General features: G+C 41.5%; 2 protein-coding genes and 1 long non-coding RNA gene across 4 annotated transcripts; 2 read left to right on the top strand and 1 right to left on the bottom strand.

Annotated features, from left to right (window-relative positions):
- On the top strand, positions 52,204-95,153 carry KLHL25 (kelch like family member 25). Its single transcript, XM_005666300.3, is given in 5 exon segments — positions 52,204-52,390; positions 79,457-80,449; positions 80,452-81,027; positions 81,030-81,261; positions 93,396-95,153. Coding segments are annotated over 3 exon segments (1,764 nt in total). The 5' UTR covers positions 52,204-52,390; positions 79,457-79,470; the 3' UTR covers positions 81,239-81,261; positions 93,396-95,153.
- AKAP13 (A-kinase anchoring protein 13) lies at positions 121,308-454,778 on the bottom strand. Of its 2 annotated transcripts, XM_021099912.1 has the most exons (38): positions 454,509-454,778; positions 359,294-359,337; positions 325,163-325,310; positions 312,095-312,391; positions 302,834-303,017; positions 277,442-277,640; positions 273,178-276,257; positions 269,170-269,311; positions 217,448-217,523; positions 212,342-212,478; positions 201,269-201,639; positions 198,769-198,822; positions 195,108-195,173; positions 193,117-193,303; positions 189,551-189,659; positions 180,254-180,296; positions 178,373-178,505; positions 171,196-171,370; positions 157,137-157,204; positions 154,598-154,664; positions 150,176-150,311; positions 148,983-149,095; positions 148,241-148,393; positions 147,406-147,656; positions 145,060-145,185; positions 144,826-144,943; positions 143,649-143,897; positions 140,497-140,573; positions 139,718-139,899; positions 139,515-139,597; positions 136,602-136,796; positions 133,206-133,367; positions 132,688-132,758; positions 132,202-132,246; positions 129,357-129,407; positions 128,230-128,649; positions 126,661-127,000; positions 121,308-125,850 (listed from the first exon to the last, which is right to left on the bottom strand). In XM_021099912.1, the coding sequence occupies exons 2-38, from the start codon at positions 359,324-359,326 to the stop codon at positions 125,801-125,803; spliced, it is 8,391 nt and encodes a 2,796-aa protein (XP_020955571.1). In that variant the 5' UTR covers positions 359,327-359,337; positions 454,509-454,778; the 3' UTR covers positions 121,308-125,800. The 2 variants fall into 2 exon arrangements, with proteins under 2 accessions (XP_020955571.1, XP_020955570.1); XM_021099911.1 differs by lacking the exons at positions 195,108-195,173; positions 198,769-198,822; positions 269,170-269,311; ... (5 more) ...; positions 359,294-359,337; positions 454,509-454,778 and adding an exon at positions 237,639-242,454.
- LOC106504496 lies at positions 508,851-519,084 on the top strand. The gene is made up of 4 exons (XR_002345980.1): positions 508,851-510,272; positions 510,694-510,887; positions 516,787-516,831; positions 517,294-519,084. It is a non-coding gene; the product is annotated as an uncharacterized LOC106504496 (long non-coding RNA).

Genomic DNA, 575,064 nt, shown 5'->3' with positions numbered 1-575,064 from the left:
TAGGCTTGAGGGGGTCATTGTGATAACAGGAGAGTCTCCTATCTATCACTGGAGCTAGGCTTCAAGCCTGGATTAACATGGCAATAGTGGTAGAGTCTACACAAACCAAAAGGGTCTAGGTGGAAGGGGAGGAACTGAGGAAACCTTGATCATTCTTTGGCCCCATGATGTTGGTTATTTACATTTGGAAATAGTGCATAGATCACATTATAGCTACTGCAAATGACTTTGAATAAGACTCAGAAAGGTCATGGAAGAGACAAGTGCCCCCACCCCCCACCAATGCCATGGCTGATAAAGAATCAAACACAGGCGCTTGTGGAGTCAGTTTACAGGGAAAGTATCTTTAAGAGAAGAGATCTGACATTCTGAGGTTACCCTGGACCCACTACAGGGAAATTCCAAAGCCTTTTGCAAAAAAAGTATTAGACACTCAGACTCTCCTTTGGTTTCCTGCCTTTTTAAACTCTTTGGTACTAGACAGCCTGATCCCCATGTGGGAAATTATCTTTGAACTTTTACTTTTCCCTGCTATCATTTTCCCACATTATCACAGTAACTGAGGGTTCTGCATCTGGTGGAGGTAGCGAGAACGTAGATGGAGAAAGGGAAACGTGGAGGAAAAAAGATGGAATATGATGTGTAAGTGTTAGAATAAAATTATTCTTTACAGTAACTCCAAGGAGCTGGTCCTATGAATTTCCAGTAACCTTAAGAATTAGCTTCCATGGCATCCATCATGTTGAACAGTTTTATTATTAAAACAGCCAAAGCACTTTTTCACAGTCATGCTGATGATGATATTAAAGCACAGAAAGATGAGGACATGGGTAGGGATGGGGCAAAAAAGTTCCACTATGGAAGAAACAGAAGCAATTATGGAGTTACCTTCATGGCTCAGTGGTTAATGAAACTGACAAGGGACCATGAGGATGCAGGTTTGATCCCTGGTCTCACTCAGTGTGTTAAGGATCCAGCGTTGCCATGAGCTGTGGTGTAGGTCACAGATGCGGCCTGGATCCTGCATTGCTGTGGCTCTGGCGTAGGCCAGCGGCTACAACTCCGATTAGACCCCTAGCCTGGAACCTTCATCTGCTGCGGATGTGGCCCTAAAATAGAAAAGAAAAAAAGAGAGAGAGAGAGAAAGAGAAAAAGAAATAGAAGCAATTACCAACTAACATTTGCAGGCTTTCCATGGCTGGAAGTTACAAGATATCAGGTCTATATAGAGAGAGATACAAATGTCACCTTTTATAACCCAAAGTGCTCCTTCAGTAAAACATGTATTATTGAAAATTGTGTGTCAACATTATTGATTCCATTATGAATACTTAGTATTCTTCTCAGGTGCTGAAAAAATACTGAAAAGTCTGAAGATGGAAATTAGAGAATCAGACCAGTTTACTCTCCCTTTGTTCCCAAATCAGTGAAACTGGCAAATGTTCTCAGGGACTGAGATTGGCAGACTGGACAATATGAGGGATTTATTTCAAATCCAGTTTCTATGTACATCACTTATGCAAATGCTGCCTGAATCACCTTGTGACTAGTAAAAGTCCCTTCCTGTCATACGTCTCTCCCACTTGGCTTTGAGGTCATGACCCAATGAGTTGTCAGAATATCAGCCCAGCAACCTGCCCTGTTGAGTTTTTGCTTTTTTTTTTTTTTCCTAGTCTCTTGACTTTTATTGAAACTTATTTTATGACCCAGGATACTGTCTGGGTTGGCCAATATTCTAGGTACATTTGAAAAGAATGTGTATTCTGCTCTTGTTGAATATAGTGTTTTTACAGATCAGTTAGGTCAAGGCCATTAAGAGTGTTCTAATCTTCTAGTTGTTCCATTAATTGCTAAAAAATCGGTGTTACAAATCTTGAGCTGTCACCGTGGACTTGCCTAGTTCTCCCTTCAGTTTTCCCAGTTTGTGTTTCATACTTTTGGAAGCTCTGTCATTAAGCACATACATGTGAGTGTGTTTTCCTGATGAATTGGTCCTTTAATCATTATGAAACAATCCTTCTTATGTTTTGTAATACTCCTAGCTTTGGCATCTATTTTGCCTAATATTATTATAGCTACTTCAACTTTCTTATATTTACTGTTTACACAATCTTTTCCCATGTGCCTATGTGTATCTTTTATAGACAGCATAAGGAGGAATTCAGGTTTCCCCTGCTATCTGAAAGTAGGCATTTCTATAAAACCTTTCAAAAGCTGAAATGGCATAAAGCAAAGAAGTAATTCATTCTTTGCTTTACAAAGTAATTGAAGCAAAGAAGATCAGAACACATCTTGCTAATAGATGCACAAAATAAACTAAGATAAAGTACAGATGCTTATAGACACAGTTCAAAGCTGTGGTGGCTTGATGCTGAGTATAGCTACAGAAGGAGCTTGGTAGTGCTACTCTCACTGCTCAGGGTGCACAATGCCTCTATAACTTCTTGCTGCAGAATAAATGCTGAGCACTATTTTCACTTTTTTTCTTTTTTTTTTTTTTTTTTTTTTTTTTGTGGTTAAAGCAAAAGTCCTCTTCAGATTTCTTTCAGTTAATAAAAACATGTGCCGATAGAGGGTTTTTGTAAAACCAAAGTGGCATAAGGTGAACTTTCAAAAAGTAGGAATACCTGTTTTGCTTTACCATCATTCTGACAATCTCTGCCTTTTGACTGATCTGCTTTGTCCACTTATACTTAATATAAATATTGATATACTGGGTTTGGGGCTACCATTTTACTATTTTTTTTTTCTATTTTTCCTCTCTCTTTTTTGATCCTCTATTTCTCCTTTCCTATTGTCTTTTGGGTTAATCAATTATTTTTTAGTCTTCCATTTTAATTCTCCTGTTGTCTTTTGAGCCACACATCTTTAGTGACTTCCCATAAAATGTAAGAAACTTTCAATATTATGGTTTAATTAACCACTCTTTGTTCTTTGTACCACTATTTTCATGTTTTACACACACACACACACACACACATTTTTAAACTCCACTGACTTGGGGATTTTTGTTAAAGAAATTAACATTTCCTGACTAATAGAGCAGTCAAGTTATTCAGGGGCTTGGATTTGTGGCAAGATCATTTCATGGATGATAAGAACAATAGTTATAAAATGAAAATAACTTTCATTTTTCATTTTTCTAGTGACCCATTTAAGAATTCACCTGATCCTATTAGCTGGAATTCCAGCATCCCCTCTTGAGGTTTACTCTCCTCGAGGCTTACTCCCCTCCTCCCTATCCTCAGCTTAAATTGCCCAAGACTTTAAGGGTTTGCCTGACCCAAAGGGATCAGTTCTACTTTCCAATACCAGATAGAGTGAGAAGGAGAAAGAGGTGATTGTGGAGGAGGAAGATGAAGAGGATAAAGAGGAGAGGAAAGGAGAAGAGAGGAAAAGAGACCTTCATTAGGGAAACATGTTTTAACATACGTTACCACCCTTCTGCTGATTTGAATAAGTGCCATGACAGTCCTAGGGTCATACTAGGACTCTCTTACTGGGTACAAAGGAGGAGCTAATGATGTAAGCCTGATGTCTATGCAAAGAAAGAGGAAGAGGTGGTCTTTTCCCCTCCCCACTTTTCCTTGGATTATAAAAATGTAGCCCACCTAATCCTTGGGGAAGTGCTTCTTTGCCTGCCTGCTTGTATCTCTCACAAGCATCCTATCTTAATAAATCTATTTATTGCCTATCATTTTGTCTCTCATTGAATTTCTTCTGTGCTAAGACACAAAGAACATGAACTTCATTAAGTCCAGACACCAGGTGAGTGATTCTAATTAAAAAACTGTGGGTTCATGGAGTTCCCGTCATGGCTCAGTGGTTAACAAATCCGACTAGGAACCAGGAGGTTGTGGGTTCGATCCCTGGCCTGGCTTAGTGGGTTAAGGATCCGGCTTCGCCTTGAGCTGTGGTGTAGGTCGCAGACTTGGCTCAGATTGCACATTGCTGTGGCTGTGGCATAGGCTGGCAGCTACAGCTCTGCTTAGACCCCTAGCCTGGGAATCTCCATATGCTGCAGGTTTGGCCCTAGAAAAGACAAACAAACAAACAAAAAAACCCTGAGTTCAAGTCCCAGTCTGTCCTGCATGTGGGTTTGAGTTCCAATCTGGTTTAGGCTGGTTTCAAGTCCTAAGTGTTTTCAGTTTCAGTTCAGACAGTGAACTAATTCAGCCAGCCCCATATCCCCTTGTTAAAACCCACAGTGAAACAACTCAACAATAAAAAGACCAATAGCCCAATTAAAAACTGGGCAAAGCATCTGAATAGACCTTTCTCCAAGGAAGATATGCAAATGGATTTGATGCACATTAAAAGACACTCAATATCTCTAGCCATCAGGGAAATGCAAATTAAATAGGGCTGAGATGTTTCAGGGGAGAATCTGCAACCTACTTTGAAATGCATCAGAAAAATAAGATGTTTTGATGGGTGCAGATGGGTGATGGATAGGTATGCAATGAAACAGGTAGAATAATATGTTAATGAATGAATCTGGGTGATAGATATATGCTTGCTCACTGTAAAATTCTTTGAACTTTTAAGTATCTTTGAAACTCTTCATAATAAAATTTTGAGGAACAGGGAAGGGGTTCCACTTGTATTTTAAGGAATTTGAAAATGCTTCTCCCTTCCCTCTCCGGCTCCACACATCCTCCTTTCTTGTTTGGTGGCATTAGAAAGTCATCTTGCGGTTCTGCTCAGTGATTTGGTTCAAAGCAGGACAGTACTAGGCTGACCTGGGTCTTCTCACAAAGTTTTGCAGTTAAGCCCTCTGGAGAGGACAGAGCCTTGGCCACTTGAGAACATGCGGGGCTCTCGCCGCCAGAGGGCGCGCTCGTGCCATCCTGAGCTCAAAGGACCGCGTGGATAGCGCCTCAGGGAGCCAGGAGCAGGGCTGGTTCTTCTCCAGGGTAGAACGGTCCCATGGACCCGCTGCCCTGTAATTACCTGCAGAAAACAGCCCTTCGAACAGGGCCCTGAGAGTCAGTGCCTCCCGTCTGGCCCCACAGATTCTGGCGAAGTAACATGCGCTGAGCAAGCATCAGACAGTGCTAAATGCTTTCCCATCACGTATTTCATGTATTAGGTATAAATCAGTCTGAAAATAGAAGTTGAAGTGCAAAAGACATACATTTAATTCCTGGCAGAGACTGCTCAATTAGGGACTCCCAGGTTCTCCCAGGGCAGAGTAGCTTTTCAGGGCGCTAATGGTTCCTCCCCATCCCGCACCCCTCCAGCAAAGGGACTCAAAATACCTGTGTTCCCTGGGCTGAGATAGCGCCTGGTGGTGGCTTCTGATGACCTCACTCAGTGTCTTCAAAGAGCTTACCCACCCAGCCCAGGTCTGCCTACCATCTTCTTCCTGTGTGGCTAGGGCAGTATGTGCCTTGCATCTTTCCTCAGCTCACACCATCCACGGTGACCTCTGATGGATGTGTCTACTAAAAAGAAAAAAAAAGCAAAAAACAAACAAAAAAAGCACAACCTAAAAGTTGAGGGTTATGTTTGGGGGGAGTGTTGTTTGTGTGTATGTTTTTTGTCTTTTTAGGGCCACACTCGTGGCACATGGAGGTTCCCAGCCTAGGGGTCCAATCTGAGCTGTAGCTGCCGGCCTACACCACAGCCACGACAACGCTGGATCCCATCCACATCTGGGACCTACACTACAGCTCACCACAAGGCCAGATCCTCAACCCACTGAGCAAGGCCAGGGATCGAGCCTACATCCTCTTGGATGAGAGATTCGTTTCTGCTGAGCCGTGAAGGAAACTCTGAGGGTTATGTTTTATTCTATTGGACAAAACTGAGAACTTAAGCCCTAAACCTGGGAGGCAACATCTCAAGTAATCCTGAGAAAACTGCCTGGAGGAGGTGACGGAAGCTAGGATATATATAATTTTGCAACAAAGGGCAGGTAGCAGTAACAAAATCAAATCAAAGAAAACCAGATTTCTCAAGGAATTTAGCATTTTTCTGTTTGGGAAGATGCAAAGCTGGGCTCATTGATATCATTCTTTGATACGCACCTCCACCCTCCAGGGCCAGTATCCTGTGCTTTCACATCCTGAGGGCGCACCATCAGAGTGGCTGCAGTGTGATGGCTGCTACATGGCAGGTCTTCTTTGTTTCCTTCCGGAGTTCCCTCAGGTGTCACTGGTGTCAAAGGTGGCTGCAATCACTGATGACTATGACATCCTTTGTTTACTGATGTGGCAGATAATGTTTTATTTCTCAGAAGCATTTTCTGAGACTGTCTGCCTGGTACCACAGCCACTGAAAATTCAGGCATAAATTATCAATCACTTGGTATTGTTAAATCATAATCACTTAAAGTCACTCCATATGAACCAGTGGTTTACTCAATTTGTGTGTGTGTGTAGCCACAGCCTAACAGTCTCAAATATTATCCTCAGAAGCCCCCACCCATGCCCCCATCTCTTCACCCAACAGGCCAACCCAGAGCCTCTGAGCTTGCAGACCAGAGGGGAGCCCCAGCCATAAAGGCTCCTCAGGGCTTCTCAAATCTCAGCCGCCTTAACCTCCTCTAGAAGAGAAGCTGGGTTATGCCAGAAAAGTCACCTTTTCACTTTAAGTCTGCCAGACTGGGAGGATGAGAAGAAATCTGAATCCTATGGGAATTTGGTTAGAAAGGATAATATGTATCAGATTTTGATTAGTGATTCTTTGGTATTTAAATATTTTTATTTACAAGTAATACATGTTGGGCCTAAGAAAAAGATAAGCATGAAGACAATGAAATTCTTCCATGAAGATTCTCTGAGATAAACACTGCTACATTTTGGTGTATACTGAACTGAACTTTTTATTTCTTTTTATTTCTGTGCTATTTTTCTTTGAAAGATATGATACATTGCTTGTAACCTGTTCTTATTATTAAACAATGATCACAAGTCCCTTTCAATGGTTAAAGGATAATTTTTAAAGGTGAAATTCTGACTCTCCTACATAGAGAAATTGAACACATGTTAAAGATTAAGCCATTATTAGGAGTTCCCATTGTGTCTCAGTGGTTAACGAATCTGCCTAGGAGCCATGAGGTTGCAGGTTCGATCCCTGGCCTTGCTCAGTGGGTTTACGGATCCAGCGTTGCTATGAGCTGTGGTGCAGGTAGCAGACATGGCTCGGATCCCGAGTGGCTGTGGCGTAGACTGGCAGCTACAGCTCCGATTAGACCCCTAACCTGGGAACCTCCATATGCCGTGGTTGCGGCCCTAAGAAAAAACCAAAAAAAAAAAGATTAAGCCATTATCAGTGAGGGAACTGTTAAGAGGGTTCAGAAGAGGAGTCAAGAAAGCAGACATTATAGATGAGGAATACTGAAATGGATTTGCAAATGGAAACAGTGGTTTCTTCTACTGGGGAGGAGGGTAGTCCAATGCACCTCCATTGGACAGAATGTATCTGCAGTGCCATCGGTTGTAGAGGTACAAAGTGGCGCAAAGGCCATGAAAGGTGAGAACCCCGTAGAATCAGCATCAGTTACCCCGGCTGGCTGTGCTCAACTGAGGCACACATTTCCCCTATGCTGTATAAACAACTATACTTCAGTGCTCTCTTTCGAATGGTCGCATATTTTTATTGTATTTATATCTACAACTTGTTTAGCAAACTGTTATTGGACTTCTAATTCTTCATTAGTATAAAGAATGCAGGGATAGTTCCTTTACTATGAACATCTTTGGACATTATCTAATTAATTCCTTCAGATAAATTCTTAGAAATGAAAGTCCTGAGGGGAAGGATACGCACATTTCCAAGGTGTCTGATACATGTTGAAAAATGGCCTTTATAAGCTTCTTTCTAACCCACTTTGAATCCTCCCTCAAGTCCAGACTCTCAAGTCTGATTTGACTCAGACATTGTATGCTCTGTTGACCTAAAACAAATAGACTGTTGGTGTCCCCTTCGTGGCTCAGTGGTTAACGAACACAACCAGAATCCATAAGGATGTGAGATCAATCCCGGGCCTTGCTTAGTGGGTTAAGGATCCAGTGTTGCTGCAAGCTGTGGTGTAGGTCACAGATGTGGCTGGGATCTGGCATTGCTGTGGCTGTGGTGTAGGCGGTCAGTTACAGCTCCCTTTTGACCCCTAGCCTGGGAACATCCACAATCTGCAGGTGCAGCCCTAAAAAACAGCAAAACAAAAAACCGAAACAAATAAACAAAAAACCAACCCAAAACAGCAACAACAGAAACAAATAGACTGCCAGCAAAGAGCCACTGCAGCTGTGACGATGCCAGATCCCTGCAGCAATGCCGGATCCTTACTTAACCTACCATGCTGGGCTAGTGATCGAACCTGCATCCTCCCAGCGTGGAGAGACGCCACAGCAGGAACTCCTAAGGGACTTTTATTCTCTGCCTCAGCAGGTTCTTGAGTCTTTGAATCTCGGGTACACTTCCTATTGCAACAGCTTGAACAAAATCAATTTTCTTACTGGTTTGGTGTTTGTTTGTTTATGGGGTGCTTTGACACGGTGCTTTTAACTTGGAGTGAAATTGTCTCTCTTTGCCCCCCCCCCCCCAGCTATCAGCTTTGGTTAGTTCCTAGTAACTCCCAGCAAAGCACAGTTGCATTTGCTTCAAGCTAGGATCCCACCCCAAGACCAGCATTCATTTCCTGCCTGTTTTCTTTCTATAAGGGACGGCTCCTTCTCCCACAAGTTTCCGCCCACCCTTTGAGGGAACACGGAACTCTATCTACACCACCTGCTCAAACAGACTACCCTCTGCAGGGGGAAGGAGTGCCCCTGGAGAATGAGGGGTGGTTGCCTTTGGGAAAGAAAGCAACTGTGGTCTCGAAGAAGCTAGAGGAGCCCCTGGGCATGGCCACATTCACTGACCACAGACGCTGCCTGGATGCCCCAGGGGGCTCTAACCCTGGGGACTTGCTGGATGAGCAGGGATGACTGGGGAGGCAGGACATGGGAAGAACATGCCCGTGAGGCAGAGGGAACATTTCACTCACATATTCATTCAACAAACTTGGGCCTGCAATAGGGAAGACACTTTGTGTTCCATTACAAGTTAATCACTAAAGGGATGTTACCTATAAGCTTAAATTATACATAATGGCCCATCTCTGGGACCCCAGCATCCCAGGTAATGCAGGTTAAGTTAAAATACCTCTTTGTTTGGCTCTCAGGAAACATCCTGACCAGGCCCACCTGTGATTGGCTGCGGGCAGGATTATCACATCACTCTTTCCCCACCAGAGTCCGGTTTGAACCAGGACTCCCCAGCCCCTATCCTTTTTAGTGTAAAAGAAGCCTGAATTCGAACTCGGTGAAGATGGTTCTTTGGGACATTAGTCTGCCATTTTCTCAGCTGGCTTTCTGGATAAAGTCACTATTCCTTGTCCCAACAATTCATCTCTCCGTTTACTACCTGTTGTGTGACAAATGGGACAAGCATGGACTCGGTAACAGGCTCTGGGCTTAGCAAACAAAGGGCAAGCTGACTTTTAGCATCATCCCTCTCCTCACCATCTCAGCTCCCCCGCCCCCACCCGGGACCAGATTCAGGCTGCTTCTCTGTGGATGGCTTCATGGAGGAGGTGGCATTTGAGTCTCCTGGAAGAAGGGACAGGTAGGACTTTTGATGGGTGGAGGTGGGGGGTAGTGGGGGGTAAGGAGAGCAGAGGGTAGGGAATTCCAGGCAGAGGGGTTGGTGGAGCAGGATCTGGAAGTGGGCATCAAGGAGCTCCCACTGGGAAAGTGGAGGTACTCCTGAACCTGACCCCTGGGAGGACATAGCAAGGTGACATTTTGGGTGAGTGCTCCCAGGTCGCACCACCAGACCAGTCAAGCAGGGCAGCCTAATGACTCAGAGAGCATAGGCTTAAGTGTTGTTATGGCCTGACTTGTCCTCCACATTCACATGGTGAAGCCCTAATCCTCACTATCTTAGGATGTGATTGTATTTGGAGATGGGCCTTTTAAATGAGGTCACAAGGGTAGGGCCCTCACCCAGTCTGATGAATGTCCTGATGAGAGAGAGAGAAGGACACCTGGGATGCACAGGCACAGAGAAAAGATTTGAAAAGGGCCTCAGGAGAAACCAACCATGCTGGATCTTGGACTTGCAGCCTCACAAACTGTGGGAAATAAATGTCTGTTGTTTAAGCTGCCCAATCCAGGGTATTTTGGTAGAGCAGCCTGAGTAGGAGTCGACCCCAGGCTCTGAACTTCAGCACTGGTGCAAAAAACAGAGGAAGAAACACCTCCCACCCAGGGCAGTCATGAAGCTTGAGTGAATCGTGTGAAAAGAGCATCTAGTAAGAGTGCAGATGTGGACAAAGGGTATAATCTCTAAAATGAGGTGCATGTATTTGGGTATGGAGGGAGCAGATGCGCTGGAGGGGAAGAAGAAAAAGTAAGAACTTTTATATTTATTCTCCATCTTTTCTTTACCTTTCTATTTTCACATATGGTTTTCATGGACATCATACATAAACGTTTCTAATTTATGAAAAAACATCCTTGTGTATTTCTATTTTGTGCATGGCTTTAATGCACATTATATTAATACAAGTGCACATACAAGAGCAGTGCTATGTCTATACATGATATATGAAAAACAGATTTGCATCAAGTAGGGGTATATGCTTTTTAGATGTACTGATAGAAATGTGCAATTAAAAAAATTCCGGAGGAATTCCTGCTGTGGTATGGTGGGTTAAGAATCTGACTGCAGCAGCTCTGGTCACTGCAGAGGAGGGTTTGATCTCCAGCCTGGCACAGTGTGTTAAGGATCCAGCATTGCTGCAGCTGTTGCTCAAATTCAATCCCTAGCCCAGAAGCTTCCACATGCTGCAGATTCAGCCATAAGAAAAAAATTTCTGGAGACCTTTGTAGACCATAGAAATGTGTCCACTAAGTTCTTTGCATCCACTAACCTGCCAGGGGGAGGAGGTAGTGATTATGGCCAGATGCCATCAGGAGGTTGGAGGTTTATGGGAGAACGGCAGAGCACCTGTGCCCACCTAGCCTCTGGCAGAAGTTGAGACCTTTGAGGTGGGAGCTCCAAGTCTCTTCATCAGAGTCATTGGGAGATTCTGCCAATGAATGAGGGCCTTCTGAGCTCTGGACCAGCCCCACTGGCACAGACACTGGTACAAAGATCACTCTTCAGTCATCCCACTTTCATAGTTAACAATAATGTGGTTACAACCATAGCATGGTTAATAATTCACTACTGGAAAGCTGGGAATTGTGGACAAAACAAGAACAGGCAAGAAATGGGGGGATGCAGTGGGGGTGCCCCTAACAGACTGGGTGTGCGTGAGGCTCCCTTTGAGAACTCCTCAAAATGACTGGAGGAACTTGGATGAGGCAGGGGACCGGGGGCAGCTAGGGTTCTTGTTTCAGAGAGGTAAGTGGCCTGGGACCTTTGTCATTTGGGCATCATTGTAAACGTGTCCTTGATTTGCAGTCATGTTTAGATGGACAGATGGGGCCCTGGCATACGTGTTCTGCATTTCACCGAATATCTGCTGTCTGGGGCTGAGAAGATCAGTGGCTAGAATCTAGATGGTGAGACAGGCCAGGGGATCCCCAGAACAGACCATGAGGATGGGGGAAATGAATGGTTTTTATCCATGAAGGTAGAGGCTGAGAAACAGAATATAAACCTGTAGGTCTGAGAGTGGCCAGTGTTTGCATCCTGAAAAAAATGCCCAGACTTTGGTCTCATCCAAACTCGGTTGAAATTCCTATAGCTGTATAACCTTGGACAAGTCACTTGATGTCTCTGAGCCTAGGTTGTATCATCTGTAAGACAGGAATACACTCTTCCTCAGGACAAACAAGGGAAGAGGTCTGTGTATCCCACCTGCCTTGACCTCCAACATCCCCATAACCTTTCTCTGGGGAATGACATTCTGAGTACACAGTCTTCAAGGCTCCAGGAAGACCCCTAAGTAGAATCACTGATCAGATGAGCAGTAGCCCCAGAGCTATGACTTCTCCCGAAAACTGTGGCAAGTGGGATGGAGCTGGGGTGGTGGGGCAGCTGCTACACCGGCCCTTCTAGCATAGTCACATCGTGCTGCTGGCCAGCAGCTCCCCTGGGAGATTGGAAGCAGCTACACAAGGCCTCTCTAGGCCTGTAGCAATTCCAGCCCCCACCCCCTCAGATGCCCTAGGACCTCCCTTCTCTGAGAATCTGCTGGGCATATCCTCCTGAGAGCCTGCTGGAGGCTCTGGGTGGTTCTCCCAGATTCTGCTCCCATTCAGGCCCTCCTGTCTCTTCCTGTTCCATCTCTCACTCCCTCTGGCTTCCTTGCCACACCCAGGACCTACTTTTCCTGAAAGGCTTGGGTTCTTCTCCTCAGCCAGGCAACACGCCCTGGGCGGTGGGAAGCTCTGCACAACAGAGAAGTCAAGGATCTCTTTCCCAGTTTCCAGAGTATCTGTACAGCCACTTCGAGGGTCCTCAAGAGCCTTTCCTGGTGGGGGTCCTTCTTACTAGGGTGAAGAGTCCCAGAACCCAGGTGTTCTTTTTTTTTTTTCTTAAATTTTATTGGAATTTAGTTGACTTACAAAAGTTGCATTAATTTCAGGTGTATATACGTATATCCATTTCTTTTCAGATTAGTTTCCCATGTAGGTTTTCACACAGTATTAAATATCCTGTGCTATACAGTAGGTCTTTGTTACCGTCTGTTTTATTGTTTTTGAGCTTTTTACCTTTCTATTTTTATTAAAGTATAGTTGATTTACAATGTTGTACCAGTTTCTGCTGTATAGAAAAGTGACCCAGGTATGTGTATATATATGTATATATATATTCTTTTTCTCATATAATCTTCCATCATGTTCTATTCCAAGAGACTGGATATAGTTCCCTGTACTGTATAGTAGTACCTTGTTGTTTATCCGTTCTAAATGTAATAGTTTGCATCTACTAATCCCAAACTCCCAGTCCATCCCACTCTCTTCCCCCTCCCCTTGGCAACCACAAGTCTGTTCTCTATGTCCGTGAGTCTGTTTCTGTTTTGTAGATAGGTTCATTGTGCAATATTTTAGATTCCATATATAAATGATATCATATGGTATTTCATCTTTTTCTTTCTAACTTACTCCACTTATTATGCAAATCTCTATCTGCATCCATGTTGCTGCAAATGGCATTGTTTTGTTCTTTTTTTATGACCGAGTAATATTCCAGTGTATATGTGTACCACTTCTTAATCCATTCATTTGTCAATGGACGTTTAGGTTGTTTCCATGTCCTGGCTATTGTAACTAGTGCTGCTATGAACATAGGGGTGTATGTATCTTTTTGAATGAAAGTTTTGTCCTGATATATGCCTAGGAGTGGGATTGGTTGATGTCAGAGAACATTTTGCCTATGTTCTCTTATGGTTTTATGGTGTCATGTCTTATGTTTAAGTCTTTAAGCCATTTTGACTTTATTTTTTTTCAAGGTGTGAGGGTGTTTCATTGATTTACATGCAGCTGTCCAGTTTTCCCAGGACTGCTTGCTAAAGAGAGTTTTTTCTCAATTCTTTTCCTGTGGTTGATTTCTAGTTTCATGCCATTGTGTCAGAGAAGTTGCCTGAAATAATTTCTATACTCTTAAATTTGTTGAAGTTAGTTTTGTGCCCCAGTACAGTCAATCCTAGAGAATATTCCATGGGCACTCAAAAAAACTGTATATTCTGAGTTTTGTTTTTTGTGGGTTGTTTTTTTTTTTAATAGAATGTCCTGAAAATATCAAGTCTAAATATTCTGTTTTGGATCGCTATTGCTTTATTGATCTTAGGATCTCTGTTGTTTTGTTGATTTTTTCTGCGTAGAGGATCTGTCCATTGATATGGGTGGAGTGTTAAAGCCTTCTCCTCCTACTATTGTATTCCCATCAATTTTTCCTTTTATGTCTGTTAGTGTTTATGTATTTGAGTGTCCCTATATTATGGGTATATATATTGATGAGTGTAATATCCTCTTCTGGAATTGATCCTTTTATCATTAAATAGTATCCTCCTTGGAATTCCCATCATGGCACAGTGAAGGCAAATCTGACTAGGAACCATGAGGTTGCAGGTTTGATCCCCGGCCTTGCTCAGTGGGATGGGGATCTGGTGTTGCTGTGAGCTGTGGTATAGGTTGCTGACACAGTTCAGATCTGGCATTGCTGTGGCTCTGGTGTAGGCTGGCGGCAACATCTCTGATTAGACCCCTAGCCTGGGAACCTCCATATGCCATGGGTATGGCCCTAAAAATACAAAAGACAAAAAAAGGTATCCTTCTTTATCTTTCTTTGTTTTGTCTGATATGAGTATTGTGACTCCAGCTTTCCTGTCATTTCCATTTGCATGAAATATCTTTTTTCCATGCCCTCAATTTCAATTTATGTTTCTTTTGCCCTAAGGTGGGTCTCCTGTAGGCAGCATATTATAGGTTCTTGGTTTTTTTTATCCAGTTTCCCACTCTGTGTCTTTTGATTACAGCATTAAGTCCATTGACATTTAAGGTAATATTGATAAATATGCATTTATTGCCACTTTAAACCTTGTTTTTCAATTGATTCTATGTTTCTCCTTTTTTCCTTTCTTGTTCTTTTTTTGTTTGGATGATTTCCTTTTATATTATGCTTGTGTCCTATTCTTTTTGGTTTTTGTAAAAGTACTGTTTGTTTTTGATTTGTGGTGCTCTGTTTTTCAATTATGTTAACTCCTTCCTATATCTGCTTGCTTTAGACAGATAGTCATATAGGTTCAAACATACTCTAAAATAAGAGTCTAGATTTTCTTACTCTCCTTCCCTACATTTTATGATTTTTGATGTCCTTTTTTTACATCTTCATGTTTATACTTTTGCTGTTCCTGTGTTTATCAATTTCACGAATAAAATGTTGTTTTCTTTTTTAATCTGTATACTGGCTTATTTAGGTAATTACTTTCCAATTACAATTTCCTCCATCATATATTTTCTTACTTCTTCCATATTTAGAGGAGACCTTTCAATATCTCTTTTAGAATGGGTTTAGTATTGCTATGTTCTTTTAGGTTTTGTTTGAGAAATATTTTATTTTTCCTTCTATTTTATTTATTTATTATTATTATTATTTGTTGTTTTTTAAGAGTGGCACCTGTGGCATATGGAACTTCCCAGGGTAGGGGTCAAATTGGAGCTGTAGCCACTGGCCTACACCAAAGCCACAAAAACATGAGATCCAAGCTGCATCTGCAATGTACACCACAGCTCACAGAAGGCTGGATCCTTAACCCACTGAGTGAGGCCAGGGATTGAAACTGTGTCCTCATGGATACTAGTCAGAATCATTTCTGCTGAGTCACAGCAGTCTTCTTTTTAAAATTATATTCCTTTCCTTCTGTTTTAAATTATAATCTTTCTGGGTAGAGTATTCTAGGCTGAAATATTTTCCCTTTTAGAACTTTGAATGTATCTTGACACTCTCTTCTGGCCTGTAACATTTCTGTAAAGAAATCAGCTGATAGCCTTATGGGGTTCCCTTATCATTAATTCTTTGTTTTTCTCTTGCTGCCTTTTGACTCCTCTCCTTATCTTTAACTTTTGCCATTTTTATTATAATATGTCTTGGTATAGGTCTGCTTGGGTTAAATTTGTTTTGGGCTTTCTATATCTGGATATCTGTTTTTTTCTTTAGATTTAGAAAGTTTGAAGCCATAATTTCTTCAAATATATTTTCAATCCCTTTTTCTTTTTCTTCTCCTTCTGGAATCCCTATTATGCTTAGGTTGGCATACTTCATATTATCCCATAGGTTTCTTATATTGCTTTCATGTTTTTTCATTTGGTTTTCTCTCTGCTGTTCTGATTGGGTGATTTCCATTATTCTATCTTTGAAATCACTTATTCGTTCCTCTGCATTATTCATTTTGCTGTTCAGTGCCTTTAACTTGGCTTTAATCTATGCAAATGAATTTTTAAATTTTTCTTGGCTCCTCCTTATAGTTTCTAGTTCCCTGTTAAGTAATCTGCATTTACTCTTGATATCCATTCTCAATTCCTTCAGTATCTTCATTATCTTCTTTTAAAACTCAGTGTCTGTTGGACTGCAGAGGTCTGTTTCATTGCTTGCGCCTTCTGGGGAATCCTCCTGTTCTTTTAACTGGGAACGGTTCCTGTGCTTCTTCCTTTTGCTTATATTTTTCTTATTCTGTGGATTTGGGGCAAACAATTATCTTCCATAGCCTTGGAGGGCTATCTATATGCAGGAGTGTCCCTGGGTAGCTTGCGAGGGCTTTCTATTTTTTTTTTTTCTTTTGGCTTGAGGGTTACTTCTGGCTTGGATGCTTGCTGTCTTTTTCCTCAGTGTGCACAGGCCATTGTCCCCTTGATGGGGGTGTGCCAGTGTACAGCCTGGGCGTGCTTCCAGGGGGCGATTTCTGCACCCACCTCAGGAGTCCAAAATGGCTGTGGCAGTTTGCACCCACCCCTGAAGCTTTCATAAGAGGTACCCCACCACCTGAGAGCCTGCAGGTATGCAGAGGAAGAAGTTCCTAAGGCAGTCCTGCCCCTCCTTCTCTCACCCTTCCCAACAGTGGTGCCTTGCTTCTCCAATGGGCCCAGGCCTCCTCTTGCACTTGCTCAGCTGTGGTGCACCATTCTCTAGCCTCCTCAGGCTGTTTCCACATGGTCCAATCTAGTCCTCTTTCTCAAACTGACCTCTAAAGTCAGAGTCTCAGAGCCCAGGCTCCAACCAAGTATCTCAGGCGGTGGTGCTCTGGGTGGCGGTGGTGATGGTCTGTGCAGCTCTCTCTGCTTTGCCCTCCTTAGACTGGCTATTGTACTTTTCTCTGAGGCTTTGAGGCTCCCCGCAATCCCAGCTGATCTTTCTCTCTCTCTTTTTTCATTTTGTTCTACCAGGTATGTAGTCAGTTTCTTACCCTTTTTGGAAGTCTGAGGTCTTCTGCCAGCTTTCGGTAGATGTTCTGTGTGAATCATTCTAAATGTCGATCTTTTTTTTTTTTTGATTGGGAGAAGGTGAGCACCATGTCCTATTCCTCTGCCATCTTGATCCCACTTCCTCTTCTATTTTACATATAGTAGTATGTATATGTTGATTCCAACTTCCTAATCTATCCTTCCCCCCATCAGTTTCCCCTTTGGTAAACATAAATTTGGTTTCAAAATCTTTGAATCTGTTTTGTAAGTTTTATTGTATCATTTCTATCAGGTTCCACATATTAATGATCTCATATGATATTTGTCTTTCTGACTGACTTCATTTAGTATGATAATTTATAGGTCCATCCATGTTGCTACAAATAGTATTATTTCATGTTTTTATGGCTGAGTTATATGTATATATAACATAGCTTCTTTACTCATACCTCTTACAATGGTCATTTAGGTTGCTTCCATGTCTTAGCTATTGTAAATACTGCTGTAATGAACATTGGTGGGCATATATCTTTTCAAATTATGGTTTTCTCTGGATATATGCCCAAGAATGGGATTAGTGAATCATATGGTATTTCTGTATTTAGTTTCTTAAGGGAAATCCATACTGTTCTCCATGGTGTTTGCAGCAGCTTATATTCCCACCAACAGTGTAGGAGCTTTCTTTTTCTCCACGCCATTTCCAGCATTATTGTTTGCAGACTTTTTGATGATGGCCATTCTGAATGGTGTAAGGTGTTACCTCATAATAGTTTCGATTTGCATTTCTCTAATAATCAGTGATGTTGAGCATCTTTTCGAGTGTTTTTTGGCCAAATGTCTTCTTTGGAGAAATGTGTATTTAGAACTTATGCCCATTTTTTAATTGGCTTGTTTGTTTGTTGTTGTTGTTGTTTGGTATTGAGCTGCATGACTTATTGGTATATTTTGGAGATTAAACCCTCCCAGAACCCAGGCATTTTTATCCAGAAAAGGAAAAAGAGGCGACATCCAATTTGGCATGGATTCATTGACTAACTACTTGGTGCCAGAGATCTTCTAGGCACAGAAGATATACTGTGTCTTAGTGTGCTAGGACCATCATAACAAAATACCACAAGCTGGGTGACTTAAACAACAGATATTCATTTCTCACTGTTCTGGAGGCTTCAAGTCGAAGATCAAGGTGTTGGCAGGGCTGTTTTCCTCTGAGGCCTCTCTTCTTGGCTTGAAGACAGCCTCCTTCTTGTTGCCTCTTCACAAAGTCACCCCCACAAAATCATCCCTGGTTGCTCTTCCTCTTCTTATAAGGACACCAGTCCTATTTGATTTATGTCCATTCTAATAGCCTTATTTAACTTAATCACCCCTTTAAAGACCTCATCTTCAAATATGGTCACATTCTGTGATGCTGGGGGTTAGAGCTTCAACATATGAATTTGGGTTGGGGGAATATAATTCAGCCCATAACATGCATAAATAAGAAAAATTCCCTACCATCTCTGGGAGCTCAGAGAGGTTATACAACTCCTATAATCTAAGGCAGTTTTCAGATATTGTGTAGGCAAACTAGCTTGCTATGTAGAAAAGATAAAAGCTCTGATGTCTCTATTTGCAGAAGCAAGGGCAGTAACCACACCTCACTCCAGGACCTCCAGGGATTTCTCAAACCCTGAGCAGGGCTAACTGTGAGACCTTGAAAAGTAATAAGACCTAGTGTTAATTAAGTGCTTATTGTGGGCCAGGCACTCTTCTAAAAATATGAGCACATTAATTCTGGCATCATCCTGTTTTACAGTTGGGAAGGAGAGCGCAGAGAAGGATGTCACTTCCCTCCCACATGGGCTGACTCCGGAGCCCAAGACTTTTGCTGAGCTGTCCCATTGGCTCTTTGGAAGGCAAATATACCTGATTCCAGGGTCATCAAATCTGATGATGACAGTGATGGTGGTGATGATACAGAAACGCTTTATCTCTCAGCTTCCTGCAGGGGATGGCTGCTTCCTCTAAACCGTTTTCTATTTCATGTTGTCAGTCCTATTATAATAATATAAGTGCTTATAAGTGCTCTTTATTGTAAGACATTCATTGTAAGACATTGTAATGCCTTAGAAGGAAATGGGGTTGTCATTATGAAGAAATACAACTTTCCTAAGCAGGCCCCCTTTATTCAGGACAGGGAGAGGTAGACAGACAAAATACAAGAACGTTTGCTCAAGACATGGTCTAGGTGCTCAGTAAGTGTTAGAAGACTCTGTGAGACCATTCGCACTGTCAGTCCTGGCTGTGCTTCTGTCCCACCATATTGTATGACACATCAAGCCAACTACATAAATTTTCTGAGCATCGGTTTCCTTGTCTGTAAAGCAATGGATCCCATAGGTGTAGGGGGGGGTGTTTGCCTGCATTAAATGCCTTGCCCAGAACCTGGAACATGGTGGAACCCAGTATGCATTTGTCCTCTTCTACACCCCAAGTACTTGGATGGGACATCACAGAGGGCACTGTCTTCTCTAGGGTCCCTCCATCTGGGCCACTCCAGTGTGGTTCTGTGCTGCCTCCATCTGGTGGGTAGAGAGCTGAGGGCTTTGAAGTGTGGTCAGATTACCCTGCCTGTGGGCGCCTCGCTGAGGACAGAATACATTCCTCTGAAGGCATAATTAAGCATCATTTGCATTTCTTATAAAGAGCAGATGCTCATTTCCATCAACAAATGTTCCCATATGGTCTTGGCCTTGTTGCAATTTCCCTCAAGGGCTGGAGTTGAGTTTTGCAATTAAAGGTGTCCCTTGGCCACACCAGAAAAGGAACTGAGTTTCCACTTGGCCTGGAGACTCTTTGTTCCATCTCAGACATGAGGGAAGCCAGCCTGCCTGGACCCAAAGTTCCGACCATCTTTCCACTCAGGGGGAGAGATGAGGTCAGCACAGGCTCACTTCCATACACCGTTCCCCCCTTGGGGAGCCCCTGGGATTCCATACACCCTCCTCCCCCCTCCCAGAATTGGCTATAAAATGGAGAATTGGATGCACAGATTGTGAGCCCTCTTCAATAAAACATACAAAAGGGACCCTCCCTCCATGAGCTTCCCAGGTCTCCCTTCATCCAGCATCCTCGGGCCCAGCTGCTCAGAATCCTGAGGGGGCTTCTAGAAGCCTCCACCTACCTGGTGATGGGACTTCACTTCGTTGCTGGCCCAGCCCTCGCTCCTCCGATTCATTGTTCCTTTTCCCAGTCTGTCCTGGCCTCACTCCTTGAATGTGGCACATGCTTTAATCTTCCTGACCATGCTTGGCTTCCTCCTGACACAACACCCCCTCCCCCTCCCAAGACAGCATCCACATCTGTAGGTAACTGCATTTGAGACATGGTCCCATCCCAGCAGTCACTAGGGCTTTCCTGCTTCCCAAGAACAGTTCCCAGCCTGCCATCCCAGCCAACTAGTTTGGCTTCTCTGTTGAGAACACAGCCTTGTCCTGCCATTTTTCCCAGAAGTGACCACCAGAGGGTGCCAATTACCTCTCTCCTCCTCGTGCAATGCCCCCTGCTAACTTGTGCTCCCAGGCACATGGCCCCCTCTGCTCCCTTAGTGGTTAGTGGTCCAGGTCTTCCCTTGACCTTCCTTTTCCATCACAGATTCTCTTGTGTCCCATTCCCCCAGGGTTTGCACGGGCTCTGAATCTTTTCACTGGCAGTGTGAACTGGGTATACTTCTCAACCAGTCTGAACCTCAGGCTCCTTGAATGTAAACTGGTGTGTGGGAAGTGGGGTGCAGGTAACAGCTGTATCGTTAGTTGTTACTGGTGAGTCCATGAGATAAATAGAAAAGTCTCATTCCCCTTTTCTGAGTGGCAGGAAATCTCTAAGATGGGATGTGAGGCAGGAAGGGGGCTGTCTCTCCTTCAGGTCTCTTCATAAGGACAAGGAGAAGTGTCCCAGGAGTCCCCAGACCTCCCCTCACGCCTTGATGGCCCCAAATAGGCCCCTATTAACATCCATCAACAACAAAGGTTCTGGGAACCCATGACTGACTTAGACCCATCAGGATGTTCTCCTTGGCTGGGGCTGAGATGAACACCCCTTGAAGCCCAGAGTGAAGGCGGGAGATGCTTGTTCTGAATCGAAAGAGGAGGGGAAGGTGGGTGAGAAATGCATGTTGAGTGGGCAACCAGCAGCATCAGCTACACCTGGCAAGCTTATGTTCCCCATATGGCTGTAGGGTTCTTTCCACCAGACCTTTAGATCACGCCTAAACATCCATCCATGTCGTAGGCAAAGTTTGGCAAGAGGTGCCAGAATGCAGCAACCCACCAATGTTCTGGTCTGTGCCTCTGACGTCAGTAGCACAAAGGGTACAAACAGCTCAGTCAGCTTTCCCAATGGGTGCATAACTTGGGAAGTGGCTTTTTGAAAGGTGGTTTTAGGAAAACTGGGGGGAAAAAAGCAGGCACACTTCCCTGCTGTGAGTCCATGGGCCAGACTCCTGGACGATGCCCCTAAAGCACTCAATAGCTGGTTTTCTTGGCCAGAGCCTCTCAGGTGCCCTCCAGGTCGGCCCCAAAGTAGAAAATCCCATTTACTACCTTTTTAACAGGAAAAGGGCCTGAGAGCATGCTTCCAATCAGGCCAGTTGGTTTAACTCCATAAAATCTCGTTAAGCAACTGTTAAATGCTGAGATCCACAAAATCTGCCTGTTCTTTGTGGTCAGTCTCTATCCACTGCATGCTCTGCATGAGCCACCAAGATGGTAGCCCAGGCCTTTTTAGGTCCACTTGTGGAAAGCCGTTGAGCTCTGGCAGCAGGAAGTGAGTCTCCTTTGGACCCAGTCCTTATATGGGGAGCCTCAGCCATTTTCCTGTGATCTGCAGGCCTGGGGCAGGGGCCTCTGGATTGGGGTGGAAGAAATAACTTGGGGGAGGGGCAGGCCAGGGGTGGGAAACTTGTCCTGGCTGAGGATTCCTGGGACAGTTCTCCTTGTCCTTATAAGAGACCTAAAGGAGAGACGGCCCCTTGCTGCTTCATAAACTTATATCTAAATATGATGCCTGGACCTGCTTTAGCCACCTTGTGACCAGGCAGCGTAGGGATGGTTCAGACACATGGAGAAGTGCAAAGCTAAGAGATTCGCAGAGAAGCAGAACCAGAGGCAGGTGTCCGCCTGGGCTTGTCCTGCCTATGACCTTCCTATTAAGCTAGCTGAGTTGAGGTTGGCCATGCAGGTACCTATTTGATATATAGGATGTATGATTGGTCAAGTTGACTAATACCATGCCCACCCCTACTGGGGCCCATAGGAAGAAATCTTATTACTTTATTCATAGGGGCAGCTAATAGAATTGTAACAATGGGGTTCTGTATTATTTTATATACATTAAAAATATTTTTGGTTGCATGGAACAGTCAGCCAACTTGAAGAAGGTTTAAATGCTAATGAGAATTTATTGTCAGAATATGGGCCTGTCTGACAATGCCCAAAGCTTGGAGTGTGGTTTTGGCCTTGAGAACACACTGGAACCAAGGTTTCAGATGCCCTCAGGACACCCCTTCTGTACTGGGTTGAGTAGTGTCCGCAAAGGCACATGTTTCAGAATTGACCTAATTTGAGGAGTTCCTGTTGTGGCTCAGCGGGTTAAGGACCCGACCTTGTCTCTGTTAAGGATGCAGGTTTGATCCCTGGCCTCACTCAGTGGGTTAGGATGTGGCATTGCCACAAGTTGTGGTGTAGTTCATAGATATGGCTCAGATGCAGTGTTGCCATGGCTGTGGCATAAACCGGCAGCTGCAGCCCTAATTTGACCACTTGCCTGGGAACTTCCATATGCTGCAGGTATGGACTTCCCATGTGGCTCACAACATATGCTGTAAGTAAAAAGAAAAAGAAAAAATTGACCTTATTTGGAAACAGGATCTTTGAGATGTGATTAGTTAAAATTAAAGATGATGTCGCACTGGGAGTTCCCTTCGTGGCTCAGTGGCTGACAAACCCAACTAGGATCCATGAGGATGCAGGTTCGATCCCTGGCCTCGCTCAGTGAGTTAAGGATCCAGCCTTGCTGTGGCTGTGGTGTAGGCTTGCAGCTGTAGCTCCCATTTGACCCCTAGCCTGGGAATTTCCATATGCTGCAAGTGAGGCCAAAAAAAGATGAGGTCCCACTGGATTAGAGTGAGGCTGAATCCAGTGACTGCTGTCCTTATAAGAGGACACACAGAAAGATACAGAGAGAAGACATTGTGAAGACACACAGTGCAGAACGCCACAGGAGGACAGACTGAAATATTGGAGTGATCTGTCTACAAGCCTAGAAACACCAAGGACTGACAACAGACGCTAGAAGAGAAATAAGGAAGGACCCTCTTCTAGAGACTTCCGATAAAGTATGGCCCCACCAATGTCTAGATTTTGGACTTCTAACCTCCAACTGTGAGAAAATTAATGTCAGTTGTTTTAAGCCATACAGTTTGTAGTAATTTGTTACAGCTGCCCTTGGAAACAAATATACCCTCTACTCTTTTGCTTACATCAGCTTCTCTTTTCTGTCTGGCTATGGACCAACCTCTCCATCCTTAATCCACCTAGCTGCCAAGAGCTTGCAGATTGGACCCGTGTCAATCAAGCTGCAAAAAAGAGGAGCAGTCCTCTCTGCCTCCTGGATAGAATTCTCTGGGAAAGAACTCGAATTGGCCCAGCTGCACTTGGGAGATAAATCTGGACCAAACAACTGTGGCCACAGGGAAAGTGACATTGCACCAGAACAACAGTTCTCAAAGCAGCCAGGTGGATGGGGAAGGGGAATAAAGGGGAATTTCTAGAGTAACAGGTGCCCACTGCAGCTACTCTTTAAGTCATTAGTCCATGAATACTGGCTTCTCTGGACCATGTTCATCTGTCCTTTAGTATGTTCATGCATATCTATCAATAAACATTGGGGTAAAAAAGAAGAAAGGATACTGAATCTTAAAAAGCCAGAAATCTAGGCTGACAAAGAAAGACTTTGCAACCTGCAATGTCAGAGAGGATGCATCTCGGTGTTCCTGGAAGGGCCACCACACAACGTATAGAGTAACTGATCTGATGGTCCTTACCTCATGTTGTCTGCCTGGAATGGTGAATTGGTGGCATTCAGCCCGAGTGAAAAGGGATCTCAAGAAGCGGCCACATAAAACTGTGCTTGCTTAAGTCTTTGTCTCTGCAGGTATTTCTCTTCTCAGTTGAGCTGGGGAAACTGAGCCAGATTATCAGCGAGGTTAGCAGCCAGTCATCTTTGTCCAATTTCATTGCTCTTGGCAAAGACAAAATCACCTGATAAAAACTGAGTAGATAATAGAGAAACACCCCCAAAGATGCCCACATTTGACTCAGAAATACTCAGCTACCTCTGAATAGGAATGGCCAAAACTAATCTTGAGAGCCTGACAATATTTCCACAAGGAGAATTCCAGGAACATACTGAGAGGTGAGAAATGGGTAGCTTCACATTATGAGTTGTGAACCCTTGAATGGTTGCCATGGTAGCAGAAGTGAAAACAGGAAGCTCCATGTTATTTTTCCTTTTATCCCCCACTTCTGCATCTGATATATCTCAATGATACAGGGCATCCTGATTTGGTTCTGGATGGTCTTTCTCTGTTGACCTCATCATTGAAACACAGTGCTACCCACCCTGGAATCCTAGAAGAAGAAAGGGTGTAGTTAAAGCATTGAGGAAATTTGGAAACACGGGATTCCTAAAAGTATACAGAGGTCAGTGATTAGGCATCTCTTCATAAGCTTGGTCAAGGTCAAATGTTGCCAATACCTACCTTCTTCCAGCAAAGACAAAAAGGTACCCACCGGTCCCAGGTCCCTGACATAGGTGCAGCCGCCTCATCCTGTATCCATAGATTTCCTCAAATCACACTAAAATCTGAAAGCTCAAAGAATCCCAGCTCCTCCACTGATTATCTATGGAAAATTTAGGCAGCCTGTTTCTTCGTCTGTAAAATGGGAATAATCATTGTGTCTGCTCTGTGGTGTTTTTGTAAGGTTAAAAATATATATTAAGCATTTAGCACAGCACTAGGCAGATGGCAAATGCCAAATATATGAAAGAAACAGAAAAGATGATGATCAGGGCAGGGATGATAGATAACTGAGTATTTTAGTGATCTTGTTGGGGTAGATCAAGGATTTATAATTTGAGCTTCATGGCCCCTTAGAGGGACCTACTTTAATTTTATGCAAAATTGAATTTTTTTTCTATTTATGGCCACACCTGTGGCATATGGAAGTTCCCAGGCTAGGGGTCAAATCAGAGCTGCAGCTGCCAACCTTCATCACAGCCACAGCAACACCAGATCTGAGCCATGTCTGCAACCTACACCATAGCTCACGGCACCACTGGATCCTTTAACCTACTAAGTGAGGCCAGGGATCAAACCTGCATCCTCATGGATACACTAGTCAGGTTCTCAACCCACTGAGCCACAGTGGGAACTCCCAAAATTGAATGTTTATGGGTGTTTCCCTGGGGAGAAGGCACAGAGATTTCACCATTCTCAAATTCTCTGCTATGGAAAAGATTAAGAACCACTATAGTTTCTATTTCTTAAAATAAGTCCTTTTTTTTTTTTTTTTTTTTCTTTTGTCTTTTTTGTTGCTGTTGTTGTTGCTATTTCTTGGGCCGCTCCCGCGGCATATGGAGGTTCCCAGGCTAGGGGTTGAATCAGAGCTGTACCCACCGGCCTACACCAGAGCCACAGCAACGCGGGATCCGAGCCGCATCTGCAACCTACACCACAGCTCACAGCAACGCCGGATCGTTAACCCACTGAGCAAGGGCAGGGATCGAACCCGCAACCTCATGGTTCCTAGTCGGATTCGTTAACCACTGCGCCAAGACGGGAACTCCCAGGATGGCTACTATTAAAAAAAAAAAGTGTTAAAGATGAAGGGATGTTGGAATCCTTGTGGTAGGAATATAAAATTGTGCAGCTGCTGTGGAAAACAATATAACTGTTCCTCAAAACTTAAAAATACAGAGATTTTGTCATGGCACAGCAGAAACAAATCCAACTAGTATCCATGAGGATATAGCTCCAATTTTTTTTTTTTTTAGGCCACACCCATGGCATATGGAGGTTCCCAGGCTAGGGATCTACTTGGAGCTACATCTGCCAGCCTACACCAGAGCCACAGCAACGCCAGAACTGAGCTGCATCTGTGACTTACACCACAGCTCATGGCAACACCGGATCCTTAACCCATTGAGTGAAGCCAGGGATCAAACCTGCAACTTCATGGTTCCTAGTCGGATTCGTTTCCACTGTGCCATGACGGGAACTCCTGGAGCTCCAGTTTGACCCTTAGCCTGGGAACTTCCCTATGCTACAGGTGTGGCCCTAAAAAACAAAACAAAACAAAACAACTTAAAAATAGAATTGCCATATGATCGCACAATTCCACTTAGGAGTATACGGAAAAGAATTGAAAGCAGGGTCTTGGAGAGATATTTGTGTACCTATGTTCCTAGCACTATTCACAATGGCCAAGATGTGAAGTGACCAACTTGCTCATCAGCATGAATGGATAAACAACATGTAGTGTAGGTGGTCGATGGAGTACTATTCTATTAGCCTGGTCAGGCTGCCATAACAATACCATAGAATGGGTGGCCTAAACAACACCAAAATTTATTTTCTCATAATTTTTGGAGGCTAAAAGTCAAGATCAAGTTTCTGGGCAATTTGACTTCTGATGAGGACTCTCCTCCTAGCTTGCAGATGACCACCTTCTCTTCATGCTCTCACACAGTCTTTCCTGGGGTAGGGGGTGGAGAGAGAGAGACAGAGACAGAGAGCTCTGGTATCTCTTCTTAAAATTCTAATTCTATCAGATCAGGGCCTCACCCTTATGACCTCATTTAAACTTAATTACTTCCTTACTCCAAATACAGGGTTAAAGCTCAACATAAGAATCTGAGAGCAGGGGAAACACAAACATTCAGTAAATGATAATTATCAGCCTTAAACTGGAAGGAAATTCTGACACTGTTACAAGATGGATGAATCTTAAGGACGTTAAATTGAGTGAATTAAGCTAGTCATGTAAAGACATATAATTCCACTTACAAGAGGAAACCAGAGCCGTGAAAGTCACAGAGACAGAATGTAAACTGGCGGTTTCCAGGGCCTAGGAGGAAAGGAGAAACGGGGGTTTATTGTTTAATGGGTACAGAGTTTTAGTTTTGCAAGATAAAGAGTTTTGAGGACAGATTGCCCAATGACATCACTTAACACTACAGTACTGTACTTTTAAAGTGGTTAAAATGGAAGATTTCATGTTATGTGTATTTAACTACAATTAAAAATACTAAATAAATAAGTCTCCACTGAGAGCATCACTCAATCGCTGACCCAGGTAGACTACTGAGGAATGGTTAAGAGCCTATATTTTGAAATGATATAGACCTGGGTTCACCTCTAAGTTTCCCATAGACCTGAGCAGGAAATGGGGCAAGGTAGATGCTCAATCTGCAAAAATGGTTCTTATAGACTCACAGATTAGAGAACAGACTTGTGATTGCCAAGGGGAAGGGGTGGAGGAGGAAGGACAAAGCGGGAGTTTGGGATTAGCAGATGGAAACTATTATATATAGAATGGATAAACAACAAGGTCCTACTGTATCACGCAAGGAACTATGCTCAGTATCCCGTGATAAACCCTAGTGGAAAAGAATATGAAAGACATATATATGTATAACTGAGTCATTTTGCTGTACAGAAGAAATTATCACATTGAAAATCAAGTATATGCCATTAAAATAATTTTTTTTTTTTGGTCTTTTTGCCATTTCTTGGGCTGCTCTTGCGGCATATGGAGGTTCCCAGGCTAGAGGTCTAATTGGAGCTGTAGCCAACGGCCTACGCCAGAGCCACAGCAAACGCAGGATCTGAGCTGTGTCTGCAACCTACACCACAGCTCATGGCAACGCCAGATCCTTAACCCACTGAGCAAGGCCAGGGATGGAACCCGAAACCTCATGGTTCCTAGTCAGATTCGTTAACCACTGTGCCATGATGGGAACTCCTAAAATAAATTTTTAAAAAATGTTTCTTAAACCAAAATACACATTTCCTCTCTCAAGTAACTAAATAATATTGAGTACAATTCTTTGCACCTCCATCCCCAAATTTACAGTGGCCAGGATGTTTTAACAGCCCCTGGATAGACTCACCAGCCTAATTGGAGTTGGTGGCCTGTCCTGGCCCATGAATATTTGGGAGTGTGAACTTTCTCTGCTCTGCACGTGTGTTCCAGGCAGAACTGCACAAGGAGGCAGCATCTCTGGCTTCAGACATGAAGAGCAACATAACCCCACTGCCGTGACACTTGTCAAGTTTATTCTTCAAAAAGGTACTTCGTCTTATCTAACACTGACCCCTAACGAAGACCCCGCTTGGTTGCTTGGTATATCTAGCCCAGCTCTGTGGTACAGTCAGTGGTGTCCTCACCAGTTCACATCAGGGAAGAGCTGGAATTCACCCTTCAGGATTCTCAACATGGAAGGACCTCAGCCATCCTTAAACCTTCCCCCTTGCTTTTAAAAACGAGGACACGGAGGAGTTCGTGTTGTGGCTCGGCAGTAACGAACCCAACTGGTATCCATGAGGTTACCAGGTCCCTGACCTCGCTCAGTGGGTTAAGGATCTGGTGTTGCCATGAGCTTGGTGTAGACTGCAGGCACAGCTTGGATCTGGCATTGCTGTGGTGTAGGTTGCAAACGCAGCTTAGATTCTGTGTTGCTATGGCTGTGGTGTAGACTGGCAGCTATAGCTCTGATTGGATCCCTGGCCTGGGAACTTCCATATGCCTCAGGTGAGACCCTAATAAGACAAAAAAAAAAAAAAAAATGAGGGCACTGATGCCCAGAGACAGTTAAGGGGCTTGTTTCATAGAAATAAAAGGTAGAAATGGGGATCAAACCCAGACCTTAGGGAACCAAGTACAGACCAATTTCCACTAGACAGGCTACTTCACAAAAATATACACGCCTCATGAGTTTCTAAGTCATCTCTGCTTAGGAACTTAGCCAGTTTTCTCTGTACTTCTCCAGTTTTAATATATGCACTGTCAAAGTGAGCATGTATAAAAATGTATGTTGTTAACTATGATAATTAAATCCTGGACTCCTCTGTACATTCCACTATAATAGCATATATCACAACATTTTATAATTATCACTTTGTGGCTTGTCTCCCATTCCTCCTCCACCAGACTGTAAATTCCCTGACAGCAGAGATTGTCTTGTTTCCAGTACCTAACACAGCAGCTGATATAAGTACAATCCTGGATAGGTGGTAATTAGACTATTGATTGTGCAAGTGGGATGTGTATCGTCCATAAGGACAAATGTTCGTTTCATATCTTAGTCTTAGAAGAAGCAAGTGGTCAGAGAAAACTGACAGGCTACACAAGGGCCCTAGTAAATTGTCAGAACCATAACATAGCTCTGCAGATGTTTTGTGGGTTTTTTGGTTGGTTTGTTTGTTTGGGGGGGGGGTATTTTACTGCTTTATAATAAAATTCAGGCCTCATATGTATGTCAGGAAACAGGATGGCTGATTCAAACATTTTAGCAGGTCCCAAATTTTAAGCATACGATCTGCTCAATTTTCAGAATTAACTCAGTTGTTCATTAATCGTTCATGAATGGAGAACCCAGGTGGCCAAGCCAAAGATACATCCATCTGGAAACCAAATTTCACAATAAATCAAATCCTTCACTTGTGTTTCTCAAAAACCATAAAGTGGAGCTTAATACATAGCCCAGGGAAGCCCTTATGAGAAACTCCTTTCTTTCCCTAACCATAGCCCTCACGTCTGGCAAAAGTTTCAGCATCACCTTCTATACATTTTTGGAGCACTTCTGGAACAAAATGGTAGAATAACATCACAAATGTATCTCCTTTCCAATCTCAGGCCAATAAGATGGTACTAAGTTAATTTAAAAGGTACAAACGCTCAATAGAAAAGAGATTAAGGGGTGGGACACAAAGAGACGAGCGATTTCAGCAAAGTTCTGCCACTTGGTGAGCCCACCGAGACACAACAGTGACTCGAAGTCCAGAGAGTAACCTCGATGGCATTACGCTCTGAGAGGATCTCAGCCTGTTTAGAAGACACTTAGAGAGGTCTGGGATTCAGAAATGCTTGGCGCAGGAGTTCCCTTGATGACACAGTGGATTAAGCATCTAGCATTGGTCACTGCTGCAGTTCAGGTCATAGCCATGGCTCGGGTTTGATTCCTGGCCTGGGAACGTCTGCCTGCTGCAGATGTGGCCAAAAAAAAAAAAAAAAAAAAGAAAGAAATGTTTGGTGCAAGTGGAATGTGAGACTGAAACAGAAAATTACAGAAGATGTACTTACAGACTCACCGCTGCTATCCCCTGATGACCCTGCCTTACACACACATGTGGAAACGCAGACACCTGGAAGCAATACCTATTCCCTTAGGCAAACAATCAGACAACTTCTCCTTAAAGAAATGGAAAGTTCTAGGGGAGCGGGGCAGGGGGAAGCTCTGTGTTCTGGAATCTAGGGGCCCAGGATAATGGACAACAGCCCTCTTCATCATCCTTCTCGAGAAGCCTCACCTAGGAAATAGAAAGGAGTATATTCCTTACCAAGGGGAAGTTAGCCACACCCAGCAAAACAACATACAAAGGGTTCTCTAACCAGCAAGTCCCCTTCTATCCAAACAAAATGAAAAAGACAGATGCACAAGGCTATTCCCTGCAACTGTATTTGTAAACGCAAAAGCCTGGACCCGAATATCATCAACAGGAATGAGGTGAATAAACACAGTATAGCAAAACAATGGGGAGCTCTCCAAACAGAAAGAGAAATGAATGAGGAAGCTGCTGAGAAACTGCTCTGAGTTCATCTCCATGATGCATGGTTAGTAGGGGGAAAAGGAAAGTACAGAGCAATGTTTAGAGCCGATTACGTTTTGTGTAAGAAGGGAGGAAATGTGAATTCAAAAAACACTTTAATAATGGAAGGATAAAACAATACCAATTGTAAAAGTCATTTACCTAAACAAAAGGAAGAGATCGGCAGACTCAATTAAAAAGAAAAGACCTACCTGTATTCTTTACAAGAAATCCACTTTAAACATAGGGACAGAGACAAGTTGAAAGTGAAACAATGGATAAAGATCTACAATCACTAAGCATAAGACAGCTGGTGCGATTCTTAAAATAATTGGCAAGGTAAACTTCAAAAGAATACCGCCAGAGATCAAGGAGGGTATTTCATTACAACAAAAGGGTCAATTCATCAAGAAAATATAACAGTCTTAACTAGACGTGCACCTCGTAACACAGCTCCCAGATACATGAAAGAAAATTGGACAGACCTGATTTTCAGAACAATTCCCTGAAACTTTAGCGGGGCAGGGGTGGATGGGGCTCTCCTTAGTCACTTTAGGCGTATTCCTGGAGTTGACAGCTGGCTGCCCTGAGTTATCAGGTGTTTTAAGGCCTCTCATGCTATTAACAACGCCAGTGTGCTCCACAGTCCTCATGCTTATCATTGCTCCCAGCTTCCAACTCCCACAGCCCTCACTCGCCATAAATTAACCACAGGTTAAAGACTTAAATAATTGTTATGCCACTGCACGCCAGGTGTTAATCACACCCTCTTATCGCTAATAATGGGGTCCTTAAGGCTTCAGTGGGTGAGTAATTCGGCTCCAAACATCTGTCTGCTTTCTAAGGTCACACCTGTTATCAACTATCTCTGTCTGAGCCTCCCAGACAGCCACGCCTGTGTGATCCCAAGGAGCTGGAGTGTGAGGGAGGGCAGGAAGAGGGGTGGGTTGGAGGGAGGGGGGAGGGAAATGAGGCAGGAGGGAGGAAGAGCCAACACAAGGATGCATTGGCAGCTGGCTGTTGCCTGTTAAGGTGCATTGTCATGTGGGACCTTACGCTTCTCAGCACGGACTGTCTAGGCAGGGATAAAGTGAGGAGAATTGACCAACTGGCCTCATCTCCGTGGGTCAAAAGCAGGCCCTGGAGTTGTGGGGACACCCATCAGGGATTGGCAATTTCTCCCACCTTGGAATCAGCTCTCTGGGCATAAGGACAGAATCACACAGCATGGGTGTGAAGGAAGGTGCTGTCTGGGCACGTGTGATGGTGGCCAGGGTCCATGAAAAGGCACGTCTAGCAACGACAGCTAGAAAGTGACCTCTGAGGCAGATGGTTCATAGAAGGGGCTGAACCAGTATCTACAAACCTACACTGAACAGTACATTTAGTGCAGCCACTATGGAAAACTATATGGAGGTTTCTCCAAAAATTAAAAATAGAACTACCATGTGATCTAGTAATTCCACTCCTGGGTAGATATCCATAAAAAAGTGTAAACACTAATTTGAAAAGATACATGCATCCCAGTGTTCATAACAGTGTTATTTACAATAGCAGAGACACGAACCAACACAGACGTGTCCATCAATAGATGACCGGATAAAGAAGATGTGATATATTGGAGTTCCCGTCATGGCTCAGCGGAAACGAATCTGACTAGGAACCATGAGGTTGTGGGTTCGATCCCTGGCCTAGCTTAGTGGGTTAAAGATCCAGCATTGCTGTAAGCTGTGGTATAGGTTGCAGATGCAGCTAGGATCTGGCGTTGCTGTGGCTGAGGCATAGGCTGGCAGCTATAGCTCTGATTAGACCCCTAGCCTGGGAATCTCCTTATGCCGTGGGTACAGCCCTGAAAAGACAAAAAAAAAAAAAAAAGATGTGATATATATACACACACAATGGAGTATTACTAAGCTATAAAAAAGGATATGAAATTCTGCCATTTGAAGCAATGTGGATGGACCTAGAAAATATTATACTTAGTAAAATGTCACAGATAAAAGACAAATACTGTATAATATCTCATACATGGAATCTAAAAAAATTATACAAATGAAGGGGTATGTAAAACAGAAACAGACTCATAGATACAGAAAACAAAATAGTGGTTACCAAATAGGAGAGGAAAGGAAGGAGGACAGATTAAGGATGTGGAAGTAACAGGTATAAACTACTATGTACAAAATAGATAACAAGGATATATTGTACAGCACAGGGAATCATAGCATTACCTTATAATAACTTAAAATGGAGTATAATCTACCACTATGCTGTACACCTGAAACTAATATAATATTGTAAATCTACTATACTGCAATTTCATTTTTGCTGTTTTAGGGCCGCACCCTCGACATATGGAAGTTTCCAGGCTGGGGTGGAAGCTGAGCTGTAGCTGCCGGCCTACGCCTCAGCCACAGCAACGCAGGATCTGAACCGTGTCTGTGACCCACACCACAGCTCACAGCAATGCTGGGTCCTTAACCCACTGAGTGAGGCCAGGGATGGAACCTGCATCCTCATGGATGCTAGTCAGATTTGTTTCCGCTGAGCCACGACGGGAACTCCTGTACTTGAATTTTTTAAATAAACAAAATAAGATAAAATGGAGAGTTGCCATCATCAAAGGAAAAAAAAATCACCCTACACTAAACAGTACACTTAAATGTGAAATATCAAATGCTTTTCCCCTGAAGCCAGAAAGAAGACAAGGATGCCATGAGCACCATTTCCATCTACAATGTACCGGGGGATCTGAGGCAGTTTAATAAAACATGAGGAGGAAATAAGAACTATAAGGATTGGACAAGAGAAAAAAAGCTGTTATTATTCACAGAGAATACGGTTGCATACTTAGAAAATTCCGAAGAATCTATAGATGAACTATGAGCATTAATAAGCGAATTTATTAGGGACCATGGAGAAAAAAAAGTCCATTTAAAAATCAATTTTATTTCCACATTGGGAAACAAACCAACAGAAAAGGAAATTAATTTTTAAACAAATGCCATTTCCACCATCACCAAAAACCACCAAACATTGCATGGCTCTGGAGGCCATGGGTAAGTAGCTCAAGGCTGATTACATAAAAGCAAAACAAAAATAAAACAAAAACCAAAACAAAGCAAAAATACTCATTGCCCAATAGACTCTGGAGCTGTAAATTTCCATGTCTGTTTCATTTCCGCCATGCTGTCAATTTCCCTCCCGCCTAGACCAGGTCTGGTGTAAAGTAGCATCTGTCCCTGGGAGGTGTGATTGAAGTGGTGTTAAGACCCACAGACTGAAAGATAAATATGAATGGTAGAGTAAACACCACCAGAGAGTCCAGAGGCCCCCTGGGGAAAAGCCAAAGGAGGGGCTTGACTCTTCCAGGGCACCTGGTGGCTAGAGTCTGAGACAAGAGGTCAGAACCTCACAAACTGCCTTGCCTGGTGGAGCCTCTGGCCCTCCTTTCCTTCCACTTAGACTTGGGGGTGGGAAGATCTGTTCTATAGCTTTGTCAGTCAAACAGACTTTGTTATGATCCATGCTGTGTATAATAGTTTGCATCTGCTAATCCCTAAGAGCTCTTCTCCCTGCAGAAGAGGAAACCAATCTTTTGAGGAATCTGGGAGCAGTTCCCCTAGGCTTGGCTGGAAGCTATTTGAGTACCGTCATCCACCTTCCCACCCAAAGCCCCAGACCTGCCTGTCACCCTCCACTCATAATGCCCACAGCCCCTTTTTGTCTGTTTGCACAAGATAAAGTTTCCAAGTTTGGTGTTGCAACCATTGGTCCCACATTCTTTGTCACATTCAGGGAGGACCTTCTTTGGAACTTCAGGAGCCTATGTAGGCTTGTTAGAGCTCTGGGGCATTTTGTCCATGAGGCACTTTTTTTTTTTAATTATTTTATGGAGGTATAATTGATTTACAATGTTGTGTTAATTTCTGCTGTACAATCAAGTGACTCAGTTATACATATACACATATACATATAGTTATACATATGCATGTAACATATATACATAAATATATACATATATGTGTATATAAACACACATTCTTCATATTTTTTTCCATTATGGTTTATCCCAGGATATTGAATATACTTCCCTGTGCTATACAGTGGGACTTTGTCGTGATCCAGTTCTGTGTATAACAGTGTGCATCTACTAACCCCAAACTCCCACTCTATCCCTGCCCCATCTCCTACCCTTGGCAACTCCAAGTCTGTCCCCTGTGCCTGGGCGTCTGCTTCTGTTTCATAGATAAGCTCATTTATCCAAGGAAACTTTGGTTTCCTTGACTAAGGTTGACAAGGTTTAAAGGACGTACTGAAACGTTAGAAACCAGGGACAATGCATGAGCTCTAAAATAGAAAAGGGCACCTCAAAAATCAATCTGAATATGTGTTTAAATGTCTGTAAAATATAACCTAGGCAGCTAGTCAATTTCAACTCCCCTGGCCCTTCCTTGGCTCTATATGAGTTACATTCAGTAAGTCTAATCGATTTCTTTTTATGTGTTTAGGGGGAGATGCAGTCTCTAAAATCAGGTGCTTGTGACCTTCTCAAGTCTTAAGTGATCCTCCAGAATTTCCAGGGTGGGCTGGCCGGGAGCTTCACAAGTTGAAGATAATGAGACCATAGAAAGTAAACTGCTTTGAAAGAACAAGAAATATCTGCATAAGCACCAGTAGAATTTTTTCTTAGGTTCTTTGAGGATCTCTTCTGTCATTCTTTTACCCTCTTCTCTTCCAACATCAGAGGATGAGTCATGATTCCCTAGAGCCACTTTCATCCCCACCTCCTACTCCTGTTTCCTCCGCTAACCCAATCCCACTCTAAATCTGCCACAGGAGCCCAGACAAAATCCAAGTAAGGGAAACTTTTCTCTGTCATTCCTTGTGCTCTGTAGAAACTTGATTTTTCTAAGGTTTTCAACTGTCATTTTGCTACCCCTGCTAAGGGAATCAGTGATTGATTTAGCAAGATTTGGGAACCAAGATTAATAGGGGCAAGTTGGGCTTACGTGGATCTGTCTCCTCAGTGCCCCATCCCCCTGTTATCTCTCTGGCTGAAACCCTTCCTTTGACCGTTTAAAATGTTCCTGGCATGCTTAGCTCTCAATTTCCTCCATGTCTGAAGAAAAGAGGTGTTTCTTTCTCTCTTCCTTCCTATCATTTGAATTTGAAAGCTCTTTTCTGCAGAAGCAAGATACTCTCTCATTATTGTTAATTCATGGGCAGAAGATGGTAATGATAATGATGATGCTAATAATTATTGTCCCAACTTTCTCCAGTCTTCTGACGGTGCAGCCATGTGTAGTAGACTTGTTTTTAAGGGACAAGATCACACCTTGTATCTGCAGTTTCTCCAGCAGCCACTTGGACTTTAGAATCCATATTGTCAAATTGTAGCACTTATTAGAAAAGGTATTATAAACTCAAATTTTGCTCACGATAAAAAAAATTCCCTGGGGTATTAGAAGACCTTGAGTCTAAAGCAATGGGTGTTTTTGTTTTTTGTCTTTTTAGGGAGCACCCACTGCATACGGAAGTTCCCAGGCTAGGGGTCTAGTGGAGCTACAGCTGCCGGCCGACGCCACAGCCATAGCAAGGCCAGATCCAAGCCGAGTCTGCAACCCACAGCACAGCTCACGGCAATGCCGGATCCCTAACCCACCGAGGGAGGTGAGGGATCGAACCTGAAACCTCATGGTTCCTAGTCAGGTTCATTAACCGCTGAGCCACGACGGGAACTCTGCAATGGGTGTTCTTTAAGGAGGAAGCATTTCCTCATACTGCACATCACCTTCTGTGGAGTGATGGAAGTATGGACAGCAACAGGAATTTTCTTCCCTACCCACCAAACTTACTCTTCCTCCTCTGCTCCATTTCTGAGTCTGAAATTGCTCCTTGATTCACCCTCTGAAACTTGGAGCCTCTTTCCGTTTCTCTTTTGCCTTCGTGGCTCAAGCCAGTATCAGGTACCTCTTTTTCCTTCGTGGCTCAAGCCAGTATCAGGTACCTCTTCAGTGAACCACCTCTCCCTAGCAAGCACTGCTGTTAATCCTTCCCCTTGGGTGGTCCCCTCCACCTGGAGCCCAACCACACTGGTCCTTAACACTCTTAAAGATGAAGCTTCCTAAGCTGAAGTTCATGTTATTAACATCCAGGGATAGTTCCTTACCTGATAGTCTGTCAGGTTAAGGAAATTTTCTCTATTACTAACAATTTTTTAAAAATCAGGAGTAAGGATTTACTGCATGGCACAGGGAACTGTATTCAATATCTTGTAATATCCTATAATGGAAAAAAAATTGAAAAGCATATATATATGTGTGTGTGTGTATATATATATATCTGAATCACTTTGCTGTATACCTGAAACTAACACAATACTGTAAATCAACTATACCTCAATTACATAAACAAATAAATAGATTTTTTTTAAATCAGGAATGAGTATTATAGGGTTTTTTGTTTTTGTTTTTGTTTTTTTGGCTTTTGTCTTTTTAGGGCCACACCCAAGACACGTGGAGGTTCCCAGGCTAGGGGTCGAGTTGGAGCTGTAGCTGCCAGCCTACGCCATAGCCACAGCCACGCCAGATCCAAGCCAGGTCTGCCACCTGCACCACAGCTCACAGCAACACCGGATCCTTAACCCACTGACCAAGCAAACCTGCGTCCTCATGGATGCTAGTCAGATTTGTTTCCACTGAGCCACAATGGGAACTCATTAATTGCTTTAAATTGAATTCAGTTTGCTAGTGTTTCATTTGAAATTTTCCCAACTATGATTCTCAGTAATTAGGGCACTGCAATAGTAGTGATTTTCAAACAGTGGGCTTAGTTTCTAGGGAGGCCCCACGTGTATTGGGGGGTAAAGAAGCGGGGTGGGGGAAGGGGACAGCAGGTAGCTGATTAAAAGCTCTCCACTCTGCCTCAGCCAGCTTTGTGTTTTAAATCTTTTTAAACGCTGAGGTTCCATGTGTGATTTTCGTGTTAACATTATTTCAGTGAAATGAATTGGGCGGTCTTCCATCTCTTCATATTTGCTGAAACACTTTAAATAGCATAGAATCTGTCCTGTTCTTTAAAAATCATTTGAACTCAGATCCTTTTAATGAGGGGAGAAGTGAAAGAGTAACTTTTTGAAAACTTTTTAAATTGAGTTTTTTTAAATTGAGCTTACTGTAGATTCACAGACAATTATAAGAAACACTACAGAGAGGCTCCCTGTACCCTTTGGCCAATTTTCCCCAGTGGTAACATTTTCAAAATTAGAGTATAGTGCCAGAACCAGGATATTGTCATTGATGTAATCCATCAGTCTTGTTCAGATTTCCTGAGTTTTACTTTTATTGTGTGTGTATGTGTGGTGTGTGCATGAGTGCAGATGTGTGAGTTCTAGACAATGTTATCACCCATGGGGGGTTCATGTATCCACCAGCACAATCAGGCAACTCAACAGTACCGATACCACGAAGATCCCTAATGTGGCCCTTTTATAGTCATACCCACACCCCTCTGATACCTCTTCACTCTCTCCATTTCTAATCCCTGGAAACCACTAACCTGTCCCTCATTTCTATTTGTATGTGTGTGTGTGTGTTTCATTTAAAAAATACTACATGAATGAAACTACACAGTATGTAACCTTTAGGGATTGGCTTTTCTCTCTCAGCATAATTCCCTGGCTATTCAGCCAAGTCATTGCATGTATCAGCAGCTTGTTCCTTTTTCACTGCTGAGTAGTATTCCATGGTATTGGATGTTCCACAGTTTGTTTAACCAGGCATCTGCTGAAGAACATCTGAGCATTTCCAGCTTTTGATGATTACAAATAAAGCTGCTCTGAACATTTACATACAGGTTTTTTGTAAGAATATAAGTTCTCATTTCTTTGGGATAAATGCACAATGGTTGGGCTGTATGGTAAGTATGTATTTAATTTTATAAGAAACTACCAAACAGCTTCCCAGGCTGATAGTACCAGTTTGTATTACAGCAAGTGTAAGAGTGACCCAAATACCCTGCCAGTATTTGGCGTTGTCACCGTTTTTTTGTTTTAGTCACTATGATAGGTAGGTAAATTTTTTTTTTTCCTTTGAGACATAATTGACATATAATATTAGTTTGAGGTGTTCATTGTATTCTTAATTTGCATTTCCCTGGTGACTGATGATGTTAAATATCTTCTCATAAGCTCATTTGTCATCTTATATCCTTTTCAATGAAATTCATGTCTTTTACTCATTTTCTAATTGGATCGTTTGTTGTTTTTACTGTTGGGTTTTGAGAGTTCTTTGTATATTCTAGTCTTTCGTTGGATATGGGTTGGCAAATATTTTCTCCCGGGATGTAACTCATCCTCTTCACATTTCAGAACAAAATTTCTAATTTAAATGAAGTCCAGTTTATCAATGTTTTCCTTTTATGGATCATGCTTTTTTGTGTCAAGTCTAAGAACTCTGTGCCTAGTTCTAAATCCTAAAGATTTTTGTCTTTTTTTCCTAAAACTCTATAGCTTTGTAATTCACATTTAAAGTCTATGATCCATTTTGGATTAATTTTTGTATAAGGTATACAGTTTAGGTCAATCAAGTGTTTTTTTTTTTTTTTTTTTTGGTGTCCAATTGTTTTAGCACCATCTATTGAAAAGTCTACCCTTTTTCCATTGAATTGCCTCTGCACCTTTGTAAAAAAAATACAGTTGAGCTTATTTGTATGAGTCCATTTCTGGTTCCCTATGGACTTATGCCTATCCCTCTGACATTCACATAGCGTCTTGAATACTGTAGCTGCATAATAAGTCTTGAAATCAGATAGATTGATTTTTCCCACTTTATTCTTCCTTTTAAAAATTATTTTGGCTATGTATTTCTTTGCCTTTCTATATAAATTTTCGAAAGGCTTTTCTATATCTGCAAAAAACTTTGCTGAGATATTGATAACTGTATTAAATCCCTCTCAATCCATTTGGGAGAATAAGCTGCTTTTTTCTTTTCTTTTTTTTCTTTTTTTTTTTTTTTTTTTTTGTCTTTTGTCTTTTTAGGTCCACACCCCCAACATATGGAGGTTCCCAGGCTAGGGGTGGAATTGTAGCTGTAGCTGCTGGCCTACACCACAGCCACAGCAATGCAGGATCCAAGCTCCATCTGCGACCTATGCTACAGCTCACCTCAACGCTGGATCCTTAGCCCACTGAGTGAGGCCAGGGACCAAACCCGCATCCTCATGGATACTAGTAGGATTCGTTAACCACTGAGCCATGATGGAACTCCAGAATGAGCATCTTTACTATGTTGAGTCTTCCAATCCATAACAGTTTTATCTCTCCGTGTATATAGTTTTTCTTTGATGTTTTTCATCAGCATTTTGTAATTTTCAGGGCACAGATCCTGAACATCTTTAGTTAAGTATATGGTCTAAGTATTTTATTTTCATTAGAGCCATTAGAATAACAACAGTATTGTGTTCCATTCCATTTTACATGTTCATTGTTATTATACAGAAAATGGAATTTATTTTTATGAATGATCTTGTATCCCTGGAGAATATCCTTATTGGTTCTCAGAGGTTTGGAGGTGATATCCTATGTAGACAATCATGACATCCACAGATAAAGATAGTTTTATTTCTTCCTTCCTAATCTGTTGCCTTTTATTTATTTTTTCTTATGAAGTGGCTAGAACTTCCAATAACATGCTGAGTAAGAGTGGGGAGAGTGGACATCCTTGCCTGGTCCATAATCTTAGAAAGAAAAGGTCGGTCTTTCACTATTAAGTTTAAAGTTAGCTATGGGATTTTCATAGATGACTTTCTGTCAAGTTGTAGTAATTCCCCTCTATTCTGAACTTGTTGGAAGTTTTGAATACAAACGGGTATTGGATTTTGTCAAAAGTTTTTTATGTGTCAATTGATATGATCCTATGATTTTTGGCTTTTTAGCTTGTTGATATGGTGGATTTCATTGATTGACTTTTGAATGTTGAACCAGCCTTGAATACCTGAATTAACCCCATTTTGTTCTGATATATAATTCTTGTATATTTTTCTAAGTTCTCCTTGTTAATATTTTGTTGAAGAGTTTTGTGTCTAAGTGCATGAGAGATACTGATCTATTGTTTTCTTTTTTGGTACTGTTTTTGGTATCAGGGTAATACCAACTTCATAAAACAAATTGAAAGTGTTTCCTTCTCGACTATTTTCTGAAGAAATTATGTAGACTTGGTATTTTCTTTAAATGTTTGGTAGAATTCCCCAGTGAATCTATCTGAGCCTGGAGATTCCTTTTTCAGGAGTCTTTAAATTAATAATTCCATTTCTCTAGGGGCTACAAAATTAGTCAGATTGTCCATTTCATCTTGGTCAAGTTCTGGTAATTTGTGGGTTTTGAAGGAATTGTCCATTTCTTCTACATTGTCAGATTCATCACTGTAAAGTTTTTCATTGTATACCCTTATTGTCTTCATAGTAAAAGATCTACAGTGCCTTTTATTAAAAAAAAAATAAAGGGAGAGAGAGAGAGAAAGAATTTGCTATTCTATTGTATGCTGTGAAAGCTGTAGATTGTGGAATGCAGTTTAAAGATGACATATGCCGACAAGCACCTTGTATTATATGGCACGACCCTAATTCAAATTTGTTTTTACTTTGGATTATTTGGTATTAAAAATTACCATTCAGGAGTTCCCATCATGGCTCAGTGGTTAACGAATCTGACTAGGAACCATGAGGTTGTGGGTTCAATCCCTGGCCTTGCTCAGTGGGTTAAGGATCCGGCATTGCTGTGAGCTGTGGTGTAAATCGCAGCTGTGGTGTAGGTCACAGATGCAGCTCAGATCCTGAGTTGCTGTGGCCCTGGTGTAGGCCGGCAGCTACAGCTCCAATTCGACCCCTAGCCTGGAACCTCCATATGCCGCAAGTGCGGCCCTAGAAAAGACAAAAAAAAAAAAAAAAAAAAATTAACATTCATGCTCACGGGTGCACTAAGGTGTGTACCCTATAAGCATGATATCAATGATTTTTTGAAAGTTATTATGCAGCCTCAAAGAAGCATTATAATTTCTTTCTTTTGTTCTTTTTAAAAAAAAAATTTACGGCCACACCTGCAGCATATGGAAGTTCATGGGCAAGGGGTCGAATTGGAGCTGCATCTGCAATGCACAGCACAAGCTTGTGCTAACACTGGATACTTAACTCACTGAGCGAGGCCAGGGATCAAACCCACATCCCCGTGGATACTATGTCGGTTTCTTAACCCACTGAGCCACAATGGGACCTCCATAATTTCTGTGATTGTTATTTACATCCTTCATTAGTTCTGTAACAATCCACATTGATTTTTGGAAACATCAATGAAAAAAATTTGTTACTCTAGTGAATGTTAAAAGATTGACAAAATCTGTAGTGATATTCCCTGTTCATTTTTGTTATGGCTAATTTATATCTTCTCTCATTTTGCTTTGTCAGTCTTACTCCAGGCTTATCAATTTTATGGACTTTTTTTCTGATCAATCAAGAACCAGCTTGTTTCATTGATTTCTTCTATTGTTTTCCTATTTTCCATTTTGTCAACTTCTGCTCTTGTCTTTATTCCTTCCTTCCTTCTTCTCATTGTGGGTTTATAGTGCTCTTCTTTTTCCAGTCTCTTCAGGTAGGAACTTAGGTTATTAACTCATTTCTAATATAAGCATTCAGTGCTATCAGTGTCCCTCTCAGCACTGCTTCCCTACCATCCTAACATATTTTGATGCATGGTATTTTTGTTTTCATTCAGTTCTAATTCAGTTTAATAGTCAGAGGCATACATTATTCATTGTCCATGATCCACTCTTCTACAAACGATGCCACAAAGAACTTCAGTTTACAGGCAGTTCTCAGCCATGTCCTGTGTGAAAAAGAAAAAACAAAATATGCAGAAGAGCTGTCAACCTTGAGTGTGCATCTGGAAACAATTCAAAGTCTGCACATCAATCTTGGAGGAAAGGCAGTAAGAAATTATGTGGGAAGAAGGGGTGGAGCGGACACTGTCAGCCCAGCCACGTGTGAGTTTCCTAAAGATCTGCTCTTCTGTGAGGGAGAAGATATGAGGCCTTTACCAACTGGTGCACAAAAAATCAATGTTCTTTTCATTATGTTGAAAAGCATCTTTAAAGGACCTGGGTTTCTCTGCTGACAACAGTTTTACAGGGGACTGGACTTCCGTGGCTTTTAATATTGTGTTATCTTGAAAGATGTCTTGTTGAGATTGATTGTGTGTTGTGTGTGTGTGTGTGTGTATTTTACTTTCTTTGAGACTTCTTTTTTGACCTATGGATTTTTGGAAACTGTACTAATTCCTACATGTTTAGAAATTTTCTAGCTGTCTTTCTGTTATCTATTTCTAGTTTGATTCCATTATGGTCTGAGAATACTGTATGATTTCATCTTTTAAACATTTGTTGAGGTTTATTTTATGGTCCAAGAGATAATCTATCCTGGTGAATGTTTCATGGGCCCTTGAAAAGGAAAGTCTACTTTGCTGTTGGGTAGATATTTTATAAATGTGAGTTAGAGCTTAATGATTGATTATACTGTTCAGATCACCCACATCCGTGATTGTAAAGGTTGATTAGAACTCGAGCAGTTCTATAAGCTGCTGAGAGGGGAGTGTTCAAGTCCCCACCTATAATTGTGGATTTGTCTATTTCTCCTTTCACTTCTATTAGCTTTTACTTCATCTATTTTGAGGATCTGTTGTTGTTGTTTGGTGCTTATGCATTTAGAGTCATTATATCTTCCCAGTGTATTGACCCTTTTACAATTTTTTTTTTTTTTTGGTCTTTTCAGGACCACACCCATGGCACATGGAGGTTCCCAGGCTAGGGGTCCAATCAGAGCTGTAGCCACCGGCCTATACCACAGCCACAGCAACATGGGATCCGAGCCACGTCTGTGACCTATATCACAGCCCATGGCAACGCCGGAGATTTAACCCACTGAGCGAGACCAGGGATTGAACCTGCAACCTCACGGTTCCTAGTTGGATTCGTTTCTGCTGTGCCAGGACAGGAACTCCTACAATAATTTTTAAAACCCCTTTTATTGTTAGTGAGCCCTTCATGTTTCCTATGCCTCTCTGAGGTCATTTTAACAATGTATATTTTCCCAGAAACCTTCAATATCATTGAGGATCTCAAAATATTTTGTTATTCTGAAGCATATTTTGTGGGTATATGATACATGGTGGTTTTATATTTATACAATATAAACTATGTGCACGCTATGCATAAGCTATATACTTTATAACTTTGTAAGATTTTATAATGTACATAAATGTGATTGTTTCCTATGTATCCATTTGCAAATTGCTTTTCTCACTCAACATCTGCATTCTCTAGATGTATTCATGTTGACACATAAAGATACCTCATTGCTTTTAACTGCTGTGCAGTAACCCTTTGTATGAATACATATTAACAAATTCACTCTCATGCCTGGTTTTTCCTGTCTTGAGTTTTCATTACCTTACAGGCCTGGGTAGGCTCTGTAGCAGGACAGTGGGCAGGACAGCGAAGGAGTTAGTCACACTCTTCCCCTCCTTCTAGTCTTTTCTCCTCTCCCCATAGCACCCAGATCCTTTCTCCCTGTCTTCCCACTAAATGCCACACTCCCTCTGGGGGCTCTTCTTTCCTGGAACCTGTCTCTGTGGTTTTCCATGCCAGGTCTTTATCTTTATGCCTTGGGATGCTCCCTTTACCCCTGTTGCATCTTCCTCACCCAGCCAGGCCCAGGGCAGATTCTGCCTCCAAAACTCCCCTTTCCCTCCCCAGTTCTGTTACAGACTTTGATTTGAATTCTAGAACATTCTCAGTTTTATTTCACATTATATGTATCGTCTGCTCCTGATTTGTGTTACTGGGAATTAATTGTGCTATTTTTATTTTTTATTTATTTTTTAAGTTTAATTTTATTGGAGTACAGTTGATGGATAATGTGGTATTAGTTGCGCTTTTTTTTTTTTTTTTTAATGGCTGCACCTGTGGCATGCGGAGGTTCCCAGCCTAGAGAGCCAATCAGAGCTGCAGCTGCCAGCCTATGTCACAGCCACAGCAATGCCAGATCCGAGCTGCATCTGTGATCTACCCCACAACTCACGGCAACACCATATCTTTAACCCACTGAGCAAGGCCAGGGATCAAACCCGTATCTTCATGGATACTGTCAGGTTCATTGCCACTGAGCCACAATGGGAACTCCTAGTTGTGCTATTTTTAAGGACAAGGACAATGATTTATTCACCTCTGTGCCCCATCTCCCTCCAGATCTACTCGGCTTCCAGCATTGTGCTAGAACCTGCGGGGCATTCAATAAACATTTTTTAAAATCAGCACATCAATGAAAAAAGCTTATAGCCTTTAAACAACTTCTAGATACCACTCCCATTTGGCTATGCATGGGCTCATTGAAGCGTGGAAGAAAATCCCACAGGACACACTGTCTATTTTCCTGGCGATGCCCTTCTGGAGCCAGGCCCAGGAATCCTTTGGTCTTGTCCTGGCTATACCCCCCGACCCCCACCCACTGATTTCATGGATGCTTAGGGAGAGGCCTGAGGGATGGACACCTGGCCCCAACATCCAGGAGAGATCAGGACTTTAATTGGGATAGATTTTCAGGGGTGGCAAATGAAAGGTATAAGGCTCCTGCCCCTCCAGCGGGGCAGTCACCAGAAACCACCTGCAGAGTTATGGTATTATTACCAAGTAACAATTACAATTAATTGAACACTTAGGATAAGCAACTCAGGGACACTCCTTGGTACCTGACAAACGCCTAGTCTTTTTTTTTTTTTTTTTAAATTAGGGCCACACCTGTGGCATATGGAAGTTCCCAGGCTATGGGTCCAATCAGAGCTACGGCTGCTGGCCTATACTACAGCCACAGCAATGCAGGATCCAAGCCATGTCTGTGACCTACATACACCACAGCTCACAGCAACACTGGATCCTTAACCCACTGAGCAAAGCCAGGGATGGAACCTGCATCCTCGTGGATACTAGTTGGGTTTTTTTCCCACGGAGCCACAGTGGGAACTCCCAAATGCCTTAGTCTTAATCACAGCTGCTAATATTTAAGGGTTTATTAGTCTGGGCTAAGTGTTCCTCACAGATTTTTTTTTCTTAATTTAAACTTTTCAGGAACCCTATGAAGTAGGTACTAGTAGTATCTGAATTGTGCTATTTTTATTTTTTATTTATTTTTAAGTTTAATTTTATTGGAGTATAGTTGATTGACAATGTTGTATTAGTTGTACTATTTTTTTTACCCCCACTTTACTGATGGAGAAACTGAGGCTCAGATGAGTCAAAATCATCTGCTCATGGTTACACAGCAAGTTTGTTCATACTGGGTCACACAAACCCAGCTTGTTCTGCTGTCTCCAAATGTCATTTTTCTCTTCCCTCACTTCCTTTCTTCCTTCCTTCTTTTATTTTATGTATTTTTTGGCTGTGTCCATGGCATGCAGAAGTTCTGGGGCCAGGGATCAAACCCATGCCACACCAGCAATCTGAGTCATAGCAGTGATAACACCAGATCCCTAACCCACTGAGCCACTGAGCCACTCCCTTTTTTTTAAACATTTTTTTATTATACAAAGAAAATCTGTACCTATTTTCTAAAATTCTAGACCATATACAGAGAGCACCAATCTTCTTTATTCTTCCTCTTCTCCCATCCTTTGCTGTGTATAGAAGTACATGACTTTATTTCATTTTGAAGCTTCTGATTGGTTTAAAAAAATTTTTTTTGGACAAACGATAGATTTGTGCAGCTCAGAAGTCAAAGTCTCTAACTATCCGGCCCTGTCTCCATCCTGGCCCTGCATCAGCTCACCTCCTCTCCTCACTCGTGGGGGACCACCGGGCCCACTTTCTCAATGTCCTCTCACAGCATCTTCATTTACATACACAGTGTCAAGGGCATGGACAAGTCCACTTTCTGGTTTCTCCCACGTTGGGTGCCAAAGGTAGCACACTCTACACCCTGTTTTGCATCTTCAAGAGTTGTTATGAACCCTTGCTCTGCACTGTGTTTTGACTCTGGTTTATGGGAAAGAAGGGAGTGGGGCAGGTCCCGCCAACATTTCTCAAAGAAGGCATTTGTTCTGTGATGTTTTCTTATCTTCTTTCCTGCAGCTCATTCCCACCCCCTTGGTCCAGCTCCTCCACTGCTGGGCCCTGGACCTCTGAACCTCCCCACTGGTGTCTCTGCAGGTGCCTGCTTCCCCATAGACCAACACCGTCTCCCCTTTGGCCCTTCCCACACCACCAGGATGCAGTGATCAAGGTGAGTGTCCTGTTATATCAAGCAAAGGTCTCATGGTGGCATTTCTGGCAGTGCCGGCAGGTATCTTTGGGGAAGGGGCTTCATGGGCACTGCTGAATGGAGACTGCCAAGTGGCTGCAGAATCTTGAGGGAGAAAGAGCAGCAAGTTCAAGAGTTATTCTGCAGATTACAAACCTAACTGGTATCCAGGAGGGTGCAGGTTTGATCCCTCGCCTCCCTCAGTGGGTTAAGGATCCAGCATTGCCATGAGCCATAGTGTATGTTGCAGACAAGGCTCAGATTTGGCATTGCTGTGGCTGTGCCATGGGCCGGCAGCTGCAGCTGTGATTCCGCCCCTAGCCTGGGAATGTCCATATGCCACAGGGGAAGCTCTGAAAAGCCAAAAAAATTAAAAAAAAAAAAAAGCAGCAAATTCAGAGGGTATCTTCCTTATGCCATCCACACCCTGCCACCAGATGAGGGCAGGACACTGTCCCACCTCTTGCAGCCTCTGTCCCTACCAACTCCAGCCCTTCCCTGCTCCTTTGTACTCCCAGAGCTGAAGTGGTGACTCACCAGTGACCTTGATCCCAGCTCCTCCCCTAGGAGGGCAATCATTCACTCCCGGCCCCTCCCTCTGGAACCAAAGCTGACCAAGCCATCTCCTGTCACAGCCTTGCCCTGGGTGGGCCCCACCTGACCCAGGGTTCCATTTGGGGGGAGCTTGACCCAAAATGGGAAACTTGATTGAATTTCTCCAGCACTGAGATCAGAAACTACTGACTTCACGGTAGCTAATGCTGCCTCTGAAGCCACATTCAATAATTCATTCTGAATTCATTGAATACAGATGGATGGAGAGCCTGCTATGGGCCAGGCACTGTTCTAGGTCTGGAAACGGAGCAGTGAATGCAAACCCTAGTTCTCCTGGAATTTATATCCTGGGAGAGCAGGCAGCCAATTAAATCTCCCCAGGCAAAATAAAGTGTGTGTGTGTGTGTGTGTGTGTCTGCATGCGTGTGTATGCATGTACATGCATACACACATTTGTACTGTCAACCACGAACACCTGTACATGAACAATTGGGTTTTTTACTTGGGAGAGAGCCCACACACCACGGGGCAGCCAAGGGCATCTCGGCACAAGGATCTTACAGTGGGGTGCGACTTCTCTCTGGATTGGGTGCTGCCAGAAAGCAGTAGTGAATCTAAGATAGGGTATCTCAGTAAATCTCATCTGAAAGGGGGAAGATCAGATGGAGACCAAAGCTGTAATTAATAAAGAAACAGCAGTCACTTCCATTGACCAGGAGCTACGGATTTTGGTTTTTTGTGGCTTGGACAATGCTGGTGCTTTGCTGTGTTCAGACATGATTTTGGAGTGATCGTGTTTTTGTCTTGACCCATCATGGTCATCCAGAGAGCTTGTCTGATGGTAATGTAGCCAAATTGTCTGTGTTGAACAGCAAAGCCTAGCTCTGCATTCAGGGTCAGCTCCCAGAAGTCAGGGCTGCTTCCCTGTCAATCTCTCTCACTGTGTACATGATAACTACAGAACTTCATGTGGAAGTAAGTACTTTGAAGACATGGAGGGCTAGGGGTTGCCAGGGTGGGGAATGTGGTTATTTGAAGCAGGTGGCCAGCAAGACCTTAGGGAAGGTAACATCTGTGCAGAAACTTGAGGGAGCAGGGAGGAAACCACAAGGATATTGGGGAAAGAGCTTCCTGGGTAGAATCAGCGAAGGCCCCACAGTGGGAGTGGGCTTGACTTGCTTGAGCCCTGGCAAAGGGGTTAGTGAGCCTGAAGCAGAGTTTGGGGCAGGGAGGTGGAAATAAGTGTGAGGGGTGGGCCAGGCCAGATCGGGTCAGGCCTGTTGGCCAACGTGAGGACCCTGAGTGAGAGGGGAGCCATTGGAGGATTTCGAGGGGACAATGGACACAGTCAAATTACGTCATAAGAAGCCCCCCTCTGGTGGCTGTGTTGAGAACAGACTCCAGGAAGCAGTGGTGGGAGATGCTTCAGGAGGCTGTTGTAATGGTCCAGGGGGGAGGTGATGGTGACTTGGATCAGTTTGGTGGAGGCAGGAAAAGAGGTAAGAAGTGCTCAGATTGGACAAGGATGGGAGGTGGGGAGAGACAGAATGGTGCCAAGATTTTTTATTTGAGCAGAAGATTGGGTCGTCCCTTCCTGAGATGGGGAAGCCCACTGGAAGAGCAAGATCTTGTGCAAGGTAATATATCAGGAGCTCAGTTGGGGCTAAGGGGAGACATCCAAGCCAAGATGTCAAGTAACCAGATGCACCTTCAGGCCTGGAGTTCACGGAGCAGTTGGATAGGAGGACTGATTCAGAAGCTGCCCCTCTTTCTGTGAACATAAGGTCCGGGCCTAGATGAAATCACCTAGAGTTATGAACGTAGGTAGGAAGAGGTTTTGCTTTTCTGCACTCTCAGCTACTCCAATATTTGGGACATTTGGGACCTGAGGAGGGATCAGCAGAGGAGACTGGAAAGGAACCTCCAGCGAGGTAGAAGAACCAAGAGTTCAATCATCCAGCAACAAAGAGGTATGGGATTCTGTACATCATCTCAGAATTTCTAAGACTTTAGATCCTGAACTACCAGGATACTGGACAGATGGCAATGCCAGGAGGGGGGAAAAAGGTGTGGACCAAGACTATTGGTTGACAACCAAGAACCCGCTCCCTTGTTCTTGGTAAGAGAACCCTGACTCTGTTTGGAGAGGCAACACATGCATATAAATGTCTACATAAAGTGTACATGTAAGCATCACATGGGACTTCTGCAACCTACTTAAATGGAGCTATCATGGTTAGGAGGCACATACCTGCTCTTCTACTTGGATTCCTTCCTGTTGTCTGGAAGGTAGGTGTGAGAGTTGGAGCTGCAGCAGCCGTCTTGAATCATGAAGCATCGGCAAATGGAAACCAAGCATTAAGGATGGCAGAAGAGCCCATGCTCTTCATAACTGCGGAGTTGCCAAATAGTCATTGATTACTTAACTTTAGATTTATTTTGCATGAGCTAGAAACAAACTTCTAGATTTTTAAAATTCACAGTTATTTTAGGTTTTCTCTCATAATGCAGCAAAGTCCAATTCTGAGTTGTATTATTCATAGTACTTCAAAACTGTGTGGACAACTTATCTGAGGAACCAAGTTGTCTACACAGTTTGTCATGGTCCCTGCCCTTCCAGAACTCCCTGTGCAGTGGGGTGGGGTGGACTAACAGGTATGTGGGTCCCTACAACATTGGCTGGTAGGGGCCATGACAGTGATTATGCTCCAGGGTCTACAGCAAAAACTGAGACAGATGGCAAAGCGAGCTCCATCCCCTCTGTTCCTTCCAAATCATATCTAAATTCAATGACTCAACACGTGTTCTTGGTCTGATTTTATTCTATTGCCTACATTTAATTTTAATATATTCCAGTACCTAATTTAAGCTTGGAGTTGAGGAGGGGGGAAAATGATAATGTGGACCAGATTGTAGATGGTTAGCACTTATAATTTCACAGAGAACCTGAATGGAATAATAAGCAATGGTTATGAACTTGCTAAGAATCAATTTAGTATGTGGAACTTCATCTAAACCTACAATTATATAAATACTCTAGCTCTAGAAAATTGGCAGGAGGCTAAAACTACAAATGTGATCTGTGTCATTTCTTTAATGGACCAATTATTTTGATGCCACCTTTTCCCCTTGGAAAGCACCTCAATGGCACACTTGGCTAGCTTCTTACCTCTGGCCAAGATTGGTCTTGACCATTAGAATCCTCATATTAGAAAAAAAAAAAAAAAAAAAAGAGTCCTTGTATTTTACCCAAATGAAGATACAAATCTATACTGACCACTTACTAGATGCTGGGCCCAGTATATAAGCTCTCTCATCTAATCTTTACATAACCCTGAAAAATAGGTTCTAGAACCTTCCTTCCACCAGTAACAATCCAACACCCAGAGAGCCTGAGCACTCTGCCTTCAGTTCTAAACAGGTCTTGACAGGCAGAACTGGGATTTGAACTCTTTTCTCCACACCATACTGTTTCCCCCCAAATACCTGCCATCTTCCCTATCATTTTACAGCCTTTTAATCCCGGGATCTCTTCTGAACACTCTAAACAGCTTTCTGCCCAGGGGCTCTCCCGCCCAGTTTCCCTCAGCCAAAATCCTAGCCCTCATTCAATCTTTTGTGCAATCTCCCCTCCTCATAAACCTTCCTTGCACCTTCCGTCAGTGTGACCTCTGCTTCCTGGGAATTCTCTCCGCCCCCTTCTTGGCTCTTATAACACTTATCATAACACTCTACTTGACCAGGGCTTTTGTATCCTTAAGTGATCTACTTGAATTACCCATTTTCAATGGGAGAGAGGAAAGAAAGGACATTTATTGTGCACTTACTTTGTCATAGGAGTTTCTCTCCTTTAATTCTGGGAATATTCCTATGAGGATTTTTTACCTGTCATGTTAAAGGTGAAGAAGTTGAATACACAGCAACCTGGAGAAGTCAAGAATGAGAATATAGATCATTTTCCCCACTCTGAACCTAGGTCATTGCGCAGGCGCCCAGAAAATGTTTGTGGAATGAATGGATGAATGAATATTTGAAGGTCGGCTTACAAAAGGAACTCAGCGCGAAATGAGACTATTAGGAGAGCTGAAGTACCCTGAAAAATATATATTTCAAGTTCAGATGGGGTTCAGTGGCTGAAGAAAATCCCAAACAGTGCAACAACCCCAGAGTAAAAAGAAAAGGTTTCCTTAACACTTCCACAACTAAAAGTGTGTCGCAGACCGGGTACAGAAGAGGCATTTGCAATTCACAAAGTTCCATCCTTCGGAAAGCTCGAGAGAACACCGTTGGGTTTTGTTCGCAAACTTCGGCCGCGGGGGCGGGCAGACGCCTGTCTCTTTAAGAATCTGGTCGAAGTCCTTTTCCTCTCCCCGCCCCGCCTTTTCGCGGAGCCGGCGCAGCCCAGTGCCCACCCCTTTCTCCTCTTTCGGACTGAACTACGGGTTCGACAGGCCATCCATCACAGAGGCGCCGCCTCTGATTGGCTTCAGGCCGGGAGGCGGGGCGGGAAGGCCGGAGAAACTAGTTTGTCGGCGGCGCCGGAGCTGTACCGCAGCAGCGGCTACCTCCAAGGCTTCGGCGAGCCGGGGGAGGGGAGCGGCGGCGGCGGCGGCGCCGAGGGTTGCGGAGCCTCGCGCGGGCTGCTAGTGGCCTCTGAGCGCGGTGGACGGCGACCACCGGAGTAGTGAGTACCAGGGCTGTGCTGGGGACGCCGTCTTTGGGCCGGTCTAGCAGCGCGCCCGGCCGCTGGCATTGGCACTTGTCACTCCCCGACCCCCACCTCCCCCCACCCCGGTCCCAGGGGCGCGGGGTCCTGAGCGCCCTGCTTTGGGAGCCCCTGGCAAAGTGAGCCTCGCGGGACTGCGTGCCCCGGAACAGAGCAGCTGGGCTCAGGTCCCAGGAACCGCCTCAGGCACCTCGGGATACAGTGGGGGCTGGAGTTGGGGACAATGGTGGAGAGAGGGGGACTGTAGTCCGCCACCCCCTCCCCTACCCCGCTCCTCCCGCCTCCCTCGTGCCTGGGGACTCGGCGAGGGTATTTGCTGAAAGCTCCGAGCGAGGGAATGAATTGTTTTGCAAATGGATGTTGCGCGCGGGAGCTGCAACTCTTTCCCCTGGGAGTGCTTGATTCATTGAGTCCGCAGACTCTCTTTTGAAAAAATTACTATCGATCCTGGAAAGAGCAGGCTGCCTGTCTTTGAGTATTTGAGCGGGCCGGACAAAGTCCCCGCGCACTTGTCGCCGAGGGCCAGATGGCTGCCTGTCTCCTGCTGAGTGAGGGCCGAGGGGTTTAACTAGGGAAAGGTCGTCCACGAGAGCCCGAACCCCGAGGCCTCCACCTCTCTGCCCCGGCCGTTTCTGTCCCACCTGACAGGGCCCCTCCTCTCTGTTTAGAGAACTGGGGAGCAGCAGAGGAATGGTCACATGCTCTAAATCCTGCCCACCTGCCTCCCCACTCCCCACCCCGGGGTGGCTGCCACCCTAGAGCGCCAGAGCAAGCCTTCTCCGCCCCGGTTGCCCTGCTCACCCCATCTTTCCCAGGCTCCGCGACCCCACAGCACATAGGCACGCCCCCTCCTTTCCCCCCTTGTGGTTGCTTGAGGAGCTTTCCTGCTGGGAGACGTGCCCACAGGGGCACCGTACACTCTTTTTGTGCTGCTATTTCAAAGCCCCCAAAGTTCATTTCCACTATCTTTGAGCAGAGAAATCTTTATTCGAGATCTTAACAAAGGGATTGGGGTGGGGGCAGACCCAGGCGCCCCGCGGGTTTAATGCAGCAGGTTTAATGCGGGCGCTCTTGGTCCTGCTGGGTTGCATTAGGTAGGGGGAAGACTCCCTGAGCTTTGGCCCTTCCTGGTGACTCAGGGCAGGGAAGGCCAGGTGTCTGGGCCTTTTGGTTTCACTGTGGCTGCCTGAGGGAGGGAGGGAAGTTGCCATGGTACTGGAAGAGGATGAAGAAGCCCCACGGTCTTATCATGGGCCAGACTCTGATGACTGTGACTTGGGGTCGGGCTCTTGGGAACCCTGGGCTTAATCTCTCCCCATTCGCAGGTGGTACTGCTGCTCATTGAGCCAAGCTCTGCTGTTGGGATGGCCAGGGGATGTTGGAGGACGCTTGCATTTGAGGACTGGGGAGGAGTAGGACCCAAGGTTCACCCCAGCAGGGGCAGGTTTGGTGTCCTCCTAACACGGGGTCCTTGAGGCCCCAAACCATGCCTTTGGAGGATGACAGAGTCAGTCTTCTTCCAGGCCTGGCAGCTGTCTCAATCTTGAGTCATTCCCTTTGTCAGGAAGTGATTCCATGAAGGCTGTTAAAAAGGAAGGTAGAAATGGCAGAGACCTCCGTCCTGGGGCTCAGGCAGCAGCCAGATTTATGTTTGTGGTGCAGAGAGGGGAGCTGCGGGCAATTTGCACACTCCACGCCAGAGGCAGCTCCTACAGCCTGATGCCCCTTAATAGCATCTTAAACCTGCAGGGGCTTGATGTGGCAGAGGTGGGCAGGAAGGGAAGAAGACCATTACCCAAGCCTCAGCCTTCCTGGTCTGCTGGGAAAGTAGGCTTGGTTCTTGGCATTTATCACTGTGATGCATAAGGAGGGTCAGCGGGAGTGTCGTTTAGTGAATAGTTTTTCATTCATTCGTTGATTCATGGTTCGAAGGGTCTTAATTGGGACCCTGCCTTCAGGGAGCTCCAGGACCAGTGTGTTAGGGGCCCTGACACATCGAGGTGTGTGCACAGTACCCCAGTGACAAAGGCAGCAAGGGTAGCTGAGGGGGCCACAGGAGGGGCACGGATGGCGAAAGCTTCCTGGAGAGAGGATGCCTTGATTAAGTAAAGATGAGAAAGGTGTGTCCTGGGCCGCTCCCTCCCCGCATCCCCTCCTACTTCTCCCAGAGACCAATTCATTGGTGACCTCAGACAGGTGTAGGCTGGGGTCGGGGAGAAGTCAGGTGGGAGGCAATGCAAAGCCTCAGACCACCTGAAACTGCAGTGGTCTGACCTGTGGAGTCAGCTATTCCAGGAGTTCCCCGGGAAGATGAGTGGCTTCTGGATGCAGCCTCTCTGCTCCGGGGATCCCGGGAGAATCGCGGCCACCAGCACTAAAAGACCAGCCCATCACCTGAGCCCTTAGTCCCTCTGGATCAGCCCTCAGTGTGGGTGTGGCCTGGCCAAGGAGGGGGCCCGTAGAGCTGGCATGAGAAAACAGAGAGGCCAGACACAAATGAATTGGCTGATTGAGATGCTGGTTTTCATCTAATGTGGTAAATTTCATAATTGAATTGCCTTAGGCAGCCAGGGCTGTTGAAGCGTTTTCCCAGCCAGAAAACACTTAGTTAGGACAGCTGGGGGTGGGGGGTGGGGAGAGCGTTGCATCCACAGCTTTTACTCACAGCATCCCATCAGGCCTTCCCTCTTAGGAACCTGGGTCTGTCCCCAGGTGATGGCAGTCAGCCCAGCCTCCCCAGCAGGTCCTGCTCCCTTTCCTGGACCACCTGGCCCCTGAGCAGCACTGTTCCCACCCTGATGTAAAGGTAGCTAAAGCTGATACCTGTTCCTTCAGGCACTCACTTTGCCAGACTGACTCCAGGTCCCTGGCTGTTAGGCACAGGGAAGGGGGATTATGAGGATGGAGACAGAGAGGGCTCAGGGATGGGAAAGCGCCTGTTAATTCTCTTCAGCACCGAGTCGGGGCAAGAGCCTGGGCTTGAGAACCATGCTTGGGTACAGATGCTGCCTGTGTGTCTGTGGTCAGCCTTCTCCAGGGCCCCAGCCACCCGCACCGCCCCTGTGTTCTCCGTCTAGTGCCAGCAGACTTTGTTCCTTCTTACTGCTAAACCTTTCCTTCCCAGCTCTGTCAGTGCCTTTTTGGATGGAAAATGGTAGACGTGTGTGGCTCATTAACCTGTTCTTAAAAGTGTTAGCTCTGTGTTCTCAGAAATCTAGTTAGTTGGGAAGTCTGGCAGTATGTTTCTGCAGATACATAAAAATCTCCCCAGCCATTCTTTGCCCCCCACAATGGTCTCCTGCATCCCTGAGTTGGACAAGGTTTGGAGGAAGCTCTCTGGGCTCCACCTGGTCTCAATGTGACTGAGGTCCATGGCCAATTCCACCTCTTCATCAACTATCCCGTGATTGGAACCCTCACATCTGCGATGAGTTGGCAGAAAGAGCACTTCGGTGGGGGTCTGGGAGTTGCGCTCTGCCTCTGCTGGTCTGTGTGACTTCCCCTAGGTCCCCTTAGCTGTATGGCCTCAATTTGCTCTTCTGTACAATGCTTCTATTAAATGTCTTGGTGAAAATATCAAAAGTTCTTGCAACTTCTGCTATTAGGTAGTTTTATAAGGCCTGAGTTACTTGCATAGCTCTCATGAGCAGGAAGAGCAACAGGCCCAGTAGAGTGCAGAGGGGCTGAATTAGAAGGCAGGAGTCTGGCATTCTGGTTCCTGCTCTGCGTTTGATGTGTGCTGTTGGCCTTTGGGCAGGTTGCTTTCCCTCTCTGAGCCCTCATTTTCCTTCTTATAGAATGAAAGAGGTCTGAGTAGGCATGTGTCTCCTTTCCTTTCCTTTCTTGGTGAGTGGAAACTGAGTCAGACTATCTCCAGAGAGAGAGGGCTCTCCTCCCTAGGTTCCTTGCTTCTGCCCACTGCCTTGGAGTCTAGGGTTCAGGTGTGAAGGGCCTGCAGGCACTGGGTGCTCGTAGATAAGAGGCTGGTGAAGCCAGAGGACTGGGTCAAAGATAAAACTGTGCCAAAGATGGGCCCAAGGGAAGGTGGCATGTGGGTGACTCGATTCCCAAGGTTGCTCTGGCTGGTCCCAGGCAGGGAGCTGGGCAGCAGGTGTGGGAGACCTAGCCTCTGGGATGTCTCATGGGCACAGAGCCCAGGGCCATCTCCAAGAGGAGGGATTGACAAAGAGTTCCCAGGAGCAGGAGGGATGATGAGCCCACGGGGACGGAGGGCCACGCCAGACTCCTGCACACTGCCGCTTTGCCAAGGAGGCGCCTGCCAGACCAGTCTGATGGCTCCTTCTGTGAGGAGGCGGGAGGCGGGGGCAGAGCAGGGCCGTGGGAGAACTATGTCAGCTGTCGCCAGAGGGAGGACCACATTGGCCAAGAGTGTCATTCCCCACCCACCCCTGCCAGGAAGACACCTTTGACTGTCAGCCGCCCATCAGACTAGGATGCAGGGAAAGAATGGAAACCAAAAACCTTGCTTATTTTTCACCTGTTCCCATTGGTCCCCAAAGGCGAGGCTGACCACAGATTAATCTAGGGTGAATGGAATTAATTTCCTAATTAAGGTAAGAGAAGCTTTGCTCGATCAAACTCCAGGATGAGCTGCCTTCCAGGTTTGCAGGTGGCCAAGCCAGATTTCTCCAGGCAGGAATGAGGGCCAAGAGACAGAGGAGCTCTTTTTCTAGAAAGCCATTGCATCCAGCCTTCAGAGTTCAAGTTCTGCTGCATCCTAGCTGGGCTTGCAAGACCCTGGGCACCAAGTCTCTTGACCTGTGAGTGACTCTCTTGTTCGCGGTTTGGGAAATCCCGGAGAGCAAGATGTATGGCTCCATTCAGGCAGCAACCATTTATTTAGCACCTTCTGAATGGCTCAGAACCTGGGAAGAGAAAGTCAGGTTCAAAGAGGGTCCCTGCTTGGAAGCTTGGCCTCTGGCCGGTGAGCCCAGCAGTCGGGTGGTTATGGCTCAGTGCTGGCCTGGGGTGGTGTGGCCAGAACCATTGGCCATGTGAAGAAATGGACTGTCATTGGTGTCTCCATTCCTCATGTGTCCAATGAGTCTTTTTTGCAGTTTGTTTTCAGCCAGGTTCTGTGATGTGGTAGAGAATAGGCAAGATCCCCGCCGTCCTAGAGCCCCATTCACCTGGGGAAGGCAGACAAGATAAACAGAGTTATGGTTGGGCTGCAGGAGGAGGACGGTGAGGTGTGAGGGAAAGGATCAAGCATCCGCTGAGACAAGGGGGCCTCAAAGTAGGCCTCTGAGGGCTGGTGATGTTTCCAAGACTGCAGGAGGCAGCTGTGGGAAGATGTGAGAAAGGGTGCTCCAAACAAGGGAATATCCCAGGCTGGTGACGGGGTGGAGATGAGACCCAGAGATAGGCTGTAGCCCTTGTATTCTGGAATATTCTGATTTGTGGGGAGGCTAAAGAAAGCGGGTTCCTTTTAAGTTGTCTTATCTTTAATTTCACTCACGCATCGGTAGATTCCTCTTATAACCAGTGTAAGAAAAAACAGAGCATGGTATGAACATGGCCCCATCCTTGGTATCTGTCAGCAGTTGGGTGCATACTCTTCTTGTCCCTTTTCATATGCAGATTTTGTTCTCCTATAATCCAGATCATACTCAGTACTCCATAACTATCGTTTAGTATGTGGTGGTGCTCTTTCCCTTTTCACAGCTGTATACTATTCCACAGTGTGGCCAAACCACCACTTTTCTGTTCACAGTCTCCTCGAGGAGATGTTTGGAGATGAATTGTGTCTGAGTTCTGCCCCCCTGTAATCCACAAAATCATGTGCATCCTTGATAGACACCTTTCTGGTCTTGAAATTTTCATTGTCAAAAACCAAATGCCTTTTGCAAAGACTGTTAAGCCAGGTTACTCTCCCACTGATGATGTCTGAGAGCCTGTTTCCCCACATCCTCACCCATATTTGATATTATCCATGTCTTTCCTTTTAGCTAATGTGATAGGGGAAAATGATCTCATTCCCTTTTTTTTTTTTTTTTAAAGTGATCAGTTTATCGAGGCTTCCTCTTTTTATTATAATCCACCATTGCTTTTCCAGAAGATCTGGGTCTATCGAGTGCTGGCACTGCCTCTTGCTGATCTCCTGACTGTAGCTGGGGGCTCAGCAAAGCCTTCGCCCTGCGTACTCATCTGTGAAATGAGGCCCTTTTAATCCCTGCCCTCCCCCCTGCCAGGCTGCTGCGTGTTGTGCATGGGAAAACATTCCTGAAAGTTCATTTTATGCTGAAAAGCTCTGCAGACATCATGGGTTTTGCTAGTGAAAGGCAACTATCTGGAGCCCAGAACACTTGAATGGATGTGAGTGTTTCTGAGCAGCCAGTGTGTCCAGGGGAGGGGCTGGGGTGGCATTAGGTGGGGCGTCTGCCCCGTATGCCTGAGATGCAGAGGGCCTCACCCAGCCGAGTCAGAGAAATGAGCCAAGAAGTCCTCTAGCTGGTCCACAGCAAGGCTCAGAAAGGGGCGTTGGTCACCACAGACTGATGGCCTGTTATCTGTAGGTAGAGGCCAATGGTTGGGGCTCCTAGAACTTCATGAATTTCCATGTCTGCTACTTTGGGGGTCCTCGTCTGTTTTCCTATAACAGGAGGCTTTAAAACAAGCAAAAGATTGAGAAAAAGGCCCACACGCTTGATGTGGAGATAGAAGGAGGGGAGCCTATGGAGACCGACAAAGGAAAGACAGCATCCAGACCCATGTGGTCCTCAGGCCCCATGCTGGGGGAGCCAGGGGCTGGTGGCCCAGTGGCCTAAGCCCCTGGAGGAATTCATTACTGCTGGGATTCAGGTGCCTGGGGACATTTTAGCCAGGCTCTCCTGTCCTTCCCCAGGTGGGCTCTAACACAGCAACAGGGCCCCACCATGGGGAGCAGTGTCTGGGCTTGGCTTGGATTCCCCGGCTGCCACCTGGGACCTAAGCCGGGGTGGAGGCTTCTGTATCCCCAGCAGCCCTACCTAGTTGGAGATGGGGGAAGGAAGTTGGGGGGAGGCACTAGGCCACAGATAGGAAGGTGGACAGACATGGGAGGGTGATAGCTGCCAAACGAGGGACAGTGGCCCACCCCACCCCCCACCAGATAGTTTTGGTCGGGAGGCCTCTTGGCTGCAGGCATGTTTTGCATTTACTAGGTATCCCCTGATTCTGAGCGTTGGGTTTTTTCCTGAAGGGAGCAACTCACTTGGGAACTGGCTTGAAGGCAGTCCATGGGGGCGGGGCAGAGTAGGTCCCACCCCACAGCCACCCCCAGCCCAGCTTGCAGAGGCTTCTCAGAGTCAGAGTGAGATGGAGTGAGTCTCCAGCTTTCCTTTCAGGCACCAGGATCAACTGGTCTGTCCGTGTTGCAGGAAGTTGCAGCTGCTATTTTTACCAACTAGGATTCTTTACTGGAAGATACAATTACCAGCAGAATGTCAGGGTTTGGCCGGCCTGTGAGTCCTGGGAGGCTGCCGCAGGCCGAGTCAGGGACTGCAGCACGGTCAGTGGGCATGTAAAGTGAGATTCGTTTGCACGCAGACACATACCTACCTCGGGTACCGGGTGGCTTCCTCTGAACCACTTGCAGTGTCTGGAGTTTTCCTCTAGGCAAAAAAGAGACCTTTGCTGGGATTTGTCCAGATTAGTGCACCTGAACACCTTATAATTGGCTGGTTCTGCAATTATGAAGGACACCTGGGGAGCTATAAACCATTCCTGACTGCCCAGGAAGTTGAAATTTTGTTAAGCGAAATTATTGAGAATCTGCAATATGATAGTCACGCTGCTAAGTGCTAGAGAGGTTAAGACAGTCCCAGCCCTCACGTGTCACCCATGCCTATTAAGGATGCAGAAAGTGCCAATCCCCAAACCCTTCGGACAAGCACTTGGTGTGTTTTCAATTTGTATGCATTATTGCTGGAAGCCAAGCAGGGCTTATGTTAGCTTCTGTTGCTGCGTAGCAGATCACCCAAACTTGGTGGCTTAAACAATGTCTATATATTAGCTCACAGTTCTGTAGGTGAGAAGCCTGGCTCGAGTGGGTTCTTTGCCTTGGGTATCTCAAGTCCAAGGTCAAGGTACCAGCTGAACTGAGGTCTTATCCTGAGGCTCTTAGGGATAATCTGCTTCCAGGCTCATTCAGGTTGTTGCAGAATCAAATTCCTGGAGGTGGTAGGACTGAGGTCCCCCTCTCCTCCCTGGCAGTCAACTGGGTGCTGATCTTGGCTCCTACTGGCTGCTGCTTTCCTTGCCACACCCCTCTCCATCTCCTGGTCAGCAGCAGGACATCAGATCCTTTCCTGCTTCAAATATCTGACATCCCCTTCTACAGTCAGCTGGAGCGAACGCTGCTGTAAAGGGCTTATGTGATTAGTTCAGGTCCACCGAGAGAATTTCCCTCTTTTAGGGTAAGTAAACATCATTCATTATATCTGCAGATCTCTTTACCATGTAGGTAACATGGTCACAGAGTAAGACCAAGGATGGCAATCATGGAACCATCTTTGAATTTTCTTACCAAAGGCTCATGCCAGCAGGGGCTGTCACAACATTGGTAACCTCGGCTCTCCTGAACAGAGTGGATTCCCTGTGTCCTGCTGTGTTGAGCTCTTTACATGGACCATCTCATTTAATAACATGTTGACATAGGGACACCTGTTCCCCTATCCCGATTTTCCGGCGAGAAAACTGAGGGTCAGAGATTGTTAGTATCTGAGCCAATCGTATAGGTGGAAACAGCAGTGCCGGGGCCTTAGTGCCTAACCATCTCATCAGGCTGCTTGAGGCCAGCGTCTCCAGTTTGATTCCTGTGATTTGGGACAGGAATGGGGGTTGCTCTTTCCCACCCAGCATTTAAGATACCTAAACATGGAGTTCCCATCATGGCTCAGTGGAAGCGAATCTGACTAGTATCCATGAAGACACAGGTTCGATCCCTGGTCTTGCTCAGTGGGTTCAGGATCCAGCATAGCCATGAGCTGTGGTGTAGGTTGCAGGCACAGCTCAGATCCTGAGTTGCTGTGGCTGTGGTATAGACCAGCAGCTGCAGCTTCTATTCTACCCCTAGCCTGGGAACCTCCATATGCTGCGGTTGTGGCCCTAAAAAGACAGAAGAAAAGAAAATACCTAAACATGAAACACACCAATCATATTGCAAGTTAATACAACAGACACTGGGCATCTCTCACGAGGACCTTTTTGACTCTTATTCTAGTGAATATTGTGGCTAATCTGTAGTATTATTGAACAGCTAATGTATTCTAAGCAGCAAAAATAACACAGAATACTGTCCTCGGGGAGTTGGAAATAAAAATAAAGGCAGAGTATGAAGTGACCTGAAGGAATAAATAAGGCTGAATTAGAGAAGCAATATCACTGCAGCAAAGAGCCAGTGAGTATTAGAATGTTAATTGCAGGAGATGAGACAAAAATGTTCTGATACTCTCTGTCATGTTCCTGGTACATAGCACAGGGGCCAGCCCATAGAAGGTGCTCAAAAATTACTTGCCATGTTGATTTTTTATCTACCGTGTACAAGGCTCCCTACCTATCAGACAGATGTCAAGTCCAGAGGAGGGGGTGACTTTAAAACAAGAAGGCTTGGAGTTCCTGTCGTGGCGCAGTGGTTAACGAATCCGACTAGAAACCATGAGGTTGCGGGTTCGGTCCCTGCCCTTGCTCAGTGGGTTAACGATCCAGCGTTGCCGTGAGCTGTGGTGTAGGTTGCAGACGCGGCTCGGATCCAGCGTTGCTGTGGCTCTGGCGTAGGCCAGCGGCTACAGCTCCGATTAGACCCCTAGCCTGGGAACCTCCATGTGCCGCGGGAGCGGCCCAAGAAAAGGCAAAAAGACAAAAAAAAAAAAACAAAAAAAAAAAAAACAAGAAGGCTTAGGGGGAGAGGGAGCAGGGCTTCAGCAGGGAGAATGGGGGGAGGAGAGGTAGAAAGGCCAGCAAGCATCTCAGGAGGTGGTGGGGGAGAGGGCTGGGGAGCAGACTGAATAAGGCTGGATGTCAAAGCCTTACTGAAGGCTTTTGCGCATGAGAGCCTGGTGAACAAAAGAGAAGCTTTGGCCTCAGATTGGGGGAGCGGGAGAGACTGGGGCCAGGGCCCATCATAGCCCAGCTTGCCGTGCTGAAGACCTCACCTTGTGGGACCAGCCACACAAGGGGCCCAGAAAGGAGCTAATGGAACTTCATGGCCGAACAATTTGCTAAAAATGTGTATATGAAGGAGTTGCCATTTCTGGGCACCCATGTATTTGGCTATAAATACACATTACACGTGTAATTTCAAGAGACCAAGAATTATCAACTGCAAAGTCCAAGGGCAGCAGCCCACGCACGGCCCCTGTAGTTTGCCAGCTCAGGCCCTGCCCTCGGCAAACCACTGAGGTCTGTTATTTGGGGGGAAATGAGGGGTCAGGTGGTGAGAGGAAAGCGTCTGGTGATGGAGGGAGGAGCAGAGCAGGGGGGTGGGGGGTGGGGGGAGGTTCTCGGAAGGGAGGCCACTGGCTCCTGTCCATGCGAGGGGGGGGCAGGTGATCCCACACTCACTGCCTATCGCTTTCCATGGAAGTTTTTTCTGAGTTCTTTTTAAAAACCATGGCTACTGTAGAGGAAGTTGTGCTAACCCAGGGTTCTCAGAGTGTGTTCCAGGAGGGTCCCTGGGATTCTTTTGGGGTCCACAAGGTCAAAACTTTTCACAGTAACACCCAGCTATTATTTGCCTTCTTCACTCATTCTCTCGTAGGGCATAACTCCGTGAACCAATGTTTTCCAAGTGACCATTGCACAAAGTTCCCAAATCAGAGCCAAAGTGCAAGACAGACCGGGAGACAGGCAGATCACAGAGTGCACAAGGTCACTGCATGGGCTCTGGTCGCACAGTGCAGCTAATCTTTAAGAATCTACTGCTTGTCAAGTCCTGGTGTTTTATCAAAGAGGAAGACCCACAGTGACCTTAGAAGACTCTTAATATCACCTTCCTTTTCTAACTCCCTATCAGTGTGTGGCTGGCTTTTCTTCTGTTCTTCAATAAAAAAAGTTTTTACAATGTTGAAGAGTATGGGATTAACCGATAAAAAACCTACAGTATATAAAATAGATAAGCCATAAGGATTTATTGTACAGCACTGGGAACTGTATTAAATATCTTATAATAACCTATAATGGGAGATAATCTAAAAAATATGTATGTATGTAATTAAATTACTTTGCTGTATACCTGAAACTAACACAATATTATAAATCAACTGTAATAAGAAAAAAAAGTTTTGGAGTTCCCGTCGTGGCACAGTGGTTAACGAATCCTACAAGGAACCACGAGGTTGTGGGTTCGATCCCTGCCTGTGCTCAGTGGGTTAACGATCCAGCGTTGCCGTGAGCTGAGGTGTAGGTTGCAGACGCGGCTCATATCTCGCGTTGCTGTGGCTCTGGTGTAGGCTGGCAGCTATAGCTCCGATTCGACCTCTAGCCTGGGAACCTCCATATGCCGCGGGAGCGGCCCAAGAAATGGCAAAAAGACAAAAAAATAAAAAATAAAAAGTTTTACAGCAAAATGAATGCAAAAGCCGACATGAGAATCTAGCCACTATTCTCAATACAGATTTTTTTTTGGAAATGAGATTCATGGAAAAACAACTGTTATTTATGCTAACCTGTAATGAGCTTATTATTGTTTTAAAGTTAACTAGTATACATTTTAATTTTTTCTCAGTTTTAATTTTGTATGTGATAAATATCAATAGGTCAAACCACACATAACAGAAGCCCCTTAGAGTCCTCAACCATGTTTATTTATTTTTAATTTTAATAAAATTTTTTATGGCCACACCTGCAGCATATGGAAGTTCTGGGGCTAGGGGTTGAATTGGAGCTGCAGCTGAGGCCTATGCCACAGCCACAGCAACACCAGATCCAAGCCACATTTGCAGTCTACACTACAGCTTGTGGCAATGCTGGATCATTAACCCACTAAGCAAGGCCAGGAATCAAACCCACATCCTTGGGGATACCAGTCGGGCTGCAATGGAAACTCCCTCAACCGTGTTTAAATTGTCAAAAGATCCTGGGACCAAGCCGTTTGGAAACGGCAGTGCTACACAAAGCTCCTGCAAGCTGGGACCTGGGCTTGGGCCCCGAGCCCAGCTCTGTACTTTGCTAACCCTCTTTAGTCCCTCAGCAATCCTGCAGGGTTGGTGTGATTATTTTCACGCCCATTTTACAAGTGTGGAAACTGAGACCCTGAGCGTTTGAATACCAGGCACAGGCCTTGCAGCATGGAGGTGGCAGTGCCAGCAAAGGGCCCCAGTATTCCAGGCAGGGAGGAAAGGCAGATGCCTGAGAGAGCTTGTGACGCAGGCCTGGTCTGTGTCCTCAAGTCAACCACCATCCTTTGAATGCTCTGTTCAGGGTGGCACTTGGTCAGGCAGGTGGGGAGACACATCTCCACATACTTCTGCTTTCCTGGGGCCCAGGAAGGAAGATTTGGGTTTGCTAAGTGACAGCGAAGTATTTGAGAAATCACGTGTTTTTCTTTTGTCTTTTTAGGGCTGCACCCACAGCATGTGGAAGTTCCTAGGCTAGAGGTTGAATCAGAGCTGCAGCCGCTAGCATATGCCACAGCCACGCCAGATCCGAGCCACGTCTGTGCCTGCGCCACTGCTCATGGCAACGCCGGATCCTTAACCCACTGAGTGAGGCCAGGGATCGAACCTGTGTCCTCATGGATACTAATCAGATTCATTTCCGCTGAGCCCCGATGGGAACTCTTCAAGTGTTTTTCATTTAAAATAGCATCTCCCATTCAGGCCCACATGGCCTTTGCAGCCTGGAAGGTGGTTCTTCATTGTGAACAGCCCCAATTTTGACATTTGAGCAGGGACTTTGGAGCCAAACAGCTTTGAATACTGAGGACATACACGCATTTCTTATCTTCTCTGAGCCTCAATTTGCCCATCTGTACAGGAGGAACATCGGCGCCTCTAAGGGGTGCCCTAAAGATGAGGTGAAAGAAGGAGTGGTGCCTGGCACATAGGCTTACATCCAGCAAGGTCTAAAAAAGTGACCCTGCCTGTGGTGCAGAGTCTGGCAGGGTCGGTGGGGTGTGCGGCGAAGACAGCCTCCCTGCCCTCCTCCCCAGCAGTAGCTACTATCGACTAGTTTCTTAGCCAGCCTGCCAGAGACAGCCTGTGCATCTCCAGGAGGTGTGCGTATTGCGTGTCTGTGTAACTAGTTGGTTGGTTTTTAGCAGATGTAGGAGACGGCAAACTATTCACAGCACCTCTCATTGTAGCAGAGAAAGCCAGTTGCTTATTTTATATATGTGTATGTATATCTATCTCTCTCTATATATAGTTCTATAGTGTTCCACTCCATGAATGAACGAGCGTGTATTTAACTGGGCCTCTTACCCATGAACGCTGAGGCTGTTTCCAGCCTTTTCCACTCTCAGCCAAAAGGAAGCATGCAGCTGTGACAATGGAGGGCAGGACTCCTAGACGTGGAGAGGCTAGGGCAGAGGGCATGTGCCTTTGTCACTCTGAAAGATCTTGCCCAGTTGCTCTCCAGCTACACTCCCCTCCCCTCTCCATGGGCTTTAGCCACGGAGGGACATTCCCATTCCGTTTTGATACCCACACTGACAGGCTGCAGTAGAACGAAGCTTCTAGAGCACAGGGAGTAAGTGGCCAACAGTGCTTGACTGTTTTTTTTTCCCCCCATCTCTTCTGCAGTTCATTTTCCTCCCAGCCTGTCACTCCAGGTGGCTCATTGAAAGTGATATCTAGGCCAGAGCGCTTTTAATGGCTCGATGTGTAGGCCTTTGCGAATCTTTCAGGGTAACAGACAGGAAGAGAGACAGCCTCCCTCCAGGCCCCCCCCGCCCCCCAGCAGTCCTGCTGAAGAAGGAGGAACCAGGACTGGGAGGCAACGATGTTTGCTTTGCGGGGAGTAGGGGTGGGGAGCTCTCCCCTGCCCCACTTTCTCTCTCCGTCTCGCTCTGAATAAGTAAAAGGAAACGAGTGATTTCAACAGATGGGCAAACCTGAGCGCCAAGTTCTTTGTCCCCTCTGTGATTAGAGCAGTGGTGTCCATTTCACTGGCCCTGCTCCCGTCTGGAGCAACAGCTGGGCTTGCAGACGCCCAGCTTCAGGGGCCAGAGACAGTCCGGGCAGCCCCACCAAACGGCTGCAGGACACAGCAGTAGAGGCCTGGCAGCAGCTTCTCCCTGCCCTTCCCCACCGTGTTTGGAGGTGTCTGAGCCACTCCTCCTTTAGCTGGAAGAAGCCTCTTTGTTGCAGGGGTGGTTTAATTAAGCATGGTAAACAGCTTTTAGGACAGTATGACATCAAACATCTGTAATTCTTCTCCAAAGATTTTATCTCAAGAGAATACAGTAATTCATAATTCACCACAAGCAAAAGGTGTTATTTGTTCATTGGGTACAAATTCCGACACCGTCGATGAATGAATTAGTGAGTCATGGTGGCTGTATACTTCATAGACATTAAAGATCACAGCTGACAACCCCAGAGAGCCTGGGCCCATTCATCCCAGGGTCTGCAGGCCGGAGGTCCCTAGTCTATCTGTGTTCAGTGGTGAATGAGGGGTAGATGTATGCAAACTAGGTGAAATCGGGAAAAAGAATGTAAAATGGTATTCTGTGATTGCAGCACTGTAAAATGTTTGGAGATAAAAGCTGAAAATAAGAAGCCAAAGTGAAAATAGTTATTTTGTTTGCAGTGTTTCTCAGCCGTATCACTTTCCCCTGGCTAAACCTTAGATCTTTTTTCCTAACTTCACTCAATCCTGCCTCCACCAATACATTTTAATACCAGATATACTGTAAGTCTGTCGATATTCTATATGTAAATCCGTGCTTTGTACAGAAATAAGATTTTTTTTTTTTTCTGCCCTCCAAGAACCAGTTTTTGCCTCCTTAGGGCAGTGTCCCTCGCCCACCACCTCCCTTACCCCCTTGCCCCCGAAAATATCCGTGTTAGGGGCTGTTTCTGGGGATTTTCATCTTTTGTTTCATTTTTGTAGTATCTTGTCAGGATGACTGAGCCCCCTGGTTGTGCCTGTTGGCCTGTCTCACGTGGGTCATGGAGCTCACACTCACAAGAGCAGGACCTGGCGGAAAAGAGGGTGCTGACTGTCTGTGGCTGTGCCTGCTGGGCTGGAAGCATGGCCCAGGCAGTCCCCCCTGTGGCAGGGAGTAATTGCCCACGCTCCCTGCCCAGTGGCCCAGCCTGTCAGAAGCACTCAGAGGAGGGCCTCCTATGTAGGAAGTACTCAGTCTCTATGACTTAGTAGTAGTAGTACTCAGGACCATCAATCTCTGAGCTGCTGTTTTCTTATCTGCAAAGTACAGAACTAGTAGCCATAGGATAGGATTACCCTTCAGGCACTGTCCTGGGTGTGTGAAGTCACGTGACTGGTTTTGGCCAATGTGACGGGAGTGACCTTCCAGGTCAAGCACTGAATTGCCAGAGCGTTCTCTCTCTTCCCGCTGGCATGATGATCTGGTGACATGGTGGCTGCTCTGTCTTGTGGGTCCCTGGGAGTGACAGTGATGAGAAGAGCTCTCTCCTCCCCTCCCCACCCTAAGCACCAACTAAAGCACAGTGCATGGAGCATGAGCAAGAAATAAGGGTTTGTCTCCAAAGTCACCGAGATTTGGGGCTGTTTGTTGCTGCAGCATAACCTTGCCCATCTGGACTAAACAGTCATAATCTGGTCGGGCTTAGTTGTGAGGATGAAATCATAACTAAGGTGCCCAGCACAGTATAGGTACATGCAGTCACATGCCCAATGTGGCTTCCTTCCCAACCAGAATTCCCTACTGATTCTTTGCAACAGGTGTTGCTTCATCTTTCAGCAGAGTTTCACAGGCCTTGACCCCTCACCTCCTGTCCTCTGCCCCGGGAAGGCAAGGGTAGTGCAGCATCCGACCCTCCCTCCAGTAGTGGCCTGCCCACACCGGTGGAGTTGGCATCCATCCCCCGTAGCATCTATCAACTCGTAATAATAACTCTGGCTCCTTGACAACCAGAGGCTGCTGTCAGCTTGAGACTTGGCTATCAATCATGGAAGCTCAAGTGGCTGTGCTTCCTTAAATGTGCTTAACACTTGTGTGCATTAAGTAAAAATGCCAGAGCTGGTGGAGGAGGCACTGCAGCATTTGCCTGCGCTCTGGGTCTGCTGGGTCTACCTTCCATTTCTGGCTTTGGGTGCAGGTGTCTGGGCCATGTGTAGGGTGGTCCCCAGATTCACTGCCCACCCGAGACTGTGTGTGTGTGTGTGTGGCCCTTGTGAGAGGGTACAGTGGCAGTGTTGATCACGACCTTGGAACAGCAGGTGGGAACCAGTGTGAGAGAGTGTGAAAGGGGTGGGGTTCTGCCCTGCTCTGGTGAACTCAGGGGCTGGCTGGCTCACCATCCACCCTTTGTGGGGAGCTGTTTGACACAGGACATTCTGGTGCTACCAGAAGAGAAACCCCATTTATTACCAAGCAGTGTGTGAAGCAGACACCCTCCCCTGCTTCCCTGAGCTTCCCTCTGTTCTAGAACTTACCCCATGGCCAGCCCTGCAGGAGGGATGGGGCTCCAGCTGAGGCAGGGGTCGAGTAGGGCAGAGCAGCCAGCAGACAAATGGCATGAGCGCAGAAGGCGTGCGTTACACAATTCCCGTAACTTTACTGCAGGTCTGAAGTCCTTCACAATCGAAAGTAGAAAAAAATAAGATCAAAAATAAATAAATACATAGCCAAAAAAAAAAAAAAACCAAAACAGTTTTAACCTGTTGCATTTTCAGTAATCAGGTACGTGCAATTTTTAAATAAATACAAATAGTTGTTTTCTGTTCTCTTTTTAAAAGAAAAGACCATTGGAAGGCAGAAGCATCTAGGGAAAGAACCCATTGTCTGATAATTCACTTTTATCTAGAATGATCTGTGGCTCTGATTCAGTTACAGTGGTCATACTGATTTTACTTTCCACTAACAATTGGACTTATCTGCTTCATAAGGTGCTTAGTTTGTTTTCCATTTGAAAATTGGGCGGTTGGCTGCCCCTGCACTCCATGGTCTTCCCCGAGGTGTGTGTGTCCACCAGACACGGGCAGGGGTGGGGTTTGAGCTGCAGCATCCTGGGCTGCCCCCCAGAACGGCATTGCAGCCCACGGCCCTGCACAGATGTGATATCTGATAGTGTTGGAGTCTTTTGTTATTATGGTCCCAGGAGAACCCAGATCCAGCACGCTCGATGGAAACCTTCAGCATTTTTCCTGATTACAAAAATATTACTCATTTTTTTAAAAAAATCAACTTAAAAATGACTAGAGTAGAGACGGTGAAAATCCCCTTATTCAATTTGGAGGGTGGGGGTGGAGCCAGGATCAGGAATGCCTGCTCTGTTCTCTATTCAGTGACAGCGGTAATGACAACAGCAACAATAATAAAATAGCTGACAGTGAGCAGGAGAGATCCAGGCTGTCCTAAATGCTCATCGTTGACTGTCGCATGTAATTCTCACAGCAAACCTATAACGTAGCGGCCATTTTCTTCATTTTATGGTTGAGAAAAGTAGGCCCAGAGAGGTGAGTCACTTTTCCCCAGGTCGCACAGTAAGGGCTGTGCTGTTTTCAGGAGCCCTATTCCTACACACTGGCATTGCAGAGCTTCGACTTTCTTCAGGGCTGCTTTTGGCACAGCTGTGCCAGTACAGCTGGGGCGGAACACCTGCTGCCCCTCCCCTCTCCAGGCTGGGGTCCACCTGCTGCCATTGAATGTCCAAGGCAAAGTCTTCGCCCACACATCTGGCACCAGGGCTCAGATGCCACCGGCCCTGTGTGATGGTGCCCCTACCTGTCCCTGGCCTTTCTCTTCCCTAAATGGCCAGTGGTTTCCTCCCAGCCTTTTGCACCTGCTGTTTCTCCATCTGAACCCTCCTTTCCCCACCGTCACATCCTGGCTCCACTTGTCACTTCAGTTTCAGCTCACATGTGCCCTCTTCACAGGGGCCTTCTTCTCATTCTGTGGCCTGGTGCCACTTTTTCCTCCCAGAACTCCCAGGAAGTAAGTTTCCTTCCTGGTTTGTTTCCTCCTCGCTGGTCTGTCTCCCCCCGACCCCTTCCACACTGCCAATCCCAGAGTGCAGCCCTGTGGGGGGACAAGAACCCTTTCTCTCTGTGCCTGGCCTGACGCATGGGAATTGTTCGGGAAGCTTCTGGTGGATGAGTGAGTTAGAAACACATTACCCGCAAATCCCCCTCTGCCTGGGCGCTGGGCTTTTCCCACTCCCTCTGGCCTCTAGCAAAGAATGATGGGGTTGACACCCCCATTTTGAAAACGGCTACCTCTTGGCTGAGGAGGGGGTTAGTGCTGCAGGAAAAAGCCGGGCCTCCCCCAGAGTGATACCCCCCTCCGCCCCACCAAATCCAGCTTCAATCACTTCTGGTGCCTTTTTCTCAGAGAATGGAGGCCTTTAGCTCCTAGTCAGTGGAATCTGAGGGCGAGCATGTCTGGTTTTCTTCTGAAGGTCTTACCTCTTGGCTACTTTGTTTCCTTGTGTGTTTAGTTAACTTTCCAAGGAGGATGAGAGGAATGAGCTGAGCACATTGTTGTTTGGTTGCATTTTGAGCGCTTCGCTGCAGGTAAGGATGGCAGTCTGGGGAGCCAAGAATCATTGGAGATGGATCAATACCTCTTAGCAGAATGATAAATTGCTGATTTGGTGCATGGCAGTGTCGTGCAGTTAATTTATGTGCCTTAAATCCATCAAAGCCTGGGATGACGCTTAGGTAATCAAAATAGTCCTGAGATACATACAGCATGAGAGCATCTGATTTACTGGGGCCGTGAAGGCAGGGGGCCATGGAGACAGGCTTCCAAGAGCCTGGACAGACCTGACTGCACACATACATTTTTTTCCCTTTCTTTATTATTATTATTATTTTAATAGTTATTTCCCCCAATACAATTTTTTTTTCTACTGTACAACATGGTGACCCAGTTGCACATACATGTACACATTCTATTTTCACACATTATCATGCTCCATCATAAGTGACTAGACATAGTTCCTGGTGCTACACAGCAGGATCTAATTGCTAATCCATTCCAAAAGCAATAGTTTGAATCTATTAACCCCAAGCTCCCACTCCATCCCACTCCCTCCCCCTCCCCCTTGGCAACCACAAGTCTATTCTGCAAGTCCATGATTTTCTTTTCTGTGGAAAGGTTCATTTGTGCCTTTTATTAGATTCCAGATATAAGCGATATCATATGGTATTTGTCCTTCTCTTTCTGACTTATTTCACTGAGTATGAGAGTCTCCAGTTCCATTCATGTTGCTGCAAATGGCATTATTTTGTTCTTTTTTATGGCTGAGCAGTATTCCATTGTGTATGTGTACCACATCTTCCTAATCCAGTCATCTGTCGATGGACATTTGGGTTGTTTCCACATCTTGGCTATTGTGAATAGAGCTGCAATGAACATGCAGGTGCATGTCTCTTTTTTAAGGAAAGTTTTGTCTGGATATATGCCCAAGAGTGGGATTGCTGGGTCATATGGTAGTTCTATGTATAGATTTCTATGGTATCTCCATACTGTTCTCCATAGTGGTTGTACCAGCTTACATTCCCACCAAAGTGTAGGAGGGTTCCCTTTTCTCCACACCCCCTCCAGCATTTGTTATTTGTGGACTTATTAATGATGGCCATTCTGACTGGTGTGAGGTGGTATCTCGTAGTTTTGATTTGCATTTCTCTAATAATCAGTGGTGTTGAGCATTTTTTCATGTGCTTGTTGGCCATCTGTATATCTTCCTTGGAGAAATGTCTGTTCAGGTCTTTTGCCCATTTTTTAATTTGGTTGTTGGCTTTTTTGCTGTTGAGTTGAATAAGTTGCTTGTATATTCTAGAGATTAAGCCCTTGTCAGTTGCATCATTTGAAACTAGTTTCTCTCATTCTGTAAGTTGTCTTTTTGTTTTCTTTTTGGTTTCCTTTGTTGTGCAAAAGCTTTTCAGTTTGATTAGGTCCCACTGGTTTATTTTTGCTTTTATTTCTGTTGCTTTGGGAGACTGACCTGAGAAAATATTCATAAGGTTGATGTCAGAGAATGTTTTGCCTATGTTCTCCTCCAGGTGTCTTGTCTTATATTTAAGGCTTTAAGCCATTTTGAGTTTATTTTTGTGCATGGTGTGAGGGTTTGTTCTAGTTTCTTTGATTTACATGCAGCTGTCCAGAAAACTATCGGCCCAATATCTTTGATGAATATAGATGCAAAAATGCTCAACAAAAATTTAGCCATCTGAATCCAACAACATATAAAAAAGATCATATACCACCACCAGATGGGATTCATTCCAGGTACACAAGGATGGTTCAACATGTGCAAATCAATCAATGTCATACACCACATAAACAAAAGTCAAAAACCACATGATCATTTCAATAGATGCAGAAAAAGCATTTGACAAGTCCAACATCCATTCATGATCAAAACTCTTACCAAAGTGGGTATAGAGGGAACATACCTTAACATAATCAAAGCCATTTATGAAAAACCCACAGCAAATATAATACCCAATGGAGAAAAGCTGAAAGCCTTTCCACTAAAATCTGGAACATGATAAGGATATCCACTCTCACCACTGTTATTCAACATCATACTGGAAGTCCTAGCCACAGCAATCAGACAGACAGAAAAAATAAAAGGCATTCAAATAGGAAGAGAAGAGGCAAAACTGTCACTGTATGCAGATGACATGATACTATATACAGAAAACCCTAAGGACTCAACCCAAAAACTACTTGATCAAATTCAGCAAAGTAGCAGGATATAATATTAACATTCAGAAGTCAGTCACATTTCCGTATACTAACAATGAAATATTAGAAAAGGAATACAAAAATATAATGCCTTTTAAAATCGTACTCCAAAAATCAAATACCTAGGAATACACCTGACCAAGGAGGTAAAGGACTTAAATGCCGAGAACTGTAAAACATTAATCAAGGAAATTAAAGAAGATGTAAAGAAATGGAAAGATGTTCCATGCTCCTGGGCTGGAAAAATTAATATTGTAAAAATGGCTTTACTATGCAAAGCAATCTACAAATTCAATGCAATCCCTATCAAATTACCCATGACATTTTTCACAGAACTAGAACAATCCAAAAATGTATATGGAACCACGAAAGACCCAGAATTGCCAAAGCAATTCTGAAGAACAAAAGCCAAGGAGGAGGAGGCATAACTCTCCCAGACTTCAGGCAATATTACAAAATCACAGTCATCAAGACAGTGTGGTACTGGTACCAAAACAGACATAGAGACCAATGGAACAGAATAGAGAACCCAGAAATAAACTCAAACACCTATGGTCAATTAATCTTTGACAAAGGAGGCAAGAACATAAAATGGGAAAAAGACAGTCTTTTCAGCAAGCATTGCTGGGAAACCTGGACAGCTGCACACATACATTTTAATGCTCACCTCTCCGGCTGCCGGGAGCCTTCTATTTCTTTGGATCCCTCAGCTTCTGCATAGGGCTGGGTGCATAACTGGTACTGGACACAGAAGTCATTTCATTAATGTTCTTGCTGGCTGGGGTGGCCTCCCCTGGAGTGGAAAGGGTGGCGGCACCCACACAGCTAAGGCCCCTTACCCAGACCAGCAACCCCGATCCCCAATTCAGGAGCTGATGTCCCAGCTAGTCCTTGTACTAGGTAGGACTCCTGGTGGAAAGTGACAGGAAGGAAATCTAGATAGAGGCCGACGGGCTCAGGTCAGCAGGCACCAAGGCCCTGCTCTCCTCCTCGGTGCACCTCCTGCCCCAGCCTTTGTTCAGTCTGGGACCTCCTTCACCCTCCCCCGCAACCGAGTCTCCGGGCCCATCCTGGGTGTGGGGCCCGTCACGGTGGCTGGGAGGATGTTGGGGCCCAGTAATGCACCGCTTTGGCCAGCCAGTCAAATGCCCTGCCTTGGATCCCATGTCTAAACAGCCTGAAGTGGAAGAAGGTGTTTCCTGAGAACAGTTGGGTGTCAGAGCAGGCGGGGAGTGGGGGGTGTCCATCACGCATGTCCATTGTCACAGCCTCCCCAGCAGCGTCCACAGCTGTCCCGGCCCATACCTTCTCTGGGCCTGGAGGGAGTTGGGTGAGCGCCGCAGCAGATGTCAGTGAGGTGAGCTCTGTGCACCACACACGTCTTGGCTTTGTCCATCAGTCCAGTTGAGCGGCCACTCTGTGTCAGGTCCCATCAGTTAGCACCATACATGATCCCACCCTTTGGGGGCCGGGGAGACAGAGGCAAGGAAGTGCATAGTGCTAAGTCGTGCAGGTGCTGTGAAGGCAGGAGTTGGGGAGCTGTGGGGAGGGGGTGACCTCAGCAAGGTGGACACTTTCAGGAGGCAGCAGAATGAGCCATTCAGGAAAAATGAGATGGACAGGGGAGCATTCCAGGCAGAAGGCCAGCACCTGGAAAGGTCCTGAGACCCAGCGACATGTCCAGTGTGGCCTGAGGACCAGCTCATTGGGAAGTGGCAGGATACAAGGACAGAGGGCTAGCTAGTGAGGCGTGGGAGGCCACAGTGGGGAGCCAGAGTCTGCTGCGGGTGCTGGGATGGCCCTGTAGAGTTTTGGGCTAGGCAGGTGATGCTTTTTATTTTTTATTTATTTAAAAGATTTTTGTTTCCTTTTTAGGGCCACACTCGCAAGCATATGGAAGTTCCCAGGCTAGGGGTTGAATCAGAGTTACAGCTGCCGACCTACACCACAGCCACAGCAGTATGGGGTCCAAGCTGCGTCTGGGATCTACACCACAGTTCATGGCAATACTGGATCCTTTAAATCCCACTGAGTAAGGCCAGGGATCGAACCCGCATCCTCATGGATACTGGCTGGGTTTGTGACTGCTGAGCCACAACAGGAACTTCAGGGTGATGCTTCTTAAAAGACAGCTCTGGTCTCTGAGTGGATACAGACCTCAGAGGGCACGAACTGAAGCAGAGGCTGATGAGGGGGTTTCGGCCTGTTCAGGGTGGGGACAGAGGTGATGGTCAGACCCAGGACTCCCGTAGGAGGTGAGGATGTGTGGTGGGCTGGATGTTGGGTGAGGGGACTTGGCTCCAGCACCACAGAGGGTGTCGGTGCCATTCCTGGGCTGGGGGAGGAGCAGGTTTGCGGGGGATCAGCACAAACTTGCCTGGACCCATTACAGTTGAGTAACAAGTCGGCTTCCAGGTATTTTGTGGTGGAGGTGAGGAGCCCGAGATGGGGCACCAGCACCCAGGGCCCCGAGCTGTCCGCCCACACTGGCCAGCCTGGGGCAGAAGGGCAGCCCTGCTGACCCGCAGGCCTGGGTGGAGACTGGCGGGCGATTCCCTCCCAGCGTCTGGGGTCAGCATCTTCATCTGTAAACCGAGGCAGGTGAGACTCTGCACCTTCTAGTCCTGGGGCTTCGGGGCTGACACTGGGAGATGGGCCCAGGATTGGGTGCCTCCCGAGAGGAGGTGGGACAGACAGGAGACCAGGCAGGGACCAATGCTCTCAGCTCTGCCTGGAGGAGCCTGGGCTGGCAGCCATCTGGGGTGGGAACCGCTTGGGTGTGTCCACCCCTCTTGGGTTCTCCCCCTGTACAGGAGTTGGCGTCAGCGGGCAGGCATCCTGCTCCCGGCAGAATGGCGGTCAGCTGCGGGGCCCCAGGCTGACCTGGAGAAGTTGCCCCTTGACTCATTCTCAGGGCAGAAGTGGCTGCTCTGTTGGGGTTTGCCTTGCTGTGGGGTACTTGCTCAGTCTTTGGGTCCTGCTTTGTTCCGTCCTCAACTCCCTCATAAGGGGGTCACCACCTGGGTCCTTTCCAGGGTGGTCTTATTATTTTTTTATTTTGTTTTTTGGCCTCCCCACGGCACATGGAGTGTGGAGATCCCCTGGCCAGGGATCAGTTCTGAGCCACAGTTGCAACCTTCACTGCAAATGCGGCAATACCTGATCCTTTAACCCACTGTGCTGGGCTGGGGGTTGAACCTGCGTCCCAGCACTGCAGAGTAGCTGCCAGTTCCATGGCACCACAGCGGGAACTCCCAGGGCAACCTTGTTAACAGCACCCAGAGTGGAGGTGGACTCAGCACAACCCCACAGCTCCAGTGCCGGCTGCCTCAGAAGTGGATCTGGGCCTGGGAGGGAGGAAGTGGGCCCCATGGGGCCAGATGACCCCAGAGGGCCTTCTCCTGACAGGCTTAGAGTATGTGTCCACTTGTGACTGTGCAGGGAAAGGGGCTGTCCACTCTCTGGCTGGCCCTGGGCCAGGTCCTGTGCACAGCCACTGGCCCAGCCTCCCCCCTCCTCCCAGGAGCAGGTAATGACATCCTGTTACATGGCTGTAGTTCATAAGGCAAAGAGTTGGCATTGCACCCCAGGGCTGCCTGTAAAATGAGCCCGGGATGAGTTTGGCATCACACACAGGTGTCTAAGCCCCAGCATTCAAGACCACATTTCAGCTGGAGCTCAGAGCAGCCTGGCTCCCTGGCTGGGTGGGTGGGGGTTGCTGCCAGGCAAGAGGCAGGGAGATGCCCAGGGACCCAGAGCCGGTGGTGCCTATGGAAAAGCAGGTGCTTGAGGTAGAGCCTCAGTACCAGGGTGCTGAACTGGGGTCTTTGGAGCTAGTTCCCCAGCTGGCACACAGATCAAACACCGCATCTCGTGGACAGCCCAGGCATGTGGGGGCAGGACGGATGGAGTCACCCAGTGGATGGCCCATGGAGGGTGTCCAACGAAAGGGATCAGAAGCCACAATGAGGGTTCAGCAGTCACACAGTCTGGGATTCGGGTTGGGTAATTCAGATCTTGGGGACAGTGCAGACACACCGCCAGTTAGCCTTAGAGGCTAGAACAGCACAGCCTATCATCTCTGTGATGCCTGGTCCCAGGGCCAGGCTCCAGAGTCAAGCTCTATAAATAATTGCCAAGGAATGAGGGACTCTCAGAGGCTGGAGCAGGGCAAGAACTTTGTTTGGTAGATGAGAAAACCAAGTTGCAACGGAGGGGAGAGGTGCCCCAGGGAGGGTGATGGCGTTGGGACCACCGTGTACCGCCTGGACGTAGGGTCCGGCACTCTGCCACTCATGCGGGCTACACACAGACACACGTTCACACTCCTCAGGCCTACCTCTTTGCCCCACAGCTCAGTGGCCCTCAGTGGCAGGTTTGCACAGCAATGTCCCTAGCAGGTCACCAAGCATGGTCTGCTGGGGCTCGGGGGCCACAGCAGCAAGGCCAGGCCTGGCCCCTGTGCCTTCCTGGCCAGGGCCTGGGAGCAAGGGCCTTGCCCGGGCAGCTCTGATCGTGTCAGCAGTGGTTTCCCTTGTTCTTTGCCAGGAGAGGAGTGAGCAAGAGAGAGAGGTGCACTTAGACCCTAATTTACAATCCAGTCCAGTGGAGCATGAGATTGCAGCCTTCCTTCACCTGCTTATTACTTCAGCACAAGATTGACTTGGAGTTGGGAGGGAGGGGAGTTATATACTTTTGAAAATAAAAATGAAAAAGGTTTGTTTTTTTTTTAAACCTTATTACCAGCAGAAGGAGGAAGCTAGGCTTTTGGGGTCAGGACACTGCATACAGCTTGCTTTTTGGCCACTTGCGCTGGAGACCTAGGAATTTGCCTGCCTGTTGGCTGAGCCTTGTTTCCACAGCACCAGAGTGGGGACTTGGGTCGTGCCATTGGGTGGACTTTAATTAAAGTATTTTGGAATCCCTGCAGGTGACAAGCCCTGTGTCTGTCTGCTCTGGGGACCAGCACTCTAAGCCCCAAGTCTAGGAGGGACTAGGGGGGACCTGGCAGAGGAGGGCAGATGAGGGGGCGTGTGGATGCTCGCTGTGGTCCAGGAGCCTGGAGTCACCCGGAGGGACTAGGGGGGCCTGACGGCTGCAGGTTTTTCAGCTGCTTTGGTTGCGGCAGATCTGGATTGCTTTAGTGTTCTGTCACTAAGGCTGTTGTCTTGGCTTCTGGTCGGGACCTCGAAATTGAGCAGGTGTCCTAAGGGTGAGCTGTGACTGGTCAGCTGGCCACATCTCCACACCCTCTCTCATCCCAGCTGGGCCAAGAGGCCTCTAGAAAGCCCTGGGTTTGCAGAACATGTCTGCACAGAGGGCTTGGGCTCAGCTCTTGAGGAACTTTCCAAGGGCAAGGGGGTTGAGGGGTGTGGCCAGTGGTGTTGGAGCCCAGCTCAGGCCTGGGCTGAGCAGGGAGCAGAGCAGGGAGTAAGGTGCTGCTTTGGGTCCACGGCTGCTTGGAACCTTTTTTTTTTTTTTTTTTTAAGGGCCATATGGAAGTTCCTAGGCTAGGGGTCTACAGGAGCTGTAGAAGCTACCAGCCTAGGCCATAGCCATAGCGATAGCATGTGGAATCTGAGCTGAGTCTGCGACTTACACCACAGCTTGCGGCAGTGCCGGATCCTTAACCCACTGGGCGAAACCAGGTCTTGAACCTGTGTCCTCAGAATACTGGTCAGGTTTCTTTCTGTTTAGCCACAATGAGAACTCCAGGAACACTTTCCAGAGTCTCCCTACAGGAGCCTGCGTCTCCTTAGGCCAGTGTGGGGTAGAGGTTGGGCTGGGACTGGACAGCCCAGCGGGAGCCTGGCTGCAGGATGGGGCCACAGAACACCAAGCAGTGGAAGGTGCCCAGGGCTGCACCCCTTTGTATCGCCCTGCCGCCTTGAGACACCATTTGCTTGTTCTTGAAACCACGAGAGGCAGCCACAGCGCTGAGGTCACCCAAGGAGTTGCATATCTAGAGCTGGTCCCAAAGCAGTTGGGCTGCACCTCAGCCTCTGCACCTGAGTCCTTGGCCATCTGATTGAGCAGCGGGTCCTGGTCAGGGTTTGGCAGAGCTGAACAGAGTAGGGGTGGAAGGGGCGGGGCCCCTGGAGACGGGGTGAGTGGGGAGCTGTGGGGGGCACCGGGCCTGGCCCTTCTCACCTGTGGCCTTCCCCCCCCCCACTCCCCAGCAGGTCAGCTCAGTATGTCGGTCAGCGTCCACGAGACTCGCAAGTCGCGGAGCAGCACGGGCTCCATGAACATCACGCTGTTCCACAAGGCGTCGCACCCCGACTGCGTGCTGGCCCACCTCAACACGCTGCGCAAGCACTGCATGTTCACCGACGTCACGCTCTGGGCGGGCGACCGCGCCTTCCCCTGCCACCGCGCTGTGCTGGCCGCCTCCAGCCGCTACTTTGAGGCCATGTTCAGCCACGGCCTGCGGGAGAGCCGTGACGACACGGTCAACTTCCAGGACAACCTGCACCCCGAGGTGCTGGAGCTGCTGCTGGACTTCGCCTACTCGTCTCGCATCGTCATCAATGAGGAGAACGCAGAGTCGCTGCTGGAGGCGGGCGACATGCTGCAGTTCCACGATGTGCGCGACGCGGCCGCCGAGTTCCTGGAGAAGAACCTGTTCCCGTCCAACTGTCTGGGCATGATGCTGCTGTCCGACGCCCACCAGTGCCGCCGGCTCTATGAGTTCTCCTGGCGCATGTGCCTGGTGCACTTCGAGACGGTGCGCCAGAGCGAGGACTTCAACAGCCTGTCCAAGGACACCCTGCTGGACCTCATCTCCAGCGACGAGCTGGAGGCGGAGGATGAGCGTGTGGTCTTCGAGGCCATCCTCCAGTGGGTCAAGCATGACCCGGAGCAGCGCAAGGCACACCTGCCTGAGCTCCTGCGTGGTGTGCGGCTGGCCCTGCTGCCGTCCGACTGCCTGACGGAGGCCGTGTCCGGCGAGGCCCTGCTCATGGCTGATGAGCGCACCCGGCTCATCGTGGACGAGGCGCTGCGCTGTAAGACGCGGATCCTGCAGAACGACGGCGTGGTCACCAGCCCCTGCGCCCGGCCGCGCAAGGCCGGCCACACGCTGCTCATCCTGGGCGGCCAGACCTTCATGTGTGACAAGATCTACCAGGTGGACCACAAGGCCAAGGAGATCATCCCCAAGGCAGACCTGCCCAGCCCCGCAAGGAGTTCAGTGCCTCAGCCATCGGCTGCAAGGTCTACGTGACAGGGGGCCGGGGCTCCGAGAACGGGGTCTCCAAGGACGTGTGGGTGTACAACACCGTCCACGAGGAGTGGTCCAAGGCGGCGCCTATGCTGATCGCCCGCTTCGGCCACGGCTCAGCCGAACTGGAGAACTGCCTCTACGTGGTCGGGGGTCACACGTCCCTGGCTGGCGTCTTCCCAGCCTCCCCATCTGTCTCCCTGAAGCAGGTGGAGAAGTACGACCCCGGGGCCAACAAGTGGACGATGGTGGCCCCACTGAGAGATGGCGTCAGCAACGCCGCTGTCGTGAGCGCCAAGCTGAAGCTCTTTGTGTTCGGGGGGACCAGCATCCACCGGGACATGGTGTCCAAAGTCCAGTGCTATGACCCCTCGGAGAACCGGTGGACAATCAAGGCTGAGTGTCCCCAGCCCTGGCGGTACACCGCCGCCGCCGTGCTGGGCAGCCAGATCTTCATCATGGGAGGTGACACGGAATTCACGGCTGCCTCAGCCTACCGCTTCGACTGCGAGACCAACCAGTGGACTCGATTGGGGACATGACAGCCAAACGCATGTCCTGCCATGCCCTGGCCTCGGGCAACAAGCTCTACGTGGTGGGGGGCTACTTTGGGACCCAGCGGTGTAAGACCCTGGACTGCTATGACCCCACCTCGGACACGTGGAACTGCATCACCACCGTGCCCTACTCGCTCATCCCCACGGCCTTTGTCAGCACCTGGAAGCACCTGCCTGCGTGAGAGCAACTGCAGGGCCCAGCCAGGTGAGCCCCTTTCCTCCCAGGCCTGTTCCCACTTGGGGTAAAGGTTGTGTCTTCCAGGGAAGGCTGGGTGGGACAGCAGGTGACTGGGGGGTTCTGGGGGCCTTTTTTCACTCTGGAGCCAAAGTCTGGCTCTGTCCCTTACTTGCAGTTGATCTTGAGCAAAGCATATACTCCTTCTGCCAAAACGGACATGTCCCAGACATGACTGCAGGTTACAGTCATCGGGGATCTTTGCTAATCCTCCGTGGAGTTTAGGCCAACCCTTGAACTCTGGAGAGACAGCCTCTAGGCAAGGGCATCCTCTCTCTGACACCAACTGCGAGGGAGGGGTTGTGCAGAACCTTCTCAGATCCAGCCCTCACTCAGGACTCAGGAGTGGACTGAAGGTGTATGTTTATAGTTGTGGTTTATTATGGGGAAAGGATACAGATTATGATAAGCACAGGACAGAGATGCAGGGGGCAGAGTCCTGGATGGGGGTCCAGATGCAAGGCATCCCTTGTCTGGCCCCCTTGAAGTCAAGACAGCATTATTCTCCCAGCATCAGTGAATGACAATACACACAGAATACTGCCCACCAGGGAAGCTCACACAAGCTCTGGTGTCCAGAGTTTTTAATCAGGGCCCCATCATCGCACAGGCATGATTGATGGATTGTCTGCATGGTTACTGTCAAGTCAGCTGGTCCAGTGTGTCCCAAAGCCCTCACCCTAAGTCACACAGATGTGGCCTCCCTGACCCTAAACAAAGACACTCCTATCAGGTGTCATGCAGATCACCTCCCAAAAGCAAGGGCAAAGGTCAGACCTTTGGGCAAGGCTAAAATATTTTTTTTCAACTTAATTTTTATTTTATATTTGAGTATAGTTGATTTACAATGTTGTGTTAGTTTCAGGTGTATAGCACAGTGATTCAGTTATACATTCTGTTTTTGTGCTGGTACTGCACTGTTTTCATCACAGTAGCTTTGTAGTATAGTCTGAACCAGGGAGCCTGATTCCTCCAGGTTCATTTTTCTTTCTTAGGTTTGCTTTGGCTGTTCGGGGTCTTTTGTGTTTCCATACAAATTTAAACATTTTTTTGGTTCTAGTTCTGCAAAAAATGCCATTGATAATTTGATAAGGATTGCATTGAGTCTGTAGATTGCCTTGGGTAATATAGTCATTTTGACATTCTTGATTCTTCTAGGCCAACAACACAACATATCTTTCCATCTGTTTGTGTCATCTTTGATTTCTTTCATCCATCTTACAGTTTTCAGAGTTCAGGTCATTTGCCTCCTTAGGTTTATTCCTAGTTATTTTATTCTTTTTGATGTGATGGTAAATGTGATTTTTTCCTTAATTTGTTTTTCTGATCTTTCACTGTTAGTATATATAAATGCAACAGATTTTTGCATATTAGTTTTGTATCCCACAACTTTACTAAATTAATTGATGAGGTCTAGCAGTTTTTTGGTGGAGTCTTTAGAATTTTCCATGTGTAGTATCATGTCATCTGCAAACAGTGACAATTTTATATCTTTTTTTTCCGATTTGGATTCCTTTTATTTCTTTTTCTTCTGATTGCTGTGGCTAGACTTCCAAAACTATGTGGAATAAAGGCAATGAGAGTGGACATCCTTGTCTCATCCCTGATTTTAGAGGAAATGCCTTCAGCTTTTCACCATTGAGAATGGTGTTACCTGTGGGTTTGTCATATATGGTCTTTATTATGTTGAGGTAGGTTTATTCTGTGCCCATTTTCTGGAATGTTTTTGTCATAAATGAGTATTGAATTTTGTCAAAAGCTTTTTCTGCATCTATGAAGATGATCCTATGGGTTTTAATTCTTCAGTTTGTTAATATGGTGTGTCACCCCATTGATTTGTAGTTATTGAAGAATCCTTGCATCCCTGGGATGAATCCCACTTGCTCATGATGTATGACTGTTAGGATTTCGTTTGCTAGTATTTTGTTGAGGATTTTTGTGTCTATGTTCTTCAGTGATATTAGCCTGTAATTGTGTGTGTGTGGTGTGTGGTATCTTTGGTTTTGGTATCATAAAATTTGGCTGGTTTTGGTATCATGGTGGCCTCATAGAATGAGCTTGGGAGTGTTCCTTCCTCTGCAGTTTTTTGGAATTGTTTCAGAAGGATAGGTGTTAACTCTTCTCTATATGTTTGATAGAATTTAATTTTAATGTTGTCCTAGAGGTCTCTGAGATTGTCTTCATCACTTTTATTCTTTTTTCTTTATTCTGTTCCATGCCAGTGATTTCCACCACTCTGTCTTCCAGCTCACTTACTTGTTCTGTCTCAATTATTCTATTGGTTTTTTCTAGTGTATTTTTCATTTCAGCTATTGTATTGCTCATCTCTGTTTTGTTCTTTAAGTGTTCTAGGTCTTTGTTAAACATTTCTTGTATCTTCTTGGTCTGTGCCTGCATTCTTTTTCCAGGATATTGGATCATCTTTACTGTCATTACTCCGAATTTTTTTTCAGGTAGATTGCCTGTCTCCACTTCACTTGGTGGTTCTTCTGGGATTTTATCTTGTTTCTTTGTCTGGAACATATTTCTCTGCTGTCTCATTTTGTCTTTCTGTATTTGTGGTCGCCTTTCCACAGGCTGCAGGATTGTAGTTCCTCTTGCTTCTGGTGTCTGCACCCGGGTGGGTGAGATTGGTCCAGGGGCTTGTGCAGGCTTCCTGGTGGAAGGGACTGGTGCCTGCCCACTATTGGGTAGAGCTGGGTCCTGTCCCTCTGGTGGGCAGGCCTGTGTCAAGTGGTGTGTTTAGAGGTGGCTGTGAGCTCACTATGACCTTAGGCAGCCTGTATACTGATGGGTGGGGTTGCTCCTGCCCTGATGGTTATTTTGTCTGAGGTTACCAGCACTGGAGCTTGCAGGCTGTTGGATGGCACCAGGTCTTGGTGCCAAAATGCGACCTCCAGGACGGCTCATGATCAATATTCCCTAGGACCTCTGCCACCAGTGTCCCCACAGTGAGCCACAGCTGACCCTTGCTTCTCCAGAAGCAAGGTAGATCTACAGGTAGGTCTGGCCCGGATGTTTATGGAGTCACTGTTTTGCCCTGGGTCCCAGTGTACATGAAACCTTGTGTGCACCCTCCCAAGAATGGAGTCTCTTTTCCACCAGTCCTATGGCGCTACTGCACTCAAGCCCTACTGCCTTCAAAGCCAAATACTCTGGGGGCTCCTCTTCCCAGTGACAGACCCTCAGACTGTGGAGCCTGATGTGGGGCTCAGGACTCTGGCTCCTGTGGGAGAACCTCTGCAATATAATTATTTTCCAGGTTGTGAGTCATCTACCTGGCGGGTATGGGATTTGATTATATCATGAAAGCACCACTCCCCAATCTTGTTGTGGCTTCTTCTTTGTCTTTGGATGTAAAACATCTTTTTTGTTATTTTCCAATTTTTTTGTTGATGATCATTTAGCAGTTAGTTGTGATTTTGGTGTTTTTGTGAGAGGAGGTGAGTCCAAGTCCTTCTCCACCATTTTGTTCAGAATCAAGGGGCTGCTTTTAGCTTGGATGTTTGCTGCCTGTCTCCTCAGTGTGTGCTGTCTGTTATCCCCTTGCTATGGGCTGTGCAGGTGTAGCAGCCTTTGTGCACTCCCGGGATGGCAGGGGCAGTGCTTGGCACCTGCTTGCAGGTCTCCTAGTGGTGGCTGCAGCCCATGCACACCTGGGACAGCAGGGATAGCGCTTGGCACCTGCCTGTGGTCTTTTAGGGAGAGTGGCAACCCACATACTCTCAGGACAGTGGGGGCAGCTTGGTACCTGCTTGTGAGTCCCGCAGCAGCAGCAGCCCATGCCTGCCTCTAGAGCCCATGATGGTGGTGGCACCGAGCTCTCCTCAGTGGTGTCCTGTTGCCTGAGCGCCCTGACAGGGAAAGCAGCTCTTATGGCAGCCCCGGCCCTCTCCTTGCACACCCCCAACGATGGTGCCTTGCTTCTCTGGAGGACCCAGGTTTCTAGTACCCCCCAGCTGCCTCATTCCAGCCTCTCCCTCAGTCCAGTCTCCAAGCAGCCAAACCTGGTCCTCCCTCTCCAGGGTTTGACTTCTGAAGCCCGAGCTTCAGCTCCCAGCCCCCACCCATATCAGTGGACAGGTGTCCAGGCGGGCTCGGGCAGGCAGGCCTGGCGGCACCTGTGGCCCATGACAGCGTGTCTCCCCAGGCTCCGGAGCGCTGGCTCCATGCAGGCTGATCTCCCCACTGGCGTGGGGACTTCCCAGGATGTGGGGTACCTTTGTTCCTTCACAGTCCTCTCCCAGGGGTGCAGGCTCCATCCCCATTCCTTCCTTTCTCGCTCTCTTTTCTTCCTTTTCCTTTTGTCTGACCCGGTTACGTGGAGGGTTTCTTGCCATTTCAGAAGTCTGAGGTTTTCTGCCGGTGTTCCATAGATGTTCCGTGTGAATCGTTCCACGTGTAGAAGTGTGTGTGTGGTTTTTTTTTTTAAGGAGTTTCCCAGGTTAGAGGTCTAATTGGAGCTGCAGCTGCCTACACCACAGCCACAGCAAGGCAGGATCTGAGCCGCATTTGCGACCTACACCACAGCTCACAGCAACGTCGGATCCTTAACCCACTGAGCAAGGCCAGGGATTGAACCCACAACCTCATGGTTCCCAGTCAGATTTGTTTCCACTGCGCCATGATGGGAACTCCGTAGATGTGTTTTTAATGTATTTGTGGGAGGAGGTGGGCTGCACATCCTGCTCCTCCGCCACCTTGATCACTCCCCAAGGTTAAATTCTTCCCTACGCAAATGCGAAGCCCAGGTGCTGCCCCAGACCACGTGCGTCGGGGCCTCTGGGGGCCAGGCCTTAGTAGCCTTTGTGGCTCCAGGTGAGTCCATTGCGTAGCCAGGTGAGAGCCCTGCACTGGGGACCTGTGAGAAGGAACAAGAGGGGAGTAGGTAGAGCACTCGGAGGGGGGGCACGTGCTGGCTCTGTGGTCCGGTGCCACTCTAGACATCCAGACATCTGGTGTACCAGGGCTCTTGGGTCCTGCCTCTCCTGGAGGCAGCTGCGTGGTCGCCAGTGTGCAAGGGAGCCTCTTGTCCCCCGTTTCCCATCTCCTATCCACCTGCAAGATGGAGAACAGGCCTTTCTCAAAGCAGGTGTCATGAGAAGTGAGGGCAGGCCCCCTGCAGGATTTGCTGCAGTGCTGCCCCAGTTACCCTGAGTTATCTCACTCCCTGTTCCTAGCACCATCATTATATGAAAAGAGGAGGTGACAACAATGCAGGGAGCAAAGGGACATATCTCGGTGCTCTTTGTGGTGCTGAGGCTGGGGGGGGGGGGGGGGGGGGGGGGGGGGGGGGGGGGGGGGGGGGGGGGGGGGGGGGGGGGGGGGGGGGGGGGGGGGGGGGGGGGAGTGACCGGGTGCCGTGGGTGGCCTTAGCCCTCCTCAGCAACTTGGCCCTTGGGGTGGTGATGTCTGGGGACCCCAGATTCATGGGAGGCAGGAGATGTGGGTCCAAGCGGCTCAGAGAAGCAGGGTAGGGTGGGAGAGCCAGGGTCATGCAGGAAAACCCTGGCCCCAGCTGGTCCTGGCCTCCAAGGTGCTTCTCTGCCCAGTCCCTCCCTGCCCACACCCACCCCAGGCTCCTGCAGCCTTGAGGAGCCAGCCCTCAGCCCTGTGCAGTTCAGGTCACAGGAGCCCCGTCAGGAGCCAGCCTGAGCTGAAAAATTAATTTCCTCAATGACCCAGTGGCTGCTGACAAGAATGCTGAAAGCTCTACACGGCAAAAGCAATCATACTTAGCTGGGATTGCTTCTGAATGGAATCTGATGTTTCAGCTATTAAATCAAATCCAGCCGGGCCTTCGAGGCCCTTAAAGGGATATGCACACCGGCAGGCCAGGCAGGCCCTGGCGAGGGCATCAGCTCTGTGCATTTAGGGTGTTGCTGTCACAAAGGCCAGCCTGGATGGGAATGGGGCTCTGTTCTCTTTTAAGGTGTCTCTGCCTTGTTTTGTTATTATCTGCTCTTATCCTCTTTGGGAGAAAAGTCTGGCCGGCCAAATATCTTGGGCTTCAAATGGAACATTGGAGTTTCCTCGTTGAGTCCCTGGGAACTTAGGAAGCTGGACTGGTCACCTCTGGGGCCTGATGGTGCCTCCCATCTCAGGCTGCCCAGCCCAGGCGGCTTTGACCTTGTCTGGTGTTTGCCCATCCCCGGGACCTTGAAGGGCAGTTCTTCTCCAAGTGGGCCAGGTAGGGGGACAGGTCAGCGGGACCCATTGAGCCCCTTTTCCAAGACTGCCCTTCCTTCTGGGGACATGGAAGGGAAGCAGACATTGACTTTTGGTTCTGACTCTTGCAGGCTTGACCTGAACTTCAGCTTTCCCATCTGGAAAACAGGAATAAAAATTACATTCCTCATAGTGGCTGAGTGGAAGAGATCAAGTGAGAGGCTGGGTTCAGAGTCAGCTTTTGTATGAGGTCGGTGGGGTGAAGGGGGGTGAGAATGGGTTCAGGATGCTTCAGGCGGCAGGGGCCCTGGACCAGCCCTTCCTGGAAGGGTTCAGCCTCCGCGGTCGAGATCACGCTTTTCTTGAGCCTGGCTGAGGGCCGCACGGGCTTGTTCCTTCGGTCCTCCCTGGTCCACGGCGTGGGTGCTGTGGTCTCAGGGGTGAGGTTGTGACAGAGCACTGGGACAGGAGGCTGACGCTTGGGTGTGCCCAGCCTTCCCTTGGCTCCCGGGAAATGGGGCCGTCTGGCAGGAAGGCCACCCCTCCCTGCTGCTGCTGAGGCAGCTGCCAGTGCTGCCAGACCCGCTGGAGGAGTAGCTCCCACCTGGAAGGCCACACACCAGGTTCTAAGGGCAGTCAGGAGCGAGGGGCAGCAGGTGGCCTTGCTGTGGGTGCTGCCCACCAGACATGGGCCCGGTGTGGGTGCTGCCCTGGTGGTGGGTGTGGAGGGGGTGGGAGGGGTCCTGGGACAGCAGTGGTGGGTGAGGGGCTGGGCCCCAGCCCTCTCAGTGAGGATGAGCAGAGATGTGGCGTGCCTGCTGTGCCCGCCACCCGCACTCCCCCGCTGCCCCCAGCCTGGCTGCCAGCTAGGAATCCCTTGGGTCCAGAGCTGAGGCCAGAGAATGGGATCTGTACCCAGCCCGTCTTCTAAGTGCCCCTCCTGATCCCTACAGGTGTGGGATCAGCCAGGGGTCCTGCCTGCAGTGCCTCTCGGGTTCCAAACCACTCTGTCCATCCCTTCAGGGACCACCAGCCAGAGGTGCCCTGTGCTCTGCGGCTCCTCCCCGTCACCCTGGGCGACTTCCCTGGTTGTCCCCAAGGGTCTTGTTTCCTCGTCTTGGACACCAGCTGAGAATTCTGGGTGATGCCTGCGTCCATGCCGAGTGCCCCCGTCCTGAGTCCATTCAGTCCTCTCGGAAGCGTTTGTCGTAGGCGCTGTTGTCACAGAGCTGGCACCTGAGAGTTAGGGTGGGTGGTTGGCAGCAGACTAACAGCTCATAAGAGTTGGAGTGGGATCTAGCCCCAGACGTGCCCAAAACCTGCAGGTGTCTCGAGAGGCCTGGGTACCTGGCAGCCCCACGTCTGCACCCTGGCAGCAGAGATAGGCCCGGCATGGGTGCTGCCCGGTGGTGGGTGTGGAGCGCTGTGTTGGAAGCTGAATGCCGGCAGGATCTCCAGAGCCAGCCCTTAGCTCCCACGTCACAGATCCTTGTCTCTAGGTGACGGTGGCTGGGAGGCCCCTCGAGCTGGGGTGGCACCCACCTCCCTGGTTACCCGCCAAGTGTAGACTGGTGTGAACATTTTTTCCTCTTCTCCCCCACTGAGCTCCCCCAGCCCCGCCTGGGCTGCCGTCTCTAGAACACTGGGGCCAGGGCCAGGCTGCCAGGAGCCCTTCTTCTCCTCCTGGGCATTGTCAGGTCCAGCCGATTGAGGTGCTGGGGCACAGGCTCCATCCCAGCTCTGGGATAGGCTCAGCCTGTTAGTCCCCTGTGGGGCCCGCGGGGGCTCGGTTGCTGCCGCAAGTGGTGAGGGGGGATGATTCAGCACATTCTGTCCTGCCTTAAAAGAAATCACTGCCAAGAGGAAACCCCAGAGCCCAGGATTCAGGGCTGGGCCTGGTGTGGCAAGGAGGGGCCCAGGGTGGGAGGTCAGGCCTTTTTGAAACACCCCATGTCTGCCCATCTGTCCGCACACTTGGTCTCCCATTCTGCCTGCCTTCACCAGGGGCATGATCAGGTGCCCACCACCATTGGTGGTACAGTCCGCAAAGCAGGCCCCCTTCCAACAACCCATGGGCCAGCGAGGGCAGTCATGGGGTTGACCTGGGCCTGCTGCGCACAGATGATGCCAGACGACCGCTGACCCCACGTCTGCTCTGCAAGGTAGGGGAGAGTCCTGTCAACTGAAAAAAGCTAAAGGTTGAGAATCATGTTTTATTTGGTGGACAAAACTGAGGACTTAAAGGAGTTCCCACTGTGGCTTATCGGGTTATGAACCTGACCAGTATCCTTGAAGATGAGGGTTCTATCCCTGGCCCCGCTCAGCGGGTTAAGGATCTGGCGTTGCCGTGAGCTGTGGTATAGGTCACAGAGACAGCTTGGTTCTTGCATTGCGGGGCTGTGGCATAGGCCAGAGGCTACAGCTCCGATTCAACCCTTAGCTTGGGAACTTCCATGTGCCGCAGATGTAGCCCTAAAAACCAGGGGGGAAAAAAAAAAGAAAAACCCTGAGAACTTAAGCCCAGGAGAGCATCTGAGAGAACTCAGAGACCACCTGCTCTGAAGAGGCAAGGGGGGAGCCAGGAGCATAGGGGTTTTTGCAGCAGACGCAGTAGTCAGAGCATAAAAGATTACTGTTAATTAAAGACATCGAGGCATCTCAAGTGAAGGAAAGTAGCATTTTCTGTGTATGGGAAGATGCAAGAGTGTGGCTCACTGCCATCATTCCTTTGACATGCACCTCAATCTCTGGGGCCAACATCCTGTGCTTCTCACCCAGAGTCTCCTCGGGGTGCATTTTCCAGGGGTGGCCGATGGCTTGATGGCAGGCATCCTGTTTCTGAGCTCCCTCAGAGCTCACTGTCGGCTCTAATGTGATGGCCTCGTGGCGGCAACATCCTTTCTTTGCTGATATGGCAGGCACGTGGACAGGCAGGGGTGGGCACAGGAGGACAGAAAACCCTTGGCAAGAATCCCTACTCCAAGAACTCCAGAGAACTTGGTGGTTTTGTTTGGGTTTTTAAAAATTGAAGTATAGTTGATTTACAACGTTGGGTTGATTTCTTGCTGTATAGCCAAGTGACTCAGTTATTATATACGAACACACATTCTTTTTTATAGTCTTTCCCATTATGGTTTATCCCAGGATATGGAATGTAGTTCCCTGTACCAGACAGTAGGACCTTGTTGTTTATCCCTTCTATATATAATAGTTTGCATCTACTAACCTCAAATTCCCAGTCCATCCCTTCCCCACTTCCCTCCCCCTTGGCAACTACAAGTCCATTCTCTGTGTGTCTGCTTCTGTTTTGTAGATAGGTTAATTTGTGCCACATTTTGGATTCCACATATAAGTAATATTATACAGTGTTTGCCTTTCCTTTTCTGACTTAATGTGATAATCTCGAGTTGCATCCATGTTGCTGCAAATGGCATTATTTCGTTCTTTTTTGTGGCTGAGTAGTATTCCATAGTATATATATACCACATCTTCTTTATCCATTCATCTGTCAGTGGACATTTACATTGCCTCCATGTCTTGGCTATTGAGAAGAGTGCTGCTGTGAACATAAGAGTGCATGTGTCTTTTTGAATTATAGTTTTGTCCAGATACATGCCCAGCAGTGGGATTGCTGGGACATGAAGTAATTCTATTTTTAGTTTTCTGTGGATCTGCCCTATGTTTTCCGTAATGGCTGCACCAACTTACATTCCCACCTACAGTGCAGGAGGGTTCCCTTTCTCCACACCCTCTCCAGCATTTATTTGTAGACTTATTAAGGATGACCATTCAGACTGGTGTGAGGTGGTACCTCATGCAGTTTTGCTTTGCATTTCTCTAATAGTGATGTTGAACATCTATCTTTTCATGTGCCTACTGGCCATCTGTCTTTCTTTTTTGGAGGAATATACTTAGGTGTTCTGTCCATTTTTCGATTGGGTTGTCTGGTGTTTTTGTTGTTGAGCTGTATGAGCTGTTTGTGTATTTTTAGAGAAGCCCTTTGTAGATGACATCAGTTGCAAATATTTTCTCCCATTCTGTGGGTTGTCTTTTTGTTTTGTTGATGAGTTCCTTTGCTGTGCAAAAGCTTGAAAGTTTGGTTAGGTCCCATTGGTTGATTTTTGTTTTTATTTCTATTGCTTTGGGAGACTGACTGACCTAAGAAAACATTGGTATGATTTATGTCAAAGAATGTTTGGCCTGTGATCTCTTCTAGGAGTTTTTTGTGTCTTGTCTTATGTTTAAGTCTTTAAGCCATTGTGAGTTTATTTTTGTGCATGGTGTAAGGGGGTGGAGAACCTGTTGTGTATTTTTTTTTTTTTTACTTTCATTAGAATTTATTTTTAGTGAAATATAGTTCATTCAGTATACAGAAATGTGACTGATTTCTGAATGTTAACATTATGTCCTGCTACTTTGCTGAATTTGTTGATAAGTTCAAGTAGTTTTGGGGTTGAGTCTTTGTGGTTTTCTATGTATAGTATCATGTCATCTGCATACATCGACAATTTTATTGTGTATTTTTTTATTTTATTGAAGTATAGTTGATTTAGAAGCTTGTGTTAATTTTTGATTTACAGCAAAGGGACTCGGTTATACATACATTCTTTTTCATGTTCTTTTCCATTATGATTTATACAGGATATTGAATATAGTCCCCTGTGCTATATAGTAGGACCTTTTTATCCATCCTTTTGTTTCCATCTGTTAATCCCAAATGCAGCAATCCACCCCTCTTCCCCCTTGGCAGCCACAGGTCTCAGATAAGCTGTTTTTAAAATAGAAGCCCACAGGGGTTCAGCTGTCCATCGCCTTCCATCTCTATCCTGAGCATCCCCCCGCTACCCCTCCCGGTCCTTCTTGGGCCTGCTGTATTCTTTCTTCTCCAGGTGATCAGCCCTGGAGCTGCTGCTCCAGCCAAGGGCATATCCCTGCTCAGAGTCGGGCCAGGGTTACACTGCACAGTCATTGTGGGTTAGACTTTAGAAATGACCACACTGGCCAGGTGGTTTTCTTAGTGGTCTCCAGGGCATTCTATACCAAGCCTTTCACCTGCATTAGGTGACTCCACCATGCTCTGGGAGGCAGGTATCTATGCTCATTTTCCACAGGAAAACACAGATGCCACACTGATGGAGAACCAAGCACTGGAGGGAGAGCTTCCTGACCACAGGGACTGTCCTGCCTAGCTCACCCCTGCCTCTGTCCTGTGGGGCCTGGTTGAGAGGCTGTGCACAAAATATTTGTTAAGTGCAGGAATGAACATGCAGGCTGCTGCCCACAACTGTGCTGTTCTTCCTGATGGCATGGCTCCTGGCTATGACCTTGTCTGCCCTCCTGCACTATTTCCCCCTCACTGGCCTACATTCAGATTCTCAAAAGGGCCAGATTCCCACCCCCAGGGCCTTTGCACATGCCATTCCTTCTGCCTAGACGGCTGTTTGCCCCTCTTGCAATCTGTCTGTCCTTCAGGGCTCAGGTTAAATATTACTTCCTTCCCACACATTCCACCAAACTAAAAATCCTGGTTCTAAGCTCTAATTTTTTGTTGTTCACATATAGCTCTTCTCTCTGTACAATGGCTGTATACAGTTGTTCATACAAGCCTGCAGTTTCTCCCGCTGGAGGACACTCTTTGGGATAGTAGCTGTGTCTGGCTGTTTCCCTGGGCCTGGCATGGTGCCTGCTGGGTTGAGGGTGCTGAGGGCACATGGCCAGAGGGACTGAATGGACTAATGAGTAGTCTCCATGGTCTAGGTGAAGAAAGCATGGTTCGAGGCGGTGACAGCATTGCTCAGGTCTGCATTGCTGGTAATTCTCACACCCAGGCTTGAGTGCCGGCTCTTACACGTGGCCTCTTAATCATCACCTGCTTCCAGGTTTGCACAGAACAGCGTGGGCCTGATTCACATTTTCTCTCTCTCGTTCCTCTACAGACTCTGCGTGTTTCTTCCCTCCCCATGGCTCCAGCCCTCCTGTCCCATGGTGGCCCTGACCCTGTCTGCCACAGCGGGAAGCTCAGTCTGGCCCTGGGCCAGCACTTTAAGTGGCCAGAAGCCGGTCCTTCCAGCCCTGAGCTTCAGAGAAGAGAAGTGTCTCCAGTGCCCTGTGTGTCCAGCTGAGGCCTTTCCTGCTTTGCAGTGGTTTGTGGGGGAGAGGACCTTCCAGCGGGGAAGGGATGGATACCAGGACCCCCTCGGCCTCCAGGAGAAGGACAGATTTGCCAAGCCTTGAGGTCACCTGTTTCAGCAAGTCCTGGACGAAGGTGGGGGTGGCAGCACTGATGGCATGGCCTTTGGCTCAGGGCTTCTCTGTCAGTATTGTAATGTCTCCCCATGGAGGATGGCTCAGGCTTCTGTGAAATGGGTGCACCAGGGCTGAGAGCAGAAAAGGTGCTGCGGAGAAGGTCTACACATGAAGGGAGGGAACCCTTCCGTGACCTCAGTGATGGCCACAGGCTTCATTAGCAAACTGACACCCAGGCCCCAGAGTCGGGCCTTTCCTCCAGTGACCTCACCACCTCCTGGTCACACCATCACACCCCAGGATGCTGTGCCCAGATATAGACACCAATGCACATGGTGGTCCCCAGTGACACATTCTATCAAATGAGGGGTGTCCTTGGGGCTGTCCCATCACCTCCCCTCAGAGCCCAGCCAAGAGGCAGCAATGACCCCATCTCCTCACAGGACCGCATTGGCCCGAGGATGGGACCCTCCCCTCCAAGACCAGGGGCAGATTTGAGCTGGGGTGTGTAGATGGGTCTCCAGGGCGCCCACCATAGATCCCACCAGGTCCAGCCTCATCTCACCTTGGAGGATGACAGCAAGGCCCATGATGACAGTTCCCCAACCAGTGCCCCTGTCCTGTGGCCTCTAGGTCTTCAGCTGGTAACTGGATCTAACCCTTTTGCCCCCTGAGCTCAAAAATAAGTTTGGTCCCAAGAGAATGGCTTTTTCCACCTACCAAGTCACTGGGTCCCTCCTTGGTACATCCCCAGCAGCTGGGGTTGTGGAGAGGTTGGTGCCTGCCAGCAGCCTTCCTCATACCTAATGTTAAGAGTTTCCAGGCTGGTCCTTCATTGGCCTCAGTGCTTTGTTGGACAGGACAAGGCTTTCGGTGCCTGGGCTAAAACCTGTGACTTCCCAGGCTGGCTGCCATATGCAGTGATGCAGAATTGGGCTCCAACATGGACTTAACTGTTGATGGGGCCAGTTGCTTTCCATAATTGGGCTCTGATCCTTATAGCGCCTCCATGCTGGTGCTCTTCCTGTGGGCATCTCCTGGGGCATAGAGCCTTTGGGCTGGCATCACCCATAGGCCATCAGCATCTACTTGGGAAAAAGCAGAAGGTGCATCTCCAGGTTATTGGGACCTCACCTTTATCAGAGGCCAGCCTCTGGCTTTCAGTGCATCGTTTCAACCACCCAGAGGCCAGGTGGGTGTCCCAGGAAATGGCTCTGCCTGAGAAGTCAGGGAGGCCCTGGGGCTGGTGTCAGAAGCTACAGGGCTGAGGTAGGGAAGCAGCATCTCTCGGTCCAGAGCTCACCCTGCCTGAGGGCTTCTGTGGCCTGTTGGATTGTTGGGCTGAGATAAGCACCCATCTCACAGCATAAAGGACCTTGCAGTGGTGCTTTCCCTAGAAGTTGTGTTGCTTTTGTCTGTTTCTAACTTAATAAAAGAGTTGAGAAAAATCTTGCTTTCCTTGGATGCTGATGTCAGTCTTGGGGGACATAAGGCACAGGCAGACTCAGATAACTCCCCTCTCCAAGCCAGCTCTCTGGGGGTGCAGGAGCCAGTGGAGAGGGCGTCCAGTCCTCAGATTATTTCATCATCAGAAGCCTTTACATCGAGTCTCATGTAGAATCCTGATTACCTTCCTGAAAACCCCCTGTGTGAAGAACTCTTAAGTCGAAGGTATAGTTCTGTTGATTTCCACATGCTCCTTTTTATGCTGTGAGCCACCAGTTGATACTCTTGTGTGATGATTACAAGTTCCATTAAGGCAGACATCCTTACTCCAGTAGTGGTATCAGTTATCACAACACAGCCTCTGCATTGCTCATGTTCAGCTGCTCTCCTTTCAAACATTTTCATAGCTATTATGAACCATAATATGAACATGGACCTAGATAGGCTGTGACAGCCACAGAGCAAAGAGGAGGCCCTGCCCAAAATCCCACTGCAGGCTCTGGACACCACAACACCAAACACATCCCCTATCAAAGGGACAATGACCAGCACACGCTTAGGAAAGATGAGGCTGGCATCCATAACCTAAACAGCCTTCATAACAAAAATATTGTACTCACATAGTCTATACAGGGATGCTCCCACATAGAAACACCCCTTCAAGACCACAGTAGATAATTATTTCTCCTAAGTTCATTGAGACAGAGAAAATTTAGTAAATGAAAAAGCAGAGGATCTAGCCCCAATTAAAAGAACAAGAGAGAAACTATGAAAGAAAAATTAATGAAACAGACCTCATCAGTCTACTAGACCTTGAGTTCAATAAGGAGGAGGTAATAAAAAATGCTAAACCAGTTAAGAATTGATAGAAATGCAGATCATTGTAACAGAACTAGAAACTATAGAGGAGCCAAGATAAAAACCAGTCTGGGAGCAGTGAAGACCAGACTAGATAACTCAGAAGAATGAATAAGTGATCTGGAAGAGAGAATAATGGAAATCCACCCAAACAAAACAGCAGACTGGGAGTTCCTGTTGTGGCTCAGCAGTGACGAATCTGAATAGTGTCCATAAGGACACAAGCTTGATCCCTGGCCTCACTCAGTGGGCTAAGGATCTGGTGTTGCCACGAGCTGTGGTGTGGGTTGCAGATGTGGCTCAGATCCTGCATGGCTGTGGCTGTGGTGTAGACTGGCAGGTACAGCTCCAATTAGACCCCTAACCAGGGAACTTCCATATGCCAAGGGTGCAGCCCTAAAAAGACAAACAAAAAACAACCAGCATACTAAAAGACAATTTTTTAAAAAGCAACATAGATCTATAGGATAATATAAAGCATACAAACCTAGGCATAATAGTGATTCCAGAAGAAGGGGGGGGAATCAAAAATATATTCAAAGAAATTATGGCTAAAAACTTCCCACACCTAGAGAAGGAAACATAGCCAGGTACAGGAATCACAGAAGGTCCCAAATAAGACATAATTAAATGTCCCCACATCAAGACATAAAATGGCAAAAGTCAAAGATTCTAAAGGCATACAAGAGAAAAAGAGCTACAAGTGAACCCTCATAAGGCTATCAGCTTATTTCTCTGAAAAAAAATTGCAGGCCATAAGTAAGTGGTATGATATGTTTAAAATTCTAAAAAGGAAAAAAAAAACCTGCAAGCTAGGGTATTCTACCCAACAAGACCATCACTCAGGAGAGAGAAATAATTTCTCGGTCAGGCAAACACTAAAAGAACACAGCAATATTCAACATAATCTAAAAGAAGCAAGAATCTCTAGAAAAGGGAAAATCACAATAGGAAAGGCAAATACATAAAAGGATTAAAGAGCACTTAAATAAACCAGTAGATACATTTAAATACAATTAAAAAATTTTAAGAAGTGATTATAACCACAATTAACAACAAAAGAATAAACATGAAGATTTAAAATAGGACATGAAAATCACAAGATGTGAGGGAGGGGAGTAAAAAAAAAAAAAGAAAAGATCTTTTAGAATATTTGCATTTATGTGGCTGTAAGTCTAAAGCAAGTAGATATAGTTTGGAGTTACTTGAAAACTGGGGTAAGCACAAATCAAAAATTAGAATAGATTCACAAAAACTGAAAAGAAAGGAACTCAAGCATAACTGCCTAATACAAAAGAAAATCAAACCACAAAGGGAAAAAATAAAAAGTGGAACAAAAAGAATTAAAAAATCAACTGGAAAATGAAGTTTAAAATGGTAATAAGTACATACTTATCAATAAGTACTTTAAATGTCAATGGCCTAAATGTTGCAATCAAGACATTAAGTGGCAGATTGGATTAAAAAAAAACTAAAATATGCTTCCTGCAAGAGATTCACTTTAGGGTGAAAGACAGATTGAAAGTGAAGGAATAGAAAAAGATATTTCAAGCAAATGGAAACAAGAAAGTGAGAGTAGCAATACTCGTATCAGACAAAACAGACTTTAAACAAAGTCCATAGAAAAAGACAAAGAAGGATATTATATAATAATAAAAGGATCGATACAAGAAAAGGCTATTACACTCTTCAATATATATATGCATGCAATCTAGGAGCATATATATATACACACAGACACAGACACACACATATATATGTGATAAATATATATAGTACAGGAGTCCCCATTTTGGCGCAACAGAAACAAATCTGACTAGGAACCATGAGGTTGCAGGTTCAATCCCTGGCCTTGCTCAGTGGGTTAAGGATCCAGCATTATCATGAGCTGTGGTGTAGGTCACAGATGCAGCTCGGATCTGGTGTTGCTGTGGCATAGGCCAGTGGCCACAGCTCCAATTGGACCCCTAGCCTGGGAACCTCCATGTGCCATGGGTGTGGCCCTAAAAAACAAAAGACATGTATATATTAGTACAAAAACTAATGGACATAAAGGGAGAAATTAACAGGTATACAAATAGTAGACTTTAACATTCCCCTCGCATCAATGGAGAGATCTTCCAGTCAGAAAATCAGTAACGGTGATCATAAATGACACAGAGACTAGTTGGACTTTAATGTCAATAGGACACTATATCCAAAAACCCCCAGAATACATTTGTTTTTTTTTTTTTAAGTATGCATGGAACAGTCTCTGAGATAGACCACATACTAGGTCACAAAACAAGCCTCAACAAATTTAAGAGAATAGAAATTATTTCAAGCATCTTTTCTGACACTGGTATGAAACTAGGAATCAATCATAGAAAAAGCAAGGGAAAAATGAACACTTCAAGACTAAACATCATGCTACTAAAAACCCAAGGTAGCAACAATCAAATCAAAGAGAAAATCAGAAAATACCTTGAGATAAATGACAATGAAAATACCTTACCAAATCGATACACAGCAAAAGTAGTTCTAAGAGGGAAGTTCATAGCAAGACAGGTCTTCCGGAAGAAAAAAAAAAAAAATCTCATATAAACCACCTAACTTACTACCTAAAAGAAATAGAAAAAACAAAAAAAACAAAACAAAACAAAAAAAACAGAATAAAACCCAAAGTCAGCAGAAGGAAGGAACTAAAAATCAGAGAGGGAATAAAATAGAGATTTTAAAAAAAAAATGTCAATGAAACAAAGAACTGGTTTTTTGAAAAGAGCAAATCAAACATCTAGCCAGGCTCATGGAAAAGAAGCGAGAGGACCAAAATAAATAAAATAGGAAATGAAGGAGGAGAAATAACTACTGATACTGCAGAAATGCAAAAAATCATAAAGAGAATACCATGAACAGTCATATGCCAACAGATTGGACAACCTAGAAGACATGGACCAGTTTCTAGAAACATATGGCCTGCCATAATTGAGTCAAGAACCACCAGATAATTTGAACAGACCAATCATAAGAAGTGAAATAGAATCTGTAATTAAAAAAAAAAAAAAAAAGCTCCCTGCAAACAAAAGTCCAGACTGCAAACAAATGCTTCAGTGGGCAATTCTACCTAACATACAAAGAACTTAAACCAAACTTCAAATTCTTCCAAAAGAGGAGGGAAGAGTTCTAAGGTCATTCTGTGAAGTCACCATCACCATGATACCAAAACCAAAGACACTAAAGAAAAAAGAAAAAACAAACAAAAAAACCAGGTCAATACTTTGATGAGTATTGATGCAAGGATCCTCAACAAAGTATTAGCCAAACCCTGACAAGTAGCAGTCTAGTGAGTGGGATGCATCAGGATTGCTGGGCAATGAGGACTCACTTCAGGATCGCTGGACACACAGCCTGGTCCCAATCCTTCTGGTGCATATTCCTTAGGGACTGGGGCCAGGGAACTTGGAAACTTCTTTCAGATGCCTCTGGGCCAGGTACTACTACTGCCACTGCTGGGGATGGGGGCGGATTTGTTCCTCCCCAGTGTGCCTCCTGATTCATGCTGGGCTGGTTCTTGGCATCAGAATTCACTGAAGTTTCACTGCAGGCATCCTGTCAGAGTCACCCTCAGCCAGTTATAAGCACATAGAGAAATTTTTGCCAACTGAAAGACATCCTTCCTGCATCAACTTCTGTCAATCAGACACCCTTTGTGCATGGAGAAAATTGACCTTTTTTCCCCCTTTGCAAGGAGAAATAAACAATAAATGAGACTAATAATAATATAGCATATTAAAAATTAAAAATATTAGCAAACTGAATTCAGCAACACATAAGAAGGATCATACATCACGATCAAGGTGAATTCATTCCAGGTCACAAGGATAATTCAGCAAACACAAGTCCATGTGAGATACCACATTAACAAAAGACAAAAACCACATGATCTTTTCAACAGATGCAAAAAAAGCATTTAATGAAATTCAACATTCATTCATATAAAAATTCTCATCAAAGTGGGTATAGAGGGAACAAATCTCATCATAAAATCTACTTATGACAAACCCACAGTCAATATAACACTCAAACGGTAAACAGCTAAAGCCTTTCCCCTAACTAAGTTTAAGAACAACACAGGATGCCCACCCTCACCACTTCTACTCAACATGATGTTGGAAATCCTAGCCCACCAATCAGACAAGAAAAAGAAAGTATCCAAATTGGAACAGAAGGGGTAGAACTGTCACTATTTGCAGATGATGTGATTCTCTATATAGAGAACCCCAAAGCGCCACACAAAAACCATTTGAACAAATGAATGCAGCAAGGTACTGGGATAAAAGATTAATATACAAAAATCTGTCGCATTTCTTTACACTAACAATGAAACATCAGAAAGAGAAATTTAAAAAAAAATCCCATTTGAACCTTCCTGCACTTTGGTGGGAATGTAAGCTGGTACAACCACTATGGAGAACAGTATGGAGATACCGCAGAAATCTATACATAGAACTACCATATGACCCAGCAATCCCACTCTTGGGCATATATCCAGACAAAACTTTCCTTAAAAAAGACACATGCACCTGCATGTTCATTGCAGCTCTATTCACAATAGCCAAGACGTGGAAACAACCCAAATGTCCATCAACAGATGATTGGATTAGGAAGATGTGGTATATATACACAATGGAATACTGCTCAGCCATTAAAAAAGAACAAAATAATGCCATTTGCAGCAACATGACTGGAACTAGAGACTCTCATACTCAGTGAAATAAATCAGAAAGAGAAAGACAAATAGTATATGATATCACTTATAACTGGAATCTAATATACAGCACAAATTAACATTTCCACAGAAATGAAAACCACGGACTTGGAGAATAGACTTGTGACTGCTGGGGCAGGGGGAGAGAGAGGGATAGGGAGATTGGGGTTAATGGATGCAAACTATTGCTTTTGGAATGGATTTACAATGAGATCCTACTGTGTAGCATTGAGAACTATATCTAGGTACTTACACTGCAGTACAACAATGGGAGGAAAATGCATATATACATGTATGTGTAACTTGGTTCCAATGCTGTACAGTGGAAAAAAAATAAAAATTAGGAATTCCTGTTGTGGTTCAGTGGTTAATGAATCCAACTAGGACCAAGAGGTTGTGAGTTCAATCCCTGGCCTCGTTCAGTGGGTTAAGGATCTGGCATTGCTGTGAGCTGTGGCGGTGTAGGTTGCAGATGTGGCTTGGATCCCATGTTGCTGTGGCTCTGGTGTAGGCCAGTGGCTACAGCTCCGATTTGACCCCAAGCCTGGGAACCTCCATATGCCACAGGAATGGCCCAATAAATGGCAAAAAGACAATAAATAAATTAATTAAATAAATAAAATTTTAAAAACTAAAAAAATAAAAATAAAAAATCCCATTTAAAATCCACATAAAAAATACCTAGGAATAAACTTAACCAAGGAAGTGAAAGACCTGCATGCCGAAAACTATAATACATTGATAAAGGAAATTGAAGATGATTCAAGAAATGGAAAGATATTCCACATTTTTTGCATTGGAAGAATTAATATAGTTAAAAATGACCATACTACCCAAATCAATCTATGGGTTTAGTGCAATCCCTAAATTATCCATGATATTTTTCACAGAACTAGAACAAATAGTCCTAAAATGTACACAGAATCTCAAAAGACCCAGAATTGCCAAAGCAATACTGAGGAAAAATAACCAAGCTAGAGGTATCACCTTTCCAGATCTCATACCATACAACAAAGCTACAGTAATCAAAATGGTATGGTATTGCCAGAAAAAAGAGACCTATGGATCAATGGAACAGAATAATAGGCCAGAAATAAACGCACACATCTATGGTCAATTCATCTACAGTAAGGGAGGCAAGAATATATAATGGAGAAAAGACATTTTCAGTAAGTGGTGTTGGGGAAGCTGGACAGCCTCATATAAATCAATGAAATTAGAATGCTCCATACACAAAAATAAACTCAAATGGTTTGAAGACAAATATAGGACATTACATCATGAAACTGCTAGAAGAGAACATAGGCAAAAAATGGGCAGAAGACTGAGACATTTCTCCAAAGAAGACATATAGATGGTTAACAGGCACAAGAAAAATGCTCAACATTATTAATTATTAGAGAAATATAAATCAAAATCATAATAATGTATTGCCTCACACTGGTCAGAATGGCCATCATTAAAAAGTCTACAAATAAAACCCACGCACCTACAGTCAACTAATCTATGACAAAGGAGGCAAGAATATACAATGGAGAAAAGACAGCCATTCAATAAGTGGTGCTAGGAAAACTGGACAGCCACATGGAAAAGAATGAAATTAGAACACTTCATAACACCATACACAAAAACAAACTCAAAATGGATTAAAGACCTAGATATAAGACCAGATGCTATAAAACTCTTTAGAGGAAAACATAGGCCAAACACTCTCCCACGTAAATGACATCAACATCTCCTCAGATCCACTTCCTAGAGTAATGACAAAAACAAAAAAAATGGGACTTAATTAAACTTAAAAGTTTCTGCACAGCAAAGGAAACCCTAAACAGAATGAAAAGACAACCCACAGAATGGGAGAAAATATTTGCAAATGAATCAACTGACAAGGGATTAATCTCCAAAATTTATAAACACCTCCTACAGCTCAATACAAAAAAAACAAAAAACAACTCCATCAAAAAATGGGCAGATCTAAACAGACAATTCTCCAAAGAAGACACACAGATGGCCAAAAAACACATGAAATGATGTTTGACACCACTAATTATTAGAGAAATGTGAGTCAAAACCAATATGAGGTACCACCTTATATCGGCCAGAATGGCCATCATCAAAAAGTCTACAAACAATAAATGCTGGAGAGGGTGTGGAGAAAAAGGAACCATATTACATTTTATTGGTGGGAGTGTAAATTGGTGCAACCATTGTGGAAAACAGCATGGAGCTTCCTCAGAAAACTAAAAATAGAATTACCGCTTGGTCCAGTAGTCCCACTCCTGGGCATCTATCCAGAGAAAACCATGACTCAAAAAAACACGTGTACTCCAGTGTTCATTGCAGCACTATATACAATAGCCAAGACATGGAAACAACCTAAATGCCCATCGACAGATGAGTGGATAAAGAAGATGTGGTACATATACACAATGGAATATTACTCAGCCATTATAAGGAAAGAAATAGGAGTTCCCATCTTGGCACAGCAGAAACGAATCCAACTAGGAACCATGAGGTTGCAGGTTCGATCCCTGGCCTCGCTCAGTGGGTTAAGGATCTGGCGTTGCCATGCTGTGGTGTAGTTCACAGACTAGGCTCGGATCTGGCATCGCTGTGGCTGTGGCATAGGCTGGCAGTTGTAGCTCCAATTGGACCCCTATGGGAACCTCCATATGCTGCAGGTGTGGCCCTAAAAAACTACACACACAAAGGAAAGAAATAACGGCATTTGCAGCAACATGGATGGACCTAGAAATTATGCAAAGTGAAGTCAGTCAGACAATGAGACACCAAAATCAAATGCTATAACTTACATGTGGAATCTAAAAAAAAGGACACAATGAACTTCTTTGCAGAACAGATACTGACTTACAGACTTTGAAAAACTTAGGGTTTCCAAATGAGACAGGTTGAGGGGGTGGGAGAATGCACTGAAGGTTTGGGATGGAAATGCTGTAAAATTTGGTTGTGATGATTGTTGTACAACTATAAAACTAATAAAATTAATTACGTAATTTAAAAAGTCTACAAATAATAAATGCTGGAGAGGGTATGGAGAAAACTCACTGTTGGTAAGAATGTAAGTTAGTACAGCCACTATGGTGGAGAACAGTATGGAGATGCCGTAAAAAAAAACTGAGATAGAGCTACCACATGATCCAGCAATCCCAATCCTGGGCATATATCCAGAAAAAATCATAATTCAAAAAGATACATGCATCCCAATGTTCACTGCAGCACTATTTACAATAGCTAAGACACAGAAGCAACCTAAGTGTCATCTGACAGATGAATGGATAAAGAAGATGTGGTATATATACACGATGAAATAGTACTCAGCCATACAAAAGAATGAAATAGAAGTTCCCACTGTGGTGTTCTGGATTAATGACCTGGCCTGTCTCTGTGGAGGCACAAGTTCAGTGCCTGGCCTGGTGCAGTGGGTAAAGGATCTGACGTTGCCACAGCCGTGGCATAGGTTGCAGCTCCGGCTTGGATTCAATCCCTGGCCCAGGAACTTCCATACGCTATGGGTGTGGCTGAAAAAGGGGAAAAAAAGGAATGAAATAATGTCACTTGCAGCAACATGAACGGACCTAGAAATTGGTCATAGTAAGTGGAGTAAGTCAGACAAAGACAAATAGCCTATGATATGTGGAATTTAAAAAAAAATGACACAAATGAACTTCTTTGCAAAACAGTAATAGACTCACAGACATAGAAAATAAATTTACGGTTACCAGGGGAAAAGTGGGGAAGGACCAGTTGGGAGTTTGGGATTAAAATATACACACTAGGAGTTCCCGTCAAGGCTCAGCAGTTAACGAATCTGGCTAGCATTCATGAGGACGCAGGTTCAATACCTGGCCTTGCTCAGTGGGTTAAGGATCCAGTGTTGCCGTGAGCTGTGGTTAGGTGACAGACACAGCTCAGATCCTGCGTTCTGTGGCTGTGGCGTAGGGCAACAGCTACAGGTCCAATTTGACCCCTAGCCTGGGAACCTCCATAAGTCATGCGTGCGGCCCTAAAAAGCAAGAAAAAAAAAAGTACACACTACTATATATAAAACAGATAATCCACAAGGACGTATTGAATAGCATAGGGAACTATACTCAATATCTTGTAATAGTCTATAATGGAAAGAATCTATGAAAGTACATATATATATATGAATCACTTTGCTGTACATCTAAAACTAACACATTGTAAATCAACTATATTTCAGTAAAATGTTTAAAAAATAAAAAACCTTCCCAATCAGTCCATAGAGGATTCAGAACACAGAAAATGTTAGGAAGCCCTGACCCAGAGTGAGCTGAGGGGCACAGGGCCCTGCACAGGGATGAAGGGTCCCATCTGGACAGGAGCTGGTGGCCCCGGCTCCCTGGAGGGAGGCCAGCAGCTGCAGCAGTGCTGTGCCCTCAGCTGGGACCCAGCATGGCAACCCTCCTGGCCCCACTAGCATCCAGGACCAGACTGGCAGAACCTGCCCAGCCTCGAGGTTCATTCCAGAACCAGGACCCACTGCCAGTCAGGGTGGGCCCGCCTTGCTGGCAGTGGGTCACTCTCCTCCCCGCCAGCTCAACTGGAACTGCTTCTAGGGCCCCAGCTAGACTTCAGTTTACGTGCCCAAGCGCCAGCCACTCCATCCAGGCATCCCCGGGCTATGCTCCCATGGTGAGCCTTCTCCTCCTGACCCTTGGTGCTCCCAGTCCATGGCCACAAAGAGATGCTCCTGGGTTCATGTTCAGTCTTATCCTCCCTGAGGACAGGAGGCCAGCCCTGGACCCTGGGTCCAAGAAGTGCTGGCTGTGCCTATTGGGAGCCCTGGATACCACTCACACATTTGTAATGGGTCCAGGAGGTCAGGATCCCATTTCCCAGATCCAGACAATGGGGACCCTCAGGCCACCCAGAGCCACAAGCCCCTTCCCCAGGGCAGAACCAGGGGGTGGAATCGTGCTGCATCCCCGTTACCCATCATCCTCCTATATCTACTCACCTGGCCGCCAGGTGCTCATCCCTGCAGGGCTTCCTGGCCAGCTTTGGAAGACATGGTCTTAAGAGGAGGAGGAGGAACAAGTTGACATGGGATTTCCTTCATCCCACTCCATCCCCACCCCCCGACACACGTCCATTGGATGCCAAGCTCTGGGATAACCCTCACCAGCATCAGCATTCATACCGTTTGGTTTTTCTGTGTCTCCATGTCCTGTTGCTCCATACAGACAAGACCTCACGGCTCTCATGCCACTAAGGCCCCTGTGTTGCAATTGCCATATGTGCAAATAAAAGATGTCTCAAGTGGCCATTTCACTGAGTTCCTAGGAGAATTTAGACAAAATCCTGAAACAGTACCTGCTGCTCAGGAAATGCTCGGCAAAGGTGAATCGTTGTGATTTTTACTGTGTGCTTCTTGTTGGCCAAGCACGGTGACCTTTTCCTGTCTGAGACCCCCACCCCAGCTCAGCATTCCCCTCCTCCCCCCCCACACACACATACCCATGGGGTTGATTCCTGACCATGGTTTCTAAGCTAGTGGTTATCAGTTGAATCACCGTGAACATTTTTTTGCACATGTCAGCCTTCTCTCAATGCTTTGGGCCATGTTATACCCCAGAGTAATTTTTGAGGTCAGAGTACAGTGTGGTTTTAATGGAAAAGGCACAGGCTTTGAGGCTAAAGGACAGGGTCTGCATCAGAAGAGCCTCCAGCTTTAAAGCCAAGCCGATCCGGGCTGGAATCTGGCATCGTTCCCCACAGCAGCCTGGCCTTGGGCAAGACATTGTGTCTGAGGCTCATTTTCCTCATCTGTTAAACAAAGAAGAACCCTCCCACCTACCTGGAAGGATTGTTGACAGGCTTTAAGTAAGGATGCATGCATACTTCTTTCCTTCCTTAAAAAAATGAGTGGGGCAGGGAGTTCCCACTATAGCTCAGCAGGTTAAGGAGGCGGCATTGCCTCTGTGGAGGCTCCAGTTTGATTGCTGGCCTGGCACAGTGGGTTAAGGATCTGGTGTTGCTGAAGCTGTGGTGTAGGTCACAGCTCTGTCTTGGAATCGATCTCTGGTTCAGGAATTTCCAAATGCCACCAGAGCGGTAGAAAAAGAAAAAAAGGTATTATGTGGTATTTGTCTTTCTCTTTCTGATTTACTTCACTTATGAGTCTCTAGTTCTATCCATGTTGCTGCAAATGGCATTCTTTTGTTCTTTTTTATGACTGAGTAGTATTCCATTGTGTATATGTACCACATCTTCTTAATCCATTCATATGTCAATATATATATGTAGAAATAACTGGGTCACTTTACTGTACAGCAGAAATTGACAGAATATTATAAATCAACTACAATAAAAATTTTAAAATAAAAAAAATTTTGAAAAAGAAAAAAAAATTACTTCAGTTGGGAGCGATCTGGGAGTTAAGAGGATGGGATGAGTAGCATCCAGCCCTGCATCCAGAATCCTCTTGGCCTCAGGCTCCCTGGGGGACTTGGGATGCTCTCAGGACTCAAACTTCATGCCCACCAGCCATCAGAGAACTTGCTTGTCACCTGGAGCCCCAGGTATCTCTGCTCTGTCTACTTTGGGGCATTTTTCAGGTGGGCTACAAAGGCTAGGCATTACCTTCAGAAGAAAGCTGAGCACAGCAAAACAACAGCGGCCAGTACCTGGGTGGGAGCAGAGAGCCTTGGCAGCATGTATGGGGCTGGACAGATTTTGCTTTGGAAAGAACTTGGGATTTGGTTTAGAGAACACAGGAAGTTTGTGCCCTATTTTCAGGGGGCTGAGGATTCCCAGGATTCAGGAAAGTCATACAGAGACCAGGACAGTTGGTCACTCTTCCCACGGCCCCTGTGCTGGCCCCTGGCCTCCTGAGCTGAGGAGCCGTGCTCTGGGCCTGGGGCTGACCTGGGCGCTGCAGCTGGAGTTCAGGGCCCTGGGTTCATAGCAGAGAAGGGAATAGTGGCTTTTTCAGACCCTCGTGCCGGTCCAGCTCCACACCAGCAGTAGACCTTCCAGATCCTGCATCCATAAAGAGGGCCAGTTACTGCTGCACGGGGCTCATTACACACACTGACCCCAGGAGCTGTCCTCACAGGCAGGCGCTTGGTAACTGGTTTGTTGAGCTGAACTGGCTAAGATGGGACCATTTTCCTGGCCAAGGGAGAGGAGGAGTCTTGCTCTGGGAACTCAGAAGAAAATTCCAGACACCCACTTCCAGACACTGTATAATCAGCTAATTCATCTGGTGTACAACAGGGCACCAATGCCAGGTGGGGTGCTGGCTCCACCACAGTGCCCATCCCTCTGGGATCCAGCTGCCTAGACCTCCCTGTGGGTGTCAGGCCCACGAGCTCTGCCCCCAAGCCAGGCCCTCCGTGGCTCTAAAGCACTTTGCAAGTGGACTTGACACCCAGGGCCGTCCCTCCTGGCAGCTCAGCTGTGGTGGGGAACGGGGTGGGGGGGGACCGGAGTGTGTGTGTGTGTGTGTGTGTGTGTGTAGGTGGGGAAGAGAGGGAGGTGAAGGGGAGGAGAGGGAGAAGGGGGAAGAGGAGGGGGCACCCAGGGAGGTGCAGAAGGTGGGGGGGGTTGGGCAGGGGGAGGCAGGAGCAAGGGAGGTAGGAGATGCGGGGAGAGTTGGGGAATCAGCGTGGGGTGGAGAACCCAGGGAGGTGGGGAGTTAGGGAACTTGTAGAGGTGGGGAAGGCAGGGAGGTAGGTGGGGAACCTGGGGAGGTGGGAGCAGGGGGTGCCAGCCCCTCCCCCTAACTCCAGACTTACTGGGACCCCGGCACTGGGGGAAGGCATGCTCTGAGACCCAGGGGCTTGTTCCCACACATGAGCTCATTTCAGCTTTGTAGGAACTTGAAAACCACTCTACCTGTGTCCACTTCACAGAGGCGATGCCAGGGCTCTGGCTCACATTGCCATGCTCCTGCCAGGGTCACGTCGCAGACTAGGGGACAGTCTTGTCCATTCTCTGGCTCCCCACGTCTCAGGGAGAGATGTGAGCTTTTCACCTGAGAGGAGAAAGGCCACCCCACAGCCTGGGCTGCTGAGTCAGCTGTGAAGCCAGGCGCTGACGCTGGGCGCTCGGGGGTCCCGCTCACACTCAGCTCACCATGCCCCGCAGCGCTGCCCTGCGGCTGCGCACTGGCGCTCTTGTGGGCCCCTCTGACCTTGCTGCCCCTGTTCCCTCCCAGGGGAGTCTCAGCTGTGCTCCGGGGTCCTAGTCTGGCCTCGTAGACAGCGTGCGTTGTCCCCACTAGCGGAGCCCTCAGGGAGCACAGCACAGGGAGGTGGGGACACACTGCGAGGCAGGGGATCTGGGGTCCAGATGGCCACCCCCTTGCATGCAGTGACCTTCCTCCAGAAAGAAGGTCCCTTTACTCCTCAGGTGAAGAGAAGAGTTTACAGACTTCCTTCAACAAGGTCCACATCCTTTGCCCCATGTAAGCTTCCAACTGAGTAATTTTTTGGTCTGGGTTAGGAAAAAAATTACTAGAAAGGAGAAAGCATTCCAGATTTTTGGAGTAGGGGCAGGCAAAGAAAACTCCATTAGAGAGAGGTGTTTCCCTTTTAGCCCTGGTTGCCAGGAAGCCCAGTGCCAAATGGGAGGCCCTGCACAGAGGCCATGATCTCCCTCTACTTGGCACACGTGCTTCCCCCTGCTGCCACGGACCAGATTTTCATTTCATGAGTTAATGGTTGCTGCAAGCACAGGACCTCAGCTCCCACTTGGAAAATGCAGTCTTAAGAAACTTGCTCTGGCTCCTGATTCTGAGACTTCTCTCCATGGAAGGCTGACTGCCCCCAGGAAGAGTGACTCCCATGTTGCTGGCAGCACCATCCCCTCCAGGTCTAGGCCTCCATCTGATGCTGAGAGAGGAGTGTTCTGGTCCATTACCCTGCACAGCACACTCCCAGCATCAAGGGGTCCAGCTGCCGCTCAGGGGTCTTCCCCCAGGAGACCTCAGGGCTCCCAGGGCATGAGCAGGTATGTCTAGGCCTGTCTGAGCAGGCGTCAGTGTGAGCAGCTCTGGAGGCATCTCTTTATTTGTCCAGGTAAAAGCCAGGGCTCCCAGCCCCGGTGGTGATGGAGAAACAGCTGGAAGCTCTGTCAGGAGAAGTGGCCTGCTGCCCAGCTGCCCGGCCCCCAGAGACGCCGCCTGTGCCTGCTCCTGCTTTCACAACTCCTGCCTCCATCGGCCTTCTTTCATTTCAGAAAGTTGACCTGAGGTAAGCGAAGTGAGCCAGACAGAGAAAGACAATTTGTGGAATATATGAAATCTTTAAAAAAAAAAAAAAGCTACAAATGAACTTATTCTTATTTACGAATAGTTACAAATAGACCCAGAGACATGGAAAACGCATTTATGGTTATCAAAGTGGGAGTTGGAGAAATTAGAAGTTTGGGATTAACATATACACACCACTATATGTAAAAATATATATATATATATATACATGTATATATATATATATATATTTTATAGGGACCTATTGCATAGCACTGGGAACCACAGTCAATATTTTGTAATAACTTATAAGGGCAAAAAAAAAATCTGAAAAAGTGAGACGTATAGGTATATATAATTGAATCACTTTGCTGTAGACCTAAAAACTAACACAGCACTGTAAATCAACCATATTTCAATTAAAAAGAAAAGGAAAGACACACCCTTCCCCGGCATGAAACTTGCTGTGCCGCATTGCCCAGCATGCAGAATCTACTGGTCCAGCAAAGGGACATGAAGAGTGGGCAGCACAGAGGTTGAGGTTGGCAGCAAACTCACAGTTATGAAAGAAGGCAGGTGCCTTTGGAATTCAACTGACAAATGCGTGACTGCATTCCTCTCTCTGTGTGTCTATTTGTCCATCCATCCATCCATCTGACCTAGTTACCGCCCCACCTACCTCTCTAGACAATTCTTGGCTTGAATCATAATTCAAAAATGAGAGCAAAGTCACTGGGATACAGATTAACAATTTTGATTTAAATGTAAAAAACAAAATCAAACCTTTTCTGGTGGAAACAAATTCCAAATTGGCCACTTTGCCAGTAGGGACTGGCTTTGCCAAACAGGTTATGTGGTGGACATTTTCTGTGAACTGAACTTCAATCTTCAGACCCAAATACATTTAAAGCACATAAATTATTGTGTCCCAAATTCTGTACTTTGTAACTATTAAACCTGTGATACCATTTTAGAGATCAGCTTAAAATCGCAAATGTTCCTGCCGTGGCACAATGGATCAGGGGTGTCTCTGAAGCACAAGAACACCGGTTTGATCCCTGGTCTGACAGAGTGGGTTAAGGATCTGGATTTGGCCACATCTGTGATGTAGATTGCAATTGTGGTTGAGATCCGATCCCTGACAAGGTGGCCAAAAAAAAGAGAAAAACAAAAAACAAAAGATGCATGATTGTTTTGCAATTATTTTGGGGAGGACATGTGACCTGAACAGTCTGCAGACCACTGCCTGGGCCTATCCTGCAGTGTCCTAGGACTCCGGAGAATTTCTCCCTAGCTTCTGGGCCCACGTGTGGCTGATGCCTGGATGTGGAGGAAGAGGCGGTAGCATCGAGCCTGTTCCCAAAGCTGGCCTGAGACCCTCTGAGCACCTCGTACCAACCCAGGGCAGCAAGAGGAGGCAGGAATGTGGGGAGTGGGGGCTGCCAGGCTGCTGCCCACAGGCTCCCAGAGGAGGCCAGGCCATCCTGGGTAGAGGACGTAGCCTTGGAAGTCTGTCCCAGCTGGGGCAGAAAGGGCCCCTATAGGCTGAAAGGCTCAGCAATTTCACTCTGGATATCCCTGTTTGAACGAAATTTACTGCATTATTGAACATAAAAGGCTATGCGGCCATTAAATAGTTAATAAGTATTTAATGACCTGGAAAGGTACTCAGGGTATATATCACCAAGTGGGAAAAAAGCAGAGTTAGTTATCCCATTTTGTAAAATAAATCATGTGTGTTCATGGAAAAGAGATTGGAAGGTTACATCATAATGTGAAATGTGCTTATTTTTATTTATTATTTAAAAAATGATTTTTATTTTGTCCATAAATGTGCTTATTTTTAGATGTTTACTATAGGTGATTTTAAAAACTTTTTTTTTTTTTTTTTTTTTTTTTTGCTGCACCTGTGGCATGTGGAAGTTCCCAGGCTAGGGACTGAACCCTCAACACAGCGGCAACTCAAGTCACTGCAGTGACAAATGCCAGATCCTTCACCTGCTGCACCACAAGTGAACTCCTATAGGTGATTTTTAGCAACAGCTTTATGGGGTATAATAGATATACAGTAGACTACACATATTTAAATGATATAATTTTATAAACTTTGATATATATACATGGTGAAATTACCACAGTCCCTGGAGTGATAAAGCTATCAGCCACAAAACTTTCCTCCTGCCACCTTGTTAATTTATCTATACACACGGTATGTACACGTAACAGCTTTACTGAGACAGAATTCACATACTGGGAGTTCCTGTTGTGGCTCAGTGGTCACGAACCCGATTAGTCTCCATGAGGATGCAGGTTTGATCCCTGGCCTCGCTCGGTGGGCTAAGGATGCGGTGTTGCTGTGAGCTGCAGTGTAGGTCACAGAAGTGGCTTGGATCTAGTGTTGCTGTGGCTGTGGTGTAGGCCGGCAGCTGCAGTTCCAATTGGACCCTTAGCCTGGGAACCTCCATATGCTACACGTGTGGCCCTAAAAAAGCAAAAATAAATAAAGAATTCACATACAGTATGGTTCACCCACATAAAGGGTATGATTCAATGGCTCTTCATCTGGTCACAGTTATGCAACCATCATCGCAGTCTATTTTGTAACTTTTTCATTCCCCACAAAATAAACTTCATCCTCATGAACAGTCACTCCCTTTTCCCGCCAACTGCCCACAGTCCTAGGCAATCATTGATCTACTCTTTCTCTGTGCATTTGCCTTTTCTGGACATTTTGTGTAAATGGAATAAAACAAATGTGGTCCTCTGTGACGGGCTTCTCTGACTTTGCATGATGGGTTCATCCTTGTAGCGTGTATCAGTTCACTGTGGTCAATTGACCATTTGAGAAACTGTCAGAACTTGTTCCAAAGCAGCTGCATCATTTCATATTCCTAGGAGCAGTCTAGGAGAGTTCTAATTTCTCTACATCCTCTGCAGCAATTACTTCCATATTTTATTTGTCATTATATTCTTCCTGATGAGTGTGAATTGATATCTCACTTTGTGTGTGGTTGAGATTTGCATTTCTCTGATGGCTGATAATGTTGAGTATCTTTTCCTATGTTTATTGGCCATTTCTATATCCTTTTTGGAGAAATGTCTACTCAGATGCTTTGCCCATTTTAAAATTTGATTATTTGTCTTTTTATTATCAAGTGTTTATACCTTCTAGATAAAATTCCCATATCAGATTAATGATTTGCAAATATTTTCACTCACTTTTTGTGTTGTCTTTTCACCTTCTTGATGGTATCTTTTGAAGCACAATAATTTTTAAATTTGATGAAGCCCAGTTTATGTATTTTTTCTTTTGTCACTTAGGCTTTTGGTTTCATATCTAAGAAGGCTTTGCCCAACCCAATGTCACAAAGATTTGCTCCTATATTTTTTTCTTAGCTCTTACAGTAGGTCTGTGATTCATTTTGACTTAGTTATTATGCGTGGTGTGAGGAGGGGGTGTCTAAATTCATTCTCTTGTATGTGGGTATCCAGTTGTCTCAGCATGATTTATTGAAAAGACTTTTCTTTTCACATTGAATAGTCCTGGCACCTTTGTCGAAAATCAATTGACCATAAATGCGAATAATTTTTGCACTCTCAAGTCTATCCATGATCTCCATGTCTATCTGGAAGCCAGTAACACCCTGACCTGATTACTGTAGATTTGTAGTGAGTTTTGAAATTGGGAATTGCGAGTCTTCCAACTTTGCTCTTCTTTTTCAAGACATTTCAAGCCATTCTGGATCTCTCAAATTCCCATATGAAGTTTAGAATCAGCTTGTCAGTTTCTGCAGGGAAGCCATCTGGCCTTTAGATAAGGACTGTGCGAATCGGTAGATTAATTTGAATCTTCTGATCCATGAAAACAGACGTGTTTCCACTTTGGTCTTTCATTTCTTTCAAAAATATGTTGTAGTCCTCAGAGGATCAGTTTTTCACTTCTTTTGTTAAATTTATTCCTGGTTTTAAATTTTTTGAGGAAGATGTTCCAAATGATTTTTCTTATTTTCAGATTTTTCATTGCTAATATATAGAAATACAATTAATATTTTTATATTGAGCTTCTACCTTGCAACTTTGCTGAATTTCTTTCTTTTTTTTTTTTTTTTTCTTTTTAGTCCCAAACCCATGGCATAAGGAAGTCCTTGGGCTAGGGGTCAAATTGGAGCTGTAGCTGCTGGCCTGCCCCACAGCCACAGCAATGCCAGATCCAAGCTGCATCTGTGACCTACACTGCAGCTTGCCAGCTCCTTAAAGCAATGAGTGAGGCCAGGGATTGAATACTCACATCCTCGTGGGTACCAGTCAGGTTCTTAACCCACTGAGCCACAACAGAAATTCCTGCTGAATTCTTTTATTAGTCCTAATTGGTTTTTAGTGGATTCCTTAGGATTTTTCCATGTAAAAGATTGTGTCATCTGCAGATAGAGTTTTATTTCTTCCTTTCCAGTTGGAATGCTTGTTTTCCCCTTTTTTGCTCAGTTTTCCTGCACCTTCAGCACAATGTTGAATAGAGAAGTGTTCATTTCCCTTTTGAAATCCATCCCTCCTGCCTCTCCCCAATTCCCTGCTTTACATTTCTAGGCAACCACTGCTCTATTTTTTAATAGTTAGCTTGCACATTGCAGAATTTTATATAAATGATATCATATAGTGTGCTCTTTGTGTGTGTGCATTCTTTTCCTCAGCATACTAATTTTGAGATTCACTGGTTTTGTTGTGTATATCAGTTTCTCCTTTTTGTCCATTTACCGGTCCATAGATAGTTGGGTTGTTTCCAGGTGGGGCTACTACAAATAAAGCTGCTATGAATATTCATGTGAAAGCTCTGTGTGGATATATGCTTCAGTTTCTCTTGGGAGTTGAGTGGCTGGATCATGCAGTAGGTGTATATTTAAGTTTTTAAGAAGCTCCTAAGCTGTTTTCCAAGGTGCTCGAACCATTTCCCATTCCCACCAGCACAGTTTGAGAGTTCCAGTTCCTTTGCATCCTTGCAATGTCAGTATGACCAGTCATTTTAATTTTAGTCACTGTAAGAGGTGTATAGTGGTATCTTGTTATGGTTTTATTTAGCATTTCTCTAGTATGCAGTGCTGTTGAGCATCTTTTCATGTGCCTGCCTTCTGTATATCTTCTTATACGAAATATCTGTTCAAATCTTTTGCCCATTGTTTGCATTGCTTGCTTTCTTATTGAGTGTTGAGGGTTCCTTATATATTCTGGATAGAAGTATTTTATCAGATATATAATTTGCATGTATTTTCTCCTAGTCTGCACTTCGCATTTTCATTCTCTTAACAGTGTCTTTTGAAGAACATAAGTGTTTACTTTTAATAAACTCCAGTTTATCATTTTGCTTTGTGGATTGCGCTCTTAATGTTGTATTTAAGAGTTCTTTGCATAACCCAAAGTCAAAAAAGTTTTATGTGTTCTTTTGTACCTTTATAGTTTTAACTTTCACATTTTGGTCTATGATCCATTTTGAGTTAACTTTTGTATATGATGTAAGGCATGGATTAAAATTCATTTCTCCTCTCAGTTTAAGTTTTTTCAACTTCTCAGTCTTCAAGTAATATTATACAAATTCATGTACAGTACAACAATCTTAGGATAGTTTACTCCCATCTCTCTCCAATTGGCCTTTGTGTTATTGCTGTCATAATCTTATTCTTGTATATATTAAAAACCCTACACTACATTGTTACTATTTTTGTTTAAACTGTCATCCATCTTTTAAAGAGTTTTAAATAATCAGAAAAAAATCTTATGTATTTTCTATTTCCAGTGCCTTTTATTCCTTTAAATAGATCCTATTTCCATTTAGAATCATTTCCTTCAGTTTAGGAGTTCCCGTCTTGGTGCAGTGGTTAACGAATCTGACTAGGAACCATGAGGTTGCAGGTTTGATCCCTGGCCTTGCTCAGTGGGTTAAGGATCCGGCATTGCCGTGACCTGTGGTGTAGGTTGCAGACTCGGCTCAGATCCCGAGTTGCTGTGGCTCTGGTGTAGGCCGGTGGCTACAGCTCCGATTAGACCCTTAGCCTGGGAATCTCCATATGCTGCGGGAGCAGCCCTAGAAAAGGCAAAAAGAAAAACAAACAAACAAACAAAAAAAAAACAATCATTTCCTTCAGTTTAAAATATCTTCTAGTGAGGGTCTTGAGGATTAATTCTTTTAGTTTTTGTATATCTGAAAAAGTATTTGTTTTGACAATGTTTTCACTGAGCATAGAATTCTAAGTTGATAGATTTCCCTCCAATTATTATTTTTTTTGGCCACCCCACAGCATATGGAGTTCCTTGGCCAGGAATCAGATCTGAGCCACAGTTGCAACCTAAGTCATAGCTGTGGCATTGCCAGATCCTTAATCCACTGTGCCCAGGCCCGGGGATCAAACCTGAATCTCAGGGCTCCGGAGATGCCACTGTTCCAATTGGGCCACAGCAGGAACTCTTTTTTTTTTTTTTTTTTTTTTTGGTTGTGCCAGAATGTTCATGGAGAATTAATTATCTGTGGAACAAGAGCAGGATTCCATGGAGGGGAACCTGGGTTTGCAGAGTGGCAAGGACTTCTCTGCACCCTATTCTTCTGGACAGGAGCATTAGGGTGCACCTAGAGTCTCTTGATCTGTGGGAATTCATGAAATTCCCCAGGGAGTTAGTTAAAGCTGCAACTTCTCTAGCTTCATCCCAGGAGAATAAAGACCCTGACTCAATAAATCTGGGGTTGAACCTGCAGAGATGCATTTTCTTTTCTTTTCTTTTTTTTTTTTTTTTGTCTTTTTAGGGCCACCCCTGCAGCATATGGAGGTTCCCAGGCTGAGGGCTGAATTGGAGCTGTAGCTGCTGGCCTACACCACAGCTACAGCAACACCAACACCAGATCCAAGCCGTGTGTGTGACTTACACCACAACTCACGGCAATGGTGGATCCTTAACCCACTCCACAAGGCCAGGGATCAAACCTGCGTCCTCATGGATGCTAGTTAGATTCATTCCCACTGAGCCACGACAGGAACTCAGAAATGTATTTTCTTTCCCTTTTTTCCTTTCCTTCTCTTTTCTTTTCTTTTTTTTTTTTTTTTTTTTTTTTTGCTTTTCTGCCTTTTAGGGCTGAAGATGCAGCACATGAAAGTTCCCAGGCTAGGGGTCAAGATGTATTTTCAATAAACAGTTCAGATAACTCAAATACAGAGATCCTGAAGTTCCCTCGTAGCCTAGTGGTTAAGGATATGACGCCTTCATTGCTGTGGCAGAGGTTCCCTGTCTGGGAACCATGCTGTGGGTGAGGCAAACAAAACAAAACAAAACAGCAGATGCAGGGATCCAAAGACTGTCCTTAGAGGAACACTGGTCTAAGGGTGAATCTTGGGCCTGCATGTCAGACTTGGCTCTGGCTGGGCCGTTCACCTAACTCCATGAGCCTGGGTGGGATCATCCAGAGAAGGGGTACTTGGACCCGTTTTAGGAGGTTGGGTTCAGCAGCATTGCAGGTATTAGACCTGTGGATTTCCAGCCAGTGACTGCCCCTCGCTTTGGGCCTCCATGGGAAAGTCATCCCAAGACAAACTTTTTTTTTTTGTCTTTTTGTCTTTTCTAGGGCCGCGCCCGTGGCATATGGAGGTTCCCAGGCTAGGGGTCAAATTGGAATCGCAGCTGCCACAGCAATGCGTGATCTAAGCTGCTTCTGTGACCTGCAATCTACACCACAGCTCATGGCAACGCTGGATCCTTAACCCACTGAGCAAGGCCAGGGATCGAACCCACAACCTCATGGTTCCTAGTCGGATTCGTTAACCACTATGCCACGACAGGAACTCCAAGACAAACTTTCTTTGACTCGATGAATCTGAAACGATGTGGGAGCACTGAAGTCTCAGTAAATGCTGCACCTGCAGGCTCACCTGTATGCACATTCACGAGATCCAGGCCTCCATCTTGTCTCTATCTACCAAGGAAAAAGAAGGGACAACTAATCCTTTTTCCCTGCAGTAACAGTAGGGTAGGTGCCATCATCCACGTTTTACAGATGAGGAAACTAGCTCAGAGAGGTTAAGCACATTGGTGTAGGACACACAGGAGTGAGGCCCCAAGGTATGAACTTCTGAGTGGATCTGTTTCCAGATCGTGTTGCTTCAGCTCTCCCAGCCTGCCTTCCTGGGAGCCACTCTTATCCCCAGGTGAAGAGGGCGAGAGAGCGCCTCCGAGCTCCCTGTTCCCAGAACAGAGTGGCCTGGCTTGCTTTTGGCTACAAGACCTGGTGGTGGTGGGCCTCAGCTGCTTTGTAGGGGAGGGGGCTGGCAGCCATCCCAGCCCTTGCAGCAAGACTCCGGATGGTTCAGCCAGAGGCCCCCCATGGAGACAACCTTCCCAGAAACAACGGGAGCTGAAGGCCACCTGCCAGCCTTGCCCTGCTGGCAGAGCAATGCCCCTGCCTCTTCCAGGCCCTGTGACCATCCTACCTGGCCTTTACTCCCAGCACTGCGGTCTTGGAATGAGGGTGTGTGCAGCGGGTGGGCTTCAGCCCATTTCCAGGCGAGGAAGATCAGGCTCAGTCTTGCGTGCTGGCCTCGAAACCAAGGGAAGTGATGCTGGTGGCAAAGCCAAGGTGGGTCCAGCCACCATATGGTTCCGTGCAGGCTAGTGGGTTGCAGGTGCTAAAGGCAGACAGGAAGAAGGGCTGGGCTTGCCTGGGCCGTCAGCGAAGGCTTCCTCTAGGAAGTGCCAGCTCACCTGAGCCACGTGAGGGAAGAGGGGACAGGCATTCCCAACCAGAGGCCCAGAGACCAGGAATTCCCAGCCACACCCTGTGCTGAGTGCTGCTACCAGACAATGGAGAAGGTCGTTTCTGCTTCCAGGCACTTGCCTCCTGCTAACGAGACAGAGGTTGGGGTGAGATTCGGGGGGCTGCTGCTCTGCAGGCTCCTGCTGTTGATGTAGGAACAGGTTCGGGAATTAAGACTCGTGTGCTGGGGATCAGTATTCAGCATCTCATTGACTCGTCAGGGCAGATCTGCAAGCTAGATATCCCGGTTCCACATGAGAGCAAACGGGGACAAACGAGTTTAATACCTTGTCCAAGATCACTTGGCCATTAGGTGGCTGGACTGGACATTGAGCCTAGACTCTGATCTGAAGGCTGTGTATGTTCGTTCACCCCCCTGGGGCCTCCCCAGCCTTTGTCCATTGCCCCCTCCATGGAGCGGGAGTCCAGCCCAGCCCTCTCCCCAGCTCCTCACCCTGCCTGGCTCCTGTGGGTGGAGGGAGCATTGTTTCAGGTGACCGGGACCCGCTTTTCTGGATGCAAAGACAGGACAGGGCTGGGAGGCATGGGGTTGTCCAGGCAACCGCCCAGCTGCAACCCCCCCCCCCCCCCCCGCCTCCCTGAGCTGCTGGGAGTGGGACAGGAAGTTCAGGGCCCCTTGAAGGGACACGGGACGGGACGTGGTGATGAGGGAGGGAGAGAAAGCAGGCTCAGTTCCCAGCTGATCTGTTAAGGAGACAGTTTGTCACTCCCTCCCACCCCCTGCCAGCAGTTCCCCACTAGAGGCCGTCCCGGTCCCTCTCCCCCTCCAGCCCCCATCCAGAGGCTCCAGATAATTTCCCAGGAAGAATAAGTCTCACCAAGGCGCCTGGAGGGAGGAGCCGCCAAACTTCAGTGGGACAGTTTATAGCTGTGGAGCAGGTGATTACCATATGAAAGAAAGAGGCCAGAGGGGGCCTAGGGACAGCCTGGCTGTAACTTGGACACCAAATGACTTGGAGGGAGGCTGGGGGGACCTTGTGGCCCACTTTTCCCAAGTCTGGGGTGCACCAAGCTCTGCCCCCTTCCCACTTGGGACTCCTTGCTCCACCTTCTGACCTTCTGGTGGTGACCTGAGGTCCCTGAGGAAATGGGGGCAAAGTTAAGGAAAACAGAATCTCCCAAGAAGCCTAGAGGGCCTCCGAGGTGCTTCTTGCCATTCAGGTGGCCCAGTAGCAGGTTTCTGATCTCATTTCTGACGCTCTGCAGCATCACCAAGATCTGCCTCTGTTCCCGCTTTCAAGGGAAGTACAAAACCTGTGCCCTGTGTTCCCTCCCTCCCCTGCAAGCTTTTTCTGGACTCCTTGGCATTGCAAGCTTCTCCCTGCATTTGTCACTCAGGTTTCTGCCTGGTGCATCAGTGAGCACACTCTCTACCCAGGCTGGTTTGCACACGGCTGCCCCAACCCGGGCGTCCCCTTGGGTAGGGGCGTCCTCAGATGGGAATGGGCCCCTTTTATCAGTGGCACCTTCTCCCTCAGGAGCAGGCGGAGACTCCTGCCCTGCTAGATGGCTGTCCAGTGCTCTCCTGGAGCCCTGCGTGCTTTGTGCCGTTGCTGTTCTTTTGGAACAAACAACAGCACCTCCTCCGTCTTTCTTGCCTCCCAGACAGAGCCTGTCCCTGGCTCAGACCCAAGGAGGGCCCGAGTGGAGGAGGGAGGCCATGGGAACCACTCTCCTGGCCCTGCTGGGGGTGTTGGGAGGCTGTAGCAGCTGTGATGGCCAAGGGTGGGCAGCAGAGAGAAGGGACCAGTGTTCACTGGCTTGTGGGAGGCAGCTATTGCCAGGGCTACAGGCTCTTTAGAAATCTGGCCACTTACAAGTTCATGAGCGAGGGAAGACACTTGGCAATCCTGGCAGGACTGTCTTCTTTTGATTGTTGCTGGGGGAGGGAAAGGGCGCCGGGAGGCCAGAGCTGGGAACCTGGGTGGCTCTGCGTCACACCATGTGGCATGCTCCCCACAGCTGACTGGACTGAGGGGCCTTTCACAGGGACAGGAGGCCGGGCTCAGCCAGCAATTTGGGAACAGGCACAGGTACCCACAGGCAGGGTCAGCAATAGCTCTGTGCATTCCAGCAATTTCTCAGTGCACTAGACCTAGGAAATCCCTCTGGAGCTATGTGCAAATGGGATTTTTCTTCCTGAATTAGTTTTTGGCTATTGCCCTTGTTTGGGGGTAGGGTGGGGTGAAAAAAGTTGGCAAAGAAAGGCAAACTGACATTCATCTTTTTTTGGTAGCAGAAGCCGTTTCTTACCTTGTTGATTTTATCTGGAAATGGTTCTGACCCTTGGTGCCCCAGGGTTAGGATCCGGCCCCAGGGCTAGGGCTCCCAGGTGCTGCTTTGGGCTGTCTTCCTGAGTCCTGTTCCTGGAGGGACGAACAGATGCAAATTTTCCCTGGGGAGAAGTCTCCCTTAGAGCTGCAGAGGCGGTGTCCCTTTAACAGGAATGCAGTCTCCTGGGACTCCTCAGGTAACCACAGGGACAGGAATACATTGTAGTCACATTGAGACTTAAAGGACATTTATTTTTTGAAAGGGTGGAGGGAGACTTTACAAGAGTCTGAAGCCAATAACTAGAAAAGATGATAAATAAAATACAAAGCCGGTATGTTGTGGCAAAATTTCAGAAAACACACTGAAAAAAAATCTTTACAGTTTAAAACTGCTTTACTTTATACATAATTACAAATTAATATACAGCATTTGGGTTTTAACCCCTTTTTAATCTAATAGGATTCAGCACAGAAATGTTCCTATAGCATCTGGAAACAACAATGAGAGCAGAGGTATGAGGTGTAGGTAATCGCCCTCCTGCATAAACCCTGGCGTCTCCTGATCTCCTGCGCGCTGACGGGGTGACACGCAGGAATCCACAGACTACACTGTGACTGCGGGCCAGCCAACCAACAGGTCCCTGTCAGTGCCCTCAAGCCGCCCAACCTGGCAGGTGGTCACGAAAGGCAGAATCATTCAAGCGGGGTGACGACTGGGGTGAGCAGAGGCCGGGTTCCGCCTGCGTGTCTGGAGCAGGCCGTCACGGTCTGTGGCAGGAAAGACTTTAACCAGTTGGGTCTGCCGTCTTTAAACCTTAGCGAGATGGAGAACTAACTCAAGGTCTGTCAAGCTTTTCACAAACTAAATTAGACTGGTACGTGGAGAGAAGCCTTTTTTTCCCCTTCCTTTTTTCCCCCGTTACGGCAGCATTAGAAGATTTTCATTGTAAAACCTGGCCAGCAGGCAGCAGATTGCAAAGCGCTGGTTAACTAGGAATGTTACGCTACGCTGAAGGAAAATGAAGAACCACAACAAACAAATGCTCTGCCCTCTTCTTTGTCTCTGAGGATCAATCACAGCAACTGCGCCAGGTGGGGCTGGGACCCCAGGACCACAGCCTGTGTGTCCCGTGGTCCTGCTGCAGGAAGGCAAGTCACACATCCCTCAGCCAACCACTGCCACCACAGCCTCAGAAACCACAGGCTAAAGCTCTTTCTGGGCTTCCGCATTCCAAGGGTGTCCAGGCATGGGGGGGTTGATGCCCCCTGGCAGAGTCCGGGGTCCCCTCCAAGCCACAGGACTGTCTCTCTCAACAGGCTTTCCTGTCCACAGGGCACAAGTGGCATCCCCATCAACACTGTATGGACAACTGCAGCTCCAAGGCCAATACCAAGCCCTTGGGGAGAAAGAACTGGCCATGGAGAAGGCAGCTTTGGGACCAACAGATGACAAATACAGTATCTCTGTGACTGGCACCCTTGGGTGAAGTCTAAGGTTACGGTGCTACCTTTTATTTAAGGCTGGGCCTATTAAACCCCTACCCACTAATACCCGCCCCCCTCCCCCCATGAAGATACAGCAAATTCCAAGAGTCTCGAAAACTTTTGCTCACTACTGCTAGTACTAGGGGCATGGGAAGAGAACAAATAGGGAGACTATCAGCAGAGGAACAACTCTTAGTGGTATTACCCTGAGACACAAGAGGAAAAAAAGACTCGTACCTTTACAAAAAAACATCTTGATGATTTCTTCCCCAAAGACAGCTCTTAAGGGGGTAGGAGATAGTATGCTGGCAAAGGCTGGATTGTGGCAGTTGGCATGTCTTTAACCCTCTCCATTTTCAAAGCACACAGCTAACATGGTTGATGGTCTGGAAGGGGAAGCCAACCGTTGAGGGCATTTAAAGTGCACGCGTCTCCCGACTGGGATGACAACCACTGAGATGAAGCTTTAGAGAAGATGTGGCCTCTTCCAGAAACTTAGATTCCGGAAATCTGGGGGCTCTGGATGGTGGCTCCATCTGTCCCCCCAAACCTAAACACAAGGTCAGGTGCCTGATTCCTCACGCGTGGTAGAGAGCACAGCATCCTGGCCAGGGGACACTGGGGAGGACTGGGTCGGAGTTGCCCTGGGAGGCAGCCCTTCTCACAGGAAAGAAACTTCAGTAACCAGGGTGGGCCTCGAGGCCATAAGCAGAAGCAGGAGCAGCAACAACCCCAGGCAGCTCCCCAGCGTGGCCACAACGCCCCCAAGTCCCATGTCAAGGCAAAGGGTCTGGGTAAGTGGTTCTCTCTGTGCTGCAGACTGTGCTGGGGAGACTGACCCTAAACCTGTCCAAACAGAACCTGGCCCAATGACTGTGCATGGGGGTGGATTTCCATTTAAAAAAACTACCATCAAACAACCAAGGCAACTAAAACCTTATAACCGGCTGGGGGTAAAAGACACTGTAAAGTTGAAAGCCAGCTGTGCAGGGATGTACATAAACTCAGTGTCCAGGGCGCTTTTTGTGAAGCTCTCGTGTGAGAACAAATCCCACCATCCCTGAGCCAGGGAGGCCCAGCCCACGTGCACAGAGGGAGGATGCAGGTCCGTGCCTCCCAGCAGAGTGTCACTCTGTGGGACAGGGACCCACAGAGGGGACTCTGTGACAAAGACAGATGGCTGAGCTCCGGCTGGATCTGAGGAAAAGTGGGACAGGTCGGCCTTATGGAGCTGGACTGGTGGCAGGAAACAATCTAACTTTTTGCTCTTTAGGGTCTTTGGGGAAGGGGGTTTGTCAGTGGTCTATTTCTGCGGTTCAAGAGAAAATCAGTTGGTTCTGTTCTAAAAGTATATTTCTGAAAAGTAAGAAATCTCCACGACAAAACTAGGCACATCTAGCCCCTGGGTAGCGAGTTTCTTAATTCTCAAGGAGAGAAGAAGACATCCCTTGATCAAAGGACGAGGTGGGGGTGGAAGGAGGCAAGGAAACCCTTCCCTCAATCCTTCATTTTCCTTTGGGCCTGCAAGGCACTTTAACTGACAAGGAGGGTAGGGATGCAGCGTGGGCTGCTGTTCACTTCCTGCGTGGGTAAGATGGTTGAAACCGTTGGGCTGGTGTGTTTGCCTTTCACACACACACACACACACACAAACACACACAAATAAATAAAACGAGTCTAAGCTAAAAATTTTAAACCAGACCTCTTTCAAATAAACTGAAAGATAAATATCTCCATCTGCAAGGCCAGCTTGCAATTCATCAACAAGCACCAAGTTACAGATTTTTTTGTTTGTTTTTAAAAGTATGTTTAAAGACCCATACTCCTGAGGGGCAAACGCAGGAATCGAAGGCCACATTTAAAGCAGAGAATTTTTCCAGGGTTTCCCCTCAAGGTGGGTAACCACATGGCAGGGGCAGCGGCCTCTGGAGGGGACACGCCCTGCACCTCCCAGCTGGTGATAAGCCTCAGGGAATACAGACCAAGACACAGTGGGACAGGAGAGAGAGAAGGAAAAGAACAAAGAGGCAGCATCTTAAAAGGGTGAAGTACAATAACCAACAGACCTCCAGATTTAAAAATTTTCTGAGGAATGAAATCTTGCCAGGCCTCCTGACAGCAGAACTTTCCCAAGCCACACATCTCTGGGCCAGCTCTTCCCTGGGTCTGCACTGGTGGAATCCACTAAGTATGGGACTAACACCTAGCTGAACTTGCTTCTTGGCCAGCTCTCCAGTAGCGGGGGCCCCACCTGGGCGGGTAAGTCGCGCCAACAGGCCACCCTCTCCCATGGGGAGCCCCAGGCAGGAGTGGCTTCCCTGGAGAGCCACCGTGAGGTCTCAGGAATACTGCCACTTCTGAGTGGCTGGTGACAACCAAAAAGTGTCACACTGCAGGGTGATGGTGAGGTGGGCTGTCTCCTTCATCTATGCCCAGAACATGTGGGCAAATATCCTTGAACCTATATGATTTCTTCTGGATTTGATGAGATTAGCCTTTTTTTTTTTTTTTTTTTTTTTTTTTGAGTGACTGAAACACCAAAATTAAGGTGGTGCAGGTCATCTGCTTTTTAAACACATCAAGCCTTCTCTCACTGGGGTTCACAAATGTTTGTTGTCCCTTCTAAAGTGAAATGAGACATACACACAAAAAAAAGGATGAGGAGTGCACAGGGTGGGTTTACAGGGAGACAGCCTGGAGGACCAGGGGGTGAGTCTCCGAGCCTCGTTCCCTGACTGGTGCTGGGCAGCGCCCCTTGCGCACAGCTGAGCCTGCCAGGCGTCTGGGACAGACCTGTGCAGTTCCGCGTACCCCTGTATATGCAGACGGGTTCTTGTACACATTTAGGTAAAGTTCAAACTCTCTGCTGTTGGATTTTTGGTTCTGTTCCCCAAAATAAAAGGCAATCAGAGTTCAGACCTCATTTGGAAACACTTTCAGCCTCTGGGAATTCCTGTCCAAAACCACTGCCTGGACTTCTGGGGCCACTACTCTCGGTGTAACATCCTCAGTAGGGCCGGCCCCAACCCACAAGTTGTTGGGTTGCCAGTCCCGGGCCTCCTTCCCCACCCTGATCCCCAAGACAATGTGCTGCTCTGGCCCAGGACCTGGGGCAGCGTGGCAGGGCCGGATGCTGGAGCTGGGGCATCAGTGTCGGAGAGTGTGCACAAAGGACAGCAGGAGGCGGGGCTGCAGCCGCTGGCTGGGATGGGAGGCAGCTGCCTCAGCAGAGGAGCAGGTCAGCAGAAGATCTCTTCCCCCTCTGCGGATACTTCCGAGGCAGGGCCATCTGGAAAAAAGGAAGCCAAGACAGGAAGAAATTCAGAAAAAGCTGCTCTTTTCATTGGTAAATTCCCTCCTTTCCTCCCCATGCAAACATGCGTCTTCTGGAATGCAGACGGAGAATGGGCTGATGGGCAATCCACTCCCGCACCCGGGGCTCCCCAGCTATGCAGGAGACGAGGTCCTCAGCGACGTCCTCCTGGTCTATGGCTCCCTTTAACTTTGCAGAGACACTATGCTTGCTGTTTATAAACAGGCCCAGAAATAGGAATTCCCTTTAACCTCCCACACAGAAGAGGGAGAGCAATCCTAACAAGAAGTACTCAGACCCTTGTATAGTGTAATTTGATCGTGAGCCCTGTGGCAGCAGGCATGTCGGTTACTCCACTGAGCTTCAGTTTCCCAGGGTGTCTGGGAGTTAGCAACACCCATCTCACAGTCACTTGGAGGATGCTCATCAGGTACCATTATTATAATTACTGGGCTAGGCCTTAAAAGGCAGGGAAGGCTGTGGCTGCTGCCTTCAAGAGAGTTTTAGCTCCTCACCTGGACAGCAAGTACCTGAGAAATGAATCCACCTTTGTACTTTGCACATGTGCTACACAGAGTGGGTTCGTAAATGCTCTGTGAATTAGTGTTCTTAGTGTAAGTTCCAACAGTCCTTTGTGGGCAGAGCAAGTGAGTTTGGTGAGACATATGTGGTTCAGCTTTTATATGCCTGAATGGCAGGCACCATTTTTATCCCTTCTATGCTGCTAAAGCCACCCATTCTTCAGGGACTACGTGGCCAGAGGAAGACCTCCTGTGTGGAACTCACCACCGGGCTGCGAGCGGCTTCCTTTGCTCTTCTTCTTTTTTTCCTTCTTCTCCTTTGGCTTGGCTAACCCAAACAGGCGGGTGGAGGTGGATGTGGAGGTGCAGACTGGCGTCTGGCTCTGACCCTCTGGTATTCTGCTTGTCTGGCTTGTGGAACCCAGTATGTGAAAAGTCCCCTTTTCTTTGTGTGTCCGAGAGAGGCTGTTCCTTTTGGGGGACACTGAGAGTTCTGAGTCCAATGACCCTGATTTGGCTATTGAAGGTGCAGATGGCAAGGGGGCCTCCTCAGGACTGGGTGAGAAGGATGGGATTCTCATCATCTTGGTGTGTTGATGGAAAACCTGCACATGGTCAAGAGAAGAGGTGTGACTTGGAGGCTGGCAGCATCTGAGGCGCACACTCAGTGAACACTGCCCAAGATCAGTGTGTCAGCCCACGAAAACTTGTTGCAAAAATATCCTGAACTTCTCAGTTCCATTTATTCCCTCCCCAAAGTAGCATCTATGAAAATGCTAAAAATATTTTTGATACCATTAATAGTTTTTATTATCAGCATCATAAAGGTTAAACCAAAGATAAGGCGAGGTCATCAGTCTAATCCGTGCTCTCTCTGAGCCTTGCGACTTTAGGAAGCCCCGCTACTAACTACTGGGATGGAGCTGGAATCCATCCTTGTGTCATAAAGAGCACAGCAGTGTCACTGTCAGCACTCCCATATGTGAAAACCTCCCCAAGAGGCTAAACCATGCCCTCCTAAAGATGTCAGTTTCTTTTTCTTTCCTCGTCCAAGGTCAGTCTATCAAATGGCAACATACGCATCAAGAGACAGGTGGATCTGTACACTCAAGCTTCCCACCTGCCACAAGTGTCCCTGTTCCAGAATAACAATGGAACATCCCTGAAATAAACTCAGGATGTTTAATCGGTGTGCTTCCCATTTACGTATCATCTCTCCGTAACAGAGGCTGCCTCCCATGGTTTCTGGGAGGGGCTCCTCCCTGTAGCTGAGGCCCCTGGCCTAGGACGAGTTCTTTCAATAACTCGGCTGTCAACATCATGACTGCTCTCTGTGAGCACAGGCACTGTGCTCTGGGGGAAGGGCTGTGTCCTCGGGGTGTCCAGCTACAAGTTTCTTTAGGTGGGGCCATTCTGATTTCTTACGTGGCACAGAGCAGAGGCGATGCTCCTGAAAACCTGGCCGGCTCACTGCCATCCTCAGAGACGCTGAGGCTACTCTAGCCTAAGCCAGTGATGGCTGAGGGAAGCACCAGTCAGCCCTGATGCCCATTAACTCCAGTGGCCAAACCCCAAAGTTCATTCCCCTCAACCTCTGAGAGATGCAAAAAGGAGAAAAAGACTCACTTCCTCACCTGCCCCTTGGGGTATGTAAACAGATGCTGGAAAGTCAGCCTTTATATATCTACTCACTTTTTTCTGGTGCTCAGCACACAAAGGGTTTTTGGGTTTGCAGGTCGTGACCCTGTCTGGACGATAACCAGTAACCGGTCGCCCAAGGTGACCTGGGCCCTGACAGGGACCAGCTCCCCCATGGTGACAGGCCCCCAGGTACCTGGCAGGCGTCGCGGTCGCGCTTCAGCTGCTCCTGCTCGCGCTCGAGCTGCCTCTGGGCGGCGCGCAGGCGCTCCAGGTCGCTCTGGTAGGTGCCCTTCCTCTGCTGCAGCTCCTCCCGCTCGCGCTCCAGGTCTTGGCGGCCTCGCCGCAGCTCGTCCTCGCGCTGCGCCAGCCGCACCTCACGCTCCTGCAGCGCCCTGTCGCGGGCCTCCCACTCGCGCTCCCGCCGCCGCTTCTCCTCCAGGTGCTGCGCCTGCTGCCTCTGCAGGTTGGCCAGGTCCTGGCGCTGCTTCTCCAGGCTGCGCTGCTTCTCCTGCTCGATGAGGGAGCTGGGCCGGGATGCCGTCCGTGTGAGCGTCCGCTCAGTCAGCAGCAGCTTCTGGTCCTCGATGTAGCTGTCTTGTTGCAGCACCACACCCTGCAGCAGGGGACAAAAAGGGGGGGATAATGCGCCTCTGCCTGGAGGACGTCAGGCTGCCCGCACCCTGGTCAGTGGGCACGACAGACTATATCCCTGCCCTGGTTTCTAAACTGCCCTGGGAAGAGTGCTCCGGGATAACCCCAGGCGGCTGTCAAACAGGAATGTCAATGGTGCCCGGACTCAGATTTTGGTTCAGCTTGGTCACTTGCTGCTTGTAGTGGACAGCCTTCTCTGGGTGGGGAGTGTGTGTTTTGAGGTGGGAGGAAGTATGAACAGGATTGGTTAGATCTTCAAGAAAGGAAGTGAGCAGAATTTGAGGCTACTTCCAGAAAGGTCTAAATAGTAGCTGTTTGAGGAGGGCTATTCTACCCATTTACCACATGGAGACTTGGAGTATGCAAATTTACAATCCCGCACCGCCCTCCTAGACTGAAACCATCCCCTCTGTGCACACTGGCACAGCAGAGCTCCGCTGTCAATGGGAGCCTGCATCCCACCTGCTCACGTCTAGTCACAGAAAATTGACCATACTCTACCACTGTATTTTGTAACCTTTCTCATTATGACAGCCAGTCTTCTCTAGTCTGAAGATTCCATTTACCCATAAAAAACCTATAAACCTCAAAAGATCTAGGCCAACAGTACTCTCTTCATTGTTTTTCTTGAAATAAGGAAGTGAAGGGATAAAGGAGAAGGGCACATACCTGCAAAGTGCTGAGGAGCTCGTGGAGATGGATGACGCTCTGGACGACCTGCTGTAAAAGAAAATCAATGGACCATCACACCATCTGACAAGAACCCCCTTTACTATACAGCAGCACGGGGCTTGCATTTCAATGAAGTATTTTCAAAGTGAAAGCACTACAGAGAAGATGCCTGTACACAGAGCCAAGAAAAACAAAACAAAGTAACTGTGTGTGTAGGAGGGATGTTAGCACACATTAAAAGGTATTATAAAGTTCCAATTATTGTATGACTAGCGCAGAAATCTCACACACACATACCAGTGTAACACAACAGAAAGCCCAGAGGCAAACTGCAGAAATTAGTATATAAGTAGCATTTCTCGTCAAAGGGGAAGGAAAAGAATATTCAGTGAGTTGTTCTGAGAAAATAGGCTAAATCTCTGGAAGAAATTCAGTTGGTATCTAGATTCACAGAAAAAAACCATTCAAATAGACTAAAATGTTAGGTGTAGAAAAGAACCATAAAAGAGCTATATGAAAATATGAGAATGTTTTCTGATCTTGAAACACAGGCTTTTCAGAAACAGAAACAATGGAAGAAATCACTCACACACACACACACAATTTCAACTTTTACTATGTAAAAATATAAAATTAAAAGGCAGAGGACAAACCGAACAGAAAGGTAAACAGATCAGTAAGAAAAAAAGAATCCCCTAGTAGAAAAACAGGCAAGGAACATAAACAAAAGATACCAAGTTACAAAAAGAGCTACAAATGGCCAAGTATATATGTTAAAAATGATTCAACCTTATCTGAAATCAGAAAAATGCCAGATAAAGAAATAACCAGTTGAACTTATCAAGCCAACAAAATGTCAATTAAAAAATGATTCCCAGTATTGGTGCAAGATGAGAATGGGTAGTACTCTTGACCTGACAGGAAGAACACTATGTAACCTTTCTAGAGAGTGGATGGCACACTGAGGAAATAATCAGGGCCATGCCAAAAATGTGTGAGGGAGTTCCCCCTGGGGCACAATGAGATCAGCAGTGTCTCTGAAGTGCTGGGACCAGGTCGATCCCTGGCCTGGGCCAGTGGGAGGAGCTGAAGTTGCCGCAACTGCAGCAGACTTGATCTGATCCCTGGCCCAGGGAACTCTGTATACTGTGGAGTGGCAAAACCAAAAAAAAAAAAAAAAAAAAAAGGTTAAAAAATTAAAAATTTGTTAAAAAAAAAAGTGTGAGCATGCTCTTGGCTGCATCATTTAAAAACCAAAAGGCAGAGAAAGAACCTCTGGAAAGATAAAATGAATTTTGGCACATAATAATATGCAGCTGTTAAATAGCATACTTTGTACAAATATGCCCCAGGGAAATGATTCTCACATGTTAAGAGAAAAAAAGCAGTACTCTCCAGGGAGTACTGATACAAACTATAAAACTATTTTTAAATGATTCACACTCACAAACTTAGACACATAAATATATGTCCTGTAGAAGATAAGGTTAGAAATATGAACACCAAACACTTAATAGTGGCTATATCTCAGTTATAGAATGTTCGTTTTTTTCCTTTATATTATTGGGCATTTTTCATATTTTCTACCATGAACATGTATTCTTTTTCTAATACTTAAAACACACAAACTTAATTATCAGGCTTAGCCTTTCTGAGAATACTTTTTATTCCTCATTTAAGTTTATTCTTAATGAACAGAGAGAGAAATCACAGCAGATCAGCTGACTCTGGCTGAGCATCTGTGGTGTGTAATCCATACAGAAATGCCTGAAAACCACTGGTCTTGTACTATTTCTTACCTGACTCTTCTCACTAAATAAATATGGGAGGGAAAAGTTGGCAAGTGGAAAAATTAACCAAGAGCTACTACTTTTTAAGCGGCACCAGAGCCTGTGTGGAGCAGCTTTACTTCATTCAAGATGAAAACACTGAAAGGAGTTCCTTCAGGATACCACACTGTGCCCCAATGGGAACTCCACACATTTTTCAGCATGGCCCTGATATTTCCTCAGGATAGTTAGTGTGGACTAACATGTCAACAAACAGAAAACAACATCCTTTTGTGTTTTGGGGGAAAAAAGGCAAAGATTCCCTTAATTTGAAATTTCAAAACAAAGCTTCTTGGGGATTTAAGACATCATGTTAAAAGCATATTAAAAGCAGAGAGAAACACAGAGAACATCCTGAGAGGTACACCCCAGAGCACCACTGTCCTGCGTCCAATTCTAGCCTCCTGACTCAGTTACATGCTCAGAGTCAACTAAGTCTGGAGGCGGCAGTGCCTGCAGGAGGCTTCCTAAAAGGGACCCAAGGAGAGAGGGAGACCATGCAAGTCATGGGTTATCCCAGAGTCAGTGGAACTCAGCTGGAGGGGGGTGAAACACTGGCATGGCAACCTCCTCTCTGGCCAGGGGATGCCAAGGCTACCTTTTGAGTAAAAAGCAATGCTCAAAGAAGAAAACCCAACTTCAGCTGTAGGATAAGAAATTACTATGCAGAATTACCAAAAAGGTAATTTGCCAGGTTCTAGACCATGGCCTTCGGTGCCAGGCTTGCATTACAGCAAGGGTGGCTACAAATTCTACTCAGTGTGCATGGATGGGAGTGTCATAGCCCATGTTTAGAGAAAGCAAGGGGTTTCTCAAGGACAGAGAAGCAGAGGCCGTTTTAGTGGGCAGTACTCTGGCAAAATGACAAGTTGATGGCCTGGGGAAGGGAAACTGACAACTGCCCGGGTCACAGCCAAGAGCCAGCTTGCTCAACAGTCAAGTAGAAATGAGCATTCCTAACCTAACAATTATGACAAAAACATATTCTGTTAAATAGCTCATAACGTTCTTACCTCACTGTTTCTTTTAAGCATAAATACCACGTTAGCATTTCCACCCTATAAAACAAAAAAAGTACATTAAAAAAACCCCGAAGATTCTGAGGCAAAAATAACAGTCAGTGTGTCTGTTATGCTGTGACTTCCCATTTTTGTTCTTCTCTAGTAGCCTCTCACTGCAGGCCGAACTGTCATGGAGGCTTTGCCAAGGGTTCAGGTGGATGTGGGACATTTAAACAGCCTCTTAACAACACTGGTCCAGCCAGGGCAGTGGCAGAGCTGTGTGTGTCAACACTGTCCAAAGCCAGAGAGACTCAATGGCCAAGGGCGTGGGGCTCTTAATTGTACGGTTTGCTTAGATATGTGCTTTCCTCTTAAAGTGGGAAATGAAAACAGCAAATCAGACTGGACTAACAAAATCAGAATGGACTAATTTCAAAGATTATGAATTCAGAGGAAAGGCCAGGGAGGACTTAGAGAGTATATCTTAGAAAGAAATACCTTTTTCAAACCACTGTCCGATTCTGTTCTCCTAAGATCTTGGCCATCATCTCCCTCTTCCTTTTCACCACCTAGACAAACAAACAAGGTTTTTTGTTTTTTTTTTAATTTTTGTTTTTTAAGTTGTGAAACCAATTAGTCAAGAAAATACAATATACATAGCTCAAGGACAGAATATTTCTGATGTCTATTAATGCCAAAAAGGGGCAGGCCCTTGGTGGCAGCTGAGTGATTGTTAATGATTTCACTGATGCAGAACTAGAAGCAGAAAGAAACAAGTGTTACTTGGCTATAGCTTAGCAGAGATCCCAGGAAAATTTTTTATTACTCAAAATAAACATAACACTGGGAGAGGTGCCTGAGTGTTTTAGCAGCTAGATACTTACTAGGCTCTGACTAAAACATTTACTGACTGAGGGGGGGCAGAAGACAGAGGAAATGGTGCTACAGAGTACAGATCATGTTTAGCTTGATAGCCAAGGGCTGCCTGTAAGGGCAACGAATTCAAAACCACTGACCTTTTGAAGCATTCATCTGATGGCTGTCAAACCCTCCAAAGGTCTCTGCTCTCCGGGGCAGGGAAACAGGGCCCACCATGCCTTCTTGCTCAGTAGGGCTGCTCACAGTCTGCCCAAGGGTGCCTCCCAGGCTTCCACTCACCAAACTCTGAAGGATCTCCACTGGAAGAAAGGAAACACGCAAAACTGACATCTCCTTTTTCAATGAGAAATAGAAAATCTCGCGGTAATACATTATATGTACGGGGAATATGATCAGAACATTCCAAAGTGACTACGGGATTTCCTTTATTCAGACAAAGCTGTCAGCTCAGGATATGTGTTTTAGTTGGATCTACTGGAAATGCAGAGATCAGTCAAGTGAAAAAAAAAAAAAAGAATATATATATATATATGAGACCTAGGAAACTGGAAAGGGTACAGGGAAGGCAGAGTAATTTATTGGAAAGCTCCTGGCTCCTAGAATCAGATCCAAAGTAGCTAAACGGAATTCCCTAGGAAGTTAGGTGAGCCAATTTGAGACCAACAGCTAAAACTGCCAAAGTTGTCACCCCTCCCATAGATAGAACAGTCTAAGCATCTGAATTCTCAAAGTCTTTTCTAGAGCAGCAATGTCCCACAGAAAGGAGAGAGTGCTGAAACTAGAATAAAAACTGAGCAGGAGAGAAACAACAGAGATGAAGGAAAAAAAAGGTCCAGATGGAATAAGGGAGGAAACAGAGGTAGGGAATCTCCTAAGATGAGTCATTGCATTTTCTAGAAACATTGAAAACAATAGAAGAGTCTAGTGAAGTGAAAAAACCTCATGTGAGCCTAATAACTGGAGAAATTTATTTCACACAAAAATCGGCAACAGAGAAACAGCAAAGTCAAATCCTACACAAAGTTAAGAAAAGAGGGAGCAAGAGAAAGATCAAGAGGCACAACTTCCCTACACATGATCAAAGCACATCAGAAGGACATGTCTGTAAAATAAGTGCGCTAATAACATGAGAAAATGACATAGACATGAAAGAACCTAAGTCAGAATCAGAAAACACAGAAAGGAGGCAGCAAAACTCAGTGGAAACCAAAGGAAAAAATATATTCCTTTAGAAATGAAAACTAAACTAGAATATGAGAGCAAATAAACCCAAAAGAAAATGACCTAAGAAAATAGGTGAAAGAAAGACTATTTAAACATTAAAAAGATGAAGATATAAAAAGTATTATGGGAAAGCAGCAAGTACTGAAGACAGGCAAAGATGACCCAACACATGAATAGTGGGAGTTCATGAAGAAAATCAAAGCCAGGGAAGAAGAAAAATTCTAAAAAATTGTAATTTAAGAAGACTTTTCTGAAATCTGAAAAATCTGAAATGACATATCAAAATAGAACACTGTGAACCTGAGAACATCAACCCAGAATATCCAAAACCAAGGCATATTCTAGACAAACTACTTGGATTTAGGGGAAAAAAATCCTTTGGGCATCTAGGCAAAGAGCATGTGACTTCTATGAAGAAAATCAAATTATGATCAGACTCTGCTGGCAATGCCTTCTTTATGCCAGAAAAAAAATGAATGATGTATCTGAGAATAAAGATATCCAAAGGAAGAAAACGTCACAACCAAGGTTTATATTCAGAATAGACTTTCAAGTATAAAGGGTACAAAATTATTGCCAATACGCAAGGACTCGGTATATTATCCTCACGAGCCTTTCCTGAGACACCTACTAAAGAATATGCCTCAGACACCCAAAATGACTGGAGGGAGAACTCACATAAAAGGTGGTGGTGGTTCTTGAAGAGTGAGGATTATAGGTCAGAGCTAAAAGTTAACAGTGTAGACACAGTATAACGGTAAAGAAAAAAAAAGGGCGGAGAAGGATGGGGATAGCATATAAAAGTCATACACAGTGATAACAGTATTAGCATTGTTCTTCTGATGTGTGTGTTAAGATAGGACAAAGCCAGTATGTAAATACAGGATATTCTATTTCTATGATGTATGCTTGAGGACGAGGATTCACAATGTGGAAGAAAGGAGATACGGACGTAATATGGAAGTTACGTAAAAATGCTATAGTCCACAATTTGAACTAAACATATATCAGTTTGAATACACTACCCCACCCACCCCCGCCACATACACTTCCTCCCAAGTGGTCCACTGAAAAGGCTCAACATAGTAACAACGAAAACCCCAGCAGCAATAACCATCTGTAGTACCTAGACTGTGGTCTCAAAACATCACTTTCCACTAAAAGAGACCAGAACTTCTTAGAGAAATGGCTAATTCCAGATATGGCCAGAAAACAAGAGAGGCCTGGAACATCTTAATATACCAAATAGCAAAGATGCTCTCAAAGACTACTGCGGTGGCATCCAAAAAAGGACTCAGGAGCCACACAAAGAGGTGCTCATTGCAAAGAGCTTTGGAACTTTTAATAAGGACAAGAAATGCAATGACTTGAAGTCAATCACATGTGTTTAAATTCATGAAACTATAATAATATTTTAAAAGTTCTGGTCACTTTCACAGAATGACCATAAATCAACTATGTTGAAAATTGGTAAACCTAAGCATCTATCCCTTTGTCTTGCTCATTACACACACACACACACACACACACACAAAGAAAAAGAAAAAGAAAGAAAATGAGACACTTTGTGTCTCCAGATGAAAGAGCACAACACTGTGAGAGCACAGTTTGCCAAAAGTATTGGGTCTGAGCAATTGAGCCTCGCAACCCAGCTGTGAATCTGAAAGAAACAGAAGACAGAAAAACAGAATTACTGCATAAATAAAAATCCAAAAAGAGAAACTTATAGGTTAAAAAGCCCAAGGATAAAGGGATTGGGGGGTAGGTAGGACTGTAAATGAAGAATCTTAAAAGGCTTATCAAAAACATAGGAGTGTGACTAAACCATGGTGTCTGTGAATAGGCACTTGGCCAGAAAACCACAAAGAAACCTGAAGTGATTATTGTAAAAAGTCTTAATACCTTCTCCTTTTTGGAGGCAGGGAGAGAGCTCTGAGGGAGACAGGACATGTGGAAGGGCTTTAGCGGTCTGCCACATTCCTTTTTTTTTTTTTGGTGGTGCCCATGGCATGTGGAAGTTCCCAGGCCAGGGTCAGAACTCAGGCCACAGCAGCAACCTGAGCCATTGCAGTGACAGTGCTGGATCCTTAACCTGCTGCACCACAAGAGAACTCCAGGCCACATTCTATTTCTTGACCTGGGTAGTAGGTACAAGGATGCTCACCTGATAATCATTTACTAAAGAAAAATGTATTTTGGATTGTTTTCTATATTTGTGTTTCATCTTGCAAGAGAAAGAACTGGTAGATATTAGTATGTAAACCAACGTGGGAAGAGAAAAAGAGTGGGTGATGCTGAATGTAAATTACCCTCATTTATTGCACTTTTCATTAATGGTCCTCCTTTGAGAGCCTCTTCTGTGTTGGAGCGAAAGAGGATTCTAGAGCTGTGTGTTGGGGAGCAATCCTCTGGCAAAGGAGTGCTGCACTCAGTCATGTCCCGGAAAATCATCTCCTTCTCTTCCAGTAAAAGCAGGATCTGTTGGTCCTTTTGTTGAAGTTGCTCTGCAAGTGGAGGGACAAGTGGTCTGGTGAGCTGCGATGACTAAGACATGAGTGCCACCTTGTGGTAATGCATGGGACAACAAAGAACAGACACACACCCCCTCCACACCCCTTCATCATGAAGGCAGTTACCAAGTTTTTCAGCTGTAATTTCTACCTGAAAAATTATTCTGGGTCTATCTAGGAAAACACCAGAATTTCTGATATAACAAGTCTGCATTTTGTTCCACTTTCCTGCCTCCTTTTATTTTTTTTTTGTCTTTTTGCTATTTCTTGGGCTGCTCCCGCGGCATATGGAGGTTCCCAGGCTAGGGGTCGAATCGGAGCTGTAGCCACCGGCCTACGCCAGAGCCACAGCAACGCAGGATCCGAGCCGCGTCTGCAACCTACATACACCACAGCTCATGGCAACAGCGGATCGTTAACCCACTGAGCAAGGGCAGGGGCAGAACCCGCAACCTCATGGTTCCTAGTCGGATTCGTTAACCACTGCGCCGTGACAGGAACTCCCTTGCCTCCTTTTTTACATCTTAACCCACACTCTTTTCTGGCTTTTGCCCATCACTATGCATATGCTCTTCCTAAGATTATCCTTCAATACTGAATCCAATGAAGTCTTTCCTCTTTTGCAGCATGGGATGACTCCTCCCTCCTTTTAAAACTGTTTCCCGCCCCGCTTGGAGGACACTGCTGAGTCTTTTCCTACCACTCCTTCTCTGGCACTTCACAGACCTGCCATCTGTCCCCGAATGAGTATCTGGGTTTCCCCCGTAGCCCATCCTAGGCTGCCTTCTATACCTTACACACTTTCTTTTGGGGGATCTTATCCACTCCCATGACTTCAATTACTTCCTATGTGCTGATAACTCACAAGAAGCAAAGCAAATCCTACTCACTTTTTGAGCACCAGACCACAGTGTCCCACCATCTCTGCCTAGACACCTCGTTCTCTACAGGTCAGAAACCTCTGTCCTCCATTCTTGCCACCCTACCTCCTCCTTGAAACCTGTGACCTCTTCTCAGTCAACTGCTTCACCCCCATTAACCAAGCTGGAAACTTGGGACAGATTTCCTCTCCCCTGTCCCCCACCCCCAGCAGTTCCTTACATCCACCCCACACCAACCCTTTCTCACCAAACGTATCCCAAGAGTCTCCTGACTGGGTTTTCCACTCCCAGTGGGCTCCTCCAACCCCATCCCCCAAGCAATTCTCTTAATTGGATTCAATACCAATTTAAAAAATTTTAAGTTTAAATTTTGCTAAAAAATGCTATCATTCTCTATTTGCCTTTCAAGATGCGGTGGATTCCTAGCTTAATCTCTCATCACTCAGCCCCATCTCTCTGGACATGGCAAACCTGTCACTCCCTGGTAGACATGTCAAGTTCCTTTCCACTTTTCACCTAACTCTTCATCTGGTGAGCTTATTTTTTTCAGATGTAGCTCCTGTGTCAGCTTCTCTGCGAGACTTAGGACAGGCAGGCTCCCAACACTTTCTATGTGCCTATGGTCTATTAAACCACTTGGTGGCCTGTCTTTTATGTATGTTTCCTCTGCCAGAGTGTGGGCTTCCGAGTGGTAGGGACTTAGTTCTAGGAATCCTTGCATCCCTAGCACCTAGCACTACGCCTGGCCAGGTGCTTCACACACGTGAAAAGAGGGAAGTTTTGATCTCTGTCATCCTAATCACAGGCCAAGAAATTTGACATGATGGCTCCAGTTTGAATCTGTCCATCTTTATTCTTCCTCCTTTCTGAGGCAGAATGTTACCACCTCACCCTGCTTGAAGGACTAACTGAACTGCCTGGGTACTTACATTTATTTGACTCTGGGCCTCATTTCTACCCAAAGCATAGTAGTGTTGACTTCAGAACATTCATTTAGCGACAGCAAAGAGGGATGAGCACCAGGCTCAGAGGCCGGGCTCTGCTGGGCTGCTTGGCCCTTGTGGGCCTCAGCTTTCTCTCTGCACAGTGGGGGGTTAGCATACAGGTCTTCCAGGATGCTTACAAGACTATAAGAAACAGTAGGGCCTCAACAGACAGTGGTCAAACATAACCCACAGGCACACTTCTCCCCAAACCACTTCTAACACATTTGGGATGCATGGCACAGTGATGGGTGACTGATACACATTATTAGCTGGAAAATTCTTTCCCCCAAGGACTTTCTCCCCTTCCTGTTTTAATCTTAGATGTGACCATGCATTCTGGAAAATTCTTCTGTGACAAAGTACAAAGACTGTCACCAGGGTCCAGGGACGCTGATATTGAGACAAGAGAATCAACATCCCCTCCATTGAGCATCAGATACATTCTTTTTTTTTTCTTTTTAGGGCCACACCCACAGCATATTGAAGTTCCCAGACTAGGGATGAAATCGGAGCTACAGCTGCCGGCCTATGTCACAGCAACGCAGGATCTGAGCCGCCTCTGAGACCTACACCACAGCTCACAGCAATGCTGGATCCTTAACCCACTGAGCGAGGTCAGGGATCAAATCCGCAACCTCATGACTCCTAGTTGGATTTGTTTCTGCTGCGCCATGACGGCAACTCCCAGATCCATTCTTATGGCTGCTTTTCACCAGGACCTGTATCAGTTCAGATTTGGGTGCTCCCCTTCCTGCTGGGATGGCTCTGGGACCGAGACACAACCGGGGCTCTGTGTGGCTGACCTGCCCCACAGGCAGGGCCTCAGACCACTCCACCGGCTTTACCTTTTAACTCCCGGGCTTTGGTGTCCAACATTTTCTTTTCTTCCTCATTCTCACTAGGAATTCCTTCATCTTCATCTCTGTTCCTAATACAACCACAACAAAACAGAAGACTCTTAAGATGTCAATGGTCCTGACGGCTGCCCAGTCCATTATGAAATCACAGGGGCATCAGGAAGCAAGGATGGGCTTGGGGTCTGACTCACAGGGTGTTGATTGTGTCCTGGATGATCTGAATCCAGCTGTTCCGCTCCTCTTTGGAGCTGGCATGGACTTCCACCATCTCTGGATCTTTCATCCCCATACTGATCAGAAATAAACCTTTCTCCTCATGTGCCACTTCTCTTACAATCAGTTTCTTCAAAGAGATCACTGTTGATTTCTGGTCCTGGAAAAAGGGGAGAGGGCGGACATAAGACATGAATACAATAGTCTAACTCTTATGACAGCTTCCAACTAAGGTAAGACTAGCTGCCCTTTAAAAGCATATGGCTTAACAAACAATGGCAGATTTGGGAGAAAAAGAAATAACTCATTACTTCACTTACTTTATCAAACAGAAAAAAGATTTCCAAAAAGGAAACGAAAATTTAAGGCTATAAAGGTTCGAATCATGTTTTCTACATGATGAGCCCTTTCAGGTTCATCACAGAATCTGGTTGGAAATGTTTTAAATTGGCACAATTTGAAAAACAATTTATGAGCAATACTCTAGTGACAGATTTCTTTTTAGATCAAATACCAAAGGCCCTCAAAAGGATTATGAGGAAAAAGAAAAATAATTGGGAGACTCGGGGGTGGGGGGAGGTGGACAGAAAACTGCAAGAGCATGTAAGAAATAACTTGGAGGACTCTGTCCTGGGCCAGTTAAGTCTGAGGGGTGGGAGAGCAGTAATACTGCATTACACTCACGACTCACCCTCCCCGTATTAACTGCAAACTGAGCACTGTTAACTACAAACAGTAGAAGAACAATTCCACTTACCAGTGACGCAAAGATGTATTTCTGGTCTTTTTCTTGAAGGAAAACTAAAATGTCAGTAAGCAGGACCGCTTGAACCTCTGCAGAGTGGAGAGGAGAGACCAGTGAGCAGAACCAGCAAGAGCCTTCAGGCTTTATTAGAGACTAACTCAGCAGCACACCCACGGGCACATGGGGTGGAGATCACTCCTCCCGGATCTGGTCTTGAGACTTTCAGAAGCATTTTAAGATGGGATTTATCACCAAAGCTTTGTTGTAGGAAGGCTTAAAAGCACTCTGTGCTGGAACGATATATCCCATGAGCAAGGTTTTTAGAACAAAATACTTTTAAAAGTTGGGAAGCAGGACTCCAACAGATGTTAATGGCAACATATGCTACAAAATGCTCAGGTCACTAACTCTTCACTTCTGATCATAGTACTGGGAAAGGCGTGGGACAGCAGACAGGGAGGCTGCCAGAAGGTGAGGTAGAAGAATATCTCGGTTCAATGAAAGGCAGACTTCCTCCATACCCCTGGGAGGACGGGATGGCTGGACAATGGCCACTGGCAGCAAAAGTCCTTGTGAGAACCTCTCTGAGCCCCAGTTCCAACACACCACAGACAACCTCAACCTCTCTGCATCTCAGTTAAAACAGAACAAAAGCCAGATGAACATCTCTAGTTGGGCCCAGGAATCAAAAGAATGTCACAAACTCTTGCTCTAATTCTTTAGGAGTATGAAGTGACACTTTCCACTACCTCCTTGAGGGCAAACTGTGCTGTTCCTGGGGGTGGGCCATCTACTGAGATCTAACAGGCCGGCCCCTCTGTACCACCCTCATTCTGGAGAGGGGAGCCTATTTTGACTCCCTGGAGAGAAAGAACGGGCTGACTTATATGCAGTTCCCTTCTGGGTGGTCAGGCCCCTCCTGGCCTTTTCTACCACTTTTGCCAAAACTGGGGTCCCCTCTCTGTGTAATTCGTTGCGAAGCTATGAAGAAAACAGAAGCAAGAATGTCTGATTCCTAGGGAGGTCTAGTTTTTCAGCCTGGACTAGAGTAATTTTCCATGTACTACCATTAGTTTTGACAATTTTTTTAAAGTTTACTTTTAAATAGTTCAGGTGTCTGCCAAAAAAAAAAAAAAAGGTTCTAAAACACAAGTTTCAACTTTATTAGATCTTGAAGTTTATATGATCAGTGTCAGTAGATCAGAGAAAAACAATCCCATCCCTTTCAAAGGTTACCCAACATAGTACTGGCTGTTCTTGGCACAAGTTCACTTGGGGTGAAAATGACTAAACACCAATTCCTATCTCCACTGGAGACATTTCAGGCCAGAAAACGTATCGTTCTACCATTGCTTTGACCACAACTTTATTCCAACAGCTGGGATCTATTACTTTTTATTTTGGGAATGAATCAATAAAATGCTGTATAAAGGAAAGAACACAGTGCTGGCTCCAGGCAGCAGCAGCTCTAGGAAACCCATCCTTACAGGAGAGAAGAGAGAGGAGGTGCTTCTCAACTGCCAGGCTGCCTCAAAGCTGGTCCTGAAGTGGCAGTGAAGGCAGGGTCCTCAGCTGTGGGTCTCAGGACAGCTGAGTACCAGGGCTGGGAGGAAGGGGCCTCAGGGATCATTCGGTTCCAGTGCACCACGCAGCAGTGACATACATGGCTGGTTGGTGGCAGGAAGGGGTATTTCTTCTCTCTGAAATGGCCCTGCCTGGATAAGCCCTTCCTAGCACCCCTGTAACAGTGACTGCCCTCTTCACTCTCGCTGTAGCTACACCGCCCCCGGCAGCTCAATTATATGCACTCTAATCCACCCTTTTCCTGCTTAAAAGCCTCGATTCTGAATCCACTCTTCGCCCACTCCTATCACCAGGATCACTGTCAGCCCAGCAGTCAGTCCAGAGTACACACCCGCTCCAACCCGGCCCCCAGCTGATGCTGCAGCCTTATTTCCTGTCCCTCCCGGTCTCACTCTGCTGCTTGTCCCAGACCCTGACCACCCGCCCTTCTCCACATGCCAGACCCTTCATCTCTGCACTTCCACTTACTCCTCCCACCTGTCTGGCTCCCTCTTCATCCTTTGAGACTGAACTCATGTTCACCTCCCACCCTCACTGGGGCTGAGCGAGGCTCTCACAAGGACCTCTCAACCCTCTCCCAGTCCCCAGTCCACACCTCTCTTCCAGTCCCATCATACTGCGGAGCAAGAACCTCTTTACACGTCTTCATTCTGATCCCAATCTCAGAATGCAGGGTGTCCTGCTTCATTCACCTCTGAGACCAGCTGATCGCCTGGGACTTCTTTATAGTTGGCCTAAGCATGGTGAAACGCTAGCTAAGGACTCTTGGGAGTTCTGACAGTAGTGACCTACAGCATCACTTAGACTTCGGAGATGAGAAAAGCACCCGTTTCACTCACCTGAGCTGTATGCCAGTGGGCTGACAGCACCGGGCTGCTTTGTGTACTCAGCTCACTAAGGCCAGGGAGAGGGCTGGGTATACCCAAGGCTACTGGTGAGGTTAGAGTTACCAGACAGCACCAGAAAATATAGGTTTGATAAAAACAATTATTAAAGCAAACCCAGATGTACAGATGAGTTAATAAACCTAATTTCCTTAACGTGAAGGAGCTGATCACTTAAAAAGTAAAAACCAAAATCAAATGGACAAAAGAGTATCTTTTGTGCTCTCTTTTGCTTAGAGAAAGATTAAGGATATGAGTAACAAGGTTTAATAATAAATCTAGTTGCTGTTGAGTTAAACTTACGTTTCTCTAAGGTCTCAGGAACTGAAAATTCCTCTGACATCTCTTTGGAATGAGTGATGTATTTTTAATCTCAGAGTCTATGAACTGTGCAACTGACGGTGTTTCCCTCCTGGCAACTGTTTTGCCACACCCAAGCCCAACGGCGTCACCCACCTCTCCTAGGCCTGCATCGCTTCCTCATTATCTTACTGTATTTTGTACAGTGTTGTGAGCCTTCTCAAACCTGTCCTTTTTGATACAAGATTAGGAACAATTAAATGACTTGCTTCTGTGTGATGTGTGGACATGGGTCCCTAGGAACAATCTGGTGGTGAATTACTAAACAAACACACTTGGATTCGGCCTGCTCCCCTCTGGCACGTGCTTTTAGCCCCAGACAAAAGTGAGCCTCACCTTTCAACCTTCCTGCCGCACTCTTCAGAAACACGCCCCCATCCCGCACAAGCTTCTTCCGCTTCAGATCCTCCTTGGCAAACATCTGACCACTCTTCATCCTCATGATCGACTTGCTATCTGTCTTCGTATAAATCTCATTGAGACGGACTTTCTTTTCATAACTTGCCACTTTGCTGTTCACAGCTCCAATCACATCCTTCACCAGGCCCAGGGACTGAGCCAGATCTTCCTGCTCTGCTTCACTGTCTGAGAAGGAAAGAATAATTCTGTTTTGAATGGGTCCTTCCAGACAAGGGTAGGAGGAGGGGAAAGCCTGCATTCTTGCTCCACAAGAAGCAAGTCTTCCCTTTGTGGGCCCCCTGGCAGAGCAAGGCCAACACAGCAAAGGTCACGTGCCTACCCCCTGCTCCATTATACTTTAATTCTAAACAGACAATTCAATGATATATAGATAACATGCAACTGTATGCTATATTCTCAAGTGGAAGGAACCCAACACTTTTAGGGAGGGAGAGAAGGAGCAAGCAGTTTTTCATTTATGCTGTTATTTAGCTAATCCTTGATGTAACTGCCTAGGAGCAGGATCAGACACGAAAGAAACCGCAGTGATTCCATCACCTGCAGGTGGGAAGCATCTCCTAGTCTAGTGCTAAGTGATGAGCTGTTCAGGTCACTGAGTTCTTGATGGAATCACTAAGTGGTTCCTTCCCTTCTTGCTATCATTTACCACAAGTCTGGTGACATAACATTTCGCATTTTCATTCAAGAAAATGGTTTTTAAGGTACAACAATCTCTTTTAGACCTCTTAGACATGAAAGAGTTTGTCTATGGGGTCCTTAGAGCTGTTGGACACACAGGAAAACAGTCCATTGGCAAGTAAGACTGAGTCAAAAGAGCCACCCATGGAGTTCCTGTTGTGGCTCAGTGGAAACAAAGCCAACTGGTATCCATGAGGATGGGGTTTGATTTCTGGCCTCGCTCAGTGTAGGTTAAAGATCCAGCATTGCTGTGAGCTATAGTGTAGGTCGCAGATGTGGCTTAGATCTAGAGTTGCTGTGGGTATGGCGTAGGCCAGCAGCTTCAGCTTCAACTGAACCCCTAGCCTGGTAACTGCCATACGCTGCAGGTGCAGCCCTTAAAACAACAACAACAACACAACACAACAACCCTCACCTTTGGTACACTGCAATATTCTTTGGAACAAAACCGGGTATTTGGTGATCCGCTGGGTCACAAGCAATATGCACTCTGGGATGCCGAGCCGCCGTACGACGGAACTGCTCATCTTCTTCTGCAAGGGAGTAAACCAACTGTCAGGAAGGAAGCATGTGGGGAAGGAGGCTCTAAAGCTCACAGAGACACAATGCCCTGGACAACGACAGGGATTCTCATGATTCAAATCAATACCTTAACGAAGGCCTGAAAACGCTTATCCTTGGTATAAAGATCTTTGAAGTAGTTTACAGACTGGTTGTGCTGCCCACAAAACTTGCCGTATGTCTTCTTTAAGCGTTCTGCATTCTCTCCTGAAAACTGCAGAGGAGAGAGAACAGAGGTTATGCCGCAACTCAGCATTATAATTCCTACTACCATCCTGTACAAGGTTTCCAGTCTATTTGTAAATCTCTAGAGAGCTTCCTCATAATTCCCCCAAAAGATTAAAATGGTGCAGACACTCTGAAACAGTCTGGCAGTTCTTCAAAAAGCTCAATTTGGAGTTACTATACGACCCAGCAATTCCACTCCTAGACATAAACATGTATATCCACACAAAACCATGTATACAAATTACATTTCAATAAGGCCATCAATATATTTAAAAACTAATAAACACAGAAATATCTAAATACTGTGTACATAAGAAATGAAAGGATGTTCTAACTTCCATTTGTTATAAATATAGTAAGAAAACAAGAGACTCACTAGAAGTCTTTCATGACACATCAGTTTTAAAAATTTCACCATGGTAAGTTAGGAAGACATCAGAAATAGCTGTCAGTATACTTAGAGATCTATTTATCCAACTTACCTCAGGCTAGCCGCTGAATAATTCTGCATGGCCCTTAAACCATTCCCAAATGTGTGCAATCTCAGCAGTTCATCTGAAACTACGTTTGCTTTAGGATAAATGCTGAGCTTCTGTATGTGGTCCATCTGACACACAGTAAATAAGCCTCGATTTCCACCGTGCCAATAATCTCTGGAGGCAACGGTGACTGATCCTTACCCCAAGTCTGAAACAATGTTCAAGGCAGCCTTTCCTTTTCCCCTTTACCAACAGAGAGGCTGAGGCAGAGGGGTTTTAAGTGATCTGCTCCCATCACAAAGCAAGTGCCCTAACAGGGTGATTCCAGTGCTGTCACTCACAGCCAACAAATGGACAGCATGGGGCTAAGACATGAATCCCACCAACAAAGATCTGACTAGAGGATGTGCACAAACACAAGGAGCTACAAGGTCAGAGGGGGCACCCTGCAGGTCTGAAGGCAGGGTGGGGGCGGAGGCAGAGGGAGAGATGTGGAAAAGGACAGGAGGGGAAGAGTCTGGGAGGAAAGGTCCTCACTGGCAGAGTTGACTGCTCCCTCTATGAGGCCCTGACCATTAGTGTGAAAGCTTGCACCACACTGCATCTGCATTTATTTTGTAGCATGGCTATTTTTACTCCTAGAACAAGAGTTCTACGTGGCAGAGGCCTAAACTATATTGACCTTTGTGGTTCCACATGGTATTGAGTAAACGCCCAGCAAATATGTGAAAAATGAATGAGTGAGTGTACCAATGAATTAATGAAGTGAGGAGGTTATGAGGAAAGGACACATTTCCAATTCACAGGCAAATGTCAGCAAATAAGTCATTCCTGCTTCTGCAGTGAGGCAGAGATTTGCTGGTGAAAAAAGAGCTAGTCAGATGGATGTTATGACCCTCTGTCTGCTAAGGTTACACTAGCAATGTTATTTTTTCAAAAAGAATGTTTTAACATGAAACATTAGAAACTGCCTATGACATATACATCTTGAAAGTATCACAATTTTTAGCAAATTGCTTTTGATGTGGGATGGAAACCATATCACACCTTGATGAAAATGCTGGCAAAAGACATTTTATGAATTATTTTATAGACAATTTCTTAGTCAATTTTTATGGCGCAGGTAATTTTTATTTTTTATTCTATTTTTCTTTTTAGGGCTGCACCTGCAGCATACGGAAATTCCCGGGCTAGGGGTCAAATTGGACCTGCAGCTGCCGAGACACATCTGTGACCTACGCCACAGCTTGAAGCAACACCAAGTCTGTAACTGACCGAGCGAAGGCAGGGATCAAACCTGCATCCTCATGGATACCAGTCGGGTACTTAACCTGTTGAACCATAATGGGAACTCCTCAGGTGGCTTTTAGATAAATGAGTTCCATTTGATTTGATGCAATAGGGAAAAGTTGGGACTATTTTGATTTCTTAAACTATATAGTATCTCTGATGTTGGTACAGCCTCTGAGGAAGAAAAATGGACTTATACTGGGTATCTACCCTGCATGCTGGGTGCTGTATATATACATTATCTTTTAACTTTTAAAATAGCATTAAAAGAGACAATCTACTGTCCTAAATAAAGAAAAGGGAACTGAGGATTAGCGAGACTGAAAAACTTGCCTCAGCTTACAGAGATCCTAAGCAGCAGAGCTGGGATGTGAATGCGCAGTTATGGGGCCCCCCAGTGCGTGAGAGAAGTACCCGAGATCCCACCTACTGCTCACCTGGTGCACAAGCACATCCCCAATCCTCTTGATGAGAAAGTTCTTTTCACTTTTATCCACCAGAGAGTCCTTTTTCCGCTCCAGGAGTCTCTGGAAGAACTGGCTGTGGATACTGATCAGCTCATCCAAACAGGGGAACAGCTTCTCCACCATCTGCTGCTCGAAGAGCAGGTCGGCCATCATGCCCCGGCTGTACACGTCGCTCATGATCTTGAGTGTGCGGAGGTGGTGGAACTCTGTCTGCAGCAGCTCTGGAGGAGGGACAAAGCTTACAGTCCAGAACGCTTTCTTCCTTGAGGATGCTCCTTCAGAGTGTGTCTGTTGCTACTGGGAACCCCATTTTGTCCTAAGGCTACTTAGAACCCAATTTAAACTTTAAAACTGGATCAACAGCTGTCTCCTCCCTGAAGTGTTTTCATTTGACTTCTCTATTTTTCATGGGACTTCACACTACTTTCTGACAGGCATTTTGGACTCTATCACTCTTAAATGCCAGTTTCCAAAGTGGTCTTCCTTGGATTCAAGACCTTTCATAATTTACTGTGTTCTTATTTCTCAGAAATGACTTGTTTAGTCTAGTTTCTACTGTAGCTGAGGAAGTAAACTGTACTGTCACAAGAGATCTTTTTCTAGGACTGTTGCATAAATGAGAACTCATGTTAAATAAGATGTTCAATAAAATTAAAGAAAAAATATCAAGTCTTTATACCTCAAAGTTTTAAAAGAAAATCTTAGGCTACATACTGGAAAATCAACTTTCCACAGCCCAATAAATCGCCTGATAAACAATGCAAATAATGCAAATCACATACTAGCAGAACAAATGAAGTCTCACCATAAATCACTTCTTGCCGTTTGACCACATCTTTCTTTTGCTGTTTCAGAAACTTGCTGTCCACAATTTGACTCCAGGACTCTGCTTCCAGCTGTTTGGCCTCAATCTCAAAGTCTCCCATTAGTTGTCCTTCGTTCATGTCTGTCCCTACTCCTCAAAATACCAAAAGATCAACATCAGAATTTTGGATCTGTGATCTCTCAAAAACCTATACTGAACTTTCCTCAGGGTGATAATTTCATGAGATGCAAACACTCTGCACTAACACAAGGATGAACCAATATTCTATTAGAAAAGAATGCCATTTTCTGTTTGGGCGTGACATACTTTATATTCAAGACTTTGGTTAAGGACCATAAATGGCACATAAATCAAACACAATTAAGACATGATTCCTATCGTGAAGTAGGAACTGCAAGGGTCCTGATGACTTTACTTGTTTGAACAGGCTTACAACTGTGCTGAGAGCTAGAACTCAAAGGGTACCAGAGTCTAGGTGAAGAAAAAGCAATTGTACCAGAGTCTGACCACATTAAAATCAACGACACACATTCTTCAGTGGAGAGCTATCTAACAGCTGGTTTACCAACTCTTTATAAGGCACTTCTTTACAGACAATTTAGAGAATCTTTACATGAGTAAGGAAGAGGCAGGAGTCATTCATTATTCTATTAGCACTTGCATTCTAGGTAATGGTACCGTGTCTCAGAGGCATGTGATACAGGCCATAACTTCCTCTTACCCTCATCAGTAAGGGACTCTGTTGACTCATTGACCTTGCTGATTTTATTTAGTGAGTCTGTTGAATGAGACAGGAATTTCCAGGTGTTTGATATGTTCTCATCATTGCCAACTCTGGGGACAAAAAAAAAAAGAAACACTGTCAAATACATTCTGATGAGCCATGGTTTGTGGCCTTAAATGAGGATCTTAAGACCTTACATTAGGCACCCAGTAAACGTTTGTGGTATGACACAAAACTAAGCCAGAAACATTTAGAACTAAATTTTATTTAAGGCCAACTTTTAAAAGTCATAATAAACAAATTTTGATAACATAACTTTGAAAAAAGGCCTTTGGATAATTACAAAACAAAGACAAAAACAATATAAAAATACCTGAAATTTTTTTTTGTTTGTTTTTAAAGGAGGAAGGAACATTAGCCAGCACAGAGGTTAGGAAATACAGCCAAAAGCAGATTTGCATCCTTCAGATGGGAATTTTCCTCCAGCTTAGGTTAAGAGAGCTGCAAGAAATGTTTTGAGTCCTACATTTGAGATGACTTCTTTGCTTGATGGGAAGGCAGGCATCTTACCCCAAACAGCCAACAACATCATAATCAGCCCTGTGCTAACCACAGACAGCCGAGGCCTGAATAGTCAGGGGTCACGGCAACTTCTATAGGGACCACAAAAGGAACTCAGTGCAAATGAGTGACTGGAAACTACTGTAATACCAGCCCGTCAGTCATTCCCATGACTTAGGAGTTAAGGACAGAAAACAGTAAAAAAAACAAAACTATGCCCCTCTTCCTGCCCAGGTTCATCCAACCAACAGAAAAATGAGACATCTTAAGATATAAATGGTTGCCAACTAAAAATTCAGAATTAAATCATCTTTTATCCTATTCCCACTTTTAACTTTGATCTAAAAAGCATCCTTCTAGAATGTAGTTTCTTTAAAAGCAGGGCTGATTATGAACAAAAAAGTGGGGGACAACTGGCCTGAAAATGATGTTTATAGGGGATCTTTGTTACAAAACGGTGATGATGGTGCATGAAAATGGAACCCTCATTCCACCATCTGTATCGCTTAGCTCTGCACCTCCTCATGAAGTTATGCATTTTTTTTCTAAAAAAAAAATCTCTTCATAGTATAATCACTATGCTCTTGTCACCTAGATGTCAACTGTGCTATCTTTACATCCCCGCATACCCAGCAATGTTCTGTATGGAGACACTCTTGGAGAGCGAGACACTCTGCTGGGACCGTCTATTAGCAAACACAGGGGCTGAAGTGGTTTCGTCGGCCAGAAGGACGGCAGACCGAGGGCGCTCCTTGGGCTGGGAGGCTGTAAAGGAAGAGAGGACATCAAGTGAAGATTCAGCTATCCGTGCCCACCAGTGCCAACTCCCCAGACAAACGCCAAAGAGAAGCAAACTGCTCTAAAAGAGACGTACCCTGGGAGTGTAATGGGTACGAAAACTCTCCTGAGGACAATCTGGCAAAAGCTACTGAAATCGTTAAATGCCTATCCCTTTTGATCCAGCAATTCCATTTTAGGATATGTTTACTCTGCCAAGCTTAAGTTGTTTATGTTTGAAATGACAAATGTCCAAAGTTATTCAATGCAAAGTTTGGTAAAAGCAAAAGATTGGAAATTATACAAACTGAGTATCAAAAGACGGTCAGTTAAGAAATTATGAGCTCCCATTGTGGCGTACTGGAAATGAATCCAACTAGGACCCATGAGATTGCGGGTTTGATCCCTGGCCTTGCTCAGTGGGTTAAGGATCCGGTGTTGCCGTGAGCTGTGGTGTAGGTTGCAGACAAGGCTCAGATCCTGCATTGCTGTGGCTGTGGCGCAGGCCAGCACCTACAGCTCTGATTTCACCCGTAGCCTGGGAACCTCCATATGCTGCGGGTATGGCCCTAAAAATAGCGAAAAAAAGGGGGGAAAAAAAAAAGGAATTATGGTACATGCTACATCTGAATACTATGAAGCTTTAAAAACAAAAATGAAGACACTCTCCATGAACTGACACAGATCTGCAGGATAATACATTAAGTGAAAAAAAAAATTCACACAAAGTACACAACAGTCTTTTTTATGTTTTAAAGAAGTTAATAATTCACATTGGTATTTGCTTGATTTTAATATGGAAACTTCAAGATAAATATAAAGTGGTTGCCTGAGGGGTATGATGGAACTTAGGCATTAAGGATAAAGAATTGTGTCAAAGTATCATATATTTAAACTAAGATAAGAGAAAGAAGACTGAAAGATAAAGGGATAAAAGGAACCTGGGAGATAGACAAGTGAGGCCAGTGATACTGGCAGTTGCTACTAAGAACCCCTGCTGGGCTTTGTTAACTGTGCAAATTCCCAGGCCTCCTCGTCCTGTGGGGGCGAGGCCTGGGAGTCTACACATTTTACCAGGGCCCCAGGTGATCTGACTGCACAATGTTTGAGGACACAGATTTTGACCCATTCCTTTAGCGATTGGTCCTCATACTACATATTTCTCTTGAATGTGACCACACAGGAAACTGGAACTCTTAATTTTATGCTAAAGTAGTCACACGGGCATCTGGGTAACATTATTTTTCCTTGGCAACTGAGCTTCTGCCCCGGACATGAGCTGCATTATCCACCCATCCCCAGGAGCATCAGGAGCTGAAGGAAATAAGAACAAGGCAGCTGTTATAGCCTCACAGTATTACAGGATGTTTCTGACTTAATTAATAAATCGTTAATTTCCAACTGAAAATCCTGTTTGGAAGAAGGTGATATAATAAACACCAGAAACATGCTATATTACAACATGGCCAGACCCTTCCCTCAGGAAGCACACAGGAACTAGATGTGTGGGTCCTGCCCCAACAGAGAAGTGGCGAAGAAAATGTGCCCAAGCAGTCAAGGGCCTGGAGCACTCCCTCGGTGTCTCGCGAGGGAAGCCAGTGAGCGGATCAAGTCTGATGGAGGAAGAAACACTGGCTCCTGAAGAACAGTAAGGATGTGGAAAAGAGGACATTCTTTTTTTTTTTTTTTTTTTGTCTTTTGTCTTTTTGTTGTTGTTGTTGCTATTTCTTGGGCCGCTCACTCGGCATATGGAGGTTCCCAGGCTAGGGGTTGAATCGGAGCTGTAGCCACCGGCCTACGCCAGAGCCACAGCAACGCGGGATCCGAGCCGCGTCTGCAACCTACACCACAGCTCACGGCAACGCCGGATCGTTAACCCACTGAGCAAGGGCAGGGACCGAACCCGCAACCTCATGGTTCCTAGTCGGATTCATTAACCACCGAGAGCCACAGCAACGCGGGATCCGAGCCGCGTCTGCCACCTACACCACAGCTCACGGCAATGCCGGATCGTTAACCCACTGAGCAAGGGCAGGGACCGAACCCGCAACCTCATGGTTCCTAGTCGGATTCGTTAACCACTGCGCCACGACGGGAACTCCGAAAAGAGGACATTCTAATGAGAACTGCATGAAGGAAGGCAGAAATCCTCAGGTAGTGTTAGTGTGAAAGGAAGAGGAAGCAGGTAGAGGATAAATATAAGGAATCAGTGAAACAGCAGGAGAAGCAGAACAAAGTCATGTCATGCAGAGCCCTGAAAATTATAAACAACTTGTATCCAAAAGGCAGCCTCGGGATGTGTGTCTGTGAAAATACCAGCTTTTCCTCGTTTGAAACCATCCCACTCCACTCAGGGAAGCTGCCTACTGTCCCTGAACCTCAGTTCCTTAACTGTGATGGTGACGGTAATGGTGCCAACAGCAAAGGAGGCCTAAGTGCTTCACAGGCATGATCTCATCACAGCTCCACTACCACCTGCTGATGCTTTCACCACCCTTTCACGGTACAGCAAAACGAGGTACAGGGGATTTCGTAAATGTCCCAGGTCAAGCAGCTGTTAAGTGGGGTGCTAGGACTCCAACCCACACAAGTTGAATCCACCATCTATACTCTTACCAAGTATGCTGCCTCAGTGGGGTAAAACAGGAACAGGAATACATGTGGGGGTCGGAGGTAACCTAACAGGTATTTTTTGGAAAGCTGTTGTTTTATCTGATTTGAAAGAAAACAACTTCCTGAAATAAGGGATGACATCACAGAACAAAAAAAGGTTAAGGAAGATTAGACTTGTAAAAGGTATCGGAATGGGTTGGATCACTGGTTAATCGGGTGACAGTCTGGTTAAAAACTCTTCTAGTAACCTGCATGTCATTAACCTGTGGATAATAACCAGACTTCCACACCCTCCTGGCAGCAGCACAGATGATATGGCCGTTCTGGAGCCGTCTGCAAGCTCTCAGAGCAGTCAGGCTCACCCCACCAGGCTCCACCTCTGGAATCTCTGATGCAGTAGGTCCGGGTAGGGCCCAAGAATTGGCACTTGTAATTGATCCAGGAACTACTCTTTGAAAAGCACTGCCTTGGGGTTAAGTCTCACAGGGGTTCCCATAGAGCTAATTAAGGTGATATTGTTGCTGCATTATTTATGGTAGTAGTTGGAAACAACTTAAGATATCTCTCTTTGGGGGAACTAATAGTTAAAATGTAGTATATTTTTATGGAAGAAGATCATGTAACAATCTGAAACAAAAGTTTTTTTTTGTCTTTTTGCTATTTCTTTGGGCCACTCCCGTGGCATATGGAGGTTCCCAGGCTGGGGTCGAATCAGAGCTGTAGCCACTGGCCTACGCCACAGCCACAGCAACGCGGGATCCGAGCCGCGTCTGCAACCTACACCACAGCTCACGGCAACACCGGATCGTTAACCCACTGAGCAAGGGCAGGGACCGAACCCGCAACCTCATGGTTCCTAGTCGGATTCGTTAACCACTGTGCCACGACAGGAACTCCTGAAACAAAAGTTTACATCTTAATGTAAAGTTCTCAAAACCATACTGAGTGGGGTGAAAAAAAAAAAAAAAAAAAAAAAAAAAAAAAAAGACAGTAGAATGGATAAGCATATTATCTAATTTAAATTAAACACATAAAACAGTAAGATATTTTCGGAGGTATATAAATGTCTAAAGATATGGCAGATTGGAGAGATTTACATTACATATCCTGCAGTGGGTGCTAAGAGGGGAAAGAAAAGAGGTAGGGAACAGAGAGTGAAAAGGGGAAAGTATTAAGTGAAACCACAGAGAAGCCTTGTGCAGACTGGTGAAAATGTGAATGGGAGAGTGTGACCAACTCAATTTTGTGTACCACTTGAAGTCCTTGAAAAAAAAAAAAAAAAAGAACTGTTTATACAACTTAGTTTATCAAGAAGTTTAATAAATAAGCAAGGTCTTATTTGATGCAATTGCGAGGGCACTAAAATCAAGTTTATTGTCCACTCGTGGAAGAGGAAGTTAGAGACACACAGGGGTCACTTGCCTAAACAACACAGGGCTAAGGAGCTGCCTTTTAAGCTAACACACATTATTCTAGCACTTTCCAAGAGAGTCTGATGGTGGAATGTCAAGCTTTTTGGTCAATGAATCTGCAGCCTTCCCTACTTTATCCCAAAATAGGTATTTAAATCTTAAGAATAACAAGCGAATACTACAAAAGTATGTTTAAAGCCTTGAACCAGAGGCAAAAAGGAATTAAGAGAAGTGGGCTGAGCTACTTACACTTGTTTCTCATGATGACTGTGGGTAGTGATGACGTGTCATGTGCTTGAAGGCACCCTTTGGGCTGCTGAAAGAAAAAGAAAGATTTCATTCACAATTTCTCTTCTGTCACGTTTCAAGAGGCTAGAGTAGGAAGAAAGCCTGTTGCTCCTACTGTCCTGCTTTGTTCCTGCCAAAGGTCCTCAGCCTCCTAAGTCCCAGCCACAGCTCCCTCTGAACCTGCCAAGCACTGTGACCTGCAAATGCTGTCTCTCCTGTCTCACCTTCACAGGCCTGGCATTCTTCTATTTCAAGGTAACACCTCCCTCCACCGTCAGCGTCTTTTTTCTCCTCATTGGAGACAATGACTGGCACCCCCTCAGATCCTCTGCACACCCCTAACCTAGGTTTTTCTTTATTTACGGTCACTGTCTGCATGTCCATTGTTCCCACCAGAATGCTGGTTCCTTATGAGCAGCATCTGTGCCTTTTTCGCTTCTGTTTCTCTGATGACTGCACTTATAAAGTGTTAAATAATTTTCATGTAAAGTGCTAATTTTAAGACTTTTGCTGTAGCCTGGAACAGAGACACTGTGTGAGAAATTATAGGTTGAAGCAATTAGTCTGAGACAAATCATTAGTGAAAAAGGCTCAATTTAAAGTGAAACTCCCCCTTTTAGGATATAATCTCTTATTGGGATATGCTACATGATCCTTCTCTATAGCACATTCACAAATAACTACTGCCTTATTAGAGATCACAAACTCAAATGCCTAAGGGAGTCAGGCAGGTAATGAATGATACTGGCAAGTTAGAGGAGGAAGGAAGTGGCAATCTAGGACCAGTACATCTTCAGCCACAGCTGATTATCACTTGCCATCCTCTCTTCAACATTTAAGGACTGTTCTAGGTGCTTAAGGATCTGTCCATGGATCAAACATTCCTGACTTCACATGGCTTGGCAAGTTTCTAGTTGGAGGAAGGTACAGATCATAAAAAGTAAATGTAGTAAATACTGTTAGATAAGCCCTGAGAAGGTGATAAGCACCATGGGAAAAAAAAAAAAAAAAAAAAAAAAAAAAGGGCAGAGTTCCCACTGTGGTGCAGCAGGTTAAGAATCCTACTCCAGGAGTTCTCGTCATGGCTCAGTAGTTAACGAATCTGACTAGGAACCATTAGGTTGCAGGTTTGATCCCTGGCCTTGCTGTGAGCTGTGGTGTAGGTTGTAGACACGGCTCGGATCCTGTGTTGCTGTGGTGCAGGCCGGCAGCTACAGCTCCGATTAGACCCCTAGCCTGGGAACCTCCATATATGCCACGAGAGCGGCCCTAGAAAAGGCAAAAAAAAAAAAAAAAAAAAAAAAAAAAAAAAATCCTACTCCAGTGGCTCAGATCGCTGAGGAGACATGGGTTTGATTAGCCCCTAGAAGGGGAACTTCCATATGCCCTGGGTGTTGCCATTAAAACAAACAAATAAACAAACCAAAAACACACCATAAACCACAATGTGGGAATTGGGAATGCTGGGTAAGGGGAAACATCAGGCCTGTGAGAGCTTCCATTTGAATTTTCAGGAGAAATCAGAAATCCAAATTGATGCGAAATCTGCTTTTTCAATAAATATACTATTCAAATGAGAAAAAAAAAACATGCCAAGAGCCAAACAAGACCCATGTCCATGGGCCAAATGAGGTCCAGGTATAGAAGTCTGTCATCTTTACACTAGTTCAATACTTCTCTAAGCATCATCAGCATCAGCATCATCTAGGAATTTCACCCCTACCCAGAATCTGAACCTCTGGATGTGGGGCCCAGTGTCATTTTCTAACAAGTGTCCATGGTGATTCTGATGCACATTCAAGTTTGAGACCACTGCACTAGAGAAATGCATTTGGTTACTGGTGAAGCACACAGTATGCTGAGCATCTATACAGACACAGCTGGAGACTACTCTTCTGACAAGGAACAAAATGACATTTATGAGTAACTACAATGCTGAAAACCACAGAGGCCATCTAAATGTCCATCTGCCCCTACTCCCACACTCTTTAAGGGCCTCTTGACATGCAGTGCATGTTACCACATGGCCTGCATACTCAGAGCACGTACACCATACACTCCCCACTCTTGTCATGTGATCAGAGCCATCCACAGGAACCTGCGGAGTAAAGTGGTGCCTGACAGGCTCCTTTACCCTTGACACTCCCCAGACCACCAGCCTGCCAGAGCCCCCCAATTTCCACCTGCTGCCCACACAGTCCTCGAGGAGGAAGCCAGGCTCCTAATAACAGAGCAGGTGTGCAGACATGGTTGAGAAGAAAGCCACTTCAACAGTGACACAGATTAACATCACAGAGAAATGTGTACATTATTAATGTGGAGAAATTCTCAAAGTATTTTACCTTCCAAAAGCTGCAAATTCCCATATGTGTTCATCAAGAAAAGAAAAGTCATTTTTGGTTATTTTGGTCTCAAATGGCACCAAATAATTAAACAAAAACTACAACCTCGAGTTACCCCAGGTCTGAGGATTTTATTGGTTTAGCCAGAAATGTCTTACCTTCATTTTGACCTTTGCACAGGAGGTGAGACTTTCTCGACAGCCTTTATGGACAAAAGCACTGCAATCTGAAAGGAGGGCAAAATCCATGGTGACATTAATACCCAGCAAACAGATCCCAGAGTCTGATCTTCCCCCGCCACAGCAACCTTTGGACTTCCAGGTGAAGCCACTTGCATGTGTGAATGTGACTAACTGAAATTACAGTCTGAGGCCTCTTTCAGGAAGCAGGCATGAGATGTCATTTGGAGGAGAAACAGAGCAGATGTGATTTCCGATTAATGAAAACTAGACATCTGGAACTTCTTGGGCAGGAAGCTGAAAGGCTACCAAAACTAAAAGTGAAAGTGTTTGTCATCGGTAGATAAGTCTAAGGCACAAATAATACACAAATGATAAGTATTTATACATACACATATGGGCACTGACATATATACACAATAACAACATCCACCTTAAAAGGGGTTGTGAAATTTGTATGACTCTGTCAAAAGTAGAGTATGATTATGAAAATCTGCCTGTTTATGTAGTTCAACTTGGGATCCTAACTACTCTGAGCTTTTTGCAACTCAGCACCCTGAGTCAAGAGCCTCTGAAGAAATATCATCAGAACTACCCCAAAGCACCTCTGGGAACCCTGAGTCAAGAGAAAGTGGGAGACTTCCTGAAAGATGAAGCAGAGATTTCCCCAAAAGATGAAGCAGAGTCCACAATACACCAAGGACACAATTTTTATCTCAACTCTATTTCTCATTTCTTGGTCCACAAGGGCCACTGATGTAAAAGCCCAGCCCTCTGTGCCTCCAAAGGGCTGTGGTCAGCTCATACTGCTGCTATGATGTCATAAAACAACTATGTCAGGAGGCCAGAGGTGAAGAAGAAACAAATAAAAGAGCTGCCTGTGGGGACACCCCATGAAAGAGCGCCTCCAGGGAAAGGCTCCCTGAGAAAATCGGACAGACACCATCCACACAACACTTCACACGTTGATTCAGGAAGCACCACAGGCCCTGCCTATGGCGACCCACTAATCATGAGCCACAATGCTCTGCTGGCTCAGAGGTATGGGCTACAGGATACTAGAATGGAGACTGCCAGAACCCTAGACCCCAAAGCTTTTTTTCCCATTCCTTCCTCAATGCTTACTTGGTTCACAGGTCTTTTCCTAACACACCAGTTACAATGGGTTGGGTCATCTTTCGGTTTTCTCCTCCACTGGGTGCTCCTCCAGGGTAGGGTCCCTTTACCTACTGCTGAATCTTCAATGACATCTCCAGCACAGGGCCTGGCTCATGCCACCTATTCAAATGTCTGTTTTAGATCTTATGTCTATTTAATCCAAAAGACAAGCACCCTGACACAACCTTGATTACAGTATATCAAATACCAACTTATTAACACTAAAGGAGAACGAGAATAACAGCTGTCACAATAAATGAGATTTAGGTCCTGGCTCTCTTAACTAGTTAATGTGACTCTATGCAAGTTCCTTCTCTACAGGCCTCAGTTCTCTCATCCATAAAATGAAAGCAAGGACCACATTTCTCCACAGGCTCCCTTCCTCTGTGATTCTACAAGACTCCTTCCTTATGCTTCATCTCCTGAAGAAAGATACTTTTTTGAAGTAAATCCACTGGATTGTTCTATAAGGTTCATGTTGCAGAAGAGTTTTCAATTTCTTAGTCATATAAATTATCACTAGGACAGACCATCCTTCAGGGCATGGTTAGAGAGGGACTAAGTAATCAATAGGCCAACTGGAGGGATCCTGGCTAATGCTATTGCCATAAAAGTGGCGATCAGGAGCAATTCCACTTTTGTCTGGAAGTGGGGCGGAGTGAAACTATTCTGGGCCTTGGTCTTTCACTCCCACTCCTGGGCATATCAGGGTTCCTCTCTTGCCAACATCACTGTCTGGTCATTTTCCTGATATTAATCAATCAGAAGAGACATCCAAGTTCATTTACCAATAGCAGCATGAGAGACTCTCCTGGGAAAAGCTCATTCAGGGAATCTCAAGAGGAAAAAACCTGGAAGGTGTTATCTCAGTCACAACTCTATTCTTGCTCCCACTGTTTTCCTCTCCAGGAGTACACGGTAAGGGAGTTACATGGATGCTAGGCTCCTTGTAATTTCCACCGTTTGTGATCATGACCGTTTCCATATAAGTCGTGAAACTATTCTAGAAGCCAGCAGTTATGAAAAGGTTATATATCACTGAATGTTAATGCCAGAGTTTCTCACCAACATCCCTTTCTGGGCACTAGGAAGCCTTGCAGAAAGAGACCCTTGAGGAGTGACTCATTCTAATCAGCAAAGGGGAACATTTTGAGGATATTTTTCTTAAGAACCAGAAACCACTGGACCTCATTAATTTGTCTAGTTCTCTGCTACTTGGAAATAAGGATAAAATTTGACAAAGAAATCGTCTTAACTGCTCAAGAGGAAAAAAGCAGAATTGCAATTTGCAAACAGAAACCCACATGACTCTTGAAACCACACCACCTACCCCCAAACTCAATGCCTTTATGCCCTTCCGCACATAATGCAACAGAACTCATGTTCCAGGGTCTAGACTCTAGTGAACTAGAGACTAAAGACTTTAAGCCACACTAACCAACAGTCTTCCGGAAAGAGTCAAGGAGGCTGAAGCATTTGTCCTTAATGATTTGTATTACAACTTTTTTGCCTTTCATTCCCAGAAACTCTTTAATGGCTTCCCTTCATCTTTAGTATCAAGCTCCAACTTCTCACTAGCTTCATGTGGCCTGTCAGGTATTGCGTATGTTTCTAACCCCTTGCCATGTTCTGTCACACCTCCAGCTCTGAACACGCCGCTGCCTGCACCTGAGCCCTTCCCTCTCTGCCCTCCTTGACTGGGCTGGCAGACTCGGCTCTATGATGTCTTCTCTGACTCCCTACCTCTGCACTTCTGGTATCCCATGCCTGCCTCCATCACGATACTCTACTGAAATGGCCACACTCTTCCTCTGGACAGAAAATTACTGGAGGGAATCTAATTTGTCTTTTTAAACTTTACATCTCTATTTCCAGCCTCAGGCCCATAATAGTCACTAAATGTCTAAAGAATAGAGAGGGGTGAACAGGGCAGTTCCAAGCTGCTGGACCCACAGCAAGAAGCATAACAAAGTCGTTGAGGCCACATCTGTATTCATTTTCTAGTAAGAGAGAATGTGCTTCCCCATCGCACCACTATCCTTACTAAGGATACGTGCCTCTCCTCCCCTCCCCTGCTACACTAATGCCTGGGACCACGTATCAGTCTTGTTTATCCATCGCCTCTTTCTCATGCACAGGTTTCTCACCTCCCCCCCCCCCCTTTTTTTGGTCTTTTTGGTTTTTTTAGGGCTGCACTTGAGGCATATGAAGGTTCCCAGGCTAGGGGTCCAATCAGAGCTGTAGCCACTGGCCTATGTCTCAGCCACAGCAATGCAGGATCCGAGCTACGTCTGTGACCTACACCACAGCTCACAGCAACGCTGGATCCTTAACCCACTGAGCAAGGCCAGGGATCGAACCCTTATCCTCATGGATGCTAGTTGGGTTCATTAACCGCTGGGCCATGACAGGAACTCTCCCTCCCCTTCTTTTCCCTCTGTCTTTCACATACATTGTCTTTAATCCCTTTAAATACACCCCTTTAATCACCTTCTCTCAGAACCTGCTTAGGTACCTTTAGGAGAACCTCTGGTTTCACTCCATTTTACTTAAACAAAATACTCTTTGAAACACAGGCAATATAAGTAGATGAGGAAAACTAATGAGCTCATATCAAGGACAAAGAAAACCACACATTTTGAAATGGAATTAACCGTAGTACCACACCCAATAACACTATCTCAGGAATGTTTAAAACTCTTCATTAAACAGTAAGAAACAGATAAGAACCCAACAGAAAAGTGGTACAAAGACCATGAACAGGCAACTCACAAAACACACAATATGGTGCTCAACCACCCTAGAAATTAGAGAAATGCAAACTGATACCAACCAGAATGGCCAAAATAAAAGCCTGCCAGTTCTAGGTGCTGGAGAGGATATGGTGGCACAGCAGCTCTCATCATCTGCTGATGAATCTAGAAACTGGCACCTTCACTTTGGAGAGTAATTTGGTAACACCTTGATGAAGCTGAAAATGTTCTCACTTCAAGAATTAGTAATTTCTTGGTATATAGCTTGGTGATTCAAGTACATAAGGATGTTCCCTGTGGTACTGTTTGTAACTCACAAAAGTGGAAAATAGCCCAAATGACTTAGCAGTGGAACAGTTTTGATACATTCCTAAAATGAAACACTATAAAAGAGAAGTCAGTAACCTGGACGAATCTGTTTCAATATCCTGCCTGAATCCCCCAAATACGACGTTGAGGAGAATAAAGTAAGTTATAGAATGAGATATACTCTATGGTACCACTTATGTAAACTAAAATAACCTGTTTATATATGAGATAGTTATAAAACACAGGCTACATATACACTGAATGCATGACAGTGTTTTTCTTGGGGAGGAAGGAAGAGGAAGGGATTACAAAGGGAAACGGGAATTCAAACTTAACTATAATGGTTTATTTCTTCAAAACTGAAAAAATCTACAGCAATATGACAAAATGTTAGTCATTTTTTTGTTTTGAATAATGGGTACCTAAGTGGTGGTTATATATTATCCATGTACTACTTTGTATTAGTATGTTCTTTTTAAAACTAGATCCTAATTCCTTCAAAGTTCTTTGGATTTCCTTATCCTTAATCGATTAATCACATTTGTGATAAATTTAAAACAATTTTCAATTAGATTTTATGTCTTATATTCCAGTTACAAAAGAGCATTTTTCTCCTTTGCTGTAAGGAAAATCAACATTTTAGACAGCAATGGGTAACACAGTGTGGATGTGGATTTCCTAGAGAACTTGCACGAATTCTGATCTACAAAAGTGACCAACTATAGACAGAACTTGTTTCCAAGTTGCATTCTTCCTGTTTCTTTCCTCCCCATCATTCCACCATGCTACAGAGAATTAAGCAATGGCAATTTCTGAGGGAAAGTTGCCATCACTTTTAAACAGACTCTAGCAGTATTCAAGTTCTCAGGCCAGTGTTTGAGATTTAAAAGACAACTCTAATTGATGAATCATAAAAGCAGAACTAATATTTAAAATGTACTTCTGGTAAACAACTTTTCACACAAATCCACTTCTTCAGTTAACTGACACATGGCCCCAAACCCACACAACCCAGCTGAGATTTTAATATATTCTATGACATGATCACAAGTCTTAGAGATAAATAGTCTACATGGACGTCTGCTTAACATACTCAAGTACCTACCTGAAAAACACACAACTTGTTACCAAGCTGTCCTGGACTCAGTTCATGGCAATAGTTTTAGTGGTGTGCATGGGCGATTTAGAAGCTTTGGCCCCACTAACATCAGCCATGAGGTTAAAACCTCTGTTGAAAACAGACAATTACCAAGAACACATGGACCAAAGACAAATCTAATACACTTTCAAGCTCTCTGCCACAAACCATACAGTGTTGTTAGGGAGATCAAAGATTTATTTGGTCTCCTTTTATTTTTCAAAACTATTTCCTAATAGCAGTAAGCAATATGCTTTCATTTTTCAAACTTCTTCAAAAAGGTCTCGGCACAGTGGTTTATGGGAACAGAGCTGATCCTTAATTAGACTCCTCTGAACTTAAAAGCATAAACCCCAGCCTTCAACTTCTTTTCTTGCTACAAGGAGGCATCAAACAAAAGAATATGAAGGAAAATCCACATGACTGGAAGCTATCATCTATTTGTTGCTGCATTTTTTAAACCCCTACCACCAGATCTTTGGTGAACTGTTATATACTACACACGCTTTCTCTTTCAGCAGAAAAACTAAACAACCCATTGGGGAGACTAGCTTAAGGAAATCAGCTTTATAGAAGAGTAAGAGGAGTGGCCATACCAAATTGAAATGAAATTACAGAATGGCATGAATATTCACGATTGCTTGCTAAGGAAGGATTCACTTTTTTTTTTTTTTTTTTTTTTTTTTGCCACATACACAGCATATGGAACACGAGCTGCTGCAGTCGGAGTCTTATCCCACTGTACCACAGGGGGAACTCCAGGATTCACCTTCTTGAGTTGCTGTTGGGGATCTGAAGGGCTCTTCCAATGCTTCAATCCAGGAGGAATATGCTGAAAAGTTCTGACTACTCTGCCAATTACATATAGAACTGAGCAGCAAAATCTATCTGAGAAAAACTCCCTGACCCTTCTTAAGGATACAGGTTGAAGGAATTTTTTAACTTTAAGGATAGAAAGGTGCAGCTTCTTCCTACCATGCCAAATCTAACCAAGAAAACTCAAACAAAACAAAAAACAAAACAAAACAAAATTTAAATACCAACAATTTAGAAACACATGCTCCAAAATAATTTTGCAACTTCGTGTTTAAATTCTTTGGGGCGTGTGAGACACTGCCTGTTCTGGCCTGACAGAGCCTAGATACAAAAGGTAAGATGCTCTTGGTATTTGGTGTAATAACCACAATGCTGATGTACAGCACAAGAGGAAAGCCACAAAAAAGAGCCACATCATCTTAGCTGAAATGTTCACCTAACAGCAATTTTCCTAACACTGGTAAATGAACAAATAAAAAAGAAATGAAAGTGCTGTGTTTAAGTAAGAATTGATTTCATTGCTTAGGTGCTTCTTTCACCTTCCTGTTCCTTAATCAAACTTTTTTTTTTTTTTCATTTTTTGGGCTGCACTTGTGGCACATGGAAGTTCCCAGGCTAGGGGCTGAATCGGAGCTGTAGCTGACGGCCTACATTACAGCCACAGCAACTTGGGATCCAAGTCACATCTGCAACCTAGCTTGTGGCAACGCCAGATCCTTAACCCACTGAGAGAGGTCAGGGATTGAACCTGTATCCTCATGGATACTAGTTGGGTTCTTAACCTGCCGAGCCACAACAAGAACTCCAAAACTTTTTTTTTTTTTAATAAAAGGCAGTGATGTGTATTTTATTATCGCATATAAGCAATGAATTCTAAATGTGAGAAAACTATGTATCTAGAGAGCTGCCTTCTGGATAAAATCTAAAGCAAAACCCAACCATCACACACATTCTAAACTCTTATGTTTCCTACTTGTTTATTTTTTTAACCAATAGAAACAACCTACCACAAAAGTACTCAGAAGCTGCTAACACAACAGAAAATAAATCAACAAAAATTTCAATATCGTTTTACATCTGTTTAAAGCAAACAAAACAAAACCACTGGCAAGATCCAAAACCCAAACATAACGGATTCCTTACTCTCAAGGACTCCACTAAGCATTCCAAAGACCAATTTATTTGTGGCAGCTGGAAAGAACAGCTGATTATTCAAGGGAAGCTTTACATAACTGTAAGAAAGAAGAAATGGAAAGACACTCTTCTCCCGTCTGCATTAAAATCTCCAAAATCCTAAAATAAGAGGAAAATTTTGGTTGAGGGGTGAAAAAAAAAACCCTACAAGGTTTCTCCTAAATTAAATTACTTTGAATGAGTCCTGACAAGGAGCTTCAGTGCTTGCTTTCACCATTTGTTTGTTTGTTTTCCAGGAGGAGACTGCAAAGGACCTACATGGAGGCTTTGCTCCCTGCCATTCTCATGCTGTGATCTTGACCATTTCACTTAAGTCCACATAAGGGACTCAGCTTTCACCACTGAGCTTCAGACTGGTCAGGTGTATTCCAGTGGGGCCAAGAGATGCTGATTTGTTTTAAAAATTCTATCCCGCTGAATCTCTTACTATTTGCATGTGGAAGACTATATTAAAGTGTCTAAAGACATTTGAAAGACAGACAAAAAACATCATCAGTTGTTAGGACACATAACCATGATGGGCCATGTGGTTGATCTTTCTAAACCACAAGCTCCAACTGACTGAACAGCCACTTGGTATAAGGCTCCAGGGTCAGCTCACTGGGTTATGATAAACCCAAAAGGGAAGCTGAGAGAACAGGGGCTTTACTGGAAGGTAAACAGGAGGGACGCTACATTTCCTGAGACTCTGGGGAAGATCCTGGACATCAGAGGGGATGAAGGGAAGGGAAAAAAGATTCTGAGTCCCCAAATTACTCACATTTCCCCTTCCTGCCAAGATTACAGATGGTGCTTCATACACACAAACATTCACTGCCGGCACTGTTCTTCAGAAAGCTGGGGAGAATCAGCCCATTACTTTTGTTCCTTTGGGAAGATGACTACATGTTGTTCCTTTGCTTTCAAGCCTTGATTTTCTCCCCCTGCACACTGTCACACACAGACCTTAAGAGCACCACGAAATGTCGAGTTTATTTTAACATTACCTCTGGAGCTGACTGACTGCAAAGCTACAACTGATACAGGGAGCCCCTAAGTTTCTGAGGTGGGGTGGTATGCAATTTAAAAATGCATTTTTGAAACTTAGGTGCATACTAGGGTAACAATCAGGCACTATCGAACAGATCCTTTTCGTTATCTGAGTTTTTTTTTCAGTTTAAACTTCAAAAACATGAACTTTTCTTCCTTGTTTGGCTGAGCAGATAGAACCAAGATAACTTGTGAAATTCTAGTAAGATCAAGCAATTTCCATAAACTAAAGAACCACTGCTAGAGGACATTATGATGGTACTTCCTCGTCCAGACTAACTCTCCAAGCAGAGAAGACTGTTGTGATGACACAGTGGACTCCATGAAATAATTTGCTCCCAGGAGAAGTAGACACCTTGGGTGACTTTGTATTAAAAATTACAAATTAAACCAAAAACTCCCATCCTGCTTATCATAAACCGTTTGTATAAAATTAGTAGTTAACTTCTATTTTACTGGTTTTCTACTTTAAAGTCTTAAATAAAATACTGTTGTATTGTGTACTACCAAATATATAAAAGATGTAGTACAGACGACAGAGTTATCATTTTAACATCTACTTTTAAAGCCAATAAATGAGAACAATGAAGCTGTTTTAATGGATCCAAAAATGAGAAATTGGGTGCATATTATACTTGCAATTCTCATATCTACCTCACCATATAATTTATATCTGTATTTAGTTTTGCATACCTAATACAGAGAACACCAGAGATCAGCTGACAACCGGAAAAGCCTCTGAAACTACTAGTGATCTAATGTTCACATTTACTTATACAAAAAATGTACAAGTACAGTCTTAAAAATTCAAACAACATGAAAGTGTAAAATAAAAACTTAGTTCCCTTCCGTCTCTCCTCTCCTAATCTTAGTGTTTAATTTGATGTATTCCTTTTTAGACACTCATATATCTATGTAAACAATTACTATTTACTTTTTTTCTATAAATCTGAATCATACAAATGGTTATATTTATTGTCTTCCAAATTATGAAAATGTCTTGGAGATCTTTTTGTGACTGCTGACCTATTCCAGTGGCTGGCAAACCAAGGTCTGAGGGCTGAAGCCAGCCCACATCTATTTTGTAAATATGGATTTATTGGAACACAGTCATGTTCACTTTCATGCCTTGTCTGCAGCTGCTTTTGTGCTACCAGAGCTGAGTAGAGACCTAATAGCCTGCAAGGCCTAACAGATTTACTATCAGCTCCTTCATAGAAAAGTTTGCCGACCTTTCATCATCAATCCTATTCTTTTTACTACTGGCCTAATATACCATCTCATGAATATGTTAATTTTCCATTTCGGATATTTAGTTCCTTTAAAATTTCTACATCATGAATAATGGTGAAATGAGTAAATACCAAGGATTATACCTTGAGAACTCTTCTTTATAAACCACTGTGTAATTAGCAACTTGAGAAAGATGCCTCTAATTATATATTCCAACCACTAAAAATAAAGGATAATTATGTGAAGTGACAGAGGTGCTAAATACTGCTACAATGGCAATAAGATTACAATATATAAATGTACCAAATTAACATGTTATATACCCTTAAATTTATACATTATATGTCAAATATGTACAATTTTTAAAAAAAGGATAAGGGAAAGTTGCCTGGCATATTACTGTTGCTCAATGAATATTTGCTGAAGAACCATTGTTGAATGAATCCCATGGTACTTTGCAGAATTCAGACAACTGATCATTGTTGAATAACTTCAGTTAAGAAACTCAAATGCAAAACTACAGATAGTTAAGTGCAAAAAAAAGAAAAAAATCCAGTGTGAAGCCATCATGATTTGCTAGAATATTTATCCAGTTCTTCCTTGACTGAAGCAGATGACAGACTGGAAGCCATTTTCTCCTTTACGTACGTACACACACACACACACACACACACACACACACACACACACAGAAAAAGACCAGAAAGACAAAACAAAAACCCACTGATGATGCAGAATACTGAAATATTTGACAAATCTCCATCAAATTGTTCAAGAACTGCCTTCATTCCTAAAGTTTTATTCAGTAAGTTTTTTTTGTTTGTTTTTTTGCTTTTTAGGGCCACACCTGCAGCATATGGAGGTTCCCAGGCTAGGGGTCAAATCGGATATATAGCCTTTGGTCTACACACAGTCACAACAATGCCAAATCCGAGCTGAGTCTGTGACCTACACCACGATTCACGGCAATGCTGGATCCTTAACCCACTGAGCAAGGCCAGGGATTGAACCCGCAACCTCATGGTTCCTAGTCGGATTTGTTTCCGCTGCGCCACAACGGGAACGCCTCATTCAGTAATTTTTCAAATCTACCCTCGGTTGCTATGTCTTATTCTTTTATTAGGGACTTTATTCATTTTAACCTTTTAATAACTCTCAACATCTTCTCTTGCCTGTGCGTTTGCTAATGCTTCTTGATAGCAGTTTACTTCCTTACATGGTATCTGGATTTTTTTTTTTTTTTTAATTGTAAGCTCAACTTCAGCTTCATAAGCCTTTTTCCCCCTCCCCTGGGAACTTCCAGATTCCCTACACATGTCAAAGTGACCCTATGGTGTAGCAATTCTGAATTTGTTTCAGCTGGGATCCTTCTTGGTTTCATCAGTCCTGGATTGGGATTTCATTAAACCTCTAGCCAAAGTTTCTTAACTCAGGGTTCCAGTAGGTATGGATGCTATAAATTTGGACACTGAATTCACTATGATGTAGAATTCTCACTCAGGGTCCTGGGGGGAGGACAAGTTTTCTCGCTGCTTCTGAAAGGCCAGTGGGTGGAGTTTTTCCAGACCCTTCAACACAACTGTTTAGTCTTTTAAAGCTCTTGGCTTTATCCCACGGTCTCAGTTACAGCTCCCACTACGTGCCCTGAGACCACATATCCTGTCCCCAGGGAGGGGGCTGCTTTCTACTGCTCTTGGGTATTTTCCTTCCTGCATGGTCAGCTATGCATTCGTTTTTGTTGTTGTTGTTGTTTGTTTTTACAAAATATATATATCTACACAACCTAGAATAGATTTACAAGGAGATCCTGCTGAATAGCATTGAGAACTATGTCTAGATACTCATATTGCAACAGAAGAAAGGGTGGGGAAAAAACTGTAATTGCAATGTATACATCTAAGGATAACCTGACCCCCTTGCTGTACAGTGGGAAAATAAAATTAAAAAATAAATAAAAAAAATAAAAAATGTTCTATAGCAGAAAGCAGGTATTGTGTGCTGTACTGATCAAGTTCCTCAAATATCAATTTCAAGCTGTCAATCAAGAAATATGATCTCTCCCTGCTTTTCTCTGAGGCCAATGCTCCCCAAGTGGAGAAGAGGCACTTCGCAGGACAGATGCACAAAATTATCTCTGGAATACAGGAGGAGGTTTTTACAGCTCTCATGGATACTGACTTAAACAAGAAGTGGGGTTAGCATCTAGACTGATACACCAGTGGCTCACTCAGCCTTGATGTTAGGCAGCCTCATGTCCTCTGTGATCCTAGAAAATTCTGCAGGGCAGAGGAGCCACTGGGAAGGTGGGCTACGGCTAGGTAACAGTGGTGCCCTTCCTTGTTTATTCTCAGCATGCTGTAATGAATGGAAACTTTCAGGCACTCAATAAGGTAAGCTTTATAAATTACATTCAGTTTCAACTAAAATAAAATGTAAAAGAGACACAAATGCCTGCAAGAAACTACTCATCTAAGATAACATTAAGACAATAAATAACAAGCAAACAAGAAAATGTCAAAATTAACTTCTCTTATTCCTAGAAGGAGCTCTTTATAGGTACAGTATAGGACACATACGTAATTTTCACATTAAATGCATATACCCTGGGTGAGTAGATTAAAAATGTTTTAATGATAGATAAGCATACTGAAAGGTGCTTGGTGACTACTGTCTAGACAACCAGGTTGTTCCAGTACTGAGAAGCTGCATTAGTGGCTAAGAAATTAAACTGATAACACTTGAATAGTGTCACAAGAATGAGTCATTAGAACTGGGTTACAGAGTAAAATGCTGGAGCAGCACCAGACAGTGACAGTCTTTTGTTTCCTAGAGGTCACACAAAACTTATTACTATACTGGAGTCATTCTCAATTCCATGGTAAGTCACACATGAAGGAGGATGTAAATGTGTGTGAAATCTGCTCAAGAGGATCAATAAAGAGAACCGAGCTCCTCGGAAGTTATCTTAAAAAAAAAAAAAAAAAAAAAAAACAACAAAAAAACTGGACAGTAAAACAAACAGGGCTACAGACAACATTTGGGGTAAAATATATCCATAAAAGGCATTTTAGAAGAATGTGAGTGTAACATCAGTCTTTTTAAAAGTCCTAACAACTGTAGCATAGATAAGCTAGGCTGTGTGCTAGCTGTGTGTAATTCCACTACTTCTCTTCAACTCAAGAAAGTGAGTAGAAATTATTACTGCAGTAACTCTGAGTCTGCGCAAATACTTAAACATTTTTCATATTTCAATAAGTTAACTGTCTTTAGTAAATAACTTGGGATACTTGACACATATGACTGAAAACAAGACAATGTTGTGATATCCTGGTCTGGGAGAAATGCTTTTTGGAGTCTGAATTAGTCACTATTTTGTCTGAAATGGTTACAGGTATAACATGATGCCTTTCACCTCAGCCTTCTGGATGACTGGACCTGCACACTAGTCACTTCTGACCACAAGCAGTCCCTGATTTACCTCTAGGGCACTATGGATATTATTAATCCCTATCTCTGGGCAACCACAAAATTTTGAGATGCAGTGCCTTATAGCAAGGGTCTGCAAATGATGGCCTGTGCGCCAAATCTGGCCCATAGCCTATTTATGTGTGGCAGTGAACTACAAATAGTTTTTATATTTTTAAATGGTTAAAAAAAGAAAAGATTAACATTCCATGACGTGAAAATTACATGAAATTCAAATTTCATTGCCCATAAATGCCCATTTATTTAGCACCCGTAAATGAAGTTTTATTGGAACACAGCCACGCTCACTGGTTTACATATTATCTATGGCTGCTTCTGCACTCCAGAGCAAGAGTTGAGTAGTCGTGGCAGAGACTGTAGCCCACAAAGTCTAAGATATCTGCTACCTGCTCCTCAACAGAAAGTTAGTTGGCCTCTGCCTTAGAGCATCTTATCAAAACCAGAAGCCACATTCAGTTGACAGAGTTGGCTTTAAGGAGGTCAATAACGGGACACCTCTGCACATGAAGGTGCTCTCCCCTCCCTTGGCAGTTACCACGATGTGATGTTGGTCAATGGCTGAGGCTCACACCAAAGTACCAAAAGAAAAAAATGAGCATATATGACATGACGAGAGCCTGCTGGGTAGCTGGAGGGTTTGAGACTGTGAGACTATTTCAACCCTGACATGGACTTGTGTGAATAAGACAGTGGCTTAGGGACAACAGGACAGAATACCTGAAACTGGGGCTGTCTGAAAAAATTATAGGCTGTAGGTTATATATCTAGAATTAATTTCTTCCAATGATGTTTAAAAAACGATATAAGGAGGGCTACTTCTCCACATAAACAAGGAACAGATAAGGGATAGGAGGCAAGAAATTAGAAATAAGCTTTTCTGAGCCAAGGAGTTCCATCACACAGGAAGAAGCACATCTCTTACTTGCACAAGTGTAGGCGTCTTTGTTGGTGAAAGGCTTCATGCACTGGCTACAGCTGATGGGACCCACAACAGTGATGGAACTGAAAGTATGTCCGTTGACGGTCTTCTTGTCCTTCTCCTTCTCTTTAGAATCCTTCTCCTTCTCCTTAATTTTATCTTTCTCCTTTTCCTTTTCCTGCCAAAGAAAAGAATCAACATTTAATTGAATACTAGAAGGCCTTCCCTTCTAGAAGGATACCCACCTGGTATGTGGTCAGCAGTAGCTGGTCAATGTTTTGGATAAAAGTTAGGAGCACTGTCTGGACAAAATTTTTTATTAAGTTGTGAGCATTAGAAAAAGTTTTAGGAGGACTGTGCAGGCTAAACAGTTCTTTTAGTGGCTTATTCACTGGTTATTTATGACAACAGATACAAGGACCAACACTGGAGAGCAAGAGGCTTCTGGTGCTGGAGAAGGAGGAGTCTGCAGTGGCCACCAAGCCTCCTCAGCGAGCCATAGCTCAGCCACAGGGGAAGCAGGCAGCGAGTAGAAGAAAGGATGGTAACAGTCTGGGACCAGCCCCAAGGGGAGGAAAGATGGCTGCACAGCAAGAAAAGGGATCGAAGTTCTCCTCTGACTGCCTCCCACCCATCATATACCCCTAAAGTTAGGGCACCTCTCTGAGATTTCCTCCCTTACTCTAGCCAGAAGTACTGAAATATCCTCCACATATACATGTTCTGTTTTTACTCACTAGAATTTCAAGGTTTTTTTTTTTTTTTTTTTTTGCCCAATTTTCAAACTTGAGGGAGCAGGGATTTAAACCATGCAAACTTTAAGAAATATTAATGCATGCTAGATCCTTAACAAAACACCTAAGCAGTCAGGGACATTTCCAGTGCACACTACTCTTGGGGGACTAGGGCTGTGGGGTAAAACTAGCTCTCCATCAAAGATCCTTTGCAAGCATGGTTACGCAGACACTCAGCTGGTTAATCAACATCAAGTGAATCATTTCCTTCCAACGTAATCCGACCATGAACTACAATTCACAGAAGCAGGAAGAATGTATTCAGCAGTTGTCATGATCGCTAACTCTGGGGTACCATTTTCCAGGGCATAGAATACCTCTCATAATCTAAAAAAACTCCTGAAAAATGGGTACCCTGAAGTTAGTGGTCATGACAACTACTACATGCCTTACATTTTGAATCGATGCCTTCCATGTACATTGTTTCATCTGATTCAATAACTCTGAAGTGAATAGGGCGGGCATTATGCGTCTCATTTTCTAACTGATAAGAAAAAGATATAAAGAACAGCTCTAAGTTTGAACAGTTACTATGTGCCAAACACTGCAGTGAGCCAATAACATGAATTTTCCCGTAACGACTCAATGAAGCATGTACCATCTACTATCTCCATCTTGCATTTGAGGAGGCTGATGCTTAGAGATGTCTGATACCGCAATGGAGGCTGCATAACAATAACTAACCTAGCTGCAATTAAGACCCAGATCTGCCAACTCTACAGCTGGGCTCTAGTTTACTATGCTCTACTGTCAAGGGCTAGAGAGGTTTGTTGACTCACAGAAGGTCACACAGCAAACGATCTGCAGTTAAAATCAGAACCCAGGTCTTCTGACTTCCTATTCAGAACTCATGCACTATACTGAAATGGTGAATGTTTATTAAGTTTGATTTGTATAAAGCCCTTTGTGAACAGAATACACATAAAAAAATCCAAGAGCCAAATTGCTTTGCTTCACAACTATATAAAACAACAACAGAGGAAGGGAGAAAAACAAACTACCTCACTTTACAAAACAGGAAACTGCTCTGAGTAAAAATCAGTAACTGTTAAAGTATGTAAAACTTTAATAAAAATCAACCACGAAAATTGAGTTTTTTCGTGTAACTTTTTTCTTTTAACTACCTTTTGATGAAGGCTTCTCCACACATGAAATGTTAAACTGAACAGCACCTGACATTTTGCTGAAGAAAGCTAAAAAGCATGTTTCAAGAGATAAGAAAATCTTCTACGGCAACTAACTTATTCTCTCAAGCCTTCCTTGCAATGCTCTCAAAATCTGAGTAAATTAATAATTTCCTAACTCTTTGAAACAATCCAAACTAGCTCTTCCAAGGGTCAAAACAAAACAATAAACTCTACCATCTCTTCCTGTGTTTATTAGAATTTAGTGCTTTAAAGAAGTCAGGCTCTTACCTCCCCATGTTTTGGTCCTATGATTCTCACTGTTACGAGGGGTGCTTCATGAAACCGACCCCATCTTACCGACATGGTTCCACCCCCATGCCAGGAAGTGTGCTCTCACGGAAGGAAGGGCTCATGCCAGCAGGGCAGAGCCCAGCAGCTTTGAGCTGCCATGAGAACAACCATTACAGAAACTGTAAGAGGAAGCCGTAGACTGGTTGAGAAAGGGAAGGAGGGAGGGCTGAGGTTGCTTATTTCCTTAAGACAAGCTTAACTATTTGAATGCTGCCAGTAGAGCCAACTACCCTGTTACAAAAGACACAGGACATGAGACAGAACAAATTCTCCAAACACACTGTGTGGAGAGTATTTACGTTGCAAGATGGGAACTCTGGCAAGATTGAGGCCAATTTTTTAACACCTGAAGTTAAGGAACACATCTATTTAAACAGACGTCCTCATTTTATAAAAAGCGGTTAGTTTCCTAAGAAAATTTTTAGTGAGGTGGCTTGTGGTAAAGTGGTGATTGGTTGTTTTCTGAAGCTGGACTTTTCCAGATTCAACACCTCCCAAAATGCTTTAAAACGGTGTGCTGGGGAAATAGAAACTCATATTTAAAGAGAAAGATGAAGGTAACAACTACACTATGATACTATGAGGGGTAAATGATTTTTCATTTTTCTAAACCTACCATTTTAGACAAGTAATTACAATTGAAAAAAATCAGAGAACTCTCTGGAAAACTGTGAAACATGCTGTGATTAAAGCAACTGTCACACTGCAGATCTTTAATCAAAGACGGAATGAGAGAGATAATTATATTTAATGTTGATGCAGGCCTCTGCAAACACTACTCTACCCTAATCGGCACCTTTGAAACGCTGATGGATTTAGTTCTTTTTTAGACACACCACAGAAGCAGGAGTTGAAGCTCAATGTCTTGTTATGAAGTTACAGAGTATACTAGCAGCTGTGCAGGAATGTGATCCTTGCATCTGAAAATGCCTACTTCTCAAGTCAATTAAGAATTTGTCTAAAACATCTCTAACCATCTCCTAGTTGTCTGTAAAAAGGAAAGCTTGGAAGAAAGAAAATCAGTGTGACAGGATGATTTAAAGAGGGTCACCCTACACCCTTTATGAATGCAGACATTATGCATATTGCTGTTAAATACTCCACAGCAAGCAAATTTACTCAGCAGGAAACAGCACTACTTCTTGAAGATACTAAAAGACAAAAGCAGAAACTGCCAGTGTTCCTGTTATACTTCCTGTTTAAGGTTCTCCCTCTTTCAAAAAAGATTCAACATACTTACCTAATTTTTTTTTTTAATTTTTATTTTTTTGTCTTTTTGCCATTTCTTGGGCCGCTCCTGTGGCATATGGAGGTTCCCAGGCTAGGGGTCGAAATTGGAGCCATAGTCACTGGCCTACACAAGAGCCACAGCAACGTGGGATCCGAGCCGCGTCTGCAACCTACACCGCAGTTCATGGCAACGCCGATCTTTACCCCACTGAGCAAGGCCAGGGATCGAACCCTCAACCTCATGGTTCCTAGTCAGATTCGTTAACCACTGCACCACGACGGGAACTCCGATACTTATCTTATTAATAACTCATGCCAGTTAATGATAATTCATAAAAGGACATATAAGAGCTCAGTCCTCAATTTCTCAAAAATTTCTTATATACTGGCTACAGGTATGAGACTATATATTATATAGTATATATTATGTTATACATAAAGTATATTATATATACTATAGAGTGTTTACACTAATTAACATTAAAAAAACTAGTTCTAGGAGTTCCTGTCGTGGCTCAGTGGTTAAGGAATCCGACTAGGAACCATGAGGTTGTGGGTTCAATCCCTGACCTTGCTCAGTGGGTTAAGGATCTGGTGTTGCCGTGAGCTGTGGTGTAGGTCACAGACGCAGCTCAGATCCCAAGTTGCTGTGGCTCTGGCGTAGGCTGGCAGCTACAGCTCCGATTCGACCCCTAGCCTGGGAACCTCCATAAGCCGCGGGAGCGGCCCCAGGAAAGGCAAAAAGACAAAAACAACAACAACAAAAAACTAGTTCTAACATCTATATCAGCATTTTCAATTTTTTAAGCATTATGGAAAAGTAATATTATCCAGCAGTTTTGGGTGGCGGAGCCCATGGCATCCGGAAGTTCCAGGGCCAGGGACTGAACTAGAGCTGTAATAGTGGCAATGCCATGTAGTTAAGCTGTGGGCCACCAGGGAAGTCCACAACAGTTAGAAAAACATAAGAGCTGCATCATCATACCAAGAAAATATTCAGTTATTTCTGGATTATCATTTAGAGAATAAAACACTTCTGAATGGTAAAGCTCTACTGCGGGTACAATGGCAAAGAAAGACAAGGCATTTAATATAACTTTACATAAAATGTATTATGTCACCATTTCCCATATTTCTTCTACCTTTTGGTACACTGACAAAAACTCAGCTATTCTATAGGAGGCTCTAAAACAATCTTTTAAAAAGTGAACTGGTAATAATTTTCTAAGGTGACTCTTATGCTCCTAATATATTTGGCTACTGGGGCACTCAACACCTGTGACTATGTGAAACAGATTGCAATCCAGGGTTATAGATTTGTAATTTTTTGAGTTTCCATTGCTAGAGATAGCATAAGCCCCCAGAGAGCAAATCTTGAGGCCAAGTCTGAAAGAGGAAGCAGTCTCATTGCAAAAGAGTGTTGTCACTTTGACAAAGGAGAACATGGGCTGGAAAGGTCAACTGATACAGTCCTGCCACTGATGATAAGGCTTTACCCGGACACAAGCTACCTTCTCCTACCCCTTCTCTTCAGCCCTCTACTAGTAAACCCAATTCTTCTAGGTTATTAAAAAAGTTAAAAGGGAAAAGATACTGTGTAGTAACAGTTAAATCTTTCTCTGAGTGAACATGAAATGAGGAGTCCTACTTGCTAGAAGTCAGATCACAAACTACTATTTAGTCTGTGACCTGAAGCATATTTCTCTGTGCTTCAGTTTGTAAAATAAGGAGGCTGGGCTGAGACGTTTTTAAAAGTCAGGTTTTCAGTTTCTAAATTCTGTCTTTTGTTGTTTCGTTCACATCTGTCTGTAATACCTCATTAATGAGATCAGTGCTCTGCTCTTATGTCAATGGCACTGGGGAGATGGATGGAAAGGGGAATTCCCTCTTTAGACTTGTCTTCCAATTAAAATTTTGAAGAAAAGGTTCCACAGTTTAAATACAAAATAAAAAACAAAAGAAACATTTGAAATCATCCCAACAATAAAAATTTTCAAGGTAAAAGACTGTGCTTTAGTTCTTTCGGGTGCTTGCTAGCACCTGGCAGAATGCTAACTATAGAAATCACTCAATAATATTTGGCCAATTTATACTGATCTTTCGAGATTTTCGTTTGTTGATAACAACCATGGCCAAGCCAGAAGTGATAAGTAAAATAGATACAGTTCTATTTTAAGCCTTGCTGTCATGTAGAATACTGATAAGGATTCTGTCCTCTTTAATCTTAATATTTTTGAATTATAAAACCAGGGTAAGGAGTTCCCGTCATGGTTCGGCAGAAACGAATCTGACTAGTATCCATGAGGATGCAGGTTTGATCCCTGGTCTTGCTCAGTGGTTTAAGGATCTGGCATTGCCACGAGCTGTGGTGTAGGTTGCAGATGCAGCTTGGATCCGGTGTTGCTGGGGCTGTGGCATAGGCTGGCGGCTACAACTCTGATTTGACCCCTAGCCTGGGAACCTACAAACGCCGTGGGTGTGGCCCTAAAAAGACAACCCCCTCCACCCAAAAAACCAAAAAACCAAGGATAAGCAGGAAGCTAATGCTTAAATAGGTGACTATTCTAGAAATAATTTGCTAGACTCTCTGGGTCTTCTTCAGTTTGCCCACTTTCTGTCCATTCTGCACGTGGGCTGAAGAAAAGAGGAGAAAATGCAATTTTGGTGACAAGTTTTGTGGAAAAATTCATCTGAGTGATGACCAAACCTAGTATTTGCTAAAAGAAAGAGATCATATTTTCAAAACTGAATAAAGTACACTGGCTCTATTTTCTACAAGCCCACTTAACTAAAGGCCTAAGAAGTTTATTGTATTTGGCGAGGACTGAGGGTGGGGATATACTTTTACAACAAAATCCTTGAGTCCAAGGTTTGTTTATTCCCATACTTCTGAGTAAGTATGTATGTACTTGTGTGAATGTGTATAACACAAACGTATAAATAGTGATTCCTTTGTAGAAACTCCTTAATTGATGTCCAATTTTTAAAAAAATTTATTTTGTTGGCGGTTGGGTGAGTGAATAGAGCATAGGGAAGTGAGAGGCAGAAAGTTTTCTCCCAGTGAGCTGAAACTGAATCTTTTGGTTTATAACTGGGAATTGGGATAAGAAAGCTAACTCCTTTCCTTTCTTTCTTTTTAAAAATACATTTAGGAGTTCCCACTGAGGCACAATGGGATCGGCAGCATCTTGGGAGTGCTGGGACACAGGTTTGATTCCCAGCCTGGCACAGTAGGTTAAGGATCTGGCTTTGCTGCACCTGGGTTGCAACTGCAGTTCAGGTCTGAACCCTAGCCTGGGAACTCCATATGCCAAGGGATGGGGCAAAGAAAATCAGCTTTAGTAGTCATCACTATGTGGGATTACAACAGGTAGCTTTCATTTATTTTTCCCAGATAAGGTTACTAATAACCTTACTCCTAGAAAAGGGAGATGATATCTACCTTATAGGGTTGTGGAAAGGATTAAATAAGATACTATGGGAAGCTTTTACCATACAGTAACAACTCCATTACTGGTATTTTTCTTGCTGTTAGTTTTCTTCAAATGTTAGGTTATTTCAAAGAGCATCTCTGAACTCATTTCCATGTGTTCCCATCATTTAAGTAGTTTTTGGGTGTGCACACTGTGACAGGAGCCAAGTGAGGGCCGGGTGAGGTGATCACACAGGAACACTCACCTTGCTCTTCTTACTGCTGGACATTTTGTTCTTGATGTAGCTGAATGTACGGCTGACTTTTGTTCCACTTTTCCCTTCAAAATCTTTCTTGGAGGGGCTTGGTGGCAGGAAAGTGAAGTTCTCTTCTGTTATACTAAATAGAAAAAAGAAGAGTTTTTAAAAAGATTATAGAAGTTAATTTTTAAAAATTAAAACATCCTACATATAATTCTTCGTAGTCATCATTGCCATGTATTATTTGGGCTACAAGTTACAGCCATCTTATAAACTCAAAGGCAAATGGGAAATGGAATAAGAGGTGAACAGAGGCTGCTGAATGGTTTTCTAATAGTCATTTCTGAGAACAGAGCATATACCACAATGCCCTCGTTCTGCCGCCAAAACTTGGCTAAGTTTTCCTATTCAGTTATTACTGTTTTACTAACAGGCTTTCAGTGATCTGGTGTTAAACAGACTTATCAATTACTTAATTATTTTATCTGAAATGTCTGAAAATAGTACTCAATTTATAAACTTCTTTGTATTAAATAGGTGTTTAAAAAGAAACCCACATATATGATGCAGACCAAGGAATTTTTATGGCTGAATGCACAGCTAAGTTCCCTAACAGGTGAGACGTCATATCTCTTTTTTAATCTTCTGGCACACTGAACAATCAATATATGAGTTCAGATACATACAATTATAGGAGGGAATACACTGAATGGCAGGCAGAATTGATGTTGAGTGTAGAAAGATTCATTCTAGGAGTTGCAGGTAGATCCAGATGTACTAACTTATTTGTTTATAACACCTGTATTCTACGTTTATTCATGACGGCTGTGTCTGAACCCTAGGAAATTCACAATGGTTGATTTCTCAAAGAATGTTGGGCCCCATGGACTTCCCTAGAACACCTAGGAAAAGTAGTATGAATAGATTTATATATAATAGGTTATATATACAATTATACATACTCGTATACAAGTGATTATGTATACAAGGGCCCAACATTCTTGTGAGCCACACGGGAAGTCCATGGGGCCCAACATTCTTTGAGAAATCAACAAGAATGTTGGGCCCTTGTATACATAATCACTTGTATACGAGTATGTATAATTGTATACATAACCTATTATATATAAATCTATTCATACTACTTTTCCTAGGTGTTCTAGAACAGTTATGTTAGAACTTTGCCATAGGCAAGTCGTGAAGTTGTGTCTGCCTCAAGGACAAACAGAAACACAAAGAGAGAGGGCAAACAGAAACACAAGGATTCCGTTCAGTAGCTAAAGTCTATTTATATATAAAATATTATTTACAATATAGAGCAGTCTGTAACTAGGACAAAGGGGAGGTGTGAAAATCACTGCTCTAGGAAGAACAAAGAAATAAAACATGGCAGAAGTGCAAAGAACATTCGAATTGAGAGAGTTCTGGATCACTGGGTCACAATCAATGCCTCTGAGAAAAGGCAACTTAAAAAACAATGCAGGGCAAGAATCAGAACCCCAATTATGCTTAAATTAGAATATTTAATCTCATAAGCCTAAAAAGAGGAATATAAAAGTAAACAATGAGTCAAAATAGCGATCTTTTGCCTGCTGTTAAGAACCAATTCACTTACTTGGACAGAGGTTTGTACTGTACCAATGTACACAGAGGGAAATAGTTTTAAAGCTTAAAATGGCAAAGAAGGTAAGTAATACCTTATGAACACAACGCACACATTATGCAACAAAATGTTCTTAGACATGGGAATTAAAATTCCCATAAGCAAAGCATTCAAAGTTGATAAATATAAGTCAATCAACTTATTATGTGTAAATGCTGTAAGACATTTTGGATTTTCTTTACTTCATCTTGGGAAAAGGAGTTATTAAATCAAAGGTATAATACCTCTCGGTCAGATTAGCACTGGTGTTGTGGAAGGGTCGTGAATCTAGAAGACAAAAATAGCAGAAAAAAAAGTTACAACAAAAGGAATGTTTACCTGGATAACAGATAAAATGTTTTTATAATCACACAGATAAAGCAAAAATAGCCTCTGAAAGCCAGTGTGGGATGCCTTGTCCTCCTGAGGGTTAGAAGGGGGAAAAATGATAAATGAAACCCTCAAATTAGAACTGGAAATTGGCAGCAATAGGGAGTGAATTTCTCATGGGAAAAAAAAATTTAAATACAGGTTTCAAGAACTGAACAGACCCCAAATCACCTTTTAGGAAACTGCTCAAATACATATTTAATTCCTGCTCAGTGTTCAGTGTTTAGGGACCATCTGCCTGAGGTGATGTGAGAGGAGGAATATAAATTATATATATGTGTGTGTGTGTGTATATACATATATATGTGTGTGTGTGTATACACACACACACACACATATATATATATATATACATACTTTTTTTTTTTTTTTGCTTTTTAGGTCTGCAGGTACAGCCTATGGAAGTTCCCAGGCTAGGGGGTGAATTGGAGCTTCAGCTGCTGGTCTACTCCATAGCCACAGCAACACAGGATCTGAGCCAAGTCTGCAACCTACAACACAGCTCACAGCAACACCAGATCCTTAACCCACTGAGCGAGGCCAGGCATTGAACCCTTGTCCTCTTGCATGCTAGTCAGGTTTGTTACTACGGGAACTCCTGCTTTCAATTATTTCTGTACTAAAAATCTAGCTAATATATGTTTGGTATTTTCTTGAGCATTCCTGGAAATGGATTAGTGAACAGAAAAGAGCATCAAACCTAGCTTATAAAGTCTAGGCCCTGTCACTAACTTGGGGTGAGAGCTCTGGATTTCATTTCCTCATCTACGAAATAAGGAAGATAAAAACAGATGCTAAGGTCCTTTCTATGTTGACACTGACCAAATGAGTAGGGAAGATAGATTTTTCCTTCTTCCATAACTATTAGACCATAAACTGAAGTGGGTCATTAAATCTAAGGCTAAGTCAGGTAGGGCAATAAGCATAACAAATAGAAGAAACACTACCATTATTTTATTTAGGACGTGTTAATCAAGTTTGAGCTACTTTAGGACTTAGATGAGAGAAAGGCTGTAATCATACAATGATTACGTGGTTTCCAAATTTTAGAAGATCAGGTATAGCCACACTTACTGCGTATGATTCCAGAGAGACAAAGGTTGCTCTGTATAACTACTGTTATAATGTGGATAAAACACATCCTTTCTCCTTGAGGTTGGTTTCAAGGATCCCTGAGATTACTATGAGTAAAACCTGGATAGAGATCTGAAAATGTTCCACTACTAGAGTACCAACATCTGAAACTCCTAAAATTCTCAAATTGTTCAAGATTCTAAGTAGAAATGCAAAGCTGTAGTTATAACTAACATATAGCCAAGAGGTGGAAATAATGCATAAGAAACTTAAAAATGAATTCTCAGTCCTTAACATATTTCTTTCTATAATTTTTCCTTTTACCAATTTGCAGGTCTTCTATTTCACTTATAATCCATGATAACAATAGCCAGAAGAGAGAAAGATGTAGAGTAAGATCTGGTATCTATCTTCCAGTTCTATATGGTCTAGATGTGAAATCATCAGCATTTAAACTTCAGAATGCCTTAATTTATTTCAACAAAAATCAAGAGTGTGGTTTACGTCAGTGGCTTTAAAACTTTTTCCACCCAAGGAGCTTGAATGATACAAGCAACATTAAATTCTCTCAGAATTCTGTTGTACACTAAAAATCAATTATTACACTAGTAATAGGAACAAAGTAAAAATAAAACTCATAAAGAAAACACCACCCAGCAGAGAGCCTGGCCAAGAATAAACTCCCAGTAAGTTTCTGCCAAATAAATTAAAAACTTAAGAAATTTGTGATTTGAGCAAAGGGAGAATCTATGACTCCTATAAGGATTTCCAACATTTCTGCTGTTGAAAGAAATTTTAATTCATCTATTAGGACCTCTCAGATGTGGTTCTGAAAACAATATTAACCCACCAATGTTTCTAAAATCAATGCCTCTGAAATTTCTAGTGCCATTAAGTTTTCAGAGCATCTAAGAATATGATATAACTGGTGTTACTTCCATGATATAATTATGGACAAAAACAAGGAAATCTATCATTGATGTCAGTCTGTGAAATATTATTGCAAGTAAATAGCCTATTTCAATTAGACCATTTCTTAAAGGCATGAAGTAACCCGCAGATCCAATACAGTAACATTCTAGGACTGGAACTTTGGATGGACGCAGTATTTTTAATAAAAAGTGTGCTCCATGGAACACCAGTCTCATGAAATGCTATACATCGTCATGCATGTATTGGTAATAAAAAATTTGTGAGACACAGCATATTGAACACTGCCTTGGGAATTCACTAGCCTTTCAAACCTGTTTAAATCAGAGTTTCCTAAATTTGTATGGCCAAGAACCAACACTTTCATTTTTTTTTTCCCCTCCCCAATTCCCCAACAATTTGCACTCAAAAATACTATTTGAGGAATGTAGGCTATCAGATTCAAAGGCTTCTTCAAGTTTCTATACTTTTTTGATTCCATCATGTTGGATTAACTGAGTAATCAGTGCCATCATAATTTTATATTATTATTATTATTTTTAGGCAAGAATTAGATTAAAATAGGACGCCTGTGAGAGATGCAAGAGGCCAGGCACAGAAGCTCTCCATAATTTTATATTATTGATGGAAGAACTACTACTAGGACTTTTGTTTTATTTGCCATACTGACTTGACTATTTCTCAGCATATTACAAATATTTTGAGATAAACACCCTTGAAGATTTCTGAACACTCAGTTGATGGATTTTCACAATTTCCTTCCTATTACAACTGGTATAAAGTGATACCAAACACCTTTAATTTTAATTTTTTGTTTTCCTAAGGTCACACGTGTGGCATATGGGAGTTCCTGGGCTAGGGGACGAATCAGAGCTACAGCTGCGAGCCTATGCTACAGCCATGGCAACAGCAGATGCAAGCTGTATCTATGACCTACACCACAGACTGTGGGCAACACCGGATACTTAACCCACTGAGTGAGGCCAGGGATCGAACTGCATCCTCATGGATACCAGTTGGGTCTGTAACCCACTAAGCCACAATAGGAAATCCGAAAAAAGTTTAACATTAGTTTTTAAATACCACAGATGGACATTTAGATATCTGACCCATGAGACAAAAAGGGAAACGATGAAAATTAAATTTACATGATCAAATGGAAAGTTTCCTGAAAGTGGTACCCAGCATTATGAAAAGTACAAGGCGGGGTGGGAACCTCTTGTGCCTTTGAAGGAATCTCTGTTCTGGGACGATGTCTGGGGCCCTGGAATCAGGCCACTGGATCAGTCAGCACTGGTAGCATCCAGAAGACAAAAACTGTTCTATCCCAATTAATTTTCTAAGCCAAGCATGAAGACAAATGATTTAGAAATGATGGCATGCAAGGGGATAAACATTTCCAAACAGCTTCTTAGTACCAAGCCTATAGCATTTCAGCGCTGGTCAGACCCTGGAGAACAGCAATTGGACCCCAAAGTTGCTTACTTACTATGCAACTCCTCCTCCTCATCACTGGAATAAGAAGAGCCAAGAGAAAAGAGAGTTTTAGATTTAAGGAGGAGTGGAGAGATGCTGACGGAGAAGGAGATCCGCCTTGCTGGCTGCATCTGCTGCTGGGCTGAGGAGTGGGTTGACAGAAGACATTAGAGCATGCAGATTATACCAGAACAGAGTGAAAGGCACCTCAGACATGGTGCTTCAAATAATGTCACTGGCTTGAATGGTTCCAGAAAAGGATGTCTAGGTGGAAAATGTAATGTCTGCACACTTTCATCTTTATTTCTGAATACACAGAACTCTAAAGCAGTTTAAGAAAAATTCATCCAACAAGTACTTGTTAGATTATGAAAATAAGAAGTACATTACTTTTCATAGTCATCACTTACAGCTATTTTTTTTCCCCCTCCTTCAAAGTGAAGGAAGTGCCTGGAATGAGGTTCCTTGAGATTTTGTATTTGGTTCTCTTTCTGCTCACCCCAAAGCTCCTTATTCACTGTCATCTGTTCAGATATAATCTGTGTGTGATATGCTGGTGACTTAGGACTTTCTATTTCAAGCCAGGACTCTCCTTTGAGTTCCAGCCTCATTCATCTCACTGCTCACCAGTGGGTGGATAACCCACAGCAGCGCAAACTGAATCAGTACGTAAGTCAACTCACCCCTTCCTCCCGACCTGTTCCTTCTCCTTTATTCCTTTGCTTGCTAACCTCTTACTAGTTACCCCAAACAGAAGTCTGGGCACCATTCTTGAATCCTTCTATCATATTCCCCTCAGTCCTTTGATACTGTCTTCTAGAATTCTCTGAATCTGTTCTCATTTGAATACTGCAGTAGCATTCTATTGATCTATCAGTCTCTCCTCCCCAGTACTTTCTGCAGTGTAGTCTCTATGTGTCTGAATCAACTAATCAATTCAATCAACTTAAATTGCTCTGTTTCCCTCAGATAAGAAGCCCAAATTCCTCAGCCTGGCTTTTCCCATATTAATCCACCTAGCAAATTCCTAATGTTCTTTTGGTCTCAACTTTGATATCACTTTTCCTCTGTAAACCTTCACTGATCCCTCAAGTCTGAGGCTCCTAAATACCCAATGTTTCAGTTGTTGCATTTATCATCTTTTATTACATGCAACTGTTCTCACGTCTGCTGGCTTAAGTGTGGTGAGAAAAGGAACCAGATCTGTAAGCTTATGCCTCTCCTACCACTGTGTAGCCTGGCTCCTGGCAACAGTTGGTATTCAAATAGTTATTGAATAAATAAATAAATTTATAAATGAACTTCTTTTTGGTCAGGCTTTCTAGAAGTTCAATATCCTAAATAAAATGAAAACAAACAAACAAACAAAAACCCTGTCCTTACAAAAAGCCACTCCCAGATAAATGCTAAATGATGTCAGACTGCTAGGTACGGCCACTGCATATAACAGAGATCAAAGAACTCCTGGCACAAATTCACGTGCACTAGCTTTTTAGGCAGCAACAGTCTCGGACAAAAGTTTAATATGTGTTTTGAAGTATTTCCAAATGAGAAGCCAATTTAGGAAATGAAAATGAGCTCTCTTTTTACACAAAATTTAAGAGTATTCCCTCCTTTTGTCACACAATCATGGAGCATAAAGGAAAACCTACTTGTATGATAAGGAGTATCTTCAACACATATGGAAAGAATATGTTGTTAACACAGTGATTCAATTTTATAATGTGCTCAAATTTAATGAATATGCATATATTCAGCCCTGAAATTTAATCTAAAGACAATATAAAAAGTCTATTTGCCTGATCGAATTTTTGTTCTGACAAATTTGTCAGACTGTATCTTCTCCAAATAGGATTACTCTAAGAAAATGTGTCCGAATAAAGTCTCATCTCACTGTCCAGTTAGAAAGAGAGAGAAACTGAGCACAGTAAGCAGGGATAACATACTGTCATTAGCATCAATGCCTATCTTTCCAGAGGCCTGCTCTGATCTTTGGTCACATGGATCATTTAGCTTGGTAAATTTGGTGCATTTTATATCCATCAATGCCACATTTTGGGTCTTAGGACTCACTAAGCTTTCAAAGTCTAATGAAAGCTATACAACTACAGGCTAGCGTTCCCATCGAAGCATGCATAAGGAACTTGGCCAATTCTCACACCATGAGCGAAGGTCTAAGATAATTCCAAGGACAAGTGCCATCTCTGAACATGGTTCTTTGTGATAAAAAAAAAACCACGCAAAATAAAGAGCAAAATGAAATCTCATATTAAGAAGCTCTTGAGGTTAAGATATCTAATTGGTACCATTCTCCTTTTAACATTACTGCCACTAATTTCTTTAGCAGGGATACAGTCACTCAAATAGTTTTCTCTATTGCTGATAAGCATCTTCTGGGTGCAGGCAGTGAAAAGTTTAAAAATATAGTCTTAAGAGACTGTAATAAGTGAATTTTTCTGTATATGCAAGAATGAAGTTTATTCTTAAGTTCTACCAAGAAACCATCTAAGTCTCCCGGCAAATTGGGAGTCTCCACTCAACCCTATGCTGTAAACACAGTTCCTGGAGCAGTTCCCCAGAGGGCAGGCCTGCTGGGCATTTTCCCACATTGACAGGCAGCCTGAGCGCTGTTCTGATTTTCGAAAAAAATGAGTCGGCAAGATGCCTCTGTCATGCTCCCACCACTAAGACAGCAAATGGAAGACATGGGATAGGACAGCTTTCCCGCCTGTTATGGTTTCTAAAAAAGCTGCTGTCACCCGTCTATTTTCCAACCCAGAAAATGACGCAGAAATAATATAGTCACCACTTTAACTCAGTACTTTCCTCTACATCAATGGATTTTTGAAACAGATTCCAGTTTAGTAATAATGCTGAGTTTTTCTAATCTACCCAATGACCCAACAACAAGACATTCCAGACAACAGCTCAGTGGACACACATTTTCAGAAATCTTCAGATGTTAACAGCTGTAAAAGACTGTGGTAAAAGCAGCTCATTTCTTTAAATAAAGAAGCTAGAATACAAGTAAAAGCTGGAGTAGTGAGGAAGGGCTGATTTTAGGAAGTATTTCATTCCTAGACAAGCCTGCTCATAAGACACAGCCACTTAAAGACAACAAGGGACAAATGTTCTAGTTTTTCGACACTGCTTAAAACTCTGGTCAGAGAAAAAGGGACCCTGGCACTGTCTGGACACTGTGAACTCACTTTATAACAAGTGCTTACTATAAAAAGCCAGAAAATATGCTAATGTGAATTTTAACTCTGTTTAATAGTTCAAGGACCCAAGGTCACTAAGTGTGCTTACAATAATACAGTAATTAAAATATCTTAAGTGTACCACACACTTTAGGCTTGAAAACAGCTGGGTAGGTTTTTATTATGAAACTTTCAGCAAGGAAGACCATAACCAAAGATGAATCATGTGGAGTGTTTAAGCGATCTGAAATTGAAGATTTGCATCTGTGGCAAATCAAGAACCATCTAGTTATCCTGAGGCTTAAAGGCATAGCACAAGGACAGAAGTTTCTGGTTTAGCCAAAATTTTTATATCTCCAAAAAAATGTATGTTTCTAGAGCAGAATTTAAAAAATACAGCTAGGAAAATTAATTTAATTGTATATGGGGAGGAATAAGGAGAAATAGTGTCATTAAAGTTGATTAGCCCTCCAATTATAGTATATACATAATATGTACATTATAAATCAAGATGAGGATACTCCACTTTGAGGAAAAGGATTAAACTCTTGCTTCAAGCTCCACTCTTCACAGCAGTCAGCTACCTACCCCAGGCCCCTCAATGAACTGAGCCTCAAGTTGCCAGCAACAAGAAGAGCCTGATGTATCTGAGCCTCTGGCACTTGAGGACAGTTTCCTGGGGGATTAGCCGCATCATTTGCAGTGTTTGCCTAGCAACTGAGGGCACAGACAAAAACCACCTTGCTTTTTGGACGAAAAATAATGAAGTGTTTCAGCCACAAGGCAAGAGAATACCATCACGAATTAGAGGAAACAGATCTCCCTCTCTCCAGGCCCCATCTGGCTGGTACTGGGTGGCTGCTATAGGAGCAGCCCCCCACCCCCCCCCACCAGGCAATCACAACACTTGCCTGCTGTGGAGCAGGGGATGCAGAGCTCAAATGCCTCACTGCCCAGTGCTTTCTTGTCTGTCTTTGGTTATCGAGCTCTCCTACTTCAAGTTCAAAGCCATTATAAACTATTTTTTACAATAACTGTCATTTTATACCAGCAAAATCACTAAGCCAAAGCCAAATCAAAACCAACCAAACCAAAACCCAAACAAAACCAGGAACAACTATTTCAGTCACGATGCTGTGAGGCTGTACCTTTTATCTCTGAGAATAAGTCATTAGGCACCTTTAGTCAAACAGGCCAGATTTGTATTTGAAGTACTATAGTCATATGAAAACAAGGACAAAGAGACTTATCCATTACATCTTAACTCCACTGTGGAAATGAAAAAGAGTAAGTCATGAATGGAGACAGAACATCCTATTAATGCAGGGCAGCAGCCACTTATGCCTTCAACTCTCCTAAAATGAGCTTTATATTAGGGGACACTGAAGACACAGTAAAATCACCAGGAGAATTTATGCCTTTGCTTCAGCCTTCTGAATACATGATTTTTCAGCAAAGACCCCTCTTTGATGAGAATTTAAATCTTTATATCAAGATCCCACTCTGCAACTATGCATGAAAGTCTGTTTTAAAAATAAAACAAAAAAAGTGGGGTTTCCCAAAGAAACCTTTCTGTGGGAGACATCTGGATCCTATTCAAATACGTTTTTGAGCATCTTTAATTTGCAGACATTCTGTTTCTATGGATGCCAGATGTCTCTACGTAACTTTCATAGTCCATGGATCCTGAATCTGCATACGACTCTATTAATCATTTTCAGATATAATCCTCTTGGCATTTGCTTAACTAAAAATGTATCAGTCTTTCTTTGTTCTTTGTGAGCTTGACATTTTTGAAGAGCTCAAGAAACTAGTACTGGATAAAATTTTGATAATTGTACTGTAGGAGGAGTTCCCTTGTGGTGCAGTGGGTAAGGATCCAGTGTTGTCACGGCAGTGGCTTGGGATAATGCTGTGGCAAGGCTTTGATCCCTGGCCCAGGAACTTCCATAAACCATGGGCATGGTGAAAAACAAACAAACAAACAAAAAAACAAAACAAAAAACTGTACTGTGGAAATTTAAGAAAATATCTTTGAGATATAAGAGCATTATGTGTGTAACTTACTCTCGTGTTTCAGAAAAATCTTTAAAGAAAGTGATAAAGAGAAGGAGAGAGATGGATAAAACAAATGTTGAGATAACATTTGGAGGCTCCAAGTGAAGAGTACATGGTAATTCTTTGTACTGTTTTGCAAGTTATTTTTAAAATCTGAAATTATTTCAAAATAAAAAGTTAAAAAAAATTTGTCGGGTTTAAGCCCAAGAATACAAAGAATTCTATGTGTTAAGGAGCTTGTTACATAGTAAAAGGAGGAAGATCCCCAAACTGAACTCTAGGTCACCTTTTCTGTAAATGATGAGCCATTCATTAGAGGAAGAGGGAGGCAAATTCTGTAAAATAACATCACAGTGTCTTAAAGTGAAAAAAAAAAGTTTAAAATATATTTAATTTAAAAAGTAATATACTCACTGTCAAATCCAGAATGGCTGATTGTCATTAATGAGACGGATTTGGTCAATGGAGAAGAAATGGCTGATGTACAGTAATTAAATCCCTGTTGTTTAGATCTGTGACACGTCTGCGAAGGAAAAAAAAGTAAACAGGTTCTGAGCACATGCACTCATATTTCTAGAGAAGCACAAAACTTTACATTCCGACTCAACCTAGGGGAATAAGGCAGTGCACAAGAGGAATAAGAGCACAGGCTTTGGAGTTAGACAGACTTGGAGTCAAGTCTCCCCTGTCACAAAACAGCTGCTCAACTTCAGAGAAGTTACCTTTCATCAGCCTTAGTCTTATCTTTAAAATGGGGATAGAGAATCCTTCCTTTATCACAGTTTTGTATCCTTTACAATGCCTACTACTGTTTCAAGCTTCCTAAGTGCTTAATAAACATCTACTGAATGCATAATCAGATAGAAATAATTTCACTGGAAATATCAAACTACATACAGTTCTTGCTCTTTGAAAATCTGAGTATCACTCAGAGAGATATGATAGGTTACCAGTAATATAAGCCTGAATTTAAAGAGTTGGACACAGAGATGCAAATAGCAAGTGTTTTAAGATAACAAGCAAAGTAGCTGTGCATATGGGCAGATGCCAAAATTACTTTCATTTCCTCTTCTAAAATTAGACTGCTGCTACATGAACATGAGGATCACTGAAATTTGACAATTTAACACCCTCGGTAAGTTCACAGCCATCTGAAGGCTATGTATATAATCCAACCCACTGCAGAAGTTCCTACAACAAAATTCATGACAGTTGAACTAGTGTTTACTATCACACTTCTTTCTTTCTATCTATCTACCTACCTACCTACCTACCTATCTATGTCTTTCTGTCTGTCTGTCTTTTTAGGGCTGCACCTGCAGCATATGGAGGTTCCCAGGCTAGGGGTCAAATCAGAGCTGCAGCTGCAGGCCTATACCACAGCCGCAGCAACACAGGATCAGAGCTGCGTCTGCAACCTACACCACAGCTCATGGCCAACACCAGATCCTTAACCCACTAAGCAAGGCCAGGGATTAAACCTGAATCCTCATGGATCCCAGCCGGGTTTGTTACCCCTGAGCCATGACGTAACTCCCTACTATCACACTTCTGGTGATGATGGGATTTCTCTCCTTTTGTTTTGAGAGAGGCCATTCTAATTATTAACTAACTTTTTATATATGCTGTACATGCTGAAAGGGAAGCAATGAAAATCCATGACTTGCATGAACTGACTCAACTCCGCCAAAGACTTCTGATTATTTAGAGGTTGTTCCATAGGTAACCATGGAGTCTGAGGCAAACAGTTGCTATGTTTCAAATACAACTGTGAGGTCTGAAAAATGACATCAGTGAAAGGCAAGGACCTTCAACAGGAAGTTGATGCAGGTGACTTGTGCAGATCAGACACAAGCAGCTCGAATATCCCTCTGAGGCTGCATACAGATGGAAAACTACGGGTAAGCAGAAGCCCCAGCAGGCTAAGCACACAAGGCATGACAGTGTCAACAACTTCATCTGGACAGACTCCATCAGAAAGGCCATTAGACATTTACAAAAAGACAGGGTCACCACTCAGATTCCTAGGAACATCAGTTCAGGAAAAGGTTATCACATAAACAATATTAAGAAAGTTAAAATATTCTTGTTTCCTCACTAAAATGCATCTACTTCAAAGACATGGAAAGAAACAGGCTAACAGCCTGCAATTCTGAGTTTAATATTATTCAGCTAATAGCCCATTATGAGGCTTTAGTCAAGTCACTTAAATGGGCTTGAAGTTCTCACATATAAAGGTTTAAGCAGAAGTGGAAGGGGTATATTGGTTCTAAGTCTTTGATTCTATTCACAAACACACAATTTTTGGTACTTTACCTGATCCTACAAATGATTACTAAAGGATTCTATACACATAAAATACAATATATTTTTCAGACTTTCCACTTACCAGAAATAGTAGTAGTCACTGAAATACTGTTTTCTAATTTTTTCCTCCCTTTTCCTGTTACCATTAGGCTGAATAAATCTAAACTATTTACTTCAATAAATATATTCTCCAAATTCTTGTTACTTTTCCCAACCTTTTCTAAGTATCAAGCCAAGAAGCCATGGTGGGGAAGGGAGGGAGCAAAAGACGATAAAATTTCTTTAGACCTTCAATTAATTTTCCTTAGGCCTAAATTCTCTTAGGCCTTCACATATGCATAAGTAATACATTCATTACTAAGGTAATCCTCAAGTGCCAAATTTATATTTGGTCATATCATCGCTATGGAGCGGGATGTAGTAAAAAATTAAATTTCTACACAAAACCAGTCACTGATTCCAAGAATAAGTTGTTTAAAATTTTTGTTTAATTTGAAATATTTCATTATATTTCTACCTAAAATGCTAGTCACCTATTCAGAGACAGGGATTTAACTTTTTTGTTTATTTAGAAATGTTTCATTTGAATGTGCATCCCAGAATCCTCTCAGAAGTTAATCCAAAGTCTCCTTGGCCCAAGAGGAGGAAAAAGGACTGGGAGTGGGGTAAGATGCTAGAAAAACACACAACTCCAATTCTCAACTCAAAAACTCTCTGCGGAACTGTCAAAGTGGTAAGTGATAATGAACAGCCTGAAAAGATGAAAACTAAGAAGTCACTTGGTTTGGCTGACAAGGAAGCCCAAGACCTTCAAGACAGGTGTTTCAAGAGCATGACAGAAGAGTGATTAAGAGTACATGAGGGCATTCCTGTCGTGGCCCAGTGGTTAATGAATCCGACTAGGAACCACGAGGTTGCAGGTTAGATTCCTGGCCTTGCTCACTGGTTTAAGGATCTGGCATTGCTGTGAGCTGTGGTGTAGACTGCAGAGGCAGCTCAGATCTCGAGTTGCTGTGGCTCTGTTGTGGGCTGGCAGCAACAGCTCTGATTTGACCCCTAGCCTGGGAACCTCCATATGCTGCAAGTGCAGCCCTAGAAAAGGCAAAAAAAAAAAAAAAAAGAGTACATTAGGTGGAGAAAGAGAAGGTGGGGAGTGTAGATCTGTCTCAAGAATTTGGGCAGTGATAGGAAGCAGAGAGAATACACAGTTGTTGCCTACACAATGCAACAACGAGACAAATATGAATTTTTTTTCTCCCAAGAAGGAGAAACTTGGACTATGTTTTTGAGAATTGGGAAGTTTTCTAACGGTGTGTAAATGGTTGAAGACTCATTTTACTATTGGCGTGGTAAAAGAAGCCTTCAGAGAAGACAAAACTCAATTTAACATCCTGGGTACTTTCCTAATTTAAGAAAGTTTGCTTTTCTGGAAAATCTATGCAGATTAGTAACTTTCTTTGGTTAGCATTAAAGTGCTAAAATACTGCCATGTTCTACACTGAGTACATTATAGCATGGATAAGTAATCATGGACTACTAGCCTTATACTAACATAAGTCTTGCTTTCATATTAACAGTGAGTCTTGCCTTCTTTGTTCCTTATATGAGGATGTATTTATGGAAATAAAATCAATTTTTTCCAAATTAGCAACACATACCCATTTCAACCTTACCTGCTGATCAAACATTCTATGTTCTCTCTGGCCTGATTCCAGATCCTCTTCTGAAAGTGACACCAAAGAGTCACCCCTTTCCTCGCCACTAAAAGGGTGCCTCAGCTCTTTGGTGTTTGAAGGGTTTATATCCAGAGATGAAGACGGCTTGTTTCCAGCTCCTCCTGTTAAGCCCTCTAGACTGAAACTGAACACAGAACACAAGAGTTATTAATTCATTCTATTTCTGAGTCTCAGAAAGGAAGGAAGATACAAAATTCCTTTAGTTGTATCTTCCTTACTCTTCATTATTTCTATGTCATTTAGTAAAACTGTCTACAGGGCATGGCCGAATAAAAGCCAGCTACTCACCCCCACCCCCGACCCCAAGATTCTGGTATGCTGAGACACATACTGCACTCAGATTTTACTTTTACATCATTCAATTTTTTTGAATGTTGAACCACTTAAGGTCAATTTCTCAGATATTTTTCAATATATCATATGGACAGACCATATTATCCTATTGATCTTTCATTTATGTGTGTTTTCTCCCTTGATATCACGTAAATAATCTTTGTCAGAATCTAACTCTGCCAATGCCAAAGAATTAAATGGCATAGAGAGATAAGTTACATAACTAACTTTCAGAAGGGAAACAAGGAGACTTAGACTTGCCCTTGCATCCATCAAGTGGAACCTTTATAACATGCCACTCGACTACAGTCTAGGAGATCTTTATAGTTTCACAGGGATGCATCCACTCCAGAAAACCCATGTTATATATGAGCATTACCAGCTTGCACAACTGCCCAGACAACAGCTGCTTTGGCTGGTTTCCTGAGAATTGTTAGTTGCAGACAGGCACATGTGACACCTTAAAGGGCAAAAGCTGAAAGGCTACTGAGTCTAAAAGAGGTTTAATTAATTTGATCTTGATATTGACAAAGGGGAAAAAAACAAACTTAGGGTCTGGTATCTAAAATGGAATCCTTGGAATACAGACTATGTGGTTTGCAGAGTGAAGCATTTTTTGTAAGCAGGAACCTATAGAGAGATGCTAGCCAACCCTTGGGATTGCTAGCCAGAATAATTCGTATCTGTCATAACTGGATTTCAGACCTTGTCCTCACTGATAAGCATCTGGACTATATTTGAAGGTATAGTAAAGGTATTTGGTTATCTCTGCTCAAAGTTAATTGCTACAAAAAAAAAAAAAAAATTCACGTATGCCAGTCCAGAAGGGCTTGTATTGGCTCTTTTCCCCATGGATTACTTATGAACTAATACCATACGTCTCTATTTTCTCTAATGAGTAAATTAAACAACGGATTTTGTTTTTCTTATTTCCGTATGACAATAGAAATCATGACTAACTACAAGTAAATGTCTCTGTAAAATTCATTTTCAATAGCAGGGATAAGAAGACAGGCTAAATGAAGAAGAAATTTAGTTTTCTATTATGAATTATTTATAAAGCCTGAGAAAGCCAGATCTATGCTTACCACAAAATTTAATCCTGAAAATATTTTAGTAATTAAATCTGGCTGCTCAGTTGAGAGAAGAGTATGAAATGATGAGGAATCTGTAAGCTTGGATTCTAAAGAGGCTGATGGATTTGAAAGTGTAATAAGAAGTAAGTGCATGTTATTAGCTGTCTTGTTTCTGTTATTGCTTTCCTCAGGATGTGGGAATTCCTAGGATCTGGGAATTAGGACATATCAAAACAAAGAGTGGTCTACCATACCATGGAGACAAGTCTGTGCAGAAAACAGCAATCTACAGCCACTTGAGACCAACAGGATGTAACACCGCACACCATCCAACTCCTAGGCTGCGCCCCTTCAACTGGGTTAGTGATGCCCATAGCGGAGACAATAGAGCACTGTGCTCAGAAACAAAGCAGGCACCATACGCATTCTAGTCACAAAGAAGCCAGCTCCAAGCCAAAAGCCCAAGTGCCATATTTTACGATTCCCCCTTTGGTGGCTGGACACATAACAATACCATACCTTCTGCAATTAAAGTCAGCACTCAGGGCAGTAGAGTATTGCACACCAGAAGGACACCAGCTCATACTGGGGATGACATCAAAGGCAGAAAGAGAAATGGAAGAAGAAAAGAAGAAACAGGGATGGGGTTATTGGGTTTAAAAAGAAAGGGTATAGTTGGAGACAGACGGATTTATCTGAGCATCAAAAAATTAGGAATGTAATATTGATTTAGAATTTAGGAAATGACTGGAATAAAAACCATGGAAACCTGTAATTATTCAATTGATGACCCTCTGAAGGCTGGAAATGACTATGTGAGCTCTTTAGAGGATAACAAATCCAATCTGAAACCCAAGAATCCCTCCTAGTGAACTCTGAACAGAGAACCGAACCAGCCTGTAGCTTCCTCTTTGGGCACCCTCATGGATGTGTCTTAACCTCCACTTTTAGGGACAATCTCTCTACACAGCCCACCACTCCCACATCTCCCTTACCACAGCATCTCTAATCCTTAACTAAAAGAAACGTCAACAAATTGCACTGGGATGGGTTCACTGAGTCATCAGGTTTTTTTTTTTCCCCCAAATGTTTCCATTAAGGATCCATCTAAGCCAAACAATTCATACATCTTTCATAATGATACCCAATCAACACTTACATTCATCTTCAAACCTATTCACTAGGCTTATAAGCTACAGATAACAGCATATAGCAATGGTCAAATTTCCTGGTATTTTAACTGATAATGAAGTTAACAATGTACCTTTTAATTTAAGGTTTGTATCCACTTTTCCTTAAGATTAAAAAAAAATCCATTTGCTCATCTACTTCCTTGATTATCTCAGCACTGATATTTATTCTCAAGCAGCAAGGACAGAAAAATGGGTTGGAAATGCTAAGTAGATACAACCAGCTAACAAATAATCAATTAAAACATCAGGTACTCTGTAAAAGGAGCTTTATAGGTCAGGATTTCTAATTAACAAAAACTATCGTTAAAAAAATACACTGCTACTATTTTGGTCTTAAAGTTCTAAGTGACATGCTTTTGTTTTCAGAAGGGAGATAACAGTAAAACCAATCAGCTCCCTCCTGAACCTTCAAATGGAAAGACCTGCAAACACCAAAAAATCCCACTTTATCTTGAATACACCTAATAATTTTGATGTGTTGCGAATTGGGGGGTTTTGAAAGAGGGAAAAAGACAATGGTGGCAGAATAAATATGGGCTACCCCTATGACTCTTCTAAAAGTAAAATCTTTTTTCTTTTTGTCTTTTTAGGGCTGCTTTATGGCATATGGAAGTTCCCAGGCTAGGGATCCAATCAGAGCTGCAGCTGCTGGCCTACTTCACAGCCACAGCAGAGCAGCGTGGGATCTGAGCCATATCTGCAACCTATGCCGCAGCTGAGCTGGATCCTTAACTCACTGAGCAAGGTCAGGGACTGAACCCACATCGCATGGATACTAGTGAGGTTCTTAACCCTCTGAGATACCAGAGGAACTCCTAAAGGTAAATCTTTAAAATAGTATCATTAAAAATAATTTAAGTGGTAAACATTTAAATCCGATTACATGAATAGTATAAAGCTTTGTGCAAAAGCACAAAGTGGAAATACACAGTGAAGACATGTCTCTACTAGTCTGATGAGACCAGGCTGACTAATAATTTTTTGTGTAAGGGAAGCAAGCCTTGATATAATTTACAGACAGACATGAGATTCAGAAGTTCATTATTCTGCAGTTATTAACATAATTTTATATCTCTAAACTGTTAATAAAAGGCATATTATGCCTACATAGCCAACTTATTAAAAACAGAATGTGGAAAAATTAGTAATTGAATATACATTACCAAATTACCATTCATTAAAAATAAAAAATGTCCTTCTACAGATTTATACATCCCTTTACTCTCAGAGCAAAAGGGAGACAGAAAGAGGGACAGAAAAGCTTTTCTAAGGATTCAGGAAGGAAGGTGTGAAAAACTTTCACAATTAAGAGAAGATTTTGAGGCTTTGAGATTTTTTTTTTTTTTTGTCTTTTTGCTATTTCGTTGGCCGCTCCTGCGGCATATGGAGGTTCCCAGGCTAGGGGTCGAATTGGAGCTGTAGCCTCTGGCCTACACCATAGCCACAGCAACGCGGGATCTGAGCCATGTCTGTGACCTACACCACAGCTCACGGCAACGCCGGATCGTTAACCCACTGAGCAAGGGCAGGGACCGAACCCGCAACCTCATGGTTCCTAGTCGGATTCGTTAACCACTGCACCACGACGGGAACTCCTTTTTTTTTTTTTTTTGGTTTTTTTTGGCTTTGAGATTTAGATAGTTCTGTATTAAAAAAAACAACAACAAAAAAACAAGTACCCTGCTCCCCCACCTTTTAATACTGTTGGAATGTTGTAATTTTACTAGCTAAGGCTTAATACAAAATTTAAAAGTATACCTCAAGTTCTTCGTACAAAAATACGGCTAAGGATGAAATTATCACTGGAGCTGCTGTGAAGGCTTTATCTATATGCAAACCTGGACTGCATCCAGCAACTGCATCCAGTATCATCTACAGCATATTTTTCTAAGTCCATATTGAAGAGTTTAAAGAAGAGTCAGACAAATGTCTCTCAAGGTTTAGATACTTCTGCTGAAAAGGGCTTTTAACAACTTGTTCCCCGGAAAAAACACTTAACCATACTCGTGAGTATCTGAGAGTCATGAGAATATTTGTATTTGAGCTCAAGCTAAAATCTACAATTAAAGGCAACATCCACTTGAAAAAGACAAAGTGGAAAAGAAAGATCACTACTTGCCTGCTTCCCAAAAAAACAGCTTCAGGTAATAGTTAAAAATACCTCTTTACAAGTATCTCCTAATATGAGAAGCTAAAAGTAATCCAACCATATTTACATTTCTAAATATTTTCCCAAACAATGGAAGAAAAAGCCACAAATGACTTCTGAACAATAAATATAAAACTCAGCATTTGAAAAATTTAAAAGCATATCAGCAATTTTTGGCTAGAAATGACTTTTTAGCTTTATAAAGCACTGTAATTTTTAGCTTCAAAATTTTATGTAACAAAAAATAATTAGGAATTGAAAGACTTTGAGGGCCCCTAAGAAGTCAGCTGACGTCTCTTACTTGCTTTAAGGAACGACTACATCAGCAATGGAATGGAGACTGCCAGGTGGCCTAGGAAGAGAGGCTTTCATCGCATTATTAAAGTATGTATTGAAAATAATTTAGGGCCTGTGCATATGAGCACACTCAGATTTCTGGTTCTTCCACTTTTTTTTTTGAAAAGAAAAAAAGTACACCCCAGGGTCCATTACATAGGCAAGACAAATATTTCTTTGAATTCTCCTGGATAAAGTTGGAGAGACCCTATTATCAAAGTGATCTGAACACTAAAAAGCGCACAATGTAAAACATTTTTTTTTTGTTATTTAAAAAAAAAAAGAGATTAGGAAAAAATTTCAAATTTGAGAAACCATTTCATACAGAATGGACATTAGCAATTGCTTATTAGTATAATAAGTACTTATATTTTATTTGTCTGAAGCAGACATGACACTATTTTAAAACATACTGTTTAACCACAGACGAAGCGAAATGAGATGCTTGTTAGTATAAGCTCAGAGGCAAATGGTTAGTCCATTAAGTGAATGAACTCTGTACCTTCTCCTATGAATGGGAGGTCTCCTGACAACATCCCCAAGAACTCGCATTGAACTGAAAATGAATGGTGGAAGAGGTCAGTGTTGAGGTGAAACAAAATGGATAAAAATGCATGAAACATACAGACATCACGCTGGAAAGACAAACAATCACCAAAGAGAAATAGTACAGGAAGTAGGAGAATGAAAGAATATGGAATAAGGAAAATATCACAACCAAAAAGGCCTGATGACTTCTGAGAAAGGCTACTTGGCTTCCTCCTTGCTCCAAGAAATTTACCAGGAATGGGGTTTATTAAATTTTAAAAGTAAAATGAATGTTTTTAAAAAGAGGCCATTAAAAGGGTTTTAAGACTTTAAAATCCAGAATATGCTATATGAACACAATGCTTAAGAATTAGTCAAACTAATTAAAGTGATCCCTGAGTCTCATCACATTATCTCCAGAGGTATTGGGACAGTGGGGCTGGGCAATCCTTAATGATGAAATCAAACAGGAGATCCCATGATCTTATATATGTTGAAAACATAAATGAGTCGGGTGATAGGGTTCTAATCTTAGTTCAGTCTTAAAATCACCGTTTGATCTCAGGCAAATCATTTAATCTGAGCTTCAGTTCCCTCATCAGAGCTACATGATCCATAAAGCCACATTTAGTTCTGAAATAGGAGTCATGGCAAAGGGATCCACAGTGGTTTATAAAGAAAAACAGATTATTTAGAAAATAAATCCTTATTTCTCTCTATTGTTATCATCTCAGACAAGTATGTCCTGTCAAGAAACTTCTCTTGCTTCAGGAAGGGAATTCCTCCATCCCTATTTTTCCTTTGGGTATGAATGCTTTAAAAAAAAAAAAAAAAAAAAGTACGGCATGAAAAAAGCTAAAAAGGAAAGCTTTTAGAAAATGCTTTTTATATAACCTAGAATTTCAAATGTGTATAAAATCGGCCCATCAGATAAAGCAACTGTTTAAGGTTAGCATCCTGCCTCCAATCTAGAGGAATCCAGAGTTGTAGAAAGAATGCCTGACCAGGAGACTGAAACCTGGACTCCACCGACCTTGGGTAAAAGTGTACCGGTCTCAATTGAAAAATTGGGGAGAATACCTCCTCATTCATGAAGAGGACTGGAAAATTACATGAGAAAATGTGTCTTTAAAGGAGTGTGAAAGAGTAGCAAATCAGGAAGGTGTGAGGTATTATGAAAGCAGGGACTTTGGCTCGCCACTGTCTCCAGAAACTAGAACTGCCTGGAATGCAGAGGTTGCTTAATGTAGGTTGGTTAAATAGAAGAATAAATGAGTGAATCAATTTACTAAGATTACATGTACTTAACAGCTATGAAATCTGAGCCAAAACATTATGAGGTAAAGGATTTTTTTTTTTTTAAAAAGCCAACAAACCAAACCAATGATTGCTCCAGGGAGCTGTTTGTATCAATGGGCTTACAAAAACGGTCAGTCTACTCCCTTGGCTGCTTTTCCTCGTTAAGAATGTAGCCTTGGAGTTCCCGTCGTGGCACAGTGGTTAACGAACCCGACTAGGAACCATGAGGTTTCGGGTTCGGTCTCTGCCCTTGCTCAGTGGGTTAACAATCCGGCACTGCCGTGAGCTGTGGTGTAGGTTGCAGACCCAGCTCGGATCCCTCATTGCTGTGTCTCTGGTGTAGGCCGGCGGCTACAGCTCCAATTCGACCCCTAGCCTGGGAATCTCCATATGCCACCAGAGCAGCCCTAGAAATGGCAAAAAGACAAAAAAAAAAAAAAAAAAAAAAAAAAAAGAATGTAGCCTTGGTGTAAGCACACCTGTGTACATATAGTAGGCATCACGGCACTTTTTTTTTCAGACTTAAAACCACCTGCTTAAGCATCTAGGCAGCCAGTGGTCAGAAGCCAAATTCAACTTCTCTTCTCACAGCCTGCTTCCAAACTGTAGGTGTAAAACTGGGTCACACTTAGGAGAGATCCCCAAGATTGGATGATACAAGGAAAATTACAAATAATTTAATGATTATCATGATCTTGCAAGGACTATATACTGATAATTTAGACTTTATCAAAATTCTCTACATTAGGAACAGATGGTAATTCCTACGAAGCACTGTGAAAATCTCAGAAGTGTTGAAACTATGAGATTTTATACATATTTCTTCATTCAAAACTGACATGAACTATTTATTCCCTTCAAATTTTCCAATCTCTGAATTTCATGGACAAATCTGGCCTGGATAAAATGTTTCATTTCTTAAACACCCACTATGTAACTGATAAATTTTACTTGTAATATTCATTACAAATATTCTGAAAGGCTCAGATGGGTCAAGTTACACATAGTAAGTTACAGGGCTGGAATTTTTAACACTGATTTTCCTGATTCCGTAACCTATATTCTTTCATTTATTACACGGCGTTTCCTAAAATCTTTTACCAACAATAACACCAAATCACCAAATCAAAAGTAAGCAGACACTGAGAGACCAAACAGACAGCCTGGGGTCTCACCTCCGATGGTTCATTTCTGCATCACTGGCTGCATTCTTCCCAGGACCCCAGCTGTGCCTCCGGAAAGGAGACAGAGAGCGCATAGAACTCCTCAGGACAGAGCAGTTCGCAGGTACTTCGGTGATGCTGTCCATCTCCTCCTCTTCCATCTCACCTGAGCCAGCAGGCTCACTCTCACTCTCTCGACCCTCAGCTCCCACCCCATGGCTGTAGAAGCCATTAAGACATTGCTGGTCTCTGGACCTGTTCAAATTTGAAATCTGGGGGAGGGACACATCACTGCCATGTGAAGAATGTCGATCCAAAGATGCTGTGTCATCGGTGGAGGAACTGGATCCAGTGATATCACAGGCCAACTGCTCTTCCTCAGGCTGTAATAGAGAAACACATATGGCTGAACATGGCAGGACCAAGTGGAGAGCCTCAGTTATTCCCCATCAAGTCATGCCTTCATAGTGGGTAGGACAGACAAGCTCATGATCAGCTTCAAACAAATAAATTTTTTTCTTAAGGCATGATCACAGTCGAATTCAAACAACTTCCAATAAAGGTGGGGTCCAGGTCTATGTTCTTTCTACCCTTTTACTAGATGTGCTAGACAAGAAGTACATAATTTCCCCTTTCTTATAGGGGAAAAGGTCTATTTCAAGTCAGTTTTTTCAGTCAATACTATCAACTGAAATGAGAGGAAACTGTCTCTGGAGTTTCTGCTGTATGAAAACTCTAAATTCATATCATAATTAGGTTTAATTTATTTTAGACGCCTTAACTAAAAACAAGGTAGTTTGCTTGGCCACAATAATGATGTATTCCACAAGCATGTCTGATGGTTATCAGTGGCATTTTGAAAAATGCAGAATAGCTTCTGATCCCACCTAAACTATGCCACAAATGCCCCAATTCTGGCCATAAATACATAAATGGAAGAAATCTATCTCCTTTTCTCATTTAACTGAGAGCTGGCTTAGTGTTACTGAGCCTAATTGTACACAGAATAATCGGTCCTGGCAATGGAATCTGTTTTTTTTTTGTTTTTTTTCTTTTAATTTTTTTTTTTTGTCTTTTTTTTTAGGGCCATGTCCACAGCATATGGAGGTTCCCAGGCTAGGGGCTGAGTCAGAGCTGCAGCTGCTGGCCTATGCCACTGCCACAACAACATGTGACAGGAGCCAAGTCTGCGACCTACACCACAGCTCACGCAACAGCAACGCCGGATACTTAACCCACTAAGCAAGGCCAGGGACTGAACCTGCAACCTCATGGATACTAGTCTGGTTTGTTCACTGCTGAGCCATGATGGGAACTCCTAATGGAGTCTCTGATAAAGTGATGCTGCTCTTTCCTTGGCCATCCTCTAGAGCCTAATAGGATTTTGATCTCAGTAGCCTGACATTCTCTGCTGGTTGAAAGACACCAGAGCACATAATTTGATGGGTGAGAGAAAGATGAGCTTTGCTGCATTTAAAACATAAATTTTTCCAAAAGGTAAGTGTTTAAAAGATGCATGATCACAGTTTGAGTTACAAATGTGGGCACCATACTATCTTAAAGTCTTTATTTTATATTCTTATAGGATAGGGAGCAGGGAACGGAGAAGGGCATTCTGTGATTTTTTCTCCCCACTTCTTCACAGTATTTCCCTAATTAGCCAGTCTACTCAGTTTTAATTAGGAGTAAAGAAACTCACAGTTCTTCAAAAAAGGTTTTAAAAATTACTGGAACTAATGACCAATAAGCTTCTTCTTTTTTTTTTTTTTTTTGTCTTTTTGCCATTTCTTGGGCCGCTCCCGCAGCACATGGAGGTTCCCAGGCTAGGGGTCGAATCAGAGCTGTAGCTGCCAGCCTACGCCAGAGCCACAGCAACGCAGGATCTGAGCCGCGTCTGCAACCTACACCACAGCTCACGGCAATGCCGGATTGTTAACCCACTGAGCAAGGGCAGGGACCGAACCCGAAACCTCATGGTTCCTAGTCGGATTCGTTAACCACTACACCACGACGGGAACTCCCCCGATAAGCTTTAAAATAGAAAACGATTCCTATACTAGAGAGAGTTTCTCTATAAAGTCTTTGTATAACACTTCAAAAGCACTCTATCTTCTAGAAGCAGTCTTTATACTTTTGGGGCTGGATCTCACCAGCTTATATGAGTTGTTTTGTTTGTTTCACTTCAATTTCCTTAGTTAATGCTCTTTAAGTGATGAGCAAGGGATGAGACTTAGTGGAAGATGCCAAGGGGACCACTGGACAGTCAGTAATCTGAGGCCCAGACCATCTCAAGGGCTCCTTCAAGTAAACAGGCAGAGAGAAGCAGAAGCAAGATCTGAAAGAAGACTGATTTCAACTAAAACTGCCCTGTACAGTTACCTTACCACCTTAAAAAAAAAAAAAAAAAAGCAGCCCTGTGACCACAAGATCGCAAAGTTTGTATGAGAAAAGTCCTCAGTGTTCTTCTTCACTGGGCTACACTATAAAATAAACTACATGCTTCACCAAGTATATTCTAAAACAGGGTAGGTGCTATTTTAAAATAAAATTACTGATTACTCTTTTTAAGTCAGTGAGGATTGAGCTGGGCATCCTAAAGTTTTCTATTTATGGGGCCACTCTCCACAGAAAGGGAAAATACTATCAGTCATGAATACCAACTTTAGAAGCCACTTCTAGGATGTCTTGGCTTTCTCACTGTACTGGACTGAATAGTGTCCGCCTCCAATTCACATCCTTCTCAGAATATCACCTTATTTGGAAATTGGGTCTTTCCAAATGTAATTAGTTAAGATGAGGTCATTTTACAGTAGGGTGGTCTCCAAATCCAATAGGAGTAGTGTCTGTGTAAGAAGAGACAGCAGCCCCTGCTGGTTTCACAGTTCTCCTGCCTTTAGAACTGTGAAAGAATACATTTATATTGTTTCAAGCTACCAAATTTGTGGTAATTGGTTGCAGCAGTGTAATAAGAAACTAATATACTCACCCCTCATCCCTTAATCTGCCTAAATTTCTAATACTAAAATAAACAAACAGAATGGCCATAAATAAAGCAAACTGTGGGACAAGCCTATTCTCAAACACACAAGCAAGGCTCCAAAAGAAATGAAAGCTCTGAGCTGAAGTTTCCATTTCTCCCATTCTTCTTACAAGTTAGCTCTTTCCAGTATGGAATGGCTTGCAGATGGTAGAACAGGTACTTCTTTGTAAAAAGGAGAAATCCGTCTAGCAAATAGCCTTCAATCTAAAGAAGGCTCTAAATAACTTTTTCCAAGCTTTTTTAGTGTTCTCAAAAGAATTTTCCAGCTTCATCATGTCTTTACATCATCTTGAAGACTAGAGAGGTCAGTGATATAATGAGAACTCAAACCTGGAATATAGTCATACCCTTTCTAGAGCTAGCTATGGATAAGTCACTTTTTAACTTGTCTATCTAACACAATGATCTTTAAATCTAAAGAAGTTAGAAACTAATATAAGGTCTGTTGAAAGGAATTTTTTGTTTAAATCGTGGATAATAGAGAAAAGAAGAAAAGCAGGATTTTTAAAAACTTTTGGATTTTTTTTTTGGGCAATATTCCTTTTCCGGTCCCAGAATTTTTAGTGCTAAAATTAAAGTTCTTAGGGATGTCCGCCAAATAACAGATATGAGAAATATTACTTCCATCGTTCTCCTCCATCCTCAGAAAAGGTACTAGATTTTGGGGATGCTATTTTTCCAATTTTTCCATTTACATAAATCAGAAGGGGAAAAAATTATGCCTTCTGACACAAAACAGAATGTTCTGTGCCTAATATTTGAAGCCCTTAAGAGTTTTTCAGTTATATGTCAGTCTTTCTTTAGAGAGGTCTTTTCTCTTAAAATGCCTGCTAATTAAATGACTTTCAAGACTTAGGAAATCATTACTGACTGACTGGAGAAATAGTGCAATGGGATCAGTTTAACTAACACATTTTTTAAAACTTAGTAAAACTGATTCCATGGTACCATTCTTCTAAACAATTTGGAATAATATCCCAAGTCCTTGAAAGTATATATATGAGAAAATATAAATATACATTATTTATACATACATACATTTTATACATTTATATATTTACAAATGGCCAAAACACAACTGTCTGCTAACAGAAGTTTTTTGTTTTCTTAAGATGAACATTAAAACTGGGTTAGGGCAGAGAAGTAGAAGAGATTAAAAGGTAGAAATAGGGCATTCCTGTAGCGGCACAGCGGAATCAAATGTGACTAGTATCCATGAGGATGAGGGTTCAATCCCTGGCATCTCTCAGTGGGTCAGCGATCTGGCATTGCCATGAGCTATGGTGCAGGTCACAGACGTGGCTTGGATTCCAAGTTGCTGTGGCTGTGGTGTAGGCTAGCAGCTGCAGCTCTGATTCGACTCCTAGCCTGGGAACTTCCACATGCCACAGGTGTGGCCCTTAAAACAAAAACAAAAACAAAAACAAAAAAAACAGTAGAAATAGGAGAAAAGGGGTGACTGGGAGCTGTGTATGTATATGAGAAAGTAAGAATACCGGGGAAACTACGACTGAGTCTGTATGTGAGATTAACACACAAACCCTTTCTCCTTTGAGTTTTCGTAATTGCTTTTCCTTATGCATATATGAGGATGAGAACACACACACACATTTTCTCCACTAACAGCTTCTTTTTCCTTGGTTTATATAATTCTGAAAATCTGCAAATGGTAATCAGGCTAGCAAAACCCACTAAACATCAGAGAGAACACTCCCTGGGCACCACAAAGGTGTGAGGGTGCCTGATCTTTCCAAGACCAGCCTTATATACACAGTTCTGGCTTCAGGGGCAAGGGCTGAGCCAACAGAGCAAACCAAGGATACTTGGGCTTTCCTTCATTTAAGACCAAATAAACTAGGGAGAATGAAATTACATAAATAAAATGTAAAGCCTAAATTAAAAATGATGATGTTTATAAAAAAGCTTGAGAAAGTATTACTTAAATAGATGTGCAGTATAACTATTATATAAATTTGAATAATAATTAACTCACCATGTGTGGGGTTCTATACTAAGTGACTTAGATGTATGATTTCTTTTAATCCCTACAATTATTAGATTTAGTAACTATTCTTATTCCCATTTTACACATGAGAAAACTGAAGCTTAGTGAGATTATAGAATAAACTCAGGTTTCTAATGTAACTGGTCTGGGGTAAGGGCCAGACTTTTTTGTCGTCTTCTTTCTTCTTCAAGCTCTCCAGGTGATTTAGGTACAGGTAGGACTCAATCCTATTGCTAAAAACTAGAGAGCTGATACTGCAGCTGGGGGCAGACAGATCAATAACAGGATAGGACACAGGTAGCAAGAACTACAAAATTTGATAAATGACACTTCATCAAAATTTGAAAAACTCAGTTCAACAAGACACCATTACAAAAGTGAATAGGAGAAAATATTTCCAAAATATAAATCTAACAAAGGACTGGTATCCAGGATACATATATAGAACCCCTACTTCTCAACAACACAGGACAAATGATTTTTTTTCTTTTTTTGGGGGTCTTTTTGCTACTTCTTGGGCTGCTCCCGCGGCATATGGAGGTTCCCAGGGTAGGGGTCGAATCGGAGCTATAGCCATCAGCCTACACCACAGCCACAGCAACGTGGGATCGTTAACCCACTGAGCAAGGGCAGGGACCGAACCCACAACCTCATGGTTCCCAGTCGGATTCGTTAACCACTGCGCCACGACAGGAACTCCCTATTTTTTTTTTTTAATGGGCACGAGATTTGAAAAGACACTCCATAAAGGAAGACACATGAGTGGCCAATAAACACATGAAAATGTGTTTAACATAATCAATAGTCGTCAAGGAAAAACAAAATCAGAAGCATAATATGCTACCACTACAAGCATACCAGAAATGCTAAAGTTAGAGCAAAACAAAACAACTACACATTTGATAAGGATTTTCATTCTTGCTCGGGAGAATGAAAAATGGTACAACCACTTTGGAAAAAGGCCTGGCAATTTCTTGTAAAACTAAACCTACAGCTCCCATATGATTTAGCAATTCCACTCCTGGGAATGGAATTCACAGCCACAGAATGGGTGCCCATTTATCCAAGAGAAATGATAATACTTATGTTCCATTTATGTACAGTTCTGAAATAGGAAAATCTAACCTGTGATAGGAAAAAAATTAGAACAGCCATTGTCTTTAGGGGGCTGGAGAGGAGACAGACTAGGAAGGGGCCTAAGGAAACTTCCCAAAGTGATATATCCTTAAGGAAGGGGAGTTAGGTTACAAAGATGAGTGAAAGCATTCATCAAAAGTCACTGAGGTACATCTGTTATAGAAAACAGTATGAACATTCCTCAAAAAATTAAAAGCAGAACAAATTGCCATTATGATGTAGCAATCCCATGTCTGGGTATATATCCAAAGGAAATAAAGTCACTATCTTAAAGAGATACCTGCACTCCCATGTTCAGGGCAGCATTATTCACAGTAGCCAAGATATGACAATATCTTCAGTGTCCACTGATGCATGAATGGATGAAGAATTATTCAGTCTTAAAAAAGAAGGAAACCCTGACATCTGCAGCAACATGGATGGGCCGTGAAGGCATCAAGGGAAGTGAAATAAGCCAGACATGGAAAGACAAATATTGCATGATCTTACTTATGTGAAATCTGAAAATGTCGGAGTTCCCGTCATGGCGCAGTGGTTAACGAATCCGACTAGGAACCATGAGGTTGCGGGTTCGATCCCTGGCCTTGCTCAGTGGGTTAAGGATCCGGCTTTGCTGTGAGCTATGGCGTAGGTCGCAGATGTGGCTTGGATCCCGAGTTGCTGTGGCTCTGGCGTAGGCCGGCGGCTACAGCTCTGATTTGACCCCTAGCCTGGGAACCTCCATGTGCTGCAGGAGCAGCCCAAGAAATGGCAAAAAGACAAAAAAAAAAAAATCTGAAAATGTCAAACTCATAGTAACAGGGTGTAGAATGGTAGTTACCAGGGGCAGGGCGGGTAATGGAACTTTTGGTTAAGAGATTTTATTTTAAAAAACCTTGTGAACAAATACCAAATTCTAAATATTTAGGGGTAAATGTATTGATATCTGTAACTTATTTTGAAATGCACCCAAGAAATTAGATGAACTGGTAGATGGAAAGATGACCAACAGATGCATAATTATGTAACAAAGCAAATATAATAGTTAACTGTAGAATACAGGTGGCAGGAGTTCACTGCCAACTCTTCCAACTTTTCTGTTTCAGAATTTAAAAAAATAAAGTGTTGGGAAAAAATGCCTGACTTTGTTTGTTTGTTTGTTTTTTTGCAAGTAAGGGTTTATTTAAAGGGAGAAGAGAGAGAAAACAGGTGTGGAGAAAATGCAAGGTAGGGGTGGCAGAAACGGAGAGAGAAAGACAGAGACAGAGCGAAAGAGCAAGAGCAGAAGAGCCTGACTGGCTTTCTTTTCTTTTCTTTTTTTTGTCTTTTTAGGGCCTCACCCTTGGCATATGGAGGTTCCCAGGCTGGGGGTCAAATCAGAGCTACAGTTGCAGCTTGTGGGATCCGAGCCAAGTCTGTGACCTACACCACAGCTCATGGCAACACTGTATCCTTAACCCATTGAGTGATGCCAGGGATTGAACATGTGTCCTCGTGGATGCTAGTCAGATTCATTTCCAGTGAACCACAATGGGAACTTCCTGACTGGCTTTGTTAACCAGAATTACACCATAGAGGTATTATACATATGTATATAGAGAGGCATAAACATTACATATACTTATATACACAGAAATATAGAAACAGCTATGCACTTTATATTTTATTACTCTACCTGAATTATGCTAAATAGTGCCAAAATACTAGTTAATTTGCATTCATTTAGTAATCAAGTATTTATAATTATCTATTATATCATACACAAGGCACTCTGCCATGTACCTTGAAAATAAAAGTTCATATTTTAAACACCTAATGTATGTCAATCACTTAATCCACTTATGTGCAATACTAATTAAAAAATCTTAGGTATCTGATAGCAAGTATTCTCCTTGCTTCACAGTTCTAAAAATCTTGATCATTTCAATACTTATGCATAAGTGATTATAGCTTTTCTAATTTGGATTCTATCAATATATTTGCTTTCATCCCTGGATGGTCAATTATAAAGGTACATTTCTGGCTTGGTGATCAAGTACTTGAGAGCAAAATACAGCATATGAAATAGTGGATCTTCCTTCAAAGGATTAGCATCTTAAGGTTACTATGATTTTCTTAATTGTGGATACATCTTATATAAGTCAGAGAAAAACAAGGTGTATGGGTTTTATTTTTATCTTTGGGAAAAGAAGCAGCAACTATTAATACTTTCTATTGACTTCAATTATCCATTTGGAATAAGAGGCTGGCCCGAGATCATAAATTTTACGATTTCACTTTCTTTCTTAGCCAGTGCCAAAAAAATTCCAGGATTTCTCTCAGTTTAAAGAAAGATCTAAATGTTATGCTATTGATCTATGGAAAAGAAAGATCTTAGGAACCAGAAAACATTCATAAGAATAAATATGACACTCATTAACACTCACCAAAGACTCATATTTGCCAGGAGGAATGGAAATATAAGGTTAAGGTGCAAAGTTCTGACAAACACTGCAGGCTGTTAAAGAGACTCTGTAAGGCCAGAGTCACACAAGTAGCTGCAGGAAGTGATCTAATGCACCACTCATGGTTCACAGAAAGGATGTTGCAATGTCTTGCCTACAGAGAAGGGAGAGTAGGAGGGGTGGAGCCTGGGAAGGACCTCTGGGACAGTCTGATGTTTTGTAGCACATGCTGGGTGGGTGACCACAGAGGAAGGCTTTTAAGGAAGTAGCTGATGGTCTGTCTGCCACTGCCATGCTTCTATATAAAGCACTGGTTATTAAAGCAGCTGTTTGGCGAATGAGAGTAAAATCACAGAAAATGAACAGATTGCAGGTACAAATCTCAATTCTGTCACTTATCGACTGAGAAATTTTGAGTAAACTTCTTTCCTAGTCAGGACCTCTATTTCCTCAGGAGTCTAATGAGGATAAAACCACCCACCTTGCAGGGTTGCTAGGAGCATGGAATGACATCATATATGTAAAAGGTTTTGTTTAGTGTATGGTAGGCATTTTGTAAACATCAGTCTGTCTCCTTTTCCTTTCACATGTGAACCCTTGATTTTATGAATACTACAGAAAACATTATTGCAAAACCTTCCCTGGTCACAAACAGCTGCAGTACAGTAAAAATACTAAGAGGAAGGACCCTCCAAATCTCATCCCAGGCCGTCAGACATTCTCGTGTGTGAATGAAGAGATGAAAGTGGCATCTGCCATTTCTGGACTTCCTGAGGCACTCCAGTGTAGTAGTTTATTCGGGGATATGCTTCAAATTTAAAAACTGTACCTGTCTAGTCATCCTAAAAAAACCGCTAAATCTAGTACTTTGTATTAACAATCTCCTAGATGCTCTTGATAGTTTGAATAATTAGGTAAATTATAGGAAATATTAATTCTCCTTAGCTAGGAAAATCATGCAATTTAGTGCCCAGAAATAATTCTGTAGAGATGGTAATACTCAGGGTAAGCAGTTATGCACCTAGGAGGTTCAAGCAAGTATTTCTTAAGGGAGACTTCCCAATCTGTAAAGAACTTTTTACTAAGAAAAATTTCATACACATAAAAATATTTAACAAATCCCCATGCATCCATGACCCAGTTTCAGTGATTATTGAAGATTCTATTTTAAAGCTGGAACTTAGAGATATTATCTGATCTGTTTATCTCAGACAAAAGCAATACATTTTTAGAGGCATGTTATCTTTGGAATGGTATTCCCCTTGGAGGGCAGGCAGACACTTTAGAGGTCCTTACAATGAAAACCTCAAAATCACAGTGGAAATTACCTAAATTCTGTTAGTTTTTTAAAAAATCATACTAGCGTCCCTTTCCCTAAATAACTTCAGAGAAGGATAGGTCTTCCAAGTGTGTGGATTTTTCACTTTAGTCAAATCACCATGAGTAACAATGACTGATGGGAATGTCAAAGTCCCTTAAGTCTTTCCAAGGACTTCTGGAAGGTAATAAGTAGAAGGAAAAGGAACAAGGAAGGAAAGGGTAAGGGAAGCCCAAAAGGGCACATGAGAGCCACCGAGCAAAAATGAAAGCAAAATGTTTGAAGGTACACTCACAGAGGCTTATATACATTCCAGACCAGAATTCTGGAATGTTAAGCCTCCATTTGTCTAGCATGAACTTTTAAACCCGCCATCATCACACTGCCTTGGAGATCCTACTCAGCTACTAACACACCACTCTCATCACGTCTCCTAAGTTACTGTGAACCCTCACAAAGGCGTATGCACTGCTGCCATGTTTCTACCCCTCATCTGCTCTCTACAAAGACAACCACTGTGGCACATAACTAAATACCATCTGCTGATCCTGCTGTGGCAAAGGCTCTACTCTTCTTAGGAGACAAAACCAACCTTGCTGCAACCAGATATAAATATAAGCATAAGAGAGCAACCTCCACCCCCGTCTCAGAGCCTCACATTATATGAAAATATGAAATAATTCATGTGGATGGGCTTGGCTTTTCACTAGGGAGAAAGCTTGGGTTCCGGAGGAGAGCTCTAGAAAGTTCCAATTAAGCAGGCTCGGTGAGAAGGGGTGACATCACTAAGACCAGCAGTGAGCTTAAAGCCCAAACATATTAATCAAGAATGACTCTGTGGTTAGTTTATACACACGACGTCATTCAGTCTGAGCTGTGGTCCTTTCCTACCCACTGAGAAGTAGTCACTGTCATCTGATTTAATTCACATTAAAGGAACTTCCATTTCTTCAGGCTTCAATGTGAACTTGAAAACCTGCAAACAAGACCTATGATTCTGCAGAAAATGCCTTTTTCTAAGGCCCAGCAACCTGGAGCTTCTTTCTCTGAAAGGGAGATTTATACTTCTCTAAGATCATATAAGAGCTGGAGAGAAGCCCTACAAGGCTAGTAGGAATCACAACTTAACTAGCAGGGGGTCACATACTGAGGCAAACAGTACCTTGGAGAAGATAATGCTGTCCACTTCTTCAATGGGTGAATGAAAGAGGTCAGAATCACTCCCAGATTCTCTTTTAAGTACACCTTGTTTTGAGGCACACTCTCTGCCTAGTCCGACATCCAGGAAGTTATCACAATCTGAAAAAAAAATTTATTCAACCACTGCTTTAAAAAAATATCAGTTACCTCTCATTCCAACAATCAGCCTTTTCTATCAACCAGCTAACCAACCTCCTTCCCTTCCCATATTAAGCTGTAAAGGACACAAATTAGTAGCTTTCAACTATGGTATTCCAATTCTCAGTTGATATAGTTACTACAGGACAATCATGAGTTTGTCATGTAAACCATAAGCACAAAAAGATAAAATGATGATTTAGAACCATAATTCTACCTATGTTTAGGCACGTAAATAGTAATCTTTTTCTCCTGGTAGAGAAGTTTTTTTTTTTTGTTTGTTTGTTTTTTTTGCTACCAAAATCAGAAGTTCTTTATTAGGAAACTATGTGACAGGGTGCCTTTTCTTTCTGGAAACTTGTTACTTCATCAAAATACTATGATAAAAGACAAAGGGACAGCAAAGCTAATAAAAATATCAATGTGTTAAACCTATGGGTTCTATTAAGTAATAACAGAATTATAATTATTTAATTTCTCCTACCTTAAATACATCTGTCATTGGATGAACAATGTGATTTAAAAAAAATATCATCTAGAATCTGTTTTCAGTTCAAAAACTAGGATATGGATTTTAAGAACAAGACGGAGGGGGCCTTGACAAAAATACCACATTCGTACATCGGGGGATTCTAAAGACTTAGTCAGCAAAGCATGTAACCCATTCTCTCCTTTAACTCTCTGAACAAAAGCCATGTGATCCGACAGCAACGAGATAAAAATATTTGCACATAATGGTAAAACCAAGCAAGATATCAACCTCCTTCAAGAAGTTTTGAAGAATGAAGCATTTCCATTCTAGTCAGCATTATGTGTGATTTGGTTGGTTTATCAAATCTGCAGGTTATACTAAGTGATGAGGGACAGAGTAGCTACTGACTATCTAGCAATTCATGAGAAATCTACCTGGAGGTTTTGCTTGAAAGTAAATTCAAGAGGAATTGACAATATAAGGCGGTGGCAAAACTAAGAAAAACCAGTAATAGTTTTAGGTTCTATTGATAGACAACATACCCAAACCCAAAATAGGGACACTCTAGCCAGGATGTGCCACTTACACTGCACCTATATAGTTGTGTTTGTTCCTAAGTAAATTAAATCAAAATACCGATAAACAAAAATGCATGCATGGTAATGAGGTCACAACAGTGGAAAAACATGAGGATACTTTCAAGTTGCAGAGGAGCTTGAAGAAAATGTGTCTGAGGACAGCTTCAGATTTGCTCTGTGCTGTCTGAAAGGGAGAACAAAGCGGCTGACTGGAAGCCACAGAGCTTCACTACAATAATTATAATTGAGCTTCCAGGCCATGGAAGACATGAGGCTCACTTCACCAGAAGGGCTGCAGTGACTGCAGCAAGAGGTTTTGAAAAAGTTGTCTATAAAGATGGGGAAGTGGAGACTGGACTAGATGACCCCCAATGTCTCTTTTAATTCTTACAGTCCATGCATGAGGAAGAGTTGTGTATGTGTGTCATAGCAGGGAGCTTACAACCTTGGAGCAGAAACGAACACATTAAGAGGTAATTTCAACACGACATACATAAAGGAATCCAAAGCAGGGCCCACAGATTAATCTGAAAATGTTTCAGTTAAGGAAAAAAAAATTGGCGTTAGTCTGTTTCAATCTTGGTCCAAACTATTTCTAAGTGTGTTAGTTCAATGGGAATAGCCCTGCCTTTAAAAGCTTGGAAATCATGGGTATTCTGGAGGTTGTTTTTAGAGTAGTACTAACTTAGGTGGAGTTAGTGGGTGTGATTATTCTACTTGTTCCCCCCTTTCCTCACTTGGAAAAATCAAAAACTCCATTCCGTGGTTGAGGGGAAAATAGGGGGCTGGCCAAGAAAAGAAAGGGCTGTCACAGCAACTATGCTGAGCTGCTAGCTATCCAGCTGGCAGTCAAACAGACCACGTCCAAATTCCAGACTGGAAAACACAACGGCTCAAGACATTTTAATGGAAAATTCACAGGGAAGATCCAGACTCAGCCCTGGGAGGAATACCTCACCCACAAAACAAATCCAAACCAGGACTACGTGGGACCACAAACCAAGTTTGGGACGAGAATCTGCTGTTATGATACAAGTTGACAGTTGAACGGGGTGGAGGGAAGAGTATGAAAACAAGGAATAAGGGAGAGAAGCCATTATGAAACCCCTCGAATGGAAGTGGGGATGGGGGCGGCTAAGGCAGAGCTAATCTATACCCCATGTCACATGCATTGCCAAGTTTTCAACATGGATGAATCTCCGCTTTCTCCTTGTGTGCCCTTTCCTAATGAATGAAGTGGAGCGGCAAACGAAAATATAAACAGCAACAATGAGCCTGGTTTACAGTTAGAGTGATGTGGCTTAAATCTAGACCTGACAATTTACAGAAAAAAGATCCCAGGTGAGAAGTAATTTGACCCTCTAAGTCTCCATTTCCATACCAGTGAAACTGGGATATTTTGTACCTCCTTAAAATAACTGTAGTGACGGTTGGAAATAATTTATACATATAGTAACCAGAAATCTGCCTCTCAGCACACAGCAGGTATGTGATAAACATGCCTAATGCAGTTAAGGCTTCATTAACCGATTACATGGGATTTGACAAGTATCTGGTGAGGGATGTTACACCTTGAGGTGGGTCAGTCCCATTTTTTGACCCATATGTAAATGTGTCTATGACTTTTGCGTCCTGAACCGCTAGCTTCTTAAAAGCTAGCAAAATATGCACTTTTAAAGTGCTACCTAGTTATTTGGGTCTAAATTATATATATGCAAACAAATTATAGTTGAAGAAGGGTAGGAAAACTTACCAGCAGCCCGCTCACTGGGCTTTAGCTGAACTATGCTAATCATAATGCATCTGTATTTATTTGTATTTAAATAGAAATAATATGCATTTATCTGGGATTGAAGAGTATACAGAATGATTTCAAAAATTATCTTAGTTTTGGAGTTCCTGTTGTGGCTCAGTGGTTAACGAATCCGACTAGGAACCATGAGGTTGCAGGTTCGATCCCTGGCCTTGCTCAGTGGGTTAAGGATCTGGCGTTGCCGTGAGCTGTGGTGTAGGTTGCAGATGCGGCTTGGATCCCGAGTTGCTGTGGCTCTGGTGTAAGCCGGCAGCTACAGCTCCGATTCGACCCCTAGCCTGGGAACCTCCATATGCTGCAGGAGTGGCCCTAGAAATGGCAAAAAGACTAAACAAACAAAAAAAACTTAGTTTAACACTATCACTTTATTGAGCTATGTTTAAAAGAAACCCACAAAAGTTTGAGAATACCTAGAATCTATAAGAAACTAGGCCTAAAATGAAAATCTCAGGCCTGAAATTCGGAAGCAAAACCCAGATCTTGGATTTTGTTAAACTGAGGTTTAAAAAGGATCACTGAAAAGATCTGTCTTTTGGGGGCTAGGGTATGGAGAAAGTCAATAAAATTCAACATTACGCCCTGGGAAAAATGCTCAGGGGTTCAAAATTCATTTCTTTAAATGAGTAAAACAAACTGCAGCATGTAGATAAATTTCCTGTGAATATTTAAATCATGGGGCAACCTCTACATGGCAGACAGTTTCACTGCTTGAATGGTTGAGAGTAATTATACTTTTAGAAAAAGCTCCAAACAGCTTAAGGAACCAAAACATAGTAAGTAGTATACTTTTAGGAAGAAGATTCTAGGAGGCTAGATGGGGGAAGTGCCAGCTAAATCTGTGAACAGGGTCAAACTTATAATATTCAGAGACCCGAAATACAACATAGTAATACCCTTTCACCTCTTTCTCCATACGAGAGAAAAACAGAAAAACAAAACAAAAATCTTTTTATATTTGTTTCCAATACTTCCTTTGGAGCAAAGTCAGAGAGTTGAGAATCAGTAGGACACTTCTCTGGAAACAGGATTTGAACCATTTGTCTTAAAATTTAATACTACTGCAGGATATAGCCACAGCTAAACTGTTTGTAAAAAGACCAGTAAGTGAGGACCCAGTAATTTTTAAAACAGGTCAGTAAAAAATCAGGAAGGTTAACAGAGGTTTCTTAGGTAATGTAGACTCAAGAGCCCAAAATGCATACTACCAGCTTCAGTAACAGGCATAGGGACTTAAGTTATTTATCATGTCACTAGGACTCCCCCCAACCCCTTGCCCCATTAAGGAAGGCCAGTGATGCTTAGGGATGTAAGACAATAAATAGAGCACAGAGACATTAGGGAACATACCTTACGTCACAGTGCATTAGTGGCTAACCTTGGATAAAAAGTTGGGACTCCTAAGTAACCACAAATGATGTGCTCTGTCATTAACCAATAAGGTCTTAAGTGCATTTTCCCCTCAACTAGTGCTACTAATACTTCATGATGCTTAAGGAAAGACTCAATTGCTGACAATACTTCCAAAGATTATGGTTCTCAATCTTGGCTACAGAGCAGAGAAACCAAAGGAACTTTTAAAGACTCTGATGCCTAGGCCACACCTCAGCCCAATTAAATCAGAATCCCTGGTGGTAGGATCCAGGCATTAGCTTACTGCTAAAGCTGCCCAGATAATTTCAAAGCACAGCCAAAATTGAAAGCTGAAGGTTTAGTCCTTAAAAATACATATTTACAGTTTTACCAGATTAAGAAACCTTTGTCACATTACCTATATGCATAGCACATATGCCTTCACAGGTGACTTAATAAATTATAAAGCCATGTGTGAAAACCTACCACTAAAATGAAATTTAGCTATTATATTAAATGTTCACTTTTAACTGTGAGACAAAATGCCCACAAACCCAAATCACATATGCCCCTTCTTCTGATTTATCCCATAATATGCTAACAAAGGAAAGATTTCCAAATCAAGTATCCGTTATCAGAGTGAGATTGTGGCTCAAGAAAACGGACATTTTGGATGCAGTTATTCAAGCAACTGGAAGCTGGAAAATCCCTGCGTACCTGGGCTCTGCGTGGGAGCCAAAAGAGATGTTGCATCAGGACATGGCTCAATGGTACACCAGCTTTCTCGGTTTATCTGAAGGAAAAGAAAAAGAGATTGAGTTTCACATAGTGAGGAAGTGTGTAATGATTTCATGGCTGTTACAAGTATATCTACTATACCAACACGCCTATCTTTTTAATACTTTACTGCAAAGCAGGCAAAATTATGTCAAGAAAAACTGTTTTCTTGACAATACAACAAGGCAATCTATACTCAATTAAGGCTCAAAAGACTGTCTATAAATGTTAGAAAGCAAGAGGAAAAAGATATATAAAGAGGAAGATCATGGTGCAGGGCAAGGATGAAATTTAAAAAGTTATTAACAGGTAACATGGACTAAATATTAAAATACATATTTGGCATTCTAGTTTGCAAGCTAGAAAAATGCAAAAATAATTCCTATTTATTTAAGAATTACTATAGGCTGGGTATCAGGTTAAGAAATCTACGTATATTATCTCACTTAACCCCCACAATACCTCTAAGAGGTTTGTATTATCTCTACCCAGAGAATAACTAGGTTTGGAGGAGTTGCTACAGTAATTAACAGTAGGACTGGAAATAGAATACATGTCTATGTGATTCTAAAGCATATTAAGAATCAAATACACCACCCTAAAATAATTTTTTTTTCTTTTTAAGGCTGTATCTGTGGCATATATAAGTTCCTGGGCTAGGGGTAGAATCAGAGCTGTAGCTGCAAACCTATGCCACAGCCGCAGAATGCTGGATCCAAGCCGCATCTGCAACCCATGCCGCAGCTTGTAGCGGCAAGAGATCCTTAAAGCACTGAGTGAGTCCAGGGATCAAACCTGCATTCTCATGGAGATTATGTTGGGTTCTTAATCTGCTGAGGCACAACAGGAACTCCTAAAATAATTTTTTAACCTTAGCCTTTACAACTCCTAACCATCTTGACATTATAACTTTCTACTTTCACTAGATTAAAAATAATATAATTTTAAAAACCATCATTAGTTTCAACAGTCCTCTCTCAGTTACTGATAAAACAAGTAGACACAACAGTATGGATACATACAGAAAACTCAAAAAACACTGGTAAACAATTTGATCTAATCAACAAATACTGAGCACTTCATCCAACAATAATACACATTTTTTTCAAGTGCACATAGTATGTTCACCAAGACAGACTCTATTCTGTGGTATAATACAAGTCGCATAATTGAGGATTAAAAATCATATTAAGTATGTTGTTTGATCACAACAGTATCAAACAAGAAACCAAAAACAAGAAGTTACCTGGAAAAAACTATAAATATTTTCTTTTTTTTCTTTTTAAGGCTACACCGAGGCATATGGAAGTTCCCAGGCTAGGGGTCTAATCAGAGCTGTAGCTGCCGGCCTACGTCACCGCCACAGCAGCACCAGATTTGAGCCATGTCTGCGACCTACACCATGGCTTGCAGCAATGCCAGATCCTTAACACACTGACCGAGGCCAGGGATTGAGCCTGCATCCTTATGGATACTAGTTGGGTTCATTATTGCTGAGCCATGACGAGAACTCCAAAACTAAATATTTTAAAAATTAAAACAAAAACAAAAAAACTTGTAGGGAGTTCCTGTTGTGGCTCAGCAGTAATGAACCCAACTAGTATCCATAAGGATGCAGGCTCGATCCCTGGCCCCATTCAGTGGGCTAAGGATCTGGCATTGCGGCAAGCCATGGTGCAGGCCAGCAGCTACAGCTCCAATTCAACCCCTAGCCTGGGATCTTCCATATACCTTGAAGGCAGCCCTGCAAAAAAGAAAAAAAGAAAAAAGAAAAAAAAAAAAACAAAAACCAAACTTCTAAAAGAATTCAGGAATCAAAAAAAAAAAAAAAATCTTAAGGAAACATTAAATATCAGAAAATATTTCAAAGTGAATAAAAATTAAAACACTGCCTATAAAAATCTGTGAGAGCAAAATTTATAATATTGAGTCCCAACATCAAAAAAGAAATACCAAAATTCATTCAAGAAGGTACAGATAATTTGGGAGTTCCCACCATGGTGCAATGGGTTAAGAATCCCATTGCAGCAGGCTGGGTCGCTGTGGAGGCAACAGGTTCGTCCCCAGCCCTATGCAATCGGTGTAGTGCGCTAAAGGTTCCATCAGGTGTTGCTAATGCTACAGCGTAGGTCGCAGCTGTGGCTCAGATTCAGTCTCTGGCCTAGGAACTTCCATATGCCACAAGTGTGGCCATAAAATAAAAAAAAAAAAAAGAAAGAAAAAGAAATAAGATAATCCAAACGCATTTATTCTATTAAAGACAATGAATTCATACTTTAAAACTTTCCTATAAGGAAAACTCCAGGCCCATAAGGTGCCAGAGGTGAATGTCACAAGGCATTCAAAGAAGACATACCACCAATTTTACAAACTCTTACGGAAAATAGAAGAGGAGGGAACAATAGACAGCTCATTTTATGAGCCTAACATTAACCTGACACCAAATAAGGTACAGAAAACAATTTGGCAAAATTCAACATCTAAAATTCATAGAACGCTGGAAATAGAAAGGCAGTTCCTCAAGCTGATCAAGGACATTTATTAGAAAAACTGATAGTTAACACCAAACTTAATGGTTAAAGACTAAATGTTTTCACTTTGAGATCAAAAGCAAAGCAAGAATGTCCACTTTTGTTCAGTATATACAGGAGGTTCTTGCCAATGCAATAAAGCAGAAAAAGAAATAAAATGCATAGATTTGGAGAAGAAGCAGTTGTACTACTTAATTCATAGATGGCATGACTGCCTATGTAGAGAATCCTAAGGAAGTTACAAAAATGCTGGTAGAATAAATGAGTTTCACAAAGCTATAAGATACAAAGTCAATGTATTAAAAAATCAATACTAGTTCTATATATTAGCAGTGAATAATTAAAACTTAAAAACAAAAGTAATACCATTTACAACAGCATCAAGAAATATAAAATAACTAGGTATAAATTTAGTAAAATATGAGCAAGACCTGTACTCTAAAAACTGCAAAACAACATTGAGAAGAACTAAAGCAGGCTTAAATAGAGACATCATGTTCATAAATCAGAAAACTCAATACTGCTAAATTGTTAATTCTCCCCAATTCATCACTACTTGATTTCAAGACTTACTATAAAAGCTATATTAATAACGCCAGTGTGGGTATAGCTATAAAGACAGACATAAACACCCACAGAACAAGAGAAAATCTACCGACTTTCACAGTATCACCTATTCATTTCTGACAAAGTTGTTTAGGTATTCCAATGAGGAAAAGACTAGTTTTCTTGAACAAATGATGTTGCAACAATTGGGTATTCATATGAAAACAAATAAATCTCCCTCAAATCTCAAACTTTATATCATCGATAAAAACGAACTCAAAATACATCCAAATGTTAAAACTAAAACAACAAAACTTCTAGAAAGAAACAGAGGGGAGTGTTTTTTATGACCTTGGGTTAGGCAAAGATTTCCTAGCATGCATTTAAAAAGCGTGAAAAAAACTCATAAATTTGACTACATCAATATTTTAAAAAATTTTTGCTCCTCAAAAATGCATTGTTTGGAAAATGAAAAGACAAACCAGAGAATGGGAGAAAATATTTACAAAACATCTATTTTCCAAAGGATTTGTACTTAGAATATTAAAATAAAATCAACAATAACAACAACAAAAAACCTCTTAATAATACCAAAAGATAAACAACATGCTTTTTAAAATGGACATAAGATTTGAATAAACATTTCATCAAAGAAGATATATGAAAGGAAATAAACACAGGAAAAGATGCCCAACATCATTATCATGAGAGAAAAGTAAATTAAAACTGATAGGAAAATAACAGTGTATATCCATCAGAATGGTTAAAATTAAAGACATAATTCCAAGCACTGACAAAGATGGAGCAAATGGAACACTGAAAACATTGTTGGCAGAATGCGAAAATAGTGTAGTCACTTTAGGAAGGAGTTTAGCAGCTTCTTATAAAGTCAAACATACACACAACACAGCAATCCCACTATGGTATTTATCCAAGAAAAGTCAAAACATACCTCTACACAAAAGGAACCCTATTATACTGTTGGTGGGAATGTAAATTGGTGCAACCACTGTGGAAAACAGTATGAAGAGTCCTCAGAAAACTAAAAATAGAATTACCATTTGATCCGGCAATACTACTCCTGGGCATCTATCCAGAGAAAACTATGACTTGAAAAGACACATGTACTCCAATGTTCATTGAAGCACTATATATATATATACAACAGCCAAGACATGGAAACAACCTAAAGGTCCATCGACAGAGGAATGGATCAAGAAGATGTGGTACATATACACAATGGAATATTACTCAGCCATTAAAAGTAACAAAATACCGGCATTTACAGCAACACGGATGGACCTAGAAATTAACATGTAAAGTGAAGTCAGTCAGAAAATGAGACACCAACATCAAATGCTCTCACTTACATGTGGAATCTAAAAAAAGGACACAATGAACTTTGCAGAACAGATACTGACTCACAGACTTTGAAAAACTTACGGTTTCCAAATGAGACAGGGTGGGGGGTGGGGGGTTTGGAATGGAAATGCTGTAAAATTTGCTTGTGATGATTGTTGTATACCTATAAATGTAATGCAAGCAATAAAAAAAAAAAAAAAAAGAAAAAAACACATTTCTCTACACAAAGACTTTTTACTGGAATTTCACAGCAGCTTAATTCATGACAGCTGCAAAACCTGAAAAGAGCCCAGACTGCCATCAATGGGTAAATGGATAAATTTTGTTACACATCCATCCATTTGATGCAACAGACTCACAATAAGAAGTAATGAACTACTAATACAAACAACATGGGCAAAGCTCAAGATCATTATGCTAAATTAAAAAAAAAAAGCCAGACAAAAAGACTACATATCGTATGGTCCCACTTACACAATAACTTTAGAAAAGGTGAAACTAGTGCAAGAAAGCGTATTAGTTAGTGATTAACAGGGCTGGAGAAAGAGAATGATCGCGAGGGAAAAGGAGGGAACTGTATGGGTGATGGAAATGTTCCTATTATGACTGTGGCAGTAAGTGCACAATTCAAACATCTGTCAAAACTTATCAAGCAGTGAACTTAAAGCTGAATTAAAAATTTAAAATGCTGAGTTTTAGTGTATATAAATTATATCAATAAAATTGAAAAATATATCCCCCAAGTATAATAAATGTTTTCGTTTTCACAACTCCTAAAACCATAATGTTTGGGGGTTTTTTTGGCCACAGCTTGATATGGGATCTCAGTTCCCAGACCAGGGATTGAACTCAGTCTGCAGTGGTGAAAGCGCCAAGTCCTAACTTCATCAGGGAACTCCCCAACACCTTAATATTATAACACTTTAGTTTCCCTAGCACTGAAATACTCAGCGCTAAGTCCAAACAATATAAGGAGTTATCTAAACAAATTATCAAGTAGTTGAATATTTGTAATGCTCAAAAGATGATTTTATTTAACGGTCTCTAGCATACAGTATGTACCGACTAGTAAATTTCCGACCTTTGGTAAGAAGATACTAAACTATATATATGAGAAAGACCAAGTTTACTGAATATGCTAAGGGATACCAGGTAGAGCGCTATGGGGCATTCTTTCAAATTACAACTGTTTGAAAAAGAAGAAACAAAAGGAATTAAACTTCTTGCAAGTAACCATGCCAACCTAGAACCACATGAAACAAAAACACCAAATCATTTGTTAATTTCATCTTTTTTACACTAAGAAGGGGAGGAGGCAGGAACGAGGAGGAGCCGTTAATGTTTTAGTTCCTGGTGTGTAACAAAATAATGCCAAACCTAGAACCACATGAAACAAAAACACCAAATCATTTATGTTTTAGTTCCTGGTGTGTAACAAAATGTGCCAACCTAGAACCACATGAAACAAAAACACCAAATCATTTGTTAATTTCATCTTTTTTACATTAAGAAGGGGAGGAGGCAGGAACGAGGAGGAGCCGTTAATGTTTTAGTTCCTGGTGTGTAACAAAATAATGCCAAAAATTTGAAAGTGATACTGAATGGAAAAGAACCTTCAGCAGGTTCCTTGGGATTATGGAAAATATCCCCTTTCAAAATGTAACTTGAGTGTGCTTAAGGAAGTAACCTCAAATTCAGTAACCTTAACAAACCCTATCCACATCTTTCAAAGAACTGAAACAGCAAATTTCCCTCTTAAAAAAAACCCTTTCATTTAGAGGAGGACTTTCCTACTGTGAACTGCATCCCGTTTGAAATAAGTCAAATTTCACTTCCACTAAGGTAAGTTTCTCTATTAAGAGGAAAAGCCAGAGTCCAGAATTTACGTACTTTTGCTCCTTTAATATGGCAACAAATTTAAATGTTAACAGAAAAAAAAAAAGCAGATCCTTTAATAACAGCAAAGAATGCTAAGCTGCTCTGAATTACAAAGACATCGCATTCTCCCATTCCGTGACCTTCAACAATTCTCCAGTCAACATTTTAGGAAACTTTGCTAAAATTCTTTATCTTAGAATGTTTTTCATCACCTTTCAATACCACATATTATTCCGCAGCCAATGAGTGAACTGAACGTTCTTTGCCTTCAATAACTTGGGGGACTAACAGACTATACTTTTCATGTCATTTTAGGCATTTGCATGTTACACAAAGTGAGTCACACATTTTGCATTTTGCAAAGTAACATAAATAATAGCTAAATATTTATTTAAAATAATATATAATACTGACTGAAAGAGTGAAATCAAAATTGAATACACACTAATTTCTGAATAACCATGACGAGAACATATTAGTTATGGGAGACAATTCTGCATGGGTCTCCCCTATTTCAGCATGTCTTGTGAGCAAACGACATTGACTGTCCTTTTGTTCTAGACTATCTTTTCAAGAATAGCTATATATCAAACAGCTTTGGAAGACAGAGATGTTTCTTTCTTTCTTTTCTTTCCTTCCTTCTTTCTTTCTTTCTTTGTCCTTTTAGGGCCAAACCCATGGCATATGGAGGTTCCCAGGCTAGGGGTCTAATTGGAGCTGTAGCCACCGGCCTACGCCAGAGCCACAGCAACGCGGGATCCGAGCCACCTCTGCGACCTACACCACACCTCACGGCAACGCCAGATTCTGAACCCACTAAGCAAGGCCAGGGATTGAACCCCCAACATGGTTCCTAGTTGGATTTGTTTCCGCTGTGCCATGATGGGAACTCCAAGATATGTTTCTTTCTAAAGTAAAGGGAAAATATGTTTACTGCCTAATATAATAAAGACAATACCTAAGTCTGGACAAAGGCTAGGTTTCCTGGCTGTGACACAGCATCTAGTTGGGCCCCTCCATGTTGCCCCCATGGGACTAGGGAAGCAAGAAGAATCAGTAAGACGCTGATGCTCAATGTGCTTTTTGAACAATGAGTAATCTGTTTCTGACCCAGGAGTCCTGTGACTTCTTCAGCCAACAGCTGTGAAATTGTTAGACTAACTTGGTAGCTTGCAAGGATTAAAAATCTCAAACCCATCACAGTTTTGACAGTTAGTATATATTAAACAGTATTAAAACATTTAAACACAGCATCTATGTTTAAATCTGACTGCACCTATGTGGTAAAAGCCCTAATCTGATTCAATTTTTTATTGACTGTTTATGCCTGAATGATCACAAAGGGACAACCAATATCCATTTTAACTTTTCTGTAGCTTTCTGAATTTTCCTTAATGATTATGTGTTACTTTTATATTTTTTGGCCACATCTGTGGCATACGGAAGTTCCTGGGCCAGAGATCAAACCTGAGCCACAGCAGTGACAATGCCAAGGCCTTAACCACTGGGCCACCAGAGAACTCCTATGTTTCTTAAATTTTTTTTTTTTATTTTTATAAACTTGACTAGCATAAAATTCTCATATACAGGGCCTTATCAATTTCTCCAACGTTAACATCTTACATAACCAAGATGCATTTTTGTTAACACTAAGAAACCCAACACTATGACTACTACGTACTATGAATTCAACTCCAGACTTTGGAATTCACTCATTTTCCCGTTAATGTTCTTTTCTGTTCCAGGATCCAGTCCAGGATACCACACTGCATTCTGCATGTGCAATTTTGCATTTTAACATCTTTACTGAAAGGTAATTCATATACTCTAAAACTCACCCATGTAACTGTATGAGTCAATGGTTTAGTACCTTAACACAGTTATGTAACCATCACCACTACTTAATTTTAGAACATTTTAGGGCATCAAAAAGAAACTCTGTATTCCTTAATGGTCAGACCCACCACAGCCTCCACCTCCCAGTTCTAGGCAATCATTAATCTACTTTGTCTCTATGGATTTGCCTACTCTGGAAATTTCATACAAATGGAATCAAACAATATGTGGTCTTTGGGGACCGGCTTCTTTCACTTAGTAAGACGATTTCAATGTTCACTGGTGTCACAACAAATGCCAGTTCTTCATTTTACTGCCAAATAATAATCCACTGTATGGATATATACCTACATTTTATTTATTTACTTTCCAGCTGATGGACATTTGAGCTCTTTTCATTTTCTGGCTGTTACGAACAATGCTGCTACAAATATCCACATACAAGTTTTTGTTGGACATATTTTTGTTTCTCTTGGGTATATACCTAAGAGTGGAACCACTGTATCATAACTTCAGGTTTAACATTTTGAGGAACTGCCAGACTTTTCCAAAGGTGGCTACACTGACGTTCCCACTAGCAATGTATGAGTATTCTAATTTCTTCACACCCTTGTCACTGTTCTTATCTGTGTTTGATTACAGCCATCCTAGCAGGTATGAGTAGTATCTCACGTGAGTATATATTTCTTTTGAAAATAGGAAATACTGGAGTTCCTGTCATGGCGCAGCAGAAACAAATCCGACCAGGAACCATGAAGTTGCGTGTTCGATACCTAGCCTCGCTCAATGGGTTAAGGATCTGGTGTTGCCATGAGCTGTGGTGTAGGTTGCAGATGGGGCTCAGATCCTGCGTTGCTGTGGTTGTGGGGCAGGCCGGCAGCTGTAGGTCCAATTTGACCCCCTAGCCTGGGAACCTCCATATGCTGTGGATGCGACCCTAAAAAGCAAAAAAAAAAAAAAAAAAAAGAATAGGAAATATTTTTCAATCTATTGGTTACTTTCTAGGAAAGAGAGAGTCTATGAAGACATAATACTGAACACTCCCAGATTTGTTCCTTCCTTCTTTTATTTAAAAAATGTACTAAATACCTTCTATGTATCAAAACATCATGTCAAGTCTTAAAAGCAGAAGTAGTAAAAGAATGGAATTCTCAAAGAACTCACAATTTATGTGAGAAAGAAGCGGGAATATTAAGTAAACAAAGCTTTCCATAGCATTTTCTACACAGCAGACACTGAAATGTGTGCTGACTTGGACAAGGTGTGCTATGACCAACAGAAATGGGAATTAGAATGAAATGCGACAAACATGGAATGACAAACCATATTTTAAATACTTTATACATTCCTGCCCAGGTCACAGATGCTACACACGGACACACAGGGCCAGAGTAACCAACCAACAACTATTCTCTTTCACTTCATACAAGGCATTGCACAAAACACAGAGTGAGGAAGTCAGAGATTGCCACATCCTTGCAGAGAAGCAGAACCCTGAGAGATTAGAGTTTCACAGAAGTTAAGGAAGAGGGCTAAAACGAGAAGGTAGGTCCATAGTGCCAGCTGCTGCTGAGAAGTCAAAACTGATGAATTTTAAAAAAAGAAGATACTGAATTGGGCAACTGGGAGGCTTATGGTGTCTTTGGAAAGGTCAGTTTTAACACGACAAGTGAGATCAGAATGAAAACTGTAAAGCATCCCATTATATTTCTAAGTTCATGGTGCTTTAAAATTTATAAAGTACTGTCACCTAGATTTGACCTTTTTCCCATCCATGAAGAGGCATGTTGTCATTTTTGGGAAGAGGCCACACACTCGCTGAGGCTAGATTTTGGGATAATACATTTGTGTGTGAACTGTATTATACTGGTAATTTTATCTGCTCAAAAGACTGTAAGATTCTAAGAACCTGACCTCATCTTTTATTCCATGGATCTCTTCAATGAGTAATGGTAGATGCTTACAGATTTATCTCTGAGTTCATTATCCTCAGTGATTTCACAGAGAGCTAAAAGTTGGGAGAACCTTTAGGATTGTCACTCTGCCTCCCTTTACTAAAGCCATTTATAAAAGAAAGAAGAAAGGAAAAAAAAAAAAAAAAGAGTGAGAGCAAGAGAGGGGCAATGAGACTCAAAGAAGGTAACACAACATTTAGAGACTGAGTGAGGACCCAGTTTTCCTCACTTTTGGTCCAGTGCTCTTTCCTCATTCCCACAAGTACCTGTTGTTCTTAACTTTGTCTCAGAATCCAACAATTATTTAAACAATTTTTAATAGCAACATTAAATTGAATAAGTCTGACAAAGTGCATCTGACATCTCTGGAGAAGATTTGTTAGAAAATAAGAGTTGCTGTTTAATTTAGACAAAAATATTTAGAAAATTATCATAATGAAATAACTAAAACATGGAACCATGGGTGCCAATTTTTTGAACAATGAAATGCTATAATCGAAAGAAATGTCTTTTATTTGTTTGTTTTGGCTTTGTCTATTTCTAGGAGCCTGCGTTTTCAATCACTAACAGTTAATTAACAATGATGTGCTGAGAAGGCTCACTGTCTCTAAGGACACAAAAAAAACCTTAAGGAAATCTGCCAATGATGAAGTTCCAGTCAGTTCCTTCTTTGGAATTACGACTCATACACAAACATTTAAAAGTAAAACCTATACTGAAAAATAGTAGTATTTCAGGTAAATCAAAGACTTCCCCATCAGGAAAGGATGGGGAAATCTAGTATAAGAAATCTTTCTATGGCTATCTTGCTGATTTATCTACACAGCTAGCCAGTCAGCTTTTAGGGAGTACCCACCTTATGCAAGAAATAGCGTCAAGGTTCAGCAATAGACAGACAAATCATGATCCTGATGACAATCTGCACTATAGATCTCACAGTTTAAAAGTATGAGGAAACTTTGTTCATTTAAAATATCAAGGGTTGGGGTTCCCTGGTGGCTCAGGTAAAAAATAAAATAAAGTAAAATAAAATAAAATAGAAAATTCCTTCCTTAAAAAAAGTCAAGGATTGGAGGTCCCGTCATGGCACAGTAGAAACGAATCCGACTAGGAACCATAAGGTTGCGGGTTTGATCCCCGGCCTCACTCAGTGGGTTAAGAGTCCGGCGTTGCCCTGAGCTTGGTGTAGGTCGCAGACGAGGCTCGGATCCTGTGTTGCTGTGGCTGTGGCATAGACTGGCAGCTACAGCTCTGATTAGACCCCTAGCCTGGGAACCTCCATATACTGCAGGTATGGCCCTAAAAAGAGAGAGAGAGAGAGAGAGAAAAAAAAAAAGTCAAGGATCATATCCCACCACATCCCAGGATGAGAGATGTATATATATGGTCTACAGATTACAAGACCTAATGAAATAACTCCGCAAACTGTGGACTACAGATTGGGAAACACTGATTAGTTTGTGAAATACAATAGAATCACAAGTACTTGAAACTCCGAGAGGTAAGGAAGTCTTTAGAATAATAATAATAAAAAAAAGATATTTCTGGTTCAGAGATTTGGATGAAGTTTAGTAAAGCTGGTGGTATGTGAGGAAGCCCTACAAGGGGGAAGTGTGCTTAAGAGAGAGCTGGTGGGGCAGGGAAGTCCAGCCATGTGAAAAAGAACATGAGCAAAGCAGTCAGGATGCTTCAGAGCTGGAATTCATAGTTTTGCATGGCACAGACTCCTTCAAGAATCTAAGGGAAGCCATGGATCCCTTACCAGAAACACACATGTGCATCCAGTCAGTGGTTCTGGAGCACAGCTTTACAATCCAGAATAAGGACTTTTCCTTAGATGTTTCTGAGGAGCACACAAAGCCCAAAGGTGTCTAGAAATATCAACAGAGGAAAGAAGAAAAAGGGTGATATGGCTACAATGAATCCAAGCTTTAGGGTGGACACCCCCACTCCCCAATTATATAAGAAGAGGAGTGAAAAAAATAAGTATTATACTATGAACTATATGCAACTGTAGAGTGTATAAATAAGATGGAATAGTGGGGAGGGAGGAAGCATAGGACATCCAGGACACAGAGACCTGTCAGGAGGAGCCTGGACTAATCTAGACTGGAGGCAGCATGTGCCCAGACTGGGACATGGCCTTTGGAGCATGGAAGCAGCAGCAGGTCGGTTAGTAAGCTGGTTCGAAGGGCAGAATCCACAGAGACGAAAGAGAAAGGGAGGAGTTCCCGTTGTGGCTCAGCAAAAATCAATCTGACTAACATCCATGAGGATGCAGGTTCGAGCCCCAGCCTCACTCAGTGGGTTAAGGACCTGGCATTGCCGTGAGCTATGGTGTAGACTGCAGATGTGGCTCAGATCTGGTGTTCCTGTGTCTGTGGTATAGGCCCGCAGCTACAGCTCCTATTCAACCCTAGCCTGGGAACCTCCATAAACTACGCCCTTAAAAAAAAAAAAAGAAGAAAGAGGACTAAAAAAATCTACAATTTAACAGATATATAGAAAATCCAGAGGAGACAATGATGATGCCGTCTACTTGACTGTGTTGAGTCTGAAGTGTTAAGACATCTTTCAAATGGTTAAATGAAGTTATGCATTTTGAGAGAAAGGCTGGAACTAGCCTCATCTATTCTTGAGTAAAAGGTGAAAAGAATGTGTAAGAGAGCAGAGGCAGAACACACCAAGAGAAAAGACACATGGAAGGCAGCATTCATGTTAGGTAATACACATCTGGAGGTGGAGTAGCTTGGAAAGCTCATACTAGCTGGCTTCTTAAAAACACAAACAGCAAAAGTAAATGTGTATTAGGAAATGCAAATAAATCAAAACCATGGAGCGATACCACATCACACCCACTAGGAGAGTTACTGAACACACACACACCAGAAGAGACAAAAAAACCCCAGAAAATAACAAGTGTTGTCGAGAATGTGGAGAAACTGAAACCTTTGTGCATTGCTCTTGAGAGTGTACAATGGCGTAGTTGCTGTGGAAAACAGTAAGGGGGTTCCTCAAAAACTTGGAATAGAATTACCATATGATCCAGCAGTTCCATTTCTGCATACACACCCAAAAGAATCAAAAGCAGGGACTTGAAAAGATATTTGTACATCAATGTTCATAGCAGAACTATTCACAACTAAAAGCGGAAAAACAACCCAAATGGCCAACAGATTAATGGATAACAAAATGCAGGGAGTGCCCATTGTGGCTCAGTGGGTTATGAACCCAACTAGTATCCATGAGGATGCAGGCTTGATCTCTGGCCCTACCCAGTGGGTTAAGGATCCGGCAGATCCAGCATTGCCACGAGCTATAGTGTACATTAAAGATGCAGCTTGGATGTGGCATTGCTGTGGCTGTGGTGTAGGCCGGCAGCTGCAGGTCCGACTGGACCCCTAGCCTGGAAACTTCCATGTGCCAGAGGTGCGTCCCTCAAAAGACAAAAACAAAAACAAAGGCAGTATGAATGCAATGGAATATTACTCAGCCTTAAAGTAAGAAATGAATTCTAACATATGCTATAATATGGATGAACCCTGAAGACATTATGCTAAGTGAAATAAGACAGTCACAAAAGGACAAATATAGTATGATTTCCCTTAAACAAGACACCTAGAGTAGTCAAATTTGTAGACAAAAAGTAGAATGGTGGTTGCCAGGGACTAGGGGGAGGGGGAAATGGGGAGTTACTGTTTTACAGGTACACAGTTTCAGATTTACAAAGATGAAAAAGTTCTGGAGCTAGATAGTGGTATATAATAGTTGCACAACTGTACATTTAAATGTGGTAAATACTGTTATACATTTTTTCCACATTAAAAAAAAAAGAGTGTGCATTAGTTACAGACAAGCAAGCTTGTTTGGAGAGAAGTCAGGCAGCCCACGGTCAGAGGGAGCGCTGGTAATCTGGGCCAGATGTGACCAATCATGGTCAATGCCATTAACCAGAGGACAAACTCCTTATGCACAGAGTGTGGAAAGAATGTCAAAACATGTATCAGCGTTTTCAACCACATCCTGTATACAGTGACAGTAATGCCAAGCAGATCATATTTATGTGTGAAAAATACTGTGCTTCCTATATAAGCAGCTGTTTAAGAGGTATAAATTAGATTACAAAACATCTCTCCCTCCTTCTGCCTAGTTTCAGACTCACTGATGTGACAGATAAATTTGCCCTGGTATCAGGTCTATTTTTCAACAACACCACTGTTTCTCACACAATGAGGCAACTTAAAGGCCATGCCATGTGGCTCCAATTGAAACATTTTCAGAGTGCTTGCTATAGGTCAGAGAAAATGCCAGGCCCTGATTATATACATGGTAACATCTCTTCTCATGTTAATCTCTTTTTCCAAAAGGTGACCTCAGAAGACAGAGGTTTCTGCACTACTGGATGATAAGCTGGTTCTTTGTACTATTGACACTTTTCTTGGCCAGGTCTGAGACTAGGCCTGGCAGAAGATTCTGATCACCAGCAGAATCAGAAGACTAGAAAGAAACAACAGTGTTGAGATTGCTAATCATTTGAGTTTTAAGAGAAAAACTAAGATAACGATTAATAAGCCCCTTCATCTACGTTTTGCCCTATGGAATCTTTGAACTATTAGCAAAATACAGGGTTGGCAACTGAATGAGTAGGAGAGGGAATAGTTCAAAATGACTCTGAAATTTTGTTTAGTAAGTAGCTGGAAACGAGGAAAACAGACTCTGCCATTAAATATCAATGTCCCATGGAAGAATAAATTACCAAAAACCACTTGCCGGCTCTGGCTCCATTTACGATTCTTTAGCAAAAAAACAAACTTAGCCCTTTGTCCATGATCATGGACACTACAGATACTGAACATCCAAAGTTCTGGTGGGTTTCAGTACATACAGAACATGGGATAACAGAAGTTAATTCAAAAGAAACATAGACCCATGCAGGTAATTTTTGGTTCCTATCATGAAGCCTGGGACCCATGCTGTGTTCTCATCAGTTTTAAAAGAGAGCTGGACATATTTTCAGCAGAGAGGGAACTGTATTTTGTTTTTGGCAGTGTTTCTGCTACTGTTTATATATCTGAACATCCTAATAAATTACAGCTCATGGTTACACCCAGCCTTCCCAGCCAGTGCCTGTATTTACTTCCTCTGCAACTGTCTCAGGAGATCTAGCCAGAGTTACAGGCTGAACAAAAGGAAGTAAAAACCCCACCATCTGGACAGAGAAGCCAATGCTTGAGTCAAAATCTTTTCAGGGAATCAGACTATAACTGAGCAGATAGGCATTATTGTCTTCAATCCTTAGCCTTCTTATGTCTTTTGTTTGAAGGGGTATGCAAGCATCTTAGAGCAAGTAAACTTCTTAAAGGATGATGTGAGTTTCTCTGGGAATAAACCCTGGAACTAAAGACAAACTACTCCTGCACTTTCGCTAATGAGCTCAGGTGGCCTGCCCAAACATGGATGGGGAGGGGGTTGTCCTGCTCTGTAAATATTTTCATTCAATGTACACAAAACATGTGCAAATCTTTTAACCATTCATCTGATACTCTGAATTACTAGTTACAAATTATACTCGCAATAAGTCATCAGTAACATGAAGAATCATGTCATTATTAAGAGGCACTATTTTTCCAAGTACGCAAAGTTATAAAACTAGTAAAACAGGAATGCTCCCTAAACTAAAATCAGTTTAAGTTAGCAGTCAGTCCTAGATTCTGACCCCCTTTTTCTTGGTATGCTAGCTTTGCAGTAAGTTCCTGATACTTGATGTCCTCCTGTGTTAAGAGCGGTCTCCTACTCAATACTATCGAGTTAGCTGCTGAACTGCATTAGACAAAGGCTCCTATTGTTCACCAACTTGTGAGGTCAATACTAGCTTTTTGAAGGATCCTGGGGAAAGTGGGCATGTTAATACCAAGGGGCCTCCTCTAACAATTAAAATTCTTCATTATCCCATTTTGTCCCTGTGACTCATACTTACCAACCACTTACCGTAAGACCAAGAAGTCATATCTGCATTGGGGAAGACGGATAACCAATATGGGGAGGAAGAAAGTGTGTATGTGTGTTGTGTACTGGGCTGGGGGATGGAGGAGTGGGTGACCAAGGAATACTATCAACCTACGGCCTTTTATTTAGAAAAAAATTCACAAAGAAGGTAAGATTTCAGAGGATGTTGTAGGTTGATGATGAGAATAAAGAGCTGATCTGGAGATAAGACCAATGTACCTAGCCTTAGGGAAATCTTAAGAGAAGGATTTGATGCAGAAGGGCTACCATGAACTAAGTGCACAGAGCTAACAAAAGGAACAGATCAGAATGCAGAATGAGCCAAAGAAAGTATACGGACATAACAGAGAATGAGAATTTCAAAGCTAATCTACAGTGAACTATTAGGATGTCAAGGGAAGGGACTAGAGTGGTAAACATGTGACACCAAAGGGACAGGCTTACGATCCAAATTATGTGATGACTGTCATAATTCATCTCTTCTTTTTTTTTTTTTTTTTTTTTGTCTTTTTGCTATTTCTTGGGCCGCTCCTGCGGCATATGGAGGTTCCCAGGCTAGGGGTCGAATCGGAGCTGTAGCCACCGGCCTACGCCAGAGCCACAGCAACGCAGGATCCGAGCCGCGTCTGCAACCTACACCACAGCTCACGGCAACGCCGGATCGTTAACCCACTGAGCAAGGGCAGGGACAGAACCCGCAACCTCATGGTTCCTAGTCGGATTCGGATTCGTTAACCACTGCGCCACAACGGGAACTCCCATCTCTTTGTTCTTATCCTAACCTTATCAGTATATTAAATACAGTTTACATAATATAATGCTTTTGAATCCATACTTAAAAATCTTAAAAGATTAACTCGCTCAATTAACAAAACATTTTGAGCGTTTAATATGACTTAGGGACACTGCTTATTGAGTGTTTAGATATAGTGAATAGATGAAAAAATTACAAACTCCTCAGTGTAAAAAAAGTAATCTTTCCCAGGAAAAGAAGAGTGAGAACATATACATCATCACCTGAAAAAAAGTGGCCTATACGCCCAATAATTATTTTTTAAAACACTGATTAAAAACAAACAAACACTGAAATTCAAAATGGAAGATAACTGGAGACCAGTTCTGAATGATTTTTTTTTTTTTTTAAAGAACTGTGGGGGAAATCTGCTAAAAAGTCTGTGACAAAATGAATTTAAATGAGACCATGCACTTGTCCAAAGTGCTGTAGGTGGAATACCTCCAAAGGGAAAGAAGTGACTGAGATATGACTGTGATAACTTCTAAGTCTCCTTCCAATATGAAAAATTTAAGACAAAAAATACACATATATATGTAAAAACTGATAACACACATTCATGTAATAAGAGGATAGCAAGAAAAAAAAGAGCTCTGAAAACATTCATAGCTGGGGCTGCATCCTACTACCTACCAGGGCTGAACTGTGAGAACTCTGGAAAATTACTGATGCTCTACATCGCTTTTTTCCATATATAAAATGAGACAAATACTGGGAATGTAAAGATTAAATGCCTATATCCACTTCATCCCACTTCAGACCACAAAACCATTTTTATCATGCCTGGACTACCATAATGGCAACCTAAATGATGCCCGCATCCCAGAATCATCTTTTAAAAACATAAACTGAGAAGTAACATGGCCAAGCAAAGCAAACCCCTCACCACAGCTGTCACGGCTCTACTCTTTTAAGCCTTGCTCATGATTCTCATCACAATGTCCCTACCCATTCTTTCCCACCGCAGGGCCTCTTGGATTTGCTGTTCCTTCTTTCTGGAACACACCTTCTTCCCTTGGTAGAGCTGGCATCTTTTTATCCTCTAAAGAATAGTTTTTTAAAGGCACCTCAGAAAGATCTATCTGAAATAGGTCTTCCCATCATTTCCTATATTGCACTATACTGTAGTCTCACACTGCTTATTTCTATCAAATCACGTACAATAATTTGTATTTTTTTCTCTATTAACTGTCTGTCTTTAAGCAACATGAGGACTTTGAAGACCCGTGTGCCCCTTAGACCGAGCACAAAGTCCGGCACGGAGCAGGTTATTAACACTGTCTTCCTGTCGCCCTCTTGTAGCCTTCTTCTCTATCTTCACAGCAAAGAATCAACACCAAACTGACCCGCCTCATTTCAAGCTGGAAACAGTATTTTCAGGATTCCTCATGTTTACTTAGTTGAAATAAATGCCTGTTTTCTGAGAAGTGAAGATTTCCCTACTAAAAATCTTTCATTATATAAAGGCAGCATGGTGCAAAAAAACCAAACACAGGTACATCTAAAAAACTAATTATGTCCTTTAATAGCCGTGGCCTTGTAGGACAAAAAAAATTCACATGGCTCAAGTCCTTCACATCCCTTACCCTGGCTCAAGAGAAGCCTCAAACTCTTCGTAGGAAAATGGGAGAAACAGTTGCCGCTGACAAGCCAGTCTCAAAGGAATAATGTATATGGAAGTGTTTTGTTAAAACTGGAAAACAGTCTCTACAAGGCCAATAATAAGCCTGTGTTGATTTAGCTCCACTAGTAAAGGCTTTCGTGCCCCTCGAGAGTAGAGAGCACCGCACATTTTGTTTTAAATGTAGCACATTCCTCACAATATACAGACTGGTCTTTTCTATCCTCCTTCCCTTTTTCCTTCTTTGCTTCTTCCCTAGACAGGTAAGATCACAGAGTCAAGCAAATAAAGGTCCTAAAAACTAGGCTCTCCTAAATATATGAGGACAAAAATTTTGAAACATTACTGTGATTTCATAGTGAAATCACATTTCAGAGAATGTAAAATCAATAACTTGGATCAAGTTCACTATGCCAAGTTGCCCACGACTCTCAGCCTAGGCCTGGAAAGTCAAAGCACCACCTGATAGTGATTATATGGGACAGTGATGCCACTCCACCACAAATCACGGCTCCTCTACCTAGCCCCTCGCACAGCTTGGTGTTATTATTCATTGGCTTCTGTGTCTAGCCTTCTGAGCCATTTTTCTTGGCCTCAATGGACCAAAGGGGGAAAAAATTAAGGAGTCTCAAGTAATAAGCTGAATTGATAAATCAATACAAGAGCCCTGCTATTTCCCTAACCAGGGCAGTACATTACTACTTTGCCTAGACTCTGCTGGCTCCACACCCTCACAGGTTCAGAGACTGAAGTTCTTTTGGCATCTGTGCAACATTTGGTTGGCTTCCAATTTCCCCTGCCTTTGTGAGAAAGCTGCTAAACTTCCAAAAAGTGTTCCTTGAGTCCAACATTCCCAGACTCCCATCTTATGGCTGGAAGACTCCTTGCTAATTTTAGATTCCAGGATGCCTTCTGTGAGCAATTAGCCATCCAGAGTCTCCGCCCCCATCCTGCTTAGACACCAACATTACTAATGGGAGAAAACAAACAAATACAGCTATTAACAGTCAGAGGCTAGACTTGAAAAGTAGTCAAACCAAGCGGAAAGGGTCACTTTGCCACTTTAATAAATAGACTGACCGGAGATCCTTCCAAAGGAAGTAAGTACTATCTTTCCCCTAAAGAGTTGTGAGTAGAGACTGCAGAAACAACAGATAGAAAAGATTCAGGCAAAAGACAGACTAAGAAACAGAGGCAGAAGGAGAGAGCCAGAGAAGGATACGCCACAGATAGGGGGCCTGGGCTGGGGATGACAGGGAGAGAGCAATAGGCAGAGACATCTCAGGAAAGAGCAACTCTGAAGATGAATTTCTCCCTCTATGATTTTCAAGGCTATGAGGTTCTCCTAAGCATAAGAATCCATTTCACGGCAAATAAAATGACACTGAAACACTAAGGGGCTCAATGCTGATTCTCAAGCACCCACTGTTTCTGTTCAGATATTCTCTCAAGAACCTTAAGATCACCAACCCAACGCCCTTCCCTTCCCTGATTCCTCACTGTTCTGACCGACACACTTCTCAGCCTTTCTCCCAAGGACCTAGTCACTGGATTCGAAGACACAGAGCCTGAGTTTTGGAATGGATGAAGTGTGGCCCCTTACCTTCAGCAACACCACGTCCACAGTCCTGTGCACCTTGGAGATGTCACATAGGCTGTAGCGCCTCTTGTGCCGTTCATACATTTTGTCCAAATGCAGAAGAGAGGAAACAAGATGCGAGAGATGTACCCACTGTCAACTTGGGGGGCCAGTGTGCTCGCCCAAGTCCAGAGTTCCAAATTTCTCACAGTGAGCTGGAGGGGACTTGTGCCTTCCAGACTCCTCTATGCATAAAACCCTCAAGGGGCTAAAAAAAAAAAAGAATTAAAAAGAAACCAAGCAGAATCCCAATTCCTTGAACCAAGAACTTCCTGGCAACTTCAGAGCACTGGGATGATGAATTTACAACATAAACAGTAAATGCCTCCTGATGCTATACTTTATGCAGATCTTGACGGAAGGAAAAGCACACGCCGTTTTCATCACTGGCGATAACTCCAGTAGAAAAATTAAGAATTAACAGGCTGCGCATAATGGCCGACACACGTGCGGGAATAGCCCAAAGCAGGCAATAAAAATCCAGTATGTACTTTGTCAGGAAAAGAGAAAGAGAAAAAGGGAAGGCAACTCTATTTCGAAGGGATGCTAGGAAAAAAATCTGTTCATTAAATCCTCTTGTTTAAAAAAGAAAAACGAAGACAAGGAAAATCAATTTTTCCTTTACGGGAAAAAAAAAAAAAAAAAGCTGAAGCTTTGAGATTCTGTTCAAAGTAAAGAGTCTTTAGTCAGCCTCTTGCTCACCAGGCAGTAGGGCTTGATTCCGATTTCAGTTGAAAATATCTAATGACAGCAGAGGGAAAAGAGGAGAGGAAGGAAAAAAAAAAAAAAAAAAAGACCACTCCTCCTTTTTGCTCCCTCCCTTCTTGGGCGCTGGCCCTTCCCTACCCCAGCCCCCTCTCCCCTTTTCCCTCACTCTCAAGAACGTCACTACTTGCCCTTTCAGCTCTGCACCAGCAGCCCCGGAGGCTTGAAAACCTAATTGCAGTGGTGGGAACATGATTCATCCACAGACGAAGAAGAGAAAAACAAGGCTTCCTTTTCCAACCCGCTTCCTCCCCCCTCCTCCTCACGCTGTTCCCTAGGAAAAAGGCTCTGTCAGGCATTTCCAGATGCACCCTGAGTGCTCTGATGCCTGGGCAGTATGGTAATAAAGCGAGGGGGGTGTCATCCTAAACACCACAGGCAAGTACAACATATTTATCTGTCCCATGAAGTTGGGGAAACTGAAACTACCCAAGGCACACACTGTATCTTTCTGCCAAATGCAAACCAGTGATTTAATATGAGAAAAATGCTAGCCAGATATTTCAGGGCTATGTCTCTAGGATCCAGAAGAGGTTACAAAAGCCTTGTGTGACAAGGCTTTAAAATCATCAAAAGGTCAGGGTTTTTCTTTTTTTTGTTGTTGTTGTTTTTTGTGGGGAGGAGAGAAGTGATGTGGGAGGGCTTTAAAGAAAATTTAGGAGGAAAGGAGTGGGATGAATGGGTAAGTGTGTCAGCACTTTTTGTGACTAAGAACTGTCACCTGGCTGGGACTTCTTCCCCCTTCAAAGCCTCCATTCATGTTAACTGTGGCTCTGTTACTTCGCTGGCCTGTTTTACCATCTGGGAGCCCTCCAGCCCCACCCTAGCCAAGATTCTCAGGGGCAGACTTGTTCTAGAATTCATCCTCTCACTTGAGTCATGAGTGATCTGGGAGGGAAAGGAGAAGGAACGGAGTGAAACAGAAAGGGAAGAAGAGTGGGGAGAGGAAAAAATGAAAAGATGTTCTCCTAAGAGCATTAGGCTGCAGACATTTTCCTCAAGAGGCTAGAGGAGTCCTTAGCTAGACCAAGAGAGTGTGAATGAGGGGCTCAAAGACCATAACTGGAAGGAAAAAGAGACTCAATATCTAAATTTCTATCACTATCAAAGAGCTGGTGATAACGCTCTCCAGGAGCTATAAAAGAGGTATAGAAGGTCTGGTGAGTCACCGTTTCCTTGGGTCAGGCATTCTAGTCGCTAACCAGCTCAAAGCAGAGCAATGCAGCAAACCCTGCTAGAATGCAAGCATTTGTCTCATGTATTTACACACCACAGCTATGGCTCTAACCAACTCAGAGCCTCGGTGGGGGAGGGCCCTCTCCCCCTAATCCTCACAGCCTCATCCAAGGCAGGAGGTGTACAGCCCCTCCCCTTCCCCACACGCCCCCAGTGAGCCTTGGTTCTGTGATGATACTAATGTGCACGGTGAAACATGTTGCTTTTCATTAGAGTAATATGGAAAATGGTAGAAACCAGATGATTAGAGACATTACAAAGTTGTAAGTAAAATTCTAGCTCAGGCTTATCAAAAGGGTGGGACTTGGCCAGGGATTTTTATTTACAAATACTTTGAAACTATGTGGTCTAGGGCACAAAGTTCCTTTAGGCTTTAGTGTGGGGAAAAACAGAGAGCTCATTATCTTTTCTGTATGAACTTTCACCAAGCTATAAGTTAGAACTCCACCTCCTCCCCATATAAACACAAAGCTGCCTCCCCTCTGTCCTCAATATGGTTTATTCCTCACTGCCACTCCCTTTGGTTTTTAATTAGAATCAAATGTTTCCTGCTTCCAAGGTTCCCAGGCATCTCCCTAGGGGATCACGGATGCTTTAATCACCATAGAGTCTTTCTATTCCCAACTTCATCTAACTGTTGACTTAAATGTAGATAATCTATACTGATTTAACAGATATACTGTGCCTTGCAGAAAAGGCAAACAAAAGAAAACAAAGATCAAGATCTCTGTCCAGATGAAGTTTATATAATTAGAGAGAAACCTGTTTCAAAATATAATTGTCTGAAATGGCCCAGATGCCTGTTTTGAGACAAATTAACTTTTAAAAATTTCTGATATATGCTGGCTTTGTGCTACAGGCTGGATATCTAGATTTCCTACTCTTTCTGTACACATGAACACATTAAAAGGACTTTCTTGTGTATTCTGTTCCTTCTTGGAGAACAAATGCTCTGGGTGGGGAAACACAGTCTGTTTTGCTTTCCTCTCTGGATCTGTTCAGCACTCTCCACAGCAGAGAGTCTGCAGCCTGTGCTTTTGCTGCTGATGTGACAATTCCAAATTTTTATCAAAAACATCTGGAACCACTGAAGTTATTGTTAGGATTTTGAAACACAAAAACCAATCATTTTATATCCAAACCAGAGTCTCAACCTATGGATTTTCCTTTTTAGAATATTTCTCCTTCTCTGAGCTTGGAGTAAAACATGTTTATTATTTACAACCTCTTACAACAGATTAATTATAATCTCTCTTTTCTCTGTGTCCTTCATCCCACTCTCTAACCACAACAAGGAATCCTAAATTCTTGAAGCAACCTGTGCTTAAAGTCTGTTCATACCACAGGTCTAACATATATTCCTTAAAGATTCAAGAAACTGAAGTGTAAAAATATTTTACACATTTTCATTTTAACTCTAGCATTTCTGTTCACAAATTAAACTTTCTTTTGATATTTAATTCTAAGATCTAACACCTTACCCAAAGTATTTAAGCATTATTATGGGTCAACTCTATCTGACTCCTTTTCTTTCAGTTTGCACAGAACCCTATCTAAAGTACCATAGCAAAATTTCTGAATTGGGACACCACCTAGTGGGTATACTAAAGACTTAAACAGAACACAAAAATCAGTAAACATGGCAGGGGGGTGGGGGGATAGTGGAGGGAGAAAGAGTATCTACTGCTACTAAACATTTGACCTGTAACATCAAAATGAACTTATAAAGTAATAGCGTGTCACTGGCTGAAAGACCCACCAATGACCAACTTGGTCTCTGTGGGGAGCCCAAGGTGAAACTCAAGGGTTGTTTCCATTCCTAGGTGTGCCACCTACCTCACTGGGCATCCTCGGGTAATTAATTTGACTCTGACGGACTGGGTTTGTAGAACTGAACATGAGAAGGGTTGGACACTAGATCATATCTGAAGTTCTCTCCTGATCTGATATGGTCAGTATGAGACTAACAAATCTTTATCACTTGCCATATATCTCATAGGATGTGGGTAGATGCATAGGAGAAAGAAAAAGGAATTGAGAAATTTTCTCAAAATCTCTTATAGAAAACATGTAGTATAATCTTGCATAATTCTATTTTCCACCTCCACTTTTCACAGGAAATGAGAAGGAAGGAAATGTCTACCACAGTCAATTTTCATTAATCTGTGATTTCATTTACTTAAAAATAGTGAGTCGTCAAGGGCTACACATTTTTCTGATGGCAAAATTTACTGAAATACATTATTTTTATTATCAAACCTCCATCTGGGCATCTCCCAGTCTGTTTAAAATAACAGTCTGCTTCAAATAAAATGCTTGAGTATTTGAGAAGAGGAAGAAGGAAATTATTGACAACGGCTGCAAAGGCATTGCTTCCAGCTAGGATTTCCTTTTTAATTTCAATTTAGGTGTTTAAGCACTACTGGTCCAGGAGAGGGAGGCCTAAGGCCCCCAAACCCCGCATTTCTTCCACTCAGATTTGGAGGTTCCAAGACGGTTAAGATAAAAGAGTAAAAGGAGAAGAAGAAGGCCTTAAGGACAAGTCATCAGCCAGTCAGCAATTCTCTCCAAATAAGCATCTGGCAGCAGCAAGTAGCGCCACTGCTTTAACCCTTTATTGCCTCTTTCAAGAAGAAACCAGAACACAGTCTAGCTGGTAGCAGCAGATTGGTTAACAACAATGGCAGAAAGTAATTATATGGACCAAAGTTAGAAAAGACAAAGCTTGGAGTTCCTGGTGTGGCTCAGCGGTTAACAAACCTGACTAGTATCCATGAGAATTTGGTTTCGATCCCTAGCCTTGCTCAGTGGGTTAAGGACCTGGCATTGCCGTGAGCTGTGGTGTAGGTTGCAGACAAGGCTCAGATCCTGCGTTGCTGTGGCTGTGGTGCAGGTTGGCAGCTGTAGCTCTGAGTGGACCCCCAGCCTGGGAATCCCCATATGCCATGAGTGTGGCCCTAAAAGACAAAAGAAAAGAAAAGTACAGACAAAGCTTTTAAAAAATGTATCTTCACAAACTTGTGTTCCTCCCAGGGAATAGGTCTCACTGAACAAGAACACAAATGTTAAAAACTTTACTAAAATTACCAACAGCTAGGTGACATAACAGGAGGGAGAAGGGAAGAGGAGGAGGAAAGAAAGGGAGAGAAATGAATGAGAATCTCATTTGGAAAACTGGTGACAGGAGAGTTTAATCTCTAGGGCAGGTCTTCTGGAGCAAGATTTATTAACAACAAAAACACTCTGTAAAATATTTTTTTAAAAAGGAAGGAGTTCTCACTGTGGCACAATGGAATCAGCAACATCTCTGTAGTGGCAAGATTCAGGTTTGATCCCTGGGCTGGCACAGTGGGTTAGAGGATCTGGCGTTACCACAACTGAGCTTGCATCTGATCACCAGTCATGGAACACTATATGCAGCCAATAATAATAATGATAATAATAACAACAACAACAACTGAGTATTCCATGTTTGCCAGGTACAATTCCATTTATCCTTCATAAAAAGCTACAAAGTGAAACAGCATTGTCTCTTTATTGATGAGGAAAAGCTGAACTCAGAAGTTTAAGTCAGTTGCATCAGGTGACACAGCTAATAAAACAGGTCTGCATTAAACTGAGTTCTGGAAGTTTCCTGGTGGCTCAGCAGGTTAAGGACCCGGCATTGTCACTCCTGTGGCTCCAGTTGCAGCTGTGGTATGGGTTTAATCCCTGGCCCAGGGATTTTTTGGCCACGCATGCTGCAGGCATGACCAAAAAAACTCAAAACAAAATAAAACCAAAGACAAACAGAAACTCAGTTCTGTAGATCTTTCCTTCCCTATAAATCTTATTTTGCCTTGAGTAATCCTAAATTAAAAAAAATGAAACTATCATGAAGAAAATACAAGTTAAAATTTGATGAAAGAAACTTAGAATTCGTTACTCATGTCTTGGGCATTCTTACATCTGATTTTACACAAATGCCAAAGGAAAAAATTTTATTTTTTCCGTAAAAATGACAAATAGTTCCTAATTTTAGAAAGTACAGTGTGTCATTACATTAAACAGACTCAACTTTTTTGCCAACATTTTAATACTAGACATTTAATTTTTTAATTGCTTCTCATGATGGTAAATATGTTACAAAAATCAGAATGAACACATACAACACAGAGAATAAAAGATTTCTGGATACTGACATCTGTTCTCCAGGTCTTCTTTAGAATGACTAGGCATACTGTTTATAGTTTTTCTCTTAGGAACAAACATCGGTTACTTCTTACGGCACCATTTCAAATATTTAAAGATACCTATTATGACTCACCACCCTCCTCAAAGCTTCTTTTCCGGATCATGATTCCCACACCTGCTCCTCATGCCATGAAATTTTACACGGAAAATCCATGGTATTGTTGTCATACTACAACTTCTCACATGTCGCTGAGCTGAAACCAACAGCTTTTCAATAAATGAAAGTAGTTGAATCATTAGACAAATATTTATTGAACTGTGTTTGGCAGAGAGGACACAGCAGTGAACCAGGCAGACCTTAAATAGCTACAATAATGTGTGTGAGAAGTGTCAGAATAGAGGGATCACAGGTATACCACAAGGACATCTGCCTTTGGATGTAACATACTCTAAGACCCAGAAAAGGTGGGCTGAGGAAACGCTGACTAACTGGAGACCTGATGGATGAGTAGAAGTTAACCAGGCAAAAGGTGCATGTGACCTAAGGTGGTGCGGGGGCGGGCAGGGGACTCTGTGTACAGGTTGGGACAGAGGACTGAGTGCTAGGACCCACAGGCAAGAAAGAGCAAGGGCAAAGGACGAGGCCTGGGCAGCAAAAAGAGGCCAGTCTGAGATGACCACGCTAAGTGTATTCAGGAGTCTGAATCACTGCAACAGAAAAAAAAAATGCATGGAGGGTTATCAGCAAGGGAAAGGCATGATTGACTCAGCATTTCAAATTAAAAAAATTTTTTTTTCTAGAGCACACTCAATAGACAGGAGGGAGCAAGATCAGAGGCAGGTAGATTAGTTATAAAAGTGTTAAAGAAGTTGGCTGAGATGTTAGTGGCTTGAATTCAGGTGATGAAAGTGGAGATCAAAAAAGGAAACTGAGAAAGAAAAGAAAAGATAAGAAAAGGAAAAGAAACTGAGGGTCCAAAGATATCCACATTAACAGGTATGGGGGTGGGTGGGGGAAGGAGGGAAACAAATGTTCTGCCTGACTAGGATTCTGCCTGGGGCAACTAGGTAAACGGTGGAATGGAAAACACGCAGGGGGCAGAATGAGATGAGATAATGAGCTTGGTTTTGGACACAGAGGTTTCTCAGAGATACCTAAACAGAACCATGTAAGCAAATGAACCTGTGTGGAGCTCAAGAGACCAGATGGGACTAGGCACAAATATTTGGAAGTCAACACACACATGTGACATCAAGGAAACAAAAAGACTGGTAAACAGTGCCAAATGCTGTGGAAAAGTCAAGCCAAAAGAGGTCTGGATTTTACCATGTAAATGTTTCACGGACCTTGGTGAGAGCAAGTTCTGCTATAGGAGCAGAGTGATGAAAGTAGAATTTCAACATTCTACCATTTCTTAGGGGAAATTTTAAGTTCTGCCTATATATGCCACTTTTTCTAGTTTTCTCTTAAGACACTACGCTTTATGTATTTATTTTATTCTCTCTCTCTTTTTTAAGGCTGCACCACAGCATTTGGAGGTTCCCAGGCTAGGGGTCGAATTGGAGCTGCAGCTGCCGGCCTACACCACAGCCACAGCAACGTGGGATCCAAGCTGTGTATGAGGCCTCACCACAGCTCACGGCAATGCCAGATCCCTAACCCAACGAGCAAGGCCAGGGATTGAACCCATGTCCCCATGGATACTAATCGGGTTCTCCAACCATTGAGCCACGATGGGAACTCCCATTTCACCCTTTAGACAAAGTGCCTTAGGGAATCATTAAAGAATAGGTTACTATAGGATGGCTAAGCTGGTAGTAAATATTTTAGTGTTTAAAAAACTTTGAGAAGTAAATGAAACATTAATAGAGAAAAAGGACCATTTACACAAACTGAATTCTATGCTTGCTTTTTTTTTTCTTTCTTTCTTTTTTTTTTTTTTTTGTATGTACTTTCAATACTTTCCAAGAGATTCTGTCATAGAGACCAAAAGAGAACACTTGAGTGTACACACTGAATCTTGGTTAGGAATATGGACAAAGGTTTCATAACAGCTAGAGGAGGGAAGCAGGGTGGACAGTGTTTTGGCAAGGAAATGGAAACAGAAGGGAACAGCCAAGAAGTAAGAAACTCCCTTTCCATATGATCATCTATGGAAATAAGAACAAACCTCATTCTATAAAACAAAGGCAATGAGGTCAGGGAAACAACACTGACAATTATGGACCAGAATTTTGTCATGGAAGTCTGTCACCACCAACACATCATGGCCAATTAGTAGCAAATTAGCAAATATTGGCTAAATTTATCTATCTATTCAACAAATATTTTAAATGTCTGCTGCAGTTATGGTGCTCTGTAAGATGTTACGAGAGATATAAAGATGAATGAGATTTCTGGGACCTCAAGGAAACACAGCAGGAGCAATCAATGGCATGAAATATAAGACGGTGTGGACAGTATAAATGAAATTCAGGGTTTCAGCAAGGAATAAGGAATCTCTGACTGCGCTGACTAAGTAGAAAGGTTTCATGAAGGTGGTGGTTTAACTTAAAGGGACAGAGAGAGAAAACAGGAGAGAGGAGGCAGGCATCACCTATGGAGACTGTAAGTGAAGGTACAGGTGTCGATGAGTGATACGTATGAGAGGACTAGCAAGCTGTCTAGTTATATGCATCAAATTACTGTAAGAGAGTGCTATGACATTAGCCTGGAAAAGCATTAACAGCCTAGACTATAAAAGCATACGATGCTATGCTAAAAGGTTTAGTCTCTATTCAGAGGCAGCTGGGAGCCACTGAAGATGCTTCAGCACAGAAGTGGTATGTGTTGTGCTGTAATTCAGGAAGAATGTACAAGTCTTTAGCTTCATCAAGTTTAATCTCCTTTGACATCATGCCATATTCCATGATCCTTACCCAGTCTCATTTGCTATTATACTCAAGACAGGTAGATGGTTGGTCTGTCAAGTTTCACAATTAGGATATGGTTCTTCCTACCTCAATGTCCCTGGCTCTTAGGACAATCGTGGTTTCTGGAATACCCTACCTTGTCTCTCCACGTTAACCAAAATCTACCCTTCAAATCCCACTTTTCTAGTTAAGTGCTCTGCCTACTCTAACACTCCTTATAACTATGCTATGAACTATGATGGTCCTTAGACTGTGAGAGACTCACTTTATGGTTTCTGTTCTATACTGTTCCTTGATGCTGTGTGTTAATCTGCCTCTAAGTAGAATGACAAGTTCCTTAAAACCCAGGTGCTTCTTCAATCTAAGGGTGTCAAAAATGGTATTAGACATCCAAAGGCTAAATGAATAACTGATTATGAATTCATTTAATACCACAATCATAATCTTAAGACTTTTCAAATAACTGACCAGATTTATTTATTAAACAAGAGGGGAAAAAAAAGTCTGTCAGTGTTAACATACGCAAAAGGTGAAGAGTCTTAAAAGTGCTCCTGATTTAAAGGATAAAAGCCCTGGCCAGATAAGAAAACTCACGTTCAAAATAGCCATACCCTTAGGAAAGTTTTGAATCCCACATAAAATGAAAATGTGTTACTTTAGGAAATTACCCGATTTATTTATTTATTTTTTTTACTTCACAGCAAAAAGAATAGCTCTAGCATAGTCACTCAGTCAGACAAGCCAAAAAATGATTCAGCTTCCCATGGAAGACTTCCCTCATCCTTCCAAGGCAAACACACTAGTACAGTCATGCCTTCCAAAGAAAAATGTAGAGGTATAACTTGCTCATAATTTATCAGTTGCCCAAAAGACAAAGCAAAGGGAAAAGAGAAAAATCCTTCAAGAAGGAAACCTACTTTTAAACACTACTGCCAGAGGATAAAGAGAACAGAAACATATAGTAAAAGAAAAATGCTGCTATGAGGAATAAATGAATTAAACAGGTAAAGTACTTTGTATATAGTGCCTGTGACATGAGTACTATATAAGTATTAGTGGCTATAATATTTTCACTTTGTTATCGTCATTACATTTTTTGCCTTATTTTCAAAGTGATATTTAAGTTAGCCTGCAAAAGACACATAAGAAAAAAAACAAGTAGCTGAAAATTCTGATTCGAGTTATAAGTGAAAGAACAGAACACCTTTGCTCTGAATCAGACCACCATGTTCCCTCTGAAAATACTCTGTATCATGACAAGAAAGCTGGACTGGGGGGAAAAGTTAGGTTTTCTTTCCTCTAGTAAGTGGAGCGGGGGGTAGGTAGTTGCTCCAGAAACTAAGTGGAGAAGGGGGTAGGTAGCTGCTCCAGAAACTAAGATTAGAGGAGTCACTCAGCATCTGAAAGCCGAGCTGAGTTCTTTAAAACTTGAGGTCAAGATAGGACTGGGGGCTCAGATGGAAGAGTTAGCCTTGGGAAAAAAGAAAAAGAAGCCTCTTCATCTGAGGCAAAAGGAAAGAAGAAAAGACAGATATTTATAGATTTTTTTTCCTGGCCAATCCCCAACTGCCTAATTTGGACTGAACTTAGAGTGTCCCTGAACAATCCCCACCCAGACAGCCAAAATACCAGTGTGACCACTGGGATAAAGAGCATGCAGCTCCAGGAAGTGACTCTGGGAGGAAAGCATAACACCAGGACAGCCTCTCTGGTCTCTCACCTCTCCTTGTAAGACTCTTCCACTGCCATCATGCAAGTCATCCTACCGTGCTCAGATTAGATCCGACTCTGGCTGCCCCCATGTCCTTGATTCTGCTTTCACGTTCCTCCCCATAGAAGCAAAACAAGTCAAGTCCTTAAGACCCCTTCAAACGCCATCACATCCATGATGCCTCCTCTGAATAATTCAGTCAAAAAACCTGCCTGTCTTTCCTCTCACTCTACTGAACTGTGCCAGCACTCCTACCACACTTAAATCACTCACCAACGATCACAATTATCAAGGTATCTGTTGTATGAGTCTCTTGGACCAAGACATCCACTTCTTTGTATTTCCTTTAGGTTCTTGGGCTTATTTATTTAGCATTTAGCAAATAGTTTCTATGAGAATGAATAAATATCCATCTTTCTGTCTGAAGAGCAATTTTCAGGCAAGGTAACCAATTCTCAGGAGTAGATCAAACTGGTGCAGGCAACCTAGATACAGAAGCTCCTTTATTCACAGATTTATATAAGCCATGGAATTTTGATACACAGACATGCACGAGAGAAAAGGGCATCTACACTGCTCACCACAAATGAATGGCATTAGTGGTTAGACCTTTTTATTAACTAGATATATCAAAAATTAATCAGCAAGTAAAAGAACAGAATTCTCTGCCTACCTTGAATGCTTTTTTAAAATAAAAATTTCAGGAGTTCCCATTGTGGCACAGTGGTTAATGAAGCCGACTAATATTCATGAAGATGCAGGATGGATCCCTGGCCTTGCTCAGTGGGTTAAGGATCTGGCATTGCCATGAGCTGTGGTGTAGGTCGCAGATGCAGCTCAGATCCTATGTTGCTGTGGCTGTGGTGCAGGCTGGCAGCTGCAGCTCCGATTCGACCCCTAGCCTGGGAACCTCCACGTGCTGTGGGTGCAGCCCTAAAAAGACAGAAGACCAATAAATAAATAAATAAAAATTGTAAAAAGTAAAATAAAAATTTCACTTTGGGAGTTCCCTTGTGGTGCCACGTGTTAAGGATCTGGTGTTATCACTGTAGCAGCCTGTGGCATGTGGAAGTTCCCAGGTCAGGGACTGAACCCACGGCACAGCACCAACTCAAGATGCTACAACGACAACACCAGATCCTTAACCCACTGAACCACAAAGGAACACCTAATGTGAATATTTTTAATGCAAACTTTGAAAATAGAAAAAAACAAAAAACTGTTGCCAGTGAAACAATCAATTTAGGACCAAGTTTCATGGAAGCATTTTGATAATTTCTCCAAAGATATGTGTGTGTATGTGCATGTGTGCTCGTGAACGTGTGTTTAACAGTTCAGAAGACATGCTTAGCACTGACCATTTGTGTACCCTGTCAAGGACAGTACATCTAGCAAATCAGGGAACCCATGAACATAGTGTAAAAAACTTGTAGGACAACAAAGCATTATTAGGGTTACCCTCTGAGCTCCCAGCACTGAGCAGGAAGGACACATAGAAAGCCTTTGCTCTGTTCCTGCAACTTGCCATCTGTAAGACTATTATTTGTTCTCCCTTGCCTCCTCTATGAGAATGTTATCATAGTAAGCATTAGTAGTCTTCAAAAGAGCACAGTATTATTTAATATGGCTACTGGTACTTTCTTTCATACAAGTAGTTTTCCTGGGTCTGAATTCTAATAGCTCTATGCCTCTAACTCTTACACTGATAAACCCAAAGATCTGTTCTGTGTCACCACAAAATCAACTATCTGAATTCTACATAGACAGAATGATGAACCATATTTTTTAGTTCAATCCCAAATATTCATATAAATGAGTTATCAATGAGGAAATTTCTCTTTTCTACCTAGTCTTTAGCTGCAACTCCTGCCATACTGATTAAATCATTTTTTTTTTTTAAGGAGCTGAACTAACAAAACTTAAAAGCCTCAAACATATTTGTTATGGAAACCAGCAAACAGAATTTTAAAAGAAAGGGAGCTACTTAAGATTATCAGAGCCCCAAGGAAAGAAACTGATAAATAACATTATACTCTTAGGTAAAGTTGACTGAAGTTATACGAAAATTTGTCAATTAACTAAAAGCAGCCTTGCCAAAGTTCTTCCACCCTACATTATAAACACCTGTCCTGTGTGAGACACCGTGACAGATCACTGTGCATGGAGCATGGCTAAGGCAGCATCCCTGGCAGGAGGCAGTGGAGCTCCAGGTGGCATCCTATGCGGGCCTCACAGTCCCAGGACAGTTCCAGTGAGAGCTAAGAGAAGGGTGCACAGGAGGCCTGAGAGGATGGAGAGTGTGGCACAGGACAACACAGCACATCTGAGAAGGCTCAAAGAGTCAGAGAGTATGCAGGTAGAGTTCAAGGATGCATTTCAGGCAGAGCGTACCACGGAGCAAGGAGAGCGATGGTTTTACTGCATAAAGAGGAGTCTGGTGTGGCTGGTAGCTGCACTATGGATGGAACAGCAGACTGGATGTGAATGTAATCTCAGGAGCCAGACTGTGAGGTCCATGCCACACCACAGTTTAGCAAGACTCTCTAACAGGAGCTAGAGCAGTGGTCTCTATATGTGGACTGCAAATCCTTCAGAGGCCCAGAGACATTTTCAGGGCATCTGTGGGGTCAAAACTATTTTCACAGTAACGCTAAGATGTTATTTGCCCTTTCACTGTGTTGACATTTGCTCTGACAGGACTTAGCACAAACCATAGCACTGGGACCAAAGTGAACCAGCAGTCACCATATTCTTACAGTATAAAAACAAACTTTAAACAATTTTTTCACACAGAATGCCTGTGATCAAGCTGTAAACATTAATGTTGTTCAATTTCAAGCTTTAGGTACTCATCTTTTTAATACTTTGTGTGACAAATGGGAAGTAGACATAAAATACTTTTGTGGAGGTATGATGGTTGTCTTGAGGAAAATCACTTGTGCAACTCTTTTAAGTTGTGAGCCAATGTAGGCAGACACTTTTTTCATGGAACGTCATTTTATTTGAAAGAAGAACTGATGAACAAAGGATGGATATTCAGAACCTGGGTATTTTCTTGGGACTGAACCAAATGAACCTCTCTCTCAAAAGAAGCAACTGGTAGAATTCCTGCTATGGCACAGTGGGTTAATGATCTGGCTTGTCTCTATGGCATTGCCAGTTTGATTCCTGGCCCAACATAGTGGATTAGCAGGTTAGGATCTGATATTGCCACAGGTGCTGCCAAAGAAAGGAAAAAAATAAAAGCAGCAGCAACTGACAGTATTTATTGCTGATGATAAAATTCATACTTTCAAGTGAAAATGAGATTCTGGGAAAACTTGTATCTGCCACTGTGAACCTGCCAGTTTACCAAAACTTAAAAGATGTTTGGGATAAGACTGGTTGTGATATTAACAAATGTGATTTTCTTCTTTTGAGGGGGAGTGCATCCATGGCATGTGGAAGTTTCCTGGGCCAGAGATTAAACTCAAGCCATAGCAGCAACCCCAGCTGTTATAGTGACAACATCAGATCCTTAACCCACTGCACAAGGGAACTTCCTCTGAATGGCAGAATGAAATGTTCAACATTTAGAAGAGTTGTGTTACTCAGGGAATCAATATTTCCCAAATGACAAATGCTTGATGCCGGGATAAAAGATCCATTCAGAGTAGAAGACAGACCAGTGGCTTTTAATGTGCTAAAGTACAAAAACTTCAATGATATGATTTCAGATTCCATTCTACAAAGAATTTTTTTTTTTTTTGGCAGCCACACCTGTGGCATATGGAAGTTCCCAGGGTAATGGTCAAATTCAAGTTGCAGCTGCTGGCCACGTCCGTGACCTACAACACAGGTCATGGCAACGTCAGATCCTCAACCTACTGAGCAAGCCTAGGGATCGAACCCACATCCTCATGGATACCAGTTGGACTCATTTCCACTGGGCCACAAAGGGAATTCCTAAACAACTTTTAAGAATTTACCACTTGTCAATTCTTATCTAGTATCAAAGAAGAAGATAACAATTACAAGAGAAAATTAATAAAATATTCTTTCCTTTTTAAACATATATGTGTGTTAGGCTGGATTTTGCTTATGGCAACAGTTTGAATACGTAAGAGAAACTGAGCCAAAAGCTGGAGTAAAACAAAGTCAAACAAAGAGTGACTTTTTTTACTCCAATTTCTGACTCAGCATCTCTTATGTTTTAGAAAAGTTATTTTTCATGAAAATACACTCTTTACGCTAATAAGTAGTGGGTTTATTATTGTTACTGTGAATGAGTTAATAAATATTGTATAATGTGTCGGTTTTAATTTCTAACATGGTAAAAATTTACAGATGTAACTCATATAAATAGTATTTCCTCATAGTTCTTAGTAATTTTTAAAGTATAGGGAAATCTGAAGACCAACCAGTTCAACAACTGCTGGGATATAGGCAGAAAGAAATTAGTGGTAAGGAAACCAGAGTCCAAGTAGGAGAAAACATGGACATAAACTATCTAAACTGGAAGTCTGAAGTGATAAGTTACATCTGACAGAAAAAAATTTTCTTTGGTTTGTGGTAACAAGGAATCTGGGATGAAAGGTGAAAGCTTTCTGTCTTAAGGGACTGTATAAAAGCTGGTGCCTTTAGTTAAATGTGAAGTGAGGCCCAAACAATTCCATAATATTTTAAATGAAGCTGATGAATTAAGAGTAGCTATAGTAGAAGGAGTTCTCACGTGGTTCAGTGAGTTAAGGACCCAGCATTGTCACTGCAGCAGCTCAGGTCGTTGCTGTGGCATGGGTTTAACTCCTGGACCAGGAACTACCATATATTTCAGGTGCGCCCCCACCCCTCCAAAAAAAAAAAAAAAAAAAGCAACTACAGCAGGAATGAAAAGCAGAGATGGTTTTCCAAAGAGCAAATAAAATTGTTTTCTCTCAGAAAAGACAGTTTCAATGATCTATGTATGAATGAATTTAGCTGAAAGGCACTTTCTAAGAGACTATATGGCCTTATGAGACTGGGTCTCATTCCATTTTTGAGAGACTGAGGCAAATGACCAAAGGAAAACTGAAATGAGTAACTCCTTAATCCAAGTTTCCATACTGCTGCTAGGATTAGTGCCCACTGATGTACGAATTTATTACATAACCATCCTGATAGTCGTAACAATGTTTCTGATCAAGAACTCACATTTTTCAATAAGCCAGCAAAGTGCATAGGTATTTTAGAAATACACTATCACAAAAGCTTCCAAGTGGAAGCTCCAACTTTTAAGGCTTTACCTTCAGCTATCTGAAAATTCCACTATTCCAAAAAAGATTCATTTGTTACAGGTTCCATGGAGTGGAAATGTTCCAATCAAATTATAAGATGGTCTTCACTCCTGGGGCAGGTAACATGAGGAACCACAAGCCACAATCCTAAAGAACGGAAGTTCAAGACATGATAGTAGACTCTGTGTGTTTTTCTCCCTCTTGGCTCAGGTACTCCTTGCGGTCATCAGAGCATATATACATTGGGCGAGGGGGAGATATATATCCCCTTTTAAAGGCTACCTTGTTAAAATGTAAAATCAGGAGTTTCCGTCGTGGTGCAGTGGTTAACGAATCTGACTAGGAACCATGAGGTTGCGGGTTCGATCCCTGGCCTTGCTCAGTGGGTTAACGATCGGGCGTTGCCCGTGAGCTGTGGTGTAGGTTGCAGACTCGGCTCGGATCCTGCGTTGCTGTGGCTCTGGCATAGGCTGGCAGCTACAGCTCCGATTAGACCCCTAGCCTGGGAACCTCCATATGCCGTGGAGTGGCCCAAGAAATGGCAAAAAAAGACAAAAAAAAAAAAAAAAAAAAAGTAAAATCAATGACAACCATTTATCAAATGTCTTAATTACTATTTCTTTTCTTTATTACTTAATGAATTTTATTACATTTATAGGTGTACAACAATCACCACAACCAAATTTTAAGGCACTTCCATCCTAAACCCTCAGTGCATCCCCCTCACCCCGTAACCTGTCTCATTTGGAAACCATAAGTTTTTCAAAGTCTGTTAAGTCACTATCTGTTCTGCAAAGAAGTTCACTGTCTCCTTTTTTTAGATTCCACTACTATTTCTTTATTAAAAAGAAGTTCCTGAAGAAACATTTGTTTTGTGAAAAGGAATGTCAAAATTTAAAGTCCCAGAAGTGACTCTACTTCGCAAGAGCTGTTGAAATTTCCTGAGTAACTGTGTATATCTAAAACAAAGAAACTTGCTTTTAATATCTCATTTTACAATCTCATCCTCCCCCTCTACACTTGAGTGATAAATAATAAGAACTTATATGGACAATGCTAGAAGAATTAGACAACTTGGTCTTTTCACAGCTGTTGCCATTTCATGTCTTTAAAGCTTGGTAAATTGCAGATGCTGCAAAGAGACAAGTTTTTTTTTTTCCCTTATCCTTCTGCTTCCTCACCTCCCACATTAAAGTTCTCCTTCAACTTCCCTTTCCTTTTTGCCGCCCCCCACTTTCCTGCTTCACATTCCCATTAACTAGCCTTATGGAAGGAGGATCAAAGCAACTTTTCACATCAGCCACTTTCAGGGCATCTCTTCATGTTTGTCCAGTAATAAGTGGCTGGAATTAGGTAACCATAGGCACCATAAGTTAAAAACAAAGAAACAAACAAAAAAACCAAACAAGGCTGATTTTAGAATTATGTCTTGAAAGGGCATGCATTATCTTGTTTTTACTTGAAGAGCCATGCCAAGAGATATACATGTTGGCAATAAAGGTCCTCACTGGGAATAAAACAAAGATAAGACAACTCAGTGTTATTAGACATTGATGAGCTTTTCACCCCCAGCCCTCACCCCTTCAGGGACAATGAAAACAGTAGCTCCCGTTATGACACCAAAACCAAATAAGTAGGTAGAAATACATGGTAATTACGACCCTAAGCAGCAGTCTTAAGACTTCCACTGGCTTTATAGAGCCTGGGAGGCTATTCAGATGGAGTGTGCCAATGAGAAACTCCTCAAAGTCTACAGGACACAGTGTTTGACTTAAAAAGCAAACCTAAGACCACTGTCCACATTATATGCCAATCTTGAAACAGTATTCCTCCTCATAGCTTGCTGGTCTGGTTCAGGTGCAACAGCAATTGCACTAAGTTCCACGACAAGAAAGCCAGGATTTAAAACCTTTGCCTGTCTCAAGGAGGAAAGAGCAGCCTCAGACAGGAGAAAAACAATTCACTGAGCTTGATGTGAAGCAGACACAGCACTAACGAAGGAAGAGGGCCAGAGCTCTATTTTCTTCCTCTAGATCATCCCATTAGGGAAACCTAATGACTCCTAGGAAGGAACACAGCCTATTGTGTTGTGTACGATGGTGATAGAGACAGGAACTATTATGCAAAACAATCACAACATAAGCATCACTTTCTGGAACTGGAATGAAACAACCAGCTCCCTATTTTAAGGCCAGTGGGGCTGTCAACAGGGGAAAATCTCCTGAATGACACATTTCAGCAGAACTCCCCTTAAGGCTTAATGGTATAATGCCACTGAAAGTGAACATAAGTCACATTGGTATAATGCCACTGAAAGTAAACATAAGTCACACTGGTATACACGGCCTAAATGTGAGAGGATTCCTTCCCTAAGTTCGCAGGTGTCCACTTCTGGTTTTTTTTGTCTCTCCCAACAGAGCTTCTTGAGGGATGGGACATATCTTACTCATTTTACCCATTATGGCACCCCCAGTTTCTATTACTATGTTTGTCACACAAAACAGTAGATGTTTGCAAATTAAAGGTTCAATTTCATTTTAGAAAGGCATAACAGTAACTCTCTCCTGCAGGAAAGGAATACATTCTACCAGCATCATTTACCATTGGAATCTTTTGCTATAAATGTTGAAAAATAAGGGACTCATGCATGGATATATCTGTGCTGACAAGTCAGTCTGTGGCTTCCCACAATCTCTGGCCTCATAGGGGTGGAATGAGCCTCTGGGAACAAATGTCCTGCTGCCCACAAAGTGGAGGTCACACAACACACAGGTTCTGGTACTTGTCATGCATCCCCTCCAGACTGGTCCAGGCTCCGGTCCAATCTCAAAAGGCCTATAGCTGAGGTGGTGGCTCTAGCTCTTCTTTTGCCATCTAGGCCTAGCATGGTAGGGAAAGGCCTGATATCAACCCACTGTGTCCCGAGGCCCTTCTGCCTAAAAGGAGCCTGGCTTGTAAGTGACTCAATGGGGGAAATGAATACAAGAGAATGTGGGGTGGTAAAATAAGGAGGAAGGCTGGTAAAGAAATAAATTGATGTCAGAAACAGAGCAGACCATAAACACATTTCCATAAGTTATTATTTTCATAGAAACAGAAAGATAAAGGGCCCTGGAAAGGAGATCCTACATTACCGCTTTGCCCGGGGCTGCCAGGATGGCTCCCTAGTGAAGGACGCGCAAGCACAAGGCTCTTCCCTGTCTCACGTCATTTATCTATGGTGGCACAGCCAGGAAACATCACTAAACCAATGTGGAATCCTGAGTGACTCACATGCGCTGGTTTGGAACCAAAGATGCTCCTTCCTCCTTCTACTCTGTGTTAAATTACAGGGAAGGCAACCCGGAGCAAGCATGTGTCAAAATCAAGACGCCATGTTTTGGAAAGTTGAAGGCAACAAGAGGTGAGACTCTTACACCTGTCCAGATGGCCGGGCACTGTGACGGGCATGAGGACCCACCACAGGCCTCCAAGAACCCATACGAGATGGCAGTTTGCTGAAGGAAGCCATGCAGAGCTGCCCAGACAGCAGATGCCCACAGCACAGGATTCAGTATACAGATTCAGCTGTGCCCTCCCCATGTTTCTATGTCTGAGGGTAGGGGAAGGGTTTCATGAAACAGAAGAGGGTCACTGGCCAGGTGGTCCTATTTAAGGTTTTCCCCAGCAGAGGAAGCACAGGCCGCCTCAGCTTACTGCATGACACCGAGGAGCCCATTTCAGCGAGATGAGGTGATCTCTCCGGCAGAGCAGGCAGAGGTGGGCAGGAAGGGAGGGGCCGGCGCACAGCAAGGCGCCAGAGTCCAGGGTCCTAGACTCGATTCTGCTAACCAGCTGGGCAAACAATGGAAGGCCCTTTGAGCACCAGAGCACTTGGGGCCCAAGCCCCTTCCCTGCAAACTACAAGGTAGAGACTGCATGGCAAGGGCTATGAAGCCACCCTACTCTAAGGTTCTACAATGAGAACAATTTGTTCTGGAAGATTCTGAGTCCCTGTACTTGAAGAATCTGGAATACAAACAGAAAAGACCTTTAAATGGTCCCATTACAAATCTTATGATCCCATGCTCTCTGGTTTTTGCTAACAAACCAAAGGGGTATCTCCAACTCAGGCACATTTTTCTAGTGGTCTACCTTTCTTCAAGGAGACTCCAAGCAAGAGAATAAGTCATAGTATTTCACATGCATCCACCATTCCATTTTTTTTTTAACTGCCTCAAGAAAGTGTTTAAGTTTTCCCAGATGTTGTGATGCTCACAAAGTATCTCACATTCTGTGTAATGAAAGAAACACACACACATATGTGTATACAGTAGTCCCCTCTTATCTGAGTATTCCTTCCATGGTTTCAGTTACCTGTGCTCGACTATGGTTGGAAAATATTAAATGGGTGAATTTCAGAAATAAATATTCTATACATTTTAAGTTGTGTGCTCTTCTGAGTAGCCTGATGAAATCTTACACTATCCCTCTCTGTCCCACAAGGGCCATGAATCACTCCTTTGTCCAGGGTATCTGTTAGTCACTTCATAGCTGTTTTGGTTATCAGATTGACTATCTTGGAGTGTGGTGTTCAACTACTCCTGGTTTTATTTAATAATGGTCCCAAAGCACAAGAGCAGTGATGCTGGCAATTTGGATCTGCTCAAGCTGTAAAGTGCTTTCTTTAGATGAAAAGGTGAAAGTTCTAATCTTAATAGGGAAAGAAAAAATATATATATACTGAGGTTGCTAAGATCTATGGTAATAAGAAATGTTCTATCTGTGAAAATGCAAAGAAAGGAAAAAGAAAATACTAGTTTTGCTGGTGTACCTCAAACTGAAAAAGTTATGGGCAAAGTGTGGAAAAGACATTAAATGTACAACAAAATATTCTGAGAGAGAGACCACACTCACATAACCTTTATTATAGTATACTGTTATAATTGTTCTATTTTAGTATTAGGTATTGTGGTTAGTTTTACTGTGCCTAATTTATAAATTAAACTTTATCATAGATATGAATGTATGTATAGGAAAAAACAGTATATGTAGGGTGTGGCATTATCCAAGGTTTCAGGCACCCTTGGGGCTCTTAGAACATATGCCCCATAGATAAGGGGCGGGGGGAGGAACTACTGTATATCTCACATAAATGAAAGCTCCAAGTCAAATTTATACATTCAAATAAATATTTTTTACAGTATCCACTTTAGAAAGCTATGCACTTATTCCAATTATTCCTATTATAATCAGTTCAAACAGTTCAGAAATCATCTCCTGCAATTATCTTCAATGGCAATTCAGGAACCAAATATGAAAACTTCATTTATTTCTTATACTTCAGTTGGGCCCCAAACTCCAATCCCAGAATGACTAGGCTTTCAAAATTCTCAACTATGTATCGATCCTGATGATTCAGGAGAGAATGCCAACTGCTGTACAGATAAGCAAGATCAATATAATAAATATTTGGCTTACTCTGACTTCTGAGTAAGGCTTAAACACAGGATTTTTTTTTTTCTTTTTCTTTTTTTTGGCTGTACCCAGGGCCAGGCCAGGAACCGAATCCTACCCACAGCTGTGACCTATGCCACAGCTGCGGCAACACTGGATCCTTAACCCACTGGGCCAGCCTGGGGATCAAACCTGTGCCTCAGCAGCAACCCAAGCCACTGCAGGGACAGCACTAGATCCTTAACATGTTGCGCCACAGAAGGAACTCCAAATACAAGATATTTTAAATGTGCTCCTAACAGTATTTTCCGTTCTGAACTTTATGGAAGGTATTTTCACCATCAACTAACTTTCTTTGGAAGCATGTGGCACTGACCTAAGACCACCATTCTTTGGATCTACAAGCAGTGATGGGACTTTAGGGGTTCTCAGAATGGAAGCAAAATGTCTATATCACTGCATGAAAGAGGCAGGAAGGGAGTAAAGATTTATACTGGATAAATGGAATCAATTAACACTACTCTTTTTAATCCCTATATGATTCACATACTACCAAATACTTCCATTCTTCATGCTTCTCTTGGTAAATGTTACTTTCCTCAGTTTCCTAGTGGGATTTTTTTTTTTTTTTAAACCTATATTATAACCAGATCAGTTACCTTGCAAACTGAAGCGTTTCTGGCAATGCCAAGATCTTCGAGGGCTAAGTACATTGTGAAAGCAATAAAGAACTATAGAGCTGGAAAGCACATCAAAGCTTCCCTGAATCTATCTCTACTCTTTAATGAATACTTATATCACATGTGTTACAACAAGGTTATCACCAAGGAAACACCACATTTCAGACAAGCACTTCTCAGGAAGAATTTGCCTCTCTGTGAACTCCTACAGCACAGCACCTATGGTGTGTCTCACATACTGCAACCACAGACTGTGATTATGCCTGTATGTGCTTGCTTTATTTAATGACATTCTAATCACCCTGGGGATAGAAACAATATCTAACTTCTTTTAAATCCCCTACATATTTGAATCAATACCTTGAGAGGGAAAGGCATTCATTTAATGTTTACTAAATATTAATGTTTATTAAATGAATAGATAAATGAAATCAAAGCCACAGGATGTAATACAAAGTTGAGCAGCCTAAGAGGCCAAAAATATCAGAAATCAGTACCCCTGAAATCCTTTTTGGATAAAGCAAAGCAACTGCTTAAAATACAATCAAAACCTAATATGAGAAATCTATAACTGCCCCAATTATGTGCATCACCAAGAAGGACCTAGACCTTGCTTCACAGAGCAAATGACATTTTTCTTCTAGCTCTTCTACTATGGAAGCTTCTTCTCTCAAGAGGCAAAACCAAGCAGCCATTAGGTCACATTTGTGTCAATAAGCTGAACACAGAACTTGGGGTCAGAAGCAAGCACTAGTTTTCCTGAGAGATGGCTGGCTGGCGGCCCTTCTGAGTTTACTGGCAGAAATAATAGTTACACCGAAGCACTTATTTCTGACACAAAATGCACATACCTTCACTCCCACAAAAGACAAACCGCTTTTAAAATGAAACTTGGAAAGCCACTTGAGGTAAACAGTTTAAAAATAATACACCACTCTTTAAGAAACTTCCTCCTCCCAGAGGGTGTACAGAACTTAAAGAGAGGAATTTACCATTTATCTAGCTTAAAGATATCTGTTCAAAAGTAACCCTAAGAACTGCAATGTATACATCTAAGGATAACCTGACCCCCTTGCTGTACAGTGGGAAAATTTAAAAAAAATTAAAAAAAAAACAAAAAACAAAAAAAAAGTAACCCTAAGTTAATCTATATTTTAACACTTACCATACTCTATCTTATTGTTTAATAATTACCTCTTCCCACTGAAATATGAATTTGAATACAGAGACAGGCTTATTCTACTTCAGCATTTCTAAGATCTGGCAGCATTCAATGATCATTTGTTGAATCAAGTACTGAATAAATTAGTACATCCTCACAGTAAACAAAGTTACATGATAATTTATATGAGTAACACTATGGCCTGATATGATTGGTAATTTCTTACAAGACCATTTAACCATTACCTATTAAAATCATTTATCCACAGAGTCCTAAGAGTGGGTCTGATAATTCTGAGTTAGTTTAAAATGAGACTAGTGTTACATTTACTGCTTATAAAATGCCTATTACATGCTAGACACTACACCAACTCTAGTTAGAAAAGATAACCCTTGAAGTTGGCATCATTATTCTGAATTTATAGATGAGGAAACTGAGCCTCTAAATGGATCAAAGTGGCAGATCAAGCAGCAGAACTAGGATTAAAACCTGAGTTTACTGGGCTCCATAATCGTTCCATGGTGCTTGGCTACTAACCTGGGCTGTCAATATGAGGAAAGAATGAAAAAAAGGTGAAAGGAGGAATGCAGAAAAATGGGCTGAAAGAGGAATAAGAGTCAGATTTGGTTCTTTTGTCCAAACAGGTGGGAAAAAGGGGCACACATGCTTTCTCCAAAATGTACAAATGACCTATGATTAAGAAGCTTTACGAGAGATAAGGAGTTCCCGTTGTGGCGCAGTGGTTAATGAATCTGACTAGGAACCATGAGGTTGCGGGTTCAATCCCTGGCCTTGCTCAGTGGGTTAAGGATCCAGCATTTCCATGAGCTGTGGTGTAGGTCACAGACGCATCTCGGATCCCGCGTTGCTGTGGCTCTGGCGTAGGCTGGCGGCTACAGCTCCGATTCGACCCCTAGCCTGGGAACCTCCATATGCCGCAGGAAGTGGCCCTAGAAAAGGCAAAAAGACCAAAGGGGGGGGGAAGAGGAGCTTTATGAGAGATAGGAGCGGATTATTAGTAGAAATAAGACTGCAGAGCAAAACATCTTGGAAAATGTTCCAAGAAAAAGTGATTAGTAAGAACTGCCATTAAAGAAAGTATGATTTTAGAAAATCCCTTGTGATTGTCCTTTTACTCCAACATAGTAAGAGGTACACCTTAAGGTTCATGAATATATTCCTATTACTCTATTTTTTTATTTTTATTTTATTTTTTAAGGGCTACACCTGCGGCATATGGAAGTTCCTAGGCTAGGGGTTGAATCGGAGCTATAGCTGCCCACCTATGCCACAGCCATGCCAGATGCAAGCCATGTCTGCGACCTCCACCAAAGCTCATGGCAATGCTGGATCCTTAACCCATTGAGTGGGGCCAGGAATTAAACCCACATCCTCATGGATTCTAGTCAGGTTCATTACCACTGAACCACAATGGGAACTCCTATTCCTATCATTTTAGAATCACACACTGGTCAAAAACTAAGAACTAGAAGAAATATTAGAGATTGTCTAACCATTATACAAATGAGAAAATAGAGACCAGAGAAACTAAATAACTTGCTCAAGGTCACTTAAAAATGTATAGTTACATAGAATGGGATGCTACTCAGCCATTAAAAAAAGAATGAATTTTTTCTATTTGCAATAATATGGATGAACTAACTCAGACAAGGACAAAGACAAGTATTGGATGATATCGCTAATATGTGGAATCTAAAAAAAATAAACTAGTGACTATAACAAAAAAACAGACTTGCAGATAAAAAGAACTAGGAGTTCCCCCGCGGTGCAGCAGGTTAAGGATCCGGCATGGTCACTGCTGTGGCATGGGTTCCATTCCTGGCCCAGGTAATTTCACTTGCCACAAGCGCAGGCCACCCCACCCCTGCAAAAAGAACTAGCTAATGGGTACCAATAGGGAGAGGGAAGAGGAGAAGGGCAAGATAAGGGCAGGGGATTAAGGGGTACAAACTACTACATATAAAATAACTAACTGGCAAGGATATATTGTACAACACAGGGAATATATAACTAACATATCATAATAACTACAAACGAAATATAACAATCGTGAATCACTGCTGTACAACTGATATTTATATAATACTATACATTAACTATACCTCAATTTTTTTTAAAAAGGGAAAAACGTATAGCCAGATATCTTACATCTATTATCTACAGATATTTTTACCCTAAGGCTGTAGTTTTTCTACTTGTGGCTTTATGGTCTGGGGTTCTTCAAGGCACTTCTTTTTCGCAGCTATCTTCTCTAGAAGAATATGTGCAGAACTTCCTGTTAACTCCCCATTTCAGAAGAGATGTTCAGAGTATCTCCAAAAGTTTTGTATGAAAAAGTTGAAGATTAAGTTTCCCTGTGGTTGAATCTAGCTCTAGTTTTGGACTCAAAAGGGATAATTAAGGGGTGGGGGTGGGGGTGCATCTGGTTCTCTTAAATGTCAAATACACGCAGAAAAGACTTATTGGCGACACAAAGAGGCCGCTTTGCTTTTCCTGGGTGACATATACACCACAAAACTATATATGAAAATATGAGAGCAGAGACCTTTTTTTTTAAGGGACCTTTTTTAAAACTGAAAACTGTTAAATAAGTGAGTAGGATATGTAAGCCATTACACATTACAATGGCTCGCCCAGTTAGTTACCTAATAGCCTGAAAGCTGCCATATTTTCCTATGGCGGCTGAGCATGAGCCACACAAAGCAAAAACTTTTAAGGAGAGATTCCTAGACTAGGAATGGAAATGCAAGCTCGCCCCCTTGAGACAAGAAAAAGAAAACACAGAAAATAAAAGTACAGAGAAAATTCAAGATTTTAACCAGATTTCCAACACTGCCTTACCACAACCTTGAAGAAACAAGTATTAATATTGTTAGAAAATAACTAAGAATGGAAATCCAGTTAATTTAATGTTTGGCTGTGTAGTTATCTTTTTAAAGGGGAGTGTGGTTCTGGTTTAAAGTGCTTTCTTGATTGGGGAGTGCATATTAAATGAAGAGTAGACTTTTTCAGTAACCCAATACTCAACATATGGGATTTTATAGCTGTGCTTGAACATATTTGTTCTTGAGTGTTTGGCTGCTAGGACCATGGGCATCCTGACAAGATATACTGGCTTGCTGAATTAACTGTTCTATATGGCTAATAAGCTTTTGCAATGAGCATTTGGAAAAGGAATTACTCCAGAAATACCTCAATGAACAGATACCCCAAAGAAGCAAACTCCTTCATAATGAACTTGGCAACATCTTGAAGAGAGAAGATTCATACAAGACATGGAATGTGCTGGTTTGCAGCAAAGGGGCAGGGAAATAAGAGTCAGAATTCTTTCCTGGCCACCCTGGAGCATATTCTCAAGGTGAATGGTCCCAGAAAGCTTTCTGGTCTGGACTTAAGTATTTAATGTCATTGTCATCGCTATACCTGATCATAGATAGCATTCTTTAGGAAATAAAGGGCAGGTCTGGAAAATCCAGTAATTTTTGCACCAAAAGCAAATTCTTTGGACAAACACCATCTTGGTGCTATTTACCTACACCTAAACAAATTATAATTAAGAACATGAGACTTATTTTAAAGCGAAACAGCTTAGGTCCTAAATCAGCCAAAGGAATTTCTCCAACTGTCACTGAAGCCCAAGAGTATAACGCAATGGTTTTAGAATCTTCATGTGTGTGTGTGAATCATTCAAGGATACGTGTTTAAAATGCAAAAACCCACCCAAGTAAAATGAATTCTCCAGAAGTCTACCCTCAGGATGACTCTTCTGAAAACCACAGTATAGCAGACACACTACTGACCCAGAAGTGAGGTTCTAGTCCAGCTTACAGAGTTAACTAGTTGTGAAATGAGGCAAGTCGCTTAACTTTCCAAAAACCATTATTTCTCCTATACAGCAAAGGTATTAGACTTTAGATAATCTTTAACATTCACTCAAATTCTAAAGGTCTCAGAATTAAAACAAGCACCATGTCTCCCAACTTAAATAATGTTTGATGCTCTTCCTGAAGCTTGTATAACAATGTTCAAGAAGCAGAACAGAGACTTTGATTGTTTTGGGAACCACCATATGCCACCAATTACTTAAATGAATAAAAAGGATATTAGAATCTGAAGTTATGAAACTAATTAATATGCTAAGGTGTACTTATTGCTTGCCAGGCTCTAAGTATTTTGATATATACTAACTTATTGAGGGAAAAAGAGAATAAAAGATAATCTGAGAACCTTGAAACCAGTAATATATGTAAAAAGGGATAATGTTAAATATTAAATTGTAACTAATATTGAGGCTTTGGCAATACTTAATAACAAACCACAACTATAAAATGCTGATAAAATGACTAATGAGAATGGACCATATTGTGTGTAAAACTTGGCCTCCTGAATTGTGAACAATTTTCAATTCAGTGAGGAAATTATCTGTTAGGACTGTGTATCATGTTTCAAGAATGCTGCAGCATTTAACACATACATGTGTTTTCTCCAAGGATATAAAAGCAATCGCCATTCTTGATACTGCCTAATTCATTATGAATCATGATTTTAAGCATTAATGACCTCAAAGTAAGGGTTCATTTATAGCACAATGTATCAAACAGGTTAAAAAATAAAAAACTACTCCTCAGTTTTTAATGATAGATATCAGATTACCGCACTAAAGAAAATAACCCAACTATACCTTTTTTCTTTAAGTATTTAGGACACATTTGACAGAGTTCCCTATGTGTTGACATCTATATATATATTTAGAAAAGGTTACCAAACAGGAAGATTTCTATGAGAATTTAAAGTGACTTCTTCATTTATATTTACTAGAAAATTGCCATAAATACACCATCATTCTAGGTTTTCGAGACAGTAGCAAAGCACATGATACACAATTTTTTTTTTTCTGTTTTACATTTGGAAGCGGATGAGTGAAGCAATGAGTCAGTCAAACAGTGGCCGTCTTATTCCCAAAGCCAATACATGGACTGGGTATGTGTCAGAAAAATCGAATTAAATAATACTAAACAAATGCCACTCTATACTTGACTCCAATAACAAGCTCAAGTAACCCTTCTCAGATTGCCAATCCAGACTCTAGAGGGTTAAGCATAGAAGATGAATAAAGAAGCTGGGCCCCGGAGAGATTAAGTCAAAAAGTGAATTTAGGAGAGACATAGAACTGGAACTCTCTGCCTTCCGACGTGCAGTTTAATAACCAGAGCTTTTACCACAAGCCAAAACAGCTTAGAAAAGAACTGTACTTGTGTATATGTGTTTGAGTGTGTGTGTTTTTAAGGGCCACAGTGCAAGTTCCCAGGCTCAGGGTCGAATCAGAGCTGCAGCTGCCGGCCTACGTCACAGCCACAGCAACGCTAGATCCAAGCTGCATCTGCAACCTTCACAACAGCTCGCAGCAATGCTGGATCCTTAACCCACTGAGCAGAGCCAGGAATAGAATCTGCATCCTCATGGATACTAGCCAGGTCTGTTTCCACTGAGCCACAATGCACACTCCAGCTTTCTCTTTCTTTTCATCCACTGATGCACAACTATTCTCTAGGCCAGGGGGCGACCACTTGTTTTTATATAGCCCATGGGAAAAAAAAACCTAAGAGTAGATTTTACATTTTTAAATAATTGAAAAAAATTCAAAAAAAGGTATTTCATGATATGCAATAATTTCATTATATGAGATTCAAATTTCTATAAAGTTTTATTGGAACATGTCACATTCTTGTTTACACGCAGCTGGTGGCTGCTTTCACACCGCAGTGACAAAGTTGATTAGCTGTGACAGAAATTCTATGTCCCATTAACCCTAAAATATTTACTCCCCATCCTTTACAAAAAAGGTTTGCAAACTTTTCAATGAACAGAGCATGGGAAGAATGGGAAAAAAGCGGAAATGGGACATGGGGAAGATTAAAAAGCCTTTCACTCACAGCAGGTAAGACAAGGCTGACAGAGCAACAGGGAGGGATGTCAATGGTCAGATCTCGTGTCACTTTACGAACACTATGAACACAGAATTCTCCACTGTGCAGACCTGAACATCTTCAGGAACGAAAAATCCCATTAATACATGCTTTCTCTACTACGTAGAGGCAGACACAAATCACAGATACCCCCCTGCAACAGACAAATTACATGGTTCTCACATATTGATGCTCCTTAGAATATACCCACAGTCAGAGCCTGGGGTAAGAGTCAGGGAGGAAGGCACCTTGCTGGGCAAGTTGGAGGTTAGAGTAAAACTACAAGCTCCTTTTCTAGCAGGCTCTGACCTTGAGCCAGTCATGTGACTCTCTGAGAGTCCAACTCTTTTATCTATAAAATGAGGCTCCATGACCAATCAGAGAAATTATTATCTTTCTAAAACTGGAGGAACACGAAAAGAGGAAAGAGACAAGGAGAGGAGGAACCTTAAAAAAAAATAAATAAATAAATAAATAAATAATGCTTTGTTTTCTTCTTTATACTAGTCAAGAAACAATTAGGACAGAGATATCCTCACAGGAAAGCTAAGGGTCTATTGCCAAGCATGAGGCTGTACTCAAGGACACTAATCACCAGGACTTAATATGGAGGACTAAGAAACAGAGGCATTTCAATTCAAGGATGTGAGTTTGTTCCTTCCCTTTTTCAGGGGCTTCTGGAAACAAAAGACACATGTACCCATGCAGGGTGTGTTCTCTTTTCTTTCCCCAGGGGCAAAAGCAACATTTGTCTGAATAATGCCTGCTGTACAAGTAGCCACCCAGGCATTAGTCATGAATATTATCTGTAATAAGGGGTGGGTTAGAACAGCCAGCACCTCCCTACCACTGTACTCCAGTAAAATGAAGCTTGTTTATCACAATTCATACACTTGAAGCAGCTTGGGAGGGTACAGTTCTGTTTACCTACTGGGGTGACTTTAAGAAAAAATAACTTTTAGTTCTCTAAAGAGTAAAAACAGTGCACCCTCAAGTCTCGACAAGGAAGCACCGTTTTCTGAAGAGGCAAAGTGATTTAGTCCAGTAACCTGATTTTTCTGCTTCCAAAAGTTTTTTTTTTTTAAACAAGCATGGAATCTAAAGCTTAAAGCACTGTTTCTCTTGACAAATTTAAGACTTCTTGTTTTACAAGTTAATAGATTTAAACAAGAAAATAATCAAGACCCTGAAGAAAAACAATTCTGAAAATTAATATTAAATATAGAATTACTCTATGATCCAGCAAACCCCCTACAAAGCACATGAAAACCCAAAGAATATGAAAACACATGTCCATCACCAACACCTAAATGTTCACAGCAATTATTATTCACAATAGCCAAAAAGTAGAAATAAGCCAAATGTACTAGTGTGGTATATCCCTACAACAGAATATTACTTGGCAATGAAAAGAAATGAAATACTGATCAATGTTACAACATGGAATGAACCTTGAAACATAATACTAAGTGAAAGAAATCAGTCACAAAGACTACATATTTTAGAATTCCGATTACATGGTTCCAAAATGGGCAAATCCATAAAGAGATTAGTAACTATTAGCTGAGGGGGTGTGGGGGTGGACTGCTAATGAATATGTGGTTTTTTATGGTGTGGTGATAATGTTATAAAATTAGTAGTGACAGCTGTACCACTGTGTAAATATATTAAAAACTACTAAACTACTTTACTTGAACAAGCAGATTTTATGGTTATGTGAATTACTTCTCAATAAAACTGTCAGGAAAACCTACTGAACCTTTTTTTCATCTCTAAAAATGGCATACTTCATATTTTTAGTCAGTACTGATCTTTACATTTAAATCTCATTTTTGCTCTCAGTTTCTATACAAAGAAAGGACAGTCAGGTTTAAGACCTCTTTTTGTGGCAATTCCCATTTTCTGACATGTTAAACCTCATGACGAATTGGAAAGTCTCATGCTCACAGGGAAAACCTTTTCATTACAATCTCCAAGGGATCGATGCACGAGGTTCTGTTCCAAATCTACGCTGTGTAAAACCTTCACTAAACATGTCCACATTTGTATGTGAGGGAACACGAGAGAAAGGGGAAAAAAATCTATTGTGAATTTTAAAATCCCCTAAACAAGGCCTTATATCAGACATAGCAGAGCAGGCTAAATATATTTTGTGCTCCTACAGAATTGATGCCACTTACCACCTGTGTCTTCAGGCCTTGTTTCACCTCAGGTGTCATAGCTCTGTTGCTGATAGCCACCTCTGCAGAAATTGAACTTTCCCCAGGGTTATTCAGAAAATCCACTTCATCTTCAGCTTTTGTGTCTGGCATTTCTGAAGAGAACAAGGCAGTTCCAGAGTGCATTTGAAAAATTGATTCCTGGATCTTATTATTTACACAACATGTCCCAGATTTCATATGTTTGCTCTTGCTTTTGTGTTAAACAGAAGTATTGCTTTGGAGCCAGTGACCAGTGCTAAGCTAGTCCTTAATCGCATGGTTGTATGGTTTTTCCTTAGCCTCTATGTGGGTTTGTAGCTAAGCGAAGATGCAGTTCAACGTCCACTGAACTTCCATTTTCACTACTGACTCTTTTTTTAGGGCTGCACCTGTGGCATATTGAGGTTCCCAGGCTAGGGGTGGAATCAGAGCTGCAGCCGCCAGCCTACGCCACAGCCACAGCAACGTGGGATCCGAGCCACGTCTGTGAACTACACCACAGCTCTCGGCAATGCTGGATCCCAAATCCACTGAGCGAGGCCAGGGATTGAACCCGTGACCTCATGGTTACTAGTTGGATTCATTTCTATTGCGCCACAATGGGAACTCCCATTATTGACTTTTAATGACAATTCAAATGAGTGTGGTGCTGACCAGCATGTGGAAAAGTACACTCACAAGCTTGAAGGGAAGAGACTGACAGCTTAAGCTAGTAGTCCATCTGGATCATCATCAAAGAGGCAAGAGACATTTGCAGGTATTTGTACAGAACAAAAACAGCTGCTGAGAATGAGACAAAGCCTTTGGAAAGAGTCTCACTTTCTTTAAAACATTTTATACATACTGATCTTTCCATCACTGAAACTGATGAGACTGAACTACTCTAGTAAATTATGTTTTGTTTTCACTTTTATTTTTTCCCAAACCAAAACAATAAAAAACAAGCAATTCCTTTTCTCAAGGAAAAGTCTTTTCATGTTGTCTTTAGAATTAAGCTCAACAGACCAAAATTTAATAACTACCATATGGTCAAGCATATACAGGAAGGAAGTGATAAAATGATGTCTGAGGCAAAAATCATGCTTTGATACTTCTTTAAAGGGAAATGATGGCTGAACAGTCAAAATTCACCTTGATAATCCAAATACAAATGGAATCATGATCTCAATTTCATTTGAAAATACTTTTCTGTGATTGTTAGTAATCTAGTCATGTCACTACTCTAGCAGAGTTCCCTATACCAAAAGTTAGAGGTGGTTCTTTACCAAAGGATAAATTATATTAAGATATATGATTAATTATATTAATATATATGACCACTGTTTTTTAACTGCATACTGTGACCTGTAATAAAGGCCTACTTTAGACTTAGGAAAGTTACATTCCTATAACTGAACATTTACAAGTCTCCTTTCTTTGTCCTTATTCATAATTATATAACCTCACTAGCATTTAAAAAAATGGGCACTCTTCCTTATTAAAAGAACCAAAATCTCTCCTACACTTCATAAAATGTGATTAAAGTTTAAAAAAAATATGACTAAGCAATCCCCTTAGAAGTACTCCTTGACTGAAATATTTCTAAGTGAGTAAAATAGGTTTCTTATAGTTTTTTTTTTGTTTTGTTTTTTAGAGAGGGTTGATGATTTTTATTTTATTTGAGGATGTGATTTTTGGTACATCCTTACTATCCTATACCCATCAACTGAAAATGTGTGTCTTGGCAAGTGGCAACCACTCACAATGGTAAACAGAGATTACTGAGACTTGTGGGGTGTGTTGGCCCAACTCAGTCATGCACATCCAACTTTCCAAAGCACTGTGGTCAACACTCTCGATGGATGAAGGGCCACATCCCCTCATTCTAACTCAAAGTTTTGTGTTTTCCTCAATTTCTATTTGGCTTTGCCAACAGCAGTATATAAAAACAGAAGCCAATGCCATGGGGCTCCTTCCAAGTCAGGAGTTAACCTCTGTCTCCTCACTTACAAAACAGTGTGGTTAAATTCATGAATGAAATGTGAACTTTCTAGAAAACACCCTTTAGTCTGAGATCACACTCAGGTGCTTTTTCTCGAGGGCAATGTGACCGGGGTCTTTCCCCAATCCTGGCTATTTTCTGAAGAAAGCACCAATTTCTTCATCACTGGCTACTTCTCCCTGTTCTTTGAAGCCATAAGCACAGAGCACATATGACTCTTCATAGCAGAAGAAGTAACTCGCCCACACATATGAGCCAACCCCAAACCCAGAGATACTGTTGAAACTTGATTTTCTTCTCATTCTCCTTCCTAAAACCTTAAAATCTTAAAAATAATTTCTTTGCATCATTACTGTATTGTGGACTATTAAAAAATCAAAGTCTAAAAACTTCCTGGTTTCTGTCTTTTTTCATAAGGTACCTCTAGACACAAGCCTTATACAGTTCGTACTTCCTTGGGTTAATCTGACTACAGAGCCAGAAAGAGAAATAATTCCAGCCCATGTGGCCAAAGACGCAGCACCCAAATGAAAAGAACATAGCCAGGCATCAGCTTACAGCCACTCCCATTCTTCTAAAATGTCAACCTGCCAGGGCCCCCAAAATAGACTTGTTGTTGTGCCTTATTTTAAAAATTAGAGATATTCTTGTTTAAATTCTGAGAGAGCGGCCAACAAATTTCTGTCACGAACAATCCAAAACATTAATAAAACAGAAAGCCTAAAGTCACTAAAAATACTGCTAGGTTTCTGAAATCCCTCAACTAGAAAAATAGATTATAAGTGGTTAAAAACCCTTTATCAGCAAAAATGACCACTGTGTTTAAATTGCTCTTTTTCAAAACCAACTTCTTTCCTTATTCTTTTTGTTCATTTCTCTACATGTCCCACCCCCACATTCTTAACACATACTACAGTAAAGGGGTTTTCAAAAATTAGAACAGCAAAAACAAACAATAAGAATAAAATAGGTTTCTTACCTACAAGAGCCTAGGGCAAGCATGGAGATAGGTCCTCTGACTATACCTGGTAACAGGTGGTGGTCTCAAAGTGTTAATCAAACTGACCTTGAACGACTTCAGGAGTCAATACCGAGTCAGACTCCAGTTTGAGCTTCAGCCTCAACCCCCAATAAGAAGTTTTATTCAGATCGTTTATTTCCACTGAGCAATAGTGGTTTCTTTTCGCTCTCTCTGGACATGGTTACCCATAGATGGAACAGGCTGCTGTGTGAGCAATCTGCTCGGTGCAGCTGCTTCACCAAGATAAGCAGACACAACGTCTGCCCTGTGACAGCAGCTCAGCAGACTAGGCTTGGGCGGAAATCCTGCATCCTATCCCCTGTGCTGTGCAGGGTCCTGAATTCCCAGACTGCTGCCCAAGAGCAACAGGCAATGGAACTGGAGGTCTGCTCCTCAGGCAGGAAAAGGAGGGAGTTCCCTTCCCCCTCAGCCTCCACCAATGACCTAATACCACCATTTGGGATGCTGGGCCACTGGCTCAGAATGATACTTACAGCTGTTCATGAAACTACTCTGACTCTAAATTTGCTCAGGACAGAGACTAGAATGATAGGAAAAGAAAGGAGTTTCAGGCTTGATATTAAAATACACTTTTTCAACAATGTTTGTTGTGGTTCTCCAGAAAAAGGACTAAACCATGTGAATAAAAACATCTGCTAAATTCCTTTATCATTGTAGAACACCTGGGATCTAGCTGCTGTTTTCCAGGTTAGGAAAGTCACAATTGCTCCAGTGTGACAGACAGAGCATTTATAGGCTTTAAGCAATTAAGCCAGGAGTTTAGGATACAGGAAGCAGAATCTGTCCAACCCTGAGATGACGTGCCTCTCTGAGTGGTGCTGACTAGTAACCTGGCAACCTATCTAATGAATACAAGCCTTCTAAACAAAAAAGACCTATATTTTTACCAGCATATCACAGAGACTCTTAAGGGAATTTGCTTCTCGACCAGTTGATTTTATTTTCTGCTGTGCTTACCTGTTGTGGCCCAGATCCCAGGACAGGCGAAATAATCTTCTCTGGCTCCTCCCTTCCAGCAACGCATCCTGTAAGGTTCTCAGAGGCTTCTCTGCAAACACTGCCCATTGGTGGGGTCTCCGCAGGCTGGACAGCATGCGCCTTCCCTGGAGAAGCACTCTCTAGCTGTTCAGTCTCTGGGCCTGACTCGGAAGGACTGGACAGGAACACATGACTGATCTTCCCCTCTGTCATCAGTGCTCCCGAGGCCTTGACTCGCTCTATGACAGCATCCACTATACGACTAGCAGCCTCCTCGATAGAGCCTGCTTTCTCAGGCGGCAGCGCAACTTCAGCAGAGACAGCGCAGAGCACAGGGACAGCACCCCTTTCCCTGCCTTGGGCCTGGTCACCACGGCCTGGGGGCCCTGTCTCTGTGGGGGGATCTTTGGCAACAGGCTGCAGCGGGATGTGATACGCTTCCTCACCCCTCTGTGCCTCCTTGGAGTCGCCCAGACTACAGCTGCCACCTGCTCCCTCCACCTTCCCCTTCTCCCGGCCCAGTGGTTCCAGCTCTGGGATTGCGGTGTCCTCAAGACCAGTCACACCTTTGTCTAGTAAAGCTCCTGGCACACCCAGGATCATATTCTTCTCTGGGCTCAGTGAGACTGGTGGGATCGGCATGTCCTCGGTGTGATATGACATATCCTTTCTTCTGGCCCCAACGGTGCCTTGTAGGGCACTGACCATGGCACCATCCAACGCCACATTTCCACTCACCTCACAAGCAGTGGTCTCCTGGGACTGAGTGCTTTTCACTCCAACATCCAGAGCAGGAGACTGACTGCCGTTAAGAGTCTCAGACCCATCTGGTAACAGACTTGGCAATGGAGGTGAGCTGCTGTGCTCTGCACCCAAGGCTTCCTGGCTTGAGTCTGCAGCCAGACTTGCTCCTGGTAGCACCAGGCTCTGGGCAGCCCCACCTTCAGTCAGCAGTGAGACTGGTGGGGCCACTTCCTTGTTATGTTTAGTTTCTGCATTAAGACGAGCCAAGGGTGTGCCCAGTGAATTACCGTGCTGAGGAGCTCTATCCTCAGCACAGGCAGCTGAACTAGGTTCTTCACGGAATCCCAGGGCCTCTTGTCCAGGAGGTGGTATTCTCTGCTTTTCCTGCAACGTTCCTGCACAAAGGGTGTCTTCCTTAATGGAGGAACAGGTCACTGCTTTATCCTTGTCATCTGGTCCCCGAGCTGCAGGGCTTTCTATAACCACCTGACTTTCTCCTTCTTCAGTCAAAACAGAATCAGAGGCCAAAGTGGCCTGACCCGCATGTAGTAGTGAAGAGTCAGCAGCCCCCTCGATATTTAGGACTTCAGGGGCTGCTGAGAGGCAGGGATCCTCGTCCTCCCCACCAAGTCCCACGGGACTGGTATTCCCCATGCCAGGCTGAAGATCTAGAGCAGAGGAGTGTAGACACAGGCCTGTTGCACTGTCTTCTGGTGGCTGCTTCTCCGGATCATTCAAGTCTCCGTCTGGGCCATCTGTACAATCTGTATGTGGTTCAAGAGTTGCTGTTCCCTTTTCATTCTGGGAGGGGACAAGAGAAAGCGCGTCATCTTTGGTTACTGATTCACTGCCGGGACTGCCTGCCAGAGAGAAAGTCTTGCCTGATGTCCCTGCGTGGTCTGACACCCACTCTTTCTCAGCTTTGGAGACAATTACATGTGGATGTGGGACTACCTCAGGCATATCTGTTAAAGATGTTTCTAGTTTCAAATTTTCCCCTTGGCTTTCTTTATCCAAAACTTCGAAAGGACAAAAATCCACATGTTCCTGAGGGTTTCTCACAGGGTGAGCCTTTGGGCCTTCTGAGCAGCTGGCAGTGGGCAGGTGTGTGCTGGGCAGTCCTGTGGTGGTGCTTTCAGGCTTGGTAACTATGTCATCACGGTGTTCTGCAGCCAACACACCACTAGAAGTCACCATGTTCTGTTGGCATGTGGAGGCAGCACAAAGTTTATCAACTCCAGTTGTAGAACAGATGGGTGATATATTGTTTTGGCTTTGAACATGAGATGAATCTGTTTCTGATTTCTGGTTTAGTATAACGTCTTTTTGTGGGCCGGTAAAGGTTAAATCAGAGGGTAACACTGCCACACACGTGCCTGCTAAGGGAGTGTCAGGTTTGAACCCTTCTGAAATCTCGTCTTTTGCAGCAGTTAGAATTAACTGAGAGTTCTGAGCTCCTGGAGTATCAGTACTCTCTTCACAACTTCTAGACATTTCAGTTTCTACAGTTTTTTCAGTGGCAGTTTCTCCATTACTAACTGCAAATAAAGACTCAGCAGGTTTGTCAGCATCCAGGGAACCTGCAGCAGAGACACCGTTTAGAACACTGGCTTTATCCACAGGCTCATCTGTGACTTTTAGGTCAGAGGCTCCGGCTGTGCTGATACTAGAGTCCTCAGATCCTTCCTTTGTACTCCCCTCTACTTCAAGCATATTGGTCTGGATGGTGGCATCTGGGTTCATGAGACCAGGTTCCATTTCCCCTGCAGTCTCTGGGACACAGGCATCTGATGAACTAACCACTAGTTCACCTGCAGAGAAAGGTTGGGCTGTGCCAGGCTTCATGACCACGCCTCCCTGCAGGACACTGACTCCACCGCCTGGAGACTCCTGGTCCGTGGCCACTGCTGAAGATTTTGTTCCAGTGTCTTCATTTCTGATTCCACAGGATGGAAGACCTTCTGTGCCCTTTCCTTTGCAATCAGGTGTGCCCTGAAGGCAGCTGTCAGGATCAGACATAGTCCCAGAGTCCACAAAAGGTGCCGGCTCCACCTCATCTCCTTTCTCCGGGCTTTTATTTTTCTTGCTACAGAAACAGTCTGAATTGTCCTCCTTAACTCCACTTGATAAATCAAAGGAAGTTTCAATCTGCCCCATTGTGCTCCCATGGCAGCACTGAGAGCTCTCTGCATCTTCAGGAGAAGCATGCTGCTGGCTGACTGGGGGCTCTGATGCACAGGGATGGTCACCGGGCAGACTTGAAGGATCCTCTGCTGTCACCATTGAAGGCTTAAGACTATCCATCTGCTTCAGGTTTGTTTTCTAGGAGGAAATGGAAGATATTTTTTAAAAACTGTCCAGTGGAAAATATGTCACCTATAAGCAACAATTCTGTTGGTGAGAACTCACTGGCATTCCAGCCCTTCTAAGATCACATGAGAAATCAACCTAAGTAAACACAAATAAATTCTCTCTTGTTCTTGACATCAATTCCCCATGCCAGGCTGAAGATCTAGAGCAGAGGAGGATTTCCTGTAAATTATTCCCATACCTTACAGGTGGCTTTGGCATCTGCAAACTGCTCTTTTCATCCAGTAAGAAGAGCTCTAAAGGAAAACCTGACCTTTTGGCAGTCCCTTCAGAGGAAAATAAAGTGAGACCTGTTCTGGAACAAACATGATTCAGAGAGGCAGAGGCAGGTGCATCACACAACCTTGCTATGGAGTCTCTTGGCTTGCTGGTCACAGAAATAAAGCCTGCTCCCAAAGAAGCCTCAGGCATTGAGCTGACCCTAGATGCCCTTAAATGAAATTACTGCCGAGCTTTTTCCAAATCAAGTCAACTCTGAAATAAAATGGGTGGAAAAATTATCTAAACTTAGTCGTTCAGATGTTATGGCCAAGAGCGATGTACCCATATGACGTTTTTATTATCCATAATAAATGCAACCAGGGAGTCTGTAATGTTTTTATGTCTGGCAACAATTTTATCTTGAAGGCTTGAGTGGATTATAAAATCTTTAATTTTTTAGTGATCTTTTTACCATACAACTATCAATTTAAATATAGTAACACAATCATCACTCATTGAAGTAGCTGTGAAAAAGCTCTATTTCTGAATAAATTTGGTTCTTGTTCTTTAGCAACAACCTTAGAAACTGTTTAGCGCTCTTCATTTTATAAGGTTAAACCAACAAATTTATAGTTATACAAATTTCCTTTTATGCCAGGAAACTTTAGTTCTAGTTGTTGTATCTTTCTGTATCTACAATGTGTGCATTTTTCATTGTTTTAAAAGCCTGGCAAAAACCAATAAAAAATTCTGTCTCCCGCTACAACCCCGATGGTAGCTCTGCCTCTGTCAGTGGTAACATATAACACAGATAAAACTACTTTACAGGTTTCACAAGCTGTGAGGGAAACAGCTTTATGTTTCAATCACAACGACGTTCATTAAGAGGTGGGGAGAGGCACAAAAGCACTGAAAATGGAAATTTTCTTCCTTACCATTAGCTGCTGTTGGATGTTCATAAGTTTAAAAATATGTCCAGTGCAACTATCTCCAGGAAGCGGGGGTTCTCGGTGTGATTCAGACTCCAAGGTTAACGTATAGACATCCAGCTCTCGGTGATGCCTCACAGAACAGTCTCCATAACGGATTTCATAGGATAAGCTGCTCCAGGAGTCTGGTTCTCCAGCATTCTCCCTGGAAATAAGCAAACTCTGGTTAATTTACGTGTGTGTGTGTGTGTGTGTGTGTGTGTGTGTGTGTAATTTATACATAAATTACATATATACACTATTATCACATAATATATTAATATATAATACGTATATTCTGCGTCCCATAGGTTTAACCCTTGAGGTCTCAGGTAAAATTTTTAACTTTGATGTTCTTTGAGGCTCTGCAGCAGAAATTTGGTTTGTACAGTTTCCCCAGTAATTCAGGCATCTAACTCATTGTTCCATCCTCTTCACCAGAGATCATAAATGGATTAAATGAAAACTACAGGATTCCTTCCTAAGGATCTTCTTTTGATCAAGATAAAGAGAAGACCAGGATTCTAAAACAGTTAATATTATGCCGACAATGAAATAATGAAGAAATGTAAGGAGGATGATTTTAGCTTGGTTTTCAAAAAAAAAAACACAAAAAAACAAAAAACATGGCATTCTCTTAAAATGGGTTATACCATACGCTAACTGCAGTTGATGATATCGGGACGGGAAGAACTAATTACTTGCATCCATGTAAGGACACTCCCATTTTTGTTAAAACAGGTGGAGGAAGCACCCTCAAATTCTCAAAGTTGATTATACAGAGAAAAACTAATACTATGCTTATCATACTAGTCAATATAATTATCAAATCCTATTCTGAATGAGGCACTTAGTTCCAAGAACTTTAAGTTTTAACTTTTAAAGAAATGAACAATTTGCTCAATTCACATCACTACATTATAGATATATCTCGTATTCAAATAAAGCCAACAAAGGCATGGGTATTTAAAAAAAAAAAAAAAAAAAAAAAAGGCATTTCTGGGATAGGTCTCAATCTCTTTATGTGGTTCTAATAAACCAGTACCCCGGTAAAGTAGCTCAGATTCTAGAAGAAGGCAGAAGGCTGTGTCTGAGATCATTATCATGTTGTTGTTTCCTTTATTTTTCTTTTTACTTTTCTGGTTGCCCCAAGGCATATGGTGTTTCCAGGCCAGGGATCAGATCTGAGCTATAGTTGCAACCTAAGCCACAGCTGCGGCGATGCCAGATCCTCAACCCACTGTGCCAGGCTGGGGATCAAACCTGCGTCCCAGGGCTCCCAAGATATTCCCGTCCTGCTGTACCACAGAGGGAACTCCCATTATTATGTTTTAAAATAGAAGAAACTAGAGAATTAAGACATAATAGACATGCCAACTGCTGACAAATATGAAAAGGAAACATTACTTCAACTCTTTCTCCAGTGTTTTGTCTACTAAATCATACCTGTCAGTCCTTAACAATTCACCAGAGAATCACTGGAATTCAAAAGCTAAAAATATCTATAGTTTAACACCTATAACAAACTGGAGAGTCACACACTGGCTGTAACAATTAAGGCTGCTTCAAAAGAAAACCAGTACCATTTTCATACTCAACAGTGACTCCTCCAACAGTTGCTTAAAATGAACTTAACACATGCTGTGCTAAATGTTTTACATATTTATCAAGCTGCTCTACACTGAGTAAAGTGATCTCAAATAGAAAAGTATCTGTACAACAGTCGCTCAAAAGTTCAATTAAATGACTCAGTTAAGAAGCCAATAAGCTCTATCAAATGAGGAGAAGGCAACGTCTCTGTAAGGACACTCCAATTTTTAGCTTTGGAGCTCGGGTTGACATTGTCGTTAAACGGTGATATAGTTCATTCCCAGCAAATGGGGTTCTATACCAACCCCACCACTATTAATTCTCAAACTGCTTCTTTTCTAATACCTAAACCTTGAGAAATTCCCTCTGTAACCAACCACTAACTATTTGTCTACCTCTCCTATGCTCTTCTTCCAGAGGAATGTGCTTTTGCTGCCCAGGCGCTAATCCTTCGATCTCCAAATTCATCATCCCTGTGTATTTTTGTTGCTTCCTAGACCATCCAAAAACCAAAGACTAGTCAGTGCAATTATTCTCCCACTGGTTTCCAAGAATATCTGCTGCTGCTGACACTCTTCAAACCTATTTCGCCTGTAGGTCTGGGTAAACCCCACCCATTCAGCAAGTATTTATGGTACCAGTATTCTTGGTGCTGGTGATACAAATCCAAATCCTTGTCCTGCTTAAGCTTATAAACTTAGCAAAGGTGATAAAAGCAATCAAGATAAATACGACACTTAGTATTTTGGAAGACAGCAAGTGTGGTGGAGAAAACAAAGCAGAGATGAGGGTTGAAATGTTAAATGTGGGGGTCAGGGAAAACCTCACTGAGATGACATTTAAGCCAATATATTTCCTCCTCCTTATCCGGCATTGTATAAAACCTTTAGAGGGTCCACTAATAAAATGTGGCGAAGCTCTATGAATAAGATTTATTGCAAGATTAAAAACAATAGTGTTAAAAATTAGAAACAACCAAACCAAGACAGTAATTAGTGGGCTGTTTGGTAAATTAAAGAACAGATGTACTGACTCTTACGTGGCTATTAAATACAGCTGAAATAACACTTCAATAACACTGCATCTATATTCAGCAAAATAAAAGGGAGAAAAATCTAAGTATAGATAGGTAAAATACACAAATAAAAATAGTGTCAGGGTGGTTGGGTTATAGGTTTCCTTCTCTAGGATTTTAATTAATGTTTTAAATAATATTTTAAAGTCACCCTTCTGCCAGGCCTTGCTGCTGCACTGTAATGCTTTTTATTCATGTGTGTTAACCCATCCCTATGGGGGTTACCAAAACATTCTATAATTTCTTCAAAGGCCCAACATGAACCTCTCCTACTTCATTCTCAGGTGACCTTTTCTCCCCTATTGGTGAGAAGCTTGCGGCCATCTAACATGACCTAACTCCATCTTCATCCACCAGAAAACGCCTCTGTCCGTCCCCTCTTAACTTCAGGATGCCTCTCTAAACAGTGGGTTGCTCTGTTTCCTCCCACCCTCCTTAGATATCTGATTCAGTAATCATCCTCTGGATGCCTCTAGTTTTCCACCTGCTTCTGGACTAGCTCCTTCCCCATCTGCCTACAAGTACAATGAAAACCTCAGCAGTAGACAAAGCAATGACAGGAAAAAGGATTCCTGCGGTGTATGACAGAACCCTGCAGACCAGCAGTCTGCTGAGGAATCTGGACCCCAGGGGATATTTGACAATGTCTGGAGACATTTTTCATTGTCATGGGGGAGGAAAAGCAATGCATAGGACAGCTCCCTGCCACAAAGAAATCATCAGGCCCAAAGTGTCAGGAGTGCTGGTGTTGAGAAATCCTGCTATAAACCCACTGAACCACTTTCTGCCTGCCCTCCCCATCTTTCCACCTCCTTCCCAGCTATTTAAACAATTAAAGGCTTTGCAATTTGGCCCCTGCTCCCTTCCACTGCTACTAAACTTCTCTGCCACAGGTCTCCACTGACAAAATAAATCCCCAAGTCCAGCGGCTTTTCCTTGCCCCCACTGTCCTTGAGTTCCATATAATCTAAAGATCGTGACCTGACTTTTGAAATTTATTCTCACTCGTCAACCATAAAGAACCATCCTATTCATCCACTGTTTTCTCTGACTTTTTTTTTCTTCTTCCCACTTCTTAGATGTGAACATATATCACCTTCCTCAATTTGGTCTTCTCTCATTCATCTTTTCCCACAGCCCCAGTTCACCTCCCAAACCTCTCTTTCTAGCCTCAAAGTATCCCTGAGCTACTGCCCCACCCTTTGACTCCTGGATAAGCATCCTTACCAGGACTTTCAGTGGGCTTTCTCAAATTTCAAAACTCTTTATTTTATTATTTTATTTTGTCTTTTTAGGTCCACACCTGTGGCATATGGAAGTTCCCAGGCTAGGGTCGAACTGGAGCTATAGCTGCTGGCCTACACCACAGCCATAGCAACACAGTATCCGAGCCGCGTCTGCAACCTACACCACAGCTCATGGCAATGCCGGATTCTTAACCCACTGAGCAGGGCCAGGGATCAAAAACTCAATTCTACATTCCCCCACTCCCCAAAGCAGCAGCAACTCCAAACTTATTTCCATAAATGAAACCACTGTTATCCCTAGTAACACCATTCCCCTTGCTCAGAACATTCTGTTGATATTGTGTTTGCAATGCTTCTCCCATGCAACACCTTATTTCAATTCCTATATGCACTGCTCTAGTTCAGACTTAGAATTATCTGGACTCTTGCAGCCACTCTTGTGACAGCCTAACTGCCCTAGAATATCCATCACTCTTCGAGTCTACCACAAGTCACTATTTTAGAGCAATAACACACAAAAAAGAAAATTTTAAAGTAAGTCATTCTCTTGATCAACAGTTTTTCTCTGTGAAACAAAACTCATTGTTGTTCTTTTTGCATTGAGAGTGAAGCATGTACTGTGTGACCCCATACCACCAAGGCTTTCTCTCTTAAACATTCTGCAGAGCAGCCTAGATCTACTGTATGGATATATAAAGCAGAGAGCCACAGAACTTCATGGCCAAGGCCACTCAGCTAATAAGCAGAGCCAGAACTACAACTCTCTCTTGCCACTCAATTCTTGGTATGTTCACAGGCCATGCTATATCAGCCATGCTTCTGCAAGGTCAGCAACATCTCTGTATTAAAGCACTGATGTTCTTTTCATAAATTAATCTTTTTATATCCTATTCTGCAGCCCGACTGTACATATGCATTTCTCAAGCACACTTCGTTAGCCAGGGATGCCAGCCTATCCAAAACCCACCTTCTTCCACAGTCTGGTTTCCTGATCTCTTTTTTCACTCTTCTCCCTGCAAACACAGAATCTTCTCTCCCCTCCGAATACACATCTTATTATATTACTCTCTTGTTGCTTAAAAACAAACAAAGAAACCTCTTTGGGCTATTTAATAGTTTATTTATGTTCTTATCCTCCTCACTAGACTACAGGCTCCTTAAGTGTGGGAGGGTGTCTCTTAGAACTGCAATTTACAGAAGGTTTAAGACAAAGTACAGAATACAAAAGTAAGAGAATATGAAGAATTTCTCCTTATTACTAATTTTTTTGGCTTAGTAACAAATGAAAATATGGCCTAACATTTTGGGGTAAAACTACACATCTCCAAACAACAGAATCTCAAAGCATAAACATGCGCACAGAAGGGGAATGAGGAAACTGAGATTGATGAGCATTTCAAATTGACTTCCAACACAGAAATGAGGACTCAGCTCACTATCTGCTTCCCTTCCCTAAAAACATACACATATATCCTGTCCTTTCCTCCTCATAATGGTTATAATTCTGGTTGCATCAGTGTTCGGTGTCTGCCTCCTCATGCAGCCAGAACTGTTGTCCACAGTTGATCCAAGTAATGTGCTATGATTACTTTTCTTCATACAACTGAGTTTTTCTAATTACTCCTAACTAGAATCTTGTTTGTATGGTCTTCTCCCACAACGTGATATCCAAAGATCATTCAATGAAACATTTACTGAACAGCTAAATGGGAAGCACTGTGCTAGACGTCAGGGCTACCAGAAAAAGCATGATTACCTTTCTCAGGGATAAATGTAAATACACATCCTAAGGTAAAACGTATATTACTGTGAGATGGTCAGTTTGGCTTCTTGGTGCTGCCGTCACCTCCATGGGAACAAAAAGCCAAAAGAATCTTATGGGAGTTTTACCCTTATGAGAGTGGCATTTTATACACTAAATTTACCATATTTCATCAAAATTGCAATGCTATCATTGCTTGTAAAAGTAACATCATTTTACATACTACTAAGATGGGGAAAAAAAAAAAAACCTCGTGAATTAAATTTTGATACAAGTTGGGAAAATGTACATCTTAAAAGAGGTAACACAAAAGTATAAACACAGTCAACTATCCCTCTGGATACTGGTAGGGGTGATATAAGCAGTTCAAGTGAACAGCCAGCAGTTCAATGTGAACATCTGCCTGGGGTCCCCAAGCCTGCAACAAATGGACAACAGGTACAGGAGAAAAAGCAGCACAGACACTCTATATAGATTTCAATGAAAAACACCCAAGACACTAGTGTTTAAACCTTTAAGTAGCTAAACAGGTTCAAACACAAACCTTAAGGAGAAACAGAGTTACTCTGGTGATGGGGCCAGGACAGGAAAGGAAAGGCCAAGTCCAGCCCTCCCTCCATCTTCCTTTCCCCCTGGGGGCTCATACCTAGACCACATGGAGTGGATAAAAAAACATTCTGTAATTTCCAAAGTACAGATTTTCTTTATGTACCACATTTCCCATTTCAAAGGCATTTTCCTTGTTTAGTCTTCTTTGCACTTGTAGAATAACTACTTGGCATTCTTGTCATTAGAAGCCTTTTGTAGGTCCACAGTTAGTAATTAGGTTGTCCTTCAGCCTTGTGTTTTTGTCAAGGAGAGGACTATGCCTGGGTATCTAAAATTTACCTTAGAAACACACACACACACACAGAGAGAGAGAGAGAGAGAGAGAGAGAGAGAGAGAGAGAGAGAGAGAGAGAGAGAGAGAGAGAGAGAGAGAGAGAGAGAGAGAGAGAGAGATCTTACATAATCAAATCAAACCTGGCAGGACCAGAAAAGCACATCCACAAATGCAGTAGAAATTCTGGTTATTTCAGTTGTTGAATCGAGAGGCGCCGTAGCCTCAGCTGAGGCTCCTTAAATAATGACTGAAAGGGAGATCTGTAGATGAAGGAGTGTAAAGGCTGCAGGAAGGTTTACAGAGATCTCTACTACCTTACATTTTTCACCCCTACGAGGACACCACCACTTTGAAGGGAGGAAAAGGTATTTTTGCTGCCAATTACGCCAAGTGTGCGGTATAGACATTATTTCATTACTATGACATCGGATGGCACTGGGGTCTCTTAGGATTGCTTAAATTGTTACATTCAACCAGATCCCAGAACAGACTTCAAGACACAAAGAGTTGCCGTCATGACTATCTGGAAACTTTCAATCATCCTGTCAATAAGGCAATTTATATTGTTTTTAGCCATTCTTGGGCTGAATTTTATCTTGAGTGCCTGGCAGGACACAAAAGCAGTGTCTCTCTTCTGAGCTCTCAAAGACTGTTGCCCCACACTGTAACCTTCTCTCCACTCACCTGTGACCCCTAGGGAGGACCTTCTGACTTGCTGGGTCTCACTACCCTGTTCCATCGCCCAACCCAATGTTATAGGTACTCAAATATTTGTTGGGATTTCACTCCCAGGCAGAAGGGTAGAGAGATGCTTCTATTATCCTCAAGATGTTTACGAATGGTTTGAGATCTCTAAGAACTCACTCTCTGTGAAGGAACAGATAACCTAAAGTAGCAGTAATTTTAGTAAGACCCAAGACAGTGACAGTAATGTCTTAAAAGGTCAAGCTAGTTAGTAAAGGAGACTAAAAAGCCATGACAACTGAATTCAATGTATGATAAAGATCAGGAGGAAAAATCATTGCTGGAAAGGATATTTTTCACTGCTAGTGAAAAAATGAATATAAACTATGTATTAATCATATTAATCTTATATCTGATTTTGATAACTGCACTGCTATAAGAATATGCTGAAATATTTAGGGATAAAGGGGCATGATATTGCCAACTTAATTCTCAAAAGAGTTCAGTAAAATTCTAATTCATCTAGCTACACATGCACAGATAAATCAAATATAAGAAAGTGTTAACAACTGGTGAATTTAGATGAAGGATACACAACAGTTCACTATGTTATTCTTGCACTTTTTCTATGAGTTTGAAAAACTGCACAACAAAAAAATATAAAATACTAATTTTTAAAAAGTAGCATTGTTCGATGACTACCAGTACCTAAGGCAGAGAAGAAACTAGTATTTGGGTACCTACTAAGAGACAGGCACCTTGATATATCATACAATTTAACTCTCATATCAGTCTTTCAGAGAAGTGCTATTCCTAGTTCAGAGGAAAGGAAATTGTGACTCAAAAACATTAATTCATTTGCTCAAGATATAACACACCCATCAGACTTTGACAAACCTCATCTCAAATAACAAATTTTACCAACTTCCAAGAAGTGAGAACTGGTATTAGATATGTACTCTCTTTGAGTATGTAACATGGTTTGTAAAAAGACAGAAAAGAGTTGCTGTAATAATTAAAGGGGACAGAAAACAAAGTAATAATGTCTGTAACCCAAGAGGCAGTCAATAAACATTAGCACAATGAATAGGTAAGGAGTAACAGATCTGGATCCCTGTTGCAGGACCATCTAATGCTGCACTGCTTCATGTGGAAAGGGGCTGGACTATACTGGAACTCATTAGGTGCCACAGCAAGAAGTATTGAGGGTCACCTGAAGGCAGCATGGAGCAAAGGGCCTTTAGGGAAAACATTTCTTCACAAATTAAAACAACTTCCATCCCAGGCAGAATATCTGCCAACACACAAGCATCCTCTGATGAAAAGTTCTAAAGTCTGACCCCTGCCGAAAGTTACTCACAGAATGAGCAAATCAACCACTGATGAGACTCTGACCAAGTGCAGGTAGGACAAATGGCACAGCCCACATTCTCATTACTTAGCTATTTTCACAATGAGCATATTCTACTCACATGAAGGACAATATGAACTTGGGCATTTGTTCCTTTACTCTTCTTAAAATATGACACACCCAACTTATTCACCATATTTTCCGTAAAACTGAGACAAATCAGAAACTATCTTTTCCTAAGAAAAAATATTCTACCCACCATAACAAATCACCAAAATTTATCCAATTACACTGAATTCAGATTTCTCCAGAGGATAATCACTGGGCAGCATGATGCAAAAAGCATGGATGCTGAAGTCTGTGTAGAATCTAATTTATACCATGGTTTGATCTAAGACAAATTATTTAGCTTCTAGGAGCCAGAGTTTTTTCACCTGCTTTTTAAAAAAACTAGAAATAATATTAGCTTTCTTTCTTTCTTTTTTTTTTTTTTTTCTTTTTAGGGCCACACATGAGGCATATGGAAGCTCCCAGGCTAGGGATTGAATCAGAGCTGCAGCTGCCAACCTATGCCACAGCCTACGCCACAGCCACAGCAATACGGGATCCAAGCCGCATCTGGGACCTACATCCACAGTAAGCTGGATCCTTAACCCACTGAGCGAGAGCAGGGATCGAATCCACATCCTCATGGATACTAGTCAGGTTCTTAACTGCTGAGCCACCACAGGAACTCCAACATTAGCTTTCTTACAGAGTTGTTTCAAGGATTAAAAGATATGTGGATAAAGACAGTCATAAGTATGTGTGTGTATGTATGTATATGTGTATATATATATAGGAGACTAGAAAGAAAATCATTAAATATTAGGTTCTGTTTCCTCCAACAAGCAAGGGGTACAACCATAACCAGTCTCTTTTATTGCTAAATTTAATTATTTGACAAGGTTATCAAATATTGAGCTATGTGTTTTATATTTATTCCTTTAACTATCCTGTGAGGGAAGATATTATTACCCCAATTTACAGATAAAATTGAAACTGTGAGAACTTTAATAACTTGCCAAATAGTCTGTTAAGCCAGAATTTAGGCTAACATTCTAAACCACAACACAAAACTACCTCTGCTGCCTATTTTGCACTAGAAAATGGAGACTAATGAAACAAACCAAATATTTGTAATATATGTACTTGGGGAGGGGATCTAAGCATTAGAGATGCAAGTTCTATATTGTGTACTATGGCCATGGGGTATGGTCATTTTTCTCTCTTGCTTTTCACTCTGAGGGGCCACCTGGGCTCTCTTACTCCATGGTTTCATGACTTCTGGGATATCCTGATCCTCTAATAGCTAGAGTTCCATATTTTCTGGTGTCACTTTATTGCACTGCTTTCAAGATCCTAAAAAATAATTTTTAATATCCTACCATATTAGTTACATGTATCAATAGCTAATAGACTAATACCCACAGAGTCGGTAAAAATTAAAGTTTACACTAGACTGACATCTAAATATTTATTGATATGATCAAGCTACTTAGTTACTGATTCTTTCTTAATCAGGTTTAAGCCACCAACCTGATTCAACAAATAACTTGGGAATTAATTTTCAGATAAAATGTTAGGTCTGATTTCCCCACTAAAGCAAAGTTCGTATCTAAACTGCATTTCAGAACTACCTGGAGAGCTTTTTAAAAATCCTGATGTCCAGATTACATCACACCTCGCACCAATTAAATAAAAATCTCTAGGGGTGGCCCGGAGCCAGTAATATTTTTGAAAGGTTCCCAGGAGATTCTAATGTGTAATTAGAATCCTCATGTGATTCTAATGCACAGCCAAGGTTGTAAAACATCATATTAAAGAAACCTTCAGGTGCCAATTCATTTAAAAAAGAAACGTATAGTTAAGGCTGACAAGACTGCAATGAATACTGGGAGTTGTTATATACCCTTTGACCTAATTATACAATTCCCTGGAATTTATTCTATAGTTTAACAGAAGTGAAAATCAATAGGGAAAAAAACCAAGGCTCACTGAAGCATTCATTAATTTCCAGTTTTTTTTTTTAAAGGTTAAAATTAACATTCAATATCAAATGGTTTAAATACTCGTGATAAGCAAAGTATTTCAGAGGGCCTCAAAATACGAAAGACCAGAGAAACAGATGAGTATCGTGAAGTGAAAATATCAGAAGACCAAATGGAATATCAGCTGCAACTACTTAAGAAATTTCATGCAACCTGGGAAGTACTGTGTGATAATGACACAAACCTAAGGTGTGGTGACAACATGTGAATGATTTTGTTACGCATAACTTGTTTAAAAAATATGTTAATGTGGAGTTCCTATCGTGGCTCAGTGGTCAACGAATCCGACTAGGAACCATGAGGTTTCAGGTTCAATCCCTGGCCTCACTCAGTGCGTTAAGGATCCAGTGTTGCCATGAGCTATGGTGTAGGTCGCAGATGTGGCTCGGATCCCACGTTGCTGTGGCTCTGGCGTAGGCCAGCGGCAGCTACAGCTCTGATTCGACCCCTAGCCTGGGAACCTCCAATATGCCGTGGGTGCGGCCCTAGAAAAGACAAAAAGACAAAAAAATAAGTAAGTAAATAAATAAATAATTAAAAATATTAATTCTTCCCTCCCTGTTATCATTCTTGCTTCTGGCCTAAGTCAGAAGACAGAGACTGCTTAGTGCAGGTGTCACCAAGAGCTACTGCAAGGGAACATGGAGAAATAAAGCACAACACAGAAGTCTGAGCTTGGATTCGGACAGTTACATTTAACTCATTCCCAGAACAATACCAGACAGTTCAAACAGACCTTCAGTCAAGAAACAACCAAGACAGACCAATCTCTACTCACTCAAGTAATGCCCTCCCCTCTCTCAGCACTCTCGCTCTCAGGTGACTGAGGGCAGCTAAGTAAGACAGAGATTCCTATTGAAGTATTACTTGGATTTATAAAGCTAGATTGATCTCACACAGACTTATGATTCTTCACCTATTTCATGACAGTTACTAGCTTAATAACTACTTATGTCCTCTGCCTACAAAACACTTGTTACTTAATGAGAATGAGAAACACAGGCATAAAAGAATTATTTTGAAAGGGAGAATATTATCACTGTTGACTAAAATTAAATTCTCAGATGGGGAAAGAGAGAGCTTACAAAATTACCTGAAACTTGGGAAGAAAAACAGTACTGTATAAAGTAACTTCAGACTGATTACAGAAAAATGATCAGGAAGGAAAGTCCAATATCCAACCACTAGAAGAGAGATAACACATCTTCAAAATGCTAGTTTCTTTAGCTTTCTCATGTAGCCAACACATAAAACAAAATCAAAGAGCAACCCTATGGTTTACCAATTCAAATATCCCAGTCATAATGGAGGGAAAGGAAAGCACATCTGTGTTTTCCTGCCTTATTTCTGAGAAGCCTTTGAAACACAATAATGACAGAAAGATTAAAGAGCTAAATATATATCCCAAACTCCGATGTACTGGTAACCATTACTATCAGTTGATTAACAGGCCTCCAATCTGTGAAGATTCCATGATTCTATAGATAAGCTATTTGTTCTACTTTACAAAAACTAACAACTTTGATCACAATGAAATCATCATTCTGTAAATGAGCTTTTCCAGTTCAGGAAAAAGAAAAAGAATTAGTTTACGAGGGACTCTCATCTTCAGGCATGAAGTTCACTTGACAAGTTACTGTTATTAAAATTTAAGAACCCATACTTAACAAGTTCAATAGGCTTCTAATGATCTCGTATATCTGTACAAACCCCACTGCCCTTATTCAGAACTTTTCCTAATTCAATTGATAAAATGGATTAATCTTATTTAGAAGCAGTGAGACAAGTAAAATGGATCAAAATAAAGGGACAATGTCTCTCACAGACCAGATGTGACTTCTTTCAGGTCTCTCTCCTCTAATTTGTTACTTTCACAGAAACATTTAACACTGATCTACTATCCCTGATTAGTGCACTGTACTGTAAGCAGATTAAATGTGTCAGACAAAAACTTCTCAAACTATTTCATGAAGGACTAGATTTTTTTTTTTTAATTTCCAATTCAGCATAGAAGGAAAAATTCTAAAAATTCCTAGGGACAAAATTGAAATTTACAAGATACTAAACTTAAGCCCAAAGTTTTAGCAGACTCAACAGATATAAATTTACACTGCCAAATTACTAAACACATATTCTCATTATTCTTTATACTTCTCTCATCATGGACAGTGACAAAGAGCAGATCAGCCCTGATTCAGGGTCTGCCTCATTTTGAACAGCAGTGTGTTATGAGACCTCTCCAGACTGCCACATTTTACATTCTTAACACCTACAGACAGTTTTTCAAAGTGCTTCCATTATAAATATCATTTGTAATACTCCGTGACAAAACTGATGTTCTGCAATACAGACGGAGAACAAAGTTCAGGTAAAGCAACCAAGGTTTCACAGAGTTAAGGGATGAATGAGGGACAAATTACAAGTTTTTTATTCATTCCAAGCAGTCTATTCCTAAACAACTCAGCACAGTAACTCAAATAGATTAATGAGCTGAAAAACAAATAAAAAACTAAAAGCAAAATGTTCCTTTAGATTACCTTTTTTAAAAAGGTACTAAGAAATACTCTACTGAACACTCATATCTTAACCAACAAAAATCACTTTCATATGAGCACATACTGTCTAAAAAGGTATGTTTATACAAAGATCCCAGAAGATATTTACAGCATAAACAGAGAAATTTGTGTAAGTTCAAAATGAAAATCTAAATCCTAGCTAAATAGGAGGAAATTAGGTATTATACATAGCAATTACAAAAATACTATTTCTCAATATATGAAAATGTATAAGCTCTGTACAAATACTTGTTTTCAAATGTTCATACAGGAATTTTTCTATTACCAAATAAATCGCTTCCAAAAGTCCATCAAAAAAGATAACACTACAGATGAGATGCATTGTTACAAAGGCATTCTACCTGGAATTTGGTCTTCTCTATCATATTTCAAGATATATTTCAAGATATCTTTTTAAAAAATTTTTTCAAAAAATTAATGGTCTAGGTTACTTTTTTCATTTAAACAACAAATATTCATGCAGTATCTATTATATTCCGAGGTGGGAGAAATATATTACTGAATAAATAAGACAGCTAAGGTTGCTACTCTAACAGAGCTTATAGTATGAAGGGGTATGAACACCATTCGAGGTAAGCGCTTCAAAGGAAATAAAACAAGGTGCTTACGGCAGAGAATTCCTTGGAGTGGAGGAGATAGTGGCTTCTGTAGACAGGTGTCAGGAAAATCTCAGAGGAGATATGACAACTGTTCTGAATCATATAAAAGAGCTAGCATGTGGAGCTACTAGGACAGAATGTATCAGGCTATGAGTACAGCAAAGGCACAGAACCTGAGGTAGCAACCAGCTGGCTGGTGTGGCTAGGGCCAGTGTAGCTGTGCACAGAAAGCAACAGAAATAAAGAGATAAAGGGAACGTTATGCAATGAGGTCTGAGAGTTGCAGAGTTCAGGTCTCACAGAGCTTTGCAGATCACGTAGGAACTAGGATTGTATTCTTAGTGGGGTGAAAACATACTAGAAAGAAGGCAGCAAAGGGGAAAAAAACAAAAGAATGAAACTAATGAGTAGAACGGCACCAGGTGAGTATTACTTTTAATCCTCACAACCACTTTGAGGCATGGGCCAGTATATTTTTATTTTTCATGTGAGGAAACTGAGGCTTAAGGAGTAAACTGCCCCATTCACAGCTAACAAGTGAAAAGGCCAGAATTTGTACCTAGATCTAATTTCAAAACTCTGCACATCTTTATGCTACCAACAGTAATGATTATCCTCTAACAGTTTCAAACTATAAGCACACATTCAAATTATGCAACTGTAAGTCTGATATATAATATTTATCAGAAGCTAATCCTGTTATCATACATTTTAAATAGTATCCACAGCAAGTTTTTAACTGTAGAAAAACACAAATTGAGTGGCTATTCCTCAGAGAGGGAGTTACAGCATCCAAAGTGAGTATTCACGGCTGACGCCAAACCTCAAAGTTTATGTATGTGGTACAACAAAATTCAGTAAGCCCAGGGTGGACTTCAACTAATTTCCCAGCGTTTCAGCTGTTATGCAACAATCAACAGCCAATCAACCTCTGTTTTCTTACCTAGTCTAGTATGTTGCAACTTAAGAAAAGCTCAATTTGATACTAACATACATGTAAAACCCTGTCAAATCAACTGCAGGGGAAAACAATTTTCCAGTAGTAACGACACTAGTCGTTCAGGAGGAAGCTCAAAGATATGCCTTGTTGAGATATAGTAAAAAGCCAGATCAAACGGCAGAGAAGAAACAATCAAGGTCAAGAATGCAGCTGTTCAGAAGCTGATACTCACTTACGGCTGCCCAAGCACCATGAATATCGTAAGCCCATCCTATCTGGGTCCTGGCTTTAAGAGCAGAGAAAAACCACCAGGTCAGCCCTCCCAAAAGGCATGTTTTGCTGAGTCTACTTCTGACAGGAACTGTAGCACCTAGTTCCTTATTTAAGGGTTACTGCAATGTCTTCCATGAAACCACGTCACCCTAACAGTGCCAAACCTCAAGGAGTTCTACAAAATCAACCACAACTCCACTGAGATGGAGTGGGAGAGCCTAAATGCCAGAAAGGGGGAGGGGGAGGGAGAAGGGAAAGGAAGAGAGGGAAGGAGAAGGTAGGAGAGAGAGGGGATTCACTGATTCACCTTAAAATGAATAGGAAGCTATTATTACCTTAGGTGCTTGTAGGGAACTCATTGCTAGACTAGTTATGCATTCACACACATGCAGATTCACTAGAGAAAATTTTAGCACTGATGCTCTCAGTTTTTGTCTTCCTTTTTTGACATAGTACTGAGACTCTTCCCTTAACAGCTAGAATGGCAATAGTACAATGCAAAGAAGGAAGATAAATTGAGCAACTACTATGTTTGGTACAAATTCTATGTTGTTAAATGATTAAAAACAAAATTCTTATAGGGCAATGTTTAGAATGTGAGCTGGAACGTCAGGCAGACTTGGTTTGATTCCTTACTCTGACATTACCACCTGTGGGATCTTGGGCTATTTATTTAAATTTCTCTGCAGCTCAATTTCCTTATCTGTAAAGTGGGAGTACTAGGTTCACTGTAAGATTAAGTGAACCTGAACGCAAAGTGTTAACATAGTGTTTGGCTCTTCCAAAGTCCTCAGTAAGTTGTATGTATATGCAACACCAGGGCTGGTGTAATTCTAGTGAGCAAAACAGAAGGTAGTTTCTGAGTAGGAGATATTTTAAAAAGGGGGGGAGGCACAGGGACCTTGTTTGTGGGGTAACTGTCAGATGATTCCCTCAAATCACCCTCCCACTAGAAGAAAGCAGGGCTCTAATGCCCTGCTGTTTCAAGGGAGAGTATTACTGCTGCAGATGAGTCTGACCAGGAAAAAAATACATCAGAAACTGGATGGTCGTGCAAAGGGACGTCATACTCATATAAAGCTGAGTAATCATCTTATTTCCACTGAATCTTCATTCCTAGCTCTCCAAATAAAGGGATGTCCCTAAGTCCCTAAGAACTTTACAAGAATGCTCTCTTTTAACCCTAACAGACCTATGAGGTACATGCTGTCATTTCGCATTTTACAGATGAGGAAACCAAGACTCAAAGATGATAAACAGTAGGGATGCACTCAAGTTCAACTTTGCCATTTTTAAGGCCAAACAGTTGAATGCCTACTGAACGTTTATGTGGTCAAGGATCAAGTACACAATTTAAAGTACAAATCTCCTTAAACGCTTTTGATGCGAAAATTCTGAAGGCCAGTTAAAGCAAAAATGCGTACTTACTGTAAGATTAAATAAAACACTACAACAATTAGTGATTGTGAAAACTGTTAATGCTATGGACAATACAAGAGTCTTTCAAATGATTAAATTAATAAAGAACTAGCTTGACAATTAATATGAATAAAGAGATAGAGTGCACTGGCTAGATAACTCTAGGAATATTATTTTACTTTTCTGAGCCACAACTATTTATGAAAATTTAACACGAGAAAGAATTATAGATATTAGATTATATAAAAACTCTTAATTCTGATTAACTTTTTATCATTCATAATGTTAAATAAACATTCACTATAAAAATTTTCTTTGTCTTTTCAGGGCCACACCCATGGCATATGAAGGTTCCCAGGCTAGGCGTCAACTTAGAGCTGTAGCCACTGGTCTACGCCACAGCCACAGCCACGTCAAATCCGAGCCACGTCCGAGACCTACACCACAGCTCATAGCAACACCAGATCCTTAAGCCACTGAGGGAGGCCAGGGATCAAATCCACAAGCTATGGTTCCCAGTCGGATTCACTGCCACTGCACCACAACAGGAACTCCAATTTTTTAAATTGTACATATCTCATTCAAGTCATGTGTCTTTCAAGGGAGAGTTCTATTACTCACATTAGAGAAAAAAAAAAGTACCACCACCTCCAAATTTTTCAAGAACTAAAAATGGCCAAAACCATGTATAACAAGTATGACAAATTATCCTCAATCCAGATATAAATATAAATATATGAAGAAATATATTAGAAAAAATGAGATATCTCAAACACATTTCATTTTTGCTAGTCAAATGTCAAAGACAATAGACTTTGCTAAGAATATGTCAAGAATATAACTATATATACCTGTACCTCAGTATCCTCAGAGGACTGGTTCCAAGAGCCCCCCACGAATACCTAAATCTGCGGATGTTCAAGTTCTTTATATAAAATGGTGTGTTGTGTAGTTGTAAGTGTATGTAGACAGAAAACATTTAAACAAAACCTAGTCCAAAAGATTGTTTTACTGTGCTAACAAATTTCAGCAGCTAAAGTACCTTCAAAATTCACTAAATCAAGAATCCTAATAAGAGTTCCTTGTGGTACAGTGGGTTAAGGATCCAGTGTTGTCACCGCAGTGGTTCAAGTCACTACTACAGCATGGGTTCAATCCCTGGCCCAGGAACTTCCACACGCCTCAGGCACAGTCAAAATAAAAAAGAATCCTAAGCACAAAATTCCTTTTAGAAAACATATTCTGGAAAAACTTCCTAAATTATAATTTTCTATAGCACACACCTGGTTTGAGATAATGTACCAGGAGAAAGTCAGTATTCTGTTTCATGAATTAAGAGCAATCTAGAAGATGGTAATGTTGAGAAAGGACTGTTCTTTCACTATCAGGTCAAACTTAAAACTATTAAATTTTAATAAAGATGTGAATTAAATTTTATACTATTTCCTATGTATTCTTATTTGACACAACTTCATTCTACACTGGTAATATTCTGCTTTGGCCCAGTGACTTTAGTCAAAATGTTTATTTAACATGCCTTATTTTTTCCTTGCTTAAAAATCATGTTCATTTCTGTTAAAAATAAATGGAGGTAAAAATTTCAAGTTATTCTTTCTACTGGTATGCTTTAATGAATCTTAAAAACTGATCAAATGAAAGTAGACAGTATGAGAAAAAGAATATATATATATATATTTGTATGACTGGGTCACTGCTGTACAGCAGAAACTGACAACACTAAATCAATTATACTTTAATAAAAACAAAATAAAATAAAAAAGTAATGTGTGTGGTTATTAAAGGTTTGTATTTTTTAGAGAGCAGAAGGTTTCAAAGGATCCTTCTTTTTCCCACATATGCCTATCAAGTCCTATGCTCCGGGTTTGTTTTCTTCCACCTGGGTCTACACTGAAGTCGGAAATGCTTTCAAAATCACATTCTGTTGCCATAGAGAATTTGTTACCACAGGTTAAGCTATGTAACTTTATAACTCTTTAAAGAAACTCTCCCAGGCTTAAATGTTACACACCAAGAACAAACATAGGCTGGGGCTATTTGCTGCATACAGCAGAGAGGAAAAAGTAGGAACCACAAGACATATGGAACAGCTTATGTTATTCCATCCAACTTCTAATACCCATTTTTCTTCTTATAAAGTCCAAGGAAGGATAAAAAAAGTCCATGGGTTTTGGATTTGCAACCTGGTTTAAACTAATGCTCCATTATTTACCAGCTGTGGTGATCACCTTGTGAAATGAGGATAATGTGCCCACATCCAAAAGGGTTTGAGAAAGGAGAAAATATACCCCTAACAGAAATACAATCAACAGTAACTAGTGTTAATACAAACATTATATAAATATGAATACAAACATTATCCTCAGAAAGTGCATTTCACAATTTTCCAACAGGTTGCCAGGTAGGGTAATCCTAAGATTAGCAGTTAAATGACTTTTAAAAACAAAACAAAAAAACCCAAAAAACTATGCAATGTCACAATTCTTAAAATGCTTCAGTTGAGGAGTTCCCGTCGTGGTCAGTGGTTAATGAATCCGACTAGGAACCATGAGGTTGTGGGTTCGATTTCTGGCCTGGCTTAGTGGGTTAAGGATCCAGCATTGCCGTGAGCTGTGGTATAGGTTGCAGATGTGTCTCTGATCCTGCATTGCTGGGGCTCTGGTGTAGGCTGGCAGCCATAGCTCCGATTCGACCCCTAGCCTGGAAACCTCCATATGCTGCAGGAGCGGCCCAAGAAATGGCAAAAAGACAAAAAAAAAAAAAAAAAAAAAGCTTCAGTTGAAAATTTAGCAAAAGAAAAAAAAACAATCACTGAAAATCAGAACTATATGAGTCATTGTCGATGTTACTCAACATACCTCCTCACAAAACTCCATGGGAGTTTAAAAACCTAAGGACAGGCTTGTGAATAATGGCAACTTACTAATTATATGGCCTTTGGCAATCTATTTAACCTCTCTGGGTCTGTTTTTCCATCTGTAGAAACACACTAACTGTATTTACATCTTAGACTTTTGCTGAGAGGTTTGAAATAAGAACACAAGTAAAACACCAATGCAGCTGATATTCAATATTCAGTAAGTGTTAGTACCCTTTCCCCTCTTTTTAGTTTCCACTCAGTACTACCACCTTATCTTCACTAAAACATGAAAAACCAGATAACACAGTGAGAAAGGAGGATGGGTGAATGGATAAATAGATGTATGGATGAATGGGTAGACGGATAGGACTTAGGCCAGAGAAACGTAAACGTGTAAAAAAATATATTTTTTCTCTCTGGCTATTATTTTGAAGGTAAGTTTGTATATTTGCTTCATCTTTTCCCCTCCTAAGCAAAAGCAAAGGCTCCAAATTTGTTTTGCACCAGATGGGCAACTGAGGACCCACTCATCAAGCACTTGAAGAGGACCCTAAAAAGGCAGTCACTATGTTAACAGAATCTTGCTCAACAGGACTGAGTTCCATTGTGAAATATGTACACTCAAGTACTAAAGACTCTACCACCTGACCCTGAACCCAGGTTTCAAGTGCAAACGTGTCAAAAGAAGGACTTGGGAACTCTAGACACAAACTCTATGAGAGGGCCAACACTACATACTGTAATAACAAACCACTGACTGAGAGCCTAGTGTTTGCCAGGCTCGGTCTGTGTTCTGCATATGCACATATGTCATCTCACCCTGGGCAGATCATTCTCTGGACTCTGAGCTTGAGCCTGGTTTGTAGCCTTGTAATATCAGGCAACTCACTTCACCTCCCTAGCCTCAGTCTGCTCAATTATAAGATAGGTATAACAATACCCTACTCACTCATTAGGCTGTTGGGAGAGTCAAAATGTAAAAAGACAGCCTAGATGTAACCAAACACACTTTTAAAATCATATGATGGGGGAGTTCCTGTTGTGGTGCAACAGAAACAATCCGACTAGTATCCATGAGGATGTGGATTCGGTTCCTGGCCTCACTTGGTGGGTAGGAGATCCTCTGGCGTTGCCATGAGCTGTGGTGTAGGTCGCAGACACAGCTTGGATCTCATGTTGCTGTGGTGCAGGACAGCAGCTGCAGCTCTGATTCAACTCCTAGACTGTGAACTTCCACATGCTGCAGGTGCAGCCCTAAAAACCAAAAACAAACAAACAAACAAAAAAAACCCTATGACAGGAAATATCAACGTGAAGTTATTTTAGTGAGAAATCTGCTCTCCTCCAAAAAGCAGAGGCTAGGACTAAACAGAAAGCCTATTACTTTTTCCTAATTAAGTTCTATTCATCCAGCATCCCAGTGGCCCTGTCCCAAGTCTCTTTCCTCCTGTCTACAAATTTTTGTAGAGGGAAGAAAATATGGGCCTCAGAACTCCACAGATGAGTGAGCACTAGCAGCTTGGGCTAGTTACTTCAATCCTCTGAAAGTCCATATTTCATCTGTAAAAGTTATTACCTATTTCAAAAGCTTGTGGTAGGGTTAAAATGAAATTAATCTGTAGCTATCAACCATGATTTCTAGTGCACTGTAGCATTCAACCAATAAAGATTTGTTGAACTGATAATGAAACTGAGATGAAGTATGAGGACAAATACTTTTAAACTCACTCTTAGGGCAAATAAAATATTTTAGCACTTTTATGTCAACACTCCAGAGTTAAAATTCTTCAAAGAAATACTCTTCCTGTAAGGGTGGCAGTGTTGTAAATGATTCCTTATCAATCTAGAATTTCCAGTTCCATCAACACCACAACATGTATCAGAGAGCTACACTAATTTTTTAAAGTGTTATCTATTACACTGGGGAATTATTTTAAACTCCTATCACATAGAGACGTCCAAATGCTGCCTGAAAATACTTAAAAGATTTTGGCAAAATTTTCTTAGTGTATGAAAAATTGATATGGGCCTAGAAGGAAAGGAAAAGGAAAATTAAGAAAAGTGCAATAATGAGTAACATTTATGTCAGTTACTGTATTATGCCTTTCTTTCATGGAAATGTCATGCATTCTCTCATTCACTTCTCCAAGCCACCCACTGGAGACAGTCCTCTGATTCTTCCCATGTCACAAACAAGGCCGTGAGGCCTGGATAAGAAGGTGAAGTGAATCACCCAAGATCAAACAGCTTCACAGAGATGGATCCTGGATTCAAACTAGCCTGCCTCACTACAATTCTCCCAACCTTTCTACTAACTGTAATTCACAGAGAACTACAATAAATATTCTAAAAAAGATAGTCTAGGTAGATCAATCAACTGGAATTTGAGTTTCACTGACCAACGAACTATCATTTCACTGACTTTATGACTACACAGGAAACTTTGCCATAGAGCCCCTTGGAGTTTAACAAAGTATCTGCACAAATCTCACTCAGTTCTAACAACTTGGTGACATAGGCAGACTAGATATTATCCATAAAAGATGAGAAACATCAGAGGGGGTAGGTGACTTCTTTTCAGTCACAAAGGCTACTAAGTGGGAAAACTTAGATTTTAATTAAACTTTCATCCCTAAGCAGTTCCACCATACCATACCATCTCTCTTTGAGAGGAAATACTTGTAACCTCTGTATTTGCTCCAAGAAATAACCGTAATCCGTGTGATAAACAAACCCTGATTTTTCCCACTATATTCACCTAGCCCGTAGTTAACATCCTAGGAATTATCCTTTAAAAAAAAAAAAAAAAAAAAAATCAGGTAAATCAACTGAAGTTTAGAGCGGAAAGTTAGTGTGTCCAAAGTAATACAGCTAAAAATGGCAGAGCCAAAATGCAAAATGAAGTCTGACTCCAAAGTCTGCATAATTAGCAATTACCTGGAACTGCCCTTCAGACTCATGGATGGTCCAGGTTCCGTGATTTGTATGTGAGTGCGTATGTGAGTGCGATGTCGGATAGCATCTGCTCTGACATTCTCTTACGAAAGGACTCCAATGCAGCACTCATCTAATATTGTCACACACACCCCATCAGCACCCACTGAACCAAGAGCCTGCAGAGTCGGGTTCTCTCCCTACTCTGTCCAGTGCTAACTCAGGAACCTCCAGCAGGGTATTCAACCAACACTTCTTCAAAACAGGGGAGATGACCACACCTACCTAAAAGCATAGGTGCTCCTGGGTAGGATTTCTCAGGCAAGACTGCTAACATTTTGTTTAAGATGCATTTTCAGATCAAAAAATGCATCTATGTTCATAATGTAAGAGTCAGAGCACTGAAGCAAAAGAGCACTAAGTCAACAAAACCCTCTCTTCCCTGTCACTGAACTAAGTGAAAGTTAACAGTAACTGGTTACAAAAAAGAGAAACTTCCAAAATGTCCTGAATCGAGTTCCCTAAAGACACACAGAAAAGTCTCCTACCTCTAAGCACAACAGAATGAATTTTCATGTCAAAATGACTCATTTCTCAAAATGGATTATCTAAATAAGCCTGAGGCACACAAACACAAAAAAAAGAATTTGGACCCTAATGAGTACAACACCCTCCCCCTTCCCCCATTCCTCAAAAAAACTGGCATAAATAGTAGAGAATTAAAAAATAACAAATTTATTTTGGAAAAGGTATAAAAGGAGTTAATGTTTCGGTTAAAGCTGGACTATAAACAGTTAGCAAATGTACTATGTCTATAATCATACTTCAATTTCATCTTAACTAAAAAGAGAGGATAAGAAACAGGCCTATAAGGAAATTTTCCATTTGAAAGAGGGGAGGGGTAAGAACATCCAAGTGTAAAGATTTTAGTAAACTACGAGAAAGTGGAGCAATTCTTAACTGTCCACAAATCTCTTTGTGAATTTCACAAAATAAACTATTCAGAAACATATATGCATAAACTTTTACCTGTAATTTCAAAGGAGGCAGACCCCATGACATCTACTCTTGGGCTCCTTGAATCCCAGGAGTGGAAGACACTCTGGACAGACTCTCAGGAGATGTGGCTTCTGTTTCTGTCCCTGCCACCCTGTCACTCTAATCCAGTCACTTCACTTTTCTGGATCTCTGTTTCCTCATCTGTTAATGATGATCTTTCCTGACTCTTTATGATTGAAATTCTAGCTAAGTCTACTGATACCACAGTAAGAGTGAGAGATTTAGTAAACTCACCTCCTAATCATTTTTTAAATTGTTAATTATGACTCAGAGCACTTTTGCTAGGTTGCAGAACAGAAACAGCCACAAGAATGCAAGGTGCTCCTATGCTTCTGCAGCAGTCCTCTCTTTGAAGACTTCTCAAGAGGGCTTCCCTTCACCTATTTCCCTTCAGAAGGAGATAAGTGGCTTTCCACATGTAACAGAGCATCTAAGTACAAAGCAAGCCACAAAAATCTTCTCCAAGAACACACTCGTTTCCTTAAAGCTGTGCTGCAATAACAGTCTTGTGACATCCTCACCCAGCATATAATGAAGCTGTTGTAATCACTCTATTTCCCCATTTGGATGGCAATCCTTAACCAATTCTGCTTCCCAGCAAAACCTCTGAGCTCCAAGACTGAATGCAGTAAAACTGCACTTTATCTTCACAGTTGTTATATACTGAGTTAATTGTTTCAACTTCTGGGACAAAGCAGGTCTTCCTAAGGCCATGAGGCAAACAAGCAGAAAGAATCCAACTGGCCAGATGGGAAGTACGAAGGCATGGGAGGTATCACTCTTTGGAATACTGTCATAGGAGAGCTCAAGTATCCAAAGCTCATCTGAGATGAAGTGTGCCCCTCCTACCATCACTATATCTGCAGCACCCATCAGAAAGCTTTCTGCAAGAACCTTCTGTTTGCCTTGACTGGGGAAGTTATAAGCATGGTAGTAGGTAAAGAAAAACAAACAAAATCCCCCTATTTATATAACATAAGTAAGTAGCATTACATTCTTAGGTCTCTTCTTGGCCCTTCCAGATTACCCCCATACACAGCTTAAAATGGTAAAAAATAAAATTCAACTAAATTAAATTTAGCATGGACACACTATCTAAGGATTTGGGAATACTGACTTAATTTACAAGGGTCCCTGAACTGCTGAAGAACACAGACCCAATGGGATTTATTCTTGTTTGGATTATGTGGTGGAAAAGATGATGATGACCATAAAACAATAAAAACTACATTAAAGAGAAGAAACTACACTTGAAATGTTTTGCTTTTATAAATATTCCAATGAAAAGGGCTGGCTACTACAATGCATTTATTTCTCTATACAAAAAAACAAAAAACAAAACAACAACAACAAAATAAACACCCTCTTCAAATGTTTTGACTAGCAACCTTACTTCAAAGGACTCTCTAACAAGTCAGAATGTATAACAACTGAACCCACAAACACAAGACAGGATTTCCTACTGCACGTTTCCAGGACAACTCAGTTGCTTTTTACTGCTACTCATATGAAGGGACCACTGCTCTTGACTTTATTTTTAGAAATTACATTCAAACCAAAACTCAGTGGTTCAGCGTACTTTCCGTTTGCAATTATTATTTATTTCTCTTTCAAGTCTTGAAGACATACCAAAAAAAAAAAAGTATATAGCATAGAAAAACCATTTCTTCTTGTACTAACCCAGGAAAAACTGGATACCTTGGTAATGGAACAGTATCCCCACAGACTAGATTTACTCTGAGTTTTCAGTAAAATTTAAGCAGTGAGGGAAGGGAGACAGAGGAGAATAAAAACGGTAACATGACTTACGCGTGTCACTCTCAGACAATGAAGTGGTTAGCAGGAGCAAGCTTATAAACCTCCAGCAAAAGGCAAGGCACAAAGCAGAGGTTTCAGTTCCTGGCAAACACACACTGAGATGCCAAGTGGGCAGGGCTACCACGAATCCGGGGGTGGAGCTGGTGCTGAGAGGAGGGAAATGGGGAGAAGGAGCACTTACTCTGTTAGAAGCTGGTGCAGCTGGTGATAACCCCGCTCCAAGGCCAAGCTCACAGGTGTTGCTCCTTCCTGGTTGTGAATGCTGAGTGCTCCACGGCCACCTGGCTTCTGCAACAGCAACCACGTCAGCCTTAGCAGTCCTAGCCGCACAGCAAAATGCATCAACGTCTCCCGGGGACCACCATCTGTAGATGGAGGAGAAAATGAAAACAAGTGAGGAGAATGTGAAAACATAGAGCAAACAAACACAAAGATGAGTCAGGTAAACACCACTGATTCCAAGTATCTTAGATCCTAAAGTTAAGCCCCAACATAGAGCATGAACAATTTTATTGTAGCAGAGTACAATCAGCTCTCAAGTAAAGACAAAGCAAAGCTAGAAAAAAAGTCTGAGGGAAGTTCTCATCATGGCTCAGTGGAAATGAATCTGAATAGTATCCATGAGGACGCAGGTTTGATCCCTGGCCTCGATCAGTAGGTTAAGGATCCAGCATTGTCGTGAGTTGTGGTGTAGGTTGCAGATGCAGCTCAGATCCCGTGTTGCTGTGGCTCTGGCGAGGCCAACAGCTACAGCTCCGATTTGACCCCTAGCCTAGGAAACTACATATGCCGTGAGTGCGGCCCTAAAAAGACAAAAAAAAAAAAAAAAAAAGCATGAGAAGCAAAATCTCCAAAAGGAGACAGTCTTACAACAGAGGATCCATTTCTATATTTCTGATTTAATGTATTTGTTCAACAAATTTATACAGGCAGATTTTAAGGGTGACTTCACACCTATGTTCTTTTACTTTAAAAAAAAAAAAAAGAAGTAGAAGAAAAGAAGTGAATGCAGCCTCACAACATGGGGATCAGGATCCAAAGGGAATAGCTGTTGGGGCTTAGATGGGTGTATCAAAAAGGATACAATTACTTTAAAAAAATAACACCCAGAGAGGAGTTGGCTAGTTAAACACTAAAAACAGGTTCTGCTTGTTAAGTACACACAGGTCTTTTTATTCCCCCACATTAAGGGCAAATCAGACTGCTGGCACTGCCAGCTTTTTTGTTGTTTGTTTAATGAAAGAAAGAAATACATCTCCAGGCATAATAAGACTAACTCCAACTTCAGAAAGAAAAGCAAGTGCTTGAGCCTATTCCATCTGAAGAGAAGGCCCCCTTCTTGGTATAGTGAGTCACTCTGAAAGTGGCGGAATGAGGAAGGGCTTTGGCGTCAGACAAATCTGAGTTCAAATTTGGCATTTACCATCTGTGTGACTGGGCATAATTTTGCCTAAGCTTCACTCTCTTCACTCCTAGGGTGCGGTACCACCGCCTCACTCCCAGGGCTGCAGTAACAAATGAGAGGGGTGGGTGAGATGCTAGATGATGGGCTGTAGCAGGGACTCACTGAACGAATGCCAGGCTCCTTCCTGTTCCTCTCGACTTCCAATCACATTCTAGGTCCACTAGCAACACTCTCTGCCTCAGGCATCCTTCCTTGCACCCACCCTGTGATGATGGGAGCTATAGCCACTGCAGGGCTTTGCTGTGCACTATGCAACCCCAGGGAGCACCACTCAGAATCTGGAATGGGGATGGTGCCCTGGAGTTGTGCCTTCCCCTCAGCTGAGCTCCCATCTCTCATTCTCCATGGCTTTCTGTAGGCCTCAACTTCCTCAATGAGCATTCTCAGGCTTCCTGGACCCCAGTGTTCTCTCCTTACACTGATGTCCCCAGTGGCTTCTGCATGGGAACAGCACAGAAAGATGAACGCATCTCTGAGCCTGTGGTTTTACACTAAATTGTCTTAAGTCAAATGTGCCTTAGTCTAGTCTCCTTACTGCCAGGGTAAATGTTCTTGGAAGCAAAAGTCATCTTTCATATTTTACATTTTCCCTACAGAACCCTGCACACTGACTAATTCAGGATTTTTGCAGTTTCAGTAGAGGCACAAGGCTGGAAAAAAAATCAACACCACAGAAGAAACCACTGCATGTGTAGGTACAAATTTTAATAATCAACACCTCAGAGCAGGTGGCCAGGCCAGTGAAAAGGACAGAAAGAACTTTCACAAAAGATCAGATATCACCATCTGACTTGTGCCTTACAGCTGTTCACAAGCACTCTGACATCCTTATCAAATACAAAAAAGCTAGTAAGGCACTTCTCAGGAATTACTCCATTTTTTAAAGACTGGTTAATTCCCACCTTACTATAGGTGGAACCTCCTTAAGAGTAGTTTTTTTCTACACCTGAACCCTTTCTCATCTCTTATGTGCTTCTGAGTCAGTTCAGCCTTTAAGAACAGAGTTCCGACAACATGTTCAAAGCTGGCACCCCGATTCCAGCACGTGCAGACTCCCAAATCTCATCCGAAGGTCCTTAGCAGCAGGTACCACATCTGCTTTTAGGTGGCCCCCTCTCTGCAATCAACAGACCATAAGAAAGCAACACCTGGTGAAGACCTGCTAAGTGCCATGCACTGGACTAAGTGGTTTGTATTCACTTTTTTTTCATTCTCGCAATAACCCTACAAGGTCTCATTATCCTCACTTTGCAGATGAAGACAGATTAATAACTTGTCCACAGCAAAACACAGCAAGATCTGAAAATTCTTCTGTCTTGAGTCTGGAAACCATACCCTCTCCATCATTCCACCCCATTTCTTTTTATAAAAATCAATCATGCAAGCAATCTCATGTTGTAGTTTAAAAAGCACCTTTTCAATATTTTCCTCCAAAAATAATGTTTTGGCCACACCCACAGCATGTGGACGTTTCTGGGCCAGGTAATGAACCTGTGCCATGCCAGCAACCCAACTCCCTGCAGTGACAATGCCAGGTCTTTAACCTGCTGTGCCACAAGGAAACTGCAAAAATAGTTTTTTGTTTTTTTTTTTTAACCTTCCATTGTTGCTTCTGTTTCTTTTGTCTTAAACTCCACAGCATCTACAATTTAGGTTCAACCTCTGTTCTCTACTCTCTAGGTCTGTATTTTCCCTTTCTCATGATCCTTTGATTTTTTTCTCTGTATATTCTGAGAGCTATTCAATTTTATTTTTCACATTACTAACTGCATTTCCTATGATGTCAATTGAGTCCTTTGTCCCCAGTTTGAATTTAATTATGCTATGGGATTCTGGATGTCCTTGCATCATTTAAGCCAACTCCCTTTCCATCTTTGCCTTCACTGTGATGGCTTTTTTTGCAGATGTAATTATACTGCCTAATCAGTTGATTTAATAAGGAAGATTATCCTAGCTAATCTGGGTAGGGCAAACTGAATCAGGGCTAAGGTTTCCCCTGGAGAGAAGAAATCCCGCCTGAGAATTCAGCAGGGCTTCAGCCTCTGCTCATGGAGTCCTATCTAGCCAGGAGCTCCTCTTCTTGTCTGAGGGTGACAGCTTTGGCTCATGCTACTGGGTTTGAGCTTGGGTGATTTTCTCTTCTATTTCTTGCCCTATGAATTCTGGACTTGCTTAGCCAGCCCCACAATTGTGTAAGCCATACCCTGAGATAAATCTTTATATTTTCTAACTGGTTCCGATTCTCTGGTTGACCCTGATTGACATAATCATTAAAACTTTTTTTCTCCTTGTTGCTTCCTTCTCTAATTTCATAATAGGTCTGACTTCTTCGATCCTGCACAGGATAAATGAAAAACCTCCTCTAATTCTTTCTTTGGTTTCTTAATGAAAATTATACTCATAGAGTCTTCCATCTGAATTCTCATGATACTTTTCCATTTCCTTGATGTTGTAATATTATTTCATAGGCCATATGCTGGTTAGTTCGTTTGATGTTTAACCATACTCAACTGGAAAAATCTCTATGTGGGCCCAGCTTCCTATGGAGAAGGTAGTAGCAAATGTCTTAAGTTTGCTTGTATCTACTCACATGCTGGAAGCACACCCACACACATTCCCTCGGATCTGCAGAGAAAGCTGGTGTGCCTAGTGTGGCCTAGTAGGCGTTCAACGACAATGAGCATGCTAGTCAAATGCATCTTTTCAAATCATCAGACTTCCTAAGCAAAAGGTCCTAAGTTCTGCGAACAAAATAGTGATCAAAAACTGCATGTACTTTTTCCTTCCCCATCAATCCACCCAGATGCGCTGCTCACAGTACTCTTTGAATCTGCACCTATGAGACTACTCTTTCTACCATTCTATACTGCTTCTTAAATAAACCAAAAGTCCTACACGATGCAGGAATCCTCAGGCCTTGTGCGGAAGGAAAACAACAGGCCCATGAGAGAATGAACTTGTGAGAAAAAAATGACACATGTGGCCTTGTGACAGAATCAAGGTTTGAGAGGCAACAAAACCTTCTGGAGCTGAAGTGCTGCCATTATGAGGAACCACTTGTCTTGTAATCAATCCCTTCACAGTATTTTTAATATATTGTATTTTTTAGCATCTATGACAGCTGAAAACATCAAAAACACTAGTGAGTGTAGCTAAGGAAAAATTTCTATGGAAATCTATCAGACAATCTGGAAAAGGTGTTAAGAATTAAAATACCCAATGACTGTGGTTGAGGTTCTATTAACCAACATCATATACACAGAACTGAAAGCACACAGGCTGTTTTTCATGCAGCCCTTCTTAAACCCATCTCAACCTCTCTTCACCCAAATTTCTCTATGTGGGGAGGATTTCCACCCCAAAGATGACCAGATCTTCTTTTCATTTGGTTATACAACACCATGACTAAACAAGAATGCAGATTTCTCCCAGGATCTTTTCCTTCCTTGCTTTCTTCAGAGCAAGTCTTCAATGTCAAAATAAGAAATAAATAAATAGGAGTTCCCGTCGTGGCGCAGTGGTTGATGAATCCGACAAGGAACCATGAGGTTGTGGGTTCGATCCCTGGCCTTGTTCAGTGGGTTAAGGATCTGGCGTGGCCGTGAGCTACGGTGTAGGCAGCAGACTTGGCTCGGATCCCACGTTGCTGTGGCTCTGGTGGTGTAGGCTGCTGGCTACAGCTCCGATCTGACCCCTAGCCTGGGAACCTCCACATGCCGAGGGAGCGGCCCTAGAAAAGATAAAAAGACAATAAATAAATAAATAAAAATTGAAGTCTAATACTATGCATGCTAAAGTATTTAGGGAGAAGTATCTTGATATCCCATTTTTTTTTTTTTTTTTGGGAAATGCATCAAAAAATAAGATAGAATGATGGCTGAATGAGGGATGGACAGATGGAGAGCTCAAGCATGGCAAATGCTGACAAAACTTAGGTGGTGAGTTAAAAAAAAAAAAAAAAAGAATAAAATGGACAAACTCCTTCTTGCTGATGTTTAATGTCAGACTTCTGAAATAAGTTTTTGTAAAAAGTCTCATTCTGCTTCAAAGAGGAGGGTTTTTGTTTTTTTTTTTTTAAAGTGCTATACTGTTTTGTCCTTTTATAGGACATGTTACTTTCTCTCATCAGAGTTCATTAATGTTTCATCTCTAAAAGGTTACTGGATATTGCTCATGGTACATTAAAAATAAAGAGCCTGCACGCTGGCACACACTATCAGATATATTATCTTCCATTTTACAAATGGAAAAAATTAAGAAACAAGGAGATTAACTATTTCGTCCAAACTCTTGCTATGAAGCTAGGATACAAACACAGCAACTCCACAGCCTATCATCTCTCCACTTTACAATATCAAGTCTACACCTAAGGGACTTTAACTTTGTGGTCATGCCTGTGGTTCAGGACAACTATGAATCCCTGAAATAATAAATTTTTGCAGGTAGGCCCCTATGTATATTTTTTTCCTGAGGAGAAATGTGAGCTATTTTCAAAGGAGTCACTGACCTGAAAAAGTTTAAAAGTACTGCACATAAACATTTAGAGGGGAGGATTAACCATAAATCTTACATGATTCCTTTGTACAAGTATTAGGCTGGAACACCTGTAAATACCCCAGCTTTCAACAACAGCAAGTAGTCCTGTTACGTAAGAAGTGCTCTATTTAGCTGCGTTATTATCCCAGGCAACAAATGTACTTTGTACCTTCTTCCTTTAAACACATTTTTAAAAATTACTTGATGTGCACCTGCTGTAAGCAGAATGTTCCTTTGCATGTGTCCCTCAACAGCAAGCAGGGACCTCTTAATTGATGCTACTTGGCCTTTAAATTACCTACCATTTGTAGATTCTAATTCACAATTAACTGAACAATTTAAACTGCAGAATGTGACTCCAGAATTTGAAATCAGATTCTGGATCCCAGTGTTGACTTAAAGACAGGTCTATCAAGGAATTCTCATCATGGCTCAGTGGTTAATGAATCCGACTAGGAATCAGGAGATTTCGGGTTTGATTCCTGGCCTCGCTCAGTGGGTTAAAGATCTGGCGTTGCTGTGAGCTGTGGTGTAGGTCGCAGATGCAGTTTGGATCCTGCGTTGCTGTGGCTCTGGTGTAGGCCGGGGGCTACAGCTCTGATTCGACCCCTAGCCTGGGAACCTCCACATGCTGCAGGATCGGCCCTAGAAAAGGCAAAAAGCGGAAAAAACAAACAAACAAAAAAACACACACACACAAAAAAAAACAAAGACAGGTCTATCCAGTCTTTTGCATGTTATTTCTCCTTGTAAAGTATACATCTAACTTGTTCAATTTCTTATGTTCTTTCGATTGTTTTTAATTGTGTACAATAAAATTCACTTTGGGGAGCTGTACAGTCCTATCAGTTTGAGCACATGCATTGATTCTTATAACCACCACCACCAAGACACAAAACCATTGCAACTCCTGAAGAATCCCCCTATGATACCCCCTTCGCAGTCAGACATCTCCCCTACTTCTACTCCCTGGCAGCTACTGATCTATTTTCTGTTCCTAGTCTTGCCCTTTCTAGAATATCACATCGATGGAATCACAGAGTAAGTAACTTTGAAAACTGACTTCTTAGTGCAATGCATCCAAGTTGTTGCACATGTCAATAGGTTGTTCCTTCTTTATTGCTGAGTAGTATTCCATTGTGTGGATATATCACAGTTTGTTTTGTAGAGTTACCCAGTAAGGGAGAACTAGGTTGCTTCTAGTTTGGGGTGATTCTAAATAATGCTGCCATAGGCACATCTGTGTAAAGATTATTTTGAGTAAATATAAGTTTTCATTTCTCTAGGATAAAGAGCCAAAAGTGGGATTATCACTACTTAGTAAACATACATTTAACTTTATAGGAGACTGCCAAACTGTTTCCTAGAGTGGCTGTATTATTTTGCATTTCTACCAGCAATGTATGAGATGATGTTTTGCATCTTGCCAGCATTTGGTATTTTTAATTTTAGCCTTTCCTAATAGGTGTGTAATGGCACCTTATTGTGGTTTTAAGGCATTTCCCTAAGTGTTCAAATCTGATTTAGCCTTTACTAGTACTGCTTGAGCAATTTTGCACAACAGAAACTGAAGAAGCACATGGAAAGTCCACAAAAATATTAAAGCTGGTGAGTTCCCTACTAAAGCTGTTGAGACAAGGATGCTAAGGCCCAGAGAGGGGAAGTGATATGCCTCAAGTCTTAGACCTGTGCTTTTCTAATAGTTCTTTCTAATCATGTATCACGAACAAACATCCAACTCCTGTGCCTTCTTTAAAGGAGACAAGGCAAAACCACACGCACACAGACAAAAACAAAAACAAACAAAAAAATAATCCAACCAACCAAATGCCTTTTAGGAGGGTTTTGTTTTTTTTTTTTTTAGGTATGTGTGGCACAGTGAATTAAGGATACAGCATTGCCACAGCTGTGGTGTAGGTGGTAGCTGCAGCTTAGATTCGATCCCTAGCCTAGGAACTTCCATATGACAAGGGTGCAGTCAAAAACAAAACAAGACAAAAAAACCTTATTAAACCCCACAAATAACTAATGCAATCCATCCTGGTACTGATTTATATAAATGGCAAGTGGAATAACCATTCCCATCACAATACAGAAATAGCAGGGGCTAGAGGTATATTACACCCCAATTTGAGGTTTCTGAAAAGGTGCCATGCCCTGTATCACGGCAAATATTCTGATCTCTAGATCTTAGCAATATAGTGTTCTTAGACCCTGTATGCATAAGAAAGAAAAAAGGACAAGTGCTTTTTTCCTGCATTTTAGAGTCCACACTTTCTTTTGTATTTTTAACTGCCAGGAGTGCTCTGGTAAGTATCTCCGCAGTAAGGCCCTGATGATGTAGCACCATGCCTGCACTGACCACAGCCTAAGTGGTTAAACTCAGTGGGTTTAAGAAAACCAAAACTAACAAATACCTCTTTGCCCTTCTTCTGAGGGGGGAAGCATGCATTTATCTGAAGAGTCTATGAGAGCAGGAACTGAGCGTGTCCCTACACAGTTCCTCTGAGCATTTCTCCTCAGTATCTGCTTGCCTGCAGCGAGGGTGACTTCTGGTTGTTTCCCTACATAACACAGTAATCAAAGCTGGGGAATTCTGAAGGGCAGACCTGTGATGGTCTGGCTCTTTCAGATAAAGCAGAAAGAATAAGCAACCCCTTCAGCAGGCCATCTAAAGTCAGCCTTCCAATCTAGCTCCAAAACAAAGCCAACGGTTTTGGCCTATCTGTGTAACTCCCAAATCTATTAGATTTGAACTCAGCAGGAAAAGATGTTATTTATTGGACTCCAGATATATACTGCTTCATTAAATATGTGTGTGTGCGTATATACACATACATATTCACAACACCTAGCTGATGTCGCTTGCCACAAGAATAATTATGTGGGCAATCCCTGTCTGAGTAAGAGGAACATATACAGATACTTACTTCATCAGTGTTTTTTAAAAACTGGAGTCTTTCCTTCAATGAACTCTCATATGGAAGAGCCAGTAGGTAAAACAAACGAGAGTAAAAATACTCTGGTTAAAAACATGTGGGTTTCCCAGAGCTCAGCCTGCTCTTAGGCTTCTACCCACTCACTTCTCAGTCTTTTCCTTTTGTCCAACTTCACAGAATCTCTAGAGTACAATAATGAAAACCTGTCTTTGATAACTAAAGACCAAAAAAGTAACAAAAGTTGCTCTGGTACTCTCCTCATGAAGGACAAGTCTCTTTCTACAGGTGAGACCCAGAGAAAGGCGATGTGCCACTCACTATTTTAAATGAAAGCTGACGACGAGGGACAGCAAGCTCTCTCTAGGGTCACTTCACTGCAAGAACAGGACTAACATTTTGCTACAGTAACCACAAAAATCTCTTCAGCCACTGGGTAGACGTGAAGACAATCACCATATAAAAGCAGCCCCATCCAAAGACTGTGGTTCATTTAAGTCCTTACCATGTGAAGTTGCATCTGTCCCCAACACATTCCACTCGGCTGGCAGCTTCAGGTGCCTGAAGGCCAGGGAAACTTTCTCATCGAGGGAGTTCACGTCTGTAGACGGGGGCCCTGATCGATCCAGGAAACGGGTGAAGTTCAGGGCCTGCTGATTTCCAGCACTGGTTGCCAGGAACTGGGCTGCATCATAGGCCTCGTCCTGGATGAACTGGAAGTCTTCTTCCGCCACCACAAACACAGGCAGGCCCTCTTTGGAAGCACAGAGCAGCACCTTCACTGTCTCGCAGCAGTCATGACCTAAAAGAAACATGCATAGCAAGGAAGACAGGATTAGAGTCGTCCTCCTGAGAAGAAGATACTGGGAGGGGGAGTACCACTCTGCTCTTCCTGTGGGACATACAAACTCCCCTTCCTAAAAGAATCTCCTCCTTCCTCTGAGCTCTGACAGCAACCTTCCATTTCCAGGTCTTTTTAAAAATTGTTACTTGCAACTCTGAAATGGTTACCCTATTAAGCAGCAAAAAACTTTGTATTGCAGTCGCTACCATGCCTGCGGCATACCATTTGGCAACAACAGTCTCTGAAAATCTCAATATACATTGAACTACAGCTGTTCAATTTGAACAAACTAAAGAAAGAAAGCTCAACAATCTTGTAAGGCCTCAAACACAGTGGGAAGTCTAATGCTTCCGGGACTGCACTGGATCTGAAAACCTTTGGGGAAAAAGTCACTGACACAGGTTACAAGGCAGGAACTGTAGATTCCCCAACACCTGCCTTATTATCATCCAAGTACAACTGATGAAATGATGAAGCACTTTGAAAAGTACAAAATGATTTCATTTTGTTTTACTATTATTAAGCACTTCAAGGCCCATAAAATAACTTTTGCTCTCAAATACACATTCTTTCTGTTACATAGGGAGGACTTCAATGAAATAGCCTGATCTGCATAGGAATGACACAATGCTGTGGCTGGAGGCCTGGTTTAGGAAAAGAAAGTCTGCCAAAGACTGCAGTGTCCACTGCACAGAGCAGCAGAGAGAGACCTCATGAGCTGCAACGTTAGGCAGCAAGCTTCATGCCATCCCTAAGGGCTTGAGTAAGATCAGAAAGGTTCAAAAGCACTGTTCCCATGGGGGAGGCCTTCCTGGAAAATCAGCCTTTCTCTGGGTTTTCAAAAGCCTCACAGAATTAAGTATTTCCAAGATGCAGAATATATTCATCAAAACACTTTTTTCCTCCACTTGCAGGCACTGATCTCAACTAGCTGGAACTATGCTCTTAACATCATCACTTCCTTCATAAATATCTTTCTGATGAGGAAAGAAAAAACATGGCGTCTGTTTGAGGTGCGCCCCCTGGTGCTCTGCTTCATGAACTGCAGGCACCTGAGTACCCGCCTGCCCTGACCCCCACCCACATGCAGAGACCGCTTTCCCAAATCTGGAGTGAGGTGCAAGGTCCTAAATCCAACTTTCCAGACCATAGACATAGGCCAACAGAGGTTTCACAACAGACAGAACAAAACTAGGCTTTCTATTGTCTTTGAGAGAGAAAACAATCACTTTTTCCATATGACCAACGAAAATAACGAGTAAAGAGGTTTTCCACATACTTTTCCCCCAGGGGCCTCCTTAAGCACTTTGTTTTGTAACGAGAGAAATCTCTCCCTGTTGTATAATCTGAGGGTGGTAACAAGTAGTTACTAAGCAAGAATCTACTACATACCTGACATGTCATTTTCTCTACACAACAAATTTATGAGGTATGTAGTGTCCTCGCATTACAGATGAGGAAACAGAGACTTCAAGAAGTAACTTGCCCAAGATGACACAGATATAAAGAAGAAGAATCCATCATTCAAATTTAAGTCATATGCCAAAGGTCATGGCCTATTGTATCACGATGCCAGAGTTCCGTAACACATTGCTTATAAATAAAGGAGAGAGGGGTAAAGACTACACCCCTGTCTGCAAGGAGCCCAATACTCCAATCTTTGGAATGACAAGCCAGCATGACTACAAAGCAAGAATAAAAGGTTCTCAAACCACCGAGCTCAGTCTCCATACAAACGCCTAACTCCACCAGCACACCCAGTGCCCTCCAAGTTGAATTCTTTCTATGAAGGCTTTGGAAACCATAAGCATCCTGTGGCATGCCCAGGTGTGTGGCTATGTGCGTATACTCACGTATGTGTTTCAATTCAATAAACATGTTGAATTTACACATTTAATTACATGAAATGAAATTAGAAAAAAAAATCTTAAGGGCAGTCAGCCTAATTACATAAGAAAATGTCAGCAGAAACAGGTCAACTGATTCAGGGAGTAGAGGTATTTTTCTGACAGAAAGTAGTGGTTTTTTTTTTTTAAACGGTTCTGTAACATTTAATAACTCACATCCGGACATCTGCCAAGCCCAGGGCACTATGATTAGGGGCCAATCACAGTGAATCTGAGCCCTCCAGAGGTTTACAGTCTATGGGGAGAAATCAAACAAGCTGCAGATCACTGCAAAATGGGGTGGGTTCTGGAGAAACACACACTACGCGACTCATGGGAGAAAAGCAGTGCATTTCACATGTGGGCAAAAATGGGAAGATTTCCCAGAGAGGTGGCAGTTTTTGATAGGCATTCTGCTCCCAACTCTCCAGCCCCAGTGGTTCTTCACATAACCCTCAGAACACAGTCCTTGTCCTAGCCTATCTTTACCTACTTACTTACTCCCTACCGCTTATCTAATACTTTCTCTGTGCCAGGCACGGTTCTCAGTGTTCTCCAAATAACAGTTCATTTACTCCTCACAACAACCCTAAGTAGTAGCTATTATTATATTTAATATTATATATATTATTGTTATTATTATTATTATCCTCATTTGCCAGATGAGGAAATCAAGGCACAAAATGTTAAATAATTTTCCCAAGGTAATAAAGCCCCAAAGTGGCACAATTAGAATCTGAACCCAAGTTTCCTTGCTTTCATGTCTGTCCCTTCACCCAAGATTCACGGAGATAAGAAGGCTTAAAGAGGAAAATAAGGGAAGTTCCTGTCGACACAGTGGGTTAAGGATCTGGCGTTGCTGCAGCTGTGGCATGGGTTTGATCCCTGGCCCAGGAACTTCCACAAGCCATGGGGGGGGAGGGGGAGGAAATAAGGGCACCATAGAAGAATCAATGGGAGAAGAAGAAAAAACACTATGTTCAAACCCTGGCTATATGCCTCTTAAGCTACGTGACCTCAGATCACCTCTGCTTCCCTGGGCCTCCACTTGAGGTACAGCATGAGGAGCAGCCTCTACAGGCTCTACGGTTTCTCTGGCACTACAGGTTCTGGGTTCTACCAGGCAAAAGCGGGGGAGAGAGAAAAACTAAGGAAGAGATTCTAGGAATATGAAATGGTTCCAAAAATATAAAAATGGAAGCAGCGAATAAGTTCAAGGGATAGAGTAACTACTGCAAGAGACAGTTTTAGGAAGACATTAGCAAGGCTATATCTAGATGATCAGAGTGAGAACAGACCTGGGTTCAAATCTATTTTGTTACTTCCTAGCTATGTGGCCTGAGGTAAATGCAACTTCTCTAACACTTTTAAATCGACAGAGTATCCTAATCTTGTAAAGTGAAGAGCTATAATTTAGAAGACTCCTCTCAAATTCTTGAATACTGTCACCCACAACAACATACACAGCATCATTTCATTTCCAGTTAAAATCAGACAGATGGACAGACGTAACAGTATGTGTTTCAGTCAGAATAATTATAGTTGGCCCTTTAACAAGACGGGTCTGAACCGCACATACACGTGGATTCCCCCCGCCCCAATACTACTATATATACTACTGTATTTATAATCCATGGCTGGTTGAATCCGCAGATACGTTACTACGGATATGGAGGGCCGACTAAGGGACTTGAGCATCTGCAGATTTTGGCACCCGTGGGGGTCCTGGAACCAATTCCCCTGCAGATACTGAGAGATGAGTGTACTTAAGATGGTTGTGGTTCTCATTCATGAATCTCACCTGTTTTAACATTTCCCATTTTTTCAGGATTAAGCTGATTTATAAACTCCTGACAGTCCTTTGAGGTAGATATGAATACATGTCAATAAACACTAAAATTACAAGTTTCACAATTCAGTGATGAGAATGTGAATAATGCGAGATTCAAATTGAATTCTACCTGCAAAGCTGAAACAGTCTTGGAAGAGATACTACACTAACCTAAAATAATAATATCCACTGCTCAGTCTATCCAAACAGTTCTTACTCCTTCTTACTTGTCTCCTTTCCCAAGCCTGTGCAAAGGTGAGACACATGAAAGCTTGAGCCAGAAAGAGAGTCACAATGCCACTAAAAGTGAACATCACTGCTCTGTGAAACCACCTCCTGTGTATACACAGGGTTCAGGGCATAGCCCAGATCTTCAGCTTCCACACGCACATGCACACACACACACCTAAAAGCCATGGTGAAGCAACACCACCCAACTCAAAACTGGAAAGAGCAGGAGTAATGTCTTTGCAAAGAAATCTATATCGAATTGCTAAAATGACTCTTTACTTGGCTAGGACAAAGTGGAGACAACAAGAGGGGCAGAAATAGTAAGTGATTTGGGAGTATGGCTATGTGTGTGTGTGCACGTGTGCTGAGCAGCATAAGCATGCATATTTCCTTCTGCTGCTTCAGCAGCATTTGTTAGAAGGTACATGGGTCGATGAGTGAGCTACTGTCTGCTCTATTTATGTGGAACTAAAACAATGCCATGCATTACAGAAGGCAGAATGTCAGAAAAGGCCATGAAACAGATACCCAGGAGACGAAGCCAATCATTACCCCAATATTTTCCCTTCAGACATGAACTCACAATCTAAAGGAGAAACTATGAATCATCCTAAGTAAAATGTGCCATAAATCTGGAATTTGTTTGGTATGATTACAGGCTTCTTTTTCCAAAGAAAAACTGAGGGTTAAAAGAGAAGAGGAGAACTGAGGGTTTCCTGGCTCAGTCTTTATTAAACTTTGAGTAAACTGGAAGAGTTACTACTGATTGTGAACAAACTGCCTCACTCTACCGTCTGGAAATCCACCACATGAGGCTGGTGGAGACACTCTCTCACATTCAGGTTTTCTACTAGGCTCAAGTGGTCCACAGGATTATATTTTAATCCCTACAACTTTTCAGATAAAGCATCTAGGAAAAAAAAAAAAAAAAACACACAAAGGTTAATATGGACCATTAATAAAACTGAAATCACATCTACACACATAGTTATCTCTTACTACCATAAATTAGCTCTAGAGACATGATATTTTCAGAAACCATTAGTCTTATGCCTGCCTTTGTACAGACGAAATGCAAGGAATCAATGATGTCTACATCTTTAGGGCAAAAACATGGGGATGGGAAACCATATCTGATTTGACATAGCAACTACAACTTAACTTCTTTTTTCATGAAAACAAAAGAGGAGTTGTAAGGTTTTCAGCTAGTTCCATGGTGTTTTTCTTTCCCACTAAATTTCCTGGTAACAAAGAAAGAAAATAATAATCACAAGTCCTTTTAAAAGAGGAAGTTCTGAAAATTTTCCTGAGCTTCTTCTGAGGGAAATACCCCCAAGAGAACTGACACAGGGGAGGAGAGAGATGAACGGTTAAAGAAACAGAGGCTAAACTTTAGTTCCACTTTTCAAAACTAACTTCTGAATTTATCCCACAACCAGGTTCAGTTGATTTAAAACATAAATTTGAAGTAAATTATGGGGTAGGAAATCTGACCCTAACTGAGTGAATTGTAAGGAGCCCTGAGGTATGCTGACAATTAGCCACAGAATCAGAAAATACCAGGTTTGCATCTCACCTCCATTGCAGACAGGCTAGTTACCCTGAAAAACACACGATCCTGAAGCCTGTGTGTCTTGTGCGCAAAATGAGACTACCACTAGCCTTCCGGATTGCTAAAAAAAAAAAAAAAAATCAGAGATGGCTGTACACAAAGCACCTGGCATAAATCAAGCATCTAAAACTGGTACTTTATTATGATTGTTAGCTACTAAAATGCTCCTGTTCAGGTGACTCAAGGAAAACATCCCTAATACTCTACCAAGAACTTCTGCAGCAGGGCCCAACATAGCTTCTGAGCTATACACTGCCCTTAGACACTGCAGAACCAAAAAAAAATAAAGGCAAGGGGAAGAATGCCATATAAACAAAGCACAAGCAGGAGCACCTACATGAGAACCAAAAATTTAACTGCTGATGGTCCTCTTAAAAGTATCTAATCCAAACCTTTTTTAAGCGCACAGGTCAGGAGGTGTGTGCTCCTGAGGTCAGAGAGCTTTTTTGAGGCTCCTTATCACTGTATGAGGCACCCGTACCCATGGAAACGAAATATTGCTGCAAATAAACAAAGCTGCTAAAGCATGACCCAAGAATTACTTCATTTCCTATTAGGCTAAAAGTGGCATACATCCCATCCTGGCCTTCTCTTTTGAGGATGGAACAAATGGGACTTTGTTTCACTAACTATCCAAAAACGAACCTTGAAAGCGCTTGCTGGGCCAGCCAAGCCCAGTCCCATCTGATCATCTTCTACAAGAAAGGCTCCATCAGTAATCATGGTGGAAAATATAAAAATAATGCCTTTTACTACCTCAGTTTGGCATCAAAGTATTTAAGAATTTGGTCTTTTTCCTCCCATTGGAGTGACTATGTAGGGTTAAAGGAAATTTTCAGTCTTCAGACTCACACTTTAATAGGAGATAGGGTTATGTGCAAAAGTATTCATCTATTGCTATAGTTTTCAGTGGTCTAAAGGTAGATGTGAAAATCTGGTATATGTACAAAGTGTATATAGGAGCATTTAAGTAGAGAGAGAAAAAGAGCTGACAGAGGAATCATGTACATTTGGGGGGGGGGACTAATTAATGTTAAGGAAAAATCTGACCTGTAATAATCCAGCTTATTACTCTAAGGCAGTGTATCTCAACCTTTTATTCACTGTCAACCCCCAAGGAGCCTTTTCAAAGGTTTTTCTCTATCTGCCACCCCGACCCATAAAATTTTAACACCACAGATATACCACACATACCTGTGCTTTATATATAAAGTATAAGACTTTTTAACCCCTCCCCCAAGAACCAATTCTGACCCCTTGGGAGGATACTGGCCCTACTGTAATGCATGTGCTCATTTCTAGGGCTGTGCCTATAGATCCCAAGTGATGAGGTATACCACAATTTCCATATAGGCATTACAAAAGGACAGTAGACAGCAGATACACTTCCCTTCTTAGTATGTTTTACCAGGATAGCCGCTATATATACTGACTAGCACTGGAACAGTAATTTAAGTCTTTTAAAACATCAAACCATGTCTGCCTAGAGATAGCCTTTATAGAAAGAGTATTTTAGAATAGGGAGATGGTTAGAAAATACCCATTAAAAAATAACTGATCACAAAAAACAAACCAAAAAAAAGAAATAAAAAAAATAACTGATCCCTTTGGCAGAGAGAGAGGGCACCAGAATTCTCTGATCAGTCCAGTTAAAAACCAAGAACTTCTTTTCAAACATGTTAGTCGATTTGACAATCTCTAGACATCTGCTGCTTGCTAGAAACCACAGGACTTCTTGCTGAGACTTGAGCTGTAAGCACTGATTTTTAATTAGGCCCCAAAGGACTTCTGATGATGCAAAATATATTTTTTTCTTTTTTTATTTTGATAACAGATCTACTTTATATAGTACCTTGTCTCCGATGAGTGAAATGGAAAAGAAAAATACAAAAGAGATGAGTCAAATTTGGGGTCAACGAATGTTTACAGTTTTTCCGTCAAATAAGAACTCTTGCTGTGAATTCTACAATACTGAAGAAGAAAAAGATTTTGTTTTATGAAAAATTCTGCACTAAAGCCTTTCACAAAAATTGTAGGCAGCATCTACCAAAAAATCTTGTCTCATTTTCCATTCTACAATTAATACGTGCTTGGTCTAAACACACATTTATTTAAGGAAAATGAGCACAGTAAGAGAGAACCTCATATCCCCCCCAAGAATTATCTTCCAAGGATACTCAGATATACTTATGCTACTTGCCAGTTCTATAGTCTTTTAAAGAAAACCTCTCAGCCTCAACTCTAGAGAAAAAGCGCTATTTAATTAAAATGAGATCTGGGGTTAGATTTATTCTATATGAAGAGAAGAAAACAGAGACATTTTATTTTCATTTATTACAAAGGCAACACCTTTTCTCTTTAGAGAGATATTTTCACATCAGGCTGTACTTCACAGCAAATTATATTCTTAAATCAACCAATTCATAGATATTTTAAGTATTTTATTATAAAACTTGTTTGTCTTTGTCTAGTGTTAATTACACAAAGATACAGCTTTATTTTCAAAAGAGAAGACACTGTTTTCAAAGTCTTCACTATGCTTTTATTAAAAATTACTATGTGTGTTAATAACATGCTCACTGTAAAGCAGTCAAACAATTCAAAGGCTCATAAAGGAGTTCCTGTCGTGGCTCAGTGGTTAATGAACCCACCTTGTATCCATGAGGACGTGGGTTCGATCCCTGGCCTCGTTCGGTGGGTTAAGGATCTGAAGTTGCCGTGAGCTGTGGTATAAGTCACAGATGTGGCTCAGATCCCACGTTGCTGTGGCTGTGGCGTAGGCCGGAGGCTACAGCTCCGATTTGACTCCTAACCTGGGAATCTTCATATGCCATGGGTGTTGCCCTAAAAGACAGAAAAACAAACAAACAAACAAAACACACACACATAAAAAACAAAGGCTCATAAAGCCTCCAAGTAACTGTGCCCTAAGATGTTACTACACTTAATATAATTTCATTTTTAAAAGGGGGAGACTTATTATGTCTACAGGCTTTCTATGGTGGGAAGGCAAGAAGTAATTACTTTAAAAAGCCTTTACAGAGTTCCCATCATGGCACAGCAGAAACAAATCCGACTAGGAACCATGAGTTTTCAGGTTCAATCCATGGCCTCGCTTAGCAGGTTAAGGATCCAGTGTTGCCGTGAGCTGTGGTGTAGGCTGCAGACTCGGCTTGGATCTGGCGTGGCTATGGCTGTGGCAGTGGCCGGCAGCAACAGCTTGGATTGGACCCCTAGCCTGGGAACCTCCATATGCTGAAGGTGCAGCTCTAAAAAGACAAAAGACAACGACACCAACAACAACAACAATAACAAAGCCTTTGCAATTTCTTTATAACTAAATATACATACTTAACTCATTGTAAGCTTCTCATCAGAAAACAAGCAAAAGGGTGAGAAAATATGAAAAAAGGGGGAAAATGGACTATAATCTCTGTATCTAAAGCCAAGGAGGGATTTTTGAGGTGATTACTAAGAAATGCGTCATCTAAAAAAAAAAGTCTCATCTCCCCACCAACGCAAATAATAAAAGGATACAGACTGTCTTTAGGACGTCAATCAATCATCTAGTTTTAGTAAAAACTAAAACGTTACAGAACACTGACAGTAAAACACAAGGAGAACTCAAAAATCAAAGCCAACAAGCTAGATAAAACATGACATTAAAAACAAGATCAAGACACAAAGCCCTTTTTCTTCCCATAGTGAGCAAAACAACCAGGAACTGCGGGGCCAGCCTCACACAGCAACAGAAAGGATACAGGGGCATCTCTCCCAGCAGCAGTTGCTGCCAAGAGACTGTGCACACTTACCCAGTAACTGGGATGCCCAAGACAAGTACAGACTTTCCATGAGGAATCTGGACTAATCTGACACAGCCCTCAGCAAACAGGAAACCAAAGCCTATCAACACTGTTAACTGGAGTTCCCGTTGTGGCGCAGTGGTTAACGAATCCGACTGGGAACCATGAGGTTGTGGGTTCGGTCCCTGCCCTTGCTCAGCGGGTTAACGATCTGGCGTTGCCGTGACCTATGGTGTAGGTCGCAGATGTGGCTCGGATCCCGAGTTGCTGTGGCTCTGGTGTAGGCCGGTGGCTACAGCTCTGATTCGACCCCTAGCCTGGGAACCTCCATATGCCGCGGGAGTGGCCCAAGAAATAGCAAAAAAAGACAAAAAAAAAAAAAAAAAAAAAAAAAAAAAACACTGCTAACTGATGTACAGGAATCATCAGAGGTAGCTCTGTAAAGAGAATAGACTCCTGCCCCCAAGCTGAAAATTCAATTCAAGAAGCCAGAGAATCCTTTTGCAGTTTTCAAAAGAAAGGGGGGTGTGTGTGGCTTCTGAGAACCAGAATGAGTTTCAACATGGCGGAAACACAGTCCCATCAAGCAGTAGGAATTCACAGAAAAAGCCTTCTCAGAATACATCAGTTAACAAAATAGTCACAAATATAATGTGTTAGAAGTTGAAAAGTGCAATGGAGAAAAATAAAGCAGGGAAGGGGAACAGCAAGTGTGAAGAGGAGGCAGTTGTATATTTTTATAAGGTGGATAGATCAGGGAAGGCCTCACTGAGAAGGTGATCTGAGTAAACACCTCAAGCAAAGTAAGGAACAAGTCAAAGAAATTCCCCAGATTTTTAAGGCAATTTAATTCTACACAAATATATTAACTCCATGATATAAACAAGAAATTCAAAACTACCTTAACCCCCCCCAAATCTCCCCATTTCTACTCACCACCACCTCCCACAACTACTGAATCAATCCAAACAGCAATTGAAAAGACAAGTGAACAGAAAAGTCTCGCAAATGATGACTAGATCAGTAATGGCCCTTCAGAAATCTCCTTTGTTTCAAAAGAACAACAGAGCTTAACTCCACCAAGAAGAGAGGCTCACTAGTATCCCTGCATACGTATCAAAGGCTTACGTGTTGCCTTACTCTTCATTTGGCTTGCTTGTTTGTACAAGAGGGTCTTTTCAAGGACTTTAATCCTTGTCACCTCTGTTGTGATGTGGGACCTCATGCAACAGCGTGACCGAAATCAGGGGGCTAGCAGAATATTCAAGCCACTCAGGGGCAAAGGGGACAGGCTGTGAGAATATGGCAAATACGTAAGATCATAATTTGAGGGGAGAAGAGCTGATTAATGGAAAATTAGGAGAAGTCAGCTTCTATGACTCATCCCCCAAACCCCAATCAAATGGGTCAGGGATGATTACTGAGGATTCCGAACAAATTACAGGGGAACAGCAGAATACAATATTCATTCTCGTTGGCTGGGGTCAGCAGGATTAGGGTACTCAGAATTGATAAGTACAAAAGGATACCCAGAGATGGGTGGGGCTGGTAAGGGGGGGGTTACTGACATATATTAAAGAGGTCAGACCAAAAGCAAGGCAAAAGAACTAGGGTTCAGAACAGTAGGCTGGGGACAGTATACAAGGATCTGGTACAAACCTAGAGTTCCTGTCTGTCAAACAAGTGCAATGGATTTGTGGATCCCAGGAGAGTGACTACCTACAGCCCACTTTCATTTAAGTACCTTGCCACTGAAGGTCTAAGAGGTGCCAGGCGCATCCTCTCCACCAAGAGGCTGGACTCTCCTGGTACTTGTGCCAGAGGATGAAGTGAGGGTACAGGGCTATATCCTTGTAATAGCTGTCCCTCCTCTTACATTCTCCTCATATCCACTTATATGCTCCCTCCTACTCTCTAGATATATGCTACACAGACACACACACACTTTAAACTCTTGAAGCATTTTTAATTCAGAAAAAGATAAGTTTATCAAAATTACCTCTCTTCCTTTCTAATAAAGAGCACAGTCAGGGACTGACTGACCCTGCCTAATTGAGTAGCTGTTTCTCACCATCCCCCATACACAGTAAATGTCTACAGTGGTGATGCTCGGTGGCACCTGCTAGAAAGTGGACCTCAAGCTCCAGATCAGCCTTTCTGACATGATATACATTACAGGAAACAAGACTGGAGCTTTCAGTTTCAGAGAAGGATGCTTAATACTCTTAAAAATCAGTACATACCCAGAACTCCTTGCTAAATTTTCTATCCCCAAAAGTGAAAAATATACAAAAGACTTATTAACAAGAATCTTAAAATCCCATATTTTCAACCCACTTTTGTCAAGTAGGAGGATAAATACAACTTTCAAATATCATAATCTCAGTTCCTGAATGTGATATAATTTCCAGGATTTAGAGGTATCAGACATGAAGTTATTTACGTAAAACGGCAACAAAAAACTGGCAATCTAATCCAATACCAGCAAGACCAGATATCTAAAGTGCTTCATAAACTAATCTCTTTTTACACGTACTGCAACAAAGTAGAATCAGTATTATATAGAAACACTGGTAACAGGAAATAGTTCAATAAGAACTAAAATCAGTTTATTCTCTAAGGGCAAATGGTTCAACTGTTAACACAGTTGACAGTTAAGGGTTCCCTCTTTTGTATTCTGATCAAAATTGGTCAATTATTAACTTTGAAGCAAGGTTCATTTCCAAACACGAATCAATACACCTCCAGATGCCTGGATAGGTCAAGAGATGGTCATCAGTTTTATCAGTTGTTTCTGGTGGAAGTAGCAATGACTTAATAACTTTGTAAAGATTTTTTAATAAGTAAGCATTTTCCTTTTAATTCTGTTAAACTTATAAGTGCAACAGTTATTAAGTATTCATTTCACCAGGAACCATAAGTGTTAATTAGGGGAAACTTGAACTTTTACAGAAGATTTTTGAAGTCTTTCCCTCACAGATACTGAGGAATGCTTTACCAACTGTGTTTCACCTTTGCTTTTGTCACTATGGTATTCAGAATCAAATCTGCAGTCATATCATAGTAACCACATGAGAACCTTTATCTTCCAAATGTGTTTTTTCCTCAACATTCCAATAAATTAATATTTTTGCTGATCCTAATTACTGCCTTCAATTTATGACACCATTTTATTTCAATTATTTCTGGTTAGGCTCAGATTTGGGGGGAACAAGCAAGAAATAAGCAAAATACTTTATTTTAAAATGTATTTTTAAAAAGATCTAACAATAGTTCTATCACTCTGATTCATTTTTCCTATCACTCTATACTAATGAATACAGAATAAAAGTAAAGTTGAAGTAACGATTTCACTCAAATACTTACCGGGAGCAATGGTCTCCAGAGTATCAGAACTGACCTTCCGAGTACTTGTACAGTGATGGAGGGTGGAACCCGAAAATACCAAGTAAAAAACTACATCCTCCTCAACTTTGTCTTCTTCAGCGAGCAGTACAGTAACAACACAATCACCCTAGGAAAGGAGGAGAATAAAGCCAGTTTACGTTAATTAGTAAGGTTCCTTTGGGGGGGGGGGGGTCCTCTCTTTTCGGAACATCAAATTTAAGGGAAAATCATCTAAACTGTGCCCATTCTAGTACGTTTACACAAATATAAACACTGACTGAGCATTTATGTTCCAGAAAGTATCTGAGGCACTGAGAACACAAAACAACCTGAAAAGAAGATGTCCTCTTTAAGGTTACATTTCACTGGGGGTGGCTAGACAAATCAGTAACCATCGAGATAACAGTATGTTTACTTGAAGAAGTTTTTAGAAGAATGTAAAAGAGCTCCCTAAGAAAGCTCTGTAAAAATTCCAGGAAAATCCAAAAATAAGGCAGAGAGGATGGAGGAAGTATATTAAATAGTTACATCCTTATTATACTGAGAGTGCCCCTTAACCTCTGTGTTCCAGCTGCAGCAATAGTTCTTTAACTTCTACATCCCACAAATTACTGCCAAGTCCACACATCCTCTGACAAACGTGGAGAGCCTCCAACAGAGCTGGCCTGGAAGGGGTAGGCTGCAAAGAGTATAGGCTTGGGTTCCAGACAAATCTGGGTTTATCTCCATCTACAAAGACTTTACTTAAATCCTCTAAATCTGTTTCCTTGACTGTATAAATGGAGATAATACTTTCTCCTCCTACAGCTAATATGTGAGAACGCTTGAAACATACTCACCTCTCAGTCTATGATAATATCTTTTTATTTATTTATTTATTTTGTCTTTTCTAGGGCCGCACCCGTGGCATATCGAGGTTCCCAGGCTAAGGGTCCAATCAGAGCTGCAGCTGCCAGCCTACACCACAGCCACAGCAACTTGGGATCCAAGCCGCATCTGCTATCTACATCACGGCTCATGGCAACGCCGGATCCTTAACCCACTGAGCATGGCCAGGGATCGAGCCCGCAACCTTATGGTTCCTAGTCGGATTCGTTAATCACTGAGCCATAACAGGAACTCCTATGATAATATTCTTAATCTATCAGGATGGGAGGGTTACTTTTCCAACAATTTGTGTTTCCTGACCATCTGGAATCATTACTTTTCTTTATCCACTGCTCCATTAAGCCCATGGAATCGACATTAATTTTGTGCCACTAACTCTGCCCATGACTTTGCAACTATTTAGAAGTTAAGGCATCTCTGTCCTTCATCTGCACTTTCTTTTAGCAGTTTTTATACATTAATTTTTAAAAATTGAAGCCAGTGGCTAAATTAAATTTATTGTATGAAATACGGCCCTAATTACCATTCTCCCAATCATAAACATTATTAGTTCATGCTGTAACCATAAACAAAAGATTTTAAAGCACTGAGGTTAAGCATTGTGTAAATCTTAATGCACTATGAAAAATCCAATTTTGAGAAAGCCAGGCCATTTTAACATTAAATAGGGGAGAGAATTCTCATTACTTACAGCATTTTTTTTTTTCCCCTTTCTACTTCAGCAATAATAAAGCCTATTAGAGAACCAAGCCACCCTTTGGCCACAACTTAATGGCCAGCAGCATAATGGAGCAGCAGGTAGTGTTTCACTAAATAATGAAAACAAAAAATCATCAAGCCAAAGTTGGGATCAGGTCTAGTAATAGAAATGCTGTAACAGGTAGATTCTGAAAACCATCTTCAAAATATTTCCCATAGCCCTGAGTGTCTCTCTCTTACTTTATTCCCAGGGCCCTGTGCAGTGCCTTGTAGATGGGAGGGATTCCAATCTGTTTTAAGAAGTCAGAATCAACCACAAATAAGCTGTAACTTAGTAGGACTGCTGAAATGGAAAGCTCCCAAGCACCCTAACGCAAGGAACAGCACAGCTGGTGAAACAGAATTATCATGGACTTCAGGCACTACTTAGAATTATACTTTAGGGCTTGTGTATATAATTTCCTATCTTGGAAACATTTTTGAAAATCTTAGACTGGTAAAATGTTTGAATATTCTTTGGCATGATAAACCACAACCAGTCAAAATGTCTGTAGCACATATGAGGAGAATCAATTTCTCAAGATATTGACTATAACCTTAAAAAAGGTATAAAGTTTCATCTTTTAAAGCACAGGTTGGCAAACTATGAGCCACAGGCCAAATCCAGCCCCTCTGCTTGTTTATGACTCAAGCTGAGAAAAAGGTATAAAGTTTTAAAGTTTCATCTTTTAAAGCACAGGTTGGCAAACTATGAGCCACAGGCCAAATCCAGCCCCTCTGCTTGTTTATGACATTAAGTGGCTGAAAAGAATCAAAAGAAAAATTATCTGTTAACATGTGAAAATTTTATGACTTTAAATTTCAGCATCTATAAATAAAGTTTTATTGGAATACAGTCACACCCTTTTGTTTACACAGTGTCCACGGATACTTGTGCAATACAATTGGCCACAGATGAATTGAGTGATTGGAAATAAGACTATAGGACTTGCAAGCCTGAACTAGTTACAACATAGACTTCTACAGAAGAAAAAAAGTTTTCACTTATATATCTAACCTGGAATTCTAAGAAAATATCCTTCTTTTCAAGATCAACAATTTCCTGAGGAGACCCAAAATCTTGCCAGGAGTCTTTGTGCCCAAAAGACCAGTGAGACCTGGGGGTCAGAAGAGATGGCTAATAATCCTTTTAATAAAGCTTTCAGTATCAACCTTTTTTTTTTCACTCCTAAGGCAAAACCAAATAGATTTAAATTGTGGAGTTCCCATCGTGGCGCAGTGGTTAACGAATCCGACTAGGAACCATGAGGTTGCGGGTTCGGTCCCTGCCCTTGCTCAGTGGGTTAACGATCCGGCGTTGCCGTGAGCTGTGGTGTAGGTTGCAGACGTGGCTTGGATCCTGTATTGCTGTGGCTCTGGTGTAGGCCAGCTGCTACAGCTCTGATTAGACCCCTAGCCTGGGAACCTCCATATGCCGCGGGAGCAGCCCAAGAAATAGCAAAAGACCAAAAATATAAAAATAAAATAAAAATAAATAAATAAATTGCTTTCATAGCTTTGTTTAATACATATTTTTTTAATGTTAAGCCAACTACCCAAAATATTAAATAGAAGGGAACACAAACGCCTCCCTCACTTCAAACTCACTTGAAATTTAGGTTTCAAAAGCACTTGGAATTAAAGTACCTGCTTTCCTTGAAGGAGAATTCTCCACACTCTGACAGAGCCGCTGGGAGCAAACAATAAACATTACTCTGCATTTCAGCCACGTGACTCCTATCTTACTGCAGTAGTACCAGGCATTTAGAATTACTTGAGACGGCCTTAAAAAGTTATTTGAGCAGAGTGGTGATTAAAAAATAAAAAACAGATCTACACAAGCAATTTCTGCTGAGGTGGTTGCTTTGATCACATCCTCCCTGAGGAATACCCAGCAAATGCTGCTGCTTCACAGGGGAAGAACAAGCCCCAAGGAATAAACAATAAAATTAATCTGGCTGCCCAGTTAACAAGTCTGAAGTGTTTTTTATTACAACAGATGAACTTTACTTAACAAAGGCAATTTTCAAGACACTTTTTTTTTTTTTTTTTTTTTTTTACTTCTTGCTTTTTCGGGCCATACCCACGGCATATGGAGGTCCCCAGGCTAGGGGTCTAATCAGAGCTACAGCTGCCGGCCTACACCACAGCAACGCAGGATCCAAGCCTCATCTGTGACCTACACCACAGCTCGTGGCAATACCAGATCTTTAACCCACTAATCAAGGCCAGGGATCAAACCTGCACCCTCATGGATACTGGTCAGGTTCATTACCACTGAGCCATGACCAGAAATTCTTGATTGAAATTTTAGTTTGATCCAACCCAAGGAACAGAATGCATCTACATCTCCATTTTGCTAGTAATCTGAACTCAAGAAACAGAGTGCTACCCTTATAAAGAAAATTCCATGTTTCTCTATTAATGAGAAATGGATCATTGAACCTGACAGTTTTTCTAGGGTCCTAATTAGTTTTGCGAGACACAAGAAATGGAAAAGACAATTTATATTAGACCTCATTTTGTAAGTACAGGTGATTCTCAAAATATAAAGGTACTGTAATCTAAATTCCACCAATCATTACATGGTTGTAAATGGTAGCTAGACTCTCAGCTCCCCATCTTCAACTATTTATACAGTAAATAACCTGTACTGATAATACTATAGTCACCTTTATGTACTTATTAATAAGTAAAAAAATTTCTACCTAGATTTCTAACTTGGAATTTTAAGAATAGATCTTCCTTTTCTAGATCAAGGATTCTCTCTCTACATTAGATGTAACATATTGCTAGAGACTCTCCATGGCCCAAGACATTAGTTATGTTTTGGGCCTTCCTTTAACTGGGGACCACACCTTGATTAGGGAAAAAATGACATGGAAAAGAGAAAAGCATTTGAGGGATGGGAAAGAGTGACTCACAGTGTAGGAACAAACAAAAGGCCTTGGAAACAGGGAAGATGTTAGATGGAGATTAGGGGAATGAGACACTTAAGGAGTTTTATGGGAGGAATGTTAAAAGAAGGGATAGCACTGATCTCTGAGTCAGTCATCAGGTTTGTGAAGGTGGGCCCAGTCAGCGCAAGATAATAAATGTTCATAACTGCAGTGGTATGCTGGAGCTGGTCAGCAGAGCCTTGTGAGAATGCATCGTATTTTCAGGAATTCCCAAGCTAGTTGTTATTATTAAAAGTAAATGATAAGAGCTTACAAATAAATTAAAAAGAGATGTAATAAATACTCAAGACTCATGTTTTAATTAGTTTGCCACGTCACTCTATTATCTGAGGTTTACATCTACTGCATGTTATGGTGGTGCCCTACTGCACATCTTTTCCTAACCCACATCTTTTGCCAACTCTGTGTTCAGTGATGTGGCATTGATTTCTTTCTTTCTTTCTGGTTTTTTTTTTTTTTTTTTTGTCTTTTTTAGGGCCGCACCTGTGGCATATGGCAGTTCCCAGGTTAGGGATCTAATCAGAGCTGTAGCTGCCGGCCTACACCAGAGCCACAGCAACTCGGGATCCGAGCCATGTCTGAGATCTACACCACAGCTCACGGGAATGCCAGATCCTTAACCCACTGAGCAAGGCCAGGGATCGAACCTGCAACCTCATGGTTCCTAGTTGGATTTGTTAACCACCGAGCCACGATGGGAACTCTGACACTGATTTCTTAAAATCAGCTATTATGGGAGTATTTATACCACTGAAATTGGCAAATCACAGTTCTGTTTCTTTTTAACCATCACAGCATTGAGAACAGGTCAGCAGAAAGGGAGAGGGGAAAGTAAGAGAATTTCCTTAGGAAGGGCCAATCAAGAGAGGTCACTGCTTACAAGGAGCGAGAGTGGAGGGCTTGCTGTAAGAGAAAACCCTAGGCAATTACAAAGCATCGCAGATTACAGACAGCAACACTCCCATAGTTCTGCTCCAAGAGTTCAACAGTATCGCCACCTTAAGTCAATTTGTTTTCTAACTTTCAAACTTGCCTTATAACATGGTTAAAAGGATATCACAATGGTTAAAAAGATGGTCTCTGCCTGAGTTGTGCACAGTATGGCATGCCACTTTTCCAGCTGTTTAACCTGGGGTATACCAAATTCTCTGCCATAAGAGCAACAGTCACACTTAACCTTACAAGGTTGTTAATTAAATGACTGATAAAAGTAAAGCACATATAGCAGTGCATGGCACATAATAAATGTTCAATAAATAAGAGCTATAATAGATACAATGTATAGCATGATGACTATAGTTAACTAGTGAATAATACTATATTGTGCATTTGAAAGTTGCTAAGAATAAATTTGATATGTTCCGATGACGTGGAATAAAGAGCTCCTTTCATTAAGAAAAAACTGTTCTCATCACAAGAAAAATATTTGTAACTATATGTGGTCATGGATGTTAACTAAACTCATGGTAATCATCCTGCAATATGTGTATATATCAAATCATTATGTTGTACACCTCAAACTAACACAATGTTATATGTTAATTATATCTCAATAAATAAATGATAGCCCTTATTATTTACCAAAATGTTAAGTCCCATGAGAGCATGTTTTATTCACTGAGATACTCTCTTTAGAACAGTAAGTAGCAGCTGCTCAAAAACAGACATTTGAAAAGGAAACACCAAAACTCTAATAGTAGTTATTCCTAAGAGGTAGTTAGTTGAGGCCAATTTTAACTAACTCCGTGCTTTTGGTTTTCTTAAAAATAAAGATGGATTATTGTAAAAAAAATTATTTTATAAAAATTATCTGCTCAATTGTAAATTACAAGGGGTAAGTTAACCTGGCAGACACCATCTAAATCAAGTGATTAAACAAAAAAGTTAACATCACAAATAATGAAACTATCATCACCGGTCTCTTGATCCTACCAGGACACAGCATCACTTAGTGTTCCTAATGAAAAGTGCATAACTTCAAGCTAAGTCAGAAGAAAACATCAAACAAACACAAATTGAGAGGACTTCTATTAAAAAAACCAGCCAGTACGCTTCAAAAAATGTCACTAATGAAAAAAATAAACAAAGACTGAAGTATTACCCCAGATTAAAGGAGACTGAAAAGACTTTCCAACTAAATGCAATACATGATCATGATCCTGGACTGGATCCTGAACCATAAAAATGAACTGCTGTTTATGAAGGACATTAATGGGACAAGTGTCAAGATTTGAACGAGGTTTACATATTTAACACTGTACCAATGTTAAATTTTTCCTGGTTTTTGGTAATTTTGCCATGGTTATGTAAGAGGATATCCTTGTTCTTAAGGAATACAGAGTGAAGTATCTGGAGTAAAGGAGCATGTCTACAAATTACTCTCAAATGATTCGCGGTGGGGGGTGGGAATGAGAGATAATGATTAAACAAATGAGGTAGAATGTTAATAGTCTGTAAATCTAGGTTTAGGGCATATCAGATTTCTTTGTACTTTTCTTAAAACTTTCCTGTAAATTTAATTTAAAAATTTTTTCAAATTACATGAAAATAAGTTTCCAGTGGAATCTAAAAAAAAATAAATAAACTAACAAAATAGAAATAAGACTCAGACATAGAAAACAAACGTATGGTTACCAAATGTGGGGTGGGGAACAATTCGAAGTCTAGGATTAAAATATACACACTACTATGCAAACACTGGATAATCAACAAGGACCTACTGTATAGCACAGGGAACTATACTCGATATCTTGTAATAAATAACCTATAATGGAAGAGAATGTTAAAAAGGTATATGTATGTATAACCAAATCACTTTGCTGTACGTCTGAAATTAACACAACCATACTTCACTAAAAATTTTTTAAAATTAAAAAATAAGTTTCCAAAAAACAATTTCTCAAATAATTTATATGAACAGATACTCAAAGTTAAAAGGTGAAAAAAAATTTAAGATTTTTATCTCTTCTGTTATAGTTGATTACAATGTTCTGTCAATTTCTGCTCTACAGCAATGTGACCCAGTCATATGTATGTCATTCATATATATATATACACACACACATTCTTTTTCTCACATTATCCTCCATCATGTTACATCACAAGTGACTAGATACAGTTCCCTGTGCTATACAGCAGGAAAAAGGTAAAAAATAAGTTACATTTCTGAGGCTGCTTTTTACATCTTGCAGATACAAATACTTAGAAGCATATTCTTACAGGGTCCAGGAATTATGAAATTATAACAAAATTTGCTTTCACTCAAGAATCTTAGTAAAGAGTTTTACAGGCCTTTCCCAAATCAATTTCCTAGTTTGCCAAAATGACTAGATTTACACCCAATGTTCATATGGGAAAAGTGAAACAAAGACAGTAAGTAATACTAATTATTTATCATTACTCCAAAGTACTATCTTTCATGAAGTGGCAATTTTATAATACCAAAAGAATAACTCCAGTGTGAGTCCTTGTGTAATTCAGACAGTCATGCAAATAGCCTCACTCTTACCTTTAAATACAAGAGTATAGGAAACTGACTTACCACTTTGCCTAACCATTTCTTAAAGCAACCAAATACTGAGTCAGCTTTTCCACTGTCTGAAATGCAAAGTCTACCCTTTGGAAACTTAGGGCAGCTGGTTTTTAATTTCACTAAAGGCTCACACCACAGAGAGAACCCCCGTAGTAATGAGCATACCAAACACTCAGATCTCAGTCACCAATACCATTCTTCACTAAAAGGAACCAAGACTGCTCGAAGAAATGGCTGTTTCCAGTCCTAGGTCAGGGTATGTACAAGATGTAACCATAACATTTTGTTTTGACAAAAAAATAAGGAAATACCCACCTCAAAAAAGGATGGGGACATGCTGCACATTGAAGTAGCTTCCTCTGGCCAAATCTGGGACAATTTTAGACCAAATTGTCAATTAAGAACAGTAGTGAATTATAAACAAAAAAAATAGGAAATCATGAGTCCATACTAACAATAGACAAAGAGAGGAAAAGGGAGAACTCAGAGGTACAGAGGAATGATGAAGGCTGACTGGTCCAAGTGAAGATAGTGTTGTAAAATTACCATTTGGCAACCGTAATGGGAGAGATTGATTCTGGCAAAAAATATCAATGAATGCTCAATCTAGGGGGAAAGTCTGATGGGGAACAAGAGCATTACATTGTCTTAAAGTATCTCTGCTTATTAGTTACAAGGAAGAAAAAAAAAGTATTTATTCAGTGAAGAAATCTACCAACACCTTGACCAGGTAATCAAAATAAATATCCCCAATAAAGACAAATACACACTGTGTGCCTCTAGATATGCTACCCTGAGAAGGACATAAAATTATGTGTGTGGTACTCTAACCAAGAACACAAAGCATCAGACAGAAAATGAGAAATGTTCTATTAAAATGAAAAATCTTTAAAAAAGAAAGGGTACTGTATTCTTCAAAATAGTTAATGCCGTTAAAAGATAAAGGCTGTGGACATGTCCCAGATTAAAGAAGGCTTAAAAAGACATGATAACTAAAAAGAGTAATACTCTCTACTGTAATTTGTAAGAGAGAATGGATAAGTAATAAGAGCCTACTGTATAGCACAGGGAACTATATCCAGTGTCCTGGGATAGAACATGATAGAAGATAATATGAGGGAAAAAAATGTATAGGTACGTGTGACTGGGTTACTTTGCTGTACAGCAGAAATTGGTATGACACTGTAAATCAACTATATTTTAATAAAAATAATACTTTAAAATATGATTATATTAATTCAATATCAATGTTGCTATGTAAAAATGGGCTTTAAAATGTGTGAAAATATTTTATTACTTTAAACATTTCCTTTAGCCTATTTCATTTCATAATTTTAACCTCTAGTATAAAATTTTTATTCCAGTCCATCCATCAAATAGCTAAGTTAATTAGCAGAAAGATATTTAATAGGCCAATATTTAATGTGTTTGTTACCTTCCTTTTGTTCCCATTACTATAACCTTAAGTTACTCATCCACCCATGTTAAACAAGCACACAGGTGCCTCTGCTTAATACATTTTGTCTCTACTATCAACATATTACTAGAATTATAAATACTGCCTCCAGAAGCCCAGACAGAAATGCATCTAGACAGGATGCCACCTGATAAATGCCAAAATTAGTATAAACAACAGTGTCTCTAGGTGCAGAGGAGATGGATGCCTAAACATTTGCCTCAAGGGGCACACTAGGAAAGTTTCTGTGGAGAACTAGTTCATGGCTTACGACAGATCATCTTAGGCAGGAAATATCTTCTGAAAGCTTAGCCATTTAGAGTGAAGCTGGGGAAGAGACTGTCTCTCATTCATCTTTGTACACGCAACATCCCTTCGAAGAGCCTGATATACAGCAAGTGTGAAATGACTGCTGGGTTCATCTTTTTAAAAAACAAAAATAAAATGCTAAGCAAAATACTAAGTCTGCATCACTTACCACTTCTTCACTTAACTAAACATTGGTTGAGCACTTGGATAAGGTACTATAATACATACTGAGGATATAAAGACAAGGCAATTCCTGCCCTCTTGGGAGTTCACAGTTTTTTAAGGGAGAAAGGGACACATAAAGCAAACATTCAGCCGCAAAAATTTTGCAAGAAAAGCAAAGATCAGGTACACCTGAATTAGAGGAAGCACTGGACACTGTACTGAGCAAAAGTCAGGGCAGGGAGGCTTCCCACAGGGTCATCTCAAACACTGCAAGGAGCCAAAGGAACAAGAATTCCCTCTTGCCTGATTTCAAATTCTGTCTGAAAAAGGCTAATAGTTGCAATGAGTGGACAGGTATATGGGAGGAGGTGAAAGAGGCTACAAACTAAATGAATCCAAAAATCACTTAGGAAATAGCTACCAGATCAGAAAGACTTCAAACACTGGATATAATGAAGCTAACAAAAATCAATACAGTATTAGCAAACCTCAAAGAGATAGCAATCTTGTATTTCTGCCTGGTGAGCACCTCAAAGTGCTGTTATTTGGCTTTCTTTACATTGGGATTCATTCAAAAGGAGACTACTACAAGCTTTAATTATGGGAGGGCACATTAGTTACATTTGTGCTACCTAATTTACTGGGTGTTCTAGGAAAATAAAAGGCAAATTTATAAGGCACAGTCATAAGTTAGTACCCTGAGTGCCTTTAAGATAAGAATTAACATAAATGTATGATATTGTTGCCATCAGGCTAAAAACAGAAGACCTACTAGAAGAAAAAAAATCTCAAATTCAAATCAATGGACCAAGGCTGTTCAGTTCTTTTGGTTTTCTAATACCTCCCCAAGTAACTTGTACAGGTCTCAAAATAGCTTGGTTTTTCTGGGCAGTTAACACCTATCACAAAGTGGTAGTTCTCTCTCTCTCTCTCTCACTCACTCACACACACACGTGCATTTGCGTGTGTATATGAGAAAGTGAGAGCAAATGAGTGCACAAGTGTGCCCACACATACACAATCCTTCAATATTTCTCAGCATCCACTATTTCTTCAAGGCAACACGTTACTCATTAACAGAGTATGTGCCACCGCAAAGGGTAGTGTGGAAAAGGCAAAGTAGGAAAAACACAGGCTCAGAAGTTAAGATCATAATCAGTCATTTAATAGCTACAGACTTGATCAATAGCCACTTAAAACTCATTTTGTCTGTCAGCAAAATGAATTTACTCATTACAACATTTATTGATCATCGAAGTGTCAAATATTGTTAAGAACTAAGGAATAAGCATGAAAGAGAAAAGGCCTCTGGCCTCACATAGCTTATATTTAGCAGGTAAAAAAAATCAAATTATAAGAAATACCACTGGGGGAAAGTTCTCTTCAAAAGAACAGGACAGGGTTAGGAATTAAAGCATGTCAGAAGTGGGGTGACAGGCTATTTCAGGTAGGGTGGTCAGGGAAGGCTACTAAGAGAGGTCACATCTGAGCAGAAACCTGAAAGACGCAGCAAATTATAAGTGGTCAAGGCCAAGAGAACAGCAATTTCAAGACAAGTACAAACCCAAAGTGAACATGGAACAACAAAGGTCAGTTTGGAGGAGCAAGTGAATAAACACTGGATGGGAGATGAGGTCGGAGTTTGGATTTTTTCCGAGTGTGATGCTAAGCTCTTGGAAGATTCTGAAAAAAAGTGACATAATCTGATTCATGTTTTAAAAGAATCATTATGATTCCCTCTCCTTAGAGAGACTCAATCCTTTGTCTGCCTAGTCGACGCCTACACGCTTTGAACAACCATGGCCCATTTGAGGAGTAATGCACCATGGCTTGAACATAGAGAACAAGCAGGAGAGGAGGACACAAAGAAATGCCACAGATTCCAGCTCACACTCTAGTCCAAGGGGAGCCATTGAACACTTAACAACATTATTTCCCCCATGTACTTTCTATGCATGGTTGGAAGATTAAAGAAGATAATCATAAACAAACTTTTATGTTAATAATCATTGTTCTTCAACTGTCCCTTATCAGTCTATTCTAAATGAAATATGAACTCTCCTGTCCCAACTCTCATCTTGACTGACTTTCCCCCATAGCACTTTTCACTATCTGAGGCATGCATTTATTTGCATGCTTATGTATGTATACACATACAGATATATATATATATATACACACACACATATATACAGACACACATTTACATATATACACTGTATATTTTACATGTTATATATGTAAAATTCTAAGAGTAAATATTTATGAATTTCCCTGATTCCTTCCTCTCCTTCCAACTATTATGTAAATTTTATGAGGCCATGGAACATATTTATTTTATTCAATGCCGTATCATGGCCTAAAAGTATATCTGGTTGTTTTAAGTGCTCAACAGATGTTAGATGAATGCATGAATGCCAAACTGGATTTTCTTCCTGCAAAAAAACTGCCTCTCTCAACTCATTTAAACACCTAAGATGACTAGATGAGAAATTAAAAGATCTTAAATCTAATGGTCTGGCTATGCCAATTTTTTCAGCTCGGTAGTCCTTATAAACAGTCACTTAAAACTAAGGCCCAAAAGGACCAGTAACAAGAAGAGACTATAATACCATCATCCCTGCTTACTTACCCTGGGAGCTTTACCTATCTCTCTCTTTAGTGGAAAGATAATCAGATTCTCTCCATACCCCTTCTAATAAAGCCCACTCTCCAGACTGGCCAGCAAAGCCCTTTTAATAACACTTTCCTTAGAAAATGCCTCAAAGCACCTCAAGTAACATGAAGAGAAATCGATTGTGAAATTTACTAATCGGGAGGCATAAACTAAATTCATTCCAGAAGAACAGGCTTTGGTTGACTGCAATGTTAGAAAACATGTAGCCATTTCATTTGACATTTGAAGTTAATTTTTTATTTCAAACAGGTTAATCTTTTGTCAGATAAAGATATGGGTTGGAGTTCCCGTCATGGCACAGTGGTTAACAAATCCGACTGGGAACCATGAGGTTGCGGGTTCGGTCCCTGCCCTGGCTCAGTGGGTTAACAATTTGGCATTGCCATGAGCTGTGTGTGGTGTGGGTCGCAGATGCGGCTTGGATCCTGCGTTGCTGTGGCTCTGGCGTAGGCCAGCGTCTACACCTCCGATTGGACCCCTAGCCTGGGAACCTCCACATGCCATGGGAGCAGCCCTAGAAAAGGCAAAAAAAAAAAAAAAAAAAAAGATGGGTCAATGAAATCCCTAAAGTGCCTTCTTCATTTTTAATCACATACATCTATATTCCAGCCAAAAGCATCCCCCTCCCCAATGCTAACACAAAAAAAAAATCAAAATTCTTGCTGTCTTCCAGCTTCATAATTTTGCAACACTAAGATATACACAAATTCTTAAAGATTTCCAAGCACCATCTATTTGGTCCATTAAAATAAAACCAGCAGGAGTTTCCACTGTGGCACAGTAGTTAAGAATCCAACCATGGCAGCTCAGATTGCTGTGACAGTGCGGGTTCAATCCCCATCCCAGTGCAGTGGGTTAAAGGATCCAGCATTGCCGCAGTTATGGCATAGGTCACAGCTGTGGCTCAGATTCAATCCCTGGCCCAGAACTTCCATATGTCGTGGGTGTGGCTATAAAATTTTTAGAAACAATAATTTAGAAATAAAACCAGCAGATGGCGCTCAAACAGTTTGTAGAGTCCTTTGTAGGGAATGGTTTAGGGACTATTCTCTCTATAATGAGGAAGAATCTTGAAACTTCAGCTGGAAAAGAAATCAAGTTACAAAAAGTCTGGAAAATGTTTAATGTATGGCCCCTTTAATGGGAAGTATTACTTTAAAAAGAGTTTTTTAGAATTCTAAGTGTATAAGCTTTTTGTTTCAATGTACAACCCTGCCTCTCAGTCTATTCTTACTAATAATAAGCAAAGCTAAATTAGTCAGAGGGTGTTGCTGGCTGGTAGCTTTAAAAAAGAAATAGCCTCACCCTCTCACAAATGTTTCACAACTCTCTGGAAATGCAAGCGTAATTAGGTCAACACTTAAACAGACAGTCAAGTCCCCCTTTGCTAGCAGGAGCAGACAGATATTTGGTTAAAACGTAGAGAGCATAAGGATGTTTATTATTGATAAAACATTCCTCTCTCCCTCTATGCCCTCCCAGAAAGCTGATGATTAAAGTGGGGGCATTCTACAATTAACAGCTTGACTTCTGTTCTACCCACCTCCCGTACTTATTCACCTAATATCCCTGGTTATTCGTTGGTCATTTCTCTTGGCTTTCCTCTGAGGTCATCTATGAAATTGAGTCTCCAGGCTTCCAAGGCTAGCCCTCTGCACAGGAGGAAGCAGTCAAGTCTCCAGAATACAATTTGATCAAGTTACTCCTGTGAAACTCATGGATGGCCAACAGGATAACATCCTACTCCCAGGCATGCCTCTTCGACTGGTGGCAAGCAAGGCCCTCCAAAACCTAGCCCCTGATGACCTCTCCGGCCTCTCCCCACTCACCCACAACCATCATATCAAACCACGGACAGTTCCAGAACATGTCAAGAGGTTTAAGCCTCTCTCTTACTACATGGCTCATTACTTGGCAGTGATGCTCCTTGTACCTGTCACATCCTCCTCTCACCTGACTGATGAATGGACCAAGAGAGAAAAAAGCATGAAGTTAAGTCCTGCTTTCTTTCCTGAGGAGAAGCCTAGTCTCCTTTTTCAGGTGAAAGGCCTCCTTACCTAATCAAACACCCTATGCCTCACTCACTACATAGAGGTCAAAGTCTCCTCCAATTCCTTGCACCTCTCTGTTTGTGCAATGAGCATGTGCCTGGGCAATGCTAAGGAAGGGAACCCAGCAAGTCAACTTGAACCACACCTGCTCGATTCTCATTCCTAGCCCTGATGTGACAAACTGTGACACCACAAAAAGAGGTATTCAAAACTGGCAAATGAGGATACTGTCAACTACACCAAGATTAGGGAGGGAAGGACACAAATACTGAATGGGAGGCATCACTGTGGGAGTCGAGATCACTGGCTCTGAAGCCACATGACTCAGAATGCCAGCTTCAATTGTTAGCTCTGTGGTTCTTTTAGGAACTACCTCAACCTCTAGACTGTAAACTCCACAAAGGTAGGAACTGTATCTATTATATTCACATATTTGAAGTGCATGAAGTAATTCAATAATGGCTCTTCCATCAAATGCTAACTATAAACCAACAGCACTTTGTCTTACACAGATTAAGGTTACTATTTAATCCCGTTAAGTACTGGTATTTTAACAAGTATCTAGCACATAGCAACACAAAATAAATGTCCCCAGTCATTCATAAGTAAATAAAAATATCTCACTTTTCAGAATCTCCACTTTTCTTTCCTTTATACTGTTTTCTAGTAAAATGAATTATTTCCCAAAGCCAAATAAAGTAATAAATTTTACTATTTTTTGGTTTTACTTACCTGTGAGTGAAGATTTTAACTTGATGGCAAAATTATGACACCCTCTGAAAAGCAGTCATAAAAGAATGCAGAAAGAACTAAAACTTGATTAGTTTTAAAGGTAAATTATAGGAGTTCCTATCGTGGCACAGTGGAAACAAATCCGACTAGGAACTATGAGGTTGCAGGTTCAATACCTGGCCTTGCTCAGTGGGTCAAGGAACCAGCGTTGCCATGAGCTGTGGTGTAAGTCACAGATGCAGCTTGGATCTGATGTTGCTGTGTCTCTGTTGTAGGCTGGCAGCTGTAGCTCCAATTAGACCCCTAGCCTGGGAACTTCCACATGCCTCAGGAGTGGCCCTAAAAAGCAAAAAAAAAAAAAAGGTGAATTATAAATCTTTCATAAAGCTGATTAAGCTTTCTAACTAATGATAAAGACCTATATGGACATTAAACGATTCACAATACTTAAAAACCATAAACTAGTAAAAAGAAACATTTTACCATTTCAGATGATGGGAACATTATTCTTATCTAGCCTTACTGGTAATAAACAAAACAAACCACTGCATATAAATATCCAGGTTTTATTTGTTTAAGTTTTCCTTTTGGAGTTCCCATCATGGCTCAGCAGGAACGAACCCAACTAGCATCCATGAGGACACAGTTTTGATCCCTGGCCTCTCTCAGTGGGTTAAGGATCCAGCATTGCTGTGAGCTGTGGTGTAGGTTGCAGACACAGCTCAGATCCTGTGTTGCTGCAGCTATGGTGTAGGCCTGCAGCTGCAGCTCCCGTTTGATCCCTAGCCTGGGAACTTCCATGTGCAACAGATACAGACCTAAAAAATGTTTTTAAAAAAGAAAAAAAAAAGTTTTCCTTTTAAAATGTCCAAAAAAAAAAAAATTTAGCTTTATGAAAGTGTAACTAAAGTACATTACACATTTCTGCACCTTCTTAAATATGCACAAGGAAGGGCAGGAGTAGTGACTGGGCAACTACTATGAGCTAGGACTTTTATATACGGGAACAACAATATTTAACTGGTAAAAAATAAAAGATAAATTTGGAGCACTTCTCAAAGTATCTGGTACCCAGTAAGTATTCAATAAGTGCTAGATAGTGTCATTTTTAAAATCACATTTAATCCGCACAAAAACCCTATAATACAAGTATTAATCACCCTGCTGAATTTTACAAATAAAGACTCTAAGGTTCCCACAGCTGCTTAGTACTAGAGTAGGAATCTAAAGCCAAAGCTACGTAACACCTAAATAAGAGTTGCTTTTCTCTACATGGGTTCTCAAAGCGTTTTCCCTGAACCAAAAGCATCACCCAGAAGCTCATTAGAACTGCCCATTTTCCCCCTTCCTTGGGCACAGTAAATCAGAAGCTCTGCGGCTGCGGCCCAGCAATCTGTGTGTTAACAAGGCCTCCAGGTGACTTCCAAGCAGGTTCAAGTTTGAGAACCAGTAGCCCACACTGCACTGGACTGAGCCCCACTGGAGCAGTTATCACAGGAGGCCTAGTGTCTGTCCCCAAACGGTTCCCCTTCTTCCCAAACAATGCCACTCTGCGCTGTCTCATTCTGCATTCAGTAATCCCATCAACCCTCATTTTACAAATCCTCAGCAACAGCCTACTGCTTCCCACACTATGGAGGGTAAGAGCCAACATACTATATAGCACAGTGACATCAGGAACCCAGGCTTCTCAAGTAAGAAAGGCCAACTTCAACTTACTTACCAGCTGTATGACCTCAGCAAGTAGCTGAAACTCTCTGCCTTATTTCCTCACTTTTAAAATACAGAAAACAACAGCAATCTCATGAGATTGTTGGGGTGATAAAATGAGAAAATGAAAGTAGGAAATCTATATTTAGCATAGCACAGTAGCTAAGAACTAGAAGGTATTTAATAAAGGGAGGCTCTACAGACATAGAAAACAAACTTTCAGTTACCAAAGGGGAAGGACAGGGGGATAAAGTAGGAATTAGAGGTTAACAGATACATACTGCTATATACAAAACAGATAACAAGGACCTACTGTATAGCACAGGGAACCATATTCAATGTCTTGTAATAACTTATGGTGGAAAAGAAACTGAAAAAGAATACACACATATGCATAACCGAATCATTTCCTACACACCTGGAACACTGTAAATCAGCTATACTTCAACTTTTTAATTTTTAAAAAACAAAAAAAAACCTAAATGGAGGCTCTTAGGATTACCATTTTAATACAATATGCATTTCTGCTGCCTTCTACTGCATATACATAAATTACAGCAAATGAAAAATCTAGACCACAACCCCATAATCAACGGGAAGACTGAGACTGGAATCTCAGTATACCATTTCCTAAAACACTCACCTTTGTCTCATCATAAATGAGACCCTCTTGTAATTCTGAGACTTAGTAAGATATGGACAACATATAATCACACCCATGTATTTGACAAGGATAAAACAATTGTTTTTTATGGAGAGCTGGAAAATGGGCATTTGTGGACAAGAGATACTTGCCTATGGGAAACACCCACAGTAGTAGCTTAATATTAAGCTGCCTGGGATCCCTTAACCACACAAGACAGGATGAACCAGACACTGCTGGCAAAACCTAGTAAGTTTTATGTAGGAAGTGACCAAAGTAGAATTCACACTCATGTGAATAGGTTAAGATCACCCCTGGGCTTTAACTAGTTTAAGAAGATGACAGGAATGGCAGAAAATAAGTCCACAATCAGACTGGTGGGTTCCATGGACCAAAAAAGGAATGTACCACTGCTTGAGTAGCAAGATAAAACTCACATTTCCTTCTGTGGACATAACAAAGAGACAGCTGAAAATTCCACCTCAGCTGCCAGATGCTCTGTATATCACATGGGGTCAGTAGTTAATCCAAACACAGAGCTTGGTAAAGGGTTCCAAGGATGCACAAGGGCCAGTAGTTTTTTTTGTTTTTTTGTGTTTTTTTTTGGTTTAAAAAAGAGTAAACAAGCAAACAAATCTCTGAGAGTATAGATGATGTTCCCTGTGCTTAAGGATAAGGACCCACATAAAAGGAAACAATCAGAAACTCTGAAGGAGAAATGTGTAGGAATAAGAAAAGTACTATAAAGATGCATGTCACCAGTTCATTAATCAATCAATAAATTAGTATACCTTTCAGGAGAATGTAATTTCTACATCCCTGCTGATATAAATATATTCCTAACGTGCTATCTGTATGGAGCTATTTATGGATTTCAGAATTACAGATTCAGTGGGATGACTCTGAATCTTCCTACCAGTTTCATCTCAGATGGCATAGCAAATTCCAAGAGGGCAATGAAAATCTTATAGTCGGAGTTCCCGTCGTGGCGCAGTGGTTAACGAATCCGACTAGGAACCATGAGGTTGCGGGTTCGGTCCCTGCCCTTGCTCAGTGGGTTAACGATCCGGTGTTTCCGTGAGCTGTGGTGTAGGTCGCAGACGCGGCTCGGATCCCGCGTTGCTGTGGCTCTGGCATAGGCCGGTGGCTACAGCTCCGATTCAACCCCTAGCCTGGGAACCTCCATATGCCTCGGGAGCGGCCCAAGAAATAGCAGCAACAACAACAACAAAAGACAAAAAAAAAAAAATCTTATAGTCTTACCATAAAGACTAGAACTTTTTTTGTTTTTGCTAAAGTATATCTAATGTACAATGCTATATAAGTTACTGTTGTACCATACAGTGATTCACAATTTTTAAAGGTTATACTTCATTTATAATTACAATAAAACATTGGCTATATCCCCTTGTTGTACAATATATACTTGTAGCTTTTTTTTCCCCTTTATTTAGGACTGCTCCTGCTGCATATGGAAGTTTCTGGGCTAGGGGTTGAATGGGATCTGAAGCTACCAGCCTACACCACTGCCATAGCAATGCTGGATCCCAGCCACATCTGCAACCTACATCACAGCTTCCAGCCCCACTGAGTGAGGCCAGGGATTGAACCTGCATCCTCACGTATCCTCGGTCAGGTTCTAAACCCACTGAGTCACAAAAGCTACTCCCTTGTAGCTTATTTTATACTTAATAGTTTGTGCCAGAATTTTAAAATATAAATCTTGCTGTCTCAGTTTCCCCATCTATAAAATAAGAAAACAATTCCTATTTCACAGGTTTGTCAAGCCAATAAAATGAGATTAGTACAGAAAGAAGCAAACACAGAAAGCTCCAAGTAAACAGCCCATACACAAAAGTATGAAACCATCTGGGCTGAAATTAGGTTTCTCATCAAATATCATTCCTTAGTTTTCCTAGAGGCCCCACATCAGGGGTCAAAATGACACTGTCACTGGTTCCAGGTCACAAAAGCCCCCTGTGTGCTTTCATCTTTTGAGTGATGATCTATAGTAGCTTACCCTTTGGGTCATAAATCTTACCAACAACAAAAGTCTCACTTTTGACTAATCAGACATTTATAACCATCCATGCCTGGGGCAAAGCTTTTCCTAAACAGCTTTAATTCTATTTAACCAAAAACACTAAGAACCTATTATGTGCAAGGTACTGTGATAGAAGCTGGAGTTAAAATGAGAGCAGTAAAAACAATTCAAGTACAAAGTCTCTGCCCTCAAGATAATGGAAAAAAGGGAGGTAAGCACAAGCGCACTCACTTAAAGTGCTTGAGGTGTTATAGTGAAGTCTGTGTAGAGGGCTTGGGGCCAGGAGGGAGGAGGAAGATTCCACAGGAGGCCGAGGGCTCAGGAAGGGCTCCATAGACACAAGGGACAGGAAATGTATCCTGAAAGATGAGCAGTTGTCTTTGTGTGTGTTGGGGGTGGTGAGGGGGATTTACTGTATTTCAGAGAGAGGGAGAGATGCACAAACTGTTCTACACGGCTGAAGGCTGGCACACACTGAGTTGTCACTGGTTTCCCTGCAGCACTGCCGACTTGGCATGGGGCCCAGAGCTTGGGAGCTTTAAACTCCCAAATGCTGACTTCAAATTTTTAAAAATTTATCCTGTCCAAAAATCAATTATAATAGCTAGTTTACAACACCATTTCAAAACCCAGGTGCTCTTATCAGTTCCATTTGCATCATGAACTGCTCTGCCAACTATAAAGCCAATCTGACTAATTATTCACAACCATACAAGGAAGAAATCATGAGAAATCTTTTTTTTTAATTCAACGAATTTTATTACATTTATAGTTGTTCAACGATCATAAGAGAAATCTTAAATGACATAAAAATACTGTGAAAAATAATGTAAACTATTAACTCCCTTAATTGAAAATCATTACTACCTCCTACTAAGAAATAAGCAGCCCTGTGTTTAATATTATACATCTTGATGTTATTTTGAGTCAATAATCTAGTAATAATTAACTTAGAAAGCTACCACAGACCCATCCATTTGAAATAACATCCTACTTAGTGCATGTAATTTCCCATGTGTTTCCACAGTCAACCACTGCTGGCGGGTTAACAGTCAGACAGGTTGGAAGTCCTAAATCTCCCAAAATGCTCCAATTTAATTCATCAGAAAGGAGCCTTTAAAACTATCCTTTTTGGAGTTCCCTTTGTGGCTCAGCAGTTAACGAAACTGACTAGCAGTATCCATGAGGATACGGGTTCAATTCTTGGATTTGCTCAGTCAGCTAAGGATCCTGCACCGTGAGCTGTGGTGCAGGTCGCAGATGCCGTGGATGTGGCACAGGCTGGCAGCTGTAGTTCCTAATCGACCCCTAGCCTGGGAACTTCCATATGCCACAGGCGCAGCTTAAAAAAAAAAAAAAAAAAAAAAACCTATCCTTTTTGTCATTTGTTCATGCTTAAATGCTAGGGTACATCAGAATCATCTGAAGAACTGATTTTAAAATGGCTTGTAGGGCCTCTCCCCAAGTATTCTGATTCAATAAGTTCTGGGTAGGGCCTGAAATTTTTTGTTTCTACCAAGTTCCTAGTTGTTGACTCACACTGGTCATTAGGAACCACACTAGAAAACCAGTGCTTTAAAACAATCCAGTTTAAAGTCACTCCAAGTAACTCCTCACACCAGTGATTGCTCCGAGTAAAAAAATGTTTACAGGATCTCCATCTGACATTTGAAAAAGGGGTGCCAAAACTGAACTCTAAACACAGAATGTAATATGAGCATCAGGCTTCAAGTTACCAGGTCAAGAGAGAGTGGGAGCAATCTGAGGGACTGCTAGGAAACCATCCTTACCTGGAGAGACTAGACAGAAAGGGAAAGAGCTTTGAGTTCAAATCTCTGCCTAACCTCTTACTACTTGCGGTGAGGAGAATGTACGTAAGTCACCATACATCTTCAGTAAGTGGTAGTTCCCCTCCTCTTTCAAGTAAACAAGGGAAAGAGTTGTCAACACAAGTGCATGTGCTGAAGAGACAAGAGGAAGCCACACAATATAATGTTTATACACTCCTCCCACTAAATACTCCTCACTCGTGGGTGCTACACCGTTCTTCCACTGTCTCTCATAGTAAAATCTTCAGTGGTCATGTCTGTGGTTCTCTGATGCTTTCAGTCATTCTACCAGACAAAATTCATTTGTTCTTTGGAAGAGTTTAACTGTCCTCACATCCCATTCACTACACTGTAACAGTGAAGAGGCCACCTCATGGGATAGTCCCTATCATCCCCCACTGCTCTTCTCTGCTCTCTACACCTCTCCATCTGTGTTTCTTTGGGTACTACTTTCATCATCTGCCTAGTCAGAAGACCTCCAGGTACACTCTGCCCTGCTTGTAAAATGTCATACTCCCTCCTTCAGGGCTGGCCAACAAACTTTCTGCAATGATGGAGACAGCCTCTTATCTTCACTGTCCAATATGGTAGCCACCAGCCAGCCACATGTGGCAACTAAGCACTCTGCAACAGAAGAACTGAATTTTTAATTTTACTTCATTTTAATTAAATAGCTACAGGTGACTACTATAATGAACAGAGTAGATCTATACAAGTGCATCTCCAAGTATTCTCCCATGTGAACTGTCCTCTCCAGTCAAGCCAGACCCCTCACCACCCATGACAACATCACACCTTACTTTGAAGACTGTATTTCCTTTTCTCACTCTACCCTTCCCTTTATCCATGGCCAAACTTTCCATCTTTACCTGAAGGCTTTCCTATCACATCTGCCAACATCTCATACCTCTCCCTGTCTGCTATGAACCAGCAGTGCCTGTATAATTCACCGACCACCCGAACAGGCACTGCTTGTGCTGTCATCTAATTCCTCAAGCATCTGAGCCCCTGTGAAGCAATCTATTCCTCTGCGACAGGTCCTCCATTCACTTAACAGGTGCTTCACAAATATTTGTTGAATGAATTAAGGTATAGAGCACTACGTTTTGGTCTTCTTTGGACAGCAAGACTTCTATTCACTAGAACCAACTGGAATTTTTAACTCAACCCCACCACCACCAACCCAATATTCAGATGCTTGGGAAACAGCAAGTTATTACAGAATCATCCTGTAGAGAGACCCTGAAAAGTCTCTGACCTCTAAATTTATTTATCTGCTCTGAAAATGCCAAAGAAAAATAAGAGATGCTACCTACAAATGCAAAACGTGTTCTCTTGAAAGCAAGTTTCTGGAGACATTAAAAACTGCAACAAAAGGAAACCAAAATTCTGGGTCTGTAAAACCACCAAAAGCTAGATTGAGGAACACTTGACTTCCTTATTTCTTCTGGCACTAGTAACAATGTTGACATTATTTAAAAACAATCCTCAGATCTGGCTAAAAAGGGCCTCTAGTCTACAAAATGTTGGAGCTGACCCATCAGATATGTATTGTTAAGGCAAAGACGGGTAATTCATTTAGGAGATCAGAAGACTGATAAAGCTCTCTTTATAGGAGCAAAATGTAACATAGTAATAGCTAAGCAAGAGGCATAGCTAGGTTCTTTCAACTCCTGCTATGGAAACACATTTCCCAGGAAGAGATAAAACACTGCCATTACCAAACAGGTCCTCTTTCCTACAATGAAGCAACTGAGAACCAGGCCAGGGTAACCTAAATTCTGCAGCCCTTAGCAGCTTTGATTATCTATGTAAATTATACTTATGCAAGAATAAACTATTTTAATTGCTAATGTTAAGCTCACTTTTTTCTGATCACTCCACTTGCACTCTCATCTTCTATTTCTGTTCAGGCTCTGAGGCTGGTTCCAATTAGCACACAGAGCACATTAATCAACTGTCCAAGTCTTCACCAAGGGACACAGAAATCGAGAGTCAAAAAGAATTGAATGTGATGGCAGGAAATCAAAGTTTTTTTCAAGATCTAAATGCGGAGTCAAATGGATATGCTCTTCTGATTTCCCTTCTTTAAATGGGCCTGGGAGTCATTCACAGGATTTGAACACTAGGTCCACCATAGCTGGAACCTTAGACCAGTTTGTTACCATTCTAAACTCTCACTTCACTGGCTCTAAAGTGTAAATACTGACCAAATCTTTTACATCTCTTGTGAAGGTTAATCAGGGAATGTGCATAAATGATAACCAGGGTACCTTGCCTAGAGGAAGTTCTCAACCAATACCAGTACCCTAACCTACATTTCCTTTCCTTGAGAAAACAGAGAGCAACATCATCCTAAGAAATAGTCCTTGGAGTTTCCATCGTGGCGCAGTGGTTAATGAATCCGACTAGAAACCATGGGGTTGCAGGTTCGATCCCTGGCCTTGCTCAGTGGGTTAAGGATCTGGCGTTACCATGAGCTGTGGTGTAGGTTGCAGACGCGGCTCGGATCCCACGTTGCTGTGGCTCTGGCGTAGGCCTGTGGCTATAGCTCAATTTGACTCCTAGCCTGGGAACCTCCATGTGCAGAGGGAGCAGCCCTAGGAAAGGCAAAAAGACAAAAAAAAAAAAAAAAAAAAATGGTCCTTCTTCTAAAACAAAGTTATAGAAATAGATATTGGTTTGTTTTGTGCATTTTAAACGAAAAGAATCCAGGGCCAAAGATATTCTTTCTTACGATGTTTCTCTACTGTGAAAATGTTTCTGCCTCCTCCCAGAAGCAATTACATGCAAAAACACTCAGTGCTAAGAAAGGAAGGAGGACATAAACAAACAGATCTGTTGGGGTCTGGAAATTTGTAATTAGAATGGCTCATCCCTTTGAAAATCTAACATATGTGGGTTTTATCCCAATCATATGGTGTGTAATGGTAACCATCCCTTACATAACCTTACAGCACGGTTGGAAATGAATTTCCATGTCATGTATGAGTATCTCTCTGCTTTAAAAAAAAAAAAAAAAAGTATTTCATTTTTTAAGGAAAAAAAACTTTCGGTTTTCCTGAGGGACACCTGGACCACAAATCTTGGGGACCTCAAAAGACGAGTTTATAACTGAATAATCTGGGAAATGAACCCCAAGTTTTCCCTCCTTAAATATGTCCTTACAGTCATTTTAGTTAGCAAATCATCAGCGTCCAGTATAAACCTTTCAAGTCAGTATGAAAGCCACAGCAATCAATTGTAGAATATTCTTAACCATAAAGTACTCAATGCCCCCGGAACATCTCGGCAACTGGTAAAACATTCTTCTTCTCCCCGCCCCCCTTTTTATGGCCAGATCCTCAGCATACAGAAGTTCCCAGGCTAGGGGTCAAATTGGAACTGCAGCGGAGGCCTATGCCACAGCAACACTGGATCTGAGTCACATATGTGAGCTATATTGCAGCTTGTGGCAATACTGGATTCTTAACTCAGTGAGCAAGGCCAGGGATCGACTCGCATCTTCACGGGCACTATGTTGTGTTCTTAACCTGCTGATCCACAACAGGAACTCCAGGACATTATTCTAATAGAGAAAAGCATCAAAGAGCCACAGGGGCTGCACTGGACAAGAAAAATGCCTTACTGTTCAGGATCTTCGCCTTCCCTTCCTTTTACTGGTCCCAGGCTAAAAAAACCCGCCTATCCGCCTGAAGAAGCTCTAAGTATAAAGATAAGTGTTTCACCAAGTAATTCAAAAGGATGGCTATTACTGACTTCCCTACATCAAAAATTACAATCCACATTGTGACTCTTTTTTTCTACTTAAGAGGGATTTCAATTAGTAACTGTAAACTACTCTCCAATGTGCCTACAGTGCATACACATTGGCTATCTAATCTTTACCTGTTTACTCCTCTGAAAAAAAGTTCAATGCTATCTTTTCAAACATTCCTCTTCTTTCAGTGATCCCATAGCTACCTTCTTCTCTCTTACTTAGCCCACTTATTCCCAGACTTACACCATGACTTCTCTGTACACGTACTCTGAATCCTAAATTTAAAGCACTGCCTCCTGCAAACAGGCTGGGCTAATTATTTTTGGATTCTGCTACCTGACCAGATCTACCACAACCCCCATGAAGCTTCAATCAAATCCCTCCATCTCTCTGTAGCTCAGTTTCTTCACTCTTCCAGAAAACTGAGCTCAACTGCCCCTAAAATACAATGATTCCTATGACTCATCAAACTGTCCTCCACCCCTGACCTCTCCCACAAAGTTCACTCCCACACAGAGAGCTGCCTGTGGGACAGTTACTTGGGTGCATCATCACAACTTTTTCTCCAGAAAAGTAAAGTGATGAGAGGAGAAAGGAAGTGACTTTCTCTAGCTTATAATCTACAGGATTAATCCAGTACTTTATTCTTGACCCTACTGTCTCTTTGTACCTCACCGAGCTTCCAGCCTGGCCTGGCCAGATTTCTTCTAGAATAAGCCTGGGGTCTGAGATAAGAGGCAACCAAAGACCCCACCCTTCTCCTCCTTCCGAAGTTTAAAAATCTTGCTTCCTTTTCAGCTGTTAGTCTGGGGGAGGATTTATTTACTGTTGCTAATGTCCACTTGCTAGGTTGCTAGGTCCGCTAACGATCAGTGTGTGTGGGTGGGCCTTTTTGTTTGTTTTAGAAATAGGAACCTTTGCTTCATGTGCCTGCCTTTTTCTTTTATCATCTGATAACATTCCCCATCTCCCATCCCTTCTGGGAAGTCTATGCTTTTATCCTGAGAAGGGCTCTACAGCCAAAGGGTACATGTACTATGTGCATAAAAATATAGCAGCCACTTCGTTTGCTCTAAGTTTTTTACTGCAAAAGAAAAGCTCAGACCATAAGTCCCATAAAGGCTAGAGATAATAACTCAGGATTCAAGAGATACAGGAATTATGTCTAGCATTACCTTTTCAATCTGCTAAGAGACTAGGTTATTTATTTCACAGAATACATCTCTAGAATAAAACACTATTGGACACTCTCAGCTACACTCCCCCTGGGGCTTCGGCACATATTCCCTTACAGCATATGCACAATAAAGACATTGTTATCACATTTATTTCCTTAGCAACATTATTAATCACAAAGATGATTACTAACCAAGACCCACACACACCCCCCAGAAAGTGGAAGTTCCCGTCATGGCACAGCAGAAACAAATCCGACTACGAACCATGAGGTTGTGGGTTCGATCCCTGGCCTCGCTCAGTGGGTTTAGGATCCAGAGTTGCCGTGAGCTATGGTGTAGGTTGCAGAGGCAGCTCGGATTTGGCGTTTCTGTGGCTGTGGTGTAGGCCAGTGGCTACAGCTCCAGTTAGAACCGTAGCCTGGGAACCCCCATATGCCGCAGGTGCGGTCCTACAAGGACAGAAGAGAAAAAAGAAAAAAAAAAAAAAAAAAAGAGCGAGAAAGAAAATGAAAGGCCTACTATCAAATCGTTATCATACATTGTTCATTTAGGTTCACAAAGGGACTAATAGCAAATTTTAGAAATGCGGGGTTTTTTCCTCCCAAGAAGCAATTTCAAGCATGAAAGAATATAAAAAACTAAGCAGAATTTTTAAATTACACTGTCCTCTGATAAATGAGATCCAAATTTGCTATTTAAAAACAACAACAACAAAAGTTTCTCAATACAAGAACATCCAATTTACACCTAATATATGGACCTTTTTTTTTTTTTTTCTTTTTAGGGCTGCACCTGAAAGTTCCCAAGCTAGGGGTCAAATGGCAACTGCATCTGCAGGCCTATGCCACAGCAACACCAGATTTAAAACACATCCACAGCCTACACTGCAGACTGCAGAATGCCAGATCCTTAACTCAGTGAGCAAGGCCAGGGATTGAGCCTGCAACCTCATGGATCATGGGATTCTTAGCTCCCTGAGCCCTCCTAAAACATGGATCTTAAAGATGACTACAGAGTAATACAACTATTTTTCCTCAAATAGGTAGTCCAAAATATTTCATTTAAACTAAGAATCCAGTCTGTCTAAGGCTGCAGCTCTACATTAGGATAAATCCAATATCCCCAAGAGGCCTGACTTGACCCCAAGCCATTGGAGGATCTAAAAATTCAGAGTATACTTACAGGTAGGTGCTGTGCTGGTATTCAGATGAGACAGAAGGCAGGCCCCTCGGGAGGTCATTCAGCCTTCTGTGAAATCCTTCAATATCAGGCTTTTGCCTCTCCTCCCTGAGTCTCCACATCATCCAGGAGAGAACATACCCAGTCCCCTCTGCACTCTGAGTCCTGCCCCTGTTCTTCCTGTTTCCCACATGGATCCCCCACCTGGATTAGAGCTCCTGCACTTGTTCCCTTCAGCTAGAACATTGTGCCAAAACCGCACATGGCTGGCTCCTTCTAGTTAAGTGAGTCTCAGCTTAAAAGGCCCACCTCTCAGAGGTCTTGAGCACTTGACCTAAAATAAAATAGCCTCTACTCAGACACAATCACATCACATCCTCTTGTTTCATTTTCATAAAACTGTTCTTCCTGATGTTTTCTTGTTATGCATTATCTGCCTTCTCCCCACTATAATGCAAATACCACAAGTGCAGGGAACCTTCTGTTTCTGTTCATGGCCATATTTTTACCACCATTCAAAAAAGGGGTTTGCATGAAAGAAGTCCCCCAGATACACCCCAAAATTCATTTCTAATATTAATGTGACTGAAATTTTAAAATTCCAAGAATAACAAGTTAAAGGAGCAAATGCTATCCAAATTTCTGGAACTCCTCCTCTTTTATGTTTTTTTGCCTTTTTAGGGCCGAACCTGTGACACACTTCCATCTGGCACTGCCTCTCCACTTTTAGGCTAGGGGTGTAACTGGAGCTACAGCTGCCATCCCACGCCACAGCCATATAGGAATGCCAGATCTGAGCTGCGTCTGCGACCTATACCACAGGTCACGGCAATGCTGGATCCTTAACCCACTGAGTGAGGCCAAGGATCGAACCCACAACCTCACGGTTCCTAGGGGACTCGTTTCTGCTGTGCCATGATGGGAACTCCTGGAACAACTTCTCTCTTGATTCAACTTTGCCTTCTCTGCCATAGTCCACTAGAGACTAATTCCATCCACTTTCATCTTCTCAAAGAACAATTTCTTAAAGATGACTCAAACTCTCTCTTACTTCAAACCAACTTTCTTGTCCCATAGTTCCAACCCCACATCTCCACCTGTCAACAGAATATCAACATGCCCTTCAACACATTTAAAGAACAAAGTCACCACCTTCTTTCTTTTCCACATCTGGCAATGGCATGAGCTGTCGTCATTCAGGCTCAAGTTTTCAATCAACTGTCATTCATGCTTCTTTCCCATTTCCCATGTCTAATAATGCTTCTTTTAAGTATTTCTTGCATCTGGCACTGCCTCTCCATTTTTACTCCCACTAAACAATCTAGGCTCTCACCACTTAGAGGGGTATTATTAAACTTGTCAAAAGTTTTTACCTCCACTAACACAATGGTCCTGAAACTGCAATTCTTATAAATTTATCTGACAATAATCAATATATTTGTGGGGGCTGAGTGCAATACTTGACCTGGTGGTATAACTAGCCTACTTGACACAAAGAGTGTACTTGTGGAAAGAGTTGACAGGCAAAGAAACCAAGGCACAGCCAGGCTATGCTACAGGTGTCCCAAGTTCCAGGTTCTGCATATTCGTTGTTCCCCTGTGAAGTTCATCAAAATTAACTCATTACAACAGCTTTCTTTTAACATTCAACAGCACTGCCACCTGTACAATCTGGAGCATTTCTTACATTTTTAACTACTGCAGCTTGTTCTGGACACTTCTGCACCTACAGCATGTCAAAGTTCTTGCACCAGGGATTAAACCCAAGCTACAGGAGCAACCTGATCCAGCAGTCGCTTAAGCTGTGGCACAGGTTGCAGATATGGCTAGGATATAGTATTGGTGTTGCTATGGCTGTGGCGTAGGCCAGCAGCTGAAGAGCCTATGTGACCCCTAGCCTGGGAACTTTCATATGCTTCGAGTGCAGCCCCAAAAAAAGACCAAATAAATAAATAAATAAAAGAATATTTCCCAGAACTGACTTCTAAAAGAACCTGGCTTCCCTAACAGAATGAAGCTTTTTTAAGCTTCACAAACTTTACAGTGGTTTCTACAACTAAGCCCAAAAAATACAGATTTAAGTCACAGTTTACCACCAATGAGATGTGAGACTTTATCACATTATCTTTAGAACACACTTCCTCATCTCTAAAATGGACAGGATGCAGTGTCCATGGGGCGCATCGGAAATGAATCCGACTAGTATCCACGAGGATGCAGGTTAGATCCCTGGACTTGCTCAGTGGGCTGGAGATCTGGTGTTGCAATGAGCTGAAGTATAGGTCTAAGATGCAGCCTGGATCCCTCATTGCTGTGGCTGTAGTGTAGGCTGGCGGCTGTAGCTCAAATTGGACCCCAGCCTGGGAACCTCCACATGCTGCGGGTGGGGCCCCTCCCCCAAAAAAACAAACCAAAAAAAACCCCCAAAAGCAACAACAACAACAAAAGACAGGTTGAAGCAGATATCATCTAAAGTTTTATATAAGTCCAAAGTTCTCAGATTCCATGATGGCAAGATCAGAAAACTTCTCAGGAGTTCCCGTCTAGGCGCAGTGGTTAATGAATCTGACTAGGAACCATGAGGTTGCGGGTTCGGTCCCTGCCCTTGCTCAGTGGGTTAACGATCCGGCGTTTCCGTGAGCTGTGGTGTAGGTCGCAGACGCGGCTCGGATCCCGCGTTGCTGTGGCTCTGGCGTAGGCCGGTGGCTACAGCTCTGATTCAACCCCTAGCCTGGGAACCTCCATATGCCGCAGGAGCGGCCCAAGAAATAGCAACAACAACAACAACAAAACACAAAAAAAAAAAAAAAGAAAAAAAAAAGAAAACTTCTCAAAGGCAGCAGCATTTTATCCGCAAATCCCTGACTTCCTCTTTCACTTATAGGAATCTCTGTGATTACACTGGGCTAGAAGACAATTAAAAGATTATCTCCCATTTCCACATACTCAACTTACTCAAATCTGCAAAGTGCCTTCTGCCACCTAAATAGTCAAAAGTTCTGAGGATTAAGATATGGATACACTTGGGGAACCGTTATTCTGCTTGCCATAACTACCTGTTACATCAGTCCCCTAACCAAACACTTTAACGGCCAAAAGCAAAGACATCAGAAGAAAACTATAAAATATATCTTTCACCAACAGACAAAAAAATCCTCAAAAAATTACTACCAAACTGGAGTTCCCGTCGTGGCGCAGTGGTTAACAAATCCGACTAGGAACCATGAGGTTGCGGGTTCGGTCCCTGCCCTTGCTCAGTGGGTTAACGATCCGCGTTGCTGTGAGCTGTGGTGTAGGTTGCAGACGCGGCTCGGATCCCACGATGCTGCGGCTCTGGTGTAGGCCAGCAGCTACAGCTCCGATTCGACCCCTAGCCTGGGAACCTCCATGTGCCGCAGGAGCGGCCAAAGAAATAGCAAAAAGACAAAAAAAAAAAAAAAAAAAAAAATTACTACCAAACTAAATCTAGCAACACACAAAAACGATTATATACCATGACCAAATGGGATTAATCCCAGGAATACAAGGTTGGTTTAACATTCAAAGCCAAGGTAATATAATAATAAAATGAAAGAAAAACCCCACACGATCATCTCAACAGAGGGAAAAAACACGCAACAAAATTCAACACTTTTTCATGATAAAACACTCAAATTAGCAATAAAACAGAACTTCCTCAACCTGATAAAGGCATTTATGAAAATCCAGAGCTAACGACATCATACTAATCTTAATGGTAAAAGACTGAACGCTTTTCCTTTAAGATCAAAAACAAGACAAGGCTATCTGTTCTCACTGTTTCTATTCAACCCTGCAGCAGAGGTTCTACTCAGGGCAATTAGGCAAGAAAAAGAAAAATACAAAGATTGTAAAGGAAGAAAACTATCCATTTTCAGATGATATGATCTTGTATATAGAAAACCCTAAGGAATCCACTAAAAAAACTATTAGCTAATAAACAAGTTCAGCAAGGTTGTTGATTAAAAGATCAATGTACAAAAATCAGTTGTATTTCTACACTAGCAGTGAGCAATCTAAAAACGAAATTAAGAGAACAGTATCAGGAGTTCCCATCGTGGTGCAGTGGAAACGAATCCGACTAGGAACCATGAGGTTGCAGGTTCGATCCCTGGCCTCGCTCAGTGGGTTAAGGATCCAGTGTTGCCATGAGCTGTGGTGCAGGTCAAAGATGCGGCTCAGATCCCGATTTGCTGTGGCTGTGGTGCAGGCCGGCAGCTACAGCTCGAGTTAGACCTCGAGCCTGGGAACCTTCATGTGCCATGGGTGTGGCACTAAAAAGACAAAAAAATAAAAATAAAAATAAAAAATAAAAGCCATATACACTGAAAACTATAAATCATTAAAGAAAGAAATTGATGTAATTAAAGATGACCTATATGAAAGGAACAGAAATGAGAGTCTAGAAATAATTCCTTACATTTATAATCAATTGATTTTCAACAGAGGTACCCAAGAAAATTCAATGGGAAAGGAATGAAGTTGGATGCCTACACAAAAAAATTATTGTTCAGAGTAGTACTATTCGTAATAGCCAAAAACTGGAAACAGCCCAAAAGGCTAACAAATAATGAATGGATAAAAATAAAAATGAAGTATGTCCATACAATGGATTATTATTTGTCAGTGAAAATGGGGAACAATGTGCCGACGCTTGCTCTAACATGTACCTTAAATACATGACGCTGAGTGAAAGAAATCAGTCACAAAAGGTCACATATTGCATGAAATTTCCAGAACTGGTCAAACCATAAAGACAGAAAGTAGATGGTGGTTGCCAGGGGCTGGGAGGAGAGAAATGGGGAGTGACTGCTAAGGGTATGGGGTTTTTTCCTGGCATGATGAAAATGTTCTGAAGTTTAGATCATACAACTGTGAATACACTAAAATCCATAGAATTGTACACTTGGTTTTAAGTTTTATTGAAGTGTAGTTAATTTACAAGGTTGTGATAATTTCTGCTGTAGAACTGTACACTTCAAATAAATGTATTTTATGGTGTGTGAATTTTATCTCAAAGTTGTTTTTTAAGCCTAAAGTATTCATGTGCAAACCCACTGGTGAGCAAAATAAATTGTCTCCAGGTAGTCTGAAAGAAAATGAAAATATAAAACATCTTCTAAGAACACTTGTGTGTTATATTTAAAATAGAAATAATCTATAAAGAATGACCATATGAACATTCTTATGTTAGAAAGGTATATGATTTTTATTTAAACAGCATGGTTAAAAATAAATAAATGTATAAAATGAACAGCAGGTTTAAGATAAACACCATCAAAAGCTCTTCAGTGGTCACAAACTAAACTTCACACATCTTTGTGTGCCTTCACAACTGAGCTTCACCCACCTTTTCAGACTTAGCTCCCACTGCCCCTAACACAAATTCAGGGTGGTGGGCAGACTTTCCACTACCACTCTCTTCCCACTCACTGAACACCATGCTCATTGCCACTCATCCCTCCACCATCTGCCTTACGTCTTGAACAAATTCTGAGGATTTTTCAGCCAACAAAATGATCCTTAATCTTCAAGACCGGACTGAAGACCTGTCTCATCAAAAATAATTTTTTCACCTCTCTAGACCATATCAACCCCAATCCCTCTGGCCTCCCAACAAATCTAATCCTTTACACCTCCAAGCCTGCATCTCACAAAGCAACCAAGTATTTTCCACCATCCTGATTCAGCTAATTCACTCTTACAATAGTTTATTAACACACCTAGAATTTACTTTTTCCAGTCTTGATTCATTCATTTATCCATTCACCTTATAATTTCCTCACTTTAGGGAGATGATACACCACCTTTCACCCAGATTCTTACAACAGCACTTTTGCCAATGACAGAGTGCCACCTAGTTGTGGCAAAGGGTAACTCGCAATGGCAGTTGAAAGTTCTGCATACCACTTTTACAGAAATGCACTGTAGGTAAAAATAAAAAGCTACAGTATCATTTTGCAGGGCAATGCAATTGTTTTATACATACATCTTATCACCCTGGTCAATGTACCTCACAAATTTTACAGGTACTATTTGTTCTCAGCTCAGTACCATGCATGTATTAGTTATTTAATACTTACTAAATCAAATTCAATTTCTGAAGTGTATTATGCCAATAAATTCATGTGTAGATGGTTTAAAATGCCTTTGATAATCACATAAGAGCGTTTTTTGAGTTTATTATAAGAACTAAACAGCAAAAAAATAAGTACAAAATGAAATCTTCTGATTTACTCACATATAATGGAGCTTGTTGTGGATTAAGTTTCATGACCCAGGACACTGAAACAGAAAAAGGAGAAATAAATGAGAATAAAATCAAAAGTTACTGTCAAAAATTTAAAACCCACTGAAAGTCCTAAATATCAAGAGAGGTTACATAAACACAATCAGAAGTCGGAGATTACTGGATACCCAGCTTTCTTTGGAGGTTTGGGAAGGCAAGAAGGTCAAGGATTGCAGTATGGCTTATAGCCCAGATTCAATCTTTTCAAGTAGGGGAAAAGATTTCCCAATTGAAAAATAAAGACAAAAGGCTTCACTGTCATAGAAGACGTTTCAACCAACCAACAGGATATTAAAAGCAGTTACCAAAGCAAGAACAGTGTATGTTCAGTTATGCTTTTATATAATCTCCCAAACTCACAAAACGCTACCTAACCAGGGTCCTCCCAGTCTCACCAGGGGAGCAGGGGGTGCGAGGAGCCCTCTTCCTCTCAGCCCTCCTCTCAGAGAAGGGAGGCTACTGCCAGCCTCCAAGAACAGAGCTGTGCAGTTGTCACGCTCCTCAAAGTGAATAGCTGGATTCCCTATTGCTACCCTCACTAAATGAATTCTCGCAAAAATCTTTAAAAGAACTTTATAGAGAAGACTTCCAGGGTTATATAAAACACTTGCGAATAATCACAATAGCACGATGATTTGACCAGGATTTCATCTAGGCTAAAATTATCGAGGTCCAGAATTGCATGCTTCAGAAGGCAGGTCTTTTGCCAAATAAAATGAATCTGAGAATAAGCTAATCCCACCTTCATAAGAGAGAGAGAAGTAGACCTAAGTGATTTCATTACATTTTGATTTTAAGAGTCCTACCCATGATAGGTGACTGGATTACATTGCTAACCAGCAATATAAAAAACGGTACAGAAATGTCATGCATACATGCAAAGAAAGGATAAAATCTCATACTTGGTAATGCATAACCCAAATAACACAATCCTCTCAATATTAAAATTCTCACAAATCTGTCAGTTTGGTCAGGCTGTGGCCGTCTGAGGATCAAGGCTCACCTAAAAAAACACTTAATACACATCTGTGGAAAAGAAAACTATAACCAGGCTCCTAAAAAAAACCATCCCCAACCAGCAGCAGCCCCCAGGTTTCTGTCTTCTGCATGAAGTCGTGCTCACAGCCAGGTGGCTCCCAGTGACTGACTCCTTCCCTGCCTGCCCCGTTCATTCTCTGGTCTACCCCTCAACAACACAACAGACTTCCTGGCTTAGGGCACTTTCCTTCCTACTTTTCTTCATTGAAGGATATTGTACCATTAGGCACTAAAATCACCCGCAAAAAAATCCACACTGAAAACCAAGCTTGAGAAATATAGCAGCCAACTCTTTCAGTAAAAGAAAAAAAAAAAAAAAAATTTCCTGCCCATCAGATTCAAATACGAAGCATGAATTAAAAAGGACTGAAGATTAAGTACTTTCTCAACACATTAAATACCCATTTAAGTTAAAATTAAGCCCACTGTGCTCAGCAGTCTGTTTAATCAGCTTTCCAGGTCCTTATCAGACTTGCCTGGGACAGAAGATTGAAACAACCTATAAATTTATGAGCCAATTTGCCTTAAGTAACTTCTGAAGTGTTCCTATCAACCAAGCAAAAGAAGTATCAGTGGAAACCAAAGCAGGAATTAACACTTTGTAATTCATAAGGTTTGGAGAGCTCTATGGAGGCAAACTAGTGACTTATCAGCCCTCTGATGTTTCTTGACTTGCCAAAAAACCTAGAATGACTATGTGTATAACAATCACAAACATAAACCTGAGTGGCTCCCACTCCATCTGGACAAAAGATCTGATGAAACTCATTTGCCTCTAAGGAAGGGCTGATGCCAAATGAATTGTCTGAAACCATGAACTTGCCTAAACTTATTTTAAAACTAGAACCATACAAGTTATTTTGATATAAGGATTAAAGAGGAGTAACAAAATATCTAGCCACTCACAGTGGTCAAAGGGATGGGTCACTGTTGTCCTGGCAACACAAGCTATTGAAAGAATAAATCTGTCAAAAGTAATGACCCCAGAAACCATAGATGGGTAAATTCAGAATGCCTTTAGGCTTCTTCCATGTTGACATAATAGGTGAAAGAGAGAGGACTAACATTTATAGAACCTTATATCCAAATCATATTTAATCCCCATTAGAAATATTTTTCCCATTTCATTGGTGAAAAAATTATTTCAGTGATTAAATTAATATTGACATCAAGAGGTGGGAGAACCCATATTCAAATCCAGTCTGACACCACCGACTGCCTTCCACTACCTTCAGCCCTCATTCTACAAACAGTATAGATTCCCCTTGACTTTTTTTAATTCATCTATAATGTGTCAGGCATCAAACTCACAGGGCTTATTCTAGGAGTAACAAATATATTTTTAAACATTAAAATAAATGGTTTTCAGATAGTTATTAGTGAACATCATGAACAAAATAATCACACAGAGAAGGAATAGGATACAGTTTTAAATATGGTGGTGAGGAAAGGTCTCTCAGAGATGACTTTCACCCCAAAAAAATGAAAGAGATTAAGAAAGCAAGTACTAGATAAAAGATCTTCAAACTAGTCCTAAAGTGAGAACTCAAGAATCCTGATGTTAAACCACCAAAAACTTGCTACATGCAAAGCAATGAAACTAGAACACACCCTCACACCATGCACAAAAATAAACTCCAAATGGCTGAAAGACTTAAATATACGACAGGACACCATCAAACTCCTAGAAGAAAACATAGGCAAAACACTCTCTGACATCAACATCATGAATATTTTCTCAGGTCAGTCCCCCAAAGCAATAGAAATTAGAGCAAAAATAAACCCATGGGACCTCATCAAACTGAAAAGCTTTGGCACAGTAAAGGAAACCAAAAAGAAACCAAAAAGACAACTTACAGAATGGGAGAAAATAGTTTCAAATGATGCAACCGACAAGGGCTTAATCTCTAGAATATATAAACAACTTATACAACCCAACAGCAAAAAAGCCAATCAATCAATGGAAAAATGGGCAAAAGACCTGAATAGACATTTCTCCAAAGAAGATATACAGATGGCCAAGAAACACATGAAAAAATGCTCAACATCGCTGGTTATAAGAGAAATGCAAATCAAAACTACCATGAGATATCACCTCACACCAGTCAGAATGGCCATCATTAATACATCCACAAATAACAAGTGCTGGAGGGGCTGTGGAGAAAAGGGAACCCTTCTGCACTGTTGGCGGGAATGTAAACTGGTACAGCCACTATGGAGAACAGTTTGGAGATACCTTAGAAATCTATACATAGAACTTCCATATGACCCCGCAATCCCACTCTTGGGCATCTATCCGGACAAAACTTTACTTAAAAGAGACACGTGCACCCGCATGTTCATTGCGGCACTATTCACAATAGCCAAGACATGGAAACAACCCAAATGTCCATCGACAGATGATTGGATTCGGAAGAAGTGGTATATATACACAATGGAATACTACTCAGCCATAAAAAAGAATGACATAATGCCATTTGCAGCAACATGGATGGAACAAGAGAATCTCATACTGAGTGAAGTGAGCCAGAAAGACAAAGACAAATACCATATGATATCACTTATAACTGGAATCTAATATCCAGCACAAATGAACATCTCCTCAGAAAAGAAAATCATGGACTTGGAGAAGAGACTTGTGGCTGCCTGATGGGAGGGGGAGGGAGTGGAAGGGATAGGGAGCTTGGGCTTATCAGACACAACTTAGAATAGGTTTACAAGGAGATCCTGCTGAATAGCATTGAGAACTTTGTCTAGATACTCATGTTGCAACAGAAGAAAGGGTGGGGGAAAAATGTAATTGTAATGTATACATGTAAGGGTAACCTGACCCCCTTGCTGTACAGTGGGAAAATTAAAAAAAAAAAAGAAAAGAAAAGAAAAAAAAATTTTTTAAATAAAATCAAATCCTCTGAAACTTAAAAAAAAAAAAACTTGCTACATATAATGCACCAACTTTCACACATTTAAACTTACTTTACTTGAAAACTGTGTTCTTAAAAAAAATTTTTTTAAAAAAAGAATATTATAGGAAGGTAGTCTTTGGGTCAGAGTAAACGCACTTAAAAACCAACCTATACTCCAAGACCAATTTGGAGAACATTGTGGAGCCTTTGCTTTGTCAAGCTTTCCCAACTGCAAAATTAAAGAAAGGCACTATGTCCATCCAATCATTTCATCAAGGAACTAGTGAATGGTTCTGCACAAGTTCACACATTTATCAGGCTGCTTTCACGTGAACACCAGCACGACATGACAGACACAGCAAACAGGAAAGGCTGATGCCATTTGAAAGAACATGAAGAAAGGTAAATATCAAAACTCAAGACTTAGTCCACGTTGTGGCCCAATGGAAATGAATCTGACTAGTATCCATAAGGATGCAGGTTCAATCCGTGGCTTCGCTCAGTGGGTTAAGGACCTGGCATTGCCATGAGCTGTGGTGTAGGCCACTGACGCAGCTCGGATCTGGCTGTTGCTGTGGTTGCGGCATAGGCCAGCGACTACAGCTCCAATTTGATCCCTAGCCTTCGAACCTCCATATGCCGAGAGTGCGGCCCTAAAAAAAAGACACACACACCAAAAAAACCCTCAAGACAAATGTATGTTCACCAACTCCGCCACTCAAAATTATCCAGCTAGAGTTCAAAGGAATCATAAATTCAAGGGGTATGAAGTAAACAAGCACAGTAATTACGTATTTTATTCCCCCCCACATTTTGCATTTTATTTCAAAATGCTCCAAAAAAACTCCAAACTTAATAGTTTACTGTTGTATAAATGTAACATGTTCACTTCATGTCAAAATAAGACTCACTTGGAATTCCAGGGGTGGCTCAGAGAAAATGAATCTGACTAGCATCCATGAGGTCGCAGGTTCCATCCCTGGCCTTGATCAGTGGGCTGGAGATCTGGCATAGATGAGAGCTGTGGTGTAGGATACAGATGTGGCCTGGATCTGGCATTGCTTCAGCTGTGGTATAGGCAGACAGCAACAGCTCTGATTCGACCCCTAGCCTGGGAACTTCCATATGCCACAAGTGCAGCCCTAATTTAAAAAAACAAAAACTCACTCAATTTTAATGCAACAATCTCAATTATACAAGTTTACATCCTCCCACCACACCCACACGTGAGACGTTTCAGGGCGCTGCTGATTACAGAAGTAAAAACTGTTGCCAGTCATCTCTTCCTGCTCTTCAGCCTTTTCTTCAAAGGGTGCAATGCACAAACCACCATCAGGATGTACCAGTCAGCACTGGATGTGCAGTGTTTACAAAAGTTAACAACGGCAAAAGTTTTGGGGGTTTTTGCAAATCACTCTACCTGAAAACAACTACGCAGATATGTTACTATACAGGATCACACAGAAACTCAGGCATGAAGTGATAAACCTGTTTGATTAGTTTGGGGGACGGCAAGGACACAAAGGACTTCCACCAACTAATGGGCCTGAGCAAACAAATCCAAAACCTTAGAAGCTACCAAAAAACAAAAAAAAAACACATCTAAATAAAAATTGGCAATAATAAGTAAAATAATAATAATAAAAATAAATAAAACAAAAATTGGCATCCAAAACAGGTGTCCACAAACATTTTCAGAAAGAGTCAAATGGTAAATATTTTAGTCTCTGCAGGTCACATGGTCTCTGCTATATAACGCAAATTAACAGGCATGGCCATGTTCCAACAAAACTTTATTTACAAAAAGAGGCAGCAGGCTAGATTCAGTCTGTGAGCCACAGAATTCCAACTCCTAGTCAAAAACTAACAATATCTTAGAGTTCCCGTCGTGGCACAGTAGAAACAAATCCAATTAGGAACCATGAGGTTGCAGGTTCAACACCTGGCCTCATTCAGTGGGTTAAGGATATGGCATTGCTGTGAGCTGTAGTGTAGGTCACAGATTCAGCTCGAATCTGGAGCTGCTATGGCACAGGCCGGCAGCTGTAGCTCCAATTCGATCCCTAGCCTGGGAACATCCATGTGCTGAGGGTGCAGCGGAAGAAGGAAGAAAGAAAGAAAAAAACAAAATATCTCCTAATATATCAAAGATGTACTATGTCCTCATTCAACAGTTTTATATGTCTCAAAGATATTTTCATCTAAAAAGCACTTCTCAATACAGGGAAGGCGTAAGGTGTAGTACAATATTCTCTAGAGGAGAAATCAAATGCATAGGCATCCCAAGTTCTTCATTAATTTACTATATGAGCAAGTCACTTAACTTGTCTCTCAGTCTCCTTATATGTAGAAAGGGCACAGTAACTCCTGCGTGTACTATGGAGTTCATGAAAGAATTAAAAGAAAGTTCCAAGTACTTAAGCACACTTGCTAGGCACAGATTAGAAGCCACGGTTCCCATGAGGTTGCGGGTTCGGTCCCTGCCCTTGCTCAGTGGGTTAAAGATCCGGCGTTGCCATGAGCTGTGGTGTAGGTTGCAGACGCGGCTCGGATCTGCGTTGCTGTGGCTCTAGCGCAGGCTGGTGGCTACAGCTCCGATTAGACCTCTAGCCTGGGAACCTCCATATGCTGCGGGAGTGGCCCAAGAAATAGCAAAAAGACAAAAAGCAGCAGCAGCCACGGTTCCTTCTACCTGGCAGAATTTCTGGATCTCAATAGACATGCGTTAAAAAAAAAAAAAAAAAAACAGGAGTTCCCATCGTGGCGCAGTGGTTAACGAATTCGACTAGGAACCATGAGGTTGCGGGTTCGGTCCCTGCCCTTGCTCAGTGGGTTAACGATCCGGCGTTGCCATGAGCTGTGGTGTAGGTTGCAGATGCGACTCGGATCCCGCGTTGCTGTGGCTCTGTCGTAGGCCAGTGGCTACAGCTCCGATTCAACCCCTAGCCTGGGAACTCCATATGCCGCGGGAGCAGCCCAAGAAATAGCAAAAAAAAAAAAAAAAAAAAAAAAACAAGTAAAATACTTTGAAAAGTATAAATGGTTAAATGAAAGGCTTCAGGTACCAAGAGATGCATTTCTGCCTCAAAACACATTGATGGGTAAACTATAATTGTAAAATCTGGAGGGACAAATATCAAAATGTTAAGTGTATATATTCTTAGGGATTACAGGGAATTTTCATTCCTAAATTATCTGTTTCTTAATTATAACTATTCAAACAATGAACAGATACTACTTTTGCAACCAGGAAGATAACATTATACACAGCACATCTGGCTTAAGTCCCCTGTCATTCAGTGTACTGCAACTGAACTATAAATGGGTAAAGACATTTTCTCCTAAAAGTGCAAACTGAATAAATCTAAAATCTTTACTAAATGTCCCTAGAGGTGATAAAAGCAAAGCAATTCAAACAAGAATGTCTGTACTCATATGTATGTAAACATAAACCAAACTCACTATTCTTTAGCCAGAGCCACACATTAGACTAGAGAAGCCTTGAACAGGTGTTCCACCATTAATGAAATGCCCCAGGGAAGGTGAGGGGAGAATCACAGGCCCCCAACACTGTATCAAGTAATTATACTGGAAAATGCAAACTCTCCAGAACCTGTTAGCTTGGAGATCTCAGCCCATTTCCTAAGGACCAGCTGTCCATGTCTGACAAACCTATCACTTCAATTGGCATGGTTTTTGTCATTCACAACAGGGAAGCTTCTAAATCCACAAAGATGTGCAAACCACCCCCTAAATACACACACCACAACCGCCCCCAGTCTCATTAGGGAGAGTACAGCTGTTTGGGATGAAGCCAAGTGTAAATAGAGGATTTTTACCTGCAGGGTACTTCCAGGGCAACATGTGCTTCAAATGAATTTCCATGGCCAGGGACCCTGCAAAGACTGGGCTACAGTAAATCCTTAGAAACCCACAAACATTTGGGGTGAGAGTTAACATGGAAATGACAACACATACTCCAGATTCTTGTAAAACAGTCAACATTCAGCTTTTCCTCAAGGAAAATAACAGGATCCAAAGACTCTTTCCTTCATTCCTAAGGAGTCTGGGCTGGTGGCTATAAACGTGTTGGGGGTGGAAGCCAGGAATTCTGAACAATAGAAAAAGAAGCATGGTACAAATAGCAGATAGGCTTTTTCCTAGTGAGGACATCAAGTTCTACAAAAAATGTAAAATACTCATATACCAAATATATTTCCTGAATAAGGGACTGAGGAAATCTTACAGAAGCCTCCTAAAAATCTGAATTCTTCTGTTTAAAGATGCACTGATTAATGACTGAGCAGACCGCTTTAAGCAGTGATTCTCAAACCTTATTACACATGAGCATCAGTTGGTACCCTGGCCCCTGCCCCCGCTTCTACCATCAGAGTCCAAATCAGGAGACCAGATCTTGTGATGTTTTTGCTTTGGAATCATGGCCCACACTTTTGGAAACAATGGTATTGCGACCCATACCATGTGCCTGATTCTCCCATAGCACAATTTTGCTCTGTCCCACTGTCTCCTGATACAGTACTTGCAATGCGCCAAGAAAGCCAAGCACTAGTGAGAATTGGGGTGAGATGTGGAGGGGGGCCTACAGCAGGTAGGCAAGACATGAAGAGAATGAAAAGTCCAACAAAGGGCAATACTCACAGTAAAACAAAAGGATATAGCAAACTAAAAAACCCAAACAACAAAACACTAACACCCACATTTACTCATTTAACTTATTCTTTATCAGTGCTGGATTATCCAATAGGCAGAATGATCCTCAATATAGGGCAAACATATACACACAAATAATGAAAGTAATTATTATGGAATTTAAAAAATCAGAACTCTTACCCTTATAATTAATTAAAATAATTAAAGAAATTAATTCATTTTAAAACTAATTTCCTCCATCTTAGAGCTTGCTCTAAAATTCAGATGACAGAGTACATCACAGTCTTTTCAGTGCTGAGGGCCTCCTTTTCTTTATGTGTATATTATCTGCTCAGCACATAAAGACTCAATAATGGCAGATGATCTCATATTTCTGTGCCCTTAGAATTGTGTACAACTAAATGTTGAACTTTAGAGATAATACATGGCCCCTACCAATTTCATAAGTGACACATAATGTAAACAGATAATTTATACTACAGTATGGTAAGTGCAATAATAAAATTTTTACAAGGATCGGGAAGGAGCTACAAACTCTCTAGAAGGTGGAGGCCCAGACAAAGCTTATTGGAAGAGGCCAATCCTGGGGCAACCTTCACCAAGTTAACCTAGGAGGAGAAGTGTAGTCAGAAGGAACAGCATAACCAAAGACAAGACAGCACAGATAAGTTCTTAAGAACTACACAAAAGAATGAAACGTACAAGCGGATGACAGGAGAAGAATCAGGAGAGGCACTCAAGTAAATCCACATTCCTTAAAGCTGCTTGGCCTTGGAAGCCAAGGACACAAACTTCAGTGACACAGCTCTACCCTAAAGAAATACAGCCACGCAATGGCACTGGCCATCAACAAATCTCTGTTTTTCCTTTTTCACTATCTTTTCTCTCCTTTGTCTCCTTTTTTAAGCTCAAATGTCTGATCATTCCCAACTTCAGGTCTTAAGATTTATAAAAAGCAGCACTGGAAGAGGTTTGTAATCATGTAGCTTAAACTCAAACACGGACAGAGCAAGTGTCTGTTGTGGGTTACTACCAATAAGACCAAGCCAGAACCCTACCATGGCTTCCCTGCGGTGTAACAAGCAAAGGCTAGCCCCCAATCAATTTCCACAGGCCCTTAGGTCCTCATCTCAAACCCTAGCCAAATCCTTTCCGCCACAGAACTTTATAATTAGAAGGGGTCTTAACAGTCCACATTACCCTCCTTCCCCAAGGAGGAATCACTGCCAGTCTACCTGCCTCTGCTTGTAGACTTGAGTGCCAGGGCCTTATCACCTTGAGAAAATCTCTCCATGCTCCATTCGCACCTCTGACTCAACCTTCCTAAAATGCTACTTTCATTCTGCAGCTTCCCCTCTGCCTACACAGTAATAAGCAATCTCTTAGAAAGGTTCTTTTGGGGCACCAACCTTCTTTCTTTACAAAGTTCTAGGCAACGGCACGAAGATGGCCATGACTCAAGAAAGGGAGGAAGAAACCTAAAAAACAAGATGTGATCTCAGTTTGGGGAATACACTTAACCCATCTTAGTTTTTCCAAAGATAGAGCCCTCCACTCTGGGGCTTATAAGCCTAGATGCTGCATTCACAAACATGGGCAGCGTAGAGCTGGCAGCTGCCAGCAAAAAGATTAACAACCCACTACATTTCCTCTGCCAAAAATTCAGTATCATTTATTTTATATCAACTTTCTATAAGCTGATTTTGATGTATAACGAAGATATTAAAGGGACAGATGATTACAGAGTCCCCATCTGGACTGGAGAAACAACTTTCCAGTATTTAAGAATTACTAACCCCTAATTAAATACCATCCATACACATCACCTACACACACCGTGTTCTGTACACTCCTCACTCCTTTGCTCAAGATAATGTCCTCTACCTTGCCAAATAGGATTATTGCTGATAAACGAATCCACACGATCAGCAATGAGTCATATACTGGGTTTTCTTTTATTCTTGTGCTTGTTTTTCCTCCTTAACTTGTTTATTCTAGCCTACCACACTGTAGTTGTCTTCTGTCCCACTCCTCTGTACCATGGCACCTGGCACAGTACTGAGCACCCAATAAATATTAAAGACAAGATTGACATGAACAGAGACAGAAATAATCAGCTTTTCTGCACCATTTGATGGCAAAGAATCCACAGCTATAAGAACAAAAATCAATCTTATAAAAATATCTAAGATCAGTCTAATCCCAAAAGGCTTATCTAGTAGATAGTTAAAGACAGTATGGATCCTGCTGTGTTGAGAAATTGCTAAGAAATCCAGTCTGGATCAATTTGCTCAATGGGGCCAGAAAGGTAACAGGGGTCACAGTGGGGGAATTCTCATCTCCTAAATGGATAACCTCAAAGCAAAGCGGAAGGCAAAGAGCAGCCTAACACTATACTTAGGCTCTCACATGATGCTTGGTACCTCTGGGGAAGAGGAACACATGCACATGTTATTTCAATTCTCTTTTGGTGTTTAACACAGGCTTGTGGTTTCCTGCAAAAATGGTTTCTGCTGCTTTGCAGAGACCTATATGGAGAAGGAAACTCCAAATGGCTATTCCACAGGTGAGAATTTTGCCGCCAGCTGTATCCTGTTATCCAAAGGAAACGGAACTGTAAGCTGCCAGGAGGTCCAGATACAGGAGAGCAAGCCATAAATTCAATAAGTGCTGACAATCTTATTCCCATGGTAATAAGAATAAACTTTAAATTAAAAAAAAAATTCACACACAGCTGGGTTTTTATGTAAATTAACCACAGCAGGGGTTAAAAGAGACATCTGGTAAAGAGAAGGCCAAATTCAAGCCTTTATACTTCCTTCATCTTCCCCAATCTCTATCATCCAAAAAGCAAGCAATCCAAAGGGCTAAACCAATTATAAACTATTTGGAAAGACTAAATACAGGCAAGTAGGCTCTCACACAAATGCAGACATTACTGAGCTGGATGACCTAACCTGGACAAAGCCCAAGGTCTGGAGTGGCTACTTGTCAGAAATTATTTCAGTGACACATAGCCCACCTTCCTGGCCACATTACATGACAAAAGCGCTGCACATCACTCCCATAAGTGGCAGGCAGCAGAGGTTATTAGAAACAGATGCTAGAAATGTCAATGTTAGCTTTTAAATTATTAAAATGGTTCCCAAATCTCAAGGATAAATACTCTCTTCAATGTTTTAATTCTCCAGTACTAAGTCTCTAATTAACATCTGGAGAAAAATGGCATTTCAAAAAATTAGTAGTTTTTTTTTTAAAAAAAAAAATAAAGACTGCAAGAAATCTATTTTATAATTAAATAAAAATTCTACAGTCAAGGAAACTCCAATATTTTCAGCAGCCCTCTATTCATTTTTTAATATCATTTTATTAACTTAAGTGAAAAATTTTATTTTGAAAGTTAAATTTCTATTCATAAAACATTCCTGGCTAGAGTTACCCCTTGGGGAGTCATTTTTGTTTTTATAACACACAATGAGCAGATGGAGTTTTTTTCAATTACTGATAAACTTGGTTTGGGTGGGAACAAACTAGGGTCAATCAACCAATAAAAGCACAGGAAAATCATCACCCCTACTTCTAACAATCTAGATGCCCTATAGAACAATAACATACTATGTAGAACATGTGCTAATTTGAATAGCAGTTTCAGCAGAGAATTTAAGTAGCTAAAGACCAAAATGTCTCAGTGTTGTGACATAACTACTGTTTTTCAACCTCTCAATATATGGGAAAGGTATTGCTCAGTAATCTCCCCTCCAAGTCATCTGGGCAGGGGTGGGGGTGGGGTGGGGGGTTGGCTCTAAAGGAAACAATCCACACTCAGAGCCTCCACAGTAGAGGAAGAAGCGCCTGCCTCCACATTTTGAAAACTGTGATTTATAAGAGCTCTGGCTAATTCTGTTTGGATGTTAATAAACATAATCCACTTGCAATTCAGACATACTGCTTCACAAGATAAACACACATGTTTGACAAGACTAAGATAAAGAATGGGTAAGATGAGATCTCAATTGAGTTGAAAATGAACTACAACGTGTTCTGCAAATTCTCCGGAACTCCATCAATTCATTGAAAATAGTTTAAAAATGACTCAAAAGGTAGCTTTTCATCAAATTATTAAAAGGTTATCACCCAGCTAAATTGGGACATTACACTTGTTCTGGATTTACAAATAACAGAGTTAAGAGAAATTTCAGAGATAATTCCCTGAATTTGAAATTTTCTGAATTTCTCTTAATAGGAAACTCTTAGAGGGTCACATATGTGACCTAACTCAAACAATAAAAAATGGAAAATTAGGGGTTCCTGTTGAGGCTCAGTGGGTTAAGAGCCCGACTAGTATCCAAGAGTATGGGGGTTTGATCCCTGGCCTCATTCAGTGGGTTAAGGATCCGGCATTGACACAAGCTGCAATATAAGCCACAAATGTGGCTTGGATCTGGCATTGCTGTGGCTGTAGTGTAGACTGGTGGCTGCAGCTCCAATTTGACCTCTAGTCTGGGAACTTCTATATGCCAGGGGGGGAGGGGGGAAGGGATGCTAAAAAGACAAAGACAAAAAAAGAAAAAAAGAAGGAAAATTAATTTCTCCACTTGAAATAAGTTAAAAAATAAGACTGTCATTAAAAAAGACCTCTTGCTTTAAAAAATCTAGCATTTCTAGCTAAGTGTGCGGATATAAATGGCACATAACAGAAATGCATGATGAACTATTGTTTCTAGTAAATGTGGAAACAGACAATATTACTATGCATGTGAAGCTTCAAATACTTAATATATTTATAATATACACAAAAATGTAGCTACAGAAAGTTAGGCATCTACTACACAGTACTCTTTCACTTAAAATTTCAACACCTCAAAATACAAAAAATATAGATAGCTATTTCATAAAATCAATATTATTATAGAATGACCCAAGTGCTAATAACTGGATCATACCAACACTTCAACTGACTGCTTTTCCTGAAAATCTTTACAATCAAAAAATAAATTAATATGCCACAGATGTGGCCAAAAAAGAAAAAAAGTGAATTAGTGTAGGGGGAAAAGAGCAAAGATTTCAAGGCCTACTGTCCCAAAAGTAAAACTGTTGCTGTGCAGATTTTGTTAACTGGGAGTGAGGGTGGGACTGAAGAGCAGGTATCTGAACATGTGTCTTCCAAGAACCCAGGCCATCCAGAAAGCAACTCAATGTGGAAGGGATGAAGAAGAGAAGTAATGGACGCAAACAAAAGGCATCGAGGGAAATCATTCAATTCAACAAGTATTTGAGTATTTACTCCAGACAGAGACTGTGGATAGAACAACAAACTATAAATAGTGCAAATAAACTCTCCAAAGAGTTCAAGATCCTTGGCTTTCTGATTCTCCACATAAATTAAATAAGCCCTACAGAAGCCCCACCCCCATCACAGCAACAGTTGGTCCAGAGCTAGATTAGTCATGGTTAGAAGTCGGCTAGAACTCAAACCCATCTGAAAGACGGAACATTACTCCAAAGATCTGAGCGGGCAGACTGAAGAGGCAATCCCTTACACATCCCCTGCCATGTGATGAATAGGTGAACCTCTCTGACCAGAGCAAGAGGGCCACAGGGAGGAGGGCACTGAAGTCCAAGCCCTTGCTGGCTGAAAGGCCTTTCTCCTCTGCATGAAGCAGCTGGTAATCATGTGCCTCTGAGAAGTGCTGTGGGTCAATCGAATGTCCGCAGCACTTCGTATGGTGGTGACAGAGCAACTGTTCTATAAACTCTTGACTTTCACTGGCACACACTCAGCCAATAGGCACACCTGACTTGGGACAGCCAATAGAAGAATACAGTACTGTAAGACAGAAACAACTAGGAGACAAAATCCTTACTCCTCACTTGCAGCAACAGCAGAATCCTTAAGAAACAGAGCCCAGTCTACTAATCACCAGTTCAGAAGCTTTAGAGTTAAAACTTCAGTGATACCGATTCTCCCTCTAAGTGACCTGACTAAAATGAAAAAGGTGTTTCCAACCATCAAACTTGGGCTCAAGAACAGTTGACTTTGTGGCTGGTTTTTCATCAGCAGGAGGTAAAATGGTAAAAACCACACACTAACAGTCTCAGCCTCTACCCCATGAGGTAAAAGCGCATAGGTCAATTTTTTTTCATAGTTTTAAAAATATATCCCCGATTCCTCTTTCTTTCCCTCTATTCCCCTCCCTAAATGTTGGTATAATGAAACAAACTAAAGATCACATTCTAAAATAATCTCCAGAGGCATTTAAATAGAACAAAACTGCCACAGTACCTACTACAGGAAAAAGCTAAGCCAAGATGAAGGCTGAACACTGACTCTTGGCTCCATTCCACATTCCCCTCACCCTATGCTTCTCCCTCCCCAACTTGATACTTGACATATCTATGGAGAGACCTAGTCATTTTCTAGCTCATATGCCTGTACAGAAATAGGAATACTAAATGCTCAGAGAACAGAGTAAAAGGATTATCAACTAGCTCCAATTATACCAACTGATCTCATCCTCTTGCTACAAGCTGCTTCCTGGCATCTGAAATCCATTTCTGAAACTCAACCAAGGGCATTTTTAAAAATATTCCTTCCTCCCTCATTGTCTCAGCATACACTGGAAATACACCGGGTGGTAAACAAGCACTCACGGGCTTTTAGAATTCACACTCCCCCAAACCACACAAAGTATATGTACCTCACTGACAGGTAAACTGAAAGCTTCCTGTTTCATTCTCAATGAGTGTTGTTCTTATTTGTTCATCCAAAAGGTAGACACTGTAATTCTATAGCTCTGACATCTTACAGCTTTATTAACCATGAAGACATAACATCACCATCATCATCTTCACTGGCACTTACAAGAGTTCTCTCTGTTCCAAACACCTTGCTAATCCTCACATTAATCCATTTTACAAATGAAGAGAGTCATAGTTAAGTAACGTGTATAAGATCACACAGTTGGTAAACAGTGGGAGCCAGAACCCAGATCTTAACCTCTAAACTACTACAGTGATGCCTCTCCTAATCTGTAGCAAGCCTCATGACCTCCATTTCTTATTCTGTGAAGGGAGGGGGTTGGAGTAGGTAATCACGAAAGTTCCTCCCAACTCTAACACACCTTAATTCCACGTAGAGAAATACTGTGTGCCTTAGGTATGTATAAAAACAAAGGAGTCAAGGTGATTTTGTGAGCTGACCACCAAACACGGTGAGGATGAGAAGGAAGAGAAAGTCTTCTCAGTCACATAAATGGAAAATGCTAGAGGAAGCAGCATAAAAGACTGAAGGGTGAGGAGGAAGGCAAAGACATGCTTGTTTAGAGCTTCTCTGTAAACTAATTAATCTCCCCCAAAACTTAAACATTTTAGACTAATTTACAGATGTGCCCTATTCTGTTTGTCCGCAGTAGTAGGTAATGGCCTACAGAAAAAGTCAGCTGTGTAATTACCCAACAGGTAAAGCAACTCAACAGACCAACATGTTCCTACCCACATCCAAATGGAAATATTTCCAAGCCTGAGAATCAGCTGGGAATGAAGAGAGTCCCTTCTACACAAATACAGGCTAACATCTGCCAGCTGAAATCTGCTGCCCCCCAAATTTAGTTGCTGTTACATAAGCAACAAGAACTTCTGAGAATGTTTTCCCCTAAATTCTACAAAAATCTGATAAAGTAAATAATCAATCTTCGAAGCCAATGCCCAAGCTTAAAGAGAGTGAACAGGGAGTATTTCACATTCAAAATTGCAATCAAAGTGAATAATGCTTCCGTCAGTACTATATTAAATTTTATAAACTTAAGCACTAATAAGACGTACACCATACTATCATTTCCTTGCACATGTTGGAAAGTACAATGGCTTTTCATACAAGTAATTAGCATTCTGAAGTCTGCTATTAAACTAAACAGAAAATTAAAAAACAAAGCAGTTAAAAGCAAGATGGACAGACCAGAGACGTGTGTACTGCGACCTTCCATCATAGACCTTGATTGCTATCCCAGGTCAGAGCGAGGAACAAGTAAAGAATGCAGCCACCCACAGAATGCCTCCCCACCCAGTACAAGAAGAAAAAAGTACACCACATAGTTGGAGAATCTAAAAACTCAGTTATGGAATCTCCAAGGAGACACTCCTTCTTAGTTGATATTCAGATATGGGCTATTAACAGCCTCAAGCCTTGAGCTTTAACAAATACAACCAAAAACCCCGTTCAGGGTCAGCAGTAGTTGCACTTAGCAATCCCAGGACAAGCGCTGCCTTTCAAGGACTCTAGTCAAAACAGAACTAGAAACAAGGAAAACATTTTTCAAATCTTGCCAACCAAATCAACCTATTCCTTTTACTTTAAAAAATGTGACTCGAGTTAGATTTCCAGTATCTCATCAGAAGAAAGATACTATGGAAAGTTAACTGGAGAGGACCAAAAAGAGCTCTACTATTTAAAAAGTCAACAAAAAATTAAAAGTGGACTACCCTGTATTAGACTACTGTGCTTATGGACAAGCAATTATATAACTGCATGAAATATAAAAAGCTAACCTGTGAAAGCATGGAAAGATAAAAGCAGACAGAAAGCTGGAAAAAGAAAAGCATGGGTAAGGTTCACTTTTACATTGCTTTTCAACTAAGGGTACTCTCCCCAGATCACTTGATACAGTAGACAGAACTCAAGCAGAAAGCTACATTCTTAAAATCTGCATATAAGCAGAGTTCCCATTTTGGCTCAGCAGGTTAAGAACCCACATGAGGATGTGGGTTCGATCCCTGGCCTCACTCAGTGGGATAAAGGACCAGGTGTTTGCTGCAGGCTGTGGCACAGGTCACAGATGCAGCTCAGATCCGGCGTTGCTATGGCTGTGGTGTAGGGTGGCGGCTGTGGCATAAGCCAGAGGCTGCGACTCCAATTTAGCCCCTAGCCTGGGAACCTCCATATGCCTTGGGTGTAGCGTCTTTAGAAAAAAAAAAAAAAAAAAAAAAAAAAATCTGCATATAAGCTTTCTCCAAATCCTTGGTAAACCCCTGAATTGTAAATACACTGAGGAGAGTCCAAGATTTCCAGCAAAAAGCAAATCTATGTGGCTGAAAGAACGAAGTAGAGATCAAATTAAAGTGAGAGGCTGAGTCCAACTATTGCCTGTCAGAACAAAAGTTAACATTTTTCAGAAGATGGTAAAAGTCGACACAGTCTCTAAAACATATCATTCAAAATGTGTAGCATACAGTAAAAAATTACTAGGTATGTGGAATCACATATCACATTTAACATCTTACTGGATACCTCATTAATAAATGAATTAGATAAAATCTTCGACACACGTTCATCCTGTATTTGGATAAGTCATAACTTTACCTCTGAGAAGCCACAGACGATACTGACAAATCAGATATCTGATAAAGTACTCATATAGCCAGGATTTCTAAGAAACTCTCCTAACTCAACATTAAGAGCCCAACTAAAAATGGAGGAAATATTTCACTAAAGAAGATACGTGAATGGCTAGTAGCACATGAAAAGATGCTCAACACCATTAGTCATTAGGGAACAACCCAATTAAAACTATAATGAGATGCACGTCTAGCAGATTAACTCTATCTATTAAAAAACTTGAATTCTTAAATTTTATCGCAAAGTAAACTCCAGACCCAGATAGCATCAAAGTGACATGTACCAAACAGTTAAGGGGGGGGGAAAAAAACGATACCAATATCAAAAAATGGAGGAGGAGGATTTTCCAACTTGTTTTATAAGGTCAACATTACCCTGATACTAAAACCAAACACTACAAGAAAAAAATATTAGCCAAACCCCTCATGAACAAAGACTCAAAAACCTTTAACGAAGTATTACCAATTCAAATCCAGAAATATAAAGAAGGATAATATGCAATGACCCAATTGGGTTTATTCTAGGATACGATGTTGCTTTAACTTTTGTAAATTAATGGCATTAAAAACTACACAAACACCTCATTAGATATAGAAAAAGCATTTAACAAACCTCAATACGGATCCATTATAAAAACTCAGCAGACTAAGAACAAAAAGGAAACTTCATCAACCTACAAAAAGGAATCTGCAAAAAGCCTACATTCAGGTAAAGTTATACAGAATGATGAAAGTTTGATTGCTTACCCCTAAAATACATAACAAGAACATTAGGTCTCATCAGGAATCTACAAACAGCTACTAGAAATAACAAGTGATTTTACTTTGACAAAGTGGCAGGTCATAGTCAATAAACAAGAATCCACTGTATTTCTTGAAATTTCAAACATCTAAAATAGTACCCAAACCACCTAATACTAAGAGTAAATTTAACGAAATGCTGCAACTGAAAATATGCTCTTAAAAAACACATACATGAAATACTTTAAAATAGATATACCATAATTAAATGCCAACTCTCCCCAGATTGAACTACAGATATAATGCATTTCCAATAAAAATTTATCTTCAGTATGTTTTCTTACAGAAATCAACAAGCTGATTTGAAAACGCACATGGAAATGGAAATGACCTATAATATTCATGAGTTTTGAAAAAGAACAAAGTTGGAGGGCTTACACTACCTAAAGTCAAGATTTAACAGCTCAACCAAGCTACTATAATCAAGACAGGGTAGTACTGGTCTAGAAAGATATAAAGAGCAATAAAACAGAAGAATCCAGAAACTGTCCCATATATATACGTCTCTTCATTTTTCAATAATAGGTCAAGATACTTCAATTAAAAAAAATTTTTTTTTCAACAAATGGTGCTGAAGCAAGTGGCTTTCAGCAAAAAATGAACCCCAACCCTTACCTCACACTAGCTATAATAGTCAACTCCAAAAGACCACAAACCTCAATCTAAGAGAGAATTTCTCACAAGAAATATATGAGAATATGTTTGTGACCTTGGGTTTGGCAAACATTTCTTAATCAAGACACAAAAAGCAGAAACCAGAAGAAAATGAATAAAAGGAACTTTAATAAAATTAAAAACTTCTTTCTATTCTTTAAAAGACAATAGAAAAGGAGGAATTATTTTCAAAACATATCTGGTAAGGGATATATATTCAGAATATATGAAGAACTCTTACAAGTCAATTAAGACAAATATCTCAAAAAAAAATAACAGATCCTTCACCAAAAAGGATATTAGTAGTAGTCATCAAGGAAATGGAAATTAAAACCACCATGAGATAAGCACTAGCCACCCACAGCATGGTTTAAATTTAAGAGATTGGCAACACCAATTTTTGACAAGAGTAACTGGAACCCTCATACATTGCTGGTGGAAATGTAAAAATGAATACACACTTTGAAAAGCAGTTTGATGGGTTCTTTGCAAAATTAAAAATATACTAACTATATGACCTCTCAGTCCCACTCTTATGTATTCACTCAAGAGAAATAAACATGCATGTCTACATAAAGACGTATATGCAAATATTTCCAGAAGCTTTACTCATAGTAGCTAAAAGCCGGAAACCATCCAAATGTCCAAGTTGTTTACCCAGTGAATGGACTAGTATCCAATGGACTATTTCTCAACAAAAAATGAAATACTGATACATGCAGTCACATAGATTTCAAAAGTATTATGTGGAGGGGGAGGGAGTGGGATGGACTGGGAATTTGGGGTTAATAGATGCAAACTGTTGCCTTGGAATGGATAAGCAATGAGATCCTGCTGTATAGCACTGGGAACTACATCTAGTCACTTATCATGGAGCATGATAATGTGAGAAAAAAGAATGTATACATGTATGTGCGACTGGGTTACCTTGCAGTACAGTAGAAAACTGACAGAACACTGCAAACCAGCTATAATGGAGAAAAAATAAAAATCATTTAAAATTTAAAAAAAAAGTATTATGGAAATGCCAGACAAGACACTATATACTGTATGACCCCATTCTTTGGAAATTCTAGAAAATGAAAAACTGTAGAGACACAAAGTAGATCAGTGCCTGCCTGGGCCTGGGGGGCAGGTAGCAAGAAGACTAAATACAAAGGGGCAAGAAGAACCTTTTTTGAGTGACAGAAGTGACCTACACCTTGATTGGGGTGGTGGTTATCTGACTGTATACAGTTGACAGTATGAATTAATGTATACACTTTAAAAGGATTTTTTTTTTTTCCATTTTAGGGCCACATCCGCAGCATATGGAAGCTAGGGTTTGAATTGGAGCTACAGCTGCCAGCCTACACCACAGCTCACGGCAACACCGGATCCTTAACCGGATCCTTAATCCACTGAGCGAGGCCAGAGATTGAACCCGCAACCTCATGGTTCCTAGTCAGATTAGTTTCCACTGCGCCACAACAGGAACTCCTGAAAATTATACTCTTAAAGCAGACTTTAAAACAATTTTTTTTCATTTCTTCAAACAGTTCAACAATTCTTTAAAAAGCTATAATGCTCTGGAGTTCCTATTGTGGCTCAGTGGGTTAAGAACTTGACACAGTATCTGTGAGGATGTGGGTTTGATTCCTGGCCTCACTCAGTGGGTTAAGGATTTGGCATTGCCACAAGCTGTAGTGTAGGTCACAGATGCAGCTAGGATCTGGTGTTGTGGCTGTGGCATAGGTCTGCAGCTGTAGCTCTGATTCAACCCCTAGCCCAGGAACTTCCATATGCCACAGGTGGGGCCCTTAAAAAAGGGGGGGGGATATTTCCCAAAACTGATTCCTTAGAGAATAAAGCTTTTTTAAGCTTTACAAGTTTTACAGTGGGTGGGCCTATTTAAAAAAAAAAAAAAAAAAAAAAAAAAAAGCTGTACTGTTCTATGTCACTGTATTGAACATAAACTATCCCTGTTTCAGGGCTGGGCCAAGATGACAAAGTCTCAGCTTCTTTTCATAATGAGTGTAAAAACTGGCTGGCAGCAAGAAGCCAACAAGAAATCATAAGGAGCTTGGAAATAGAAAGCACATAAAGCTAGGTAACTAAGACACTGTCATACTTCTCTTACATAGCACTGAAAAGCACTTGGATAATAAGGATAAGGAAGAGTAAAGTTACAAGGACACTTAACCAACAGGCCACAGGATGTCAATGCCCACAGAAGAGTATAAAATTGAATGTTCCTATGAATAGGCATTTCTCACCACATCTCCACAGGGACACCAATCACTGAATTCTCTTCACTGTCAATGCTTAAAGCTCTGAGCCTTTGTCTAATTGCCTGTCTTCTGGGTAAATGCACACTGGGTACTCAGAACAAAAGAAAGATTAGGGCACACCAACTTTATTAGTTATAATATCAAAGGCAAAAGGGGATGAGAGAAGCTATTTTGAAAAGAAGGGAAACTATTTTCAAAAATCTATAAGCTAGGAGTTCCCTGGTGGCCTAGTGGTTAAAAGATCTGATGTCAACACTCTGTGCCTTGACTGTCAATCCCTGGACCGGGAACTTCTGCATGTCGAGGGTATGGCTTAAAAAACTACGTAAGAATTGGAGTTCCCGTCGTGGCACAGTGGTTAACGAATCCAACTAGGAACCATCAGGTTGTGGGTTCGGTTCCTGCCCTTGCTCAGTGGGTTAACAATCCGGCGTTGCCATGAGCTGTGGTGTAGGTTACAGACGCGGCTCAGATCCTGCGTTGCTGTGGCTCTGGCATAGGCCAGTGGCTACAGCTCCGATTCGACCCCTAGCCTGGAAACCTCCATATGCCACGGGAGCGGCCCAAGAAATGGCAAAGACAGAAAAAAAAAAAAAAAAAAAAAAAAGAATTGGAAGAATCCTATGCAAGCCACTTTCTCTCTCTAGGACTGCACCTCTATAAAAACAAAACAAAACTCTATAATCCCCATGCTAATATTTTAAGACTTTCTGTTCAGGAGTCTAAGGTGTCCTGGCTGAAGTTTATATGCATAGTTATTAAAACAGATAGGTCAAGTGTATTATTTAAGACATGCTACTTAATAGTCACAGTGTCCTTGGATTTAAAGAAAAGAGGTTAGTTAAATCTGTATCTTAATGGTAGCAAGTATTCCAGAAATAACCTGCAAGAGATTAACTGAGAATCGTGTCATTTCAATCACTGAAATATTAGCAGCCATTCTTTCAAGCATGGAAGTATGCTTAGGGATAAATGTTGAACTTTTACACCTAAAACAATACCTGTCTAAATCGGATTAAGCTGTTTGTCACTTTGGAGCAACTTGGAAAGCAGTGGCCTTGATGACAGTAGACAGTAACACTCAATGATGATACACACATACACAGCAACTACAGGTAGTAATTTCAGATCTTCCTTTATTATATGCAATTTCTTATTAGCAGAGGCACTTGCTGTTTGCATAGAACACATACAAGGTACAGGGTCTCTCATCTATGCTCTTAAAAGATTTGTGCATCTAATAAGGGCCAGAGACTGTACTACTCCAGGGACACAGAAATTAAGCAACTGTTACAGCTCTGAAGGAGTTCTCACCCTGTTAAAGAGCTATATACATACTTAACTGCAAGACAGTGATAATCACTCCACAGATATTTACCAAGGGACAAAGGGTGGGTAATACTCTCTGACCTTATTTAAAAAAAAAAAAAAAAAAAAAAATTGTAAAGACTAAACTCTTTCCCCAAACAGTAACTGAATTACATTTTCATGAAGACTTCATACACAGTTCTACAAATCTAGGTCATGTCTTGAGCACTTTATACTTGTTCTGCTTTGTTTGAGTCTTTTCATAAAATAAAGAACAAACTTCTGAAAGTGATACAATGGAACTCATCTGAGAGAGCCAAGAACCTCTTTAGTTCCCCCAATCTTCTTTAAAATATCCAAGCTATACTGTTACAATGCTTATGTAACTACACTCTTAAGCTACAAGTCACAACTGATTTTATTTTACCACAATTTTATTTCCTAGTCCTTTTCCAAAGACATTAGTTCCCACCTACTACCGTGATTAAAACTTACAGCACTACTAAATCATAGTATAGTCAAAGTCATAATACAGTGTTATTTTCAAATGTCATTGTACTTCTAGAAGGGTGACACGCCATAAGAGAATATGTTCAAGCTAATTTAAACATGTAATGAAAATTGTGAGGCAGGCGAGATAAACTAGAAAGCAAAAACAGGATTTCCAATTTCAGTTCCTAGCAGCCTTAGTAGGTTTCCATGGAACATCTCAAAACTTCCTTACCCGGAAAAATACAAGAAAGCTTTCCTAACATGGGCTCTTAATTTTCACTGCCCTATTCAATATTCAAGAACCATCTCCCTGCACAATATTTTCAAAGGAAATAATCATAAATTAACTCTCAATTGGCTTACAGCTCTTCTAGGCTGTTCCTATACCATGTAAGCCATGAAATAGTAAGTTTTTGTTACTATTTTTCTTTCATATTATTCTGAGACAAAAGTAGAGGAAAAATATGTAAGTTTTAGTCCTTAAAGATATTAGAAACAGGCATCAGAAATTATTTCCTCAACCCTGCTTTTAGTCAACACAAAGTCAGTAACTTGAAGCCAGAGAAAGCACGCTAATCAAACTTGCATAATAATCTAATAATGGGTAACAGGTTGGATAACAGAACTCGCATCTAAAAAGATTACAGGTTGAAACATCAGCCCCTTACTCTGTTCATTTGTTTATTCATTCATTCACTCATTCACAAAAGCTTAGTACACAGCTTCTGCTAGGCATATTGTGTTAGATGCTGCGGACAGAAGTATAATAAAAATACAGCATTGCTCTCAAAGTATATACATTCCAAAGGCAACAGAGAGGAAAGCAAATAAATGGAATGATATATCTTAATCATCCAGCTAGAGGAAGACACAAGAGAGTATGGGAAAGAAAGACCAGCTGAAATTTGCAGAAGGGGTGATTTTTTTTTGGCCAAGCACCCAGCATGTGGAAGTTGTTGGTCCAGGGGTTGAACATGAGCCACAGCAGTGACCCAACCTGCTCAGTGACAATGCCAGATCCTTAACTCACTGCACTACAGGAGAACTCCTAGAAGAGATGAAACACATCGAAGATAAGAACACATCGAAGATAAGAGAGAAGAGGGGTCCTTCTAGAAAGATAAAACTGTGCACACTCACAGAGGCAAGTGCAACCACAGATGTTTAGGGGTATAATTAATCTTAGTTTAGTAGGGCTAAAGCACTGGTTCTATGGAGATGATTTTTTTTTTTTTTTTTTTTTTTTAAAGAAAAAACTGGAGTTCCCGTCGTGGCGCAGTGGTTAACGAATCCGACTAGGAACCATGAGGTTGCGGGTTCGGTCCCTGCCCTTGCTCAGTGGGTTAACGATCCGGCGTTGCCGTGAGCTGTGGTGTAGGTTGCAGACGTGGCTCGGATCCTGTGTTGCTGTGCCTCTGGCGTAGGCCGGTGGCTACAGCTCCGATTCAACCCCTAGCCTGGGAACCTCCATATGCCGCGGGAGTGGCCCAAGAAATAGCAACAACAACAACAACAACAACAACAAAAGACAAAAAAAAGACAAAGAAAAAAAAGAAAAAACTCATGGAGTAAACAAGCAAAAAAATCACAATCATTCAAACATTTATTAAATACCTACTATGTACCAAGTATTGAAAAAATGCACTGTATACATTTAAGATCAATTACATCGAATAAAGGTTTGAAAGATATGGTATAGCAGAAGCACTTGTAAAATACACTTAAGGGTTGGTTGATATTAAACTCAAATGAATAGTTGGCAACATAAAGTGGCTGCCAAAATCACTGCTATGCATCAATACATGTATAATTAACACAGACATAAACAGGTACGCATGTGTTGGGTCCATGATAGTTAATCAATAATAGATGTTTAGTGTCCAACACAAAGATGTTGAAACGTGATTCCAAACCACTATTTACTCAACAGATCTAGAATACAACGGTCCATTCTGGGAACCCCACCAAGATGGACAAAAACAAAACTTTAAAGGTTAGGAACAAAGTAAAAGGGTTGGTAAGAGAAATGAAAGCTTTGTTTTAAAAAGTAACTTTGTTAAAAACCAGCAAGGTTTAACCAGGAGGAAAGATATAAAAATCTTTAAAGGATCTTTACAATTCTCTACTCCAAGATTCTAAAGCTTCACAACAAAGCATAAATTTTTAAAAACTTATTTACAGTGTTTCACAAGTTTTATTCAAATCATCATGGTCACCAATAAAATACTGTGTGGGGAGTTCCCCTTGTGGCTCAGTGGTAACAAACACAACTAGTATCCACGAGGACATAGGTTCTATCCCTGGCCTTGATCAGCAGGTTAAGGATCCAGCACTGTCATGAGCTGTGGTACAGGTATAGGTTGCAGATGTGGGTTGGATCTAGTGTTGTTGTGGCTGTGGTGTAGGCCAGCAGCTACAGCTATGATTTAACCCCTAGCCTGCAAACTTCCCTATGCCTTGGGTACAGCCCTAAAAAGACCAAATAAATGAAATATTAAAATAAAATATACTGTGTGCCTATTATTAGTAGGATGCAGATGTAGACAGTGAGAAGAAGACGGATAGGATGCTGAATCCTTTAAAGAATTCACAGTTACTAAAATCCAAATACTTATTTTGCTTTCAAAGACCTCTAATCTACTACTGTACAAAAAAACAGATCTATAAACAGATACATAGCAAGGTTAAAACATAATAAATGCATAAGATCAATAAAGACAATTTCATTTCTGCTGAAGAGAAAATTATACAGTTTAGTCTCTCTGGTGTCATCATTAATCTACATGTAAAGTGGTAAATGGCGGGGGGGGGGTAGTAATTGAAAGTCTGAAGCTACATAACTTTACTATTAGAGAGACCCTGATATAAATTTAAGAGCCCTAGTTCCAACACCAGACTAAGGTTAAGTTCTAGTTACATCACTTATTATGTAATCTTAGGCAACCCAACTGTACCCCTGAGATTCAGCCTTCTCTCTATAAAGATAGATGAATGAGAAACTACCAGTTTTAAATTCCTGCTATAAAATTAATTCTTCAAAATAGAATTACATAAAAATGTACAAAATTAGAGATGACCTATAAAAACTGGCTATGATGAAACCTAAAGGAAATCAAAGGAATACATATTTACATGGAAGGCTTATTATTATATACAGGTTCTTTTAAGCCTCAATTAACACCTGAAAAATAGATATCCCTATTCTACAAGAAAATGGTCATGAGGGTTCAAAGAACTTGTCTAAGGACACCCTGCTCAAAATCAGTAGACTCAGTTATCAATGTGACTCCCAAACTTCCTTTTTTTTTGGTCTTTTTGCCTTTTCTAGGGCCGCTCCCGCGGCATATGGAGGTTCCCAGGCTAGGGGTCAAATCGGAGCTGTAGCCACCGGCCTACACCAGAGCCGCGTCTACGACCTACACCACAGCTCACGGCAAGGCGGGATCCTTAACCCACTGAGCAAGACCAGGGATCGAACCCACAACCTCATGGTTCCTAGTCGGATTCTTTAACCACTGCGCCACAATGGGAACTCCAAACTTCCTTTTTTTTTTTAACCTTAGACCATACTACCTCCCAAAATCTGTAACCGTATTTCTATGTAGGACACATACTGTTGCACACACATGGATGGGCACAGGAACTAGTGGGACAGAAAACAGGTGTTTGAATATTTAGATCAGGGAAGTCACTAGCCTGGAAAAGCCTAAGAGACAGGGGCAACCACCCACCCTTCAAGCTAGACTTTAACCCTTTGGTTGCTGGATCATAGGGAATGTGTTGGAAGGTAGGGGGTCACCTTGGGGAAGGTCCAAGGGTAGCCACAGCAAGAAATGGTGAGAACAAGGGCTTGGGGCAGCATTTCAAATTTTAACAATTTGTGCTCACCCAGTGCATACTAGCTGGATGTGAGCATGCAAGCATGTATTTTTTTAAAAGATTAAGGTCAGAATTACAGGACTGTGGTTTCCACATTTCAATCAAGACACATTAACAACAACTCATTATCAAGTGATTCCAAGCACTGCCACCAGCATCATCATCTAGGAGAGAAAAAGCAAAGACCCAACAAAAGCCTCCCCAGAGGATGCTCTCTGCCAAAGCTGACTCTTGAGTTCTAATGCCTTTGATGTAGCCTGTCTAGCTCCAATGCATCAGGCTCCTTTTTGCCCTTTCTCAGAAACAAGAGGGTAGCAGGAAAGGAAAGCAAAGAAAAAAGGCAAAGGGGAAAGCAGCGCACACAAAAAGACCCAGTGTTCACTGCAGACCTCCAAAAGAAACCAGCCCTGGCACGCTTCAAAAACCACCATATCCTACCATTCTGTGCAATTCAGTCTTGGCTGCAACTTAACCTACTGATCTCATAACAGTGTGGATCTATAAGACCCAGAAAGAAACACTGTAGTGACTGAAATCAGTCAGTCTGGTTACAACCAGGCATTTAGGAAAAACCAGGACAAGCAAGCCTCAATTCTTCCTCGGGTCTATGCTCATCAACCTTTCCCCTCTCTTCTCATAAAAAATATTAAACAGTAATGATTTCTACCCAATTCATTCATTAAATTTAGGAAATACTTAAATCTATTCCCTCAAGTAATTTCTTCTGTCCCATTCTCCCTCTCTTCTCTTTTTGGAACTTCAACTGCATGCAGATTTCTGGCCTTTTCAAAATTGTCCTTTAGAGCTCTGGGGTTCTGTTCATTTTTGTTTCCATCTTTTTTTTCCTCTAGAGTATGGCTGAGAAGAAAAGAAAGAGCAAGCAGGTCTGTATAAGAGGCAGCATGGCTAGAATTTAGTGATCATACACACTCAGGAGTAAAGACTAAGTAGAAATCTAGAAGGATTTTTACCTCGACTACCTACATGGTGGTATGATTAAGAAAAAAGAGGAGTTCCCGTTGTGGTAACAAACCCAACTAGTATCCATGAGGACACTCGATCCATGGCCTTGCTCAGTGGTTAAGGATCCGGTGTTGCCGTGAGCTGTGGTGTAGGTCACAGACTTGGCTCAGATCTGGCATGCCTGCAGCTGTAGGTCAACCACTGTAACTCTTACTCAACCCCTAGCCTGGGAACTTCCATATGCCACAGATGTGGGAAAGAAAGGAATGAAGGAAGGAAGGAAGGAGGAGGGAGAGATAGAAAGAAAGAGAGAGAAGGAGAAGAGAGAAAGAAAGAGAGAGAAAGAAAGAGAGAAAGAAAGAGAGAGAAAGAAAGAAAGAGAAAGAAAGAAAGAGAGAGAAAGAAAGAAAGAAAGAAAGAAAGAAAAAGAAAGAAAGAAAGAAAGAAAGAAAGAAGAGCAGATGGTAATTTTAGGGGGATGATCAATGAGTTAAATTCTAGATATGTTGGTTTTGAGGTATCCTTGATATAGTCAAAAGCAATAGTTCTTGACAATGAGCAAAAAGATAAACGTATCTAAAGTTAATGAGAAAGTCTTGGTCAGAATGATAAACTGGGAAATCATTAGCATGTAAGTAGTAGTCTAAGTCAGAGCAGATATGAAATCACATAGACAAGGACATGCAGAAAAGCAGAATCCAAACCAACACTTTAAGGAAAACAAATATTTAGAAAGAAGCCAGGAAGTTTGGAGAAACAAGAGAGGTTGGTGTAACAAAAGCCATTAAAGAGGAGACTATTCTAGTAACAGCAAGATTGATGCTTATAATAAAATCATGGCCCTTAATCATTAAGGAAAATTTAAACTATTAAGTAACCCGTAACAGTACATAATGCTTTGCAGGGAAAAAAAATGGCCCAAATGCTTAAAATAAAGTAGTTTTGAAGGAAAAACTTGTCAGTTCTAGAAATTATTCAAAAATGATTTCCCCAAGTTTCAAGGCAGCAGAAATCTGGTTCCTGCTGTCCATATTATGCACTTAAAAAAAATCAAATATTTTTAAAAAAATACTTGAATCTACAAGGGTTTCGTTTATGATGTAAAACCTGGAAATAACCTATTTAACATTAGGAAAATGATTAAGGTCATTTACAACCATAAGGGAAATTAATAGTATGTGCAAATGCTTATAATGTAAAGTGATAAAAATCAGAATATAGATATGGAGTGGTCACATAGTAGAGGGGAGGGAACAGACTCAAAAGTCTGGTAATTATTCCTGGAAGGTGCAATTACAGGTAATTTTTATTTTTCTACTTCATATTCCAAAATTTCCGTAATGAGTTGTATTACATATACCAGAATTTCCATAATGAGCATATATTACCAAAAATCAGGATAAAGGGAATACTTACTTTGTAAGGAATACTTAAAAGTTAGTATTTTCTTAAAAACTGCTTAAGGCAGATGCCTCACACATTAAAGGGATCTGCTTCTATCTGGCAGAAACATTCAAATCTCTTTTCTTGACCTGTGGCCTACAAAGGTCATATAGGGCTAGGGCGGTCATGGCAATTTAGCAATGTAGTCACAACTCAAAGTCACCGTCCATCAAAGGTTCTGTACATGAAGACAGAGTAAATGGAAGAGCCTAAAATAAAGTCAAATCTTCGTTACCACACAAGAGATATCTGCAAAGGACAAAGCTTGAGCAAACAGCTATGTCTGAGTAGAGGGTTAACATACAGACCACCACAAGGAGTCAAGGGCTACAACTAACACATGGTGCTGGGACAGGAAATCTCCACCTCCATCTACTATGGCTCCAAATCTGCACATGAATGAATGGATTCAGTCCCCCCCCCCCAACGCTTCCCAACAGAAAGGCAGATCCTCCACTATCAAACTCTCAATGCTCCCCTCACCCTTATTTTTCAAAAAGTCTTTAAAGGCCAGGAGTGTGTCATCTTCTATTTCATAGCCTTTGAAGCACCTGGCACAGCACCAGATCACAGTATGTCCCAACAGTACTGAGAAAAATCACTCACTTTGGAGATCAAATAGACCTATCTCTTACTATTTTAGATAAGTTACTTTTAAAGATTGATAAAAACACAAATATCAAAGTATTTCATGAGGTTTGGAGCAATTCTAATCTGGAAGCTACTAGTCCAGTCAGAAAAAAGGAGATCATACCTTTCTTACAACACTGTTGGGAGGATTAAGCAAGCCCAGCACGGAGTAGATAATAAATGATAATTGTTACTGTTTCAAGTATTGAAAGGACTGAGAAACATCTCCCCAGAGCCATAACCTCATGGAACTTTGAGGGACAACTCATGAGCACAGCAAAAGCTCACAGCCAATAGTTTGCCATGAGCTGACAAGACTCACTATGCAGGGAGAAGCTGCCAACTTGAGCTGTAAGCAAAGAGAAAGTGAGGGGAGTTCCCATCCTGGCTCAGAAGTAATGAACCCAACTAGTATCCATGAGGACATGGGTTTGATTCCCGGCCTTGCTCAGTGGGTTAAGGATCCGGCGTTGCTGTGAACTGTGGTGTAGGTTGCAGACAAGGCTCAGATCCCACGTTACTGTGACTGTGATATAAGCTGGCAGCTACAGCTCTGATTGGACCCCTAGCCTGGAAACTTCCATATGCCACAGGTGAGGCACTAAAAAGACAGAAAAAAGAAAGAAAAGAGAAAGTGAGTTCAATGAGTCTCCTATAGACTGAGGCAGTGCATCTGGATTCTGATTAAGGAGTGATCAGGATTAGTTTTCATCTCTAACACTTTATTAATAGTCAACTCCAACCCAAAGCAGAAAGGCCTGTTTAACTAAAATGTTCAGTATATATAGCCAGGGAGTAAACAATTAAACACTTCCGATTTTGCTTACAATAAGAAGGATGAACTTTTAATAGTTTAGAGTAGAAAGGCACAAAGGGTATGATTCTTTTCTCCAAAAATTACCTCAAGTTTGGAAAAATGCCATGGACTCCAAAAAGATTTTTTGGGCTTTCTATATTTGAGGCAAAACAAGGAAGATCTAAGATCTAAGACCTACTGCTCGGGGTGGTGCATAAAAGAATTCCTTATCTTATTTCCTCCTTTTCTCCCTATCAGAATGAACTTCAGACTACATGATATAAAATAAATAACAGCAAAGAAAAAAATTAACAGCCCAAGATACAGAGACACCATCAATGCCTGACTTAAAAGAGTTTGTCATAGGCCAGAAAAAGATACTTCCTGAGTCCTGAAAGATTGTATTAGAATAAAAGAGATGTAGAGCAGCAGTTTAGCAGTAAGAAAGCAGATTCCATAAATTGTAATCTACTAGAGAGTTATCTCAATATCAGACACGAACTGCTAAAGGGATGGTTTGAAGCCTTAGAAAGGGAATCAACAATCTAGAAACTCGGCATACAGTCACAATTAAGACACACCAGACAGACTATGGGGTTTCTTTTTTATAACTTTTTTCATCCTAGGGATTGATATCATGTCTGAATTTCAAGAAAACACCTGCTCAAATCCCCATGATACTGTCGTGAATAAAATGAAGAAATCTGGGTTGTGAGAACATGGTAGCCTCAGCTAAGCATAGGGTAACTAAAATTCTCCCTCCCCCAGCACATAATTTTATCTGTGCTTCCAGGTTAAGGCACATTCTAGGAATTTGGGGACTCCTTGGGGGTGGGGGAGAATAGGCCCCATACCCCAGGGTTGCCATCCTAACCCTCTGTTTCAACAACAAAGCAAAACATAACTGATGAACATCTCCAAGAAACAAGGTTTCTAGCATATGCAAAGGCAACTCTTCCCCACTGCACCACTGTCCAATTCTGATGAACGCTTTTACCAAGGTCTAGAAACAACTAATGATGAAATATACAGACTGAGATTCATTAAGAACACTAATATACTGAAAGTTAAGACTGAAGATCCAAAGCCCTTAAATAGCTATAAAATGGGTATAACAAGGATGTACACAAGAGACCGAATGTACCAAGACGAAGTTTAATACAGATACAAACGAACCCTTCACTTCTACCTCAAAACACCCAGAGCTTCCATTAAAATATCCAAAGGAAGGAACAGAGAGAAGAGAGAAGAAATCTATCCTTTTGGCATATGTAGAAAGGTATCTGTGACTTTCGGTAACCAACCACCTTTCCTGTCAATAAAATAAAAACTAAGGTTCTCAGGTCAAGGAAGGCAATAACCTGGCTCAATTTCTTGAGAACTGTTAAGAGACCAAACAAGAAAAGTGAACCGAGCCTCAGAAAGCATATGTGAGTTATGATAAAACATCTATTAATGCTAGATCAAGATGGCAGCTCAGGGGTGCAGGGATTCTTTGGGAAGTGATGAAAATGTTTCAAAATCACTGTGATAACTGTTACAGCACTCCGTGAATATACTAAAAGCCACCGATTTGTACATTTTAAAAGGGTGAATTACATGGCATACGAATTACATCTCAATCAAACTGCTTAGAAGAGAGGTGAAAATCAAACCCAGATCCATACTCATTCCATTTTACTAAAGAGCTTTAAAAAAAAAAAAAAAAGACTATTATTTTAAAAACAAATCAGGTTCTATCATTTTCTGACTACATATCTCCTTTCATCTTAACCCATTCCCCATTCCTTCCTCAGAATTCAGAAAGCAGGGTAAAGAACATTAAGTCCTTCCAGTAGATGCCAAACCCAGAGAAGTCACAGAAACTATGGCTCAAGTCTTCCCACACATTGTTTATCCGGTGCTCATTGTGCTCCAAACAAAAAGAGAATCTCATTTACCTGACTTGCATTTCCAAGAGTTTGACAACGTCCACAGTCCACAATGTTATCCAACACAGTCAACAGATTCAAGGTAGGCCCTGCCCCCACCGCTATCCCCCAATTCCACTTCCATCCAAAACACACAATTTTGTACTTTTTACATAATGTGGCCTCTAATTAGTTAAACCTCATACATCCATTTAACCTATAATTACAGAGTTCTTACTACCTGCTAGGAGAAACACCAGGTAGTGTGGAGACAATGCTGGGTCCTCTGTGCTCTCAGAGGGCTTAGAGTCTACTGAGGGACAAAAATCAAATAATCACACAAATAAATAGAGAAGTGCAACAGTAGTATCACAAAGATGAGGTACACCATATTATGAAAACAAATAACAGGGAGATTTTAACTCTTCAGAGAAGTCAAGGAAAAACTTCCCTGAAAAAGTGAATGTCTAGACTTAGAGCTAAGAAACAAAATAACACAGACCTTAGCAAAAGAGAGTAGGTAAATATGAAGGATTTAAAGAAATCAAATATGACTAGAGTAAAGAGAACGGGTTGGGGAGGGGCATATTGTGTGAAATGAGGCTGGAAAAGAGTGTAGGCACCAGACCATTTAGGGCCTACTAGATCCTGTCAACTATTTTGGCCTTTATTTCATTTTGGCATATTTACTTGTTTTGGCTGCACCCTCAGCATGAAGAAGTCCTCAATCCAGGGAGAGAACCCATGCTACAACAGCAACCCAAACCACTGCAGTAACAATGCCAGATGCTTAAGCCACCGAGCCACCAGGGAACTCCGCTTTCCTTTTGTTGTGTTTTGTTTGTTTGGTCTTTATTTTAAAAATAAAGGTCACAATTAGATTTTTAAGGATCACTTGTTCATATAATGGACAGAAGAGTGAAAGCAGGAAGTGGATACAGAGATTCCAGCTAGAAAGCTGTGGCAATAATTCAGGTATGAAGGAACAGCTAGGGCTCACATCAGCGATGGAGATGGAAAGAAGGGAGTAAATAACAGATATTTGGAGGTTAAACATAGTATGGGATTAAGAAAAAAGGACTACCAAGGATGATGTCTAGATTTCTGCCTCTCATGACATAGACTGATGGGGTACCATCTATCAAGAGTGGAAAAGAAAGACTCATGAATTCATGTGGGTCTGTCTTTTTCCCCAGTAAAACTTTTGATTCTATGATAGTCACGAAATGGATCCCCAAATGCTAATTACAAGAGCCCTAAGTGATTTTTCTGAGTCAATATTCTGAAAAAGTCTAGCTGCTCAACAGAAAAGAGTTTTCATGAAAACTACTTTATTTTTTTATTTTTTGGTCTTTTTAGGGCCGCACCTGTTGCATATGCAGGTTCCCAAGCTAGGGGTCCAATTGGAGCTGTAGCTGCCAGCCTACGCCAGAGCCAAAGCAAAGCTGGATCCTTATCCCACTGAGCAAGGCCAGGGATCGAACCCACGTCCTCATGGATGCTAGTCAGGTTCTTTAACCACTTAGCCACAATGGGAACTCCATGAAAACAACTTTAAAACTGAACTAAAGCTGAGTGACTATCATACTTTGCAGTTTTAAAGGCATGCCTCATAAAAGCACACACTAAAAATTCCAAGTGTATCCCCCCAAAACACCAGAGAACCATAAAGTTTCATACGCTGGAGTTCTGCTGCCAGCACTCTACCTCGTGCCCCAAACCATCTTCTTTCTTATACTAAATAATCAAGCTATTGTGACATTCTCTAATAAAAATTTAAAACACTAGTCATTTTACTTTTGTGCTTAAATGTCCTTTGTTTCCTATGCATACTGCTAGAATACACTTGACTTTTGAGATCTGTTTCTAGGAATGACATTATCAGAGCTAAAAGGAAATGTTGATAATAAAGGTCCAGTCCCTTTTCTCTTATCGGGAAGGAAATTGAGGCTCTAAGAGGTAACTTTTTCAAGTGGTAGAGCTGGATGAAATGGCCCAGTCCCCCCGACACACTGCCAAGGCAAGTCTGTCCAGCACAAAATACTACTTTTACTTAATTGCCTCCTTCTAAAAATTTCTAATGATTATAGCAGCTGGCTAGAGGATTAGAAATAGGAAGTTCAATGAACTGCAGTTCATCTTCAAGCCCCAATACAACCCATGTGGGGCACTGACAACAGCATTCACACAGCTATGAGCAGAATAAGGTAGGATGAGAAGAAAGCAAAAGGCTCAAATTCTACTACTGCTATGGCTACACTTCCTATCTCATCTACAACCAAAAAGTGAACAAAGCTGCTCCAAATTCCCCCAAAGCCAGAGCAAGGAAAAGAGGAAAAGAAATTCAAATCAACTTCTGCTCATTAGTTGTAAAATTACTGGTAACAAAGGTTAAGATTTGGGTAGAGAATTTTTAACGATGAGTTACTGGACTCTAAATGTACCAAATTACTATCTGGAACCATTTAAAACAGATATTAGTGTATATGATAATAACAGCTAATAACTATAACTTGAGCTTATGACATATCAAGCTCTTTTATAAGTGCTTTAAAATAAGAGCTCATTTAATCCTCACAGTAACCATAAAGGCTGTCTCAGCTTTACAAAAGAGGCAATGGAGCAACACAGTGTCCAAGATACACAACTAGTAAGAAGAGGCTCATAAGGAACAGAGGAAGGTTTAGAAACCCAGGCATTCTGGCTCTAGAATTTACACTCTTACTCACCATGCAGTACGGCCTCTCACAGTATATATTGTGAAACCCAAATATTTATGCTATCATGTATTTATACAATGTTTGATGATAGGATATATTTTAAGTTAAATTCTCTTCATCAGAGCCCAGCTCTTTAGGAAGGGCTGGGTAAAGTAGGAGGTAAGAAAAGGCATGATTAAACGGCCAAAAAACCTAGGCAACTTAATACTCCAGAGAGCCCTCACTTCCAACAGTTTTCCACTCCATTCCCAGTTCCAACTACCACTCATAAGCAGATTGCTCTCAGCCCTGACCCTCTAGCTCTAACTTCCCTCCTAAGTTCCACACCCTAACTGCCAACTGCCTGCTAGACATCCTATTCCCCATGGATGCTTTCCACCAAACCCATCTTTTGTATCCTCATTCTCTGTCCTACATCCTCATTCATGGCCTTACCTCAAACTCTCATGTAATTATTTCCTTCTCCTTTACCTCCTACATGTATCTCAACAAACCCTATTTATTTTACTTCTACAATGTCTCTTTATCTGTTCCAACTGCCCAAGTCTTCATCCTCTCTCCTGGACTATATTACATAGCTTCCCTACTGTTCTCCCACGTCACCTCAATGCTCAATTCCCCCACAATTTAGATATGATTTGTGTGTCGATTCCCTGATCAAATCCTTCCAAGGATCCCTTGCTTTCTTCATAATAAGATCAAACTTCCTGGACTCAAATTATTTCTATATCTTTATATCCTGCTGCTATCACAATGCTGGCAATACCAGGCTGCTCACCAATCATGGCACTTCTACAACTAAGGCAAGAAAACAGAAAAACTTTAAGTACAGTGCCATTACAGTGAGACACTTATGAATGATTTTTGGCTCTCTCTGTCCCTGCCTTATTTAACTTAATTATAAACTGGCTTTTTTTCACAGTTGATAATATCTTTCTCCCCAAGTCAGTCTATAAGTAAATACTACAATTAAGGTAAATCACGGTGCTATGGGAGCGCAAAGGAAGATATAATCAAATGAACTTATATCAGAGCACACTTCTATATAAATTACCTCCATAATATTATAGGCAGATAAGAAAATAGAATCTAATGACATTTCAGGACATTAATTACCTTATATTACAAATTTCTTGCATCAATGATCATTAAAAATCCTAAGATATATCGCTTCACCGTTCTGTCTCCAAAAATTAGAACACATCAATCAGTTTTCTCTAGGCTGCCTCTCTGGATGTCATCAAAACCTCTAACTTTGCTGTGAGCTCTAGAAGTGTAGGATTACAGATGAAGTGCCTTTCAGTGGTCAAGTGCCAAGTAGTTAACCATTTTCTTTGGTGCAAGAACTTCATCCCCTTGCATGCCAGCAAGATCTGCAAGAAGGTGGACTGAGCTATGGAGGTGGCTACCATTGCCAAGCAAAAAGCAGAGATCATGGCTTCCAGAAGGCTAGTTTTCAAGAGTTTTATGTATTTTCACAAGCAAAGGGTTTCTTTTAACTGAAGAAGCGCACAAAAAGAGAAATTCGGAGGTGTCCCAGGCACCAGGCACTACGTGAGCAGAGAGGGGACTGCAGCGCAGGCCCTGTCCCCTCCATGTCACCTGTCCCACCTTTCCAAGCACCTACTCCCCATCCCACCGCCAGCTCAAAAACAAGGCCCACAAACTATGCTGAGTATTCATTAAAACTATCCAACATCTTTAAAAAATGTAAATAACCTCAAAGAGGCTCATTCCAAAGAACTGTTTTGATCAGATAATTTCCCAGTACTTATCAGAGATCACCAGATAAGGGCTCTTTGGTTGGGTAAGCATAGGGAGGGTGAGGGGAAAGAAAGGAAGAGTTCACTTAAAGTCTCACATACTTTAAGAGAAGACAAAACATTAAATGGAAAAACAATATGCATTACATTGTACAAATTCTCTCTACCTTAATTTCCTCAGCTATGGGACAGTTTTCCAAACAGCTGATGATTGTACCATATGAAGAGTTAACTATTCTGTAGTAACAGAATTCCGAAAGGCAAGGGGGCTCAGGGAAGTTAAAAAGGTCCAAAATGGAAAGTAGAAGGTTGCCCAGAACAAAATCCACTCACCAGGAAGTGTTGCTGGAACCCTGGTGTTAACCTCACTAAAATTTAACTAAATTGTTATATCTTTCCCACAAAGCCTATGTTTTCTAAAACAGATAAAACTTGATTCTACACTTCCCTTCAGATATCCTAAAAGAATAATGTTTTGTTTGTTGGTATTTCACTCAACCACTAACAGCTTTTCTTTCCAATTTTTCTGTACATGAGAAAAGCAAAAATAACAATCAATGCAAAGTGAAGATTTCATTCTAAACTTCCTACTCCCTTGTGGATTTCATCTGCAACCAAGTCACTGGCACTAGAATTAAGAGAGAGAAAAGTATTCACTTTTTATTTCCTTTAGGATTTCTTTTCCACACTCCCTAAGCCACCTTTTATCATTTTCACCCTGATTCATTGGTCCAAATATGTTAAGATGATCACTGGAAGCTGCCACCTTCGGCTGGTTTCTGGTTTGTTTGTTTGTTTTAATGAGCCTAATGGAGCAATAAGATGCTGTGCTCTAGACTGCATTCTATGTTCAGGCCAAACATAACATTTGTCAGGAATACAACTGATATAACAGGTAGCTGGCTCAAGTGGAAAGCCTTAAATTACTAAACGAAACAGTTTAGATATTAACAGAGTGGGTTAATATAAAGAACTCTGCTTTTAACTGTCCAGAGTCCAGCCATCCCACTTCCCTCTGCACTCATTATACCCCCCAAGCCTAAACCTGAATCACAAGAAAAAAATTTCTGCTGGCAAATATCAATGAGGGGGGAATAAAATCTAAATTTCTGTACAAACATATCAACCACCGTTTTGTTTCCAGACGGGATACTATGGCAACAACATAAGCAACAGATTAGAGTAAGTTACGCTATTGGATAAAGTGAGGGCGTCAATGGCAAGTTCTGGCTGTCAAGAAGGCCTTGATAAGTCATAAACACCTCCTACAAAGAGGAAGGAGGTTTACAAATACCCAACACACATACATACACACAACACACAGAGTACAATACAATTGATGCTTCTTACCCTTTAACTCCAATGCAAATGGTTTGATGATTTGAGAATTAAGAATATTTAGGACAAAACAGAGGTCCCTTTTAATACTGATCCCTACGGCATTACTCCTGACCCTATCACCAGAAACTTATTTCGTGGTTCCACTGACACAAAAAGTTAGAAATGTTGATAAACCATAGAAAAATCTTTGTTGAGTTCATTTTAGAGATGAAGAAACTGAGCAGTTTCCTCTTGATGGTAATCCTCATTTAGTTAATTAATGCTCAATACATTAAAATTGCTAATGAAATCAATCTAAGTCAAAGGATTTTCCTTGTTAAAAACCACAGCTCTCAAACAAACCAAAAAATAAAATAAAATAAAATAAAAAGCACTGGAGTTGCCGTCGTGGCTCAGTGGTTAGCGAATCCAACTAGGAACCATGAGGTTTCGGGTTCGATCCCTGGCCTCAATCAGTGGGTTAAGGATCTGGTGGTGTTAAGGAGCTGTGGTGCAGGCTGCAGACATGGCTCGGATCCTGCGCTGCGGTGGCGAAGGCCAGCAGCTACAGCTCCAATTAGACCCCTAGGCTGGGAACCTCCATATGCCGAGGGTACAGCCCTAGAAAATACAAAACAAAAACAAAAAACCCCAAACCCACTAAGGTTCTTGGAGCTGAAAGCACAGCACAGGAAGAGAAAGAGAAATAAGCCCTTATTTTGAGCACAAAGTAAGGAGATCTTGGAATTTCTAATTCTGATAGAGAATACAAGGGGAAACCACGTAAGCCAGAAAAGAAAAAAACTATTTCATCCTCTCTTCTTTTAAAGACTTTCAAACCATAAACAAAAACACAAGTTAACTATTTTATTAAATGAAAGACGCATACATTTTCTCCAATTTTCAGATCTATCACACTAGCGGAATGACATTGGGCAAATTATTTAACCCGAGCCTGTGAGAAAGCAGGGAATATGGCGAGAGAGAATACATTTTTAATATTAAATGTTTTAATTTAATTAATATTTTAAATATTATATTATAATTCTAATACTTCATGGAGCTTTAGGAGGTACAAGAATTGGCTCACAACAGATGCTCATTAAATACTGGCTCCTAACCTTTCCTTACCATGAGAAATGTAAGAAATCAGGCCTGAATCCATCAGTAGATCAAAACAGTATTCCAAGAAACTATGCTACTACACAGAGTCCATATACCAACCACACAAAATTTAAAGTATTGCTGCACCAAAATTAGGATGGTAGTGATGAGGAAAGAAAGGTTCTTCTTTATACTTCATTAATTTCCAGGTTTCTGTAATAAACATGTTTTACTTACAAAGTTAGAGGGAAAAGATAACAGGGCATCGTCTTAACCAAAGCCAGGCTGGCTAAAACTCTACTCACTGTTTACAAAGACTCTGTGGATGTCTTAACAGATAGAATCAGAATCAAGCAAAGCAAACTATGGTACAAGACCTCCCTACAATAAGGCCAAGACTCAAGACAAATCCTTTCCTTCTCCCTTTCTCTAACACAGACAGAAAATAAAGGCTTCTTCTCATTAGCATACCCAAGACTGAGAGGTAGTAACAAAACTTAAAAGAACTTTTATAAATTTGTCAACAAACAGCACAAGAACAAAATCCACATGCAAAAAGGGGGACTTAAACTCTTAGCTCACAGAGCACACACAAATTTAACCCCAAAATGGATCACATACATAAACGTAACAGCTGAAAGGATAAAACTTTTAGAAGAATTGTGAGAGACAATCTTTGATCTTGGCTAAGCCAAAGATCTCTTAGATATGACATCAAAGTATGATCCACAAAAGAAAATATGATAAAACTAGTCTTATTCAAAATTAAAAACTTTTCTTCTTCAAAAGACACCATTAAGACAAGCCACAGACAAGGAGAAAATATTTGCAAATCAAAATCTCAGAAAAAAATCTGTATCCAGAATATATAAAGAACTCAATTCAACAACAATTTAATGGGCAAAAGACCTGAATAGGCAATTCACCAAAGAAAATTAAAAAATGGCAAATAAACATAAGAAAAAATGCTCGGAGTTCCCGTCGTGGCGCAGTGGTTAACGAATCCGACTAGGAACCATGAGGTTGCGGGTTCGGTCCCTGCCCTTGCTCAGTGGGTTAACGATCCGGCGTTGCCGTGAGCTGTGGTGTAGGTTGCAGATGCGGCTCGGATCCCGCGTTGCTGTGGCTCTGGCGTAGGTCGGTGGCTATAGCTCCGATTCAACCTCTAGCCTGGGAACCTCCATATGCCGTGGGAGCGGCCCAAGAAATAGCAACAACAACAACAACAAAAAAGACAAAAAGACAAAAAAAAGAAAAAAGAAAAAATGCTCAACACCAATAGTCATTACCAATACACACCCACCAGATGGCTATAATGAAAACAACTAACAAATACCAAGTATTAGCCAAAAATGTGGTGGTGGGGGGAATGGAAACCTCGAATACTGCCAGTGGGAATGTAAAATGGTATAGCCACGGTGGAAAAGTCTAACCCAGCAATTCATTCCTAAATATCTACATATGTGAAAACATAACCACACAAAGACCTGAACAGAAATTTCAAACTTTCAAATGGCACCAGACTACTGAGCGAGCTTTAGAGTTCTTAAGTATGCTTTTTGCAATTTCTGTCGCTATCAAACCGTTGGCTCTTATGACTATTTCAGCCCCTGTAGTGAAATCCACCTGCATTGCTTAAACCACTCTAGAGTTTCTTTTTATAACCTCTACTACACTAAGAAGGCTTAGTGTAGTAGAGGTAGTATTCTTCTTCCTTCCCTGAACGTAACCCTTGGCTTCTGAATGGCTATCATTACTTTGCTAGAGGCTGGGAAAAGGGGTAACTAACCTTCTTCAAATTGCATATACGACAAGAGAATAGTTTTCCCACAATAAAGAAAAGTGGGCGAGAGCTCTGATGCACCAACATGTTGACACCTTTGTTACAGTTTAGACCTCCCCTTCCTTTTTGGGGCTTAACTGACCTCAAGGTAAGTGAAAACAGGTTAAAGAAAAGATCCACCTGAGCAATACCAGATAGGAATTCATTTATACTGATGAACATAGAAGAAAGCTATTCTATCTCTACAACAACTGCCTGTTTTGAGACTCTGCATCAGCTCTCTCCTCAGTATCAAAGTCAAGTCCCTCCTGGGTAGAATCCATGAGTTTACAATACTCTCAGTTACAATAAAAGAAGCATTTCAGAATACATGAATAAATTCCAGAAAACAAGAAATTTTAATTGAGTTTCACCTATAAAACAGAAAGATGCCTAGAAAATGTGGAGTTAAAGTTGAATAAACAAGTTGGTATGTAACCTGTAAGCTAACTGAGAACCTGCTAGTCACAGGCAATAGAAGAGGATGACCAGGTGTTTGCTTTGATGAGAAGAAGGGTGGAGACATCTGGACTGGTTCTTCTGGATGCACAAACTGGTTCAGCCAAAGTAATTGCTAACTATATATAAGGATGAGTACAGAACACCATAAACATGGACAGCTTTGTTGGGTATTCTTCTTCCCTTCACAGGGAATTTCCAAATGCTTGCCTAACTATTCAGTGACAACCTGGTTTTCTTAACAAAATTAGTTAAAAGTGATAGCTCCAAGTGCTAGAATTATGCCATCCTTTAAAATAATATTCAAAACCTGTATTACATGTGAACATGCTATTAAATGAAAAAAAGCAGAAAACTGTACATATAATCTGATCAACAATGTATTTTTTTTTACGCTTTATTTTATTTATTTATTTATTTTGTCTTTTTAGGGCCACACCCACGGCATATGGAGGTTCCCAGGCTAAGGGTCTAATCGGACCTGTAGCTGCCAGCCTACACCACAGCTCATGGAAATGCCGGATCCTTAACCCACTGGGCAAGGCCAGGGATCGAACCTGCAACCTCACAGTTCCTAGTCGGATTCATTTCCACTGCATAAGAACGGGAACTCCAACAATATATTTTTTAAACCATGTATTAGGAAAAGACTAGAAGAAAACCAAAATACTATCTCTAGGTAATGGGGTTATGGATAATTATTTCCTCTTTTATATATGTGCCAAATTCTATGTATCACTTATATAATTGAGAGGTGGCAGGGGGAGGAGAGATCCCCACCACCAGCACCTTATAAAAGTATGATGGCAAATACTTTCCACCATAAGAAACAAAGTTGTTGAAAAGCTGCCCAGAGCCTCTCTCAACAGTTTACTGCTCTTTTAGAGTAATATGATTCTGCCTGACAGAGTTCAGTCTGTGGCAACAATGGCAGGACTGTAGATTACTTTTTCACCTCCATAAAGTCCAAACTGTCAGACTGAATGACAATCACTATAGTCACATAATGAGGCTTATATCCACCTAGGTCTCTTTCAAATGACAAAGTAAACAGATGGTTTCTCTATTGAAGTGAAAGTCTCAGAGACTCTTCAAAATCTAGAACTATCCTAGCATAGTAAAGCCATCAACCGTAATCTCTGTCACCAATAAACTGCTACTGACTGATGCCCTGAGAGGCAATTCAGTAGAATTCTCCCACATTTTACAAACCATTCCTACATAAAAAATTGTTTCAGCTATCCTCAAACTCAACCAACCTTTTTTAAAGACTGGCAGAGGCATGAACAGAGCTCAAGGGGTTAGGAAAATAATAAGGAAAAAAGATAATCCAAGATAAATATGTGTTAGCTTATATTTTTTCCCCTCATTGAAGAAAAAATACATTTTTATAGTAGATAAAAAGTGGGCAGGATTTTGCAGCCAAAATAAACTGCAAAGCTAGGCTAAGTTAGGAGGTTAGAATGAGTTGAAACAGCTAAAAGCGAAAGCTGTTTTCTATTGTTCTTAGGTAAAGAACATATTCTACCGGAAAAGGAAAAAATGAAAACTAATCTGCTATATAACATTCAATACTCAGAAACCAAAAATCTCAGAAATAGAGTTGCATGTAAACTGCCTTCCAGTGAAATTCAGAAATAATAAAAGAAGTATTCTATCAATTGAAGAATTTTGGAATTTTCAAGTGCTCAGCTATTATTTCAGCCATTACCTCCATCAAATGATGACAAAGAATCATAAAATCTCAGACCTAGAAAAATTCTTAGAAACCATCTGCTTCAGCTCATCAGCTGATCCAGATACAACTAAAAAAGAATGTCACTTTTCCAGTAGTTGTAAAAATGCAACATAAATTTAAATACAAAAGACCTTAAGATGGGAGTAATAACTGCACCATCTCACGTTTTGGTCCCGAGAATGCCACTCAACAGAAAAGTTACCCAGGAGAAGGTTGTGAATACATATACCATTCTACAGAAAACTTACTCAACAGTTTCCAACAACAATCTACCTACCTCACTCTCCACTTCCTTCTCCCTGACCTCACCAGAATATATAACATAAGTATACTGCTCCTTAAATAGTTTTCAACAGTCTATGTTCCTAAATTCAAAAATGGAAATTGAAATACTCAATTAAATCATTTATTTCAGAGATCCTACAATGAATTTTTGCACAGTTCAGAGGCTTTCATCAAAAAGTAAATGGTTTCTCACCCCTACCTTATGCAAACACGAAAAGTTTTCCTTAATGGTTTTCTTCTGAAAACTTATGTATTTAAATATTACAGAGAAGACTAAACAAGACAGCATTTGGTTAGATAAATGCAATTTCTCAAAGTCATTTTAACATTAAAGGCATCTTTTCATACACCAAAACCCAGATCTGCAAAATTACATCAATAATTTCCTTCTGATCAATAACTGTCACTTGAGAGAGTTCCCGATGTGGCACAGCGGGTTAATGATCTGACACTGTCTCTGCAACGGCTTGCATTGAGTCCCTGGCCTGGTGCAGTGGGTTAAGGACCTGGCATAGGTTAGTTACGGTTGCAGCTGCAGCTCAGATTCAATCCCTGGCCCAGGAACTTCCATATGACTTGGGTGCAGCCAAAGAAAGAAAAAAATAATAATCATCATTTGATACCCCTTCTACCTACATCCCTCCAACCAAACATAAACATACAAGCACATACAACTCTACCTCATATTTTTCAGGTTTTATCTATCCTAAAGTCAATCTGCTAAAATAATCTGGTAATCAACTTTCTTACCATCTACTTCAGTTTCATATTAGCTAGAATATTTTAAAACATAAATCATTTTTAAATTTTCTCAAGTATTTCAGAACTTGCAATTTTCACATTCCTGAAGTAATTATCTAGGGTGGAAACAGACTGCAAGACCATTAACACAGTCTGCTAAACCCTAAGGGTCAAAGTAACCAGCACTTCATTACTTGATCATCTCCACCTCAGAGCTTTCATATAATCTAATTTTTTTTTCTTTCTGCTTTTTAGGGCTGTACCAGCAGCATATGTAGGTTCCCAGGCTAGGGGTTGAATCGGAGCTATGGCTGCCAGCCTACACCACAGCCACAGCAACATCAGATCCAAGCCAGGTCTGCAATCTACACCACAGCTCAGGGCAATGCCTGAGCGTGGCCCAGGGATCGAACCTGCAACCTCGTGGTTCCTAGTCGGATTAATTTCCACTGGGCCACAATGGGAACTCCTAAATTTAATGCTACTATGATTTTCCTATTGGCTCACAACAGTAAGGCAACCTTTGAAGCTTATTATTTGTAAGATATTCTGCTAGGTACTTCATACTGTCTTACCTCATCCTCACAATCTCTCTCTGGAGGAAAGTACTAGTACTACCCTTGTTTTATAGCTAAGGAGACCAAGGACTGGAAAGGTTGAATCACATGCCTGGGGTCACAGAGCTGGCAGAGCTAAAGTTTAGTGTAAACAGTCCAGCTCCCAGTCTAAGCTCTTAATCACTACAATGGTATGACCAGTGGCATTTTAGGTTTTCCTGATACATCTGGTTCCTAAATTCGTAACAAATATGCATCTAAAAACTTTTATAAGTGGTGGCTGTCCTCGGCTGAGTATGAGCCCTACACTAGCAGTATGAATGTCTGGGGAAGTACTATACTTAATGCTACCCCATTTCAATCCCTAGTGATTATAAAAAATGCTAACTGACTTGTCATAGACTCTGATCTTTCCCTGTCAGTGTCATCAGAACCCACTTGGAAGAAGCATAGGTGTTTACCAATTTGATCAGAAAAGAGAAAGCTTGATGATGAGGATCTGGCCTGGTCGTCGTATAATCAAGTTAAAACTATGGATGGGTTCCTAATGCAGATGTGGATTTGCATCTAGGCTCTTTTAATTTGTTAGCTCTATGACCTAATGCAAGCATTTAAAACCTTCTCATATGCAAAATATGGATAACTGTACCACTCACCTAAGTACTGTTATAAATATTAAGCTAATAAGTGTAAAGCCACCAAGCACGATGTCTGATATATGGTAAGTATTCAAATGCTAGTTGTTACATATAATGATAATGTAGGAAAGGAATGAAGAAAGCTAGATAAACAGTAACTGTCAGACATGTTAAAACAGGATGAAAAGCAGAAACACTACACTATCACTTTAAGCAGAAGGGTAGGAATGACTAGGAACTTGGAGACAACTGTACAAACGGAAATCAGACAGGCTGGTTCACTGAAATACAACTTAGAGCTTTTAAGAAACAAATCCAGGGAGTTCCCATTGTGGTGCAACGGAAATGAACCTGATTACTATCCATGAGAATGCAGGTTCGATCCTGAGCCTCTCTCAGTGGGTCAAGGATCTGGCAGTGACGTGAGCTGTAGCTTAGGCTGCAGACTCAGATCCTGTGTTGCCATCGCTATGACAAAGGCCAGCAGCTGCAGCCCTGATTCAACCCCAAACCTGGGAACTTCCATTTGCTGCAGATGAGGCCCTAAAAAGCAAAAAAAAGCAAAAAAAAAAAAACCAAATCCACCATAGCCACTAGAATACATATCACTTATCTCCCCCTGACGGAGAGGTTCTGACTCATACACAATCACTCTCTACAGCTGAGGAGAAATCAGCCTATTTCTATACAGAAAATAGTTTATAACTTCAATTTCAAACTGCTTGGGAAAGATGATTTAGTGGCAAATGTTAATGAATTAGAAAATTTTTACTATTTTCAAGTAGATAACTTGAAATGGGAAGCCAATAATACATTCTATTCTCTCTGACCTGCTACAATGATTAAATGTAATCAAGCACACTCAGTAAACAATGGAGCTCATCTGCCTACAACATACAAATTTGAGTCCAAATTAATGAGATTTTGCAGAATATGATGGTACTTAGCTATTAAATACACAAATTTATCCCAAAAGATATACAAATAAATGAAGTATACTTTACTAGGTTTTACAAGTAACTCCTAGAAAGACTGAATTTACTTCTATTTTGGAAATTCTGCTTAAGTCAATTACAGATTATATTCACAGATCTACTGACGAGACAAGGGGAATGAGTCAAAATGCACCCAAGTTCAATTATTCCCACTTTAAAGTACAGGATCAAGACTGGGGAAAAGGCAAAGGTTTATTCAGAAGAACAAACCAGTTTCTGAGAACTAAGTAAATAAGAGTTCCCCTTGTCGGCATAAATTACTGTGTATCTCAGAATCACAGATTCCTGCCCCATCCCAGACATACTGAATTAAAATCTCTCCAGGATATTCTGATCCTGAGCCAGTATTGAGAACCACAGCCTCCCTATAACATCTATATAAATTTGTGCTCTCTCCTGCTTCTAGACAGACAGTGTTTTGTTTGGTTTTAGGTGGGTGGGCTGGTGGGTTGGTTGGTTGGACAATCTATGGCCTTGTGACACTATCACAATTCCAGCTGTGCAAACTTGAGCTCCCAAATTAAAACCTACATCTTTAGGGCCAGAAGGGAAGTTACTATTTTTCTGGGCACCTCTCACCAAATCATGTCAATAATAAGCACTCTAAGAGATACTCAATTAGTCTTATAGAAACAAAATACTAAGAAGCAGTTTAGGAAATTACCTGCCATGCTTCCTTCTTCTTCCCTGTCCTGAAAAACAACTTCCACATGAACCACTGGTCTAACAAGGGAGAACTTCACCTGGGGAAACTCTAGAAGCTGCACATGATCCTAAATTAGAAACTCAAGAAAATTGAGAACTCAAGAAAATCCACTAGGGAAAAAGGGGAAACACAGATAAAGGGCCTAAGTATAAAAGTAAATAATCAGGTAGAAAAGAATGCTGTTGTTGAGCCATTCTAAACAAGAAAAATATACTAATTTGTCTCCTGTGGTCATAAAATAAATGTCGCACAAGATCTTCTGACTCAAGTCATAACTATATTCAAATTCCAGTTCCATCAGCCATATGACATTACTTCATTCATGCGCTGTTTCTTTATCTTACCCCCTTACTATATATAACTTAAGGAAAAAGAGATAGGTGCAAAGCATCTAGGTCACTATCTAGGTATTCAATAAAGATTAATTCCCTTCCTCCTCAGGTGGAAACCCAGAAAGTAAGATAATAAAAATGATAATAACCTAGTAGAAAAGGACTGTTTGGTCATTCTAGCACCATTTTTTAATGTAAGCCTTCTTAGGTGTTTGTTGTCTTTTTAATTCCTATAGTTGTGTAGCCCTTGGTGCTATCTTCAGCTACCATCTCTGATCTCTGCAAAGTCACAGGAAAGCTGAAAATTAAATGTAGGACACATAAATCTTTTAAGTCCTTTTTAGAAACAAAACCTTAATAGTATACGTACAAACCCACAAATGACCGTTTAAACCCCCTCAAGCTATTCTGAAAAAAAGAGAGGCCTCATCTTTACTGAGGCTCAGGGCTTGTCTTTGCAAGATACTGCCAAACAACCACTTAGATCCTTCACAGCTTTAAATAAAGGTACCACGTCCTAAGCAGACCTGGAGGAAAGTGAAAAGTGTTACTGTAGTGTTTAGTCAGTAGGAAAGGCAAAGGGATAATGTTAAGGTAAACAGGTAAAAAGCCAGCCTCACTCAGGTGGCCGCGAATAAACAACAGAGGTTAGCTACCTGGGGTTTCAACTAGTGCTCAGGAATACAAATTGGATGGATGAGACACACTAATTTGTCAATGTTACTCTGGAAACAGATAATCCAGGACCGAAAACATTAATAGTCTGATAAACACATTAATAGTCTGAATCCTCAGATGTATTCTTCTCTAAGAGACCACCAATATCCTCTTTTTTGACAGCATACTTTTATTATTATTGCAACTCAAGATCAATTCAGCAATTCTGAGGGGCACATCACTCATGACTAAAATATGTCTATTATGTTCAATTAATGCTCTCATTAAATCATGACCTCCTTCATCTACACTTGCATAACTGGTTTTTGGAACCAAATGCAGATCCTCTACTTTCTACATTCTTCTACTACAATTAGTCTTATCAGATCTAGCAAGCTGAATTTCAGTTTCTTTCCACCTCTTTGACCCTCAGGTTTCTCATTATTAAATAAACAAACTGGACAAGATCATTTCAATGATTCCTTCCAATTTTAAAATTATACCCAGGCATTTACCAAACATTTATGGCTAATATTTTACTTTCAAAGCAATTTTATTCCACCTGGATTTTCAATGGACTTTTTTTCTTCAAACCACAAATGGCTACACATTTTTGCCTAAAGGAGTCATTATCTTTGCATGCCACTCGTGCTCCTGTCATAAAACCACCTTACCAAGCTTTTAGTTCAGGATAGCATAGCTTTCTGAAAACCTCAAGCACTGGAAAAAGGAAGAACAACAAACTCCAACATTTCTAATGACTAGGTTTCTTTACTCATATTAAAGCAGAATAGATGAAGGCATGGAGAAATGAAGAACAAGGTTTTAACTCCTATAAAGCAGAGATCATGTTGAAACAGGATTTCAAACATGTACAATCTAAATCTCTAGTCTACGAGACTTTATATATGTAAGTGACAGCCACAAGAATTACCTAAAAGAAAATTCCTCAGAGATGGTCATGAAGGAGAGGGTATGATCTGGAAGGATGGCAAAAACTCCTCCTTTGAAAAAAAAAACAAAAACAAAAAAAACAAAACAAAACAAAACAAACAAAAAAAAACAACATTTAGGGGCAGGAACAGGATGGCAGCTAAAATATCTCTCCTCTTAGGATTTTAAAATGAAAAAACATGGTAACTGAGTAGAAACTGCACTCACTAGTCAGGTAAGCCTAAATCATCATGTATGATCTTCCACCAAGTTTCCCCTGAGTGGCAGTGAGAACTCAGAATATTTTTTCTTCTTTACATTTTCATGATCACTTGATGTTTTCCTTAGCCCAAATGTGAAAATACACTTCAAGTCTGTGCAGTTGTTTTGGTTACACTAAAAAATTTTTAAAAAAAAATTATCCACAGACTGTTAACTCAAGATATAAGTACAAGTACCTAAATGAAAACCTAATTCTCTTAGGTGTTTACCCATTTTCATCTTAGACGATCCTTGATGGTAAGGCTGCAGGCTCAAACAATAAAGGCTTATTCATTCTCTGTAAGAAATGATTAAGTTCTCACCTCACTGGCTGAACACTGCTTTTTTGCCCACTGCCCTAATTAGCTCCTGGCTTAATAATTATCAAGGTTTCATACAATAGTGAAACCTTACATTTAGATTAAGGGGACAACCTGTTAACATTACTCACTAAACCCAGAGACTATTAAACATTTTGATAATACAGAATTATAATAGAAATGGGAAGCCTTTTGGAGAACCACACTTTATTTGCAAACTAGCCATTTACCATGCCAAGCACTTAAGAGTCAAAATTGGAAATTACAGAATGAACCAAGGATTTATCTAAGTCTTTTGGGGAGGACTTATTCTACCAACACTGCCATTGTTCAAAGTATTTTTGGAGTTGCGTCCGGTTTATAAGGATCTTTAAATAGCATTAGCTATTTATAGATATGTCTCTTATTTTCTCTTTTCACACAAAACAGTTTTTTGCAATTTATTATCAATCTTGTTTCTAAATATTTTAGGGGCTATTTTTAAAAACCAAAACTATCTCTCAACAATCTCTCACCCCAAAAGACATATATCTATCCCGCCAGTTAATATCAATACTTTCAAAAGACCTTTGTCCTGGAATGAAGATGATGAGCCCTCCTAATGTTAAGTCCTTTAGAGGGCTTTGTTTAAATGAACAAATATTGTCTGGTATTCTAAGAATTACTTCCCAAGAACTGAAAGTTTTCATCTTTCAGAATTTAAACATGCCCAGAAAAGTATCATTTATAACCAGGCTTTTCTTTATAAATGCAATTTCAATAAAAATACAATAAATCTGAAAATATTATGTTGTACTATATGCAAGTAGCTCACCTGTATGTTGGCCATGCAATATATGGCAATTAATAAGGTATAAATAAGAAAACACTGTATTAATAAAATGTGAAGTATTTTTCAGCCATCCATTTTCCTACAGAGCATTTGTATTACTGAGATGGATTTGTTGCCAATATGAGAAATTTTAGGAATTCCTTTTGTGGTGCAGCAGTTTAAGGATCTGGCACTGTCTCTGCAGCAGCTTGGATTCAATCTCTGGCCCAGGAACTTCCTTATGCAGCAGGTGTGGCAAGAAACAAGGGAAGGAAGGAGGGAAGAAAGGGAGGGAGGGAGGAAGAAACTGTACAGTAACGTCAATTTCTATCTGTAATAATGTTGAGATGAGTTTTTTTCCTTAACTTAGAATCATGTACAGAAATATACTGGGAAGGATGCAACATTTGGTTTGGTTTGATGAGGTGAAGTGAGATTAGATTAGGGTAGGATTGATAAAATTAAGTTTTCTTAAACTGCTCCATAAAAAAAGAACTTTGTTCAAATTATAAGAGGAGTTAAATCTGAAGTAAGCCAATTATTCTTCCTTACAAATAAGTCAAAATGGTACAAAACCTGAAAATTGAATATAATACCGCACATTTCAAGGGACAGGTGCCTCCAAGCCTTTTCTATTCTAACTTCAACTTTTTCCTAACTCCTCCCAACCTTTAGAACATGGTAATAATAATATCACCTCCTTCAAGAAAACAATCACCTAAAACTCTCAATGCATGAAAAAACTGGGTCAAGTAGGCCCTCCTCCACACTCTCCAAAGCACTCTCAAACTTAACACAGTACCTCCACACTATAGTTGTTAGTTGACTAGTCTAGCCTCTCCTTTTAAAATATAAGTTCCCTGAGGGTGAGATTAGGTCCCAAAAATGCATATCCCCAGGACCACACACTCTGGTTGGTATATAGCAATCAAATGGCTGTGGATGAGTTACCTGCAGAGATGGACAATAACAGAGCCCTCTATCATTGAGTTACTGGTATCAGTCCTCTAGCTTTAGTTGCAACAAAGCCCTTAGAAATGCTGATATATACTGAAGCATCTATTTCAGTACCCAGGTAGTGCTTTCTAGGCACTGGATATAAAAAGGGGAGAGTGGAGACCTCACTCAGAGCAGCAAAAGCAGCATCACTAAAATAAATATTCCTCGATTGACCTGCAGTCATTTAACAATGTATACAAACTGAAAAACAGAATCTTGAAAATGAACTTTTATTCCATCATTAAAAAATATTTTTAAAAACACTATAAAGTAAAAAGTTCCCTCTGTTACCCTCCTTAGACCTGCGAAAGTCTGTAACTCATTTACAGAGGAAGAAGAGTCTTTGCCTCTTCCACTACCTTGTCAAAGTCTGGACAAGAGTCTTAGACTGGAGGAGAGAAAAGTAAAGAAAAAGAATATAAACATGAACATACACGCCCCTCCATCAAAACATGGGCTGCTACTCTCTCCCAAACTCTTCAATCAAATTTTACTTTTATTTTGACAGTAGAAGAAATCATCAAATGTTCCATGCTATTTATTCATTCTATTTTCTGTGCTTTAGTCCAAGTCCCTTTCACATCTTTCTCAAAAACACCCTCAGAGCCAGTGAAGACTTCTCCATAAAGCTGCTAACAGAAAGGGAGAATTATTTAGCTGGGAGGGGTAAGGGAGTTAAGAGACCCGTTCCAGCTGCTCCAAAAGTTCAAATGTGCAGATAAGCCTACATCTATTTTTAGGTTTAGCTCTGCCCACCCTCTAAAAGTCTCTAGCACACTGACAAGAGCTCCAACTCAATCTAAAACGATGCTACCTTAATTTATCCCAATTCTAAGTGACCATGGACACCCAGATATCTCACCAAAGACTTATGAGACTGTCACCCTATTTGGGGGAGATCACCATTTTTTAAAACGTGAAAAATCACACAAACATAATCAAAATCATTATCATTGTCCGTCTGCACCTTTGTTTTATGAGATTTTGTTGGAAAGTTTGCAGACTTCCACAGAATGTTTCCTAATCTATGCAACGAGGAAGAGGTCACAACCCCTTTAAATGTGAAATCTAATTTTTTAGGTGTAGCCCTTTAAAATTTTTTTCTAATACTGAAGAAGAGAGTAGAAAGAAAAGTTCTTCCATATTTCAGCTTCCTTTCCTACAATTCCATGCTGATCACATAACTTCCCTCACATAAAATAGCTAGCTCCTGAGCCTCTTCAAAATGTAGCTCCGGGAGATCCCATGACAGCTCAGCAGTTAACAAACCTGATTGGCATCCATGAGGACACAGGTTCAATCCCTGGCCTCGCTGAGCTGGTTAAGGACTTGGCCTCACCGTTAGCTGTGGTGTAGGTCGCAGACACAGCTCAGATCCGGTGTTGCTGTGGCCCTGGAGTAGGCTGGTGGCTACAGCTCCAACTGGATGCCTAGCCTGGGAACCTCCTTATGCCGCAGGTGTGGCCCTAAAAAGAAAGACAAAAAAAAAAAAAAAAAAAAAAATGTAGCTCCAGTCCCTACATTTTTACCCTCAACGAAATTTTCTCGCATTATATTCTGGTGAAATAAGGTATTCCTCCTCCATGTTCCAGTTAGGATATAAGTTTTAAGTGTCAACTTTCAACTTGTATTTATTTGCCTTTTCTATCTCAGGAGATGGTCAACTGATAACTTTATAAATAACTGGGCGGGCAATGTTCCTCACATTAGATAAAAGGTTCACGACCTTGCATCCATTCTTTCAAGCAGGAAGACTGAGCTAACTAGCCCAATAACTGCATCCAAAGTCATGGGTCAGACTTTCCAAGAAGTTGTTCTGCAGATCATCATAAAGATGAAGTGATAAGAGTCTGCCTGATGAAGGTACCACTGCTCTGCAAGCACATTGTTTCAATCGTCAGACATGCTTAAGCAGCTAGAAATGACAATATAAAAAGTGTCTTCTTTCTCCTATCCTCTTCACTCTGTGATCCCAGAAAGAAAACAAGTTCCCTTCTCACTGCCCCATTAACCCTGAAGGCAATGACCTTTAGCAACAGAAAATATGACATACATACATATTTGTCCCTGACAAAAGGCATATATTACCTTTAAGAGCTTTCAATTTTCTGAAACAACAATACTAGTTCACTAATCAATTCTCTCCATTTCTCCCCCACCCCAAAAATCACTGAACTTGGAAAAACATTATTCTCTTTTGCAACCCAAATAAACTAGAATGTCAACAAACTTTTAACTTTAAATGATTAAATGTCTATATTTCTATCTATCTTACAACTTATACATGTAATTTTATACATAATAATATCCAGTTCAATACTGACACACAGTCATATTCCAGGTGATAGTACTTGTATGAAAAGCTTGGTCAAAAATGCATACCAAGTTAATGAGCATGATCAATGGGTCTTTATCAGGAATGTGAAGAAAAAAAAAAAGGGAACAGAAATGTGGCAAGAAAAAGGCAAGTCACAGACTGTCAAAGGAGAGTATATTTTAAACTTGTTCTGGGGCTCTTACAATTTAACCCTCTTTCTTAAAATGCACACAAAGACGTTTGCAAAGTACCTTCCTGAAATCCTACAATGCTGTGGGACAAAACTTGTAACTAAAGCAAATACCCATCATGATGAAATGTCCCCAAAAGACATAGTTTGACTCTTCCCATCGCTCTCCAGTTTTTCTTCTCAACACCAATCGGATGGGGGGGGGGAAATATACCTTCCTGAAAACAAGTGTTCTAATTAAAACCTTGAGAGTGAAACTCTTGAATAAGGGTCCCTTTTTTTTTTTTTTTTTTTTAATTTTACTTTTTTTTTTTTTTGTCTTTTTGCTATTTCTTGGGCTGCTCCCTCGGCATATGGAAGTTCCCAGGCTAGGGGTCAAATCGGAGCTGTAGCCACTAGCCTACGCCAGAGCCACAGCAATGCGGGATCCGAGCCGCGTCTGCAACCTACACCACAGCTCACGGCAACGCCAGATCGTTAACCCACTAAGCAAGGGCAGGGACCAAACCCGCAACCTCATGGTTCCTAGTCGGATTCGTTAACCACTGCGCCACGACGGGAACTCCTAAGGGTCCCTTTCTTACTTCAATGCCTAACTAAAAATACCTGGCATGTAGCAGGCACTGAAATGAGACTGCTGAATTTAATTATTTACCTTAAACCCATGTATACTATCTCAACTATTTCCCTTTTGTGATTAAAAGTGGCCGTAGCCACTTGTGGCCTTTATTATTAAGGATAACCATCTGGTTGAATTCCTTAAAATCTCCAGCCTCAGTGCAATTACTTGCTTTTTAAATACTACTTGACTTTTTTTTTTTTGTCTTTCTACCTTTTCTAGGGCCGTTCCCGCAGCATATGGAGGTTCCCAGGCTAAGGGTCCAATCGGAGTCGTAGCCACCAGCCTACACCAGAGCCACAGCAATGCAGGATCTGAGCCACATCTGCAACCTACACCACAGCTCACAGCAACGCCAGAGCCTTATCTCACTGAGCAAGGCCAGGGATCAAACCCGCAACCTCATGGTTCCTGATCAGATTTGTTAACTACTGAGCCACGACGGGAACTCCAAATACTACTTGACTTTTAACTCACATCATCTACTTCTGTTCAGAGAAGAATTTCTAAGTATGGGAAAAACAACCAAAAAGCATTACCACAAGGCTACTCTGCCACTTTTTCTAAGAACAGATTTTATTAAACTAGTCAATGCTATAACTATATGCTACAAGCTGCAATCAATCAAAACCAGGCAAAACACAAGTTGACACTGAACTCTCTTCATTCCCTTACACTCAAGTGGAATGGAGCAGTAGCAACAGCACAAGTGCTAGGACCTCACTGTCCACTACAGAAGCCACCAGCTACATGAGGATAATGAACTCTAGAAAAGCCCAGATTCCAAACTGAGATGTGCAAAGTACACACTGACTTCCAGAGTTAGTACAAAAAAAGAATGTAAAATATCTCAATTTTTATACTTTACATATTATGCTATTTTGTATTTTGAAATATTTTGTAAATTTCGAGTTAAAGAAAATATTAAAATTAATATGATTTGGAGTTCCCATCGTGGCTCAGTAGTTAACGAATCCGACTAGGAACCATGAAGTTGCAGGTTCGATCCCTGGCCTTGCTCAGTGGGCTAAGGATCCAGTGTTGCCATGAGCTGTGGTGTAGGTTGCAGATGCAGCTCGGATCTGGCGTGGCTGTGGCTGTGGCATAGGCCAGCAGCTACAGCTCCGATTACACCTCCATATGCCGTGGGAGCAGCCCAAGAAATGGCAAAAAGACAAAAAAAAAAAAAAAAAAAGTATGATTTGCTTCTTTTTACTTTTTAATGTGGCTATTAGAAAATTTGAAATTACATATATGGTTCACATTATATTTCTACTGGACAGTGCTAAGCTAGAGTGAGACAGATCTGGGCTCAAGTCCTAATACCAGTAATTCCCTTGGCTTTGTGCCATCTGAACAGCTGATTAATATCGGAACTTTATTTCCCCATCTGTAAAACGAAAACAATGTCACCTTCACTGAGTCATAGTGAGGAATAATGAGCACATGGTGAGCATATAATAGCTAACACATAGTAGAAACTCAATAAATGGCAATAAGAAAAAAAAAAAGACATAACAAATTCTGCCAATGATGCCACTACACTCAAATGATTATCAAAAGTCTGTCTATGGAGTTCCCATTGTGGCTCAGCAGTAACGAACCTAACTAGTATCCATTAGAATGCGGGTTCAATCCCTGGCCTTGCTCAGGGGGTTATGGATCAGGCGTTACTATGAATTATGGTGTAGATTGCTTGGATCCCACATTGCTGTGGCTGTGGCACAGGCTGGCAGCTACAGCTCCAATTTAACCCCTAGCCTAGGAACTTCCATATGCCGAGGGTGCAGCCCTAAAAAGACAAAAAAAAGGAAAAAAGTCTGTCAATGGGTTAACAAAGAACTATTCTTTAACACTGCATGATTTGTCATTACATTTCAACATTTCTATTTCTGACAAATACCCTTGAATCATACTAATTAACTCTACGATATTGACTCCAATACTCCAAAATATTTCAATGATTTCTGATTTTTACAAAATAATATTTTTAAACTTAAAGGTCTGTTGTTTGAATGCAGTTCCAATTTTACCAAAAAGAATCATATCAGAGCTGACCATGTCAACTGGTCATACATAGCAATTTTAAACTGAGACAAAGAAAAGTAAAAACCCCTCTCAAAAATGAAATTTTTAAAATTCAAAATCTCAGAAAGTCCAAAAGCTATTGGAACCTCACCTGGAATACATTTAAAAAGAAAAAGAAAAGCTTGGCTCCTATGGAGGATGAATATATTAATATTTCTAATACCCCCATTCTAGAACTTAATCAGCAAAAAAACAGAAAGACAAAGTAACCTGCTGTTTGTAACTTAGCAAGGTTATAAGAAAAACCTATTACAAAAAATCGAGTTTAAATTGTTCAACTTAAGAGTTAATTGGTATTCTTTGGGGGAAGAAAGGAAGGAAGTTTGACCGGTGAATAAAATCCCATATTTCATATTGAAACACATGATGCTAACATATCAGACTCCAGCACAGATAACAAATGTCAATTCATAATGTTTATAACCCTCAGAGGAGAGGTCATCCTGCACATTATGGTACAATTTTAAGAAGCGTGTGTGTAGGATGCCTCAAGTTTACTATCTTTTAATGGAGAGGGCAGGAGAGAAAACGAACAAGCGTGACAAGGAAACTATGGCCTTGGAGAAGATGAACTAGAGTGCACATAATGGTTCTCAGATGGCTCAGTTTTCAATGACTTTGACCCTAACGTTCCAATACAACTGAAATTCCCATAATCTATTATGATATGATGTGATACCTCACATGTCCTTCAAGTTATAGTAAACTACAAAAATGCTCTCAGATTTCCTTTTCCCCACTGAAAAATTACCTAGCCATAGAAGAAATTAAGCACCCTGGACATACTCATTGACTACTGGAGTCCCCAAATTACTGCAGCTACCAGTCATACCCACGTACACTAATGGGAAGAGGTACAAGGTATGACTTTACATTAATGAGATGGTTGTTTCCAAAGTGATTTAACAGCAGGAAGTGGGAGATTCACAGAATGAACAAAAAGGCAACAGCCTGCCACAGTACCTGGCTACCCACACCTGGGTCTTAAACCAAAAGTTCATCAGGCTGCTCATTACTGAAGTAGGACCACCATACATTTCTTTTTTAACTCCCTCCACAAGCACCTATCACAGAGCTAAACATAAACTGCACAACGAATACCTGTTTAACTAATTTTAAATTGTCTGCTCGCATAAATAGGCAGTCCAGTGAACTCTGAGTTTATAAAAGGGTAACTTCATCCCATTCTTCTTTAACACTCTCAAGTTTTAGACTGTACAGGTGACCCTTAAACAATGCACAGGTTAGTTAGGGGCACAAAGCTGAAATCCACATATAACTTACAGCTGGCCACCATACACATTCCTCAGTATCCATGGTTCCCACATTCATGGACCATGCAGTGCTGTAACATTTACTACTGAAAAAATCCACATACAAGTGGACCCTCATAGTTCAAACCAGTGTTGTTCAAGGGTCAACTCTACTTCTTCTTCCCTCTTCCAACTCCTCAAGTGGATACAGTTTCTCTATTATCTGTTTCCACCTTTGTTTAAATCTTTCTAAAGCCTTTTACCATACAAACTTAACATTTTGTTTACAAATCTGCCTTGATCCATGAATTTTGAGTTTACTCAAAGCACCAGCTCTCTTATAAACCTCTTGTCATGTTTTAGAAGCTAATATTCATCTACTCATGTCTCACTTTAAAAAGTCATTTCTCTCTGAAATTTCTCAGGAGACTAACCAAAGAAAAATGACCCATAACTTGACTACTACCCCAAACCTGAAGGTAAAATTTAACAAATAAAAAATTCCGACTCCAGAGAATCCAGCCAAAAAAGTCACAGGAATCTGCCTTGTCACACTGAGGTTACACATAGATTTTTTTTTTTTTCTTCATCAAAAAGCTGCAATTCTACATAACACAAGCCCAGAATTAACTTTAGAAAACAAAAAATAACCCTCCTCCCAGGCCACATTCAGTCACATACTTCCCAAATACAATGGGAAGGCTGAAAGAAGGCTGGAGTAGATGCCAACAGTCTCAGAGTTAGGACATCTTTTCAATTTGTCATTGCTCAACGACAGTCATTGAAAAGAACCAAGAACAAATTAACCATTCATCTTAGATGCATCCACACCAAGAAAAGGCATTCTGAGATTTAACAAAACATGTAGTCCATCAACTTGCTTATCCAGTTCTGGAGCTCCCTAACTCTTCCCAAATTACTAAATAAAGGAACACAGAAGCCAAATCATTTGTATTTATAGTACATTTTCCATCTCCACTCTATATATAATCAGCTACATCATACTAAAACTCATTTTCATTTATGTCTGGGAATCTTTTTTGTTAATTATCATTAGAATAAACAGCTACTGACTAGTTCAGAAAAAAGACCCCACAATGTTCATATTCCTATTCTATTTTTTGTAATGTGCAACTATTCCATAAGTTCTTTTTGTTTTCCCCTCATTTTAAAACTCCCTCAACAAAATTAGCAATTCAATTCTACCACAAAATACAGTTTTAGAAATGAATAGGCAATCTTTACAACAGTTTAAATTTGCCCCCTGTCAAAGCCTATTTACACAATGCAAATCCAAAAGACAAGTTCCAATTACTGGCCAGAGCAGTGATGAGCAAAGGGAAGACCTGGGTTTGAAGGCACAGTATAAATGTCAGAGAAATGTGGGACTAAACCTTGAGCTGGTCAAGTTCAAAATATGAAAAAAAGAATTACATCTCCTTTCCTTAGCTTTTTGGGCTAAAAGAAGTATTCATATTTCCATTTCCATTGAAGTGGTTTAAAAGAAAAACAATGAGCATTTAATAATTATAATAAAGTATAATAAAAATATACATATTCTTTACTAAAGAAGTGTTAATGTGTAATATAAGTAAAGTTGTTCATGTAACTAATTTCAAAACAAACTTCCAGGAGTTCCCGTTGTGGCTCAGTGGTTAACGAATCCAACTAGGAACGATGAGGTTGCAGGTTTGATTCCTGGCCTTGCTCAGTGGGTTAAGGATCCAGCGTTGCCATGAGCTGTAGTGTAGGTCATAGATGCAGCTCGGATCCCATGCTGATGTGGCTGTGGGGTAGGCCGGCAGCTACAGCTCCGATTAGACCCCTAGCCTAGAAACCTCCATGTGCCAAGGAAGCGGCCCTAAAAAAGGCAAAAACAAAAAACAAATAAACGAACAAAAAACTTAGAGACAATTTTGTAGTATCTAAAAAGCAGAAAGTCAAGCAGATAGAGCATTTGGGACACTTGACGTCTCTCAGTCAGCAAACCTACCAAACAGAAACACAAGTGTTCTGCAGATGACCTCAAATGAGAAGGCCTGACCACACACCATCTGGGGTGGCAACCATGGCAAAGCACGATCCTGTACAGCGTGCCTGGGTGGGGTAGCTTCCCCTTTTCACAATCTGCTTTCACACCTGCTTTCCTCTCAGCCACCTGATGCTCTTAGCAAATAACCCAGGAGCCTGGGATCAGACAGACTGTACTATATATACTCACACTCACCTGCCTTCACCTCCATTCCTGTTTCCTTTTCTGCCAGTGGTGGAACTCCTTTCTGATCCAAAATAACTCTTTCAAATGGCCTAAGGTTTCTGGATCCCGAATGAAATCAAAAAGGGCTACTAACCCAAGCAGTGGCCTCAGAACTTCAGCCATCCTGTAAATCGCCCCAACTATATTTACATACTAACTACTACCAATCTATAAGACATAAAGCCTTCTTTCAGGCTTCTAGTAAGGATCTGCTGTGAAGTTCTGCTCACCTTCTGAGGTGGTTCCACAAAACAGTACAAGACTACAGCTTGGATTAAAAAGAAAATATCAGGAGTTCCCGTCGTGGTTCAGTGGTTAACGAATCTGACTAGCATCCATGAGGACTCAGGTTCGATCCCTGGCCTTGCTCAGTGGGTTAAGAATCCAGCATTGCCATGAGCTGTGGTGTTGGTCGCAGATGCAGCTCAGATCCCACGTTGCTGTGGCTGTGGCGTAGGCCGGCGGCTACAGCTCCAATTGGACCCCTAGCCTGGGAACCCCCATATGCTTCGGGGGTGTCCCTAGGAAAGACAAAAAAATAGAAAAAAGAAGAAAATACCGGCAAGCTACTGCTTGAACCCTGTGTGAACCACCTTCAGATTATGCACTTTTATTCTAATGACTGATCAGTAGTGCATATCCAGTATTAATTTATAACACACTTCTCTGTAAGGTAGTAGAGCATGACAAAGAGCTCAGGCTTTTCACTCCGACTTGAACTAGGCCTAAAACTTGGCTCTGCTACTTACCTGCTGAGTAAGTTTGAGCCAATGACTTAACTTCTTTCTGTGCCTTTGCTCCCTGATTTGTGAAACTGAGAATATACATATACATTTGCAAAATAAAGCTTAGAGAATTATAGATACTTAGTTGGCACAGGGCCAGACATGTGTTAAGTGTCCAATAACTCAGTACAATACAAATAGAAATGAATTATTTCTCTTTTCTTATGTATTGTTCCTATAAAGATTTTTTTTTTTTTTAATCTTTTTGCCATTTCTACAGCCGCTCCCGCGGCATACGGAGGTTCCCAGGCTAGGGGTCCAATCGGAGCTGTAGCCGCTGGCCTACACCAGAGCCACAGCAATGCGGGATCCTTAACCCACTGAGCATGGCCAGGGATCGAACCTGTAACCCCATGGTTCCTAGTCAGATTTGTTAACCACTGAGCCATGACGGGAACTCCAAGATTTTTTAAATAAACCAGAATCTAAAGCATTTCCTCAGAAGCTTATTTCATTCAACTCGCTATAGCCTATAATTAGTGGTTTCAAACCTCTTGGTTTTCTGAGGCACTTTTTACTTTTATAAATTGAAGGTCCCAAAGAGCTTTTATTTGAGTTATACTCATTGGTAATTACTATATCAGAATTTAAAACTGAGAAATTTATAAAATATCAATTAATTTAAAAATATCAATGAACTCGTGATATTCTTATGAAAAATAATTATATTTTCCAAAACAAAACAGAAGTTTAATAAGAAAGTGACACTTTCACATGTTTGCAAATCTCTTTAATGTCTGGCTTAATAGAAGACAGCTGGATTCTCACAGTTGCTTTTGCATTCAACTTGTAACATACAGTGTTCTGGTTGAAGTGTATATAAAAAAAAAAAATCAGCCTCAAGATACACAGCTGCAAAAGTGGGGAGTATTTTAACAGCTTAAGTAATTAGTATAATATCAAATAATTACCAATATTATTCTTTGATATTATACTAAAACTTGACAAGTGTAGTTTCTCAAGTTAGCTGTGATATGTACTCCGTTACATCAAAATCGCTGGTCTATCTTTCACTGTGAATGAATCTTTTACACCCATGTGTGATTTTTCCAACATCGCATATTGATCATTTGGAAAATAATGGTTCTCTGAGTCATGCAGAGCCTCCAAACATCAACGCCTCTCATTATACAATATTTAAAAAGTACATTTGGAGTTCCCGTCGTGGCGCAGTGGTTAACGAATCCGACTAGGAACCATGAGGTTGCGGGTTCGGTCCCTGCCCTTGCTCAGTGGGTTAACGATCCGGCGTTGCCGTGAGCTGTGGTGTAGGTTGCAGACACGGCTCGGATCCCGCATTGCTGTGGCTCTGGCGTAGGCCGGTGGCTACAGCTCCGATTCAACCCCTGGCCTGGGAACCTCCATATGCCGCGGGAGCGGCCCAAGAAATAGCAACAACAACAAAAAGACAAAAGACAAAAAAAAAAAAAAAAAAAAGTACATTTGTTAATACCATTACCAACTCATAAGAAACTTTTCAATAGTGGAAGGCCATCAAGCTCATGGTGGCAAGTGCAAGTTTTCCAAATTTCTGATTTTCACTTGAAAGCTCAATTTTCATCATTAGCAACAAATGCTGCCCATGCTTCTCATTCATGTTCAAGAAAATATGTTAAATACCCAAGTGCTAAATGACCATAGTTTCAGTCCTCCCTTCATGGAAAAATGGTGTTTCATGAAAAAAAGCAGTTAGTTCACGTCCCAAGTTAAACAATCACACAAGAGCTTTTCCTCTAGACAATCATAACACTTCTGTGTGCAGAGTGCTTTGTGCAAACTTCCCTTTTTGTCACAGAGGCCATTAAAAAAATGAGTGCTAAAAGACTAGATTTGATAAAGTTCATAATTGCCACTGCTCCTTCAAGAATATTAAGTGAAACTGGCTTTATTTTTCACTCCAAGTACACAACTATTTGATTACCACAACTACTCAAGTTCAGCTGAGTGCCACCGCCTTGGCACATCAGCAGTTTCACCCAGTGCTGCTTCTGCACTGCCAGTGCATATGTCTGCGCAGTAGAGAAAGGTAAACACATATGTCTGCACAGTATAAAGAGGTAAATAACATTTTATATTATGAAAATAGTGTTGATCTCACAGACCCACTGAAAGGGTCTCAGGAATCCTCCAGGGTCACCCACTTATTACTTTGAGAACCAATGTTATAGATCAATGAATATCTATCAAAGACCTATGTATAAAGGACTGTATAGAGTATAATAAGACATGATTACTACCTCAAGAAACTAAGAAGGACAGAAGATATGCACATGTGTACGTGCACACACACATACTTACGTGTGAAAAGCTAATAAACACAGTTAAAATCAACTGCCTGATGAAAGAGTACAGAAAATGCCATAATTATTCTCAAGAAGGGCGATGATCCCTATGGGTGGCAGCAGCAGTAAAAGGATTCAGGGAGGAAATGGATTTGAACCAGACTTTGAAAAGCAAGCAAGAGGAAGAGGTGAGAGCACTGCAAGCAGAGAGCAGAGGCATGCTCAGGGCCTAGTGGGGAAATCTGAAGTCCAAGACAAGGAGAAACATCCAGGTTGTCAAGCTCCTTAGCCCAGCCAATGAAAATAAAATGCCTTGACTGAAAAACTCCAACAGAATAGTGACCTGGGAAGTCAAAAGGCTGGAAAGGAAGATTATCTGGTTAAGGAGGAAGGAGTCTGAGTGCCAAGCTTAGTAGTTTGAACTTGATCCTGGAAGCATCACAAACCCCCTCCAAGAGGTTCAGTCTGAATTTCTGAGGTGTTTTGGCAAGGCCAGTCTAGACAAAACACACAGGTAAGAATAAAGGTAAAAGAAATCTGATTCAGAAGATCAGTTTGGAAGCCCGTGCCATGATCAGGTGAAAGTTAATGAGGAAGGCATGAGCAGACCTCAAGCCAACTACAACAGTAAAAGCATGTTACACAAAAGAAGCTATGGCAGGACTTGGTTCTAACTGGGTAGCTGGCCCAGCCAAAGACATACGTTGTGATGCTTATTCTAACCACCATAACTATGGGCCATGAAAAAGAAAAAGAAGCAACACCATTCAATAGATACTAGGTCAGTAAACCACATCTGGAAAGCAACATTCCAGAAAAAGAGAACTCCAATCCGTCTCCAACCAAATTCTAAAACACATCCTCCTCTAAAGGAAAGGGGATGAAACTGACAACTTGGTTTGAAGTCAGTAAACTTACCTCTCCAGAATCAACAATTCTCTCTCATAATTTAACATAAATTAAAAGAACACTGGCTGCATCAAAGACCACAATCAAAAAAAAAAAAAAAAAAAGGGAGAAAACAATTGTAAATCTTATCTCCAATAAGGGGTTAATAGCCAACATACATAAAAAACTCTTTCTACTCAGTAACAAAAATTTAATCAACCCAACTTCTTAAAAATGGACAAAGAACTTGAACAGACATTTCTCCAAAGATATGCAAATAGCCAATAAACACATGAAAATATGCTGAATATCACTAATTATTAGAGAAATATAAACCAAAACCATGAGATACCACCTCACACCCATTAGGATGACTACTGTTTAAAAAAAAAAAAAAAAAAAACAGGAAATAACAAGTGTTGGAGAGGATGTGGAGAAACTGGAATTCTTGTGCACTGCTGATGGGAATATGAAATGGTGCAGCCATTATGTAAAACAATATGGTGGTTCCTTAAGAAATTAAAAATAGAACTCTAAAAATATAACTACCATATACCAATTCCACTTATAGTTACACACACCCAAAGAACTGAAAACCAGGACTTGAAGAGATATTTACATACTCATGTTCACAGCAGCATTATTCACAATGGCCAAAAGGCAAAAGCAACCAAAGTGTCTATCAACTGATGAATGAATAAACAAAATATGGTATACCCATACTATTCAGTCTCAAAAGAGAAGTATATTCTGACACATGAGTGAACTTTGAGGACATTATGCTAAGTAAGCCAGTCACAAAAAGACAAATACTTAATGATTCCTCTTATGTAAGGTACCTAGAACAGCCAAATTAAGAGAGGATGAAAGTGATGAGGTTGCCAGGGCCTGGGGTTTAGGAGAAAATGGATAGCTACTATTTAATGGGTACAGAGTTTCAGTTCTGAAGATGGATGGTGATGATGGTTGCATAACAGTGTAAATACACTTAATGCCTCTCAACTGTATACCTAAATATGGTTAAAATGGTAAATTTCATGTTATGTGTATTTCAATTTCATGTACTTCAAAGACTTTTTAATTTCAAAAATAAAAGATTACTGGCACACAGTAAGCAGATGGTGTTTTCTGAGTAAATAAATGAACTGTAAAACAGACTGAAGCAGAAACAAAAACCACTTTGAAAGAGGTATTCTAAGCTCAAAAGCTACCTCCTCCATGAAGCCTACTCCTCCACACCCATGATGCCAGAATGAATCATGCCCCTAAGTACAAAATCATTCACTCAGCAGCCTAAGCTGGAAACTTCCAGTCTTCCTGAACAACCATTACCCCTTCCTTCCCACCCTCTACTCACCAACCTTAATCCACCGGACCATGACAAAGTCCAGTAGATCTGGTGACACATTTCTCAGTGCACTATCCAGGCCCTCATCACCTCTGTCCTAAACTATTATAACCGTCTCTTCCACCTCTTTTTTTTTTTTTTTTGTCTTTTGTCTTTTTTTTTTTTATTGTTGTTTTTTTTGTTGCTATTTCCTGGGCCGCTTCCGTGGCATATGGAGGTTCCCAGGCTAGGGGTTGAATCGGAGCTGGAGCCACCGGCCTACGCCAGAGCCACAGCAACGCGGGATCCGAGCCGCATCTGCAACCTACACCACAGCTCACGGCAACGCCGGATCGTTAACCCACTGAGCAAGGGCAGGGATCGAACCCGCAACCTCATGGTTCCTAGTCGGATTCGTTAACCACTGCGCCACGACGGGAACTCCTCTTCCACCTCTTAAGGAGCAGTGCTCCTGTCGCCCACCAAGTCACTATCCATACTGCTCCCTGAATGAACTGTCCAAAATAGAAACAGACAATTCTCCCTTTAGCTTCAGAAGAACAAACACACAGACACTACTCCCATTCCACCTTAACTTTTCAACTAATTCTGTGATACGCCCCACCCACACTACATAACCCCACCAACTGCTCACTCTGTTCAAGCACACCACTCCACTCAACCCCTGCAGGACCATTCTTTGCAGACCCAACCCCTGCAGGACCACTCTTTCATTCCTTCTCTCCTCTCCATGTCCTCGCCATGCCTGGCAAACTCCTATACTCATGCTTTAAGATCCAATCCAAATGTCACATCCCTCATCTGTGTGCCTTAGAACTTTCTATATATCACGGTTATACCCAAATTTCAACCTCGCCCAAAGATGATCTTTGCATTCCTACTGACTGGCTCCTTTCATTTTGCTCATTTTTTTTTTCAATGAATACTCTTGGTACTTATAACTGGGAAAACACTGTTTTTATTTCGTAAGATGCTTATCCTCCAGAGATAAGCTTTTAGTGAAATGGGACTATGCACTACTCTCCACTGATTCTTTGAGCCTAGCCCATAACATGCTGAACAGAATCCCAAGATAATTTGCTCCTAAGACAAACCAAATTAACTACAAGTTTATATATTTTCCCCTCAAAGTGTCTATGCTTTGCTTTAAAATGCTGATTATGAAATTTAATTGCATTTACAAAAATCAGCAAAGAAACAAAGTTGCAAAACAACTTATTAGAGCACTAGACAATGCACTATCCTAAAACAGGAAAACACAAACATCATAACTAACCTACTCCTTAAGAGGAATGCACACTGGGAAGGTCAGTGCCTGATGTGTAAGTCTTCTTTTACCTTCCGAAATCCTCTATCACAATTTGCACTTAAAAAATTCTTCCCAGTAACAGCTACAACTACAGATGAAATCCAGCAACAGATATATATACACACACAAGAGAACTGCAGTTCAAAAAGGCTAAGTATCTAGTCCAAGGTCAAAAACCAATTAAGAGCGAGCAAGACTTGAACCCACACTCATGAAACCACATAATGCTTGGGAATTTCAGTCAAGTCCCTTCATCTCAGGGCATAAAGCACATGAACAAAAACAAAAGGAACTATTCCACTATTATAGAGTACTTAACAGAAAATCCAGGAAAAGTTTATCCAGTCACTCCCCTTTGTATCATAAGATTAGTCTACAAACAGTATTATATGCAATATCCAGTGCTTTCTTCAAGACACACCCAAACCATCCTTCATTTTTCCCACAGGCTACTCTGCTACTGGTGAGATTCACAACAAAAAGAACCTTGGCTTTGGAGTGAGACTGATTTTGGCCAATGTTCTGGATCCTTGCTCTTACCAGCTATGCAGCATATACAAGGATCCTTAGCTTCTCTGAGCCTCAGATTCCTTAACTGAAACATGGAAATAAAAACTCCCTCACAAGAGAGTGAATAAAGTGAATAAACAGCATCCAGCATGTGGTAAGCACTCAATAAACCTAAGGTCTCTTTCAGCCTATCCCAACCCTACCACAATGCTATCTCCAATTTTTGCATACTAGATTAGAATTCAAATAACATACTTGGTTCACTGTAAAATTAGGGGGAGAATCACTGATTCTTGTCAAACCCACCTGTTTTGTGGTTACAAAGTTCACAACCAAAGCTAACAAAGTTAGCTAACAGCCAGCCAGACAAGAATCTGGGTCTTTTTAACTACCCATTTCAAAATTTTTAATCAAGGGCACACATCTTTCAGGAGATGGTCAGTAGAAATAGCAGAACAATCAAGACAAAACAATTTGAATTGCTTAAAACATTTGACCCTTACATTCTTATGCCCTAGACTTATCCCATATGTCACATTAAGAAACTCTACGGTGGAAGTTCCCATCACGGCGCAGTGAAAATGAATCCAACTAGAAACCATGAAGTTGCAGGTTCGACCCCTGGCCTCGCTCAGTGGGTTCAGGATCCAGTGTTGCCATGAGTTGTGGTGTAGGTCACAGACACAGCTCAGATCCTGGCATTGCTATGGCTGTGGCCGGCAGCTGTAGCTCCGACTGGATCCCTAGCCTGGGAACCTCCATATGCTGTGGGTGCAGCCCTACAAAGCAAAAAAAAAAAAAAAAAGTAACTCTTTAAAAAAACGTACAAAACAGACCTTACCCAATGGTAAAGAAGACTCATCAGTGTGTCAATGTGCTCTAAGATACAAAATTCTAGATACTTTTTTAATGCTACTGCCACATAAGGCCCTACTATACAACCCTACATAAGTTGCTAACAATATTCAAATACAATGATAACAGGCAGAAGGAAGCAAGCGCAAGCAAGGAAGACAGAACTTAAACACAATTTGTCAAACAAAAGCAAATTAACCAGTGATTGACTTTCCAACACAACGATAATCTAACAACCATTCCCTTGGTAAATATTCCTGAGTTATGCTGGGAGCTAGGTGCCAGGGAAGGGCATGACAGTGCCCCAGGATAAGGAGTAAGACATAACATAAAAATTTATAACACAGGAAAGAAAGCAGTATGCCAAAAAAAGGCTTAAGAAGTCAGAAAGAAAATTATATCCAACTGTAAGAATGAAGGGAAATATCCTTCAAGGCTCATATCATAAGGCTAACTCAAATGTGGACATAGAGAGATGGGAAGGAACATTCTGTGTGTCCCCAGAGTCCAATCTCTGCGCTGGCAGGCAAAGTGATCAACAAGTGTTTCTCAAATGCATGGATGGGCAAAGGCTCATGGATGGGCAAAGGTGCATGCTGGAGGAACAATTTTAAAAGCATGCTGCAGGCCTTATTCAGATTTTATTCTGTGAGCAGTGAGGAACTATTAATGTTTTCAAACAGGGCAGTGATATGACCAAAGCCACACTTTGGGGAAGAATAAATTGACAAAATATAAACCGTACCATTTAATATATATTAAATGTCATGAAGCTTATGTACATTCAAAGTAATTTTGCTTGATCAGTCCCTCTCCTTAGCAATCTATTATACTAATGAGTATTGACAATGCATGTGGTAGCATCAGCATAGGTTAGGATGTTGTTATGGAAACCACCAACCAGAAGGTATTAGAGGGTAAACTCAACAAAGTTTACTTCTCGGTACTCAGAAATCACCATGGCTCCAGGAAACTCTAGAGCAGCTGTCCTTCATGCCTTAACTCAGCATTCAATCTGCTTTAGTCCCATCAGCAGGGAAAAAGAGAGAGGGTATTTCAAAGCAGCTTTTAAATACCTCCATTCAAAAGTAACACATGCCATTTCTGCTCACATTTCACTGGACAGAGCAAGTCACATGGCTACATGGACTTGAAAGAGACTGGGCAATGGATCCTTAACATGAAAAGGAGAACCAGAAACCTTGGTTAGCAGCACTAATGGCCATCACAATGCAATGTCTTTACAATGCCCAGTAATAAACCATTACTTTTTTTTTTTGGGTCGCACCAGTGGCATATGGAAGTTCCCAGGCCAGGGATCAAACCCAAACCACACAAAGACAACTCCAGATCCTTAACTGCAAGGCCAGAGAACTCCAACTCTTACATTTTGAAGAAAAAGAAATGTCCAGTATCTTTGCAATTAGGTACCATCAAAGTAAACCTGTTCACAGCATCAAAATTATCACCAAATTTCCCATGTGGCCTTACAGATATCGTGAATTCCATACTGATTATGAAACAATCTAATCTAACCAAAGTTCACTGACTTTAAAGAAATTTTTTTTTTTTTTTTTTGGTCTTTTGTCCTTTTAGGGCCACACCTGCAGCACATGGAGGTTCCCAGGCTAGGGGTCTAATCAGACAGAGCTGTTGCTGCTGGCCTACGACAGAGCCATAGCAATGCCAGATCCAAGCCGTGTCTGCAATCTACAACACAGCTCACAGCAACACCAGATCCTTAACCCACTGATTGAGGCGAGGGAGCGAACCCGCAACCTCATGGTTCCTAGTCGGGTTTGTTTCCACTATGCTATGACGGGAACTCCGACTTTAAAGAATTTAGCATCATCTATCATACACTTTTTTTTTTTTTTCGTTTTCATACTTATTATCTTTCAAGAATAATTTCCAAGCTTTCATACAGGTTATCTCATCCTGCTCTCATCTGATAAATGTCTCATTTATTCCTCATTTACAAGGAGATAAGAGATAAAGAATATATATTTGGTCTGATCAAATCATGTCTGCCCTAAAATTAATAGTCCTTGGCATAATCTAAAGCACTTAAGAACAATGAAAGCTGCCTATTACCTATGTTAGCTGATTTCATTAATGGGAAACATGAGTAGTAATGGTGCTACTGACGACTTTTTCAAACTACAAAACTCCTGTGAATTTAGGAAAGACAAGCAAACGTAATAAAGAATGCACATATTTTAGAAATGCAATCCTAGTTTCAAGCCCCAGCTCCATCACGTACTGGCTGTGGGAACTTAGCCAAGCTACAGAATCTCTGCAAGCCTCAATTTCCTCATTTACAGTACAGCTAACTCTAGCTACTTCACAGGACCACCCCAGGGTTAAATGAGACAATTTATATAAAATGCCACAGACAGATGCTCAACAAAATGGCAAGTACTGTAACTGTGTTTTGATAAGCACAAAGTATGATTTTACCTTTGTATTAAGATTCTCCAAGTTAGAGATTTAAAAAGTACTTTAATTTCTACCATGTAGTTGAAAAATATCTCATGTGCAGTTGACATCAGGGCACAGCCAAGTACTTCAATGCCACAATTATCCATTGTATTACACAGTAACTTCCCAACTGAGCCAATATTTCCCTTATCCTGAGAGAATTACAGCAAGAACAAAGACAACAGATGAGTATTAATGAACTTCAAATCTTAGCATCCAAAGGCACTTTCAAGATGTTTCAGTCTAGTTGTTTCCAAAGTGATTTTTGGCCATGGGACTTCCTTTGAAGGAAACATTTCAGGATATCCACACAAGTAAAATAGTAGAAAGAGAATTACTCTGTGGAGCATCACTTGGTCTCTTCCTCATGCCCTCCCCAACCCCATTTGGCCCCCTATTGTAACTCTAAGGAATTCCCAGGGCTTTGAGAACAACTTTGGAGGAAAAAAACTAAACAAAACAAAAATGTATGCACTTCACTTTTTTTAATAGCAGAAATGGGATGGGAGGAGTGCATCAAAGTAACTTGCCCAAGGCTATAAGGAGCAAACTAAGTCTAGAACCCAAGTATATTGAATCAGAATCCAGTGACTGTTCACTATCAAGTTTTTCTCAGCCAAAGAATGTTCTGTATCAAAATTTACCGCACCTTATCATCTTTATCACAGTGAGTTTCAATTCTGATTTTATATCTGACTTCCTCACTTTCTTATTATTCTATTAACTTCATATTACATTCTCTTATTACTTTGTTCCCCATTAATATTGTCATGTGTCCCAGAACAACTGCAGTGAAACATTTAATTCCTAGGACTGCTGTATTACCAAGCCTATTATGTTAATGCCAGATTCTTCACAAGCCAAGAAAGAAAGAGATGCTGAGACTCAAAGGGAGAATCCTCTGAAATGTTAGAGGCTGAGATCCTATTCCTTGTCTGACCTGCTAAATGTTATTACTCCCCCTCCTATCTCCAAAGGGCAGCTTGTCAAAAGAATGCTGGGATAAAAATGACTAGCTTCCGGAGTTCCCGTCGTGGCGCAGTGGTTAACGAATCCGACTAGGAACCATGAGGTTGAGGGTTCAGTCCCTGCCTTTGCTCAGTGGGTTAACGATCCGGCGTTGCTGTGAGCTGTGGTGTAGGTTGCAGACGCAGCTCGGATCCCGCGTTGCTGTGGCTCTGGCGTAGGCTGGTGGCTACAGCTCCGATTCGACCCCTAGCCTGGGAACCTCCATATGCCGCGGGAGCGGCCCAAGAAATAGCAACAACAACAACAAAAAGACAAAAGACAAAAAAAAAAAAAAAATGACTAGCTTCTTTGGTAAACAGATTACAAACAAGGGAGGGGAAAGGGGACGGGAGGAGGAGAAGCAGGAAGAGGGGGAGGAGGAGGGGGAGGGGGGAGGGGGGGAGGGGGGGGGGGGGGGGAGGGGGGAGGGGGAGAGGGGGGAGGAGGGGGAGAGGGGGAGGAGGGGGAGGGGGGGAGAGGGGGAGGAGGGGGAGGGGGGGAGGGGGAGGGGGGAGAAGAAAGCTCCTCTGATCTCAAAAGATTTCCAAAACGGAGGACCTTTGAAAATTCAGGTTGGCAGAGAGAATGTCCCCAAAATTCCACATAAGAGTGTTCCTACCAAACCAAAGTAACACCCAGACACATCAATGAAATCTGAACAGTTAAAGATTCAGGTGTGTTACACAAAAACTTGGGTGTTTCCAAGAGGACCACAGAAGTCCTCCCACAAATGAATAACCACCTCTATGTTCCAGGACAATACTGTTATACAGCCATCAAAAATCAATTCTTCTATGTCTGGTGATACAATATATCTACTAAATTAACCAGCAAATCTTTCCCCATAACCAGGAGTAGGCTAACGATCGAAATCCTAAGAACACCCAATACAACAGAGACACTTCAGTGTTATCAAGAGAGTCAGGAAGAGAAGCTTATGCACCTAATCTGACTTATAACTTGCTATGCAACTGCTTCTCCCTACCTATAGTACAGAAAATCCTGACAAACATTATCTGCTTAAAAATCACTGCTATCAAAGTTCCCAATGTGACGCAGCAGAAATAAATCCAACTAGAAACCATGAGGTTTAGGGTTAGATCCCTGGCCTCGCTCAGTGGGTTCAAGAGCCAGTGCTGCCGTGAGCTGTGGTATAGGTTGCAGACACAGCTCGGATTCTGAATTATTGTGGTTGTGGTGTGGCCAGCAGCTACAGCTCCCATTTGACCCGTAGCCTGCGAACCCCCACATGCCACGGCACAGCCCTAAAGAGCAAAAAGAAAAAAAAAAAAAAAATCACTATCATAGTTGAGACCAGTTAACTCTGTCTCAAAGCAAAATGTTTAGCTGTATTAGTAAGTCAGGGCACAGACCAAAGTTTGATTATTTTCTTGGTTATTTAAACCACAGTATCAACACGTTTGTGATTTGGGGAACACGTGAATTTTACATGTTCTTAATTAAATCAGATGTAATATTAATTTTTATAGCTTCTTACATGTATCTGCTGTGGAAGAGAATGGCCAGATTCTCTCTCACAGAGCACTTTGTGCTGAAGGGTACCTTACTCCTTATCACCTTTATATCTCATCTCAAACACATCTCTATCTTACTGTTGAAGTTAATTAGAACTGGAAGTTAAGGAGTAGCCAAAAGAATATGATTATCAGTGACTTTCTTTACTTGAAACTTCCCTCATGTGACTTTGAATGCTGAGAACTGATTTTAGATTAACTTTCAGCTCTTAAGAGAATAGGGACTAGGCTTCATGAGTTTCTTTGTATTCTTTCAGGAATGCAGAGTTCTTTTATTTATAACTGGTTGCCAGTAGTCCAGTAATTCTACTAGTAATTCTGTTACAGCATTTAAAATGTCCTTTTAAATGCTGGATTTTTTTCAACTTTCTAAAGATAATGGAGAAATAAACAGTAAACAGGCACACTCTACCAGTGGAAGTGTAAATGCAATAAGCTTTTTGTAGACAACCTGACAGTATCTATTAAAAGCTGTTGAAACAGAGCCTTTGCCCTAGCAATTTCATTTCTGTGAGAAAGAAGTAAACAAGAATACAAAGATTAAGGAGTTCCTGCTATGGCACAGTAGGTTAAGAATCCCACTGCAGGGAGTTCCTATTGTAGCTCAGCAGAAATGAATCTGACTAGTATCCATGAGGATGTGGGTTCGATCTCTGGCCTCACTCTGTGGGTTATGGATCGGGCATTGCCATGAACTGTAGAGTAGGTCGCAGACATGGCTCACATGCTATGGCTGTGGCGTGGGCTAGCAGCTGTAGTTCCAATTTGACCCCTAGCCTGGGAACTTCCATATGCCTCGAATGCAGCCCTAAAAAGAGAAAAAAAAAAAAAAAAAAAAAGATGCAGCTTGGGTCACTGGGGAGGCTTGGGTCTGGTGTAGTGGGTTAAAGGATATGGCATTGCAGCAGCTGATCACAAGTCACAGCTGCAGTGTGGGTCACACCTTCAGCTCAGATTCAGTCCCTGGCCCAGGAACTTCCACATGCCAGAGGTGCAGCCATAAAAAATTTTTTTTAATTTCAAAAAAATTTTTAAAAAAATACAAAGATTACGTACATGGTTGTTCATCACAGCAATGTTTACAACTGCAGGAAGAAGGAAGAGAGAGAGGGAAGGGAAGGGAAAGAAAAGAAATACAACCTAAATATTCAAATAAGAAGGTAATGAGTGATCTGAGGATAAATCTAAATCCAGATAATGAAATACTATAAAGCCATTAAAATGATTAGGTAGGTTATTTGATACCACATAGAGGTATAATCATGAAATATGCTTTATAATCTACTCACACTCAAGAACATAAAATATGATCAACACAGGCACACCCTCTACAAATTTAGTTTGGAAAGAAAAACACTAATTGTACCAAAAAAAATTGTCCAAGTAGTGTCATTTATTCATACATGTACTATTTTTGTTTACACGTAATTTCTGAATTTCTGGAGGGACTATACATCACTGTTGTTAACAAAAATAAGAGATAAAAATATCTCTCAATCATGAAAAATATCTCTTGACTTCTAGAATAAGAGATTATATAGCAGAAAATTAACTATAAAAATAAATCTACTGGCAAAGTCAAAGTTACATGAAGTTCTGCCAAAATCACAGCTCACAGTGGATGTTCCTTTTACATAATTACTTATTTCAACTCTTGCTAAAATGTTCTTGATGCAGGAAGGGTTTAGGCCCTACAGTCAGAGATCCATATTCAAGTCCCAACTCTGCCACATGCTGTGAGACCCTGAGCAAGTTATCTAGCCTCCCCAATCCTTGGTCTCCTCATCCATGAAATATGGATAACAGACCCTACTTCTCAGTGCTGTGGGGATTAAAATGAAACAAGGGTGTATAGAGCACAGAGCACTAAGCTTGCCACATGTAAAGTAGTAATAAATAATGGCAGCTGTTACTATTATTATTACTATCATATTAATCAAGAAACAAAAGCATGGGAGTTCCCATTGTGGCTCAGCAGTAATGAACCCGACTAATATCCATGAGGACACAGGTTTGATCCCTGGCCTCACCTGGTGGGTTAAGGATCCAGTGTTGCATGAGCTGTAGTGTGGGTCTCAGAAACGGCTCAGATTCTGCATTGCTGTAGTGTAGGCCGGCAGCTGCAGCTCCTATTTGACCCCTAGCCTGGGAATTTCCACATACCACAGGTATGCAAGTCCCTTTAAAAAAAAAAAAAAAAAGAAAGAAAGAAAGAAAAAGAGAAAAGAAACAAACATCACGAGCACTTTAAGAGGAGGGACCACGTCTTATTTTTGGATCCCAGCACCTAGCAGTGACCTTAAACATATAGCAGGCCTTCAAAAAACACATGAAAAGATGTTCAACATCACTCATTATTAGAGAAATGCAAATCAAAACCATGATGAGGTACCACCTCACACCAGCCAGAATGGCCATCATCAAAAAGTCTACAAACAAGAAGTGCTGGAGAGGGTGAGGAGAAAAAGGAACACTAGTACACTGTTGGTGGGATTGTAAATTGGTGCAACCACTGTAGAAAACAGGATGGAGATTCCTCAGAAAACTAAACATAGAACTACCATTTGATCCAATAATAACACTCCTGGGCATCTACCCAGAGAAAACCACGACTCACAAAAACACATGTACTCCGATGTTCATTGCAGCACTATTTTCAATAGCCAAGACATGGAAACAACCTAAATGTCCATTGACAGAGGAGTGGATCCAGAAGATGTGGTACATATACACAATGGAATATTACTCAGCCATTAAAAGGAATGAAATATCAGCATTTTTAGCAACATGGACGGACCGAGAAAATATCATGCTAAGTGAAGTCAGCCATACAATGAAACACCAATATCAAATGCTTTCACTGACATGTGGAATCTGAAAAAAGGACAGACGGAACTTCTTTGCAGAACAGATGCCGACTCAAAGACATTGAAAAACTGATGGTCTCCAGAGGAAACAGTTTGGGGGGTGGGGCCATGTGCTTGGGTTGTGGGATGGAAATCCTGTGAAATTGGATTGTGATGATCATTATATAACTACAGATGTGATAAATTCATTTGAGTAATAAAAAAATATATATGTGTGTGTATATATATATGTGTGTATATATATATATATACACACATACATATATATAGCAGGCCTTCGATAAACGCTTGCTGATTAAAATACACCTAAAACTAATTAACCTCCTTGCACCTCAATTTCCTTCTCTGGCAAAATCATAAAAACACCTTGCAGAGGTGAGGACTGATAAATATAAGACACCTAGTTCAAGAGAGGTTTCCAAAAAAGGCTATCTGGTGACTTAGTGAACTTGGCCCTATAGAGTTCAACAGGCATCAAGCCTGAAGGGAGAAAAGAGAGTTAATTTCCCCTCTGAATTTCCTTTAGTATTTGGGTATCTTATGGTTAAACCATTACTTTTATTTAGATTCAAGAAAGTTCTCCATTTACAGGCACACATCCTAGAAAGTTAACTATTAAAATGGTAATCTTTAAACAGCCACAAGCACTTTTGGCAAAGCAAGTCAAATAGTACTTTATGGGGGGGGGAGAAGAGTATGATATTTCAGACAATTCAGGAGGTTAGGACATAATATATACAAATAGGGACCATGAAAAACAGTGGATCAATTGTTCTTGGGGCTTCAAAAGAAGGCTTTTAAGATGATGATCTGAATTAGGAAGCATGAGAAAAATCAACACTATTTTATGCACATTGCCAAATGAATTAAGGAAGTACTAAATGAAGGTGTTCAATTACCCAAAAGGTATTTGCTTCACAAAAATCAAAATAAACAAGAATGCATTTTAGGAAGAAAAATAGATTTTCAAAAGAAAAAAGAATGATTAAATGCTATAGGGGGGTGAAAAACTACCAACATGAAACCAAAAACAGTTTTGTATAAATCATAACATTCCTGTACTAGTGTTTAAGAGAAACAATCATCCAAAGGAAAGGGAGGGAAAGCCTAACATAGGGGAGAGCTCAAAAATTGCACAGATCAGTAATTTGTGCAGCTTTGTTTAATTTTCCATGTCTAATTTGACAGAAACCTCAGATTTCATATAAAAGTGCTTAATAGAAGGTTTATGGTCCTATTTCTGTAATGATTCTGTTAAAAGGAAAAAAGGCTATTCAGCACTCCTTTGCTTTGAGTTAAAGTTGTCTGCTCTGTATCCTAGAAACGTATCATGCCAAGATTTAGAGAAACATTTCGTGGCTTAGTATTGAACACTGGAGTGAAAAAAAAAAAAAAAAAAAATTTAAGAGTCCCTATTTAATAGTTTGGTAGTAACTTTCAAAACAACTAGAATAAACACATTGAAGTGCGGCAGGGGTAAATGTCATCATATACAGTTTATATCACAATACGACTGTTATTTAAAAAACGATGTTGCAGAGAATGGCAAGATTTTCCTAATTCCCAAGAATCTGAGTAATGTCAATTCCACTGTACTATTCTGAATGGTTTTTAACTACATTTTTTATTTTATTTTATTTTATTTTATTTTGTCTTTTTGCTATTTTGGGGGGCCACTCCCTTGGCATATGGAGGTTCCCAGGCTAGGGGTCGAATCGGAGCTGTAGCCACTGGCCTACGCCAGAGCCACAGCAACGCGGGATCCGAGCTGCGTCTGCAACCTACACCACAGCTCACGGCAACACCGGATAGTTAACCCACTGAGCAGGGGCAGGGATCGAACCCGCAACCTCATGGTTCCTAGTCGGACTCGTTAACCGCTGCGCCACGACGGGAACTCCAACTACATTTTTTAAAAAGTAGGCCAGCAAGCCACACCTACATGTATATGTGAGCCACACTAACATGTCACTTATGAAGCTGCTGAACTGGGTAAAATGTTAAAAGTGACAGATGGAGACCAACACCACCCAAGCACAAAAACCAGGGATCGGTTGAACAAATTTTACTGCCAGACCTGGTCTTCCACTTAACATGTTATCTTCTCTTCCCCAAAGAGGGCCGACTTATTAACTCACCAAAATCAAACTACAATTGATGCTGGGAGAAAAAAAAAATTAAATTATGTTGATTTATTCTCAAAAAATAGATTTAATATTTTAATAATATGCATTACTGTTTATATATAATTGTCATTCATCCATCAATCCAAATATTTCCTGAATAGCAACTAACTGCTGTGTGCCACGCACAATGCCAGGTGCTGGGAATACAGCAATGAACAAAACAGATAAAATCTGTCCTCCAGGACCTTATAATCTAAAAGAAAATATAGACATGTGGGCTTACCTAATCCGCACCTGCTAAGTGAGCAATGTATAAATGAATCCTACTGAACTGGGAGAGGGGACAATACAGAAAAATTAAAGAGGTAACTGAAAATCTACCACCCGAGATACCTAACCTAAATAGGAAAAATAATCATTTATCCTAGTTACTGGCAGAATCTCTCAGAAATACCATTTACTTCTGTAATTTAAGATATCTGTTAAGTGTTTCTAGAAGAAAACTTCGATCTTGTCTAATTTACATAAAACCTGGCCAAGTCTCCTTTTTCAAAAATGTAAATATATGGTAACTACAGACATCCTCTAAAATAAAAAGGTGACTTTAAACATTTAATTACATCAATTATTCAAAGTTCACCTAGAGCATTATTATTCAAGGTCCAAATGTATAACATTCCTTCCAAGTTACCATAAATCTTGATAGAAAAGGATAAAAAGCTTAAACCTGAGAGTATTTAATGTTACAAAAAGGTTCAAAAGCCAACTCATCTCACTTCTAAGTTTTCAGATTTTCAAGAAGTGAAGGAAAAGGGCAATGGTGGGGGGGGGAACAAAGATTTGAAACAACACTATGTGACAGAGGGGAAAACTCAGGGCCATTCCTCTCTGCCCCATTACAATAACAGATTCCCATTCATGAGAAAAATGTTACTCAATAAATATGCCCAGCTCTCAGGATCCTTCTCCTTTCTGTCATCCACACTAAGGTTTCTCTGGCAAGGTCATCTAGGCAAAAATCCATGAACAGGTCCCTCTGAATGACAGGGTTATAAGCAATGATGAAAAGGAACTTGCATGTCCTGTCTTAGGAAATCAGTGAGACACAATATTTATCAAAGCATTCTATTTATTGCTCTATACTAGAAAAGAAAAAAAAAAAAAAAGATATTTAAAGTATAGCAATGTGGCTGACAACAATAGTAAGAAAATAAATTACAAACTCCAAAGTAGGAAGGAAGAAGTCATTGTAACTGAAGAATCTTCACTGATGGGGGGGGGACCCTGTTCCATTTTATGTCCACGAACACAATAAGTTTTATATCCTTCCTCCAGTCACCCCTCCAAGGACTCGATCAAAGGTGAATTTAACACATTATTTCACAGAAGAACTCAAGGGCAACAGAAAAGCAGTAACCTGCTCAAGGTCACACAGCTAGTTAGGTGACAGCAACAAAGCTGAACTGAGACTAATGTGTCTCATTCCAAATCGTTTTCCAACCCACAACCTTCCCAAGCAAAAGCCGTTTTATTGGGGGTGGAGGGGAGAGGAGATGGAATCAGGTGACAGGTGAGGAAATTAGCAAAGTATTCCATTACAGAGTTATTATCTCTTAAGCCAGAGTGAAAAAAGAGTTTTTCCCAGAAATTAGCATGTATATGACTCCGTCCACTTGCCAAAGTCTCTGCGCCAATCACTTCCCTTCTGTCAAAATCCCCATTAAGAATTAAGGACAATTCCCACTTAAGGGACTACAGAAAAGAAAGTTGCAATACAGTCCATTAAATCATCCAGGTCCTTTCCCAGTAATCCTGAATCCTGTGTCTTTCCTTCAGTCCAAATAATTCCATTCCCTTGCATTAAGCAGGAGATGTGTGCATCCAAAATACATGTCTGAATTGAGCTAAATTGGGCACAAGGCTGAGGGATTGAGGAAAGATATTTAATACTGCACGGTGCATACCTACACTTTTCTTATTGAATGAAGACTTACTCCTTATCCCCCTAACATTTCAGTACTGCTAAAACAGACCAAAAAAACTGGTTTTTCAACTTCCAATATAAGTTAAAGATGAACTAATTAACTGTAAAACACCTTGAAGATGTCAAAGAGTATGTAAATGTTAATTATTAATATGATCCATAAAGTTCCTCCATGTAAAGTAAAACAAAATTCTTCTGGCAAAGTTTCTGCTGCTTTCAAGGCACAGATATGGAAGCCCAGCATGTTTTTAAGAATTCTAGGAAAACTTTACAGGCAGACCACAATGACTTCTATTTACATCAAGAACAAGCTGGAATTCTAAGCTGGCTATTTTGGATATAATCACGCCAGAGTGAATTTAAAAATGTGACTTATGGAGAGTTCCCATTGTGGCTCAGTGGTTAGCAAATCTGACTGGCATCCATGAGGATGCAGGTTGGATCCCTGGCCTTGCTCAGCAGGTTAAGGATGCAGCATTGTAGGTTGCAGATGCTGTTCAGATCCCGTGCTGGCACAGGCCGGGGGCTTCAGCTCCGATTTGACTACTAGCCTGGCAACCTCCATATGCCATGGGTGTGGTCCTAAAAAGACAAAAGAGGGAAAAAAAAAAGTGACTTGTGGCATATATAATAAAACTAGCATATGTTTATAGTCACAGAGTCCTGGATAAAAATTATAGTCCATTGACCTGAAAGAACCTAAAATCTCTGAACCACAGGAGTTTCCGCTGTGGCACAATGGGTTAAATACCCAGCATTGCTGCAGCTGCAGTACAGGTCACAGTTGTGGCTCAGATTCAATCCCAGGTCTGGGAACTTCCATATGCCACGGGCACAGTAAAAAAAAAAGAAAAAATAATAATTTTAAAATGAAATCTCTGAACCACAGTTTTCTCATCAAAAAACACAAGAAGGATAATACCTATTTTATAGGGTTACTGTAAAGAACTGAGAGAATGTAAATGAACACCCAATACACAGGTAGGCACCCAGTTAAAGTTTCTTCTTTCCCTTAGTGACTTTTTAGAAAACATCTTTTAGGAAATGGCCTGATCTTTAGGAAAAGATCTCTCTAAACTGAAAAAGTCCTTTAAATACACACTACCCTATGCTCTAAGCATCCATACAGCACTGTTTTAGCAGGAGGGCCCAGGCAAAAGCTCTGGTCATTCCTGTCCACTGACCCATATACATCCTTAATCCTCACACAGAGAAAGCACCTCAGCCAGGCCCCAAGGCTTCATGTGACCAAATGAACAATTAGAACTCTGCTTCTCAAATTTTGCTGCCACATTTTCCCCCTAAGTAACTCTCAAACTGCAAAGCCACATCCAGAGTTCCTTTGTATTCTGAGTCCAGCCACTCAGTGCACAAATTATCCCAGAGGCTTCCTCCAGCTCATGAAAGGTATCAGAAATTAATCCATGCAATGCCACAATGGGTCTCCTTTCTCCAACTCCAGACACACAACTACTTTAAACTGGAGAGAACTCAATTGGCAACATCAAGTAGATGGATTAATTTACAGATATCATTTCAAATCATACTTTGTACTAAGTGTGCTTTTAGAAGTGACTCATAAATTACAGAAAATGTCAAAACTGTGAAAAGTCCCTGTCACCACTGGCACAGTTCACCTGGGAAAAGGTAAAAAATCTAAGTTTAATGAGGATAGTTACAATTTAGACTTGGGGGTAAAAAAAAATGCATGCTCAGTTCAATTTTTTAAAGTAATCTGCCCACCACAATGCAAATGCAACATGTCTCCTTAGAACAAAAGGGTGCCAAAACTAGCCTGGTGGGAAGAACACATGCTAACGATTTACCCTGGAGCTACTGCAGATTCATATAAAAACTACCCCAACGCTTTCCCCTGATTCTGCCCCGTGATAAAAGACTCACATTTTCTAGACAAGAGACCACAGTCAAAGACCCATCTGCAGGAAGAAGTAGTGTCAGCAAGCACAAACACATGAGACCAGCTAACCAACTGAGTAGACTCTCCAAATGTATTCACTCTCTATTAGAAAAAGAATATTAAAAATATACACATTGCGGGAGTTCCCGTCGTGGCTCAGTGGTTAACAAATCCGACTAGGAACCAGAGGTTTCCGGTTTGATCCCTGGCCTCACTCAGTGGGTTAAGGCATTCCTGTGAGCTGTGGTGTAGGTCACAGACACGGCTCGGATCCCATGTTGCTGTGGCTGTGGCGTAGGCCAGCAGCTACAGCTCCGATTAGATCCCTAGCCTGGGAACCTCCATATGCCTCAGGAGCAGCCCTAGAAAAAGGCAAAAAGACAAAAAAAAATTAAAAAAAAAAATATATATATATACAAAGATTGCAAAGTATTTAGAAAAATCAAATACCCCACCATCATGTCACTCCTCAAACAAAATTACAGTTAACACTTTGTGAAAGCTCTCTTCCAAACTACCTTGTAATATTACATGTATAAAGAAAGTACACACAATGATACCCCTGCATCAAATTTAAGATCACAGATATCCTTAGAGACTGAAACTATACAACAGATTTCACTAATAGTATTCTTGTGCTCAGAGGAAAAAATGTTCAGCAGGTCTGGAGTCCTAACTAACCTAGTAGAATATACGAGGTGTTGTTTTAGATCATCTAAATGCCATCTTCTTTCATTCACATTTAGCCCTCCTTCGTCATACTCAGTTGTTTGCTGCTGGCATTATTGCTACTACCTGCCAATGTATGTGACCCTATACTATGTGCCAAGAGCTTTGTATATCTCTTACACAATAATCCCCATCCTCCCTCTCCAGCTACAATGCTCCAATTTAATTTATATATTCAAGTCCAGGCTTCAGCCCTGAACTCCAGATTTGAGTATCTAAATGCTAACTGGAATCTTCACACAGATCTCAAACTTAGCATGAATTTGAAGTGGCATTGCAATTTCTTCCTCCCAGCAAAACCACTTCACTTCTTCCACTCAGGAAACCACACCACCATTCATCCAGTTTTTGAAACAAAACACCTAAGAGACATCCTTGATTCCTTTCTTTGTGCAAAACCCTCTTTCCAATCCATAAGTAAGCCTATCAGTTCTATCTTCAAAGATATGTTGCTTACAATCTTCTCAGACTTTCATTGCCATACCTTAATCCAAGCCACCAACCTAGAGTGATGAGTACAAAACTCTTAACTAGTCTTCCTGTTTCCGCTCCTGCTCCCTACACCCAGAGTGAAACTTTTACAACCTAAATCAGCTCTTGTCATTCTTTGCTGAAGTCCTTCAGTTGCTTCCCATTTTACTTAAGCCTATTTGATGGACCCTCTACCTACATATACATTATCTCCTACTGTTCTCCTTTCTTGCCCTATTCCAGCCACACTAGCCTCCCTTACTCACACTCCCATCTTAAGCTCTTCGCCCTTGATGTTCCTTCCACTTGGACCATCCAGAGACCTTCAGGTGGTTTGCTCTCTTCACTTCCTTCAGGTCTCTCTCAAATCTCATCTCCTCAGAAAGGTACTGCTTGACCCCCCCCAAATTTTGCTAACACTCTTCATATTCCTCTACAACTATCACAACCAGACATCACCGAAATTGTTTTTTCACCTGTTTTCTGCTTTTCTCTCTATAATAGCAGTCCCTTGATTTGCCACTGAATCCCTATTGCCCAGAACAATGCCTGATGTACAAAAGGTACCCAAATATGTGCATAAATTAACAAACAACACTACAAGGTATGTCACATGCTGATTTTACAAAAGAGAAAACTGAGCTTCAGAGACAAATAATTTACCTAAAGCCACAGAGCAAGTAAGTCACCAAAAGCACATGAAAGAGCCTGTACTCTACCCACTGACCCACTCCATTTTGTCCCCTAAAAGGGAATTCTAAACATAGGCTAGGAAACAAAAATGTAGAAGAAAGCATTTCTATACAAAAACATCCAATCACAGTAATCTTTCTGCTCATCACTAGATATTTCACATCTTTGATTAATCTCAGGTGGGTACTATATAAATACCTCGTCAACTAGAGGATACCTACTCTTCCGGGTATCATTTGTAGATATCCCTAAAGAATATGGGCTAGCTAGACAGCAGACATTTAACAAATGTTTGATACTTACACCCACAAAGACTTGAAGAATACTGTAATGAGATTTGAGCACCATCTATAAAGTATACTTTCAAGTTCCAAGGCACTTCAGTTTCCAGCCATGATGGTGTAACTGGGTCCACTTATCCCGCCACTCCCTCCAAAAACCAGAAAAAAGGGCGAAATATGTGGAGCAACATCTTTTAGCCACTGGACAACCAGCAGCACTGGACTGCAATCCCTAACAAAGGGAAGAGATGAAGTGAGCTCCACAAGTGCACCATCAGCTTTCTCAGCCTAGAACTGCATCCTGGATCATGTGCAATGAGGAGCCCAAGCAGAGCAGAGCAGTCTTCTCAAGCTGAGAAGCCATAAGATGTAGTCTAAAAACTACAGAGTACTAGAAAGGAGGGAGCTGCATGAAGAAGGATCGCTAGAAATCAGCACAGAGGACTTCTTGAATCTAACACTGAATAATAAATCCATGTATGCATATAATAAAAATCTATGAGGGCCAGCAAAGAATGCTTCAAGAGCTATATGCTAAATAACCCCAGAGTACACACAGACCTGGCAGATATTCATACTCTGACTGGTCACAGCAAATAACATCCCATCCTTCAATGCAAACTATAGTAGCTTCGTGACTTAGTAATGGGGTGAAACAAGCCTTAGAGTAAAAAGATAGGATTGGTTTGTCTTAGATCAATCAATAGCAATCAGTAATTGACAACTTAAATTCATCATTTCTAGGATCTAACATGAAACTATGGATAAGACAAGACCCACAATGAGGGGGGAAGACAGCCCACAGAAACAAATTAGGATTAACAAAACATGATTTTAACAAACCAGGACTTTAACAACTATTATATGAGTATGATACATATGACCAGCAATTTTTTTAATTGAACATAAATAGACAAATGGAACAACAAAAATTCAGTACCAAACTGAATATACTATTATATATTGTATAATATATATTGTAATACATGTTATACATACAAAAAATATATATAAAAATACATCATGACCAACAACAGCACCAGTAAACATGAAATACATATAAATCTTACAAAATATATGTAAGATCCAATTACTAAAAACTACAAAGCACAAATGAAAAACTCAAAAAAGGTCCAAGTAAATAGATATATCACGTCCATGGCTCAGTATTATTAAGCTGTTGATTCACCCCTAAGTGATTTACAGTTTCAATGCAATGCCAATCAAAAATCTCAGCAGGATTTTTATAGATGTCAACAAGCTGATTCTAAAATGGAGGAGTTCCCGTTGCAGCATAGCAGAAATGAGTCTGACTAGTATCCATAAGGATGTGGGTTCAATCTGTGGCCTCACTCAGTGGGTTGGGGATCCAGCGTTGCCGTGAGCTGTGGTGTAGGTCGCAGATGCAACTCAGATCTCACACTGCTGTGGCTGTGGTGTAAACCGGCAGCTACCAGCTCCAATTCGACCCCTAGCCAGGGAACCTTCATATGCTGTGGGTGTGACCCTAAAAAGAAAAAAAAAATTTTTTCTGAAAAATAACAACTAGAAACCCATACTACCCAATCAAGACTTAGTATATATATAACTAGAGTAATATATATATATATACATATATATATAACTAGAGTAATATATATATATAAAACTAGAGCAATCAACTAGGGTAATCACTAGAGTATATATAACTAGAGTAATCAAAGGTGTAGTAACGAAAAAAATGAAAGAGAGATCAATGGAACATAGAATATAGAGACTCATACATAAATGAGCAATTGGCTTTCAGCAAAGGTACAGAGGTGATTCAAAGTAGAAAGACATCTTTTATAAAAACATTGTTGGAACCACAGACCCATGTGCAAAAAAATAAACCCCAATCCATACTTTGCACAATTTAGAAAAATTAACTCAAAGTAATTCATAAATCTAAATGTAAAATTTTGAACGATAAAAATTCTAGAATAAAATATAAGAAAAAGTCATTGTGCTCTTAGATGGGACATTAAAATGAAAGCAAACAACTCTAACTCCAAAAGATGAAAACTCTAATTCAAAAAGATACATGCAGTCATTGTGCTCTTAGATGGGACATTAAAACGAAAGCAAACAACTCTAACTCCAAAAGACGAAAACTCTAATTCAGAAAGATACATGCACCCCAATGTTCATAGCAGCACTTTTCACAGTAATCAAGACATGGAAACAATCCAAGTGCCCATCAACAAACAACTGGTCTAAAAAGATGTGATATCTTACACACACATACACAAAATGGAGTATTACCCTGACCTTTTTTTTTTTTTTTAATTTTAATCAACTACAAAAAGATATCTGAAGGGCGAATAGGGAGAGTTGAATATGACTGAATAATATAGAACTGTTAAATTTTTTTAGATATTATCATTAATGTGGTTATGTAGAACAAGGATCAGCAAACTTTTTCTATAAAAAGTGAGATAAGGTGTTCTCACTGTGGCACAACAGGATAGGCAGCCTCTCTGCGGTGCTAAGATACAGGTTTTACCCCCAACCTGGCACAGTGGGTTAAGGACCCAGCATGTCCAAAGCCTTTTTTTGTGCCAAGCTGGGGATGGAACTTGCATTGCAGCACTACCCAGACACCAAGGATCCTGCTGTGCCACAGTGTGAACTTTTTTTTTTTAAACTTTTTAACAAGGTGTCTTGTAATGGCTCTGTCACTGTAGCACCAGAACAGCCACAGACAATATGAAAACAAATGAATCTGTGTTCCAGTAAAACTTCATTTAAAAAAAAAAAAAAAAAAAAAAAAAAAAAGGCAGTACTGGCCTGCGGGCCACAGTCTGAGAACCCCCTGATGTAGACAAAACTACAGTGACAGAGACATTAATGGCTACCTATGGTGAGGTAGACAGCAAGGTAAGGGTTGAGGGCAGGAACTGCCTGGAGAACAGCACAAAGAAACTTTTCCAGAGTGATGGAAATGTTCTATACCTTGACTGTGCTGTTAAATTACAGGCATGGATACATTTGTCAAAGCTCATCAAACCCTATATGCTTAAAACGGGTGTATTTTATCATGCAAGCAATAACTCAATAACTTGTTTTTTTTTTTTCTTTTCTAGGGCCGAACCCATGGCATACGGAGGTTCCCAGGCTAGGGGTCCAGTCAGAGCTCAGGCAGGTTGGCCTATGCCACAGCAACGCAGGATCCAAGCCACATCTGCGACCTACACCACAGCTCACGGCAACGCCAGATCCTTAACCCACCGAGTGAGGCCAGGGATCAAACCCACAACCTCATGGTTGCTAGTCAGATTCGTTAACCACTGAGCCACGATGGGAACTCCTTGACTTGTTTTAAGATGTACCCTTTGCAGGCGATAGCGTCAGTGATGTGAAAAGGATGCCCTTTGGAGCCAGAATAATCTCAGTTCAAATTTTAGCACCAAAGCTTAACAGCTATGTGATCACTGTCAAATCATTTTTGTGGGTGATTTGACACAGGTTAAATCAAAACAGGTTAATAATTCTTACCTCATAGGTTTGTTTCTAAAATGAAATAAACGTGATTGAGGCAAGATGGCAGGCTAGTGATGAGCATCAGTCAAGAGACGAAAATACCCAAAAACAGACTTTAAAAATAGTTTAGTTCCTCTTCAAATCATCTTCTTCCACACCACCTGAAAGCATCCTGATTCACCATGCCACTGGCAGCAGTAAAATGGGTGATACCAAGCAGAACTATCTTGAAACATTTCTTTCTAATTCAAAATGGAGCCTCATATTATTTTTGTCATACATCTACATATTCTTCTCTTCCGGATGACTATAACTGCAAAGTAGAGCTTGCTATGACATCTGATGGTAGGGCAATAACATGCTATCACCCTTCTGTGGACAATTCAAAACCTATCACAGACATCGTAGGAAAGTGAATCCTCCAAAAAACAGATACAGAAGTTTTAAGGAATCAAAGAGAAATGTTACCCTGCATCTCATGTGCCATTTGAGAAAATATAATTGGGTATATTAACTAATATGTTATATAGTAATAATAAAATATATTTTCATATATTAAAAAACAATGAAATAAGTGTATGTAAGAATATAAATAAATATAAACTGTATAAGATCTGGCACGTAAGGGGCATACTCCCCTGATCTGAGTAAACCAATTTTTTAAGAATTCAAGAAAATGAGTCAGTAAAGATCAGACAACTACACTAGCTTCTCTTGTTCTCTGCTGAAATACTCTTTCTTTTTGCCTACTGTTTATTGTGGTTTCACCTGATTTTAGGCACTAGCATCCAATGTCAGCTCCTGTGATTTCAGAGTAACTTAGGTCTCACAGCAAGCACTGAGTTTAGAAAAATATTCCATGACAAATATATTATAAAAGGAAATCTAAGAAGACAAAAGCCAAAAGGAAGAAGTATCGGAGTTCTCATTGTGGCGCAGTGGAAACAAATCCGACTAGGAACCATGAGGTTTCGGGTTCAATCCCTAGCCTTGCTCGGTTGGTTAAGGATCTGGTTTGCCATGAGCTGTGGTGTAGGTAGCTGATGTGGCTTGGATCCCGCGTTGCTGTGGCTGTGGTGGAGGCAGGCAGCAACAGTTTAGATTAGACCCCTAGCCTGGGAACCTCCATATGCCAAGGGTGGGGACCTAAAAAGCAAAAAAAAAAAAAAAAAAAAAAAAAGTATCCATTTTCCCAAGTAAGGAGAAGGCCAGTAGAAATGGTATAATATTGTAAATCAACTAAACTTCAATAAAAAAAATTTTTTAAAGAAATGGTATAATATTTATAAAGAAAAACCAATAAACTTAGATGTTTTCCCCTTTTATAGACTAAGATTTGAATTTTAACCAAACCAACAGCCAACCAATAAAACTACAAAATGACATGGAGTTTCCATGGTGGCACAGTGGTAACAAACCCAACTAGTAACCATGGGGATGTGGGTTCAACCCCTGGCCTCGCTCAGTGAGTTAAGGATCTGGCGTTGCCGTGAGCTGTGATGTAGGTCACAGACGAGGCTCAGATCCCGTATTGTCGAGACGTAGTATAGGCCGGCAGCTGCAGCTCTGACTTGACCCTTAGCCTGGAAACTTCCATATGCTTCAGGTGCAGCCCAAAAAAAAAAAAGAAACAACAAACAAAAAAACCCTACAAAATGACGCAGCATTTGTATAGTGCTTCATCTTGTATTTCTTATAGTAGCACTATATAGTAGATGGGATGACTTCTATCAAATGTGTTCTTGTTTTGTTAGTAAGGATGTTCAGTTTGAGACAGATGAAGGGGCATGCTCAAGAACACTGCCAGTAACTGGCAAAGTTCAGATGTGAAGTCATACATGTGGCTCCCTATCACGAGCTTTCAGCAGACATCACCATCACAGAGTTAGTTATCTTGGGTTCTGTGAAACTCTACCTAACTCCTAGGTGCTTTTCCCTCCCTTGACATCTTTGGGTGTCTAAAAGACTAATTTGTTACAGTGTGACATACTTAACTCCTAAACATTCAGGAATAACTAGACTTTGGGGTGGTAAAGGCTATTTCTATGGCTAAATATGGGCTTATATGATCAGAAGTGAAAATCTCAGAGGACTAATTTCTAATAGAAGAGCCTACAGTGCGGCATAAATGGTAAATCCCTCAGACTGTTTCCTTCTCCCCACCCCAACAGTCACATCATACACACTAACATTCACCTGCCCCAGTTTCTGAACACAGTTCTTGAATAAAAAAAAGGAAAACACACCATTATCCCACATAACTATTCATACAATCACAGTATCTCAGCATTGGGTCTGCTGGTCCATCCTCTGAGCAAGGACTGACAAAAATGTGTTATCTACCCATCTTCTACTTATTATGTCCCAGTCAGCCCAGAGGTGGACTACAAGATCATAAACATGAGGACATATGAAGAAACAAACCTCCTTCCATGAACAGGTAAGAAAGCCTGGTGGTGGAGTTCCCGTCGTGGCTCAGTGGTTAACGAATCCGACTAGGAACCATGAGGTTGCAGGTTGGATCCCTGGCCTCGCTCAGAGGGTTAAGGATCCTGCATTGCCGTGGCTGTGGTGTAGCTCTGACTGGATCCCTAGCCTAGGAACCTCTATATACAGAGGGTGCAGCCCTAGAAAAGAAAAAAAAGACCAAAAAATAAAATAAAATAAAAGAGGGGATTATCAAACGTCCAAGTCTGTACATCTAACTTTGCCAGCTTTGTTTTTTTCCTCAATCTGTGAGTCTGGTCAAATATAATTTTTAAAGATTCACTATAATAATCCTTCATGCTTAACTTTTTACCCTTATTTATGCAAAGATGAGATTCAATATACAAAAATGTCCATTACAGATGAATATTTCTAGAATATGTATATTCTACTCGGTATTGTGAATATTCTAAACTAAGCTGGTAAAACTGATTTAAATCAGTTTCCTTCCCCAAATTGTGGCACCTTCAAAAGTGTTACCTTGAAGGGGAAGTGAACGATTTGCTCAAGCCTCTGAATTGTATTAACACTATATAAACCCACAGCCCAGTTCCATCTTAAGTTGGAAAAATGTAGTCATAACTCATATCTAGTGTTTTTCAAAATGAAGTTAAAATAAGGAAGAAAAGCTGGAACTATAACTCAGATATTCTATTACAAGTGTAGAAAACAACCCATTTCTCACCATTTCCTAAACACTATAAATGCAGAGCTCTAGCCTAAGCCATGCTGCAAGCCCACTCAAAGACTAACAGCTGATTAAGAAACTAAAACAGCTGTTTTCTATTAACATTCAGTTCAATCAGCACCTTTAAAAAATTGCATTTAAGGAGTTCCCACTGTGGTGCAATGGGATTGGCGGCACCAGGACGCAGGTTCCATCCCCAGCACAGCACAGTGGGTTAAAGGATCCAGCATTGCTGCAGCTGTGGCTTGGATGTGATCCCTGGCCCAGAAACTCCATATGCTCTGAGGTGGCCAAAAAAGGAAAGAAAGAAAAAAAAACAAAAAAAAATGCATTTAAGACTCCCAATTTTCAAAACATTCCTTCTTTATGAAAGAAAATAACTGAACCACTATACTCAGAAGCATCAGACTTTCAAAAAATGCTTTCTTGCCATATAAAAATGTATCCAGGGGAGTTCCCGTCGTGGCGCAGTGGTTAACGAATCCGACTAGGAACCATGAGGTCGCGGGTTCGGTCCCTGGCCTTGCTCAGTGGGTTAATGATCCGGCGTTGCCGTGAGCTGTGGTGCAGGTCACAGATGCAGCTTGGATCCTGCACTGCTGTGGCCTAGGCCGGCAGCTGTAGCCTGGAAGCCTCCATATGCCGCTGATGCAGCCCTAAAAAGCAAAAAAAAAAAAAAAAAAAAGTATCCAAATTATTGTCATTACAGCTAAGCAGATAACAGGTACCTACTTAATGTTCTGCACACTATTAAGTATGTACATCACATAGTTTCATTTATTCCTAAGAACGCTGCAAAGTATGTTACCACACCTTACAGGACTCTGAAGCTCTGAAAGGATAAGTGACCTGCTCAAGGCTACCCAACTAGTCAACAGAAGAGTGGAGATTTCAACCCAAACGTATCTGGTTCTAAGAATATACATTTCCCTAAACTGTGCTACTGCCCCATTTCACAGTGCAGGAACGAAGAGGCAGAAGAGCTCATGAATTTATCCAACAGTCTTAATCATTTCACCAAAAAAAGGGAGAAATTTCCTAAAACAGAACCACTTTCTGAAATCTGCAGTGCACTATTTAAACCTCAATCATTTTCAAGAAGTAATTAACAGGTTAAAAAGAAAGATCAGAAATCCTTATGGAGTACATCAAATTTCATCACAGACCTGCAAGTGAACTGTCATTGTGGACAAGTCCCCAGAGGTAGAGGTTCTCTTGCAAAGGACCAAGGGTGAGGTATCAAGCACTTCACTCAATTCAAATGCATCCTGAGCACCTGCACAGTGTTAAAGACTCCTTCCTGGCAGAGAGGGCACAGAGCTGGGTGAGAGGTAAGACCCACCACAGACCTCCAGGAGCTACCAGACTAGAAGACTAGAAGAGGAGTCCATTTACACTTACTTATACAGTTACTATTAAGCAAATAAATGAAGTGTGAGAAATCCTAAAACAAAAAAACAATGCTATCAGAGAAGGTAAGCAACGGGCCCACTTGCCACATTAGGTTCTAAATAGTATTTGTTTATATTTTGTTCCTCCCTGACAACCCCTTCCAACCTTGTCAACCTCCCTTTCCACAACCCCCCCACCACCAACGCAGGCACACACAACCACACAACCAGGAAGGAAAGCCCTAAGTGCAAGGATTATGATTCCTAAAAATGACCTTGTTATTGTACTTTAAAAGTACAAGCTTATGCCATCAGAGAATTTCTTTAGCTTTGTCAGGTGAAGAAAATTGGCTTTTCAAAGCAAAATGAAGCTGACCAAACTAGAAAAACCCAGGTAACACTTCTCTACATCGCTCACTGAACATAAGAAACCAATCAACGATAACGACCCACACGGTAATGCTCATATTTTTCTTGTTAATTTAGCAAATGGCAAAGAGATACAACAACTGAAAGCAACACATTCTGGTCCTTTTGTTCCACCACGCAATTTGACAGACATTTAGGCTTGTTCCACCTGCGCGCGGTGGGGGGGGGGGTCGCGGGGGGGCGTGTTATACAGAATCATTCTCACATCCAAAGGAACTGAATTTGGCAGAACCGATGTACCCAAAGCTTGACAAGGCTTGTACTTCTTGCAGCCTGCAAATCCCCAGAGACCATGAAAGCTTACAGGACTGTAACAATTATTTATCTCAGCTGATCAGAACTCCTTTACAAACTTGCAAAAAAAAACAAAAACAAAAAACAAAAAAACCTCTCCAAAACTGCCAGCATTTGTCCTGATCTGGAAAACCCAACGGTTAAAAAAAAAGTTTCTTCTGAAAATGAGGCTGGGGGAGCGGGGGGGTAGTTGTTGAATTAAAAAAAAAAAAAAGTACATGCTTTTCCCTTTAGTTCTATATGCCTGCAGCAGCAAACTCAAAATAACTTCACTGAGAGTAAAAGCTAAGACGACGAACACCAAAAATATTGCTCAATCCAACTTAACACTGTGAGCTCCTCAGTTCACAGTAAGATCTAGAAACTTTAAGTGTGACTGAATCATTTTGCTGTTAAGAACCATTCCAAAAAGCAAAAACAAAAAGTCTATCCTTTCTTCTGATGGAAAAAGTTGGATTTCCCCCGTATTAAGAAAAAAAAAAAAATCACATACTAGTTGACTTTGTGTGAAAAAAAGAGAACGGAGAGAAGTTCACTAAACCAGATTTACCAAAAAAAAAAAAAAGTTTTGTTTGGTCTGAAAGTATGGCTGCACTTGAACTCGACAGAGTTGAGGCCGTGGCACGGTCCCAAAGCGGGTCCCCTCCGGCTGCAAGTCCCCGACCCGCGCAGGTCCCCCGGCCGCGCCCCCGGGAACGGGCGCCGAGAGCGCCCCCCAAAGGTGGGCGCGGCCCGGCGTGTTTACCGCCGGCGCTGGCCCCCGGGAGCCGCTCCCTCGCGTCCGCAGCACTTGTTCGCCGACTCCATCGGACGGAGGGACCCACAGAGCAGCTGCAGCTCCCGGGCGATCCCGGCCCCTGCTCCCAGAGAGGCCGACCGAGGAAGCCGGGGCCGGGGTTCCAAGCCTTGCGGGCTGTGGGGTCGCCTGAGGGGGCATCCCAGCTGTGTGGGGCGGATGCGCCTCCTATTCCGGGAGTGGAGGCGGCCCCGAAGATGAACTTTGGGAGCGGGAAGGAGCGCCCCAGCCCCAGGACAGACAATGCGTGAAGGGGGCCGCGTAGGGAGGCGGGGGCTGCAGAGCCGGGGGGCGCTCCCCAGCCGCTCATTCATCCCCGCCCGCCGGCGCGCGCCCCCGCCCCACCCCGGCAGCTCCGGGCCCCCGCCCCCGCCCCGAGGAGCGGCCGCAAGGGGAGGGGCCCAGGCTCCCGCCCGCGACCCCTCCTCAAATCACAAAACTTCCCCCAACTCCGCCAACTAAGTTGCACTCTCACCGTGAGGCGCCCCGGGGCTCCCCCGCGGGCCAAGCCGGAGCAGCTCCGCACCCTCGCCGCGGAGAAAGACAATAGTTAGCCGCTCTTCCGGCGGCAGCAGCAGAGGTGGTGGCGACGGCCCGAAACTGCGGCGACGGAGGCAAGGAGCCGGCACGGTGGTCTCGGCGGAGCCCGGGCGTTTCACCGCGGCGGCTCCGGCTCGGGGCTGGCCCTGCACACAGCCCCAACCCGCCCGCGCATGCGCCACAAGCCGCTCGGGAATGGGCGGGGCACCGGAGGAGGACGGTAAGGCTTAAGCGCCCTCCCATGAATAAGCGCGGAGCCAGGGGCCGCTAGCTGGGATTGCACGGCAGAGCTGCCTATCAAGATCCGTGAGACCAATAGTGAGGTACATGGGCGGTGCCCTCAGGTTGCTAAGGAAGGCTGAGGTTGACCGCCGCCGCTCCGCTGCGGTAAAGTGATCAAAGTCGGGTACCGTGTGGAGGTGCCTGACTGAAATGCTCATCCACCCTCACCTCTCTGCCCTGTTTCGGGAAACCGCCCTTCCTCTGTGTGTGTGTCGGAGGGAGATGCTTACCTAAAATGTAGCACTTGCTGTAACACAAGTGAAATCATTTACTCTTTACTTCCCTCCACTTGAAATTAGAAAGTGGGTCTTTTCTGTGTCCTGTGCCTAAAAGAATCATTGCTAAATATTCAACATATTTTTAGTTACATGGTTGGAAGCATAGATGAAAGGCTCGATGGTGGCATCAGGATTATGGCAAGTCATTCCATAAACCTTTGGCTTTTCAATCACCGCAAAATCATGCAATCTTCAATTTGCAGGGACCTCTGAAATCACCTTGGTGGCTTTTGAGAAACAAAGTATGGTCTGTTGGTACACGAAGAAACTCATTTTGATCGGTGTTCGTTTATTTCAATGTGTATTGAGGGAAAATGCCTGTCACATCAAACAATTATTTCATTGATGTTATTTTTTAGATGAAATATGAAGTTGTAAGAGTGAATCTACTTAAAAAATTTAGGAGTTCCCATTGTGACTCAGCAGTAGTGAACCCAACTAGTATCCATAAGGATGCAGTTTCAATCCCTGGCCTTGCTCAGTGGGTTAAGAATCCAGCATCCTGTGAGCCCTGGTGTAGGTCGCAGATGCGGCTGGGATCCCAAGTTTCTATGATGTAGGCTGGCAACTGCAGCTTGGATTAGACCCCTAGCCTGGGAACTTCCATATGCCCCAAGTGTGGCCCTAAAAGAAAAGAAAAAAAAAATTCAAGTAAAGAGTTCCCATCGTGGCTCAGCAGTTAACGAACCCAACTAGCATCCATGAGGGCTCGGTTAGATCCTGGCCTTACTCAGTGGGTTAAGGATCCAGTGTTGCCCTACATGGCTCAGATCCTGAGTTGCTGTGGCTCTGGCTTAGGCCAGCAGCTACAGCTCTAATTGGACCCCTAGCCTGGGAACCGCCATAAAAAGATCAAAAAAAAAAAAAAATTAAGTCAAAACTGGGCACACTTTAAATGAAGTTCAAGAACGTGCAGAATGGATTTTCTTTGTGGCCCATCGGGTTAAGGATCCAGTGTTGTCACTGCAGTGGCTCCACAGGTGCATGAGTTTAATGCCTGACCCAGGAATTTCCACATTTGGCAGAGGGGGCAAAACAAAAACAAACAAAAAACATGCAAATTGATAGTAACTGGAGTGAGAATAGTGATTATCTAGATTGTTCTAGAAGCATTATTGGCTGGGAAGGAGCAGGGGAGGTGTAAGGCATGTTCTGTATTTTGATCTGAATGGTGGATTACAAAGGTATAGACATATGAAAGTTAATTCAGCTGTATGTTTAAGATTAGTGCACTTTACACACTTTATACATGTATGTCATATCAACTTAAAATACTTTTTATAGGATTTGCCCTCCCCCAAAAATGCGAAGATATAGGCAAATGCCTTTTGGCAAACTCTGATCCAGGAAAGCTCCCTACCAGTGACTGAATACCCGAAAGGGGGTAATGTGAATAATTACTGCCTGTATCAGGTACTTGCATTGTTGTTTGGCTCTAAATCTTAGAAGTAATTCTAGCTTTGAACTGAAATTTGCTTCCCTGTAAGAAGTGAACCTGGTTCTCACATGTATTTTCTTAGTTCACACTCACAGAATGAAAAACTGAGGCCAAACTTTTCCAGTGCCTCATGTGAAATTATTTCGCAACCACCTGATCATTCCCTCCTCCACACTCGCTTTAATCTGTCCTGTCAATGTTTGAAAGGTGGCCCAGAGACAGGAGACTCCTAGATCCTAGCTCTGACTCTGTTCCACCCCTTCTCAAAGAATGTCTCCTGTAAAGCAGAGAAGACCTAGAAAATCTCTTAGACCCCAACATGCAAAAACCCCATGGTCTTCTGCTGGAGCCTGGCTGGTCTGTTACAGAAGCAGCAACAAATGTTACTATGTCATCTTTCTAGTGACTGCTGACAGCAACATTCCCTGCTCTCTGCCTCAGCAGGATTTATACCTTCCTAGTGAGCTGCAGAAAAGTTCAAGAGTCCAGCATTTTTTCAGTTTACCGGGTCTACAAACCACCTGGGAAATTTTGTTAAATGTGAATTCTGACTCCGTAGGTCTAGGGTGGGATCTGGGATTCTAAATTTCTAACAATCACCCAGGTGGAGATCCTGATGCTCCTGGTCTGGGACCCTGCTTTGAGGAGCATAGGTCTACTCTGCATACCCCAGACAGCTAAACCCTCTATCTTGGGAAGTCCTAAGTAGTTATCGACATGGCTGGTACTTTTTCATTATCCAGGCACCAACTCACAGAAAACGTCTATCTGAAATAACTTTCACCTGGTTCCTCTCATTCATATTACTCAAATCTTCTCATAGCATTTATCCCAGTCTGAAAGTACCTTATTTTATGTGTGTGTTTGTTGGCTCTCTCCTCCTCTGTAATGTAAGCTCCCAAAGTTTGTTTTGTTTAACCCCTCCTCCAACTCCTATCAGAGCGCCTGTGGGAACAGTAGCACTCAGAAGTTTTGCATGAATGAATTTGTACAGAAGGAGCTACTGTGAGGGTGCCCTCAAACTGACAGTGCCTAATACTAAAGACTTGTTCTTTCGAGGGACACCAAATGTCTCTATCCAGCATACCCCTCTTAACCAGAAAGAGATTGGGGTTTAGTAATTTTCTCTCTTTTCCTGAGTAAGTTTTCAAGCCAGGAAAGATATCAGGGCCTTATCAAGAAGCAATAGGATTTTGCCTCTCTCAACCATCTCTAACCTGCCTCTCCAGTCAACTTATAGCTCTCCAGTTGATTTACACAGGATATAATACCTATAAATATAGCAAGGATAAACCCCATTTTACAGAGAGCCTCTGGAAATGCCAAAGCAAGGAAAACATAAACCAACACAGTTATAAGAACACAAATTTCTCTTGAGACCCATAGTCCCTAAAATGTCTACTTTTGTAAAAGGAGGAGCACTGAAACCAACTTGCCCCAGGGTTCTTCTTTCATAGCAGTAGACACTATCTTCCTTTTGTGGTACAAATAATACCCTGCTGTTGCCCTAGGGAAATTCCACTTTTGGCCCCTTGCTTGGAGAGAAGCCAACTCCACCATAACCTCAATTCCGTGGCTTCAGCTTATGATCTAAACCTGAGCCAATCAAAGCATCCTATCCACAGGTCAACAATTATTAGTTCAGAGTTGGGCACATGATGCCAGACAAGCCAATTAGGGGCAACAGAGTAAATTCTGCCCTCTGGGGAGTTCTCACTGTGGCTCAATGGGTTACGAACTCAATTAGTGTTTTTGAAGATGAGGGTTCAATCTCAGTCCTTGATCAGTGGGTTAAGGATCTGGCTTTGCCGTGAGCTGTGGTGTAGATGTGGCTCAGATCTGGTGGTATTGGCATAGGCCAGCAGCTACAGCTTCAATTCAACCCCTCATCTGGAAACTAAAAAGCAAAATTAATTAATTAATTAATTAATTCTACCCTCTGTTTAAACTATCAGGGTAGCTGACATTATTTTTCTCAGCTGAAAAGGAAGATATGCTTATCAGACATCTGGTCGCCATGTGGACAGAATCTCTTTAACGTGGAGCCAGCACAGTGGAAAGGTAGAGAAACAAAGAAAAAAGATGTTTTGGTGACATTGATTGGATGGCTGAATCCAGCAGTTCCTGAAGCTAGAACAACCCACAGACTTTTCAATTACGTAAGTCAATAAATTCAATCAGAGGGGAGGTTTCTATCACTTGCATCTGAAAGAGTCCTAACTGACACACCACCCAGGTGTGGATGATCCCTGGTCAATTCTCCGACTGCCTTTCAATTCAACTAGAAAGTAGCTATTGAGAGTTTACTGTGTTCAAGGCTTAGGCTTGGTCCTGGGATTCAAAATAAAGAATAAAGTTCTTGCTTTTAAGGAACTCAGTCAAATGAGGGAAACAAGTGAGCAAACCAGCAGGAAATCAGAAGTGTAAGGACCACCACAGAGGTGGATGCAGGGTACTGGGGGCACAGAGAGGAATACCTCTATTTAGAGGGTGAAAGTCCAGGGGAGGCATCCAGGAGGTGTGACAGTTAAGCCAGGTCTTGGAAGACAATCCACCGGGTAAAGAATGGTAGTATAGTTTGTGCAGGAGGCTTGGGTGTGTGTGCACAGGTAGCAGAGGACATTCCCAGGGAAAGAAAGAGCCAATCCAAAGACATGGAGGTATCAGAAACACACATGACACTGGAGCGAGAAGGGGTAAGAGGTGAAGCTGAAGGGAATTAGCCACAGCTAGTTTACACTGCTTTGCTCAGGAGTGTGGCCTTTAGCCTGAAAGGCCAAGAAGAATCTTCGAAAGATTTTAAGCCATGGAACAAGGATGAGACCAGATTTTCATCTTGAAAGATCACCTTTGAACCATGTGCTTAAGCTGAATTTAAGTAGAGAATGAAGATGGGGCCAGGGAGAGAGGCATCTCTAAGACAAACCTGGCTCCAGGTAGGAGGTTTTACAGTCCAGAGCTGAGTTTTCACTTCCTGGGTGGCAGAGAGAACCTTTCTCAATATCAAGCCCAAAGCTATCCAATAGAAATATATGATGAGTTACATGTGTGATTTAAAATTTTCCAGTAGCATTTGAGTAATAAAAAAAAATTTTCCAGTAGCCACATTTTTTTTTTTTTTTTTTTTTTTGTCTCTTTAGGGTCGTACTCCTGACTTATGGAAGTTCCCAGGTTAGGGGTCAAATTGTACCTGCAGCTGCCGGCCTACGTCACAGCCACAGCAACACCAGATCCTATCCGTGTCTGCAATCTTCTCTGCAACTAGCTGCAACGCTGGATCCTTTAACCCACTGAGTGAGGCCAGGGATCCAACCCCCATCCTCATGGATACTAGTGGGATTCTTAATCCACTGTGCCACAACAGGAAATCCTCCAATAGCCACATTTTAAAAGTAAAGAGAAACAGGTGAGGGGAATTCCCCGGTGGTCTAGTGATTAGGATTTAGTGCTTTCACTGCTGTGGCCCGGGTTCAATCCCTGGTCTGGGAACTGAGATGCCACATCAAGCCACTGCATGCACCGCATGGCCAAAAACAAACAAACAAAAACCCAAAAAACAAAAAAGGAAATAGGTAAAATTAATTTTAGTGGTATTTTTATTTAACCAAATATATTGCAAACATTGTAGTTTCAACAGGTTTTTTGTTTTTTTTTTTTCTCCTTTCTTTTTGGCTGCCCAGGGGCATATGGAGTTCCCAGGCCAGGGATTAGACCCAAGCTGCAGTTGCAGACCTAAGCCACAACTGAGGCAATGGTAGATCCTTAACCCACAGTGCCAGGCAGGAGATTGAGCCTGTGTCTGAGCACTCCCAAGACTCTGCCAATCTCGTTGGGCCACAGTGGGAACTCTGGGTAATACTTTTTTTTTTTTTTTTTAGCAAACTAAGTCTTCAAAATAATCCAGTGTGTGTTTTACACTTACCACACATCTCAATTCAGGCTAGCCTCCTTTCAAATGTTCAAAAACATGTGGCTGGTGCCTACTGTTCTGAAGAGCATAGTTCTGGTTGATTGATTCTGATAGAGTTTCTGAGTGTTTGTTCCAAAGCATAGCATGTGCCTGGGCCATAATTCCTTCACCATACTTCTTTCACTTTGATTATCTCATTTATTTTTCACAACCCTGGGCTGGTACTATTATTCACATTTAAAGGTAACTTGCAGTTAGGGAGATTTAAAAAACTTTCTCCAAATCACATAGCTACTAACTGACACAACTTGTCTTCCAAGGGTTGAAAACTAGGGGAAAATTGCTAAATCCGCTTTAGAATGGCACACTGGCTAGGATCATCCCCCACTTGGGCTCCCTTAGCTCCTCCCCTCCCTTTCTCCATTTAGAATTGTGAGTGCTTAGCCTAACTCCATAGTAAGTCCTCAGTAAAGGGCTATTTAAGCAAGAAATTCCTAGTTCAGAATATATTCCTCTAACACATTTCAGAATTTTACAGGTACAAACAAAACAATGTCAAAAAAAAAAAAAAAGGATTAGAGCTATTTGCTGGATAACAGATAAATGCATAGAAAAAGGCATTTATCATTATGATCATTACAAGCTCAGATAGTATTAACATTTTTAGAGACCTTGATGTCCATTCATTGTAAATAGTCCTCCAGAAAGATTGTGCTTGTTAAGGTGTTGGAGTGCCTAAACTCCCTGATTTAAGTTCTCTTTTTTGTATTCAAGAAAAAGATACTTTAGAAGTATCCAGTTCTGGGTTTAGATCCTGGATGCTCAGAATCTTTGTAAAGTGATCACCTCAATCCAATAGCCACACAATGACAAATACATAAAAATAACCCTGTGCAGAACCCTTAGCACGTTGCCTGGCACAAACCAAGTGCTCTGCCCACTTTAACTCCCTCCTCCTCTTCTCTCTTTAGAGACAAGAAGGAAACCACACCCCAGATGTAGATCTGATCATGCAGAAAAAAACGCTGTTAGAGAAATTTAGAGAAACAAGGACCCTGCCTCATTTGTAATAGAGAATTTCCAACTAATTGGAATATTGTCATGTATTGACCTTTCCAATAGATGTGGCAGCCACCTAGTCTCTTACCGCAGAGTTTCCTAATCTTTCATTAATATAGGTCAGATGCACCCCTTAATGATAGAAACAATTTAATTTCTGAAACCCTTGATTTTTTCCATAATGACCCTTCCAGCAATAGGTTTGCTGATGGCTGCTCAAGGGGTCAAATTAAACTTCTGAAGTCATTACATTTCCAATTGTAGAAGAGTTAGGGGGCTGCTAGGTTGATGAAAGGAAAGGAATCACAAAAGGAGCACCCTAACCTCAAAAAATGTTACTGCCATATTTCTTAGTCTGGAGTCAAGGGGATTTAATTTTAGGGTCTAGAGATTCTCGCCCTATAACTGTTAAAAAAAAAAAAAAAAAAAAAAAAAAAACAACAACAGGCTCACTTTTGGAGGTAACATAGTTTTGATTCAGTTAGATTTGGTCTGATATTTACTTTAAATGTAGGTGCCAGTTTGGAGAAGGTGGGGACTGTTATTCTGACTCCAGAGAGATTTATGGGCTGGCTCAAGGACTGCACATTTCATCCTATTGCTTTACTCTTTATGCCCAGGCTTTTCCAGTTTATTCAGCTGCACTCATAATTATCCTCAATTATTTATAATGGTAGGTTTCTGAGGCTGGAGTTAAAGAAACACCATGTTTTTTGAGACTTAAACACTATTTAATAGAAAAGGACTCCAACAATTCATGTGAGGCCTAAATTCAGGTTTTCTTGGGCAGATTTTTTTTTTAATTTTTCATTCTTAATACTATTTTTCCCCTAAATTATATGGAATTTGCAATATTAAAGACATATTTATTTGCACACAGCTATTACCAATAACTTCAGTTTCAGAACAGCTTAAGTCACTTTTTTTTTTTAATGCAGCAAAGGTATCATATAATTTTCATGCTTTTAGGTCTTATAGTACATGGATTCCCAGATAATTTGGGAAAGACCTGGTCAATAGAATGTAATTGATCAGAATCTTTTTCCCTGTTTTACATTATCCAATGTGCAGCTATACTCAAATTCGCCAGTTGTTCCAGTAAGGATCTTTATAGCTGTGCTTATTTTTTCCCCCTAGAGGATCTGATCAAGGCTCATGATTGCATTTATTAATAATATTTCTTTAGGAGTTCCCATTGTGGCTCAGTAGTAACAAACTTCACTAGTATCCATCAGGATGTGTGTTCGATCCCTGACCTCGCCCAGTAGGTTAAGGATCCAGCATTGCTGTGAGCTGTGGTGTAGGTCACAAACATGGCTCACATCTAGGGTTGTTGTAGCTGTGGTGTAGGCTGGCAACTGCAGCTTCAATTTGACCCCTAGCTTGGGAACTTTCATATACTGCAGGTGTGGCCCTAAAATAATAATAATAATAATAATATTTCTTTAGACTTCTGTAATTTAGAAAGCTTTCCTCATTTTTTTCTTTTTCTTTTGGTCTTCCATGACATTGACTTATTTGAAAAGTCTAGGTCAATTGTTTTGTAGTCAGTTTGCACAATCTAGATTTGTCTGATTGGTCCCTCTTTGGTAGAATCAGGTAACTTTTTCTGCAAGAATACTACATAAAGGAATTCCCATTGTAGCTCACTGGGTTAAGGACCTGACGTAGTCCCCGTGAGGATGTGGGTTTGATCCCTGGCCTCGCTGAGTGGGTTAAGGATCTGGTATTGCCACCAGCTGTGGTGTAGGTTGCAGGTGTGGCTCAGATCCGGTGTGGCTGTGGCTGTGGCATAAAACTCAGCTGAAGCTCTGATTTGACCCCTAGTTTGGGGACATCCATATGCCACAGGTGCAGCCATAAAAAGAAAGAAAAAAGAATACTACGTAGATGATGTTATGTTCAACTGTACTGCTATACATACATACACATATATATTCTGTTCTCCAACCTCCCATTTACTCACATTCTTCTCATGTGAAAAATATATTCATTATATCCCAAGGCTGAGAAAAATATATTCATAACATTTCAAGGCCCTCAGAAATCTCCAGACCATTGTAACATTAAAACCCAGAATTTCATAATTTAAATGAAATCCATGTGTGTGATTGTGGCTCTTTATTTTATTTTTTTGACTTTTTGCCATTTCTTGGGCTGCTCCCTCAGCATATGGAGTTTCCAAGGCTAGGGGTCTAATTGGAGCTGTAGCCAGCAGCCTAGGCCAGAGCCACAGAAACTTGGGATCCAAGCCGCGTCTGCAACCTACACCACAGCTCACGGCAATGCCAGATCCTTAACCCACTGAGCAAGGCCCTGGACCGAACCTGAAACCTCATGGTTCCTAGTCGGATTCGTTAACCACTGAGCCACGATGGGAACTCCTGATTGTGGCTCTTTAGATGTAGTCCTTAAGTATAGCTCCTTGAGTACAGTTCTTAGTCTTTAAAGTTGTGAAAATCTTATGATATAGACATGTTATCTGTCCTCCTACAAAGTACACATCCAATGTACTATGGTGAAAGAAGCATAGGATTTCATTACAGATGTCCTGCTCAGAAAGGGAGGAATTGAGGGGCATAAAGTCATTGCTGGTCCATAGCAATTCTTGAAAAATACTGTGAGTTCCTAAATTAGGACCCAGTCCTATTTCTACCTAGGAATGATTCTCATAGCTCTTGGTTCCACTGTCTGAGTTATTTTCCTTTTTTATGAACAGTAGCATGAATCTACAACTAAGCAGTTTCCTTGTCTTGCTTCTATCTAGTTGAATTTCAAGAGCCCAAAGTCCTTTCTACATTTCATACCGTATTTACCTCTTTTAGTCCAAGCTGATATAATTATTTTAAATACTTAGTGGGTCTCCTGTGCATCTTATTGGGGGAGGGGCTCCACTACCTTAAAATAAAGCCACACTCACAAATCTCTTTGATATAGTTCTTCTCTACTTTGGACTTCTACGGAAGAAAGACAATAACCTAAATTTCTTACAAGTCTGATTGATTAAGAGGATCTCTTAGTCACACCCTTAACATCTTAGCGAGCTTTCTGTTTGCCTGAATCTACTGTGAGGCAACATTTTTAGGCTTTTTAAGTATATTAACAAAGCATTTTGCAGATATACCCTTGGCTTTATCTTTGGACCAGTCTTTCCCAGCAGTACTCTGGATTTTATCTTTTCTCAGAAGTCATTTTAAAATTTTAACATCATTTACCATATCGAGATAATGAGAATCTTCAAACCTTTCAGTTTGTTTTTGGATTAACAATCATCCCTTTAGTTTATCCCACCCACTTGCATTTTACTGTAAGCAGCAAAGAGAAACTAAGTGGCATCTTCAACACACTGACTGGAAATGTCCCTAATTTGATCACCCAGTTAATCAGGTACATTTTCTACCACCCACGTCATTATAGACAGCAATATTGCTAAACTTTCTGCTATTGCATAATAAAGATCCCCTTTTATACAGTGTCTAATAAGATTTTCTCCATTTTTCTTTAAGCCTTTTCTGATGGGCTCTTTGAAGTCTATAATTCTCAAATAGTATGTTTAAAGCACTTTAAGCTTTCCCTAACATGCTCCTCAAAATCCTTACAGCATTTCCAGTCTCCACTCATTTTGTGTTTCCAAAACAACTTGAACATCTTGGATTTTTATTGTATCAGCACCCCGTTCTTGGTACGAAATCTGTGTTAATTATCTGCTGCTGTGTGGCAAATTATCCATAAACCCATTAGCTTAAAACAACAAATATTTATTATTTCACACAGTAATGGTGAGGGTCAGGAATTGAGAATGACTTAGCTGAGTGGTTCTGGCTCAGAATTTATCAAGAGGGGAAGCTTTTGGTAGGAGCTATAGTCTCTGAAGACTTGACTAGGGTTGGGAGATCCCCTTCCAAACTCACTTCTGTGGCTGTTGGCCAGAGACCTCAGTTTTTCACCTCATGAGACATTTCATAGAGCTGATCACAGCATGGCTTTCCTCAGAGTGAGTGATGAGAGAGAAAGAGAGAGAGAGGGAGAGAGCAAATAGTGGAAGCTACTCTACTCTAATGATTGTCTCCAAGTTCCACACCATCACTTCTGTCTTATTCTATTCATCAGAAGCAAGTCACTGGTCCAACCCAAAGGGGAGGGGTGAAATAATGGCACCAATAACCAAGAAGCAGATTTCATTAGTGTCATCTTGGCATCTGGCCACCAAAGCAAACCACTTAACCTCTCCTGTGTGTGCATTAATGTCCTCATCTGTAAAAACACAAATAACAGTTTTTAACTCACATAGTTGCTGTGAGGTGAAATGAGAGAATAAATATTTTCATTTAGAATAAATACTCCCTTTAGAACAACCCTTAACATCTAGGAAAAATGTGACTTTTGGCTCTTAATATTGTTTTAACCATGTGAATAACTCATAAAACTTTATCTTAGTGCTCAAGACACTTTATCTAGTGTTCAGGGCAATAGTTTTTCTTTTTGAAATGTGTGGATGACTCCTTGTATCTAAAAAATATACATCCAAAAATATTATCTTTATATTCATTAAGACTCTTTTGGTTCACTGGCTCAAGGGAAAAAGAAAAAGGGAAATTAAATCCAGAGATAGATTTCAATCAAGTCTGGTCCTTAGTGATTCAGTAATGTCATTATGAATCTGTTTCTCCCCATCACCTTCTTTGTCTCTCCCCATCTCCTCTTAGCTCTGCTCTCCAATGCCTTTTTTTTTTCTCCTCAGAAAGCTCTTCACTTGTAGTAACAGTACAACTACCAGAAGCTCTAGGCCCCTATTGTATCAGCTTTGTACCCTGAATGAAATGAGGGTTTCTGTATCCCAATACTTTGATCAAAAGTCTCAGGGCTCTCTTTCACTGGTCCAGGTTTGATTGCATGTTCATCCCTGAATCAATAATAATGGCACCATAGTGCTACAGGTAGGTTACTAAAGAAGACTTAGCTCTGGAGTTCCCTAGTGGTGCAGTAGGTTAAGGATCTCCAGTTGTCATTGCAGTGGCTAGGGTCACTGTTGTGGTGTGGGTTCAATCTCTGGCCCAGGAAATTCCACATTAAAAAAAAAGAGAGGGAGTTCCCGTCGTGGCGCAGTGGTTAACGAATCCGACTAGGAACCATGAGGTCGCAGGTTCGGTCCCTGCCCTTGCTCAGTGGGTTAACGATCCGGCGTTGCCGTGAGCTGTGGTGTAGGTTGCAGACGCGGCTCGGATCCCGAGTTGCTGTGGCTCTGGCGTAGGCTGGCAGCTACAGCTCCGATTCAACCCCTAGCCTGGGAACCTCCATATGCCACGGAAGCGGCCCAAGAGATAGCAACAACAACAACAACAACAAAAGACAAAAAGACAAAAAAAAAAAAAAAAAAAAGAGAGAAGACTTGGCTCCCTTCTAATAGTATCATCCTTCTGTTTTTGGTTAATCTTAAATTGCTATGCAAACACAACTTAAAGTTCAACCATCCCACCATTATATTAGTATTCATAAGCAATTCTATGTAAAATATATAGAATCGACATTGATGGCCTAGAAGATGAAATGTTCTGATTAGTCAGGCCTGGGTCATGTTTCCATCCTTTGACCCAAAGAGGGTGTCAGTTACTTCTGAGCCATATGAATAAAGGTTGCAGGATGGGTGTGTGCTTCAAGGAAAACTGAAGTACTGTGGACAGAAGCAAGTGGGTTGGACACTGAGAAGGCAAAATTAGTAGATATCCACCTCAATCACCTCCCCTTCCAAATTCATTCCTTTTCCTTTGTTCCATCCTTCAGTCAAGGTCACCACTTGGACTGAAAACTGCCAAGTCACCTCGGACACTTCGCTCTGCTGGGCCCCAAACATCCAGACTGATGCCAAGTCCTTTTAATTCTCTATCTTCACATGTCCAGTACATGTCCTCAGGTTTCTTCTTTCCTGCCCTTATTGCTATGGTTACCTCTACCCAGAATCTCCTCCCACTGCATCACTGCCTGGCTAATTCCTCAAGTCTTAAAAGCCAGCTCAAGAACACCACCTCCATGAAATTCCCAACTTAGGAGGAGTCAGGTTAGTCACCGACTTATAGGAAGATAGTTCTGGGTCTCACTTTTATTTGGGAGCTACTCTCACAATTAAACAGAGCTCTTAAACCAAGACCTTTGGAACTTAGGAAAGCTTGGAACCAGGTACAGGGAAAAAACTGGCCTTTCACCTCTCTCTTCTCTTTTTCCTCTCCACACATTTACTTCCCCCTCACGCAAAGCAAATGCCTTGCAAATGCCCAATTTGCCTAAATGTAGAAACCTATTCATCCAGAATGAAGGCATCTGAGAATATTTTTAAAATATTTCACATCTGTGTCTCACTTCATGAAACGTCCATGAAGCTTATGAAAGAACTATTTAATTTTGTTTTCTTTCCCCTTTCTGGCTTCCATTCAGATTTGATGGTCTCTGTCACACTAGCTGGAGGAGGCCCTCTGTTAATGCACTTAAATCTTGACCTGCAGACCCCAGAGGGTGTATAATTCCCAGCTGAGCTGTGACTAGAGCATTACTTGGGTAGGCCTTGGCCTCAGTGAATGTTAGGGACAAAACTTGTGACACAAGACACTCTGATTTAGCTGGGGTAGTTTTAGCTGTTCTCTTGAAGTAGATATCAGGTCTATGTAGAAATCTGCTTTACTTCTTTTTGTTTTTCTCTTTGTTTCTCTCTCTCTTTTCAAGGACAACACTACCTCCTGATTTTCTACTTTAAGAATTCAGTGACAAAAAGACAGCAGCTGTATGACACACACACACACACACACACACACACACACACGAAAAGACTGATTTTAAAAGAAAGCTCAAACCTGTCCAACTTCAGCAGGGTTGCCAAATCAGAGAGGAGCCTTCACAATAACTTTTGTTGGGACCTTGCCTGTCTGTGCTGATGGTTACACATTCCAGCTACTCATTTGTTTCTGACTTGACTTGCTTTTCCAAATGCTTCCATTGAGTTATGCCACTTATCACCTGCTTAGTATGTGACACTTTATCTGCCAAGACAAATGTCATATTAGAAACGCCTTCCAGTGAATGAGGGCAATATAGGATTGCAACACAGAAAAGTCTAGCTTTTTCTTTTAATCCACTTTCTAAGTCTGCTTTCCAGATCTTGCCTGCTGCTGAGGTTGGTGGGATTTTTATTATATGCAGGCGTGTTGTGTTTAAGCCACAGAGACAGAGCCTCAGATAAATGGGTACTGATTCGTAGAACAAACTGCCCTTGAAACTCCAAAACCCTGACAGTAAATTTGATCAAAAGAAGTAACAGTGATTAAAAACAAATGTCCACAAATGTTGTGGAGCTACCAAAAGATGAGGTCATCAGATTTTCAGGGCAGTTCTATAGATTTCACACAATCATAATGCTTTTTAAATTAAATGAACTAAATGCATTTGAAAGTGAGAAGCTGACAGCTTTGGTTAGGGCCAGAAATAGAAGGCACGCACTGGGGTGCCTCAACTGTGAGACTTTATAGTCGTAAACTGCTTCTGCTAATAAATTTCAGGGCTGGGTTACAGCCCTCCTGCTTCTTCACTCCTGAGAGGCCTCTGAGAACTTGTCTGTTGGAGTGAAGATCATTGTCTCCAGATTTGGTAAAAGTCTCAAAACTCCTGTTAATGTTGTGAGAACCATGGAATTGGCTCTTCAGGTAAAAGGGGAGCCAAATGGTCATTGTCAACATTCCTGTTTAAATCAAATTTCTTCCACCCCTAACAGCACCATCAACACAAGATCAAATTCCCATCTAGCATGTTGGGGTTTGTTTGTTTGTTTTTGTTGTTGTCTTTAGGGCTGCATCCTCAGCATATGGAAGTTCCAGGCTAGGGGTTGAATTGGAGCTGCATCTGCCTGCCTACACCACAGCCACAACAATGCCAGATCTGGGCAGAGTCTGCGATCTACACCACAGCTCCAGGCAATGCCAGATCCTTAACCCACTGAGTGAGGCCAGGGTTCGAATCTGCATCTTCATGGATACGAGTAGGATTCTTAACCACAACAGGAACTGCTAGCATGTGGCTTTTTGACAATATAAATTTTTGAAGATATAATTTTCTCTTTCAGTGGGGAAGGGGAGGTGGTGGGGTAGGTAGTGTCAGGGGCTCATAAAAACAAGTCAAATTTGTGGACATGAATTGTCATGGCAATTTAGAAAAGCAAATCTGATCGTGTTACCCTCCTGCTTAGAATGCTTCAAGGACTCATTATGCATTTCATAGCTTAGCCCCCCAGACTGTTTGTAGTCTGACCCAAACTCTCCAGCCTCTGCCCTGGCCCCGTCCCCCACAACCCCTGGTCCCTTTGGTTTCATATTCTGTGCCTAGACATATGCTGTTCCCTTGGCAGGCAGAGCCAATTCCACCTTCCTTTCTCACTTGCTCTAATCTTTCTTGCCCTTTCAGGCCCCCACATGCTCCACTCCCCTTCTCGACTCATTTCCAACACACACACACACACACACACACACACACACACACACACACACATACCTCATTTAAGATACTCTTCCTGGGACATGCCCAGAGTCTATCTTTGCCCTTATAGATTTCACAACTCCAGTCTTATATTTCTGTTTTTCCCTCTGAACTGAGCCCCACAACTCATTTATGTATATCCCCAGCTCCTGGTTCGATCCCTAACACAGAATACATGCCTAACACAGAATACATCCCTAACACAGAATTCATTTTATGGAATCCAAGAATAATCAAATTGCCCATTTCAGTTTCTGGAACACAGAGTATTCTGGACTAGACTTCAGTGCATTTCTTTCTTCTTCTTTTTTTTTTTTCTTTTTAGGGCCGCACCTTCAGCATATGGAAGTTCCCAAGCTAGGGACTGAATCGGAGCTGCAGCTGCTGGCTTATGCCAACATCCACAGCACTACCAGATCCAAGCCACATCTGTGACCTGCACCACAGCTCACAGCAATGCCGGATCCTGAACCCACCAAGTGGGGCCAGGGTTCAAACCCGTGTCCTCATGGATACTAGTCAGGTTCATTACCACTGAGCCACAATGGGAACTCGCCTCAGTGCATTTCTGATCAACGATCAATGTTAGAAGGAATAAGTGGCCCTAGGGCTCTCAGAAGGACTTGGTAATACAGCAAAAAGCACACAGCTCAGCCCCAGATTTGGTGACCAAGATCTAATTAACTATGAGCCAGACGCTGTCCTGGGCACTGAAACATGCATGTTCTCACTTAGCCTTCTTAGCAACTTTCCAATGTAAGTCTTGTTTTCTCCATTGTTACATATAAATAAGCTTCCCAGGAGTTGCCATTTTGGCTCAGTAGTAATGACCCAAACTAGTATCCATGAGGATGCAGGTTTGATCCTTGGCCTTACTCAGTGGGTTAAGGATCCAGTGTTGCCACCATCTGCAGGATAGGTCACAGATGCAGCTTGGATCCCGAGTTGTTGTGGCTGTGGCTGTGGTGTAGGCTGGCAGCTGCAGCTCCAACTCGACCCCTATCTTGAAAACTTCCATATGCTGGACATATAGCCCTTAAAAAACAAAACAAAACAAAAAAGAACAAAAAAGCTGCCCAAAGCCTATGGAGATGGGAAGTAGCAGAGTTTGTTTCCAGATCTTCATCATTCTAATAGTCTTCTCTTTACATGTAGCGTGGATGCATAAGTCCCTCTTATTTCTCTGGGAAGATCTGAGTGAATAGAAAATTTCCTGTGTTTTTGAAAGAAAGAAGTGCAGATTATTGAAATCTACAGGAGCCTAAGTTTGTCTGGGATTGGATCACAAGGGGACCTAACAATATCTGACTCCAGAATTTACTCACAAATTTCAGATCCTGAGGTGGACCTGGAGATCACGGGGGAGAACCTGGACAAGGACTAGCTATCATAAACCTTTTTCTGGAGTTCCTGTCATTGCTCAGTGGTTAACAAACCCGACTAGTACCCATGAGGACTCGGGTTCGATCCCTGGCCTTGCTCAGTGGGTTAAGGATCTGGTGTTGCTATGAGCTGTGGTGTAGGCCACAGACATGGCTCGGATCTGGTATTGCTGTGGCTGAGGCTGTGGTGTAGGCCGGCAGCTACAGCTCTGATTCAACCCCTAGTCTGGGAACTTCCATATGTCATGGGTGTGACCCTAAAAAGACCAAATAAATAAATAAACCTTTTTTCTTTTTGTTTAAGCCTCTACAAACCCATGCCATTGTTTTTAGAATACTAGGCAGGCACTGTATTGACAGTTTATTTTTGGCTAATCTACATTGCTGGTGTTATGCAACAATATAAATAAATCTGTGCCTCCATTTTGGATGCATTATACATACCTTTACTGAGTACTTGGGTATAGTGGCGAGGAGAATTAAACAGGTATACTACCACCTACGTGACTGTAGGACTGTCTTCTGCCACAGAGGCACCAATGAAGTTCAGTCAATGACAACACTTCCAGTGCCCTGCCCAGTGGTCTCTCTCAGGCCTACTAGAACCACCCTTTCTCCCCAGGGCAGTCCACTTTGGTCCTCTGGAGTTTGTGAGAACAGCTGCACCTTGGCAAGCCCTGGCCTGGGATTAACTTGGCAAGAGGTTATCCTGAGACTTCTCTGACTCATAACTTTGGGGCTAACTCTGAGCACCAAGCCCTAGCCCTGCCTTCTTTTGCTCTTTCTCCATGCTGATTCACACTGGGCTGGGATTTTATTGTCAGCAGTCATAATTGTGCATGGGTGGAACTTGGATTTTAAAGATGATGGGAGGTTAAGTCTAGGGCTTCTGTTAGCTTTGTTATTCACTGGGTCACTTTTCTTAATTGAAAAGAAGAGGGAAGGAAAGAAGGGAGGCACGGAGGGAGGAAGGAAAAAGAAAATAAAAAAATGTCCCTCAGGAGTTCCTGCTATATCACAGTGGGCTAAGGATGTGGTGATGCTGCTGCTTCAGTTTAGATTCAATCCCTGGCCCAGGAAATTTCTGTATGTCTGTGGGTGCGGCCGAAAGAGAGAAACAAATTAGAATGGCCTCTCTCAAAACAAGAGGAGAGAAATCCCACCATCACCAGAAGTGTGCTAATAAACACTAGCTGACTGTCATGGATTTTGTTGCAGGAACTTTGCGGTGAGTGAATTACATGGCCTTGACGTGACTGGAATGCACCGAAGGAGTTTGATTGTCAACAACCCACACTGAAATCTATTCTCGTCCACCTTCTATATTTTCTCTCAGCCCTTAAAAAGCTGGTTCTGGATCTAGTTCACAAGAAAAGAAGCCAGGTGTAGTAGAAAAAGTATGGGTTTTCGAGTCAGCTTATCTGAATAATCGTGTGATGGTGGGCAAATTGATCGCTTTGAACCTCTGTTTCCTCATCTGTAAAACAGCAATAGTACTGACCCTGTAGGACTGCCATACTGGTTAGGACTATTGTATAGAAGGTGCCTGGCACATTAGAAAGCATTTCATAAATGGCAAAGATAATTGTTATAGCTATTTTTATTGAGGCCCTTTGAAGCAGTGAGAATGCAGCCTCACAGAGTATACTGTGAGTTTACATTTCCTTCCTCTGAGACTGTGGCAGATTGTGGCATATGCTCCCCCCAACTGCCATGGTAGTAGGGTCCCAAGGACTGACTCAAGTTGTGAGGATACCCAAAACAATCAGTATGGGAGAGAATTAGTAATAGATGGGGGTGGGTGGTAAAGAGCTCTATCTGGCTCAGTGGCTAGCAGTTCTCCCACTTACTACCAAAATTATCTTGGGCAAGTTGTTTAAATCACAATGACTTTTTTTATTTTTAGGGCTGCATATGGAAGTTCCCAGGCTAGGGGTCAAATCAGAGCCACACCACAGCCATAGCAATGCTGGATCAAAGCCGCGTTTGCCGCCTACACCATAGCTCACAGCAATGCTGGATCCTTAACCCACTGAGTGGGGCCAGGGATCAAACCTGAGTCCTTGTCGATACTAGTGAGCCACAAGGGGAACTCCTATGACTTAGTTCTTTTATTTGCATCTGTCCTTTTGGGTTATCCTGAGGATTAGAGGGGGTCACTCAAGCAAAAAAAATTTCTTAGTAAAAAATTATCTGAGGAGTTCCCGTCATGGCTCAGTGGAAATGAATCTGACTAGCATCTATGAGGATGCAGGTTCGACCCCTGGCCTCACTTAGTGGGTTAAGGATCTGGCACTGCCGTGAGCTGTGGTGTAGGCCAGCAGCTACAGCTCTGATTCGACTCCTAGTCTGGGAACTTCCATATGCTGCGGGTGTGGCGCTAAAAAGACAAAAAAAAAAAAAAAAAATTATCTTAGGTGTTAAAGAGAGACAAGCTGGATTCAGTTCAAGTGAAGTTTGGCACAGATTTTGAAGCAAAACTGCCTGGTTGAAATCTGACTTCCGCTACTGCCTGCTTTATTTTCTCAGCTGTAAAATGGGTATAATAGTAGCTTTCTTATCTGTATTTATTACATACTTTTGTTATGAGGAATAAATGAGTTAATACACATCAAGCATTTAGAACATTACTTGGTATATAGCCAAATACTACACAAATATTTGTTAAACAGATAAAGGGGGTATCAGTGGAACAAGAACAGAAGACACCACCAGAGTAGTAGAAAACAAAATTGGTTGACCCTGGTCCAGAAAGGGGCATAAAGAACAAAAGCAGTAATGAAGCAAGAGCTTCCAAGGCAATTGCTCTAAGTGGAGCTGAAATATTCACATTCAAGGCACTTTTTTTTTTTTTTTTTTTTTTTTTTTTTTTTTTTTAAATTGGTTGCAGGCAGTGAAGTGTGAGGATATGTCAGCCTTGGTTAAAGACCAGGATCTGAGTGGACACAGTCCTTCCAACTAGCCATGGATTCCAGGAGAGTATCATGGCCTCACTCTAATTGCAGGTCCTGCTTGCTTTGCTTCCCAGAGCCATTGCCTGAGGAGAATAGCTCCAAACCTTTTCTGAGGGGATGGGTTTGCTCAGGGAAAGTTCGATCTTCAAGGAAGGGCCACTGCTTCAGAAAGGCATGGGACTGCTTCCAGGGTCAACATATGAGTTGCTGAGAAACCATGGCCATTTCTGCTTCTTCTGCTATCTAACCCTGGTGCACAAGCAGGACGTGAAATATTCAAATTCCAGTGATGGAGCCAACTGTGCAAATTCCTGACGGGCAAATTGAGGCCCATTATCTGTAATTACAGTCGTCCGAATAACATGCCAGAGAGACCCTGTTTTCTAGCCGTCAGTAATCGCAGCTGCTGCTCTGGTGCCAAATGCATTCAGGGGAAGTCCTAAGAATGGAGATGAGCAGCCCTCACAGGGGATTCCTGGCAGCCACTGTCAAGCAATCCAAATCTCCTCTGCTTACAACCTTCAAATGGCTCCCAGGATAAGCTGGTTAGTTAGGCTTGTCATCATCTGGTCCATCTTCGTCTTGAACTTTTTCTCCCCTTCTTCACTTAAGCCAGACCAAACTCCTCGTTTAGCCTGAACGATCTGGTCCCCGATTCCATCATAGTGCTCTTCATTAAGATGCTTTCCCACATGTGATTTAGTCTTTCCGCTTGAATTACCTTATCACTAACTCCAACTCATCCTTAAGCTCTTAGCTCTGCCCCTTTCTCTCCTCTTGACTACCTTAGGCTGGATTTTATTCCTTTTCTCTGGGCTCCCATAGCACCTGTGCCCACACAATATAGCAAGATCATTCCATGTTTGATTTGTTTGTCTCTCCATCTAGACTACGAGCTCTCTGAGGGCAGGGGCTGCATCTTATTAGTGTATCTTAGAATCTACCACAATATCCAGCATCACTAGGCATCCATCTCGTGGATGCTGGCTGTGAGAACAAGTAATGTCTTCCTTGCTTTAACGCTAATGAGATTATTTCTTCATCTGGTTAGATCAAAAGTTTCCTTTCCTGGGATTACTATTCAAACCTACTTTAAAGTCAACCAATGAAAATCCAGGAAGAGCATTTCATTGATATACTGAGGATAAATTCAACTAACTACATGCCCTTCTACCTTAAATATTGTTTAAGGGTGGGTTCCCTAGGTATGTAATAGAACATAAAGACTTAATTAAACTTATTGCTTCTCTTTCATCATGATGCATTTATTAGGGCCTTATTTAAATATGACTCTGCGTTAGTCTGCCATAACAAAATAGACTAGGTAGCTTAAACAAGGCATTTATTTTCTCACAGTTCTGTGGGCTGGAAGTCTGAGGTCAGGGTATCAGGTTCTGGTGGGATTGTTCTTCCTGACTTGCAGATGATCAGCTTCTTGCCGTTTCCTCATGGGGTGGCAGAGGAGAGAAAACAAGCAAGCTCTCTGGTGTCTCTCCTTCGAAGGGTATTAATCCCAACATGAGAGCCCCAATCTTATGATCTCATCTAACTCTATCACCTACCGAAGTCCATATCTCCAAATACCATTACATTTGGGGGTAGGACTTCAACATAGGAATTTGGGGGTGGACACAAAACATTCAGCCTATTATAGCACTAAATAAATAAGCAGATGATACAAATCATGTCATCCTTTGTCAGGAGCCAGCAATTTATCATCTGTGACCTACAAGAATTCCCACACCATCCAAAAGTCTCCTTTCTTGGGTCAGCCATTCTAAAACTAGGTAGACATGCTAGCATTACATGAAAAATCTTGGTTGTCAGCCTGAGCCAAATGTATATCCTTTGTTGTTCTTCAGTTATCATGGATTCACAAAAGATGAGCAAGGTCTCTTGATGAGCCCATGTGACTCCCATTTTGGTGAGTTCTCTTTCTCATTCTGGATTGCTACCCTATGTGAAGACAACCTATAATGGCAGCTTACAATGTGGTGGGCACATGCTGGGTGTTATAATCTCACCTAATTCCACAATAATCCTGGGAATATAAATTATTATACCTTTTTTTTAAATGTGAGAAACTGAATTTCAATGAGACCAGTAATTTTTTTGTTGTTGTTTGCATTTTAGGGCTGCAGCTGTGGCATATGGAGGTTCCCAGGCTAGGGATCAAATCAGAGCTACAGCTGCCGGCCTACACCACAGCCACAGCAACACCAGATCCAAGCCGTGTCTGTGACCTATACCACAGCTCATGGCAATGCCGGATCGTTAACCCAATGAGTGAGGTCAGGGATCGAACCCACAACCTCATGGTTCCTAGTTGGATTTGTTTCCACCGTGCCACAGCAGGAACTCTGAGACCAGTAATTTTTACAGCAGGTAACCAGTAATTGGATGTTCAGATTTGAATCCAAGTCTACCTGAGTCCAGAGGCTCTGGGAAGATTTTGATGTTTCCAGAGTCCTTTCTCGTACCACTTGTCCAATGTGCCAGGCTCTGCATAGACAATGGAGATACAGTAAGAAATAAAACAGACCAAAAAATCTCTGCCCTTATGATTTACTTTCAAGTTATGGAAGACAGACAACGCATAAAACAAGTAAAAATAAATAGTATATCACATGGTGATACATAAAAAATAGAGAAGGGAGGGGGACAAGGATTACTGGGTTAGAGGAAGTCATGATTGAAAACACATTGGTCAGGAAAGGCCTTACCGAGGGGACACTTTGGTAAAGGGGTGAAAAAGATTAATTTTTTTTTTCTTCTTAGGGCCATACTTTCAGCATATGGAGGTTCACATGCTAGGGGTCAAATTGGAGCTGTAGCCGCTGGCCTCCGCCACAGCCACAGCAACGCAGGTTCTGAGCTGCATCTGTGACCTACACCACAGCTCACCGCTATACCAGCTCCTTAACCCATTGAGCAAGGCCAGAGATCGAACCTGCATCCTCATGGATGCTAGTCAGATCTGTTAACCACTGAGCCTTGATGGGAACTCTGATAAAGATTAAGTTCTATCAGATTGTCATTAAGTCTGAAGTCCCCAAAACTTGGAGTAGCTTTTTTTTTGAAAAGCCGTGGTGTCAGGACTTTTTCTCTTGCAAGTGATACAAAAATAGACTCAAATGGACTTTAGCAAAAAGTGTGAATATATTATCCCAGGAAACTGAAAAGCCCAGTCCAGGCTGGATTCAGGGGTCCAACAGTGTCATTAGGACAAAACCGTCTTCATTTGTATCTGTCTTATTCTGCTTGAACTGCTGTAACAAAAATATCATAAACTGGGTGGCTTACACAACAAACATTTATTTCTCCCATTTCTGAAGGCTGGGATATCAAAGATCAAGGTGCCGGCAACTTCAGTGTGTGATGTGGGCCTGTTTCCTGGTTCTTAGATGGCTGTCTTCTTGCTGTGTCATCATACAGAAGAAGGAGCAAGAGAGCTCTCTGGGTCTCCTTCATAAAGGCATCAAAGGTATATCCACTGATTAGCACTCCAACCTCATGACCCAATCTTTCTCTAAAGGCCCTACCAACTGATACCATCACACTGAGGTCAAGATTTCAATATACACATTTTGGGGGACACAAACATTGAATCCATTGCAGTATCTCTGTTTTCTTCTGTAGTGACTTTGTTCTTTAGCTCCACACAGAGGTGAAATCGCTGCTGTCAACTCTAGGTCAATATTCTGCCAGGTTCACACCCAGAAGGGAAGAGAGAAGGCACCCCTCTCTACCTACAGTACAAGCAAAAATCTCATTGCATTTCATTGGATTGCAGGCTCATCTGGACACATTACTGTGACTAGGATGGGAACACACAGCTCTGATTGGCTGTGCCTGGTCACCTGCCTGCCCCTGGAGTCTGAGGGAGAGTCAACTTACCAACAGCAGGGAAGGGTGGGGCTCAGAGGAAATTTGGGGTGTTGCTGGGAGGAAACGAATGACTGCTAAGTAGAGAAAGCAACAAGTATCCACCCTCTCTCTAGTCTAAAAACAATTCGTTTTATCCCACTGAGTGTAATGTTGATCCACTGTGCTCCAGGCCCAAAGAATGGGTCAGCATAAATTTCTCCCTAAGGGATAGCCTGCAGAAGGTTGTTTAAGCTTGTCCAGTGGGACTGGTGGTCTCTGGAGTGTCCTGTCACCATGTAGTCAGCCCCTGGAGGATGGTTGGCTGTGAGTTTTGGCCTGCGACCTCTTGTCTTTTTTCTGTGGGCTTCAGGAAGACTGACATCACCAGTGTCAGAAGTTCATGTCTGTTAGAGTCTTTTTCTGCTCATACTGACCAACCTACACATTGCCCACTGGGCCTGACAAACTGCTGAGGTCTCAGTCTTAAATCCTGAAAACAGAGCCCACTGTTTTAGTAGAATATCACTATTTTCCTAGGATGGTCTATCTTGGGCTTTGGCTTAGATGGTCCTGAGACTAGATCTTGCCTCCACAGCTAACTCGCTATGGGACTTGGGCAGGTCAAGTGACTTCCTGAGTTTCTATTTTCTTATTCGAGCAATGAGCTCACTAAGAATGTGTATAAGGAAGCTAGGATATAGCCTGGCACACAGTGGGGGCTGAGAAAAATTTGCTCTATTTACCCTGTTCCTTGCTGCCTTTTTCCATGAGGCCATTATCATTCTCCCCTGGAATCAATGTTATGCAACTTGCAGATAAACCTGTCAAATAAAAAGAAAAGGAATGAGAGGGATGGGCAAGTGAACCCTGGGGCAGAACTGGGGGCTGTGCAATTGAGTGGAAGATCATAAGGTTTGGAATTAGACTGGGTTTTGAATCCAGAAGGCTTTGGGAAAATTACTTAATATCCCTTAAATTTATTGCTATTTATGGTTGTTGTGAACATAATTGAAATAATATATGTGAGGAACCTGCCACATTGAGGTCATCAATGTCTTAGTTCTGTTAGTTTTTGAAATTAATTAATGCCTAAGTGAAATCTAATTGGCAATCAAGAAACTCATATGAAAATGCCCAGAGAGAACTGTCTATCTTTCTGAAGCTTGGAATGTCCAGATCTCTGCTTTATTCTCCTCCCAACTTGCTTGTGTGGTATTTTTCCTTATTTTGGAGGCTGGGCAGAGGAAATAAGAGTCTGTCAACAAAGATGGCTGGACAATCTGTTGTGCATGAAGAAGATGCTATGTGTTGGGGTGGGGAAACAAATAAGTAAAAGATACAGTTCTTGTCCTTGAGAAGATTCTGACCTAATTAAGAGAAAACATGCAAAAGAGGCTTTTTAAAACACTCATGAGCAAAATAATAGCCTATTTGCCAAATGCCTAGGTAGAGGGAAAGCATAACCAGAGTTGGGCATGAAAAGGACAGGAGATTAGCAGGGAGAAGGGGCTCCAGCAGAAACCCAGAGGAAGAATGAAAAATCTCCTGCATATGGCATGGTGGCCTCCGGACCTTATCTGCACAGAAGGAAAGATCGTGTGGTAATGAGATAACAAATCAGATGCTCTTAGGCAATTGAATGAGGTCAATCAAGTCGGTGTAATTATCTGTTACTTGCTCTGGTAACCAAAACAAACCCAAAGAGTCTCCACAGGCTGACTAGTTGGAGGAAGAGTTGAAACTCTCATCCACACAAGGTGGGGACCATCTCTGTTATTATATCCAAGTCTTATCCAAGTGTGAACTTTCTGTCAATTCTTATATGGTAGCAAGGCTACTTTTTCTGTGTAGGATTGCACTGAATAAGAACTAGAACTCCATCAGATGCCTAAGTCAGAATAGAGCAAATCATGGTACCACTTCTTGTGGACTCTTAGATCACTGAATCTGCTACCTCTACAGCTGAGGGCAGAGGATGATGAAGGAAAGACTTCTGCCTCTGGACAAGGGTCTGCAGTTTCAAGCCTACCTTAACTTCTGAATAGAATCTTCCTCTGTGCCATTCACTATAGCTGGGTGACACCATGGCATGGCAGTTATGGGCATAGCTCTGTTTCTTACTTGCTGGATAATTTAACGCTAACTATAGGGATGATCCGAATACAGGCAAATGTCAGAGATAATGTTGATTCAATTCCAGGTCACCACAATAAAGCTAATGTTGCAATAAAGCAAGTCACATGAATTTTTGTTTCCCAGTGCACATAAAAGTGATGTTTACACTATGTTGTAGCCTATTAGTATGGAATAGCATTATGACAAAAAAGTACATACATAATTAAAAATACTTTTATTGCTAAAAAATGCTAATCATTATCTGAGCCTTCAGTGAGTCATAATCTTTTTGCAATAGCAACAGCAAAGATCACAGATCACATAACAAATATAATAATAGTGAAAAAGTTTTGAAAGAATTACGAAAATGTGACATAGAAACACAAAGTGAACAAATGCTGCTGGAAAAATGGTGCCGATAGACCACTTGATGCAGAATTGCCACAAACCTTCAATTTGTAAAAAGAATGCAATATCTGAGAAGTGCAATAAAGTGAAGGGCAATAAACAAGGTATGCCTGACATGGTAATTCTTTCCTACGATTGCTGGGAGGTAATTAATTTAAAAGGCTTAGCACAGTGTCTGGAACACAGTAATCACTTACTAAACAGTAACTTTTAAAAATTATCTTCAACTAGTTTGGAATTTGGTGATACTCTTTTACTCTAGAGCACAAAGGGGAGATTTATTTGGCTTAGAATGGACTAGAATTTAGGATAAACCTAGATGTGATTCTAGCATGGTGGAATGGAGAATCTTTTAACTTTCTGGTGATCTGAATGTTTGAAACACTCTTCAGTAGGAAGGTTCATAAAAAGACTGAATGGAACAGAGGCCTGAATGCTAGCATAAAACCGTATACTAATTTTTTTTTTTTTAGAATATTTGAAGTGCCATTACTTTTTCAAGACATTGCTTGGAAATAGATCTTTTGTATTTGTCTATTATGCATAAAGTAACATACATGTAGTTTATACATGCATATAAACTGCACCATGTTTGTTAATTTTCATTATGATGGACCAGTTGTCCCTGGAGACAGAAAGATTCAACAGTGGAGAAAGTTATTTTAGCTCCTGCCTCAGTTTCCTCAACTGTGAATTGTGGGTAAGTTATCAAACTCAGAGGGTTGTTGTGAGAATTAAATGGGATACTAAATGGAATGCATCTGGCATAGAAAAGTATCTCAATTTTTCCTTTCCTTCAGCTAAATAAAAGTTAAATGGGAATATAGGGCATTGTTGTTAAAGTCTTGGTGTCTTCCCCAGCTCCTCTACTCTCTAGGACAGTTTGGAAGAAATTATAGAGAAGACAAAGTGTGCTTGGGGGAGATGTGGTGAGGAAGAGAACCAACCAGGTGGATGAATATATTTGATCCTTAATGCCATTCCAATGAATGTAATGACAACCAGAACCTTCTTTAGACAGATGATGATATCATGCAGCCTATCTTGGTAGGTTTCAAAATGAATTGCCTTGGCAGTATTCCTAGGTTGTTTAGATAGCAGCTTGCATTTATGACCTAGATCTACCATCTTTCTGGAACACAGCTGACAAATGGAAGCATCTGGAGTCTCAAAATTCTGCTCCAGGAGGCTGAGAGGTTGAAGTTCTGTAACCCTGGCTCAGGAGTGAAGATGCCTGCATTCTGTTCCCTCTCATTCCTGGTCTGTGGAATGTGTGGGACCATCACTTCATCCCTGTGTTTCAGTTTCTGTTGGTTCCCATTGATGTTCTCCAATTCCTTCCAAGTTCTAGTATCTTGTAATTCCATGGATGTGCTACTTGGTTCCTAGCTGAAGAATATGGTCTTAATGGACCAAAGGCAATGCCAAAATGAAATTGCCTCATCCCATTATGAAATTTCTCTGGCTTTCTAAAAGGGGTGGGGAAGAATTCAGTGAGATTAGTAATGAGGATGAGCGAATATGTCACTAGATTCAGGATGGAGAGTCTGGTCTTGAATGACTTGGAGGCAATGGCCTGAGAGGCCTCCAACTCCCCCACCCCCATGGTCTGATTCCTCCTGGTTGAGAAGAATCATTTTCAATCTCTAGCTGCGATTGTTGTAATCAGGGCTGGTTTTCAATTCACATCATTTTGGACAGGCTTCCCTCTGCTCTCAGACACCCAGCTGGGGCAGTCCACGACTTCTTTCCACTTGTTACTGTGGATGGATGTGTCAGAGAAGTCGAGTCATAGGGAAAGCATGGACTCTCCTACATGCTCCCCCAATGGGTCCCTGCAGGGCTGTTTTCTCTGGGACCAAGCTCAGTCATTTGCCAAACTCTCAAAACAGATATGTCTCTAAAATTTTATGAGGATTCTTTGTTCCCAGGTAAAGTGCTTTGTTGTATTTGTAAGTGATAGAAAGCTGCTTCTGAGAGATGACACACATTGAGGTGTGAGAACTGGCCCCCCAGAATATAATTGGGAATTTTCTATCTTAGACAAATATAATCAACAATTTTAACATTTTTTATTATAGTTGATTTACAGTATTGTGTCAGTTTCTGCTATACAGCATAATGACCCAGTCATATATATATTCTTTTTATCATATTATCTCCATCATGTTCTATCCCATTTTAACATCTTTAAAGTACTTGGCCATTGATGAAGCTCTTTCATATACCTTGCATCACCTTATTGCCTTTATAACATCACTACCTGGTAGGTAGTATTAAAACCATTTAGCAGATGAGTAAAGTTAAGTTTAGGGAGACTAAGTTTTGCTCAAAGCCATATAACAAGGAGTGAGTCTGGGAACATAAATCCCACTCTTCTGATCCATGAACACAGCAGAATCAGGAAGTCAATTCAAATCCACATCCCCACATAAGCAGGAAGAATCTGTGAACTTGTCTCTGTAACTGATCTCATGACTCACTGGCCTGATTTGTTTGCCAGTACCATTTTTATGGTGGTTTAGTCATTTTCCTGACACTCTATGTCTCATGAAGAACAATATTAAGTAGATAAGATACTGGAACTGCTTGTAAGAAGTTAACATTCCAGAGAAACAATTCGAGTGAGAGAACAAGCTGAATTTTATGTTTTGTTTGTTTGTTTAAAGCAAGGGCAGAATAAGGGACAAGAGATACCAAAAAAGGTTCTTACAGGAAAAATTGTTTCACTAAGGCAAGGTAAAGTCATCAATACATTCTTTCACTCATCAGATATAAACTAAGCATCTATTAAGTGTTAAGCTTTGTGCTAGCAGCTAGGGATGCAATGATATATAAGACTTAGTTCCCACATTAAGTAACTGATAAGTTACAAGGGTGAGAGAGAAATGTTAACCAGTCATTGCAAATGGCTATGATAAGGGCTCCAGAAGGAATGTATATGTAAAGTTTTATGGTACACAGAGACAGGAGAGGTCTGACAGAACAGGTAATATTTTATTTTATTTTTTATTTTTTTTAGGTACCAATTTTTTTTTCATTTTTTTATTACTCTATGAATTTATTACATTTATAGTTGTACAGTGATCATCACAATCCAATTTTATAGGATTTCCATCTCACAACCCCAGCACATCCCCCCACCCCGCAACCTGTCTTCTTTGGAAACCATTAAGTTTTTCAAAGTCTGCGAGGCAGTGTCTGTTCTGCAAAGTGTCCTTTTTTCAGACTCCACATGTCAGTGAAAGCATTTGATGTTGGTGTTTCATTGTATGGCTGACTTCACTTAGCATGATAATTTCTCGGTCCATCCATGTTGCTAAAAATACTGGTATTTCGTTCCTTTTAATGGCTGAGTAATATTCCATTGTGTATATGTACCACATCATCTGGATCCACTCCTCTGTCGATGGACATTTAGGTTGTTTCCATGTCTTGGCTATTGAAAATAGTGCTGCAATGAACATCAGAGTACGTGTGTTTTTGCGAGTCATGATTTTCTCTGGGTAGATGCCCAGGAGTGTTATTACTGGATCCAATGGTAGTTCTATGTTTAGTTTTCTGACGAATCTCCATCCTGTCTTCCACAGTGGTTGCACCAATTTACAATCCCACCAATAGTGTACTAGTGTTCCTTTTTCTCCACACCCTCTCCAGCACTTCTTGTTTGTAGACTTTTTGATGATGGCCATTCTGGCTGGTGTGAGGTGGTACCTCATCATGGTTTTGATTTGCATTTCTCTAATAATGAGTGATGTTGAACATCTTTTCATGTGTTTCTTGGCCATCTGCATGTCTTCTTTGGAGAACTGTCTGATAAAATCTTCTGCCCATTTTTTGATGGTTTTTTTTGTTTTTTTGGTATGGAGCTGCAGAAGTCATTTATAAATTTTGGAGATTAATCCCTTGTCAGTTGAATCACTTGCAAAGATTTTCTCCCATTCTGTGTGTTGTCTTTTTGTTTTGTTTAGGGTTTTCTTTGTTGTGCAAGAACAGGTAATATTTTAGGTAATGTATTAATAAAATCTTGCTAAATAAATGAGGGAGAAATGATCATCTCAGAAAATCATCATCATTATCAGTGCCATCCCATTACCATATAATTACTTCCTATACCCCAGACACCATTGTAAAATTCTGTAGACATGAACTTATCTGATCCTTACAATAAACCACAAGGAGGTTTTGTAATTATCCCCTTTATTCCAATAAGAAAAATGGTCAGAGTAATAAAGTGACTTACCCAAAGTCATGTAGCCAGTAAGTGGCAGAGATGGGATTTGAACCTGGGCCATCCAACACCAGTGATCATATGGTTGACCACTGTGATGCCTACAATGGAAAGCATAGCTGGTGCAGAGATGAGCAGGTATGCATGAGTGTTTTATGAAGAAGTGGGAGCCAGTCAGTGGGCCTGGAACAGAGCACAAAAATTGTGTCTATCTTTATTGTCCCCTGGTCTACTTTTCTGTACCCTTTTCTCATTTTCTCATCATACTCTTCATGCAGTACCATTTTAAATTCATAGTTTGAGTTTTTGAACTACACCAGTAGTGCACATTTAGGCTGTGAATCTGCAAGATTGCTACCCCATGGTTACAACCTCTTAGAGACAGATCTTTCCATTGTTTTCTCCTAACTCAGTGTCAAGACCTCACTCTCTGAAGCCCATGGGTGTGTCATGGGAGGGGCCCGTTTACTTTTGTTTTACAATTCCTTGAAAAAGTGCCTGTGGAAGCCAGAGCAATCTCTGGTCTTGATTCCTGTCCCTCTTGCCCTGAGAAGCCAGCAAAACCACAGGTCATTTTCACAGCTCAGATAATCAGATAAAAATGCCTTCAGAAGAAAAATGATTTTCGAAGTTCCTGCTGTGGCTCAGTGGGTTAAGAAATTGACTGTAGCGGCTCCAGTTGCTGTGGAGGCGCAGATTTGATCCCTCGCCCAGGGTAGTGGGTTAAAGATTGCCATTGCTGTAGCTGTGGCTCAGATTCAATCCCTGGCCTAGGAACTTCCATATGCCTTGGGTGTGGCCATTAAAAAGAAGTGATTTTGCTTCTAAATACTGTATGGTATCACTTATACGTTAAATCTAAAAAAAAAAACCCAAAAAACAACAACAACAACAACAAAAAACAGAAACAGAGTAGGGAAGTGGTTGCTAGGGACTGGGAGTTGATGGAAATAGGGAGAGATGGGTAACGGGTACAGACTTTCATCTGTAAGATAAATATGGCCTAAGGATCTAAAGAAAACATAAGAACATTCATTGAGGAGTTCCCGTTGTGGCGCAGTGGTTAACAAATCCCACTAGGAACCATGAGGTTGTGGGTTCGATCCCTGCCCTTGCTCAGTGGGTTAACGATCCGGCGTTGCCGTGAGCTGTGGTGTAGGTCGCAGACGCGGCTCGGATCCCGCGTTGCTGTGGCTCTGGCGTAGGCTGGCGTCAACAGCTCTGATTAGACCCCTAGCCTGGGAACCTCCATATGCCACGGGAGCGGCCCAACAAATGGCAAAAGACAAAAAAAAAAAAAAAAAAAAAAAAAAAAAAAAAAAACATTCATTGATAATACTGTATCTTATAATCGAAATTTGCTAGGAGAATAGAAATTATATATCCTCACCCCCCCCAAAAAAAAGGAAATAGGTAATTATGTAAGTTGACTGAGGTGTAAATTAATTAACTTAATGAAGGGAAATCTTTTCATGATGTGCATTTATATGAAATCATCACATTTTATGCTTTAAATATATTACAATTTTATTTGGCAATTGTATCTCAATAAAGCTGAAAAAAAAAAAAAGAAGTGATTTTGATGCTCTTCTTACCTCTCTGCATTCTTTTTTTTTTTGTCTTTTGCCATTTCTTGGGCCACTTTCGTGGCATATGGAAGTTCCCAGGCTAGGGGTTGAATCAGAGCTGTAGCCACTGGCTTACACCAGAGCCACAGCAACGCGGGATGCGAGCTGCGTCCGCAACCTACACCACAGCTCACGGCAACGCCAGATCCTTAACCCACTGAGCAAGGCCAGGGATGGAACCTGCAACCTCATGGTTCCTAGTCAGTTTCGTTAACCACTGCACCGTGACGGGAATTCCCTGTCTTTTGTCTTTTTAGGTCCCCACCCTTGGCATGTGGAGGTTCCCAGGCTAGGGATCTATTCGGAGCAGTTGCTGCTGGCCTACGCCAGAGCCACAGCAATGCCAGATCCAAGTTGCATCTGCGACCTACACCACAGCTCACAGCAATGCCAGATCCTTAACCCACTGAGCAAGGCCAGGGATCAAACCGGCAACCTCATGGTTCCTAGTCAGATTTGTTTCCACTGTGCCACAATGGGAACTCTACTTCTCTGCTGCATTCTTGCTTCCTTTGAGATTTAGGTCTGGATTTTTTTCAAAACCATTCTGTCAGTTCTTTGATGCTTTTATGAAGATGAACAGAAAAATTATCCAGCATATCCAGCATGCTTTTCAGCGGGAGGGTTGGTCCAAATGACTAGTCCTTCAATTACAGGAAACTCAAAGTTCCAAGACTCATCCAACGTTCACAGCAACCCAATGATGTAGATACAATTAACCTGATTTTTCCAATGAGGCAAATGTGATTCAGAAAGTTTAAGTAACTTGCAAAATGTCACACAGCTAATAGAAGACCGAGCCAAGGTCCCAACCCAAGTTTCAACTCAACCTAAGTTGAGTCCCTATGTTTTCACCTCTGCATTGCCAGGTTCACCGCTTGCTAGTTGTTTGACCTTAACCTCCCTGTATTTAAATTTCTGATACTGGAGTTCCCGTCGTGGCGCAGTGGTTAACAAATCTGACTAGGCACCATGAGGTTGCGGATTCGGTCCCTAAAATAATTTACATCAAAAAATTTGCAGATGAAATGAATTAATGCAGGGAAAGGTGTATAACTATGTCTTGTACATAGAAAGAACTAATGCATATTCGGTTATTATTATTATAATCCTCTAGAAAAATCTGGTTTGTTTGGAATCTGGAAGTTTATGACTTGTTTAGAGTTGAATACTTGCTAATCTTGCTCTCTCTATCTCATTCATTAATTCATTGTTTATGGGCCACCCCGAGTACATAAAGTCTCCAATATATTGTATATTTAGGTCTTCTAGAGCCTTGGGCCAAGGCCATGGGTGTTTCCCCAAGTCGGAGTCCTATTTTCCAAAAGGAGGAGTTACTTCCTCTCTGGTCTCTAGGATAAGAGAGGAGGCCTGTCTGAGTAAATATTTTGTAGTATCAGTGTTTGTTGATCTCCTTTGCTAATTTGTTCTCCTGTTTTTGAAGTCCTCTTCCTTCCAGCCTCCGTATACACAGTGGTTATATTTGAAAACTGGGATTTATTATTGTGAAGGTTCTGTCACCAGGTCTTTTCCTCTCTCAGATTATAAGACTCCTAAAGTATTAGTTGATTGTCTCCCACCCCCCCTTTTATTTTTAAAGCTTTTGCTCCCTCTTTGGAGACTGCCAGACACTCTGAAAGAAGAGGAGCAAAATGCAGCAGAGCTACTGGGTCATCTGTGAGGTAAATACCCATCCAGTACTTGTCATGAGCAAAACACTCTGTGTTGGCACTGTGGAGGGTATGAAGGAAACCATGGCACAGTCCCGTGACCACAGAAAGAGCACAGGAGGCCACAAATAACAGTTTTATTTAGTACTAGAAGATTGTCTTAAAGCTGTATTTAGAGGCAAGGTGAATTGAACAGCTACATGGGTGGGGTGCACGGAATTCAGAGGGGCAAGAGGGAAGTGTGTTTATGCGTGGGTGGGTGAGGGTGTATGCATTTGGTGTTAGGGTCCCACTTTGGAGAAAAGTTGAGTGAGAATGCTGTCCATTGGATGCGGAGTGAGAGAGTGGTGGGGGTGTTTCTCAGGATTCAGGAAAAGTGGGGAAAATAACTGGAGGCAAACATATCCAGTGAGAGTAAAAAGATTCTCTTGGAGGAATTAATTTAGTTTAGTTTAGTTTTTAGATTCCATATATAAGTGAGATCATATGGTATTTGTTTTTCTCTGTCTGACTTATTTCATTAGAATAATACCCTCCAGATCCATCCATGTTGTCACAAATGGCAAGATTTCACTTTTTTATTTTTTTAATTTTTTTTTTTTTCTTTTTTAGGGCTGCATGTGTGGCATATGGAGGTTCCCAGGCTAGGGGTTGAAATGGAGCTGTAGCTGCTGGCCTATGCCACAGCCACAGCAATGACAGATCTGAGCTGCATCTGTGACCTACACCACAGCTCATGGCAATGCCGGATCCTTAACCCACTGACCAAGGCCAGGGATCGAACCCATGTCCTCATGGATACTAGTCAGGTTTGTTTCTGCTGAGCCACAATGGGAACTCCAAGGTTTCACTTTTTAATATGTACACATCTTCTTCATCCATTCATCTATTGATGGGATACTTCAGTTGTTTCCATATTTTGGCTATTGTAGCAATGCTGCAATGAATATGGGAGAGCAGATATTTTTTTGAATCAGTGTTTGCGTTTTTTGGCTAAATATCCAGAGGTGGAATTCATCATATGGTAGTTCTGTTTTTAATTTTTTGAGGAACTGCCATACTGTTTTCTATCGTGACCATACCAATTTACATTCCCACCAGCAGTGTGCAAGGATTCTCTTTTCTCCACATCCTTGTCAGCACTTATTCCTATCAAGATGTCATTTTATTGAAGTTTTTAATACCAATAATTTCATCATTTTTAATATTTATGTATCACTTTGTACAAAATGCAGATATTGCTGTAGCTCTATTTGCTCTATATTTCTTAAGCATAATGCCTCCAGTTAAGTGTTTGTGAGGTATATTCAAAGCACTTCTTTCTTGTGTTACTTTGAGAGAAGGGATAAGGGAATAAAAATAGCAGGATGAGCAATGAAAAAGGAGGTAGTGGGGTTTTGACCTTGGTCCCCGAGAGCCAGCAAAGGAAAAACAACACAAAGCGAATGAGAAATCCAGAAAGTCATTGAAAGGAGAGGGGAACACCTCAGGAAATGTAAGAGAAAGCAAAGGTCAGGGAGTAGGAAATAGATAGAGACTGAGAGTCCCAATCATGACTACTAAAGGGACTAAGATAGTCCCACTTGGAGATAGGGGCATTTTCCAGAAAGACTGAAGGCCTGGCAGTAATGGAAACAGAAAGGAGATTGGAAGAAAAGAGCATGATGGAGTGAATGCTGTGCCGAGGTTTATGTGAGAGATGCCGGCTAAGCTGACACTGAGTGGGTGCTAAGAGGGAAAACTCTTCCTTTTCCATGAGCAGATAAATGCTGCAAGCCTGGGAATAATTCCAACAACGACCCCTTAAAAAAACATGAAACAGTATATGGAAGTGGATTCCCAACGATTTACTAAGTGTTCAGGGTTGCAGCTGGGCTGAGCTGGAAGTCCCTATAGATTCATGTGGAGTAAGATTTTGACCACAAAGGAGAAGGGAATGGACATTTGCTGGGCAACATAACGATGTGGTGAAAAAGATGCCATTATCTCATTTTACAGGTGAGGACCAAGTATAAGGTGATGATATATTATTCACTCATGCCCAGGGTCACACAGCTGAGAAGTCTGAAGCTGAGATTCAAACTCCAACCTTTCCATCCCTAAGTCTTACCACTTACATCATGCTGGGCATTATTTCATTTTAGTAATGTCACCCAGGGCTAGGTTCTTTATATACTTTCTCTGAGCTATAACAGGATCCAGCCATGTGCTTAAGTGTCAGCATGTCAGCATTTCAAAAACTTGCCACTTCCACATGACCCTAACACCTAGAGCTAAAATTGGACAGGATCTCAGAGGCCAAGTGTTTCTTTCCTTTTCTGATGATTTCATGCGGGTGGGGGGGAAGCAGATCCCTGAATGGGTTGAGTCCAGATTTGGAAATATGTCCTTAACTGGTTCTTGGGTCTGCTCTCAGACCCAGTATTCTTTCTCCATATTCATAGTCTTGTTTAAGAAATCCGACCCCAGAAGAGAAAATAATCCATAGATTTCCCTTCTGCTATTTGGAGGAATGATGTGATAATTATACCATTGTTAAAAGACACTTGACTAGGTCTTCTGTCTTAAATTATTTGAAAGTTGAAGCATTTTCAATAAAAATATCAGCTGTTCATCATACAACTATAAGTGTAATAAAATTCATTCAGTTAAAAAAATCAGCTGTTTAGGAGACAGTAGGTGACATTCATTGTGAGCTTGTTATGTGTCAGGTGCTTTATATCATTTCACTTACTTCTGGGAGGAAGGTATTATTATGCTCACTTACAGATGAGGAAACTAAGGTTCAGAGACATTACAAAAATAGTAAGTGGCAGAGCCGGGCTCTGAACCCAAGGACACTTGAATCTTAACTAGGCAGCATGTCAGGCTTTAAGAAGGAAGTGTGGGGATTAAAGAAAATGAAACCATTAAGGAGCAATTTTAAGGGGCTTAGAACAGTATTACCTAGAACATAGTAAGCATCCAATAGATGCTAACTACTGTTATTGGCATTATTATTATTATCAGAAGACCATCTGCAAAACGGTTTTTTGCAGGGAATCTCTGACACATGCATTTCTTAACCATATCTCATAGGTCAACTAATACCTGGAGATAAGACAGTGATCATTATTCAGATGATAATGTCAGTGGTTACATTCACAGAGAGATGTGGGCTTTGTAAGTGTTCCAGGGTCTCCATTCTTGGGGGGAAAGGGCTGTCATATGGGTTTCCAGATGGCTGTTGACTGGTCCTGGAAGGAAAGATACAGAAATTGCCTAGGCTCAGAGCGCTGGTGGCGTTTTTAAAGAAGCAAACCCTGCTGTCCCTGTTACAAAAAGAAAACAGTCATGGGTCATAGATAAGAGACAGAAGGGCCGGGGCAGTTGAGAAAGGCTTGCCTGGAACTCTGCCTGACACGTTTCGAAGTTAGTGAAGAAGACTGGAGTGTGGGGTGGGAGTGGAGGTGGGGGCGCTCATTATTGAAGACCAATCTAATTAAGGTAAGAATAGAAGGAACAACATATTTAAGGACTGAAGAAGAACATTCAAATTTACCCCAATTTTCACCTTTGAAACTTGCAGTATGTGGGCTACTAGCTTGCTATTCAATTTTTTAAGAGTTTAAACAGTCAGTTATGTTTGGGTCACAGGGCCCCCAACTCTTTCCCTAGTCCGGGTCATGGTTTATGCTGTTTTCTTTGTTTACTTTCTTTGCTGGAGCATCTCCTGCTACTTCTCAAGGTTTACTTCAGTATTATTTCCCCAAAAGAAGCCATCCTAAACTGCCAGCCCCACCTCTCCCTCTCCTCACTTAAGGTCAAGCACTCCTCCTCTGAGCTAGATGAGACATCTCCACCTACATCACAGCTCATTATCACTTTGAATTGATCTCTTGTTCTGCATTGAACATACCTGGAATGTGTCTGAATCACCTTTTAGACCCAGAGGATCTGGGCCTTCTGCCGTCCGTCAACATGGTGACTGGTGTGCAGTAAGCACCTAAGAATGAAGACTTGGATCGAACTGCATCCAAAACAGGGAGAACCTATGTTGGTTAACCATGCACATGGTAGTTACATGTTAAAAAACAATCTATCTTCTCTTGTTCCTGTCCCTCTTACCTTACCCAGTATTCTCTCTAATCACCAAATCCTGTTTGGAGAGATAAAAAACTATCTTGAAAGGCAAATCTGAAAATCTAAGTGTAAAAAGAGATGACAAAATGACCACCAAGGCCCAGGATGAATGATTGGGTGATACATTTTATCTTTCCCAGAAGGCAAACTTCCTTGGACCTCCCTAATGTTGCCTCCATTCATTTCATGTCCCTTTAGGTCAACAGCCAGAAATGAAAATAGATGCTGGCTCTCACAGCAGCAGACTGCCTCCAGCTCATCTTCCTTTCAGTTCTAAGCTGGAATCCAAGTCTGATGTAGGCTACGGTATGCAGGATTTGAACTCCCCTGGCACATGTATAATACAGTGTGATCCAACCAGTAGCAGAAATTCCATGTTTATGCAGAACAACATCTGCAGATTTTATCTCCAGTACAGCCCAGTTACAGTCACACTTGGTATTTGAAGAATGAAATGAAGCAACCACAGAAAAAGATAAAATGGCAAGTACTCTCTGTCCAGAGTCTCTGTAGTTGTTTCAAATACAAATAGGCTTCATAACTAGAACAGGAAAATAGGAAGACTGGGCATGGGGGTGGGGATGACAGAGATATGAGTATTTACCTATCAACTGGCATATATAATTGGTCCTACATCAGCTTTAGAGGGGAAGGAACAAACTATTTAGAGCTGGAAGGATATGGACTCCTGGCTCTTGCATGTGCAAAACGATGTAGGTACAAAGCTATTCATTGCAACACTGTTTACAGTAGCAAAAGATTGGAAACAACCCAGTATCCAACAGTAGAGAATGGGTTAATTAAATGTGGTACCTCCATACAATGGAATATTGTGCAGCTGTAAAAGGAAAAGAATGAAGAAGGTTTTAATGTGCTGACACAGAAAGATCTACAAGATATCAAGTAAAAACAGCAAGACACAGAGCAGTATGTATATAGTATGCCATGTTTTGTGAGAAAATGGAGTCAAAATAAGAATATATTTCTCGGGAGTTCCTGTCGTGGTGCAGTGGTTAACGAAACCGATTAGGAACCATGAGGTTGCGGGTTCAGTCCCTGGCCTTGCTCAGTGGGTTAAGGATCTGGCATTGCTGTGAGCTGTGGTGTAGGTTGCAGACGCTCAGATCCCACGTTGCTGTGGCTGTGGCGTGGCTACAGCTCCGATTCGACCCCTAGCCTGGGAACCTCCATATGCCGAGGGAGTGGCCACAGAAAAGGCAAAAAGACAACAACAATAACAAGAAAATCAAACAAACAAAAATAATATATTTCTCATTAACTGGTATGCATAAGGAAATGCTGAAAGTGTCTACATAATAAGGAACACATGATGGTAGTTATTACCTGTGTATGAAGGCAACTGGATATTTGGGGGTCATGTGGATGAGAGATTTTTCTAGGCTTTATGATTTTGAATGATGTGACTGTATAATCTATTTATAAACTAAATCAAATAAACAAGCATCATAGCTCTGTCACTTTGTTACCAGCCCACCCTGGAAAATTACTTAACATCTCCCAGTCCTGATGTTGACATCAGGGAAATGGAGATATTTATATTCGCCCCCCTGGCCTGTTAGGTCACTAAGCAACTGAATGCAAAAAGCACTAAGCAACTGAATGCAAAAATTTGTGAGCCTGGAGGGGTGCTCACAAATATTGGGTGATTTCCTTTCCCTGTGGAAGTGCCAGTGCCTCTCTGTCCTGCGACCGGATTGTGATTCACTGGTTCAGAACTTTTCAGGAAGTATTTCAGGAGCAATTTTCTCTTGCTTGCCTTGTCCTGACTGAGTCGTCACAGGTTAAAAAAAAAAAAAAGTCCAATGACCTTAAGAATTCAGTGGCCTTTGAACACTCTTTTAGGCGGGGCAGCCTCTAGAAACCTCTGCTTCATTTCCCAGATTGGTTGATTTCTTCCACTTGGGTTCCTCCTGTAGCGTCAACTCAGGCCCAACCTCCAGGGGAGCAGTCCCAAGGCTCAGGTGCCACGCTGGGAAGGAGTCTGCCTGCCTGAGCTCTGAGGTTCCTTCTCTCTCCACCCTTGCTCCACTGCTTTCTCTCCAAATCCATTCTCTGGGCTTCAGAATCCCAGCGGGGTCAGGGGACTGTTATCAGCGGACCAAGCTTTCAGCCCCAGGGGAGTCCTGGGGAGAGGCCCGGCAGTCGGAGGAAGGGCTCTAAGAGGCCACCCAGCATCCCACCATCTGTGATGGAGGGGCTACAGCATTCTCTGACTTCGAGGCCGGTGTTTGATCTGCCTCCGGCCTTCGCAGAGAGCCGCAAGCACAGCGCGGAGGTTATGAAAGAACACAGTGCTGGCTGAACACACATTCGCTGGAGCCCTTTCGGTTTTCGGGGAAGGGACCGAGCGCGGCCTCTAGCGGCCTCTCCTAGACCTGCTCTCCAGAGTCTTGACCCTTGTGGATTGTTCAACTGAAACTCGGCCACAGCTCCGTGGGAAAGAGGCAGCGGGATCGCGGGACGTTGTCCTCGGAAAACCTTCCACAAGCAGAGTCGTGGTCTGTCCTGCAGGCAAGCGTGTGAATCCGGCTAGACCTGCCTCCCGAACGGTCGAGCTCCAGCGCATTCACAAGGGCATCCAGAGCTCCTCCCCCTCCTCCTCCCTCCAGGTCCTGCGGGTCCGACTCCTCCCCCATCTCTGTTCCCCTCTCGTCTCAGTTATCAAGTGCTGCCTGCCGCACCTAATCTCAGGCAATGATTTGCAGCACTGGTTGCTGCATTCCTTCAAACTCTCCTTTGCAAAGATTCTGGGACCTAATCTTTCTTTCTTTTTAAAATTTTATTGGAATATAGTTGATGTACAAAATTATGTTAATTTCAGGAGTACAGCACAGTAAATCGGTTATACATATATCCATTCCTTTTCAGATTCTTTTCCCATATACTTTATTACACAGTATTGAGTAAATTTCCTTGTGCTATACACTAGGAGGTACTTAATATTTCTTCAATGAATCAATCTGGGTAAGTTGAATGAGGACTTTAAGTTGAAACTGATCCAGTCACCTTAGTCTATTTTCTAAGTTATTTAAAATATACAACATTGACTTTTTTCTCGTTACAAAATTTTGGTACTATGGAATGCTGTGTTGGAAATACTGATCAAATCAAACTCCCTGATTTCATGGAAGATCAGTATAAATCTTAACTTTGTTCCTTATGAGAAAAAACCAAAAACAAAAACCCACCAAATACTTGTGCCCTCATTGGGTGCATGAAGCAGTTTTAGGTACTAGCACTACATTTTCTTGAACCCAAGGTGGATCCCTTTAAGGGCAATTAAAAAGATATAACATGACATTGATTTTTTTGCACACATTCTTTCAAATTTCTGTTTTCTATATTACAAGCTACCATCCACAGAGGGTCATAAATCCTCTGGAGAAGTCATATGTTACACCACGTGGTTTGCTTTGCATCTGTTTTGCAGCTGTTCACTTTGCAGTTTTATTTTGCCTTTTGGAAACCTTAGAACAGTGCTTCTCAAACATGAATGCGCATATGAATCACTTGGGGGATCTTGTTAAAATGCAGATTTTGAGTCAGGAGGTCTGGGGAGGGCTGAGATTCTTCACTTCTAAGGAGATGCCAGGTGGTGCCAATTCTGCTGCTCTGGACACCACACTTAGAGTGGTAGAGTTGTTGAAAAACAGGAACAAAAGTATTCTGAGAGTGCTCATGGGATCAGTGTCAATGTGCTTGCACTGAGAACCAGTCTGGCTGTGGAGGAGTTCTCCTTGAAGATTCTAGTCTACTTTCCCCCTCATCCTTCACTTTCCCTTTCTTTCAAATATTCTTTCCTGTTGTCTGGATTGGAGAGAAGCTGGGAGGGAAAAGCCAAAAGCTATGTTGATTCAGGATGTGTGGGTAGCACCTTAGGTTTCTTCAGGTCATCTGGGCTAGAAGAAAATAAAGGATCCTACAGCCAGCTATAACTGAAACCTCTGCGGCCTCTGTATTTGGTGTGTGAGCAACCAGAAGCAGACCCTAAATCAGTGGTTTCAGTTCCTTCAACTTTATTTTACTAATGTGAGAGAAGCAGCAGGCATCTGCAAGGAGCTCTGCTCTGCTCCCTCCTTTACATGTGCTGTGACTGGGGGCAGGGTTTCTCAGCTGCAGCACTGTTGACATATTGGGCTGGATAATTGCTTGCTGTGGGAGAACCTGAGTGTCCTGCACACTGTGGGATATTTAACAGCATCCCCGGACTCTACCCTTTAGATACCAGTGGCACCTCCTACCATTTAGTTGTGATAATAAAAAATGTCTCCAGACATTCCTACATATCAACTTGGAGGTCAAAATTTTCCCTGGTTGCGAACCACTGATCTAAAGATAAGGAATCACCTGTCAGTTCACCCAAATATCTACCTGTCCCAACCTTATCCCTGCCTTTTCAAATAACATCTTATTTTTCACTTTCTAGGTGGAATGTTTCTAAGTGGGATACCATGAAATGAAGTTTCCAAATAAGTGAAACAAAAGCATATGGGTTTGTACTCTGTGCCTATTCCAATGGATTAGTTCTGGCTACTAGAGATACTAGGTTGAAAAAGATTTTGAAGATTCCATATGCAGCAGGAAAGAATGCTGTCTGCCACGGGTGTGAGGTAGAGGGGCCATTATGTTTGTCATGGGTTTGTCTCATTTAAACCTGTAAATTGCTGTTTTCCTTTGCGCCCCAACATTCAGTTTACTCTCAATGAGGCAGTTGCTTTGGCCTAATAGAAAGCATGTTGGCCTTGGGATCTGAAGATTTAAGTTGGAATCCCAGCTATGCCATTTACTAAATAGGACCTTGAATGAGTGGGTGATTTAATCTCCTCTAGTTTCTTCAGTTTAGAATAGGGCTATTTATTCATTCCTAGCTCATATGATGGGTGTAAGGATTAAAGGAGATAAATGAAAGTTTCTAAAAAGTATCTGTTTTATGAGGAATGCTGAGTAATATATGTGTGTTGATAAATTATTTATTCCTCCAATAAATAGATGATATGACTATATGGCCAGGGAATACTATCCTACATTAAATGTTTGGAAAATTTTGGAAGAGGAAAGTAGGGCCCTACAAGGGCTTGTCCAGAAGGAGAACGGAAAGAGCCAATAGGATTGGGCTAATCATCCTCTCACAGTGAAGGTATATTTGGAAGCTTTCAAACTGGCTCCCCCTGAGAGAATAATTTAGAAGAAGGAAGAAATATCTGTATTTTCACAGATGACTCATTAGGGAATGAGTCCTCAAAGGGTTGCTCCCAGACTAATAGCATCAATATCACCTGGGAGTTTGTCACAATGAATTCATGGAGACCAGACTTTAAAAGCTTACTTGAGGAGTTCCCGTTGTGGCACAGTGGTTAATGAATCCAACTAGGAACCATGAGGTTGCAAGTTCGATCCCTGCGCTTGCTCAGTGGGTTAAGGATCTGGCGTTGCCGTGAGCTGTGGTGTAGGTTGCAGATGTGGCTCGGATCCCGTGTTGCTGTGGCTCTGGCGTAGGCTGGCAGCTACAGCTCCGATTGGATCCCTAGCCTGGGAACCTCCATATGCTGTGGGAGTGGCCCAAGAAATGGCAAAAAGACAAAAAAAAAAAGCTTACTTGACTCATAGGCAAGAAACCCAGACCCTCACTCAGAGTTTTTTTTATCTTCATCTTGCTTCTTACAAAGTATGAATTTTCTAATCCATGGTAGAAAAGAAACAGCAAATTCAAAGAGGTAAAGTGGAGGTATTAGAAGCTGGCCCAATGAAGACAAAATAAAGTGACAGTTGTTCCCGTTGTGGTGCAGCGGAAACAAATCTGACTAGGAACCACGAGGTTGTGGTTCGATCCCTGGCCTGGCTCAGTGGGTTAAGGATCTGGCATTGCTGTGAGCTGTGGTATAGGTCACAGATGCGGCTTAGATCCTGCGTTGCTGTGGTTGTGGTGTAGGCCAGCAGCTGTAGTTTCAATTGAACCCCTAGCCTGGGAAACTCCATGTTCCACAGGCGTGGCCCTAAAAGGCAAAAAATAAAAAATAAAAATAAAAAAATAAAGCAACAGTTGATAAAGAATAGAAACCCCCAAATATAAAGATGGGACTTCAGTTACATTAAGTAGGGCAAATAGCCACATACCCCTCACTATATCCTCTGGTCGTTATTTAATATTTCAAAAGTAGGTATCTGAAATATGGACTAGAATTATCAAGAAAAATCTGAACCATGTTTTTCGTTCTTGGTTTAAAATAATAGGTTTCCAAATGAGACATGTTGGGGGATGGGGGGATGCACTGAGGGTTTGGGGTGGAAATGCCTTAAAATTTGGTTGTGATGATTGTTGTACACATAATAAATGTAATAAAATTCATTAAGTGATAAAAAAATTAAAAAAATAAAATAATAGGAAGTTTTGCATTTTTAGAAAAAATATACTTCAAATAAATAAAATTTGAGTACTTTAAGGAATTAATTTTACTTATTTGGGGATTTCACTTTGTGGCATGCAAGAAACAGATCATGAGGCATCACTTTAACTTTCTAGAGGTCAAGAGCCATGCCCCATACTTTTTTCTACATACCCTAAGAGCTCAATAAATACATGTTTACTGGTTAAGCTTCTCTATAGGCACTGAGAAAAAAAAATAGTAGGAACAATTGTTTTGTAGTCATCATTCTGTTTCTACTTTGCCCTTTCTTTTTATTGCTTTGTTTTCAAAGCCAAATGAAGTCTGTTGATCTTCTGCATTGTTTGCTTATTGTTTTCTTTGGAGAAAATGAAATTTATGTGTGGAGAGCGACCTTGCTGAGAACATTTGCTTCCTTTCCATATTGTTTATCCATGTCAGTGAATTTACCTGCTAACTTCCTCTGAGTACTAATCATAATTACAGCTCTTCAAGGGTTAAGTGCATTTCATTCCTTGCTACCATCTATGAAAGTCATTGCTTCAGGGACTGGCTATTCGTTCAGATGACTTTTTAGGAAAAACTTAATGAATTCTCAAAGTGAGGTCCCTGGACTGTCAGCATCAGCCTCACCTGAGAGCTTGTCTGAAATGTAAAATTTCAGGCCCCATTCAGATCTACTGAATAAGAAACACACGAGAGGGTGGGGCCCAGAAGATCTTGGCTAACAAGCCCTGCAGGTAATTCTGATGCACCGTCAAGTTTGAGATTCCATGTTCTAGACTAGAGTACAAGTTGTTCTCAGTTCAGAATATTTGGGCTATCAATCTAGATGAGTACCTAAACTCAGTAGAAACTGTAGGCTGAGATAAACCTGGGCTTAAATTCCAGCTCTGCTACTTGTTAGTTATATGTCTTTGAGCATATCACTAATGCACACTAAATATTACTAACCATTGTGAGACTTGATTTCTTTAATGCTCTTCTCAAAGGGCTGTCCTGAAAATGGAATGAGCTGATGTGTACTAAAACGCACAAGGCTAAATGTTAGCACTCTTGATATTCCTCATTTTGTTTAGGCATCAGAAATGTTCCCATTCAGAGAATGTGTCTTCCTATAAAAACAACATTTAGCGTTGCTGTGTCTCTGGTGTAGGCCGGCGGCAACAGCTCCGATTGGACTGCCTAGCCCGGGAACCTCCATATGCCGCGGAAGCAGCCCTAGAAAAGGCAAAAAGACAAAAAAAAAAAAAAACAAAACAAAAAAACAAAACAAAACAAAACAAAAAAACCCAAAAAACAAAAAAACAACATTTAGTGTTCAGAACCAAATGTATCTGAAATCCTAATATTAGCATTATACTTTAGGCATATTATGGGTTAAAAATAAGTCTATTGGTATGCTGACCTGGGACCATTAATTTTTTTGTTTAGTCATGCTATTAAAAAGCACAATACAATTTTCCTATGGGGAAATAAATTCCAAGTTGCAAAAATGTAATTTACACATGACTTTTTAGATATGCCCTGTTCATTAGATGTTTCTAGTTATATATCTTTCATGTAATCCAGATAGTTATACTCAAGGAAACAGGGATTTGGAAACGCCATAAAATAAGTACCTTTGTTCAGTACTGATAATGTCCTTTGTAATTAAATAAAAGTACAGGACAGTTGCAACTTGTTTTTGGTGCTGGTCATGCTAATTTGGAAATGAAGTAGTCAGACTTTAGGGCAAAGCAGGGCTGGCTGAGGCACCGAGGAAAATGGAAACTCCTGGTTTGGCCGTGAAGTCATAGCCATCATCTGAAGAATAAATTCTCACTGAACATCCTGTTACTTCAGTTACTGCATCATCATATGGTGGCATCAATGTCATAGTTAAAGGGCAGGAGCTCTAGGTCCTTGAAATGAACCATTCGTATTTTCTACCTCCCAGGGAAAGCACAAATTGTGAAAAGAGAGATCACAACCCTTATTCAAAGTTGAAGACAAGTTTTTTCCTCCTTAAAATGGCCTGGGATAATTTCAATGGGTCTGTCCCAAGGAGACTGCTAATTTTTTTGAGGCAGTGGTGGTGGACAGTGGTATTTATGGGGCAGAATACTTGGGTTATAATGCTGGCTTTACCTGTTGCATATAATCTGATCTAATCCGATCTTTCACATGTTCTGAAACATTTTTGAGCCTCTTCACTTCTGTAAAAGGGTGGTAATAATAATAGCAGTAGTAGCAGTAGCAGTAGTAGTAGTAATAGTAGTAGGAGTGGTAGTAGTAATGATACTCAACCTTCCTAATTCACAGGACTATTGTTTTAAGGAACAAATGAGATGATGTATGTGAATATCTTAATCCTCTCTATATAGGCATGGACTGTTTAGCCATAAAAATTCCTAGAAAGGCAGTAAGTGGACTTTTTTTTTAACCACAGAGGGACCTGCTAAAGGCAGAAGACACAGGAAACAACTACAGATGGAATGGTCTTGGGTAATGGGAGAACTTCTTCCAGCAACATCTAACCTAGGAGTTCTCTTCCTACTTACAGCCAAGGAATCCCTCTCCCTTCCCCTCAGCTGGAGAACATTTCTCACAGGTGTTTGCAGGGGTGGTTCTGCAGAAGGCATTTGCAGAATGGCTTAATGCAAACACTCACATCAACCATATTTCAGCATCTGTATGGAGCTCTTCAGCAGTCAGTGGGAAGAAATTACCTAGAGTCATAGAAATGCAGCTGGAGACTCTGGACATGCAAAACTGAACAGTAGAGCCATGCTGCCCTGTCACTCATGAATGTCCTATACCCACCCTGGCAGACATCTGGACATTTAGTCTCAGGATAGAACAGATGGCCACTGACTGGGGTACTTCAGACATATGGTGTAGGCCCTATGCCATGACAACTCTGTACCCAAACAGAGAAATTAAGTGGCTGTATATACATTCAATTGAGAAGGAAGGGACCCCTGTCCTGTTCCTCCAGTTGGCTCCCAGAATACTGGTACCAAGGTTATCTCAGGCAGGAGTTTGGAAGGCTCTTATTTGAGATATTGAACAGCCTAAGATACTGACATCAGGGTTTCACCCCAAAGGGACCACCTATATAATCCAACAGTGAAGCTCAAAGTCAATGAATCTCAGCATATGCTCAGAGCTTCCAACCAGCTTTTCTTCTCTCCTGGTTCTTATGAGCAGATGGCGGAAAAGTACTATCTGAGAAAAGTCACTATCGTGATAGGTTGAGATGAAAGAAGGAAACAAACAATAGCAACTTAGAGAATAGAGAAATAGGACAGGGAGAAAAAGTAGTAAAAAAGAACCAATATTGAAAATCCTCAGAAGGGAAGGAACAGTACTATATCTATGAGAAAGGAACAAGAGGCTGTATATATTAAAAAGGAATCATTCAGAGGACACAGTGTGTTTCTGGAAATTAAAAACTCAGTAGAAGAGAAGGAATTAACCCCCCCCCCCAAATACAGTAAAAAATATATAAATGGAAACAAGAGTAAAAATATAAGGAAATTAAAAAATCAGTTTAGGAGATCCACTGTCTGAATAATATATTTTCCACAATGAGAGATCAGAGAAAACAAAATCATCAAAAAATAATTTAAGGGGAGTTCCCGTTGTGGCTCGGTGGTTAATGAATCTGACTAGGAACCATGAGGTTGGGGGTTCGAATCCCTGGCCTTGCTCAGTGGGTTAAGGATCCGGCATTACCGTGAGCTGTGGTGTAGATCACAGACACAGCTCGGATCTGGCATTGCTGTGGCTGTGGTGTAGGCTGGCGGCAATAGCTCCGAATAGACCCCTAGCCTGGGAATCTCTACATGCTGCAGGTGCGGCCTTGGAAAAGACAAAAAAAAAAAAAAAAAAAAAAAAAAAAATTAAGGGGAGTTTCTGTTATGTCACAGTGGAAATAAATCTGACTAGTATCCATGAGGATGCAAGTTCGATCCCTGGCCCCGCTCAGTGGGTGAGCTGTGTGGTGTAGGTGGCAGATGTGGCTTGGATTCCGTGTGGCTGTGGCTGTGGCCGGCTAGATTCCATCCCTAGCCTGGGAACTTCCATATGCTGTGGGTGTGGCCCTAAAAAGAGAAAGAAAAAAAAGTTTTTAAGAGAAAAATTCCCTGCATTGAAATATGTAAGTTGGAGTTCCCGTCGTGGCGCAGTGGTTAACGAATCCGACTAGGAACCATGAGGTTGCGGGTTCGGTCCCTGCCCTTGCTCAGTGGGTTAACGATCCAGCGTTGCCGTGAGCTGTGGTGTAGGTTGCAGACGCGGCTCGGATCCTGCATTGCTGTGGCTCTGGCGTAGGCCTGTGGCTACAGCTCCGATTCGACCCCTAGCCTGGGAACCTCCATATGCCGTGGGAGCGGCCCTAGAAAAGACAAAAAGACAAAAAAAAAAAAAAAAATGAAATATGTAAGTTGCCAGATTGGAAGGGTCCACTGAATGCACAGCAAAATGAATAAAAATGGACTTAAAACATGGCACACATTGTGATACTTCAGAACATTGGTAACAAATAGACGTTTCTACAAGTTTCGAAAGAGAAAACATAAATAAAAAGGATTATGGACAAAAATTGCTTTGGACTTTTCAATAGCAACATTGAAAGTAAAAAGATAATAGAGCTTCAAAATTCTGAAGGGAAATGATTTCCATCCTAGAGTTCTATACCCAAACTATCACTTAAGTTTGAGAGTTGAAAAACTACATTTTCAGGCACGTGAAGTCTCAAGACCATTATGTCTCATGCAGCCTTTTCAGGAAGTTCACCTAAGTAGGATGTACTCCACCAAAAATGAGAGAACAAAGCACGAAAGACCTGGGACACAGGAGTTTGTGGATCTGGTTAGAGAAGCTAAGAAGGAGTCCCCTGGAGGATGGCAAAAGAAGGTTCTAGAACAAGAGCTGTGTGGGAGTGGCCAGCTGGTGGGGATAGGAGTGGACCTGAGAGACAGGTTGAGGGCTGCCGTCAGCAAGACTCCCACTACCTTTTACTTTTCTTTCAACTTGAGAACAGCATGTCTGAGTTACATATTCTCAGCATGGCTTTTTTTGACCATATACTAATGAAATGCCTACATGTATTGCTGCTTAGGTCTGCTGAGAACATTTCATTGCACAGAATTTTCTGTTTCCACTTATTCCTGACAGCTGGAGATAAGTCATGGGTTTAGAAGCAAAAAATACTCAATAGTCCACTTAGATGCTGGACGTCCTGTGCCTGGCCCACACTCCAGTCCTGCCCGAAGCCCCAACTCTGGCAAGCTCTGTGTTTCCAAGGACTCACTGACAAGACCTGGCCCTTCCGCCTTCACCAGAAGGGGCAGAAGTTAGAGCCAGACTCTGACTCAGAGATTCAGTTCAGCTTTGCTTTTCTTGGGAGCTCTCATCTAAAAGAGACGATACTGCCTGTTCCTTCCAGGGTGTGCTTATACTGTTTTTCAAAATGAAATAATATGTTGTTTAGGGATACATACGGTCATAATACAATTATTTTTTTAATGTAAAAGCATGCTTAATACTAAAATCAGGATAACGGTTATTCCTCCAGGGAGTGAGGGGGAGCAGGATGCAATGAAGGAGGGACATGCTGTGGAGTTTAAAACGAACTGTAGGAGTTCCCTGGTGGCTCTGTGGGTTAAGGATCTGGCATTGTCATTGCTGTGGCTCAGGTCACTGCTGTGGCCCTGGAACTTCCACATGCCTTGGGAGCAGCCAAAAAGAAATAAAAAAGAAAAGACGTATTTCTTAACCCAAGGGATGGTTGCTTTGTTGTTTAGTTGTTATTTTAAAATGTACCTATATTTTCATAATGCAATTTATTATTTGGAAATTGTGACACAACATTGTGATTTTAAGGAAATATTTTGACAGATTTTGAAATTTACTAGGTGTCCTGTCTAGCTATCTCCATCATTATTTATGTTTAAGTTTGTATTTAACTATGTGTTTTTACAACTCTGTAGAGAAGTTCACTTGTAGAAAACTAATAGTCATGCAAATGATTCCTGTCTATGAAAACACAAATTTTGTCTGGTAGAAAGCAATTGATTAGTTCCCTGTGGGTGTTGACCAGTTTTTACCAGTTTTGAATCTATTTGTAAATTTATTTCAGTATTCTTTATTTGACTCTAAATATCTGAGATACCTGGAAGTCTTTTAAAACTGGTTGTATTATCTTCCTGGTTCCTCATTAATTAATGAGATAAAGTCTTTGACATGTGTTCATTTAAAAAAATAAAGTGTGCCTATAAGTTTTATATACTCCTCTCCTTGTATTGCATATAACCTAATAAAATTTTTGAAATAAAGATGAACTTAAAGTCCAGCAGATGAGGGAGTCCTAGAGTGGTGCTTGACTTATGTTGGGCCCCAAAGAGAAAGGCTGAAGGTAGAATTATTTGGACTCTGATGGAGAGGAGGAAACTCCCAATTACTTAGGTACTAAATACTCCCAGCAAGCTCTTTTTCTAACTTGCAAGGACCTGTTCTTCAGGGATTGAGTCACTGGAAACATCAAGCAAGATGTGGTTACTGCTTTATGGACGGCTGGGCTGTGCTTATGCTCTCTGCTTTAATTCAGATATTACTTGGGGTGGGGGGAAGCCCCTAATTATAGTCAGTTACTGACTCATAACCATACTTTTCTTGTGGTTATTTCCCCTAAGAAGAAAATATATGGTATTTTTGCCTAACGGGCCTGTGTGTTTAGTGTGTGTATGTGTGTGTGTGCATGTGATGTTGTTTATTACCTTTCCAGATCATCTTTACATGACCTTTAGCCATAGAGTGGGCCTTCCTAGAAGCTCAGCTGTGTGCATGCCTGTTGGATTGCTTTAGCAGACACACCCAGGATATAGGTGTGACTTTGAAATGCCCAGCTCTCACTAGTGTTCATTTCACACAACCTATGATCAGTAGTAACTGAACAAGAGTGGAAGCTAACTAATTCTTCTGTCTTTTTTTTTTTTTTTTTTTTTTGTCTTTTTGCTATTTCTTGGGCCGCTCCTGTGGCATATGGAGATTCCCAGGCTAGGGGTCTAATCGGAGCCGTAGCCACCAGCCTATACCAGAGCCACAGCAACTCGGGATCTGAGCCGCGTCTGCAACCTGCACCACAGCTCATGGCAACACCGGATCTTCAACCCACTGAGCAAGGGCAGGGACCGAACCCGCAACCTCATGGTTCCTAGTCGGATTCGTTAACCACTGCGCCACGACGGGAACTCCTAATTCTTCTGTCTTGATCGAACTCTGGGTTGCCATGGGCAGAATCTCAATTCACAGATTTACACACAAAGGGATCTGGCGTTGGAAAGGGATGAATTGGGAATTTGGCATTAGCATATACAAATTATTATATATAGAATGGATAAACAATAAGATCCTACTGTATAGCATAGGAAACTATATTCAAGATCCTGTAATAAACCATTATGGACAAAAACGTATATATATGTATAAACAAGTCACTTTGCTGCACACCAGAAACTAACACAAGGTTGAAAATCAACAATACTTCAAAAAATAAATTAAAAAATAAGATAAATACAAAGAGATTTATAGACTCGATTAACTGCATAGCATAGGAGGAGATTTAGGTACAGCTGGATCCAAATGCTCTAAGGAAATCATGGGCCTCTGTTTCTATCTGCTTCCTTCTATATTGGCTCTCTTTTCAGACTGTCCCCAGTGAGATGGCCTGGAGCAGCAACAGCTTGTATTTCACCTGCTTGGAACGTACAGTATAAAAACATCTCTTTCTCAATCACTCCAGCAAAACTGTGGGGCTCTTATTGTCCCAGCCCCAGCCATGTGACCAAACCTGAAGCTATCACATTGGCTAGGGTGATAGAGTGGGCTTCCTGACAGCACACACAGCACACAGCTGCCTCTCTTCCCTGGGAGGGGCTTGGATTCACTACGTGACTTGAACTGGGAGAAGAAATGTTGTTTTCATTAGAGCAGCTAGTTGTAGATAGAAACTACTCTGGACTTAATTTTGAATATCTAATTTTTGAATTTAGTTGTGCTTGAAATGACACAGTCTAGGTCTTATGAACTGCTGTTCTCTTATAACCTAGCCATATTTGATCAATATCTACACTCAACAAAAACATACTTTAAAAAATTAGAGGCTCCCCAACCTAAATGTTCATTGACAGATGAAGGTACGAAGAAGATGTGATATATGTATACATGGTAGAATATTACTCAGCCTTAAAAAGAATGGAATAATGCCATTTGTAGCAACATGGATGGGCCTAGAGATGATCATACTAGGTGAAGTCAGACAGAGAAGGACAAATATCATATCTCTTATATGTAGAACCCAAAAAATGATACAAATGAACTTATTTACAAAACTGAAACAGAGTCACAGACATGGAAAACAAACTTATGGTTACCAAAGGGGAAAGGGGGAGGGATAAATTAGTATTTGTGGATTAGCATATACACACTATTGTATATAAAATAGATAACCAACAAAGACCTACTGTATAGCATAGGGAACTATACTCAATATCTTATAATAATCTGTAATGGAAAAGAACCCGAAAAGGAATGTATGTACATAAGATTATATAAGTGTGTAAAACTCACTTTTATACCTGAAATTATACTACAGTATAGGAAATCAATTATAATTCAATAAAAAGCAACAAAAACCTTAGAGGCTCCCAATTCACATGCATAAAGAAAGTCTCTTTTACTAAAGAAATGTGGCAGTAATGGAGCCCTGTGTCTTTTTATTGAATGGAAGGGAAAAACCTCAACAGAAGACATCTGCTGCTTCTGGTAGATTTCAAAGCATAGTTTAGTCTGATGTCGGGACTTCTGTTCAATTTGATTAATCAGTTTAAAGATTCGTACATTCAATCTTCTTACTGAAGGCATTTCTTTCTCTTTTTTTGTCTTTTTGTTTTCTTTAGGGCTGCACCTGCAGCATATGGAGGTTCCCAGTCTAGGGGTCCAATTGGAACTGTAGCCACTGGCCTATACCACAGACGCAGCAACGTGGGATCTGTGACCTACACCACAGCTGATGGCAATGCCAGATCCTAACCCACTGAGGAAGACCAGGGATGGAACCTGCGTCCTCGTGGATACTAGTCAGATTTGTTTCCACTAAGCCATGATGGGAATGCCAATGAAGACATTTCTAACAGAGTACCTGGAAAAAGAAAGTGCTTTTTTTAAAAAAATTTTTTTAAATTGTTATTTACCCAATACAATCTTTTTTTATACTGTACAGCATGGTGTCCAGTTACACATACATGTATACATTTTTTTCTCCCATTATCATGCTCCATCATAAGTGACTAGACAGAGTTCTCAGTCCTACATAGCAGGATCTCATTGCTAATCCATTCCAAAAGCAATAGTTTGCATCTATTAACCCCAAGATCCCACTCCACCCCACTCCCTCCCCCTCCCCCTTGGCAACCCCAAATCTATTCTACAAGTCCATGATTTTCTTTTCTGTGGAAAGGTTCTTTTGTGCTGTGTATTAGATTCCAGATATAAGTGATATCATATGGTATTTGTCTTTCTCTTTCTTACTTCACTCAGTATGAGAGTCTCTAGTTCCATCCATGTTGCTGCAAATGACATTATTTTGTTCTTTTTAATGGCTGAGTAGTATTCCATTGTGTATATATACCACATCTTTCTACAAGGGAATTTCAAACTTAGGTTTAAAAGATTGGATTAGAAAGTGCTTTTAAACCTAAGGAGTTTGAAATTCCCTTGTGGCGCAGAGAATTAAGGATCCAGCACTGTCCATTGCAATGGCTCAGGTTGCTGCCATGGTTCTGGTTCGATTCCTGGCCCAAGAATTTCCACGTGCTGTGGGCATGGCCACCCCCTCAATGTAAGGAGTTTGTTCCAAAATTTCTCCCTAATTAAAGGGAAACACATTTCTATCTTCATATTTTGACTTCTCAGTGGAGGCTTGTGTTACTCTCACTGTTTAGCAAGCAAGACATACTGTGGGGTTGGTTGTAAATCCCTTACTAACTGTGGCTTTGTCATGTAGTCACTTCTCCTCTCTGTGCTTCCCTTTCCTAGCCTGTGAAAACCTCCTGCCTACATAAACTCCTTAGGACAGAGCCTGGCATGTAGTGAGCCCTCTGTGAGTATTCGCTACCCCTATTGTTATTTCATGAGCTCTCAAAGCACACAACCATGGGCCTGTTTTACTTCTGGTTGAAATGGAAGCTGGGAGGGCAGAGGGCAGATGCCTGAAGCTAAGCAGCCTATTAAAAGTAGAATAGAAATAGACGAGAGGAAACCCAAGCGCTTTTCTCTTCAGATAGCTATCAAACCACGCTTCGCTGCAGACTATGGGCTTGGGTATGGCTAGAGATCAAAGGCCCTCTTATGTGCAGTGACATTTGTGAGCACAGGGCTGAGTTATAAAACTCTTGAATGGAAGGTTTTGGCACTTGGAACAGCTTGGGATAGAAAGGCTGGGTTTTTATGGAGGCGATTCATGGAACTGCTTGTGCTGGTGGGGAAACCAGACTGTTATGACTCACTTGTCTCTTTATTGCTTTGGACCAAGCAACTGTTGTTTCCTTTTAAGTCCCTCTGTAGGAGCTGCACTACAGCCCAGGGCCAAGTAACTTCTTCAGGAAGACAGTGTGGCCTCAGTGAGTGTGAACACGAATACTTCTTTGTTGGGCTTTGGGTCAGGAGGACTGGACAAGCCGAATAAGGATTTTCTTTTTATCAGGGGATAGAATTTCTTTTGGAAACCGGCAGCATCCTTAATGCTTCTTTAACTTTAGATAGTCTTTCCTTTTGTCTGTCTGCCATTTTCCCTTTCTGAAGGCCCAGGCTAACTTGGATTGTGTGACTGGTAGAGGATAGTGGAATAACTTTGGAAAGTAGAAATCAGTGTGTCTGGGTTGCTACATATGGAACTAGGGAGAGCAGAAGGGGTCATTTGGAGTCCAGTTTGCATTGCTAGGTCTCCTGGGAGAAACTGGGAAGAGGAGTTTTGGACTGATGGTAAGACTTAGTGGTAGACAGACTTGTAAGACAGCTCCCAATGTTTTCCACCTCCTGGTATTTACTCCTTTGTGTAATTTCCTCCTCTTGTGTTTAGGCTAGACCTCATGATTAGTATATGCGAATGTGAGAATATTCTCATAAATAGAATGTGACAAGAGTAATGAGATGTCATTTTGTGATTAGATTACAAAAGTCTATGATTTCTACCTTGCTAAGGCTTTCTCTTCCTTCCACTTTCTCTTCCTTTCTTTTGCCATCTTGGCTTGTGTGCTCTGATGAAGCCAGATGCTGTGGTGGGGAGACATGTGACGAGGAATCAAGGGGATGGCCTCTGGTCAATATCCTGCAAAGCACTGAGTTCCCTGGTCTGATGCGCATGAGGAACTGAATACTTTAACAACACTGGGTGAGTTTGGAAGCGCATCCTGCCCTTATTGAACTTTGAGGTGATGACTGCAGCCCCAGCTGTCACCTTGATTTCTGTCTTGTGAGATACTCTGAAAGCTGAGAACCCAACTAAACAGTATCTGGATTCCTGGACTCTCAAAACTATGAGATAATAAATGTGTATTCCTTTAATCTGCTAAATTTTGAGATAGTTCTTAGCGCAGCAGTAAATTACTAATATACCGGCACTGTATTTTAAATCATGCTTTCTTCCCCAGTGGTTTGAAATGCCACTGACAAGTTTCAAGTTACCATTTATTTGGGGGGTGGAGTGGGGTTCTGTTGTCTGTTTCCAGACTTCTTATTCTGTTTTCTTAATTCTTCCTTTTTTTTTGGTCTTGGTGCCTCTTCTATTTTCTTCACGTAACATTATTTCATAGGAATTTGTGAGGAAACTTTAATGGTTGCCAGAGGTGTCTGGACCATGGAGAACACAGCTGTAAGAACTGAGGTTTTGAAGGACTTGGATTCCCAATGAATACACTAGGCATAGACTCAAGAGACAGAGACCATTCCAAACATTCTGGATTGGCCCCCTCACTATGCATGATGAACTAGCTTCATGGCTAGAGTGGTGAGTATGATTACATGTTCTTGGGAAAAAGCAAAAGGGAATTTTAGCCTATCTTAGTCTATTATTCTTCTACTGAGAATTTTATATAAATTATTAAACTTTTCACTATAGTGTAGGTTATTAAAAATTAGACCATGTGATAGAGAAGCCTACATGCCCATCTATCAAAGCAGGAAATGAGTTTAAAGGAATACATCTATTTCTCTTTTTTCCCTCATAGGGTAATAGAATGTGAGACCAGAGAAGTCTTTGAGATTATCCAACACAGCTCTCCCAATTTTCAAATGGGCAGAGCAACCACAGACAGGGATGCTGAGGACAATTCCAGTTTATACCAGTTGTTCAGAATAGCAATGAATAGCACTTCCTTTCACTGTCAAAATGTCTTGGTTTGGATAGTAAATTATATGATCATTCTATTGAGGAGAATAGTGAAATTCTTAGAAGTGAAAGGACTTTCTTCTTTGCCTTAAGTTTTTTTTTCTTTTTTTTTTTTAATCAATTATAACTGGATAATGTCAACAACAGATTTCTCCAACTCCTACCCTAGGAAGTATATCCAAATGTAAATATACTTACAATTTTTTTTTCTCGTTAAGTACAATGTAAATGTGAGGTCTCAACTAACAAAACTCCTGGGAAACCAATTAATATTTAATTGGTTTGAAGACACATAATGGAGTGACCAAATGATTGAAGACAGAGCTAAACTAAACACTAGGGGTTACATAATTTTCAAGAGGTCATTTGACTACTGTACTTTAAATTTAGGAGCTAAACTTAAAGGCACTTGATTGTTGATTGCTCTTTCTATGTTGTTTTCTTTTACAATCTGTATGGTAGGTTTTGGCAAAATGCCGGGCTGAGCTAATAGATACCCCTGCCCTGCCTCTTGCAAGTGCATAGAATAAAGATATTATGAAGAACCCCCCAAACCTCCAATTAATCATAAAGGAGTAGGTTGATAAGTCTAACTTCATCAATCTAACATCTTCTATGTATCAAAAGATACCATGAAGAGAATGAAAACACAAGCTATAGAATGGGAAAAGGTATTTGTTACATATCTCACTGATAAATGAGTTGTATCTAGAATTCTTATAAATTAATAAGAAAATGACAACTCAATAGAAAAAGCATGCACTTCAGTAAAGAGGATGCCACACATTTCCCTCTCTCTCCCCCTTCCCTTTCCTTTCCCTAATTTTAGGTTAAAGATATGCAATCGTTGAACATACTGTCCTTTTAGCTTAGTGAAAAATTTCAAAATAAAACATTAAGGGAAATACAAATATAGCCAAACTCAAAGAAAAAATATTAAAAGATGGCAGAAATGAAAAGATAACTCACAATGAGAGCAGTAGCTGTACCAACCAATGCTACAGTGACTTAGGAATAGACCAGACTTTGATATGGGCCCCTGGAACTTGGGGGTAGAAATTTAACTCCCTTGCAGTGACATGAGATATATGACACACAGAACTAAAACTGAGCTGCCTACATATAACCAGATAGCAGGGAGTGGCTGCTTTCACCAAAAAAGGGGACTAGAAAATTCTTCTTAATAACCCCAAAAAGCAGGAAGGGAGTTTGTCTGTGCCTGATATTCTGGATAGAAAAATGTCCTCTGTTAAAAGTGAAACCCCATCCCTGTCCCACATGTTAGTGTTGAGTCCAAATATTCTCTAACTGCATTATAAATAGACCAATGAACCCTCTAAAACCATCCAGAGAAGCAAATGCAAACTACTCTGAAGGGATACTTTCGTAACTTCAGGTGCATGAGATGTTCAGTAAGAAATTAGCTCACAACCAAAAATAATAACTCTCATAAGGGAACCATCCCCTGTGATGAAGGGTTGGTAGGTACATTGTGAGGAAGGGCTAGCACTTTGAAGACTTGGAATTGTGTCATCATCATGTGAGAGAGATGAAACAATCAAATAGATTTTAGAAAAATAAATTAAAATGAAAGAAGGGGACACTGAAAAATGAAAACGTATATTTGGAAAATAAACAAATTAAACTTCTAATTATTAAAATAGTCATTAAAACCCCTATGTGAATGGGTTAAATAGCAGAGGAAACACAGCTGAAGTGAACTGGAAGGTTTTTCTGAGGAAATTACCCAAAATGCCATGCAGAAAGATTATGAGATGGGGAAAAATGAAAGCGAGGTTGTGATAGAATGATCATAGGATGAGAAGGACCAAAATATGTCTAATTGATGTTCCAGAAGGAGAGAAGAGAAAAGGACTTGGAAAAGCACTGGTGAAAAAAATAATGACTGAGAATTTTCCAGAAGAGATGAAATACATGGCTAACTGGATGGGAAAATGAGACCATTTTTTAGTTTCTCCTGAGACCAAAAGATCTAGAACAAAATTCAATAGGTCACAAGCATGACCCAGATTTTAAAGTTAGCTTCTTGTCACAAACACAGGACATGCTAATAGACTGCAAAACTGGTTCTGACAATATGAGCCAACTGTCTCCTTCTGATCTATATAAAGAGTTAAAGATGAAAAGGCTTAGAGAGGGAATTTTTAGGAGTCACTGATGTGCTATGTTCTTATGACCACTCATGGAGGAGAAGCAGAAAGATGCTTCCCCCTTACAAACCAAAAGAAAGTAACTTCAAGGGTTACCTGGAAAGCTTGACATGTGTCTCCTGAAGCTGGAGGATCCTAGGGAAGATATAATATCTCATGCCTGAAAAATCTAAAATCAGGAGATCATGGTTGGAAGTATTTCTGACCGGCAGCAGAGTGACAAGCACTTGGGGTGGGGTTGCTGAGCTGCATCTTTACTAACAGAGCAAAGCTGCCTGCTTCCTGAACCATGGAAAGGAAGAGCTGAATTTGAATAGATTTAAAGTTTTGATGTTATATTGGACATCCCCAAGTTATATAATTATTAAATTATGATTTGAGATTTCATGTAGGAATGGGGAAGTAACTGCAGAGAAAGTCTGAAGATACTGGATTAAAGAATAAGCTTTTTTCTTATACCTAGCTTAATGAAAACACTAGTTAAATACGAATTTTCAGATTGTAGAGTCATAGCAAGTCATAGTTAAGATAAAATCAAGGGAGTTCTTGTTGTGGCTCAGCGGAAACAGACCTGACTAGTATCCACGAGGATGCAGGTTTGATCCCTGGCCTCAACTCAGTGGGTTAAGGATCTGTTGTTGCTGTAAGCTGTGGTATAGGTTGCAGATGTGGCTTGGATCCTGCATTGCTGTGGCTGTGACATAGGCTAGCAGCCATAGCTCTGATTCAACCCCCTAGTCTGGCAACCTCCATATGCCCCAGGTGCGGCCCTGAAAAGCAAAAAAAAAAAAAAAAAAAAAAAAAAGATAAAATCCATTCATGTTTAGTGCACATTCATTAAAATCACGAAGAGAAAATATTTGCTCTCTTGGAATACCATATGGTTCCAAATGTGATACTCTAAGCACATATCACCTATTCCAGGTCAGAATGCAAAAGGTGAATCAAGTGAAGAAATATCAGAGGAAACCCCAATGAGGAATATTCTATTTACAAACTGGGGAGGGGGATGTAATAAAACTATCAATGTCATAAAAAAACAAGGAAAGCCTCTATAAAAAGGTCCAGTTTTCTGGAGGGTGAAGATACAAGACAACTAAATGCAATACCTGAGACTACATTGGATTGTGTACTTTGGGGATAGGAGAGAAGATGCTATTAAGGACATTTTTGGGCCAACTGAGAAAGTCAGAATAAGAATAAAAGATTAAATAAAGTATGCCATTTAAAACTTACTAAAGTTGATAACTACACTGAGAGTTATCTAAAAAAATGTCTTTAAGGAAATGTACATTGAAGTATTTAGGGGTAAAGAGCATGATGCACATGATTTATCCTCAAATAATTCAGAAAAAAATTATTGCTACGTGTGTGAATGCATATGTGTAGATATGGAGAGAGAACAAACAATAAAGCAGATGGAGTAAAAGGTTAACAGTGGATGAATCTAGTTAAATGGTATATGGAATACTTTTTTTTTCTTTAGGGCCACCCCTGTGGTATATGGAGGTTCTCAGGCTAGGGGTCGAATCAGAGCTGCAGCTGCCGGCCTACACCACAGCCACAGCAACGCCAGATCCAAGCCACAACTTCTACCTATACTGCAGCTTACGGCAATACCAAATCCTTTAATCCACTGAGCAGGGGCAGGGATCAAACCCTCATCCTCATGGATACCAGTCAGGTTCGTTACCACTGACCAACAATGGTAACTCCTGGTATATGAATATTTTTAATGCTATTTTTATTTTGCAAATTTCCTTTAAATTTGAAACTACTTTCAAATGTTTAAAAAACAAAAACAAATAAACAAAACAAACAAACAGTACTGGAGAGACAAAACAGATTATCTACAGAGGAGAATACATCACTGGGAAGCAGCATTCTCATCAACAAGAGTAGAGGCCAGAGGCAATATAACTGTTTTTTCAAACTTCTAAAATAATGCAATTTTCAGTGTAGTAATATTTTTTTTTTTGGCCACACTCATGGCATGCAGGAGTTCCTGGGCCAGGGATCAAACCTGAGCCACAGCAGAAACAACACTAGATCTTTTACCCACTGAGCCATCAGGGTACTCCCTTAGTCTAGAAATTTTATCCCAGCTAAAGTATCATTTAGAGGTAAGGGTGAAATAAAAACATTTAAAAAGATGCAAACTCTTAGATAATGATTAAAACAATCATGCATAGTTTCCTGCTGAAAGAACTACTAGAAGATGCATTTCGAGAAGGAAATATAGCACAGAAGAAAGAAGTAAGATTCGAGGTAATTAGTAAACATGTAAACAAATATACTGAACTTTGACTAAAAACAAATTTTTTTTAAATTTTTTTATGGCCATACCTACAGCATATGGAAGTTTCTGGGCTAGAGATTGAATCTGAGCTGCAGCTTTGAACTATGTTGCAGGCGAAACAATGCCAGATCCTTTAGCCTACTGTGCCAGGCTGGGGATCAAACCCACACCTCCACAGAGAACCTAGCCACTGTGGTTGGATTCTTAACCCACTGCACCAAGGCAGGAGCTCCAAAAACAAATTTTAAAATGATTTATTTTTTGGTTAAATATGTGGAACTAAAATTCTAGGCAACAATAACATGGAAGGTAGGGAGGAAAAGCAAGAGCTTAAATAGTTTAATATCCTAATAATTTCTTTAGGTCAATGATGTATGTTAAACAATTAAGATTATAAATTAAAAGAAAATAAATAAAATCTGTAACTCCCTATATGGTTAGGAAGCAGAGGAAATACAGAAAAGAATCTCCTTCTCCTACCACCCCCCTTCCAAAAAAAAAAAAAAAAAAAAAAAAGCAACAACAACCAAAATGGGTAGGAAAAGAAAAACATAAAACAACAAAATAAGAATGGTGGAAATAAATTCATGTATATTAGTAACATGGAAAATGTAAATATTCATACAATAGAAAACCACATAGAAGTAAAAACAAACCAGATTTATATGTATCAACACAAATAAATGCTAGAAACATTGTGCTGACCATATAAAATAAGATTCAAAAGGACATACACAGTATGGGACCATTTTGTGAATTGCATAATGATACAAAACAATGTTATATATTGTTCATAGATACAAATATATTTAGCAAAATTGTGAATGGAGGAATACATACCACTTTAGTGATGATTTTTTTCCCCTTAAACAAGAGCATTAACTCTGAAACAGTCATGACAAAAAGTTCATGTGTTATATCTGGGTTGTTGGTAGGTGAGGGTCTTTTATATTTATTTCTGGGCTTCTTTGCTTTTTTAAAGTATTTAGGGATCACAAAAATTAAACACTAAACTTCTGTATTTTCTCTTTAATCACATATCCCCCAGGACACAGGGAAGATAACAGTTCTGCTCTCACAGATGCTGGTTTAGGTAAGAATGTGTGCTATTCTTTGTTTTCTTCCCCTTCCAGATTCATGCTCTGCCATGCTGAGTCCTCTGGACTGCATAACCCAGGGTCCATTGCCAACTTGCTTTCAGGTCATCCAGGCGGGTTGAGGAGAAGGAGGGTGGGATAAAAAGAGAACTGGGTGTTTGTTCTCTCTTCCGGCTTTAGCGTCCTGTGGCTGTTGTTGCATCCTGCCATAAGTACAACTCCTGCTAGACAGCCCTTCCTCCATGGTTCCTGCTCTCACTGGGCTCTAAAAACAGTATTTCCTCCTCTTGTCTGGAGAAGCCCTAGGGGTAGTAAAGCTTCTCAGCATTGCTAATCTCCAGATGCCTCACCAAGCCTTGTGTGTTCCCTTTACTGTGCAGGAAACATTTGTTAAAGTCTTTGCTGTTTGTTTAAAAAAGTCCCTTTGTTAAAGTCTTTGCTTTTTGTTTGTTCCATAGAACTTCTCTGCTGTAAGTGAAAAGATGGATTAGGTGATCTTCTCCACATCTTCATGTTATCTGTGCTAAAACAACGTGTCTTGAGCATGTATGGTTGACAACTTGATGGAAAGGGACTGTGACTGACATACACAGGAAGACCTTCTCTACTAAAATCTCATGCCCAAGAATCTTATGATTCCTTGAACAGTACCAATTGCGTTTTATGATTTGTTTATTCATCTACTCAATTAATTTTGATTGTGTATTGTTCTATACCAGGAGCTGTGCTAAGAAATGGGGATACATTGTTGAACAAAAGGGAGACCTTATCCTTAGGGAGCTTATAGTAGTCAGAGGGAAGATACACATTTTTCTAGTATGAGGAAATATGACAAATGCAAGGATGATGGAAGTAAAGAGTGCTATGGGTGTACCCAGGAGGGTTGAATAACCCAGTCTTGTACCATCAGGGAGAGTTTATCAAAGGAAATAACATCTAATCTGAGACCTGAAGAATAAATTCTAGTTAGCAGGATTAAGGAGAATAGCTGGTCAGAGGGGCATGGGTTTTCATTTTAAAATATTCTAGGCAGAGAGAAAAACAACTTGGGCTAAAACCAGCCAGGGATAAAACCTTTTGGGAAACCGAGAGACTGCAGAGGAGCGGGGGAGAGAAAAAGGAGAGGAAAGCAGAGGTCAGATCACAAAAGGCCTTATAAGGAATATTAAGTGCATGGGTCTAATTATGAGGACAATGAGTCATTAAATCTTTTTATGTAGACAGTATATGATAGAACCACATTTGCATTTTGGAAAGATTACCCTGAGGATGAAATTGATGTAAAACTAGGACCAGAGAGGGGTTCTCTTAGGAGGTTATTGCAGTAGTTGGGGCCAGAAAGGATGAGCTGGACTTGAATAGAGACAGTGGGGCTGGAGAGGCAAGACTATGTCTCTAAGATGGTTTGAAGCAGGCAATCCAAACCTGCCATCCTATCACATTCAGGCAGTTGCTGCCGTTATAGTCCAGTCCTGCCAAATGCAAGCTGTCATCTCCTTGTTTGATTTTGGGTAGGCCTGTGAACTCCCTAGGGGCAAGGAGTATTTTGTATTCCTCTGTGTGTCTCTAGTATCTTGGAGATGCTCAGGGATCGAATGTTCTTGAATAAGTGAGTCTCAGCGACATGGTATTTTTGATACAGTGGTTGTCCTCATGACCTTCCAGACCCAACTTTATTAGGAAAGGTCAATGACAATCGTGAAAATCAACATCTAGAGCTACTTCAGCCTGCACATTAAGGTGTGAATACTTTCACTTGGTTCACTGAGAGTATTGAAATACCCAGGCTGGTTTTCCTGACTCAGTTCTCTTCTGCCATCTGCTGGGACAAGTATTTCATAACATACCAAAGAGAAAGAATGAATGAAGCCAGGCCCAAAAGCATTATGGGGGAAGCAGAGGTCAATACCTGGACAAATTTACAATTTGGTTGGAGAAATAAGTGTCCCCAGATTATCTTCCCTCTGCAGCTAATCTTGAGTATTTTCCACATCCCTTTTTATTTTTTTCATGTAAACTATCTTAAATATATGTAATCTCTTTTGGTTTTTGTAACAACCGAATGGTAACAGCCATTGTTATCATTACTAGTTTTGAAACGAGGAAATGGAAGCACAGAGATTTCAAGAAAATGCCAACTCTGAACAATAAATAACTGGCTGAGTCAAGACTGAAGCCTCCTTTATTCCTAGTTCCACTTTTGTCACAAAACATCCTGATGAAAGTAAGAGTTTGAGGGAGGCTGAGATGCAGCATGGACAGGGTGGGCCTGGCACAGAGGCTCAGAAGGCTGGCAGCTCCTCAAAACTTTGCCCTTAAAATTCTGAGTGTTGGTGTAAAGACTGGGGGCTAGAGAGCAGTGGGAACAACTCTTCTACATTACATGTATGTCCCCCAGGAAAAAGTCAAGGGGCTTCACTGTTTGGGGAAAAATTGTAAGGCTATGAAGATTTTTAGAGCTTGAACCAAGATGGTACCTAAAACCTTTGGCGGATGTTGTCAAAACCGATTACATGTAATGCTGCTGTTTTGGTTAACATAAGACAAAGACACAGATATAGAGAACAAACTAATGGTTACTGGTGGTGAGAGGGGAGGGGGAAAGGGAAATTCAGGGGTAAGAAAGTAAGAGGTAAAAACTATTGGGTATAAAATAAGCTATAAGAATGTATTGTACAATACATGAAATATGGCAAATATTTACAACAACTATATAAAGAGTATAAACTTTAAAAAGTATGAATCTGGAGTTTCCGTCGTGGCTTAGTGGTTAATGAACCTGACTAGTATCCACGAGGGCATGCGTTTGATCCTTGGCCTTGATTAGTGGGTTAAGGATCTGGTGTTGCTGTGAGCTGTGGTGTAGTTCACAGACGTGGCTTGGATCCCAAGTTGCTGCGGCTGTGGCATAGGCTGGCAGCTACAGCTCCCATTGGATCCCTAGCCTGGGAACCTCCATATGCTATGGGTGTGGCCCTAAAAACACAAAAAGACAAAGAAAAATACAAATAAAAATTATGAATCACTACATAGTACACCTGTAACATAACATTGTACAGCAACTATACTTCAGTAAAAAATACCATCCTTTTCTCATCTAAATTGAAGTTATTTTTATATAAAATATGCTTATATAAATACACTAATATGTTCTTGGGGTTAAAAAACCCAAACATTCAGGGAAAGCTAAAATTCTCCTTTACTTTCCCCAAAGATATGACATCAGTGGTAAGCTTCCAGATCATTGTCTATGTGTTTACACAAACATATGTGTTCCCATGGGAACATGGAACATCATTTGGTGTTTTTATTCCCATATGAATGATAGTTAGCTGCACTATACTGCCCTGCCTCTCCAACTGAGGGGCCCACAGTCTCTTGACTCACTGGATGTGCAGTGTGCTTTCCATTAGGTCCCTCCTGAGACCCCACTTTATTACCTTGTGACGGTCATCCTCTACCCAGCCCTGGTCCTCTCAAGCTATGCCTTCAGGCTAGGAGCTATCTGTAGCTATACTCAGCTTCATAATAGCTTTTCTTCTTTTTTTAAAATTGGGGTAAAATATATACAGGACAAATTCATTATTATTATTTTTTTGTCTTTTGTTGTTTTAGGGCCACACCCACAGCATATGGAGGTTCTTAGGCTAGGGGTTGAATCAGAGCTGTAGCTGCCAGCCTACACCACAGCCACAGCAATGCTGGATCGGAGCTGTGTCTGTGACCTACACCACAGCTCATGGCAATGCTGGATCCTTAAGCCACTGAGCAAGGCCAGGGATCAAACCTACATCTTCGTGAATACTCATCGCATTTGTTAACCACTGAGCCATGACGGGAACTCCCAAATTCATTATTTTAACCATTTTAAAGTGTGCAGTTCAGTGGCACTAAGTGTACACACTTTGTTATGCAATCATCACCACTATCTATCTCTAGGATTTTTTCATCTTCCAAAACTGCAACTCTACCAATTAAACAATGCCCCATTCCCCCTCCCTTCAGCCCCTAGCAATCACCATTCTACTTCCTGTCTCTATACATTTAATAACTGTAGGTACCTCATATAATTGGAATCTGTAGCATTTGTCTTTTTGTGTCTGGCTGATTTCATTCTGCATAATGTCCTCAAGGTTGATCCATGATGTAGCATGTGTCAGAATTTCATTCCTTTTTAAGGATGAATAATATTCCACCATATATATATGTATACAAATAGCTCTTTGACTCACTGCTCTCAATTCTTATGGGTATTTGCTCAAAAGTGGTGCAATAGCTTTTTGAGCATATTTTGGCTGTAGTTTCCTTCTTTACCACAGTTACTCACCCACTAAGAGTACTTCTTGCTTTCTAGGACAGCTATGGACTTAAACACATGTTTTTTCATTTCTAAAGATTTTGGACAAGAGAGATGTCCTTTTCAAAGTCCTGTACTTCAAGACTCAGTTTAAAAGACTCCACTCTTCCAAGTCTTCCCTGATCCATCCCCAGTGCACTGAGTTCCCTTCTCCTTTGTGCTGCATTAGCACTGTCCTCCTATGGAATAGTATGTCACTATTTGTTTATATTGTCCTCCCAAGACAGTGACCTTCTAGAGGGGGAAGACTTTTTTTTCAATCTTTAATCAGTTATATTGTATACAGTGGTCGGTGTCTGTTTTTAAATTTTTAAAAAATTAATTAACATGTCTGTAGCAATTACAGTTAAGCAGTTCCTGTTGTTGCTCAGTAGACTGGGGACTTAATGTTGTCTTTATGAGGACGTGGGTTTGATCTCTGGCCTCACTCAGAGGGTTAAGGATTCGGTGTTGCCTCAAGCTGTGGTGTAGGTTGTATATACAGCTTGGGTCCAGTGTTGCTGTGGCTGTGTTGTAGGCCTCATCTGCAGCTCTGATTCCAGCCCTAGCTCAGGAACTTCCATATGCTGCAAGTGTGGCCATAAAAAAATTACAGTTAAAAAATTCTAACAACAAATAAAAGGTTTATAAGCCTTAACTCACCCCTCCTCATCTTGATACTAATCTCCAGAAGGAAACAACCCTGTTTCTTTTTTTTTCTTTTTGTCTTTTTGCCTTTTCTAGGGCCGCTCCCTCAGCACATGGAGATTCCCAGGCTGGAGCTGTAGCCACTGGCCTATGCCAGAGCCACAGCAATGCAGGATCGGAGCTGTGTCTGCGACCTACACCAGAGCTCATGGCAACGCCAGATCCTTAACCCACTGAGCAAGGGCAGGAATCGAACCCGCAACCTCATGGTTCCTAGTTGGATTCGTTAACCACTGAGCCACGACGGGAACTCCGGAAACAATCCTGTTTCAATTTTAAGATCTCTGAGTGTTAACTTGCTTCTCTAAATAATAAACTTGTACCACTACACCATCAGTCCTAAAGAGTATTGTCTCTTGGTTTCTGCTTTGGCGGTATTTAGTTCACCTATAGGAGAATTTATTTCACCTCTAGAGCCACCCACCTTTCCTGTCTCCTTGGTTCCAATTCTTCACCCCTCCTATCTCCATGCCCACTGCCATGTGTCTGCAGATCCTCCCACCTCTACTCTTTACTTGACTTTGGGCTCAGCCATGCGATGTCCTTTGGTTAACGGTATGTTCACAGACATGATGCAAGCAAGGTATTTGTGCAGTAAGGTCTGCCCTCATGTCCCTCTGCCAGCACCAGACTAACTTGCTGGTCTCAGAAGGATAAAAGATGTGGGGCAAAGCTCTCCCAGCTGACTTGTAGACACACAGAGGGAAGCAAAGCCATCTGCCAGACTCGGTGTAGAACAGCTGCACTCTGATTCATCTGCAGATGAGTGAGCTGTAATAAATGATGGCTCTATTAAGCCACTGATAGTTTGTTATGCAGCAGTAGCTAACCAAGACATGCCACTATCTACTTTCCCTGCCCCCTCGTTCCTCTCCAGTTCTACTGCCATTTTTGTTCCTCTATTGTTACCATTTTAACACTTTCCATTCCATTAATTGCTGATGGTATCACTTTTTCCCCCATTTTGTATAAGTTTATTTTCACTTTTCTTCCTTCCACCTTCACTCACCATTTCCCAACTCCTGATTTCCATCACCTATGCCTTAGCTTTAAACTGTGAGGTTTGGTTTCACTAACATTTTGTTTGTTACTCTTTGTTATATTTGCTGCATTCTAAATCCCCTATGTTCCTACGGAGGAAAATTGAGAAAAGATTATTTTAGAGAAAATCCATCATTTCCTATGAAATTGTTTAGTATGTTCCTCTTCCTTGCAACAAAATGATCCCAGATTAATATACCCTAGTCCTGTCAATTCTCCTGGGGACCAGAACTCAAGGAGGAGGAAGAGGGTTGAATGTCAGCATGGATTTCTTTGCATTGGTTTTGTTGGGCTATTAGAGGAGGTAATAGAAAATAGAATGTTTCCTCTGTGACAAGTTTTTCTGTCGCCACACACACATTTGTTCTAGTAGCAGATGGCTAGGTCATAACAATTTAATATAACAACTGTACTTTACAAAGCCCTAGCTTAATTAATAAAAGATAAATTAAACCAAGTTGGGCATTGTGCCCAGAAAATAAGTATTACAGAGAATAGCAAGAAGAATACTGTTTATTGATACATTTTGCTATCAGTTTTTACCAGACACAATGAGAAACTGGAGGTGAAAATGCACAGATATTTTGTAAGGATTGGGCTTAAGAAGGATGTTAGAAACTGGGACTTGCAATTCGTAGGAATGCTCTTCTTGGGTTGGTGGGATCTCTTGGGCCTTCCCTGATCCCTTTACACCTATGTGGGTCAGAGGATGTAATGAGGGAATCCTCTTTTCCCCTTTGAGGGCATTGGTTCCTTCTATTTTTTCCCCATATTCTCTGGAATCATGAAGAAAACACTGATTGGGGAGGAGACAGTTTTAAGTTTGAACGGCCACTTCACCACATCTTGGGAAATGCAAACTTGGGTAATTCCTTAACTTTTCTAACTTTATGGTTTTTCCATATAATGAAAATAAATACACACTTTACAAGTTTTGCTGTGAAGAATAAACAAGCTAACACATGCCTGAATCACAGAGGCTATATAACAGAAGGCACCTGCTTTCTTTATTCTTATTCTTATTCATTAGTTTGAAATACATATTTTTTGATGGTTTTTTAAAAAATATTTTTATTTTTCTATTATAGTTGATTTATAAGACTCTGTCAATTTCTGCTGTAGAGCAAAGTGATCCATGTATTTATTTTTAACATTTCACTTATCACCTATTATTCCATACGAGCTCCAGTGAGAATATAGTTTTTCTTTCCCTGCTCTCTTTTCTCCTCATCTCGCTAGGGATACTCTAATTCCTGGATACTATCATTTCCAGCTGAGAAAACCATGGTGTCCAAGATTTTTGGTTGTTGTTGCTGGTCCAGCCACACAGTGTCGCTGTTGAAACAGGCAATCTGGCCGTTGGAGGAGGGTGCCATCCTCCTAACCAATGCCCAGTGATCTTAGAGAATGAAGCTGGCACCTCCAGGAAATATAGTGATCTGAGAGCAGCTGCTGTATTCTATTTCAGCCTTTTGGAGAGATCGCCCCTATTTAAGTACTTCTTGTGATTGGAAAAAAGCTATAAGATCATTTCATGTGCAGAAGGTACCCTCATACCCATGCATTCTACCCATGGCTGGGGCTCAGCTCTTCTGCCTACTTTAACTCTCAGGTTTTTGAGTGACACATACAGAAGCTTCTTGGTAGATGGCTTCTTTGCATATGGACTGCTACCATCATGCTCAAGTAATGAGCATCTTCTCTCTGTGGTGGTAATGACTTGCAGAGGCCTACCAGAGGGTTCCTCTCAGGGAAGCTGGGCAAAAAACAAGTTGGAAAACTTGTCCTTCTCTGGGTACATTTCTGCCCAGATGAGTTCCTTGGGTCTGGTTGTTTCTGCCCACATTCAGGTGAAGTGGGCTGGAGTGAGGAGGCAGATGAGGGCTGAAGGAATGCTGAATTAACATCAGCTGTTCACTTCTGTCTCTAAAGCCAGACCTCAGGTCTTTAAATGTACTAAGGGTGCTTGCTGTGGGAAGGATGTCCATGGAGGGATGTCCCAAACAAATAGTTCAATCCAGAAAACAAGCTGCCAAACTAAGTGCATAACACAATCCCACTTCCTCTATTTTCCCTTCACATTTTCTGTTATCTGAATTTATTTTTATAAAGTAAAAATAATGAAGATTAAAAACCACACCCTATACTTTTGGTGTATTGATCAGGAATAGAGCTTTCTGCCAGGGATCAAACCCACGCCACAGCTATAACCAGAGCCACAGCAGTGACAATTCTAGATGCTTAATCTGCTGAGGCATAAGGGAACTGCAGGAATAGAGTTTTAAATTGAAATAGAAAATAGGAGGATAATGCGGCATCTTTAAGTATTGCTTTTGGAAAAATTGGAAAAGTTTTATTATCAAAATTTATTTATTTATTTATTTATTGCTACTTAGGGCCTCACTTATGGCATACGGATGTCCCAGGCTAAGGGTCGAATCGGAGCTATAGCTGCTGACCTACACCACAGCCACAGCAATGTGACATCCAAGCCATGTCTGCAACCTGTGCCGCAACTCATGGCAACACCGGATTCTTAACCCACTGAGCAAGGCCAGGGATTGAACCCAGATCCTCATGGATACTAGTCAGATTCGTTTCTGCCGTGCCACAATGGGAACTCCTATCAAAATTATTTAAAAAATGATGAACAGGAGTTCCCGTCGTGGCACAGTGGTTAACGAATCCAACTAGGAACCATGAGGTTGCGGGTTCGATCCCTGGCCTTGCTCAGTGGGTTAAGGATCCAGCATTGCCGTGAGCTGTGGTGTAGGTCACAGACTCAGCTCGGATCCAGCGTTGCTGTGGCTCTGGCATAGGCTTGTGGCTACAGCTGCAATTAGACTCCTAGCCTGGGAACCTCCATATGCTGCAGGAGCGGCTCAAAAAAAAGGCAAAAAGACAAAAAAAAAAAAAAAAAAAAGACAAAAAAAAAAGAAAAAAAATGATGAACACAAAATAAAATTCACTAGGTAATGAGAAAATATATTGGGAACTAGGCTTTACTTCCTTAAAATAATTGACCAAACAATATCAAGGTCTTAGAGTAACCACACCTTAAGGACAACAGTGGAATCATGCAAGAGAAGATGGTATATTTGCCTACTTGTAGCCAAGAAATTTTCCGTGCCTTCTCCTCATGCAGGCTTCCTTTTGTTTTCACTTTTGAGTAGCATCCATTATTCAGTTGGCGATTAGGAACAGAGGAGGTAAGGGAAATTGATATTTAATGGGCACTTCCATATGTTCAGCGCTGAACCAGTGACTTTACTGCTCTCATGACCCAAAAGCCTTGGGTCCAAGAGGGGCTAAGAGCAAATTCAAAAATGCTGACTACCCCCAGCCCCTAGCTCATATTTTTAAAGAGACTTTCTTTTTTCTTTTTTTTTAAGGGCCGCATGTGTGGCATATGGAAGTTCCTAGGCTAAGGGTTGAATCAGAGCTGCAGATGGAGGCCTGCCCCACAGAAGCCACAGCCAAGGCAGGATCTGAGCTGCATCTGTGACCTACACCACAGCTCACAGCAATCCCGGATACTTAAGCCACAGGGCAAGGCTGGGGTTTGAACCCATCCTTATGGTTAATAGTTGGGTTCATTACTGCTGAGCCACAATGGGAACACCCTAATAGACTTTATTTTTTAGAGTGGTTTTAGGTTTGCAGCAAAACTGAGAGGAAGGTACAGACTTCGCATATATTTCCTGCCCTCGCAGATGCATAGCTTCCCTATTATCAACAACTCCCATAGAGTGGTACATTTGTTACTATTGATGAACCTACTTTGACACATCATAATCACCAAAAGTCCATAGTTTACATTAGAGTTCACTCTTGCTGTTGTACATTCTATGGGTTTGGACATATGTAATGACATAGATCTACCATTACAGTATTATACAGAGTTGTTTCACTGACCTAAAAATCCTTTGTGCTTTGCCTTTCATCTCTTCTTCCCCACTACCCCCTGGCAACCACTGATTTATTGTCTCCAGTTTAGTCTTCCAGAATGTCAAAATAATAATTGGAATCATGCAGTATGTAGCCTCAGGTTGGCTTATTTCAATTAGTAACATGCATTTAAGTTTCCTCCATGGATTTCATGCTTGATAGCTCATTTCTTTTTAGTACTGAATAATATTTCATTGCCTGGATGTACCACAGTTTACTTATCCAATCACCCGTTGAAGGACATTTGGGTTGCTTCCAAGTGTTGGCAATTATGAATAAAGCTGCCACTATAAACATCCATGTGCAAGTTTTTGTGCAGACGTATTTCCACCTCCTTTGGATAAATACCAAGAAATAGATGCTGGCTTTTGAAGACACTTGGCCCTTGGCTCCAGTATCTTGTGAACTTGAGAACTACAAATATCTACACTTCTTTATGAAAAGGGAATATTTGAAATTTCCACATATATATTAGCTATACTTTTTTTTGTATTAATTTAGGTGATATTAGCTCCTGTGCAGATTACCACCACTTTTTCAGTGGATTAATGCCATAAATATATGTCTCAGTTCTCAGTCCAAACTGATGGGAGAGCTTTCCATGTGGTTATCCAGGGTCCCAGTTTCTTCCGTCTCTACCAGGTTTCCAGAGTTCTTCTCATTCAGTTGATGGCCTGGAGAGAGGGATTGTGTGAAAGACACAGGAGTGTCTTAGTCACTTTAACATGCAGGAGACAATGTCACTTCTGCTCATGTCTCCTTGGCAAGAACTAGTCCTGCCTAGAAACTGGGGAGTGGAGCCACTTTCCCACAAAATCTCTGTGCTCCAGGGGCGATGATGTATCTTTAATGGTCACTTAATTATCTACCACAGGTATACCCATGACTCAAATGCATGATTTTGGATGCTGGAAAAACTCAGTATTTAATCTCATCAGTCTCTTTTCAACTAGCAGTGAGTAGCAAGAAAGAGAAGTCATTTGGTGTTAACTCAGGTAGAAGGTTGAGATTGAGATCAGTCATACTGGAGCTTCCTGCTTGAACCTGCAGGGGCTATTGATTGATAGCTCCTCAGCAGAGTGGACAGAGAGCCATAGCAGCTTATCTGTCTGTCAGTAAGTCCTTTGGAAAGTTAAAATCTTCCATGGGCTGTAAAGATTGCTAAGTATTTGTATATGTGTGATATGTATTTCCAAAGATTTTTTAGCATAACTAAACACACCTTTGTGTAAGAAGTAGCTATACCTCTAAAACACTGCTGTTGGAATTTTTAATAGATTCAGCCATTGGCAGAACAAATTGGTATTATATCTTAACACTGGAAACACTGCATCTTATGACCCAGCAATTCCATCAGTACCATCGATAAAGATTTATTTTCCAGTCAGCAATTCCAGACAACTAAATAGTACAAACAACTGAATATATAAATGACTCCCAGTGGTTTCATTTTTTTTTTTTTTTGACAAGATGACATCTGAAGAGCAGGAAGAAATCGACCAAGTTCTCATGAGGGAAAAATCGATTCTTTTGGAATGCCACTGTCAGTAGGGGAAAATGCACATTGGCAGCAAGTTTCTAAATCATGGAGACTGTCAAGCTATTTGCCTCACAGACATTCTCGGGGCAAGCCTACCTGAGAGTCAGAATTGAACAGGTAATGATATCTGTGCAAGAAGAATCAATGAAGCATTATATCAAGTAGTTCTTATGTGTGGATGGGCCAGTACATATGAGAGGATCACACCTTACTGCAACATTTTAACTAGGTTTTTTTTTTTCTTTTTCTTTTTAAATTAGTGGAAGTGTTGATTCAGGGAGAAAGGAAAGGTTGTAGGATTTTTTTTTTTTTTTTTTTTTTTTGGCTGCGCCCATGGCATATGGAAGTTCCTGGGCCAGGGTTTGAATCAAGCCACAGCTGCAGCAATGCTGGATCCTTAAAACAGTGCCAGGTCGGGGATTGAACTGGTGCTGTATCATTATGAGTGAGACAAGCTGTATCATTACCCCCACTGTGCCACAGCAGGAATTCCAGGTTCTGGGATCTTTATACTGTAGGATAAGTGGAGATTTAGAGATAATAATTTGCTTTGCAGACTATTTAGGCGACATGACAGTAGCATGGGTGATCACTGTAGTGGCTTATGTAGTACATTTTCTTTTATACGTCACTTATCTGAGGACCTCCGATCTTCAGAATACACTGAAAATGTGAAATGTAGACAAAAGAAATAGGTCTCTGAGCAAAAAACATGTTAATAGACTTCATGAGCTAAAGCTCACACATTGTACTGAGTGGTTTCCTCACAGTAGGACTCAAGTTTATATAATTTAATTTTGTTTTTTGTCTAATATGCCTGGCTAGCTGTTTCTTACTTAAATATTATTGTAAAAAGGAACACTTTAGAGGGGTCTGTGTGTGTGCATGCACATGTGTGCATGCACCTGTAAGAGTGGTTATTTTTTTATTACTCAATGAATTTTATTATATTTATAGTTGTACAATGATCATCACAACCAAATAAGTGGTTCTTTTTTTCATTTGTTTGTTTTGTTTTGTTTTTGGTCTTTTTAGGGTCGCAATTGCAGCATACAGAGGTTCTCATGGTAGGGGTCAAATTGGAGCTGTAGCTGCCATCCTACACCACAGCCACAGTAATGTCAAATCCAAGCTGCATCTGTGATCTATACCACAGCTCACGGCAACGCTGGATCCTTAACCCACTGAGCGAGGCCAGGGATGAAACCTGCAACCTCATGGTTCCTAGTCGGATTCGTTTCTGCTGCTCCACGATGGGAACGCCAGTGGTTCTTAATTGGGGGTGATTTTGCCTCTCCCTCTACCAGGTGATATTTGACAATGTCTGGAGACATTTTAAAAATTGAAGTATAGTTGTGAGCCACACGGGAAATCCAAAAAATTGAAGTATAGTTGATTTACAGTATTGTGCTGGCTTCAGGTGTATAGCATGGTGATTCAGTTATTTTTTCAGATTATATTTCATTAGAGGTTATTGCAAGATAGTGAATATAATTCATTGTGCTATATGTAAATTCTTGTTGCTTATCTATTTTATGTATAGTAGTTGTATCAGTTAATCTTTTTTTTTTTTTTTTTTGTCTTTTTTTTGTCTTTTTTGTTGTTGTTGTTGCTATTTCTTGGGCCGCTCCCGCGGCATATGGAGGTTCCCAGGCTAGGGGTTGAATCGGAGCTGTAGCCACCAGCCTACGCCAGAGCCACAGCAACGCGGGATCCGAGCCGCGTCTGCAACCTACACCACAGCTCACGGCAACGCTGGATCGTTAACCCACTGAGCAAGGGCAGGGACCGAACCCGCAACCTCATGGTTCCTAGTCGGATTCGTTAACCACTGCGCCACGACGGGAACTCCTGTATCAGTTAATCTTGTACTCCTAATTTATCCCTGCCTGCCTCCCTCTCCCCTTTGGTAACCATACATTTGTTTTCTATGTCTGTGGATCTGTTTCTGTTTTGCATTCAGATTAATTTGTATTATTCTTTAGTTCCACATATAAGCGATGTCATATACTGTTTGTCTTTCTCTGACTTTCTTCACTAAGAATATTCTGTAGGTTCATCCATATTGCTACAAATGACAATACTTCATTCTTTTTTATGGCTGAGTAATATTCTGGGGTGTGTGTGTGTGTGTGTGTGTGTGTGTGTATCACATCTTCTTAAGCCAATCACCTGCTGATGCCAAGACATGGAAATAACCCAAGTGCCCATTTTTTGGATTGGATTACTTTTTTTTTAATATTGAGTTGTATGAGCTGTTTGTATATTTTGGAGAGCACTTTAATTGTTATGACTGGAGGAGGGAAGGAGAGTTATTATTGGCATTAGGAGATAGAAGCCAGGGATGCTGATAAATATACTAAAATACACAAGACAGCCCCCAACCCAAATGAAGAGTTATCTGGCCCTAAATGTCAGTAGTGCTGCTCCAGAAGCAGGAAGAAGGACATCAGCAAGATATGTGTGGCAGCTTACAACCTAACAGAGAGGCAGAAGGCAGAAAAATGATAAAAACAGACACATGAGTTTCAAAAAACTAAATATACAAAGGCATGTTTGGGTGACATGGTTTGGCATGGAGGCAGAGAATCCTATGCATGTCAATAACCCCTGAGGCTATCTCTGTATCAGAGCACTGAGTGGTAATGGCTGTTCAAATAATGTTAATATATTCAGTTTAATAAAATAGGTAGGCGATCTTTATTACCTGCAGCCAAGTGGAAATGCAGATGGCAGAGACTGACATTAGTGATAAACAGGTACTTCTGAACAATGCCTGAAGCTGAGGGACTGCTACACAGTGTATTGGAGGCAGAATTTATGTGGGAAAGTGCATGCAATCAGGCATCCCAGCTCTGTCACTGTGTGACCTGGACAAATTTTAAATCTTCTGAGTCTCTGCAGGGGATTATCAGATCTATCACACTAAGTGCTATGAAGATTAAATTAAAAATATTTGTGGCGTTCCCATGGTGGCTCAGTGGTTAACAAATCCGACTAGGAACCATGAGGTTGCGGGTTCCATCCTTGGCCTTGCTCAGTGGGTTAAGGATCCGGCGTTGCCGTGAGCTGTGTTGTAGGTCGCAGACGTGGCTCGGATCCCATGTTGCTGTGGCTCTGGTGTAGGCCGGTGGCTACAGCTCCGATTCGACCCCTAGCCTGGGAACCTCCATATGCCGCTGGAGTGGCCCAAGAAAAATGGCAAAAAGACAGAAAAAAAAAAATTTGTAAAAAGCCTGAAGCGTAGAAGCCACTTACTACACGATAGTTTTTATTACTACAGAAATGAGAAAGAAATCATTTATTTATAGTAATAAGTAAATACTTATATTTATGATGTATTTATATAAAAACAAATAATACATGATGAATGAATAATTATTTTTATAGGTAATCTGATGTCTTGAGGTACAGACATTTGAGTATATATCTTAGCATTTGGCAAGTAAAAGGTAATCAGCTGAGTTCTATGGCCAGCCCACCCACTCATTTGCAGACAGCTGTGATGAGTTTCTAGAGCAGAATGGAAGAGTGACGGTGCCTCTGATCCAGATAGATCTCAAGGATTGCAAGAGGAGAAAGAAGAGCAGCCTAAAAGTAAATGCTCCTGATACTGAACAATGGATTGCATGGCTACACTGCTGAATTTCTTCAACCCAAGAGCCATCACAGTGCTGCAGAGATGGTCAGTCTCCCCTAGTCCCACTCGTACCTGCTGGGAAAGCAAAGGAAACCCTCAGATGGCACTAAATCACTTCCATCAGAAAAAAAAAAACCACATCAGTGAAGCGGTCATGCATCCAAGACACGTTTAAGGGCATCTGAGGCTATCTCTCCTTAACTCATTGGCCTATTGTAGCTTCATATTCAGACAGAACCGAGTTAGAATCCCAACCCTGGGGCTTACTGTGACATTTTTACCTCAGTAAAACAATTACTGGCTTGCAGAGAAGCAAGTTACTCCATCTTTCTAAGGCTAAGTTTCTTCACTTGTAAAATGGGATAGTCATAATTCTTATTTCTCAGGGTTCCGGTTTAACAACCATTATTAAATAAAATTAAATGCATGCATTCAATACATATTAAATATATTACTGATAAAATAAAGTCCATGAAGCACTTAGCTCAGGGTTGGCATATAATAGGAACTCTATGAATGTTAACTACTCTTTTCATTATTAATTACCATTATCCCCCTTGGGATGGTTTTGAATAGAGAGCTTATTGAATATTACCCTGATAATCTTGGTCCTAAATTTGCACTTCTCCCAAAAGTAATTCATCTATTGGATTTCCAGTAGTTTTATGTTAACTTTTAAAAGTGAAAAAATAAATTCAACTTTGAAATTCCTTTTCAATAAGGAATAAGCAAGGAGTTCTCTCGTGGTACAGTAGGTTAAGGATCCGGCATTGTCACTGCAGCAGCTTGGGTTACGGCTGTGGTGCGGGTTTGACCGCTGGCTTGGGAACTTCCACATGTTGCAGGTGTGACCAAAAAATAAAAAAAGGAATAAGAAAGGTTTTCTTTTTTTAAAAAAAGTTAAAACAGTATAACCATTTATTTTTTTTTAAAGTTAAAACAGTATATCATTTATTTTAACAGTTACTGTATAGAAATGAACATTATCAATAAAAGGAAACTACAAAGTCATCTTTGTTGAGATTATGAACACATCTTTTTAAAATCTTTTTATAGTTTCACATTGGTGAAAGGAACATGTCTTGGTATATCCCAAGTGTTATTTTAAATATTCTGAATTACCGTTTTTTATTTTATTGTCTGTTTTAGAAGACAATAAACAGCACAGGTCCTCACCAGCTTGTCCACTGTGGGAACCATCTAACCTTGCTCCTGTGACACATGATTTTTGAAAAGGTTTGTGTATACTGTATAAAAGATGGGACTTGCCTCAATGGGAAAAATTTTCATTTTTTGCTGTCTGAGAAGATAGCAATGAGACAGCAGGCAAAGCAGAGTTAGTTGTAGGTGGTAATAACTCTAAATATTGTTTTGCTTTGGGGCTTAGACCTGGACCATTTTCTTGTTAATGCCAACTTGCTAAGTGATTTCACTCTGTCTGCTGGTTTTGAATATCATTAACATGCTGATGACTCTTAAAATTTATATCCACAGCCCAAATCTCACGCCCGAGGCCATTCTAACCATCCAGCTGCCTACTTGACATCTCCATGTGACTGTCTAATAGGTAACCTAAACTTCACACATGCAAAAACATACCCCTGATTCCAGATCATGAACTTCACTAGGCCTACACCTCTCTAGCTCAATAAGTAGCCCCACACCAATGATGAAGAATTGTCTGGTATTTGTCTCCATTCCTGGGAGGGACTCTTTAAACCCTTGGAATCTCCCAAGTGATAGGAGTGTCTTTGTTAATCTTGGTGGGCCCCTTAGTCCACACAAGTTTATGACAATGAGATAACTCAGGACAGGAGCTGGCCATGTCAGGAAGGCCAGCCATATGATTAGAGGGCTGGGGCCTTGAGCCAGATAATATCTGCCCAACCTCTGGAGATGTGGGAACTGGAGATTAAATTCAGTTCTGCGGCCAATGATTCAGTTGTTTATGTCTTCATAATAAAGTCCCAGTAGAAACTCTGGACACTAGGGCTTGGGTGAACCTCCTGATTGGTGATACACATTAGTCTGCCAGAAGGGCGACATGTCCTGAGGACATGGAAACTTCCCATTTGGGATATTCCCAGACCTCACCTTATATATCTCTTCATTTGGCTGGTCTTAGTTTGTATCCTACATAATGAAATTATAAGTGTAGTGTTTTCCTGAGTTCTGTGAGTTGTTCTAGCAAATTATTGAACCTGAAGGGTAGCAGAACCCCCAAATAGGCAGTCAGTTGGTTAGAAGTGTGGGTGGCCTGAGAACCCTGGAGCTTGTGGCTGGAGTCTAAAAAAAAGGAATCTTGTGGAGGATCATGCCCTCACCCTGTGATGTTTGCCCTAACTCCAAGTAGTTACTATCAGAAGTGCATCACACCAACCCACTTGTTAAGACTTCAAAGTGAGGAACCACACATCATTTCCTCCTTGCCCCTACCTTCACATCCAATCTGCCAGAAATTTCTATTGTTTCTACCTCCAAAATGTAGCCCAAGCCCATCCACTTCTTCCCAGCTTTACTGCCACCTCCCCAGTCTAAGCCACCATCACTTCTCACATGAACAACTGTAATGGTCTCTTCATTGGTGGTCCTCCTTCCACTCTGGCCCCTATGGTCTACTCTCCATCGCCCTCCACTCTGCAATCAGGGTGATCTTAGAGAAATGTAAATCACTTAATGATATGCCCCTGAAAGATGTTCCTAGAGTTTCCTCTCATACCTAGAATAAAATTCAAATTCTTTCCCAAGGCATACAAAGTCCTGCACAGACTTGTACCTGTGTATTTGTCCAACCTCAAGTTCCCTTACTCACTGGGCATTGGTCACACTGGCCTCCTTTCTGATCCTTTACCGCAGTGATACCCAATCTAATTGCACTTTAAAATCAACTGGAGTACTTTAAAAAATACCTAGCACAAGAGTGAAGCCTAAGCATCCATATTTTGAGACAGCTCTCCGGATTACTCAAATGGGCAGCCAAGGTTGAAAACCAGAACCTTAATAGGCTCTTTTCTGCCTCTAGGTCTTTGTCCTTTTGGTCCCATTCCTGTGGAGTGCTCTTGAAATTGCCAGGTTTTAGTTCAGATATCACCTTCTCAGAGAAGACTGATATTCTACCTAAGGTGGCCCCTGATGTTTTCCTCTTTTTCATCCCTCTATTTGCTTTATAATACTCTTAATTTGTAAGTATCTTGCTTATTTAAATTTACTTGAATCTGCCTCCCCTAGCAGAATGTAAGTATTATGAGGATAGGGATCTCGTTCTGTATCCTTGTTGCCTAGCACAATTATTGGCATATATAGGTGCTCAGTAAATACTTTTAAGTGTTTCTTAAACAAATAATTAAATAAATGGATAATAGAAAAAAATTAACTAGCTAATGCTTACATGAAAAGAATAGTATTCAATGAATTTAATGGCTTTTTTATACTTCCGTATCTGTATCTCTATCTCTAGCTATCTCTATCTCCATGTCTCTAGATACATATGTATGAATTTATGCATGTTTATATACACACATATTTAAACACACATACATGCACACATACACATATATACATGTATGTACTATATGTGTATTAAGTGTTCACTTTTCCTAGAAAAGAGAGTTCTTTTATTTTTATTTTTTTGTCTTTTGTCCTGTCAGGGCTGCACCCACGGCATATGGAGGTTCCCAGGCTAGGGGTCTGATCAGAGCTGTTGCTGCCGGCCTACACCAGAGCCACAGCAATGCCAGATCCTAGCATCTTCGATCTATACCACAGCTCATGGCAACACTGGATCCTTAGCCCACTGAGTGAGGCCAGGGATCGAACCCACAACCTCATGGTTCCTAGTTGGATTCGTTTCTGCTGCACCATGACGGGAACTACAAGAGAGTTCTTTTAAAACTATTTGCCTGACAGTGTGAAAATGTGAAGTAGATGAATCCTATGATCCTTAACTAGCAGGGAACCATAGTTTGGCAGCTGAATTGGAGACTGCTAAGCTTGGGATCTTGGGCTCAAAGCCTTCATGGAATACTCCCTTCGTCTGACTAATTGCTGGTCATCTCTCAGGCCCCAGCTTTGGTGTCACTGCCTTGACTCATGGTGGAGTTCCCTGTTGTGGCAATCACTGCAGAGGATTTGATGTGCCTGTTTATTTGTCAGTGTCCATCAGTGCACGCTCTCTCAGGGACTGTGTTCTATCTCCATTTCTCTGAGCACTCAGAATTGTGGCTGGCATATAGCTGGAGCTCAGAATGTGCATTGGATGCACTTGAGCACAGGGCAGTTACAGGAGAGGTTTGAGAGACATTCAGCTGTCTCAGCTGCTTCATCACCCTGAACAGATCCTTAGTCACTTCATTTAGAACATGTGGGAAATAGTATTTGCCTTCAAATGTTGCAGGGCCAAATGAAAATTATGTGGGGAAATGCTTTTTAAAAGACCATGTTAGTTAAAATTTTAATTTAATTTAATTTATTGGCTATTCTGATATTTTTTCAAAGCAGAGACCTGAGACCTGGCCAGCCAGTTTAGACCATGGGGTCTCATCTGGGAGCACGGCTGTGCCTGCTCTGTGCATGCCTTTTTATGGTTCTTTCACTCAATAGCATTTTCCTGAGTCTCTTGACTGGTAAGCAGGGCACTGAGCTGGTGCAGATCCTGTGAAGACCAAGCTTCCCTCTGAATGGATGGCTTTCTGGAGACCTCGAGGATGGGTTAGTATCTGTGACAAGTAAACAGAAAATACATGCTGCAGTCTTCAGATCACTTTTCTTCCCTGATCATTAAACTACAGCACATATAGGAAAGTTGTGAGTCTGAATATTAAATCGGGGGAACTGATAGTGGCTTCTTCAATGAATAATTCTCAATCTGATTCTCTGTATCATAAAACTTAACTGGTGAGACTTCATTGCTTGATGGATGAGGTTTTTGCCATGGCTTTCTTTTCTTTAATCTTTGAAATTTTTAGCCTGCCTACAACCCAGGGCTTTCAGGCACAGGCAGTTCTACTCTCTTCTGGGAAAATGGACCTGTTTCAATGAAATAAATTTGTTTCTGAAGGCTCATTTTGGTGTTCTCTCTCTCTGTGATCTCTAACTAAATGCAAGAAGGCTGCAATAAGGTAGTCCCTCTATCTGGAAATAAGGGAAATGAGGTTGTGTTCAGAAAATTGAATAGAAAAATTCATGTTAGAGGGGATTACCTATCTGTGGAATATGCCATAAGATTGTTTGTCTGTAAATATTTAAGCAAACCGTTGGAGGACACCCCAGGTTCTACCCAAGTTCAAAAACATAGGTTCTACAGTTGGAAAGAATCTATTCAAATCTTGGCTCCATAATCTACTACTTGTGTAATCTTAGACAAACTTCTTAAATTCTCTAAATCATAATTTTCTTATTTCAGACTTTGAATGGAAATGTATATAGCAGATAACTTATTCTAAGAGTTAAATGAGGTATTGTATCCAAAGCACCCAGGACAGCGCTCATACAACATAGGCTCTGAGTACAAGGTTATTGTTGACACAACCATCTTCATTATCAAGGTTGTTAGGGCACACTTTCAAGGAGGTGGGATGGCTAAGTGTGACTGCAGTTTTAAAACAGAATTATCGGAGTTCCCGTCGTGGTCAGCAGTTAGCGAAACTGACTAGCATCCACGAGGACGTGGGTTCTATTCCAAGACTTGCTCAGTGGGTTAAGGATCCAGTGTTGCTGTGAGCTGTGGTATAGGTCAAAGATGTAGCTCGGATCCTGCATTGCTGTGGCTATGGTGTAGGCAGGTGGCTACAGCTCCGATTGGACCCCTAGCCTGGGAACCTCCATATGCCGTGGGTGTGGCCCTAAAAAGACAAAAAAAAAAAAAAAAAAAAAAAAAAAAGGAGAATTATCAACATTTATAGCAGCACTTATCTAAATGCAGTTCTATACGTATAACTCAACAACACTATGAGGGAGGTATTGTTTTCTTCTCTCTTATAGATTAGGAAATTAAGGCACAGAAACAAAGTCACACAGAAAAACAGTGGTGGAAATGGAATGCCAACTTAGGGCGCCTAGATCCAGAACTTGTGCAAGGAGCCACTGAATGTGTAGGTCTCTTTCCAGGGCGTAAGTCCAATCAACCAGGTTTCAAGAGAAGGGAAATGGTATGTTTAGAAATCAGGGCAGAATGAAGTGATTCATATTGCTGAAGGCAAGGAGGCACATGAATGGTGAACACATTTTCAGGCAAATATGATGTGACGCTCTATAATTTAGGACAAACGGAATCTGTAGTTTATTGATTTTGTACAAGTAAAACAAAATAGTTTCAAAAAGGAGGTAGAATGATCAACATCTGAAAGTTGAATTTCAATGAATTGTTGATTCATTTGCCCATAGTCTATGCCTGTCTGTTAAGAATTTTTTCCATAGTGACATAAACCATTGACGCTTTTGTATTATTTTCTTGCAAAGCACAAGATCTCTTATAAACCAATCAAATTTTCTTGCCCCCCAAAATTACAAAAAAGCTTTTCTTTTCTTTTTTTTTTGGCCATACCCACAGCATGTGGAAGTTCTTAGGCCAGGGATTGAATGCGTGCCACAGCAGTGACAACGCTGAGTCCTTAATCCACTGAGCCACCAGGGGACTCCAAAAAAGCTTTTCTTTTGAAATTTATAAACTTTATCACAGGGACCAAAACCACAGAGGAACCATTCAGAGGAGCACTCTTCAAATAAAAAGAGGCACAAGTACGGTGTTGCCAAAGAGCTAGAAAACCATCTGGAGAGTTTATGACATATATGACATTCCATAGGACACAGAAAGGGCTGCTGACTGGATGAGTGTATTATGACAATGTTGGATATGGAATAATACCAATGCTTGAGAATTCTGGGACACAGATGATGTTACATTTGGATATAACCCCTGAGAGGTTGTATTGGTTTCCTGGGGCCATTGTGAAAAATGACAACAAATTGTTGTGGAGGCCAAAAGTCCAAAATTGGCTTTACTGGCCTGAAATCAAGGCGTTGGCAGAGTTACACTCCCTCTGGAGGTGCTGCGGCAGGGGGGGTGTGTGTCTGTTTCTTGGCTCTTCCCACTAGTGGTGGTTGGTATGTGACATAAAACTATTGATATTTTTGCATCATTTTCAAATATTGCATGCTTTCCTTGGCTTGTAACTGCATCACTCCAATCTCTGCCACTGTCCTGTGATGGAGCTGGTGTACAGATTTGAGAATATGCAGATTATGACCTACTGAACGCGTAGGCACAAACCACTCATAAGTGGGTGGTAGGTGTCTCTCTCAGCATCCCAAGCTCCCACTTTGGGGAAGTGAAACCCATGGGGCCATTTTGCCTGGAGCACAGTTTCAATTCATCTACAGGAAGTGGATTCACAAGATGTACTACAGACCCTGGAAGCAAAGGGATGCAATGAGCCAGGGGAGGGGAAGCCCATCCCTGCTCATTAGGGAGCAGGAGGTAGACAGCAGGGTAACAAGGACCTATTAATTATAAGGTGGTTGAAGCCGAGGTCAATAACTTTTCTGGGGTTTAACTCTAAATTGTTATCTTAAAGTTACCCCCATGGGAGTTCCCATCATGGTGCAGCAAAAATGAATCCAACTAGTATCCATGAGGAAGTGGGTTTGATCCCTGGCCTTGCTCAGTGGTGAGCTGTGGTGAAGGTTGCAGACATGGCTTGGATCCCGTGTTGCTGTGGCTGTGGCTTAGGCCAGAAGCTGTAGCTCTGATTTGACCCCTAGCTTGGGAACCTTCATATGCTGGGGGTGTGGCCATAAAAAGAAAATAAATAAATTAATAAGTAAGTAAATAAGTAAATAAATAAAGCTACCCCCGGAAAAGTAAAGTGGGAACTTGTGGTGGGAATCCTCAAGTCCTTTTTTTTGGCCACATTCACGGGCATGTGGAAGTTCCCAGGCCAGGGATCAAACTCATGCCACAGCAGTGACAACATTGAATCCTTAACTGCTAGGCCACCAGCAAACTCTCTCAACTCAAATCCTTATCTGTATGTCCATAATCTGGATGTGAACAGGGTTATCATGTAAAATGCCTAGGCGGCAGCTCAGAAAAACAAAAGTTGTTGTTGTCTTCACACAGTTTTTTCTGCTCTATGTGTCATATATCTCTGCCTTCCTCTTATAAGAATACATGTGATAGCATTTAGTACTCATGTGGACTATCCAGGACAACTGCCTCATCTGAAGATCCATAATTTAATCACATCTCAAAAACTTCACCAGGTAACATTCACAGGTTTCAGGGATTTGAGCTTGAAATCTTGGCGCCACCCTTTAGCCCACTCTAGGGGCAGAGTGGAGTTTCCAAGGTACATGTAGAAAGAAGGGCATGATGTCTTTTTATTTTGTTTATCACTGAAATTTCATGTTGCAGGAAAATTTTAAAAAATTTAATCAATAATAGTTTGTGGACCATGGTATAGACTTAAGTAGGATTACTGGGAAAAATACTGATGGAGCACTAGCTAATTTATGGCAAGAAAAAGCTTTGCCACATGAATAAAAAAGACGGCTCTTGAGTGAAAAACCACACAATGCTTTCTCAAAATAACAGTTGGCACTTAACTCCTAATCTTCATTTGGCACTGAAGGAAGTACTGAAGATTGTGAATACGAACAAATCAAGGCCTCTGTGTGCATATCTTTTCATGCTGACAGGAGAAACACAGAGGGTGATGCTGCCTTCCCTAGCGAGTGCATGTTTTGGAATGTGGGAATGGTAACTTTTTGTCTTTTAAATGAGGGATGAAATTAAAATAATTTTTTCCATGATACTGCTTATGCCTCACAAATATCAGCATCTTGAACTAAGGATCTAAACTCTCACATTAGAGGTAAAATATCTATCATGAACACTCAAGATGAGATGGCAGGATTTCTTTAGAAAGCTGAACTCTGGTTGAAGAGTTTGACTTCTTGGAGTTTATCAATAGTTAATGGTTTACTTCATGTGTTTAAAGAGAAACACATAAAGAACATGATATAATGTTGGATATATATTCATATCCACATTTGGGCACTGCAGTAGACCATGAAATAGTACTTTCTAGAGCTATGGTCAATAAAGGAGTGAAAAAGGTCTGTTTTCAAAGTCATTTTCCAAGCAGAAATATTTACTCCTTTGGCTTTCAGTTGTGATTGCTGGTCAGCATAGTATCCAACGGGTGGTGAAAGTAGTGTTCAGTGATAAACCATTTCATATTCTGATAAAACGATCTGAGCCATGGCAGAGACAATACTGGATCCTTAACCCATTGTGGCACACTGGGAAAGCCAAGAGTTATTAGTCTTTTTTTTTTTTTTTTTTTTTGTCTTTTTCTCTTCTTAGGGCCACACCTGCGGCATGTGGAGGTTCCCAGACTAGGGGTTTAATCAGAGTTGTAGCTGCTAGTCTATGCCACAGCCACAGCAATGCCAGATCTGAGCCATGTCTGCGACCTATACCACAGCTCACGGCAACGCCAGATCTTTAACCCACTGAGCGAGGCCAGGGATCGAACCTGCAACCTCAGGGTTCCTAGTTGCTGCGCCACGACGGGAACTCCCAAGTGCTACTATTCTTAATTTTAGTAGTATTTTAATGTTATAAACATATTTAACATTAACAGTAACACAGTCCAAACTATGAGGTATAGTCTTTTTGCAAGAGATTAATTGTGCTGTTTATTCAAGCCACTCTGATTATTTTTGCCAAATATATTATTAATTACAATACATTGACAGGGAATATTAGACAATCAAAAAGTTTAATGACAAAATAAGAGGTGGTGCTAATTGCTTCTCTGCTACCTATTTTCTTTTGTTTTTGAGAGCAGACTCTCAATTTGGGAGGAAGAGCAACACACAAGATTACAGATATTTACCTCCCCAGACACCCTTACAACTCTAAAATCCATTGCTTTATATCCTGATGAAAAGTTCATAGATTCAACAGACATGTATTTTACCCTTTGCCCACATCCCCATTTTTTCAATATAAAACATGCCCAAGGATTCAGTAAACATCTTGCTATAAGCATGAAGAGGATAGCCATGTATTAAAGTTAGCAGATCAGAGGGAGGGAGAGTTGGAGGAAAAGTGGTAAAAAGGTACAAACTTCCAGTTATAAGATAAAGAAGTACTAGAGACTTACTATACAACATGATGACTGTAGTTAACATTGCTGTATGATAGATGAAAGAGTTAAGAGAATGAATCTTAGAGTTACAAGATTTTTTTTCTTTCCTTTCTTTTTTATTTTTTTAATTTTTTATTACTCAAATGAATTTATCACATCTGTAGTTGTATAATGATCATAACAATCTGATTTCACAGGATTTCCATCCCACAGCCCAGGCACATTCCCTCACCCCCAAACTGTCTCCTTTGGAGACCTAAGTTTTTTAATGTCTGTGAGTCAGCATCTGTTCTGCAAAGAAGTTCCATCTGTCCTTTTTTCAGATTCCACATGTCAGTGAAAGCATTGGATGTTGGTGTCTCATTGTACAGCTGACTTCACTTAGCATGATAGTTTCTAGGTCCATCCATGTTGCGAAAAATGCTGGTATTTCGTTCCTTTTAATGGCTAAGTAATATTCCATTGAGTATATGTACCACATCATCTGGATCCACTCCTCTGTCAATGGACATTTAGGTTGTTTCCATGTCTTGGCTATTGTAAATAGTGCTGCAATGAACATCGGAGTACATGTGTTTTTGTGAGTCGTGGTTTTCTCTGGGTAGATGCCCAGGAGTGTTATTATGGATCAATGGTAGTTCTATGTTTAGTTTTCTGAGGAATCTCCATCCTGTCTTCCACAGTGGTTGCACCAATTTACAATCCCACCAATAGTGTACTAGTGTTCCTTTTTCTCCACACCCTCTCCAGCACTTCTTGTTTGTAGACTTTTTGATGATGGCCATTCTGGCTGGTGTAAGGTGGTACCTCAGAGTGGTTTTGATTTTCATCTCTCTGATAATGAGTGATGTTGAACATCTTTTCATGTGTTTCTTGGCCATCTGTATGTCTTTTTTGGAGAACTGTCTGTTTATATCTTCTGCCCATTTTTTGATAGGCTTGTTTGTTTGTATGGAGCTGCAGAAGGTGTTTATAAATTTTGGAGATTAATCCCTTGTCAGTCAATTCACTTGCAAAGATTTTCTCCCATTCTGTGGGTTGTCTTTTTGTGTTGTTTAGGGTTTCCTTTGCTGTGCAGAAACTTTGAAGTTTGAGTAGGTCCCATTTGTTTATTTTTGTTTTTGTTGTCAATACTCTGATTGGTGGATCTGAGAAGATGTTGCTGTCATTTATGTCAGAGAGTGTTTGGCCTATGTTTTCCTCTAGGAATTTGATAGTGTCTGGTCTTATATCTAGGTCTTTAATCCATTTGGAGTTTATTTTTGTGTATGGTATTAGGGAGTGTTCTCATTTCATTCTTTTCCATGTGGCTGTCCAGTTTTCCCAGCACCACTTATTGAATAAGCTGTCCTTTATCCATTGTATATCCTTGCCTCCTTTGTCATAGATTAGTTGGCTGTAGGTACGTGGGTTTAATTCTGGGCTTTCTATCCTGTTCCACTGATCTGTATTTGTGTCTTTGTGCCAGTACCATGCGGTTTTGACGACTGTTGCTTTGTAGTATAGTCTGAAGTCGGGGAGCCTGATTCCTCCAGCTCCACTTTTCTTTTTCAGGATGTCTTTGGCTATTTTGGGTCTTTCAAACAAACTTTAAAATAATTTTGTTCAAGTTCTGTGAAACATATCCTTGGTAATTTGGTAGGGATTGCATTGAATCTGTAGATTGCCTTAGGTAGTATAGTCATTTTGATACTATTAACTCTTCCAATCCACAAGCATGGTATATCTTTCCATCTATTTGTGTCCTCTTTGATTTCTTTCATCAGTGGCTTGTAGTTTTCAGAGTATAGGTCTTTTGTTTCTTTAGGTAGGTTTACTCCGAGGTATCTTATTCTTTTGGATGCAATGGTAAACAGGATTGCTTCTCCTAATTTCCTTTTCTGCTTTTTCATTGTTAGTATATAGAAACACTGTCGATTTCTGTGTATTGATTTTGTATCCTGCGACTTTGCCAAATTTGTGGATGAGCTCTAACAGTTTTCTGGTAGAGTCTTTAGGATTCTCTAGGTATAGTATCATGTCATCTGTAAATAGTGATAGTTTTACTTCTTCCTTTCCAATTTGGATTCCTTTTATTTCTTTTACTTCTCTGATTGCTGTGGCTAGGACTTCCAGAACTATGTTGAAGAGTAGTGGCGAGAGCAGACATCCTTGTCTTGTTCCTGATCTCAGCAGGAATTCTTTCAGCTTTTCACCATTGAGAATGACATTAGCTCTGGGTTTGTCGTATATGGCCTTTATCATGTTGAGGTATATTCCTGTTATGCCCACTTTCTGAAGGGTTTTTTCAGAAATGGGTGTTGGATTTTGTCAAGGCTTTTTCCGCATCTATTGAGAGGATCATATGGTTTTTATTCTTCAGTTTGTTAATGTGGTGTATCACACTGATGGATTTGCAGATATTGAAGAATCCTTGCATCCCTGGGATAAATCCCACTTGATCATGATGTACAATCCTTTTAATGTATTGTTGGATGCGGTTTGCTAGTATTTTGTTGGGGATTTTTGCATTGATGTTCATCAGTGAAATTGGCCTGTAGTTTTCTTTTTTTGTGGAATCTTTGTCTGGTTTTGGTATCAGGGTAATGGTGGCCTCATAGAATGAGTTTGGGAGAATCCCTTCCTCTGCAATTTTTTGAAAAAGTTTCAGAAGGAGAGGTGTTAGCTCTTCTCTAAATGTTTGATAGAATTCGCCTCTGAAGCCATCTGGTCCTGGACTTTTGTTTGTTGGAAGTTTTTTAATCACAGTTTCAATTTCAGTTCTTGTGATTGGTCCATTCATATTTTCTATTTCATCTTGGTTTAGTCTTGGACAATTGTACTTTTAATAAATTTGTCCATTTCTTCTAGGTTTTCCGTTTTATTGGTGTACAGTTGCATATCATAGCCTCTTATGACCCTGTTTTCGAATCTTTGTTGTCATTTGATGCCAGGTATTTTTTAATTTCCTCTTTGATTTCTTCAGTGATCCATTGGTTGTTTAGCAGCATGTTGTTTAGTCTCCACATGTTTGTGTTTTTTGCAGTTTTTTTCTTGTTGTTGATTTCCAGTCATATAGCGTTGTGGTCGGAAAAGATGCTTGATATGACTTCAATTTTCTTAAAGTTACCGAGGTTGGATTTGTAGCCCAGGATATGATCAATCTTAGAGAATGTTCCATGTGCACTTGAGAAGAATGTGTATTCTGTTGCTTTTGGATGAAATGTCCTATAAATATCTATTAAGTCCATCTGGTTTAATGCTTCATTCAGGGCCTGTGTTTCCTTATTGATTTTCTGTCTGGTTGATCTGTCCATTGCTGTAAGTGGGGTGTTAAAGTCCCCCACTATGATTGTGTTATTGTTGATTTCTCCTTTTAAGGTTGTTAGCAGTTGCCTTATATATTATGGTGAACCTGTGTTGGGTGCATAGATATTTAAAATTGTTGTATCATCTTCTTGGATTAATCCTTTCATCATTATGTAATGTCCTTCTTTGTCCCTTAAAATATTCTTCATTTTAAATTCTATTTTGTCTGATATGAGTATTGTTACTCCAGCTTTCTTTTGATCCCTGTTTGCATGAAATATTTTCTTCCATCCTCTCACTTTCAATTTGTATGTGTCCCTAGAAGTGAAGTGGGTCTCTTGAAGACAGCATATATATGGGTCTTGTTTTTGTATCCATTTAGCAAGTCTATGTCTTTTGGTTGGGGCGTTTAGTCCATTAACATTTAAGGTAATTATTGATATGTATGTTTTTACTGCCATTTTATTAATTACTTTGGATTTGTTTTTGCTGCTCCTTTTTTTTTTTTTTGTCTTTTTGCTATTTCTTGGGCCGCTCCCGTGGCATATGGAGGTTCCCAGGCTAGGGGTCTAATCGGAGCTGTAGTCACCAGCCTATGCCAGAGCCACAGCAACGTGGGATCCGAGCCACCTCTGCAACCTACACCACAGCTCACGGCAATGCCGGATCCTTAACCCACTGAGCAAGGCCAGGGACTGAACCCGCAACCTCATGGTTTCTAGTCGGACTCGTCAACCACTGCGCCACGATGGGAACTCCTGTTTTTGCTGCTCTTTTTTCTTTCCTTCTTCTCTTGTTCTTTTCTGCCTAGAGAAGTTCCTTTAGTATTTGTTGTAAGGCTGGTTTGGTGTTGCTGAATTCTCTCAGCTTTTGCTCATCTGTGAAGGTTTTGATTTCTCCTTCAAATCTGAATGAGAGCCTTGCTGGGTGGAGTAATCTTGGTTGGAGGTATTTTCCTTTCATCATGTTAAGTATATCATGCCACTCCCTTCTGTCCTGCAGAGTTTCTGTTGAAAAATCTGCTGATAACCTTATCGGGGTTCCCTTGTATGTTATTTGTTTCTTTTCCCTAGCTGCTTTCAAGATTTTCTCTTTGTCTTTAATTTTGGTCAGTTTGATTAGTATGTGTCTCGGGGTGTTCCTCCTTGGGTTTATTTTATATGGTACTCGTTGTGCTTCCCGGATTTGAGTGAATGATTCCTTCCCATGTTAGGGAAGTTTTTGGCTATGATCTCTTGGAATATTTTTTCTGTCCCCTTCTCTCTCTTCTCCTTCTGGCACCCCTATAATACGGATGTTGGTGCATTTAACATTGTCCCAGAGTTCTCTGAGACTCTCTTCATTTGTTTTCATCTTTTTTCTCTTTTCTGTTCTGCATCTGTAATTTCCACTAACCTGTCCTCCACCTCACTTATTCGTTCTTCTGCCTCCTGTATTCTGCTGTTAGCTGCTTCTAGTGAATTTTTTATTTCAGTGATTGTATTTTGCATCGCTTCTTGTTTAAGTTTTTTTTTTTTCTTTTTGTCTTTTTGCCTTTTCTAGGGCCGCTCCCGCGGCATATGGAGGTTCCCAGGCTAGGGGTTGAATCCGAGCTGTAGCCACCGGCCTACCCCAGAGCCACAACAACGTGGGATCCGAGCTGCGTCTGCAACCTACACCACAGCTCACGGCAACGCTGGATCGTTAACCCACTGAGCAAGCCCAGGGACTGAACCCGCAACCTCATGGTTCCTAGTTGGATTCGTTAACCACTGCGCCATGACGGGAACTCCTTCTTGTTTGAGTTTTATATCTTGTATCTCTTTGGTCAGTGTTTCCTGTAAGTTATCCATTTTTGCCTCCAGTTTATTTCCAATGTCTTGCATCATCTTCAGCATCAACAGTCTAAAGTCTTTTTCCTGGAGGCTAAGAATCTCCTCATTGCTTAGCTGTTTTTCTGGGGTTTTTCCTTTCTCCCTCATCTGAGTTATAGTTCTCTGTCTTTTCACTTTTATAGGTTTTTGGTGTGGTGACCTTCTTACAGATACTAGAGTTGTAGCCTCTCTTACTTTTGATGTCTGCCCCCCTGTTGCTGAAGTCAGTATGGGAGCTTGCTGTAGGCTTCCTGATGGGAGGGCTGATGCCTGCCCCCTGGTAGGTGGAGCCGATTCTAATCCCTCTGGTAGGTGGGGCTTAGTCTCTGGATGGGATTAGAGGCAGCTCTGTGCCTGAGGGGTCTTTAGGTAGCCTGTTTACCTAGGGGCTGGGCTATGATCCCACCTGGATTGTTGTTTGCCCTGGGGCTTCTCAGCACTGACTGACGGGTGGGGCCAGATTTTCCCAAAATGGCCACCTCCAGAGAAAGGCACTGCTGCTGAATATTCCCAAGAGCTTTGCTTTCAATGTCCTTCCCTCACAACAAGCCACGTTCACCCCTGTTTTCCCAGGATGTCCTCCAAGAACTGCAGTCAGGTTTGACCCAGATTCCCTTGGAGACTTTGCTTTGCCCTGAGACTCAGTGCACGTGAAAGTCTGTGTGCGCCTTTTAAGAATGGGATCTCCGTTTCCCCCAGTCCCATGGAGCTCTTGCGTACAAGCCCCACTGGCCTTCAATGCCAGATGCTCCGGGGCTCTTTCGCCGTGTGCCAGTTGCCCACACGTGAGAGTTTGATGTGTGGCTCAGAACTCTCACTCCTGTAGGTGAGTCTCTGTGAACCAGTTAGTTTCCAGTCTGTGGAGCTTCCCACCCAGGAGGTATGGGGTTGTTTATATCACGAAATTGCCCCTCTTATCTCTTGATGTGGCCTCCTCTTTTTCTTCTGGAGTAGGGTATCTTTTTTAAGGTTTCCGGTCCATTTGGGTGAAGAGTGCTCAGTCTTTAGTTGTGAATTTTGTTGTTTTTAGGAGAGAAGTTGAGCTCCAGTCCTTCTATTCCACCATCTTAATCTCGTCCTAAAATTAATTCTAATTTTATCTGCTTTACCTAAAACCAGTGGTCCACATTTGTGCTGAATTTTGTGCATTAAGCTCTTTGCACATGATGAAAGTGAAAAACACTTCCCCATCTAATCCTACTCCAAGCTAAGTAATGGGGAAATAAGATGAACAAAACATGCTATTCTTAATACCAAGGACTTGAAATCCAACTGGGAAAGGAACATATGCATAAACTATCAGAATAATAAGGCAACATATGATTTGTAATTATATAAAGAAATTTATATTTGCCAAATTGCAGAACTAAAGCCAGTGGAGAATTTTCTTGACTGTCTTACTGTATCAGTAGTTTTCTTCAATTTTAACATTTAAAGTTTAGTGTGGAGAATTTTAAGTGATTCAAAAAAGAAGAGTACAGCCTGGTGAGCCACCATCTGCTCATTACACAAATCAATAATGATTAAATCCATAGCCATTCTTATTTGATATATATTACCAACTATTTTTCCCACCCTACTCCCTGGATTATTTTGAAGCAATCCCAGACATTATTTCATCCATAAATATTATCATGGTATCTTTAAAAGATATGTATTCTTAAAAAATATAACCTGCAATATCATTAATTTACATACAAGTTATTTACTTTCTAATCTTTGATCATTGTCCCAAATTTCCGTGATTGTCTTGTGTGTGTGTACACGTGAGCTCATGTGTGCTTGTGCGAGCGTATGCATGCATGTGTATTTACACTTGGTTTGTTGGAAATAGGATGCAAATAATTCATACATTGTATTGATCGATTTATCTCTCTCTCTTTTCTTTTCTTTTTTTAGGGCCACACTCCCAGCATATGGAGGTTCCCAGGCTAGGGGTCAAATCAGAGCTGTAGCTGCTGGCCTACGCCATAGCCACAGCAATGCAGGATCCGAGCCGTGTCTGTGACCTACACCACAGCTCGTGGCAATGCCAGATCCTTAACCCACTGAGTGAGGCCAGGGCTCTAATCTGCGTCCTCATGGACCCTAGTCAGATTCATTAACTGCTGAGCCATGACGGAAATTCTGATTTATCTCTTTATTGTCTTTTTAATCCATAGTTTCCCCTTCCCTTTTTTCTTCTTTTGTGTGCCCATGGCTATATAAGAAAAACAAATTATGTGGTTAAAATACCCATTCTTGCCTTATTGCTTTTGGATTCTGTCATGGGAAAGATTTTCCCACTCTCAGATTTTATACATTCACACGTTTTATTCTGCATATTTTCACATTTTATGTTTAAACCTCCAAGCTATTTGGAACTTATTATAGCATAAGGTGTGAAGAATTGATCTAATTTTGTCTTTTTCCAATGACAATGCAAATTTTCCAGCTCCATTTATGAAGTGTCCATCCTCACAACTCTCTTTTTAATTTCCTCACCTGGTCAAGGGAGAAGAGTAGAGTGAGAGAGATGGACAAATATTAATCAGACATTTTAATAAATAAAGTGATCCACATATATTGATATCTGGAAGGACTTTCTTCAAACTGTCAATAATGGTTAAAAGTTTTCTAAAGGTGGGATAGAGGGATGGGATTGAACTTTAATTTCTTAGTATACTTTAGTATTTATTTAAATGAGCATATAAAGTTTCAAAAAATTGAAATCTGAAAAAAACAGGTCATTTACATATTGTGAACTTCATTCAGTTCCACTGTGTCCTAGAATTGCTTGGATGCTCTGTGTCTTTATGTTTCTCCATCCCATATTTTCAAATCATCCACCTTCTCTGTTTCTCAGTTTCCTAAGCTCTGAAAAATGAAAGCTTCAGGATGGACAATTAGGAGACCTGGATTCTTGTCCCCATTCTACTGGGCTAGTTTGTGATCTTAGGTTAGAACATGGCTCCTCTGACCCTTTGAGTCTGCATCTATGAAATGGGGCACTGCCAGGTCCTCTCTGCATCTTGCTGTCCATCTCTGGAATTCTGTGATTGGACAATATTTCCATCTAGTCTGCATGTATCATCTGACCTGTCCCAGTCTAGTCAGGCTGGCCAGTTCCACAAAGACCCTGACCATCCAGCCTGACTGGAAAATAGTTTTCAGTGAATATTTACTCATCAGGTTATGCCCATTCTGCAGACCAGAATAGTGATTTATTTAATTTATATTTAATTAGTATCATAGTTGGCAAATGTCAGGGAAATTTGGGGGGATTAGAAAGGGATTATATTATTACATGTGTGTGGTTTATTCAACACTACCCTGTATATAATGGACAAACTTAAGTCCTTATTTGAAACATCTAGTCTTTCTAGATGTTTAGAAGTGCACAAAGTATGTTAAAAGTGGAGGTAGTGAAATAACATTTTGTAGATATCCTTTTGTTAAAATTCATATGAAATATTGCCTTTTAGAAATGGAATAATCAAACCACCTCTCTGAGCGGTGCACATTATTTTACTTGTGCTGCTTCAAGGAGGAAGAAGAAAGTACAAAGGGCTTTATACTAATATGTTTATAGTTAGGCAAGATTAACCATTGTCCTGTATGTCTGTGCATTTTGTTTTACTTAGCTGTGTATATAGCGTAAAGGACAAATGTCCAAACTTACATCTAGTTTTCCTAGATGTTAAAGAGGTTGCCAGTGTATGACAAAAGTAGTTAGAAAATAAATACATTGTGTATACTTTGTGTTAAAATTTATAAGAAAGATTGGAGGAGGTGAAATTGTTAAAATCCCCTCTTAAGCGTTACAGATGCTTTATTATATTTGTCTACTAGGTTGATAGATGAGAAGGGTTCTAGGCCAGCATTCCTATTCATAAGACACTTTGAGATTATAGCCTTTGTGTGCAGTTTATTCAATACTATCTGTATGTATAGTAAACTTAAATCCTTATTTGAAACGTCTAGTCTTTATAGATGTTTAAAAGTGTACAACATATGTTAAAAGTAGATAAAGTAAACACCTTTTAAGATTTTTTTCTGTTAATTCATAGGAATGGTCATATTTGGGGAATGGAACTGTTAAACTTGAGCCCTGGAGAGTATGCTGACTGATCACTGGGTGATGGGGGTCGGGGTCGGGGGACAGGGAAGGAAATGCAGAGAAGGGTTCTGTGCTCAAGAGGTTTTAGACAAGTTCAGATGGTCTAACCATTGTTCTGTTTGTGTGTTTTAGTTAATATTGCTGCGTATTAAAGAATAAAAAAGTCCTAATGTCCAAAGTATATTGAAAGTAGAGGTATAAAATTCTATTATAAATGCCCTTTTGTTGGTTTTTAGGAAGGGCTATGTCTTCTGGAGTGTCTATGTTAATCCACCTCTTGGAGCTAGATGTAGTCCTGAAGTTAGTTGCTGAAATGCTGGAAAAGGGGTAAGAGTAAGGGTGAAGGGAAGGGCTCTTGGCTAATATCTCTGTATCTAGACAGTTTTAGGTTATAACCATAGGTCTATATGTGCATTTCTGTAAAGTACCTATGTTTAATGTGGAGAAGGTTCATTCTTTATCTTGCAACATCTAAGCTTTTTAGATGTCCTGAGGTGACTGTATATGGTAAAAAGTAGAGCAAGTGAATTAACCAATTTGTAAATATCTTTGTTATGATTTAAAAGCAGCATCTTGGACATGGAATTACAGTCTCAAATGTATATCAGGGCTTGTTCATTAGGTTGGCAGCAGAGGGGCAGAAGGAAGTATAAAGGGAGGGGTGTATTTGAATGTGTTCATGTTTATATTTTGATGATAACCATTGATGTGTGTGCATCTTTTGGCTGTACTATAGGAATACATTGTTAAGTAATTCAGCTGAAACATACCTCCTTGCTAATACTTTAATAGTTTAGATTGGATAATGAATCCTCTTAGAAACATACTTTGTATACTCTGTTGCTTTATGTGTCATTTTAAATTGAACATTAAAGGAAGGTAGTATTTTAATCATAACTCTACCAATATCTTTATCTTGAAGCCTGTTGCTGTTTTTGTCTTTCATGAAATTTTATTGCCAAGAAAGGCAGGATTACATTTTTTTTTCCTTACAGATTGAGTTGGTATAGTGTATTTTTGGTTTTCAAAATAAAATACTCGTATAGCTTTGGGACTTGAAATGGTAAATATTCATGATGTGTGAAAAAGCATGATACATAACTCTATGATCTTCATTACATAAAAATGGATGCTTCATTGTGAGATACACAAACAAGATCTAGAAGGACACATTCAACTGTAAACTGCTTGATTATAAACAACTTTTTTTTTTGCTTCCTAGCTGCTTGTTTTTCAGTTTCCTATTATGCACATGTTAACTTTTAAGAAATAAATGTTACTTAAAAAACCTTAAAAAAGGGGATTATATAAGATCATTGAGTAAAAAGTCTTTTTTGGTTGGATATTGAAGTTATTCTATTTCCTTCAATAACCTTTTTTTGAGTAATGTTTTTAATATAGCCTTTTTTTTTTTTTGGTTTTATGAGTACAGTGTGATTGTTACAAATGCATTCGATTTAAGCAGATGCAGCTGTATGTGTGTGATTCTAGAGCTTATTTTAAATACAGCATGGACTTTACATGCAAGCTGACTTCTTCAACTGGTGCTTAGCTGAAGAAACCCGTAATTGACCAACCAGTAATTGACCAACCATCAAGTGGTCAGTCTGAGTCCTGTATTTAGTGGACAATTAAAGGAATTCAATTTTGACTAGATAAGATTTTTCACATTACAAGCTGCCATTGGAAGCTCATACTGACACAAAATACATTTTTTTTTTTGTCGCCTTTTCCAGGGCCGCTCCCACGGCATATGGAGGTTCCCAGGCTAGGGGTCTAATCGGAGCTGTAGCCTCCAGCTTCTGCCAGAACCACAGCAACGCCAGCCTATGCCAGTTCCCAGGCTAGGGGTCTAATCCGAGCCACGTCTGCGACCTACACCACAGCTCATGGCAACACTGGATCCTTAACCCACTGAGCAAGGCCAGGGATCGAACCTGCAACCTCACGGTTCCTCGTTAGATTTGTTAACCACTGCACCACGATGGGAACTCCACAAAATACATTTCTATTGTAATACATGTTCATAGTAAAAACACTGAAAAAATATCAAAGTAGAAGAAGCTAAAAGCCATCTCTAAACTCTCTACATATAGATAATTGTAATGATTGATAGGCGTATAGCTCTTCCATATTTATTCTATGCATATATTTATGTGGGAAAAAGATACACATTTGAGGTATTATTCTAGGTAGTTTTTCCATTGGCTTCTCTTGTATTTTATCCTGGGGTCATCCCTCACCACCTTTCTCTCCACCATTTCTTAAAACTTCAACACCGCTTGTGAAACTTTTTGTCAGAATTAATAGCCTTGAATGCCTAGCTTTGGGATGAGAATATTTTGAAAGTCTATGTCCTGAACAGTTCAGTGCACATTGCATGGGGGTAAATGGGCAGAAGGGAAGAGGAGCCAAAAGGAGCTAAGTAGGTGTTCCCTCCCTGCTATTGTGCTAGGAAAGTCCACAGAGAGCTGTCAGTGTGTTTCTGGCACATTGATTACCTGGTGTGAAGGTTGACCATCTGTTCCCCAAGACACTGCTACTCTCCATCTAAATTACTCTGTGTGGCCAGTGCCTGCTTCACTGGTCAACAACACTGGGAGGCCAGCTGGAGCCTGGGCCCTGGACATCTTGGGCGGGGGTACAGTGTTGAGGGCATACAGAAAGACTCAGCTGTGGTTCTTTCGTGAAATCAGCTCTCTGGAGCACCTATCCCATCTCTTAGACATGCAAAATTGGTATCATACTCTATAGCTTATTCAGAGACCCCTCCTTGCCACTTTGTAATCTAGAGTATACTTTCCTCCTGTGATTAAATATTCTCCCGAAGAATGATTTTCATGGTTTCAGAGTATGATTTACTTTAAAAATGCCCTCTTGATGGACATTATGGTGATTTCCAGTGTTTTGCTGATGCAAAGAATATAACTTGAATATGACTGCCTTGTGAATGTCTCTGAATTGAAAACAGATTCTTAAAAAATACCAAGCAATCACAAGATAAGTACTGTGAACATTATTGTCTGGGTTTTGCCCTCGCTTTCCAAGATTATCAGCTGCCCATAAGGCATCTGAACCCCAGCTGCATTATAGATGGGCAAAGTCTGCAGAGGCTCAATGTGAAGCTAATACATTAGATGGGGAAAGAAAGGTAGACACAGGAGTTTAAGATTGCCATGGAAACATGCTTCTTGGCTAAATATACATCTTTGAATCTAACCCATGTCTCAGTGTCTATGATGACCTGTTATGTGGAGTGAGGTCCCACCTTGAGCTCAGCAGTTTCCGAGGAGACACTGCAGTCCCAAGAGCCTTTGCCCTCTCCCTGATGACTCCGGAAGTCTAGTCTAAGTTGTCCTCACACATGAACAGAAAAGCCATGAAATATTAATGTTTTGTTGCTGACTCTGCTGCAAACACTTGGAGAGCCTCAGTCCCTTCCAAATCAATAAGCTTTGCATTATGCATAAGAGTGCCCCCAAATCACACTTATCATTATCCTTTTGGTCACAGGGTGGGAGGACTCAGAGCACAGACAAGAAGAAGATGCCAAACTAGGGGGTTCTCAATGTTTGCTGCAGAACAAGTTCAATTAGTGTCAGAGAACACGGGTGTGTTACTCATTGAACAACTCAAGACTTGAAGAAGCCTAATGGGTCACTTTGATTTTTCCATTCTTTTGTGGTAGGAAAAGGGAAGTGGTATTTTATCTGTGTTTACACACACATTCATTATAGTGAATTTGGAGAGTGCAGAAAGATATTAAAATTAATTCTCCCCCCTTGAGTAGACTATTTTAGAACAGTTTTAGGTTAATAGCAAAATTGAGTGGAAAGTTCACAGCATTTCCATATATCACCTGCCCCCCCCAACATGCATAACCTCCCCCATTATCAACATCTGCCAGAATGCTGCCAGAATGTTACATTTGTTATAGTCAGTAATCTAGGCTGATGCATCATTATTACCCAAGGTCTGTAATTTATCAGGGTTTGAACTTGCACCACAGCAGCTACTTGAGGCACTGCAGTGATAATGCCAGATCCTTAAACTGCTGGGCCACAAAGGAACTCCTTTTTCAGCTTTTTTTAGTGGTTGCCCTTGACAGAATCTGCAATATACATTTATAGATAATCCAAGTCCACTTTGAAATAACACTGCAAATTGCTTCACAGGTCATGCAAGTTCCTTATAGGAACAAAATATACTTAACTCCTTCCTATCCTTTGCTTACATCTGTGCTGTCATTTATTTCACTTACACAGAAGCTCATAGATAAGTGTATATACTTATATATACAATCACATGTGCTTATATTGTATAAGTAATGAACATATATAACAGAGTACATTGTTGCTCTTGCTATTCTTAACAAACTATTATCTGTAAAATGGAGTAAGAATAAGAAAAATAAAAGTTTTTTATTTACCTTCACTTATTCTTTAACACTCCTCTTTTCTTTATGTGGATCCAGTTTCAGACCTGTATCAGTTTCTCTCTGTTGGATGAGGTCATGGAGAGGGTGTGACCACCGGTTGACCCTGGAGCAGGACCTGGGAAACAGGAGGCACCTCACCCCCTCCCCTTCCTTGGAATGTACTCTCCGCTCACTGTCCCTACAGTGGAAGCCATTCTCAAGGACGTAGCCTTGCAAGCATTCTGTTGCTGAGACCATTTGGATGGTATGCGTGGCTAAACTCCATGCAGGACTTTGTGTAAACTCTCCTTAAAAAATTTCTGGTGGACAGGTGTGGAAATGGACCCATTTTGTGGTGCCCAAGACAAGCCTGAGACAAGCCTCATAGGTAAGTCTGTTACTGAATTAGGTCATATGGACCCACACCTGGGCCCTAGCAGGCCCCTTTTCTCCTTGGGGAAAGTTCATTTTTCCCTTTAGGTTTGTGAAGCTGAAACCAAAACCAAAGCTGAGACTGATCAACAACCAGAGAATGGAGAAGTGGGAACTTTTTTCATAAATTGACTTCTTGCCTGGGGAACTGCTAAGGCACGATTTTAAGGGCAAGGTTAAGGAGGGGAAGGCATCTGCATTGGCTTTCTGGGGATAGGTGGGGTTCTCCCTGGAACTAGAGTGCCACCTCTTTTCTGTCATTGTATGGTTCTTTGGCATCTGAGTCAGAAGCGGTGGAACAATCCTGGAATGGATGGTGTGGATGGCGGAGATCTTAGCATTACAATGCGGTGGTAAATGAGCTGTAGCGGGTGGCTTTTGTCCCACTTGTGAAGCCGAGCAGGTGTGCCCCCGTTTTCTTATGGATGGACTTTTTCCTGCGCTGTGATCACAGCTGAAGGATGTGGCTAGTTGTGGTTTTCTGCAAGTTTACCTGGAGGGAGGGGCAGGGGTATGATTTCTGGGGCAACAGCCTTGGTACTAAGTCCCCTTGCTTATTAAACCTGCCACCTATGGATCTGGAGGATCCGCTTCTTTCTTCCGTCTTCACTTGCCCCCTGTGGTTGTAGTTGTTTTTGGCCTCGGCAGAAGGAAGTTCTTGGGCCAGGGACTGAATCGTGTTATAGCAGTGACGACGCTGGTTCTTAACTGCTGGACCACCAAAGAACTCTCCTCCAGGTTGTTGGTTTTGAACCACCACATTTTTAATTCACGTTTTGAAGGAAAACATCTTAGCATACAGAATTTTAGGTTGGTGTTCTTTTTTTTTTTTCTTTCTTTCAGCACTTCAAATATTTCATTCCACTCCCTTCTTGCTTGTGTGGTTTCTGAGGAAAATGTGGATATAATTTTTATCTTTGCTGGTCTATAGGTAGGGCATTTTTTCCCCTCCGGCTTTTTTTTTTTTTTTTTTTTTTGGTCACACCAGTGGTATATGGAAATTCCCAGGCTAGGGGTCGAATCCGAGCTGCAGTTGCCGGCTTACACCACAGCCACTGCAACATGAAATCAGAGCGGCGCCTGTGACCTACACCACAGCTCATGGCAACGCCGGATCCTTAACCTGCTGAGAGAGGCCAGGATCCAACCCGAGTAGTCAGGTATTTGTCAGATTCGTTTCTGCTGGTCCACAATGGTGACTCCATAAGGTTTTTTTCTTTAACGTTGATTTTCTTCCGTTTAAATATTACATGCTCACTATTCCTCCGTCCCCTCCCCCAGCATCCTGTCAGTTCTCTGAGCTTCCCGGATCTGTGGTTTGGTATCGGACATTAATTTGGGGTAATTCTCAGTCATTATGATACCAACTCCAAAGTTTATTCTGCTAGCTCCACTACAGGCCAATAAATCGAGACAAGCTGTTGGGGCAAGGAATAATCACGTTATTTCGAAAGTCAACAGTTGGGGAAGACGGCAGATTAGTGTCTCCAAGGACCTCCTTCCTCGAGTCTTCGAATTTGGGCTCTTTTTATGCAGCGGAAGGGGGGCGGGGCCCACTGTGGTGGAACCGTTGGCGGAGCCCAACCGTTAATGGCTGTTGGTGATCCGTCAGCCCAACGGCTGCGTGCCCCGCCCCCCCCCCCGCCCCGCCCCTTTTACAGTTACTACTTGAATATTTCTTCTGTTCCTTTCTCTCTTCTCCCCTCGGTATTCCCATTGTTTTTATGCTATACCTTTTGTAGTTGCCCCACAGTGCTTGGATACTCTGTTCCGTTTTTAGTTTTTTTTCCTCTCTGCCTTTCAGTTTTGGAAGTCTCTATGGCATATCACCAATCTCAGAGACGCTTTCCTCAGCCCTGTCCAGTCTACTAGTAAGCCCATGAATGGCATTCTTTGTTACAGTCTTCTTGATTTCTAGCATCTCTTTTCGATTTTTTCTTAGGGTTTCCATCTCTCTGCTCACATTATCCATCCATCTTGCATGTTGTCTATTTTTTTCATTAGAGCCCTTAAGCATATTAATCATAATTGTTTGAAATTCGCCATCTGCTGGAGTTCCTGTTGTGGCTCAGTGGGCTAAGAATCCAACTAGTATCCATGAGAATGTGGGTTCCATCCTGGGCCTCGCTCCATGAGTTAAGGTTCTGGTGTTTCCTCAAGCAGGTTGCAGATGTGGCTGGGATTCTGTGTTGCCGTGGCTGTGGCATTGGCCTGCAGCTGTAGCTCTGATTCAAGCCCCTTGCTTGGGAACTTCCATATGCCCCAGGTGCAGCCCTAAAAAGAAAAAAAAAAAAAAGAAAAATTCACAATATGCTGATATCAACATCCCTGCAATGTATGAGTGATGTTCTGATGCTTGCTCTGTCTCTTCAGACTGCTTTTTGCCTTTTGATATGCTTTGTAATTTTTTGGTGAAAGCTGGACATGATGTATTAGGTAGAAGGAACTGCAGTAAAGAGGCCTCTAGTAATGTTGTGGTGAGGTTTTGGGGGAGGGGAGCTGTTCTGTAATCTTAAATCTCAGGCTTTTTGTGAGGCTGTGCTCCTTCTCTGTGAACTTCACAGGTGCCTCTCAGTCTCCCCCACCCCCCGCCACCGCCCTTAAGTGGTGGGGGAGATTAAGAGGGATTGGAGGGGGCTAGAGTTGGGTATTTCCCTTCCCCTGGGTTGGTTAGACTCTGGCAAAAACCCATGAGGTTTGGCACTGGTAAAATAGTTTCTCTTGAGGGCAGGACTTAAGAATATAAAGCCTGGCATGCTTTGAAATTGTCCCTTTCCCCCTCCCCCTGCAGGAAGCTGAGTGGATTTTTCCTCCAGTCTTCACTGATGAGAACCTGGTCAAACCTCTGGAGGTAGAACTTATAACACTGTGGGGAACCCCCAGAGCTGGGTGCCCCTGGAGTTTTTATCTCACAGATGGGTCCACACTCAGCCTGCAGCAATTCATAGTCCAGGTTTTCCAGCTCTATCACTGGTTCCTGTGGAGGTGTCCGACTCATGGCTTTCTGCTCCAGTAAATTGCAATTCTCTGTATCTGCCTGTCTCTCCAGTGTTGGGAGCAGTGGTTTTTCCTGTGTTTTCACTTCTCTTATGGATCTAAGAAGAGTCGTTAATTTTTCAGTTTGTTTAGCTTTGAACTCGTTACCATGCACTTCCAAGCTCCTTGCATGCTGGACTGGAAGCTAGAAGTCTCAGAAATATATTTCTTTTTTTTTTTTTTTTTTTTTTTGTCTTTTGTCTTTTGTTGTTGCTGTTGTTGCTATTTCTTGGGCCGCTCCCTCGGCATATGGAGGCTCCCAGGCTAGGGGTCCAATCGGAGCTGTAGCCACCGGCCTACGCCAGAGCCACAGCAACACGGGATCCGAGCTGCGTCTGCAACCTACACCACAGCTCACGGCAACGCCAGATCGTTAACCCACTGAGCAAGGGCAGGGACCGAACCCGCAACCTCATGGTTCCTAGTCGGATTCGTTAACCACTGCGCCACGATGGGAACTCCAGAAATGTATTTCTGAAATGTCTATAGACATCCCTACAAGATGTTAACACTGTTAATTATTTTGATGCATTTCCATATACATACACATAGGTATATATTTCTGCAGCAACTATACAATATATGCTAATCCTTTTACAAAATATTGATTGAAGCTTGTACAGCTTTGTATTTAGATTTTTTTACTTCATTCCCATTTGTATGTTTCTTTTTTTTTCTTTATTTTTTAGTTGTCAATCTTTATTTAATTTTCCTTTGCAGTTCTTAGCTAACTGGGCATTCCACTGTACCACTGTTGATGTCATCTATGATGTCATGAGGGTGGCGGCCATCAACATTGCAGCCCACAGACTGGGCAGTCTCGGGGATCTCTTTAATGGTTCCAGAAAGTTCTCTAATTAAAGATCTCTCGGGCAATATTGACAGTCTCATCAAAAGTGATGTTTCCACTGTGCATAATGTTTTTGTTTCTTTCTGTCTCTTGGCGGTTCCTTTAGAGCTTTGATGATCAGGGCAGAGGCAGAAGGCACCACCTCGATCTGGGCTTGTCTGTTCTGATGGGCAGTTTCACTGTAATTCTCAGACCCTTCCAATCACCAGTTGCCTTGGCAATGTCATCACCAACCTTTTTTGGAGACAGACCCAGGGGGCCGATCTTGGGGGCCAGGGCAGATGTAGCACTGACTTCTCCATTGATGCATCTCAGGTACACGACTTTGATCTCGTTGGGGTCGAACTTAGGCGGCACGGTGGAGGTGACTGATGTTGAATGAACCCGGATTCGGGATGACCAAAGAAAGTTGCACCTTGGCCTCCTCCGAGCTGAAAGCTGAAAAGCCCCATTTGTATTTTTCTATGACATTAAATAATCTTGTTAAAAAGAGCTACCATTTAATTACCTAGGTATAGCTAAAAGATGAGGCATAGTAGAACACTCACCTGTGAAGTCAAGGAAAGTTGGCTATGAAAAAAGGACCAATTGTCTGTGAACCCTTATGATGACATAGAATTATTTTAGTTCAGTTAAAAAGTACATATTAGGAATTCCCTAGCCTAAAGGTTAAGGACACAGCATTGTCACTGCTGTGGCTCAGGTTGGATCCCTGGCCCAGAAACCTCTGCATGCTGTGGGCATGGCCAAAAAAAAGGTATATTTTAAATACTCAAGCTCTGTCATCTGCATTGAGGAAACAGACATAAAGAGAACATAGACTTTGGCTTGAGGGCCATAAACCTAGTTAAGGAAAAGCCAAAAAAGAGACAGTGATGGTAAAAAATAGTAAGTGCACTAGAGTGTGCCAATGTGTACATGGTATGCAGATGAACAGGATGTTTGGAGACCAGAGGACAAGCATGTCACCCATTTTGGGTGGCTTCCTTAGGTGGGACTAGAGGAGCTGAGTCCTTAAGTGGGACTAGAGGAGCTCATTCTTTTAATGATGACAAGAATTCAGATAGCTGAAAACTAGGCTGAAGAAGAGAGGAGCAGGAGCAGGTGTCCTAAATAGAGGTGAGAGCCCATTCAAAGCTGGAGGCACGGAACCAGGCGAGGTGCTGGATGGCAGATGAAGATTGAAGGAACACTGATAGAGAAAGTCTTGTGTTTTTCTTGAAAAGGGACCAGAAATTCATAGTTATAGTCCTATGTAGAGCAGAGTCTACTGCACATTAGTCCATGGTGAAGCCAAGCCTTACCAATCAGACTATGGTCCAGGAATTGTCTTTTAGAAGGTACGGGACAAGGGTCAGTTTTTATTAAACATAGAATTTATTTATTTATTTGCTTTTTTTAGGGCCACACCTGCAGCATATGGAGGTTCTCAGGCTAGGGGTCAAATCAGAACTACAGCTGCCAGCCTACACCACAGCCAAGGCAATGCCAGATCCCTGACCCACTGAGTAAAGCCAGGGATTGAACCTGAGTCCTCATGGATACTAGTCAGATTCGTTTCCACTTCACCACAATGGAGGCTCTAAACATAGAATTTAAAATGTAAGCTTTTTAAAGGAGAGAAGCTTCATTTATCTGAAAACTTCACTCACCTGGTTTCCTTAGAAACATAGTTTTCAGTTATTTTATAATTAGAAAATATGTTTTATAAAAGTAAATATTGATCATAATCCCAATGTATAAAAAGCGAGCATCTCTGCTTGAAGCAAGGATGCATATATGTGTATGTGTGTGCACAGAAGCATCCAGAACTCAAGTGACTTAGTATGCCCTTCTCTTGGAGATCTAGAACTGCAGAACACAATTTACAAACCATTGACTTAGAACAGAGATCAGAACAGATCTTAGAACAGAGAGTTGTAAGAATTTAGAGATGATTTAATGAATTGTCCAAACCCTTCGTGTTAGAAATAGGAACGCCAAGAGATGGCAAGACATGGTGATTTTTTTTTTTTTCCAGGAAATGGGAACAAATAATTTCTCAGACTCTTCTTAAAATTCTGATGATCTAATTTCACCACATGCTTTATTTTCCCCAGAAAGCACTTCTTGACATAATGAGTCCATCTTGGGCCTCCATTCAGGAAATTTAATAAAATAACAAGCATAAAATTTATTTAAAAAATTTTTTTTATTTTTTATCTTTTTAAGATTGAATCTGTGGCATATGTAAGTTGCCAGGCTAAGGGTTCGAGTTGGAGCTGCAGCTGCTGGCCTATACCACAGCCACAGCAACATGCAACTCAGGATCGAGATGCATCTGCGAACTACACTGCAGCTTGTGGCAACACCAGATCCTTAACCCACTGAACAAGGCAAGGGATTGAAGCCACATACTGGTAGATGCTAGTTGGGTTCCCATTGAGCCACACCGGGAACTCCTAAAATTTATTATTTTTGGAGCACTTTATAAAATTTATTATTTTATAATTTCCTAAAATTTATTATTTTTTCACACCGTGAAAACATTTTCTATTCATTATCTTAAATGTTTAAAAAATTGTGATAAAATACATATAACAAATTTTTATCATCTTAACCATTTTTAAGTGTACAGTGTAGCAACTTTAGGTAATTCACACTGTCATGCAACCACCACCATCAACAATCTCCAGAACTCTTTTTATCTTGCAAAACTGAAACTCATTTCAGTTGTACCCATTAAGAAACAACTCCCATTTCCCTCCTGCCAGCCCCTTGCAACCACCATTGTACTTTCTGTCTCTATGAACTTTACTACTCTAGGTTCTTCATGGAATCAGAATTATACAGTATTCATCTTTTAGTGACTGGCTTATTTCACTTAACAAAATGTCCTCAAGGTTCATCCATGAAGCAGCATGGATGAGAATCTTCTTTTAAAGGCTGAATAATGTTTCTTTGTGTGTATATACTGCTTTTTGCTTATCCATTCATCAGTTGATGAATACTTGGGTTGCTTCCTTCTCTCGGCTATTGTGAATAATATTGCTATCCACATGTGTCTAAAAATATTTTTTTATGTCCCTGCTTCTAATTTTTTGGGCGTATACTCATAGTGGAATTTTGGGATCAAATGGTAATTCTATTCTTAATTTTTAAAAGAACAACCTACTGTTTTTCAAAGCAGCAGCACCATTTTACATTTTTACTAACAGTGTACAACAGTTCCAATTTCTCTACAAGCTTGCCAACATTTGTTATTTTCTTTCATTTAAAAATCATAGCCATCCTAACGGGTGTGAGTGGTATCTCATTGTTTTGATTTGCATTTCTCTAATGATTAGTGACATTGAACATCTTTTATGTGCTCACTGGCATTTGTGTATTTTCTTTGGAGAAATATCTATTCAAGTCCTTTGTCCTTTTTTCCCCCCTCTTTGTGGCCACTGCTCTAGCATATGGAAGTTCCTGGGCTAGGGGCCAAATGGAGCTGCAACTGCAGGCCTATACAACAGCCATGGCAACACTGGATTCTTAATCCACTGAACAAGGCGGGGGATCGAACCCTCATCCTCACAAAGACAATGTTGATTCCTTAATCTGCGAGCCACAACAGGAACTCCCCTTTGTCCATTTAAAAAAATTTTTTTATTGTTGTTGGATTGTAAGTATTCTTTTTGTAGTCTTGATATTAACCCTTTATGAAATACATCACTTGCAAATATTTTCTCCCTTTCTGTGGGTTAACTTTTCACTCTGTTGATTGTGTCCTTTGATGTACAGCATCTTTTAATTTAGACAGAATCTAATTTATCTATTTTTGCTTTTATTGTCTGTTCTTTTGGTGGCATATCCAAGAAATCAGTGCTGAACCAATGTCATGAAGTTTTCCCTATGTTTTCTTAAAGAGATTTGTAGGTTTAGTTCTTACATTTAGGTCTTTGCTCCATTTTGAGTTAATTTTTGTATATGGTGTAAGGTGAGGGTTGCACTTCAGTCTTTTGCATATGATATCTGATTTTCCCAACATCATTTTTTGAAGCAATATGGCTTTCTTAAAACCACATAGCTACATGGTAGCACAGGTGGGACCAAACACTAGTTCCCTGATTCTAAGTTTTTAGGACTTCCCCTATTACTATTTGCCAGTGCCTTATTGCACACCTTTTCAGGTAACAGAGGCATTCCTGCAATCACACAGAGGTGTAATGGAGCTTATGCTCTGAGTATACTTGCCTTTTAAAGGAAGCACTTGTTGTCCTCACTTTTTTTTTTTTTTGCCTTTTCGGTCTGCATATAAAGGTTCCCAGGCTAGGGGTCGAATCTGAGCTGCAGCTGCTGGCCTATGCCACAGCCACAACACTGGATCCTAGCCACATTGCAACCCACACCATAGCTCATGGCAATGCTGTATCCCCGACCCACTGGGCAAGGCCAGGGATCAAACCCGAATCCTCATGGATACTAGTCAGATTCATTTCCACTGTGCCACAGCAGCACCTCCTGTCTTCAATATTTTTAAATAATAAAATCAACCACTGCTCCCTGCCCAAATGGTCATCTAATTTCCCCTCCACTTAACTGTTCTACTGAGTTTGGAAAAGAGGCAAAGAAAATCACAAAAATAGTCATTTGTCATTCATACTTTACTTCACATAATTATCCTTGCTAAATCACAAGGCCCCTTAAGCACCAAGCATCTTTCCACAGGGAAAGAAAATAGGTTTGCTCAATGAGCTGTAAATATTTGAAAATATGAATTATTGGATGATTAATGTGAGAGGTCTAAACTTAGCTAACTTAATTTCTAAACTACATTATATCTACTGAGACTGTCTTTGATCATGATTCTAGTTTGACTCATATCTAAACTGCCTTCTATCTAATTTTCTTTGCAGGAGTTGGTACTTAATGTATTTCAGAGGAAAAGATTTATGAGTAAAAATACTAAGAGTAGAAATATTTAAAAGTCACTTTCAAAATGTGTTAAATAGGACAAATTTCTTTCTGTGTAAGCCTATGTAAGTCTAATGTATATTGGGTCCCAGGTAGTCCAGATATTGCCTGGGGTTATATTTAAAGAAACATAGCCCAGCAATTAAAAGTAATTAGGATATTCCAGTATTATCAATCATATGCCTAGTGATTAACGTCAAAGTGGATTCAATTCATAACCCACATTTCTTTCAATCTATGCCTCTTTCACACTTTGTAGCTGTCCTTCCTGTTGAATCAAATATCCTCCTCAACACCTATCCAGTGGCTTTTCCTATTTTACTCCCTTCTCCATTTCCTTCTATTTTATTTTATCTTTTTGGCTGCACCCAGAGCATGCAGAAGTTCCTGGGCCAGGGATGAACCCACACCATAACAACGACCCAAGCCACAACCACGATAATGCACGGTCCTTAACCCACTGAGCCACCAGCGAACTCCCTCAATTTCCTTCTAGAAGCCATTTTCTTCCTCAGTTTTACTGCTATGTTATGCACAATAAAGGGAATGGGAATGAACACCTGTCATCACCTTCACCCTTGCCACTGTTGTCCAGACCACCATAATTTCCAGCCCAATTACTGCACTGACATCTAAATGGTCTCCCTACTTCTACTGTAGTCCCTTACAGAAACCAGGTGATACTTTAAACATATATGTCAGTCTTATCTTTCCCCTTCCTCTGAGTATTTATTTGTTTACTCTGCTTTTCTCCTACTAGATGGTACTCCAAATTGTGGGGAATTTTGTCTGCGTCCCCAGGAAGGATGACAATGATGACTGGTACATGAGAGTTGAATGAAAAACTGAGCTGATTAATGAACTCCTTGATTCTTTTGTAGATACTATTTCTTTTGTAGAGATTGCCCTCTGTAAGAGTTGACATGATTTCAGCTTCAGGTTATAGAAAAGACAGCATGCTTTATTTCACGTAAACAAGTAGCCGATGAACATTCTGAACATGGATAATGCAATACCAATAAGGCTTCATAACCAATACCAATAAGGCTTCATAAACAAATCCTGTACTCAAGAAAAACAAATTCTATATCTTGGCTGCCTTCCTGATGCTGCCTGCTATGCCACAATTCATAAATATACATATAAATTCTCTAGCAGTTTCCTTTTTAACACTAAAGGATCCAGCATTGTCCAGGCTGTGGCGTGGGTTCAGTACCCGGCTGGGGAATGTCACATGCCACAAGTGTACCCAAAAAAACAAAACAAAACAAACAAACAAACAAAAAAAGAAGTAGCTTAAACCATAAGGAAGTTAATGTGTTCACAATACTGGAAGTAGAGAGGTAGCCAGATTCTAGCAGCTGGATGATGGCTTTGAGCTTGCAGGTGCTCATTATGTGTCTTTCTGACATCTGGTACTACTGTGTAGACACTTCCTGGGCCTTGTCTCATATCCTCTCAGTCCACCTTTCATCCAGCCATGGATGCAGGAGTCAGCTCTGTTCAAGTGAATCTGTACTTTTCTTCAGCTGCACAGCATATTTTTTACTTTCTGCCCCATGGCTTTTCTGATACCAGATAAGAAATTCTTCTGGGAACCAGCTGGTCCAACTAGAGGGTCTGTGAATGATCTAGTCACAGAATCATCACTTCTTTTGTGAGGCAGTTGAGCCAACTGGAGGACCAGCTGGACATTTCTCCATATGCAAACTTGCAAGTATGAAATTAATATGCAATGCACCAGCCTTTGACCAATGGGGGATGAAAACTGGCAGATAAATGTTTCACTCCTCCAATACTGGGGTGGCATTTCTCAGTCTTTCTATACAATTGCATATTCTATACAATTCCTCAGAGCTTCCCAGCAGGACCAATGTCTAGTTGCTAACACTAGTGAGTAGTTTGAGAATGTGCCGTTGAATTTAATTTTCTCTCTTTTTCATTCTTCAGAGTCTCCCCACTCTTGTTGCCCAGGATCACCTACCAAAAATAAACTACCTACATGTAAACCCTTGCCTTAGGCTCTGCTTTCAGGGGAAAACCTAGCCTATGGTGATTGGTACCAGAAAGACCCCAGGAAACTAGTCACTCAGGATAGATTCTGTGACTGGTAAGATGGCAATGAGGACCCCATTGTTAATGGAAGGTAGGATGGTGTTGGGCCTGGGCATGCAGTACCACAATGACTACTAAAACTTTCTATGGTGGAGAACTAGGATGAAGGGCAGGTGGAAGGTGAAACATTGACTTAAGTGAGAGGAACTGAGGCTAAGACAGTAACTTTGTGTTAATGCTAGCCCTCTTCATTGTTATAAAAATGCTGCCAGTAGCAAACAGGGCTATTTGGTGTGATCTTGCGAACTTCCTTGAACCAATTTCTGTTGCAAAAAATGCTAGTAGGCTTGAGTTTCTGGACAGATCATGGGCCAGGGCACTGGAATTATTTACTGGAATTACTGACCTGGTTTACTTAGGTCAGTCATGGACCACTTATGTTTCACATCTTTTCAAAATGTTTCCAAATTTTACAGTTGCTGGTGAAGACAGGATTGGATGTTAGAGAATCAACTACAATATCCACCGCACATGTCTCTTGGTTCCCTTGATGAACTTCTCACTTTCCTTCAAAACACCATTAAAATATTACCTCTTTTGTAAAGCCTCTTTGAGGCAGCTTTATGTTCTTTCTGCTACAGCAGAACTTATTTGGGGTAGTGGTTTTGAAAGAACAGGCTCAGAAGCCAGTTTGCCCAACTTCCTAGCTGTGTGACTTTGGGAAAATTGTTTAACCCCTCTGTGTGTCAGTATTCTCATAAGTAAAGAGGTACTTCCTTCAAAGAATTGCTGTGAGGATGAAATAAGTTAAAAATATAACTGGCCTGGAATAGTGCCTGGTATATAGTAGGTACTCTATAAAGTCAGCTATTATTAATGTTGTTGAATATATACATGTGTGTTATATTAATTAGTTATATATTAATATATCTTAAAATGCTTTTTATCTTCGTATGTCTGTTATTGGATTTCACTTCCAGTCATCTGTTACCAGTGCTTGAAGTGAATAAATATTTGTTGAATGAATGAATGAACAAATAGTACAGAGAACACATGCTATATAAATATCTGGAAGGGAGAGATTGCGACAGAGAGCTGGGGGAGGAAATAAGGTGGTTTGGGGAGGTTTATTGGAAGAAGTGGAATCTCAGTAGGCACTTGAAGGATAAATTAGCTTTTTATGGGGTTCAGAAATAGAAACAATATTAGTATGAAGAATTGTATGGGTAAAGATATGGAAGAGAAGATAAGTACAAAATATTAGAAGGAATAGACCAGTTGAGATAGAATGGAAGGGATGGGAATGGATATGAGGAGGGATAGGCAGGACAGCTAGACTGGAACCAAGACTGTTGTAATAGGAGATGAGTGATTTTATGGAAAGAACCTAGACTTTGGAATTTTACCATGATTTGACTCTTAACCCTATTGCTTACTGGTTGTATGGCCTTAGACAAATTATCGGATCATTCTAAGCTTGTTTTTTAGGTAGAAAATAAAAACAGAGTATAACCAACTTGCAGTGTTTTGGGGGAAGATTAGCAAAAATGTACATATACATAGAATGCCTTTCAAATGGTTAGCACATGACAAATCAGCTGCTAAGTTGATTATTATACTGGCTGGTAGTGTCAAAGGCTTATTAATACAGGAAGGGTGGCCTTTTATCATCATTTGACGGTAGTAATTGAACAATCAAAATATACAGAGTAATAAAATCCAGGAAATGAACCAGCAAGTTTGCCAGACAAGGCCAGTACATGGGAATCACTATGTGCTTTGGTTGATTGTGAAGCAGAAGATGGTAATAGAAATATTTAAAATCTTGTGATGGGATTTTGCAGATTCTTTTTTTCTTCTTTTAGATTTAACTTTAGAATTATTCTTTCAAGCAGGCAGTTGCTTTCTTTGTAGAATCGTTTGGGGTTTTTGGTAGTATCAGGTGAAAATTTCCTTCCTAAAAGCCAAAAACCAAAGTTTTTTCAGTAAGTTCTTTTATTGAATTTCACCATTATTAAGTCTGACATTCCTTCTTGCTGGTAGAGCAAATGGACAAGTTTCTGATTCTTTGCATCTTAAATTTTTCTCCTGATAAAGCTGTAGCTAGAAGGGACTTCAGCATTATCACATTATTTTTAGGTAAAGTCCTGCAAAGAGTAAACACCAGTGCTTTTCAGAATGTACTGGTTTCTGTTGTGGTCCATGAGCAGGTTGGAAAGAATTTCCAGACCCAGAGCAGCATGAAGAAAAGACAAGTTTATTGAGGCAAGAAATGCTGCTAACACAGGGGGCCGACTTCCAGCTGATGAGGGAGAGCTGACCCCTAGCTCTTGGTCAGGGTCTAGGGACAAAGAGAGAGAAGAAAGGTCTTCTCCAAGTTCCTGTCATGGCTCAGTGGTTAGTGAACCTGACCAGCATCCATGAGGACAAGGGTTCAATCCCCGGCCTTGCTTAATGGGTTAAGGATCTGGCGTTGCCGTGAGCTGTGGTGTAGATGGCAGATGTGGCTTGGATCCATGTTGCTGTGGCTCTGGTTGCTGTGGCTGTGGTGTAGGCCAGCGGCTACAGCTCTGATTGGACCCCTAGCCTGGGAACCTCCATGTGCTGTGGGTGTGGCCCTAAAAAGACCAAAAAAAAAGATCTTGTGATACACCTGCTGACCTGCTGATTGGTTGGGGAAAGAGGGGTCTACCAATGTACTCGTACTTGGCTGGTTGGTTGGGGGTGTATAAGGGGTGGGGTGAGGAGTGGGCCACATACCTTTCCTAGTAGGGGGCAGGAAGGAGTAAGCCATGCTGCTCAAGGGGGAGACTTTGTAACAATTACAACTGGATGGGTGGGATGATAAGGATGTGGTAATTCTTATCCCAGCCAGAGGCTTTCTGAGTTTTATCTTGTTGCAGAGGTCTTAAGGTCCCATAGTTTCCATATTGTAGCTTCAGTTGTAACTTGCCCTTTGCAGCCGCACAAACCACTAGCTGCCCAATGGACTCTAGGTTCTCATTTGGTATTCTTTGGTCCTTTTCAAAACACAACTTAATTGTGAATTTTCCCATGTTTATTCTAATTACCTTAGCTTTGTGGTTCTAAGCAAGCAGTTTAGGAGTCCACTGCACTTCCATTCCAAAAATGATAACATACAGTGAAAGTGTTCCTCTAGAACACTTAAGGTGAATTGTCATAATTAACACTAGTATTCTGTGGGAGGACACAGAAAATTGTTTCCTGAAGAAAATAGCACCCAAAATGCTTTTGATTAAGTGAGGTTTATCTCTTGGGTCTTGAGGAATAGGAAAAGGTAAATTGGTTTCTACAGAAAAATTTTGGTGAGAGATGTGCCTTGAATTTGAAGTAACTTATTATGTATCTGGCTCCAAACAGATCTCAAAAGGAAGTTTTAAAAATGATCTTCACTTCAGATTTTCAATTGGAAGTCAGACTTAGCATTTCTTACCTATTAAGAAAGGATATTCCCATCCTTTGGAGGCAATATAACATCATGGTTATTATCACCTCTGCTTTTGGGATGAGATAACTTTGGCTCATCTCCTGCCTTAATTACCTACTATTAAGTGATCTTTGGCAAGTTACTCAACTTGTCTGAAAGGTGTACCTACCTCATAAAAATGTTGTGAGGATTTAAGAGTTAGCAAATAAGTTTCTACTTTTCAGTAATATTTAATAGGTGGTGGCATGCCATTAATCTTGTGCATCAACTAGAAAGAAAAGAATAATTATAGAAATCATGCCGCAGAAGCGGCCCAAAGAAATAGCAAAAAGACAAAAAAAAAAAAAAAAAAAAGAAATCATATTTTAAAGGATACTCTGAGAATAGTGGAAACAAAAAGACTAAATGAACTAATATTCCAAAGGAGGAAGAGCTCTTCCTCAGTGAGCTGATTTTATTCTTTTCTTCCTTATGGAGATTTGCTGAGTCCAAGCATGGGCTGAGGATCAGGCAGAGGGACTATATTCGGGGAAGAGAAATCAGCAGAGCTTTAGACCATTGTATGGCTTGGTATGCTGGTTTAAAATTTAGAGAAACCCCAAATATACAGACAGTTTGCCTGATGGGGTATTTGCTGAATGCTGAGTTAGGGGTGCTATAAGAAGCTAGGTGCTGGATTGGAAAGGCAGAGTGAAATATCTTGTAGTCTCACAGTGCTAATGAGAAAAATCTTCCCTTGAGATAATGTCCTACGGTAAACACATGACAGCTCTCACCTTGGAGATATATGTGAACAGGTGAAATTAACCTAAGTTAAGCTAATATCCAGTTCCTTGGAAGCTTATTCCTGAATGGATTGAGATGGTCAACCTTTCATCTTATCTGCATAATAGAGGTCAAGGTGAACACTCTCTGGAGGAAAACAACAATAACTACATTTTTCAATGGTTCCTTTACACATGATATCTGACATATAATAAAAAAAATCAGGATACATGCAAAGAGGTGATAAAAGGTTTTACTAACAAGCGACAGAAAAGACAATAAGATAGACTAAATTATATGTTGAAGTTAGTAGATTTTAGTATAAATATATTAAGGAACATAAAGAAAAATAAGGACAGAATAGATAGAAAGAAAACTTCAACACAACCTATGTCAAATAATTATGTAGCCATTTGAAAAATGTAATATCTAGACTTAAAAACTTATTTGATGTGTTTAACAGCAAATTGGTCACAGCAAAAACAAGTTTAGTGAACCCAAAGAAGGATCAATAGAAAATAAGCTAAAGTACAAAGAGGGTGAAAAAGGAATAGAAAGAATGGAATATAAGATTCATGAGGGAGTTCCCGTTGTGGCTCAGTGGTTAAGGAATCTGACTAGGAACCATGAGGTTGAGGGTTTGATCCCTGGCCTTGCTCAGTGGGTTAAGGATCCGGCGTTGCTGTGAGCTGTGGTGTAGGTTGCAGACGTGGCTTGGATCCCGCATTGCTGTGGCTCTGATGTAGGCCGGCGGGTACAGCTCAGATTGGACCCCTAGCCTGGGAACCTCCATATGCCGTGGGAGCGGCCCTAGAAAAGGCAAAAAGACAAAAAAAAAAAAAAAAAGGATTCATGAGGAATAGTATCAAAATCATTTAATTACGTGTAGCATATGTGCTCTCTCAATCTAAGAGTATAGGCGAGAGAAAATAGAGCAGAAGCAACATTTGAAAAGATAGTATGAAAAGTTTCTAAAACTGCTAAAGAACATTAACCCACAAATTCAAGATGCTCAGAATCAGAAAAAAATAAAGGAAACCATACATAGGAATATAATAATTAAACTTCTGTATGAAAATATAAAAAGAAAATGTTAAAAGCAGCAAAAGGGAAAAGATTACTTTCAGAGAAGTGGTAACAGGACTAATAGAGTTTTCAACTGAACATATGGCAGCAAGAAGAAAATAGAATGACATCTTTAAAATGATGAAAGAAAAAAAAAACTTCCATCTATGAATGCTATACATAGTGGAAAAGATAACCTTCAAAAATTAAGGTCAAATAAAGATGGTTTAAATTGAAAAAATCTGAAAGAATTAATCTCTAGCAGACCTTCACTGCAAGAAATACTTTTAGGAGTATTTAGACTGAAGTAAAGGAAACTCTAATAGATACACAGAAGTTCAGGAAGGAATGAAGAACTGAGTAAATATGTGGTAATATGTAGAAAAATACCAACTTTTTAAAAGAAAAATCATAACAATGTCTTGTGGGGTTTATATATATATAAACTTTTATACATATATACAACTTTTTTTCAGTCCACCTCTGTCACATCTGTCATCTGTCTCCCCACAGGGCTAGTCAGCTCTATTTTATAGTAAGTTTAAAAATGTGCTGTCATGCTGACATCTAAGGGTCAGGTGATAAAATGACATTCACTCATGTAATCTGAGATTTATTTGAAATATATATGGAGAGAGAGACACCACTGGATTTCTTTCTGTTTCTGCATGGGAGATGAATAGCTCAGAGAACTTGCTTGGACAAAGCTGCTGACCTAACTAAAAAAAAGAAGATTTAGGCCTGTTCACTAATCCCTGCATTTGAAGTGCTGGCCTTGTACATTTAGGAATGCTTAAAAAAATTATATTTTAGCACAAAGGTCAGGAAGAAATTAATGGAGTTAAGCTTTTATAAGATTTTTGCATATTTTGGGAAGTGATAGTGATATGGTAACTGCAATTAGAGTTGAACTATGTAAATAGTGTATCTAAGATAAAAATACTAAAAGGGAAAACTAAAGTGAGTAGAAGATATATACTAATTTAATTAAAAATGTTGATTGGAGTTCCCGTCATGGCGCAGTGGTTAACGAATCCAACTAGTGGTTAACGAATCCAACTAGGAACCATGAGGTTGCGGGTTCGTTGCCGTGAGCTGTGGTGTAGGTTGCAGACGCGGCTCGGATCCTGCGTTGCTGTGGCTCTGGCGTAGGCCGGTGGCTACAGCTCGGATTCAACCCCTAGCCTGGGAACCTCCATATGCCGCGGGAGCGGCCCAAGAAATAGCAACAACAACAACAACAACAAAAAGACAAAAAAAGACCAAAAAAAAAATGTTGATTAATGAAGAAGGTAGGAAAAAGATAAAGAAACAATGAAAAAATGGGATGAACAAAACAGAAACTCCTAAATGTTTGGAAATTACACTTCAGATCATCCTGTGGGCAAAGAAATCACAGTCTACATTAGATAATAGTTTAAATGGAACAAAAGTGTATATGGAACATATATCAAAACTTGTTAGATGTAACCAAATCATTATTTAGAGGCAAATTTATAGGCTATTAAAATTCAATAATCTAAGTTTCCATTTGAAGAAAAAGCTAGCAAATTAAATCAAGTGAAAGGAGGAAGGAAATGAAAAAAGAAGAATTTAATGAAATAGAAGTACAACAGAGGGAAGTTCACAAAATTAGTTTTTTATTGGTAAGGATAAGAAAATTCATAAATCCCAGGCAAGGAGTAATCAAAAAGAAAGAAAAAGCTCACGAATTACCAAGGTTGGGAATGAAAAATGGGACATCATTGCAAGTAATACATTTGAAAACTTAAATGAAATGGATAAATCTTTGAAAAGTAATGCTTTAGCAAAGCTTATATAAGAAGAAATAGAAAATTTGGATAGTCATATGGCTAATAAAATAATTAAACTGTTATTAAAGATCTCAAAATAAAAAATTTAGGTTCTAATAATTTCACTGATAAACTTTTTCAAACTTAAAGAAAAAATACCAATCTATACAAACTATTCTAGATACTAAAAACTTTCAGCTCATTTTATGAGGTCAGTACAACTTTGATATAAAAACTTGACCGGGACATTACAAGAAGGTAAAATTATAAGTTATCACTCATGAACATAGAATATTTTAAATATAAAACATTAAAATATCAAATCAGATACAGTTATATAAGCAAAGATATGATTTCATTTCTCTGAGGGGTTTATTCGCAGAATATAAGGTTGTTGTAACATTCAAAAGTCAATGACTGTAATTACCCATATGAGTTGAATAAAAGAGTAAAACCATATGATTATCTCAATAGATGCAAAAACTTCTGACAAAATTCAACATATCTGTCACACACTTTAAGTAATCAATCAATTTATTTTTTGGGTCATTTTAGGGCCGCACCTGTGGCATATGGAGGTTCCCAGGCTAGGTGTCTAATCGGAGCTGTTGCTGCTGGCTTACACCACAGCCATAGCAAAACAGGATCCGAGCTGCATCTGTGACCTACACCACAGGTCATGACAATGCCAGATCTTTAACCCACTGAGTGAGGCCAGGGATCGAACCCGCAACCTCATGGTTCCTAGTCGGATTCGCTTCCGCTGCATCACGATGGGAACTCCTGTTACACAGTTTTTAGCAAACTAAAAAGAGAAGGGAGG

The sequence above is a fragment of the Sus scrofa genome, chromosome 7 (genome assembly GCF_000003025.6).
Source record: "Sus scrofa isolate TJ Tabasco breed Duroc chromosome 7, Sscrofa11.1, whole genome shotgun sequence".
Lineage (NCBI taxonomy): Eukaryota > Metazoa > Chordata > Mammalia > Artiodactyla > Suidae > Sus > Sus scrofa.
This window is presented reverse-complemented; position numbering and strand designations above follow the sequence as displayed.

What these genes read in the sequence shown, in the direction of transcription:
- AKAP13 (XM_021099912.1), bottom strand. Translation starts at nt 359,326, where the DNA reads ATGAAACTTAATCCACAACAAGCTCCATTATAT. An exon ending in AAGGCCTGAAGACACAGGTG is followed by an intron (nt 217,524 to 269,169) that starts GTAAGTGGCATC and finishes CTTTTCCTTCAG; the next exon opens with ATAAACCGAGAAAGCTGGTG. An exon ending in CCAGCAGTAAGAAGAGCAAG is followed by an intron (nt 171,371 to 178,372) that starts GTGAGTGTTCCT and finishes TTTCTTTGGCAG; the next exon opens with GAAAAGGAAAAGGAGAAAGA.